The sequence below is a fragment of the Phyllobates terribilis genome, unplaced genomic scaffold, assembly GCF_046119375.1.
Source record: "Phyllobates terribilis strain yellow unplaced genomic scaffold, ASM4611937v1 Scaffold_4__5_contigs__length_816908805, whole genome shotgun sequence".
Taxonomy (NCBI): Eukaryota; Metazoa; Chordata; class Amphibia; order Anura; family Dendrobatidae; genus Phyllobates; species Phyllobates terribilis.
This window is the reverse complement of record NW_027362764.1, coordinates 398987474-399564189: the sequence shown is the minus strand read 5'-3', so window position 1 is coordinate 399564189 and position 576716 is coordinate 398987474. Positions and strand designations below refer to the sequence as shown.

At 44.7% G+C, this 576716-nt stretch overlaps 1 protein-coding gene across 2 annotated transcripts; it reads right to left on the bottom strand.

Moving 5' to 3' along the window:
• Positions 1-112038: 112038 nt before the first annotated feature.
• Positions 112039-565138, bottom strand: ADAMTS16 (ADAM metallopeptidase with thrombospondin type 1 motif 16). 2 transcript variants are annotated; one of them, XR_012320095.1, is made up of 25 exons: positions 564659-565138; positions 564456-564552; positions 551436-551752; positions 486026-486323; positions 428103-428302; positions 411583-411666; positions 406980-407139; positions 405829-405934; positions 405084-405221; positions 365412-365565; positions 362857-362952; positions 320825-320973; positions 300014-300186; positions 297062-297192; positions 295576-295699; positions 292442-292686; positions 277803-277941; positions 185892-186018; positions 158109-158310; positions 157538-157729; positions 154119-154343; positions 152636-152780; positions 151541-151800; positions 113322-113484; positions 112039-112172 (listed from the first exon to the last, which is right to left on the bottom strand). XR_012320095.1 is itself a non-coding variant. In XM_073678502.1 (23 exons), exons 1-23 carry the CDS (start codon positions 564725-564727, stop codon positions 151685-151687), a joined length of 3687 nt encoding a protein of 1228 aa, XP_073534603.1. In that variant the 5' UTR covers positions 564728-565138; the 3' UTR covers positions 150753-151684. The 2 variants fall into 2 exon arrangements, 1 of the variants encoding a protein (XP_073534603.1); XM_073678502.1 differs by lacking the exons at positions 112039-112172; positions 113322-113484 and having other exon boundaries at positions 150753-151800.
• Positions 565139-576716: the final 11578 nt, after the last annotated feature.

The following is a 576716-nucleotide window of genomic DNA, read 5'->3' as shown; positions in this document are numbered from 1 at the left end:
GCAGATCATCACTAAATCATTAATATTTTGAGGCTGTCACTTGGCAACTCAGAGCTTCAACTCCCTCCATAAGTTTTCTATGGGATTAAGGTCTGGAGACTGGCTAGGCCACTCCAATATCTTATTGTGCTTCTTTTTGAGCCACTCCTTTGTTCTCTTGGCTGTATGTTTTGGGTCATTGTCTTGCTGGAAGACCCAGCCGTGACCCATCTTCAATGCTCTTACTGAGGGAAGGAGGTTGTTGGCCAAAATCTCGCGATACATGACCCCATCCATTTTCCCTTCAATACAGTGCAGTCGTCATGTCCTCTTTGCAGAAGAGCACCCCTAAAGGATAATGTTTCCCCCACCATGCTTCACAGTTGGGGCAATGTTCTTAGGGTTGTACTCATCCTTCTTCTTCCTCCAAACATGGCGAGTTGAGTTAATTCCAAAGCAAGAGCTCAATTTTTGTCTCATCTGACAACAGCACCTTCTCCCAATAACTCACAGAATCATCCAGGTGTTCATTGGCAAACTTCAGATGGGCCTGCACATGTGCCTTCTTAAGCTGGGGGACCTTGCGGGCACTGCAGGATTTTAAACCTTTAAGGCGTAATTTGTTACCGATGGTTTTCTTGGTGACTGTGGCCTTGAGACCATTAACAAGTTCCCCCAGTGTAATTTTAGGCTGATCTCTCACCTTCCTCATGATCAAGGATACCCCACGAGGTGAGATTTTGCATGGTGCCCCAGATCAATGTCAATTGACAGTCATTTTGTATTTCTTCCATTTTCTTACTATTGCGCCAACAGTTGTCTCCTTCTCACCTAGCGTCTTACTTATGGTTTAGTAGCCCATTCCAGATTTGTGCAGGTCTATGATCTTGTCCCTGACATCCTTAGAAAGCTCTTTCGTCTTGTCTATGTTGTAGAGGTTAGAGTCAGACTGATTAATTGAGTCTGTGGACAGGAGTCTTTTATACAGGTGACTATGTAAAACAGCTGTCTTTAATGCAGGTAACAAGTTGATTAGGAGCGTCTAACTGGTCTGTAGGAGCCAGAACTCATAATGGTTTGTAGGTGATCAAATACTTATTTCTCACTGCAATAAAAATTATCTAATTTATACAATGTGATTTTCTTGATTTTTTGGGGGGATATTCTATCTTTTAATGTTAAAATTAACCTACCCTTAAAATTATAGACTGCTCATGTCTTTGTCAGTGGGCAAACTCACAAAAACAGCAAGGGCTCAAATACTTATTTCCACCACTGTAGTTACTGGGGACGCAGTCTTGGATTACAATTTATATTTGGAATGATGGGTTCCATAATAACTATTTATATATTAATGGTGGATGCATGTCTGTATTCAGCTGCGTAGTGTAGAAGTTGGGGAATGTGCTCTAGATAACTGTGTTTTATCTTATGCAGAGATGAGTCCTGGTTGGAGGAAGTGATGGCGGTCTACACTGGATGAAGAAGAAAAGCGAAGATGAAGGACTTCAACTAGAGACGTCACTGGTGAATCATTTTGTTACCTGTACACTGACACTGTACACTATATACTATGTATAGAGCTCCTGTGTATAATGTTACTGGTGACCCCTGTATTACCTGTACATTGACACTGTACACAGAGCTCCTGTTTATAATGTCACTGGTGATCACTGTATTACCTGTACACTGACACTCTACACTATATACTATGTACAGAGCTCCTGTGTATAATGTTATTGGTGATCCCTGTATTACCTGTACACTGACACTATATACTGAGCCCCTGTTCATAATGTCATTGGTGATTACTGTATTACCTATACACTGACACTATACACTGTATACTATGTACAGAGCTCCTGTGTATAATGGCACTTCTTGTAATATTAGTATTGTGTTTTTTTATTAATGATCAGTATTGTAATATTCGGTCACTATGTGGTGGCACTGGCAATATGTGGTCTGGTCATGGTATGTTGGTATTTGTTCCTTGTATGTGGAATTATTCAGTCACTATGTGGTGGTAATATGTGGTCCGGCTATGGTGTGATGGTATTTGTCTCTTGTATGTGATATTATTGCTCATTGTATGTCGGTATTTGTGACTCGCCCCCAGGGCCGTGGGGCACTCGGAGCCGGGCAATAGGGAGACAATGGGGGTAGTAGTAGCAACCCGGTCCGTGGCTCAGGGTGGTCAGACCAGTGGCAGTCCTTTATAAGTTTTAAGTAATGTCCGACTACGCCACCCGTGGATTGCGGTCAGTGCTAACCGCCGCTGCAGTGCAGACCTCTGGGGCAGATGTAAATGTGCAGATCCGAATAGTACAACTCCCCACGGGAAGAGTAGGGCCCCAGGGCAGTGTATGATGGATGATGGAGGGGATGACTCAGACTGCGTTAGCCAGGAAACGGAGGCCTCTTAAACAGTTCAGGGTCTTTATTAGAACAGGTAAAACGACCCAGAAATAGGCCCGGCTAGGAGGGGGCCTGGATGTCTGAGAGCAAGTGGGAAGCTGGCCCTGGTCAAGGTGAGGGTGTCGGCCTACCGTGCTCTCTGTGCTCCTTCTGGCTATTTCCCTTCTGGTAATGTAACAGCCCACGTTCCTGAGCTCACCGTGTCCTATCACCCGTGTGGCTTGCAACTCGGGTCCCTTGCTACTCCCGGCCTGGTACGGCTCTGCTGGTCCCTTCTGCTGTGGCGGAGCCTCCGGGCTTCTTAGGCCAAGGAACATACAGTCCCCTGCGGACTGGTTATCTGCTGTAGGATGTGGAATCCTCACAGCCTCAGACACCAAAGTCTGGTAGATCAGTTTCTTTATCTGCCAGGACAGACTCACTTCGCCTTTTGTCCCTGGCTCGTGGCTCTCCTACTGCCACACGTCCTCTTAGGCTGCAACACAACTGTCTGTCCCTGCTCTGGAGCACCTCTCAATCCAGAGACAGGTTGTCCAGTTCTCCCTAACCCTGCCCCCAGTTCCAGCTTTTATAGTGGCAGCCTGCTCCCCCTACTGGCCTGTGACAGGAGGTATTGCATGCTAATGGCCCTTGACTAGAGGACCTCCCCCTTGCTCTCAGACACAGCTTTATTATACATTTGTGGCATCCAGGCCAGGGTGACACATTCCCCCCTAGTAAAATTTAGTACTCCGGGACTAAACAAGAAACAAGTAATATGCATGACCATAAAAACATTATTAGACAAACGGCGCACAGGTTGAGTTCTTAAGGTCACAGTGTGGTCTGTGACCGGGTGTCCATATCACCAACACAACGGGGAGACTTAACCAGGTGGGGGTCTGTCCTAGCCCCAAGTCCTTTACAGTCTTAGTTCATTCCTTGGTCAGGCTCTGAACGCAGTCCATACAAAGTCCCGGTTATTAAAAGTCCATAACCTTTGAGTCCGTACGGTAACTGTAAGAAACTGAAATACACAATTACTAATCATGCATGTATCTTTGCAAACATTTCAACACTTGGCAACAGGGTTATTTACAGTTTTAGTGCACGCTATATTCTCCAGCTAGCGGGTATCTGCCCCCTTGTGCTCCTGGTTGACCTGCGTAACCCACTGTCTGGTGGTGGACCGACCTGGTTTTCTTCACTAGCGTTAGTGGTAGAGCTACCAGCTTGGTGTACAGGTAGGGCAGGCAGCTGTCTACGGGTCCTTTGGCTCACCGCAGGCATGGTAGACTCACTGTCAGCAGAGGGTTGATTCTCCTGGGCTGCTGGTACAGGCTCTTCTGCCTCTGGAACTGTTTTCTCTTCTTCACCTTCCGGCTCTGGTGTAGGTTGTTGCTGAACCGGTTGCAGGAAATGCAGGACGGGTACCACTATGGCATCGTTTATTCGAGTCCAGGACTGAGGGAACTCTCCGAGAACGGTGCTGATCATTTCTTCCTTGTCCTCTGCGGGTTCAAGGTCACTTTGATCCTCTTCTGCACTACGGAGTTGTTCGGGGCACCTTTTTAGGTGGTCTCTGGAGACGGTACTAGTGGTTTCTCCTCCATGCTTGGTGATCACGCACACCTTCGAGTTGTCGTGATCAGACTGCAGTACGGTGTAGGGTTCCCTTTCCCACTGGTCGTCCAACTTATGTAGCCTTCTCTTTCGCTTCAGGACCTGCTCACCTGGTTCTAGGGGACCAGCAGGGGCGTGTTGGTTGAAGAGTCTTTCTTGCCTTTCTCTCACCTGGGCCAGGCTCTTCTCCACACTCTCCTGTACCTTCCTGTACTGCAGTCGCCTCTCCGTATCCCAGTCCGCATCCGGGGAGGAGTCCTCAGGTGTTAGGACTCCCATCTCCAGATCTAGGGGCAGCTTACCCAGTCTGGCTCGCATCAGGTAAGCCGGGGTGCAGTTTGTAGCGTTCACCGGGATATGGTTGTATAAGTCTATCAGGACCTGCAGTTTTTCTGGCCACAGGTTGCGTTCCTCCAGGGGCAACGTCTTCAGGAGATCAATGACTATATTGTTCATTTTCTCACACATCCCGTTGGTTTGTGGGTGGTAAGGCGTTGTCCGAATATTCTTACAGCCATAGAGGTTGCAGAACTCTTGGAAGATTTCGGCCTCGAACGCTGGACCCTGGTCCGTCAGAACTTGTTCTGGATACCCGTGTGGACAGCAGAAGTATTGCTGGAAGGCTCTGGCCGCCGTTTGGGCTGTCAAGTCCTTTACCGGGACCACCACTAGAAAATGGGAATAGTGGTCCACGATTGTCAGGGCGTAGATGTATCCTGACCGGCTTGGAGTCAATTTGACGTGGTCCAGAGCTACCAGCTCAAGAGGCTGCTGGGTGACGATGGGCTTCAAGGGTGTCTTTTGGCTGGTGTGGTCTTTTCTCCTTAAGTTACAAGGGCCACAGTCCCTGCACCACTTCTCTACAGCCCCTCTCATGCCGACCCAAAAGAACCGTCCTCTTAGCAGGAACTCCAGTTTCTTCCAACCGAAGTGCCCCGCTCTGTCATGGTAAGCCCCCAGGACCATAGCTGCATCCCGCCTTGGGACCACGACTTGCCAGGTCAGCTCGTGTGTCCGGTGGTTGACAAGTCTTCTGCACAGCTTGTCTTCATAGAGGAACAGCTTGCTCTTATCTTTCCATAGCTGCTTGGCTTCCTCTGGAGCATCCGGATCTAAGCGGGCGTCTTCCTGGGTCAGCAGATCTTTCACCAGGCGGATTGCAGGGTCACTATCTCGGCCCAGCTGTGGTGAGGTAGGGGATTGATCATAACGGTTGTTAAATCTTCCTTCTTCACGCGGTGGGAGTATTGAGCGGCCCCATACCGGTGAAACGCGGTGAGTTCTACCTCCTCCAGCTCTTCTGGGTCTTCGTCACCTTCAGGTAAGTGAGGCATTCTCGATAGGGCATCAGCGTTGGCATTGGTTTTGCCTGCCCGGGACTTGATCACGAAGTCATAATTGGAGAGACGGGCCATCCACCGCTGTTCCAGGGCACCAAGTCTTGCACTATCTAGGTGTGTTAACGGGTTGTTGTCCCTGTACACAGTAAACTTTGTGGAGGCCAGGTAATGCTTGAAGCGTTCCGTTACGGCCCACACCACCGCCAAAAATTCTAGCTTGAAGGAGCTGTAATTCTCCGGGTTCCTCTCGGTGGGCCTCAGCTTCCAGCTGGCGTACGCGATCACCCTTTCTCTGCCCTGTTGGTTTTGTGACAGTACGGCTCCCAGTCCCACATTACTGGCGTCTGTGTGGAGAATCAAAGGCTGGCCATAATCAGGGCAGGCCAGGATCTCATCCCCTGTGAGGGCCATCTTCAACTGGCGGAAGGACTCCTCTTCCGGTTTATCCAACTTGAAGGGTGGCTTTTGGCTTCTGGACTTAGACTGTCCTATCAGGAGGTCCTGCATAGGAGCTGCCATCTTAGTGAACCCGGGGATGAACCTTCGGTAGTAGCCTACCAACCCGAGGAACTGCCTCACTTCTTTGATGTTCGAGGGGCTTGGCCAGCTCTTGATTGCTGTGACCTTGTCAGGGTCGGGGGCTACTCCTTCCGCACTTACCACGTGCCCTAGGTACTGGACTTTCGGTTTCAACAGGTGACACTTTGATGGTTTCACCTTCAGGCCATAGCCTGCCAGGGCTTCGAACACCTCGGCCAGGTGCTTTAGATGGTCCTCGTAAGTCTTCGAATAGACGATCACGTCGTCCAGGTAAAGGAGGACCGTCTCGAAGTTTCGGTGCCCTAGACAGCATTCCATCAGCCTCTGGAAGGTCCCTGGTGCGTAGCAGAGCCCGAAGGGCATACAGTTGAACTCGCTCAGTCCCATCGGGGTGGTGAAGGCGGTCTTCTCCTTGTCAGCCTCTGCCACAGGAACCTGCCAGTACCCGCTAGTAAGGTCCAAAGTAGAAAAGAAGTTAGCTGATTTTAGTGCGGCTAAAGACTCTTCTATTCTAGGCAGCGGATATGTGTCTTTGTGGGTGATACGGTTGATTTGTCTATAGTCCACGCACATTCTCATGGTGCCGTCTTTCTTTTTTACCAGAACCAGGGGGGCTGCCCAGGGGCTACAGCTATCTCTAATGACCCCAGCTTCTTTCATTTCCCGCAGCATACCCTTGGCATTCTGATAATGTGCAGGGGGTACAGGCCTGTGTCTCTCTTGTATTGGTGGGTGGCTCCCTGTGGGGATGTGATGTTCTATCCCTTTTACTCTGCCGAAGTCCAGCGGGTGCTTACTAAAGACTCTCTCGTACTCCTGTACCACCCGGTAGACTCCTTGTTTTTGGTGCAGGGGAGTGGAGTCAGCACCCACATGGAGTTTCTGGCACCAGTCCTCCTTTTGTTTCTGGGAGCCATTACCCTCCGCCTGTGGAGATGGAGGCAAAGGCTCCACGGCCCTGATAGCTTTGTGTTCGACAACAGTTTGGCAAGTGTAGCGTACCTGGGTAAGTGTACCTCTCTCTCCCCAATTTTGAGAATGCAAACGGGCACCCTCCCATGTCAGACATCAACCACCCCCAGGGCTGTCAAAATGGTGGGCCTGCTGTCTGAGTACATGGGTTCTACCATGGCTTGGTAGTCTCAACCTCTCAACCCGATTGCAGTCCGACACCAGATCATCATTTCACTTTTGGGAGGCATGAAAATGGGGAATGAGTCACTCAGTCTTACGCTACCGATCTCACCACCAGACAGTTCTACCTGCTGCCGTCTCATCAGGACTTTTATCTCCTTGTTGAGGACTCTCTGTTGGCTGGAACTAGCATTCACCGCCACCTGTTGTAGAATTACAATTACCTCTGAAAGACCATTTTCAATCACGTTAGTACCCACAGTTATTTTAGGGTGACTTTCACGACGGTCAATGTCCACAATAATCACTCCCTGTGCCGGTAGTTCAACTTTACCAACTTTAATGGTCATCTCCCTGAACCCCATGTGCGGCACGGGCAAGCCATTACTGGCGATGATGCTCAAGTCACTGTCTGGATACCGTGTTATATCAGCATCAGTCCAATACTGCTTAAAAAGTACATAAGGGATAGTAGTTACTTGCGACCCGGTATCCAGCAAGGCGCTCATGGGGATACCGTCCAGCACTCCGGGTAAAACCGGGCGCCCCCCAACGTACTTATTGCACCAATTGTAAGGGCCTGGTGATCTTATGCCTGGGGGTTGGCCCTCTGCCCTAGGTTGGACCCGTTTAAATTACAGTACCTGGAAATGTGTCCGGGCTGGTTGCATCGACGGCAAATGGGCTGTCCATCCTCTGCGTAGCGGTCTGTGGGCCTCCCTCGGAACGACGGGGTCCTCCTCTGTTGACGCCACGGGACATCCTCTGGACTTGAAGTCAACTCGATGGGTCTTGACGGGTCCACTTGTAACGCCTGGACAGTCCTGGTCAACGCCGCGACGCTCCTGGTCAGCTCCTGGACTTGGTGATGCAGATCTTTCGACGGGGCTTGGTTCAGGGCCTGTGCATCGGCCCCCACAGAGTCCATAGAGGAGGGCGCCGCCTCCTGGTGGTAGGTGAGAGCAGGGCGCCGGGGGTTTATAGCGCCACTTGTTGCGGGTTCACGGAGCACCCTTATGGCCCTGTCCTTGAATTGGGCAAAGATCAGATCAGGGTTCTGAAAGAACATGAGGCGCAGCTGGGTCCTGTGGGCGCTAGACAGCAGACCTTCTATGAACTGTTCTGTTAGTAGCTTATCCGTATCCTGCACGCTGCCAGGGTCAGCTTGTTTGATGGCTCTCAAGGCTTCCTGCAAATTTAGGGCATAGTCTATGATGCTGTCCTGTGTCCGCTGCTTACATCCATAGAACCGCATTTTAATTTCAGCGGAGGTACGGGTATTAAAGGTACCCCGCAGCTGGGCTAGAATGTCCTTTACGGTCCTTTTCTCCTCAGTGGGCCATGACTTTACCTCCTGCTGGGCTGCGCCAGTTCACTGCCCTGTCAGTATGCTGATCTTCTGTTCCTCTGTCAGGGGGTAAACTTGGAATAAACTGTACAGCCTTTCCTTAAAGTCAGTTAGGGCATGGGGCTCCCCTGAATACTTGGGCAGCCAGGCCGCTCCAGGGATGTAAGGCAGGGAGAATGACATCACCGCTGCTGCAGCTGTGCTGGTGGTAGTGGGTGCCTCCGTGTCCGACATCTTCCTCCCCCCTAGTTAAGCGTGGCCTACCTTCCGACGATCCTCTTCTGTAGGCCGCGGCTCCGCTGGTGCTGCTCCGGACGAGGACCTTGCGTCGCGTCCTGGTGACGTCAGCGTCGCTCTCTTTCCCTTCCAGGACCTTGCGCAGCGTCGGTGCGTGGGGCGGAGCTTTGGGTCTCGCGCGGTTTGGACGTCCACACCCCTCTTCTTCCCGCGCGGCGTCCTGAAGATAGCGTCCGATGGCGGGAAAACAGCTGAAGATGGCGGGAACCGACGGAAGATGGCGGGAGGTGGCTGAAAATGGCGGGGAAACTCTTCTTCAGGTACGTGTACAGTCTTTTTCAGGCACGCAATACCCGTTTGTGGCGGGTTGGTTACAATCCTGCCGACTACGCCAAAGCTGACTCGCCCCCTTGGCCGTGGGGCACTTGGAGCCGGGCAATAGGGAGACGATGGGGGTAGTAGTGGCAACCCGGTCCGTGGCTCAGGGTGGTCAGACCAGAGGCAGTCCTTTATAAGTTTTAAGTAATGTCCGACTACGCCACCCGTGGATTGTGGTCAGTGCTAACCGCCGCTGCAGTGCAGACCTCTGGGGCAGATGTAAATGTGCAGCTCCCCACGGGAAGAGTAGGGCCCCAGGGCAGTGTATGATGGATGATGGAGGGGATGACTCCGACCGCGTTAGCCAGGAAACGGAGGCCTCTTAAACAGTTCAGCGTCTTTATTAGAACAGGTAAAACGACCCAGAAACAGGCCCGGCTAGGAGGGGGCCTGGATGTCTGAGAGCAAGTGGAGTGCTGTCTCTTGATAATTTTTTTATTATATATATATGTGTATATATATATATATGTGTGTGTGAATATATATATATATATATATATGTGTATATATATATATATATATATATATATATATATATATATGTGGCACCCCAGGGGTCTGGTTGCCACAGTAATAGAAATATTACGTCTGAGAGCAGGTGGCAGGTTTCTCTGGTCAGGAGCCCTAAGCATGCAACACTTCCTGCCCAGACCTGGGAGGGGAGGAATCTGCCCTTATAAACTGGGTCTGGGGCGGGATTAGTGAGTTCAGTCAGAGCCTGGAGACAGTTCCAGACACAGGGAGAGTTACAGCTAGGAGCTCTGTAGGAGCTAGGAGCAGAAGACCAGGGGCTGGAAGCTAAGCAGAGATATAGCTCGCCCTGGCAGAAGAAACCAAGTACCGGACACCGGAGTCCGAGGCTGTGGGGACTGATATCCACCCAGCAGCAGAAACCAGCCGGCAGGGGATTCCAGGTCCTCTTGCCATAGAAGCCCGGAGGCTCAGTCACAAGGAAGGGACCAGCACCGCCATCCAGGAGCGGAGGCTAACAGAAGGCCACAAGTCACCAGCCATACGGGTGAGCACCACACGGTATACTCAGGGACGTGGGCTTCTTCTACCCGCTTACAGCAAGGTAGCCAGAAAGAGTGCAGATAGACGGGGAGGCCTACAACTCCACCTGGCCAGGGGAACTCCTGTTTGCTCGCAGACTGACCAGGCCCCTTATGTTAGCCAGTACTCCCGGGAGGGTCTGCCTTAATATGACCAGTAAAGACCCTGAACTGCACTGCAAAGACTCTGATTCGTTCCTGCTTCATTGCCGCACCAGCACTGCTAGTGCTGGGACTCCCGTGCACTATCACCCTCACCATCAACTACACTGCCCTGGGGCTCCACTCTTCCCGTGGGGAGTCACACTACCTCAGCTGCACACACCATCAGCCCCAGCGGTCTGCCTTGCAGCGGCGGTCCGCGCTGATCGCAATCCACGGGTGGCGTAGTCGGTCAATTAACCTAAAACCCCCACAAAATACCGCCATTGGCCTGACCACCCTGAGCCACGGGACCGGGTCACCGCCACGGATTCTACAACCCCCAGAGACCCGGCTCCGGGTATCCCACACACGTCCACACTAGGCCCAGTGGGCGAGTCAGCTTTGGCGTAGTCGGCAGAGAAAGGTTCTGTGAACCGAAACGTTGCCTTTGGGCTCATTAAAGTCCATTTTTCTATAATATTTTTGGAGTGCTGCCTCTTGATATTCTTTTTATTGATATGCAGCAGTTTGAACAGACTGTTTGGAGGCCTGGCACCCATTAGTGAGTAAAATGAAATGGTGCTGTCTTTAATATATTATATTATATATATATATATATATATATATATATATATATATATATATTTCTTCATAATTTTCCCGCTTCATATAAAGCCTTTATGACAACATTGTTTCTCTGTGCTCCTTCTGGCTATTTCCCGTCTGGTAATGTAACAGCCCACGTTCCTGAGCTCACCGTGTCCTCTCGCCCGTATGGCTTGCAACTCGGGTCCCTTGCTACTCCCGGCCTGGTACGGCTCTGCTGGTCCCTTCTGCTGTGGCGGAGCCTCCGAGCTTCTTAGGCCAAGGAACATTCAGTCCCCTGCGGACTGGTTATCTGCTGTAGGATGTGGAATCCTCACAGCCTCAGACACCAAAGTCTGGTAGATCAGTTTCTTTATCTGCCAGGACAGACTCACTTCGCCTTTTGTCCCTGGCTCGTGGCTCTCCTACTGCCACACGTCCTCTTAGGCTGCAACACAACTTTCTGTCCCTGCTCTGGGACACCTCTCAATCCAGAGACAGGTTGTCCAGTTCTCCCTAACCCTGCCCCCAGTTCCAGCTTTTATAGGGGCAGCCTGCTCCCCCTACTGGCCTGTGACAGGAGGTATTGCATGCTAATGGCCCTTGACTAGAGGAGCTCCCCCTTGCTCTCAGACACAGCTTTATTATACATTTGTGGCATCCAGGCCAGGGTGACACATTTGTTCCTTGTATGTACTGTAGTATTATTCAGTCACTATGTGGTTGTAATATCTGGTCTGGTCATATTGTGATAGTATTTGTCCCTTGTATGTGATATTATTGGTCATTTTAAAAAAAAATATGTGACACATTCCCTTAAAGAAAGATAAATAAAACTATACCTAAAAAGAGTATTGGATATTTTAAGAAATGTTTAGTAGGTTAGAGTAGAGTATGGCCCTCCCAGAAGAGTCTACCTTGTTGTTGTGGCGGTTTAAAAAATCTTTTGGCCAAAACAAAAGCTGCTGGCTATATATGTGATCTGGTGTTCGATGGGAACTGTTAATGTGTGATTGGTAAGGACGTGGTGCAGAAGTGGAGTTTTTCCAAGAGTGGGTGGTGGGACTTTGAAAAGTTCGAGGGATGGAGGCAGAGCTGGGGTGGAGGCGGAGTCTCAAGGGGACCCGAAAATTTTACCAGTATGGGCACTGAAATTCCTGGTGGCATCCCTGTTAGTGATACTGCTGAGTTCTACCATTCACTGGCATTCAGCCAAACACCACATTACCAAAATTGAACCTTTAACTTATCATACCTATCTATAGAGCATCCTCATGATATAGGAAATAATGTAGCTGAATACATTTGAAGGAAATGTATGATTTACACTTGATAACAAAATTTTCCTCTCTTACTGTAGCATCGGCGTCTCTGCCCCGTTCTAGGCAGAGACGCCGTCCCTCTCACCTCCCCGCTCCTGGCGCGGCGTCCTCCAGCGCTGCTCTCCCCGCTGCTTCCGGCACGCGCTCCTTCCCCGGCAGTGTGCTTAGGGCGCGCGCGCGCGTGCTCCCCCTCTCTTAAAGGGACCGCGCGCGCCGTCCTAAGGAGTCCCCGGCCAATTGCCGGAGGACCTCCCATATAAAAGGCACCTCCTCCAAAATGGAGGTGCCCGAGCAATGTTGTAGCACTGTTCACTACTCTGCTTCAGCCCTCAGGTCCCGTTGCCAGTTACCTGCCAGATACCTGCCAGATTCCTGCCAGTCTGCTGTCTAATTCCTGCCTGATATCCTGCTACCTGCCTGCTAGCCTGAGGTCCGACGGTCTGCCTTACTACTCCTGTCAGTCTGTCTATGGACCAGCTTGCCCGCTCACCTGGGAGCGCACTCCTGCTACCTGCCTGCTAGCCTACCTGGAGGCTCTGCCGTCACGTGCTGTGACCACCTGCCTGTCCAGTGACTCCTGCCCGCTCACCTGGGAGCGCTCACCTGCTGCCTGTCTGCTAGCCTACCTGGAGGCTCTGCCGTCACGTGCTGTGACCACCCGCCTGTCCAGAGACTTCTGCCCGCTCACCTGGGAGTGCTCATCTGCCGCCTGTCTGTTGGTCTTCCTGGAGGCTCCGCCGTCACATGCTGTGACCACCCGTTTATCCAGAGACTCTCGTCTGCTCACCTGGGAGCTCACGTCTACCATCAGCCGCCACAGGTCATACCAACCCTTTACCCAGAGACTGCCCCGGTCACTTGCCGTGACCATCTGCCCGTTCACCCAGAGACTGCCCCGGTCACTTGCCGTGACCATCTGCCCGTTCACCCAGAGACTGCCCCGGTCACTTGCCGTGACCATCTGTCCGTTCACCCAGAGACTGCCCCGGTCACTTGCCGTGACCATCTGCCCGTACATCCAGAGACTGCCCCGGTCACTTGCCGTGACCATCTGCCCGTACATCCAGAGACTGCCCCGGTCACTTGCCGTGACCTCCTGCCCGTTCTTCTAGAGACTGTCCCGGTCACCTGCTGTGACTGCCTGCCTGGTCGCCACCCGCTCCCTTACAAGGACCGCCCCCTTGTATAGTAGCTCAGAGGTTCCGCCTCCCAGACCCGTTACAGTTTGCTCGGGCCCTAAGAACCCGGTGGCACCCAAGCTCCCTCGCTCTCTGACCTATACCATGAACTCTCCCGTCAGAGATCCCAGCAGGAGTCCATCCTGAACCACCTGCGGAATGTCAACTCCTGCCTGGACACACTGCTCCACCAGCAACCACCGCTAGTGTCACGACTCGCGCCCCGGCAGCACCGTTGCCCACCAATACCATGGCATCCTGTCTCGGACCCCGGCTGTCTGCACCTCCTCGCTTCGGAGGGGACCCCGCTCAAGCTCGGGGCTTCATAAACCAATGCACCCTGCACTTTGAACTCTTGACTCACCAGTTTATCTCCGACCGGGCCAAAGTGGCATTCATCATGTCCCATCTCACTGGGGAGGCACTGGCATGGCTTAACCCCCTGTGGGAGAGAGGGGATCCCCTGGTGTCCGACCTGTCGTCTTTCCTCATTGCTTTCCGGAGAGTCTTCGATGAACCGGGACGAAAAACCTCATCTGCCTCCTCTTTGCTACGTCTCCGTCAAGGGAGTCTCACCGTGGGCCAATATGCCATACGGTTCCGCACCCTCGCTTCTGAGCTTGCCTGGGATAATGAGGCCCTGGTGTCCGTCTTCTGGGAGGGCCTTTCCGGTCGGATTAAAGATGAGCTCGCCGGTCGGGATATTCCTACCACCCTGGATGACCTGGTGTCGTTGGCTACCCAGATTGACATCCGGTTTCAAGAACGCACCAAAGAGACCACCGAGAGAGAAGGTTTCCCCGCCTAGCTCCTACTCTCCAGAAACCTGTCTCCTCTTCTGTCACTCCCCGGGCACACTCACCCGAGCCCATGCAGGTCGACCAGACCAAGATGGTCAAATCTCGCCAGGAGTCTCGCCGAGCCGAGGGGAGCTGCTTCTATTGTGGCAGTAAGGAGCACTTGATTCGTTCCTGCCCGGAGAGGTCGGGAAACTCCAGTGTCTAGGACCGCTCGGAGAGGTCGCCCTAGACAAAAATAAATCCTCTCCAACCCTGACTTTGTCTGTATCTATCTCCTGGGGAGAGACCCGTCACTTTGAACTCGCCCACCTGGATTCTGGATCCGCTGGAAACCTCATCTCCCAGTCCCTGGTTGAGAAATACCGTATTCCCACCAAGTTTCTGGCTGAACCCTTGTCGGTCGCCTCAGTGGATGGAAGACTCCTTCCGGTGACCATCCTGCTCGCCACGGAACCCATAACCCTGCAGGTGGGAATGCTGCACTCCGAGGTAATCTCCTTCCATGTGTTGCCCGGACTCTCCCACTCCCTATTGCTAGGTCTACCTTGGCTCCAAACACACGAACCCGTGTTGAACTGGCATTCCGGTGAAGTACTCCGGTGGGGGCCGGACTGCCATAAGACCTGCCTGGTTCCGGTTCGTCCGGTTCGTCCTCCACCTACCCCAGCTAACTTACCCGGTCTTCCGGCTCCTTACTGGACCTATGCTGACGTCTTTGGTAAGAAGGAAGCAGAGACATTGCCACCTCATAGGCCATATGATTGCCCGATTGACCTGGTTCCTGGCGCCACTCCACCCCGTGGGCGTATTTATCCGTTGTCTGCGGCCGAAACCCGGGCCATGTCTGAGTACATAGAGGAGAATCTGGCCAGGGGATTCATCCGGAAGTCTACTTCCCCGGCTGGAGCCGGATTCTTCTTTGTCAAAAAAAAAGATGGCTGGCTACGCCCCTGTATTGACTATAGAGGACTCAATCAGATCACGGTTAAAAATAAATACCCCCTTCCGCTCATCTCCGAGTTATTTGATCGCCTTAAAGGCGCCAGGATCTTTTCCAAGCTGGATCTACGTGGAGCGTATAACCTGGTCCGTATCCGTCAGGGAGACGAGTGGAAAACGGCATTTAATACCCGTGACGGACACTATGAGTACCGTGTGATGCCCTTCGGTCTCTGCAATGCTCCCGCCGTCTTCCAAGAACTGGTCAACGACATCTTCCGTGGCCTTCTTTACTCCTCCGTGGTGGTATACCTGGACGATATCTTGGTCTTCTCTCCGGATCTTCCCTCACACCGGAGGGATGTTCGTCAGGTCCTGCTGAGGCTCAGGCAGAACCACCTCTATGCTAAATACGAGAAGTGCCTTTTTGAGCAGACCTCTCTTCCATTTCTGGGCTACGTTATCTCCCAGACGGGTTTGCGAATGGATCCCGAGAAGCTCTCTGCTGTCCTAAAGTGGCCCCGGCCGGAGGGCTTGAAGGCGATACAGCGATTCCTGGGCTTCGCTAATTACTATCGTCTCTTCATTCCTCACTTCTCGTCTCGGACTGCGCCCATATCTGCGCTCACCCGTAAGGGAGCAAATCCCAAGGTATGGCCACCCGAAGCTGAGGAGGCCTTCCTTTCCCTGAAGCAAGCCTTCTCCTCTGCCCCTGTGCTGCACCGTCCGGACTGCAACAAACAGTTCTACCTGGAAGTTGATGCTTCCTCCTCTGGAGCCGGAGCGGTGCTCACCCAAAAGTCTTCTTCCGGGAGAATGGTAACCTGTGGCTTCTTCTCTAAAATCTTCTCCTCCTCTGAGCGCAATTACTCCATTGGAGACCGACAACTGTTAGCCGTTAAATTGGCGCTGGAGGAGTGGCGTTACCTGCTTGAAGGGGCTCTATACCCGGTGATCATCTACACGGATCACAAAAACCTGGCATATCTCCAAAATGCCCAGAGACTTAATCCACGTCAGGCCTGGTGGTCTTTGTTTTTTGCCCGCTTCGATTTCATCCTTCATTTCCGCCCGGCGGACAAGAATGTCAAAGCGGATGCCTTGTCCCGATCCTTCCTGTCCTCCGACCAAGAGGAGGAGCCTATGCACATTATCGACCCCTCCAAGGTGATGAATGTGGCCCCCCTGGATTTGACTCGTCTTCCACCCGGCAAGACGTTCGTGGCGCCTCCTGACCGTGAGAAGGTTCTTCACTGGGGTCATTCTTCTAAACTTGCTGGCCATGCCGGCCAAAAAAAGACCTTCCTACTCATTTCCCGGCATTACTGGTGGTCTACCCTGCGTAAGGATGTGGTAGACTTCGTCTCTGCATGTTCATCTTGTGGCCGCAACAAGGTTCCCAGACACTTACCAGCTGGTCATCTCCTGCCGCTTCCCATACCTGTTGCCCCGTGGCAACACATCGCTATGGACTTCATTACCGATCTTCCTGTCTCTGCCGGGTGTACTGTCATTTGGGTGGTCGCTGACCGCTTTTCTAAAATGGCCCACTTCATTCCCCTGCCTGGTCTTCCATCTGCACCTGAGCTGGCTAAGGACTTTATCCGCCATATCTTCCGTCTTCATGGCCTACCCCTCCACATCGTGTCGGATCGAGGAGTTCAGTTCACCTCGCGCTTCTGGAGAGCCACATGTAAACTGCTGGACGTCACCCTGGACTTCTCCTCCGCTTACCACCCTCAGTCCAATGGTCAAGTGGAGCGGATCAATCAGATCCTTACCAGCTATCTCCGGCACTTTGTTAATGCCCACCATTCTGATTGGGTGGACCTCCTCCCTTGGGCCGAGTTCTCTTACAATAACCATGAGAGCGAGTCCTCTTCCAAATCCCCGTTCTTTGTTGTCTTTGGCCAGCACCCCCGGATTCCGTTTCCCGTCTCCGCCTCTGTGGATAACCCTGCCGCACAGTCTCTTGTCAGCGAGTTTTCTACCATTTGGGAAAGTAGTAGATCCGCACTTCTTCTGTCCTCCGAGCGGATGAAGAGATATGCTGATAAGAGACGTCTGGATCCGCCTCAATTCCGTCCGGGAGACAAGGTTTGGCTCTCCTCCAAACATGTGCGGCTCAAGATACCCTCCTACAAGTTAGGTCCTCGCTTCATCGGCCCATTCGAAATCCTCAGGCAAATAAATCCGGTGGCCTACAAACTGAAACTCCCGGCCACCTTACGGATTCCTAACTCCTTCCATGTGTCTCTCCTCAAACCCGTTGTCTTTAACTCTTTTTCCAATAATCCAGGTGCCTCTCCTGCTCCGGTTTCCGCTGATGACGTCTTTGAGGTAGAGAGTATTCTGGCCTCCAAGAGGGTAAGAGGAAAGACCTTTTTTCTGGTAGATTGGAGGGGGTTTGGTCCTGAGGAGAGAACTTGGGAACCCAGGAAGAACATCAACGCCCCGCTTCTCCTTGAGAAATTTCTTTCTGGCCAAAAAAAGAGGGGGCCTAAAGGGGGGGGTACTGTAGCATCGGCGTCTCTAGGCAGAGACGCCGTCCCTCTCACCTCCCCGCTCCTGGCGCGGCGTCCTCCAGCGCTGCTCTCCCCGCTGCTTCCGGCACGCGCTCCTTCCCCGGCAATGTGCTTAGGGCGCCCGCGCGCACCCTCCCCCTCTCTTGAAGGGACCGCGCGCGCCGTCCTAAGGAGTCCCCGGCCAATTGCCGGAGGACCTCCCATATAAAAGGCACCTCCTCCAAAATGGAGGTGCCCGAGCAATGTTGTAGCACTGTTCACTACTCTGCTTCAGCCCTCAGGTCCCGTTGCCAGTTACCTGCCAGATACCTGCCAGATTCCTGCCAGTCTGCTGTCTAATTCCTGCCTGATATCCTGCTACCTGCCTGCTAGCCTGAGGTCCGACGGTCTGCCTTACTACTCCTGTCAGTCTGTCTATGGACCAGCTTGCCCGCTCACCTGGGAGCGCACTCCTGCTACCTGCCTGCTAGCCTACCTGGAGGCTCTGCCGTCACGTGCTGTGACCACCTGCCTGTCCAGTGACTCCTGCCCGCTCACCTGGGAGCGCTCACCTGCTGCCTGTCTGCTAGCCTACCTGGAGGCTCTGCCGTCACGTGCTGTGACCACCCGCCTGTCCAGAGACTTCTGCCCGCTCACCTGGGAGCGCTCATCTGCCGCCTGTCTGTTGGTCTTCCTGGAGGCTCCGCCGTCACATGCTGTGACCACCCATTTATCCAGAGACTCTCGCCTGCTCACCTGGGAGCTCACGTCTACCATCAGCCGCCACAGGTCGTACCAACCCTTTACCCAGAGACTGCCCCGGTCACTTGCCGTGACCATCTGCCCGTTCACCCAGAGACTGCCCCGGTCACTTGCCGTGACCATCTGCCCGTTCACCCAGAGACTGCCCCGGTCACTTGCCGTGACCATCTGTCCGTTCACCCAGAGACTGCCCCGGTCACTTGCCGTGACCATCTGCCCGTACATCCAGAGACTGCCCCGGTCACTTGCCGTGACCATCTGCCCGTACATCCAGAGACTGCCCCGGTCACTTGCCGTGACCTCCTGCCCGTTCTTCTAGAGACTGTCCCGGTCACCTGCTGTGACTGCCTGCCTGGTCGCCACCCGCTCCCTTACAAGGACTGCCCCCTTGTATAGTAGCTCAGAGGTTCCGCCTCCCAGACCCGTTACACTTACAATGAAATGTTAGGATCTGGGCGTTTTGCCACACACCCCATTCACCAAATTAAAGCCTTACCCTGTCATGTTTTTTCATGTGTTTCTCATATAAATCATTATGGGAATTACTGCACTTAGCAAATTGTCTCTTTAATCATAACAAATCGCATGATGATAAAAGTTTGCTAAAAAGCGAAGCACAGTCCATGACTAAACTAGATGTATTAACCTTGCTTTATTGAGCATAAGAATAGCAGGTAAAAATTACTTTTGTTGAAATAAGCCAGATGCATGAGCTAGAATGTCTATATCAGATTGTGAAGATGCAAACCTGGCACTGTTTAATGCGAGTTAGAGGCATTAGTATCTTGTAGTTGACTAGTTGATAGTGCTATTTACTCTATATCTGTTGATGACCAAATGAAGGTTATTCCAGACCCAATTTCTGTTCTGTGACCTTTAAACCAAAATGGAATTTGGTCTCCTAATACTGGCTTGGCTGTGTGCAACCAGGGATTTTACAACACCACATGCATGTGCTTTGTTACCTGAATGTGTATGCTTAAAACAACCATATAATGGCACATAATAGTCCCATTCACTGCTTAAAGGATATGGACACCTTTCAGGCAGTTTTTTTTTCCACATAAATGCATTTGTACATTGGGCTAAAAATCATTTGTGCAGTTGGGTTTCAATAAAAATGTTGAGCTATTTACCCTCCATAGCCCCTTTATATATAAAGAGATTGTTGTCTGTCTTTTTTATTTCAATATTATATGGCCTATACATAGATCATTTAGGATAACCACATTTAAGTAATGCTTCTTTATCATAAACTATGTCTATAATACATTTTCCCCAATCTTTTGTCTACTTTCCCACCAGAACACTTTTAATAGTATGTGAGGGATGACAGGAGGTTGTGTGGAGAGTATAGCCTATTTGTTATGCTGACTCTTGCAAGTTGCAGAGAGAGTTAACTGAGAATCTTCTAGAGGTCAGTTGCAGAGAACTTAGCTCAACTAAATACTCAACTGCATTATTTCCTACTCTACCACATACGTACAGTGGTGGCCAAAAGTATTGGCACCCCTGCAATTCTGTCAGATAATACTCAGTTTCTTCCTGAAAATGATTGCAATCACAAATTCTTTGGTATTATTATCTTCATTTAATTTGTCTTCAATGAAAAAACACAAAAAGAATTGTCCTAAAGCCAAATTGGATATAATTCCACACCAAACCTAAAAAAGGGGGTGGACAAAAGTATTGGCACTGTTTGAAAAATCATGTGATGCTTCTCTAATTCGTGTAATTAACAGCACCTGTAACTTACCTGTGGCACCTAACAGGTGTTGGCAATAACTAAATCACACTTGCAGCCAGTTAACATGGATTAAAGTTGACTCAACCTCTGTCCTGTGTCCTTGTGTGTACCACATTGTCCATGGAGAAAAGAAAGAAGACCAAAGAACTGTCTGAGGACTTGAGAAACCAAATTGTGAGGAAGCATGAGCAATCTCAAGGCTACAAGTCCATCTCCAAAGACCTGAATGTACCTGTGTCTTCCGTGCGCAGTGTCATCAAGAAGTTTAAAGCCCATGGCACTGTGGCTAACCTCCCTAGATGTGGACGGAAAAGAAAAATTGACGAGAGATTTCAACGCAAGATTGTGCGGATGGTGGATAAAGAACCTCGACTAACATCCAAACAAGTTCAAGCTGCCCTGCAGTCCGAGGGTACAACAGTGTCAACCCGTACTATCCGTCGGCGTCTGAATGAAAAGGGACTGTATGGTAGGATACCCAGGGAGACCCCACTTCTTACCCCGAGACATAAAAAAGCCAGGCTGGAGTTTGCCAAAACTTACCTGAGAATGCCTAAAACGTTTTGGAAGAATGTTCTCTGGTCAGATGAGACAAAAATAGAGCTTTTTGGGAAAAAGCATCAACATAGAGTGTACAGGAGAAAAAAAAGAGGCATTCAAAGAAAAGAACACGGTCCCTACAGTCAAACATGGCGGAGGTTCCCTGATGTTTTGGGGTTACTTTGCTGCCTCTGGCACTGGACTGCTTGACCGTGTGCATGGCATTATGAAGTCTGAAGACTACCAACAAATTTTGCAGCATAATGTAGGGCCCAGTGTGAGAAAGCTGGGTCTCCCTCAGAGGTCATGGGTCTTACAGCAGGACAATGACCCAAAACACACTTCCAAAAGCACTATAAAATGGTTTGAGAGAAAGCACTGGAGACTTCTAAGGTGGCCAGCAATGAGTCCAGACCTGAATCCCATAAAACACCTGTGGAGAGATCTCAAAATGGCAGTTTGGAGAAGGCACGCTTCAAATATCAGGGACCTGGAGCAGTTTGCCAAAGAAGAATGGTCTACAATTCCAGCAGAGCATTGTAAGAAACTCATTGATGGTTACCGGAAGCGGTTGTTCGCAGTTATTTTGGCTAAAGGTTGTGCAACCAAGTATTAGGCTGAGGGTGCCAATACTTTTGTCTGGCCCATTTTTGGAGTTTTGTGTGAAATGATCAATGATTTGATTTTTGCTTCATTCTATTTTGTGTTTTTTCCTTGCTAGCAAATTAAATGAAGATAATAATACCAAAGAATATGTGATTGCAATCATTTTCAGGAAGAAACTGAGTATTATCTGACAGAATTGCAGGGGTGCCAATACTTTTGGCCACCACTGTATACTATACAACTATGCCTAACTCCCTTTGGCAGCCCCAGGACTGCCCAAAAATGCCTATTTTTTCTGTGATTTCAGATCTTCTACATAGGTCTCGAAATCAGAGTAAGAAGAAAAAAAAGAATACTGGTGTAAAACACTTTGAAAAGTCTCAAACTATTTGCATAACGCGAAATTGAACAAAAATGTTGTGATTTTTGGTGTTTTCATGCCAGTCCTGGGCAGCGCTGCAAAGTAGGTGCATAAACAACAAAGAAATCCCGAACAAGCCACATCATAATTAGACCCAAAGACTCCCAATTATCAAAACCTACAAAGCACCATTTTGAGTCAAATAAAGCCAGAATAACTCATAACAATAATATAAAGTCATCATTTTTTTAGATAATACACTTACAATCATAAACATACATTTAAAAATTCACCATGCTAATTAGCACTGGTGTCTAAGGAAAATTCCTTTTTAATTAGATGAGGTATCAGCAACGATTCATGACAAGAACGAATGGACAGATCAGAAAGCGACGAATCTCTGAAATTATTATATAGGGAGCAAGGCAGGTGCAGTTAATGATACAACTGTCTATCCAGGTACCACATATAGTCACTATTACTGTTTAGATAGATAAAAAAAATAAAAAAAAACACCTCAGGTGCTTAGGGCAATCCTATGACTAGTCCTAATTACCATATTATATACCCCACCATATAAAGTCCCTGTAATGTGATCAAGTGATTAGTATATATTAAAGTGATAATCTCCAATCAGGAGAAAAAGATACATGGAGTATACCAAAAGGCTGTCCAGTAATGAACTAGTTGGAGCCCAATAATAAAGCCCTATAATAAGTCATAGTGACTCTTAATGAGTCTGGAAAGTAATAATCAATAACACCACATCCTTGCAATTGTTACCTTCTCAGCGTGCTTCCCTGTCCAGTTCAGTGCCCCTACGCACGTTTCGGTGTCACATGCACCTTTTTCAAGGGGAGAGTCTTGTCTGGAGTGCTACATGTTGTGGCTCCTATTTATGGCGTGCAGAAACATACCTCCAGGTGTCAGACTAATTGGCGCGTGCGCTTCAATTCCACCCGCCGTATCGTGCACAACATCCGGGTCTCCGCAGTGACGCGCGCAGGTCAGGGGGTGAAAACCCGGGATTGAAGCTTGAAGAGGACAATTTGCATATTCCAGGTGCCTTCTGGGAAAAGCGAAGAGTCTCCTTCAGCTAGAAGATCGTTGGGTACAGCCGGGACCAGCTGCTTGGAAAGCATCGCCAAACCCGGGATTGAAGCTTGAAGAGGACAATTTGCATATTCCAGGTGCCTTCTGGGAAAAGCGAAGAGTCTCCTTCAGCTAGAAGATCGTTGGGTACAGCCGGGACCAGCTGCTTGGAAAGCATCGCCAAACCCGGGATTGAAGCTTGAAGAGGACAATTTGCATATTCCAGGTGCCTTCTGGGAAAAGCGAAGAGTCTCCTTCAGCTAGAAGATCATTGGGTACAGCCGGGACCAGCTGCTTGGAAAGCATCGCCAAACCCGGGATTGAAGCTTGAATTTGTTTAATTTGTTTATCCTAGGGTATCACAAGAAAGAAGACAGACATCAAGTCAGCAGGGACAAGGAGCAGCATGGCAGATGTGACAACCTACATGGTGAGCTGCAACATGTGCTACATGTTCACAGATCGACCAGAAGCTGAAACCAACTTCACCTGCCAGAAGTGTAGACTACTGGCTCTTTTAGAAGAAAAGGTGCGGGGACTGGAAGAAAGAATTGCGACATTAAAACTCATCGAGGAAAATGAAGACTTCCTGGACAGAACAGAAGCGTCACTACTGGTCACGGAAAGTGAAGGAAGCGTCAGAGAACCTCCAGAGGCAGACAAGTGGAGGCAAGTGACCAAAAGAAGCAAGAAGACCATGGAGACACCACCAACCACACAACTGAGAAACAGATTCCAAGGACTTGTGGAGGATGAAGATGGCACACCTAAGGATGAGGAACTACCAGCAAGCAAAAAAGAAAAGAGTACCCAGAAACACCCAGAAGCGACAAGAAAAAGGACAGCCAAGAAGGGAAGAAGAGTGGTGGTGGTGGGAGACTCACTACTGAGAGGATCAGAAGCAGCTATCGGCAGACCGGACATAACCGCAAGAGAAGTATGCTGCCTCCCAGGGGCGAAGATCAAGGATGTTACCGATAGGATACCGAAGCTCATCAGTTCCAAGAATGTCCACCCATTTCTTCTGATACATGTTGGCACCAATGACACGGCAAAGAAGGACCTACCGACAATCTGCAAGGACTTTGAAGTATTGGGGAAGAAAGTAAAAGAACTGGATGCGCAGGTAGTTTTTTCTTCTATCCTTCCAGTAGACGGGCATGGCGTCAGGAGATGGAACAGGATCCTTGATGTGAACAACTGGCTGAGACGATGGTGCAGACAACAAGGATTTGGATTCCTGGACCACGGTGTGAATTACCTCTATGACGGACTCCTTGCCAGAGACGGACTACACCTCAACAAACCTGGGAAACACACATTCGCCAGGAGACTCGCAACACTCATCAGGAGGGCGTTAAACTAGAAGAAGAGGGGATGGGAAGAAAAACGCCGGACACGAACATGCAACCAGAGAACATACTAATGAAAGATATGAAGTGGGACAAAGAAGGTCCAAGACAAGATACTTGGAAGGGAGGTAAGAAAATTTCAAATACAATCCACAGGGAGAAGATTGGAACAAAACAAAATCGTGTAAACTGCGTGCTAACAAATGCCAGGAGCCTGACAAACAAGATGGATGAACTGGAAGCAGAAATATCTACAGGTAACTATGACATAGTGGGAATAACCGAGACATGGTTAGATGAAAGCTATGACTGGGCAGTTAACTTACAGGGTTACAGTCTGTTTAGAAGGGATCGAAGAAGTCGGAAAAGGGGTGGAGTCTGTCTATATGTAAAGACGTGTCTAAAGCCTACAATATGGGAGGATGTATGGGAGGGAAATGAGGAGGTCAAGTCCTTATGGGTGGAGATACATGGGGCAATAAACAATAATAAAATTATCATAGGAGTCTGTTATAAACCACCAAATATAGCTGAAGCCACGGAAAGTCTATTAATGATACAAATAGATGAAGTAGCAAAAAATAACGAGGTGATTATTATGGGGGACTTCAACTACCCCGATATAGACTGGGAAACGGAAAGCTGTAGATCTCAGAAAGGAAACAGGTTTCTGTCAATTATCAAAAACAATTATTTGTCACAACTTGTGCAGGAACCAACTAGAGGGACGGCCCTTTTAGACTTAATATTAACTAACAGGCCAGACAGAATAACTGAGGTGCAGGTCGGGGGGCACCTGGGAAATAGTGACCACAACATTATACAATTCCACATGTGCTTCAGTAGGGTGCCCAGCAAGGGAGTCACAAAAACACTGAACTTCAGGAGGGCAAAGTTTGATCAGCTAAGAGATGCCCTTCACTTTATAGACTAGGATAGTATCTTTAGTAATAGGAGCACGGATAGAAAATGGGAAATTTTCAAAACAGTCCTACATAGTCACTGTAGAAGGTACATACCTTATGGGAATAAAAGGGCTAGGAATAGGAGGAAGCTAATGTGGCTAAATAAGGAAGTCAAGAGGGCAATGAAAAACAAAAAAAGGGCTTTCGGTAAACTTAAACAAGAAGGCAGTGAGGAAGCGCTAATATCTTACAGGGAAAAAAACAAAATCTGTAAGAAACAAATAAAAATAGCAAAAGAGGAGACAGAGAGACTAATTGCCAAGGAAAGTAAAACGAATCCCAAACTGTTCTTTAACTATATAAACAGTAAAAGGATTAAAACTGATGGAGTTGGCCCATTGAAAAATAACCTGGGTAAAATCATAGAGGGCGATGAGGGTAAAGCAAACCTACTCAATAGCTTCTTCTCCACTGTTTTCACAAAAGAAAACAATTTATCGGAGGAAATGCAGAGTGATAAAGTAAACCCTCCGCTAAATATCACCCACCTAACCCAGGAGGAAGTTCAGAAACGCCTAAATAATATCAAAATAGACAAGTCACCAGGCCCAGATGGCATACACCCCCGGGTACTAAAAGAATTAAGTAATGTGATAGACAGACCGCTGTATCTTATATTCAAGCACTCTTTATGGACAGGGACTGTCCCACTTTACTGGCGCCAAGCAAATGTGGTACCAATATTGAAAAAGGGGTCTAAAAGTGACCCTGGGAACTATAGACCAGTCAGCTTAACGTCTGTTGTGGGTAAATTGTTTGAAGGATTTCTTAGAGATGCTATTGTAGAATATCTTAATGATAATAACTGTCTAACTCCATATCAACATGGATTCATGAGGGATTGCTCCTGCCAAACAAACCTGATCGCCTTCTACGAGAAGGTGAGCTCACAGCTGGACCGGGGAGAGTCAGTGGATGTTGTATACCTTGACTTCTCCAAAGCGTTTGATACCGTGCCACACAAAAGGTTGGTATATAAAATGAGAATGCTTGGTCTGGGGGATAATGTGTGCAAGTGGGTAAATAGCTGGCTGAGTGATAGAAAGCAGAGGGTGGTTATCAATGGAGTAAGCTCAGGGTGTGTCAGGGTTACTAGCGGGGTGCCTCAAGGGTCTGTCTTGGGCCCTATATTATTTAATATATTTATTAATGATCTAGTGGAAGGGTTGCATAGTAAAATAGCAATATTTGAAGATGATACTAAAATTTATAAAGTAGTTAATACAGATGAGGATAGGGCACAGCTACAGGAGGATTTAGATAAATTGGGGAGTTGGGCCAAAAAATGGCAAATGGGGTTCAATGCCGATAAATGTAAGGTCATGCACATGGGAAAGAAAAACAGCAGTCACCCATACATATTAAATGGGAAACCATTGGGGAAATCTGACATGGAGAAGGACCTGGGTGTCTTGGTTAATAGCAAATTAAATTGGAGTGCCCAGTGTCAGGCAGCAGCTGCGAAGGCAAATAGAGTCATGGCATGCATCAGAAGAGGAATAGGGGCATATGATGAGAACATAGTTCTTCCTCTGTATAAAGCGCTGGTAAGGCCGCACTTAGAATATTGTGCACAGTTCTGGGCTCCGGTGCTCAGGAAAGACATATTGGAGCTAGAGAGGGTACAAAGGAGGGCGACTAAGGTAATAAAGGGAATGGAGGGACTAGAATACCCAGAGAGGTTGTCAAAATTAGGCCTATTTACGTTGGAAAAGAGAAGGCTTAGGGGAGACCTCATAAACATGTATAAATACATCAGGGGGCAGTACAGAGATCTCTCCCATGACCTGTTTATACCAAGGATGGTGACAAAGACGAGGGGGCACACTATGCGTCTGGAGGAAAGGAGGTTCCTGCACCAGCATAGAAGGGGATTCTTTACGGTCAGAGCCGTGAGCTCTGGAACTCTCTGGGAGAGGAAGTGGTGATGTCCAACTCACTTAATGAGTTCAAGAGAGGCCTGGACGCCTTTCTTGAGAACAATAAAATTACATTATGCTTAGTTAATTAATCCAGGGATTTAATCTGACTGCCAGATTGGTGTCGGGAAGTGAATTTTTCCTCAATGATGTAAATTGGCCTATACCGCATGTTTTTTTTTTGCCTTCCCCTGGATCAACGCTGCGGAATAGCTGCAGTGCACAAGAAATAGGCTGAACTGGATGGACGCTTGTCTTTTTTCGGCCTTATAAACTATGTAACTTTCCATGACCCGTGTACGCGTGCCCCGCGAGGACTACGGAGATCGCGCAGCAGCACTGGTCCTAGAGCGCACGCACACTTCCGGCGCCATATTGTTGAAGTCTCTGACTGCCGCCAATGTGTCGTCAAGCTCTCTAGTAAGAACACAATCTCCCCACCAATATCCTCCGCTACATATTTCATAATTTAAATCGAGGAAGGAGAATGTAAATAAAAGGGTATACATCAATCCATTACTGTCCAGGAAAAAATGTTAGTAAATCAAAGTTGACACATATGATTAACTGCACCATTAATACTAAAAAGGGGAAATAACATCCTCAATATCATATTGCACACCCAATTTTATATATATTGCACGCAATCCCAAAAATATCAGATACCATGATTATCACAACAGTTTATATTCATGTTGGCACACTCCGTCCTATTCAGATAATACTGTGCATGGCTCAAAATGTAAAATAGTAGTAACCCGCCCAACCTTAAAGAATCAAATACCATTATTAACCCCAATATAGTGGTAAATCTGATATTCAAGTCCTAGGGGACTATAAATGTAAGATTCGAAAGCCATGCAGACTTTATCTGACATAGGACAGTATTTGTATATCTGTAATGGGAACACATCATATCAAACGGTACCAATAACCTATATCAGAGTAATACTAATCTTTTAATCTCATAGATGGATATCTTAATGAGACATATCCTATGCATATTAAGTCATAATTACAGTGACCAGATGATTAGATCAAGAAGAATTATCTTGATGGATGAGTCGACCAAAAGGTAGGTATCCCTGGTAAATAAACATGATGAATAAAGCTATTGCACGTCATATGGAGCCAATATCTAAAACACAAGCAGAAAAACACAAAAAATTAAAATACTATAAGGAATAAAGTTAAAACAAAAAGCATGGAGGAAAAGACCCTATATGAAGGAGGAGAAACTCAGTTTCTCATTCAATCCTTTTGGTGTCACCATGTCCAAAGTCGCAATCCAGTGACATTCCATTTGGGCTAAAAGGCGTTTTAAGTCGCCTCCCCTGATGCCACATGCCAACCTATCAATGCCCCATACCTTAAACGATAATGGATCACCGCCATGAACTAGTCTAAAATGCCTCGGTATTGTTTTTAACCCAGTGGGATCCAGGGCCTCCCTGGCCGCTAAGATATCACGTACATGTTCCGATTCTTAGTTCGCGAGAGGTGAGGCCTACATAAATAAGATTACAGGCGCAAGTAGCATAATAAATTACATGCGTGGAACTACATGAAATATGCTGGGTAATTTGAAATTGCTGTTTGCCATCCGAAGACCAAAAATCGAAAGCCCTTATCATATTCCTGCATGCCAGACAGTCGCCGCATGGAAAAAAGCCCCACCTCGGGCCCCTAGATCCGAACAAGGGGACTGTCTCAGCTACGTAATGGCTCCTCACCAGTCTATCTCTGATACTCTTGTTTCTCCTTGCAGTTATCCGTGGTCTGTCTGGAAGGGTCACGGCCAATGTGGAGTCAGTCCTCAAAATGCTCCAATGTCGCTCCAGAATATGATGCATAATATTCCATTGAGAGTTGTAAGTGGAGATGAACCTTATGTTATTGTCCCTTTATTTACCTCTAAAGGCCTTATTTAAAAGGACAGATCTTGGAGTCTGTTTAGCTCGATTATATCCCTTGTTGATGGATCTATTATTATAACCACGTGTGAGAAATCTCTCCCTCAAGTCTTCTGCTTGACATTCAAACCTCGCATCCGAGGAGCATTTCCTCCTCATCCGTAAAAACTGACCAGTTGGAATGGCTCTAATTGGAACAGGTTCGTGTGCCGAGGCTGCATGAAGCAGAGAATTAACAGAGGACTCCTTGCAAAAGACATCCGTTTGTATGTGTCCATCCTCTGCTACAATTAATTGAATGTCAAGGAAGTCAATTTGTTGTTTGTGACATCTGTGTGTGAGCCGAATGTTGGAATCGTTGCGGTTCAAAGAGTTCATGAATTCATTTATTCCTGACTCTGTCCCCTGCCAAATTATTAACAGATCGTTGATATATCGATATCAGCACTGTACCTGGGAGGCGGTACATGCGTCATCACCGAAAACCTGCCTTTCCCAAAAACCTAGAAATAGGTTAGCGTATGATGGCGCACACGCCGCGCCCATGGCAGTGCCTTGTTTTTGAAGAAAAAATCTGTCTTTAAAAGTAAAGAAATTATGGGTCAGGATGAACCGCAACAATTCCAAGATAAGGTCACACAAAGATGGCTCCAGATTGCTAGTATTCAAGAAGAATTTTGTGGCCTCAAGGCCATCAGTATGGCATATGCAAGTGTAGAGAGACTCCACATCGTCCGTGACCAAGAACATATCAGGTTCCAGACTTTATTCCTTATAGTATTTTAATTTTTTGTGTTTTTCTGCTTGTGTTTTAGATATTGGCTCCATATGACGTGCAATAGCTTTATTCATCATGTTTATTTACTAGGGATACCTACCTTTTGGTCGTCTCATCCATCAAAATAATTCTTCGTGATCTAATCATCTGGTCACTGTAATTATGACTTAATATGCATGGGATATGTCTCATTAAGATATCTATCTATGAGATTAAAAGATTAGTATTACTCTGATATAGGTTATTGGCACCGTTTTTTATGATGTGTTCCCATTACAGATATACAAATACTGTCCTATGTCAGATAAAGTCTGCATGGCTTTCAAATCTTACATTTATAGTTCCCTAGGAATTGAATATCAGATTTACTACTATATTGGGGTTAATAATGGTATTTGATTCTTTAAGGTGGGGTGGGTTATTACTATTTTACGTTTTGAGCCATGCACAGTATTATCTGAATAGGACGGAGTGTGCCAACATGAATATAAACTGTTGTGATAATCATGGTACCTGACATTTTTGGGATTGCGTGCAATATATATAAAATTGCGTGTACAATATGATATTGAGGATGTTATTTCCCCTTTTTAGTATTAATGGTGCAGTTAATCACATGTGTCAACTTTGATTTACTAACATTTTTTTCTGGACAGTAATGGATTGATGTATACCCCTTTATTTACCTCCTCCCTCCTCTATTTAAATTATGAAATATGAGCGGAGGATATTGGTGGGGAGATTGTGTCCTTACTAGAGAGCTTGACGACACATTGGCGGCAGTCAGAGACTTCAATAATATGGCGCCAGAAGTGTGCGTGCGCTCTAGGACCAGTGCTGCTGCGCGATCTCCGTAGTCCTCGCGGGGCGCGCGTACACGGGTCATGGAAAGTGCACCCCCTGACCTGCGCGCGTCACTGCGGAGACCCGGATGTTGTGCACGATACGGCGGGTGGAATTGAAGCGCACGCGCCAATTAGTCCGACACCTGGAGGTATGTTTCTGCACGCCATAAATAGGAGCCACAACATGTAGCACTCCAGACAAGACACTCCCCTTGAAAAAGGTGCATGTGACACCGAAACGTGCGTAGGGGCACTGAACTGGACAGGGAAGCACGCTGAGAAGGTAATAATTGCAAGGATGTGGTGTTATTGATTATTACTTTCCAGACTCACTATGACTTATTATAGGGATTTATTATTGGGCTCCGACTAGTTCATTACTGGACAGCCTTTTGGTATACTCCATGTATCTTTTTCTCCTGATTGGAGATTATCACTTTAATATATACTAATCACTTGATCACATTACAGGGACTTTATATGGTGGGGTATATAATATGGTAATTAGGACTTGTCATAGGATTGCCCTAAGCACCTCAGGTGTTTTGTTTTTTTTTGATCTATCTAAACAGAAATAGTGACTATATGTGGTACCTGGATAGACAGTTTGTATCATTAACTGCACCTGCCTTGCTCCCTATATAATAATTTCAGAGATTTGTTGCTTTCTGATCTATGTCCATTCGTTCTTGTCGTGAATCGTTGCTGATACCTCATCTAATTAAAAAGGAATTTTCCTTAGACACCAGTGCTAATTAGCATGGTGAATTTTTAAATGTATGTTTATGATTGTAAGTGTATTATCTAATAAAATGATGACTTTATATTATTGTTATGAGTTATTCTGGCTTTATTTGACTCAAAATGGTGCTTTGTAGGTTTTGAAAGTAGGTGCATAGCATGGGTAGGAAAGGATGTTGTTATCCCTTCCCCAGAAATCTTTCTCCACTCCCCGACTGGAGTAAGTTTTCTGGCGAGGCGCATGGAGGCGCATACTTCTTGAAAAATGCCTTTTAATGAATCAGGCGCCTCTTAATCCAACATCCTGTCCCTTCATTAAGACTGACGTGTACACTGCCAGTCTTAGTGAATCAGTCTTTTTAATTATTTTTTAGCTTATACCAACTCTTTTTTCCAACTATTACCATTTCGTCTGATTCCCTGAGCTAAATATTATCCAGAAAATCTGTCATTGGACCAGCTAGCTAGAGACTCCTAAGTTTTAGTGGCAGCAGAGTACTCTGACACTACTCAAGCTTGTTGGAAAAGGAGTGGTATAGGTACCATAATTCATTCTTCTCTATTTCAGGAACCAGATTGTTAGGTTACCGCCATATTTGTTCAATTAAAACAACTACTATCATACACTACTACCAACACATAATACTGTATGGGTGAGCATATGTATAGTGTTTGAACATACAATAATATAAAAGTTTACAAGAATAGTGGTGGGGGTGATGTCTTGTCTATATTGCTACTTTCCCCAATTTTCTCTGAAATGCCTTCTGATTTCAGTACTAACAAATCTTGTCCATTCTCTACCCTTATACTGTCACTCATTCTCTCCCATATGAACTAAATTAATTACTAAGGAGTGCACAGTTGGAAACCCCCAATAAAAGGTTTCAGCAGTGTGAGTATATCAACTGTTCAGCTCATGGCAGGATTGACTCTGAGCTGACAAAATAGAATGGGAGAAACAACTTGGCAGTAGCCTCACCATGCCATTTCTCATCTAAGCATGTGTGAACAGTTAGATTTTTCTAGGAAATTGTTTAGATGAAGTATCATACAGAACCCATTAAGTGTGACACATATGCAGTAATAGGAGACATCTGGAAGTGGCTGGCAAATATATTTTCACAGAACTGTGCTTAAAAGGATCAAATTATAGTATACGCTGCATTTGTTTGATAAGTATCCTAGCACTAATGTAGAGATAAATCAAATCAGAAATACTTTATCATAAATTGGCAAAAAATTTATAATTTACGTAAAATATTATATATGCATTGCCTTGAAAAAGAATTCACACCCCATGAATTTTTCCACATTTTTTCATGTTATACTCACAAATGTAAATGTATTTTATGTAATATACCAACACAAAATAGCAAGTATTTATGAAGTGTAAAGAAAATGATACATAGTTTTCTAATTATTTTAAAAATATAAATCTGAAAATTGTAACATGCATTTGTATGCAGCCCCCTGTAGTCAGATACCTGTCACGCAAGGTGTGGGAAGACTCTAGAGACACTAGACAAAGAGGGGAGTGGAGACCTAGTCTGGTCTAGTGTCACCCTGTCTCAACTGCCGTCCCTAATATTGGCTCTTCGCGTGCCTCGCCCTCACTTTCCCTGGCTTATGGCTAAGGCTAGGGAAGGAAGGAGATGATCACTAGTTGATCTCCACTAATCTGTATAGACAACAAGGGTAGACAAACAGGGGGAATTGCTTAGCTTTAGAAGACTCCAAACAAATGCACACACGGCCTCAAGCTCCAGAGAGGACGAAGTACTGCTCTTGCTAAAGCCTCACAAGTAGTAATTAATATCGCTGGCACCTCTCTCTCAGACACATCAGGTATTTATACACCCAGGCCAGGGTGCTAATTAGCCAGAGGGAGGTAGCCGCTGGGTCCTAGAGACAGCCAACCTCTAAGAAGATGTCTGTAATGCCAAACTTAATGATCTCCTGCAACCAACTGCAGAGCAACTGTCTGTCACCTCAGACACACTCGTGACAGTACACCCCCCTCTACGAGTGGCCTCTGGATACTCAGGACTGGGTTTCTCAGGAAAAGAGATGTGAAATGAGCAAACCAATCTGGGAGCGTTCACCTCTGATGCTGAAACCCACATCCTCTCCTCTGGACCATAGCCTTTCCATTGCACCAAGTATTGTAGAGAACGACGTTGGAGATGAGAATCTATAATCCTCGAAATCTGGAACTCCAGATTACCATCAACCATTACTGGGGGCAGTGGTAGAGGCAAGGGGTCAAGAGGTTCCATATATTTTTTAAGTAAGGACCTATGGAACACATTGTGAAACACATTGAGATCTCCTGCAACCAACTGCAGGGCGACTGTCTGTCATCTCTGACACATTCGTGACAACACCCCTAAATAAAATACTGAGTGACTAATTGCCTCCAGAAGTCACAGAATTTGCAAATTGAGTCCCCTGTGGGTAATTTATTCTTAGAATAACTACAGCAGTTCTGTGAAAACCTCAGATGTTTGTTTGAGAACATTAGGTATCAAATATCATCATGAAAACCAAGAAACACACCAGACAGGTCAAGAAAAAAGTTGTGGAGAAAAGTAAAGCAGGGTTAAGTTATAAACAATAGCCTAAGCTCTGAACATTTCACGGAGCAGTGTGTTCAATCCATCATCCAAAATTGAAAGAAGTATGGAACAACTACAAACCTTCCAAGATATGGCTGTCCACCTAAACGTACATTCCAAGCAAGAACAGCACTTAGAGAAGCAGCTAAGAGGCTCATGTTTACTCATGAGGAGCTACAGAGATCCACAGCTCAGGTGGATTAATCTGTTCACAGGACAACTCTTAGTTGTATACTCCAAAAATCTCATCTTTATGGAAGATTGGCAAGAAGAAAACCATTTTTGAAAACATCAGAAGTCCCATTTGCAGTTTTCAAAAAGCCATGTAGGGGACACAGCTTGAAGAAGGTGCTCTGGTCAGAAGAGACCAAAGTAGAACTTTTTGGACTAAATGCAAAACGCTAGATGTGGCGGAAAACTAACAATATACATCATCGTGAAGACCCCATCCCCGCCTTCAATTATGGTGGTGGCAGAATTATACTGTGGGGATGCTTTTCTTCAGCAGGGTCAGGGAAGCAAGTAAGAGTAAATGTGAAGATGGATAGGGATAAAATATAGGGCAATCCTGGAGGAAAACCTGTTAGAGGCTGCAAAAGACTTGAGATTGGGGTGTAGGTTCACCTTCCAGCAGAACAACGACCCTAAACATACTGCCAGAGCTACAATGGAATGAGTTAGATAAAAGCATATTCATGTGTTTGAATGGCCCAGTCACAGTCTAGACCTAAATCCCATTGAGAATTTGTGACAAGACTTGAAAATTGCTGTTCACAGACATATCCATCCAATCTCACTGAGCTGGAGCTAGTTTGCAAAGAAGAATGGGCAAAAATTTCAGCCTCTAGATGTGCAAAGCTGGTAGAGACATAGCCCAAAAGACTTGCAGTGAAACGTGGTCCTTCAAAGTATTGACTCAGGAGGGCTGAACACAAATGCAAATCACAATTTTCAGATTTATATTTTTCAAATATTTAGAAAACCATTTCCTTTACACTTCACAAATACTTTCTACTTTGTGTTGGTATATCACATAATATCCCAATAAAAAAACAATTAAGTTTGTGGGTGTAACGTGAAAAAATGTAGAAAAGTTCACAGGGTGTGAATACTTTTTCAAAGTGGCAAGCACCATATACAGCTATAGAAAAAAAATAATTATTAATTATTTTGTTTCAACTTCACTTTTGTGGCTGTAAAGGGTTATTTCCATCTGAACCTTTTGTAGCTGAGAAGGGAATAACCCCATCCATGCGCTGCCACCAGGGCTTACAGTAGCAGGCAAACCTGGTTGAGCTACACTGTTTCCGTAACTCTTATGGAAATGAATAGGAATCACAAAAGTGTGCAGCACAGCAATAGGAATCACAAAAATATCCAGCACAATGAGCTACGTTGTTTCTATAATGAAAAAGACATAGCCCATGTGATACACTTCTATAACTCCCATTCATTTGAATTTGAAGAGCATAGCTTTGCCACACTCAGCTAATTCCAACAATTGTGTTCAGCACATCAATGGAGTTAATCCGGTCTCAGTCATTAAATGCTGAAATGAGAATAAATCTTTAAATGGTTTATCACGATATACAGTTTTTGAAAAATATTTGCAAATAGATTCAAGGTTCTTTCACACCAATGTGTAACACTCAAGATAATTGTAACCATAAAAGGTCATCCATAGACTTCTGTAGGGCGCTGCATTACACCTTTGTGCTTCTGATGCATATGGACCTTTCTTGGCATAATCTCTATAAATTCTGGAAAAAAAAGCTTAGTTTGCTTTTTACTGTATTAAGGCAGTCTCCTTTCCCTTCGAATACCTTCAAACAGCCTCTTGCAAGTCTTAACAATAAGGAATCTGGGACACTGTAATCAATGCATAAAGAGACCTTTATTAGGTGATATTTATTATCATCTGCTTAAAGAGATGTTTTTCTCTTTCAATTAAATTTCTCCCCTAGCTGCAGTTTGCTATAAAAAGCAAATAACGCTGTACTCACTTTCCCAGGGTCCACCGGCTAGTCCATACCACTGTAATGCCACGTTGACATCACCTTGACAGTGCAGCAGCCGATCAGTGCCTCATTGATTTACTGCTGTGCTGTTGATGTGATGTTAGTACCATAACCAATGCCATGTATCGGGGTGAAGACTCACCGCTAAACCCAGAGAAGGTGTGTACCCCAATTTTTTTTTCTTTTTATAGCAAACTGCAGAAAAGTGAGAAATTGAATTGAAAGGAAACAACCCCTTTAAGTATGGGTGATCTACTCAATGCTTTTAATAGTATAGTGTGTTCTTGTAAAACTTTAGAGTCCTGGGTAAATGCCAAGCAAAATATCTAATGTTGAAATTGAAATCAGTTGATCAAGTAAAACAGAGATGGGAATGATTAGCCGAATATGCAAACACATAAACAACATTTCAGAGGGTGAAGATGATGCTAATGATGACAGGAGGAGAAAGCCAGAGGCGTAAAAAATGTGTGATCTTAACTTAAGACACTCGCGACTGGATGAGTTTTCTGTTTGATTGTAGGAAACTTTTAGATTTGGAAACAAGTAGGATTCAGTAACATCTGCCCTAATATTCCCCAGGTGATAACATATAACCAGATTCCGTCTCTAATCACTAATCTCTCTTGTCTAATTTAATTTTCTGACGTGGACACTCCCTTCACTTGTTAGAACGCTCTCTGCTCACAAGCTGCTCTGACAGATTTGTAATACTACATTGTATTTTCCCACAGACTAAATGTTTTTTTTTCCCCTAAAATAAATATCTCTAGTTAAAAGCCAAGCGCCATTAAACACTACACTTTCTCCAACTATTATCTGCAGTCATTTCATCTAATTTAGAATTTTGGAATCTGTTGAGCTGATTATCCACACGTCATGTTTTTATTCAAATTGAGTTAGTTCCATAAAATCAAATGTTCTTTTCTCCCCCAGTGACCACATAAACAGAACTACAAAATCGGTGGGTGGTCTGCAACTGTTTTCTGGTATTAGTATCACCCATCTGTACCAAAAAATTCCAATTTAATCATGTGCGTCAGGTTGCTTATAAGTAGTGTTGAGCCACCCCCGTAGTGTTCGAGTTCGGTTCGGTTCGTCGAACACCCGTGTGTTCGCCGAACTGTTCGTCGAACTGTTCGTCGAACACCTTCGAACACCGTTAAAACCAATGGCAGGCAAACAAAAACACATAGAAACACATAGAAAACACCTTCAAAGGTGTGCAAAAGCTGAAAAACTGCTCAGAAGACACAACTAACACATGGAAAAGTGACAAGTACATATAGTCATGCGAAAAGAAAAGAGGTGGAGGAGTAAAAGGAGGGGGAGACACAGATATAGGCATGTCATGCCCTTCTAAAATCCAAAAAGTGAGAAGCCGACACGTTCAGTCCGCTCCTGCCCGTGCCACCTCCGTGTCGCCGGGTTTGTGCCAGAGCCGCGGTGAACCCTGACGGCCAGCCCCCCTCTCCCAATACTGGTGCCTGTCCGCTGGTGGGTCGAGCGAGCCCCCCTGTGGTGGAGGCAGCTCTAAGCTTTTTAATTTAAATTGTCTCTCTAATTTGAATAAATACACTTTAAATCCATTTACAAGGATCTATTGGAGGGCAAGTCTCATGCCAGCAGCCGCGTAATTCCAGCTCCAGGAGCGTCCACTAAAGCTGCTGCAGTTAAAAAGCTTTTATAAGGATCGAGCTCGGCTGTCCACCGCAAGGCATCCTACTGCCAGTCCGAGCCCCTATGCCTTGGGGTGCCTCCTGATGCTCTTCACTGAGTATCCCGTGGTCCCGAAGCATTTCCTTTGAAAAAATGAAGTGTCCAAACTACAGGTGGTGTAGCTTGCTTAACAGCCGGGATAATCCGCTGACTAGCAGACCCTGCTACTAGGCACAAAGTATTTCCTGGGCTAGATGCAGTTAAAAATTTGTAATTAGATACTCTCGTTGGATGCTGAGAAAGCATTCCATAGAGTCTCCTGGCACGCCATATATGATTCTCTTAAAAAGCTTGGGGTAGGGGTCTAGGGGACCCTTTTATAGCCAAAATCACGGCCCTGTATCGCAATACGTCACCTAGGCTGAAGATAAATGGAACTGTAGCACCCTGAGGGCTCGGTTGCTACAGAGGTATTGCACCTCACCCAGAGGTGTGATATCTCACTCTCAGGTAAGGATGTAGTGTGGATCAGGACCCGACACCTGCATGCATTACACCACATTGCCGTGGGGCAGGGCGACCAATATGCCCCTGAGATGGGCACGACAGTCCCTGTCCCTGGCTGGAGTGGGGGGAGGGAACACTGAGGAAGGGGAACCCTGTAGTGCAGGAGCAGGGAGGAAGCAGTTCCTGGGTGCATTGAGAAGGGAGTATAAAAGGTGGGCACCATCTTAGTTCAGTGCAGAGAAGTCTGAGCAGAAGTGGCAGGGAGCAGGGGCTCTGCATGAGCTCTGCTCCGGAGGCGGGCCTAGTAACAGAGGCCCAGGCCTGGAAGAGGGAGAAGGAAGGAAGAGGAGCGGAGAAGGCTCCAGGAACGAGGAACGAAGGGATCTCAGGGGTGCGGACGGGCGAGTCGCCACCGCACGCCCGAATCCACCTGCGTGGAGGGGTCAGGCCAAAGGGGGAGACCGGTCCCCGAAACTAGTGGAGGCAGGAAACGACCCTCAGCTAGAAACAGGAGGCTGTGACATTTTATGTGGCGCAGCCCCTCGCTACACCCGCTAGGAAGGCACCACATAGGGTCAGGGAAACTGGCACCAAGTTTACCAAGAGGAGGCCCGAGGCAGCCGGACAGAAGGGTTGGTAAGAAAGGCCAGACAAAGGACACACAAAGGGGGTCCTGTGAAGCACTCCAAAGTTATCTGGGAGTTGTCTGAGCCCCTCACCTGGTGAGCACAGTGCGACGTGGGCAGCCGTTACCTGCAGACGTGGTCTGGATAATAAGAACTGTGAGTAAAGGCCCTGGACTGCATCACTGACTCCGTGTCGTTACTGCTGCTGCCCTGCACCATCACCCCCATCCTCCGCATACACTGCCCTGAGGCTATACTCCTCCCATGGGGAGTTATGCTACGCTCTGCTGCACCCACAACACCAGCCTCAGCGGTCTGCCTTGGAGCGGCGGTTCACTCTGACCGCAATCCACGGGTGGCGTAGTCGGACATTTAAACATCAAAACCACATAAATAGTTCCGCCACTGGTTTGACCGCCCTGAGCCACGGAACCGGGTTGCCGCCACGGAGACTACAACCACCAGCATCCACCAAAAAGGGTCCGGCTCCGGGTGTCCCAAGGCCCAGGGGGCGCGTCAGAACATTTTCATCACCTTTCACAGTCACCAATGGGACAAGGCAGGGATGTTCTCTGTCCCCTCTCTTATACATCCTAGTGACGGAGCACCTGCTCTCATCAATTCGCCATAACCCCAATATTAGGTGGATTGAGGTGGGAGGCACCGAGTACAAGTGCTCTCTATTTGCTGATGATGTCCTAGTATATATCACTCAATCACATATATCCATCCATGCTGTTATGGCTGAAATAGATCACTTTGTTACATGGTCAAATTTTAAAATCAATGCAGCGAAATCTGAGGCCCTCGATGTCTCCCTCCCCAAATCCATATAGGATTCCATCCAGTCCAACTTTCCCTTTGCCTGGCCCTCACAGGGTATCAAATACTTAGGAATTCCTATTCATAGAGACCTCTCCCATCTATGTTATCTTAATTTTGGGCCCTTTATTGAACAACTCCATACAGACCACGGTTGGCAAGTTAGAACTGTAAGATTCACTACGTGAACCACTGGTGTTTTGTGGAAAAGCACATGTACACTGTGTTCCAAATTATTATGCAAAAAGTGTTTAGGAGTGATAAGGGAAGAATTTGTTTGTTTGTCAGTTAAACTCATTGATGGTGATGTGTGTCAGGGCTCTTTATATCACAGTAAGCAATTGCAGACACCTGTGCTAATTAGTTTGGCAGGTGTGTCCAATGAAAGGCAAGACTACTTAAGAAGGCTGTCTCACATTATTAAGCAGCCTACATTTTCTGCCAAAATGGGAAAGAAAAAGGATGTGTCGGCTGCTGAGAAGCAACAAACTGTGGAGTGTTTAGGTCAAGGCATGACTACAATCAACATTGTGCGATGATCAGGATGAAGTGTCTTGGCAATCAAGAAGTATGTAGCTGATTCACAGTACACACGTGTGCGTGCTGATAAGGGCAAATTGAGGACTCTTTCCTACAGGCAATTACGTCAGGTTGAAAGAGCAGCGGCAAAAAAGCCTTGTCATAGCAGCAGACAAGTTTTTGAAGCTGCTTGTGCCTCCAACGTCCCCCGAACAACAAGATGCAGGGTCCTTCAGAGGTTTTCAGCTGTGCATACGCCATCCTGTCGACCTCCTCTATCCACTTCACACAAGCAGAAACGGCTCCAGTGGGCCAAACATTACATGAAGACTGATTTCAAAACTGTTTTGTTCACGGATGAGTGCTGTGCAGCGCTCGATGGTCCAGATGGATGGAGTGGAGGATGGCTGGTTGATGGACACCCCACGCAAACACGGCTACAGCGCCAACAAGGAGGAGGTGGAGTAATGTTTTGGGCTGGAATCATGGGGAGAGAGATTGTCGGCCCCTTTAGGATCCCTGAAGGCGCTAAAGATGAACTCCATAATGTATGTGGATTTTCTCAAACAGCACTTCCTGCCATGGTTCAAGAAGAAGAACCGTGTATTTCACAGCAAGATCATTTTTCTGCATGATAATGCACCATCTCATGCTGCACATAAAACATCTGCATCTCTGGCTGATATGGGCATAAAAGGGGACAAACTTATGGTGTGACCCCCATGCTCCCCTGACCTCTACCCCATTCAGAACCTTTGGAGCATCATTAAAAGGAGTGTCTATGATGGCGGGAGGCAGTTCACATCTAAGCAACAGCTCTGGGAGGGTATTCTGTCCTCATGCAAAACAATTGAAGCAGAAACCATCCAAAACCTGACAAATTCAATGGACGAGAGAGTTCAGAAGCTCCTTTCGAACAAGGGGTCCTATGTGAAAATGTAACATCACCTAGAATAAAGTTTTGAGTTGAAAACTGTTTGATTTCAGTTTCTAACAACCTGCTAATGCTTATAATTTCAAAAATGACCATTTTTTTGGTCTTTATTAAAATGAAAAGGTTGATCGAAAAGTTTGGGGGATCTAAGAGTGTGGCAACCCAGTAGTCATGATTACTTCGAATTCTGACAATATGAGGGTCATGCTGCAGGTAGTGCAGCAAGAAGGCACTTATGTGTCTTGCGCATCTCGGAGCCCCAAAATTATTTTCCGGGCTATATGCAGCTAAAAATTATTATTAATTTTAAATCTGGTGAAGCTTTAGTATAGATGGCCTAATAGGATCAGTGCTGCACACTGCTACAAAGCCCAAATTATTTTCCAGTCAAGATACAGATAAACATGATTAGTAATTTTAAATCTGGTGGAGCTTATTATAGATGGCCTAATAGAATCAGTGCTGCACACTGCTACAAAGCCCAAATTATTTTCCAGCCAAGATACAGATAAACATGATTAGTAATTTGAAAGCTTAAAATGGTTGGTAGGGTGATTTTAACCAATCATCAAGCTTTTACTCTCCCCAGGATGACACATGGGTAGAAAAGTCGTTTCGGATCCATGATTTGTTCATCTTTATGAACGTGAGTCTGTCTACATTATCAGTGGAGAGCCGCGTGCGCTTATCTGTCAGCACACCACCAGCAGCGCTGAACACACGTTCAGACAGAACGCTGGCTGCGGGGCATGACAAGATCTCCAAGGCGTAAGTGGCTAGCTCCGGCCATTTATCCAGATTGGAAGCCCAAAAAGAGCAAGGGTCCAGTGACACAGTCGTGGCTTCAATGTTTACTTGGAGATACTCCTGTACCATCGTCTCTAGGCGTTGACTATGTGTCAGACTTCTTGTCTCCTGTGACCTTGCAAAGGATGGGCTAAAAAAGTGGTGAAATGATTCCGCAAAATTGATGTTACCAGCAGATACTGTGGTTCTGTTACGGTTTGAGTGCTGAACACTTGACGGTCCCACGGTTGGCAAGTTGGAACTGTGAGATTCACTACGTGCACCACTGGTATTTTGTGGAAAAGCACATGTAAGATTCTGCAACAGTCTCTGCTGATACTCCTGCATGCGTGCATCCCTTTCTATGGCAGGAATAATTTCTGCAAATTTACTTTTGTACCGGGGATCTAACAGTGTGGCAACCCAGTAGTCAGGATTATTTCTAATTCTCACAATTCGAGGGTCATGTTGCAGGTAGTGCAGCAAGAAGGCACTCATGTGTGTTGCGCATCCAGGAGCACCAAGTCCCTGTTGTGTTGGTGGCGAGGTAACAATCATGCTTCCTTCCTCTGTCCTCTCCCCCCAACCTCGCACAACAGAAATGTGATCAAGGTCTCCCTCATCTGATGAGTCTTCCATCAGTTCGTCCTCCACTTCTTCCTGGGCTCCTGCACCTTCCTCACTAGTTTGGCTGCTACCATGCGCCCTGGTAAAACCATCTCCCCCACCCTCATATGCCTGCCGCCTTGGTGCTGCCGACCGTCTGGACCTTGCAGATGTTAGCCCTTCCGCATACAACTCCTCCTCCTCTACTTCCTCCACCTCCTCTTGTGCCACCACCTGACTCCGAATTCTGTTTAACATGTGCTCCAGCATGTAAATCACCGGAATAGTCATGCTGATAATGGCATCGTCAGCACTAAACATCTTCGTCGCCATTTCAAAACTGTGCAGAAGGGTGCATAGGTCCCTAATCTGAGACCACTCCTCCAGCGTGATTTGCGCCACCTCTGGATCTCGTTGGCCCAGGCTATACGTCAGAACGTATTGCACCAGGGCTTGTCGGTGCTGCCACAGTCTCTGCAACATGTGCAGAGTTGAATTCCACCGGGTAGGCACATCGCATTTTAGCCGGTGAAGTGGCAGGCCCAACGACTTCTGTAGAGATGTAAGTCGCTGAGCTGCGGGATGCGAACGGCGAAAGTGAGGACACAGCGACCGTGCCCTCTGCAGAAGGCCATCTAGTCTGGGATAGTGGGCTAAAAATTGCTGGACAACCAGGTTCAACACGTGAGCCATACAAGGCACGTGTGTGACATTGCCCCGGCGAAGGGCCGCACCCAGGTTTGCAGCATTGTCGTACACGGCCTTCCCTGGTTTCAGGTCCAGTGGAGACAACCATTCATGAAATTGGTTCTCCAGAGCTGACCACAACTCCTCAGCTGTGTGACTCACATTTCCCAGACATTTCAAAGTAAAAACCGCCTGATGACGTTGAGCCAGCATAGTAAGGAGGTGTGCAGGATCCCTTCTGCGCAGTTAGAAAGCTTGTGGCATGACCAGACAGGCTTTGGGTGCAGGTGGAAGACCGAGAGGAGGTTGAGGAGGCAGAAGCAGTGGAGGAACTTTGACATAAAGAGGATTGACGCACAACTCGTGGGGACGGCAAGACTTGGACAGCAGCCCCTTGTCCTGCTGTCACCATAGTTACCCAGTGCCCAGTCAGCGACATGTAACGCCCCTGTCCATGCCTACTTGTCCAAGTGTCTGTGGTGAAATGCACCCTGTCACACACAGAGTTTCTCAAAGAAGCGGTGATGTTGTGTGCGACATGCTGGTGGAGCGCAGGCACACCTTTCTTTGAGAAGTTGTGCCGACTGGGCATCTGGTACTGGGGCACTGCGACGGACATAAGGTCTCGAAAATCCTCTGTGTCCACCAGGCGGAAAGGCAGCATTTCTGTAGCCAAGAACTTGCAGATGGTGAAATTCAACCTCTTAGCTTTCTCATGGCTAGGAGGAAATGGTCTTTTACTTGTCCACATCTGAGGGACCGAGGGCTGGCTATTGTGCTTAGACGGGGTTGATAAGGGTGTCCCCGGCAAACTGCCGGTCTGTGAGGAAGATGCAGGCGGACATGTTAGGTTGCCTTGATCCAAAGGTGGTGCTATGGATGTCGGACAGCGCTCAACACCAGCTGGTGTTACCACCTCCAAAGAAAATGATGACCTGCCAATCACGCTGGCTGTTGCGGGTAAAGAGGTGGCAGGTCTGCGCCCCAAAACAGGTGTGACTGCTGTCCCCCCAGTCACAGAGGATGAAGAGGCCGCGGATGCACAAGATATGGCAGACGGTGGTTGGCCCGGCCGGCTAGGCCGCATTGTAGCACACTGAGCTTCCCACTGCAACTTATGCTTCATGTCCATGTGCCGGTTCATGCATGAAGTACTCAAACTATTTATTTTTTGGCCTCTACTTAGCTTTTGCTGACAAATGTTACAGATAACACGAGTTGGGTCATCTTTATCGATCTGAAAAAATGCCCAGGCTATGCAAGGCTTAGCACCCATGCGACCTGAAGAGCCACCACGACTTGTGGTGAGAGGCAGAGTTGTGTTTGAGGATGCAGTTGTTGACGTGCTTCCAGTACTACGTCTCTGTCCAGGAAGGCGCAACCTGACCTCGTCGTCACTAGCATCTTCCTCCACCTCCTCTGCTGACCTCATCTCTTGGCTGACTGTGGGTTGACAGTAAGTGGGATCTCCAACCTCATCATCATCACCCTGTGTGTTATCACACCCGTCGTCCTCAGAGCCAACCTGTTCCTGCCCTGACAAAAAACTAAAGTTGTCGCTCCAATCAGGTATTTGAGTCTTATCATCGTCTTCCTCATTGTCTCCACCAACAGGAGTTACAGTTTGGGAATGAGGGTCTACATTATGGTCAGAACCTTCTGCGTCTGGTCCTGGATCCGACTCATAAAGATTCTGGGCATCAGTGCAGATCATTTCCTCGTCTGGATTCACAGAAGCGCTGGAGTCGACCTCTGATTCCCAGGCTATAGTATGAGTAAACAGCTCTGCAGACTCAACCATCTGTTCTACCTCATACTCAGACGGGCAGCTGGAGATTTGGGAGCTGTGAGGAAGCAAGTGCGATTGGGTGACACCTTTGAGGACTGGAGTATTTGTGATGTTGAAGTTGATGTGGAGGAGAGCCCACTTAAAGGAGCACTTGATATCCGTTGAAGCACCTGCTGTTTTTGTGCCTCATCTGGAATTTGTAGCGATTGGCGTGGCCGTAAGAAAGGGATCTTATCACATTGTCCGCTAAAAGAAGTAGATATTTTAGTTTGGCTGGAAGATGGTCTTTCTTCTGCAGATGTTACTGTTGCTTTAACACCTACCCCACGGACACAACCTTTTTTCCCCTTCCCAACACGCCTATTCCCCTTTCCACCAGCAGCAGGCCTTTTTCCACTCATTTTGGTGGTTAACTAATTAACAACTCTGGAGTTGTTTGCACAAAAAAACAATGGATGGGAACCGAGCAGAGCTGAGTGGCCAAACTGTGGTATTAGGCCAAAACTATTGGCTGGGTTAGATGCAGAAAAAAATTATATTCAATTTGCAACCTGATGGAGGTCAGTATAGATGGACTAATAGAGAAAGTCCCACACACTGCTAGAAGGCCAAATATTTTTTCAGAGCTAGATGCAGAAAAAAATATATTCAGTTTGCAACCTGATGGAGGTCTGTATAGATGGATTAATAGAACAAGTCCCACACACAGCTAGAAGCCCAATATTTTTTCAGAGGTAGATGCAGAAAAAAATATATTCAGTTTGCAACCTGATGGAGGTCAGTATAGATGGACTAATACAACAAGTCCCACACACAGCTAGAAGCCCAATATTTTTTCAGAGGTAGATGCAGAAAAAAATATATTCAGTTTGCAACCTGATGGAGGTCTGTATAGATGGATTAATAGAACAAGTCCCACACACAGCTAGAAGCCCAATATTTTTTCAGAGGTAGATGCAGAAAAAAATATATTCAGTTTGCAACCTGATGGAGGTCAGTATAGATGGACTAATACAACAAGTCCCACACACAGCTAGAAGCCCAATATTTTTTCAGAGGTAGATGCAGAAAAAAATATATTCAGTTTGCAACCTGATGGAGGTCTGTATAGATGGATTGATAGAACAAGTCCCACACACAGCTAGAAGCCCAATATTTTTTCAGAGGTAGATGCAGAAAAAAATATATTCAGTTTGCAACCTGATGGAGGTCTGTATAGATGGATTAATAGAACAAGTCCCACACACAGCTAGAAGCCCAATATTTTTTCAGAGGTAGATGCAGAAAAAAATATATTCAGTTTGCAACCTGATGGAGGTCTGTATAGATGGACTAATACAACAAGTCCCACACACAGCTAGAAGCCCAATATTTTTTCAGAGGTAGATGCAGAAAAAAATATATTCAGTTTGCAACCTGATGGAGGTCAGTATAGATGGACTAATACAACAAGTCCCACACACAGCTAGAAGCCCAATATTTTTTCAGAGGTAGATGCAGCAAAAAATATATTCAGTTTGCAACCTGATGGAGGTCAGTATAGATGGACTAATACAACAAGTCCCACACACAGCTAGAAGCCCAATATTTTTTCAGAGGTAGATGCAGAAAAAAATATATTCAGTTTGCAACCTGATGGAGGTCAGTATAGATGGACTAATACAACAAGTCCCACACACAGCTAGAAGCCCAATATTTTTTCAGAGGTAGATGCAGAAAAAAATATATTCAGTTTGCAACCTGATGGAGGTCTGTATAGATGGACTAATACAACTAGTCCCACACACAGCTAGAAGCCCAATATTTTTTCAGAGGTAGATGCAGAAAAAAATATATTCAGTTTGCAACCTGATGGAGGTCAGTATAGATGGACTAATACAACAAGTCCCACACACAGCTAGAAGCCCAATATTTTTTCAGAGGTAGATGCAGAAAAAAATATATTCAGTTTGCAACCTGATGGAGGTCTGTATAGATGGATTAATAGAACAAGTCCCACGCACAGCTAGAAGCCCAATATTTTTTCAGAGGTAGATGAAGAAAAAAATATATGCAGTTTGCAACCTGATGGAGGTCAGTATAGATGGACTAATACAACAAGTCCCACACACAGCTAGAAGCCCAATATTTTTTCAGAGCTAGATGCAGAAAAAAATTATATTCAATTTGCAACCTGATGGAGGTCAGTATAGATGGACTAATAGAATGATGCTATGCCCAAAAGATTTTACTTCACTAGGTGCAGTAAAAAAATTGGTATTCTATACACAGGTGGTATATCTTGCAACACAGATAGGCTACTCCACTGACTAACACACTCTGCAATAGGCCAAAAAGGATTAGCTTTGCTAGATTCAGCCAAATGCTGTGAAAAAAACTTGCACAGCACTGGCACAGACCTGCCTGGCAAAAACTGATAGGAACTGATGTAACCTAGTCCTGAAAAGGACTCCAATTACAATTAGTCTTTACTCCCACAATCTATCTATTTAAGAGCACAGACCTGCCTGATAAAAGTCGTAGGAAATGCTGTAACCTAGTCCTTAAAAGGACTGCAATCACAACTATTCCCTACTCCCAAGCTATCTGTAGATTTGTGCGAAAATTGGCTTGAAATTAACAAGGTATAGCGCACACAGCAACAGTGGTGCCGTCTAACACGCAGCTGCAGCAGTGAGAAAATGGTGGCGACGGGGAAAATGGCTTGGTCTTATAGGGCAAGGACATGTGACATACACTGCCAATGACACTGCCAATGACACGGAGCCAGCGCTCCGTGTGTGCGCTGCTGATAGGCTGACAGATTGCACCTCCCCACTGTAAATGCGTTAAAGAGAAAAAAAAAATGGAGAACTTCATTGTTCCTGCAGAGATCCATCCCCTGCCCCTCCCCCCACCCCGCTGTACACTCAAACTGCGTATTAACATTCATTTTCATCATTACTGAGAAAAAATCCACTTATGATTTTGGTGCACGAACAGTTATCGAACATAACCTCGAACAGCCGAATTTTTCTCAAATTGTTCGTGTTCGCCGAACGGCTCGAACACCGCCCAAAACAGCTCGAATTTGAGATTGGCGAACAGTTCGAGTAGAACAACGCTCATCTCTACTTATAAGAGAACTTATCTGGCACAGTTTACTATTGCATTACTGTCTCCTAAGCAAACAAGAAAATGTATATTTTTTAAAATATTTAATTATTAAATTATTTCATTATTTTGAGTTATCAGAGTTGTATAGTTTTCTGATAAAATCTGCAGTGACTTTGCAGCGGATAAGTATAGTGTACACACCCCGGATAAAATGCCAGTTCTTGGTCATGTAAAAAAATCATACCAAGAAGAATAATTTCAGAACTTTTTCCACCTTTATTGTTACCCATAATCTTTACAAATCCATTGAGAAACAAATTAAAATAATTTTAAGGGGTGAAATAGAAATAACAAAACTAAACTAATGTGGTTGCATAATTGTGAACACCCTCTTATAATTGGGGATGTGATTGTGTTCAGAATTAGCACTGAAACTCACATTACATCTCATGTTAAATAGTAGTCGGTCCAGATCTGCCATAATTTAAAATGATTCTGATTAACCACATAGTAAATTTAGCTGTTCTAGATTTTCTTGACATTTTCTTAGTTGCACTTTACAGCAAAAGCTATAGCCCTTAAATAGCTTACAATACAGCAAAGGGATCTTATTGTTGAAAATTATCAGTCTGCAGTCAGAAGAAAAGGACAAAAAAAATTCCAAGGAAGCATGGTGGAGGCTGTATTATGTTTTGGGCAGTATTTCGGAAGCTGGTACTGGGTCGTTAGTCAATGTGGACGGAATTATGACCAGTTCCAAAAATCAGTCAACTTTGCAACAAAATCTTCAGGACTTTGGTAAAAAGTTGGAGATGTAGAAGAATTGAACTTTTCAGCATCACTGAAAGCCAGTGGTGGGGAACCTTTTTCTGTCAAAGGCCATTTGGATATTGATAACATCATTTATGGACCATATAAAATAACTAATTTAAAAATTATTCTGCTCTGTTAGTCAAATAGTTATTGAGAATTGTTTCTCTCTGAGTAGACGGATATGTGATGTTAGATGTTATGGATGGCATTGCTACCCACAACTGCTTTTTCCAGGTTTGTGTTGGTCTGGGGTGCAGTCGACTCTTTGCAATAGTAGCTTTTGAAAAGAATGGCTCTCAGTTGTTCTGAACACAGATGTTTCAATGCACGTCTCCTTACAGTGTAAATGCATCACTGCTCGCGTAATGTCTATAGAACTCAAGCACTGAGCATAGGATACAAGCATAGGATACACTGAGACAGCTTTGTAGATCACATAGAACATTCGGAGGCACTGCTGTATATACATCACATAGAAGACAAGGAGACCGCTGTATATATCACATAGGATACACAAAGACAGCTGAATATACATCACATAGGATACTCCAAGGTTGCTGTATATATGTCACATAGGAGAAACTGAGGCTGCTGTATACATTACACCAGGAGCAAAACAGTAACAATGCAGTGACATGACAAGAATCTGTAATAATATATAATAATATGCAAAATAGTTGCAAGACAAATTTATGTATGAGATAGCCAAGATGATTGTCTGTAAAATGATGGTAGTCTCACATTCGAAGCAGTAGTGAATGGTGAGATATGGAGCCTGAAAGTCAAAAGTTCAAAACATTGTTACCCTTTTGCTCATCATTGTACATTACATAGAATACACTGGGACTGTTGTATGTACATGACGTAGATCACAAAGGAAATGGGACTGCTGCAGATTAATGTTCAGCGAGCATGCTCTACACTGCTCGGTACTCGCCCGAGCATCTCACTACTCGGGATGTTCGGCGAGCATAGAGTATTTCCGGGTTACTCGGACGGGAGCTCGGGTCTCCTCCCTCACGTTTGGCGCTCTTTACAGAGCCAATGAACATGCAGGGATTGCCAGCCAGTCACTGTAATGCCGCAGCCATGTTGTTTGTGGGCATTACAGTGATTGGCTGGCCGCACAGCATCACCTCGAGTATTTAAAACCGGGCGCCACCATCTTGGACACAGTCGCTCCGGTTCAGACAGTGTAGGGAGAGTGCTGCAGAGCTAGGGAGAGATTTATACTGCGCAATAGTTAGTGTAGGGTCTCTAAAGCCTGCCAAATCAAACAAACAGTCGTTCTCAGGACAAATATCCATCCCAGATATCAGGCAGGCAGACAGGCTGTATAGGAGACGCAGTGGTTATACCAGCAAACGCTGCATTACAGTCCTGTGTGCTCCTGTTGGTCAAATTGCTAGACTTATCCCCCGGTCTCAGGGGCCAGGAAAAATCTTTTTTTTTTCATCTAAATCCTGTATTTTTTTTCCCTCAGTCAGACTGTACAAATACGTGTCTTATTAACCTTTTTGTATCCCCCACCCCCCCAAAAAAAAAAAAATTGAGTGTGTCTATGACTGTTCAGACACCAATATATCTGTTTAAAAGAGTCTGGTGTAGGCCAGATAACTAGAACTGTGGTTTAGCAGTTGCACGGTTCAAATCTCTGTATTATCCACCTTTTTGCCTTTTTTACATAAAAAATAAAAAAATTGATTGTCTCGCTCAGTGTTCAGACACAAATATATCTGTTTAAAAGATTGTGGTGTAGGCCAGAGAATAGAACTGTGGTTTTCCTCTTCCATGGTTCTAATCTCCTTTTTATTACCCTTTTTCCATTGATAGTGCGAGTGTAAGCAATTTTACTTCATTTACAATGGGCAAGGCGCGTGGCAAGGGACGTGGAACTGGACGTTCTGGTGGTGGTGCGTGTAGAGGATGGGGCCGTGGCCAAGGTGAAAATGTGCCACAACCAACAGCCACATCTTCTCGCTCTCACTTCTTGATCAAATTACTAAGGAAGCACACAACACCAGTATTGAGAACTGATCAGTGTGAACAGGTTATTAATTGGATAGCAGATAATACTTCCAGTTACCTGGGCACCACCACCTCCGGTCTGTCTTCCACACGGTCAAGTTTTAGTAGCCGTGAGTCTCGACCGCATACTCCTCCTCACCCTGATGCTCCTTCCTCCCATCATGCCGAGTGTCGTCAGACAGCAACTGATCCCACACTTGGACACTCTGAAGAGCTGTTCACTAGTCCATTTCCATATTTGTGCCCCTCGCCTGCTCCGCTTGAAGTGGTGGAAGAGGAGATCCCATGTAGCGATGCCAAAATACTTGAACAGCCACGGCCAGAGGAAGTCGATGCTGGCAATTTGTCACAATAGGTGGACGATGACGAGACACAATTGTCACGAAGTGAGGAGGAGGATCGTGGTGCGCAAGTGGAAGAGGAGGAGGTGGTGGATGATCTAGTAACTGACCCAACGTGGCAGGAGGACACGCAGAACAAGGCCAGCATCACACAGGGGGAGGGAGGCAGAGTACCCCAACAGGCAGGAAGAAGCAGTGTGGAGGCCGCAGACAGAAGGCAGTCAACCGCTCCCCGTAACACCCTGTTGTGCGTGCAAGGCAATCCCCTGTCCATACTGCATGCAAAGATGCCCCCTCCTATCAGTCTTCACTTGTTATGGCAGTTTCTCAAGAAACAGCATCAACGTCCACGTCCACGTCCCACCGCAGGGTTCAATTGTCCATATCCCAGAGCTTTGAATGAAAGCGCAAATTCGCAGCCAACGCCCCACAGGCCACAGTCCTAAATTCCACATTTCACGACTGCTTGCGTTGGAAATGCTGCCTTTTAGGCTGGTGGAGACGGAATCCTTCCGCAACCTTATGGCGGTGGCCGTCCCTCAGTACTCAGTCCCCAGCCGACACTATTTTGCCCGGTGTGCCATCCCTGCACTACACAAGCACGTGTCCCAAAACATCTGCCGTGCCCTCAACAACGCAGTTACTGGGAGAGCCCACCTGACAATGGACACGTGGACAAGTGCTTGTGGCCAGGGACGGTACATCTCCCTGACGGCATACTGGGTAAACATAGTGGAAGCCGGGACCCAGTTGGACCTTGGGACGGAACACATCCTCCCCACATCGAGGATTGCGGGCCCTAAGTCAGAGTTACCCCCACAGTGTACAGCTCCTGCACATCATCCTCCTCCTCCTCCTCATGTTCAGCCTCCATCTCAGATATCACCACATCAGGTACAAGCTGGAAGCACTGCAGTACTGCCTCAACCAAGCGGCAACAGGCTGTGCTGAAGCTCTTAAGCTTAGGTGATAAACCTCACACTGCTTGTGAGTTGTGGACAGCTGTGAAAGAGCAGGCAGATCTGTGGCTGAGACCGCTGAACCTACATCCAGGCATGGTCGTGTGTGACAATGGCCGTAACCTGGTGGCGGCTCTGAGGCGAGGCGAGATCACACACGTACCATGCCTGGCTCATGTGCTTAATCTCGTGGTTCAGCGGTTTCTTAAATCGTACCCCGAGTTGCCAGATCTGCTCGTCAAAGTACGCCGCCTGTCAGCTCATTTTCAGAAGTCGGCTACAGCTTCCGCCGCCCTTGCTGTGTTGCAGCAGTGTTTGCAGTTTCCAGCACACCGACTGGTGTGTGATGTCCCCACGCGTTGGAACTCTACCCTCCACATGTTGCAAAGGATTTGTGAGCAGAAGAGAGCAGTTGTGGAGTATCAGCTGCAACAAGGCCGTCGATATTCAGGTCAGACTCCACACATAAGACCTCAGGAGTGGACCTGGATGTCTGACATATGTACCATCCTAACAAACTTTGAGGAGTCCACCAAGATGGTGAGTGGCGATGACGCCATCATTAGCGTCAGCATCCCACTTGTCTGTCTTTTGCAACGCTCTCTGCAGAGAATTAAAGAGGAGGCACTGCAGCCAGAGTATGATGAGATGGATCAAGAAGCCATAATGGGCGATTACACACAGCCCAGCCTCATCTCGTCCCAACGTGCTTTGGGGGACAATGAGGGAGAGAAGGAGGAGGAAGAACAGGAGCTGGTATCATGCGCTGTAGAATGTAGTACCTGTATAACTGTCATTCAGTCGGTTCAGTGTGGGTGGCCTGAGGACAGGGCGGAGGAGGAGGAGGAGGAGAGCATGGTCAGTCGTCATCTTGGTGAGGACATGGAAGTCTTGCCCATTACCAGTCTGGCACGCATGGCTGACTTTATGTTACGCTGCCTTAACCGTGACCCTCGCGTTGTCTAAATGTTGGGTGACAGTCATTACTGGTTGGTGACACTTTTAATTTAAACGAAAAATACATGGGGCTTTGCCCTATTTTTGTGTCCAGCCAGGTACAACTAGGCAGGTGGGGGCTGGAATCCACAGCGCAGGGAGGCCCAAGCTTTCTGGACCCCCCCCGCTGCAAATTGCAGTCCGCAGCCACCCCAGAAAATGGCGCGTTCATAGAAGCACCATCTTCTGGCGCTGTACCCAACTCATCCAGGGCCCTGGTGCGGTGGCTCACTGGGTAATAAAGGGGTTAGGGCCAGCTTGGTATTATCAGCTGGCCCTAAGCCCGAAATTCATAGGGTCACGCCAATATTAGACATGACCGTTATGAATTTCTAGTACTTAAAAAAAACACAACACCCAGACTAAAGTCCTTTAATTGAAATAAACACACAATTTTTTAATGTTCTAAATTAAACCATACTTACCATCACGCCCATTCCAGCTGAAGCCAATGTCTTCTGCAATAAAAGTAAAATAATAAACCCACATCATCCTTACCTTTCCATGGTTCCCAGGACGGCTCCAGCTCTGCTACATTCACATGACAGGCTGGATCGCAGCCGAAAGCTGCCATCCAGCTTGCCATGCCGCAGACACTGAGAAGCGCAGGCATGCTTGCGCTCCTCAGTGTCTGGCTGTGACGGCATCCAGATGAGCCGAGTGCATGTTCAATGAACTCAGCTCACCTCATGCACGTCACTGACAGCGTAGGAAAATTCTCCTGCGCTTGCGCTTGCCGTGAGCGCAGGAGAATTCTCCCACGCTCACCGCATGCGCAGGAGAATTCTCCCACGCTGTCAGTGACGTGCATGAGGTGAGCTGAGTTCATTGAACATGCACTCGGCTCATCTGGATGCCGTCACAGCCAGACACTGAGGAGCGCAAGCATGCCTGCGCTTCTCAGTGTCTGCGGCATGGCAAGCTGGATGGCAGCTTTCGGCTGCAATCCAGCCTGTCATCTCGATGTAGCAGAGCTGGAGCCGTCCTGGGAACCATAGAAAGGTAAGGATGATGTTGGTTTACTATTTTAATTTTATTGCAGGAGATCGTTGGCTTCTGCTGGAATGGGCGTGATGGTAAGTATGGTTTAATTTAGAACAATAAAGAATTGTGTGTTTATTTCAATTAAAGGATTTTATTCTGAGTGTTTGTGTTTTTTTTTAACTTTGACTATGGGGTTAGTAATGGGGGTGTCTTATAGATGCCTCTCCATTACTAACCTGGGCTTGATGTCAGCTGGCATTATAAGCTGACATCAACCCCAGCCCTATTACCCAACTGCCACCGCTACAGGGCAGTGGGAAGAGCGAGGCTAAGTGCCAGAATTGGCGCATCCTATGGATGCGCCATTTCTGGGGCGGCTGATGGCTGGTTTTTCTAGCCTGGGAGGGGGCCAATATTCATGGCACCCTTCCTGGGCTATTAGTATCAGCCCCCAGCTGTCTGCCTAGCCTTTGCTAGCTATTAAAATAGGGGGGACCCCATGTTATTTTTTTGGGGGTCTTCCATTTTAATAGCTAGTAAAGGCTAGGTATTCAGCTGGGGGCTGATATTAGTAGCCTGGGAAGCTCCGTGGGTATTACCCCCTTCCCAGGCTTCAAACATCTGCCCCAGCCATCTGCTTAACCTACGCTAGAGACTAAAATTACGGGGAACCCCACGCCAATTTTTTTTAAATAAATCCTTTATTTTAACACTAAATGACAAGTACAGTAATCGACGCTATCACTGTACTTATTATATATGTGACTGACATGTTTCTATCTATCTAATCTATGTGTGATGCTCTATTCTTTCTGTTCTAAATTGTCGGGTACCGATGCTGAATTGCCGGCCGGCTTTTTTAAAAAGACGGTGCATGAAAACACTATTATTTTTTTTAAGAAATCTTTTAACACTAAATGACTAGTACAGTAACCAACACTGTCACTGTACTTCTTATATATGTGACTGACAAGTTTCTATCTATCTAATCTATGTGTGATGCTCTATTCTTTCTGTTCTAAATTGTCGGGTACCGGTGTGTGCCGCTGCTGAATTGACGGCTTTTCATGTTTCACTGTGAGCACTGTTCCCATCGATTTGGGCAATCACTGTAATGCCACAACCACCATGGCTGTGGCATTACAGTGAGTGGCAGACAATTCCTGCATGATGTGAAAAAATCCAGTTACGCTTTTGGTGCAGGAACAGTTATCGAACATAACCTCGAACAGCCGATTTTTTTGCGAAACGTTCGCGTTCGTCGAACGACTCGAACACCGCCCAAAACAGCTCGAATTTGAGATTGGCGAATAGTTCTAGTCGAACACCGCTCATCTCTACTCTCTTATTCCTGAGGTGGAGAGGTCTACAAAAATGTGGCAGTACCAGAAGGCCCTTGCTGCAGAACTGTTAAAAAAATTCCCATCTGAACACGCTAGCGGCAGAGGTCACAGTTCGTTGACCAACCAAGGCGTACAGGCGAGAGAGATGCGACTCCAATCCAGCAGAGGCAGGGGAACACTGTCAACATTCTGGGACAGTTTTCTGAGACCCGCCCAGCTTACAGGCCCTGAGGTGCGGGGTACTCTCACAAGGAGTGGAAAGTTTCAAAAGATGGTGAGGGAGTACCTTGCCAACCGTACCGCGTCCAGGCGGCTGGGGACCGTGTGTGGGCACCCGGCCATGGGGCGGCTGGGGACAGAGTATGGACACCCAGCCGTCCCCTGGCGGCTGGGGACCGAGCGTGGACACCCGGCCGCCAGGCAGCTGGGGACTGAGCATGGATACCAGGCCGCCGACGCAGCCATGACATGGTGGCCAGCGTCTGCCTCCACATGCCTAAAAGGCCCAATTTCAAGTGCAAGCAAGCTAGCAGTATGGTATTGCAGCCTGGGGGTGGGTGGGTGGCAGGTTGCACACTTACGCTTGCATTCCAAGAAAACAAAGCAGATGCTAACTTCTATCATCATCATCATGCTCCTCACCTTGGCACTCTCAACTCCCCTGATGGAGAAGCCAGGGCCCACCGGAGGAGTCTGGTTCTCTGGTGGGCTCGTCCAATGCTGCCCTAAAGCAGGCCAGGCTAAGAAAAGTGTGGGGGAAATTCCCAGGAGAAATAGGGGCGGCTGGGGACCGTTTATGGACACCCGTCCGCCCCCAGACGGCTGGGGACCATGTGTGGGCACCCGGCCGTGGTGCGGCTGGTGACCGAGTATGGACACCCGGCCGTCCCCTGGCAGCTGGGGACCGAGCGTGGACACCCGGCCGCTGGGCGGCTGGGGACTGAGTATGGATACTAGGCCGCCGACGCAGCCATGACATGGTGGCCGGCGTCTGCCTCCACATGCCTAAAAGGCCCAATTTCAAGTGCAAGCAAGCAAGCAGTATGGTATTGCAGCCTGGGGGTGGGTGAGAGGCAGGCTGCATACTTGCGTTTGCATTGCAAGGAATGGGGAGGTACAATTGAACACTGCCCTGGGACAAGGACTTGCACGGGGATAGTTGCAAGTCTGCATCTTCTGATGCGGCATGGATCACTTCTGATGGGCACACTTTTAGGCAGTGACCTGGTGTCAGAGATGCTTCCAGGGGTCTTCCCCATGCTGTTCCCATGTCTTTTCAGCACTGTATGCATGTGTCACACAGCACATGGCCAGATAAGGTTGTAAAATGTTAAAATGACATTTCCCGGTGAATGCATTTGTCACGGTTGAAAGCAATACAAAAGTGCAAAAACGCATAAAAAATGCTACTTGTGAACATAGCCCAAGGTGTGGAGGAGTATTTTTGTTTTTGGCTATTTATTTTACCTTATACACAAGTCTTTACCCTGGAAAGGAAGTTCCTTAACATATTTCACAGGAAAACCGTTTCAGTTTAGTTTTTGAACGTTTAATTGTGAGCCCGTAAAAGTGGCTTAATACCTCTGACCACGTTGTTGACAGCAGTGACCTGGGGGTCAGAAATGCTTCCTGGGGCGATCCCCATGCTGTCCCCATGTCATTTGAACACTGTCATTATCATTTTGGGCACTTTTTAGGCTGTCTACAGACTGCCGGGGGTGCCGCCGCAAAAATGCTCGGGTCTCCCATAGACTAACATTGGGCTCGTTGCTCGGGACGAGCACCCAAGTATCACGGTGAGCTCGGCCCGAGCTTCGAGCACCCGAGCATTTCAACACTACTGCAGATACATCACATTGGTGACACCGTGACATATGCTTAAAAACAGGCAGTGAAATGTTTTGCCTCAGAAAAAGAATCACCTGCGATCCCCTGCTGTAATGTCTGTATACTCTCTTTTTCTTAGTCCCGTGCCCAGGAGCTGTGATATGATCAGACCATGTTCCTGCACTGTCATACACAGCCATTACACAGTACACAGCAGGGGCACATTTATAAGATTATCTCAGCACAGGAACATTTTTTTACCACATCCAATTGTGGGGATACTATTAATTAAAATGTACTTTGTTCGTGGGAAAACTACTATAACCCTTTATCTACCCTTGTTTAGGCTTGGGTCTTGAATAATGAAATCATGGATAATTTTGGTCTTTACACTTAGAGTATTCAGATAATAATGAATCACTGTAAGGTAGTTATTTATGGAAATGGTGTAGTGATAATAACTATATATATATATATACATAGCACATATACCTCATATTTGTGTTTGTGTGTGGAGGTGCTTATGTCTTGGGGCTCATGCCCCTGATCTTTTAGGACCCTAATAATGCCCTTGAAGTGCTAGAGGTTAGTGTTTCTATTCTCCATACATAGTCTTTTCAATTAACTTAGTGTGAAAGTTTTGATCTAATGTTAGTACAATATTTGGGAATTTGGAATCCTACTATTCATTTTTCCAGGGTCAATCTTTGTCTAAAATCACCCTTGTCTAACCAGTATATACAATGAATTGTAATGTTTTTGTGGATCAGTGGCATTTTTCTTTAGCAAGTAGCCTGCTCTAGGTATTGGGTTTTATTTTCTAGTGTTTTCCCCTTGGACTTTCTATAGGAATTAAATTGACCAGATTTATGCATGTGACTCGCCCCCTGGGCCGTGGAGCACTCGGATCCGGGCAATAGGGAAACGATGGGGGTACTAGTGGCTACCCGGTTCCGTGGCTCAGGGTGGTCAGACCCGTGGTAGTCCCTTTATGAGTTTTAAGTGATGTCCGACTACGCCACCCGTGGATTGCGGTTATTATGAACCACCGCTGCAAGGTAATCCCCTGAGGCTGATGGTGTGTGCAGCTGAGATTTGATAACTCCCCACGGGAAGAGTGTAGCCCCAGGGCAGTGCAATGGATGGTGGGGGTGATGGTGCAGGGAATCCCAGTACCGGTAGTGCTAGAGGAGCGAGAAAGTACACAGACAACGTACTGCAGTCCAATGTCTTTTACTCACAGTTCTTGTGCTCCGGGTCACTTCGGCACCAGTAGTGACTGCCCGAGCCGTGCTGCGTCCACCAGGTGAGGGGCTCGGTCAACCCCCAGGCAGTTCAGGAGCATGGTACAGGACCCCCTTCAATCCTTTCTCTGGCCTGCCTCACCAGTGACCCACTTTTGTCCAGCAGCCGCGGAGCTGCGCGGGTAAACGTGGGCCCCGTTCCCCACTGTCCTATATGGAGCCTTTCTAGCAGGTTTGATGAGGTGTCGCACCAATAAATGATCACGACCTCCGGTCTTTGGCTGAGGGTAGTTTCTCCTCCACCAACTTGGGATCCGGTACCCTTAATCTGCCTGACCCTTGACCCTGTATTCTCGTGGGTTCTTAAGTTCCCTTCCACCTTCTTGTTCCTGAGCCCCTCTGTTCCTCTGTCTCTTCCTCTCCTTTTCTGCTCCTTCTTCTTCTCCTTTCTCGTGGAGCTGGGCTGAGAAGAAATCACAGCTCCCCTTCACCTCTCCTCTCTCTCCACTCCACTCTCCTCCTCTGCCTCTCACTAGGCCCACTCCTGAGTAGAGCTCCTCCAGAGCCTCTACTCCCTGTCTTCTCCTCTCACTGAACAGACCCTGAGCTAAGATGGTGCCCACCTTATATACCTCCCTCTCTGTGTATGAGCCCAGGTGACCAGCAACCAATGGGCTCCTATCTACACTCAGGAACCAACCCCTATCTGCTCCTACATCACTGGGTATTTCTCCCCCCTCCCCACTCCAGCCAGGGACATGGTCTGTCGTGCCTGCATTTCTGTCTAATGGGAGCACAGTTGACCTGTCCCTCGGAAATGGGGTGAGTGTGCTGTATGCAGCTAACTGAGCCCTGGTCCACACTCCATCCTTACCCGGGAGTGGAATATCACACCTCTGGCAGAGGTGCAATACCCCTGTAGCGGCCGAACCCTCGGGGCGCTACACATGTACAAGTAGGAATTTAATAAAAAATGCCACCAAAAACTCCATATCATTTTTTCATTAAAGATCACTGTTTATCTTCTACAGTGCAAAGGTAGTACTGGAGTCCTCAACCATTATTTGCTCACACTGTCCTCAATATTCATGAGATGCTGCACCCCTGTCAACCCCATATGTACAGTATTGGGAAAATGCTATACGTCAGTGACTAGAAGGTATCAGGGAGCCAGCTACTCATGAACCGAATGAATCAACATATTAATGTCTCTGCAGCAGATTAAAGGGGTTGTCCACTACTAGGACAACCCCTTCTTGAACTAAATGTTTGGTCCCGATAAAATAAAAAAAACTTACACTAACTGGTGCCGTTTCAGCACTCACGGTCCCGAGGCTGTGATGTAGTGAAATGACACGTGGTGCCCGGCGCTGGTGTTACTTTCCCCACCTTTGTACGTTTTGAACATGAAGAGGAAGTTTGGGCTGCAGCTGATCTCTGAATTCCTCTTCATGTTCAATTTCATACAAAGGTGGGGATAGTGACCCCAGAGCTGATTGGATGCTGAGCACCACATGTCATTCTATGGCATCACAGCCCCGGGACCACAAGTGCCCACAACGCTGAAACGGCGCCAGCACAGGAGGTGAGTACCCCTTTAAGTGGTTTAATGAAAAGTACATCAAGAGCAAAAGTATCGAATGCATTACTGATGTCAGGATCCTTGTCTCTACTTTATGGTATCCTCAAATAGGGCAGCATAAACCGGGTAACATATTCCCTTTGAAATGCAAGTTTTTTTCCCTGCATATTAAAGTACCAGAAATTTAAATTGTGTGAAGGAGACCTTGCAGAGGAAATGCACCTTAGATATTGAGGGCATTTACACAGGGCCTTGCATACAGCTACGGCTACTAATGCACAGTGTTCTGGGCCAGGTCCAGTGCACTGCGAGCATCTACAATTAGCTGATTAGTAGGGGTGCCAGAAGTCTTACCATCACCAATCTTATATTGATGACCTATTCTGTCAATAGGGGGAAATCTTTATTTCCAGGACTACTGTTTTGGTTCTTTGTACAATATTTCTATTCTGTGTGACCGTGTCCTGTATGGGGGATCATGCTGGGGCTGTGTGTGACCATGGTGGAGGAATGGCTGGGGTTTAGGTGGAGTTACAAGGGGTGTGCTCACTGCTGGCTTGTAGCCCAGCACATAGATTGATGGTAAATATAGTCAGAAGACAGCCGATTAATCTAAACCAGCAACTGAGTCCGGGTAGTGAACAACCTCTTTAGCATTATCTTAAAGGGAATTTGTCAGCAGGGTTTTGCTATGTAATCTAAAGACAGCATGCTGTGGGAGTTAAAACACAGGTTTCAGCAATGCCTCTCTTCTCAAGCTTTGTAGTTTTGTTTATTTGCAATGATTGTTTTAGCACCAAGAGCTTATTCTTTCTTGGAAACAGCAGCTCGTGCCTCCTGGTCCAACATGCCCCCTCCCGTGATAAGCACAACACTGTCTTTCTACATTGTAGATATGACGCGCCCCTGGGCCTACTTGGTGTAGCGTTGCGCACGCGGGGACTACCCGGAGCCGGGCCTGTTGGGGGTAGTAGTCTCGTGGCGGTGACCCGGTCCGTGCCCAGGGAGTCAAGCTGTGTGGCTGAGTATTAGCAGTAGATGTTGGACGACTACGCCACCCGTTGAATGCAGCTATGGAGCTGCCGCTGCAGGGCAGACCGCTGAGGCCGGTGGAAGGATTGTGCAGCGTGGATGGTATAACCCCCAACGGGAGGGGTATGGCCTCAGGGCAGCCGACATGGATGATGGGGGTAGCAGGAACCACTCAGAGACGATGCGGTGTAGTTCAGGGTCTTTACTGGTGACAAAGATAGACCCTCCCGGAGTACTGGCTAGCGATCGGGGCCTGGTCAGTCTTTGAGCAGATGGGATTTTCCCCTGGCCAGGCGGAGTTGTAGGCCTCCCCAACTAATTGTACTCTTCTGCCTACCTTGCTAGAGGCGGGTAAAAGTAGCCCACGTCCCTGAGTGTACCGTGTGGTGCTCACCTGTATGGCCGGTGACTCGGGGCCTTCTAGTGGCTTCCGCTCCACGACGGCGGTGCTGGTCCCACGCGTGTGACCGTGCCTTCGGGTTTCTTGGCCAGAGGACCTGAAATCCCCTGCCGGTCGGTTTCTGCTGCTGGGTAAGGATTAGTCCCCACAGCCTCGGACTCCGGGTCCGGTGGTAACTCTTCAATCAGGGCGAGCTCTACAGCTGCCAGCCCCTGATTCCTTTTAGCACGACTTCCCCAGAGCTCCTGATCTCTCTTTCCTATAGCTGCTTCTCCTCTTCTTAACTCTCTAACCCTGCCTCATCCCCAGTTTTATATAGGGGAAGTTCTTCCCCTCCCAGGACTGGGCAGGAGGTGTGGCATGCATAGGATTCCTGACCAAGAGACCTCCCACCTGCTCTCAGACATAATATTGCTATTACTGTGGAAACCAGACCCCTGGGGTGCCACATTCCCCCCTAGTAGAATTTAGTACTCCGGGACTAAACATACTTTTGTAAACATAACAAGGTATAAACAATAACGTTCTGGTAGAGACAACACATAAGGTGGTCACGGCGTATCCGCAACCGGGTGTAACTTTTCAAGAAAACAAGGGTGTCCATTTCACCAAAAGACCGGGAGCCGTAACCAGGTAGGGGTCTGTCCTGCCCCGAGTCCTTAACAGTCTTTAGTCCATTCCTGGGTTACGCTCCAACTATATGCACAAAGGATTCCCGGTAAATCCACCAAAGACTCCTACAAATAACTAGAAACACATAATTATACACAAGCAACAATAAACAGGTAAACATTAATAAAATAGCTTGAACATTTAGATCCTCCACCGTATGGGCAACTGGCCTCTAGTGACCCTAGTGGACCTACGGAGCTGGCTGACTGGTCCTGAGCTACAGGGTATAGGAGCTGTCAAGGGTAAACTGGGCAGCCGTCTACGGACTCTTTGGCTCACTAGGGGTATGGCAGGCTCACTATAAGCAGAGGGTTGATTCTCCTGGTCTGCTTGTGTGGGGTCTTCTTCCTCCTGGACCGGCTGTTCTTCCAGCTCTACCTGTGTCTCCGTAGGCACTTGGGATGCTGGTTGGAGGAACGTGAGGACGGGTACCACAACAGCACCATTGACTTGAGTCCAAGACCGAGGGAAGTCTCCGAGCACAGTACTAATCATATCTTCCCTTTCCTCTACGGGTCGAGGGTCTTCTTGTTCCTCTTCAGGGTTCCGTAGCTGTTCGGGACACTTCTTCAGGTGATCCCGGGATACAATGGCTGTGGTTTCCCCTCCGTCTTTACTGATTGTACAGATCTTTGGGTTGTCGTGGCTTGAGGGCAGTACGGTGTACGGGTCCTTCTACCACTGGTCGTCCAACTTGTGGAGCCGTCTTTTCCTCTTCAAGACCTGCTCTCCGGGCACCAGGGGAACAGCGGGAGCATACTGGTTGTAAGTTTTCTCTTGTCTTTCCCTAGCTTGACAGAGACTTCGCTCCACGCTCTCCTGTACTTTCCGGTACTGCTGCTGCCTCTCTGTGTCCCAGTCTGCTTCTGGTGAAGTGTCCTCAGGTGTCAGGACTCCCATCTCCAGATCAACAGGAAGCTTACCAGGTCTTGCCCTCATTAGGTAAGCTGGGGTACAGTTGGTGGAAACTACAGGGATGTGGTTGTATAGGTCCACCAGGTCGGGCAGCTTTTCAGGCCACAGACTACGTTCTTCCAGGGGCAATGTTTTCAGAAGATCTATCACCACCTGGTTCATTTTCTCACAAAGTCCATTAGTTTGCGGGTGATAGGGTGTTGTTCTTATCTTCCGGCAGCCATACAGGGTGCAGAACTCCTGGAAGACTTCCGCTTCAAAGGCAGGCCCCTGGTCCATCAACACCTGCTCCGGGTATCCGTGCGGACGGCAGAAGTGCTGCTGGAAGGCTCTAGCTGCTGTTTGAGCCGTTAAGTCCTTGACGGGGACGACAACCAAGAACCGGGAGTAGTGATCCACGATGGTTAACGCGTAGACGTAGCCACTTCTGCTTGGGGTCAGTTTTACATGATCCAAGGCTACCAGTTCCAACGGCTGTCTGGTGATAATGGACTGCAGGGGAGTCTTCTGGCTGGCACGGTCCCTCCTTCTTAGGTTGCATGGGCCACAGTCTCTGCACCACCTCTCGATGGTTCCTCTCATGCCTACCCAATGGAACCACCCGCGCAGCAGGAACTCCAGCTTCTTCCATCCGAAGTGCCCAGCTCCGTCGTGGTATGCCTCCATCACCATAGCTGCGTCTCTTCTTGGCACCACTACTTGCCAGATTAGTTCATGCGTCCGGGAGTTAACCATTCTGCGGCACAACTTCCCCTTGTAAAGGAACAGTCGACTCTTCTCAGCCCACAGTTGCTTGGCTTCCTCCGGAGCGTCTGGGTCAAGGCGTGCATCTGGCCGAGTCAGCATCTCCTTTACCAGTCGGACGGCAGGGTCACTGTCTTGCGTCTCCGCCCAGTTGTATTGAGGTAATGGGTTGAACGTAGCGGATTGCTTACTCCTTACACGGTGGGAATACTGGATAGTCCCATGACGGTGGAACGCGGGGAGTTCAACTTCTTCCAGTTCCTCTGAATCTTCCCCTACGTCCGGTAGGTTCGGCATCCTGGACAGGGCGTCCGCGTTGGTATTGGAGCGTCCTGCCCGGTATTTGATTGTAAACTCATAGTTGGACAAGCGGGCCATCCATCTCTGCTCTAGGGCACCGAGTCTTGCAGTGTCCAGGTGTGTCAACGGGTTGTTATCTGTGTACACGGTGAACCGGGAAGCAGCGAGGTAGTGCTTAAAGCGTTCGGTGACTGCCCACACCACTGCCAGGAACTCTAGCTTAAATAAGCTGTAATTCTCAGGGTTTCTTTCGGTGGGTCGCAGTTTTCGGCTGGCGTAAGCAATTACCCGTTCCTTCCCCTGCTGGATCTGGGACAGTACGGCTCCTAGCCCGATGTTACTGGCGTCGGTGTAGAGGATATAGGGCTGGCTATAATCAGGGTATGCCAGGATTTCATCCCCCGTGAGGGCCATCTTCAGCTGGCAGAAGGACTCTTCTTCCAGCTTCTCCCATCTGAAGGGTGGCTTCTGGTTCTTGGCCTTCCTGGACTGGCCTATCAGGAGGTCCTGCATAGGAGCTGCCTTTTTGGTGAAACCGGGAATGAACCTTCGGTAGTAGCCTACCAACCCGAGGAACTGCCTCACTTCCTTTACGCTGGAGGGGCTTGGCCATTCCTTAATTGCGGTGATCTTATCAGGGTCGGGAGCCACTCCGTCAGCACTCACCACGTGTCCCAGGTACTGCACCTTTGGCTTCAGGAGGTGACACTTGGAGGGTTTCACCTTTAGGCCGTAACTTGCCAGAGCTTCGAACACTTCCGCCAGGTGTTTCAGGTGGTCCTCGTAGGTCTTGGAATAGACGATGACATCGTCCAGGTATAACAGGACCGTCTCAAAGTTTCGGTGTCCCAGACAGCATTCCATCAATCGCTGGAAGGTTCCTGGTGCGTTGCAGAGTCCGAACGGCATACAGGTACACTCGCTAAGTCCCATCGGGGTGGTGAATGCGGTCTTCTCCCGGTCCGCCTCTGCTACAGGAACCTGCCAGTACCCGCTAGTGAGATCCAAGGTGGAGAAGAAGTTAGCAGATTTTAAAGCAGCCAAAGACTCCTCTATTCTTGGTAAGGGGTACGCATCTTTGTGTGTGATACGGTTAATTTTCCGGTAATCTACACACATTCTCATGGTGTTGTCTTTCTTTTTGACCAAGACTAGTGGATCTGCCCAGGGGCTACAGCTATCCCTGATTACCCCAGCCTCCTTCATGTCTCTAAGCATCCCCTTGGCGTGTTGGTAGTGTGCAGGGGGTACGGGTCGATACCTCTCTTTTATGGGAGGATGGTCTCCCATGGGGATGTGGTGTTCTACCCCCTTGACTCGCCCGAAGTCTAACGGGTGTTTACTAAACACTCTCTCGTACTCTCGAACCACCCGGTAGACTCCCTGTTTCTGGTGGGAGGGAGTGGAGTCAGTACCCAAATGTAGTTGCTGACACCAATCCTCCATTATTTTCGTAGAGCCGTTACCTTCCTCCGGGTGAGATGGAGGCAAGGGTTCCACAGACTGTATAGAATTTTGGTTGATAGTATATAATTTGGCTAGCGTAGCATACCGGGGCAGGTATACTTCCCTTTTCCCGATATTTATTATACGAACGGGCACCCTCCCATGGGGTACATCAACTACCCCCCGTGCTGTCAAAATGGTGGGCCTACTGTCTGAGTAGACTGGTTCTACCATGGCCTGGTAATCTCTACCTCTCAGACCAATAGCTGCCCGGCACCAAATCATCATTTCACTTTTCGGGGGCATGGCAATAGGGAAAGGGTCACACATTCTTACGCTACCAATCTCACCACCGGAGAGTTCCACCTGTTGCCGTCGCATCAGTGCCCGGATCTCTTTCTGGAGCACTCGCTGCTGGCCGGAGCTGGCGTTCTTGGCAACCTGCTGTAAAATGAAAATCACCTCTGCAAGACAATTTTCAATCACATTAGTTCCTAGAGTTATCTTTGGGTGACTCTCGCGCTTGTCAATGTCTACAATGATCAGTCCCTGTGCTGCCAGTTCGACTCTACCGATTTTAATGGTCATTTCTTTAAATCCGATCTGTGGCACGGGCTGACCATTACTGGCGATGATACTCAAGTCGTCGTCTGGATAGCGGGTTATATCCGAGTCATTCCAGTACTGCTTGAAGAGCACGTACGGGATGGTGGTGACCTGTGACCCGGTGTCCAGTAGGGCACTCATAGGGATGCCATCCAGTACCACAGGCAAGACTGGACGTCCTCCCACATATTTGTCGCGCCAGTTCGATGGGCCTGGTGATCTTTTTCCTGGGGGTTGGCCCTCTACCCCAGGTTGTGCCAGTTTAAAGGACAGTACCTTGCCATATGTCCGGGTTGATTGCAGCGGCGGCAGATAGGTTGTCTGTCCTCGTTGTACCGGTCGCTGGGTCTTCCTCTGGCCGGTGGGGTCCTCCTTGGTCGACGCCACGGGATGTCCTCCGGTCCGGATGCCAGCTGGATCTTCCCTGGAGTGGAAACCTGTAAAGACTGCACAGTTCGGGTTAGCGCAGCAACGCTTTTAGCTAGCTCTTGGACCTGATGGTGCAGGTCTGGAGCCGGGTCATTGTTCAAAGACTACGCATCAGCTCCCACAGGCCCTGCCGACAAGGGTGTCGCCTCCTGGTGGTATGTGGTAGGAGGGCGTCTGTGGGTCACAACGCCACCTGGTGCCGGTTCTCGGAGCACCCGGATGGCTCTGTCCTTGAACTGTGCAAAGTCTAGATGAGGATCCTGTAAGGCCATTGCCCGCAACTGGGTTCGGTGGGCATTGCAATATAATCCCTCTATAAATTGTTCGGTCAACAGCCTGTCCTCGTTTCCCACGCTGTCAGGGTCGGTCTGCTTAATGGCTCTCAGGGCCTCTTGTAGGTTTAGTGCATAGTCCCTTATACTCTCATGTGCTCGCTGCTTGCACCCATAGAATCTAAGCTTAATCTCGGCTGAGGTGCGGGTATCAAAGGTGTCCCTCAGCCGGGTTAGTATCCCTGCGACAGTCCTCCTCCCAGGAGGCCAGGACTTTACCTCCCTTTGGGCTGCCCCGGTTAGTTGGGCCACCAGGATGCTCACTTTCTGCTCTTCTGTGAGGGGGTACACCTGGAAGAGGCTATCCAGCTTTTCTTTAAAGTCATTCAGGGTATGTGACTCCCCTGAGTACTGGGGTAGCCAGGCTGCTCCCGGGATATAGGGCATGGTGAACGGCATGACCGCAGCAGCGGCGGCGCTGGCTGAGGCAGTGAAGCTCTCCTCCGTATCCGACATCCTCCTCCCCCCTAGTGGACCGTGGCCTACCTTGCGATGATCCTCTTCCGTAGGCCGCGGCTCCGCAGTGGATCGTCAGGGTTGAGGACCTTCCATCGCGCTCCTGTGACGTCGGCGTCTGCTGGGCTCCTTCCAGGACCTTTACGCAACGTCCGGACGTGAGGCGGGGCTTCAGTTCTCGCGCGCTTTCGGAGTCCACGCCCCTCTTCTTCCCGCCCGGCGTCTTCAAGATGGCGTCCAATGGCGGGAAAACTCCACCGATGGCGGGAAGAAGGCAGAAGATGGCGCCGGACGGCGGGAAAACTTTGCGGATGGCGGGAAGAAGGTAGAAGATGGCGCCGGATGGCGGGAATCTTCACCACTGGTAAGTTTGAACAGTCTTTTTCAGGCACGCAATACCCGGTGGTTGCGGGCACGAAATCCTGCCGACTACGCCAAAAGTTGACGCGCCCCTGGGCCTACTTGGTGTAGCGTTGCGCACGCGGGGACTACCCGGAGCCGGGCCTGTTGGGGGTAGTAGTCTCGTGGCGGTGACCCGGTCCGTGCCCAGGGAGTCAAGCTGTGTGGCTGAGTATTAGCAGTAGATGTTGGACGACTACGCCACCCGTTGAATGCAGCTATGGAGCTGCCGCTGCAGGGCAGACCGCTGAGGCCGGTGGAAGGATTGTGCAGCGTGGATGGTATAACCCCCAACGGGAGGGGTATGGCCTCAGGGCAGCCGACGTGGATGATGGGGGTAGCAGGAACCACTCAGAGACGATGCGGTGTAGTTCAGGGTCTTTACTGGTGACAAAGATAGACCCTCCCGGAGTACTGGCTAGCGATCGGGGCCTGGTCAGTCTTTGAGCAGATGGGATTTTCCCCTGGCCAGGCGGAGTTGTAGGCCTCCCCAACTAATTGTACTCTTCTGGCTACCTTGCTAGAGGCGGGTAAAAGTAGCCCACGTCCCTGAGTGTACCGTGTGGTGCTCACCCGTATGGCCGGTGACTCGGGGCCTTCTAGTGGCTTCCGCTCCACGACGGCGGTGCTGGTCCCACGCGTGTGACCGTGCCTTCGGGTTTGTTGGCCAGAGGACCTGAAATCCCCTGCCGGTCGGTTTCTGCTGCTGGGTAAGGATTAGTCCCCACAGCCTCGGACTCCGGGTCCGGTGGTAACTCTTCAATCAGGGCGAGCTCTACAGCTGCCAGCCCCTGATTCCTTTTAGCACGACTTCCCCAGAGCTCCTGATCTCTCTTTCCTATAGCTGCTTCTCCTCTTCTTAACTCTCTAACCCTGCCTCATCCCCAGTTTTATATAGGGGAAGTTCTTCCCCTCCCAGGACTGGGCAGGAGGTGTGGCATGCATAGGATTCCTGACCAAGAGACCTCCCACCTGCTCTCAGACATAATATTGCTATTACTGTGGAAACCAGACCCCTGGGGTGCCACAGATACAGAGCCTGTTGGGGGCGGGGTTAGCTTTCTCAGCTCTGCTTCATGCTAAATCTAAAAACGCTGATTGTGTCACCCAGTAATCTAAGGGATTCATCTTTGGATCCAGTGTTTCTTTGCCTACATCATGCTGCTCACAGATGAGGTAGCAAAAACCTGCTGACAGATTCCCTTTAAGTGACTGTGAATACAGGATATACATATTATTCCTAGTTGATTCTTTATGTCCTGGTACTCTTACAGAAATGTCAACATATCTGCCTCGGTTACAGTGGGTCATGAGGTGGAAAGCTGGTATAATACAATGCAATTATTGAATCATCTCTGTGTATATATCATCTACTCAATGTATACAGAAAACCAATAACCAGACACTTACAGTATTTATGGATAGATCCTTTTTCTTATTTCAATGTTGAGTTTACCAAAGAAAATAAACTAATAGCACATGATGTCTAGTAAGAGTGGCTCACTAATAAAGATCTACTGTATGTTAACAGATGTTAGAGATGCAAATCAAATTAAAATATTTATAAAGTGTTTGTACTTTTTTTAAAATAAATTAAAACCCTAACTCTACGAGGAAGAAACATTTTTAAAGTTTTGATTTATTATCCTGGCATTGAACCAAATATTTGTGTCGAATGGGAAGTTGGGAAGGAAAGTTATGCTTATTTGTATCTTTCCCACGAGATCAGGCCTGAGAGCATCTTTGTTTTGAGTATTATTGAAAGTGATGTCTGTGCATCATCTTGAACCACTTTAAATGAACACAAGTATAAATAATAAATTCAGAAATTAATATAACAATTTCTTTGAAAATCTTTTCTTTGGGTATAAAGGGTAAGGAAATCTGACATGTCCTAGGACTTTATGCAGATAATGTTGGTGACATTGTGAAATACATAAGATGTTAAATGCAATATCTTCTAAATAAAGAAAACAAAATCCTTTATATTAGGAATATAATTTATATTAGGAATTTATCCACTAGGACCAAATTAAAATTTTATAAACAATCTGAGCAAAATTATTAAACTATTGAAATTAATTTAAAGAGCTTTTCACTACTATTTGACTCCATTTGATATGTCCTAGCAATCACTTTTCTAATATACTTTTATTACTTGTGCTGCATCTATGAAAGCATCTGTGTGTGTCAAATAACCCTTTGCTGTCATGCAGCCACTGGTTCCTGCTCTGTCACTTTCTGGGCACAGGAATGGGATCGAATGACAAGGGGATGTCACTAATGGGGTGGAGCTGCCGTTCAATGACAGTGTCTGGAATCGGAAGAAATGACAAGAGGTTGTCACTAATACAGGCGGAGCTGTCTTTCAATGATTGACAGGAGACTAAGCACATATGCTCAGATCACAGACTTCACTGTTCTCCTCTACAAGGATCCTGCCGATGCTTTTGGAGCACTGGCTCCTTCAGCTGATAAGCTCTGCAATGTGCTGCCTGTCATTTGAAAGCATATCACAGCACTTGCCAGCTGAAGGGTTTGGTGCTCCAAAGCATCGGTAGGGATCTGTGCAGAGGACAGTGAAGCCTGATCTGAGCTTAGGGATGTGTGGCCCAGATTAGCTCTGCTAATTTGTAGTTTGTTCGCTAAATAGGCATAATTAAAAAAAATATATATATATATCAGTCCCAATGGGATTTGAACACATACATTGCAATTTCAGAGGCTGATGCCTTACCATTGAGCTATCCAGTCAAGTGATACTGACTGGAAGCTTTTCTTATCTTATGAGATCATCCATGAAAATACTTGGTGAATAAAAGTCATTGTGATTCTGATTCTTATGTTTGAAGAAAGTCACACATCAGACTCACACATCAAAATAAGACATCATTTGAATTTGGCTTTGGGGGAGGTATTTTCGAAAGTCCTAATCAGTTCCAGACTGGTTTGCACTGAAAATCATATAACCAAATAGAACAGTTAGCTTTTCTCAACTGAGTTTATAGCTCAGTGGTTAGTGCACTGTCTTCTAGACATAGAGTTTTGGGTTCAACTTGTTATGTTCTGCTACCAGAGCTAAGGAAAGAGAGGAGATCTGTCCCTACGATAGAACTCAGCTAAATCCCTACGATGTAACAGGGGACCTGATCCTGCGATCAGACCTGCTAAAGTCCTAAGCTAGTCTGTACGGAGACCTATAGATGTGGGGAAGGAATCCCTACAAGTACTAAGGACTGGGAGGAATATGGGACACCTCCTAACAGAAATAGTAGCAGACAGACGAACAAACAAAATATATAGAACATAGAGGTCAGTAGACCAAGCAAACTAACAGAGCAAGACACAGAGCACAGGCTAGCTAGAAAGTAGATATACAATGAAGTCCAGCAAAGCCAGAAGGGCGGAGCAGGCTTAAATAGGCCAACAAGGTCATGTGACCAGCAAAGGAGAAAAAACCTAAGAGCAAGGTTCTAACAGTACCCCCCCTTCTAAGAGGATCCTCCGGATCCCCTAGGACCAGGCTTATCAGGAAATCTCCTGTGAAACGCTCTGATAAGTCTGGACGCGGAAACATCATCCGACCTCACCCAAGAGTTATCCTCGGGTCCGAAACCTTTCCAGGCCACAAGATACTGCAAACTACCTCTATACAGTCTAGAGTTAAGGATGCGAGAAATTTCATATTCCCCGTCCTCCACCACCGGAGGAACAGAGGCAGAGGCGTCACAATCCGATACAACAGCTTTTTTTAACAGAGAGACATGAAATACCGGATTAATTCTCCAGGAGGTAGGAACCTCCAACCTAACAGCAGATTGGTTGACAACCTGAAGCACCTTAAAGGGCCCTACAAACTTGGGACCCAATTTCTTAGAAGGAATCCTCAACCGCAGATTCCTAGAGGACAACCAAACCATGTCACCAACAGCGAACAAAACCTCCTGTCGTTTCCTATCAAAGTAGTCCTTAGATTTTCTGTTGGCCTCCTGAAGATTACCACGCACATCCGTCCAAACTCTCTCCAAATCACCGGAAAAATTCTCTTCCTCAGGCACGGCAGATCCCAACTTGGAGAACGACCCAAACGACGGATGTCTCCCAGAACAACAAAAAAAAGGCGAACAACCAGCAGAAGAAGATGTATGATTGTTCAGAGCAAATTCAGCAAGTGGCAGAAACTCAGACCACCCCTCTTGATTGTCTGCCACAAAACAACGCAAGAACTGCTCAACATCCTGGTTTTTCCTTTCTGTCTGGCCATTAGATTCAGGATGATATCCGGAGAACGATAAATGAACTCCCAACCTGTCACAAAAGGCACGCCAAAAACGAGCCACGAACTGAGGACCCCTATCAGAAACAATGTCAGTAGGAACGCCATGAAGTCTGACAATTTCCTTGACAAAGGCCTTAGCGAGAGTTTTAGCGCAGGGCAGTTTGACAAAGGGAACCAAGTGACACATCTTGCTAAAACGGTCCACGACCACCCAGATGACAGTAAAACCCTCAGAGGGGGGAAGGTCAGTTATAAAGTCCATAGCCAAATGTGTCCAAGGAGCACTGGGAACCTCCAAAGGACAAAGCAACCCCGCAGCAGGAGTATGTGAGGACTTAGATCTAGCACATATAGTACATTGACGCACCCACTTAATGACTTCCTTCTGCCATCCAGGCCACCAAAAACTGCGACCCACCAGTCTCTTGGTCTCAGAGATTCCGGGATGACCTGCCAACCGAGATTCGTGACACTCAACAAACAAATCTCTCCTAAAGGTCCCAGGCACAAACAACCTCCCATGAGGAGTGTTAGAAGGGGCATTCTCCTGTGCTTTAAGAATCTCATTTTCCAAAACGGAGTCCAAAGCAGCTATCACAACACCTTCTTGTAAAATGTTCTCCTCTTTCTCAGCACCGACTATGGGAGAAAAACTGCGAGACAAGGCATCCGCCTTAACATTCTTAGTACCAGGGATGTAAGTAACGGAGAAATTAAACCGCGAGAAAAACAGTGCCCACCTAGCCTGACGGGCATTCAGGCGCTTGGCAGCATCAAGATATATCAGATTTTTATGATCCGTAAGAATCTGAACGGGAAATTCCGCACCTTCCAAGAAGTGGCGCCAGTGTTCAAATGCGAGTTTAATAGCCAATAATTCCCGATTACCAATATCGTAATTCAGTTCAGTCTCCGAAATTTTTTTTGAAAAAAAGGCACAGGGATGTAATCCATCCCCGTTATCCTGAGACAATACTGCGCCAACCCCCACAGAGGAAGCATCAACCTCAACCAAAAACAGCCTAGTAACATCAGGCTGCATAAGGATGGGAGCAGAGGTGAACCTCTCCTTGAGATACACAAAAGCTTCAATGGCCTCAGAAGACCACTGAACCGCATCAGCACCTTTCCTGGTGAGATCAGTCAGAGGTTTGACAATACTAGAAAAATTTTTTATGAATTTTCTGTAGTAATTGGCGAAACCCAAAAACCTCTGTATCGATTTCAAACCAATAGGCCTAGGCCATTCCTGCACAGCCTGAACCTTAACCGGATCCATCTCAAAACCTTTGCTGGAGATAATGTAGCCCAAAAAACTAATTCTCTGTACAGCGAACTCACATTTCTCCAGCTTAGCAAAAAGCGAATTGTCCATTAATAACTGTAATACCTCACGCACGCTCCGCCAATGAGACTCCAGATCCGGCGAATAAATCAAAATGTCATCCAAATACACAACCACATTTTTGCCGATCAAAGGTCTAAGGATGTCATTAATCAGATTCTGAAAAAATGCAGGAGCATTAGTAAGACCAAAAGGCATAACCAGATTCTCAAAATGACCCACAGGAGTGTTAAAAGCAGTCTTCCATTCGTCACCCTCCTTCATGCGCAACAGATTGTATGCCCCCTTAAGGTCAATTTTAGAGAACCACTTGGCCCCCATTAACTGGTTAAACAGATCAGGAATCAATGGCAGTGGGTAAGGATTGCGTACAGTAATTTTGTTAATCTCACGAAAATCCAGACAAGGACGTAAACCGCCGTCCTTTTTTTTTACAAAAAAAAATCCAACCGCCACAGGAGACTTAGAGGGCCTAATGTGACCGGCGGCCAAACTTGTCTGTATGTATTCCTCCAAAGCCTTCCTCTCAGGAATAGTAAGGTTAAATAAACGACTTTTAGGAAGAGTCGCTCCAGGGACAAATTCAATAGAACAATCATAGTCTCTATGGGGAGGCAAAACCTGCGATTCCTTCTCAGAAAAAACTCTCCAAAAATCCTGAATAGGAACAGGCAATTCTCCCCTATCCAAAGCTGCAATACGCCCGTTACAACACTTGTCATAACATTTATGGCTCCAGGATTTAATTTCACTGGTAGACCAATCCAGTACAGGATTGTGAAATTTTAACCAGGGCAATCCCAATATTACTGGAGAAGGCAAGTTATTCAACACTACCAAATCCAATTTCTCATGGTGAACACCATTAATAGTGAGAGGAAATTCACAGACCTTGAGAGTAATATTCTTCAAAGGGGAACCATCCACAGAAACCACAGCAATGGGGGATGATAAAGGTTCAGGTTTTAAATTGAGTCTTTCTACGAATCCCCCATCAATTACATTCAGAGTAGACCCGCAATCAACAAACACCCGAAATTCCATTAATTTTTTCTGAGCAATCGTGGAAGCAGCTAAAAATATACCCTTGGAATTTAAACAGGCAATACGGGCGTGACTGACCATTTTTTTTTCTTTCTTCATACGAAGCTCACAACCTTTAATCAAATGACCAGATTTTCCGCAATAGAAACACAAGCCTTCAGAAAATCGACGGTCTTTTTCTTGAGAGCGAGGTGCCACCGATCCAATCTCCATCGGTTCACCACTGTTAGTACACACATTCTCATAACCAGAAACTGACATAGCAGAGGATTTGCTCTCATTAACCCTTGCACGCAGTCTTCTATCCACCCGTATAGCTAATTGCATAGCCTGTTGCAAATCTTCAGGTGTAGGATAAGCAATTAGCAGGTCTTTAACCCTTTCACTGAGCCCAGCAAGAAATAGACTTTTCAGAGCAGAATCGTTCCACCCTGTTTGAGTAGACCAACGACGGAAATGAGTACAATATTTTTCCACATTACCTGATCCCTGTTTTAAACATCTCAACTCAGTCTCAGCTGATGCGACACGGTCAGGATCATCATATAATAGTCCCAAAGCAGAAAAAAAACTATCCACTGATCTGAAGCATGTATCACTAGGTTGCAAAGAAAAGGCCCACTCCTGAGGCTCTTTGCGCAAAAGTGACATTATGAACCCTACGCGCTGGGATTCATCCCCAGAGGACTTAGGTCTCAAACGAAAATACAATAAGCAAGCATTTTTTAAATGAAAAAAATTCTCGGTGTTCACCAAAAAATAAATCCGGCAAACATACCTTAGGCTCCAAGAAATGTGCTCCAGGACAGTTACTCACGTGCTGACGGAGCTCGGCCACCTCCAGAGAGAGTCCCTGCAGGCGATGAACCAAATCCTGAACCGACACCATGATGGAACAGAAAAATCTTTCCTTAGAGAATTTGCTGGCTGGACTTACTGTTATGTTCTGCTACCAGAGCTAAGGAAAGAGAGGAGATCTGTCCCTACGATAGAACTCAGCTAAATCCCTACGATGTAACAGGGGACCTGATCCTGCGATCAGACCTGCTAAAGTCCTAAGCTAGTCTGTACGGAGACCTATAGATGTGGGGAAGGAATCCCTACAAGTACTAAGGACTGGGAGGAATATGGGACACCTCCTAACAGAAATAGTAGCAGACAGACGAACAAACAAAATATATAGAACATAGAGGTCAGTAGACCAAGCAAACTAACAGAGCAAGACACAGAGCACAGGTTAGCTAGAAAGTAGATATACAATGAAGTCCAGCAAAGCCAGAAGGGCGGAGCAGGCTTAAATAGGCCAACAAGGTCATGTGACCAGCAAAGGAAAAAAAACCTAAGAGCAAGGTTCTAACACAACTCCCATCAGCGAAAAGTGAATATTTTTTATTATTATTACAGTTGTAAAAGTCACTTGTCAGAATCACTTATCAAAATCAGTTCTCAGACAGGATATTTAGCCTCAAACTGACATCATTCTAATATTTGATTTTAATATCTGATCGTGACCTAAAATGGACACTGTACGATGTGCTGATTTTCATTTGAAAGCAAAAGGTGGCTACTTTGAAGAACCTAGAATATAAGACATATTTTCAGTTGTTTAACACTTTTTTGTTAAGTATATAATTCCACATGTGTTAATTCATAGTTTTGATGCCTTCAGTGTGAGTGTTAATTATGAATGTACAATTTTCAAAGTCATGAAAATACAGAAAAATCTTTAAATGAGAAGGTGTGTCCAAACTTTTGGTCTGTACTGTAACTCAAAAGCTCGGGATTAGTGTTGAGCTACCCCCGTAGTTTTCGCGTTCGGTTCGGTTCGTCGAACACTGGGATGTTCCTGGAACTGTTCGTCGAACACCTTAGAACACCGTCGAACACCGTTAAAACCAATGGCAGGCAAACAAAAACACATAGAAACACATAGAAAACACCTGCAAAGGTGTCCAAAAGCTTACAAACTGCTCAGAAGACACTCTCTTTAAAAAAGCCGGCCGGCAATTCAGCAGCGGCATACACCGGTACCCGACAATTTAGAACACAAAGAATAGAGCATCACACATAGATTAGATAGATAGAAACATGTCAGTCACATTTATAAGAAGTACAGTGATGGTGTTGATTACTGTACTTGTCATTTAGTGTTAAAGGATTTATTTAAAAAAATAATAGTGTTTTCATACACAGTCTCTTTAAAAAAGCCGGCCGGCAATTCAGCATCGGTACCCGACAATTTAGAATAGAAAGAATAGAGCATCACACATAGATTAGATACATAGAAACATGTCAGTCCCATATATAAGAAGTACAGTGATAGTGTTGATTACTGTACTTGTCATTTAGTGTTAAAATAAAGGATTTATTAAAAAAAAAATTGCCGTGGGGTTCCCCGTAATTTTAGTCTCTAGCGGAGGTTAAGCAGATGGCTGGGGCAGATGTTTGAAGCCTGGGAAGGGGGTAATACCCACGGAGCTTCCCAGGCTACTAATATCAGCCCCCAGCTGAATACCTAGCCTTTACTAGCTATTAAAATGGGGGACCCCCCAAAAAATGACGTGGGGTCCCCCCTATTTTAATAGCTAGCAAAGGCTAGGCAGACAGCTGGGGGCTGATATAAATAGCCCAGGAAGGGTGCCATGAATATTGGCCCTCTCCCAGGCTAGAAACACCAGCCATCAGCCACCCCAGAAATGGCGCATCCATAGGATGCACCAATTCTGGCACTAAGCCTCGCTCTTCCCACTGCCCTGTAGCGGTGGCAGTGGGGTAATAGGGCTGTGGTTGATGTCAGCTTATAATGCCAGCTGACATCAAGCCCAGGTTAGTAATGGAGAGGCGTCTATAAGACACCCCCACTACTAACCGCATAGTCAAAGTTAAAAAACCCCACAAACACCTAGAATAAAGTCCTTTAATTGATATAAACACACAATTCTTTATTGTTCTCCATTAAACCATACTTACCATCACGCCCATTCCAGCTGAAGCCAATGTCTTCTGCAATAAAAGTTAAATAATACTGTAAACCAACATCATCCTTACCTTTCCATGGTTCCCACGATGGCTCCAGCTCTGCTACATTCACATGACAGGCTGGATCGTAGCAGAAAGCTGCCATCCAGCTTGCCATGCCGCAGACACTGAGAAGCGCAGGCATGCTTGCGCTCCTCAGTGTCTGGCTGTGACTGCATAAAGATGAGCTGAGGTCATGTCCAATGAACTTGGCTCACCTCATGCACGTCACTGACAGCATGGGAAAATTCTCCTGCGCTTGCAGTGAGCGTGAGAGAATACTCCTGCTGAGGCGCTGAGCGCAGGAGAATTTTCCCATGCTGTCAGTGACGTGCATGAGGTGAGCTCATGTCCAATGCGCAGCCACCCCAGAAAATGGCGCGTTCATAGAAGCGCCATCTTCAGGCGCTGTACCCAACTCATCCAGGGCCCTGGTGCGGTGTCTCACTGGGTAATAAAGGGGTTAGGGCCAGCTTGGCATTATCAGCTGGCCCTAAGCCCGAAATTCATGGGGTCATGCCAATATTAGACATGACCGCCATGAATTTCTAGTAAAGTATTTTAAAAAAAACCACAACACCCAGAATAAAGCGCTTCTCAGTGTCTGCGGCATGGCAAGCTGGATGGCAGCTTTCGGCTGCGATCCTGCCTGTCATGTCAATGTAGCAGAGCTGGAGCCGTCCTGGGAACCATGGAAAGGTAAGGATGATGTTGCTTTATTATTTTACTTTTATTGCAGAAGACATTGGCTTCAGCTGGAATGGGCGTGATGGTAAGTATGGTTTAATTTAGAACATTAAAAAATTGTGTGTTTATTTCAATTAAAGGACTTTATTCTGGGTGTTTGTGTTTTTTTTTTAACTTTGACTATGGGGTTAGTAATGGGGGTGTCTTATAGACGCCTCTCCATTACTAACCTGGGCTTGATGTCAGCTGGCATTATAAGCTGACATCAACCCCAACCCTATTACCCCACTGCCACCGCTACAGGGCAGTGGGAAGAGCGAGGCTAAGTGCCAGAATTGGCGCATCCTATGGATGCGCCATTTCTGGGGCGGCTGACAGTTGGTGTTTCTAGCCTGGGAGGGGGCCAATATTCATGGCACCCTTCCTGGGCTATTTATATCAGCCCCCAGCTGTCTGCCTAGCCTTTGCTAGCTAATAGAATAGGGGGGACCCCACATCATTTTTTTTTGGGTCCCCCATTTTAATAGCTAGTAAAGGCTAGGTATTCAGCTGGGGGCTGATATTAGTAGCCTGGGAAGCTCCGTGGGTATTACCCCCTTCCCAGGCTTCAAACATCTGCCCCAGCTGTCTGCTTAACCTTCGCTAGAGACTAAAATTACGGGGAACCCCACGCCAATTTTTTTTTAATAAATCCTTTATTTTAACACTAAATGACAAGTACAGTAATCAACACTATCACTGTACTTCTTATATATGTGACTGACATGTTTCTATCTATCTAATCTATGTGTCATGCTGTATTCTTTCTGTTCTAAATTGTCGGGCACAGATGCTGAATTGCCGGCCGACTTTTTTAAAGAGACAGGTGCATGAAAACACTATTATTTTTTTTTTAAAATGAATCCTTTAACACTAAATGACAAATACAGTAACCAACACTGTCACTATACTTATTATATATGTGACTGACATGTTTCTATCTATCTAACCTATGTGTGATGCTCTATTCTTTCTGTTCTAAACTGTCAGGTACCGGTGTATGCCGCTGCTGAATTGCCGGCTTTTCATGTTTCACTGCGAGCACTGTTCCCATCGATTTGGGCAACCACTGTAATGCCACAACCACCATGGCTGTAGCATTACAGTGAGTGGCAGACAATCCCTGCATGATTGGTGCTCTAAATAGCGCCAGACATGCAGGACACGCTTTTGGTGCACGAACAGTTATCGAACATAACCTCGAACAGCCAAATTTTTTGCAAATCGTTCGCGTTCGTCGAACGACTCGAACACCGCCCAAAACAGCTCGAATTTGAGATTGCCGAACAGTTCTAGTCGAACACCGCTCATCTCTACTCGGGATGGGCTAAAACGTTTTTCCATATGGATATTCATTAAAGAAGCATTGAAACTGATGTGAGTGCTGGGACTTCATTATTTCTAGAAACTGTGTTAGTTCCTGGAGGAATGTCCCCATGACATCTTCAGCTTCTTTTTCCCCCAGCTCATCCATTTTTGTATTAATGGCAGCTATCAGTTGCCTGCGGTTGTGTGCTTTGGAAATTTGTTCTACTGACATCTTTATATGTTCTGTTACTGTTCTCAATTCTTCACAAGTTAACTGAAGAAGCAGCTCACTAATTCTGTCCATTTGTATTTCCACATCCATTGTGGCTAGTGAGTTTTTCTTTAGGGCTGGTCCCCTTTAACTGGTGTAGCAGAGTTGAGTTGAGGTGCTGTGCTGCTGTGTTTTTCCAGACACTTTTCCTCTTTTTCCTCTACACGCTAATTCCCACTCAGGATCCCCCGTACGGGCCACCAATGTTACACACACGCCGCTAGGTTCAGATAGGGGTGAGACAGGTTACATGAATTCTTTGGAATCCTGGGGGAACCGTTACTCAGGGGGACCATAGACCATGTGCTGCAGCTTCTCTCAGGCACACAGGGGAATTGACCCTCAGGCACAGACACTTAGGTTGTTTCACTTGCTGACCAGAAACACTTGACAAGAGTCCTCATAAATGGTAGAACAGTAGCATTTAATAAGAAGCTGCACAGCCAGTTCAAGTTAAGACTTATGAGTAACAGGCTCCAGTGACAAACAGTACAGTTTCCTTAGCAGCACAGCAGTTCACAGTCTTACCAGTAGTACAGGACAGCACAGTTCTAATGCAAAGGCACATTAATGAACACAGCATTCTTTACAGCACAGTGAGATGGAGGAGGGGGGAGGGTTTGCTGAGGGAGATGATCCCTGTGACACCATTTCTTCCAGTCCTTGTTTTTATGCCTGACAATACTCTGCACTGCTAGTTCACAAACTCTACCTGACATGTGCTTAGCTTCTCTCCTGACTTGAATCCTTTTCACTTGCTGGGGCGCTTCTGTGAGATACAGAACATACACCCCACCTTTCTCTTCTGTTCCAGCCAGACCGTAAACAACTTCCCCACAATCCCCCTGGGGCTTTGCTAAAACACTCCCCTTCTCCTGTGACTGTGTTAACCCCTCTAGTTGCTGGATGCTTTTGGAGCACAACATTTACTGTCTTATGTGCTTGTGTTACTTCTAATAGTTTCTGGATGCTTTTAAAGCAACAGCACTACTTCTGCATGTCACACTCCTGCTGGTGATTGACACACCCTTGCATGGGAGTTAAAAACTCTCAGTTTGCTCCTGGCAATCGCCAATGATACTTCTATGTATTTCTGTGCATGCTTGGAGCTCTAGCTGTTGGCTGGCTTCTTCTCTGGTGTCCTTGGAGGACAGTTGGTGTTAATCCTCTGGTGTCTGCTCAAGCTAAGTTAATTCCCTTTCTTTGTCTACCTTGTTGTCTTTAGTTTGTAGTGGGGCCTTACCAGTGCTCACCCCTCCCCCTCCCTATCTAGGGCCAAGCTACCAAACATACGGGGTTTAGAGTCCTGCTTGGCGATAGGTGTGGAACCTACATAGGGACAGTAGGGTAGGCAGGGTGTTATTAGATCTGCCTAGGGGTCTCCACTTCCCCTTTCCCTAGTGTTTGGGCTTCCTTCCCAACTTCCCTTCATGTTGCACTTAATCTTTCCCACACCTTGCGTGACATCCGACTCGCCCATCCTGGTATATACTCCCCCATCCTGGTCCATGCTCCCCCATCCTGGTCCGCCATCCTGGTATATGCTCCCCCATCCTGGTAAATGGTCCCCCATCCTGGTATATTCTCCACCATCCTGGTCCCTCATCCTGGTATATGCTCCCCCATCCTAGTCCCCTATCATGATATATGCTCCCCATCCTGGTATTTGTACCTCCATCCTGGTATATGCTCCCTCATCCTGGTATTTGTGCCCCCATCCAGTATATGCTCCCCCATCCTGTTATGTGCTCCCCCATTCTGGTTCCCCATTCTAGTATTTGTGCCTTCATCCTAGTATAAGCTTCCCCATCCTGGTATATGCTAGACCATCCTGGTATATGTTCCTCCATCCTGGTCCCCCATCTAGTTATGTGCTCCCCCATCCTGGTATATGCTCCTTCATGCTGGTATATGCTCCCCCATCCTGGTATTTGTGCCGCCATCCTGGTATATGCTCCCGCATCCTGATCCCCCATCCAGTTATGTGCTACCCCATACTGGTATATGCTCCCCCATCCTGCTATATGCTTCCCCATCCATCCATAAATTAAATAAAAAAAAACCACTCCTACTCACCTTTCCATCGCTCCCCTGCTTCGCGTCGCCTGGGTTATTTTATTAAAATGGTACCAGAATCAGCGCCTGCACAGCACGTTATCCGGCGCCATTTTATTGAAGACAAATGTGCATAGTGTATTCATCAAAATGGCACCCGAGTACGCGCATGCGTATACTGTAATGTCCGGCACCATTTTGTTGAAGACACACTGCAAATGTGTCTTCACTAAAATGGCGCTGGACATCACACTATGCGCAAGCTCCAATTCTGACGCCACTCTCCTCCGCTGCCTCCGGCCCAAACAGAGGTGCCACACTCCTTCCCAGCAGGTATGTGCTTATGGCGCTGGAGATTGTGGTACGCGTTCATTGTCTACGCATACCGCGATTTCCGGCACCACAGTCCTCATCCCTGTCTGGGATGTGGATGTGTTGTTCTGTCTTGGGTCAGACTGTCTATAGAGGCTTCGGACAGAAGGGCACATCCCTGATTATGTTATAGACACAATCCAGAGTGCAGCAGTACATTATATGCACCAAGATGTAGCAAACATTGTATATGTGAAATGTAAACTTCATTACTGCTATATAGAATACACTATAAAATAAAAGTACTTAGTTCACAAATTGGCCAAACTGTGTGCACCTACCTTCCATGACAAGGTGACGTTTCTATTAGAATCTACAAATTTAATGGGCATGCAGGATGCAATGCTAATTAAACTGCCGTAGGGGTTTTTCACACATCAGTGTGTCCGGTACATGTGGTGTGTGTTTCCCCACGTACTGGAGACACTGACACACATACACCCATTCAAATTAATGGGTCTGTGCACATGCCAGCATGTTTCCATGGACTGTGTGTCCATGGGCAAAAGTCGCTGAGATGTCCGTTTTTTTTCTTGCAGCACAGGCCGCAAAACGTCCTGCACACGTAGACACTGATGACACATGGAAGACATTCGTGTGACACATACCGGCGCCTGGGAATCAGTGGTACAGTTAGCGCTGTTCTCAAGCACTGGGTGCTGAATGCTACCCTCATCATTGTCCCCTGCTTGAGAGTAGTATTCTGCTCCCTCTTTGTCCAAAACCTGTAAAAAATAAGAATAAAATAAAAAAATCCTTATACTCACCTGTACTAAGTGTCCTCCGCTGTAATCCACCGATGAGTCGGGGATAATGATTTGCTACAGCGAGCGAGCCCTGGACCTGCGCTGAGCTCAGTGAGTGACAGGGCACCGCTCATGAGCTCTGCACAGCTCCGGGGCCCGCTCACTGTATCATACACACGGATACATGGACACGGATATCTCCGGTACTTGTTTTTTCAGTACTGGAAATATTTGCATGTGTGAAAGAGCCCTTAGACTGATGGAAGGGATTGTGTAGTCAACTACTGCTTCCAAACATATGACAAATAAACAAAAAATTGACCAGCACCTCCTAAGAGAATGATAGATGTGTGAGCAGTTGCAAGCAGTTTATATAGGATGATATACACACTAAATGGATGTATTTGTATATACTTCTAATAGATAAATAACAAAACCCAATGGGCAGCTTGGTACCCCCCGGTTACCATTGTTCCTTTGCAGCGCTGGGGTTCTGCATTCAAATCTTACCAAGGACAACATCTGCAAGGAGCTTTTATGTTCTCCCCGTGTTTGCGTGAGTTTCCTCCCACACAAAAGACGTATTGATGTCTTTTGAAAGTCCTTATTCATTTTAGCATGTGATTTATTTCAAAGTGAGAAAAAAATTCCAAGTGCATTGAAATTGCATAAAAAGTGCAATTCCACAATAGTTTTTTTGGATTTTTTTATGTTTACTATATGGTAAAACTGACCTGGTAATATGACTCTTCAGGTCAGTACAAGTACGCATATACCCAAAACATGTACAGCTTTTTTTATTTAAGTGGTGAAAAAAAATCTGGAATGTGGAACAAAACATTTTTTGCCCGTGTCACCATTTTCTGAGACCCATAATATTCTCAATTTTCATGATCTGGGGCTGTGTGAGGGCTTATTTTTTGCACCTTGAGCTGATGTTTATCGATACCATTTTGGGGAAGATATGATGTTTTATTGCAATGTTGTGACAGCCAAAAAAAATGTAATTCTGGCGTTTTGATTTTTTTTCTTGTTATGCTGTTTATAGATTGGATTAATTTTGATAGTTCAGAGATTTACGAAGGCAGTGAAAAAGGGGGTGATTTGAACTTTTGTATTTTATTCATATTTTTTAAAACTTTTTTTCACTTTTTAATGTATTTAATAGTGGAACCTGCAGATGTGTCAGTTGAACCACACACAGCTCTGCGGTGAGATCAGGAGAGCAGAGAGTGGCCATCACACATCACTCTGGTAACTATCCCTTCATGTAAAATAAGCTCTGGAGGCAGCGTTATCTTCCAGGTAACATCCGCCCCATAGCCTGGAAGAGGTCATTTACATAAAGTAATAAAAGATGATTTCTCAACCACAAGGCATCTAATATGAGGCATACAGGTAGGACTCTCTTCTGCATTCTATACCTGTATAGTCATGTTAATAGTTTAGATAGGTCAAATGTGACATATTCCCTTGAAGCCTAGTATCTGTAAGTAAACATCGCCATCTGCTGACCAAAGGTGATAGAGAAAGTGAAAAGCAGAGAAAGGTGCATTAGTAGGAACCCAAGAGTCAAGTGCATGTTCCCTTGGGGAAGAAATTGTAGAAGACATCAGGTCAGATGAGATCCAGGGCGCAGTTAGTAATTATAAAAGCCCTAGGAGAGCAGTGAAGTGAGGGAGTTAGCACCCAAACCGGTAGCAGGACGGACGTGCGGTACAGTGAGCTGGCTTATATCTGCCATTATAGGAGCCGACCCGAGTAGTCAGATGTGAGTGGAAAACTGAGGAAATAAATATGGGCTATCAGAGACTAGATACCAGATCTGGGAGACCCAAGCTGAGTGAGCCGAGCTGAGGCCAGAGGTGAGAGGCCAGATCCGGGAGATCCGAGCCGAGTGAGCAGAGCCGAGACCAGAGATGAGAGAACAGATCTGGAAGATCCACGCTGAGTGAACCAAGCCAGGGCTGAAAGAGAGACTTGGACACAAAGGAAAAACGTTTGTGTGAGCAATTACTTTCAGCATAGACATATGGTACAGAGTGGGGTTTGGGGCCATGCTTCAGGGAATGAAGGCGGCCATTGTGATGAGAGCACCATATACCAAGTAACACACCTATCTGGGACTTGCGGGTAGTATTGTTGTCCCCCATTAGGGCTTGTGTGACCATTTGAGCCTTCTAAAGAAAAGACAGTGATGACGGGCCCAGTTATAGTGACGCCTGTTAGGCAGTTGAGGCTTTAGGACTAGACAAGACTTACAATAGTAGTCCCTTAACTGTAAACATAAGGAACAGTGTGCAAATATATATCGCCATATAGATATCATGTTTAGTTGAATTACTGTGTTCTGTTCGTGCCATATTGTACTTTACTGTCATTGTTCACTTTTATTCTTGATACTGTGTCTTTATGTATCTAACATGTTAGCTACATAAATAGTTGTTTGTTAAGTACCACTGTCTCCTCATTGTCTGCCTGCTTCCGCCTCATACCTGTTAACACTAGGACTCATCCATGTGCTTGGTCACTGAACATTGGAATACAGGGTGCACATCAATTATATGGATACTCTGTAAAACATTGTTTTCTATACTAGGAACAACAGTTCTAGGAAAGAATACTGCACCTCTGTTAATCGAAATTCTGTGGGTTATATGAAAATGTCTTTGTGCAAGCAACCTTCATGTAAAATCTGAACTCAACATAAGGATTATATTTGTGTTAATTTGTAAAAATTAGATGTTATTACTTAATGTATTCTTCATCTGCTCTTCATATGGATATGTTTCAGGCTGTCTGGCATACAAAAATGTTTTGAACTGGGTAATGTATTTTCTGACCTTCTTAGGTGTGTAATTCCCTTCATGGGATTTCCCCATGAAATTGGCAGGTTCTCATGGCTTATATATAGCTGAACACAAAGAAATATGGTTGGTAATGGAACATTGTTTTATGGTGCTCAGGGGATTATTAGATGTGGGTTCTGTTATACTTGGATTAGATCAGCCTGGAACAAAGTGGTCTTAAGTACTTAATCAGAGTGACTAGTTCTTAGGTGTGGTGTCTTCATTGTTTTATTCTTTTTTTTATACAGGTGGCTTCCTGCATAAGGAAAAAAAACTAATGTAATGTATATGTAAAATGCATACAAACTACTTGGAATATAATGTCAAACATGTACTTGTATATCAAGGATTGCCTTATGTTAGACACCCTGCCTTACTGGTACGTCATAGTGATTGCACAGGCAAAGAAGATGTGCCCCTGAGATCAACAGCAGGAGCGACGATTGACAGTCGGTCAGTGACCTTATTGACTGGTATCAGAGAAACCTCTTATGCTGGCTATTTAACTCCTTAATCCCTTCACTATCTTTGATGTACACATACATCATGATCAGATACTGGTTCCGTACCTTTGACATATAGGTAAGTAATGGCGATCATATGGGCACAAGAGCGGTGAGCGGTCTGCTATAATTTGTCCTCCAAGAGTCAAATGGCGCTCCATCCCTCCCAAATGTTGCCATGTAGTTAAGCAGTACTGTACAGCCACATATGGGGTATTGCCACGTTCAGCAGAAATTGTGTGACCAATTTTGTTGCCATATTTACCCATTTCCCTATGTGAAAATGTAAAATCTGGAGCTAAAACAAAATTTTTGTGGTAAAAATGTAATTATTTATTCTTCACTGCCCAATGGTACAAAATTCTGTGACACACCTGTGATGTCAATATGATCACTGCACCCTTAGATGAATTCATTAAGAATTACAGTTTGTAACATGGGGTCCGTTATGCAGGGGTTCTGCAATTCTGGCACCTGAGGGCCTTTTCCAGTGGGTCATGGCACCCCCAAACCATAATAGAAAAATCTGCAGTATAATATGTCGTTCCTTCCCTTCTGAGCTTTCCACTGTGCCTGAAACTAGTTTCCGATTATAAGTAGGACATTGGCGCACTCTGGAGAAAGTACACAACAAACTGTGCAAAACATATACAGGAGATGCTGGGGCTGGAGCATATACATCACATAGGATACACTGGGCTGCAGCATATACATCACATAGGAGATGCTGGAGCTGGGGCATATACATCACTTAGGATACACTGGGCTGCAGCATATACATCACATAGAAGACCCCAAGAATGCTGTATATGCATCACATAGGATTCACTAAGACTGATGTATATACATTATATAGTAGACTCAGGGCCTGAAGCATATACATCACATGGGAGATGCTGGGCCTGGAGCATATACAACACATAAGTTACACTGGGGCTGCAGCATATCCATCACATTGGAGTTGCTGGAGCTGGGGCATATACATCACAGGAGACGCTGGAGCATATACATCACAGGAGATGCTCGGGCATAAACAACACAGGAGTTTCTGAGGCATATACATCACATCGAGATGCTGGGGCATATACTTCACAGGAGACGCTGGGACATATCCTTCACAGGAGCTGATCGGGCATATACAGAACAGGAGATGCTTGGGCATATACAGCACAGGAGACATTGAGGTATATACACCACAGGTGACACTGAGGCATAGACATCACAGGAGACACTGGGGTTGGGGCATATATATCTCAGGAGCTACTGGGGCACATCAAAGAACATAGTAACATAGTAACATAGTAGCATAGTTTGTAAAGCCGAATAAAGACTTGCGTCCATCAAGTTCGACCTGTTAGTTCTGTAATTGCTAAAGTTGATCCAGAGGAGGGCAAAAACCCCAAATGATTTGGCCAATCTTCACCTGAGGAAAAATTCCCTCCCGACTCTGAAACCAGCAGTCAGAATAAATCCCTGAATCAACCTACTATTTTATTTTATTTTTAAGTATATGCTGAAATCTGCCTGGTATCTAGAAATGCATCCAGTCCCCGCTTGAACTGGTGTAGTGAATCTGACATTACCGTCTCCTCACTCAGTGAATTCCATATTCTCACTGCTCTTACCGTAAAGAACCCCTTCCTATGCTGGTGCTGAAACCTTTTCTCTTCCAGTCTTAGTGAGTGCCCTCTTGTTACCGTAATATCCCTCCTTTTGAACAAATCCCGGGCAAGATCTCTATACTGTCCCCTAACATATTTGTACACATTTATTATGTCCCCCCTCAACCTTCTCTTTTCCAGGCTGAATAGTCCTAGTTTTGCCAACCTCTCTGGGTATTGCAGTCCCTCCATTCCCTTTATTAATTTTGTTGCCCTCCTTTGTACCTTTTCAAGCTCATTTATATCCTTTCTATATATTGGGGCCCATAACTGAGCACAGTATTCCAAGTGTGGTCTGACCAGTGCTTTGTACAGTGGAAGAACAATGTTCTCATCCTTTGCAGCTATACCTCTTCTGATACATCCCATTACCCTGTTTGCCCTTACAGCAGCCGCCTGACTTTGGGCACTCCAATTTAGTTTGCTATCAATCAAGATGCCCAAGTCCTTCTCCATCTCTGAATTCCCCAATGATTTCCCATTCAGTGAGTACTGGTGACTTCCATTTTTCCTTCCCATATGTATGACCTTACATTTCTCCTCGTTAAACCTCATTTGCCATTTAATGCTCCACCTACCCAGCTTATCCAAATCCCTCTGTAGGTCTGCACTGTCCTCTTTTGTATTAATTGTTTTACATAACTTTGTGTCATCTGCAAATATTGATATTTTACTATTTATCTCGTTGACTATGTCGTTAATAAAGATATTAAATAACATTGGGCCTAGTACAGACCCCTGTGGTACCCCACTAGTGACGCTTACCCAATCTGAGTATATTCCATTTATAACCACCCTCTGCCTTCTATCCTTTAGCCAGTTAGCTACCCACTTGCAAACATTTTCCCCCAGCCCCATCATTCTCGTTTTGTATACCAACCTATTATGTGGCACGCTATCGAACGCTTTTGAGAAGTCGAGATACACGACATCCACTGGTTCCCCCTGATCTACTCGAGAGCTAACCTCCTCGTAGAAGTCAATCAGGTTTGTTTGGCAGGAGCGATTCCTCATGAATCCATGTTGGTTCGGGATTAAAAGATTATTAGCATCAAGATGCTCCGTAATTGCCTCTTTAATGAAGCTTTCAAAAATTTTGCCCACAACGGACGTCAGACTCACCGGCCGATAGTTTCCGGCGTCACTTTTCGCTCCCTTTTTGAATATTGGCACTACATTCGCCTGTCGCCAATCAAGTGGCACAGACCCAGTCTCAACAGAGTCCTTAAATATAAGATATAACGGTCTGTCTATCACATTACTTAGTTCCCTTAGTACCCGTGGGTGTATGCCATCAGGTCCTGGTGATTTGTTTATTTTAATGTTACTGAGGCGTTTCTGTACCCCAGCTTGGGTTAGATTTGTCATACTTAGTGGAGGATTAAGCTTGTCACTTCTCATTTCTCCTGTTAGTTCTATTTCCTTTGTGAAAGTTGTCGAAAAAAAATTATTTAATAGATTAGCTTTATCCTCATCTTTCTCTATGATTTTGCCTTCCTCACTTTTTATCGGTCCAATATTATCCGATTTAATCCTTTTACTATTTATATACGTAAAGAACAGTTTGGGATTTGATCTACTTTCCCTAGCAATACGTCTCTCTGTTTCCTCCTTCGCTATTTTTATTTGTTTTTTACAGGTTCTCGTTTTTTCCTTGTAACACATCAGTGCCTCCTTACTGTTTTCCTGTTTTAATCTCTTGAATGCCTCTTTTTTGCTATTTAACGCCCCTTTTACGTTCTTGTTCAACCATATTGGTTTCCTCTTATTTCTGGCCCTTTTATTCCCATACGGTATATACCTCTCGCACTGAGTATTCAGAATTCTTTTGAAGGTTTCCCATTTACTATTCGTATTCCTTTGATTAAGAACTTTGTCCCAGTCAATAAGTTGAAGGCTTTCTTTCAGCTGATCAAACTTCGCCCTCCTAAAGTTTAATGTTTTTGTTGTTCCCTTATTGATAACCCTACTGAAGGGCATTTTGAAGTCGATAATATTATGGTCGCTATTACCTAGGTGCCCCCCTATCTGTACCTCAGTTATTCTATCAGGCCTATTAGTCAATATTAAGTCCAACACGGCCTTCCCTCTCGTTGGTTCCTGCACTAGTTGGGAGAGATAATTATCCTTAATATTTGTCAAGAACCTTTTTCCTTTCTGAGATCTACAGGTTTCTGTTTCCCAGTCAATATCCGGGTAGTTGAAATCCCCCATTACAATCACTTCATTATGTTTTGCTACTTTGTCTATTTGTCCTAATAGCAGATTCTCATTCTCCTCTGTTATATTTGGTGGCTTATAGCAGACCCCCAGTAATATTTTATTATTATTTTTAGTTCCCTCTATCTCTACCCACATGGACTCGACCCCCTCTTCTCCCTCTCCTATATCTTCCCTTAGTCTGGGTTTTAGACATGACTTTACATATAAGCAGACTCCTCCGCCTTTCCCCTGTTTCCGGTCCCTTCTAAATAAACTATAATCTAATAAATTTACCGCCCAGTCGTAGCTATCGTCTAGCCAAGTCTCTGTTATACCTACGATGTCATACCTCTCCTCCGATATAAGCGCCTGCAGCTCATCCGCCTTATTGGTCAGGCTTCTTGCGTTGGTCAGCATGCAAGATAAAACTTTGGGGTTATTTAGCATCCTATTCTTCTCTAACGATCTAACTGTACTATCCCCACCCCCCTCTCCACCCTCATTATATTCACTTCTCCCCTTCCCCCTTGCTTGCCTCACATCCCACCTATTTCCTTGGTTTCCCCCCCCCGTCTCTAGTTTAAAAACTCCTCCAACCTATTAGCCATCTTCTTCCCCAGCACCGCTGCACCCTCCCCATTGAGGTGCAGCCCGTCCCTACGGTAGAGCCTGTAGCTGACCGCGAAGTCGGCCCAGTTCTCCATGAACCCAAACCCTTCTGCCTTGCACCAACTCTTTAGCCACTTATTCACCTCCCTAACTTCCCGTTGGCGCTCCTGTGTGGCTCGCGGGATTGGTAGTATTTCTGAGAAAACTACCTTGGAGGTCCTTGCCCTAAGCTTCCTACCTAGGTCCCTGAAATCATTTTTAAGGACCCTCCATCTACCACTCACTTTGTCATTGGTGCCGATGTGGACCATGACCGCTGGGTCTTCGCCAGCCCCACCCAGTAACCTGTCAACCCGATCCGCGATGTGCCGGACTCGAGCGCCAGGGAGGCAGCACACCGTTCGGCGATCCCGGTCTTTGTGACAGATTGCCCTGTCTGTCCCCCTAATAATAGAGTCACCCACTACCAGAACCTGTCTTGCCTGCCCTACACTTCCCCCCTCCCCCTCATTACTGGAGCATACACTCCCCCGGCGGTCAGAGGATCTGTCGTGCTCCAATAATGCCGGTTCTGAACCAGCCTTCCTTTTCTTATTCCCTCTATCCCTCCTAACTGTTATCCAGCTCCCTGCCTGTTCAGCCTGCACTTCCCCTCTATGCTCCACCCCCAGTATTGACCCATTGAGTGTCTGCTCGGTGAGCAGCAAACTCCGTTCCATGTTGTCGATGCTCCTCAGTACCGCTATCTGAGCACTTAGATCCAGAATTTGGGCTGCCAAGTGCACGATATGCTCACATCTCTCGCAGCAGTATGGATCCTCAAGCGGTTGCTCACTGAATGCATACATTGCGCAAGATGTACACTGCACGGCTCCGGCCAAAATGGACGTCATTCTAAATATGGGGATACAGTCAGTATATATATACACAAGTACAAAACACAATTATTTATATATAGGTGTATGGACGGGGATCAATTAGGGATGTGCAAGTGTATCAATTAGATATCGGCGGGGGATCAGTTAAGTATCAAGTATGGACTGGGGAATCAGATAAGTAGGTCAGGTGGATTAATTAAGTAAAAAGTAAAGTAAAGAAAGAATGAAATACAGTCAGCAATTCAGTCCTAAGTCCTCCCTTCCAAACTCCCTGAATCCAAAGTCACTGAAAAACAAGTCACACACTTACTTTCGTTCGCACTTATGCTCCGGACACACGCAGCTCGTTCACACTCGCAAACTAAGAGATTTAAAGAGTTTTTTTTTTTTTTTTTTCTTCCTTTTCCAGCAATGTACCCTTCACCTCAATGCACTTCCAAAGGGACGCTGAGCAATATATTTCACAGGAGACACTGGGCCATATACTTCACAGGAGATGCTGGGGCATATACTTCACAGGAGACTCTCGGGCATATACATCACAGGAGACACTGGGGCATAGAAATCAACAGGTGATGCTGGAGCATATACATCACAGGAGATGCTGGGGAATATCCATCACAGGAGACGCTGGGTCATATACTCAACAGGGATGCTGGGGCATAGACACCACAGGAGATGCTGGGGAATACACATCACAGGAGACAATGGAGCGGGGGCATATAGATCACAGAAGACACTGGGGACAATACTTCACAGGAGAAGCTGGGACATGTACATCACACTAGACGCTGAGACATATACTTCACAGGAGATGATGGGGCATATACAGCTATACAGCACAGGAGATGCAGGAGCATATACATCACAGGAGATGTTGGGGCACATACACCACAGGAGATACTGGGGCATAGGCACCACAGGAGATGCTGGGGCATATACATCACAGGAGACGCTGGGGCATATACATCACAGGAGACACTGGGGCAAATACTTCACAGGAGAAGCTGAGGCATATACAGCGCAGGAGATGCTGTGGCATATACTTCACAGGAGAAGATGGAGTATATAAAGCACAGGAGATGATGGGGCATATACAGTACAAGTGAGGCCAGGACATATATATAGCACAGGAGATGCTGGGACTGCTGTTGCTATCTTTTCAGTGGGACCAAAAAGACAGAGACTGGTTACTCTGACCCCAAAATATGTCCTAATGTTGGCACTGGCCAGTGTCAGGATGTAATCCTTCACTGCATGTGTTGCAGTGTGCAGTAGTGAATGCTGCATGCATGCGTGTGCTCACAGTGTAATGAGCAATTAAAAGACCTGTGACTGGCAAAGCCCAGTGGCTGGTCCGAGCACTGCGGTCCCCAGGAATACTGGGGCCAGAGAAAAAGGACATAGCCGGCCACAAACAGCTCATGGGCTGGAGATTCCACACCGCTAGCCATGCACTTCTTACAGTAGCGTAGCTACCGGGGGACAGAGGGGGCAGTGGCCCCAGGCCCCGCAATCTGAGGGGGCTCACAGCACGCCGACACAGTTACACTCTGGGGCAGAGCAGGGAGACTCTATGTCCCTGCACTGCCCGGCAGCGCTATGGGGTCCTTGATCAGGAGGGAGGGGCCCCGGTGCCAGCATCGGGCCTCCCTGCCCATCACCGCAAGTTAAGTGATGAGAGAGGGAGCGTGACTCTCCCTCTCCCATCAGTTCCCTCTGCGACTGACGTCATCACTTGGCGCCTGGCCCGCTGTTCTGAAGATGTGTCGGCCGGGCGCTTGGAGCAGCGGGGGAATATTGTGTTTATTCATTTTTTGCCGGGGAGGGGGGGAGCATTATACTACAGACTCTGCCTATGGGGGTGTGCACTATACTACAGACTCTGCCTATGGGGGGGCATTATACTACAAACTCTGCCTATGCGGGGAGCATTATACTACAGACTCTGCCTATGGGGGGGTGCATTATACTACAGACTCTGCCTAAGGGGCGAAGCACTATACTACAGACGCTGTCTATGGGGGGAGCATTATACTACAGATTCTGCCTATGAAGGGCTGCATTATACTACAGACTCTGCCTATGCGTTGATTATACTATAGACTCTGCCTATGGGGGGGGATTATGCTACAGACTCTGACTATGGGGGGATTATATTGCAGACTCTGCCTATGGGGGGGGTGCATTATACTATATGAAGGACTATCTGGTGCATTATGCTATATGTAGGCTATTTATACAGTGTGGGGATTACAATTAGGGTTATATGTGTGGGAGATAATGTGGGGTCTTTGAACAGTGTGGGGGTCATCATATATTGTGGGAGATAATGTGGGGTCTTTCCACAGTGTGGGGGCCATCATACAGTGTGGGAGCCATTGGCTTGGAGGCTACTAAGAGGTCAGTATACTGTGTGGGGGGTGCTATACAGTGAGGGGGAATTATACTGTGTATAAGAGAGCATCATACTGTGTAGAGGGGAGCTATACATGGGGGGGGGGGGTGACCCAGGACATTATTAAATGTTAAGTGGGCACTTATTGTTATAGGGGAACTCAGGTTATTATGTCAAATGTTATGACTGTCAAAGGGGCACACAGGGCACTATAACTTTCTAGAAGGAAAAATATGGGCTCTGCACTTGCACACGGCATTACTATATTCTAGAGGTTTGTTTTACCATCTAGAGGACACACAGTAGGTGCAGTAATAGGGACAAATACAGCAACAGAGGCTCAGTATTGGATTATCAGCAGGATGAGGAGTTTGTACAGGTTGGAAATAGATGGGGATGATGCCTGAAATGTAAGGAGTCAAATGTGTCTTTGTTGTGATCTCTGCAGACCTGAGACTCTGAGTCCTGGATGGAGATGTTGTCGTGTCAGTCTGGGCCAGATGGAAAAGACGGGAAAAGTGAACAATTTAATCAGAAAGAACGTCAGCTGTAAGTCACCATATATAACTGTGCTGTGATCTCTTATATTTTCTGCAGGACTGGCATCTATCAATATGTGGTCATCATATGGTGATAATATCAGTGCTAGACTTTGTATAGAGATTATTTTCAGTAACAGTGCAGTCATCTGCTGAGGTTCTCCTTCATCCACTATCTGGGTGCGCCAGCATAGTTGTAATCAGGGTTACATGGTCCCCTTCCCGAACCAAAACCCTAGCTAATCCTCTGACTTCTTGGTATGCCATGGAAAGAGGTTGGTTTCCATCATCCAGTTGAAGGTGTTGAACCCTGTTATAAATGTTATTGTGACACTTTACCTGTACTTGTGAGAGTCAGATGGCAATTTCTTTAGCAGAACTTCACTCTAGTACAGCCTATGTGTATCTCAACTTGCAGCACAGCAGACACTCACCTGTTAGTGACGCACCCCCTGGGCCATATTCTTTAGGGGAATACCCGGAGCCGGATCAGATGGGAGTTGTAGTCGCCGAGTGGCAGTGACCCGGTCCGTGCCCAGGGTGTCAAGCTCAGAGTATGTGGCAGTCCTACAGATGTTATAAAGTTCTTTATGTCGACTACGCCACCCGTTGTATTGCGGTCACTACGGCCGCCGCTGCAGCAGGGTCCGCTGAGGCTGATGGTGTTGGTGCAGCTTTTGATAGTATAACCCCCAACGGGTGGGGTATAGCCTCAGGGGGTCAGGTGCAGAGGATGGGGGTTGTGGTGGTGCAGCATAGATGATAATTAAAGACAGAGTCGGGTTGTGCGGTTTAGGGTATTTACTTACTGCTGATGTTCCGGTCACTCCAGCTTCAAGTGACCACCCGAGCCGTGCTGCGTCCACCAGGTCCTGGATTCAGCCAACCCCCAAGCAAGTCCGGAGCGTGACCCTGAGCCCTCCTTCCTGTCCTGTCTTCTGGCCGTCCCCACCAGGGATCCACCTAGGTCCAGCTCCCTCGGGCCTTCTGTTGGGAAACCCTTGGCCTTGGGTTCCCTGACCCTACACGTGGTTTGCCTTCAGGGTGGATGTGGTGGGTGGCCATGGCAGATCCTGCCCACGGCCTCCGGTCTCTGGCTGAGGTGTGCTTTAGCCCCCACCAGTTTGGGATCCGGTACCCTTTTGCCAACTCTTCACCCTGTGTTTGTATGTGGGTTCTCAGAGTTCCTTCTGTTTCCCCCTCTGGGTCTCTCTTGCTCCACTCTCACTCTCTCTCTGGGCCTTGGAGCTGCTCTTCTCCTCTGCTCTGCTCTTCAGGTTACACTCTGACAGACTGACCCTGATCTTAGATGGTGCCCACCTTAAATACTCCCTCTATGTGTGAGCTCAGGTGACCAGCACCCAATGAGCTCCTATCTTTACCCAGGCTGCTCCCCCTATCTGCCCCTACACTACTGGGATGTACCACCCCCCTCCCACTCCAGCCAGGAACAGACTCGGTCGTACCTGCACATTTCTAAGTGGGAGTACCGTTGGTCTGTTCCTCGGAAATGGGATGTGTGTAGTGCATGCAGCTCTCTGGGCTCAGTTTCACACTCCATCCTTACCCGGGAGTGGAATATCACACCTCTGGGTTGAGGTGCAATACCCCTGTAGCAGCCGAATCCTCGGGGTGCTACATTAGCCTGTCTGCATATGTCTGATGCCAAGGCATAGCTAGGGGTACAGCTCAGGGGGGTGAAACACATGTAAACTTGTTAACAACTTTGGTGGTGCATTCTAATCATAGTGAGTTAAGAGGAACTATGAAAAAAATAACTATAAAAAGACCAAGATCGATATTTCCACTGTATATTGCTAGATTGCAGTTCTCCAGAACGTATGAGGATATTATAGTACAATTATAGTGACTTACAGCTATTGTTCTTCCTTAAGGAGTCAGACTCTTTTCCAGTCTTTTACATATGGCCCACATCGACATGACAACTTCTCCAGAGTATAAAACAAAAACATATTTGACTTCTTACATTTCTAGCACCATCCCCATCTATTCCACATCTGCACAAACTCCTCATCCTACTGTCCCACATAATGGTTCCCACTACTTGCCTGCTGTGTGCCCCTTTGCCAGTTACAATACACAGCTCCCCGTAATTGGAAAAATCGTCAAATTACTCAGAACCCCCCGCTACACCGAGGAGAGCAACGAAGCAAAACGCTCCACCTTAGGATCTCCCAAAGCTCCATCCCCCACTAAAAGTACAAACTGTGGATGGTAACCGTATGCACCAAAGAACGGTGACCTGCCAGTATATTCTTGACAATGATTATTAATGGCAAATTCTGCTAGCGGTAAGTAGGATGCCCAATCCTCCTGATTTTCGGAGACAAAACATCTGAGGTAGGTCTCCAAATTCTGATTGACACGCTCGGTTGGTCCATTCGACTGAGGATGGAAGGCAGAAGAAAAGGACAGCTGCACCCCCAGTCAAGAACAGAACCATCTGGCTTGCCTAGGGTTGAGACATTGAGCTGATTGGAGATATGACAGGTTCTTATGGTCAGTAATAACAGTAATAGGATGAACAGCCCCCTCCAACCAATGTCGCCATGCTGCGAATGCCAATTTGATCACCAAAAGTTCCCTATTACCCAGGAGTCTAGACTCAGCCAAGGCGACTCGGTCAGGGTCATCATAGATGAGGGCCAGGGCCCCCCAAAAAACCTCCACAGACAGGAGACAAGCCGAATTCTGCGGCAAAGAAAAAGACCAGGATTGAGAATCTCCCTGCAGCAGTGAGATCACAATTCCCGCTAGTTGCTCCTCACTTTCAGAGGAGTAAGGACAAAGTTTAAAGTACAGTTTGTAGGCCTCCTTGAACACAAAAAAACTTGTTCCTACCTCCTGAAAACCTGTGTGGGAGGGTAACCTTCAGATCAAGCTGGACAGGCCTACGTGCAGATACCCCCACATTAGCGACCTGTAGCCCCTGATGCTGTTGCTGAAACTCACAGCGGAGGCCAGTCACCACCAGAGAGAGACAGCGCAGCTGCTCTGCGAAATCTCCAACCGAACCATACAAAGGAAGAAAAAAAAAACCCCGAAAAAAACCCCGCTCAAATAAAACCACGTGTCAGTTTTTTTTTCCCCCTAAATATGCATGGCCGGTGATAATGTCACGCACAGTGTAGGAAAGACAAAGTGCAACATGAAGGGATGAGGGGAAGGGCGCCCAGACACTAAGAAAATGACCTTTTAGGCTGATCTAATATCACCCTGTCTCCTTTACTGTCCCTATATTGGTTCCTCACCAATTGCCAAACAGGAAACCTAAGCCCTGAATCTCCTTAGAGCAAGGGCCTGTATAGGGAAGAGGGGGATGAGCACTGGTCTGTCCCCACTAACAACTAAAGACTACAAGGGAGACAAACAAAGGGGAAGCAACTTAGCTTGAGCCGACTTCAGAGAGATAACACCAAACGTCCTCCAAGGCAAGAGAGGAAGTAAGCAGACTGCAATAGCTCCAAACCCTCACAAGGGAACATATGAATATCACCTGCGCCTCCCAGTAGCAAACTGAAAATATTTAAACACCCAGGCCAGGGTGTCAATCAGAGCAGGAGGGAGATAGCTGCTGGGTCCTAGAGTAAGACACATTTAAGAAGGTGTCTGTAATGCCAAATGAAGTGACCTTCTGCAACCAGCTGCAGAACAAATGTCTGCTACATCTGACACACCTTTGACAAGTTTAGTAGCAAAGTTATTACCTATATGCTTAGCTGTGACCAAGAGCAGAGACCATCACCACGTCCCTCCACCCTGACAAGCATTTTGCTCCTGCTTCTTCAGGGGAAAAATCACTGGGTTTAAAAAAAAATAGGCCAGCCAATAGGGAGTATTTATCCACTATTCTTAGAAAGCGTGATATCTCTCCATATCGTTATTATATGAACATACATTCTAATGTCTTCTTTGTCTATATGTTCATCTTTCGGAACTTATATTAATTTTTTAACATCTGCAACTTTTCTATTCCATACCTTTTGTGTCTCTTATATGTCCATAATGTGTTTACATACAAATGCTTGGCATATGGATTTGGTATATTCATATATATATATATATATATATATATATATATATATATATATATCCTACTAATATTATAAATGCGAAAGTTTGTGAGTATGTATGTTTGTTACTCTTTCACGAAAAAACTACTGGACGGATTTGCATGAAACTTTACAGTAATATAGATTATACATCGGAATAACATATAGGCTACAATTTGTAATGATTTTATGTAATTTTGGTCGTAATATAACGATACATGTCAATTAAGTCGGAAAAAAATCTGGCCTCTGAGAGCTATCTTGGCGTACACTGCCTAAACCGTTGGAGTTACACAAAGATGATGTACCGTAGAATTGTTTGTCTTGAATAGTTCTAAATAAAAGTCCGCGACAGCATATATCTACCTTTTATGTGGAAGCCACTATGACCAAAATTGTGAACCATAAATTTAATTAAATTAGATACTATTTTACAATGCACATTTTAGTATATTTATCAAACTTTTTAGTATATTTATCAAACTCTTATATACTCACATACACAGGTGATATTTAAATGGCTGATTTACAGCAGTCAGAAGAGACTGATAATACAATAATTTGCCCATAGTGGATCATTGTATAGTGAGGTCACAGTTGCCGCCTGTCCACAATCAGAATACAGGGGTGATCATATACCGTGGCCAGGTACAAGTGTGGCACAGGGGGTTCACACACGACCCCCAGGGACTGACATTTCCTAGAAACTTTGGCAGCTGTCAGTCATGAGCTCACCCTGATACATTACACTCCGGAAACAGCTGAAGGGAGAAGGATCATTGATGACATTTTCTCAGACTTAAAAAAAAAAAAAAAAAAAATAGCCCAGAAAACAGCCCATATGTCAGGAACAGGTTACTAGGGAACTACACATCCCAGCACGGCCTGCCCGCGCCCACAGCCTGGGGGGAGTGTGAGGCTTCCTCCTGCAGGTTGCCCGGGGGCACCGGGCCGTCATTGTCCTCACACAGGGGGTCCCCGCCGCCATTGTCCCTCCACATAACACCGTATAATAAAACATGCGCTCACCTGCGCCAGCTGCTGCAGCCGGGAAAGTTCCGAGCGCCTCACCTGGGCGGAGGGGAAGTGACTCACACACGGGGAGGGGCAGTAACCTGAGCGCGGCTCCATGGAGGATGCACACACTGCAGCCTGACAGCACCGGCAGCAGCGCTACACAAATGGCGTCCTCCCCTCCTGTGTGCAGCACAGCCCTGTGTGTGTGCAGCGCAGCATGTCACCCACAGCACCAGCAGGCTGCTCTCAGCTCCCACAGAGCACTGGGAATGGTTGCTATGGGTAACCGCGCCACAGCTGCTCCTCATAGACCGGTCATATACAGCTGATATCGTCTGTACAGCGATCGTAATATAACTAATTAGATTGTTTTAGTATTTTGTTTGAACTTTACTAAGTACCTATTTTGTAATTAGTACTTATAAAAATGCCACAAAAGCGTAAGTCTAACATTTCGCAAAGCTGTAATAAAGCCCGAGCTATGAAAATAATTAGACGTGATGAGACGTCTCAACAAGCCGAGCAACGAAGGCTTGAGCAGGCGGTGCGTTGTGCGGCACATAGAGCTGCAGAGACTCCAGAACAATCCCAAGCCCGACGTGAACGGAATGCGGAGTTTTTGGCATCTCAACGGGCTGCTAAAACTCAAGAACAGTCCCAAGCCCGACGTGAACAGCATGCGGAGTATCTGGCGTCTCAACGGGCTGCTGAAACTCCAGAACAGTCCCAAGCCCGACGTCAGCAGCAAGCGACTTACATGGCGTCCCAAAGAGCCACTGAAACTTATGAAGTGGCCGAATCTCGCAGACGCACTGTTGCTGAAAGGGCAGCACAGCGACGTCAAACATTTACAAGAAATACATGGATATTGTTTAATAAAGCTGCATTTGAGTATGACGAGACTCTTGATTATGAAACTCACAAGCTTATAAAAATAGAAGCAATGACCATAGATTGCAAATATTGCGGAGCTCTTAAGTGGAAAGAGGAAGCAGCAGGTATGTGTTGTTTGGGCGGGAAAGTAGCTCTTCCTTATATAGACGAGCCAGTTCAACCTTTAAAAGAGCTTTTCTCTAATGAAACTGATGAATCTCGCCTTTTTCTAAATAATATAAGAAAATACAACATGTGTTTTCATATGACGTCTTTTGGAGCAGATCAAATTGTCTCAATGCCAGGGTTTTGCCCGACCTTTACAAATACAAGAACAAGTATACCACCGTATCGGTTCTTTAATTCCTACGTCCATTTCGCAACCACAATTTTTACAAGTTTATGTCATAGGTGACGAAGAAGAACAAATCAACAGGCGTACTGAGTGCGTGCAAAGCGTAGATAGAAACATAGTTAAAAAATTACAACGAGTACTTCACGACCACAACATTTTGGTGCATGAATTTAAAACGGCTAGAGACAGAATGATCAATTTCAAAGTAGTGATTCACCCAGACCGTGTACCACGTGGTCAACATGAGAGACGATTCAATGCCCCTACTACAAATGAGCTGATGTAATAGTTAGTAGCGAAAAAACTATGTCTCGGGACATCGTTGTGCAGCCACGCGATGGCATGCTCACTAGGGTTCCCGATACACATAGATTCTATGACGCTCTCGAGTACCCAATAATTTTTTGGAAAGGACAAGAGGGGTACAGCATTGATATTCCTCAGATAAATCCAATTACCAAACAAGCAATGCCAAGCAAAAAGGTGTCCTGCAAAGATTTTTATGCCTTTCACTTGATGGTCCGTCGCAGCGATTTTAATTTGATGCTTAAGTGTAGGCTCCTACTTCATCAGTTTCTGGTCGACATGTATGTAAAGATGGAAAGTGAGCGCTTAAGGTTCATTTCTTTAAATAAAAAAAAACTGCGCGCAGAAAATTATATTCACTTGCAAGATGCAGTAAGAAATGATGCGGATTTGGATCCAAATAACTTAGGTCAGATGGTGATTCTCCCGTCATCATTTGTAAATAGCCCGAGATACCTACACGAATACACACAAGATGCGTTCACATACGTACGTAATTATGGGAGGCCTGATTTATTTATTACAATGACTTGCAACCCCACTTGGCCAGAAATCACCAAAGAGCTTATGGCTGGTCAAAATTCAACGGACAGACATGACTTAACAGCCCGAGTATTTAGAATAAAAGTACAGAAGTTGGTAGCTCTACATACAAAAGGTAACATATTTGGTGATATGCAATGCTTCATGTACTCGATCGAGTGGCAAAAGCGAGGTTTGCCTCATGTGCACTTACTGCTGTGGTTAAAGGAAAAATTGCATCCGAACCAAATTGACGAAATCATATGTGCTGAGAGACCAAACCCAGAAACCGATCAAAAGCTCTATGATACAGTGACAAAGAATATGATTCACGGGCCATGTGGTACATTCAATTCTTCATCGCCATGCATGAAGGAAGGAAAATGTACCAAAAAATATCCGAGGAAGCTTTTAAAAGATACTCAAACCAATGACAAAGGTTATCCTTTGTACAGGCGCAGAGCACCAGAGAATGGTGGACGCACGACGATTATAAAAACCCGTAGAGGAACACAGGAAATATTGGTGGACAATAGCTGGGTGGTCCCATATTCTCCACTCTTATCAAAAATTTTTAATTCTCATTTAAATGTAGAGTTCTGTAATACGGTACAGGCGATAAAATATATTTGTAAATATATTAATAAGGGTAGTGACCAGGCTATTTTTAACATCCGCCAGCAAGGGAATGTTAACATTGACCCAAGAGATGAGGTGCAGACCTTTAGAACCAGCCGATATGTTAGTAGTAACGAATCTTAGGTCTGCCTCTGCACGAGAGACACCCAACCGTCACTCATCTCGTGATTCATTTACCCAATGGCGAGAGGGTTTACTTTACGGAAAATAAATTTAGAGAGAGATTAGAAGCACCACCTAAAACTACACTAACTGCATTTTTCCTGTTGTGCCAAAGTGATACGTTTGCAAAAACATTACTTTACATTGACGTGCCTCGCTACTATACTTGGAATGTGGCACGGAAGCAATGGAAATGTCGTTTACAAGGAACACCTGTCGATGGCTGGCCAGGTGTGAAGGCAGGAGACGCTCTAGGTCGCATTTACACGGTGCGCGTTAGCAATTTTGAATGTTATTGCTTGCGTATGCTGCTGAATGTAATAAGGGGTCCAACCAACTTCTCGGATTTAAAAACATTTGAAGGTCAAGAACTTGCAACTTTTCGGCAGGTGTGTGAGAAGATGGGGTTGTTGGAAGATGATAACCACTGGGATACCACCTTAGAAGAGGCCATGCTATGTCGCTCCCCGGTGCAAATAAAAGAGCTGTTTGCCATATTGATATGCACTTGCGGTTTATCCAATCCTATAAAACTCTGGCACAAGTATAAAACTGCGTTATCAGAGGATATCATGCACAGATTTGAAAGAATGGATCACGTTAACGATGATCTCTGTTTCAATGAGGCGTTGGGGCTTATCGAGGACAAAATATTAATAATTTCTGGAAAGAAATTGTCCGATTTTGGTCTACCCTCACCGCGGCGTAAAGGAGAGCTGTCGAACGAGTTGATAAAAGAGCTAAGCTATGATACCAACCAGTTAGACGCTCACGTTTGCGAAACTGAGCCACGTTTGCTACCTGATCAAAGAGAGATTTATCACAAAATAGTAGGACGAGTTGAGAATGGTGAAGGCGGACTTTTTTTCCTTGATGCCCCGGGAGGTACAGGAAAAACTTTCTTGCTTAATTTACTTTTAGCAAAAATTCGTAGCGGTCATAACGTTGCATTAGCTGTGGCTTCCTCTGGAATTGCTGCAACATTGCTAAGCGGTGGACGGACGGCACATTCAGTCTTTAAATTACCTCTTAATCTGGTGAACGAAGAAACCCCATCGTGTAATATCAGCAAGAGCAGCGCCCGTGGCCTCCTGTTGCAACAGTGCAAACTAATCGTGTGGGACGAGTGCACAATGTCACACAAACGCGCCATCGAAGCTCTTGATCGTTGTCTACAAGACTTACACAGTAAACAAACAATAATGGGTGGTGTGGTTGTTTTATTGGCTGGGGACTTTAGGCAAACTTTGCCTGTCATCGAGCAAGGCACTGCAGCAGACGAAATTAACGCATGTCTGAAATCCTCATATTTATGGACCAAAGTTGAAAAGCTGCACCTCACCACCAACATGCGTGTCCAGTTATTCAGTGATCTAGAGTCGGGCACGTACGCTGAGAAACTGCTCGAGATCAGTGAAGGTCGAATCGAAACTGACGAAGAAGGTATGGTTCTATTCACTAACCAATTTTGTCATGTTGTGGATTCGGAAGACGCACTTATTGCTCAAGTTTTTCCAAATTTGCAACAAAGCATCCACGATGAAAATTGGCTATGTGAAAGAACTATACTAGCACCAAGAAATGAAACAGTTGCGAAAATCAATAAAATTATCTTGGACCAAGTAACCAGCGATGCAACAACCTACAACTCCATCGACACAGTCATGTCATCTGAAGACTGTACGAGCTACCCCGTGGAATTTCTTAACTCTTTGGAGCTATCCGGGGTCCCATCTCATAAGCTCGAATTAAAGGTCGGTATACCCGTTTTGTTAATGCGCAACTTTGACGCCCCGAGATTATGTAATGGCACTAGATTGCGAGTCACTGAACTAGGCAGGCACATTGTAAAGACCACAATTTTAACTGGAGAAGCTAAGGGTGAAAATATTCTTATACCACGCATCCCAATAATACCCAATAACTTACCCTTTAATTTCAAACGTTTGCAGTTCCCACTTAAAGTTGCATTTTTAATGACCATCAATAAATCGCAAGGGCAAACTTTGAAGGTAGCGGGGATACATTTAGACACGCCCTGTTTTTCCCACGGTCAGCTATACGTAGCTTGCTCACGTGTTTCTAAATCGCAAAATCTACATATTTTCGCTGAACGAAAGAAATCAAATAACATAGTTTACAGGAGTATATTGCAGTAAAAACACATAGATAAATTACCTGCAGATGTTCATTATTCCAATTACATACTAATTCTTTACTAACACGAACAATATTAAACGCAAGTAACTTCAGTCCGTCCTGTTTATTAATCAGTGTTTAGTAATCTGTTTGTGATGAAATTTGATATGGATAATTTCAAGCCTGGGGAAGGACATAGGGCTACTTTTTATAAACACACCATACAGGCGAAGATTATATAAAACTGTAAACCTGATTGACTGACACACCTAGCGGTCAACGCACAGCCGAAACCACTGAACTTAGCATCTTGAAATTTGCAGATAGGTTCTATTATAGCTTAAATGAGCACTAAGAAAGGAATTTTGATAATTCCACCCTCAAGAGTTTCCCTCTTCATATTATAGGGGTTCAAAGATTGTATGGAATCCGTCAGTTTTGAAGTTAGACATCTGAAATTTTGGATGTACGAGTAACTAAATAAGATTATTTTTTTTACTATTAAGATTATTTTTTTTTACTATTAAAATGATCTGTCACGAAACTTAATGTGGCAGACCAAATTCCACGCGAGCGAAGCCGCGGGTAAAAGCTAGTATATATATATATATATATATATATATATATATATATATATATATTGTGGTAGGTCAGCTCACTCGGCTTCGCATTGAGGTATAAATGGAACACTGTCCCTTTAAATTTTCAGTTGGTTTATTGTGCAGCATAAGCCAATAAAAAGTTCATGGAAAATAAACATGGCCCATTCGGCCTAATGGCAAACAAAAATAGGGAAAGAGTCCAGCAAAGTCTTTGCACCAGCTGGGGTCTGGACACTCCGGGTTAGCAAAAAAACCACACGGTTCAGATTCAGCAGGAACAAACACACGCACCTCTCTCTGGAGCTGGCCTCCAGATATTGACCCCCTCCTGAATCAAAAGGCTCTTTTTTTACATCCCTGGAGTGAAGATAGGGTGGATAGCTTCACTCCCAGCATTTAGCTATCCACCTGTAAAGCATGCCCTTGTAACTCTGGCAATTAACCCTCTCTGCTCTTAACATGCTGGAGAAACCTCCATGTTTTACATGACTGAAGCAAAAGGTCTCAGAGACACATATCTCCCCTCCAGTATTCTGCCAGTGACCTTGTCACAATATATATATATATATATATATATATATATATATACAGGTGCATCCCACTAAATTAGAATATATCTAATATCATCAAAAAGTTAATTTATTTCAGTTCCTCAATACAAAAAGTGAAACTCATATATTATAAAGAGTCATTACAAACAGAGTGATCTATTTCAAGTGGTTATTTCTGTTAATGTTGATGATTATGGCTTACAGACAATGAAAACACAAAAGGCATTATCTCAGTAAATTAGAATACTTTATAACACCAGCTTGAAAAATGTTTTTAAAATCCGAAATGCTGACCTACTGAAATGTATGTACAGTAAATGCACTCAATACTTGGTCAGGGACTCCTTTTGCATCAATTACTACATCAATGCGGCCTGGCATGGAGGCGATCAGCCTGTGGCACTCCTGAGGTGTTATAGAAGCCCAGGTTGCCTTGCCTTTTATTATTTACCAATTTTTAAAGATGTCTAATAATTTTTTTTTATATGTAGTGGATTATAACTGCACCCTTTTTTCTCATCCCTTGGTCCGTCCTTGGGATTATATGTTGTTTATGATATATACAGTTGAAATTAGAAGTTTACATACATTATATAAAAAGACACGTATGCATGTTTTCTCAATATCTGACATGAAATCAGAATAAACCTTTCCTGTTTTAGGTCAATTAGGATTACCAAAATTTTTAATATTTGTAATATTTGCCAAATGCCAGAATAATGAGAGAGAGAGAGAATGTTTTAAGGCATTTTTATTACTTACTGCAAAGTCAAAAATTTACATACACTAAGATCACTATGCCCTTAAACAATTTTGGACTCTCATATGATGATGTCATGTGTTTGGAAGCTTCTGATAAGTTTTTGGGCAACATCTGAGTTAGTTAGAGACACATGTGTGGATGTATTTTAATGCACACCTGAAACACACTGCTTCTTTGTGTAGCATCTTGGGAAAGTCTAAAGAAATCATCCAAGATATCAGGAAGAGAATTGTGGACTTGCACAAGTCTGGCTCATCCTTGGGGACAATTTCAAGAAGGTGCCTCTTTCATCTGTACAAACAATTATACGCCAATACAAACAAGATGGGAATGTCCAAGGACAAAAGCAAAAGACCTTGTCAAGATTATGGCGGAAGCTGGTAAGATTGTGTCAATATCCACAGTGAAACGAGTACTGTATCAACATGAGCTGAAAGGCCACTCTGCCAGGAAAAAGCCATTACTCCAAAAGAAACATAAACAAGCCAGATTAATGTTAGCAAATGCACACAAAAACAAAGACCTTAATTTTTGGAGACATGTCCTGTGGTCTGATGAAACTAAAATTGAACTTTTTGAGCATAATGAACAAGCCATTTCCACCCATCTCTTATGACTGCTCGTAAAACCCAGCCCTCATACGCCCTATTAACTCTCTCAGCAATATACATGCTGGAGCATGCTTTCCCGGGCTTAAATCACTGAAGCTGCCAACCTTGATGATACATATTTCCCCTGAAGGACCTGTCTGGCGGCCATCTTACATACCCCCTCCCCTGCCCAAAGCCAGGGTGCTTGGCATCTTCTGCTATCAAACAGTGGACCCTCGACACTGTGTCAGCATTGCCATGCCGTTTCCCAGGTCTCTTCTCTACATGGAAGCAAAAATCCTCAAGGGCTAGGAAACACCTGGTCACTAGGACATTGTTCCCCTTCTTCTCCCTCATCCACCTTAGTGGGGCATGGTCTGACACCAGCCTAAACTTCCTGCCTAAGAGGTAGTATCTTAGTGTGTCCAACGCCCACTTAATGGCCAAACATTCTTTCTCCACTATGGAGTAATTCTTCTCACAGGATGTCAGCTTCTGACTTAAATACATTATGGAGTGCTCTTCCCCATTCACCTCTTGTGATAGGACAGCACCCAGCCCGACATCTGACACATCTGTCTGGACCACAAACGCCTTTGAGAAATCCGGTGCCACCAGCACTGGCTGTGTACACAGGACTAGCTTCAGTTCCTGGGAGGCAGTCTCAGCTTCCAGAGACCACTTAGCCATAGCTGACTTTGTCCCTTTAAGGAGGTCCATCGGAGGGGCGGCTATCATGGCGAAGTTAGGGATGAATCGGCTGTAGTAACACACGGTGACCTGCTTCTTTGAGAGAGGTTGTGGCCAACTCTGGGTGGCATCAACTTTATTTATTTGGGGCTTTATCTTGCCTTTGCCTACAACATAGCCCAAGTATTTGGCTTCCTCCATGCCCATGGCGCATCTCTTCGGGTTGATGGAAAACCTCACCTTCCGTAGAGCATCAAGAATCGCCGGGAGTTTGGTCAGATGGCTTCCCCAATCCTGGCAGTAGATCACGGTGTCATCCAGGTAGGCCGCTGCATACTTCTTGTGGGGAGCTAGAATCCTGTCCATGGCTCTCTGGAAGGTAGCCAGAGCTCCTTGCAACCCAATCAGAATCCTTGTGTACTGGAAACAACCGTCTGACATTGAGAAGGCCGTCTCTTCCTAACAGTCATGCAGCTTTCTGCAGGAGTCTTGGTGTGAGTGTCATGATACACACAGGTCTGGGCTACGGTAGTCAGGTGTTGGGCAACTACAGCCAATTGCCTGGGGTGTAACATGGGAAATGTATCCATTTTATTTACCAAACCATGCCCCCGAGGTAGGGATATGTGAGCAGCCATTCCCACCCATCTCTTATGACTGTTCGTAAAACCCGGCCCTGATATGCCCTAATAACCCTCTCAGACCTATACGTGCTGGAGCATGCTTTCTGGGCTTACATCACCAAAGTTGCCAACCTCAATGGTGCTTATCTCCCCTCAAGGACCTGTCTGGCGGCCACCTTACTATATATACAGTATATATATATAAATATATATATATGTAGGCCTGTATAACTATACACTTGCACTCTTAAATTCTGTTATATATTAAGGAACTCTATGTATTGTTACATATTTACGAGTGTTTCTTCAAAAAATATAAGCCAATATTTAAAATGTTTTAATATTGAATACATGAGATATTATTTGATCCAATAAAACCTCTATACAAGTCGCCAGATTATCCACACTAGTGGATAGCGTCTTTGGTTGTCAGCATGCGCCCGAAGCGGTCCGCTGGAGGATTACGCTCCCGCTCCAGTGGGTGTGACCAGAACCTCTATGTTCTACCTGTCCACAGACCGGAAGTCACAGTGGCGTGCGGCGCCACTAGAACGTCATGTGCCATCATTACCCTTACATTACTACGTAAATCCTCCCTATTGGCTGGCCTACGTTTTTAAATCCAGCGATGTCTCCCCAACCAGAGATGCTCCAGGAAGAAGCAGGAGCGAAATGCAAGTTAGGGTGGAGGGACGTGGTGATGGTCACTGCTCTTGGTCACAGTTAAGCTTATCCTTATAGGTAATACCTTTACTACTGAACTACATGCTGGGCCATCTGAACTATCTATATATCTATTCAGAATACAGGGATAGTCCATTTATCTATTTATGGATGGGATCCTATTGTAATGCAGTGGTGTTCACACAGTTTGGTAAAGAGAATGTGATCCAGGTTAGTCCAACTTAAAAGTCTTGATTTTGGCAACTCACAACAAAAAGGCAAACGTTATTCTCTGGATCGCAGCCAGATCATCCATAACAGTCCATTACACTCTGTTGCCGTGGGCGACTACACCACCGTATTTCTCGTCAGTGACTTTGTTTTCTTTTGCTCTTTCCTGTGTTCAGTCTCACACAGACCTGTACTGCATTGAGCTCCTGCTCTCAAGCTTGCAAACCAATCAGTGACACACCCAAAACTGAACTGAAAGTTTAAATGGGTTTCATGTACATGAACTACTCCCAAAACCCGGAGTGGAGGGAGAGGTCCATCCCACTACCAATCCTATAGACCTTTCCAAAAATAAAAGCCCATGTCAGGTTTTCTTAAATCTGACTTGGTCAAATAGCTTGACCAAGTCCACGCTTACTTTTATTTTGCACTGCAACCATAGCTGTGGCTGTAATCACAATGCGTTCCAGTGGGTTCAATATGCCTCTATGCGCATCTTGGGGGATACATAATGGCTCTCGCATATGATTCCCCTCAATGTCTCACACTATGTTATGTTATGTTATGGTAGTTGTGTCTGGATTCTTATAGTGAATGTATGTTTTTTATTTTTGGACCATCATACATGTACCCTCTGTGAGGCACCTTTTACACCTATTTTATGTATAGTTGTTTAATTTCAATAAAGGAAAACTATATATTTTTGGACATTTGTGCTTGTTTTCTTCAGTGACCGAACTTTTTCACTGAGTTGGTGTAATGATATTTTTATAAGTACTGTCCATAACTGCTTTTGTTCATAGTAGGAAGACTATATGTTGATTAACCCCTTTCTGACATCGGGCAATACGTATCTGCGCCCTGGGCCTATTGGACCAGATACATATTATTACGCCCTGGTGATCACGCCGGCACAGAGGCTGTGCGGGCGCGATCGTCGCTGATTCTAACAGCTGACACTCGGTACTATGTGCCAGGAGTGGTGCCGCACTGCTCCCGGCACAGTAACCCCGGAAATGCTACGATCGAAGTCGATCGCAGCATTTCCGGGACAAGCAGAGGTAAGAGCGCCCCTCTTACCTTGGATCGGCGATCCCTTGCTGTGAGCACGGGGTCCCGATCGTTGCCATTGTGACCTGATGTCGTCATGATAACATCCGGGTCACCAGGCATCAGGAAGTGAGGTAGATTGCGCTCAGTGCACGGTCTACCTAATTTGTGTCTGCAGGGGCAGAAAGACTGCATAGCATAGAGATCTCTATGCTGTGCTAGTGATCAGCCTGCAAAAAATGAAAATCCCATAGTGGGACAAGGTATAAAAGTGAAAGAAACTGTCAGAAAGTAAAAAAAAATGTAAAAAAAAGTTGTAAAAATATATATAAAGAAAAAATAATCCAAAAAAATTAAAATATACTGTACCCATAAATAAATATTATTATAAAAAAAACAAACAATAAATGTACACTTATTTGGTATCGCCGCGTCCGGAAAAACCTGACCTATAAAACTGTCCCACTAGTTAACCCCGTTAGTGAACACGGTAAATAAATAAATAAAAAACAAAGCAAAAACGATGCTTTATCATCATGCCGCCAAACAAAAATGGAATAAAACGCGATCAAACAAATGAATGTAAATAAAAATGGTACCACTAAAAATGTCATTTTGTCCCTCAAAAAACAAGCCACCATACAGCTCTACCAGACAAAAAATAAAAAAGTTATAGCTCTCAGAATAAAGTGATGCATAAAAAAATATTTTTTTCTGTAAAATAGTTTTTATTGTGTAAAAGCACCAAAACATAAAAAAGTGATATGAATGTAGAATCGCTGTAAACGTACTGACCTGAAGAATAAAGATGCCTTATCAAATTTACCACACGCGGAACGGCATAAAAAAAAAAAAAATTCCTGAATTGTTGGTTTTTGTTTATTCTGCTTCCCAAAAATCGGAATAGAAAGCAATCAAAAAATGTAATTTGCCCAAAAATGGTACCAATAAAAAAGTCAAATCGTTTCGCAATAAAACAAGCCCTTACATGACTCTGTCGGCCGAAACATGGAAAAATGGTTGCAAAAACTAGTCTTTGCAAAAAAAAAGCGTCTTTTAGTGTGACAGCTGCCAAACATAAAAACCCGATATGGATCTGATATCGCTGTAATTGCACCGACCTGAAAAATAAAGTAATCTAATCGCTTATAAAGCACGAGGAACGGCATAAAAAATCAACTCTAGGGTTAGGGTTGTATTAGGGTTAGGGTTGTGCTAGGGTTAGGGTTGTGCTAGAGTTAGGGTTGTGCTAGGGTTAGGGTTGTGCTAGGGCTGGGGTCGTGCTAGGGTTGGGGTCATTCTAGGGTTGGGGTTGTGCTAGGGTTGGGGTTGAGTTAGGGTTGGCATTTTTTCAAAAGAAAAGAAAAAAAAATGGCGATATGGCGACTAGTGTTGAGCACAAGTGCTCTCTACTTGAGTTTGCATTGGGTGCTCGGGTATGCACCGAGTATCGCGGGTTCTTGAGTGACATGCTCAAGTCCCCGCCCCACATGTTTTGCGGCTGTCATACAGCCAAAAAAACCTTGCGGGGATTGCCTGCCATGCATGAGCGATCCCGCATGTTTTATTTTGGGTGTCTAAACAACTGTGAAACATATGGGGTGGGGACTCGAGCATGTCACTCGAGCACCAGCAATACATGGTGCATACCTGAGTCCCCAATGCAAACTAAAGTAGCGAGCACTTGCGCTCAAGGCTAATGACAACTTATTCAATATGATGACCTAATGTTATCAAATTTTGTGTCATACCTCTGGGTTCAAAATGTTCACTATACCGCTTGATAAAATCCTTGAGGGGTCTAGTTTCCAAAATGGGTTCAGATGTGGGCGGTTTCCACTGTTTAGGCACATCAGGGACTCTCCAAACGAGACATGGCATCTGCTAAGTATTCAAGCAAATTTTACATTCAAAAAGTCAAATGGCGCTCCTTCCCTTCTGAACCTTGCCAACAGTATACCATACAGTTTTCAATAATAGACCCCCTATCTCTACCTAAAGTGCTATGTGCTTAGTGCAAGAAGGTAGGTTATGAGAATCAATTAGTTGATCACTATATTAGGGTATCTAAAAGGAAGATTTTGAGTAAATAGGATAAAATGCCAATCAAATTTCAATCCCCCATGTGAGCATTACACATTAATAAGCTCATCTCACAGCCTGATCCAATTCAAATATAATTTAAATCAGACAACGCATATTCAGAGTGGCCTCGGTACTTACATACTGAATCAGATATGGAAAGTGCGTCCCCACGCCCCTACGCGCGTTTCGCCCTCACTTCGTCACGGGGGCATGCCCTCGGGTAGCCAAAGGTATGTTTAAATAGTGCCCATCAACCAATGGTGTGTAATAATTAGTAGCGTCAGGTAGTACGGCGGCATGTGCCTTGGTCAGCGCATGTGCCACCGCTCTTCACTTCCTATAGGGAACTTCCGTCCATTGGCGGTGGAGCGCCTGCAGTGCCGAGAGTCCAAAGAACCAGGCGTGACTGCAGCATGCATGCGCACGGGCGCACATAGTGTGGACAAGGCAATGCTGGTGAGTCTGAAAACTTGAGAGGGATCAGGGGAAAGGGGGGGGGAGGATTGAATAGTTCCCTACCCAAATATATTATAGGACAATGGTACAGCAGTGGATATTGGGATTATTAAATAATATTGAAAAGTGAATTCTTAACAATAGTATGGTCCATGTGATACAACATATAAACATAGCAAGAATTCCCAAAGTGCTCATGCACATGCTCATGATTTGTCAACTATAATAGTTATACCACAGATTATAACAATACATTACACAGAATATAAATGTACAGTACATCAAGGCCTTATTAATTCATATTCAATTTCTAAGTGAATTCATAATGGAGTGGTAAGAAGATTTTTTCACCACCAAGGTCTGTAATGTAAAAAATTCAAATACATTATGCATGAAAGGAGTCCTCTTATATTGTGCCCATAGGTAAATTGATCCTTTGAGTTTGGGTTCAACATCAGGTGCCCACACAGCTGATAGCCGTAGAAAACTTACCAGTGTCACCAGTACAAGAATGGATCCACCACATCCATCCACACCACCTAACGCAAACAGGTAAGTACTCAGGTCCGTTTTCTCATGTAGTAGTTCTGCCAACACTGAGAAGGTGTGGCCAGGTTCACAGCTAAGCCCTCCTGGGACAGGATCACTATGAAAACTAAACAAAAAATACAAAATAAGTACACAGCAATAAAGTTAAAAAACACCCTTAACCCATAAACAAAGCCTGGGAACATATAGCCACGTGGTTTATAGAAATAAATGAAACCCAAAATTTTGATTCAATCCCAGCGGAGTAACCGTTTTAAGCCTGAAAATCCACCGGCTTTCTACCTGGGAAAGAATTTTAAATAAATCGCCCCCTCTAGAGCTCAACGATACCTGGTCGATGGCTTTGATCTTCAAAAGCCTGCCACCACTATTGTGAAAAGTATTGAAATGCCTTGGTAGGGTTTTAAGTTCACCTTCTTCCTCTGAGTCTTTGGATTTTTCAATGTAGCGTATATGCTCGCATACTCTGACTTTTAGTTCTTGGGTGGTCATACCCACATATTTTTTCTGGCAGGGGCATTCCGCTAAGTAGACCACCCCCTTCGAGGAGCACGTCAAGAATTGATTTATAATAAATTCTTCACTGTTACTGGAGTGGGTAAATTTTTTTCCTTTAACCAAATTTTGACAAGCCTTGCAATGCCCACATGGGCAAAAACCCTTAATGTGATTAATAAAAGAGGTATCATTAGTCTTAACTATCTGGTAATGGCTCCGAACAAGTAGATCCTTCAGGTTTTTCAATCTCTTAGCTGTGATTAGTGATAAGCGAGTACTAAAATGCTCGGGTACTTGTTGCTTGGGTGAAGGAAATTGGAATACTCGGGTGCTCGACCCGAGCAACGAGCCCAATGTAAGTCTATGGGAACCTCAAGCATTTTTCTGGCGGCTCCCCCCGGCAGTCTGCAGAGGGCCTGAAAATTGCCCAAATCGATGGGAACAGTGCTCAAATGGCATGGGAACAGCATGGGGAAGACACCTGGAAGCATTTCTGACTCCCAAGTCACTGCTGTCAACAACGTTGTCAGAGTATTATGCCACTTTTACAGACTCACAATAAAACATACAAAAACAAAACCAAAATGGATTTTCCTGGGAAATATGTTAAGGAACATCCTTTCCAGGGCAATGACTTGTATATAAGGCAAAATAAATAACCAAAAACAAAAATACTCCTCCACACCTTGGGCTATGTTCACATGTAGCGTTTTTGATGTGTTTTTCCACTTTTCATTGTTTTCAACCAAGACAAATGCATTCACCAGGAAATGTCATTTTAACATTTTACAACTTTATCTGGCCATGTGGTGTGTGACACATCATCAGACACATGAATACAGTGCTGAAAAGACATGGGAAGAGCATGGGGAAGACCTCTGGAAGCATCTATGACTCCCAGGTCACTGCCTAAAAGTGTGCCCATCATAAGTGATCCTTGACGCATGCAAAGATGCCTCCCGCCATGCACCTGTCGTTGCAGACTTGCAGCAATCACCGTCCACGTCCTTGTCCGAGTGCAGCGTTCAGTTGTCCCTACCCCATTCCTTGGAATGCAAGCTCAAGTATGCAGCCAGACACCCACCCACCCACAGGCTGCAATACTATACTGCCAAATTTTTGACAGCTGCTTGCACTTGAAATGTGGCCTTTTAGGCTCGTGGAGGCAGAAGCTTTTCATAACCTCATGCTGGCGGCGGCCGGGTGTCCATACTCGGTCACCAGCTGCCACTGTTTCTCCCGGTGTCGTCTCCGCCTTCCACAAGCACGGGTCCCACAACATTACCCGTGCCCTCCCCAGTGCACTTACTGGAAGGACCGCTTAACCACAAACACGTGGACAGGTAAATGTGGCCAGGGACGGTATGGAGCCAGTCCACAGCTTTTTTTGCTGAGTTGTATTTCACAACAGCCATATTCTTTAGCTTGGTGAAAGGACTTGGGAAACCATATCTACCCAGCTGTCATTTCTCCCAGGAAGTCCTCTAAAGCTGCTTTCACTTGAAATGTGGCCTTTTAGGCTCGTGGAGGCGGAAGCTTTTCACAACCTCATGCCTCGTGTCCATACTCGGTCCCCAGCCGCCACTATTTCTCCCGGTGTTGTTTCCACCTTCTACAAGCGCGGGTCCCTGAACCTTACTGCTGGTACTTTTCTGTGGGAATCTGCTTGCCTCCTACCAGCCTGGAATATTTCCAGTAAACTATGGTACGACACCATGGTATTAGCACTGCCCCCAGTACCAGTAGCAAAACCTTCCCCAAATTCCTTCTCAGGAATTTTATTTGGTAGACTGAGTGGCTGACCAAATACATTAGTTTCTCACAAAGGAGCTGAAGATAGAGTAGCAGTAGGTGCAAGTTTCTCCAGCCTGTTAGATATCAAATGGTGAATGGCAGCACATTGGATCAGTGGTTAGCACTGAAGCCTTGCAGCCCTGGGATCCTAGGTTCAAATCCACCTAATACATCTCCCAAGAAAAGACACTGGATTTGATTTTATGTTACGCTGCTATCATTCTGTGGTTTTGAGAAGTCTGGCCCAATCCAGCCCTTGTTCATTTTTATAATAGTCAGCCTGTCAGCATTTTCAGTTGAGAGGCGGATGCGCTTATCAGCTATAACTCCACCAGCGGCACTAAAAACCCGCTCTGATAAAATGCTGGCGTCAGAGCAGGCCAGTTCATTCCACGTATCCAGCTTGGATGCCAAATAATTATAAGGCACAGAGGAATCACGGAGGACGTTGGTACGGTCGGCAAGGTACTCCCTCAGCATCTTCCAAAACTTTGCACTCCTTGTGAGAGTACCCCGCGCCTCAAGGCCTGTGCGATGGGAGGTTCTGAAAAAACTCTCCCAGAACTTAGACAGTGTTCCCCTGCCTCTGCTGGATTGAAGTTGTGTCTCTCTCGCCTGTACTCCTTGATTGTCCAATGAAGTGTGCCCTCTGTCACCAGCGTTTTCAGATGGGAATTTTTTTAATAGTTCCGCAACAAGGGCCTTCTGGTACAGCCTCATTTTTGTAGACCTGTCCGCCTCAGGAATAAGAGATATAAAGCTCTCCTTGTAGCATGGGTCTAGAAGTGTCACCAATCAGTAATGACTGTCACCCAAAATTTTGAGAACGTGAGGGTTATGGGAAAAGCAGCGAAACATAAACTCAGCCATGCGTGCCAGACTACTAACAGGCAAGACTTCTGTGTCCTCACCAAGAGGATGACTGACCATGCTCTCCTCCTCCTCCTCTCTGTCCTCTGGCCATCCATGCTGAACAGACGGTATGACAGCTGTGCAGGTAGTACCGTCTATAGTGCATGAAAATAGCTCCTGTCCTTCCTCCTCCTCTTCTTCCTCATTGTCACCCAATCCATGTTGGGATGAGATGAGGCTTGGCTGTGTGTAATCACCCTGTATGGTTCCTTGCTCCATCTCATCGTGCTCTGCCTGCAATGCATCCTCTTTGATTGTGAGCAGAGAGCATTTCAGATGGCAGAGAAGCGGGATGGTGACGCTAATTATGGCATCATCACCACTCACCATCTGGGTGGAGTCCTCAAATTTTGGAGGATGGTGCATATGTCTGGCATCCATGTCTACTCCTGAGGTCTTATGTGTGGAGTCTGAACTGAATACCGACTGCCTTGTTGATGCTGGTACTCAACAACTGCCCTCTTCTGCTCACAAATCCTTCCCAACATCTGCAGTGTAGAGTTCCAACGCGTGGGGACATCACACACCAGTCTATGAGCCGGAAGCTGCAAATGCTGCTAAAACACGGCAAGGGCAGCGGAAGCTGTAGGTCACTTTCTAAAATGGGCGCACAGGTGGCTTACTTTAACAAGCAGATCCGGCAGCTCCGAGTAGGATTTGAGAAACCGCTGAACCAGGAGGTTAAGCACATGGGCCAGGCATGGTACATGTGTGAGCTTGCCTCGCCTCAGAACCGCCACCAGGTTCCGGCCATTGTCACACACGACCATGCCTGGCTGTATGTTCAGCGGTGTGAGCCACAGATCTGCCTGCTCTTTCAGAGCTGTCCACAACTCTTCAGCATTGTGCGGTTTGTCACCTTAGCATATTTAGCTTTAGCCTGTTGCCGCTTGGCCGAGGCAGTGCTGCAGTTCTTACAGCTTGTGACTGATGTGGTCATTTCGGAGATGGAGGCTGAAGAGGAGGAGGAGGCTGAGGAGGATGAGGTGCAGAAGCTGTAGACCGGGGGGGGGCAACCCTGATTGACCCAGTTCCTGGGGACCGAGTACCGAGGGACGGCCACTGCCATCACGTTGCGGAATGCTTCCGTCTCCACGAGCCTAAAAGGCATCATTTCGAGCGCAAGCAGACGTGAAATGTGAGAATTTAGTAGTGTGGCCTGTGGGGCGTTGGCTACATATTTGCACTTGCGTTCCAAGGACTGGTATGGACAACTGAACACTGCGCTGGGACAAGGACATGGACGTGCTTCCTGATGCTGCTACTTGAGAGTGCGCAACGACAGCTGCAGGGCAGGAGGCATCTTCGCATGCACCATGGACAGGGGATTGGCTTGCATGCACAACAGTGGAAGAAGCAATGGTGCAGACACTGTTCTTGGACCTTGGGGTTCGGCCCATAAAGTCAGGTGCTTTGCTGCCATGTGCCTGATCATGCTGGTGGTGGTCAGGCTGGTCGTTTTGCCACCCCTGCTGATGCTGGCCTGGCAGGTGGCCTTTTTGGGGTTATCGGCAGAGTCTTTAAAAAAACAACCAGACTCGGGAAGACCTAACAGTTGTACTGGCAACTTCCTTCGTGTTGGTGTTACAGGGAATGGTTGCTTGTTTTAATACACACGCCCGGACTGACTGGCGTGTGCGTGTTTAGTGGTTCCACTGTGCCATGAACCGGAGAGTGTCTGGAGGGGCGTAACTAAGTATCTGCCCGATCCGACCAAGGTCGCACGACGGCATACAACGCCAGTGCACCAGGGAGGAACCGAGCAGAGGGACCAGGGTCTACTCCAGGTCAGACTCCGGACACGGCTGTTGACCCACACCGGGGAATGCAGGAACAGGCAGACTAGAGCGCAGGCTGGGTAGGGTCCAGTACAGACTGGGAGACAAATTCGGAGCCGCACATGCGGTAAACAGAGTAAAGCGAAACCGCAGGTGCGGTAGTCAAGGCCGAGCAGAGCAGAACCGCAGACGCGGTAGACAAGGCGGAGCAGAGCAGAACCGCAGACGCGGTAGACAAGGCTGAGCAGAGCAAAACCGCATACGCGGTAGACAAAACTGAGCAAAGCGAAACCGCAGACGCGGTGGACAGGACTGAGCAAAGCGAAACCGCAGACGCGGTGGACAGGGCTGAGCAAAGCGATACCGCAGACGCGGTGGACAGAGCTGAGCGAAGCGAAACTGCAGACGCGGTGGACAGGGCAGAGCAAAGCGAAACCGCAGACGCGGTGGACAGGGCTGAGCAAAGCGAAACCGCAGACGCGGTGGACAGGGCTGAGCAAAGCAAAACCGCAGACGCCGTGGACAGGGCTGAGCAAAGTGAAACCGCAGACGCGGTGGACAGGGCTGAGCAAAGCGAAACCGCAGACACGGTGGACAGGGCTGAGCAAAGAGAAAAACCGCAGACGCGGTGGACAGGGCTGAGCAAAGCGAAACCGCAGACGAGGTGGACAGGGCTGAGCAAAGCGAAGCCGCAGACGCGGTGGACAGGGCTGAGCAAAGCGAAACCGCAGACGCGGTGGACAAGGCTGAGCAAAACGAAACCGCAGACGCGGCGGACAGGGCTGAGAGAAGCGAAACCGCAGACGCGGCGGACAGGGCTGAGCGAAGCGAAACCGCAGACGCGGTGGACAAGGCTGAGCAAAGCGAAACCACAGACGCGGTGGACAGGGCTGAGCAAAGCGAAACCACAGATGCGGTGGACAGGGCTGAGCAAAGCGAAACCGCAGACGCAGTGGACAGGGCTGAGCAAAGCGAAACCGCAGACGCGGTGTACAGGGCTGAGCAAAGCGAAGCCGCAGACGCGGTGGACAGGGCTGAGCAAAGCGAAACCGCAGACGCGGTGGACAAGGCTGAGCAAAACGAAACCGCAGACGCGGCGGACAGGGCTGAGCGAAGCGAAACCGCAGACGCGGCGGACAGGGCTGAGCAAAGCGAAACCGCAGACTCGGTGGACAAGGCTGAGCAAAGCGAAACCGCAGACGCGGTGGACAGGGCTGAGCAAAGCGAAACCGCAGATGCGGTGGACAGGGCTGAGCAAAGCGAAACCGCAGACGCGGTGAACAGGGCTGAGCAAAGCGAAACCGCAGACGCGGTGGACAGGGCTGAGCAAAGCGAAACCGCAGACGCGGTGGACAGGGCTGAGCAAAGCAAAACCGCAGACGCGGTGGACAGGGCTGAGCAAGCAAGAACCGCCGAAGCGGCAAGCAAGGCAGAGCGGAGGGAACAGGGCTCAGTTCACACGGAACAGACAGGAAGGGAAAGGCAGAACCAGATACCCACAGGGTACTTGCAGAGAAGTAGCGAGTGGACCACAAACTCACAAACGGAAGTACAGTGACAACGAGCAGGAGTTAGGTACGAGTTCAGACTCTGCAGAAAATGGAAGGTACGGACATAGAGAAACACAGAAAACAGGCTAGAAGAGTATTCAGACAAGAACAGACACAGCAGCAAGATACTGGAGCGGGTCTAGGTAAGCGGCCCCTAGAAGGCGGAACGAACAGGCAGGAGCGAGTTCACACAGGCCTGGAAATACAGCCTCCAGGATAGGCAGAAGACAACAGGCTAGAAGATAATACAGAGAGGACACAGTTCAGACACGGGAACTGATACCGAAGGCAGGAAACATAAACGGGACCTGGCATATCAGTGACCAGAAGCCAACTGACAGAACACAATGCTCAGGCATGGGTTAATTGGAGCAGCTGGTTTAAATACCAGGTGACAGACAGCAATAGGCTGAGGACGCACAAGGGGTGTGCCTGCAGCAGGTACAAAAAGCAGGAAGTGATGGGGCGCCGCCCTTAAGCAGCAGAAACAGAAGCAAACAGACAGCATGGAGGGAAGCCAGAGAGACATTCTGGATTGGAGATCAAGTGCGCGCTCTTGCACAGTGGGAGATGGACCACTATGCAAGGACGCCGCCAGGTATGTTACACCTGCCTTCTATCTTCGGCCACCACACTGCTTCTTCCTGCCTGTTGGGGTGCTCTGCCTTCCTCCCCCTGTGTGCTGCTGTCCTCGCTCTGCATGTCCTCCTGCCAGGTTGGGTCAGTTACTATATCATCCACCACCTCGTCTTCCACTTCCGCACTCTGGTCCTCCTCCTGACTTTCTGGCAATTGTGTCTCATCATCGTCCACCTCTTGTGACACTTTCCCACTGTCGCCTCCGTGTGACCGTGGCTGCTCAAATATTTGGGCATCACTACACGCCATCTCCTCTTGCCCCACTTCAAGTGGACCAGGCGAGAGCCCCGAATCTATAAATGGAAAAGTGAACAGCTCTTCATAGTGTCCAAGTATGGGATCAGTTGTCTCCGGGCACTCGGCATGGTGGAAGGAAGGAGTATCAGGGTGAGGAATATGTGGTCCAGACTCACGGCTACTGAGACTTGACCATGTGGAAGACAGGGTGGTGGTGGTGGCTAAGTGACTGGAATCATTATCCGCTATCCAACCAACAACCTTTTGATACTGCTCTGGGTTCAATAGTGGTGTGCTGCGGTCCCCTAGGAATTGGGACAGGAAGGTCAGATGAGAAGATGTGGGTGTTTGTTGTGGCACAATTTCAGCTTGCCCACGGCCTTGTCCTCAGCCTCTGCATGCACCATCACCATCACGTCCAGTTCCCTGTCCCTTGCCACGTGCCTTGCCCATTTTAAATGGAGGACAATATCTTCCATGCTCACTGTGATGGAGAAAACAGAGTTTTAAATACCTGGCCTGTAGGTAAGTTGTTTGAAAAGCAAACTGGTGTGAATTGCTTCACTGATACACAAAAGGAAATTTTTAATGGAGGCCAGAAATGGCAGTATTTTCTGACAACGTATATGTGATCCGTGTGACGGAGAAAACAGAGTTTTAAATACCTGGCCTGTAGGTAAGTAGTTTGAACAGCAAACTGGTGTGAATTGCTTCACTGACACACTAAAGGAAATTTTTAATGTAGGCCAGAAATGGCAGCATTTTCTGACAACGTATATGTGATCCGTGTGACGGAGAAAACACAGTTTTAAATAGCTGGATTTCTAGCTCTGTAATATGGAAAGGACCTGGCTGTATTCTGCAGTGCCAACAAGCAAATGGCGCAGAAAAACGGTGTTCTCTGGATTGCTTTTTAAGCAAATAATGAGGATTAAGATCCAAAAAAAAGTATTCCTGACCCCTAAGACCTGGGTCTTTGTATAGAAATATCTAACAGCAGCAGAAGGCAGAATTGGAATGGAGCCTCTTGTGCTATATGCACTGCAGTCTGCTATATACCCTGCCTGCCTGCCTATATACACTGCCTGCCTGATATCTCTGCAAATGGATTAGTTAGTCCTCAAAAGGACTGTTTGTTAAGATGGATATGTGTAATGTACGGTTTTTCTCCCTACACTTCCTACTACACAAGCAAATCTCTCCCTGAGGCAGCAGCACCTCTCCCTACTCTGCCTGATTTCGGAGTGACTGTGACGAGCATGGCAGCGCCAGGTCTGATATAGACCTGATGACGCTGTGCGGCCAGCCAATCACTGTAATGCCACAACCAACATGGCTACAGCATTACGGTGAGTGGTAGGCAATCCCTGCATGTTGATTGGCGCTCTAAAGAGCGCCAAACATGCAGGGTGGGGACCCGAGCTCCCGCCAAGCAACACCAGAAATACTCGGCGAGCGCCGAGCATCTTGAGCAGTGAGATGCTCGGGCGATCACCGAGCAGTAGTGAGCATGCTCACTCATCACTACTTCTGAGATTTCCTGTATTCCTGCGTGGTGGTGTACCTGGACGATATCTTGGTGTTCTCCCCTGATCTGCCCTCTCACCAGAGGGATGTTCGTCAGGTACTACTGCGGCTTTAGAAGAATCGCCTGTTCGATAAGTATGAGAAGTGCCTCTTTGAGCAGACCTCCCTACCATTTGTGGGATATATCATCTCTGAGACCGGCTGCGGATGGATCCCGAGAAGGTGTCTGCCGTCTTAAAGTAGCCCCGACCCGAGGGGTTGAAGGCTATTCAGCGGTTTCTAGAATTCGCTAACTATTACCGCCTCTTCATTCCTCATTTCTCCTCCCTTACTGCTCCCATCTCTGCTCTCACCCGTAAAGGAGCAAATCCCAGGGAATGGTCTTCCAAGGCGGAAAATGCCTTTGTTTCTCTTAAGCAAGCCTTCTCCTCCGCTCCAGTGTTACATCGTCCTGATTGCAATAAACAGTTCTTCCTGGAGATTGATGCTTCTTCCTCTGGGGCCGGAGCAGTGCTCATCCAGAAATCCTCATCCGGTCGAATGGTGACCTGCGGCTTCTTCTGAAAACTCTTTTCTTCGTCCGAGCGCAATTACTCCATAGGGGATCGAGAACTGCTGGCCATCAAATTAGCGCTGGAGGAGTGGCGCTACTTGCTTGAGGGGGCTCTGCACTCAGTGGTCATCTACACTGACCATAAAAACCTCGCTTACTTGCAGACCGCCCAAAGACTAAATCTGCGCCAGGCCAGATGGTCTTTGTTCTTTGCTCGTTTCTTCTTCTCTCTCCATTACCGCCCGGCAGACAAGAATATTAAAGCTGATGCTCTCTCACGCTCTTTTCTGTTTACCGACCAAGAGGAGGAGCCTCTACACATCATTGACCCCTCCAGAATAATGCCTGTTGCTCCGTTTGACCTGTTTCATCTACCTCCTGGTAAGAACTTTGTAACGGCTCAGGATCGGAGGAGGGTCTTACTCAGGGGTCATTCGTCCAAATTGGCTGGTCATGCCGGCCAGAGGAAGATGCTTCTGCTCATTGCCCGACATTATTGGTGGCCCACCGTGCGCAAAGATGTTGCGGATTTTGTCGCTGCTTGTTCCTCTTGTGCCCGTAACAAGATAACTAGGCACCTTCCAGCTGGTCATCTTCTTCCTCTTCCTGTGCCTTATGCTCCTTGGCAACACATTGCTATGGACTTCATCACTGATCTCCCAGTATCTTCCGGTTCAACCATCATTTGGGTGGTCGCTGACTGCTTCTCCAAGATGGCTCACTTCATCCCTCTGCCTGGTCTTCCATCCACACCTGTGCTGGCTAAGGACTTTATCCGTCACATCTTTCGTCCCCACGGCTTACCCCTCCACATTGTCTCGGACCGAGGAGTTCAGTTCACTTCTCACTTCTGGAGAGCCACGTGCAAGGTGCTTGATGTCTCTTTGGACTTTTCTTCGGCCTATCATCCTCAGTCCAATGGTCAAGTGGAACGTATTAATCAGATCCTTACCAGTTTTCTTCGGCACTTTGTCAACGCTCACCATAGCCATTGGGTAGAACTCCTGCCTTTGGCCGAGTTTTCTTATAACAACCATGTGAGTGAGTCCTCTGCTAAGTCTCCATTTTTTGTGGTTTACGGTCAACACACCCGAATTCCATTTCCTGTATCCTCTTCAGTGGACAGTCCTGCTGCGGATTCTCTCGTCAGTGAATTTTTGGTGATTTGGGAAGACACTATATCTGTGCTTCTTCAGTCCTTCGAGCGGATGAAGAATCATGCTGATAAGAGACGTCTGGATCTGCCTCTATTTTGTCCGGGAGACAAGGTCTGGCTTTCCTCCAAATATGTCCGTCTCAAGATACCATCATACAAGTTGGGCCCGTGGTTCATCTGTCCTTTCGAGATTCTGAACCAAATAAATCCAGTGGTGTACAAACTGAAACTCCCTGTCTCCTTACGGATTCCCAATTTCATTCACGTGTCTCTCCTCAAGCCTGTTGTCCTTAATCTTTTCTCTGACTATCCAGGTACCACTCCAGCTCCAGTCTCATCTGAGGACGTCTTTGAGGTAGAGAACATTTTGGCCATCAAGAGGGTAAGAGGAAAAACTTTCTTTCTTGTGGATTGGAAGGGGTTTGGTCGCCGCGGTCCCGGTCCAGCGTCCTCCGGCTCCCCTCCTGCGTCTTCCCGGGGCACGCGAACTGTGCTTAGGGCGCGCGCATGCTCCCTCCCTCTTAAAGGGGCCACGCGCCATCCTAAAGAGTCCCCGGCCAATGGCCGGAGGACTTCCCCTATATAAGGCACCTCCTCCAAAATGGAGGTGCCTGTGCAAGATTGTTGTTTGTGTGCTAACTTTCCTCAGTCCTCAGGTTCCAGTACCCACCAGCCTGTCTATCAGCCGTGCCCGCCAGCCTGTCTATCAGCCGGGCCCGCCAGACTGTCTATCAGCCGTGCCCGCCGGCCTGTCTATCATCTGTGCCCGCCTGCCTGCATATCAGCCGTGCCCTCCTGCCTGTCTATCTACCGTACCCACCAGCCTGCCTATAGGCTGTGCCTGTCTACCCGCATCACCTGCCTGTCTGCCAGCTGTGCTCATTCGCTGTGCCTGTTGGCCTCAGCCATCAGTGCCGTGGGAGTCACCTGCTCTCACACAAGGTTGGTCCCAGAGTGGCACCTGGTTCACCTTCCCGGTTTCTCCTTGGTTCACGGAGTCGACTAAGCCGCCATGTGACCAGGGTCGGTCCGGGTAGGCACATAGTTATGCCCATCTGGTCCCTCCTGGTATCACAGCACAGAGGTTCCACCACCTTGATCCGTAACAAGGATGAGGTGCAGGAGCTGTAGACTGTGGGGGCAACCCTGATTGACCTAGGGCCCGCAATCCTTGGCGTCGGGAGGACATGTTCCATCCCAAGGGCCGACTGGGTCTTGGCTTCCACTATGTTAACCCAGTGTTCTGCCAGCGAGATGTACCGTCCCTGCCCACAAGCACTTGTCCACGTGTCCGTGGTTAGGTGGACTTTCCCGGTAACTTCGTTGTTGAGGGCACGGCTAATGTTTTGGGACAAGTGCTTGTGTAATGCGTGGACGGCACACTGGGAGAAATAGTGGCGGCTGGGGACCAAGTACCGAGGGATGGCCGCCGCCATCAGGTTGCGGATTGCTTCCATCTCCACGAGCCTAAAAGGCAACATTTAGAGCACAAGCAGTCGTGAAATGTGGGAATTTAATACTGTTGCCTGTGGGGCGTTGGCTGCATTTTTGCGCTTGCGTTCCAAGGACTGGTATGGACAACTGAATGCTGCGCTGGGACAAGAACGTGGACGTGCTTCCTGATGCTGCTACTTGAGAGTGTGCAACGACAGGTGCAGGGCAGGAGGCATCTTCGCATGCACCATGGACAGGGGATTGGCTTGCATGTGCAACAGCGGAAGAAGCAATGGTGCCACCCGCAGACACTGTTCCTGGACCCTCGGGTTCGGCCCACAAAGTCGGGTGCTTTGCTGCCATGTGCCTGATCATGCTGGTCGTGGTCAGGCTGGTCGTTTTGCCACCCCTGCTGATGCTGGCCTGGCAGGTAGTGTAAATGGCCTTTCTGGGGTTAGTGGCAGAGTCTTTAAAAAACAACCAGACTCGGGAAGACCTAATGACGCGCCCTGGGCCTATGTGATGCAGCATTGCGCACGCAGGGACTACCCGGAGCCGGATCTGATAGGGGTAGTAGTCTCGTGGCGGTGACCCGGTCCGTGCCCAGGGAGTCAGACTAAGTGGCGGTATATTAGCAGTAGATGTAGAACGACTACGCCACCCGTTGAATGCAGCTATGGAGCTGCCGCTGCAGGGCAAACCGCTGAGGCCGGTGGGAGGATGGTGCAGCGTGGATGGTATAACCCCCAACGGGAGGGGTATGGCCTCAGGGCAGCCGACGTGGATGATGGGGGTAGCAGGAATCACTCAGAGACGATACGGTGTAGTTCAGGGTCTTTACTGGTGACAAAGATAGACCCTCCCGGAGTACTGGCTAGCGGTCGGGGCCTGGTCAGTCCTTGAGCAGATGGGATCCCCCTTGGCCAGGTGGAGTTGTAGGCCTCCCCAACTAATTGTACTCTTCTGGCTACCTTGCTAGAGGCGGGTAAAGGTAGCCCACGTCCCTGAGTGTACCGTGTGGTGCTCACCCGTATGGCCGGTGACTCGGGGCCTTCTAGTAGCTTCCGCTCCACGACGGCGGTGCTGGTCCCACACGTGTGACCGAGCCTTCGGGTTTCTGGGCCAGAGGACCTGAAATCCCCTGCCGGTCGGTTTCTGCTGCTGGGTAGGAGTTAGTCCCCACAGCCTCGGACTCCGGGTCCGGTAAGAAATCTTCAATCAGGGCGAGCTCTACAGCTTCCAGCCCTGATCTCCTCTTAGCACGACTCCCACAGAGCTCCTGATCTTTCTTTCCTATCACTGCTTCTCTTCTTCTCTCTACTCTTCTTCTCTAACCCTGCCTCAGCCCCAGGTTTATATAGGGGAAGTCCTTCCCCTCCCAGGACTGGGCAGGAGGTGTGGCATGCATAGGATTCCTGACCAAGAGACCTCCCACCTGCTCTCAGACATAACACTGCTGTTACTGTGGAAACCAGACCCCTGGGGTGCCACATTAACAGTTGTACTGGCAACTTCCTTTGTGTTGGTGTTACAGGGAACGGTTGCCTGCCTTCTTTCTGAGGCCACCACACTGCTTCTTCCTGCCTGTTGGCGTGCTTTCCCTCCCTCCCCCTGTGTGCTGCTCTCCTCGCTCTGCATGTCCTCCTGCCAGGTTGGGTCAGTTACTATATCATCCACCACCTCGTCTTCCACTTCCGCACTCTGGTCCTCCTCCTGACTTTCTGGTAATTGTCAAAGCAGTGAAATTTTATTTGCAGTCCATTAGTGAGCATATCAGTTAACGATATTTCAGTATAGTTTGGGGGTTTGGATGGTGGACACCGCGTTGTGAAGCCTGCCAGGTCCCATGTACTAAGGTGGTCCTTAACAGTTGCTTCCCATAGGATTGTCTTATTGAACATCCAAACCCCCAAACTATACTGAAATATCGTTAACTGATGAAGGTCACTGCGACCGAAACTTTAAACGTTTTATGTTCACTAATGAACTGCAAATAAAATTTCACTGCTTTGAATATTTGAATGCCAAGGCTATTTTTGTATGTCAGTGGGTTCGGCCCCTACTTGTGCACCATTACACAGCAGTGCAGCGATTTTTTTGTATTGATTTCTGGTAATTGTGTCTCATCATCGTCCACCTCTTGTGACACTTTCCCGCCTTCGTGTGACCGTGGCTGCTCAAATATTTGGGCATTGCTACAGGCGATCTCCTCTAGCCTCGCTTCAAGTGGACCAGGCGAGAAGCCCGAATCTATAAATGGAAAAGTGAACAGCTCTTCGGAGTGTCCAAGTGTGGGATCAGTTGTCTCTGGGTACTCGGCATGGTGGGAGGAAAGAGGTTCAGGGTGAGGAATATGCGGTCCAGACTCACAGCTACTGAGACTTGACCGTGTGGAAGACAGGGTGGTGGTGGTGGTGGCTAAGTGACTGGAAGCATTATCTGCTATCCAATCAATAACCTTTTCACACTGCTCTGTGTTCAATAGTGGTGTTCTGCGGTCCCCTATTAATTGGGACAGGAAGGTCGAGCGAGAAGATGTGGGTGTTTGTTGTGGCACAATTTCAGCTTGCCCACGGCCTCGGCCTCTGCATGCACTATCATCACCATCACGTCCAGTTCCCCGTCCCTTGCCACGTGCCTTGCCCATTTTAAATGGAGGACAATATCTTCCACGCTTACAACAAATGACTGAATTTGGAGCAAACTTATATATGATCCTTGTGACGGACAAACCACAGTTTTAAATACCTGGCCTGTAGGTAACTATTTTGAACAGCAATCTGGTGTCAATTGCTTCACTGACACACTGAATTTTTTTTTAATGGAGGCCAGAAATGCCAGTATTTTCTGAAAACGTATATGTGACCCGTGTGACGGAGAAAACACAGTTTTGAATACCTGGCCAGTAGATAACTATTTTGAACAGCAAACTGGTGTGAATTGCTTCACTGACACACTGAAAATTTTTTTAATGGATGCCAGAAATGGCAGAATTATATGTGATCTGTGTGACGGACAATCCACAGTCTTAAATAGCTGGATTTTTAGCGCTGTAATATGGAAAGGACCTGGCTGTATTCTGCAGTGCCAACAAGCAAATGGCGCAGAAAAACTGTGTTCTCTGGATTGCTTTTTAAGCAAATAATGAGGATTAAGATCCAAAAAAAATTATTCCTGGCCCCTGAGACCTGTGCCTATTTCTAGAAATATCAAACAGCAGCAGCAGACAAAACTGGGATGGAGCCTCTTGTCTTATGTGCACTGCAGTCTGCTATATACCCTGCCTGCCTGCCTATATACACTGCCTGCCTGATATCTCTGCAGATGGATTAGTACTCAGAAGGACTGTTTGTTGAGATGGATATGTGTCTCTAATATAGTTTGGTACACCTACACTAACTAGAAACAAGCAAATCTCTCCCTATCTCAGCAGCACCTCTCCCTACACTATCTGATTCCGGAGTGACTGTGACGAGCATGGCGGCTCCAGGTCTGATATAGACCAGATGACCCTGTGCGGCCTGCCAATCACTGTAATGCCACAACCAACATGGCTACGGCATTAGAGTGAGTGGCAGGCAATCCCTGCATGTTCATAACGAGCGCCAAACATGCACGGAGGAGAAGCGAGCTCCCGCTGATCAATCCTGGAAATACTCGGCGAGCGCCGAGCATCTCGAGCAGTGAGATGCTCGGGCGAGCACCGAGCAGTAGCGAACATACTCGCTCATCACTAGCTGTGATACTTGGTCTTTCCGTAATCAGTTTTCCCAGGATGGGATCCATCTGGAAGACTCTCCAGTGTTTATAAATAATGTTGGTGAATTCCTTACACTGGCTATTAAATGGGGTGATTAGTCTTACCTGATCAGATGTATTAGCTTCTTGCTTGGGATTGTTCTCATATAATAATTGATTTCTTGCGAAATTTTCTAAATTTTTGCCAAATTTCAGATTTTTTCACAAATAAACGCAAGTCATATCAAAGAAATTTTACCATTATCATGAAGTACAATATGTCATGAAAAAAAAAAATCCCAGAATCAGTGGGATCCATTGAAGTGTTCCAGACGTATTACCTCATAAAGTGACAATGATCAGAATTGTAAAAATTGGCCTGGTCATTAACGTGCAAACCACCTTCGAGGGTAAAGAGGTTAAAATATTTGCATATGCTAATATATATGTGGCGCCCCTGAGGGTTCAGTCGCCACAGAGGTACTGCACCTCACCTAGAGGTGTGGTATCTCCTTCTCTCAGGTAAGGAGGGAGTGCTGCTCGGAACACCAACACCTGCATCCAACACTACACTGCTCCAGGCCGGCTGGAGGGGCAGCATGCATGTGCGCAGCTGCTGAGCCCTGTCCCTGGCTGGAGTGGGGGGAACCCAGAGGTAGGGGGAACCAGTAGTGGGTGTGGGTGGAGGAAGCAGTTTAGGGGAGCACTATAGAGTGAGATATAAAAAGGGAAGCCATCTTAGGGTGGCAGCGCAGTAAGTGGGACAAGTCAGTCTGGGAGCAGAGTGTCTTTAGAGCTCTGCTCCACAAGTAGGACCCAGTCATAGAGGCCCAGGTGGGGAGCAGAGAAGTAGGCTCCGTTCTAGTACAGAAGGGATCCTAGGGGGTACGGCGAGTGCAGGACGGCACCCGTATGCCCCGAATCTGTCAGAAGACAGAGGGATCGTAGGCCGCAAGAAGGGGAACGGCCCCTGGTCCAGCCGTGTTACTCTAAGTCTCGGCTGGGAAAACCGGAGGCTTCTGGCTTATATAGTCAGTTGCCGAAGCCTCATTCTAATCCCCGTGAGGGTCAAGCAGGTCCGGGAACTCCAACAAGACAGGAGGGACTTCAGAGCACCCGAGAGGGATTGAGAGTGGGAAGCGCAGGGCAGGAGGGATAAAGACCCAGCGTGAAGACGGTCTAGCTAGGAACATAAGAAAGTGGGGTTCTGTCAGGTGCTCTTAACCTACCTGAGGAAGTGCTGAACCCCTGCCTGGTGAACGCAGTGCGACGTGGGAGGCTGGCACCCATACAGTGCACCAGTGGAACAGTCATAATAACTGTGAGTAAAAACTCGGATGACTGCACCGTACTGCCTCCGTCCATTCTTTCATCTGCGCCCTCTTGCCTCCCGGCACTACAACACCCAGCGCAACCACCACATCCTACACTGCCCTGAAGCTAGCTCTATCTGTGGAGAGCCACACCACCCCTGCTGCCGTAACACCAGCTCCAGAGGACTGCTCCGCAGCGGCGGCACCCTTTAGCCGCATTCCACAGGTGGTGTCACGAACACTTCACAAACTCCCCTTTTTATTGACCGCCCTGGGCCACGGACCGGGTCAGCCACCGTGATACCCCCCCATCAGCGTCCAGAGGCCCGGCCTCCGAGTACCCCACGGCCCTGGGGGCGCATCACATACAGTATAAATTATAAGGTGCAGTTCTTTGAAACACAGTAATATAGTAGCAACACGGTAACATAACACAACAGTAAAGATACTGGTTTTGAATGCATGTGTGTGGTAAAGAGACAATTTAGATGCAGCTGTCATTTTTCCAGTGTTTTACATGTCCACCAAGGACTTCTCCTATCCCCATGGCCAGATTTCATATTCAGTAAAGTAGGTAAATTAGTTATCCTAAGCCCGCCAAATTAGACATTTGAATCTCTTTCCATAAAAAATGTTCTAATTGTGGATTTTCACGCAGACCCACCACTTTAACTTGTGTGTTGTTTGGAGGACGTTTTCATATCACTCACCAGTATGTTGAGTTTTTTCCTACATATGCAATATAAATTAAAGCAGCATCAACCTGTATTTAATTTACATTGTGGTTCTGTTGACTTATATCCTTACTATAGGTTCTCCAGTGTTCACAGTAACAAACACTTTCTGTTCCAAAAAGAAATATGTATTAGCTAGCAAAGGATTTTATAATAGAATCAAGCTGTACATGTCATAGACAACGAAGCTAAAATGCTCAAAAAGATAATAGGACATACTGATGGTCTCTGATGTTGCTTTTCCATAGTGGCCCTTTCTGATGCTATAAAAGAGGAACATTTTTTCTGTGGACTATGAACTAACATTTAAGATTCTGTTCACACTTCAGTTTTTCTTCCGTCATAAGGAATCGTCGGTTGTGCTACCCAACATTCATATTGTATGGAAGACTGTAAAGTATGCCACTGACGCGCCCCCTGGACCGTGGGGTACCCGGTGGCAGGCCGGTAGATGCTGGGGGTTGTAGTCACAGTGGCGGGGACCCGGCCCGTGACCCAGGGTGGTCAATCCAAGGGAAATTATATGTATAGGTTTTATTAAAGAGTCCGACTACGCCACCTGTGGAATGCGGCTAAGGGGGGAGGGCCTCCGCTGCGGAACAGTCCTCTGAAGCTGGTGGTATTGCAGCAAGGATGTTATGACTCCCCACAGGAAGAGTTAGCTTCAGGGCAGGGTGTGGATGTTGGTGGTTGTGCAGGGTGTCGTAGTGCAGTAATAACCACAGAGTCAGTATTGTGCAGTCCCAGGGTCTTTACTGATGACAATTAGGCAAGCATGGATTCAGGTACTGGCTAGAGGTAAGAGTCCGGTCAGCCTGGAAGCAACCATAGAGTCCTCCTTGCCAGGTGAAGTTGTAGGCCTCCCCTTCTCACTATACTCTTTGGCTTTGCTGCTTGTAGCTGTGCTATAGCCCACGTGCCTGAGTGCAACGGTCTGTGCTCACCCATATGGCTTGCAGCTCGGGCCTTACTCATGCGTTTCTCCCACGTAGCGCTGCTGGTCCCTCTGTGCTGCTGAGCCTCCGGGCGTCTGATGGGGCCAGGAGACTTTCAATCTCCTGCCCTACGGTATCCGCTGTTGGGCCTTCCGTGCCCCACAGCCTCGGACTCCGGTGTCCGGTCCTCTGTGTTTCTCTAGCTAGGACGAGCTACCTCAGCTCCAGTCCCTAGCTCTTGTCTCCTCCACATCCTAAACTCAACTCCTGACACTAAGATTAACTAACCTCGCCCCCAGATCCCAGTTGCCAAGGGGAGGGGACTCCCCTTGCTGGTCTGGAGCCAGGAAAGTGTTGCATGTTTAGTATCCCTGACTAGGGATCTCTGCTTGCTTCCAGGCATGGCATTACCTCTTTTGAGGGAGGCAATGCCACTGTGGCAACCTGACCCCTGGGGTGCCACATTCCCCCCTAGTTAATTTCAGTACTCCCTGACTGAGAATATTTTTCAAAAGTAACAGATAACAATAACAAGGCACATAGAAAATTATTAACATTTCATTCTTTAACAGTTTACAGTATAATCTGCAACCAGGTGTCCATTCCACTAAGCAAGGTGCAACCGGATTCCTGGGGTGCCACACCACTCCTGTAATTTTTATATTATAATACAACTGTTCTGAGGAAAAAACGTGGCTAACATGTAACCTCAGAATAAAAAACCTTTCATCAGAAAAATTTGTGATGCACCTGGGGTTCCAAGTGCTCACTATGCATCTAGATAGGTGCCTTGGGGGGTCAAGTTTCCAAAATGGGGTCACATGTGGGGGAGCTCTAATGTTTAGGCACACAGGGGCTCTCCAAACGCAACATGGTGTCCGCTAACAAATTGAATGGAAAATCGGCTCAAATTGTTAGCGGACACCATGTTGCGTTTGGAGAGCCCCTGTGTGCCTAAACATTGGAGCTCCCCCACAAGTGACCCAATTTTGGAAACTAGACCCCCCAAGGCACCTATCTAGATGCATAGTGAGCACTTGGAACCCCCAGGTGCTTCACAAATTGATTCGTAAAAATGAAAAAGTGGAAAAAAAAACACTTAGGAGCGCATAGGAGCTCTCCAAACGCAACATGGTGTCCGCTAACAAATTGGAACAATGTCGCGTTTGGAGAGCCCCTGTGTGCCTAAACATTGGAGCTCCCCCACAAGTGACCCCATTTTGGAAACTAGACCCCCAAGGCACCTATCTAGATGCATAGTGAGCACTTGGAACCCCCAGGTGCTTCACAAATTCGTTCGTAAAAATGAAAAAGTGTTTTTTTTTCACTTTTTCATTTTTACGAATCAATTTGTGAAGCACCTGGGGGTTCCAAGTGCTCACTATGCATCTAGATAGGTGCCTTGGGGGGTCTAGTTTCCAAAATGGGGTCACTTGTGGGGGAGCTCCAATGTTTAGGCACCCAGGGGCTCTCCAAATGCAACATGGTGTCCGCTAACAATTTAAGCATATTTTCCATTCAATTTGTTAGCGGACACCATGTTGCTTTTGGCGAGCCCCTGTGTGCCTAAACATTAGAACTCCCCCACAAGTGACCCCATTTTGGAAACTAGACTCCCCAAGGCACCTATCTAGATACATAGTGAGCTCTTGGAACCCTCAGGTTCTCCAGAAAAAACGGTACCGGAGATATCTGTGTCCCATGTGTCCATGTGTGTCACACATTTGGCAACCTTGTGCCACCCGTGTACCGCATTAGGAGCACACGTACCGTCGCTTGGGAATCGGCGTACAGTTAGCGCTGTTCTCAATTTTCCGGGTGCTGAACAATGCCCTCATCATGGTTCCCTGCAGGCGCTGTGATCAGCACCAGCAGGGACAATGATGAGGGTAGTAGTAATCTGCTCCTGCAGTGTCCACCCGTAAAAATAAGAATAAAATAAAAATCCATATATTCACCTAAGTGTACTCTGCTGAGCTCAGGAGCGGCGTCCTGTCACTCACTGAGAGTAGCTCTGGGGCCGCTCTCTGCAGCGGCTCATTCTCCCCGGATCCTCTGCTGATCGGTCGTCTGGTTTACAGCGGGGAACACTTAGGTGAGTATATGGATTTTTTATTTTATTCTTATTTTTACAAGTAGACACTGCAGGAACAGACTACTACTACCTTCATCATTGTCCCTGCTGGTGCGGATCACAGCGCTGGTAGGGAACCATGATGAGGGCAGTGTTCAGCACCCGGCGCTTGAGAACAGCGCTAACTGTAGCGCTGATTCCCAGGCGCCTATGATGCGCCCCCAGGACCATGGGGTATTCGGAAGCCGGGCCTCTATGGATGCCGGTGGGGGATATTACAGTGGCAGGCCCGGTCCGTGGCCCAGGGCGGTCACCCAAAAGGAGAATTATTTATAGGGAATTTGGAAAGTTCGTGACGCTACCTGTGGAATGCGGCTAAAGGGAGCCGCCGCTGCGGAGCAGTTCTCTGAGGCAGATGTTAGGGCAGCTTATGATGGAACGGCTCCCCACAGGTGGAGCGGGCTTCAGGGCAGCGTGGAGTAATGGATGGTGGTACAGGGGAGAGACGGCCAGGGCAGTTCAGGAAGGAATAACCGACACTCACACGGGGGTTCGCTTCGGTACCTTTACTGGTCTTGTTGCAAGTATGGTCCAGGGTACTCGGTACACAGGGTGCATTTCTGGACACTCCCCAATGAGCGGGTATAGGGCCTCCTGATCCGTTGCTTCCACTTGCTAAGCTTCTGACTTGCCTGGAGCTAGGCCTGGCTTAATTACTGTCTCTCTCTCTCTCTTGCACCTGCTGACCTGGTGGTAGGGCTTTCTCCTGGAGATTACTCTCCCTGGATGCTGGGGCCTCCATGACTCCTAGCCCTGGTACAGTAGTCAGCGTTGGTCGACCCGGGATTTGTAGTCCTCCAGGTATCCGGTGGTCCCTACTGGGTATAAAGGGTCCCTGTAGGCGCAGACCCGGTGTCCGGTGTATATTTCGGGGTGAGCCTTGTACGCTCCTCTGCCCCCTTGACTCCTCTCTCCCTTCCTCCTTGCCATCGGCCAAACTCAGGGCCCTCACTAGGTTTCAGTGCGCGCTGTAGGCCTGAACTTGCCTCACACAGCAGCCTGCGTGCTGCTCTCTCTCTAAGCACACTCTCAGACTAAACACTAAACTCTGACTGAGCTGCCTGGCTCCACCCTCCCTATATATATCCCTATCAGGGCTCCCTCTGGTGGTCTGAGGTGGTAGGGTGGAGGTGTGTGAATGTGTGAGGGCCTCTTGTGGGGAAGTCCATCCATGCACCCTACTGGGTTCTGTGGCACCTCTGCGTAGCAGGGCACCACATTCCCCCCTAGTACAATTCAATACTGGACTGAAGCATTTTGTAACAGGTTACAACAATAATAACAATTATAATCATAACAAGTATAATAACATTAATAAAGTTACAGTAAGTCCCGTAACCTGGTGTCCATTTTACCGATGAAGGAAGATGAGGGACCCGCCTGAAAACCCTCAACGTAGGCCTTGGGCGTGGCTGCAGGGCATAGGTGATCCAGGTGCTGGACCACGTCTTCCGCCACGCCAAATGGGCTTTTGTTCTGTGGTCACTTAAGGGGCACTCCAGGGAGTGCAACTATGTATATGGACAGTTTTTGGGCTGCTCACAGTCCTCAGCCTACAAGTCTTTATACCCTGACGGGTAACTAAAGGCACATATTAAATTTCAGTTTATACAATAAACAATAACAGTAGCAATACCCACTGGGTAACTATTTACATGGTAGGCACTTCATTCTTATTCCCTATACCTGGCAGGGACCTGGCCTTTTGTACTGCGTGTTGACCTACGTAGTACTGGGGTGTTGTTGATGTTTGTGTTTGCAATGTCTACTACCCTGTCAGATCTACGTGTGGGAAAATTGTAGAACTGTCTTAACCTCTCGATGGAACTGGCAAGTACACTGTTTACTGGGCCTTCTAGCTCTGCTTCTACTGGTGATCCTTCTTCCGGGGATTCTTCCTGAGCAGGCTCTTCTGGGGCACTTACAGGGCTTACTTGCAGTGGAGGGTCTTCTGGCTGTTGGTAGAAGTGCATCACAGGTATTATTACGGCTCCATCCAGTTGAGGCCAATCTGCCGGGAAGTCTCCTAAGACAGTATGGAGTACATCTTCTTTGGGTTCTTCAGTCACTATAAGAGGTATTTCTTCCTGTGGCTTCAATGGACCTGGGCACAACTTCAAATGGTCTCTTGAGACTGTTACAGCTGTCTTACCTCCATCTTTACTGATTAGACAGGTTTTTCTATTGTCGAACCTGGAATCCAACACAGTGTAAGGCTCTCTTTCCCATTGGTCATCAAGCTTGTGGTTTCTTCTCTTTCGCTTCAGCACAACTTCTCCAGGTGTTAACGGTTCTGCGGGTGCACTCTTGTTGTACTGTGCTTCCTGCTTATCTCTCACCCTATTTAGACTGTCTTCGACACAGGCCTGTACTCTCTTGTACTGCTCCTGTCGGGTCGTATCCCTGTCTTCAGTGGACTTGTCTTCTTCTGGCTCTACCACTCCCAGCTCCAGGTCCATGGGCAACTTTCCGGGTCTTGCTCTCATGAGGTACGCTGGAGTACAATTGGTGGAACTCACAGGTATGTGATTGTACAGATCTACCAGGTCAGGTAGTCTGTCTGGCCACTGATTCCTTTCTTCTAGATGTAAGGTCTTCAGCAGGTCTATGACGATATTGTTCATCTTTTCACATAGACCATTAGTTTTAGGGTAGTACGGCGTAGTCTGAATCTTCTTACACCCGTACAGATGGCAAAACTCTTTGAACAGCTCGGCTTCCAAGGCAGGGCCTTGATCCGTCAGCACCTTATCCGGGTATCCATGGGGCCTGCAGAAGTATGCTTGAAATGTCCTTGCTGCAGTTTCTGCCATCAGATCCTTGACGGGGGCTACCACCAGGAACCGGGAGTAGTGATCCACCATAGTCAGGGCATAATAGTAGCCTGACCTGCTGGGTGACAGCTTGACGTGATCCAGAGCGACGATCTCCAGGGGCTGGGTTGTCTTGATGGACTGCAAGGGTGCTTTCTGACTGCTGTAGTCTTTTCTTCTGAGGCTACAGGGTCCACAATTCCAGCACCACCTCTCTATGGAACTCCGAATTCCAACCCAATAAAACCGACTCTTCAGGAGGGTTTCCAGCTTCTTCCAGCCAAAGTGCCCTGCTTGATCGTGGTAGGCCTCCAACACCATCTGAATGTCTGTACTGGGCACTACGATCTGCCATACCATCTCATGGGTCCTAGGGTAGACATACCTTCGGCACAGCTTCTCTCTATAGATGAACAGCCGGCTTCTCTCATTCCACAGTTGCTTGGCTTGTGGAGGAGCGTCCTTCTCCAGGGAGGAACCTTCCTGGGTTATCAGTTCTTTGATATGGCTGACAACCGGGTCGCTGTCCTGGTTCTCTTTCCAACTGTGATGAGGTAAAGGGTTTAGTGTCTTACCACGATACCCCCTGGAGGTGCGCTGCTCGTGGACCATCCCATTTCTATGGAAGGCAAGTAGCTCAATCTCCTCCAGGTCATCCACTTCTTCTTCAGTGTCCGACTTGTGAGGCATTCTGGATAGGGCATCGGCGTTGGCATTCTTGTGGCCTGCCCGGTACTTGATGGTGAACTGATAGTTTGACAGTCGGGCCATCCAACGCTGTTCCATGGCTCCCAACTTGGCTGTCTCTAGATGTGTCAAGGGGTTGTTGTCAGTATAGACCGTGAACTTAGTGGAGTCTAGGTAGTGCTTGAATCGTTCAGTGATGGCCCAGACCAAGGGCAGGAACTCCAACTTGAAGGAGCTATAGTTTTCTGGATTCCTCTCGGTAGGACGAAGCTTCCTGCTGGCATAGGCAATCACCTTCTCTTTGCCATACTGCTTCTGACTTAACACAGCTCCTAGTCCCTCGTTACTGGCATCAGTGTACAGCAGGAAAGGGTGGCTGTAGTCAGGGTAGGAAAGGATTTCTTCACCAGTCAGGATCTCTTTCATCACTGCAAAGGACTCAGCCTGCTCTTTACCCCACTGGAAGGGGGTTTTTGCCTCTGCTGGACTGTCCTACCAGGAGATTTTGCAAAGGCGCTGCCTTCTTGGTGTAGTCATTTACAAATCTCCGGTAATACCTGACCAGTCCCAGGAACTGACGTACCTCCTTGAGATTCTTCGGTTCCGGCCATTTCTGGATGGCAGTGACCTTCTCCGGGTCTGTTGCTACTCCCTCCGAGCTGACTACGTGCCCCAAGTACTGAACCTTCTGCTTGAGCAAGTGGCATTTAGAAGGCTTTAGTTTCATCCCATACTGGGACAATGCTTCAAATACCTCCGCCAGGTGCTTCAAATGGTCCTCATACGTCTTGGAGTACACTATCACGTTATCCAGGTATAGCAGCACGGTCTCGAAGTTACGGTGTCCCAAACAGCACTCCATCAATCTATGGAGCGTTCCAGGATCGTTGCAGAGTCCGAACGGCATACTGTTGAACTCGCAGAGCCCCATTGGGGTAGTGAAGGCCGTCTTCTCCCGGTCCTCCTCAGCAACTGTTACTTGCCAGTACCCACTAGTGAGGTCAAGCGTAGAGAAGTAATTTGCAGACTTTAGTGCAGCCAGGGATTCCCCTATATGGGCAAAGGGTATGCATCTTTATGTGTTTTGCGGTTTACCTGTCTGTAATCTACACACATTCTCATGCTTCCATCCTTTTTCCTGACCAGGACCAGAGTAGCTGCCCAGGGGCTACAGCTATCTCTTATTACCCCTGCTTTCTTCATGTCATGCAACATTTCCTTCGCTTTCTGGTAGTGTGCTGGTGGTATGGGCCTGTAACCTTCTTTGATGGGTGGATGGTCACCTGTGGGTATATGGTGTTGTACCCCTTTAATCCTCCCAAAATCAAGTGGGTGTTTGCTGAAAACCTGTTCGTATTCTTGGACCACCCTGTGTACACCTTGTTTTTGATGGACAGGAGTGGCGTCAGTCCCAACATGGAGCTGCTGACACCAATCCTCCAGCTGAGCTTCAGAGTCATTGTCCTCCACTGTATCTAGTGGGGTCAAGGATTCCACAGGGTGTATGGCATCATCATTCACAGTACACAACCTGGCAACAGTGGCGTATCTTGGTAATTTAACTTCCTCCTCCCCACAATTTAGGAGACATATGGGTACCCTCCCATTGCGTACATCAACTACCCCTCTAGCAGTTAAGAGTGTAGGTCTGTTCTCTGAGCTTATGGGCTCCACTACTGCCTGGTAGTTCTGTCCCTTGAGACCTAGTGCTGCCCTACACCAAATCAGCATCTCACTCATTGGGGGATCACAATGGGTATCGGGTCTGTTACCCGTACATTACCAATCTCACCACCTGTTAGCTTTACCTGTTGCTGGTACAGGAGGGCTCGAATCTCTCTCTGGAGCACCTTCCTCTGCCCTGGTTTGGCAGTGTCAGCAATCTGTTGGAGTAAAAACAACACTTCTCCCAAACAGTTACCAACAATATTTGTACCAAGTATCATATACAAGTCTGTATCACCAGGGTTAGATTCTATGACAATTAGTCCTTGGTCCTTTAGTTCCACTCTCCCCACCTTCACTGTCACATCCTTAACCCCTACTAGGTTAAGAGGAAGGCCGTTAGAGGCATACACAGAGAGGTTCGGGGCCGGCGGGTGGAGTTCATCTATGGACCAGTACCTTTGAAGAGGACATCAGGTATGATGGTTACCTGTGAGCCGATGTCCAGTAACGCAGGTATAGCAATGCCGTCCAGCACGATGGACAGGAAAGGCCTTCCTCCTACGAACCGGTGGTACCAGCTTGATGGGCCTGGTTGATTTACTCCTGGGTGTCGGCCCTCGGCCCCAGGGTTTGCTCGTTTAAAGGACAGTTCCGCGCTGTGTGGCGTGCCTTGTGGCAACGGTAGCAGATGAAGTCTCCTGGAGGGCGACGCTGGTCGTTGGTCCTTCCACGGGGTGGCGTTGTCCTCCTCCGGGGTGGCGTTGTCCTCCTACGCGGTGGCGTTGTCCTCCTTCTCCTCATCCAGGGGACATCCTCAGGGCTGTCGGCGAGTAGGATCCTTCCTTCAGGCTCGGGCTCCTCCTGTAGCTGCAGGGTGCTCAGGACAGTGGCCAGGGTTTTACTTAGCTGACGCACTTCAGAGCGCAGGCTGTCCAGCTCGCTAGGGGGCACTGTTTGCATCTTTGCTTCAGCCGTCAATGAAGGAACGGTGGGTGCTGCGGGCACTGGGGTGGCCCCACCCTGGTAGCGCTGGATAGCAGTCCCTCATGTTTCCAGGGGCTGTAGACCCTTAATAGCCATGTCCTTCAGGGTGTCAAAGGTGGCGTCTGGATGATCTAAAGCCCACCACCGTACAGTTCTGCTCTCCTCCTGGGACCTCAACCCCCGGATGAACTGTTCTGTCAGCATTTTGTCCTCACCATGTATGCTGGCTGGACTAACCTGTTTCAGGGCTCGCAAGGCTTCCTGTAAGCGCCAGGCATAGTCCCAGATACTGTCCTCAGGTAGCTGGACACAGTGGTAGAACCTCATCCGGAGAACTGTCTCAGTGCGGTTTTCAAACACAGTTTGCAGTCTCTTAAAGATGATGGATACTGACTCCTGGTCTGCGGCTGGCCAGGTTTCAACTTCCCGCTCTGCGGCATCAGTCAATTGTCCCAGCACAACAGCGGCTCTCTACTTACCAGTCATAGAATACATGTCTAGTACACTGCATATTTTTCTCTTGAATCCAGACAGGGTGTCTGGTTTGCCATCATAGTGGGGAAGCCATTTCGCTCCAGGGATATACGGCAGGGCCATGGGTATCAACAGAGTCACGACCCCTGCTGGTGGATTGGCCGCTCCGGCCTGTGCAGCGCCGGGCGCAAGTTGGGCATCAGGAGCGTTAACCGGTGCTCCGGCGGCTTGCTGGTCGTCGGTCATGGTTGCGCCCCCCTAGTGAACCGTAGCCTACCTTCTTCACTTTTTTATCAGGTAGGCCGCAGCTCCGCGGGCGACGGTCTTCTTCCACAACCTTGCGTCGCTCGCGTCTGACGTCAGAGCGTCCTCTGGACTCCTTCCAGGACCTGACGCTTCCTGGTTCGACGTCAGGGGCGGGGCGTGTCCTGGGCTTCGCGCGCTTTTCACAGTCACGCCTCTCGGGTCCCCCGCGGTTACGCCCCTCTTCTTCCCGAGCGGCGACAGGAAAATGGCGGACAATAGCGGGAAACAGAGGCAATTGGCAGGAAAGCTTCACCACAGTGAGTATTACAGTCTTTTAAGGCGCACACTATCCGGTGGCAACGGGCACGGAATCCTGTTCGTAACGCAAGAAGATGACGCGCCCGTGGGGTACTCGGCAGCCGTGCCTCTATGGATGCCGATGGGGGATATCACGGTGGCTGGCCCGGTCCGTGGCCCAGGGCGGTCACCCAAAAGGGGAATTATTTATAGGGGATTTGGAAAGTTCGTGACGCCACCTGTGGAATGCGGCTAAAGGGAGCCGCCGCTGCGGAGCAGTCCTCTGAGGCAGATGTTAGGGCAGCTTATGATGGAACGGCTCCCCACAGGTGGAGCGGGCCTCAGGGCAGCGTGGAGTAATGGATGGTGGTACAGGGGAGAGATGTCCAGGGCAGTTCAGGAAGGAATGACGGACACTCACATTGGGGTTCGCTTCGGTACCTTTACTGGTCTTGTTGCAGGTATGGTCCAGGGTACTTGGTACGCAGGGTACATTTCTGGACTCTCCCCAATGAGCGGGTATAGGGCCTCCTGATCCGTTGCTTCCACTTGCTAAGCTTCTGACCTGCCTGGAGCGAGGCCTGGCTTAATTACTGTCTCTCTCTCTCTCTTGCACCTGCTGACCTGGTGGTAGGGCTTTCTCCTGGAGATCACTCTCCCTGGACGCTGGGGCCTCCTTGACTCCTAGCCCTGGTACAGTAGTCAGCTTTGGTCAACCTGGGACTTGTAGTCCTCCAGGTATCCAGTGGTCCCTACTGGGTATAAAGGGTCCCTGTAGGCGCGGACCCGGTGTCTGGTGTATATTTCGGGGTGAGCCTGGTACACTCCTCTGCCCCCTCGACTCCTCTCTCCCTTCCTCCTTGCCGTCAGCCACACTCAGGGCCCTCACTAGGCTTCAGTGCGCGCTGTAGGCCTGAACTTGCCTCACACAGCAGCCTGCGTGCTGCTCTCTCTCTCTGAGCACACTCTCAGACTAAACACTAAACTCTGACTGAGCTGCCTGGCTCCACCCTCCCTATATATATCCCTATCAGGGCTCCCTCTGGTGGTCTGAGGTGGTAGGGTGGAGGTGTGTGAATGTGTGAGGGCCTCTTGTGGAGATCCATCCATGCACCCTACTGGGTTCTGTGGCACCTGTGCGTAGCAGAGCGCCACACCGGTACGTGTCACACTGATGACACACGGTTGTCATCTGTGTGTGTTCAACGTGAGAGATTTTGCAGACTGTGCATCCTGAAAAAACGGGCTTGTCAGCATGTGGAGCACACGGACAAATGGTCTGTGAAAACACACTGACATGTGCACAGACCCAGAGATTTGAATGGGCCTGCATGTATCAGTGTCTTCAGTACGTGTGGGAACGGTCACAACACGTACTGGAAACAAGGACCTGTGAAAGAGCCCTAAGACTGTGTTTGCATTAATGAGCATGTAGGGGATTGAATACAATCCTGCAAACCTCAGAGTGTCGGATTCATCTTTCCATGGCAATTGAAAGCCTTGGGCTACTTTTGGTTCACTGAAAATCAAGCTTTGTTTGAAAAATTTGGCAAAACGAGTGAATTTGAGCATCAAAAGATTCACTCATCTCTAATAGGATTATATCATACATGTCATCGAAATATCTAAAATATATTTACACTTCGAGTATTTGCTGCGAGTAATATACCATGTAAATTATATGACACTTGTGGCACATCACTTATAAATAACCTGCCACATGAACCCAAAACACGGCTGTACTTGTAAATTTGTGCCAATTTTGAAAAGAGTGGGTAGAAGTACAAGTCACAGGAACAATCTGATTACTGTTAAGTTGTGAAACAGTTCCATCAGAGCACAGGTTACCTTTTATTGCCATTTTATTACTATAATGTTTAAGCTTTTTCCAAAAATCAGGCCTTTTGTATGTACATGTTACATGACTTTTTTTCTACTAGTAGACACTAGAGCGGTATTTCCATTGAAGTTTATAAGGTGGAACTTTTCATACTTGTTTGTATAAGATATGTTCAATTCCAGATGCTGCTCTTTTTTAAATAGGTGTGTGAAAGAAAAATTACAGCCATCTGCTTTCATACTGAAAACCTTTCAAAAAAGTATGAGGGTAAAAGGACAATTAACCCACATACAACGATTAAGTGTAATAGTCTCACTCCTATCTCATTCCATACATGGTGAATTCCATAAAATAGGTTTATTGATTCCTTCTGTAATCTCGTTATCCCTAATATTTGTAGACTGCTTTATTTGTCTAATTGCCAAGAGAGAAAGTAAGATAATGGAATTATGAAAAAGTGGAAAAAGTTTGATCTTTGCCAGTGTGAAATAATACTTGCCATGCCATGTCCTCCCTGTAACTGTTTTTTGTGTTCAGTGTAGCTTGTGATTAGTGATAATAGGAACAGTTTACTGATACGTCTCCAAACAAATCACCCCACTAATGATGTGAATGTCTGCAGACATGCTAAATATGTTACTTGCTACCAGCCCACACTTGGCATCCTCTTATCACCCCTGGGAAGATGAAAGGGAGGAAGCGTTGCCAGCGTGTGAGGCTGCGCCTTTATTACATATTTAGTTTAATTAGCCATCACATTTCTTCTGTACGTGAAGGTCAAATAAGGTGCATTAGCAACTACTGTGGGTGAATTTGTGTCTCCTCACATGCCAGCAGTCTTTTTTTCAATTTCCCCAAGCGTAGTGTAAAGTTTTAGATATGCTGAACCAATATCTATATTATGCTCTGGGAATTTGAAATCTTGGAAGTGGTACAACACATCAGATACATTACAGCATACCAATCTGCTATAGAAAAATAATACTATCTGAATACAGTGTGTAATGCTTGTGGGTGTGGACCTGTAAGGAGATGGACATACTGCCCATGTTCCCCCTTGAAGAAACAAGTATAATGTTACATATAATGTGAATTGTGATGTGCCTTAAAGATCTTAGTCATATTGATAACACTGGTATACATTGATTTTGGTGCCAATGATGTCTGAACGGTTTTACATTAAGTTTATGGTGCTGATTAAGAATATGACTTCAGTGTTGTCAGATTGGCTGTAGTTTCTGAGTTATTTAATAGTTAATTAATTACAGTATAATTCTGGCTTTAAAAAGTCGCTTTTATAGCATTGTAAGTCTACAAACTGAAATACAAAATAATATGTGATATTTCGTTACCTAAAACACTGTTAAAGAGTCAAAAGGCAGACAAAAAAAACAAAAGCTATTGCATTTGTTATCACATACAAGTCACATTGGGGGAATGCATTATTTTCATAGATGAATTATCTCAAAAACTAGAACCAATTCAGCAAAAGTAATGGGATGTTTGAATTCAGTACCCTCAAAATACCCTAAATCTATTAAAAAAAACCTTGTCACCTTGTATTCATGTGTGATGTGTGGAATTTGACAGTAGGGATAGTGAGAGTTAATGTTTGGGAGGTGCTAAATTGAAGAGAAAGTGACAATTTCTTGGTAATAAGGCAGATAGGGCCTACAGCGTGTAGCAAGAGGACCTGAGGTCCAACATGAGCAGTGCCACATTCTGGGGTGTCCCTGACTTGAGAGGAGACAGAAGGAAAGAGATAGTGAGATCCGGAGCAGAAGTGACTAAGAGACAGAGTGATCTACTGGAGATGGGTCCTGGGAGAGGACGCATAGCAGAAAGGCCCAGTGTTTATAACTTTTGAAGGTAACGGGCCAGGGGCGTACATAGAAGTCATGGGGCCCCATAGCAGAAGCTCTAATTGGGCCCACCCCCCCACAAAAAATAAATAAATATTTGTCTGTGTCACAGAAGAGCAGATCTCATAACTTTCCAGCCTTTACATAGAAATTTTCCTCCTTCTGAAGTCGTAGATTCCTCTTTCATTGCCCCATAAAGTATGATGCCAACAAAAGTGCCCCCCAAACAGTATGATACCCCTATGGTGCATTCCTCCACATGCACAGTATAATGACCCTATTTTATCCCACTTCAACTCCCACGGCAAAGTATTGTGACCCTAACGCAGTATAATCCCCCAACTGTGAACCCCACAGAGCCCTCCATACACTCTCATGGCCCCCACACAGCCCTCCAAACAGTATAATGGCCCCCATACAGCCCTCCAAACAGTATAATGGACCCCACACAAACCTTCACACTGTATAATTGCTTTCATACAGTATAATGGCCCCCTACATAGCCCTCAAATATTATAATGGCCCAACATAGCCTTCCATATAGTATAATACTCCACCGATAATCTTCCATATAGTATAATGCTCCCCCATAATCCTCCATATAGTATAATGCTCCACCCATAATACTCTATATAGTATAATGCACGTCCCCATAATCCTCCATATAGTATAATGCGTCCCCCATAATCCTCCATATAGTATAATGAACTTCCCATGGTCCTCCATAGAATATAATGCACTCCCCATAGAGACAGAACAAACATGCACAAACAGGAACTAGAGAGAAGCTACTAGGAACCTACGTTCAGCCAAGGAGTGATGGGAGGATTTGCCTAATAAACCCCTTCTGCCTAGGATTTTCTCGGGAAACCAAACTCTGCAGGACACAAGTGGTTAAGTTTCTGCAAAGTCTGGATGCGCCTCTCTATAGCCAGGTGGAGACTCACCAGCAGCAGCAGAGCTGGAAATGCTGCAAGAGGCAGCTCAGCAAGACAACCTGAGACTGGGAGGATCAAAGTGGTGACTGCAGTGAGTAGGGTGGCAATTACTGCCCGTGCTAGCCACCAGCATGACAGTGCAACAGAGCTTTGTGCTACAGCAAAACAGTTTGAGGTATATTCTTAACATGCTGTTGACTGTCTACAATGTAATTGTAGGCACAATGTTCATAAACTGTTCTGGTCATAGGGAGATAATAAAGTGATCTACAATAGATTTATAAGCAGTGTCTGACTGGGGTAGCACTAACATTGGGGGGTCCAATTTTTACACGTAAATATGACATTTTTTTTTATCACAAATTTGCCTATGCTTCTATAAAGTAATATACTGGGTAGTTTGTTAAATGAATAAGATGCTACTTTTGTCTGTAAGTAATACATTAAAGGGGTTTTCCGGGACTAGTTTATTTTTTTACTATGGGCCTTAGAACTAATAGGCAGGTAGTTACTAACTACCTGACTATTCTACCCGGTGCCAGCTCAGACTGGTCACACACTGCTCCTGCCAGTAGTTCTGCTGCTTCACGTTAACAGGGTAGCTCTTACTATTCCAGGCTGCTCTGCCAATGAGACGTGACTGCCGACGTAATGCTGATTGACAGACAGCTTACCACAGATAGGCAGCAGGAAGCTGGCTGTCAATTAGCATGAGAGCAGCAGTCATGCCTCGTCTTCAGAGCAGAGCGGAAGACAAGCAGCTGCTCTGTAAACGAGACGTCAGCGGATGCTGCAGAATCGCCGTCAACAGTGCTGTGTGAGTGCTCTGAGCCGGCAGAGATTAGCGGCAGACAGAATGAGCAGGTAGTTAGCAACTATCTGCCCGTAAGTTCTTAGGCCTTTAGTAAAAAAACTAAAATAATCCTGGATAACCCCTTTAAGTGTTTTGTGTCAATTGCTGCTCATATAAAAGGGTGAGGCCCACTCCTGCACAGGAACCCACCAGGGACTCACTTATTTCTCTATGAGCAACTCCAAGCCTTTTTACAGAGTGTGGGTTTTTTTCTCACTTGGGTGCGACGGGTGGCAAACAGGAAGCATGTTTCCTTTAAAAGTCCGTGTCAGTTTATTACTTCATAAACCAAAAAGCAAAAAGGAAAACATACAGCCTTTAGTTCAGGCAAATAAAGCAAAGCGTCCTTTAACCACTTAACCCCCGGGGACGTATTAGTACGCATATTTGCGTACCCTCCGTTCAGTGAGGGCTGCTGCGCTGAGCCCTCACTGAACGGAGCACATGTCAGCTGATTCTTACAGCTGACATGTGCCCGCAACAGCCGCGGGTGGAATCGCGATCCACCCGCGGCTGTTAACCAGTTAAATGCTGCTGTCAATCTCCGACAGCAGCATTTAACGCGCGCTTCCGGGTAGCGCGTCATAAGCCCCGCCCACCGGCGACCCCGTCACGTGATCGCGGGTCGCCGATGGGCGTGCATGACAACCCAGGGTCTGCAGCAGACGCCTGTGGTTGTCATGATCTTGTCGCTATGAGCACCACCTAGTGGTCGGCGCTCATAGCACAGGACCATTTCTGCTGCATGCAGGGGACCTGCTCGTCCCCTGTATGTAGCAGAGGCGATCGGATAGTTGCTGCTTCTAGTCTCCTATGGAGACTATAGAAGCATGCAAAAAGTAAAAAAAAAAGTTTTTAAAAATATAAAAAAAATAAAAAAATATAAAAGTTTAAATCACCCCCCTTTCGCCCCATTCAAAATAAAATATATAAAAAAAGAACCCACATACACATATTTGGTATCGCCGTGTTCAGAATCGCCCGATCTATCAATATAAAAAAAGAATTATTCCGATCGGTAAACGGCGTAGCGAGAAAAAAATTCTAAACGGCAGAATTACGTTTTTTGGTCACCACAAAATTGCAATAAAATGCAATAACGGGCGATCAAAACATCGGATCTACCCCAAATGTTATCAATAAAAACGTCAGCCTGGCACGCAAAAAATAAGCCATCAACCAGCCCCAGATCACGAAAAATGGAGACGCTACGGGTCTTAGAAAATGGCGCTATTTTTTTATTTTTTTTTTTACCAAATTTTGGAATTTTTTTTCACCACTTAAATAGAAAAGAACCTATACATGTTTGGTGTCTATGAACTCGTAATGACCTGTAGAATAAGAAGGGCAGGTCAGTTTTAGCATTCAGTGAACATGGTAAAAAAAATAAATAAAAAACAACTGTGGTATTGCACTTTTTTTGCAATTTTACCGCACTTGGAATTTTTTTCCCGTTTTCCCGTACAGGATATGATAAAACTAGTAATGGCGTTGAAAAGTACAACTCGTCCCGCAAAAAATAAGCCCTCACATGGCCATATTGACCAAAAAATAAAAACGCTATGGCTCTGGGAACAAGGGGAGCAAAAACGAAAATGCAAAAACGAAAAATGCTCCGGGGCTTAAAGGGTTAAGCAAATGCAGCATAGGGAGGAGGGGAATGGAGATTGGAAACTTACCAAGTTGAAGACCAAATAGCCTCAGCTGGAGTCCATCCTGTGGGTGCCGCACCCATTGGTGATCGGAGACAAAATGTTGAAAGGAGAAGTTGAACCGGCACACCCAACCAGGATGTATTCAAGTGGAATTGAGTTCTACTCAAATTTTACAAGAATTCACATTCGCCAAAATGTGGATTTTGTTGTAATTTACATCCACACAGAATCAGCAAAATTGTAGTAACTGGCAGCCATTTTTTGGGCCCCTGAAGAAGCCCCGTCAGGTTGTTGGTGGGTGAGCATCAATGTATTATTTTCATTATTTGTCCAGTTGATTGCATGCCTATTGCACTATACATATATACGGCTTTTGCATTCTTTGGAACTTAGGAATAGTGTTGGCAATACTTAATGCACATTAATACCATCATTTTGGATACAAATATACATACTTGGTTATGCATTAAGGTGTTCCCATACTTGGTTATGCATTAAGGTCAGCCCTCTTCACTATCTTCAAATATTTGATTTATCAAGATAATTATCACTATTTTCTATTTGGTGTTCACCCCCAATTTTGAATGTCTGTGTTTGTTATGTTGGATTTTTACCTTATTTTTATTAATTCCATTAATAAAAGATTTCTACTGTTTGTATTGATTTTTGTCCCAGCACATATTTTGTTTTTTTGGGTTTCTCATTCATTTGGTGCATGTGGATCAATTACCCTGCCCCTAGACAATAATTTTTGCTTACATTTTTCTAAAATGTAAAGGCCCATCAAAATGTTAAGCAATCCAAAAAAAAATGCTTATATCAACAAAAGTTGTGATGTCATGATGTCCTGACCTTTCCCGGGCTTTATCAGAGCTGGAAGTCCCAGTCTAGTGTGAGAGACTTGGGGATTTCAGTGCCAGTGGTTGTCATCAGAGGATGCGGCGAGGACCGGACGAGCGACAGTGAGGAGCCAGAGAGATGAGCGGTAAGGTGAGTATATGTATTTTTTCCTTTTAAAGGGTGACCCCAGATCATATTAAAGGACATAAAATTTGCGAATAACGACTAGGCTGTGAATCGAATTTCCTGGGAAAATCCGCGTAACCAGGCTAATTTTGCCTGATATGCTCATATCTAATGCTGGGTGTTTACCCCCTTAAACCATTATGGAAAGTGTGATTGTAAATATCACTTAGCCATTAAACACAAAACTAAGATCGGGACTGACAGTTGTGATAGGCTCTGAGGACAGTGTTACTAAAGCTAGGTCATGGTATAATTTTAGCTGTAAATCTGTAGAACTTATGTCATTTACCAAAGTTGCACGTCTCACTTTTGACAAGAATGTTGACTGCTGCTGAGATTCAGTCATTGATATGTTTTACTTGGTGAAAAGAAAGAAAAAAGATTGAGAAACGATACTCAAACATCCAAAAATTATTGATAAAGGGGAAAGTAAACATCTTGCTCTGATAAATGAATGGAAATATCTTATAGGGCTAAATTGTTCTGTTAAATGCACAAATAAAATACGTGTTTACAGCAGCAAAACGATAGTTGTGTTGTCTTATGTATTTTGTCATTATTTGTATTAGTTAAAGGGCTTGTCTCATCGACAAAGTAATCAGTAGATATTGGATAAAAATAAGTTCCCAATTGGATGTGTTAAAAAAATGTTCCTGTGCTGAGATAATCTTATAAATGTACCCCTGCTGCTATGTACTGTGTAATTTTTTAACACATGCAATTGTGGAACTTATTACTATTCAAGATCTTTTAAGTAAAATTTACTTTTGATGTGGGGCAACCGCTTTAATGAACAACGAAGGTAGTCATGTTGGGTGCACAATTGCTAGATGTTGGTCGGATCATACTTAGTGCCCCATTGACAGCCATATTGCAGTATACCTCTTGGCACCAGCATTTAGTTGAAGGCTGCAGTAATCTGATTGCATTACACATTTGTCTAAATTTTTTAACTTGCAGCTCGTGTAGTTAATAATGAACCAATGCTAATTCTAAAACATTAAAACAAACAAATATTTTCATTAAAAAAGTTTATTAAAAAAAAAAGTTCATAAATATTTAGCAATAAACTTTATACGATGTAACCCTTGTAGAGGTATTGACAACAGTTATTTGCTGCTATCCTCTCCAGTACATTAAAGATTAGTAAGGACTGTAGCACCAAAACTGTAATCCAGTTTTTTCAGCATTACTATATGTACTTTTTGATTTGATCATAAATACTGATATTTAGTGTAAAAGAGCCTATTATTATTGTTATTATTAAGCTGTGATATAGTGAATTTATGTAGTACCTTTACAGTGACAAGTTACACATTGCTATTTGTAAGGACCTGATGAGGTTACTTTTTAATTATGGAAAAGCTGAAAAAGAAGCAACGTAACAATATATTATAATAGAGGACTAGACATTGCCAGTGTCGTCTATGCAAAATGCTAGCACCAATAGAAAACACTGGCTAAAGCAGAAGGCTAGAAATCATATCTGGCCAGTCCAGTTTTACAGTGGAAGGATGTCTGTAAGTACTGAATGCAATCAGTTTTACAATGCAGTTGGGTTTTACAGCAGGTGATGAACTCAGCAGAGCTGACATTTCTTTATGAGCACTTGAATCCAGCTGTCGGAAGTGCTCCGTAATGACAACTTGGAAGGGAACGCTGACTGATAGAACACAAATGTTCTCATAAGCTATAACCTCCACACAACACAGTGAGGTAAGATTAGCCATCAAATTTGTTCTGCACCGATTTCACGCAGCTCTCAATGCTAAAATTACAAGTTTCCATGTGCTATCCAGCATGAAATGACCAGTTACCCAGAGACTTGTAGACATTGGAAACTTTTGCACAGTATTGGATTCCATATAACTTCTGTTTTCCACTCACCCCAATACTATATTGGTTGCAAATTCTTTCAATATAAGTAGTGTATCAGACATTTCTGGGCTTGGACACAATACTGGCAGCACGTGTAGACAGCACCTTGCATAAGCTTCAGATATTTGTTGTGTCCGGTATAGTCTCTGCATCTTATAGTTTTGATTTGGAGCAAGATCTGCAGCATTGCGTGCCATAGTATTTGTGGCCACATACTCCATGTTGGGGCACCAAATGACACCAGTTGTAATAATCCTTGCAGAACACATCTGGAAATAAAGCAGGATTTTTTAATTTTTAAAGGCATATAGCATTAAGCATGAAATATTTCATGTAAAATTGTTATTGGATTGTTCCATTATTGAACCATGATCTATCATACCTTTTACTATTAAAGTGTTTGTCCTATCCCTTGCTCAGGTCAGTAAGAGTAGGAGAGACGGGGGACTGCAACTAACATGGCTGCCTTATAGAGATGAGTAGTTCTGGCAAGATTCAAATTCACCAAATTGTGGAGATTTTACTGGGATATTTGATCTGCAGCAAATTTATTCTCTATAAATTCAATGTCCCATATTATGCTCTGGGGTCTGGAGAGACCCCAGGGCATAATAAATGTAAGATGTAGAAAATAAAAAAACTACCAATAACTCACCAGTCACCTCTACTGCTCAGTGTCCCCTGTACAATCCTTGTCACATCTTCTTACCGCCTCGGCGTCCTGCATCATCACATTAGGCCAAGACTGCTAGTCTCAAGTAGGGCTGGGATGACTCTGTGCAGGGACATCCAGGGTCTAATCATGGCCGGAAGTCCCATTTCTCTTGAAAATGCACCATAGCATCAGTAAGAAGATGTGCGGAGGATCGCGGGAGGGAGAGTGAGCACTGGAAGTGGCTGGAGAGGTTAGTGGTGAGTGGGCTTTTCTTTAACATTTTGCTTGCCCGTTACGGTTTAGAGAAGACGACAAACTGTTATATGTCATTCAGTTTTGCTGCTAATACCATGTGAAGTAATAGTACAGTATATAATATGTATTTTATGTCTCCACCACTTCTATATGGTAGTGTAATAGTAGCAGCTGTAATGACATCCACCACGTACCTTTTTTTTCTGGAGGACAAAATTCAGTGTTGCAGGCTTGTGAAGATATAGGTTTTTGACTGGCAAGGCAACCACTGGAAGGACGTCCATGAATAAGACACTGCACTGTTCGACCCTGGATTCCTCCTCCACAACTTACTGAGCACTGAAAGATCAGAAATACTCCAATCACACCAGTGAAAGAGGAGAATCATCTGCAGGACCAGGATTCTCCGCAGTTATGCTTCTTAGCCATATAATAATGAATATTGGGCGGGGTAATGACAGCCTGCAGCGCTCTTAGTTTACTATTAGGAACACAGTACTATATGAAAACTAATAGATGAAATATGTAATACACTTTGTTGCAGCTGAAAATATTGGATGATGCATCCAAGACTAAAGAGCAGTTCTGCTCCAGTCATGGTAAGACTCAGTCACCTCTGCTTTATATCTTACTCTCCTAACAAATGGACTGTATAAAAATTACACACTATATCCACAGAAACTATTTTTTTTCCTTGAACACAGCACCTAAATCCACAGATGGACAGCTGTTAAATAAGACATTAAGTATTCAGAAAAAATGCATCATGAGCTCAGAGGAAGCCTATTCCCAAATTATGATTTGCTGTTCATATGATCCGGCCATTAGTCACTTTTATGCTGCAAGAGTAGAAAGAAATCATTTCTGAGTTTTGGAAAAAAATGTTCACTAATTTTGGACAAGGGATTAATATTTTGATTCAGATTTTTTTTTAACTGAATAGATTCAGCAATATGCTCTTTTTTAATACTGTAGCTATTTGTTCTTGAAATGTTCACATTTCACATTTATTGTCTATATTTAACCCTTTACCGATATCCGCCATATATGTACGTTGCAAATTGGTAGCAGGTGTATGAAGTGGGCTCATGGGGTGAGCTTGCCGCATACTTGGCAGGTAATACCTGCCTCTAACAGCCGTGGGTGCAGCCAAAATCCCCCCACAATTTTTAACTTGTTAAATGCTGCTGTAAATCTCCGACAGTGGCATTAACAGCACATGATCATGGGGCACCTTTTTTTTCTTCAAATTCAGATTTTTTTTTTTTTCACCATTAAAATAATTTAAAAAAACTGGACAATTTTAGTATAGCCGTAATTGTACTCATGATGAAAATCAGTCATTTTTACCACATGCTTTAAAAACAATTCCCATAAAACAATGTCAGAATTTAGTTTTTTTTCACAATTTCACCGCACTTGCAATTTTATTCCTGTTTTCCAGTACATTATATGATAAAATGAATGGTGTAATTCAAAAGTACAATGCGTCCCACAAAAAAACAAGCACACATATCTATGTGGACAGTAAAACAAAGTTATGGCTCTTGTAAAAAGGGGAGCAAAAAACAAGTGAAAAAAAAAGGGAAATTGGCTCATGAAGTATCTAAACTATTCAGTGACAGATTGGTTTTATATGAAGGACGAATGTTGGGATTATATTGTATTGTGCATTACCTGAGACCACGGAGAAGAATACCAGGCTCCTCGAGGATGAGGAATCACAGGCTGGAATGGGTATCTTGGACAATCATGCTGCTGACAGACTTTTTCAAGCTCCACATTTGGTTTCTCCAGGTGTAAGCATTTTTTTGCAGCTACATCTCTAGATTTTCCTGAGACATGCTTTTCTATACACTGTAATGTTCTTTTCTGAAAGCCTATGCCGCAAGTGACGGAGCACTAAAGAACAGAGAGAGGGTTATAGACATAGGAATCCATACAAGTAGAAGGCAAGTAAATGGATATTCCTATTTGAAGCTTTTAAGAATATCCTTACTGAAAGTACAGAGGTATGCCCCCACCCGCTGTTAAAAAGTGGTTAAAACTGTTCAAAGAATATATGTGGCTATGTTTGCATGCAGCTTTTTCTTGGCAGAGAAAAGAGGCAAACAATCTTGGACACCTCCCAATTAAATACTATGCAACTGGCCCTCACATTTCGATCATTTATGTCATACCCAAAGATGCTTCCGAGATATTCCTTTCCTTCTGATGTTTAGTCATTGTTTTATGTTATTAAAATACTATTACACTACATTAAATAGGTTGTCTACTATTTATTCATTGATGACCTATCCCTACGGTCATCAATGTCTGATAGGTTGGGGTCCGACACCTGGCAAACCTGCCGATCATCTGTTATCGGTGTTGGCAGCGGCCAGCGCCAGCCAGAAGTACTCATTTGCAGAGCTGGATGTCTTCTGGTAGTGCACATCCGCCTCCTATTCAAAAAAAGTGGAGGGAGTTGTGCAGTACCCGGCAGTGGCACTATCAGAAGACGGCTAACTATTTCTGTCTAGCGGCCACCGTCACCGATAACAGCTGATTGGCTGGAGTGCCGGGTGTCAGAATCTGGCCGATCAGACATTGATGGCCTATCATAGGGATAGGTCATCAATTAAAAAGTAGTGGACAACCTCTTTAAAACTGCTTGTTGAATGATATTGCAATCTCCTACACTCAGGCTGAGTGTCCGCAATTCGGATTTAATGCACGGAAACGCATTAAAATTGCTTGTTAAGATGTCTGCCATGTTTCCCAATGATAATCCGTATGTGCTTTGCACATGCTGCGGACATTTCCACTGCGGATTATCATTGCGGAAATTGCGCCCATTGACTTACATTGAACCGCATAAAATCCACATGTATAGATTTATACATGCGGATTTTATGCGGTTCAATGTGCGGATGGTACCTGGGTCTGGAGAAGAGGAGACTCTCATCCGACCCAGGTACCAACGTACCCGCAAGTTAAGAAAGAATTATAAAGTAAAAAAATATTCATACCTTTCCGGCGGCCCCTGGTCTCCTCCCGGCGGCGATCCTCTCTCCTTGGCAGCCCGCGGTGTACTGACAGGACCTACGGTGACGTAATTTAATCAGCTCATGGTCACGCGACCATAATCTGACCGCTGATGTCAGCGGTCAGGTGATGGTCGCGTGACCATCAGCTGATTAAATGACGTCACCGCAGGTCAAGCCAGTACACCACGGGACGCCGAGGAGAGAGGATCACCGCCAGGAGGAGACCGGGGGCCACCGGAGAGGTGAGTATAAAGTTTTTTTTTTCTTTTTACTTTTTAAATTGCACCATTTGAAGCAGAATTCTCCTCATAAGTTGGTCACACAATATAAATCCATGCCAGTTGCATGGATTTATACTGTGTGACCAAATTATATTGTCAAGCCCTTTTCCAAATGCATTCTAGTGTTGCTCAAAATCGCTTGGAAAACCGCTTGAAAAAACGCATGCATAAACACATGTAAAAACGCTTAAAAAAGGCATGTTAAGTCTGCGTGCGTTTTTTCTGCCGGGGAGAGGAAAAAACGCTCAGGAAATTTCTGCTTCAAATCTGCATCGTGGGCACATACCCTAAAGAGTCCATTTAGACAATTCAATCAACAGAACTAAACCACCAGCGGTCATTTCAAAGACTGTTTATACAGGCGGACTGTGCTACACAATGCGCACTGAACGATCTTAAATAGATAATTTAGTGCACATAGGCTTGCAATGTTGTCGACAGTGCGAGTCCTGTTTACGTGGGATGGTATGCTGCTGAGAACAATGATTTTTAAACAAGCTTGAAAATTATTTCACCCGACGAACGAGTGTTTTGTTCATTCATCATTTGATCAGAAGCCGGTTTACAATTTCCGTGAAACATGAATGATAATCTTGTTATGTAAAAAATGCACCTTAAGACAGATTACTTCTCCCTACCCCTCTTACCACTTTAGGCAGCCTTGCCATGCATATGAGATACACACTAGATAACGTTCGTTCTGCAGACAGCTATCTCTCCCGATTCAACCATACACATAAGCATTCTGCTTGGCCGAGAGTTTGTGTATTTACAACAGGGAGACAAGAAATAGCTACTGCCAGACACTTCTTCATGAGAGGTGGTGAGTTCTAATTCAATGGAAGTCTTGTAACAGATGCTGGACAGACATCTGTCTGAGATGATTTAGAGAATCCTGCATTGAGCAGGGGGTTGGACCAGATGACCCAGGAGGTCCCTTCCAACTCTAACATTCTATGATATATTCCCTGAAAACTGAATTATCAGGTGTTGAAATTCCAACCACCCTATCTTATTTTGGGAGACCCCACATATACATCAGATGGCTGCCTGTGTTCAAACAACTTTTATCTAATGTGTATGTGGACCTTTAGACAGAAGAAAGCTACAGTAAAGTTTGTGCACTGGGGAGTTTAGGCCATGTTCACACATGGTGGAAAATCTCACCAAATCCACAGTTTATATCCAGCAAAACTCTTTCATAACACATTTTGCTGTGGATATCACCATTTGCTTTTCAATAGGTGAAACTGCACCAAAACATCCTAAGGATACCAAGAACTTTGAAATTTCTTATTATTAGAGCTGGTAATATGTATTTTCCCAAAAGCAAATATTGAGCTAACTCTACATACGGTCTAAAATTACATTGAGATAAATTGTACGAATGATGTGCTTGGAAAACTCTCAAAAGGTCACTTTCTTTTGGATTTTGCTTGGATATTTATATGCTATATAGTTTTCAATGTGTGAGAAATGGATGCTATGTCTTTATTATCTAAATTTAGATCTGTTTCCATTAGGTTAATCTACTCAGCTGTTTATATTCTCATGTCTGTTTTGAAATTCCTTTTGATCATGTTATACTGAATTTCCCCTTTGCAATGAATCTAAAGGCCCGTGGGTCCTTAGCGGGGGTCATTATCACAAGTACATACTCCAGCGGTACAGGATGTGTGACTCTGTTCCTCTTCACCTGTCGACACTCAAGAGGACATATGTCAAAAGGAAATCTGAGTAGAATATGAACATGTCCTTATAAATGTCATTAACATCGCAGTCTTACCTTTGACCAGCTGGTCACCAACCATTGCAGCTCCTTGGATTTGCAGCGCTTAACAAGACAGCTCTCTTGAGTTTTGGGCTTGAACTCAGATGTGCAGGCTGAGTCATGGAGAATCAGAGCTCGGAGGGAAGGGTTGGTACTTTTGCAAAACACTGATCGCTTTCTCCAGCCTTTGCCACAAGTTCGTGAGCACTGAAAAACATATAGTAACTATGCATTAATTGGTGATATCATTTGTAGACTATACTTATAGCACAGATAAGGAAGACAGAAAAATTTCTAATAAAAGAGAAAGTGGAAGTCGGGCACAAGCATATGTGACTTTTCTTTTTTGGTGCCAATTATCTAAGTAAATAAATAAAAACCTCCAACTATTTCAGATATGGGAACTGTCTCCAGGCATATTTTAATTTGATATCCAAAATAATGTTTAGATAAATTCAGCTATTATAAACATATGCTACTTATTTTTTTCAATGGCCATCAAGGGGTATTCCCATCTTAGTACATGGAACCAGCAAAAAAAAAAAAAGTTTTATGCATACTTCATTTACAAAAAGATTTGCATTACCTCTGACCAGGGTCCAATACTCCATGCTGGAGGACAGTTCTGTGTGTTACATGTCTGCCGATGGGCAGGTGGTATGGAGGAACACAGTTTATTTGCCACAATTTCCATTTTGTAGTTTGTCTTCTGCTTACAGTGAATTTGTCTGAACTGTTCACCAGTCCCACATGTCTGGCTGCATGATGTCCAGTTTCCCACAGTCCAACTGGAATTACAAATATAGCTAGTACATAAAGACATGTTAGATATTCTTTCAGAAACTTACTGCATCTGGCTGTTCTACAAACCCAAGCTCTGTTCTATAAACCTGTCAATCAGTTTGAATGTTAATACATTTGCTAGTCGAGTCTCCCATCAGCTGTTTCTATGACTCCGTGGACTTCAATTGACAGAGCCATAGTCATGCACAGCCATCTCTCTATTTGCTCCCCGTCTGCATACAACAGCTGCTTCACCAAGTAGAGAGTAACTCAGATAGGTGGGGACATTGATTGAATATCTTGTGGTGATAGAGACCGCTAAAGTTCCCTGATGATGACAAGTAATTATGTAATATGAAAACCAGAGGAAATTAGACCCCTAAAATGTAATCTTTATTAGTTTATCTAAAAGGACTAAAAAATCCCCACAAAAACAAATAGAATAGTCAGGGAACACCAAAATCAGGTAATACACCAACCGGGAGGGCATACGGACTGTCCTGTCCCTAATACCTCTCCCTTCCTGACAGCGGAGGTTAGCACCCTAATTTGTACTTCGTGGTGTCCCTAGAACACAATCCCTAGATTGTGAGATTTGTTTTTCGGCTTCTGACTATATGTCAATGTGGCACCCCAGGGGTCTGGTTACCACAGTAATAGAAATATTATGTCTGAGAGCAAGTGGGAGGTTTCTCTGGCCAGGAGCCCTAAGCAGGCAACACCGCCCGCCCAGACCTGGGAGGGGAGGAATCTGCCCTTATAAACTGGGTCTGGGGCGGGATTAGGAGAGTCAGAGGCTAGAGACAGTTCCAGACACAGGGAAAGTGTCAGCAAGGAGCTCTGTAAGAGCAGGAGCGAGTGCCAGGGGCTGGAAGCTAGATAGCTTGCCCTGGATGAAGACATTAAGACCGGACACGGAGTCCGAGGCTGTGGGGACATCCAGGTCCAGCAGCAGAATCCAACCGGCAGGGGATTCCATGTCCTCTGGCCAGAGAAGCCCAGAGGCACGGTCACAAGCAAGGGACCAGCACCGCCATCGTGAAGCGGAGGCTAACGGAAGGCCCCAAGTCGCCGGCCGTACGGGTGAGCACCACACGGTATACTCAGGGACGTGGGCTACTTCTACCCGCACACAGCAAGGAAGCCAGGAAAGAGTACAGATAGATGGGGAGGTCTACAACTCCACTTGGCCAGGGGAGATCCTGCTAGCTCTCAGACTGACCAGGCCTCTACTGCTAGCCAGTACTCCCAGAAGGGTCTGCTTTATAACATCAGTAAAGACCCTGAACTGCACTGCACGGACTCTGAGTTATTCCTGCTGCGCTCGTGCACCATCACTCCCATCATCCACACTAACTGCCCTGAGGCTATACTCCTCCCGTGGGGAGTCATCCCGTTCTTAGCTGCACACACAACACCGGCCTCAGCGGTTTGCCTTGCAGCGGCGGTCCCCACTGACCGCAATCCACGGGTGGCGTAGTCGGACTATTATCTCTCTAATAAGACTGCCACTGAATTGACCACCCTGGGCACGGACCTGGTCGGCGCCACGGAGACTACAACCCCCAGCGATCCGGCTCCGGGTATTCCCTGCACAACACAGGCCCAGGGGGCGCGTCATTAAATTTTTTAAATCTTTGTCACAATTGTAGTACTTTTAAGACTAGGATAGGGGTGTTCTAGGGACATGAGGGACACCGACGTGGAGCTGGGGCGCCACGGAGTACAAATTAGGGTGCCATGAAGGGAGAGGTATTAGGGGTAAACTAAGGACAGGACAGTCCGTATGCCCTCCTGGTTGGTGTATTACCTGATTTTGGTGTTCCCTGACTATTCTATTTGTTTTTTGTGGGGATTTTTTAGTCCTTTTAGATAAACTAATAAAGATTACATTTAATTTCCTTTGTTTTTCTTGTTATAATTAGACCCTGTTTATATACAGTACAGACCAAAAGTTTGGACACACCTTCTCATTTAAAGATTTTTCTGTATTTTCATGACTATGAAAATTGTACATTCACACTGAAGGCATCAAAACTATGAATTAACACATGTGGAATTATATACTTAACAAAAAAGTGTGAAACAACTGAAAATATGTCTTATATTCTAGGTTCTTCAAAGTAGCCACCTTTTGCTTTGATGACTGCTTTGCACACTCTTGGCATTCTCTTGATGAGCTTCAAGATGTAGTCACTGAAATGGTCTTCCAACAATCTTGAAGGAGTTCCCAGAGATGCTTAGTACCTGTTGGCCCCTTTGCCTTCACTCTGTGGTTCAGCTCACCCCAAACCATCTCGATTGGGTTCAGATCTGGAGACTGTGGAGGCCAGGTCATCTGGCGTAGCACCCCATCACTCTCCCTCTTGGTCAAATAGCCCTTACACAGCCTGGAGGTGTGTTTGGGGTCATTGTCCTGTTGAAAAATAAATGATGGTCCAACTGAACGCAAACCGGATGGAATAGCATGCCGCTGCAAGATGCTGTGGTTGCCATGCTGGTTCAGTATGCCTTCAATTTTGAATAAATCCCCAACACTGTCACCAGCAAAGCACCCCCACACCATCACACCTCCTCCTCCATGCTTCATGGTGGGAACCAGACATGTAGAGTCCATCCGTTCACCTTTTCTGCATCGCACAAAGACAGTGATTGGAACCAAAGATCTCAAATTTGGACTCATCAGACCAAAGCACAGATTTCCACTGGTCTAATGTCCATTCCTTGTGGTCTTTAGCCCTAACAAGTCTCTTCTTCTTGTTGCCTGTCCTTAGCAGTGGTTTCCTAGCAGCTATGTAACCATGAAGGCCTGCTGCACAAAGTCTCCACTTAACAGTTGTTGAAGAGATGCGTCTGCTGCTAGAACTCTGTGTGGCATTGACCTGGTATCTAATGTGAGCTGCTGTTAACCTGCGATTTTTGAGGCTGGTGACTCGGATAAACTTATCCTCAGAAGCAGAGGTGACTCTTGGTCTTCCTTTCCTGGGGCGGTCCTCATGTGAGCCAGTTTCTTTGTAGCGTTTGATGGTTTTTGCAACTGCACTTGGGGACACTTTCAAAGTTTTCCCAATTTTTCGCACTGACTGACCTTCATTTCTTAAAGTAATGATGGCCACTCATTTTTCTTTACTTAGCTGCTTTTTTCTTGCCATAATACAAATTCTAACAGTCTATTCAGTAGGACTATCAGCTGTGTATCCACCAGACTTCTGCACAACACAACTGATGGTCCCAACCGCATTTATAAGGCAAGAAATCCCACTTATTAAACCTGACAGGGCACACCTGTGAAGTGAAAACCATTTCCGGTGACTACCTCTTGAAGCTCATCAAGAGAATGCCAAGAGTGTGCAAAGCAGTCATCAAAGCAAAAGGTGGCTACTTTGAAGAACCTAGAATATAAGACATATTTTCAGTTGTTTTACACTTTTTTGTTAAGTATATAATTCCACATGTGTTAATTCATAGTTTTGATGCCTTCAGTGTGAATGTACAATTTTCATAGTCATGAAAATACAGAAAAATCTTAAAATGAGAAGGTGTGTCCAAACTTTTGGTCTGTACTGTATTTTTTTGTTTGGTTGCCTTATTATATAATATATAATTGTTATTTTTATTATTTTGCAATAAGAATGTCATAGAAATGAGAAATGTGACATACTTTGAAAAGTTGGTTGGGATCTACATCTTGGATTACTAATCGAAGGCAGGACCCCGCTCGTATTGTCAGAAGAAGCAAAAATAAAAAAAAAACTGACCAGCACTTCCAAGCAGAATAAAGCAAGTGTGATCAGGTGCAAGCCATCGTGACTAATTAATATAACCAAGAAAATACAGCTGCACTCTAAAATGCTATGACATGCAAACATTGAATATATGAACTTGGAACTGCATTACTGCTATAGAAAATATGTTAAAAAATGAAGGTACGTAGCAAACAAATTGGCCAATTCATGATAGCTCAGCAGCCACGGCAAGGCGCACACCTTTGTTGGGACCCTAACCTTTTATGCCTCTTCCAGGCTGAAAGCCTACAATTTTAAAGGCAGGCAGGATTCAGCTCTAATTAAAAACACCTTAGGCTGATAGGATGAGTTCTCAGTCAGAAGCAGCATAGTACAAATATCAAAAAATGACCCGTACCTCCAAGCAGAAGCATACATGTAGTTTGGGAGCAATTAATCTTACTGACAGACTCTTAAGTAGAGATGAGCGTTGTTCTACTCGAACTGTTCGCCAATCTCAAATTCGAGCTGTTTTGGGCGGTGTTCGAGCCGTTCGGCGAACACGAACAAATTGAGAAAAATTCGGCTGTTCGAGGTTATGTTCGATAACTGTTCGTGCACCAAAATCATAACTGGATTTTTTCTCAGTAATGATGAAAATTAATGTTAATACGCAGTTTGAGTGTACAGCGGGGTGGGGGGAGGGGCAGGGGATGGATCTCTGCAGGAACAATGAAGATCTCCATTTTTTTTTCTCTTTCCCGCATTTGCAGTGGGGAGGTGCAATCTGTCAGCCTATCAGCAGCGCACACACGGAGCGAAGTGCTTTTTTTCACACAAGCAAGTGCATGTGTCATTGGCAGTGTATGTCACATGTCCTTGCCCTATAAGACCCAGCCATTTTCCCCGTCGCCACCATTTTCTCACTTCTGCAGCTGCGTGTTAGACGGCACCGCTGTTGCTGTGTGCGCTATACCTTGTTAATTTCAAGCCAATTTTCGCACAAATCTACAGATAGCTTGGGAGTAGGGAATAGTTGTGATTGCAGTCCTTTTAAGGACTAGGTTACAGCATTTCCTACGACTTTTATCAGGCAGGTCTGTGCTCTTAAATAGATAGATTGTGGGAGTAAAGACTAATTGTAATTGGAGTCCTTTTCAGGACTAGGTTACATCAGTTCCTATCAGTTTTTGCCAGGCAGGTCTGTGCCAGTGCTGTGCAAGATTTTTTTCACAGCATTTGGCTGAATCTAGCAAAGCTAATCCTTTTTGGCCTATTGCAGAGTGTGTTAGTCAGTGGAGTAGCCTATCTGTGTTGCAAGATATACCACCTGTGTATAGAATACCAATTTTTTTACTGCACCTAGTGAAGTAAAATCTTTTGGGCATAGCATCATTCTATTAGTCCATCTATACTGACCTCCATCAGGTTGCAAATTGAATATAATTTTTTTCTGCATCTAGCTCTGAAAAAATATTGGGCTTCTAGCTGTGTGTGGGACTTGTTCTATTAATCCATCTATACAGACCTCCATCAGGTTGCAAACTGAATATATTTTTTTCTGCATCTACCTCTGAAAAAATATTGGGCTTCTAGCTGTGTGTGGGACTTGTTCTATTAATCCATCTATACAGACCTCCATCAGGTTGCAAACTGAATATATTTTTTCTTCATCTACCTCTGAAAAAATATTGGGCTTCTAGCTGTGTGTGGGACTTGTTCTATTAATCCATCTATACAGACCTCCATCAGGTTGCAAACTGAATATATTTTTTTCTGCATCTACCTCTGAAAAAATATTGGGCTTCTAGCTGTGTGTGGGACTTGTTCTATTAATCCATCTATACAGACCTCCATCAGGTTGCAAACTGAATATATTTTTTTCTGCATCTACCTCTGAAAAAATATTGGGCTTCTAGCTGTGTGTGGGACTTGCTGTATTAGTCCATCTATACTGACCTCCATCAGGTTGCAAACTGAATATATTTTTTTCTGCATCTACCTCTGAAAAAATATTGGGCTTCTAGCTGTGTGTGGGACTTGTTGTATTAGTCCATCTATACTGACCTCCATCAGGTTGCAAACTGAATATATTTTTTTCTGCATCTACCTCTGAAAAAATATTGGGCTTCTAGCTGTGTGTGGGACTTGTTCTATTAATCCATCTATACAGACCTCCATCAGGTTGCAAACTGAATATATTTTTTTCTGCATCTACCTCTGAAAAAATATTGGGCTTCTAGCTGTGTGTGGGACTTGTTCTATTAATCCATCTATACAGACCTCCATCAGGTTGCAAACTGAATATATTTTTTTCTGCATCTACCTCTGAAAAAATATTGGGCTTCTAGCTGTGTGTGGGACTTGTTCTATTAATCCATCTATACAGACCTCCATCAGGTTGCAAACTGAATATATTTTTTTCTGCATCTACCTCTGAAAAAATATTGGGCTTCTAGCTGTGTGTGGGACTTGTTCTATTAATCCATCTATACAGACCTCCATCAGGTTGCAAACTGAATATATTTTTTTCTGCATCTACCTCTGAAAAAATATTGGGCTTCTAGCTGTGTGTGGGACTTGTTCTATTAATCCATCTATACAGACCTCCATCAGGTTGCAAATTGAATATAATTTTTTTCTGCATCTAACCCAGCCAATAGTTTTGGCCTAATACCACAGTTTGGCCACTCAGCTCTGCTCGGTTCCCATCCATTGTTTTCTTGTGCAAACAACTCCAGAGTTGTGAATTAGTTAACCACCAAAATGAGTGGAAAAAGGCCTGCTACTGGTGGAAAGGGGAATAGGCGTGTTGGGAAGGGGAAAAAAGGTTGTGTCCGTGGGGTAGGTGTTAAAGCAACAGTAACATCTGCAGAAGAAAGACCATCTTCCAGCCAAACTAAAATGTCTACTTCTTTTAGCGGACAATGTGATAAGATCCCTTTCTTACGGCCACGCCAATCGCTACAAATTCCAGATGAGGCACAAAAACAGCAGGTGCTTCAACGGATATCAAGTGCTCCTTTAAGTGGGCTCTCCTCCACATCAACTTCAACATCACAAATACTCCAGTCCTCAAAGGTGTCACCCCAATAGCACTTGCTTCCTCACAGCTCCCAAATCTCCAGCTGCCCGTCTGAGTATGAGGTAGAACAGATGGTTGAGTCTGCAGAGCTGTTTACTCATACTATAGCCTGGGAATCAGAGGTCGACTCCAGCGCTTCTGTGAATCCAGACGAGGAAATGATCTGCACTGATGCCCAGAATCTTTATGAGTCGGATCCAGGACCAGACGCAGAAGGTTCTGACCATAATGTAGACCCTCATTCCCAAACTGTAACTCCTGTTGGTGGAGACAATGAGGAAGACGATGATAAGACTCAAATACCTGATTGGAGCGACAACTTTAGTTTTTTGTCAGGGCAGGAACAGGTTGGCTCTGAGGACGACGGGTGTGATAACGCACAGGGTGATGATGATGAGATTGGAGATCCCACTTACTGTCAACCCACAGTCAGCCAAGAGATGAGGTCAGCAGAGGAGGTGGAGGAAGATGCTAGTGATGACGAGGTCAGGTTGCGCCTTCCTGGACAGAGCCGTAGTACTGGAAGCACGTCAACAAATGCATCCTCAAACACAACTCTGCCTCTCACCACAAGTCGTGGTGGCTCTTCAGGTCGCATGGGTGCTAAGCCTTGCATAGCCTGGGCATTTTTTCAGATCGATAAAGATGACCCAACTCGTGTTATCTGTAACATTTGTCAGCAAAAGCTAAGTAGAGGCCAAAAAATACATAGTTTGAGTACTTCATGCATGAACCGGCACATGGACATGAAGCATAAGTTGCAGTGGGAAGCTCAGTGTGCTACAATGCGGCCTAGCCGGCCGGGCCAACCACCGTCTGCCATATCTTGTGCATCCGCGGCCTCTTCATCCTCTGTGACTGGGGGGACAGCAATCACACCTGTTTTGGGGCGCAGACCTGCCACTTCTTTACCCGCAAAAGCCAGCGTGATTGGCAGGTCATCATTTTCTTTGGAGGTGGTAACACCAGCTGGTGTTGAGCGCTGTCCGACATCGATAGCACCACCTTTGGATCAAGGCAACCTAACATGTCCGCCTGCATCTTCCTCACAGACCGGCAGTTTGCCGGGGACACCCTTATCAACCCCGTCTAAGCACAATAGCCAGCCCTCGGTCCCTCAGATGTGGACAAGTAAAAGACCATTTCCTCCTAGCCATGAGAAAGCTAAGAGGTTGAATTTCACCATCTGCAAGCTCTTGGCTACAGAAATGCTGCCTTTCCGCCTGGTGGACACAGAGGATTTTCGAGACCTTATGTCCGTCGCAGTGCCCCAGTACCAGATGCCCAGTCGGCACTACTTCTCAAAGAAAGGTGTGCCTGCGCTCCACCAGCATGTCGCACACAACATCACTGCTTCTTTGAGAAACTCTGTGTGTGACAGGGTGCATTTCACCACAGACACTTGGACGAGTAGGCATGGACAGGGGCGTTACATGTCGCTGACTGGGCACTGGGTAACTATGGTGACAGCAGGACAAGGGGCTGCTGTCCAAGTCTTGCCGTCCCCACGAGTTGTGCGTCAATCCTCTTTATGTCAAAGTTCCTCCACTGCTTCTGCCTCCTCAACCTCCTCTCGGTCTTCCACCTGCACCCAAAGCCTGTTTGGTCATGCCACAAGCTTTCTAACTGCGCAGAAAGGATCCTGCACACCTCCTTACTATGCTGGCAGTAGGGCTCAACGTCATCAGGCGGTTTTTACATTGAAATGTCTGGAAAATGTGAGTCACACAGCTGAGGAGTTGTGGTCACCTCTGGAGAACCAATTTCATGAATGGTTGTCTCCACTGGACCTGAAACCAGGGAAGGCCGTGTGCGACAATGCTGCAAACCTGGGTGCGGCCCTTCGCCGGGGCAATGTCACACACGTGCCTTGTATGGCTCACGTGTTGAACCTGGTTGTCCAGCAATTTTTAGCCCACTACCCCAGACTAGATGGCCTTCTGCAGAGGGCACGGTTGCTGTGTGCTCACTTCCGCCGTTCGCATCCCGCAGCTCAGCGACTTACATCTCTACAGAAGTCGTTGGGCCTGCCACTTCACCGGCTAAAATGCGATGTGCCTACCCGGTGGAATTCAACTCTGCACATGTTGCAGCGACTGTGGCAGCACCGACAAGCCCTGGTGCAATACGTTCTGACGTATAGCCTGGGCCAACGAGATTCAGAGGTGGGGCAAATCACGCTGGAGGAGTGGTCTCAGATCAGGGACCTATGCACCCTTCTGCACAGTTTTGAAATGGCGACGAAGATGTTTAGTGCTGACGATGCCATTATCAGCATGACTATTCCGGTGATTTACATGCTGGAGCACATGTTAAACAGAATTCGGAGTCAGGTGGTGGCACAAGAGGAGGTGGAGGAAGTAGAGGAGGAGGAGTTGTATGCGGAAGGGCTAACATCTGCAAGGTCCAGACGGTCGGCAGCACCAAGGCGGCAGGCATGTGAGGGTGGGGGAGATGGTTTTACCAGGGCGCATGGTAGCAGCCAAACTAGTGAGGAAGGTGCAGGAGCCCAGGAAGAAGTGGAGGACGAACTGATGGAAGACTCATCAGATGAGGGAGACCTTGATCACATTTCTGTTGTGCGAGGTTGGGGGGAGAGGACAGAGGAAGGAAGCATGATTGTTACCTCGCCACCAACACAACAGGGACTTGGTGCTCCTGGATGCGCAACACACATGAGTGCCTTCTTGCTGCACTACCTGCAACATGACCCTCGAATTGTGAGAATTAGAAATAATCCTGACTACTGGGTTGCCACACTGTTAGATCCCCGGTACAAAAGTAAATTTGCAGAAATTATTCCTGCCATAGAAAGGGATGCACGCATGCAGGAGTATCAGCAGAGACTGTTGCAGAATCTTACATGTGCTTTTCCACAAAATACCAGTGGTGCACGTAGTGAATCTCACAGTTCCAACTTGCCAACCGTGGGACCGTCAAGTGTTCAGCACTCAAACCGTAACAGAACCACAGTATCTGCTGGTAACATCAATTTTGCGGAATCATTTCACCACTTTTTTAGCCTATCCTTTGCAAGGCCACAGGAGACAAGAAGTCTGACACATAGTCAATGCCTAGAGACGATGGTACAGGAGTATCTCCAAGTAAACATTGAAGCCACGACTGTGTCACTGGACCCTTGCTCTTTTTGGGCTTCCAATCTGGATAAATGGCCGGAGCTAGCCACTTACGCCTTGGAGATCTTGTCATGCCCCGCAGCCAGCGTTCTGTCTGAACGTGTGTTCAGCGCTGCTGGTGGTGTGCTGACAGATAAGCGCACGCGGCTCTCCACTGATAATGTAGACAGACTCACGTTCATAAAGATGAACAAATCATGGATCCGAAACGACTTTTCTACCCCTGTGTCATCCTGGGGAGAGTAAAAGCTTGATGATTGGTTAAAATCACCCTACCAACCGTTTTAAGCTTTCAAATTACTAATCATGTTTATCTGTATCTTGGCTGGAAAATAATTTGGGCTTTGTAGCAGTGTGCAGCACTAATTCTATTAGGCCATCTATAATAAGCTCCACCAGATTTAAAATTACTAATCATGTTTATCTGTATCTTGACTGGAAAATAATTTGGGCTTTGTAGCAGTGTGCAGCACTGATCCTATTAGGCCATCTATACTAAAGCTTCACCAGATTTAAAATTAATAATAATTTTTAGCTGCATCTAGCCCGGAAAATAATTTTGGGGCTCCGAGATGCGGAAGACACATAAGTGCCTTCTTGCTGCACTACCTGCAGCATGACCCTCATATTGTCAGAATTCGAAGTAATCATGACTACTGGGTTGCCACACTCTTAGATCCCCCAAACTTTTCGATCAACCTTTTCATTTTAATAAAGACCAAAAAAATGGTCATTTTTGAAATTATAAGCATTAGCAGGTTGTTAGAAACTGAAATCAAACAGTTTTCAACTCAAAACTTTATTCTAGGTGATGTTACATTTTCACATAGGACCCCTTGTTCGAAAGGAGCTTCTGAACTCTCTCGTCCATTGAATTTGTCAGGTTTTGGATGGTTTCTGCTTCAATTGTTTTGCATGAGGACAGAATACCCTCCCAGAGCTGTTGCTTAGATGTGAACTACCTCCCGCCATCATAGACACTCCTTTTAATGATGCTCCAAAGGTTCTGAATGGGGTAGAGGTCAGGGGAGCATGGGGGTCACACCATAAGTTTGTCCCCTTTTATGCCCATATCAGCCAGAGATGCAGATGTTTTATGTGCAGCATGAGATGGTGCATTACCATGCAGAAAAATGATCCTGCTGTGAAATACACGGTTCTTCTTCTTGAACCATGGCAGGAAGTGCTGTTTGAGAAAATCCACATACATTATGGAGTTCATCTTTAGCGCCTTCAGGGATCCTAAAGGGGCCGACAATCTCTCTCCCCATGATTCCAGCCCAAAACATTACTCCACCTCCTCCTTGTTGGCGCTGTAGCCGTGTTTGCGTGGGGTGTCCATCAACCAGCCATCCTCCACTCCATCCATCTGGACCATCGAGCGCTGCACGGCACTCATCCATGAACAAAACAGTTTTGAAATCAGTCTTCATGTAATGTTTGGCCCACTGGAGCCGTTTCTGCTTGTGTGAAGTGGATAGAGGAGGTCGACAGGATGGCGTATGCACAGCTGCAAACCTCTGAAGGACCCTGCATCTTGTTGTTCGGGGGACGTTGGAGGCACAAGCAGCTTCAAAAACTTGTCTGCTGCTATGACAAGGCTTTTTTGCCGCTGCTCTTTCAACCTGACGTAATTGCCTGTAGGAAAGAGTCCTCAATTTGCCCTTATCAGCACGCACACGTGTGTACTGTGAATCAGCTACATACTTCTTGATTGCCAAGACACTTCATCCTGATCATCGCACAATGTTGATTGTAGTCATGCCTTGACCTAAACACTCCACAATTTGTTGCTTCTCAGCAGCCGACACATCCTTTTTCTTTCCCATTTTGGCAGAAAATGTAGGCTGCTTAATAATGTGAGACAGCCTTCTTAAGTAGTCTTGCCTTTCATTGGACACACCTGCCAAACTAATTAGCACAGGTGTCTGCAATTGCTTACAGTGATATAAAGAGCCCTGACACACATCACCATCAATGAGTTTAACTGACAAACAAACAAATTCTTCCCTTATCACTCCTAAACACTTTTTGCATTATAATTTGGAACGCAGTGTACATGTGCTTTTCCACAAAACACCAGTGGTTCACGTAGTGAATCTTACAGTTCTAACTTGCCAACCGTGGTCTGTATGGAGTTGTTCAATAAAGGGCCCAAAATTAAGATAACATAGATGGGAGAGGTCTCTATGAATAGGAATTCCTAAGTATTTGATACCCTGTGAGGGCCAGGCAAAGGGAAAGTTGGACTGGATGGAATCCTATATGGATTTGGGGAGGGAGACATCGAGGGCCTCAGACTTCGCTGCATTGATTTTAAAATTTGACCATGTAACAAAGTGATCTATTTCAGCCATAACAGCATGGATGGATATATGTGATTGAGTGATATATACTAGGACATCATCAGCAAATAGAGAGCACTTGTACTCGCTGCCTCCCACCTCAATCCACCTAATATTGGGGTTATGGCGAATTGATGAGAGCAGGTGCTCCGTCACTAGGATGTATAAGAGAGGGGACAGAGGACATCCCTGCCTTGTCCCATTGGTGATTGTGAAAGGTGATGAAAATGTTCTGATGCACCCCCTGGGTCTTGGGACACCCGGAGCCGGACCCTTTTTGGTGGATGCTGGTGGTTGTAGTCTTCGTGGCGGCGACCCGGTTCCGTGGCTCAGGGTGGTCAAACCAGTGGCGGAACTATTTATGTGGTTTTGATGTTTAAATGTCCGACTAAGCCACCCGTGGATTGCGGTCAGAGTGAACCGCCGCTGCAGGGCAGACCGCTGAGGCTGGTGTTGTGGGTGCAGCAGAGCATAGCATAACTCCCCACGGGAGGAGTATAGCCTCAGGGCAGTGTATGCGGAGGATGGGGGTGATGGTGCAGGGCAGCAGCAGTAACGACACGGAGTCAGTGATGCAGTCCAGGGCCTTTACTCACAGTTCTTATTATCCAGACCACGTCGTACTGTGCTCACCAGGTGAGGGGCTCAGACAACTCCCAGATAACTTTGGAGCGCTTCACAGGACCCCCTTTGTGTGTCCTTTGTCTGGCCTTTCTTACCAACCCTTCTGTCCGGCTGCCTCGGGCCTCCTCTTGGTAAACTTGGCGCCAGTTTCCCTGACCCTATGTGGTGCCTTCCTAGCGGGTATAGCGAGGGCCTGCGCCACATAAAATGTCACAGCCTCCGGTTTCTACCTGAGGGTCATTTCCTGCCTCCACTAGTTTCGGGGACCGGTCTCCCCCTTTGGCCTGACCCCTCCACGCAGGTGGATTCGGGCGTGCGGTGGCGACTCGCCCGTCCGCACCCCTGGGATCCCTTCATTCCTCGTTCCTGGAGCCTTCTCCACTCCTCTTCCCTCCTTCTCCCTCTTCCAGGCCTGGGCCTCTGTTACTAGGCCCGCCTCCGGAGCAGAGCTCATGCAGAGCCCCTGCTCCCTGCCACTTCTGCTCAGACTTCTCTGCACTGAACTAAGATGGTGCCCACCTTTTATACTCCCTTCTCAATGCACCCAGGAACTGCTTCCTCCCTGCTCCTGCACTACAGGTTTCCCCTTCCTCAGTGTTCCCTCCCCCCACTCCAGCCAGGGACAGGGACTGTCGTGCCCATCTCAGAGGCATATTGGTCGCCCTGCCCCACGGCAATGTGGTGTAATGCATGCAGGTGTCGGGTCCTGATCCACACTCCATCCTTACCTGAGAGTGAGATATCACACCTCTGGGTGAGGTGCAATACCTCTGTAGCAACCGAGCCCTTAGGGTGCTACAGTTCCATTTAACTTCAGCCTAGGTGACGTATTGTGATACAGGGCCGTGATTTTGGCTATAAAAGGGTCCCCTAGACCCCTACACCAAGCTTTTTAAGAGAATCATATATGGCGTGCCAGGAGACTCTATGGAATGCTTTCTCAGCATCCAACGAGAGTATCTAATTACAAATTTTTAACTGCATCTGACGCGCCCCCTGGGCCATGTTCAAGGGACACCCGGAGCCGGATCTGGATAGGGGTAGTAGTCCTTGTGGCGGTGACCCGGTCCGTGCCCAGGGTGGTCAAACTAAGTGTGTGGCAGTCTTTTGTAGATGTTGTTTAAGTGTCGACTACGCCACCCGTTGATTTGCGGCTAGGAGGCCGCCGCTGCAGAGCAGACCGCTGAGGCCGGTGGTAGGATGGTGCAGCAAGGATGGTATAACCCCCAATGGGAGGGATATGGCCTCAGGGCAGCAGATGTGGAAGATGGTGGTTGTGATGGTGCAGCAAGGAAGCTCAGAGACATGCGATGCAGTTTCAGGGTTTTTACTCACAGGTGTTGTTCTGGTCACTCCGGCCTTGAGTGACCACCCGAGCCGTGCTGCGTCCACCAGGTGTGGGACTCGGCCAACTCCCAGGCAGTCCAGAGCGTGGTCCTGAGCTCCCCTCTCTTCCTTCCTACTGGCCGTTCCCACCAGGGATCCACCTTTGTCCAGCTCCCTCGGGCCTCTTGGTGGTAAAACCTTCTCTGGCTTTCCTGACCCTATTCGTGGTGTGCCTTCCTGGTGGATGTGGTGAGGGTCGCGCCAAAACTTGACCACGACCTCCGGTTCCTGGCTGAGGATCATTAGCCTCCACCAGTTTGGGATCCGGTACCCTGATCTGCCAACCCTTCACCCGTTAGCTTGTGGGATCTCAGGGTTCCCTCTTGTCCTGCGTCTCTGGGCCTCTCTTCCTCCTCCTCTCCACTGCAGGCCTGGCCCTGGAGCTGGGCCCAGCCGGAGCCACAGCTCCCTGTCAGCCCTCCTGGCTGAACTCTCCCTCTCACTCTCTAGCTCTCCCTGTCTCTAGATGGTGCCCACCATATATACTCCCTCTATGTGTGAGCCCAGGTGACTAGCACCCAATGGGCTCCTACCTCTATGCCCAGAGTCCCTCCCCTATCTGCCCCTACACTACTGGGATGTTCCTCCCCCCCTCCCACTCCAGCCAGGGACAGACGCTGTCGTACCTGCACATCTATCTGGTGGGAGTACCGTTGTTCTGTCCCCCGGAAATGGGATGAGTGTAGTGCATGCAGCTAGCTGAGCTCAGTCCCACACTCCATCCTTACCCGGGAGTGGAATACCACACCTCTGGATCGAGGTGCAATACCCCTGTAGCAGCCGAGTCCTCGGGGTGCTACACATCTAGCCCAGGAAATACTTTGTGCCTAGTAGCAGTGTCTGCTAGTCAGCGGATTATCCCGGCTGTTAAGCAAGCTACACCACTTGTAGTTTAGACACTTAATTTTTTCAAAGGAAATGCTTCGGGACCATGGGATACTCAGTGAAGAGCATCAGGAGGCACCCCAAGGCATAGGGGCTGGGACTGGCAGTAGGATGCCTTGCGGTGGACAGCCGAGCTCGATCCTTATAAAAGCTTTTTAACTGCAGCAGCTTTAGTGGACGCTACTGGAGCTGGAATTACGCGGCTGCTGGCATGAGACTTGCCCTCCAATAGATCCTTGTAAATGGATTTAAAGTGTATTCATTCAAATTAGAGAGACAATTTAAATTAAAAAGCTTAGAGCTGCCTCCACCACAGGGGGGCTCGCTCGACCCACCAGCGGACAGGCACCAGTATTGGGAGAGGGGGGCTGGCCATCAGGGTTCACCGCGGCTCTGGCACAAACCCGGCGACACGGAGGTGGCACGGGCAGGAGCGGACTGGCCGTGTCGGCTTCTCACTTTTTGGATTTTAGAAGGGCATGACATGCCTATATCTGTGTCTCCCCCTCCTTTTACTCCTCCACCTCTTTTATTTTCGCATGACTATATGTACTTGTCACTTTTCCATGTGTTAGTTATGTCTTCTGAGCAGTTTGTCAGCTTTTGGACACCTTTGAAGGTGTTTTCTATGTGTTTCTATGTGTTTTTGTTTGCCTGCCATTGGTTTTAACGGTGTTCGAAGGTGTTCGACGAACAGTTCGACGAACAGTTCGGCGAACACACGGGTGTTCGACGAACCGAACCGAACTCGAACACTACGGGGGTGGCTCAACACTACTCTTAAGGCTCTATGATATAAACACGTATGTATCACTGCAGTATCACTTCATAGCCAGGATTGTATTAGAGAATGGCGACCTGCATTGTGTGTATGGTTTAACATTAGGGTCAGGAGCTGGATCAAGTTTTTCAAAAAAAGGAGGAAAATAAAGTACTAGCGCACTCATAATAACAAGTAGTTAACATGATATTGTACATATAATTATGGGAAAAAAATAAAAAGACAATAAAAGTAATTCCAGTTTTTATCCATTTCCCTGCTTTAAAAAATGTAGAAACAAAGTGAATAAATGATGCATTACCGAAAATTCTACTAATAAAAACTACAACTTATCCCACAAAAACACAAGCCTTTGTGTGGATAAGTTTACAAACATACACAAATGTCAAATTTACTTTTTCTTTTAAAAAAACGATGCCTTTTCTGAGTAAAAATTCTAAAAATATAAAAACAAAACCGCAAAACTAAGCACTTTTGGAATGCACAAATTCATACAAACCCATAGAATAAATGTAATCATGTTATTTGACCTGCATGTGACTCGCCCCCAGGGCCGTGGGGTACTCTTTGGGAGGAATCACGGTGGCTGGCCCAGGGCGGTCAGTGCACAAAGGGGTATCACTTATTAGTAAAAAGTTAAGAGAGTTTGTGTCGCCGTGGTGTCTGGTGAGGAACACCAGCACTGCAACAGTCCTCTGAGGCAGATGTCAGGGCAGCTAAAGATGGTACGGCTCCCCACAGGCGGAGCGGGCCTTAGGGCAGTGTAAAATAGATGAATGGTGCGCTGGGCGTTGTAGTGCGGTTGAGGAAGAATGGCGCCGGTGAAGAAACAGTCAGAGGCTGTTCGATGCAGTCGTCCAAGATTTTACTTACAGTTCTTAGGCAATTCACAAGTGCGCTTTATAGGTGAAGGCCTCCCTCGTCGTGCCACGTTTACCGGACAGGGGTTCAATCCTTCTTCAAGCAGCTTAGGAATGCCTAGCGAAACCCCACTTTCTCGTGTTCCTACTTTGACCATCTTCACACTTGGTCCTTCTCTCCGCTGCCCTACGCTGCCCACTCTCAATCCCGCTCGGGTATGCTGAAGTCCTTGCTGTACGTTGGATCCAGGACCAATCTGACCCCCTGGAGATTAGAATGAAGCAACCGATCCCTCCTGACACCTGGCAGGAGCGGGGCGTACGGGTGCTGTCCTGCACGCGCCGTACTCCCTGGGATCCTTTCCTTAGAACGGAGCCTGCTCCCTGCTCCCCCCCGGGGCCTCTATCCTGGGCCCTAACTTGTGGAGCAGAGCTCCTGATGAGCCTCTGCTCCGGGATTGTTCCTCTTAACAGCCCTCACTAAACTCCACTCACTCCACTACTGAACTCCACCTAATGGCTTCCCTTTTATATCTACTGTATAAGTGCTTCCTGTATTTGCTTCCTCCACCCACACCCACTATTGGTTCCCCCTAGCTTTGGGTTCCCCCCTACTCCAGCCAGGGCCAGGGCTCAGCAGAAACCTACAATGCGTCTTGTCCCTCTTGCCGGCCTGGAGCAGTGTGATGTTGGATGCGGGTGTTTTGGGGTTCCGTGCGGAACTCCCATCTTACCTGAGAGAAGGGAGACACCACACCTCTGGGTGAGGTGCAGTATCTCTGTGGCGACAGAACCCTCAGGGGCGCCACACATGATAAATAGCCTTAAAGGGTTTTGTCTATGAAAATCATAAGCGATAATGAACTATGAATATTACATACAGGTACAGATTTACACCAGCTGACTAGTGGCTCTAAAAAACAAATGTTTGCAGGTTGGCCATAATTTAATAGCCTATTTAGACAGTCAGACCGTGCTTCTGATGCACAAAGAATGACCAGTAATAGATCGCTCCTTGCACATGGGCTACCATTGTTCTTGGGAGCAAATCGCCCTGTGTAAGGCCACATTCACACGTTCAGTATTTATTCAGTATTTTAAATCAGTATTTGTAAGCCAAAACCAGGAGTGGGTGATAAATCCAGAAATGGTGACGTGATTCTATTATACTTTTCCTTTGATTGTCCCACACGCAATTTGGGTTAACAAATACTGATGTAAAATACTGACCAAATACTAAATATGTGAATGTGTCCTCTAGGCAAACCAAAAGATATTTGTTTGCCATTGAAAACTCGTTCCCGATAATTATGCAGTGTAAATGCACTTTAAGATGTCATCGGTCAATTATAAAAGGAATTTTTATCTGAGCTATCTTGTTTCTAAATGCAAAGTTTTTCTGCACAATTTTGGCATCCACAATACCATTGCTTAGTAGAGATGAGCAATCCGATTTGCCCTAACCTAGTCTGGCATCCATTTCAGTACTTCATAGCAGCAGGAAAAGGGTAGTGCGAATCTATTTGTTCTAAGCAGTGTATTGTGGATGCCAAGCTCCTAGTCACTTTTTGCTTTTACTAGGTCTTTGCCGTGTCATGATGACATAGGACCTTAGTAAACACAAGAGGCAATCAGGATGCTGGTATTCAAGTGCTGTGGGAATTTGCACTGCGCTGATCCAGTTGCCAAAGAATATTCAACTGGATGCTTGTGCGAGGGTAATGCAAATCCCTCTAGACTCCCAACTATCTCACTATCTCACTACTCAAATTCTCGAATCTATTACTATTTTTTTGTAATTGGTTTCCACACGGATTCATCAAAATGGTACCTGAATCTGGACTGTAAAGTGTCATCAAAAAATTCCTTATAGTCACCTCACCACTCACTTCTTCAGCCCCTCCGCTCCTCATTGTCACTCATCAGGACCTCGTCTGATCACCGCTACTCGCGTTGAGTGCATAAATTTTTGGCTCATGTCATGACATCATAATCAACCCTCCCAGGCCTCATCAGTGCAAATGCCAGTGATCAGAAGATGTGGTGAGGAACAGATGGGTGACGTTGAGGAGCAGAATGGCCAGAAAAGTGTGAGGTTAGATGATTATAATATTATAAGGAGTTTTTTTATTTTTTTTCATCTTAGATCATAGAGAGAGAGACCTCACAGCATAATAAGGGACATTAAATTATTTCATGGGAAAAGAATTTCCTGGAAAAATCCACATAAACAGACAAATTTGAATTTCGCCTGATCCGCTCAGATCCAGTTCCCAGTTTTCTAGCCTTGGTATGAAACCTAATATATCACTACGTGAAACTGACCTAAGAGTAACATTGTATGCCCATAGTAATGCATTTGTGTGTGTTGAGGTATCTCACCAACCCCTTGGATCACAAACTTTGGTGTAGTTATGTTTCGTAGACTAGGTGAAGCTGGTTTAGATATGGCATGTACCATTATAATGTGTAAGGTACACAGTCCAAGTTTATAAGTGGCACAGTAGAGGTGCAAGAACTAATAAAAATGAAGAGCATGACATCTATTACTAGTAGTAGCGTTGCAGCAGTGGGGAATTTAGGGGAAACAATACTCTGGTTAACTTGTTATACATTTTGGCAGGTACAGCAGACTTGACGATGAAGCCAATAAAAATATAATAAAAAATATATACAAAATAATGTTGTCAAAAGATTACTAACCAATAAAAATTTAGTTGTAGGATTTTGTTTTTATCTGATGCTAAAAAGGTTGCTTGCTGTGTTATGGTGTGGTGACATTATAATACATCTACTGTTTTTTTCATTGTTTTATGTTGCCTAGTAAACCCTATGAAAGTTACTACATCTGACTAAAGGTAATGTCATTTCTTGTCAATTGTGGGATTTTTTCCATATGTGGATGACTCATTATTGCAATTGTTGATGGGAACAGAGACTGTGATTCTATTAACTATGATCTAGAAGGTCACCGGAGTTATGAGGAAGGCGCGTATTGCACCCCTGTTCTTTCCTAAACAAAGGAAAAGAGATCGCAGGTTTTAGCGATTATGTGGTTTCAACACTTTAAGAGAAGAAATCAATGATATTATATGTTTGCAAAGTGTTGTATATTAGTTACAAGTAGGGCAGCTGCCAGAGTTTCTACTACTGCTGTAAATCAAACATATCTGTTTTTGTACAGCATTGGCCAGGAGGACTGGAAATTACTGCTTGTACACGCTTGGGTGAAATGATTCCGCAAAGTATTCTTTCCCTATGTTGTAATAAGAAAGAATTGAGTGTTAAATCACAGAGATTTATAATATTAGACCATTTGTTTCTATCCACTAGTTCATATGTACAGGATAAAATATGCTGTTTTAGGAAATATTCTTAACTGCTCCATGGTAAAATATGATTCTTACAAACTGTAAATAAGTGATATTGTGATCCAAAGGCAACTTAAAGGGGACGGAGGAAAATCTCTTCTTTATACATGGAAGTAAAAAAAAGATGCTTCAGGATAAACATCACTTGCGTTTTCCTGACGCCTCTTTTGCTTGAAATATTAGATGGGCAAAATGGTATCTAAAAGTTGTTGCATGTACGCACCCTAAAGAGTGCGCTTCAGTGATCTCGGTCAGCTTCAGAGCATGGCTTTACTCTATTGAAAAGTGCTAGTAAGTAGTGTTGAGCAAATTTGTTCGGCATCTCAAATGTTCGTGGGCGGAGCCGATTTTTTGCCGTGAACAAGCCGGAACCCCGAACACGAACCCAAATTTGAAATGCCGAACAAATTCGCTCAACACTACTAGTATGCACTGCACATTTCGGTCACCACTACTAAACTACCCAATTATGCTTGCCAATAATCTTTCAGATTCTAAGGCTAACAAACCATCATTCATAATAATTGTTTAATATGAATGGTTTGAGCGACTGAAAGATGTGCCCAAAAACACATATTCATCGTGCATGAAATCATTTAGGAAAGCGAAAAAATTCTCGTACATCTTTCAAAAATTTTGTAATATAAATGGAAATGCTTGTTCAATGATGTTCCCTCACACAGCCTCATTAACAAAAATAGAAATTGTATGGTTCTATGAAGATGGCAAACTAAATGCTCTTAATGTGTAAAAGTCGGGCATCAGCATAGTCAAACTGACGAGTGATGAGCGAGTATGTTCTGTTAACCCTTTTGGTGAGCATGCTTTGTGCTCCCCGAGTATCTTCAGCGTGGTCTGGGTTTTATGTTTTCGTCACTCCGTGCTCACGATTTGCGACTGTTTGACAGCTTTAATACATTTGAGGAATCCCTAAGAAATATGCATTCCTCACATGTATTAAAGCTGTCAAACAGTCGCAAATCATGAGCATGGAGTGATGAAAACATAACACCCCAGCACATTGAAGATACTCGGAAAACACCCGAGCATGCTCATAAATCTCGAGTAACAAGCATGCTTGCTCGTCACTAATACTGACCCAAAGTTAAAAGGGGTAATTCCTCTTTGGGGATATTTTATTTTTACTTAAAGGCAACCTGTCATGTCCAATAACGCTCTGCAGCTTAACAACTTTGTGAAGGGACCTGGCCACTGAACTGAAAATGCAATACCTGGAAGGTGCACGTCCCAGCACAATGACAGATGGCTTTGCAGTCATAGTTCCGGGACGTGTTAACAGTCCCCGCTCACAATATAGTAAACAGTGACTTAAGCCTTGCCCCCAGTCCCACATGATTGAAGACCAGTGGCTCCAAGGAGAAATAAAGTTAATTTTCTCCTGGGTACCGCACCTTCAGTATAGCAGCCAGGCACCTTCATAATGCTATTAACCTGCAGATCAACCTTATAAATGCAGGTTATTAACTTTATCAGACATGACATTGCTGACTGCAGAATGAGTTAACTGAGAATCTGTCAATCAGCGTATGTGACACACAAGAAAAAGTTTTACTTTTGCAATAAAATTACTTTAAAAAGAAAAGGGCACTTTTAGTGCAAAAGTAAAAAAAAATAGATAAATTGGGTAGCACTATAATTGTCTCATCCCACCTAATAAAATCAACATGTTAATTTTACCTCATGGTGAGTGCTGTCAACAAATAAAATTAAAACCTATTACAAAATTGTTAGTTTTGCTAAACCCAACTCTCAAAAAATTGAATAAGACATTATAAATAAATAAGTCCAATAATCCCCCCAAGAATCTTTAGCCTAATATCAATATCATTTACTAATATAATTTGCATTTCCAAAAGTTTCTCAATTCTCCTCTTTCAGTATGTGTTCAGCACATGAGAACATTTCCTCTGTCAGTACTTTATCACTGCAGTTTGTGAAGGGGGCTGGCTCACTACCTCATTTCAATAGTCAAGTCACCTTCTCAGCCTGATCATGACAGAAAAAAAGCCAATAAGCCAATCTCACACACGCAGACCCCTGAGGATATCCCAACAAATAAACAAGAAACTTCTCCTGTGTTGAGGACAGGATGAAAGCGGAGCTGCAGGTTCCACTACTGATAGCTGAAGATTAGGGCACCTTTGGATATAAAAAATATATTAGTAACTTGTGTGTATTTACAACATGAGCTCAATTATTTAAGATGCCGCAGTGAGGTTATCGTGGATGAGCTGTGGCCCCTGCTCACTCTGACACCTTATAGACAAGGTGTGTCTTCCCTCTGATGTGCTGCAGTGGATGTGGTGCTGTCCACTTACTTCTGACCAGCTGGTCGCATCTGTCTCCAGGCATTTCTCTTCTGCAACCAGGGCATTAATAAATTCAGAGGACACAAGGTTCATAACAATAACTGGGACTTTACTTGGGGAAGAGGAATATGTACAATATTTACAGCCAGATATAATGGATAAGGCCCAACGGCTTGTCATCTTTTCCACTGGTACTTGACACAACTTCAGCCCTGGTTCCCAATTTTGATGAAGCATCTCTGTTACCTTATTCTCTAGCCCTAGAGAATCTTCCTCCCCAATGACAGTATATCTAGATCCTAATTCTCCCCACATCTTAGGTTTGAGTTCTGTCTTTTTCTGCAGGCTGCAGACAGAATGTGCACCCGGGTCCTCAATGACTCTCTTGAGTTTCCTAGGTCAGGGGACTATTGTGGAGGGATTCTTCACCTTGGTGATCCACTGTCTTGGGCATGGGGCTCATGTCTGCCCTAGCAGCCAATATACAGAGGCTGCCTGTACTATCCCAAGTACTATATCCCACTGACTTAATCACTTCCTGCTTCTGGAAACTAACCAGAGATTTCCTAAAGTGCCCACCCTCTATGGGCTGTCCTCACACACAGTTAACTCCCTCACTGCCCTAAATGCCTGCAATGCTACTGTCAAACTTCACCTGGAATCTGGATTCTAGACAGTGGCATCTTGTGGCTGGTTGCTAATACTACAGCCCACAAGGAAACATATCAGGAACAAAGCATTTATTCACATCCTGTGCTCAACCATAGCACTGGGTTCCCTTTCCCTCTACTGGGCTGGATTATCACAGCTAACCCATTAACTGGACCTAACTGCAGCCCAGAGAGATCTAACTGTCGGGAACATTCTCTTTAACCCTTTTAGTGCCAGAGGGAAGCTACTTCCTTCCCCACTACTACAATTACATGTATAGCATATTGTTATTAGGTGGAAACCCCTTTAAGTGTAAATATATCTAGTTATATACTGGTGAGATTGAGATGTAACACTGATTCAAGCCAAAAACGAATCTGCCCAGTGCCCCCTCCCCAACCTTAGCCTTTGCCAAGTGTGAATGTAATGTCACTGTAGAGAGGGGTAGACTCTTTGGCAGAAATGTATCTTCTGAAGGAACCAAGAATTCATTCTCTTTTATGGTCATTTTAACAATTGAGCTCTTGGAAAGTTGGGTGATAACTCTTGTAGGGATGGAATAGTTTAAAAATTAGTTGTCATCCAGCTGTTCCTGAAACACTTCTAAGTCAGAGAGCTATGAAAACTAGCCAATGGACAAAACATAACGAAAGTGAGGAACCTGGGAAAAACTGCAGAAGTGATTGTGGATAATTCAGTCACCAGACCTGTATCCATTTCTTTCTTGATTTGACTTTATGCAAGTCAGACATTTCTGCTGTGCAGGCGAAGGATTATGACATCAGTGGGATTTATTTAAGAATGACAAATATATCTGTCTCGAGTGCATTATAAAATATGCTGTGTAACACTGTTAGCATAAATAATGTATGTCTTCTGCATTACTAAAGCCTCTTAAAGCCCCACTGTGCCCAGTGTTCACTAAGGTAACTAGCAGATGTCTGATTAGTGACAGCATATGTCCATTTCTAAATCCCTTCCAAAAAAGTTGATGCTGTTTTCTGCTGTCCACACTTCGTCAGTTTTTATTAAAATATTAAACTGGATTATTTTCCCCAATGTCGTTATTATTTTTCAACTTGTGAAATATTATCTTTGCATGCTCAGAGATGTAATTAAAAAGGATTGACAGCAGAAAGAGCTCCTCGGAAACCCTTATATTAATAGGAAGGCTTGAACATATTTTAAAAAAGGGCTGGAAAATAGCAGTTGTAATGTTATGTCTATAACCAAGGTAGCTGCTCTAAATTGTAAAAAAAAATATTTTACTGAGAATAGAAACATAATTGTTAAGGTTTACACAATCTTTATACCTACATATACGGTTAATATAAGAGTTTACAGGTTGCGTTCACAAATGTTTATGTATTCACCATATATAATGGTGATAACAGTTTATTTAGGGTGCATATAATTTAATAAACTCCGAGCACTTCCTTTCCTGAGTGACCACAAGTTGTGTTCATGAATCTACATAAACTGAAAGTCATATGAAGCGCTAACTATAGAGTATATTCACACCAGACTTATTGCAAAAATCTATTCTTCTGTTCTTTTCATCTAAATGAACCTTGTAGAAATCCATGTACATGCTGCAGTAACAGCCCCATTCTCATGCATAGAAGATGATTTTTAGTTATAGACATTTCTGCCACTTGTGAATATGTTTCCTGCACAAAACAATGGTTATAAAGAGATTTTGTTCTGCCACAATAACACATTGATTGCTGGTGTTTTGCCCCAAAACAGGTTCATCTTCTAAAGTCCAATTATGTATTGTTATTTGTCCTGTTCTCCTCTACTATTAGATGATGAAATATTACACAACAAAACTATGCTTTATCCAAGCACTTGGGGTACAAGTACAAGAGTACAGGATTCAATTTTAATTTCCCTCTGTAACTGTGTTCAACTTTGAAAATGTATTTTACACTAGCCATTTAGCACCCGTATTATAAAGCTGGAGACAAAGAACACAGGTTTACAGCATTGCCATTAAGTGATAGATATTTTAGCTCCTCCCCTTTCTGCTTAGAGCATGCTCACAACATGCCACTTATTAGACAGTTTTTTTTAAGTCCAGGTGTCTGGGGTAAAAATTCAATTGAAAGGGCTAATTGGGATTACGAAATTAATAGCATATACTAAGGCTTTATTCATACTTCAGTATTTTTGATCAGTATTTCATCAGTATTGGTATGGCAAAACCAGGAGTGTCTCCAAAACACAGAACAGGTGTTAAACTTTCAATTATAGTTATAAAACTTCCACTCCTTATTTTGACATACAAACACTGATGAAAAATACTGACCAAATACTGACATGTGAATGAGGCCTTAGGATAGGCTAACAACTAGGCACCACCACCTATGAGCTGTTTGACGAGGGTGCTGCAATTCTGAAATATCTTCAATGTTTACCTTGATCTGTATGGCATTAAAGTGAATAGGACTACACTAAAATACCCAACACAGCTGCTATTAAATAGACGTTGTGCAGATATACAGAGCCCTGTAAATTGAAGTGCACTTGTGCCCCTTTAAATGGCAGGTCGAGAGTATGCCAGGAGATGAACCCCTACCAATCTGGCATTGATAGCTTATTTTTCAATATAATAATTTATTAACATTGTAATCCTAAAAAAATCTCTTTTGCAACGCCTTTGATAAGAGGATATTCACACAGTTGCTTAATGTTAGAACATTAGTAGTTACTACCCAATAGCAAAGTTAAGGAGGTGGTTGAGGTTGTACTACTATAATTATAAATTTGTATATAATACAGTAACATGTAAAAATGTGGGCACCGCTGGTCAAAATTACTGTTATTGTAACAGTTAAGCAAGTTGAAGATCTCTAAAAGTCCTAAAGTTGAAGATGACAAATTTCCTTTGTATTTAGGCAAAAAAATATATATATTATTGTCATTTTTTTTTTCATTTTAAAAATTATGAACAGAGAATTAGGCCGATGCAAAAGTTTGAGCACCCTTGGAGGTTTGTGTGCTCAGATAACTTTGACCAAGATTTCAGACCTTAATTAGGCTGTTAGGGTTACGGCTTGTTCACTATATTTGTTAGGATTGGCCAGGAGATGCAAATTTGCCAGTTTTATAAAAAAACTGCCTCCTCTAACCTTGTGCCATGGGTTCTTCTACGCAGCTGCCTAGCACTCTGAAAATGAAAATGGGGGATGCTCGCAAAACAGGAAAAGCCTATAAGAAGATAGCAAAGCTTTTTAAAGTTGCCATTTCCTCAGTTCGAAATGTAATTAAGAAATGACAGTTAACAGGAACAGTGGCGGTCAAGATAAGGTCTGGAAAACCAAGTAAAATTTCAGAGAGATCTGTTCATAGGATTGCTAAAGAGTCAAATCAGAACCCTTGCTTTACTGCAACGACCTTCAGAAAGATTTTGGAGACTCTGGAGTTGTGGTACATTGTTCTACTGTTCAGAGACACCTATACAAATATAGCTTTCATTGAAGAGTCATCAGAAGAAAAAAACCTCTGCTGCATCCTCACCATTAAATTCAGATTCAGAAGTATGCAAAAGAACATCTAAACAAGCCTGATGCATTTTGGAAACAAGTCCTGTGGACCGATGAGGTTAAAATAGAACTCTTTGTTCACAATATTTAAAGGTATGTTTGGAGAAAAAAGGGCACAGAATTTCAGGAAAATAACATCTCGCCAACCATTAAGCATGGAGGTGAATCAATCATGCTTTGGGGTTCTGTTTCAACCAATGGCACAGGGAACATTCACGGGTAGAGGGAAGAATGGATTCAATGAAATGTCAACAAATTCTTGATGCAAACATAACACCATCTGTGAAAAAAGCTTAAGTTGAAAAGAGGATGGCTTTTACAAATGGATAATTATCCTAAACACACAAGAAAATCCACAATAGATTACCTCAAAAGCACAAGCTGAAGGTTTTAAAATGGCCCTCACAGCCCCCTGTTCTTAACATCATTGAAAATTTGTGGCTAAACCTTCAAATAGCAGTGCATGCAAGACGACCCAGGAATATCACAGAACTGGAAGAACTTTTCAAGAAAGAATGGATGAAAATCCCTCAAACAAAAATTGAAAGACTCTTGTCTAGCTACAAAAAGCATTTACAAGCTGTGATGCTTTCAAAAGGGGGTTCTAATAAATACTAACCATGCAGGATGCCCAAACTTTCGCATCAGCCCTTTTTCCTTTTTGCAATTTTTAAAATGTAAAAGATGAAAAAATAATAATAAAAAAAATAAAAATAAAAAACAAATAAAAAAAAAATCTATATATATATTTGCCTAAAATACAAAGGAAATGTGTCATCTTTAACTTTGTTATAAGTCCAATTTATTTTAACACAATTTCATGAATTACTTTATAATATGTGCAAATTTGTGACTTACTCTGGGGTACAAGCTTGTAAGCTGCAGGGCACCCGTCCTGTAATAGGTCGATTTTTTGCATTACAGAATGAAGTATTGACTTGAATCCGCAGATCTTTGTAGCATGCTTCTTTGGTGTTCATGTGACCTGCAACAGGACAAACAACCTGCATTTTATTATTTTCCCACCATTAGACATATTCTAATTATAAATCTAGGATACGTTTTACCTGATGAATCTAATGCCCTTTATAAACATCTTTAAGCCTTATCCACTAATGTGATTTGCTTTATTTTAAAATCCCCTACTATTCTACCTATTCTGCTAATAACTATATTTGTTTTTGCCTTTTTTTTACTTCCTGTAACGTTTCATTTAAGGGGAGTCTCAAATGGGATATCAAAAGAACAAAGGTCCTGCAGTCAATTACACGCAACTTATAACACCCCACAAAACAGGACGTCATCAGTGGGCGGTGCAGTGGTCACTTACCACAGCTTCCTTCACTGCCGTCCCATGATGACATTCGGAATTGATCACGATGACGAAAGCAAGGAGAAGTGACTGCAGCTTTTTTCAGCACAGCCATACTTCTTTTGTCACCCTTACCCCACATCTTCTGTTCTCACCACCTCTATCACTGAAATAAGACGTCATCGGGGTCGGTGATAGAAAAAGAGTGGGAGTCAACAGTTCCACCCCCACAGCTTCTATCACCACCCTGAAACGAGTTGTCATCAGGGGCACCCTAGTTTTAGGGTGGCGATAGAAGCTGTGGGTCAGTTCTGCCATCACTCACCCTGCCTCCATCACAGCAAATGAATCCATACATCAACAGGAGACTGCAGTGAAAGAAGCTGGGGTAAGTGAACGCAGTGCAGCCCCCTGATTAAACCCTTCCTGAAATAACATTTTAACAAAAATGAAAAGAAAGGGTTAATTATGCACCACCAGTGGATCAACAATGAGAGGTAATTTGTATTCAGAAATGTGGTTTGTCAACACGTTTCGAAGTTCAAAACTGCTTCATCAGGACAAACCACATTGATTATGGGTTGTCCTGATGAAGACGGTTTGAACTTTGATACGCTTTGACAAATAAACCGAATTTCTGAATACCAATTACCTCTCATTGTTGATCCACTGGTGGCGCAAAATTAAACCTTTCTTTTCATTTTTTGTTTATATCGATCTGTAAGTCTGCAGCAGCCTAAGCCTATTAGTGGTTGTGGTCACACAACCAAACAAGGTGAGTACCATTGTCATTTGTCTCCCCACTGTTACTGGGCTAAAACCCTATTGTGCTTATTGTTATTTCAATTTTATTCACCTAATTTCAGGAGGGGTGACAGAAGCTGTGGGGAAGTGACAGCATTGCCATCCTCCTGTGACGTCCCATATGACATGCACCTTGAAGAAAATGTTACAGGAAGTAAAGTAAAAAAACAAACCAACAGATATGGGGATTAGCTGTATAGAGATAATGGAAGGAATTTCAAAATAAATCAAATTATAACAGTGGTCAAGGCTTAAAAATAGATATCTATAAAGGGCATTAGATGTATCGGACAGCCACTTTAAGCAAATATTAGAGAGCTGGTTAAAGGCATTCTCTGGTATTGGGTAAATTGTTGCCAATGATTAGTTATGCCTATGCATTATTCCTACTTATTTTCAAGATCTTTGCTTGCTGTCATTCTTATTTACATCCAAAAGGTGCACGGTGGCTCAGTGGTTAGCACTGCAGCCTTGCTGCGCTGGGATCCTGGGTTCATATCCCACCAAGGACAACATCTGCAAGGAGTTTGTATGTTCTCGCCGTGTTTGCGTGGGTTTCCTCCCACACTCCAAAGACATACTGATAGGGAATTTAGATTGGGAGCCCCGATGGGGACAGCGAAGATAATGTATGCAAAGCGCTGCGGAATAATTTAGCGCTATATAAAAATAAAGATTATTATTTGAAATAACAAGAGACTGCAAAAACTGACAAAAATAGTTGTTTTTGATAATGCCTACTGAAAACTCTTGACATACTGTAGATGTAGTATGCAAATAAATTAGATTATTGTTTTGTGGGGTAAATCTACTAAATGCCTATTTCTATACAGTCTTTACACAAGAAAATCCCATGGCAGACCATATTATCAGGGATACTATAAATTCTCAATTAAATGTAACCTACTCAACCCAGCAGGAAGTGCGGCGCTCAAAATCCCTAAAGTAGACAAATTCCCGGGCCCAGAAGGTATACGCTCCCAAGTATTGCAGGAATTAAGTAACGTGATAGAGAGACCATTAATTTTAATATCCACAGATTCAATATCAACCGTGTCTGTAGCACAAGACTTGTGCATGGCAAATGTGGTGCTAATTAGTGTTGAGCCACCCCCGTAGTGTTCGAGTTCGGTTCGGTTCGTCGAACACCCGTGTGTTCGCCAAACTGTTCGTCGAACACCTTCGAACACCGTTAAAACCAATGGCAGGCAAACAAAAACACATAGAAACACATAGAAAACACCTTCAAAGGTGTCCAAAAGCTGACAAACTGCTCAGAAGACACAACTAACACATGGAAAAGTGACAAGTACATATAGTCATGCGAAAAGAAAAGAGGTGGAGGAGTAAAAGGAGGGGGAGACACAAATATAGGCATGTCATGCCCTTCTAAAATCCAAAAAGTGAGAAGCCGACACGTTCAGTCCGCTCCTGCCCGTGCCACCTCCGTGTCGCCGGGTTTGTGCCAGAGCCGCGGTGAACCCTGACGGCCAGCCCCCCTCTCCCAATACTGGTGCCTGTCCGCTGGTGGGTCGAGCGAGCCCCCCTGTGGTGGAGGCAGCTCTAAGCTTTTTAATTTAAATTGTCTCTCTAATTTGAATGAATACACTTTAAATCCATTTACAAGGATCTATTGGAGGGCAAGTCTCATGCCAGCAGCCGCGTAATTCCAGCTCCAGTAGCGTCCACTAAAGCTGCTGCAGTTAAAAAGCTTTAATAAGGATCGAGCTCGGCTGTCCACCGCAAGGCATCTTACTGCCAGTCCCAGCCCCTATGCCTTGGGGTGCCTCCTGATGCTCTTCACTGAGTATCCCGTGGTCCCGAAGCATTTCCTTTGAAAAAATTAAGTGTCCAAACTACAGGTGGTGTAGCTTGCTTAACAGCCGGGATAATCCGCTGACTAGCAGACACTGCTACTAGGCACAAAGTATTTCCTGGGCTAGATGCAGTTAAAAATTTGTAATTAGATACTCTCGTTGGATGCTGAGAAAGCATTCCATAGAGTCTCCTGGCACGCCATATATGATTCTCTTAAAAAGGGGTCTAGGGGACCCTTTTATAGCCAAAATCACGGCCCTGTATCACAATACGTCACCTAGGCTGAAGATAAATGGAACTGTAGCACCCTGAGGGCTCGGTTGCTACAGAGGTATTGCACCTCACCCAGAGGTGTGATATCTCACTCTCAGGTAAGGATGGAGTGTGGATCAGGACCCGACACCTGCATGCATTACACCACATTGCCGTGGGGCAGGGCGACCAATGTGCCTCTGAGATGGGCACGACAGTCCCTGTCCCTGGCTGGAGTGGGGGGAGGGAACACTGAGGAAGGGGAACCCTGTAGTGCAGGAGCAGGGAGGAAGCAGTTCTGGGTGCATTGAGAAGGGAGTATAAAAGGTGGGCACCATCTTAGTTCAGTGCAGAGAAGTCTGAGCAGAAGTGGCAGGGAGCAGGGGCTCTGCAAGAGCTCTGCTCCGGAGGCGGGCCTAGTAACAGAGGCCCAGGCCTGGAAGAGGGAGAAGGAAGGAAGAGGAGCGGAGAAGGCTCCAGGAACGAGGAATGAAGGGATCCCAGGGGTGCGGACGGGCGAGTCGCCACCGCACGCCCGAATCCACCTGCGTGGAGGGGTCAGGCCAAAGGGGGAGACCGGTCCCCGAAACTAGTGGAGGCAGGAAACGACCCTCAGCTAGAAACCGGAGGCTCTGACATTTTATGTGGCGCAGCCCCTCGCTACACCCGCTAGGAAAGCACCACATAGGGTCAGGGAAACTGGCGCCAAGTTTACCAAGAGGAGGCCCGAGGCAGCCGGACAGAAGGGTTGGTAAGAAAGGCCAGACAAAGGACACACAAAGGGGATCCTGTGAAGCGCTCCAAAGTTATCTGGGAGTTGTCTGAGCCCCTCACCTGGTGAGCACAGTACGACGTGGGCAGCTGTTACCTGCAGACGTGGTCTGGATAATAAGAACTGTGAGTAAAGGCCCTGGACTGCATCACTGACTCCGTGTCGTTACTGCTGCTGCCCTGCACCATCACCCCCAGCCTCCGCATACACTGCCCTGAGGCTATACTCCTCCCGTGGGAAGTTATGCTACTCTCTGCTGCACCCACAACACCAGCCTCAGCGGTCTGCCCTGCAGCGGCGGTTCACTCTGACCGCAATCCACGGGTGGCGTAGTCGGACATTTAAACATCAAAACCACATAAATAGCTCACTGGTTTGACCACCCTGAGCCACGGAACAGGGTCGCCGCCACGAAGACTACAACCACCAGCATCCACCAAAAAGGGTCCGGCTCCGGGTGTCCCAAGGCCCAGGGGGTGCATCAGAACATTTTCTTCACCTTTCACAATCACCAATGGGACAAGGCAGGGATGTCCTCTGTCCCCTCTCTTATACATCCTAGTGACAGAGCACCTGCTCTCATCAATTCGCCATAACCCCAATATTAGGTGGATTGAGGTGGGAGGCACCGAGTACAAGTGCTCTCTATTTGCTGATGATGTCCTAGTATATATCACTCAATCACATATATCCATCCATGCTGTTATGGCTGAAATAGATCACTTTGTTACATGGTCAAATTTTAAAATCAATGCAGCGAAGTCTGAGGCCCTCGATGTCTCCCTCCCCAAATCCATATAGGATTCCATCCAGTCCAACTTTCCCTTTGCCTGGCCCTCACAGGGTATCAAATACTTAGGAATTCCTATTCATAGAGACCTCTCCCATCTATGTTATCTTAATTTTGGGCCCTTTATTGAACAACTCCATACAGACCACGGCTGGCAAGTTAGAACTGTAAGATTCACTACGTGAACCACTGGTGTTTTGTGGAAAAGCACATGTACACTGTGTTCCAAATTATTATGCAAAAAGTGTTTAGGAGTGATAAGGGAAGAATTTGTTTGTTTGTCAGTTAAACTCATTGATGGTGATGTGTGTCAGGGCTCTTTATATCACTGTAAGCAATTGCAGACACCTGTGCTAATTAGTTTGGCAGGTGTGTCCAATGAAAGGCAAGACTACTTAAGAAGGCTGTCTCACATTATTAAGCAGCCTACATTTTCTGCCAAAATGGGAAAGAAAAAGAATGTGTCGGCTGCTGAGAAGCAACAAATTGTGGAGTGTTTAGGTCAAGGCATGACTACAATCAACATTGTGCGATGATCAGGATGAAGTGTCTTGGCAATCAAGAAGTATGTAGCTGATTCACAGTACACACGTGTGCGTGCTGATAAGGGCAAATTGAGGACTCTTTCCTACAGGCAATTACGTCAGGTTAAAAGAGCAGCGGCAAAAAAGCCTTGTCATAGCAGCAGACAAGTTTTTGAAGCTGCTGGTGCCTCCAACGTCCCCCAAACAACAAGATGCAGGGTCCTTCAGAGGTTTGCAGCTGTGCATACGCCATCCTGTCGACCTCCTCTATCCACTTCACACAAGCAGAAACGGCTCCAGTGGGCTAAACATTACATGAAGACTGATTTCAAAACTGTTTTGTTCACGGATGAGTGCCGTGCAGCGCTCGATGGTCCAGATGGATGGAGTGGAGGATGGCTGGTTGATGGACACCCCACGCAAACACGGCTACAGCGCCAACAAGGAGGAGGTGGAGTAATGTTTTGGGCTGGAATCATGGGGAGAGAGATTGTCGGCCCCTTTAGGATCCCTGAAGGCGCTAAAGATGAACTCCATAATGTATGTGGATTTTCTCAAACAGCACTTCCTGCCATGGTTCAAGAAGAAGAACCGTGTATTTCACAGCAAGATCATTTTTTTGTATGATAATGCACCATCTCATGCTGCACATAAAACATCTGCATCTCTGGCTGATATGGGCATAAAAGGGGACAAACTTATGGTGTGACCCCCATGCTCCCCTGACCTCTACCCCATTCAGAACCTCTGGAGCATCATCAAAAGGAGTGTCTATGATGGCGGGAGGCAGTTCACATCTAAGCAACACCTCTGGGAGGGTATTCTGTCCTCATGCAAAACAATTGAAGCAGAAACCATCCAAAACCTGACAAATTCAATGGACGAGAGAGTTCAGAAGCTCCTTTCGAACAAAGGGTCCTATGTGAAAATGTAACATCACCTAGAATAAAGTTTTGAGTTGAAAACTGTTTGATTTCAGTTTCTAATAGCCTGCTAATGCTTATAATTTCAAAAATGACCATTTTTTTGGTCTTTATTAAAATGAAAAGGTTGATCGAAAAGTTTGGGGGATCTAAGAGTGTGGCAAACCAGTAGTCATGATTACTTCGAATTCTGACAATATGAGGGTCATGTTGCAGGTAGTGCAGCAAGAAGGCACTTATGTGTCTTGCGCATCTCGGAGCCCCAAAATTATTTTCCGGGCTAGATGCAGCTAAAAATTATTATTAATTTTATATCTGGTGGAGCTTAGTATAGATGGCCTAATAGGATCAGTGCTGCACACTGCTACAAAGCCCAAATTATTTTCCAGCCAAGATACAGATAAACATGATTAGTAATTTTAAATCTGGTGGAGCTTATTATAGATGGCCTAATAGAATCAGTGCTGCACACTGCTACAAAGCCCAAATTATTTTCCAGCCAAGATACAGATAAACATGATTAGTAATTTGAAAGCTTAAAACGGTTGGTAGGGTGATTTTAACCAATCATCAAGCTTTTACTCTCCCCAGGATGACACAGGGGTAGAAAAGTCGTTTCGGATCCATGATTTGTTCATCTTTATGAACGTGAGTCTGTCTACATTATCAGTGGAGAGCCGCGTGCGCTTATCTGTCAGCACACCACCAGCAGTGCTGAACACACGTTCAGACAGAACGCTGGCTGCGGGGCATGACAAGATCTCCAAGGCGTAAGTGGCTAGCTCCGGCCATTTATCCAGATTGGAAGCCCAAAAAGAGCAAGGGTCCAGTGACACAGTCATGGCTTCAATGTTTACTTGGAGATACTCCTGTACCATCGTCTCTAGGCGTTGACTATGTGTCAGACTTCTTGTCTCCTGTGGCCTTGCAAAGGATGGGCTAAAAAAGTGGTGAAATGATTCCGCAAAATTGATGTTACCAGCAGATACTGTGGTTCTGTTACGGTTTGAGTGCTGAACACTTGACGGTCCCACGGTTGGCAAGTTGGAACTGTGAGATTCACTACGTGCACCACTGGTGTTTTGTGGAAAAGCACATGTAAGATTCTGCAACAGTCTCTGCTGATACTCCTGCATGCGTGCATCCCTTTCTATGGCAGGAATAATTTCGGCAAATTTACTTTTGTACCGGGGATCTAACAGTGTGGCAACCCAGTAGTCAGGATTATTTCTATTTCTCACAATTCGAGGGTCATGTTGCAGGTAGTGCAGCAAGAAGGCACTCATGTGTGTTGCGCATCCAGGAGCACCAAGTCCCTGTTGTGTTGGTGGCGAGGTAACAATCATGCTTCCTTCCTCTGTCCTCTCCCCCCAACCTCGCACAACAGAAATGTGATCAAGGTCTCCCTCATCTGATGAGTCATCCATCAGTTCGTCCTCCACTTCTTCCTGGGCTCCTGCACCTTCCTCACTAGTTTGGCTGCTACCATGCGCCCTGGTAAAACCATCTCCCCCACCCTCACATGCCTGCCGCCTTGGTGCTGCCGACCGTCTGGACCTTGCAGATGTTAGCCCTTCCGCATACAACTCCTCCTCCTCTACTTCCTCCACCTCCTCTTGTGCCACCACCTGACTCCGAATTCTGTTTAACATGTGCTCCAGCATGTAAATCACCGGAATAGTCATGCTGATAATGGCATCGTCAGCATTAAACATCTTCGTCGCCATTTCAAAACTGTGCAGAAGGGTGCATAGGTCCCTGATCTGAGACCACTCCTCCAGCGTGATTTTCCCCACCTCTGGATCTCGTTGGCCCAGGCTATACGTCAGAACGTATTGCACCAGGGCTTGTCGGTGCTGCCACAGTCGCTGCAACATGTGCAGAGTTGAATTCCACCGGGTAGGCACATCGCATTTTAGCCGGTGAAGTGGCAGGCCCAACGACTTCTGTAGAGATGTAAGTCGCTGAGCTGCGGGATGCGAACGGCGGAAGTGAGCACACAGCGACCGTGCCCTCTGCAGAAGGCCATCTAGTCTGGGATAGTGGGCTAAAAATTGCTGGACAACCAGGTTCAACACGTGAGCCATACAAGGCACGTGTGTGACATTGCCCCAGCGAAGGGCCGCACCCAGGTTTGCAGCATTGTCGCACACGGCCTTCCCTGGTTTCAGGTCCAGTGGAGACAACCATTCATGAAATTGGTTCTCCAGAGCTGACCACAACTCCTCAGCTGTGTGACTCACATTTCCCAGACATTTCAAAGTAAAAACCGCCTGATGACGTTGAGCCCTACTGCCAGCATAGTAAGGAGGTGTGCAGGATCCCTTCTGCGCAGTTAGAAAGCTTGTGGCATGACCAGACAGGCTTTGGGTGCAGGTGGAAGACTGAGAGGAGGTTGAGGAGGCAGAAGCAGTGGAGGAACTTTGACATAAAGAGGATTGACGCACAACTCGTGGGGACGGCAAGACTTGGACAGCAGCCCCTTGTCCTGCTGTCACCATAGTTACCCAGTGCCCAGTCAGCGACATGTAACGCCCCTGTCCATGCCTACTCGTCCAAGTGTCTGTGGTGAAATGCACCCTGTCACACACAGAGTTTCTCAAAGAAGCGGTGATGCTGTGTGCGACATGCTGGTGGAGCGCAGGCACACCTTTCTTTGAGAAGTAGTGCCGACTGGGCATCTGGTACTGGGGCACTGCGACGGACATAAGGTCTCGAAAATCCTCTGTGTCCACCAGGCGGATAGGCAGCATTTCTGTAGCCAAGAGCTTGCAGATGGTGAAATTCAACCTCTTAGCTTTCTCATGGCTAGGAGGAAATGGTCTTTTACTTGTCCACATCTGAGGGACCGAGGGCTGGCTATTGTGCTTAGACGGGGTTGATAAGGGTGTCCCCGGCAAACTGCCGGTCTGTGAGGAAGATGCAGGCGAACATGTTAGGTTGCCTTGATCCAAAGGTGGTGCTATCGATGTCGGACAGCGCTCAACACCAGCTGGTGTTACCACCTCCAAAGAAAATGATGACCTGCCAATCACGCTGGCTGTTGCGGGTAAAGAGGTGGCAGGTCTGCGCCCCAAAACAGGTGTGACTGCTGTCCCCCCAGTCACAGAGGATGAAGAGGCCGCGGATGCACAAGATATGGCAGACGGTGGTTGGCCTGGCCGGCTAGGCCACATTGTAGCACACTGAGCTTCCCACTGCAACTTATGCTTCATGTCCATGTGCCGGTTCATGCATGAAGTACTCAAGCTATGTATTTTTTGGCCTCTACTTAGCTTTTGCTGACAAATGTTACAGATAACACGAGTTGGGTCATCTTTATCGATCTGAAAAAATGCCCAGGCTATGCAAGGCTTAGCACCCATGCGACCTGAAGAGCCACCACGACTTGTGGTGAGAGGCAGAGTTGTGTTTGAGGATGCAGTTGTTGACGTGCTTCCAGTACTACGTCTCTGTCCAGGAAGGCGCAACCTGACCTCGTCGTCACTAGCATCTTCCTCCACCTCCTCTGCTGACCTCATCTCTTGGCTGACTGTGGGTTGACAGTAAGTGGGATCTCCAACCTCATCATCCCGTCGTCCTCAGAGCCAACCTGTTCCTGCCCTGACAAAAAACTAAAGTTGTCGCTCCAATCAGGTATTTGAGTCTCATCATTGTCTTCCTCATTGTCTCCACCAACAGGAGTTACAGTTTGGGAATGAGGGTCTACATTATGGTCAGAACCTTCTGCGTCTGGTCCTGGATCCGACTCATAAAGATTCTGGGCATCAGTGCAGATCATTTCCTCGTCTGGATTCACAGAAGCGCTGGAGTCGACCTCTGATTCCCAGGCTATAGTATGAGTAAACAGCTCTGCAGACTCAACCATCTGTTCTACCTCATACTCAGACGGGCAGCTGGAGATTTGGGAGCTGTGAGGAAGCAAGTGCGATTGGGGTGACACCTTTGAGGACTGGAGTATTTGTGATGTTGAAGTTGATGTGGAGGAGAGCCCACTTAAAGGAGCACTTGATATCCGTTGAAGCACCTGCTGTTTTTGTGCCTCATCTGGAATTTGTAGCGATTGGGGTGGCCGTAAGAAAGGGATCTTATCACATTGTCCGCTAAAAGAAGTAGACATTTTAGTTTGGCTGGAAGATGGTCTTTCTTCTGCAGATGTTACTGTTGCTTTAACACCTACCCCACGGACACAACCTTTTTTCCCCTTCCCAACACGCCTATTCCCCTTTCCACCAGCAGCAGGCCTTTTTCCACTCATTTTGGTGGTTAACTAATTCACAACTCTGGAGTTGTTTGCACAAAAAAACAGTGGATGGGAACCGAGCAGAGCTGAGTGGCCAAACTGTGGTATTAGGCCAAAACTATTGGCTGGGTTAGATGGAGAAAAAAATTATATTTGATTTGCAACCTGATGGAGGTCAGTATAGATGGACTAATTGAACAAGTCCCACACACAGCTAGAAGCCCAAATATTTTTTCAGAGGTAGATGCAGAAAAAAAATATATTCAGTTTGCAACCTGATGGAGGTCAGTATAGATGGACTAATAGAGAAAGTCCCACACACTGCTAGAAGGCCAAATATTTTTTCAGAGCTAGATGCAGACAAAAAAATATTTTGAATTTGCAACCTGATGGAGGTCAGTATAGGTGGACTAATAGAACAAGTCCCACACACTGCTAGAAGGCCAAATATTTTTTCAGAGCTAGATGCAGAAAAAAATTATATTCAGTTTGCAACCTGATGGAGGTCAGTATAGATGGACTAATAGAACAAGTCCCACACACAGCTAGAAGCCCAAATATTTTTTCAGAGGTAGATGCAGAAAAAAATTATATTCAGTTTGCAACCTGATGGAGGTCTGTATAGATGGATTAATAGAACAAGTCCCACACACAGCTAGAAGCCCAATATTTTTTCAGAGGTAGATGCAGAAAAAAAAATATTTTTAATTTGCAACCTGATGGAGGTCAGTATAGATGGACTAATAGAGAAAGTCCCACACACTACTAGAAGGCCAAATATTTTTTCAGAGTTAGATGCAGAAAAAAATTATATTCAGTTTGCAACCTGATGGAGGTCAGTATAGATGGACTAATAGAACAAGTCCCACACACAGCTAGAAGCCCAAATATTTTTTTAGAGGTAGATGCAGATAAAAATTATTTTCAATTTGCAACCTGATGGAGGTCAGTATAGATGGACTAATAGAGAAAGTCCCACACACTGCTAGAAGGCGAAATATTTTTTCAGAGCTAGATGCAGACAAAAAATTATTTTGAATTTGCAACCTGATGGAGGTCAGTATAGGTGGACTAATAGAACAAGTCCCACACACTGCTAGAAGGCCAAATATTTTTTCAGAGCTAGATGCAGAAAAAAATTATATTCAGTTTGCAACCTGATGGAGGTCAGTATAGATGGACTAATAGAGAAAGTCCCACACACTGCTAGAAGGCCAAATATTTTTTCAGAGCTAGATGCAGAAAAAAATTATATTCAGTTTGCAACCTGATGGAGGTCAGTATAGATGGACTAATAGAACAAGTCCCACACACTGCTAGAAGCCCAAATATTTTTTCAGAGCTAGATGCAGAAAAAAATTATATTCAATTTGCAACCTGATGGAGGTCAGTATAGATGGACTAATAGAATGATGCTATGCCCAAAAGATTTTACTTCACTAGGTGCAGTAAAAAAATTGGTATTCTATACACAGGTGGTATATCTTGCAACACAGATAGGCTACTCCACTAACACACTCTGCAATAGGCCAAAAAGGATTAGCTTTGCTAGATTCAGCCAAATGCTGTGAAAAAAACTTGCACAGCACTGGCACAGACCTGCCTGGCAAAAACTGATAGGAACTGATGTAACCTAGTCCTGAAAAGGACTGCAATTACAATTAGTCTTTACTCCCACAATCTATCTATTTAAGAGCACAGACCTGCCTGATAAAAGTCGTAGGAAATGCTGTAACCTAGTCCTTAAAAGGACTGCAATCACAACTATTCCCTACTCCCAAGCTATCTGCAGATTTGTGCGAAAATTGGCTTGAAATTAACAAGGTATAGTGCACACAGCAACAGCGGTGCCGTCTAACACGCAGCTGCAGCAGTGAGAAAATGGTGGCGACGGAGAAAATGGCTTGGTCTTATAGGGCAAGGACATGTGACATACACTGCCAATGACACATGCCCTTGCTTGTGTGAAAAACAGCAGTTCGCTCCGTGTGTGCGCTGCTGATAGGCTGACAGACTGCACCTCCCCACTGCAAATGCGGGAAAGAGAAAAAAAAATGGAGATCTTCATTATTCCTGCAGAGATCCATCCCCTGCCCCTCCCCCCACCCCGCTGTACACTCAAACTGCGTATTAACATTAATTTTCATCATTACTGAGAAAAAATCCAGTTATGATTTTGGTGCACGAACAGTTATCGAACATAACCTCGAACAGCCGAATTTTTCTCAAATCGTTCGTGTTCGCCGAACGGCTCGAACACCGCCCAAAACAGCTCGAATTTGAGATTGGCGAACAGTTCGAGTAGAACAACGCTCATCTCTAGTGCTAATATTCAAAAAGGGAACAAAGCTTGAGCCTAGGAATTACAGGCCAGTAAGTTTACCTTCTACTGATGGTAAAATCCTTGAGGGTTTTCTAAGAGATGCTATCCTGAAGTATCTCAGTAAGGATAAGCTCATGACCCAGCATCAACATGGGTTATGAGGGATTAGTCATGTCGAACTAATCTGATCAGATTTTATGAGGAGGTAAGTTTCAGAAAGGACCAGGGAAATGCAGTGGATGTTGTCTATATGGGTTTTTCAAAGGTGTTTGATATGGTGCCACACAAATAGTTGGCGTATACAATGAGAGTAACGGGACTAGGGGAAAAATTTGTAACTGCGTTAACAACTGTCTCAGTGATAGGAAACAAAGAGTTGCTATTTAAGGAACACACCCGGATTGGGTCACAGTTAACAGTGGGGTACCACAGGAGTCAGTATTGGACCTTCTTTTTAACATATTTATTAATGATCTTGTAGAGGGCATACAAAGTACAATTTCAATATGTACAGATGTTACTATACTCTGCAAGGTAATCAAACACATAGGAAAATAACTTAAAGGGGTTTTCCCATGAACAAAAGATCATTTTAATCAATAGATCTTGGAATAATAGTAAGTTCCACAATTGGATGTGTTTAAATAAAATGTCCCTGTGCTGATGTAATGACCGGGGGTCCGAGAGAGATCCAGTGAGTCACAAACTGAGACAGAGACAGAAATAAGCAACACTTTCTTTACTAAAACAGGGATTAGACTAAAATTCAGTATTGAATAAATCAGTCTCAGGTTCTGCCTGGGACACTGTCTCTACTAAGTACACACAATCAGCAAACGCTGAAATCAATGTGCCAATCTCAAGGTTTCCAGCTTATGTGAATTATTCTAATGATCTGGAACAATTTTACCTAAACACAGTGTCAAACTAGTGAGGGCGGTATATGGGGACCCCCTGAGATGGCACACTGAATACAATCCTACCACTATGAACAATAATAATGCATGAAACTATATCAATTGCTCTTATACCCTTATTATCAGGATACCCGGGTATCTTAAAGTTATGGTACCGTTAACCTCAGATGCAGTCTATCACAGGCCTGTGAATAGCGGTGGCTGCAGCTTGTCCCGATAAACTTTGGCGCCAAAACAAAAACAAAGTTCACAAAAACAGCAAAAATTCCTTGTCTTGTCGGCCAATGCCGAGCCCACACGCTGGGGACTTTAGTCCTGTAGCCTCAGATTAAGGTCTGGGAAGATCTCTTCACAAAGTCTTGTCAATATCCTCTCAGTGGAAATGACACCAGAAACCTTCTTTCCTCCCGAAGTCTCTCACTCTTATCCAGTACACCAACCATGTGCTCCATCACAGAAATGGATTCCTCCGTCCCTTCCTTTATCACTCGACACGTGACTCCTTCAGCACAAAGTCTCTAATCCACTCAGCATGGACTTCCACAAAACTCCACAGAGCCACACAGCTTTCCCCAGCTCAGCACTTGTTCTTAAACAGAGAAAGGGGTAAACAAACTCCACAGGGAAGCGTGTAAAGACAGTGTCTTCTTGCAGCTCCATTCTCACAGACTTCCTGTCTAGTCTCTCACATATCAGATGCTCTTAGAACACACACAGTTTCTTGCACTGCCCCTCCTCTGAGCTCAGCCAGGCAAAAGTCACAGGGTCCTAGGGCTCTCCTGCTGTTATCACATTTCACACTCTCACACTAAGTTAATCTTATAAATGTGCACCTGCTGTGTACTGTGTAATGGATGTGTCTGACCGTACAGGAACATGGTCTGATCGTACCACAGCTCCTAGGCAGGGGGAGAAGCAAAAGAGTATACAGACATTACAGCAGAGGATCACAGCTGATTCTTTCATTGAAGTCAAACATTGTTTAAAAACAGGCAGTGAAATGTTTTATCTCACAAAAAGAATCAGCTGCGATCCCATGCTGTAATGTCTGTATACTCTCTTTTGCTTCCTCCCCTGCCCGGGAGATGTGATATGATCAGACCGTGTTCCTGCATGGTCAGACACAGCCATTACACAGTACACAGCAGGGACACATTTATAAGATTATCTCAGCACAGTGACATTTTATTTAAACACATCCAAATCTGGAAGTTATTATTATTCCAATATCTATTGATTAAAATGTACTTTTGTTCATGGGAAAACCCCTTTAAAGTTACAGAGGGACTTATATAAACTGGAGGCTTGGGCTGAGAAATTGCAACGGAAGTTTAATGTAGATAAATATAAGGTCATGCACTTGGGCAGACAAATTAAAATGTATAATTACTACTAAATTGTAAAACACTGGGCAAAACTGTCACTGAAAGACTTGGGCATTTTGATGAATGGCAAACACATCTTTAATGACCAGTGCCAGGCAGCTGCTGCCAAGGCAAATAAAATATTGGGATGCAATAAAAGAGTCTTAGATTATTATGACAAGAACATGGTTTTCCCTATATACAATTCTCTAGTGTCACCACACTTAAAATACTGTGTACAATTTTGGTCTCTGCTGTATTAGAAGGACATAACTGACATAAGCGGAAGAAGAGAAGAGTGACTAAGGTTATTAAGGGAATGGGTGACCTACAATATCATTATGGGTTATCATACTTGGGGTTATTTAGTTTGGAAAAATAAAGGCTTAGGAACGATCTTATTAAAATGTACAAATATATGAGTGGACAGTATAGAAATCTTTGTAATGATCTTTTTACACCTCGGCTTATGAGAGTGAAAAGAGTCATCCTCTATGTATAGAGGAAAGTAGGTTTAATTATCATTACAGATGATGATTTTTTATTATAAGAGCAGTGTGATTATGGAAGTCTCTGCCACATGAGTGGTTGATACAAAATTTCAAGCAGGGTCTGGATGTATTTCTTGAAAAATATATTATAGGTTATGGGTACTAGATTTTGTGATGGGACGTTGATCCAGTGAAGTAGTCTGATAGCCGTATATGGAGTCGGGAAGGACATTTTCCCCTTATATTTGTAATACAGGTGTCAGAATGCAATGCGCAGAGTCACAAAATGAGGGCAGTCAAATAGCTATAAATAACATACAGTCCAGACCAAAAGTTTGGACACACCTTCTCATTTAAAGATTTTTCTGTATTTTCATGACTATGAAAATTGTACATTCACACTGAAGGCAACAAAACTATGAATTAACACATGTGGAATTATATACTTAACAAAAAAGTGTGAAACAACTGAAAATATGTCTTATATTCTAGGTTCTTCAAAGTAGCCACCTTTTGCTTTGATGACTGCTTTGTACACTCTTGCCATTCTCTGGTGTGCCCTGTCAGGTTTATTAAGTGGGATTTCTTGTCTTATAAATGGGGTTGGGACCATCAGTTGTGTTGTGAAGTCTGATAGTCCTACTGAAGGTGTGTCCAAACTTTTGGTCTGTACTGTATATATATATACATATATATATATATATATATGTATATATATATATATATATATATATATTAAACAAGCTGACAGGGATTGCAGCAGGGGTTAGTAATGAGAACACTATCACAATAGCAATAACAATAGCAATAACACAGAATGCATCACAATAGCAATAACAATAGCAATAAAATCCTTCTCTACAATACTGTATCTAGCCCAAATATGGGATTACTACTGAAGTCCATTAGTTCTGCAAATGGCCCTAGCGGGGTTCTCCGGTTATTCCCGCTAGGCCTATAAGTCTTTTTCTGACAAAGTCAATTAGATCCTGTTTGGCTTGTTCCACCTCACCCGTCCCCCTCCCAACCTGATACAATAAACCTGATTGTTCCCAGTACCGTGAGGGAGCGGTTGAAGTGACAGCCTTGTTCAGTGATGACACTCGTCGGCTTCTGCTGACGAGATCTCTCCGGCACGACTCGTTTCTATCCTCTCTTAGTCCTGTCAATCGGGGCGGTTTACCATGTCGTGGGTAGGAGGGTCTTGTACATTTCCTTAATGTTGTATCTAAGTCCCGGTCCTCTTCCGTAGCCATGACACCCAAGGGACCGCTGTGCTGAATCCTGCGCTTGTTCACCAGCAGCCACCCATCTTGCCTTACGGGTCTCTCACCCCGGTCTTTCCCGCTGGTTCCTTCAGCGCGTCCGGCCTGCGTCACGTCTCTTTCTGTGTCTGGTGCCAAAATCACCTAAGGCACTGCGCGCTCGACCGTTAAATTTTGAAATCCTTTGCTGGAGGTCACCTGACCAGGTCCAGCGTGCAAACTTGAAATGCTCACCAGATGGAGCTCTTTCTCCTTATTACATACATCTCGCATTGATTCTCTGAAAAACTTTTCTCCTTCTATTGCATTCCTCCCTCCTTTTTGATCACCAGTCCCCGGGCGAGTGGATTCTTTGCAAGATCTATGCCTCCTTCGAGGCAGCATAAGTTCAGACAAGAGTTGAGCACACTCTTCTGTTTATGGTCTAGCTTACTCCCAACCGGTTTGGCCCTTACCAACACAGGATCTCCTGGTCAGAGTGGGTTCACTGAAATCGGGGCTGCCCTGTATGCTCTATTTCCTGAAATTTCTGTGCTATCAGCTTTCTCACAGTATGAAGCCGCTATCTGTGTTCTTGAATCCAGGTACTCGGACTGTTGTACGGACCGGAATCTTCTGAGTCTAGCTGCAGCTCAGTAATCTCTCGTCCATTCCTTCCAAACAATAGCATATAGGGTGTTGTAACCAGTAGTCGCATGAACGCGATTATTATACACTCACACCAACTCGGACACGAACTCGGACCATTTCATTTTCTTGTCCTCTTCCAACGTCTGTAACATCTGCAACAAGGTTCGGTTGAAGAGCTCACATGCCCCATTTCCCTGGGGGTGATAGGGCATTGTTTGAGATCTGTTGATCCCATAGATATGATATAACTCATCCATGACTCTCCCTTGGAAGCAGGCCCCTTGGTCAGAATGTATTCATTTCGGACACCCATAGATCCGAATGAAATCTTGACAAATGGCCTTGGCTGCGGTTTCTGCCGTCTGATCCCGAGTAGATGTCACCACTGCAAACTTGGTGAAGTGATCGATCATTACCAAACAATGCCCGTAGCCTTTGTATGAAGCTCCGATCATCAGATAATCGATCATCAGAACCTCTAATGGTGCTGAAGTTCAGGTGGTCTGAATGGGAGCTTTTTGTTCAGGAGTCTTGCTCAACTCACATTGCCAACACTTTCGGCAAACTTCTTCGATTTCTTGCCGCAGTTGGGGCCAATATACCAGTCGTTGTAACCACCGGAAGGTCTCCTCCACGCCAAAATGGGCACCTCTTCCATGAGCCTCCTGGGCTAATTGTGTTACTAGTGTTCCTGGGACTAATACCTGCCAGGTCATGTCAAACTCTCGAGGTAGCTGGATTTTCCGGCATAGAAAGCCATCCTTCAAGAGTCTTTCCCACTGATCTAAGATTTGTAGGGTAGTTGGGAGTGAAGCAGCCCTAGCCTCCTGGTCGGGTCTCTGACCTAGAGCAACCCATTCCCTAAGCTTTGCCAACTCTGGGTCGAACTGTTGCAACTGTATCCACTCGTCTCTTGAGCGACCCAGGATTTGAGTGGGCCTTGCCTTTTCTTTGGAGTTCTGAGCATCGATTACAGCTGCAGCGAATTGATGAAAATCAGTAGTCTCGCCACCTTCCAGCTCTTCATCTATATCCCTCTTCGGCCCCATCTGAGTGACCCAGGACACAGCATCTGTATGGGTGTTCAGGGCTTTAGACCGATAAGCGATTTTGTACTGATATTTAGACATCCTTGCAACCCACCATTGTTCCAATGCACCCAACTTTGCGTTTTCCAAATGTGCCAAATGATTATTGTCCGTCCACACTTGTACTTCTGAACCTGACAAGTACTCCACAAATTTCTCAGTTATAGTCCATACCAGTGCCAGTAGCTCCAGTTTGAACGAACTGTAGTTATCGCGATTCTTCTCAGTGTCCCGAAGTGACTGACTGGCATACACGATCACCCGCTCTTTTCCTTCTTGCACTTGAGCCAACACTAATACCAGTCCATGTAGACTTCCATCAGTGTACACTACAAAAGTCTGTGAGAAATCAGCATAGGTCAGTATTGGGGCATTCGCTAGCGCCATTTTCAATGCTCGAAACGCCTCTTCTTGTCGTGGTCCCCACTGAATAGGTTGCCGCTTCGCTCCTCCAGCCGTTCCCCTCAGTAATTCATTGAGCAGGACCGCAATCTTAGTGAAGTCTTTTATGAATCTGTGGTAATATCCAGCGAGTCCTAGAAATGCTCTCAAGTCCCTTAAGTTGACTGGTGTGGGTCACAACTGCACTGCAGCTACTTTCTCAGCAGTAGGATTCACTCCCGCACTGAATGCAGTGTGCCCCAAATATTAAATTTTCTCGTTTGAAGAGATGACACTTATGAGGCTTGATTTTCAATCCATTCCTCTGAAGTCATTCTAGCACTTGTTCCAGTCAGCGGAGATGATCTTCAAACGTGGCTGAATAAATAATTATATCATTCAGATAAATTAAAGTAGCTTTGAAGTTGAGGTCCCCAAGCATCTCTCCATTAATCTTGGAATGTTCCTGGTGCATTTGTCAGCCCAAACGGCATCCGGTTAAACTCAAACAAACCCATAGGAAGAACAAAGGCAGTTTCCGGACGATCTTTCTCAGCTACTGGGACCTACCAATAGCCACTGGCCAGGTCAAGAGAAGAGAAGAATTTAGCACTTCCTAATGCGGATAGAGATTCTTCTATTCGGGGTAATGGGTAAGAGTCTCGCACAGTACATGCATTCAATTTCCGATAATCTACGCAAAATCTCAGAGTACCGTCTTTTTTCCGAATTATCACAAAAGGAGCTGCCCAAGGACTCCGACTTTCGCTAATTACACCATTCCGCAGCATATGGGCTAAAAGTCCTTTCACCTCCTGGTACATTTGAGGTGGGATCTGCCGATACTTTTCCCGAATGGGAGCCGTATTTCCTGTGGGTATTTCGTGTTGAATATCTTGAGTGCACCCGAAATCATCTTCATGTTGTGCAAAGACCCCCTGGTAATGCTGTAAAAGTTGCTCGATCTGCTTAACTTGTCCAGCCGAGAACTCAGTGAGATTAGCCTCCATTTGCTCTAAGAGGCTACGCCTGTTATGATAGGCTACAAGCACTAAGGAAAGACAGGAGATCTGTCCCCACAATAGAACTAAGCTAGATCCCTACGATGTAACGGGGAACCTGATCCTGCGATCAGACCCGCTAAAGTCCTCAGCTAGTCTGAACGAAGACTTATAGATGTGAGGGAGGGATCCCGACAAGAACTAGGGACTGGGAGAAAGATGGACACCTCCTAGCAGAAATTGTAGCAGTAAAAAGACAAACACACAACATAGAACATAAAGGTCAAAAGACCTAGCTAAACTGACTGAGAAAGATTACAAAGCACCTGGCTAGCTTAAGAGTAGAATTTACAATGAAGTCCAGCACGGCCAGAAGGGTGGAGCAGGACCAAATAGGCAAAAAGGCCACGCGACCAGCAAAATAGAAAAAACCCAACAGGAGAGCTCTAACAACGCCCAGCCAAAGGTTCCCTTTTGACTTCTTGCCTGTGAAGGGACACCTCTAGGGTCCATGGTTCTCCGTTCACGGGCTCCAACTCTATAGCATCCGCTCTGGTTAGGTCCTTTGGCATTATGCAAACCCGCGCTATGTCTTGGCAGGGCAACAACTGTAGGCTTGTGCCACTTAGGTTAATACAGCAAACAGGTACTCAACCCTGACGCACGGTAGCCAGTGTGCAAGCAACCAGAAGTCCAACAGGCGCTTCTTCCCCTTCTATTGGTTCTACCTGAATGTCCATACCCTCTAATGACACATGTGCCAGCACCGGCAGAGTGAGCACAATCTGTCCTACTGGCAATGTCACTGTAGCTTCAGACGGCATAGACACTCAACCAAGATGCTGAGAAGCAACAGGCAACTTTTGAATTTGACTGACTCGTACGAGGTGTTGAAAGACCCTCTTGCTGGCTGGGTCACGAGTGGTGCGGGTCCAGTTATTTCTGTCAGAATCCTCAGCCAAGAACTATCCAACCTCCTTAAGCACATTCATGCCCAGGGTTACAATGGGCCCGTCACCTCCAGATCCTGTGGTCAGTATTATCCCCTTTTGGCCGAGGTTCTTTCAAATGCCCGGACCGATATCCATACTGCCCCTGCCACCGGGATAGGTAATTGGCTAGCCGCTACCAATTTGAGGGTAGGTTCCTTCCAACCTCTGGAAAATGACTTTGAAAATACTCTTCAGGCATAGTGGTCACCTGAGACCCAGTGTGAATTAAACAACGAATCTGCTGTCCATTGAATTCAGCCCAAATAATAGGCCTCTCGGAGACGTCTTCAGAGGTTGTCCTTACACGCCCTAAAGTTTGAAACCCCACGGTATGCTCCACGACCATGGGGCGTCTTAGTTTAACGGCTGCCCTCGTCTCCTCTTTTCTTTATTCGGACAGTCTCTGGAGATATGACCTCTACCGCCACAGGTCCAACACTCCAGTCCTCGCTCTACCGGTGGACTGAGTGCACGACTCGTTGGAACCTGATAGGAACGTCTTCCTCGCTCTTGTCTCCGTCCAGGTGAGGCTAAGCAGTCCATTAACAAGGGGGCTGCAGGGGTCTCTCTAGTAGTGCTCAGTTCATTTCGAAGGTCTCGAATCTCTTGACATATCTCTTGTGCCCAATCGGGCAACTGACTGAAAGCAGCGTACCGAGAATTGGGTGGAAGAGGGGTTATTGACTCATGATTTCTGACATTGGCCATGAAAACAGGAAATTCTTCCCCCAAGACTGTAGCTTCCGCCCCAATCTCTAAGAAACCTAGGCCGGGCCTCAGGCATAGCCGCTCCTTTAAGATCTGTATCAGGGAGGGGTCTTTTAAGTCAGCAATCAATTGGTCGCGCAATATTTCATCTAATGATCCCAGTCCTCGATTCCCATCTCGAGCCTTCTTAATGATATGGGCTGTCACTTCCTGCAATGCATTAATATATTGATTAATAGTCTCATTTTCCTTTTGAACTCTCTGAAATAACTGCAACCCTAAATGCCCCAGATCCGTAGTATCACCGTGCATGTGTTCCAGAATTTTCATCACTTTGTCTACAGTGTCATGGTCCCCGGGTGGGCGGTACATTACAGTCTGTCGGGCTTCCCCATCAAGGGTTAAAAGGGCCAACTCAGCCTGGGCTAGGGGATTAAGGGGATACATGCATAGCATACTTTTCAGTCTCTCTACCCAGTCCCACAGTGACGTACCATCCCCCATAAATTTGGGAAGGTGACTGAGCACAGCTCCCAAGGGTATATGTCCACTGACAGACCCGGTCACAGACTGATCCCCCATCTCTGCGTCTGAATGTTGCATCCTGCCGACTACGCCAAATGTAATGCAAGTGTCAGAATGCAACGTGCAGAGTCACAAAATGAGGGCAGTCAAATGGCTATAAATAACAATTTATATATATATACACTGCTCAAAAAAATAAAGGGAACACTCAAATAACACATCCTAGATCTGAATGAATGAAATATTCTCATTGAATACTTTGTTCTGTACAAAGTTGAATGTGCTGACAAAAAAATCACACAAAAATCATCAATGGAAATCAAATTTATTAACCAATGGAGGCCTGGATTTGGCGTCACTCCCAAAATTAAAGTGGAAAAACACACTACAGGCTGATCCAACTTTGATGTAATGTCCTTAAAACAAGTCAAAATGAGGCTCAGTATTGTGTGTGGCCTCCACATGCCTGTATGACCTCCCTACAATGCCTGGGCATGCTCCTGATGAGGTTGCGGATGGACTCCTGTGGGATCTCCTCCCAGACCTGGACTAAAGCATCCGCCAACTCCTGGACAGTCTGTGGTGCAACGTGACGTTGGTGGATTGAGCAAGACATGATGTCCCAGATGTGCTCAATTGGATTCAGGTCTGGGGAATGGGCGGGCAAGTCCATAGCTTCAATGCGTTCATCTTTCAGGAACTCCTGACACACTCCAGCCACATGAGGTCTGGCATTGTCCTGCATTAGGAGGACCATTACTGACCCACTGCCAAACTGGTCATGCTAAAGTATGTTGCAGGCAGCAGATCGCTCTCCATGGCGTTTCCAGACTGTCACGTCTGTCACATGTGCTCAGTGTGAACCTGCTTTCATCTGTGAATAGCACAGGGCGCCAGTGGCGACTTTGCCAATCCTGGTGTTCTGTGGCATTTCTTTGGAGGGCCGCACAGCCCTCCATGTGCTCACCAGAGGTAGCCTAACTGCCATTAGGTACCGAGATGAGATACTCAGACCCCTCGAGATGAGATCCTCAGACCTCTTGTGAGAAAATATGCTGGTGCGGTTGGCCCTGGGTTCCTCCTAATGCAGGACAATGCCAGACCTCAGGTGGCTGGAGTGTGTCAGCAGTTCCTGCAAGATGAAGGCATTGAAGCTATGGACTGGCCTGCCCATTCCCCAGACCTGGATCCGATTGAGCACATCTGGGACATCATGTCTAGTGTTGAGCCACCCCCGTAGTGTTTGAGTTCGGTTCGGTTCGTCGAACAACCGTATGTTCGCCGAACTGTTCGTCGAACTGTTCGTCGAACACCTTCGAACACCGTTAAAACCAATGGCAGGCAATCAAAAACACATAGAAACACATAGAAAACACCTTCAAAGGTGTCCAAAAGCTGAAAAACTGCTCAGAAGACACAACTAACACATGGAAAAGTGACAAGTACATATAGTCATGCGAAAAGAAAAGAGGTGGAGGAGTAAAAGGAGTGGGAGACACAGATATAGGCATGTCATGCCCTTCTAAAATCAAAAAAGTGCAAAGCCGACACAGCCAGTCCGTTCCTGCCCGTGCGACCTCCGTGTCGCCGGGTTTGTGCCAGAGCCATGGTGGACCCTGACGGCCAGCACCCCCCTCTCCCAATACTGGTGCCTGTCCGCTGGTGGGTCGAGCGAGCCCCCCTGCGGCGGAGGCAGGTCTAATCTTTTTAATTTAAATTGTCTCTCTAATTTGAATGAGTACACTTTAAATCCTTTTACAAGGATCTATTGGAGGGCAAGTCTCATGCCAGCAGCCGTGTAATTCCTGCTCCAGTAGCCTCCACTAAAGCTGCTGCAGTTAAAAAGCTTTTATAAGGATCGAGCTTTGCGGTCCACCGCAAGGCGTCCTACTGCCAGTCCCAGCCCCTGTGCCTTGGGGTGCCTCCCCGATGCTCTTCACTGAGTGTCCTGGGGGCCCGAACCATTTCCTTTGGAAAAATTAAGTGTCCAAACTACAGGTGGTGTAGCTTGCTTAACAGCTGGGATAATCGGCTGACTAGCAGACACTGCTACTAGGCACAAAGTATTTCCCGGGCTAGATGCAGTTAAAAATTTGTAATTAGATACTCTCGTTGGATGCTGAGAAAGCATTCCATAGAGTCTCCTGGCACGCCATATATTATTCTCTTAAAAAGCTTGGGGTAGGGGTCTTGGGGACCCTTTTATAGGCAAAATCACGGCCCTGTATCACAATACGTCACCTAGGCTGAAGATAAATGGAACATTTTCATCACCTTTCATAATCACCAATGGGACAAGGCAGGGATGTCCTCTGTCCCCTCTCTTATACATCCTAGTGACGGAGCACCTGCTCTCATCAATTCGCCATAACCCCAATACTAGGTGGATTGAGGTGGGAGGCACCAAGTACAAGTGCTCTCTATTTGCTGATGATGTCCTAGTATATATCAATCAATCACATATATCCATCCCTGCTGTTATGGCTGAAATAGATCACTTGTTACATGGTCAAATTTTAAAATCAATGCAGTGAAATCTGAGGCCCTCGGTGTCTCCCTCCCCAAATCCATACAGGATTCCATCCAGTCCAACTTTCCCTTTGCCTGGCCCTCACAGGGTATCAAATACTTAGGAATTCGTATTCATAGAGACCTCTCCCGTCTATGTTATCTTCATTTTGGGCCCTTCATTGAACAACTCCATACAGACCACGGTTGGCAAGTTAGAACTGTAAGATTCACTACGTGAACCACTGGTGTTTTGTGGAAAAGCACATGTACACAGTGTTCCAAATTATTATGCAAAAAGTGTTTAGGAGTGATAAGGTAAGAATTTTTTGTTTGTCAGTTAAACTCATTGATGGTGATGTGTGCCAGGGCTCTTTATATCACTGTAAGCAATTGCAGACACCTGTGCTAATTAGTTTGGCAGGTGTGTCCAATGAAAGGCAAGACTACTTAAGAAGGCTGTCCCACATTATTAAGCAGCCTACATTTTCTGCCAAAATGGGAAAGAAAAAGGATGTGTCGGCTGCTGAGAAGCAACAAATTGTGGAGTGTTTAGGTCAAGGCATGACTACAATCCACATTGCCAAGACACTTCATCCTGATCATCGCACAATCTAGAAGTATGTAGCTGATTCACAGTACACACGTGTGCGTGCTGATAAGGGAAAATTAAGGACTCTTTCCTACAGGCAATTACGTCAGGTTAAAAGAGCAGCGGCAAAAAAGCCTTGTCATAGCAGCAGACAAGTTTTTGAAGCTGCTGGTGCCTCCAACGTCCCCCGAACAACAAGATGAAGGGTCCTTCAGAGGTTTGCAGCTGTGCGTAAGCCATCCTGTCGACCTCCTCTATCCACTGTACACAAGCAGAAACGGCTCCAGTGGGCCAAACAATACATGAAGACTAACTTCAAAACTGTTTTGTTCACCGATGAGTGCCGTGCAACGCTCGATGGTCCAGATGGATGGAGTGGAGGATGGCTGGTTGATGGACTCCCCATGCAAACACGGCTACGGCGCCAACAAGGAGGAGGTGGAGTAATGTTTTGGGCTGGAATCATGGGGAGAGAGATTGTCGGCCCCTTTAGGATCCCTGAAGGGGTAAAGATGAAGTCCATAATGTATGTGGAGTTACTCAAACAGCACTTCCTGCCATGGTTCAAGAAGAAGAACTGTGTATTCCGCAGCAAGATCATTTTCATGCATGATAATTCACCGTCTCATGCTGCACATAACACATCTGCATCTCTGGCTGATATGGGCATAAAAGGGGACAAACTTATGGTGTGACCCCCATGCTCCCCTGACCTCAACCCCATTGAGAACCTCTGGAGCATCGTCAAAAGGAGTGTCTATGATGGCGGGAGGCAGTTCACATCTAAGCAACAGCTCTGGGAGGGTATTCTGTCCTCATACAAAACAATTGAAGCAGAAACCATCCAAACCCTGACAAATTCAATGGACAAGAGAGTTCAGAAGCTCCTTTCGAACAAGGGGTCCTATGTGCAACTGTAACATCACCTAGAATAAAGTTTTGAGTTGAAAACTGTTTGATTTCAGTTTCTAATAACCTGCTAATGCTTATAATTTCAAAAATGAACATTTTTTGTTCTTTATTAAAATGAAAAGGTTGATCGAAGAGTGTGGGGGATCTAAGAGTGTGGCAACCCAGTAGTCAGGATTATTTCAAATTCTGACAATCTGAGGGTCATGTTGCAGGTAGTGCAGCAAGAAGGCACTCATGTGTCTTGCGCATCTAGGAGCCCCAAAATTATTTTCCGGGCTAGATGCAGCTAAAAATTATTATGAATTTTTAAGTTGGTGGAGCTTAGTACAGATGGCCTAATAGAATCAGTACTGCAAACTGCTACAAGGCCCAAATTGTTTTCCAGCCAAGATACAGATAAACATGATTAGTAATTTTAAATCTGGTGGAGTTTAGTATAGATGGCCTAATAGAATCAGTACTGCACACTGCTACAAGGCCCAAATTATTTTCCAGCCAAGATACAGATAAACATGATTAGTAATTTTAAATCTGGTGGAGTTTAGTATAGATGGCCTAATAGAATCAGTACTGCACACTGCTACAAGGCCCAAATTATTTTCCAGCCAAGATACAGATAAACATGATTAGTAATTTGAAAGCTTAAAACGGTTGGTGAGGTGATTTTAACAAATCATCAAGCTTTTACTCTCCCCAGGATGACACAGGGGTAGAAAAGTCGTTTCGGATCCATGATTTGTTCATCTTTATGAACGTGAGTCTGTCTACATTATCAGTGGAGAGCCGCATGCGCTTACCTGTCAGCACACCACCAGCAGCACTGAACACACGTTCAGACAGAACGCTGGCTGCGGGGCATGACAAGATCTCCAAGGCGTAAGTGGCGAGCTCCGGCCATTTATCCAGATTGGAAGCCCAAAAAGAGCAAGGGTCCAGTGACACAGTCATGGCTTCAATGTTTACTTGTAGATACTCCTGTACCATCGTTTCTAGGCGTTGACTATGTGTCAGACTTCTTGTCTCCTGTGGCCTTGCAAAGGATGGGCTAAAAAAGTGGTGAAATGATCCCGCAAAATTGATGTTACCAGCAGATACGGTGTTTCTGTTATGTTTTGAGTGCTGAACACTCGACGGTCCCACGGTTGGCAAGTTGGAACTGTGAGATTCACTACGTGCACCACTAGGGTTTTGTGGAAAAGCACATGTAAGATTCTGCAACAGTCTTCTATGGCAGGAATAATTTCTGCAAATTAACTTTTGTACCGGGGATCTAAGAGTGTGGCAACCCAGTAGTCAGGATTATTTCTAATTCTTACAATTCGAGGGTCATGTTGCAGGTAGTGCAGCAAGAAGGCACTCATGTGTCTTGCGCATCCAGGAGCACCAAGTCCCTGTTGTGTTGGTGGCGAGGTAACAATCATGCTTCCTTCCTCTGCCCTCTACCCCCAACCTCGCACAACAGAAATGTGATCAAGGTCTCCCTCATCTGATGAGTCTTCCATCAGTTCGTCCTCCACTTCTTCCTGAGCTCCTGCACCTTCCTCACTAGTTTGGCTGCTACCATGCACCCTGGTAAAACCATCTCCCCCACCCTCACATGCCTGCCGCCTTGGTGCTGCCGAACGTCTGGGCCTTGCAGATGTTAGCCCTTCCGCATACAACTCCTCCTCCTCTACTTCCTCCACCTCCTCTTGTGCCACCACCTGACTCAGAATTCTGTTTAACATGTGCTCCAGCATGTAAATCAAAAGAATAGTCATGCTGATAATGGCATCGTCAGCACTAAACATCTTCGTCGCCATTTCAAAACTGTGCAGAAGGGTGCATAGGTCCCAGATCTGAGACCACTCCTCCAGCGTGATTTGCCCCACCTCTGGATCTCGATGGCCCAGGCTATACGTCACAACGTATTGCACCAGGGCTTGTCGATGCTGCCACAGTCGCTGCAACATGTGCAGAGTTGAATTCCACCGGGTAGGCACATCGCATTTTAGCCGGTGAAGTGGCAGGTCCAACGACTTCTGTAGAGATGTAAGTCATTAAGCTGCTGGATGCGAATGGCGGAAGTGAGCACACAGCGACCGTGCCCTCTGCAGAAGGCCATCTAGTCCAGGATAGTGGACTAAAAATTGCTGGACAACCAGGTTCAACACGTGAGCCATACAAGGCACGTGAGTGACATTTCCCCCGGCGAAGGGCCGCACCCAGGTTTGCAGCATTGACGCACACAGCCTTCCCTGGTTTCAGTTTCAGTGGAGACAACCATTCATGAAACTGGTTCTCCAGAGCTGACCACAACTCCTCAGCTGTGTGACTCACATTTCCCAGACATTTCAAAGTAAAAACCGCCTGATGACGTTGAGCCCTGCTGCCAGCATAGTAAGGAGGTGTGCAGGATCCCTTCAGCGCAGTTAGAAAGCTTGTGGCATGACCAGACAGGCTTTGGGTGCAGGTGGAGGACCGAATTGATGTTGAGGAGGCAGAAGCAGTGGAGGAACTTTGAGATAAAGAGGATTGACGCACAACTCATGGGGACGGCAAGACTTGGACAGCAGCCCCTTGTCCTGCTGTCACCATAGTTACCCAGTGCCCAGTCAGCGACATGTAACGCCCCTGTCCATGCCTACTTGTCCAAGTGTCTGTGGTGAAATGCACCCTGTTACACTCAGTTTCTCAAAGAAGAGGTGATGATGTGTGCGACATGCTGGTGGAGCGCAGGCACACCTTTCTTTGAGAAGTAGTGCTGACTGGGCATCTGGTACTGGGGCACTGAGACGGACATGAGGTCTCGAAAATCCTCTGTGTCCACCAGGCGGAAAGGCAGCATTTCTGTAGCCAAGAGCTTGCAGATGGTGAAATTCAACCTCTTAGCTTTCTCATGGCTAGGAGGAAATGGTCTTTTACTTGTCCACATCTGAGGGACCGAGGGTTGGCTGTTGTGCTTAGACGGGGTTGAGAAGGGTGCCCCCGCAAACTGCCGGTCTGTGAGGAAGATGCAGGCGGACATGTTAGGTTGCCTTGATCAAAAGGTGGTGCTATCGATGTTGGACAGCGCTGAACACCAGCTGGTGTTTCCACCTCCAAAGAAAATGATGACCAGCCAATCATGCTGGCTGTTGCGGGTAAAGAGGTGGCAGGTCTGCGTCCCAAAACAGGTGTGACTGCTGTCCCCCCAGTCACAGAGGATGAAGAGGCCGCGGATGCACAAGATGTGGCAGACGGTGGTTGGCCCGGCCGGCTAGGCCGCATTGTAGCACAGTGAGCTTTCCACTGCAACTTATGCTTCATATGCATGTGCCGGTTCATGCATGAAGTACTCAAACTATGTATTTTTTGCCTCTACTTAGCTTTTGCTGACAAATGTTACAGATAACACAAGCTGGGTCATCCTTATTGATCTGAAAAAATGCCCAGGCTATGCAAGGCTTAGCACCCATGCGACCTGAAGAGCCACCACGACTTGTGGTCAGAGGCAGAGTTGTGTTTGAGGATGCAGCTGTTTACGTGCTTCCAGTACTACGTCTCTGTCCAGGAAGGCGCAACCTGACCTCATCATCACTAGCATCCTCCTCCACCTCCTCTGCTCACCTCATCGACTGGCTGACTGTGGGTTGACAGTAAGTGAGATCTCCAACCTCGTCATCATCACACTGTGTGTTATCACACCTGTAGTCCTCAGAGCCAACATCTTCCTGCCCTGACAAAAAACTCAAGTTGTCGCTCCAATCAGGTATTTGAGTCTCATCATCGTCTTCCTCATTGTCTCCACCAACAGGAGTTACAGTTTGGGAACGAGGGTCTACATTATGGTCAGAACCTTCTGCTTCTCGTCCTGGATCCGACTCAAAGATTCTGGGCATCAGTGCAGATCATTTCCTCGTCTGGATTCACAGAAGCTCTGGAGCCGACCTCTGATTCCCAGGCTATAGTATGAGTAAACAGCTCTGCAGACTCAACCATCTGTTCTACCCCATACTCAGACGGGCAGCTGGAGACTTGGGAGCTGTTAGGAAGCAAGTGCGATTGGGGTGACACCTCTGAGGACCGGAGTATTTGTGATGTTGAAGTTGAGGTGGAGGAGAGCCCACTTAAAGGAGCACTTGTTATCCGTTGAAGCACCTGCTGTTTTTGTGCCTCATCTGGAATTTGTAGCGATTGGCGTGGCCGTAAGAAAGGGATCTTATCACATTGTCCACTAAAAGAAGTAGACATCTTAGTTTGGCTGGAAGACGGTCTTTCGTCTGCAGATGTTACTGTTGCTTTAACACCTACCCCATGGACACAACCTTTTTTTCCCTTCCCAACACGCCTATTCCCCTTTCCACCAGCAGCAGGCCTTTATCCACTCATTTTGGTGGTTAACTAATTAACAACTCTGGAGTTGTTTGCACAAAAAACAATGGATGGGAACCGAGCAGAGCTGAGTGGAAAAACTGTGGTATTAGCCCAAAAGTATTGGCTGGGTTAGATGCAGATAAAAATTATATTGAATTTGCAACCTGGTGGAGGTTAGTATAGATGGACTAATAGAACAAGTCCCACACACTGCTACAAGCCGAAATATTTTTTCAGAGCTAGATGCAGAAAAAAATTATATTGAATTTGCAACCTGGTGGAGGTTAGTATAGATGGACTAATAGAACAAGTCCCACACACTGCTACAAGCCGAAATATTTTTTCAGAGCTAGATGCAGATAAAAATTATATTGAATTTGCAACCTGGTGGAGGTTAGTATAGATGGACTAATAGAACAAGTCCCACACACTGTTACAAGCCAAAATATTTTTTCAGAGCTAGATGCAGAAAAAAATTATATTGAATTTACAACCTGGTGGAGGTTAGTATAGATGGACTAATAGAACAAGTCCCACACACTGCTACAAGCCAAAATATTTTTTCAGAGCTAGATGCAGATAAAAATTATATTGAATTTGCAACCTGGTGGAGGTTAGTATAGATGGACTAATAGAACAAGTCCCACACACTGCTACAAGCCAAAATATTTTTTCAGAGCTAGATACAGATAAAAATTATTTTGAATTTGCAACCTGGTGGAGGTTAGTATAGATGGACTAATAGAACAAGTCCCACACACTGCTACAAGCCAAAATATTTTTTCAGAGCTAGATGCAGAAAAAAATTATATTGAATTTACAACCTGGTGGAGGTTAGTATAGATGGACTAATAGAACAAGTCCCACACACTGCTACAAGCCAAAATATTTTTTCAGAGCTAGATGCAGATAAAAATTATATTGAATTTGCAACCTGGTGGAGGTTAGTATAGATGGACTAATAGAACAAGTCCCACACACTGCTACAAGCCAAAATATTTTTTCAGAGCTAGATGCAGAAAAAAATTATATTGAATTTGCAACCTGGTGGAGGTTAGTATAGATGGACTAATAGAACAGATCCCACACACTGCTACAAGCCGAAATATTTTTTCAGAGCTAGATGCAGATAAAAATTATATTGAATTTGCAACCTGGTGGAGGTTAGTATAGATGGACTAATAGAATGATGCTATGCCCAAAAGGTTTTACTTCACTAGGTGCAGTAAAAAAATTTGTATTCTATACACAGGTGGTGTAGCTTGCAACACAGATAGGCTACTCCACTGACTAACACACACTGCAAGAGGCAAAAAAGGATTTGCTTTGCTAGATTTAGCCAAATGCTGTGAAAAAAACTTGCACAGCACTTGCACAGACCTGCCTGGCAAAAAGTGATAGGAACTGATGTAACCTAGCCCTGAAAAGGACTGCAATTACAATTAGTCTTTACTCCCAACCTATCTATTTAAGAGCACAGACCTGCCTAATAAAAGTCGTAGGAAATGATGTAACCTAGTCCTCAAAAGGACTGCAATCACAACTATTCCCTACTCCCAAGCTATCTGTAGATTTGTGCAAAAATTGGCTTGAAAGTATAGCGCACACAGCAACAGCGGTGCCGTCTAACACGCAGCTGCAGCAGTGAGAAAATGGTGGCGACGGGGAAAATGGCTGGGTCTTATAGGGCAAGGACATGTGACATACACTGCCAATGACACATGCCCTTGCTTGTGTGAAAAAAAGCAGTTCGCTCCGTGTGTGCGCTGCTGATAGGCTGACAGATTGCACCTCCCCACTGTAAATGCGGGAAAGAGAAAAAAAAAAGGAGATCTTCATTATTTCTGCAGAGATCCGTCCCCTGCCCCTCCCCCCGCCCCGCTGTACACTCAAACTGTGTATTAACATTAATTTTCATCATTACTGAGAAAAAATCCAGTTATGATTTTGGTGCACGAACAGTTATCGAACATAACCTCGAACAGCCGAATTTTTTTCAAATTGTTCGTGTTCGCCGAACGGCTCGAACACCACCCAAAACAGCTCGAATTTGAGATTGGCGAACAGTTGGAGTCGAACACCGCTCATCTCTAATCATGTCTCGCTCCATCCACCAATGTCACATTGCACAACAGAATGTCCAGGAGTTAGAGAATGCTTTAGTCAAGGTCTAGGAGGAGATCCCACAGGAGACCATTAACAACCTCATCAGGAGCATGCTCAGGCTTTGTAGGGAGGTCATACAGGCACGTGGAGGCCACACACAATACTGAGCCTCATTTTGACTTGTTTTAAGGACATTACATCAAAGTTGGATCAGCCTGTAGTGTGTTTTTCCACTTTAATTTTAGGGGTGACTCCAAATCCAGGCCTCCATTGGTTAATAAATTTGATTTCCATTGATGATTTTTGTGTGATTTTGTTGTCAGCACATTCAACTTTGTACAGAACAAAGTATTCAATGAGAATATTTCATTCATTCAGATCTAGGATGTGTCATTTGAGTGTTCCCTTTATTTTTTTGAGCAGTGTAAATAAATAAATAAATATATATATATATATATATATATATATATATATACACAGTACAGACCAAAAGTTTGGACACACCTTCTCATTTTAAGATTTTTCTGTATTTTCATGACTATGAAAATTGTACATTCACACTGAAGGCATCAAAACTATGAATTAACACATGTGGAATTATATACTTAACAAAAAAGTGTAAAACAACTGAAAATATGTCTTATATTCTAGGTTCTTAAAAGTAGCCACCTTTTGCTTTGATGACTGCTTTGCACACTCTTGGCATTCTCTTGATGAGCTTCAAGAGGTAGTCACCGGAAATGGTTTTCACTTCACAGGTGTGCCCTGTCAGGTTTAATAAGTGGGATTTCTTGCCTTATAAATGGGGTTGGGACCATCAGTTGTGTTGTGCAGAAGTCTGGTGGATACACAGCTGATAGTCCTACTGAATAGACTGTTAGAATTTGTATTATGGCAAGAAAAAAGCAGCTAAGTAAAGAAAAATGAGTGGCCATCATTACTTAAAGAAATGAAGGTCAGTCAGTGCGAAAAATTGGGAAAACTTTGAAAGTGTCCCCAAGTGCAGTTGCAAAAACCATCAAGCACTACAAAGAAACTGGCTCACATGAGGACCGCCCCAGGAAAGGAAGACCAAGAGTCGCCTCTGCTTCTGAGGATAAGTTTATCCGAGTCACCAGCCTCAGAAATCTCAGGTTAACAGCAGCTCAGATTACAGACCAGGTCAATGCCACACAGAGTTCTAGCAGCAGACACATCTCTTCAACAACTGTTAAGAGGAGACTTTGTGCAGCAGGCCTTCATGGTAAAATAGCTGCTAGGAAACCACTGCTAAGGACAGGCAACAAGCAGAAGAGACTTGTTTGGGCTAAAGAACACAAGGAATGGACATTAGACCAGTGGAAATCTGTGCTGTGGTCTGATGAGTCCAAATTTGAGATCTTTGGTTCCAACCACCGTGTCTTTGTGCAACGCAGAAAAGGTGAACGGATGGACTCTACATGCCTGGTTCCCACCGTGAAGCATGGAGGAGGAGGTGTGATGGTGTGGGGGTGCTTTGCTGGTGACACTGTTGGGGATTTTTTCAAAATTGAAGGCATATTGAACCAGCATGGCTACCACAGCATCTTGCAGCGGCATGCTATTCCATCCGGTTTGCATTTAGTTAGACCATCATTTATTTTTCAACATGACAATGACCCCAAACACACCTCCAGGCTGTGTAAGGGCTATTTGACCAAGAAGGAGAGTGATGGGGTGCTACGCCAGATGACCTGGCCTCCACAGTCACCAGACCTGAACCCAATCGAGATGGTTTGGGGTGAGCTGGACTGCAGAGTGAAGGCAAAAGGGCCAACAAGTGCTAAGCATCTCTGGGAACTCCTTCAAGATTGTTGGAAGACCATTTCCAGTGACTACCTCTTGAAGCTCATCAAGAGAATGCCAAGAGTGTGCAAAGCAGCCATCAAAGCAAAAGGTGGCTACTTTGAAGAACCTAGAATATAAGACATATTTTCAGTTGTTTCACACTTTTTTGTTAAGTATATAATTCCACATGTGTTAATTCATAATTTTGATGCCTTCAGTGTGAATGTACAATTTTCATAGTCATGAAAATACAGAAAAATCTTTAAATGAGAAGGTGTGTCCAAACCTTTGGTCTGTACTGTATATATATATATATATATATATATATATATATATATATATATATATTAAACAAGTTGACAGGCATTGCAACAGGGGTTAGTAATGAGAACACTATCACAATAGCAATAACAATAGCAATAACACACAATGCATCACAATAGCAATAACAATAGCAATAAAATCCTTCTCTAAAATACTGTATCTAGCCCAAATAAGGGATTAGCACTGAAGTCCATTGGTTCTGCAAATGGCCCTAGGGGGGTCTCCGGTTATTCCCGCTAGGCCTTTAAGTCTTTTTCTGACAAAGTCACTTAGATCCTGTTTGGCTTGTTCCACCTCACCCGTCCCCCTCCCAACCTGATACCCTAAACCCGATTGTTCCCGGTACCGTGAGGGAGCGGTTGAAGTGACAGCCCTGTTCAGTGATGACACTCGTCGGCTTCTGCTGACAAGATCGCTCCGGCACGACTCGTTTCTATTCTGTCTTTGTCCTGTCAATTAGGGCGGTTTACCATGTCATGGGTAGGAGGGTCTTGCACATTTCCTTAATGTCGTATCTAAGTCCCGGTCCTCTTCCGTAGCCGTGACACCCGAGGGACTGCTGCGCTGAATCCCGCGCTCGTTCACCGGCAGCCACCCGTCTTGCCTTATGGGTCTCTCACCCATGGTCTCTCTCGTTGGTTCCTTCAGCGCGTCCAGCCTGCATCACGTCTCTCTCTGTGTCTGGCGCCGAAATCACCTCAGGCACTGCGCGCTCGACCGTTAAATTTTGAAATCATCTTCTGGAGGTCACCTGACCAGGTCCAGCGTGCAACCTTGAAATTCTCACCAGATGGCGCTGTTTCTCCTTATTACATACATCTCGCATTGATTCTCTGAAAGACTTTTCTCCTTCTATTACATATGGAGCAATTACTGTCTGCCCCATGGGATTTTTTTGCCTTCCTCTGGATCAACATGTTAGGCTGTAAGGTTGAAGATGAAACTTGATGGACTTAAAGGGGTATTCCCATCTCTAAGATCCTATCCCAGTATGCAGTAGGTGTAATAATAATAATAATATTAGCAAATACCTCCAATCAGAAATGTAGTGTAGTGTTTCAGATTCGCTATGTCTCTTTCCTCATGTGCAGGACCTTAGGTATCCATGGTTATGGCCACTGATATAGTGACACTTAGTTAGCTAATTGCTAGTGGTCATAACCATGGATCCAGCACATGAGGAAAGAGACATAGCGAATTTGAAAAACTAGACTACATTTCTGATTGGAGGTATTTGCTAATATTATTATTATTACACCTACTACATATTGAGATAGGATCTTGGAGATGAGAATACACCTTTAAGTCTAAATTCAAACTTAAAAACTATGAAACTATAAATAGTGTAAAAATATGACGAGGACAACTTTTATATTAATAAATCCCCTGTGCCATTTTTATCCTTTGCAATTTATGAAAGGTTGAGGGTGGTCTCATGTACAGAATTATTTGGAAAAGAGAGCAGTTTTGTGGCAATTAGTTGATCCAACATCAAAAGTAGATTTAAAAAGAATAAGAAATATAAGGAAGAACTACATTCTTTTTGCTGCAACCACTTTAACTCATAAAAATGAAAATGCAAGATTCAAAACAGAACCTATACCATGTTGGTGAACCTGGAATGATGGAAGATACTGGCACATTTCAGATTTTTGACTATTGCAGGGCCATATAGAATATATAATTTTGCTATATGCAGGAAAATAATAAAAAATTAATTGTGGGATAAATATTGATTGAATTACCTACCTTAACCGGTTCAGGACCGCCCACTGTACATAAACGTCGGCGCTGCCCGGGCTCTGTGCAGCACCGACGTTTAAAAACGGTGGGTGGTCCCGCAGCGCTCAGGACCCCCAGGGTCCTGCTAGCGCTGCGGTACCGGTTCAGAGCGATAGCTCTGACATGTGGCATCATGGGGACCTGAATGGATCAGGTCCCCATGATGTTAACCTGTTCCTATCTTCTAGATGCCGCGATCCATAGCGATCGCGGCATTTAAAAGATAGTGACAGCTGGTGGTCGGCGATCGGGACCCCCCACATACCTCAGGAGCGGCGGGGATCCCGGTGCTGTGACCTCTGACATCATCGAGACCTGATTGGCTCAGGTCTCGATGATGTCAGCGTCACACCAGCCAATCAGAGAGATCACCAGGGAAGTTTGTTTTAGCAACAAACTTTCCCGGGCGATCTGCCTGATAAATACACTGTTTCTCCTCCGATCTCAGTGAGAGAGCAGAGGAGAAACAGTGTGACAAGAGCTGTGTCAGCCTTGCCACTGTGAAAGTAAAAAAACAAAATAAAAAAGAAAGTAAGAGTTAGGGTTAGTCAGTCCTGTCAGATCTATCAGTCAGTCAGTCCTGTCAGATCAGTCAGTCAGTCCTGTCAGATCAGTCAGTCAGTCAGTCCTGTCAGATCAGTCAGTCAGTCAGTCCTGTCAGATCTGTCAGTCAGTCAGTCCTGTCAGATCTGTCAGTCAGTCAGTCCTGTCAGACCTGTCAGTCAGTCAGTCCTGTCAGATCTGTCAGTCAGTCAGTCCTGTCAGATCTGTCAGTCAGTCAGTCCCGTCAGATCAGTCCAGTCAGTCAGTCCTGTCAGATCTGTCAGTCAGTCAGTCCTGTCAGATCTGTCAGTCAGTCAGTCCTGTCAGATCAGTCAGTCCTGTCAGATCAGTCCTGTCAGATCTGTCAGATCAGTCAGTCAGTCCTGTCAGATCAGTCAGATCAGTCAGTCCTGTCAGGTCAGTCAGTCCTGTCAGATCAGTCCGGTCAGTCCAGTCCGGTCAGTCCAGTCCGGTCAGTCCCGTCTGTTCAGTCCGGTCCGTTCAGTCCAGTCAAAAAATATAAAAATAAAATGGCCCGTCAGACTTATATCGCAGAAGAGGTGTATGCCCTGCTGTGTTCTGACACTGATGACAGCGCAATCTCAGATGGAGATATGGATTTTGAGGGCTTTAGTAGCGGCGACACTGAGAGCTCAGAAATGAGCAGTGATTCTGTTCCATCCTCAAGCCCAAGGACCAGTACAGCAATAGGTGCAAATAGCGCTACTGGAGAAACGTCTCCAAATCAGGGAACACTGCCCAGTACAAGCGCTGTCCCTGCTACTAGTGAATTGGCGCACCCCAGTGTACAAGGGGCTTTGCCACATGATCTAGCATTTCCCAGATGGGAGGCTTCGGATTCGGCTGCTCCATTCAGCCCTGATTTCAACGCCACTCCTGGTATAAATGTGGAGGTGGAAGATTTTGGACCAATTCATTTTTTTAATTTGTTTTTTACAGACAGCTTGCTAGAGCATATTGTCGTGCAAACAAATTTATATGCATCCCAATTCATAAGCCAGAATCCCCGATCTTACTATGCTAGGGCAAATTTATGGACACCAACTAATGTCCCGGAAATAAAAAAATTTTTAGGACTTACATTTGCCATGGGGCTTGTTAAAAAACCGAGCATTCGATCCTACTGGTCCAACCACCCTGTTCAAGCCACCCCTATGTTTTCAGTCATTCTGCCTAGGACCCGTTATGAAATGCGCATGCGGTTTTGGCATTTTAACGACAATAGTCAATGCCTGCCCAGAAATGCCCCAGAACATGACAGGTTATATAAAATTAGACCCATCATTGAAAATTTGTCAGAAAAATTCTTAAGCCTCTACACTAGAGATGAGCGTTGTTCTACTCGAACTGTTCGCCAATCTCAAATTCGAGCTGTTTTGGGCGGTGTTCGAGCCGGTCGGCGAACACGAACAATTTGAGAAAAATTCGGCTGTTCGAGGTTATGTTCGATAACTGTTCGTGCACCAAAATCATAACTGGATTTTTTCTCAGTAATGATGAAAATTAATGTTAATACGCAGTTTGAGTGTACAGCGGGGCGGGGGGAGGGGCAGGGGATGGATCTCTGCAGGAACAATGAAGATCTCCATTTTTTTTTCTCTTTCCCGCATTTGCAGTGGGGAGGTGCAATCTGTCAGCCTATCAGCAGCGCACACACGGAGCGAAGTGCTTTTTTTCACACAAGCAAGGGCATGTGTGATTGGCAGTGTATGTCACATGTCCTTGCCCTATAAGACCAAGCCATTTTCCCCGTCGCCACCATTTTCTCACTGCTGTAGCTGCGTGTTAGACGGCACCGCTGTTGCTGTGTGCGCTATACCTTGTTAATTTCAAGCCAATTTTCGCACAAATATACAGATAGCTTGGGAGTAGGGAATAGTTGTGATTGCAGTCCTTTTAAGGACTAGGTTACAGCATTTCCTACGACTTTTATCAGGCAGGTCTGTGCTCTTAAATAGATAGATTGTGGGAGTAAAGACTAATTGTAATCGGAGTCCTTTTCAGGACTAGGTTACATCAGTTCCTATCAGTTTTTGCCAGGCAGGTCTGTGCCAGTGCTGTGCAAGTTTTTTTCACAGCATTTGGCTGAATCTAGCAAAGCTAATCCTTTTTGGCCTATTGCAGAGTGTGTTAGTCAGTGGAGTAGCCTATCTGTGTTGCAAGATATACCACCTGTGTATAGAATACCAATTTTTTTACTGCACCTAGTGAAGTAAAATCTTTTGGGCATAGCATCATTCTATTAGTCCATCTATACTGACCTCCATCAGGTTGCAAACTGAATATAATTTTTTTCTGCATCTAGCTCTGAAAAAATATTTGGGCTTCTAGCGGTGTGTGGGACTTGGTCTATTAGTCCATCTATACTGACCTCCATCAGGTTGCAAATTAAAAATAATTTTTTTCTGCATCTAGCTCTGAAAAAATATTTGGGCTTCTAGCAGTGTGTGGGACTTGGTCTATTAGTCCATCTATACTGACCTCCATCAGGTTGCAAATTAAAAATAATTTTTTTCTTCATTTATCTCTGAAAAAATATTTGGGCTTCTAGCAGCGTGTGGGACTTGTTCTATTAGTCCATCTATACTGACCTCCATCAGGTTGCAAATTAAAAATAATTTTTTTCTGCATCTAGCTCTGAAAAAATATTTGGGCTTCTAGCAGTGTGTGGGACTTGGTCTATTAGTCCATCTATACTGACCTCCATCAGGTTGCAAATTAAAAATAATTTTTTTCTGCATCTAGCTCTGAAAAAATATTTGGGCTTCTAGCAGTGTGTGGGACTTGGTCTATTAGTCCATCTATACTGACCTCCATCAGGTTGCAAATTGAATAAAAAAATTTTCTGCATCTAGCTCTGAAAAAATATTTGGGCTTCTAGCAGTGTGTGGGACTTGGTCTATTAGTCCATCTATACTGACCTCCATCAGGTTGCAAATTAAAAATGATTTTTTTCTTCATTTAGCTCTGAAAAAATATTTGGGCTTCTAGCAGTGTGTGGGACTTGTTCTATTAGTCCTTCTATACTGACGTCCAGCAGGTTGCAAATTGAATATAATTTTTTTCTGCATCTAGCTCTGAAAAAATATTTGGGCTTCTAGCGGTGTGTGGGACTTGGTCTATTAGTCCATCTATACTGACCTCCATCAGGTTGCAAATTAAAAATAATTTTTTTCTGCATCTAGCTCTGAAAAAATATTTGGGCTTCTAGCAGTGTGTGGGACTTGGTCTATTAGTCCATCTATACTGACCTCCATCAGGTTGCAAATTAAAAATAATTTTTTTCTGCATCTAGCTCTGAAAAAATATTTGGGCTTCTAGCAGTGTGTGGGACTTGGTCTATTAGTCCATCTATACTGACCTCCATCAGGTTGCAAATTGAATAAAAAAAATTTCTGCATCTAGCTCTGAAAAAATATTTGGGCTTCTAGCGGTGTGTGGGACTTGGTCTATTAGTCCATCTATACTGACCTCCATCAGGTTGCAAATTAAAAATAATTTTTTTCTGCATCTAGCTCTGAAAAAATATTTGGGCTTCTAGCAGTGTGTGGGACTTGGTCTATTAGTCCATCTATACTGACCTCCATCAGGTTGCAAATTAAAAATAATTTTTTTCTTCATTTAGCTCTGAAAAAATATTTGGGCTTCTAGCAGTGTGTGGGACTTGTTCTATTAGTCCTTCTATACTGACGTCCAGCAGGTTGCAAATTGAATATAATTTTTTTCTGCATCTAGCTCTGAAAAAATATTTGGGCTTCTAGCGGTGTGTGGGACTTGGTCTATTAGTCCATCTATACTGACCTCCATCAGGTTGCAAATTAAAAATAATTTTTTTCTGCATCTAGCTCTGAAAAAATATTTGGGCTTCTAGCAGTGTGTGGGACTTGGTCTATTAGTCCATCTATACTGATCTCCATCAGGTTGCAAATTAAAAATAATTTTTTCTGCATCTAGCTCTGAAAAAATATTTGGGCTTCTAGCAGTGTGTGGGACTTGGTCTATTAGTCCATCTATACTGACCTCCATCAGGTTGCAAATTAAAAATAATTTTTTTCTGCATCTAGCTCTGAAAAAATATTTGGGCTTCTAGCAGTGTGTGGGACTTGGTCTATTAGTCCATCTATACTGACCTCCATCAGGTTGCAAATTGAATAAAAAAATTTTCTGCATCTAGCTCTGAAAAAATATTTGGGCTTCTAGCGGTGTGTGGGACTTGGTCTATTAGTCCATCTATACTGACCTCCATCAGGTTGCAAATTAAAAATAATTTTTTTCTGCATCTAACCCAGCCAATAGTTTTGGCCTAATACCACAGTTTGGCCACTCAGCTCTGCTCGGTTACCATCCATTGTTTTTTTGTGCAAACAACTCCAGAGTTGTGAATTAGTTAACCACCAAAATGAGTGGAAAAAGGCCTGCTGCTGGTGGAAAGGGGAATAGGCGTGTTGGGAAGGGGAAAAAAGGTTGTGTCCGTGGGGTAGGTGCAGAAGAAAGACCATCTTCCAGCCAAACTAAAATGTCTACTTCTTTTAGCGGACAATGTGATAAGATCCCTTTCTTACGGCCACGCCAATCGCTACAAATTCCAGATGAGGCACAAAAACAGCAGGTGCTTCAACGGATATCAAGTGCTCCTTTAAGTGGGCTCTCCTCCACATCAACTTCAACATCACAAATACTCCAGTCCTCAAAGGTGTCACCCAAATCGCACTTGCTTCCTCACAGCTCCCAAATCTCCAGCTGCCCGTCTGAGTATGAGGTAGAATAGATGGTTGAGTCTGCAGAGCTGTTTACTCATACTATAGCCTGGGAATCAGAGGTCGACTCCAGCGCTTCTGTGAATCCAGATGAGGAAATGATCTGCACTGATGCCCAGAATCTTTATGAGTCGGATCCAGGACCAGACGCAGAAGGTTCTGACCATAATGTAGACCCTCATTCCCAAACTGTAACTCCTGTTGGTGGAGACAATGAGGAAGACGATGATAAGACTCAAATACCTGATTGGAGCGACAACTTTAGTTTTTTGTCAGGGCAGGAACAGGTTGGCTCTGAGGACGACGGGTGTGATAACGCACAGGGTGATGATGATGAGGTCGGAGATCCCACTTACTGTCAACCCACAGTCAGCCAAGAGATGAGGTCAGCAGAGGAGGTGGAGGAAGATGCTAGTGACGACGAGGTCAGGTTGCGCCTTCCTGGACAGAGACGTAGTACTGGAAGCACGTCAACAACTGCATCCTCAAACACAACTCTGCCTCTCACCACAAGTCGTGGTGGCTCTTCAGGTCGCATGGGTGCTAAGCCTTGCATAGCCTGGGCATTTTTTCAGATCGATAAAGATGACCCAACTCGTGTTATCTGTAACATTTGTCAGCAAAAGCTAAGTAGAGGCCAAAAAATACATAGTTTGAGTACTTCATGCATGAACCGGCACATGGACATGAAGCATAAGTTGCAGTGGGAAGCTCAGTGTGCTACAATGCGGTCTAGCCGGCCGGGCCAACCACCGTCTGCCATATCTTGTGCATCCGCGGCCTCTTCATCCTCTGTGACTGGGGGGACAGCAGTCACACCTGTTTTGGGGCGCAGACCTGCCACCTCTTTACCCGCAACAGCCAGCGTGATTGGCAGGTCATCATTTTCTTTGGAGGTGGTAACACCAGCTGGTCTTGAGCGCTGTCCGACATCGATAGCACCACCTTTGGATCAAGGCAACCTAACATGTCCGCCTGCATCTTCCTCACAGACCGGCAGTTTGCCGGGGACACCCTTATCAACCCCGTCTAAGCACAATAGCCAGCCCTCGGTCCCTCAGATGTGGACAAGTAAAAGACCATTTCCTCCTAGCCATGAGAAAGCTAAGAGGTTGAATTTCACCATCTGCAAGCTCTTGGCTACAGAAATGCTGCCTTTCCGCCTGGTGGACACAGAGGATTTTCGAGACCTTATGTCCGTCGCAGTGCCCCAGTACCAGATGCCCAGTCGGCACTACTTCTCAAAGAAAGGTGTGCCTGCGCTCCACCAGCATGTCGCACACAACGTCACCGCTTCTTTGAGAAACTCTGTGTGTGACAGGGTGCATTTCACCACAGACACTTGGACGAGTAGGCATGGACAGGGGCGTTACATGTCGCTGACTGGGCACTGGGTAACTATGGTGACAGCAGGACAAGGGGCTGCTGTCCAAGTCTTGCCGTCCCCACGAGTTGTGCGTCAATCCTCTTTATGTCATTTTTCCTCCACTGCTTCTGCCTCCTCAACCTCCTCTCGGTCTTCCACCTGCACCCAAAGCCTGTCTGGTCATGCCACAAGCTTTCTAACTGCGCAGAAGGGATCCTGCACACCTCCTTACTATGCTGGCAGTAGGGCTCAACGTCATCAGGCGGTTTTTACATTGAAATGTCTGGGAAATGTGAGTCACACAGCTGAGGAGTTGTGGTCAGCTCTGGAGAACCAATTTCATGAATGGTTGTCTCCACTGGACCTGAAACCAGGGAAGGCCGTGTGCGACAATGCTGCAAACCTGGGTGCGGCCCTTCGCCGGGGCAATGTCACACACGTGCCTTGTATGGCTCACGTGTTGAACCTGGTTGTCCAGCAATTTTTAGCCCACTATCCCAGACTAGATGGCCTTCTGCAGAGGGCACGGTCGCTGTGTGCTCACTTCCGCCGTTCGCATCCCGCAGCTCAGCGACTTACATCTCTACAGAAGTCGTTGGGCCTGCCACTTCACTGGCTAAAATGCGATGTGCCTACCCGGTGGAATTCAACTCTGCACATGTTGCAGCGACTGTGGCAGCACCGACAAGCCCTGGTGCAATACGTTCTGACGTATAGCCTGGGCCAACGAGATTCAGAGGTGGGGCAAATCACGCTGGAGGAGTGGTCTCAGATCAGGGACCTATGCACCCTTCTGCACAGTTTTGAAATGGCGACGAAGATGTTTAGTGCTGACGATGCCATTATCAGCATGACTATTCTTTTGATTTACATGCTGGAGCACATGTTAAACAGAATTCGGAGTCAGGTGGTGGCACAAGAGGAGGTGGAGGAAGTAGAGGAGGAGGAGTTGTATGCGGAAGGGCTAACATCTGCAAGGTCCAGACGGTCGGCAGCACCAAGGCGGCAGGCATGTGAGGGTGGGGGAGATGGTTTTACCAGGGCGCATGGTAGCAGCCGAACTAGTGAGGAAGGTGCAGGAGCCCAGGAAGAAGTGGAGGACGAACTGATGGAAGACTCATCAGATGAGGGAGACCTTGATCACATTTCTGTTGTGCGAGGTTGGGGGGAGAGGACAGAGGAAGGAAGCATGATTGTTACCTCGCCACCAACACAACAGGGACTTGGTGCTCCTGGATGCGCAACACACATGAGTGCCTTCTTGCTGCACTACCTGCAACATGACCCTCGAATTGTGAGAATTAGAAATAATCCTGACTACTGGGTTGCCACACTGTTAGATCCCCGGTACAAAAGTAAATTTGCAGAAATTATTCCTGCCATAGAAAGGGATGCACGCATGCAGGAGTATCAGCAGAGACTGTTGCAGAATCTTACATGTGCTTTTCCACAAAATACCAGTGGTGCACGTAGTGAATCTCACAGTTCCAACTTGCCAACCGTGGGACCGTCAAGTGTTCAGCACTCAAACCGTAACAGAACCACAGTATCTGCTGGTAACATCAATTTTGCGGAATCATTTCACCACTTTATTAGCCCATCCTTTGCAAGGCCACAGGAGACAAGAAGTCTGACACATAGTCAACGCCTAGAGACTATGGTACAGGAGTATCTCCAAGTAAACATTGAAGCCACGACTGTGTCACTGGACCCTTGCTCTTTTTGGGCTTCCAATCTGGATAAATGGCCGGAGCTAGCCACTTACGCCTTGGAGATCTTGTCATGCCCCGCAGCCAGCGTTCTGTCTGAACGTGTGTTCAGCGCTGCTGGTGGTGTGCTGACAGATAAGCGCACGCGGCTCTCCACTGATAATGTAGACAGACTCACGTTCATAAAGATGAACAAATCATGGATCCGAAACGACTTTTCTACCCCTGTGTCATCCTGGGTAGAGTAAAAGCTTGATGATTGGTTAAAATCACCCTACCAACCGTTTTAAGCTTTCAAATTACTAATCATGTTTATCTGTATCTTGACTGGAAAATAATTTGGGCTTTGTAGCAGTGTGCAGCACTGATCCTATTAGGCCATCTATAATAAGCTTCACCAGATTTAAAATTAAAAATAATTTTTAGCTGCATCTAGCCCGGAAAATAATTTTGGGGCTCCGAGATGCGCAAGACACATAAGTGCCTTCTTGCTGCACTACCTGCAGCATGACCCTCATATTGTCAGAATTCGAAGTAATCATGACTACTGGGTTGCCACACTCTTAGATCCCCCAAACTTTTCGATCAACCTTTTCATTTTAATAAAGACCAAAAAAATGGTCATTTTTGAAATTATAAGCATTAGCAGGTTGTTAGAAACTGAAATCAAACAGTTTTCAACTCAAAACTTTATTCTAGGTGATTTTACATTTTCACATAGGACCCCTTGTTCGAAAGGAGCTTCTGAACTCTCTCGTCCTTTGAATTTGTCAGGTTTTGGATGGTTTCTGCTTCAATTGTTTTGCATGAGGACAGAATACCCTCCCAGAGCTGTTGCTTAGATGTGAACTGCCTCCCGCCATCATAGACACTCCTTTTAATGATGCTCCAAAGGTTCTGAATGGGGTAGAGGTCAGGGGAGCATGGGGGTCACACCATAAGTTTGTCCCCTTTTATGCCCATATCAGCCAGAGATGCAGATGTTTTATGTGCAGCATGAGATGGTGCATTATCATGCAGAAAAATGATCTTGCTGTGAAATACACGGTTCTTCCTCTTGAACCATGGCAGGAAGTGCTGTTTGAGAAAATCCACATACATTATGGAGTTCATCTTTAGCGCCTTCAGGGATCCTAAAGGGGCCGACAATCTCTCTCCCCATGATTCCAGCCCAAAACATTACTCCACCTCCTCCTTGTTGGCGCTGTAGCCGTGTTTGCGTGGGGTGTCCATCAACCAGCCATCCTCCACTCCATTCATCTGGACCATCGAGCGCTGCACGGCACTCATCCGTGAACAAAACAGTTTTGAAATCAGTCTTCATGTAATGTTTGGCCCACTGGAGCCGTTTCTGCTTGTGTGAAGTGGATAGAGGAGGTCGACAGGATGGCGTATGCACAGCTGCAAACCTCTGAAGGACCCTGCATCTTGTTGTTCGGGGGACGTTGGAGGCACAAGCAGCTTCAAAAACTTGTCTGCTGCTATGACAAGGCTTTTTTGCCGCTGCTCTTTCAACCTGACGTAATTGCCTGTAGGAAAGAGTCCTCAATTTGCCCTTATCAGCACGCACACGTGTGTACTGTGAATCAGCTACATACTTCTTGATTGCCAAGACACTTCATCCTGATCATCGCACAATGTTGATTGTAGTCATGCCTTGACCTAAACACTCCACAATTTGTTGCTTCTCAGCAGCCGACACATCCTTTTTCTTTCCCATTTTGGCAGAAAATGTAGGCTGCTTAATAATGTGAGAGAGCCTTCTTAAGTAGTCTTGCCTTTCATTGGACACACCTGCCAAACTAATTAGCACAGGTGTCTGCAATTGCTTACAGTGATATAAAGAGCCCTGACACACATCACCATCAATGAGTTTAACTGACAAACAAACAAATTCTTCCCTTATCACTCCTAAACACTTTTTGCATAATAATTTGGAACGCGGTGTACATGTGCTTTTCCACAAAACACCAGTGGTTCACGTAGTGAATCTTACAGTTCTAACTTGCCAACCGTGGTCTGTATGGAATTGTTCAATAAAGGGCCCAAAATTAAGATAACATAGATGGGAGAGGTCTCTATGAATAGGAATTCCTAAGTATTTGATACCCTGTGAGGGCCAGGCAAAGGGAAAGTTGGACTGGATGGAATCCTATATGGATTTAGGGAGGGAGACATCGAGGGCCTCAGACTTCGCTGCATTGATTTTAAAATTTTACCATGTAACAAAGTGATCTATTTCAGCCATAACAGCAGGGATGGATATATGTGATTGAGTGATATATACTAGGACATCATCAGCAAATAGAGAGCACTTGTACTCGGTGCCTCCCACCTCAATCCACCTAATATTGGGGTTATGGCGAATTGATGAGAGCAGGTGCTCCGTCACTAGGATGTATAAGAGAAGGGACAGAGGACATCCCTGCCTTGTCCCATTGGTGATTGTGAAAGGTGATGAAAATGTTCTGACGCACCCCCTGGGCCTTGGGACACCCGGAGCCGGACCCTTTTTGGTGGATGCTGGTGGTTGTAGTCTTCGTGGCGGCGATCCGGTTCCGTGGCTCAGGGCGGTCAAACCAGTGGCGGAACTATTTATGTGGTTTTGATGTTTAAATGTCCGACTACGCCACCCGTGGATTGCGGTCAGAGTGAACCGCCGCTACAGGGCAGACCGCTAAGGCTGGTGTTGTGGGTGCAGCAGAGCGTAGCATAACTCCCCACGGGAGGAGTATAGCCTCAGGGCAGTGTATGCGGAGGATGGGGGTGATGGTGCAGGGCAGCAGCAGTAACGACACGGAGTCAGTGATGCAGTTCAGGGCCTTTACTCACAGTTCTTATTATCCAGACCACGTCTGCAGGTAACGGCTGCCCACGTCGTACTGTGCTCACCAGGTGAGGGGCTCAGACAACTCCCAGATAACATTGGAGCGCTTCACAGGACCCCCTTTGTGTGTCCTTTGTCTGGCCTTTCTTAACAACACTTCTGTCCGGCTGCCTCGGGCCTCCTCTTGGTAAACTTGGCGCCAGTTTCCCTGACCCTATGTGGTGCCTTCCTAGCGGGTGGAGCAAGGGGCTGCGCCACATAAAATGTCAGAGCCTCCGGTTTCTAGCTGAGGGTCGTTTCCTGCCTCCACTAGTTCGGGGACCGGTCTCCCCCTTTGGCCTGACCCCTCCACGCAGGTGGATTCGGGCGTGCGGTGGCGACTCGCCCGTCCGCACCCCTGGGATCCCTTCATTCCTCGTTCCTGGAGCCTTCTCCGCTCCTCTTCCTTCCTTCTCCCTCTTGCAGGCCTGGGCCTCTGTTACTAGGCCCGCCTCCGGAGCAGAGCTCATGCAGAGCCCCTGCTCCCTGCCACTTCTGCTCAGACTTCTCTGCACTGAACTAAGATGGTGCCCACCTTTTATACTCCCTTCTCAATGCACCCAGGAACTGCTTCCTCCCTGCTCCTGCACTGCAGGGTTCCCCTTCCTCAGTGTTCCCTCCCCCCACTCCAGCCAGGGACAGGGACTGTCGTGCCCATCTCAGGGGCATATTGGTCGCCCTGCCCCACGGCAATGTGGTGTAATGCATGCAGGTGTCGGGTCCTGATCCACACTCCATCCTTATCTGAGAGTGAGATATCACACCTCTGGGTGAGGTGCAATACGTCTGTAGCAACCGAGCCCTCGGTGCTACAGTTCCATTTATCTTCAGCCTAGGTGACGTATTGTGATACAGGGCCGTGATTTTGGCTATAAAAGGGTCCCCTAGACCCCTACCCCAAGCTTTTTAAGAGAATCATATATGGCGTGCCAGGAGACTCTATGGAATGCTTTCTCAGCATCCAACGAGAGTATCTACTTACAAATTTTTAACTGCATCTAGCCCAGGAAATACTTTGTGCCTAGTAGCAGTGTCTGCTAGTCAGCGGATTATCCCGGCTGTTAAGCAAGCTACACCACCTGTAGTTTGGACACTTAATTTTTTCAAAGGAAATGCTTCGGGACCACGGGATACTTAGTGAAGAGCATCACGAGGCACCCCAAGGCATAGGGGCTGGGACTGGCACTAGGATGCCTTGCGATGGACAGCCGAGCTCGATCCTTATAAAAGCTTTTTAACTGCAGCAGCTTTAGTGGACGCTACTGGAGCTGGAATTACGCGGCTGCTGTCATGAGACTTGCCCTCCAATAGATCCTTGTAAATGGATTTAAAGTGTATTCATTCAAATTAGAGGGACAATTTAAATTAAAAAGCTTAGAGCTGCCTCCACCACAGGGGGGCTCTCTCGACCCACCAGCGGACAGGCACCAGTATTGGGAGAGGGGGGCTGGCCGTCAGGGTTCACCGCGGCTCTGGCACAAACCCGGCGACACGGAGGTGGCACGGGCAGGAGCGGACTGGCCGTCTCGGCTTCTCACTTTTTGGATTTTAGAAGGGCATGACATGCCTATATCTGTGTCTCCCCCTCCTTTTACTCCTCCACCTCTTTTCTTTTCGCATGACTATATGTACTTGTCACTTTTCCATGTGTTAGTTGTGTCTTCTGAGCAGTTTGTCAGCTTTTGGACACCTTTGAAGGTGTTTTCTATGTGTTTCTATGTGTTTTTGTATGCCTGCCATTGGTTTTAACGGTGTTCGAAGGTGTTCGACGAACAGTTCGACGAACAGTTCGGCGAACACACGGGTGTTCGACGAACCGAACCGAACTCGAACACTACGGGGGTGGCTCAACACTACTCTACACCCCAACACAAAATATTTCTATAGATGAGTCCCTTGTAAAATTCAAAGGAAGACTGCACCTCAAGCAATTTATCCCATCTAAAAGGGCAAGGTTTGGAATAAAGCTCTATAAAATGTGCGAAAGTTCAACCCGATACACATCCGCTTTTCGCATATATGAGGGGAAAGACAGCCAACTAAACCCACCAGGATGCCCTACTTATCTGGGGACATCTGGTAAAATTGTTTGGGAGCTGATAAGTCCATTTTTTCAAAAAGGCTACAATCTATATGTGGACAATTATTACACCAGCATACCCCTATTTAAAAGTCTGGTTGAACACAACATCGGGGCTTGTGGGACCATCCGTAAAAACCGTCAGGGGTTTCCACAACCATTCGTCAACCAAAAGTTTCAAAAGGGGCAGTCAGGGGCTGTACGCAACGGAGAGCTGCTTGCCCTGAAATATAAGAGGGATATTTTTGTCCTCAGCTCGATCCACACAGATGCCACAAGGGCCACTGTAGAACTAGGATCCACCACTCCGAAGCAAAAACCTGTGTCAGTCATTGACTACAACAAACACATGGGGGGTGTGGACCTTGCAGACCAGGTTCTACAGCCATACCAGGTATCAAGAAAGTCCTATACCTAGTATAAAAAGTTGGTTATTTATTTGTTTCAGGTGGCCACATACAATTCTTTTGTGTTGTACAAAAAAGCAGGAAATTCAGATCCTTTTCTTGATTATCAAGAAAAGGTAATTGAAAATCTTGTCTTTCAAAGTGTTAGCCCCGCTCATCCATTAGAATCTGAGTGTAGCGCCGGCGTCCCTACCCTCTGCTAGGCAGGGACGCTGTTCCCCTCACCACTCTGCTCCGAGCCCGGCGTCTTCCTCCCGCTCTGCTGGCAGCGCGCGCTCCTTCCCGGCCACTGTGCTTAGGGCGCGCGCGCGCACGCTCCCTCCCTCTTAAAGGGGCCGCGCGCGCCGTCCTAAGGAGTCCCCGGCCAATGGCCGGAGGACTTCACCATATATAAGGCACCTCCTCCAAAATGGAGGTGCCCGAGCAATGTTGTTGCACTGTTCACTACTCTGCTTCAGCCCTCAGGTCCCGTTGCCAGTTACCTGCCAGTTACCTGCCAGAATCCTGCCAGTTTGCTGTCTGTTTCCTGCCTGACATTCCTCCTACCTGCTTGCTAGCCTGAGGTCCGACGGTCTGCCTTCCTACTCCTGTCAGTCTGTCTATGGACCAGCTTGCCCGCTCACCTGGGAGCGCACATCTGCTACCTGCCTGCTAGCCTACCTGGAGGCTCCGCCGTCACGTGCTGTGACCACCTGCCATTCCAGAGACTCCTGCCAGCTCACCTGGGAGCGCACACCTGCTACCTGCCTGCTAGCCTACCTGGAGGCTCCGCCGTCACGTGCTGTGACCACCTGCCATTCCAGAGACTCCTGCCCGCTCACCTGGGAGCGCACACCTGTTACCTGCCTGCTAGCCTACCTGGAGGCTCCGCCGTCACGTGCTGTGACCACCTGCCATTCCAGAGACTCTCGCTTGCTCACCTGGGAGCACACATCTACCATCTGCCTGCTAGCCTACCTGGAGGCTCTGCCATCACAGGTCGTACCTATCCTTTACCCAGAGACTGCCCCGGTCACTTGCCGTGACCTCCTGCCCGTTCATCCAGAGACTGCCCCGGTCACTTGCCGTGACCTCCTGCCCGTTCATCCAGAGACTGCCCCGGTCACTTGCCGTGACCTCCTGCCCGTTCATCCAGAGACTGTCCCGGTCACTTGCCGTGACCTCCTGCCCGTTCATCCAGAGACTGCCCCGGTCACTTGCCGTGACCTCCAGCCCGTTCACTCAGAGACTGTCCCGGTCACCTGCTGTGACTGCCTGCCCGTCTTCCCTGGTCGCCACCCGCTCCCTTACAAGGACCGTCCCCTTGTATAGTAGCCCAGAGGTTCCGCCTCCCAGACCAGTTACAGTTTGCTCGGGCCATGGAACCCGGTGGCACCCAAACTCCCTCACTCTCGGACCTGTGTCATGAACTGTCCCGTCAGAGGTCCCAACAGGAGTCCATCCTGGGTCACCTGCGGAATGTCAATTCTCGCCTGGACACTCTGACTGCTCCACCAGCAACCACCGCCAGTGCCATGACTCGCAATCCGGCAGCTCCGCTGCCCACCAATACTATGGTATCCTACCCCGGACCCCGGCTTTCTGCACCTCCTCGCTTCGGAGGCGACTCCGCTCAGGCTCGGGGCTTTATAAATCAGTGCACCCTGCACTTTGAACTCCTGTCCCACCAGTTTAACTCCGACCGGGCCAAAATTGCCTTCATCATGTCCCATCTCACCGGGGAGGCCCTGGCCTGGCTAAATCCTCTATGGGAGAGAGGAGACCCCCTGGTGTCCGAATTGCCTGCCTTTCTCACGGCTTTCCGGAAAGTCTTCGACGAACCTGGACGGAAGACCTCATCCGCATCATCTCTGCTACGCCTCCGTCAGGGAAGTCTCACCGTGGGCCAATATGCCATACGGTTCCGTACCCTTGCCTCGGAGTTGGCCTGGGATAACGACGCTCTGGTATCTGTCTTCTGGGAGGGTCTGTCCGGCCGTATTAAAGATGAACTCGCCGGTCGAGACATTCCTACCACTCTCGATGACCTAATAACTCTTGCCACCCGGATTGACCTATGGTTCCAGGAGCGTGCCAAAGAAGTCACCCGTGAGAGGAGGTTTCCACGTCTAGCTCCTACTTTTCAGAGACCCGTCACTCACTCCGTTTCTCCCCAGGTACACTCTCCTGAGCCTATGCAGGTCAACCAGACCAAGATGGTCAAAACCCGTCAGGACTTACGCCGTGCCGAGGGGAGCTGCTTCTACTGTGGCAGTAAGAAGCACCGGATCCGGACCTGCCCGGAGAGGTCGGGAAACGCCTGTGTCTAGGTTCGCTCAGAGAGGTCGACCTAGACAAAAATAAATCCTCTCCATCTCTGCTGCTGTCAGTCTCAATTATCTGCGGGGAGAATCGTTATTTCGAACTAGCCCAACTTGACTCTGGAGCGGCCGGGAATCTTATTTCACAGGCCCTGGTAGAAAAATACCGCATTCCCACCAAACCTCTGGCTATACCATTATATGTCGCTGCTGTGGATGGGGGCCTCTTACCACGTCCCATCCAACTCATCACCGAATCCATAACTCTGCAGGTGGGAATGCTGCATTCTGAGAGCATCTCTTTTCATGTTCTGCCTGGACTCTCTCACGCCCTCTTACTAGGTCTACCTTGGCTCCAGAGACATGCACCCGTGCTTGACTGGCAGACCGGAGAAGTCCTTCGCTGGGGACAGGACTGTCATAAGACTTGTTTGGTTCCTGTCCATCCCGCCCGTCCTTCTCCTACCCCAACTAATCTACCTGGACTTCCGATTCCCTATTGGTCATTTGCTGATGTCTTTAATAAAAAGGAGGCAGATACATTACCCCCTCATAGACCATACGACTGCCCTATCGACCTGTTACCCGGTACTACGCCTCCCCGTGGGCGTATTTACCCATTGTCCGCTGCTGAGACCCGGTCGATGTCCGAATATATTGAGGAGAATCTGGCCAGGGGATTCATCCAGAAATCTACCTCCCCGGCGGGAGCAGGCTTCTTTTTCGTAAAAAAGAAGGACGGCTCTCTCCGTCCCTGTATAGACTATAGAGGCCTTAACCAGATCACGGTGAAGAATAAGTACCCCCTTCCGCTCATTCCAGAATTATTTGATCGTCTGAGGGGGGCTAGAATCTTCACCAAACTGGACCTCCGTGGGGCGTACAACCTGGTCCGTATCCGTCAAGGGGATGAATGGAAGACTGCATTCAACACCCGGTACGGCCACTATGAATATCTGGTAATGCCCTTTGGTCTCTGTAACGCTCCTGCCGTCTTTCAAGAGTTGGTCAATGACATCTTCCGGGACCTTCTCTACTCCTGCGTAGTGGTGTACCTAGACGACATCTTGGTCTTCTCTCCGGATCTCCAGACTCACCGAAGGGACGTTCGTCAGGTCCTGCTCAGGCTCAGGCAGAATCACCTCTTCGCTAAATATGAGAAGTGCCTCTTTGAGCAGACCTCGCTTCCGTTTTTGGGCTACATTATTTCTCAGACCGGCCTACGAATGGATCCAGAGAAACTGTCTGCCATCGAGAAATGGCCCCGACCGGAGGGGTTGAAGGCCATTCAGCAGTTCCTGGGCTTCGCCAACTACTACCGCCTCTTCATACCGCACTGCTCTTCCCGGACTGCCCCAATTTCCGCGCTCACCCGTAAGGGCAATAATCCCAGAGAGTGGCCGCCCGAAGCAGAGGAGGCCTTTCTTTCCTTAAAACAGGCCTTCTCTTCCGCCCCGGTGCTGCATCGCCCAGATGGCAACAAGCAGTTCTTCCTGGAGGTTGACGCCTCCTCCTCTGGAGCGGTACTTACCCAAAAATCATCTTCCGGGAGAATGGTAACTTGTGGCTTCTTCTCCAAACTCTTCTCCTCTTCTGAGCGCAACTATTCCATAGGAGATCGAGAGTTATTGGCCATCAAGCTGGCATTGGAGGAGTGGCGTTACCTGCTCGAAGGGGCTCTTCACCCGGTAATAATTTACACTGACCACAAGAACTTGGCTTACCTCCAGCATGCCCAGAGACTTAACCCGCGCCAAGCTCGGTGGTCCTTGTTTTTTGCTCGCTTTGATTTTATTCTTCATTTTCGCCCGGCTGACAAAAACATCAAGGCGGACGCCTTGTCCCGATCCTTTCTGGTGTCTGATCTCGAGGAAGAACCGAAACACATCATCGATCCCGCCAGAGTAATGCAGGTGGCTCCCGTGAGTCTAAATCGTCTCCCTCCCGGTAAGGCGTTCGTATCAGTACCTGATCGGGAGAAGATCCTACACTGGGGTCACTCGTCTAAACTAGCTGGCCACGCCGGTCAGAAAAAGACCCTCCAGCTTATTTCCCGGCACTACTGGTGGCCTACCCTGCACAAGGACATAATAGACTTTGTTTCTGCCTGTGTGTCCTGCGCCCGCAAGAAGATTCCGAGACATCTGCCAGCCGGTCGCCTCCTTCCGCTTCCAGTACCTGCTGCCCCCTGGCAGCATATAGCAATGGACTTTATAACTGATCTCCCCGTCTCTGCCGGTTGTACGGTCATTTGGGTGGTCGCTGACCGCTTTTCCAAGATGGCTCATTTCGTTCCCCTGCCAGGCCTCCCGTCTGCACCCGAGCTGGCTAAAGACTTTATCCGCCACATCTTCCGTCTTCATGGACTGCCCCTCCACATAGTGTCGGATCGTGGGGTACAGTTCACCTCACGCTTCTGGAGAGCCACTTGTAAACTGCTAGACGTCACCCTGGACTTCTCCTCCGCTTACCACCCACAGTCTAATGGTCAAGTGGAGCGGATCAATCAGAACCTGACCAGTTACCTACGGCACTTCGTTAATGCCCACCATTAAGACTGGGTGGATCTCCTGCCATGAGCCGAATTTTCTTACAACAATCACGAGAGCGAATCTTCCTCCAAATCCCCGTTTTTTGTTGTCTTCGGTCAGCATCCTCGGATCCCATTTCCCGTCTCCACCTCGGTGGACAATCCGGCTGCGGAATCTCTTGTTAACAAATTTTCCTCCATATGGGAGAGTACACGGTCCGCACTCCTTCTGTCATCCGAGCGTATGAAAAGACATGCTGACAAAAAACGTCTGGATCCTCCTCAATTCCGTCCAGGGGATAAGGTCTGGCTCTCGTCCAAGTATGTCCGGCTCAAGATCCCTTCCTATAAGTTAGGGCCTCGGTTCATCGGTCCTCTGGAGGTCATCAGTCAGATCAACCCGGTGGCCTATAAATTGAAACTCCCGGCCAACTTGCGGATCCCTAACTCCTTCCATGTATCTCTCCTCAAACCTGTGGTACTTAACTCCTTTTCCAAGTCTACAGGTATGCCTCCTGCTCCGGTTTCCGCTGAAAATGAATTTGAGGTAGAGAACATTCTGGCCACCAAAAGGGTAAGAGGGAAGACCTTTTTTCTAGTAGATGGGAGGGGGTTTGGTCCTGAAGAGAGAACGTGGGAGCCCCGGGAGAACATCCATGCCCCTCTCATCCTAGCTAAATATCTCTCTGGCCTAAAAAAGGGGGGGCCTAAAGGGGGGGCTACTGTAGCGCCGGCGTCCCTGCCCTCTGCTAGGCAGGGACGCTGTTCCCCTCACCACTCTGCTCCGAGCCCGGCGTCCTCCTCCCGCTCTGCTGGCAGCGCGCGCTCCTTCCCGGCCACTGTGCTTAGGGCGCGCGCTCCCTCCCTCTTAAAGGGGCCGCGCGCGCCGTCCTAAGGAGTCCCCGGCCAATGGCCGGAGGACTTCACCATATATAAGGCACCTCCTCCAAAATGGAGGTGCCCGAGCAATGTTGTTGCACTGTTCACTACTCTGCTTCAGCCCTCAGGTCCCGTTGCCAGTTACCTGCCAGTTACCTGCCAGAATCCTGCCAGTTTGCTGTCTGTTTCCTGCCTGACATTCCTCCTACCTGCTTGCTAGCCTGAGGTACGACGGTCTGCCTTCCTACTCTTGTCAGTCTGTCTATGGACCAGCTTGCCCGCTCACCTGGGAGCGCACATCTGCTACCTGCCTGCTAGCCTACCTGGAGGCTCCGCCGTCACGTGCTGTGACCACCTGCCATTCCAGAGACTCCTGCCCGCTCACCTGGGAGCGCACACCTGCTAACTGCCTGCTAGCCTACCTGGAGGCTCCGCCGTCATGTGCTGTGACCACCTGCCATTCCAGAGACTCCTGCCCGCTCACCTGGGAGTGCACACCTGTTACCTGCCTGCTAGCCTACCTGGAGGCTCCGCCGTCACGTGCTGTGACCACCTGCCATTCCAGAGACTCTCGCTTGCTCACCTGGGAGCACACATCTACCATCTGCCTGCTAGCCTACCTGGAGGCTCTGCCATCACAGGTCGTACCTACCCTTTACCCAGAGACTGCCCCGGTCACTTGCCGTGACCTCCTGCCCGTTCATCCAGAGACTACCCCGGTCACTTGCCGTGACCTCCTGCCCGTTCATCCAGAGACTGCCCCGGTCACTTGCCGTGACCTCCTGCCCATTCATCCAGGGACTGCCCCGGTCACTTGCCGTGACCTCCTGCCCGTTCATCCAGAGACTGCCCCGGTCACTTGCCGTGACCTCCTGCCCATTCATCCAGGGACTGCCCCGGTCACTTGCCGTGACCTCCAGCCCGTTCACTCAGAGACTGTCCCGGTCACCTGCTGTGACTGCCTGCCCGTCTTCCCTGGTCGCCACCAGCTCCCTTACAAGGACCGCCCTCTTGTATAGTAGCCCAGAGGTTCCGCCTCCCAGACCCGTTACACTGAGGATGTGAAAAGACTCACTGAGCGACATTTTATTGCACTTATTCCAGCAACGGAAACAAGAAGGAACCCCCAGAAAAGATGTCGTGTATGTACTAAGAGAGGAATGAGGCGTGATACCCGCTACTATTGCCCACAATGCTCATCACTGCCAGCCTTATGCGTCACTGACTGCTTTAAAATCTACCACACAGAACCACGTTTTTAAACTGTAAAAATGTATCCCAATTTGTCATTCAAACATTTGGTTCATTTAGTGAATGACATATTCGAGTAGAGCTCACTTAATTTCCAGGGGGGGTTCTCCAGAATCTAAACCTTCCATTGCGTGCTTGTTTCTGGAAATCATCCATCGAGTTAAAAAGGTCACTAAACCCATAGATGAATTCCCAGAGGGGTGTCATTTCCAAAATGGGGTCACTTCAGGGGGGATTCTTTAGCTCTGGTACTCTGAAAAGTGCCAGAACAGCATAATCCCCCTTGAAGTGACCCCATTATGGAAATGACACCTCTGTGGGAATTCATCTATGGGTTTAGTGACCATTTACCTATCTACTTATTTTCCCACCACTAGATTAATTTATACAGAGGAGTAGATTGTAAAATTCGGTCACTTGTTGTGGGTTTCCTCTGTTTAGGCACCTCAGGGGCTCTCCAAATGCAACATGGCGTCCGCTATCCATTCCAGTCAAATTTCCATTCCAAAAGTCAAATGGCGCTCCTTACCTTCCGAGCCATGCCCTGCGCCCAAACAGTGGCTTTGCACCACATATGGGGTATCAGCGTGCTCAGGAGAAATTGCACAACACATTTTGGGGTCCATTTTTTCTGGCTGCCCTTGTGAAAATTAAAAATTTGAGGCTAAAGTAGCAGTTTTGTGTTAAAAATGTGTTTTTTTATTTTCACCCTTCAACATTATAAAATTCTGTGAAGCCCCTGGGGGTTCAAGGTGCTCACCACACATCTAGATAAGTTCCTTGAGGGGTCTAGTTTCCAAAATGGGGTGACTTGTTGGGGGTTTCCTCTGTTTAGGCACCTCAGGGGCTCTCCAAATGCAATATGGCGTCCGCTATCGATTCCAGTCAAATTTCCATTCCAAAAGTCAAATGGCGCTCCTTACCTTCCGAGCCATTCCGTGCGCCCAAACAGTGGCTTTGCACCACATATGGGGTATCAGCGTGCTCAGGAGAAATTGCACAACACATTTTGGGGTCCATTTTTTCTGGCTTCCCTTGTGAAAATTAAAAATTTGAGGCTAAAGTAGCAGTTTTGTGTTAAAAATGTGTTTTTTTATTTTCACCCTTCAACATAAAATTCTGTGAAGCCCCTGGGGGTTCAAGGTGCTCACCACACATCTAGATAAGTTCCTTGAGGGGTCTAGTTTCCAAAATGGGGTGACTTGTTGGGGGTTTCCTCTGTTTAGGCACCTCAGGGGCTCTCCAAATGCAACATGGCGTCCGCTATCGATTCCAGTCAAATTTCCATTCCAAAAGTCAAATGGCGCTCCTTACCTTCCGAGCCATGCCGTGCGCCCAAACAGTGGCTTTGCACCACATATGGGGTATCAGCGTGCTCAGGAGAAATTGCACAACACATTTTGGGGTCCATTTTTTCTGGCTGCCCTTGTGAAAATTAAACATTTGAGGCTAAAGTAGCAGTTTTGTGTTAAAAATGTGTTTTTTTATTTTCACCCTTCAACATTATAAAATTCTGTGAAGCCCCTGGGGGTTCAAGGTGCTCACCACACATCTAGATAAGTTCCTTGAGGGGTCTAGTTTCCAAAATGGGGTAACTTGTTGGGGGTTTCCTCTGTTTAGGCACCTCAGGGGCTCTCCAAATGCAACATGGCATCCGCTATCGATTCCAGTCAAATTTCCATTCCAAAAGTCAAATGGCGCTCCTTACCTTCCAAGCCATTCCGTGCGCCCAAACAGTGGCTTTGCACCACATATGGGGTATCAGCGTGCTCAGGAGAAATTGCACAACACATTTTGGGGTCCATTTTTTCTGGCTTCCCTTGTGAAAATTAAAAATTTGAGGCTAAAGTAGCAGTTTTGTGTTAAAAATGTGTTTTTTTATTTTCACCCTTCAACATAAAATTCTGTGAAGCCCCTGGGGGTTCAAGGTGCTCACCACACATCTAGATAAGTTCCTTGAGGGGTCTAGTTTCCAAAATGGGGTGACTTGTTGGGGGTTTCCTCTGTTTAGGCACCTCAGGGGCTCTCCAAATGCAACATGGCGTCCGCTATCGATTCCAGTCAAATTTCCATTCCAAAAGTCAAATGGCGCTCCTTACCTTCCGAGCCATGCCGTGCGCCCAAACAGTGGCTTTGCACCACATATGGGGTATCAGCGTGCTCAGGAGAAATTGCACAACACATTTTGGGGTCCATTTTTTCTGGCTGCCCTTGTGAAAATTAAACATTTGAGGCTAAAGTAGCAGTTTTGTGTTAAAAATGTGTTTTTTTATTTTCACCCTTCAACATTATAAAATTCTGTGAAGCCCCTGGGGGTTCAAGGTGCTCACCACACATCTAGATAAGTTCCTTGAGGGGTCTAGTTTCCAAAATGGGGTAACTTGTTGGGGGTTTCCTCTGTTTAGGCACCTCAGGGGCTCTCCAAATGCAACATGGCATCCGCTATCGATTCCAGTCAATTTTCCATTCCAAAAGTCAAATGGCGCTCCTTACCTTCCGAGCCATTCCGTGCGCCCAAACAGTGGCTTTGCACCACATATGGGGTATCAGCGTGCTCAGGAGAAATTGCACATCACATTTTGGGGTCCATTTTTTCTGGCTTCCCTTGTGAAAATTAAAAATTTGAGGCTAAAGTAGCAGTTTTGTGTTAAAAATGTGTTTTTTTATTTTCACCCTTCAACATAAAATTCTGTGAAGCCCCTGGGGGTTCAAGGTGCTCACCACACATCTAGATAAGTTCCTTGAGGGGTCTAGTTTCCAAAATGGGGTGACTTGTTGGGGGTTTCCTCTGTTTAGGCACCTCAGGGGCTCTCCAAATGCAACATGGCGTCCGCTATCGATTCCAGTCAAATTTCCATTCCAAAAGTCAAATGGCGCTCCTTACCTTCCGAGCCATGCCGTGCGCCCAAACAGTGGCTTTGCACCACATATGGGGTATCAGCGTGCTCAGGAGAAATTGCACAACACATTTTGGGGTCCATTTTTTCTGGCTGCCCTTGTGAAAATTAAACATTTGAGGCTAAAGTAGCAGTTTTGTGTTAAAAATGTGTTTTTTTATTTTCACCCTTCAACATTATAAAATTCTGTGAAGCCCCTGGGGGTTCAAGGTGCTCACCACACATCTAGATAAGTTCCTTGAGGGGTCTAGTTTCCAAAATGGGGTAACTTGTTGGGGGTTTCCTCTGTTTAGGCACCTCAGGGGCTCTCCAAATGCAACATGGCATCCGCTATCGATTCCAGTCAAATTTCCATTCCAAAAGTCAAATGGCGCTCCTTACCTTCCGAGCCATTCCGTGCGCCCAAACAGTGGCTTTGCACCACATATGGGGTATCAGCGTGCTCAGGAGAAATTGCACAACACATTTTGGGGTCCATTTTTTCTGGCTGCCCTTGTGAAAATTAAAAATTTGAGGCTAAAGTAGCAGTTTTGTGAAAAAAAGTTAAATGTTCATTGTTTTCTTCCACATTCCAAAAATTCCTGTGAAGCACCTGAAGGGTTAATAAACTTCTTGAATGTGGTTTTGAGCACCTTGAGGGGTGCAGTTTTTAGAATGGTATCGCTTTTGGGTATTTTCTGTCATAAAGGCTCCTCAAAGTCACTTCAAATAAGATGTGGTCCCTAAAAAAATGTTTTTGTAAATTTTGTTGTAAAAATGAGAAATCGCTGGTCAACTTTTAACCCTTATAGCTTCCTAACAGAAAAAAATTTTGGTTCCAAAATTGTGCTGATGTGAAGTAGACATGTGGGAAATGTTATTCATTAACTATTTTGTGTGATATATCTCTCTGATTAAAGGGCATGAAAATTCAAAGTTTGAAAATTGCAAAATTTTCAAAATTTTCGCCAAATTTCAGATTTTTTCACAAATAAACGCAAGTGATATCGAAGAAATGTTACCACTATCATGAAGTACAATATGTCACAAAAAAACAATCTCAGAATCAGGGGGATCCGTTGAAGCGTTCCAGAGTAATTACCTCATAAAGTGACAGTGGTCAGAATTGAAAAAATTGGCCCGGTCACGAAGGCAAAAACAGGCTCTGGCGCGAAGTGGTTAAAATGAAATAAATAAATAAATATATTTTTCCAATCAATTAATCTACACCAGAGCTGCCAATTTTAAGTTTTGCACTTTTGTTTATCCTCGCTTTCTTCTATGAATCATAACTTTTTCTGTCATAGGTTTGATTATACAACAGAAAAGAGTGATAGCATTCAACGACGTTGCCAGAGTAGAGAGAACTTTTATTCCTCCATCCCAATGGAGGAATAAAACTTTTCTCTACTGTTGCAGCCCCAGAGAGTTTTTTTGCTGAGTTTTCAGGGTAGAACTAAGTGGAAACTCAAAGTTTTTGAGGAATTTTGAGATTTGGAGGAGTTGGATAGTTTAAACTCTATTGCTGCTCAGTTTCTACTCCAAATACGATTTGCAAAACTCTTTGTGCACATAGTAATAATTTGCTTTTGAAAAGTAGGTTCCTTGAGTTTTTTTCTTTTTTAAACTTTTCCATTCTTGTTGTTCTGAGACTGATGTTGACATTTTTCTACCTTCGGAATTGTAGTTTTGACATCATTCATTTTACAGTACAATATACTGTGGTGAAAAAAAAGATACCAAATATGTTTATTTTTTTATTTCTTTACTTTTAGGCTATGTTCACACATTGCATTTTTTTCAGCGTTTTTATGCAAATTTTCAGCTGCGTTTTACATTACTAGCAAAATCTATGAGATTTCAGAAATCTCATTCACACACCTTGGTTTTTGTTTGATCAGTATTTTGAGCTTTGCATTGTTTTTTGCAAAATAGAGCATATCACTTCTTTCAGGATTTTTTCTGCGCTTTTCACCCATTGAAAGTAATGGGTAGAGGAAAGCCTCTGAATAAACGCTTAGTGTGAACATAGCTATCAGGTTTTGCTGCATTTTTAGTGAAAAAAAAAGCAAATAAAACAGTATGAGAAACTCATTTATTTTTATGATTTTACCATTTTGTCTTGGTCACCTGGGATGGCAGTTTGCATTAGAACAGTTTAATTAAATTAGTGATGTGTAAACAGTAAACATTGGCTGAGCTAGGTGTGAGATTGAACAATACCTGTGGCCCAGGGAGGTGTGAAATTGAACAATGCCTGAGCAAGGGAATGGAAGATCATAGTGTGAAATAAATAATGTCCTACAAACTCAATGCACTGCCAATGTCTTAGAAAAAGTTTTCCTGATCAATTCACCCCCCCTCAATTTTACATTTGAAATTCTGGTTAATATGGTTTCACATATGTCTTATATTGGTGACCTGTGTTCATGCTTCTGTGGTGGAAGCAAAGCTGAACTTTGGGATTCTGAAAAGTGCACCAAAAATGAACCAAAAATGCACCAAAACCTTTGTTTCTGATGCAGCTTCTTTCCTACCTTTGTGGCAGAAAAAAAAACATTGAAAAAAAAATGCCTAGTGTGAACATAGCCTTAAAAGGAGATTCAAAATATATTTTTAAAAACATTTTTTAGTCCCCCTAAGATTATATACTGCAAAAATATGATGTTGAACTATATATAGAAATTTATAGAATAATATGGTAGCCAAGGGGGGCCCTCAGCAAGGCAAGACAACCCATCTGCACCCCACGACTACATCTAGTCTGGGGGGTGCTCTAGTCTAAACTACGCAAATGGAAGCCAGTGCCTGTGTGCACACTGGCAGTCTATTTAAATGGCATTGTCAGAGCTTGAGAGTGGCATTTATAGAGTTAAACTGCAGCTATCAGAACTAACTCTGGTCACTTTTGTTACAAGCAGTTGCCGGCGGTGTAACACTGAGGGCCATCTATAGGGTATGATGTGGGTTCAGCTTCTGAGCCTTCTTCATACATGTGAACACAACATAGGAGGTAGTATTAAGTCCTACGTTGGAAAGGTGTTAAAGCCAAAAACACTGTTGGTCATGAAAGAGTTATCCAATTTCACTTACATTTGTCATTTGGATAAAAAGAAGATATTTTGAGGGATTTCCACTCAAGGAAAAATCTAGTGAATAGATAAACCACAATCCTCTTAAAGTGCTATTCCATTCAGTAGACTTCACTTCTCAGACAATGGGACCAGCTGTTGTGGTTGAAGAATTGTAGGACATGAAAAGGTATTTGAAAGTACTTGTAATTAGTTGCAAACATCTCATCTTTTCCATGGCTGATTCTCTTGTCACCCACTACTTGAAACAACTAAATACTGTTCAAAGTTCCTAATCATGAGCATTTCTCATTAGTGAAATGCTAGGTCATAAGTCTCACCATGCCTTTCCATTCAGAGGCATGAGCAAAATGTAATGATTTAATGTATAACAAAAGACAAAGCGCAAAGTGTTTCTGGGTGAGGGCCAGCTCCAATCTGTATGGAGAAACAAGCATTAAATTGTTTAACAATCCTGTAATATTAACCAGCTCCAACATATGACTAATTCTTTGGCTGAAGAAGAATGAAGATCTGACATTGAACTTCACCATGATGTCCTATCTAAGATATAATAACTGTGTGCGTATCATAAAAGAGAGCTGACATCTTTATTTATTAATTGTCAGCGAGAGAGGTTTACTTTGAGACACCCCTATCCATATCTGGCAGATTTATGATAAACCACTAGACTGTTCCAGATAGTAGGCAGGCATGTGATCGTACAAGTAAGGCTTAAAGCAGCATATATTTTAACCCTTTCTCTGCAGGTCATTTAATGACGAGAGGTATAAGGAAAATATTTTTTTTTTCAATTTATCTTTAAACAGTTGAAAATTCAAAAATATGCTAGAAAGAATATATAAAAAAATCATTTTACATCATATAAAGTCCCAAATACAACAAAAAAATAATCGATCAATCTTATTCCAAAAGCATAATGTGCATTTTTTTTATCTCTGTTCCACATTTCATATACCCTGTAAGAAGAGCTTTAAAGATGACCTTTCACCAAATTTTTCATGTTGAACTAGACACGGGATATAATAATCATTGGAGAGTGGAATAAAACATTTTTTTTATTTCATCTTGCCTCTCCTTTGAGGAGATATTAGCAATCAAAGATTTTGGGATTTCATGAATTAGCTTTTGTCAAGTCTAAATAGGTATTATTAGACAGTTTTCACTGGGAAGCGGGTAGTTCTTCTAAACTTGGATGCACTTTAATGCAGGAAGTTAGACCAAGAGATCAGAGCAGTATCATAACATCTCATTCACTGAGAAACCTAAGCTATCGTGGGGCATGTTCTTTATCTACTATGTTGCCGACTGCTTATGATTGGGTAAATCATACATGAATAAGTACACTCCCTCCAGTGAAAATCATCCCATAAAATCCACTTGGACTTAACAGAGGTTAAATCATTAAGTTCAAATAGTTTGATTGCTAATATCTCTGCAAACAAGAGGTAAAATTAAAAAACAAAAGAACACAAGTGTTTTATTCTGTTCTGCATCCACCATTACATTGTGTGTTTTAAAGTTCATCATGAAACATATGATGAAAGGTCATTTAAGAGTAAAAAGGGTTTGTTATCCCAGCATAGCTCTTTGCGACAAGATTGTATTAACATTAGTGTTGAGCCACCCCCGTAGTGTTCGAGTTCGGTTCGGTTCGTCGAACACCCGTGTGTTCGCCGAACTGTTCGTCGAACACCTTCGAACACCGTTAAAACCAATGGCAGGCAAACAAAAACACATAGAAACACATAGAAAACACCTTCAAAGGTGTCCAAAAGCTGACAAACTGCTCAGAAGACACAACTAACACATGGAAAAGTGACAAGTACATATAGTCATGCGAAAAGAAAAGAGGTGGAGGAGTAAAAGGAGGGGGAGACACAGATATAGGCATGTCATGCCCTTCTAAAATCCAAAAAGTGAGAAGCCGAGACGGCCAGTCCGCTCCTGCCCGTGCCACCTCCGTGTCGCCGGGTTTGTGCCAGAGCCGCGGTGAACCCTGACGGCCAGCCCCCCTCTCCCAATACTGGTGCCTGTCCGCTGGTGGGTCGAGAGAGCCCCCCTGTGGTGGAGGCAGCTCTAAGCTTTTTAATTTAAATTGTCCCTCTAATTTGAATGAATACACTTTAAATCCATTTACAAGGATCTATTGGAGGGCAAGTCTCATGCCAGCAGCCGCGTAATTCCAGCTCCAGTAGCGTCCACTAAAGCTGCTGCAGTTAAAAAGCTTTTATAAGGATCGAGCTCGGCTGTCCACCGCAAGGCATCCTAGTGCCAGTCCCAGCCCCTATGCCTTGGGGTGCCTCCTGATGCTCTTCACTAAGTATCCCGTGGTCCCGAAGCATTTCCTTTGAAAAAATTAAGTGTCCAAACTACAGGTGGTGTAGCTTGCTTAACAGCCGGGATAATCCGCTGACTAGCAGACACTGCTACTAGGCACAAAGTATTTCCTGGGCTAGATGCAGTTAAAAATTTGTAAGTAGATACTCTCGTTGGATGCTGAGAAAGCATTCCATAGAGTCTCCTGGCACGCCATATATGATTCTCTTAAAAAGCTTGGGGTAGGGGTCTAGGGGACCCTTTTATAGCCAAAATCACGGCCCTGTATCACAATACGTCACCTAGGCTGAAGATAAATGGAACTGTAGCACCGAGGGCTCGGTTGCTACAGACGTATTGCACCTCACCCAGAGGTGTGATATCTCACTCTCAGATAAGGATGGAGTGTGGATCAGGACCCGACACCTGCATGCATTACACCACATTGCCGTGGGGCAGGGCGACCAATATGCCCCTGAGATGGGCACGACAGTCCCTGTCCCTGGCTGGAGTGGGGGGAGGGAACACTGAGGAAGGGGAACCCTGCAGTGCAGGAGCAGGGAGGAAGCAGTTCCTGGGTGCATTGAGAAGGGAGTATAAAAGGTGGGCACCATCTTAGTTCAGTGCAGAGAAGTCTGAGCAGAAGTGGCAGGGAGCAGGGGCTCTGCATGAGCTCTGCTCCGGAGGCGGGCCTAGTAACAGAGGCCCAGGCCTGCAAGAGGGAGAAGGAAGAAAGAGGAGCGGAGAAGGCTCCAGGAACGAGGAATGAAGGGATCCCAGGGGTGCGAACGGGCGAGTCGCCACCGCACGCCCGAATCCACCTGCGTGGAGGGGTCAGGCCAAAGGGGGAGACCGGTCCCCGAACTAGTGGAGGCAGGAAACGACCCTCAGCTAGAAACCGGAGGCTCTGACATTTTATGTGGCGCAGCCCCTTGCTCCACCCGCTAGGAAGGCACCACATAGGGTCAGGGAAACTGGCGCCAAGTTTACCAAGAGGAGGCCCGAGGCAGCCGGACAGAAGTGTTGGTAAGAAAGGCCAGACAAAGGACACACAAAGGGGGTCCTGTGAAGCGCTCCAAAGTTATCTGGGAGTTGTCTGAGCCCCTCACCTGGTGAGCACAGTACGACGTGGGCAGCCGTTACCTGCAGACGTGGTCTGGATAATAAGAACTGTGAGTAAAGGCCCTGAACTGCATCACTGACTCCGTGTCGTTACTGCTGCTGCCCTGCACCATCACCCCCATCCTCCGCATACACTGCCCTGAGGCTATACTCCTCCCGTGGGGAGTTATGCTACGCTCTGCTGCACCCACAACACCAGCCTTAGCGGTCTGCCCTGTAGCGGCGGTTCACTCTGACCGCAATCCACGGGTGGCGTAGTCGGACATTTAAACATCAAAACCACATAAATAGTTCCGCCACTGGTTTGACCGCCCTGAGCCACGGAACCGGATCGCCGCCACGAAGACTACAACCACCAGCATCCACCAAAAAGGGTCCGGCTCCGGGTGTCCCAAGGCCCAGGGGGTGCGTCAGAACATTTTCATCACCTTTCACAATCACCAATGGGACAAGGCAGGGATGTCCTCTGTCCCCTCTCTTATACATCCTAGTGACGGAGCACCTGCTCTCATCAATTCGCCATAACCCCAATATTAGGTGGATTGAGGTGGGAGGCACCGAGTACAAGTGCTCTCTATTTGCTGATGATGTCCTAGTATATATCACTCAATCACATATATCCATCCCTGCTGTTATGGCTGAAATAGATCACTTTGTTACATGGTAAAATTTTAAAATCAATGCAGCGAAGTCTGAGGCCCTCGATGTCTCCCTCCCTAAATCCATATAGGATTCCATCCAGTCCAACTTTCCCTTTGCCTGGCCCTCACAGGGTATCAAATACTTAGGAATTCCTATTCATAGAGACCTCTCCCATCTATGTTATCTTAATTTTGGGCCCTTTATTGAACAATTCCATACAGACCACGGTTGGCAAGTTGGAACTGTGAGATTCACTACGTGCACCACTGGTATTTTGTGGAAAAGCACATGTAAGATTCTGCAACAGTCTCTGCTGATACTCCTGCATGCGTGCATCCCTTTCTATGGCAGGAATAATTTCTGCAAATTTACTTTTGTACCGGGGATCTAACAGTGTGGCAACCCAGTAGTCAGGATTATTTCTAATTCTCACAATTCGAGGGTCATGTTGCAGGTAGTGCAGCAAGAAGGCACTCATGTGTGTTGCGCATCCAGGAGCACCAAGTCCCTGTTGTGTTGGTGGCGAGGTAACAATCATGCTTCCTTCCTCTGTCCTCTCCCCCCAACCTCGCACAACAGAAATGTGATCAAGGTCTCCCTCATCTGATGAGTCTTCCATCAGTTCGTCCTCCACTTCTTCCTGGGCTCCTGCACCTTCCTCACTAGTTTGGCTGCTACCATGCGCCCTGGTAAAATCATCTCCCCCACCCTCACATGCCTGCCGCCCTGGTGCTGCCGACCGTCTGGACCTTGCAGATGTTAGCCCTTCCGCATACAACTCCTCCTCCTCTACTTCCTCCACCTCCTCTTGTGCCACCACCTGACTCCGAATTCTGTTTAACATGTGCTCCAGCATGTAAATCACCGGAATAGTCATGCTGATAATGGCATCGTCAGCACTAAACATCTTCGTCGCCATTTCAAAACTGTGCAGAAGGGTGCATAGGTCCCTGATCTGAGACCACTCCTCCAGCGTGATTTGCCCCACCTCTGAATCTCGTTGGCCCAGGCTATACGTCAGAACGTATTGCACCAGGGCTTGTCGGTGCTGCCACAGTCGCTGCAACATGTGCAGAGTTGAATTCCACCGGGTAGGCACATCGCATTTTAGCCGGTGAAGTGGCAGGCCCAACGACTTCTGTAGAGATGTAAGTCGCTGAGCTGCGGGATGCGAACGGCGGAAGTGAGCACACAGCGACCGTGCCCTCTGCAGAAGGCCATCTAGTCTGGGATAGTGGGCTAAAAATTGCTGGACAACCAGGTTCAACACGTGAGCCATACAAGGCACGTGTGTGACATTGCCCCGGCGAAGGGCCGCACCCAGGTTTGCAGCATTGTCGCACACGGCCTTCCCTGGTTTCAGGTCCAGTGGAGACAACCATTCATGAAATTGGTTCTCCAGAGCTGACCACAACTCCTCAGCTGTGTGACTCACATTTCCCAGACATTTCAATGTAAAAACCGCCTGATGACGTTGAGCCCTACTGCCAGCATAGTAAGGAGGTGTGCAGGATCCCTTCTGCGCAGTTAGAAAGCTTGTGGCATGACCAGACAGGCTTTGGGTGCAGGTGGAAGACCGAGAGGAGGTTGAGGAGGCAGAAGCAGTGGAGGAAAAATGACATTAAGAGGATTGACGCACAACTCGTGGGGACGGCAAGACTTGGACAGCAGCCCCTTGTCCTGCTGTCACCATAGTTACCCAGTGCCCAGTCAGCGACATGTAACGCCCCTGTCCATGCCTACTCGTCCAAGTGTCTGTGGTGAAATGCACCCTGTCACACACAGAGTTTCTCAAAGAAGCGGTGATGTTGTGTGCGACATGCTGGTGGAGCGCAGGCACACCTTTCTTTGAGAAGTAGTGCCGACTGGGCATCTGGTACTGGGGCACTGCGACGGACATAAGGTCTCGAAAATCCTCTGTGTCCACCAGGCGGAAAGGCAGCATTTCTGTAGCCAAGAGCTTGCAGATGGTGAAATTCAACCTCTTAGCTTTCTCATGGCTAGGAGGAAATGGTCTTTTACTTGTCCACATCTGAGGGACCGAGGGCTGGCTATTGTGCTTAGACGGGGTTGATAAGGGTGTCCCCGGCAAACTGCCGGTCTGTGAGGAAGATGCAGGCGGACATGTTAGGTTGCCTTGATCCAAAGGTGGTGCTATCGATGTCGGACAGCGCTCAAGACCAGCTGGTGTTACCACCTCCAAAGAAAATGATGACCTGCCAATCACGCTGGCTGTTGCGGGTAAAGAGCTGGCAGGTCTGCGCCCCAAAACAGGTGTGACTGCTGTCCCCCCAGTCACAGAGGATGAAGAGGCCGCGGATGCACAAGATATGGCAGACGGTGGTTGGCCCGGCCGGCTAGTAGCACACTGAGCTTCCCACTGCAACTTATGCTTCATGTCCATGTGCCGGTTCATGCATGAAGTACTCAAACTATGTATTTTTTGGCCTCTACTTAGCTTTTGCTGACAAATGTTACAGATAACACGAGTTGGGTCATCTTTATCGATCTGAAAAAATGCCCAGGCTATGCAAGGCTTAGCACCCATGCGACCTGAAGAGCCACCACGACTTGTGGTGAGAGGCAGAGTTGTGTTTGAGGATGCAGTTGTTGACGTGCTTCCAGTACTACGTCTCTGTCCAGGAAGGCGCAACCTGACCTCGTCGTCACTAGCATCTTCCTCCACCTCCTCTGCTGACCTCATCTCTTGGCTGACTGTGGGTTGACAGTAAGTGGGATCTCCGACCTCATCATCATCACCCTGTGCGTTATCACACCCGTCGTCCTCAGAGCCAACCTGTTCCTGCCCTGACAAAAAACTAAAGTTGTCGCTCCAATCAGGTATTTGAGTCTTATCATCGTCTTCCTCATTGTCTCCACCAACAGGAGTTACAGTTTGGGAATGAGGGTCTACATTATGGTCAGAACCTTCTGCGTCTGGTCCTGGATCCGACTCATAAAGATTCTGGGCATCAGTGCAGATCATTTCCTCGTCTGGATTCACAGAAGCGCTGGAGTCGACCTCTGATTCCCAGGCTATAGTATGAGTAAACAGCTCTGCAGACTCAACCATCTGTTCTACCTCATACTCAGACGGGCAGCTGGAGATTTGGGAGCTGTGAGGAAGCAAGTGCGATTTGGGTGACACCTTTGAGGACTGGAGTATTTGTGATGTTGAAGTTGATGTGGAGGAGAGCCCACTTAAAGGAGCACTTGATATCCGTTGAAGCACCTGCTGTTTTTGTGCCTCATCTGGAATTTGTAGCGATTGGCGTGGCCGTAAGAAAGGGATCTTATCACATTGTCCGCTAAAAGAAGTAGACATTTTAGTTTGGCTGGAAGATGGTCTTTCTTCTGCACCTACCCCACGGACACAACCTTTTTTCCCCTTCCCAACACGCCTATTCCCCTTTCCACCAGCAGCAGGCCTTTTTCCACTCATTTTGGTGGTTAACTAATTCACAACTCTGGAGTTGTTTGCACAAAAAAACAATGGATGGTAACCGAGCAGAGCTGAGTGGCCAAACTGTGGTATTAGGCCAAAACTATTGGCTGGGTTAGATGCAGAAAAAAATTATTTTTAATTTGCAACCTGATGGAGGTCAGTATAGATGGACTAATAGACCAAGTCCCACACACCGCTAGAAGCCCAAATATTTTTTCAGAGCTAGATGCAGAAAATTTTTTTATTCAATTTGCAACCTGATGGAGGTCAGTATAGATGGACTAATAGACCAAGTCCCACACACTGCTAGAAGCCCAAATATTTTTTCAGAGCTAGATGCAGAAAAAAATTATTTTTAATTTGCAACCTGATGGAGGTCAGTATAGATGGACTAATAGACCAAGTCCCACACACCGCTAGAAGCCCAAATATTTTTTCAGAGCTAGATGCAGAAAAAAATTATTTTTAATTTGCAACCTGATGGAGGTCAGTATAGATGGACTAATAGACCAAGTCCCACACACCGCTAGAAGCCCAAATATTTTTTCAGAGCTAGATGCAGAAAATTTTTTTATTCAATTTGCAACCTGATGGAGGTCAGTATAGATGGACTAATAGACCAAGTCCCACACACTGCTAGAAGCCCAAATATTTTTTCAGAGCTAGATGCAGAAAAAAAATATTTTTAATTTGCAACCTGATGGAGGTCAGTATAGATGGACTAATAGACCAAGTCCCACACACCGCTAGAAGCCCAAATATTTTTTCAGAGCTAGATGCAGAAAAAAATTATTTTTAATTTGCAACCTGATGGAGGTCAGTATAGATGGACTAATAGACCAAGTCCCACACACCGCTAGAAGCCCAAATATTTTTTCAGAGCTAGATGCAGAAATTTTTTTTATTCAATTTGCAACCTGATGGAGGTCAGTATAGATGGACTAATAGACCAAGTCCCACACACTGCTAGAAGCCCAAATATTTTTTCAGAGCTAGATGCAGAAAAAAATTATTTTTAATTTGCAACCTGATGGAGGTCAGTATAGATGGACTAATAGACCAAGTCCCACACACCGCTAGAAGCCCAAATATTTTTTCAGAGCTAGATGCAGAAAAAAATTATTTTTAATTTGCAACCTGATGGAGGTCAGTATAGATGGACTAATAGACTAAGTCCCACACACCGCTAGAAGCCCAAATATTTTTTCAGAGCTAGATGCAGAAATTTTTTTTATTCAATTTGCAACCTGATGGAGGTCAGTATAGATGGACTAATAGACCAAGTCCCACACACTGCTAGAAGCCCAAATATTTTTTCAGAGCTAGATGCAGAAAAAAATTATTTTTAATTTGCAACCTGATGGAGGTCAGTATAGATGGACTAATAGACCAAGTCCCACACACTGCTAGAAGCCCAAATATTTTTTCAGAGCTAGATGCAGAAAAAAATTATTTTTAATTTGCAACCTGATGGAGGTCAGTATAGATGGACTAATAGAACAAGTCCCACACGCTGCTAGAAGCCCAAATATTTTTTCAGAGATAAATGAAGAAAAAAATTATTTTTAATTTGCAACCTGATGGAGGTCAGTATAGATGGACTAATAGACCAAGTCCCACACACTGCTAGAAGCCCAAATATTTTTTCAGAGCTAGATGCAGAAAAAAATTATTTTTAATTTGCAACCTGATGGAGGTCAGTATAGATGGACTAATAGACCAAGTCCCACACACCGCTAGAAGCCCAAATATTTTTTCAGAGCTAGATGCAGAAAAAAATTATATTCAATTTGCAACCTGCTGGAGGTCAGTATAGAAGGACTAATAGAACAAGTCCCACACACTGCTAGAAGCCCAAATATTTTTTCAGAGCTAAATGAAGAAAAAAATTATTTTTAATTTGCAACCTGATGGAGGTCAGTATAGATGGACTAATAGACCAAGTCCCACACACTGCTAGAAGCCCAAATATTTTTTCAGAGCTAGATGCAGAAAAAAATTATATTGAGTTTGCAACCTGATGGAGGTCAGTATAGATGGACTAATAGAATGATGCTATGCCCAAAAGATTTTACTTCACTAGGTGCAGTAAAAAAATTGGTATTCTATACACAGGTGGTATATCTTGCAACACAGATAGGCTACTCCACTGACTAACACACTCTGCAATAGGCCAAAAAGGATTAGCTTTGCTAGATTCAGCCAAATGCTGTGAAAAAAACTTGCACAGCACTGGCACAGACCTGCCTGGCAAAAACTGATAGGAACTGATGTAACCTAGTCCTGAAAAGGACTCCAATTACAATTAGTCTTTACTCCCACAATCTATCTATTTAAGAGCACAGACCTGCCTGATAAAAGTCGTAGGAAATGCTGTAACCTAGTCCTTAAAAGGACTGCAATCACAACTATTCCCTACTCCCAAGCTATCTGTATATTTGTGCGAAAATTGGCTTGAAATTAACAAGGTATAGCGCACACAGCAACAGCGGTGCCGTCTAACACGCAGCTGCAGCAGTGAGAAAATGGTGGCGACGGGGAAAATGGCTTGGTCTTATAGGGCAAGGACATGTGACATACACTGCCAATCACACATGCCCTTGCTTGTGTGAAAAAAAGCACTTCGCTCCGTGTGTGCGCTGCTGATAGGCTGACAGATTGCACCTCCCCACTGTAAATGCGGGAAAGAGAAAAAAAAATGGAGATCTTCATTGTTCCTGCAGAGATCCATCCCCTGCCCCTCCCCCCGCCCCGCTGTACACTCAAACTGCGTATTAACATTAATTTTCATCATTACTGAGAAAAAATCCAGTTATGATTTTGGTGCACGAACAGTTATCGAACATAACCTCGAACAGCCGAATTTTTCTCAAATTGTTCGTGTTCGCCGACCGGCTCGAACACCGCCCAAAACAGCTCGAATTTGAGATTGGCGAACAGTTCGAGTAGAACAACGCTCATCTCTAATTAACATACTATAAAAGGTATTTCTTTTACATCTATTAATGTGCGAAAATGTATATGTGCACCTATTGGTTTATATACAGTATGTATGTGTAAAAGTGCTCCTATTGTATATGTATGCTTGTGTGTGTGTGTGTAATATATACTCTGTGGTTCTAAGTCGCTTGATATAATAAGCTAATGTACTCATGCTGCATATTTTTGTTGATTCCTAATAATACTACAGGTTGATAATAATTGTATATTTAGATTGAGCGTGGGAACAATTACCAATACTGGCTGGACATATACTTTACAGATCAACAAGTTAGGATCAACTGTGGAATGTGTGATGGCCTTCCACCTGCATTTGCAGTTTTCTAAGAGCCTCCCACACAGCTTGTAACTCTTTATAGTTTGATGAGTGTTGTTTTTTTCCAGAAAGTCCTTGAAGCAAAAAAGTCCTTGATTTGATATCCAAAGACACAAGCAATTACACCTGTAGAGAACAAGATCACTGCTTCTGGATCACAGGGAATACCTTCATTTGGGTCCTTTGGATTTTTAGTTCAAGTCAAAGATCTTTCACAAATGACGGAAAAAGCATCTTTTGTCAAAAGTGAGCTTTCATAAATTGAGCCTATAAGGGATAAGAGTGGAACTGGCACCAAGATGCTCCTGTACAGTGTCCAAATCGAACATCAGAATGATGTCAGTTTGAGGCTAAATACCCTGTCTGACAAGTGACCCTGACAAGTGATTCTGATTACTATCACTTGACTGGGTAGCTCAATGGTAAGGCATACAGTGTCCATATTAGGACACGATCAGATATCAAAATCAAACATCAGAATGATGTCAGTTTGAGGCCAAATACCCTGACTGATAAGTGATTCTGACAAGTGACTTTTACAACTGTAATAATAATAAAAAAAATTCACTGTTCGCTGATGAGACTTAAACCCAAAACTCTACGTCTAGAAGACAGTGCACTAACCACTGAGCTATAAACTCAATTGAGAAAAGTTAATCGTTCTATTTGGTTATATGATTTTCAGTGCAAACCTTGTCTGAAACTTATTGGGACTTTCAGAAATACCTCCCTCCCAAGCCAAATACAAATGATGTTTGATTCTGATGTGTGAGTCTGATGTGTGAGTCTGATGTGTGACTTTCTTCAAACATCAGAATCAGAATCACAATGACTTTTAGTCACACTGAGGATTTTCATGGTTGATCTCATAAGACAAGAAAAGCTCCAAGTCAGTATCACTTGACTGGATGGCTCAATGGTAAGGCATCAGCCTCTGAAACTACAATGGCTCGGTTCATATCCCAATAGGAATGTTTTTTGTTTTTTTTTGGAATTATGCCTATTTAGCACACAAGGGTTGGAAAGGTCGAAGAGGTGAGGGGCTTTTATCCTCTTGGTCTGTTTTTCTCTGTTCCTTATAAAACAATGGGACAATCTCTCTGACAGATGATGTTTTTTTCTTACGAGATTGGATACAGATGTAGTATTTATTAACCAAACCAGGCACAGCCTCACTTCTATACAAGTGTATGGAGCAAGGCCATTCCCACTGGCTGGGAGTATGTATAACTCATACATACCCTCCGGTCCTGGGTCAGAAACCAGCGAATTCCTGCAGTGCACAGTGTGTGCACTGGGGGGATTCACAGCCACACAGAGTGATTGCAGACTTATCGATTTGGAGCGAACAACCACTTTAAGATGGTGACCAACTTGGGTATTACATTTACTCATTAATTTAACAATATTACAGACAACAGTACATATTAACAGTAACAGTATTAATGTTCTTTATTGACTACCAACTGAAAGACCTCCTTGTATGGACATCTGAAGCCTCACCAGTGTAGTGTAGAAGTGTAATAGCATACAATATGCAACCTAAATTTACACCAATCTAGCTTTCTCCATAAACTAACATAATTTTAATTCTAAATTGACAAATGTTGAAGGCCGTCTACTACCTCCCATAAGATTTAACTTGGAAAGGATAAAACTATCAAACTATCACCTAATTTAATGAGGACTTCATGGAAACCACTCAATAAAACCTTTATTTTGGCAACTGTAACAGCAATGAGGAGGAAGCATTATAGACGTAATTCATCACTTATTTCAGATTGTATTTATGTGTTGAAATTCTGAGGCATTCATGAAAAACTTGCTGCAAGAACTTTTATACTTGGAGTAAAGTTGTAAAATTTTGCTCATTTTATTAGGTCTATTGGACTTTAATTGTGCTTCATAATATAATATGCACAGCTTAACAGTCTGTATTCTTGGCTGAGTGTTCAGTCATGGGGTAAGTTATGAATAATCTTCAACTTGACATAAATGTTGCCCTATTTTAGAAGGCTTTTTTTTCTACTAAATGTGTGATACTTACCTTTGCCAAAATATTTGTAAAAAAATAAAAAACTGTCCTAGAAGAGCTATGTGAGCCTCATTCAAAGCAAAAGCATATTAAACTGGCACAAGAAAACTTTATATTGTTATTGATTTATGCAAATCTGCAACATCAGTTTGTTAAGTTTTCAATACTTTCAAAGATGTGTTATAATCAGGAGCTGTGCCTTCTCCATTAAACCTCCTGTCAGAGGTATATGTTAGAAAGATTTCCTGATATATAGCTGTGATGAAACGTATGCCACTGTATTAATCTAAATTATTGAAGTAATTAATAATTGTCAATTTGGAGTATACGGTAGAAGAAAGAACATAAAAAGGAAATCCATATACATGGTACAATCTGGAAAATCATGTAGGTACTCCAGATCTACAATTTTATACCAAAATTGCTGAAATAATTTAGAGAGTGGCTGAGCACCTTAGGCAACGTTCACAGCTCTTTGAATTATATCATGGTATGTAAAGCCAGAAAAATTGTTCAGGCATTTTGAATTTTTTTTAATAGACCATGCATATAAAACAAATGTCACACTGTCTGTCTGCTGTAGACCAAGTACATAGAAGGTTATACTGAAAGGGTATGTGTACACAATGTCTTTTAAACACGGGCTCACATACTAGTTTTTCCAAGAGGGAGATTCTTCAAGACACGTTGGTGTTTTTTGTCTTAAAGCATTCTTTTGTGTCTTTTTGATAGTTTTTGAGAACTTGCTTCATCACTTTTGACAGTCTACATTTTTTTCAAGCGTATTTTTCCATTGTTTTTTGGTCATTTTTTTTCTATTTAACAATGAAGAAACTGCTAGTGATTTCTGAAGTGCAAATGCTGGAAAAATGCTCAAAAATACGTTCAGGCATCTTTGGGACATCTTTTAAGCCTTCCAATTGACTTGTATTGTAAAGTAGAGGGCAGCTTCAGAAGGGAAAAAAGCCTGAAGAATGGTCAGCTCACTTTTAGCCGCCTGGCATCATTTGAAACATGAAGTGGTTTAAAAACACTCAAAAGTCTAAACACAGCAAGTCATTTTTACATAGAAATGCACATGTTCATTCTTTTGAGGTATTTTGAGCTCTCTTTCAGGTGGTTTTCAGGGCAGAGCCGCCTAAAAAGACAAAATGTGCACATGCCCTAACAGTTTTTGGGCAAACCTTAGTGCTTTTAAAAACCATAAAATGCCCATGGCATGTAAAATACAGATTATGTGTGGGAAGGGAAAATATTGGGAGATTAGTTTGGTGTTGTATGGAGGAGACATATTATGGACGACCTTGTAAATCATTGTTAGTATTTTTAACTGGATTCGTTGGGGAATTTGGAAGTCAGTTAAGGGATTGGCAGAGAGGCAGAGGCGAAAGAGTAGCGATGGGAGAGAGGCATTGTTTGTGCAGCAGAGTTAAGGATAGCCTGGAGAGGTGCAAGTGTATTAGTTGGAAGGCAAGAGAAGAGGATATTGCAATATTCAAGGCAGGAGTTGAAGAGAGCGTGTGCTAGAATTTTAGTAGATTCGGGGTTGAAGAAAGGACAAATATTTTTGAGTTGGAGGTAGAAGGTGGTAAGTACTTGTATGTGTGATTTGAAACACAGGGCGGAGTCAAGGGTCACACCTAGGTAGTGGACTTGTGATACAGGGGAAAGTGTGATGTCATTTATAGATAGGTCTCATAGGTGAGGTTGAATGAGACGGGGAAAAATGATGAGTTTGGTTTTGTCCACTTTGAGTTCTAGAAAGCATGATGAGAAGGAGGGTATGGCTGGGATTCTGGACAGCAGAGAGGTCAATTTAAGTGTCATCACCATATAGGTAGTGTAAGGACATGGGGACTTCACGATTGGTGGAATAAGACTGTCTTTTCATTGGCTGGATCTCAAGTCCCATATAACCATTTTTGGTCGTATTGTAGTCCAGGCAAGGGAGAGCCACATACTGATTGATATAGTCCTACAATGGAATGCTAGTAGGAGACATTCGGTTTGCAAGTTATGACATTAGAACAATGGTGGCTGAGGCAATTTACATAGAGTCAACAATCCACATGGTAATACAATGGCATTCTAACAGGATTAAATTCCTCTGACCTTACAGAAGAGAGATAATTACATTACCTAGGTTAACATCACCAACATCAACAAGACTCTAGAAACAATGGGTATACAAAATAGTGTCCAGCTAGATTGTAAGAACTTAACCCATGAGTGGTATATTACGAGTTTGCCACAAAATACCAAATTGTCCAGATAAATAAGAAATCATCCTATGTTGTATATAAAAGGGGTCCATTTCGTCACATTCCTCCCCCTTCTTATTTAGCCAGACATGATAGGCTTCCGATCATCCTTCTCCACCTGTCGGGACTGTCCATCCACATTTCCATGGTTCTTGCCCTGTTTATGTGAGATAGAGAAATTGTAGAATTGTAACGCCAGACTCCGCCTAAGCAATGGCCCGTTGTCCCCAGCAGTGCAGTTTAGCCAACTCAATGGATTGTGGTCAGTGAGGACTGTAAATTCATTGCCATAGAGGTAGGGCTGCAATTTTTTTAGGGCCCAGAATATGGCCAGGCATTCCTTTTCTATGGTGGTGGAGGCCCTCTCTCGGTCCAACAGTTTCCGGGAGAGATAAGCTATCGGATGTTACTTGCCGTCAGCCCCCACTTGGCTAAGTACCGCTCGTAGTCCTGTGTCTGATGCATCGGTTTGGACAATGAACCTACGTCGGAAGTCAGGCGCAGTCAGAACTGGGCTCTGAGCTAGCCGGTCTTTCAACTGGAAGAACGCAGCTTCACATTCTGGGGTCCAGATAAGGTTGCGGGCATATTTTTTGGTTGTGAGGTCGGTGAGCGGTTTTTCTACGTTGTAATTGGGATACATTTTCTATAATAGTTTGCTGTGCTCAAAAACGAGCGGACCTGTTTTTGGTTGACTGGGCGCGGCTACTGGGTAATTGCTTCTACTTTTGCTGGTTCTGGACTAATGCACCCACTTCCCACCCGATGTCCCAGGTATAACACCTCGGCCATCCCCATTTGGCATTTGTCAGGTCGGATGGTGAGCTGGGCTTTGGCTACCCTTTGCAGCACCTGGGACACGTGCTGAAGATGCTCTTCCCAGGTGTCGCTGAAGATAGCGATGTCATCCAAATAGGCCTGGGCATACCCCTGACATCCCTCTAGTAAATGGTCCACCATCCTTTGGAAGGTAGCTGGGGCATTCTTCATCCCAAAAGGCATGCTGGTGAACTCATATAGGCCAAAAGGGGTTATGAAAGCTGATTTCTCTTGAGCCTCTCTTGTGAGTGGGATCTGCCAGTATCCCTTGCTCAGATCGATGGTGGATATAAACCGAGATCCCCCCAACCGATCTAGTAGTTCATCCACCCGGGGCATGGGGTAGGCATCCGTAACTGTGATCTCATTGAGCCGTCTATAGTCGACACAGAAACGAGTACTCTTGTCCTTTTTTGGCACCAGCACAACACTGGCAGCCCATGGACTTTGGGAGGGGATTATGACTCCCATGTTTAACATGTCATCCACTTCGGCCTTCATCATTGCCAACACCGGTGGTGTCACTCGGTATGCGGGTTGGCGTAGGGGAGTGGATACCCCTGTCTTGACATGATGCCGGACCAGAGGTGATCGACTGGGCAAGCTCGTGAACAGGAATTCATATGGGCTGAGTACGTCTGATAACTGTTGCTTCTGTGATGGACACAGCTGTTCCCCCAGTGATACATCTTTTACCCCCATGTCCCTTTTGAAGTCCACTAATAGGTCTGGGATCTGGTCTATATCAGGGTCATCTAAATCGGGACAGCAAACTGCTAAGTTGGTGACCTCTCTTTCCTCATAAGCTTTTAGCCTGTTAACATGGTAGGTACGCTCATGAACCCCTGCTTGGTCCAAGGCCACGGTGTAGTCAGTATTGCCACATTTCCCGGTAATGGTAAATGGACCCGCCCACATGGCTTGCAGCTTGTTTTTTCGTACCGGTACGAGTACTAGGACCTTCTGTCCACAGGCAAATTCTCGGAGTCGGGCAGCGCGATCATAACATCGTTTTTGCCTTTCCTGAGCCACTTCTAAGTTCCCGTGGGCTAATGCCATGAGGTGTCTCATCCTTTCCCTAAATTTTTGAACATAATCTAGGATGGGAACCTCTTCTGTGGGGAAGGTGCCCTCCCAACTTTCTCGTACCAGCTCTAAGGGCCCCCGTACTTTTCGGCCGTACAGCAATTCGTAGGGGGAGAACCCGGTGGAGTCCTGCGGCACCTCCCGGTAAGCAAAAAGGAGCTGCTGCAGGTTTTTCTCCCAGTCCCCTCCCTCGGCCTCTACATAACGGCTAATGAGCTGTTTCAGGGTTCCATTGAAGCGCTCACACAATCCATTCGTTTCAGGATGGTAGGGGGTTGTGCGCATGGGGCGGACTCCATGTTTCTCCCAGAGGGTCTGAATCAGTTCGCTTTGGAACTGTGGCCCCTGGTCAGTTAATACTTCCTGTGGAAACCCTACTCGGCTAAAGATGTCCAGTAAAGCTTAAGCCACATGTTCTGCATCTATGGAAGTCAAGGCAGTGGCTTCTGGCTAGCGGGTGGCAAAGTCTACCAGGGTGAGGATGAATATTTTCCCGCTGCAGCTGGGGATGGCTAAGGGGCCTACTAAATCAATGGCAACTCTCTGGAACGGGTCCCCTATCAAAGGCATGGGTTGGAGTGGGGCCCGACATGGGGCTCCGCCCATACGTTGACACACTGGACAAGAGGCTCTGTAGTTCTTCACTTCTTGAGTGACCCTTGGTCCAAAAAAACTAAGCAACAGGCGGGCCCTGGTCTTTTTGGTCCCCATGTGCCTAGCTGCGGGAACATCATGAGCTAAGCGCAGTAGTTGGGGTCGGTATTGCTGGGGTACCACAAGCTGATGTACACGGGTCCAAGGTCTTTCTGGGCATGATGCGGGCTTTTCCCGATATAAAAGGCCTCTTTCCCATCTATACACCTCCCCCTGATTTCCTCCCCCAGGTTGGGCAGCCGCACTATGGATACTCTCTAGGGTGTGGTCTGTCAGTTGGGCTTCCCTGAACTCCTTACGATCTATCTCCCCCCAGTCAATGGCCACAGTTTGGTTTGATGTACTCACATTTGTTGTCTCAGAAGAGGAGGCTGAAGACGGCGGGGGGGGGTTATCTTCGGATGGGTTGGTAGAAAGATCAGCACACGGTTGATTCTTGGCTTGGCTGCGGGTGATGGCGGTGACGAACTGGCTGGATAATCCTTGTCCTAGGTCGTTTCCCAAAAGAACAGGGGTTGGGCGGCCGTCCATGAGCCCCACTTCAACCTCTCACTGGTCAGTTCCCCAGTCCAACTGCACTTGTGCCAGAGGGATGTTTGATCGCTGGCCCCCAGCAAGGGAGATGGTCACTTGGCGACCCAGTAAATGATGTTAGGCGGGAACAATATCTGGGCTAACCAGGGTGATTGAGGATCCTGAGTCTCAAAGTCCCTGAGCCGGTATTCCACCAACCTTGACCGTCTGTATGTGGCGATTGAGGTTGGCTGGGGTACGGTGTCCGGCCTGCCGCAAGGTGTGGATCGGGTAAATCACTTCCTCAGCTGCTGTTCAGTGGGGGTAGTATCCTCCAGGCCTTGCTGGTTCATCTCTGCATATGTTGACTGGTTGAGCTGGCAGACGGGCTCCAGGCATGGGGCCCCGGTTTTGAAGACACTCTTTGGCCATGTGTCCAAGGCGCCCACATGTATAACAGCGTAGTGGTTTAGTCAAATCTTGGGCCCTGTTGGTAAGCCTTTGCCCTGTTGGGGCTTCTGTGGCATAGGGAGTTAGTCCAGCACGGGAGTCTGGAAGTCACTGGGATCCATGGTTGAGGAACCTCCTGGGATCGGTGGGTCTATTGGGTCTCAAGCTGGGTCAGTTGGCTGTAAATTCGTCAGCCAATCGAGCTGCTTGCTCCAGGGTGTCGGGCTTCCGGTCCGCCACCCATTCTCGTATTTAGGGGGCTATCTTTTCCATAAGCTGTTCGAGTACTATCATGTCCCAGTGGGCAGCAGCAGAGTGGGTAGCCTGACCATCGAGCCAGTGGTTACAGTGTCGTCGGAGCTGACTGCCAAATTCGACGTAGGAGACACCCTGGCGAGGCATAGTCCGGAACTTAATGCGATATCTCTCAGGGGTTATGGCAAAAAGGGTCAACAGATTGTCCTTAATAATTCCATAGTCCAAGCAATCCTGAGGCCCAAGTGATCGGACAGCCTCCTGGGCCCCACCAGGCAAACTTGTCCACAAGTATCTGGGCCACTCAGCTGTGGGTATCCTGTGCATACTCATCATCACCTCAAAGTTTTGCAAGTGTTCATCAATCTCCGTGCTGGATTCATTCATCACTGGTACGTCACTGTAGCGAAGATGAATTCCTTGGTGGCGGTCTATTGTGGAGGTGGGCGCTGGTGGTAAAGAAATTGGAGCTCCAAGCACTGCTTGTAAAACACCAGCCCTTTCTTCTCTTGAAGCTTCAGGCCCCAAGGCAGCCAACCATTCCTTGGCTTGTTCTGCTGGGGATTGGGTGGTTTCCAGATTGTCATGGGACCCAGGATGAGACACATGGTGGACATCCTCGGGTACAACGTCGACGGGGTCCTCATCATCCTCCACCTCATTCTGGATATCCCAATGGACCAATTTCTGGATCAAAGCCGCCCGAGTGTCAGCGCTCCTGTATTCAACATTTCTCCTGTGGCACATATCCTGTAGCATCCATTTACTGCTGCGGTCGTAACTCCTCTCCGGCCCTTTTCCCATGGCTGAGCTGGTGGGGTTGGCCTTGGCCGTGTCCGAAACCTGAATGCCTCACCTATGGCTTGCTGGGTATGCTTATATGCTTCCCTGGTTGTTGAGCCCCTGGATGGTGTCCACGAACACCAGTCCCCGGCAGCTCTCCTGGATAAACCAGGCTGAGTAGTATCCCACCGCTGCCACCAATTGTAAGGACATGGGGTCAGTGGGTGCTCTCGTCCGCTGGCCCAGCCGCCTTTAGAAAGACAACGTGGACCAGGGCTCATCCCCAACTGAATGCCCGAACTCCTCAACCGTGGGCGGAACACTACCCAGACAACACAGGGTGAGGGAATCACAATATTAAGGCTTTATTGGATCCCCAACAACTAACAGCATATAACACATAACCAGCACAGCACAAATTGTAACAGGCAACAGAGTCTCACCCTTCCACTGGCTCACCAGGATTTTAGATTCTTCGTATCTCAGATCTTCCAGGACTATTTACTCCAAACCAGTGGTCCCCTTCTTTTGGCAAGCACCCGCCCAGAAAGAAATAATGCCGGAGTTTGGAACTGAGACAGCACCGCAAAGTCTGTAACCAGGTGACCGAAATGTCCCAACCTGGGTTGTGTCCTAGGCGGTCGTTGTTCTCCCATTCGAATCCGAAGATCCTAAATTAGCTGCCTGTCTTCAAGCTAGTGCACCTGCAGTCGGGACCGACATCTCTAGGGCAGTAGACAAAAATCTCCTGGTCAACTGAACAGTCCTCCTGATATACCCTCAGTCCTCATTGCAGGATACCGGGGACTTCACGATTGGTGGAATAAGACTGTCTTTTCATTGGCTGGATCTCAAGTCCCATATAACCATTTTTGGTCGTATTGCAGTCCAGGCAAGGGAGAGCCACATACTGATTGATATAGTCCTACAATGGAATGCTAGTAGGAGACATACTGTTTGCAAGTTATGACATTAGAACAATGGTGGCTGAGGTAATTTACATAGAGTCAACAATCCACATGGTAATACAATGGCATTCTAACAGGATTAAATTCCTCTGAACTTACAGAAGAGAGATAATTGCATTACCTAGGTTAACATCACCAGCATCAACAAGACTCTAGAAACAATGGGTATACAAAATAGTGTCCAGCTAGATTGTAAGAACTTAACCCATGAGTGGCATATTACGAGTTCGCCACAAAATACCAAATTGTCCAGATAAATAAGAAATCATCCTATGTTGTATATAAAAGGGGTCCATTTTGTCACAGGTAGTACTGAAACCATAGGACTTTGAGTTGTCCAAGGCCAAAGGTATAGATGGAGAAGACAGACGTTCCAGCACAGAACCTTGATGGACACCAACAAAGAGAGGGTGGGATAAGGAGGTAGTATGGGAATGAGAAATGCTATACGTGTGATTAAAGAGGTATGAGGATATCCCACACAGGGCAATATCTTTGATGCCAAGTGAATAGAGTCTTTGTAGTGAGAGTGATCAACTGTGTCAAAGACAGAAGACAGGTTTAGGAAGAGCATAGAATATTGTCTGTTAGTTCTAGTGGTTAGCATTGGTGGTTAGTAAATAGTTTCGTACGCCAGTCTTAGAGATGCACGCCACTTAATGAATTCAGCACTATATATAAGTGGCAAGCACCTCACCAGAAATGTTAACCCAGTCAGGGAATGGAGCAAAATTTATTTTGTAAAAAATGTCAGCACTTTTGTTGAATTTGACAGGGGGGCTTTGCCACACTTATCTGATGTAAACAATTTGATTGGGTCCTAAATGTGCAGATGACCTTTTGCTAGAGTAATTGGATCAGGCTTGTGTCTTGTACCTCACTATGCCCTGCACGTCTTGTATTGCTCCCCTGACATGATGATGAAACACCATGGTTACTTACCAGTAGACGGTTTTTCCTGAACCCATGACAGCACACCTTGAGAGAGGGATCTGCCCCACCAAGGACAGGAAACCATCTGAAATAAAACTGCGGCACGTCTCCCTCGCTTCAGTTGATTACAGAGCGTTGAGAGGACCTCCAGAAAAGGTTAAACACATAACCAACCCCTACAATATATATAATCACCCAAAACATAAAGTGCTCACCAGGGTGTGAGAAAGAGACAGGGCGGAAAACTACGGGTGCTGTCATGGGTTCAGGAAAAACCGGCTACCGGTAAGTAACCTTGGTGTTTTCTCCTCACCCATGACAGCACACCTTGAGAGAATTTTGGAGAATATGAGCACCCTAGGGAGGGACCACCGCCTGAATTACCCTTCACCCAAAGGTGAGGTCAGAGGAGGATAGATCCAACCTATAGTGATTGTAGAAGGTGGATGGTGCAGACCAAGTAGCAGCTTTACATCTCTGGTCAATTGAGACGTCTGCTCTCTCTGCCCAGGAGGTCGCTACAGCTCTGGTGGAATGAGCTTTAATACCATCCGGTGCCAGAACACCTGTAGATATGTAAGCTAGACAAATGGCCTCCCTAAGCCACCTAGAAATAGTTCCCTTTGACACTCCGTGACCTTTCCTACTCCCCTGAAAGGCCAGAAACAAGGAGTGGTCCTTCCTCCACTGACTAGTCATGTCTATGTACTGTAGTAAAGCCCTTCTAACATCTAGATTGTGGAATCTAACCTCCCCGGGTTTTTTTTGGGTTACTGCAGACTGAGGGAAGCACAATCTCTTGATTACAGTGGAATCTAGAAACTACTTTTGGAAGGTATGCTGGATCTGTACGTTGGACAACCCAGTCATCATGAATTTGGGTGTATGGGGGATCGACAGAAAGGGCCTGCAGGTCACTCACCCTACGGGCCGATGTTAGGGCCACTAGGAGAATGGTTTTGAGGGTGAGGAACTTTGGAGAGATAACCTACATGGGTTTAAATTGGTCGCCAGAGAGTGCGCTTAAAACAAAATTCTGGTCCCAGGGAGGAACTCTGAGAGCCTGAACTGGCTTAGCTCTGGAACAGGATTTAATGAATCTAGAGACCCACCCGTTCCCTGCCAGGTTGCAATTATAGAGCGCCCCTAGGGTGGACACCTGAACTTTAAGTGTTCCCGTAGCTAACCCCAGGTCACGTCCTGTCTGTAAAAACTCTAGGACATCTTTAATTGGAGGTTTATCCGACAACGGGGAGTCTATAAAATCCAGGAATTTTCCCCAGATTCTGCTATAAATCTTAGATGTTATGGGCTTCCTACTACCCAATAGGGTGGAAACTAGGCCCGGTGAAAACCCCCTATTCCTCAGTAACATCCTCTCAAATTCCAAGCCACCAGATGGAAACCTGTGGCTTGTGCATGGAACATCGGTCCCTGGATGAGAAGGTCCGGCCTGTCCGGCAGAACCCAGGGATCCGAGACCGACATTAGATGAAGTAGGGAGAACCAGGGTCTTTTTGGCCAAAAGGGGGCTACCAGAATTATTCTTGCCCCCTCCTCCCGAATTTTCCTCTCAACTGCCGGGATCATTACTATCGGTGGAAAAGCATAGGCCCTCCTGAACTTCCAGGGTGTCTGGAGAGCGTCTACAGCATAGGGATTCTCTGTCGGATATAGTGAACAGAATCTCTCCACCTTCCTGTTTGCCCTGGTGGTGAACAAATCTATGTCCGGTGACCCCCATAATTAGATAATCTGCTGGAAGACTATCGGGTTTAGAGCCCACTCTCCCTGTTTTAGAGTGTAGCGACTGAGAAAATCTGCCCTTGAATTTTCCACCCCCCGGATGTAAAGAGCACTGAGGGATGGGAGATGCTGTTCTGCTAGTTGCAGGATTCTGTTTGCCACTGCCATCAGGGAGCGTGATCTTGTTTCACCCAGGTGATTTATATAAGCCACTGTCGTCCGATTGTCGGACCTGATCTGGACATGGCGACCCTCTATGTGGGGAAGGAAGCCTATCAGGGATTTCTCCACTGCCAAAAGCTCTTTTAGGTTCGATGATGTCCCTATTTTGTGACGTAGTCAGAGCCCCTGAACCGAGAGATCTGCTAGATGACCCCCCCAGCCGGAGCCACTTGCATCTGTTGTAATTGTATGGTCGACTGGTCTGGACCACTGCAAGCCTGAGGTCAGATTCTCCCTCTTTGTCCACCATGAGAGGGAGTCTACCGTCTCTAGGGAAAGAGATAGTCCTCTTTCTAAATGTCCGTTGAAGGATTTTTGAGCCGACAGGATCTCCCACTGAAGAAGCCTCATATGACCTTGGGCCCATTTGACTGTTGGGAGACAGGACGTCATGGAGCCAAGTAGGGACATTGCTCCTCTCAGGGACATCACTGGAGACTCTATGGCCCTTGAGACCAAGCTGTTTATTTTGCAAACCTTGTCCTCCGGGAGGAAGCAGGCTTGGAGTTGGAAATTTAGGGTCAAGACCAGAAAGATCTGAGTCCTTGAGGGGGATAGTTTTGATTTCTGAATATTGATCAACCATCCTAGCTGATGTAAGGCTGTCCTGACCTCTAACAGTTGAGAGGAACAGTGGTCTTCTGATTCCCTATTACCAGAAAGTCGACGAAGTAGGGAACAAATACCACGTTTTTGATTCGGAGAAAAGCTGTCACCTCCGCTATAACCTTTGTAAACGCTGTCGGTGCTATCGAGAGTCCAAAGGGTAGGGCAGTAAACTGGAAATGCCTCAATTCCCCTTGGATGAATAGGGCTACCCTTAGGTACTTCTGGTAGTCTGGATGGATTAGGACATGATAATAGGCATCTTTTAGGTCGATAACTGCCATGAAACAATTGTGATGTAGGAGTTTTACTGCAGAGTTCACTGATTCCATCTTGAAAGTCTGGTTCTCTATCAGCTGATTTAGACTTTTGAGGTTGATAATGGTCCTTAAGGACCCATTTGGTTTTTTGATCACAAATAGGGGGGAATAAAATCCCCTTCCCCTTTGTGAATCCAGAACTTCGTGAAGGACCTGCTTGTTGACTAAATCTAGCACCTCCGACTCTAGGGCTAGCTGCTCCTCCCTGGACTTCCTCCTGGAGGGTGATCATGAAGGTTCGGTGAGGGATTTGACTGAAGCGTATCTTTAGGCCATTCTTTATGATACTCAACACCCAGGGATTTGAAGCAATGGCTTCCCAAGCTGGGATAAAATGGGAAAGCCTTCCCCCGACCTCTAGCCCTGCGTCATTGGGAAGATTTTTTGGTACTGGAGGATGGCCCCCCCAAACATGTAACCAGAGTCTTTTTTAGATCTGGGCTCCCATCTTTTCCTTTCTCCTGGAGGGCGACCATGGTTAAATCTTTTCCTCCGAAAGTAGGACCTTTTTGTGAATCCTGGGAAACTTCTCTTTCTGTCGCCAGCCTTCTCCAAAAGCTCATCCAGCTTTTGGCCAAACACGAGTTTACCTTCACAAGGAAGGGAACATAGTTTATGTTTAGACTGCAGGTCTCCTGGGCAACCCTTGAGCCACAGGGCTCGTCTGGCAGCGTTAGATAAGTTTGCAGACCAGGCAGCGAGTTTAACCAAATCCGCTGAGGAGGTGGCAAGGAAAGCGGACGCTGCCTGTAGTAAGGTAGATTGGAGAGGATTTTATCTCTGGATATCTTTTTATCCTTGAGCTGGTCTTCTAATAGTTGAAGCCACGCCATGAGTGACCTAGCGACACAAGTGCCTGCTACCGCTGGTTTCAGGCCCCCTGCCGCCGCTTCCCAGGTGTGATGTAGGAAGGAGTCTGCCTTCTTATCTAGAGCATCCTTTAGACTGCCCGAATCTTCCAGGGGTAGGGACGATTTTTTGGATGATCGGGCGACAGACCCGTCAACTTTAGGAATTTTATCCCAGGACCCAGAGACACTATACTTGAAGGGGTACCTTCTTTTAGAGGATGAGGGCAACACTCCCGATTTCTCAGGCTTCCTCCATTCCCAGTCTATAAGGGTCTGAATTTTAGGATTCACTGGAAAGGAGCGTCTCTTTTTTTCCTCCAGGCCTGCAAACATAATGTCTTCCAGGGACCTGGCTGCCTTCTCCTCCCTCAACCCCATGGTTGATCTGACAGCTCTGACCAACTTGTCCGTACCCTCAATAGGGAAACAGGGCCTACCACTGTCTGATGAAGAGGAGGATGATGAATCACTGAGGCATGGATCCTCCGACTGGGAGGATGAGTCATAGTCAGAGGAGATATCGTTATGGGATCTCTTTCTCCCCTTAAGTAAGTCTTTTAGGGAATCTTGAACCTCTGTACGGATTACGGATCTCAAATTAGAAGGAAAATCTGGGGTGCTCTCCGCCATGGTTTGGTTAATACAGCTAGCACAAAGCTGTTTCTGCCAATCTATGGAAAGGGGGACTTGGCATAAGGCGCAAACCCTGTGCTTCTGTTTGGTGCTACTCTTCTTAGGTTCCTAAGGAATGAAGCACATAATAACTTTCCATTACTATTAAGTGACATTCACGAAGATCACTCACCCCTGAAGTCACAAAAGGGTACCGGATTTGGAGGCTGTGGCGGGACATAAGATGAATCCCTTCTGGATGGCCCTGAAGAGTCCAACACCTTACTTCTCCTGCTGCCGCTACGGTTACTGGAGCGGCTGTCCGTGTGAGAGGCGTCCGACTGCTTCTTCGGCTGGCGTTGCTGAGATGGAGGGGTCAGCTGCTGCTGCTCCTGGCTGTCCTGGTCTGCCATAGCTGCTATACCACAAGCATGAGTATAGGCAGCGTTTGACCAGGACAACCCCCCCACCTAAAGTAGGGCACATTCGGAACCTTCTCTGGTTCAGGTGTCCTCCCCCCTCCTGACGCTCGCCGGGCGAGGTTTCAAAAGCCGGCCGTCAAGCGCTTACAGGGTGCCGCCATGATGGATCCAGGTGCCGCCCCCCGACGTCATCGGGCACGCCTCTCCCAGCGTGCACCATGCCGTGACGTCAGGCGCGTCGCACCCGGAAGACGCCGCTCCGGGCGTGCGGCCAGTCAGGAGCCTGCGGCAGGGAGAGGACAGCGCAGAGGTCTGCGGGAAGCCAGAGCCCTCCTCACTGCCTGCGCACGCTCGGACATGGCTCCAGGGAACCGCGGACGGTGCTTCTTGAACCTGGAACCCGGTGCACAGGCTGGCGCCCGCTCTTCCACACCGGAACAGGCCCAGGTAAGTATGAACATCTTCTTTCAGACAGGTTCCCATCAAGGACAGGAAACCAACTGAAGTGAGGGAGAGGTACCGCCTTTTTATTTCAGATGGCTTCCTGTCCTTGGTGGGGCGGATCCCTCTCTCAAGGTGTGCTGTCATGGGTGAGGGGAAAAAGCACATCTTTCTCCATTCCTACTGTGTAGCAGTAATGCAGCTGTAACCCCATTTCTGATAGTACATAGACTTGCCAGTATATTCCGAAGATGGCTTCTAACACCATCTATAATTGAAGTTGCATTATGGCGGCTGACTATTAGAATGCATACATCTACACACAATAAATATATGGATGTGTTATTGAAATACTGTGCCGCAGTGTTATTTGATTATTCTCACTTTCATGGCAATATTATTTTTTCTCTGTATGTGATAAAATTACTATGGCTCTTTAAGGTAATATTAAGGTAGTATTATTTGCACTGGCAAAAATATCAACAACAGGAACAATAAAAAGTAGAAAAAATAAATAAAGTATTGTGGAAAAACATAGTACTGTATTTTTCAGACTGTAAGACGCACCGGACAATAAGACGCACCTAGGTTTTAGAGGCGGAAAATAGAAAAAAAATTGAAGCCAAAAATGTGGTCATGATGCCCTGTTAAGGGAGAGTGGGTCTACTTCTGGCACTGTTATAAGGGTATTGTCCCCCAATTCTGTTAACATCTCCCATCCTGGTATATATGGCCCCCTCCTTCCTGTTATATGTGGCCCTCATCCCCATCCTGATATGCATAGCACCCCAATCCACCATCCTGGTATGCATGGCCCCCTCATCTCTCTTCCTGGTATGTATGGCACTCTTCATCCTGGTATGTATTGCCCCCCTCACACCCATCCTGGTATGTATGGCACCTTCATCCCTCTTCTTCATATGTATGTTACCTTCATTCCTCTTCCTGGTATGTATGGCACTCTTCATCCCTGTATGTATGCCCCCCCTCATCCTGGTATGTATGGCCCCCCCTCATCCTGGTATGTATGGCCCCCTTTATCCCTGTATGTATTGCCCCCTTCATCCCTGTATGTATGGCCCCCCTCATGCCTCATCCCTGTATGTATGGCCACCCTCATGCCTCATCCCTGTATATATGGCCCCCATCATCCTTGTATGCATGGCCCCCCTGATCCTTGTATGCATGGCCCCCTTCATCCTTGTATGCATGGCCCCCTTCATCCCTGTATGTATGGCCCCTCATCCAGGTATGCTTGCACAGAAAAAAAATAAACAATCATACTCACCTCCTCTCTCCTCCAGTGCTGTGTGTTGCTCTGTGCTGGAATAGTCACTGGTCCCCACGCCGGGACTGCATGCGTGGGGAGCAGTGACCATTCATTCTCCCTAATAGCGCGCACGCTGTAGCTGCAACACAACTCCTGCTGTGATCAGTGGTCAGCGTGCCCGCTATTAAAGGCCACGAATATTCACCACACCATATTCATTTACTTTAGTAGCGGGCACAGTGTAGGCTGCAGCAGACGGCAGCTACCTCCTGTGAACCACTACTTCGCCACTGTCGCTTCCCCCACATTCCCCATCACCCACAGCCACAGTAATTATGTATATCGGACTATAAGACGCACCCCCCACTTTCCTCCAAAATTGTGAAGGAAAAAAGTGCGTTTTACAATCCAAAAAATACGGTAGTTTTCTTTAGCAGAAAAGCCTGAATTTAATTAGAAGACAATAAAATTAGTGTACAGCAAACAGTTAATTACAAAACTGCAACACTTTACCTCCTCCACATGAGGCAGAACACTCCGAGCGAATAATGGCCCATGTAAAGTTGTGCTTTGGAGTCAACCTCCTCTCATTCTCTTGTCTGGGCATTGAGAATTCCCACACTATTCCAGGGTTTTTACCTTGCAGTAGAATCTAGAAAGAGAAGACTCTGCATATTAGTCTATTGGTTTCATGGTATATGTAATGCATGCAATTTGAAAATTGTAAGTTAATCTAAGTAAATACCAGTGGTACACCACATCCTGCTTAAAGCTGCTGAGAGTGACATCCAGCACTATTGACTTCCAACCAAATCTAATTTCCTTTACCAGATGTCATTAATTACATGACAGGGAATCAGTTGCCGAGAATGATATCTCAACCTTTTGAAGATGAGATAAAACTGAAAAATTAAGCAAAGAGGTGTACTTCGGAGATGAAAATTTAATATGGTTAGTGATGAGCGAGCACTAAAATGCTCAGATGCTTGTTACTTGAACCAAGCAATTCCTAATGCTCGAATGCCCATTTCAAGTAACGAGTATAATGGGAGTCAATGGGAAATCTGAGCATTTTTCCAGCAGACCCTACAAGGAGGTTCGGGGGGCAGTGAAAATGTCCGCATAATGATGACGACTCTCCACCTCCTCCTACTCCTCCCTCTCTTTCTCCTCATTCCCCTCCTCAGCCCATCCACGTAGGAGAGACGGTACAAAGCTTGTGTGGGTACTAGCCTCTGTTGCGCTAGCAGTCAGCTCCTGTTCCTCTTCTTTCTCAGCCTCCACCTCCTCACTGCTACCCAATCGAGTACTGAGCAGATGAGATCAGGCTGGGCTAGGTAGTGTCTCCTTGTCACATGTCTTCCTCCTTCTCCACCTGGTCCGCATGCAAAGCTTCACGTTTAATTGTGAGCAGTGACTGTTTTAGAAGGCACAGAAGCAGGATCGTTGCGCTGATTATGGCATCATCGCCGCTCACCATCTTTGTGGACTCCTCAAAGTCTTGGAGAACCGCACAAATGTCAGACATCCATGCCCACTCTTCAGTTGTTATGTGCGGAGGCAGCCTAGAATACCAATGGGTGTTGGAGCTGGTATTCAACAACTGGCCTCTGCTGCTCACAAAGCCTTGCCAGCATGTGCAGTGTGGAGTCCAGAGCATTAGTCGATGAACTAACACTTGCATGCGCTGCTGCAGCACTGCCAGAGTGGCAGCAGCTGTAGCTGACTTGCAGAAATGGGCGCTCATGCAGCTTACCTTCACAAGTAGCTCTGGCAAATCTGGGTAGGTTTTCATAAACTGCTGAACTGCTAAGTTGAGCATGTTGGGCAAGCATGGTACGTGTGTGAGCTTGCCATGTTTCACAGCCACCACCAGGTCAAAACCATTATGACACACAACCATGTCTGGTTTTAGGTTCAGAGACGCAGTTCTGTCTGATCATTAATTCCTTTTAACAACTCTGCGGTGGTGTGGTTTGTCTCCTAGACAAATTAGCTTCAGTAGAGCCTGTTGCCTCTGCACTGAAGCAGTGCTGCAGAGAATCCAGCTTCTAGCTGAAGTGGACGATGTGCTCTGAGATAACAAATCGGAGATGAAGGATGAGGAGGAGCACCAGGGCAGGTACAGGAACTGGTGTAGGAGGTGGAGGAAACCCTGATAAAAGTAGGGCCAGCAATCCTCGGTGTCGGTAGCACATGTGCCATGCCAGGGTGGGACTTGGCCCTGGTCTCCACAATGTTCACCCAGTGTGCCAACAGGGAAATGTAGCTTCCTTGTCCACAAGCACTTGTCCACGTGTCGATCGTTAAATGGACAATCCCAGTAACTGGGTTGGTAAGGGCACGTGTGATGTACATGGACATGTGCTGGTACAAGTCGAGGACGCGACACCGGGAGAAATACTGGCGGCTGGGAACTGAGTACCGAGAGACGGCTGCCGCCATGAGTCACCGGAAATCCTCTGTCTCCAAAAGAATAACCGGCAACATTTCCAAGGCAAGCAGCCTGGAAATGTGCCTGTTTAGCTTTTGGACATGTGGATGGGTGGCTGTGAACTTTCTTTTTGTTCCAAGGCCTGGGGTAGGGACAACTGAACGCTGTGCTGGGTCAAGGATTTAGAAGTGCCTGATGATGGTGCATCAGAATGTGCAAGGACAGGTGCACTGTGGGATGCATCTGTGCCAGTGTCATGGCTAGGGGATTGGGAAGCACCCAGCCCAGCGGAAGAGGCAGTGGTGTCACCTGCTGGCACTAATTGTGGACCCAGGAGTTAGGCCCACCGTGTCGGGTGCTTAGATGACATGTGTCTGATCATGCTGGTGGTGGTTAGACCTTTAGTGGTCAGGCCCCTGATGACCTTGGCACAGGTTGCAAATGACAATTTTTTTGTCTCAGAACTCTCTTTAAAAAAGTCCCAGACTGAGGAACACCTAACTCTATGACGGAGAAATTCGCAAGTGTTGGTGCTCTACGCAACAGTTGCCAGCCTTTTTCCTCTTGTCACCCAGCTGCCTCTACCTGCCTGTTTTGTTGCTGCCGATCCCCCCCCCTCAGCTCTGCTGTCCTCAATATGCACGATAGCTTACGAGGTTGGGTCAGTGACTTTTTCATCCACCACACTCTGGTCCTCCTGACTTAATAACATGAATTATTGGCAACTGTGTCTCATCATCATCTACCTCTTTAGACAAAACTTGCAGTTCCCCACCGTCATCTTCTTGTGATCGTGGTTTGCTCTAAGTTTTGCGAATCACTAAACAGCATATCCTCCTGTCCCTCTTGAAACATGCAGCGTGAAAGGCCACAATCAAGAAATGATGTCATACAGAGCTCTTCGGAGTCTCCTAGGTCTCACTGGTCAGCATGGTGGGAGGAAGGAGGATCAGGGTGAGGATTAAGTGATTGAGACTCTTGGCTGGTGAGACTGGACCGTGTGGAAGACTAAGTGGTGCTGGCACGCATACGGGTGTGGCTTCAGAAGTGGTGTCCCATGCCTCCCTGCAAAGTGGGACAGGAAGCCATGTGTTGTGGATGGGCGTGTTTATTGTGCTCCAGCAACAGGCACAGTCGCACCTGTCCCAAGTTCTCGGCATCTGCGTGCATCATCATCATCAACAATTCCACTTGCCCGTCCCTTACAGCACGCCTTATGCATTTTCTAATTGCTAGGTCTCTGGGACAAAGTTTTTTTTTAATAAAAATAAATAAAATTGGTCACCAGCAGCAGGTAAAGCGTTTTTTTTTAAGTTTAAAACCACTGTAATTTAACACAGAACATGTTAAACTGTATGGGGGACAAATTTAATCCAGTAACTTTTTTTTTTTTTTTTTTGGGAGTTTAACACCATTGTAATTTAACACAAATTTAGCAAAAACCATGTTAAACTGTATGTTTACTGGCTGTGTAACAACAGGTGCCAAACATGCGAGGTGGGGATTCAAGCATTTAATCTGAGCACCCAGATACTCCAGTGATATCCGAATATCACCGAGCATGTTCGCTAATCACTGAATATGGTATCACTCACAGAGAAAAATTGCAAAGATATGGACAAAAACAAAAATAAACCTTTCTACATATGCTTTATAAAGTCTAAACGTGCTATAGTTGTTTTCACTACCTGTTTCCAAATCTTAATGCACATTAGTAAGACACACCACTGACCTCTGGGAAAGAAGTACGAGTGCAGTTATTTGCTTTCCTTGCAAAAATTATCAATACAAAATATAGTCCATAAAGTCTGGCTGCTGGGAGGTTCATTAGAGAGCTTTTATCAGTTATACATGCGTTTTCCATGTTCCCATCTATTACTTGCCTTTTTTTTTAACTTTTTATGTATTGAGTTCATTAACGTACAGTACAGACCAAAAGTTTGGACACACCTTTTCATTTAAAGATTTTTCTGTATTTTCATGACTATGAAAATTGTACATTCACACTGAAGGCATCAAAACTATGAATTAACATATGTGGAATTATATACTTAACAAAAAAGTGTGAAACAACTGAAAATATGACTTATATTCTAGGTCTTCAAAGTAGCCACCTTTTGCTTTGATGACTGCTTTGCACACTCTTGGCATTCTGTTGATGAGCTTCAAGAGGTAGTCACCGGAAATGGTTTTCACTTCACAGGTGTGCCCTGTCAGGTTTAATAAGTGGGATTTCTTGCCTTATAAATGGGGTTGGGACCATCAGTTGTGTAGCGCAGAAGTCTGGTGGATACGCAGCTAATAGTCCTACTGAGTAGACTGTTAGAATTTGTATTATGGCAAGTAAAAATCAGCTAAGTAAAGAAAAACGAGTGGCCATCATTACTTTAAGAAATGAAGGTCAGTCAGTCCGAAAAATTTGGAAAACTTTGAAAGTGTCCCCAAGTGCAGTTGCAAATACCATCAAGCGCTACAAAGAAACTGGCTCACATGAGGACCACCCCAGGAAAGGAAGACCAAGAGTCACCTCTGCTTCTGAGGATAAGTTTATCCGAGTCACCAGCCTCAGAAATTGCTGGTTAACAGCAGCTCAGATTAGAGACCAGGTCAATGCCACACAGAGTTCTAGCAGCAGACGCATCTCTAAAACAACTGTTAAGAGGAGACTTTGTGCAGCAGGCCTTCATGGTAAAATAACTGCTAGGAAACCACTGCTAAGGACAGGCAACAAGCATAAGAGACTTGTTTGGGCTAAAGAACACAAGGAATGGACATTAGACCAGTGGAAATCTGTGCTTTGGTCTAATGAGTCCAAATTTGAGATCTTTGGTTCCAACCACCGTGTCTTTGTGCGACGCAGAAAAGGTGAACGGATGGACTCTACATGCCTGGTTCCCACCGTGAAGCATGGAGGAGGAGGTGTGATGGTGTGGGGGTGCTTTGCTGCTGACACTGTTGGGGATTTATTCAAAATTGAAGGCATACTGAACTAGCATGGCTACCACAGCATCTTGCAGCGGCATGCTATTCCATCCGGTTTGCGTTTAGTTGGACCATCATTTATTTTTCAACAGGACAATGACCCCAAACACACCTCCAGGCTGTGCAAGGGCTATTTGACCAAGAAGGAGAGTGATGGGGTGCTACGCCAGATGACCTGGCCTCCACAGTCACCAGACCTGATCCCAATCGAGATGGTTTGGGATGAGCTGGACCGCAGAGTGAAGGCAAAAGGGCCAACAAGTGCTAAGCATCTCTGGGAACTCCTTCAAGATTGTTGGAAGACCATTTCTGGTGACTACCACTTGAAGCTCATCAAGAGAATGCCAAGAGTGTGCAAAGCAGTCATCAAAGCAAAAGGTGGCTACTTTGAAGAACCTAGAATATAAGACATATTTTCAGTTGTGTCACACTTTTTTGTTAAGTATATAATTACACATGTGTTAATTCATAGTTTTGATGCCTTCAGTGTGAATGTACAATTTTCATAGTCATGAAAATACAGAAAAATCTTTAAATGAGAAGGTGTGTCCAAACTTTTGGTCTGTACTGTATATCAGTGGTCTGTGAGCGTGCTCACACCACAATTGCACTGGTCCATTCTTATCTTCATGTACAGCAATGCTTATATTAGACAATAGCTATGTTTATACAACAAGCATTGAAGTGTGACACAGTTTGTTTTCTGCTAAATTAATAGAAAATCCAATATAAATTAGCAACAGAGGTACAGTAAGACCCAGAACACATCTATTATGCTTTATACAAAGAAGAGCAATAATACACGTCTATGCATGAAGTCTTAAAGAGGATCTCCCTTACTATACAAATTATTCTCAATGGGCCCAGAGTGAAGTAGTTAGGTGACAACCGCAGCCAATTAGAGGCCACTTACCTGCAGCCTTCAAATTTCATCCAAATAGGAAACCAGTACAGAGGTTGCAAGTGCAGAGGAGCTACGCCAGTCCATTGTGTGAATATACAATTTTTTTCTATTACTGCACCCTTGTCCCATAGAAAATAACTTTTAAGATAGGGAAAAACCCCTTTAACCCCTTAAACCCCAAGGGTGGTTTGCACGTTAATGACCAGGCCAATTTTTACAATTCTGACCACTGTCAATTTATGAGGTAATTACTCTGGAACGCTTCAACGGATCCCCCTGATTCTGAGAAAGTTTTTTCGTGACATATTGAAATTCATGATTGTGATAAAATTTCTTCGATATCACTTGCGTTTATTTGTGAAAAAAACGGAAATTGTGCGAAAATTTTGAAAATTTTGGAATTTTCAAAATTTGAATTTTTATGCCCTTAAATCAGAGAGATATGTCACACAAAAGAGTTAATAAATAACATTTCCCACATGTGTACTTTACATCAGCACAATTTTGGAACCAAAATTTTTTTTTGTTAGGGAGCTATAAGGGTTAAAAGTTAACCAGCGATTTCTCATTTTTCCAACAAAATTTACAAAACCATTTTTTTAGGGACCACATCACATTTGAAGTCACTTTGAGAGGTCTTTATGACAGAAAATACCCAAAAGTGACACCATTCTAAAAACTGCACCCCTCAAGGTGCTCAAAACCACATTCAATAAGTTTATTAACCCTTCAGGTGCTTCACAGGGATTTTTGGAATGTGGAAGAAAAAAATGAACATTTAACTTTTTTCACAAAAATGTTACTTTAGACCCAATTTATTTTATTTTCACAGGGTTAACAAGAAAAAATGGACCCTAAAATTTGTAGTGCAATTTCCCCTGGGCACGCAGATACCCCATATGTGGGGAAAAAACACTGTTTGCGCGCACGACAGGGCTCGGAAGTGAAGGAGCGCCATTTGACTTTTTGATTGTAAAATTTGCTTGAACAATTAGCGGACGCCATGTTGCGTTTGGAGAGCCCCTGTATGGCCAAACATTGGAGCTCCCCCACAAGTGACCCCATTTTGGAAACTAGACCCCCCAAGGCACCTATCTAGATGCATAGTGAGCACTTGGAACCCCCAGGTGCTTCACAAATTGATTCGTAAAAATGAAAAAGTGAAAAAAAAAACACTTTTCATTTTTATGAATCAATTTGTGAAGCACCTTAGGGTTCCAAGTGCTCACTATGCATCTAGATAGGTGCCTTGGGGGGTCTAGTTTCCAAAATGGAGTCACTTGAGGGGGAGCTCCAATGTTTGGACACACAAGAGCTCTCCAAATGCAACATGGTGACCGCTAACAATTTGAGCCGACAATTTGTTAGTGGACACCATGTTGCATTTGGAGAGTCCCTGTGTGCCCAAACATTGGAGCTCCCCCACAAGTGACCCCATTTTGGAAACTATACCCCTCAAGGATTTTATTAAGGTGCATAGTGAACATTTTGAACCCAGAGGTACGACACAGAATTTGATAAAATTAGGTCATCATATTGAATAAGTTGTCATTAGTCTTGAGCGCAAGTGCTCGCTACTTGAGTTTGCATCGGGTACTCAGGTATGCACCATGTACTGCGTGTGCTCGAGTGACTTGCTCGAGTCCCCGCCCGGATGTTTCACGGTTATTAGAAACGCCCAAAAAAAGATGCGGGGATCGCTCATGCATGGCAGGCAATCCCGCAAAGTTTTTTGGGCCGTGAAGCATATGGGGCGGAGACTCAAGCATGTCACTCAAATACCCACGATACTCAATGCATACCAGAACACCCGATGCAAACTCAAGTAGAGAGCACTTGCGCTCAACACTAGTCGCCATATCATCATCTTTTTGTCTTGCTTTTGAAAAAAATCCCAACCCCATCACAACCCTAACCCCAACCCCAACCCCAGCCCTAACCCTAACCGTAGCACAACCCTAACCGTAGCACAACCCTAACCCTAGCACAACCCTAACCCTAGCACAACCCTAACCTGAGAGTTTATTTTTTACCCGTTCCTCATGCGGTATAAGTGATTAGATGACCTTATTCTTCGGGTCGGTGAGACTACAGCGATACCAGAATCATATCGGGTTTTTATGATTGACAGCTGTCACACACTAAAAGTCGCATTTTTTGTAAAATCTAGTTTTTGCATCGCCATATTTTGAGAGCTATAATTTTTCCAGATTTTGGCAGACAGTCATTTGATGGCTTTTTTTTTGCGGGATGAGTTGACGTTATTGGTGCCATTTTCAGGCACGTGACATATTTTGATCGCTTTCTATTCCGATTTTTGGGAGGCAGAATAAACAAAAACCAACAATTCAGGAATTTTTTTTTTTTTTTAATTCTGTTCCGCGTGTGGTAAAATTGATAAGGCAGCTTTATTCTTCGGGTCAGTACGTTTACAGCGGTACCACATTTATATCGTATTTCTATGTTTTGCACTTTTACATAATAAAAGCAATTTTATAGAAAAAATTATTTTTTAGCATAGCTTTATTCTGAGAGATATAACTTTTTTACTTTTCGGCTGATGGAGCTGTATTGCGGCTTGTTTTTTGCGGGACGAGATGACGTTTTCAGCGGTACCATTTTTATTTATATTTGTCTTTTTGATCGCGTGTTATTCCATTTTTTGCTTGGCGGTAGGGTGATAAAGCATTGTTTTTTTGCTTCGTTTTTTTTTTTTTTTTTTTTACCGTGTCCACTGAAGGGGTTAACTAGTGGGACAGTTTTATAGGTCAGGTTGTTCCGGACGTGGCGATACCAAATATGTGTACTGTTATTGTTTTTTTTTTTTGTTTTTTTTTATAATAATATTTATTGATGGGTACATTATATTTTTATTTTTGGTGGATTATTTTATTTTTTTTTTTTAAATATTTTTACAATTTTTTTTTTTTTTTTTTTTCACTTTCAGATAGTTTTTATACTTTATTACTTTGTCCCACTGTGGGACTTTCACTTTTTTTTCTCTGATCGCCTGCATAGCATAGCAATGGAGCACCATCCCTGTGCCATGCAGGCTGTCAGCGCTGCACAGTGAGAAGATTGTTTGGAGATGCACTGCGCATGTCCAAAAAATCTTCCTGCTGTCTGGTGACCCGGATGTTGTCATGACGACATCGGGTCGCCATGGCAACATCCTGGAAGCCACGGCAGTCAGAGCTGGAAGCCGGAAGAGGAGGTGAGTATCTGCGATCACCTCCCCTTGCCACCGCAATGCTGCGATCGGCTGCGATCGACTTCGATCGCAGCATCGCGGGGGTTAATGTGCTGGGAGCGGTGCAGGACCGCTCCCTGCACATAGAACCGGGTGTCAGCTATGAGAATCAGCTGACCCCTGGCGGCGATCGCACCCGCACAGCCTGTGTGCGCGCGCGATCGCCATGATGTACTAATACGGGTCTGGCTCTTAAGTCCCAGGGCACAGACGCGTATTAGTATGTCAAATGTTGTTAAGGGGTTAAACATAACAATTGCATAGAGAAATTGTTACTGTCACTGTCCACCTGAATCACTATAAAGTTTATTTTTATTAAATTACCGGTATTCATTTAAAAATACTGTATTTAATTTGGAATCCTTTTTTTTCCAAAATCTAAATTTCTAAATATTTTTTCAAAGGTTTTTTTTTTCAAAGAATCCATCAGAAAAGAGAATCAGATCAATTAGATTAATAATATTTCAGATTCTCCCTAAACTCCAGTTGAAATATATTTTTAAGATCACTGCCAGATTTTTTAATTGAGTGAGAAAATGTTAATAGTTAAATTAAGTTACATTACTGAAATTGTATTTAGTACTTTGGTGGATATTCTGTACAGAGATCACAATCTCATTTTAATGCTTAAAAATATCAACTAACAAGCGCCAAAAGTGCAGAACAGACTGCACACAGCACAATAGTTTGTTCCATTAAACAACAGCTCCTTGGGACTTACAAACAAAATTGTCTTTTATGTAAATGGTTAATCTTTTAGGCTTTCTAATATTTATGGCAGCTTGATACAACATAAACGGTTTATTTGGTATTGGTACTGTTTTTTTAAGTTTTATTGAACAGAAAAATATTAGTAAGGGCTAATTCATATGAGCATATTATACATACATGTGCTGTTTCTGTTAAATGTGGATAGAGCACGTACAGAACACTGACCAATGTTATTCAATTGGACTGTTTCAAAAGGTTTTTTTTTTTCCACACAGACTGAGTGTCCCTGAGAAAAAAAATTGCAGCATGCACTAGTCTCTTCTACAGTTATATGAAAAAGTTTGGGCACCCCTATTAATCTTAAGCTTAATGTTTTATAAAAATTGGTGTTTTTGCAACAGCTATTTCAGTTTGATATATGTAATAACTGTTGGACACAGTAATGTTTCTGCCTTGAAATGAGGTTTATTGTACTAACAGAAAATGTGCAATCTGCATTCAAACAAAATTTGACAGGTGCATAAGTATGGGCACCTCACCAGAAAAGTGACATTAATATTTAGTTGATCCTCCTTTTGCAAAAATAACAGCCTCTAGTCGCTTCCTGTAGCTTTTAATGATTTCCTGGATCCTGGATGAAGGTATTTTTGACCATTCCTCTTTACAAAACAATTCCAGTTCAGTTAAGTTTGATGGTCGCCGAGCATGGACAGCCCTCTTCAAATGATCCCACAGATGTTCAATGATATCTGTGGGATGCCCAAACTTTTTCCTATAACTGTATATTTCTCAAAATATTGTCCTATTCAAGTCTATGGCTGAGCAAATAAAAAAAAAACCATCTCATATGGATAACCGATACTGTATCAAATTTTTACTGATAAGTTGCAATTCTTAATATAGGAAATTGTATTTGGTCTTGTACATTTTTTTAAATATTGATGGCAAAAAATTGACTTTAAAAGGATGTAAAAAATAGACACACAGATGACACACAGGTGGCATATGGATGGAATACAGATAATACAGTGTTTTGAAAAAGTGTTTGCCCCTTCCTGATTTCTTATTCTTTTGCATATTTGTCCCACTTAAATATTTCAGATCACAAAACAAATTCAAATATTAGACAAACATAAAACAAGTAAACAAAAAAATGATTTTTTTAAATGAAAGTCTTTATTATTAAGGAAAAAAGAAAACAAAAACTACTGGGCCCTGTGTGAAAAAGTGATTGCCCTCTTCCCCTTAAAACATAAATTAACTGTGGTTTATCACATCTTTGGGAAACTGAGTTCAATTGCCTTAGCCACACACAGGCTTGATTACTGCCACACCTTTTCTCAATCAAGAAATCACTTAAATAGGACCAGCCTGACAAAGTAAAGTAGAACAAAAGATCCTCAAAAGCTAGACATCATGCTGCGATCCAAGGAAATTATGGAAAAGGTTCTAAAGCCATTTCTAAAGCTTTCACACTCCAGCAAACCACAGTGAGAGCCATTATCCACAAATAGAGAAAACATGGAACAGAGGTGAACCTTCCTAGGAGTGGCAGGCTGACCAAAATTACCCCAAGAGTGCGGCGAAAACTCATCCAAGAAGTCACAAAAGACCCCACAACATCATCCAAAGAATTGCAGGCTTCACTTGCCTCAGTCAAGGTCATTGTTCATGACTCCACCATAAGAGAGAGACTGGGCAAAAATGGCATGCATGTCAGAGTACCAAGACAAAAACCACTGTTGAGCAAAAATAACATAAAAGGCTCATCTTAGTTTTGCCAGAAAACATCTTTATGATTGCCAAGACTTTTGGGAGAATACTCTGAACTAACGAGACAAAAGTTGAACTTTTTTGGAAGGTGTATGTCCAATTTCATCTGGCGTAGAAGTAACACAGCATGTCAAAAGAGGAACATCCTACCAACAGTAAAATATGGTGGTGGCAGTGTGAATTTCTGGGGCTGTTTTGCTGCTTCAGGACCTGGAAGACTTGCTATGGTAAATGAAACCATGAATTCTGTTGTCTACCAAAAAATCCTGAAGGAGAATGTCCGGCCATCTATTCGTAACCTCAAGCTGATCATTTTTGGACAATGATCCAAAATACACCAGCAAGTCCACCTCTGAATGGTTTAAGCAAAACAAAATTAAGGCTTTGGAGTGGACTAGTCAAAGTCCTGACCTTAATCCAATTTATATGCTGTGGCATGACCTTAAAAAGGCGGTTCATGATCGGAAACCCTCCAATGTGGCTGAATTACAACAATTTTGCAAAGGTGAGTGTGCCAAAATTCTTCTAGAGTGTTGTAAAAAACTCATTGCCAGTTATCACAAACGCTTGATTGCAGTTGTTGCTGCTAAAAGTGGCCCAACCAGTTATTAGATTTAGGGGGCAATCACTTTTTCACCAAGGGCCCTGTAGGTTTGGATTTCTTTTTCCCTTAATAGTATAGATCTTCATTTAAAAACTGCATTTTGTGTTTACTTGTGTTATCTTTGTCTAATATTTAAATTGTTTTTGTGATCTGAAAAATTTAAGTGTGACAAACATGCAAAAGAATAAAAAATCAGGAAGGGGGCAAACACTTTTTCATATCCTCGGATACTGAGGAAATTTAGCTCAGTAATTGACAGACCACTGTATCTCATATTCTTAGACTCTCTTGTAACAGGGGTGGTGCCACAGGATTGGAGGATAGCTGATGTGGTATCAATATTTAAGAAAAGTAAAAAGGTGAATCCAGGTAACTACCGTCCAGTAAGTCTGACATCGGTAGTGTGCAATTTTTTTGAGGGCATCATAAGAGATGACTTGCAGAGTTATATCACAGAGAATAATATAATAAAGGATAACCAGCATGGATTCATGAAAGATAGGTCATATCTAACCAACATGTTGGGTTTCTATGAGGAGGCGAGTGCAAATCTGGATGTTGGTTATGCGGCTGATTTATCTGGACTTTGCAAAGGCATTTGATACTGTACTACATAACAGCCTTATACTGAAGCTACAGAAGCAAGGACTTGGGGGAACTATATGCAGATGGGTAAGGAATTGGCTAAATGATAGAAAACAAAGAGTCATCACAAAGGGTACATTTTCTAAATGGGAGATAGTCAGCAGTGGGGTACCGCAGGGATCTGTGCTAGGACCAATTCTTTTTAACCTTTTTATTAATGACCTTGTGGATGGGATTGAGAGTAATTTGTCAGTTTTTGCTGATGACACCGAACTATGTAGGATATTAAGATTTAAAAAGAGAAAACACAGTAATTTGACAATAAATGGCTTCACCCAACCAATAACCATGAGTGGAGAAAAAGTTTTTTGTTATAATTCTTATTCTCTGAAACAAGGCCAAGAAAGGAAAACCTCTGCCGGGGTAAGTAAACTTTTGAGCACAGCTGTATGTTAGGAAAAATTCTGCCAGGGTATGTAAACTTTTGAGCACAACTGTACATAACCAGTGAAAGGGACAGCCTTTCTCCCTTAAGTACAGCTCAGCACATTTTACATCAATGTACAAATTGTTAGACAAGGGCGGATCTTTTGAAGTTCGAGTTTGCCAAATTTTCCCAAAAAATGAACTATGCAGCGAGTAAATTAATACGAATCTCAATATTCAAAAGTTCGTAATTTATTGGAAAATACACATGGAGGAGAGAGAGAGAGTGAGAGAGCCCTGCTGACCATATGCGCTTAAATGCAGGAGAGAGAGGACCCCACTGACATTAAGAGCTTGAACTCGACTGAAGAAAGAAAGACAGAGAAGACCTCGCTGACCATAAGAGCTTACACTCCTCGAACTAAGACTACCACCAATCTTTCAACTATAGTTCCAAGTACAAAAACCACTGTAGGTTTATTTCAGAAATCATTTTTTTCTCATCAGTCAAAAATGGTCTTTGTTTTCCAGTGTGCTGGACTCATTTTTGGTCAGTCTTTACAATCTTTATTGGACCCATTTTTCTTTTATGAAGATAAAAAAGGCTTAGCTTCTCCTAACCATTAAACAGTAAAATACACATACAGAAGACATTGAGGAGGTTCAAAATAGGAAATGGCTCAGTTTTTCATTTTTATAGACAATCCACTCAGTAGCATGTTTTAATTTATTGTAGTGATTTAGATACTGTAAGTGGATGATGTGTTGATTTATTCTTTATCACGTTTTATATAGTCTACATTTGACAAGCGTTGCTAATTGATAGACATTGGTCTATGTTTAGTTATTAAGAGCCTGGCTTTCTGAGTTGTGGGTAAAGGAGGCAAAGTCTCTTTCACATATTATTCAAGATGGAACCAGTATTATGTAATCTACTTCTGCATGTCATATTTCTTGTAAATAAATATTGCCGATTACACGTAGAACGAGCAAAATTCTTGTTCATCAGGTAAAATGCTCTTTTGGTTTGCACAAAAGATCACTGTTCTCGGCATTTTCGTCATCTCATCGTACTGTGTAAACAGGACCCATGCTGCTGAGAACTATGGCAGCCTATGCACACTCAATACTCTATTACAGATTGCTCAGACTGCATAGTTAAGCTTGGTCTACTTGTCTAAATAGTCTGTTAACGAAGGCCGATTGGTAAATATTTAACAAACTGCAGCAGTTTAATGGGGCTAATCGGTTAATTTAAACTCACCTTGAGGTCTTTCTAAAAATGGAATTTTAATCTATAGACTTTCTTATGCAAGTTTTTAATTGTTGGTAAATGTTTTATCTCAATGAATAAAATGAATAAAGGTTTACTCAATCATTTTTAGTAACTACTAAAAGTCCAACTTCTCCCACAATAAAAAAATAAGTATCCTAATAATGATCAGAAAATTATATTTAATAACATCATAAATATAAAACTTACTTCTACTATTATGGTTTCATTTGTTGGTCCAGCAGAAATCAACGTCTCTGGATTATTGTAAGGTCTTTTGTATTCGAAAACTGCTCCAGCAAATTTATACTGGCCGGGCCAGTCGATGGTCCAGTATCCATTGAGGTAGTATTTTTTCTGTGTGTTACGTACAGAGATGTAAGAGGTAGAAATATTCATTTCAGAAACACGAATGCTACGAGATCCAGCGGGTATAGTGACCAATGAATAGTATTCTGTAGTTAAAAAAAAGACAGTAATATTGTATGTTTATAAATCGTTATATATTTATGTTTCTATATCTTATTGTTGGAGTGCTTGTGTATATACAGCATGTTTTATACAATAATATGTACTATATGGTAGGGTGTAACTAAGTTTACACAGAAAAAAAGGCTGGTCAAATTGTCTGCCACCTCAAAGATAACTAGATGCATGAAGATATTAGTTTGACTTTTTCATACAGGGAAAAAAAATATGTTTTAACAGTTCTGAAGATGGTGCTCTGTATATTTCTTATACAATGAAGGAAATTATTATTTGATCCTTTGCTGTTTTTGTAAGTTTTCCCACTGACAAAGACATGAGCAGTCTATAATTTTAAGGGTAGGTTAATTTTAACATTGAGAGATTGAATGTCCAAAAAAAATCAAGAAAATCACATTGTATAAATTAGATAAATTTATTTGCATTTTGCAGTGAGAAATAAGTATATAATTCCTCTGGAAAACAACACTTAATACTTGGTGGCAAAACCCTTGTTGGCAAGCACAGCAGTCAGACGTTTTTTGTAATTGATGATGAGGGTTGTGCACATGTCAGGAGGAATTTTGGTCCACTCCTCTTTGCAGATCCTCTCTAAATCATCCAGATTTTGAGGCTTTTGCTTGGCAACTCGGAGCTTCAACTCCCTCCATACGTTTTCTAAGGGATTAAGGTCTGAAGACTGACTAGGCCACTCCGTGACCTTAATGTGCTCCTTTTTGAGCCACTCATTTGTTGCCTTGGCTGTTATGTTTTGAGTCATTGTCTTGCTGGAAGACCCAGCCACAACCCATTTTTAATGTCCTGGTGGAGGGAAGGAGGTTGTCACTCAGGATTTTATGGTACATGGCTCCATCCATTCTCCCATTGATGCGGTGAAGTAGTCCTGTGCCCTTAGCAGAGAAACACCCCCAAAACATAATGTTTCCACCTCCATGCTTGACAGCGGGGACGGTGTTCTTTGGATCATAGGCAGCATTTCTCTTCCTCCAAACACGGCAAGTTGAGTTAATGCCAAAGAGCTAAATTTTTGCCTCATCTGACCACAGCACCATCTCCTAATAATTCACAGAATCATCCAGGTGTTCATTGGCAAACTTCAGACAGGCCTGCACATGTGCCTTCTTGAGCAGGGGGACCTTGTGGGCACTGCAGGATTTTAAACCATTAAGGTGTAATGTGTTACCAATGGTTTTCTTGGTGACTGTGGTCCCAGCTGCCTTGAGATCATTAACAAGTTCCCCCCATGTAGTTTTAGGCTGATCTCTCACCTTCCTCATGATCAAGGATACTCCAAGAGGTGAGATTTTGCATGGGGCCCCAGATTTATGTCGATTGACAGTCATTTTGTATTTCTTCCATTTTCTTACTATTGCACCAACATTTGTCTCCTTCTCACCCAGCATCTTACTTATGGTTTTGTAGCCCATTCCAGCTTTGTGCAGGTCTATCATCTTGTCCCTGACATCCTTAGAAAGCTTTTTTGTCTAGCCCATGTTGTAGAGGTTAGAGTCTGACTGATTAATTGAGTCTGTGGACAGGAGTCTTTTATACAGGTGACTATGTAAGACAGCTGTCTTTAATGCAGGTAATGAGTTGATTAGGAGCGTCTAACTGGTCTGTAGGAGCCAGAACTCATGATGGTTTGTAGGGGATCAAATACTTATTTCTCACTGCAAAGTGCAAATAAGTTTATCTAATTTATACAATGTGAGTTTCTTGATTTTTTGGGGGGATATTCTATGTCTCAATGTTAAAATTAACCTACCCTTAAAATTATAGACTGTTCATGTCATTGTCAGTGGGCAAACGTACAAAAACAGCAAGGGATCAAATAATTATCTCCTTCACTGTATGTTCATATAGAAAAATAATGGATGTGTAAAAAGACATGAGCTCTTCAACATTTCTTTCTTTCAATGTCCTACACGGATCAGAAAAAAATTAGAGCATTTATTTATAACGTAATTTAACTTAATCTTTGCTTATCTGGGCTTTTACGGTGACTAGTGATCAGGGAAAAAAAATTTTACGTATGGATGAAATTTTCCAGTTGATGGCTGTCTTCCATGGGTCACATAATGTGATTGTTTATTTTTAGGTTTATCCAGTTTTTTTGGTTGAGGTTGAAATTGTCCATTTTCCTATATTTTAGACCACTGTGTATTGATCATCCTCTAAATATTCCAAGAAAGCTCGTTCGTCTGTTGCCCAAAATCATTAAATACATATATAACCAGTTTGAAATAAATTCAAACTACAAATCGTTGACCATACAATCATTCATTTAACAGATGTTCAACCATCAAAATACTTCTAATATGTATGACAACCTTTAGTATGTCTCCTAAAACCAGCATTGGGATAATATACTATAAGTTGGTAGCTCTATAGGGTGATGTTTTGCTGTGTTTTTTTTAATCTAAAACAAAATTTACTTACTTTGGAATTCTATCAATTGGAATCTAACAGAACTGAAAGAACTGTGAATTCACTGAAGACTGACTTGTTACAAAGTTAAAACTACTTCTGTTAGTTTAGTGTATCGCTTTCCTGCATTAAATGGTATTACAGAAGAAAGGTGAGAACAAACCATGTTCATCATGACGCCAGGTGTCCTGGGTTTGCCAATAATGACATCACGGAGACTCAAGGAGAACCTTCCGTAACCTCTATACCACCTGACTCAAACTGGAGCTAATATAACTCATCTTACTGTGTTTTCATCTTGTGATTCTCCACAAAAATTCTAAATGTAGCATAGACCAAATATCATTTTCAGATGTTGAATTTTCTTTATATATAATCTTTTTATATGCATATAATTTTTAAGCTAATCTTCTATAGCACACGTTGCTTACGATTAGAGTAGTGCTGTTTTGTATACTGGCTTCTGTAGATCTTGCAGGATGAGTTATCTCCTTTGCAGATGCCACATGAATCGTGCGTAGCATTAGATCCAAGGATCTGGTCACAGCCAACTGTCTACCAAAGAGAAGGTGGGTTAGTCTCTTTCTCCCCATCTACTTGATAGAAATCTATATGTCTATATCTATCTATATGTCTATGTCAAGACAATAGATTCCGCAATCTTTCAATTTCAAGAACAAACATTCAAACAAATTCAGTTTTCTTTATGCATAGGAATTCATGATAATCTGTAGTGATGATTTGGTTGATTATTTGTTAATATGCTTTTTAATATACACATTTTTAAAGTATGGTTTTTGAATTATCAAATTATCAAACATTTAAAATTATCCTTAAAAGTAAATATAGTATAGCAGCATCAACCAGCACTGACCTGGCCAATCGGTAGGTCAAGGCACGGAAACAATAACAGTGTGACTGGAAAAAGTTAGGGTATGTTCCCACATACCCTAACTTTACTGGCTTGATTCTTCTCGTATGGGTATGTACATCTTTCTATATAGTATAGATCTCCTTTTTGATACATTGTATTCTTGTTACCATATACTATGTCTTATTTCCAGGAGGCTTTTATTAAGTCTCACTATTTGTATTTTAATCAATTTTGTATGTACATAGGTGTGAGCGCATGTCTCCACAGTGCCACCCTCTTGCCTAAACCATGCAACCATTAAAGGTTTTTTACTTTGCATCAAATACGTATTTTTGACTGCTTTTGTTTGGTTCTCTCTTATGGGTATTGTGTTTTTTCTGAATGGTCTTGTCTTCTATATGTCTGGCAGATATATGTATGTGGCTAACTAATAAGAATATACAGGTTGATGTTAATGTTTACATATATTACCTTGCCACATCCAAATATTTTATTTAATTCGTGTGGGTATGTGCACATGGAACTGCCAAGTTTTTCAAGGCAAAATCGATTTGGGAAAAGGCCAGTGGTTGTTTTCCTAAATCTTTTTCACCGGTGGTTTTTCCATCATTTTTGTAGCAGCTCCACCGCCAGCATCTTCGCTCTGTAATTTCCAGTATAGAGAGCGGGCGGCTTCCAAACGAAGCTGACCGAAGAATAAACAAGTTACTTCTTTTAACTACTTCAAGGCTTACGAACTCTGAAGCCGTTAAAAGAAGTGACATAAGATGGAACATGTGCACAGCAATAACGTTTTGACATTGCTGTGTACATGTTCATTTCTTGCGACACAGAGTCATCTTCTTGAATTTCCCTCTTTTTTTTGTTTTATTTAATTTTTTTTGTTTTATGGGTAATTATAATTGATTTGCATTTTAGAGCTTTTGTGTGTAATCTTAAAAAAAAGAAGGGGTGCACGGGGTATACAGTTGACCTTGTGTAGAAATTTCCAGAAAATGCACATTTGTATTTTCTGTCTCGGCTCATTTTCATTTGCCTCTTACCTCACAAACACCATCAATACAGACATTATTACTGTGCTCAGAGCATCGTGTTCCATCTTTCACTTTGTTTGATAAAGAAAAGAAGAAATCAAAGCCTTCTGCAATACAGTAGAGTTTACAGTAATCTTGTTCTGTAATAAAAAAAATACATGAATCAGAAGAGCCATAATATAGGATATCTGACCGGGTTTATGCAAACAATCAGGTTTATCCTCAGCTCACCAGTATATGTATATCCTGTGGTGTTCAGTGCATGGATTGTGGTTTGGGAACACTTCATAAATCAAAATGAACGAGGGTTATCCGGCATCTCCCATAAGATATATATTTTTTTTATTGGCAAAACAGTTAAAAATGCACCGTAAAGCTTAAGATTTACTTTCCAATATTAATGATGGTTCTTAGTTGTAGTCTTAGGGGGCTAGAACTATAAAGTATGGCTAAAGCCTCATTCAAATTTCTATTTTTTTTCCTATGTGAAAAACGAACCGATATTCATCAATGTTTTGTAACAGGTTTTCATGAGTTTTTGGTTAGTAGTTATGTGCACATGGAGTTTTTCAAGGAGTTTTTGGAGCAGAAACTTAAGTGGAAACTCAATGTTTTTTGAGGATTTTTGGAAAAGGATTTGAAGTTTCCTCTCAATTTCTGCTCAGTTTCCATTCCAAAAGGACTCTGTATGAACATAGCCAGTGTTTGGTCAGTGTGTCAGTTTTTACTATAGGGGTTTCATCAGTTTTTCTCATATGCTAAAAATAAACTGATGAAGTTTTCCTAGTGTCTCCTATAAGTGAGTGAAAAACACAGTACTAGGGTGCAACCTAAGATGATATCCGTGTACTGTCCAAACTTTTCATGGACCATTAAGGTACTACTGTATGTTCATACTGCCTCCTTTACCAAATGTGAAAAATTACGTGTTTAAAGAAGAAGACACTTCAAAAATCGTTCCTTTTGTCTAGAGATTTAAAAGCCTGAAGCATCTAATTTTAGCGTTTTGTTTTTCCATTTTTTTGAGGGGTGGGGATGTCTTTTTACTGTCTTGTTCTGTATGGTTTTTATTCCATTACACAAAGACTTAAGAGTATGATGCACACAAGAGTACACAACTTTCTTATTAGTGCGATGAACATATTTTTGCTCCTAGCGTCGTACGCGTAGAAAACAAACAACAGAGGCGCCAATGTTAGTCTATGCGCTAATTCATGTGGGCTCAGGTCTGTGTGAAAAAATTGCAACACGCTCTAATCTGGTCCTATTCATGGAAGAGACTAATGCATGTATATAGCAGCTCCTGCACTTGTATACCTTGCGGATCAGCACATGAAGCCATTGACATCGTCAATTTGCAGACATGACTAGCCTGAATTTTACAACGCCAGTCTGAATATAGCTATAATATATACATTCACATTTAACCTGTTTTGCCATGAAAGAATACATTTTATGGAACATTCATCTAGTGTTGAAATACCTTTTTCCGTTTTGATAACTTGTTCTCTGTGGCAATAGCAATAATGATACTGGTTTTCCTGGGCACATGGCTGATAATCAGTAGACTGATCATGCGCACATAATTATGTCTCTTTGCAGAGTTTTTGGAGCAGAAACTGAGGAGAACCTCCAAGTTTTTGAGAAGTTTTAATTTTTGGAGAGAATTTGGAGAGTTTCTGCTATGTTTCTGCTGCAAAAACTTCCCCCAAAAAGTTCTTGAGCAAATAAACTAAGGCTATGTGCACATAGAGTTTATTGAGGCATTTATAGAGCAGAAACTCTCCAAATCCTCATTCAAATCTCGAAACTCCACAAATATTTTGAGATTTGAGTTTTTGCTCCTCAAAGCTCTGCAAAAAGACTCCGTGTGCACATTTGTATTTCATTATGAGTCCGTGAAAATGTTCTGCATTTATCACAGTCATTGATTAAAATAGGTGGAATCATGGAAGGACAGCATGATGGCTCAGTGGTTAGCACTGTAGCGCTTCCATCGCTGATTCCTGCGTCCAAATCTCATCAATGACAACTTCTACATGGTTTTTGTATAGGTTTCCTCCAACACTCCGAAGGAGTTCAGAACCTCAAACACGTTGGATTGACAGCTGACACTTTCTATCCTCTGTGAAGGAAGAACTGCAGGTCTGAGTGACGTCACACCAGCACAGGACGGAGGATTTCTTCAAACTTTTAGTAGAACAGACGTGACCTGCTGGCACACTGTCTGCACAGTCTGCTGAAGATCAAGCAGGGATTGAGGACAGCTGAAACACCACATCAGGGCGCATCCAAGACAGGACAACTGAGTCATCTCACTTGCCTACTCCTGGGAGCACCCACGAGAGGACGTCATACTACACCTGCACAGAAGCACTGATAGGATTTACAGAATAGGTGTTTTTTTAGCGCATATAAAATTTTATTCATTTTGTATACATTTTATTACGCACATGGGCTGGAAGTGCATTTATATGCAGCTTCCATAACGCCATTGGGGAGCGCTGACTTACACATTTTGTTTTCCTAACATAAAAACCTGATTTAAACAATAGGTAATTTTTTAATGATGGCCTCCCTTTAATTACTTTATTAATTTTTCATTGTCTGGATATGTTTCTAGGTGACACATATGAAAACTCTTTTACTTTATTTGGCATATGTATATGTGTTACAGATTTTCCATTGGGAAAACAATTATGCGTCTGAGATAGAAAAAGAGATAATACCTGAAAGATAATTAGAGAGATACACATTATTAATGTTAAAATGTCTCAAACAAAGAATTGTCCTGAATGAGCAAGTCTGGAGGTGGGAGTCAGGCACAAACACGAGAAATAGATGTGAAAGATCTAGAGTCACACTGGATCCCAGTATTGCACAATCGCACATTATTACAAATCAGAAAACAAGGCAACAAATGATTGAAAGAAAAACATAAATGAAATATATGCATCTTACCCTCCACACGGGTGTAAGGCTTCCAGTTATAGTACCAGCCTCTGAAAGGTTTACTGTTGTACTCTGCACACTGCTGCACTCTATAGTCAATACTATTCTTAGGACACTTCTGAGTGCTGCAAAGTTTAAATAATCGGGAAGAACCTTCACAAAATTTTCCGCCATGAAAAGGTCTAAACCAAAAAGTGAAAAATATATATTATTGGGAATGAGGATTTGACAAAGTTATATAATTTAAAGGGAACCTGTCATGCCCTGTCTACTATGTAAACTGCCCCCATTGTGTTGTTAGTGATGCAATGTGCATCACTAACACGCTTTTTTCATTTAAATTGGCGCTAATATAATAAGTATACAGCACTTTATATACTTATATCCTACCTGCTCGTTTAGTCATAGGGGTGTGATCCTCGCATTCCGTCAGGGCTGGTGCCGCCCACGCATTTGAATTCTGCGCTGTAAGTATGGAGTGCTTGCACAGTATGACCTGGCCAGCCAGCAAAGCTTGCAGCGCTGGGAGCCGCGCATGCACGGTGACGAGCGGCTCCCTGCGTGTGCTCAGTGAGGCTGTGAAGTTCCGGCCGCACACAGTGAAGCTAGGAACTACACAGATTCACTGCGCACATGCGGGGAGCCGCTCATCACAGCGCATGCGCAGTGAAGCTGGGAACAACACAGCTTGACTGCGCACGCGCGAGGAGCCACTTGTCACAGAGCATGCGCGGCTCCCAGCACTGCAAGCTTTGCTGGCTGGCCAGGTCATACTGCACAAGTGCCCCATACCTACAGCGCGAGGTGGGAGCAGAATTCAAAAGTGTGGGTGGTGCCAGCCCTGACTGAATGCGAGGAATTACACCCTTATGACTAAATGAGCAGGTATGATATAAGTACATAAAGTGCTGTATACTCATTATATTAAATTTAAATAGCGTGTTAGTGATGCACATTGCATCACTAACAATGCAATGGGGGCAGTTTACATAGTAGACAGGACACGACAGGTTCCCTTTAATGAGAATGGCATCTTTATGAGTGGGACACATGAAGTCTTCTAATTTTCTCCTGGTAAAACATCTACAATTACTGGGAAGGCACATATCTGGGAGTCTATAGGTTTCTTCTCACTGCTAATACAATACATGGTGAGCATGTATATAAAACATCTACAGTATGACAGTTTTTGACTTAAGCAACCACAAAGATGGCTCAAAATGATGACATAAAAGACACAATGGGCCCAATTCCTCAAGACCAGCATTGTTCATGTCAGTGTTGATAAAGGGGCATGCTGAATTCAGACGTTCCTGATTCATGAAGTGCGTGACTCTTCATGAATCTGGAACGTCTGATGAGTGGGGTACGCCTGCATGTGCCACGCCAGAAATCTTACTCCATTCAGGTACTGGAGTGAGATTGCTGGTGTAAGGATTTGTAGCATCTCGCCCCCACTCTACCTGTTAGGAGAAATTAGCTGTGAAAATGCCAAAAGTCACAACATTTTGTGACTATTCAAAGCTTTTACACCACATTTCTGGTGTGAACGCTTTGATGAATCAAGCCCATGTGTTTATTCTTACTTCAGATAAGCACCGGTTCTGCTGTGTTCCATAAACCGCTGTTCTTGAACACCATACCATACATAATGGAAAGATTTAATAAGCTGCATTTCTTTGTTTTTTTAATATCTCACCTAAATCATATAAATCAGTGGCATGAAATTCAGCTATCTTTAATAATAGAAAACCTCATTAGATAAAAGTACAAGTGGAGAAATAGAACGAAAAATAAGTGGATGAAGGAAGTGTGGGGAGGAATTGTGGAGAAGCAGTAGATTAGGTAAAGACCTACAGTTGGTCCACACAATATAAACCTTTTTGTGAAACCAGTTAAAGGGGTTGTACTCGTTCAACTATTTTTTAGCTCACAATCTCGGTTATGTATAAAATAACAAACTGAACTATACTTACCCTTCCCGGGTACAACACTTAAATTTGTTATTTTAAACATAGCGGAACCTGTGAGCTAAAAATTGTTGAACGAGGACAACCCATTTAATTACATGGATAGGAAGGTAATGAGTGAGTTAGTGTGTGTATAGTGAGAGGCAGTGTGTGCTTAAGCATAATAGGAATACCAAACTTTAAAGAGTAACTAAACTTTTTAATTATTGATTAGTCTTTGCAAAGTTCTGTATCTTTGTAATGTACTCCATTACCTTCACTTGCTTTTCTATCTCAACAAAATGCATGAAAGTGTGGTTTTACCTGCTTTGTTCTATCAAATATCTCTACTGGTGTGTGAGCTTCTCTGTTCCAGTCCCCAATGCTCAGACGCTACATTGAAACATTCCCACTGTCTGAGCATGGAGAACGGGCAGCAGAGAAGCTCTCACAGGAGTAAAGATATTTAACAGACCTGCAGGTCAGAAGTGCTACTCTCATGAACAAAGCACTTAAAACAGCCCTTTCATCATGCAGTTTGAGAGAAAGGAAAGCAAGATTAGGTAATGCAGTAAGCTATAAAGATTCTGAACTTGGTGAAGACTGATCAGTAATGCATTAAAAAAAGTTCAATTACTATTTAAAAATGTGTCTGGTTTATCTTTGAGAGGTGTCATCTTCTCATTTATAATATGCTAAACCATTTTTTTACTTCTGAAATAAGAAGAGACATCTTGATCCATGCTTAATACACCAGTTATGTTTTCTTAGCATTAAAAAAGGAAAAAAATATATATTTGAGATAAACAAGGGATATCTTGTATACATGTAAACACTTATTTTAGGCATCTATCAAAATATTATACTTCAGGGTTATTTAAATTGAACCTGAAAGGGGATTCATGATACCCCAACCACATGCATCATAAATCAGCTGTCAATTTTCTATAGCAATCCAAAACAAGCTTGATTCAGCACTTTGATAAAATCATAAACCTTTAATGAAATCCAGTAAAACCATAATGACAATAGGACAATCATATTAGGGGAAAATACCCATTCAGAGAATAGTTATAGGTTGATGCATTTCAAAGTGAATGACTTCTTAATCATAACCTAGGCATGGTTTTTACTGGATTCAATAAAAGTTTTGCATTTTATCGAAGTGCTGGATCAAGCTTGTTTTGGATTGCTATTACATTGGATTTTAGATCCCTTGCACTCATATGGACAGGTGAGCGGCTTATAACCCTCTTTATTTTGTCAATTTTCTATACTTCTCAAATTTTTTTAGCATATATCAAAATATTATATTTTAAGGTGAAGATACATATACCGTACATACACTTTTCGGACATTTGTACATTGTCATCCTTATACATTTTTCATTCTGCATCCTCTTTGTAGTAAGGGAATAGGTGAAATTGATTGAGGTTTGTGGTGATACAGCTGAGACATGATCTTTTTAAAGCAGCCAAATGCATCAAAAAAACCCTCTCCCTTCCCCCCCCCCCTTTTCCAAACCTCCCCCACCTCCCCCTTAGTCCATCACCCCCCCCCCTTTTACATTTGGTACCTTGTTTGCATTCACCTTTATGGCCGGTATATTGGGAGTAGACGGGCATGGGGGGTGTGAGTCACGTTGCTGCGGGACTCCAACATGATGGCGTTGGATGTGCGCATGTGCCCCAGTGCTCTGTTACTGTTGCGCGATTTCCGAGGTTAGCGCGGTGCGCGCACACAATGGGTCATGTGATGTGCACTTCTTGACCTGTGGGTGGCGCCTTGGTGACCCGGATTGCGTGCTTGACATACTGTGGGAGCTGGGACGCATGCGCCGAGATATTCAGCGTGGCAATCACAGGTGGCAGCTGTGGAGTTCATTTATAAGGAGCAACACTATCATGCACACATTAGGCTACTTTACTTCCCTTGAAAAAGGTGCCTGTTGGCACCGAAACGTGCATTGGGACAGGACAAGATCTTTGGCGTGGAAGCTAGGTATGTATTATACTATATATTTATAATTGATTGATCTTATCACTCTATATCTACTGCCTGATGTTATTTTACTGTATTGGAGGAGAGGACATTTATGTGTAACATGGTCTCTGGATGAATCTATCAAAGTGGCCCTATAATTATGACTATGAGAATCTTGGTACTGTCCAATTTTCCCTGCATAACTCAAATATGTTTTCATACTGACATGCATTGTGACAGTGAGACCGTGGTTTTTGAAGTTATTATGGGCAAAAAGATTTCGTCCTTTTTTCCTCTCTAACCATTATGTAATAGCAATATATTACCTATGAGTCTTCCTATAAGCCTATTTTTGTTGTGAGCCTTACTGATACCTCTGCATTACTTTGTGGGAATTTTCCCTTTCTTTGGGCCTATGCTATTGAGCATGGCTCTCTAATATGTCTTTTAAAAATGGTAGTCTATTAATAATTAATAAAATCATGTTTTGTTTAATATATGTGTCTTTGACCTCCTATGACTCTTAGTAGTTCTCTGTAGGTGTTATGGTTTTTACTGGATTCAATAAAAGTTTTACATTTTATCGAAGTGCTGGATCAAGCTTGTTTTGGATTGCTATTACATTGGATTTTAGATCCCTTGCACTCATATGGACAGGTGAGCGGCTTATAACCCTCTTTATTTTGTCAATTTTCTATACTTTTCAAATTTTTTTAGCATATATCAAAATATTATATTTTAGGGCTATTTAAATCCCAGTCAGATTCCCTTTAACCCCTTTACGACTTTGGAATTTTCCATTTTTGCATTTTCGTTTTTGCTACCGTTCTTCCCAGAGCCATGACTTTTTTATTTTTCAGTCAATATGGCCATGTGAGGGCTTGTTTTTTGCAGGATGAGTTGTACTGTTGAACGGCACCATTGATTTTACCATATACTGTACTGGAAAACGGGAAAAAAATTACAAGTGCGGTGAAATTACAAATATAGTGCAATTCGACAATAGTTTTTTTTTTTTCTATCATGTTTACTAAATGCTAAAACTGACCTGAAATTATGATTCTCCAGGTCATTATAAGTTTGTAAATACCAAACATGTATGGGTTATTTTTTATTTAAGTGGTGAAAAAAAATTCCAAAGTTTGTAAAAAATAAATAAATAAAGGGGCATTTTCCGAGACCCGTAGCATCTCCATTTTTTCATGATCTGGGGCTGGGTGAGGGCTTATTTTTTGCACGCCGAGCTGTCGTTTTTATTAATACCATTTTGGGGTAGATATGATGTTTTGATCGCCTGTTATTGTATTTTATTACAACATTGTGGTGACTAAAAAACTTAATTCTGGCATTTTGATTATTTTTCTCGTTACACTGTTTACTGATTGGATTAATTTAGTTTATATTGTGATAGATCAGGCGATTCTGAAAGCGGTGATACCAAATATGTGTATTTTTTCCATTGTTTTATTTTGAATGGGGTAAAAGGGGGGTGATTTGAACTTTTTAAAATATTTTTTAAAACTATTTTTTACACTTTTTACTGGCTTCAATAGTCCCCTTAGGAGACTTGAACCTGCGATCATTCGATCACTTTTGCCACACATAGCAGAGAAAATGTATGATCTTCTCTGCTCGCCTTTTAAACACCCCCTTAGGCATGTATCAAAATATTGTACTTTAGAGCTATTTAAATCCCTTTAGCCTTAAAATATATAATTTTGATAGACACCTAAAAAGTGTTTAAAACAATAGAAAACATAGCTGATTTAAGATGCCCATGGTTGGGGAAGTATGACTCAGCTGTGAGGTTCACTTTAAATAGCCTTAAAGTAAAATATTTTGAAAGATGCCTAAAAAAGTGTTTAAAGGGGTTTTCCCATGGACAAAGTTAATTTTAATTAACATTTTAATCAACGTATCGTTGAATAATAATAATAAGTTCTACAATTGGATGTGTTTAAAAAAATGTTCCCCTGCTCAGGAGGGGCATAACAGGGGTATATACAATGGGTACGGAAAGTATTCAGACCCCTTTACATTTTTCACTCTTTGTTTCATTGCAGCCATTTGGTAAATTCTAAAATGTTAAAATGTTCATTTTTTTTTCTGATTAAAGTACACTCTGCACCCCATCTTGACTGCAAAAAAAACAGAAATGTAGAAATTTTTGCAAATTTATTAAAAAGAAAAACTGATATATCACATGGGCATAAGTATTCAGACCCTTTGCTCAGACACTCATATTTAAGTCACATGCTGTCCATTTCCTTGTGATCCTCCTTAAGATGGTTCTACTCCTTCATTGGAGTCCAGCTGTGTTTAATTAAACTGAAAGGACTTAATTTGGAAAGACACACTTGTCTATATAAGACCTCACAGCTCACAGTGCATGTCAGACCAAATGAGAATCATGAGCTCAAAGGAACTGCCCAAGGAGCTCAGAGACAGAATTGTGGCAAGGCACAGATCTGGCCAAGGTTACAAAAGAATTTCTGCATTACTCAAGGTTCCTAAGAGGACAGTGGCCTCCATAATCCTTAAGTGGAAGAAGTTTGGGACCACCAGAAGTCTTCCTAGACCTGGCCGTCCAGCCAAACTGAGCAATCATGGGAGAAGAGCCTTTGTGAGAGAGGTAAAGAAGAACCCCAAGATCTCTGTGGCTGCGCTCCAGAGATGCAGTAGGGAGATGGGAGAAAGTTCCACAAAGTCAACTATCACTGGCAGCTCTCCACCAGTTGGGCCTTTATGGGAGAGTGACCCGATGGAAGCCTCTACTCAGTGCAAGACATATGAAAGCCCACATAGAGTTTGCTCAAAAACACATGAAGGACTCCCAGACAATGAGAAATATGATTCTCTGGTCTGATGAGATGAAGACGAACTTTTTGGTGATAATTCTAAGCGTTATGTGTGGAGAAAACCAAGCACTGTTCGTCACCTGCCCAATACAATCCCAACAGTGAAACATGGTGGTGGCAGCATCATGCTATGTGGGTGTTTTTCAGCTGCAGAGACAGGATGACTGGTTGAAATTGAAGAAAACATGAATGTGGCCAAGTACAGAGATATCCAGGATGTAAACCTCCTCCAGAGTGCTCTGGGCCTCAGACTTGCCCGAAGGTTCACCTTCCAACAAGACAATGACCCTAAGCACACAGCTAAAATAAAAAAGGAGTGGCTTCAGAACAACTCTGTGACCATTCTTGACTGGCCCAGCCAGAGCCCTGACCTAAACCCAATTGAGCTTCTCTGGAGAGACCTGAAACTAGCTGTCCACCAACGTTCACCATCCAACCTGACAGAACTGGAGAGGGTCTGCAAGGAAGAATGGAAGAGGATCCTCAAATCCAGGTGGGAAAAATTTGTTGCATCATTCCCAAGAAGACTCATGGCTGTACTAACTCAAAAGGGTGCTTCTACTCAATACTGAGCAAAGGGTCTGAATACTTATGACTAGTGTTGAGCGATACCTTCCGATATCGGGAAATATCGGATCGGATTGGATCGGACCGATACCGAAAAAGTATCGGATATCGCCGATTCCGATACCGGAAACCAATGCAAGTCAATGGGACATAAATATCGGAATTAAAATAAACCCTTTCTTTCCTTGTAGGTTATTTCTACATGAAGGAAAACAACTAAGAATAATGTAGAATGTATTGGGGGAGGTGGGGGAGACAATAAAGGCATAGAGGTTTAGCCCAGTCAAATGGAATAGCAGGAATTAATATTTTTTTATTATGTTCTGAGTTACGGAAATATTAACTATGTTAAGTATTTTTATATTTTGTCAGATATTTATGTTTCACTACTTCCATGCTCTTCACCTTCTTTTTTACTTCTCCCACACTTTCTCCTTCATCATCCTCAGCATCTTTTTCATCCACTTCTTCTTCACCTTCTTCTTCTTCACCTTCTTCGTATTATTCTTTTTTTTACATTCTTCATATTCTACTTCTTCATCTTCTTCATATTCTTCTTCTTCATCATATTCTTATTTGTGACAGGCATTCCTGTAGTTGTTATCTATAAAAGGTTGGACATTACACCTTTCGTTCTGCCCGTCACAAAAGATTTACAACAGGATTTGTCCGCGTTCAGTTTGGCCTGCAGCAGCAGGTCTTTTCCAGGGGCACCACGAGGAGGAACGGACTCACCCCCATACACTGCTTAGTCATCTTCTGCTTATAATTTAGATATTATCTTTTGCTCTGATTTTTAGTCTTATGCTTAATGTTCTTCCGCTTTTTGTTCTGCAGCTTCTTGTATTTCTGCTTCTTGGTTTTCTGTCTCTTGTTTTTCTGTATCTTGGTGCTTGTCTTCTCTTCTTTGTCTTCTTGGTCAACTTCTTCAGGGTCATCTTCTTGGTCTTCTTCGGGGTGGTCTTCAGGGTCGTCGTCTTCGGGGGTCCTCGTCTTCGGGGTCCTCGTCTTCTTCGGGTTGGTCTTCTGGGTCCTCGTCTTCGGGGTCCTCGTCTTCTTCGGGGTGGTCTTCAGGGTCCTCGTCTTCTTCGGGGTGGTCTTCAGGGTCCTCGTCTTCTTCGGGGTGGTCTTCAGGGTCCTCGTCTTCAGGGTCATTGTCTTCGGGGTCCTCGTCTTCTTAGGGTTGGTCTTCAGGGTCCTCGTCTTCAGGGTCCTCGTCAGGGAGATCCAGAGTGATTACCAAGAACCATTTCAAAAAGCTTGAACTTGGAAATGTAGCAGAAGGTACAAGAAAGCTGAGGAACTACCGAGGACCAGCTGACGGTACTGGAACCCGGATGGATAGCAGAAGGTACAAGAGCCAATGGAACTACCGAGGACCAGCTGATGTTACTGGAACTCGGTTACTAAGCAGGAGGTACCTGTGCCAGAAAGCACTACCAAGGACCAGCAGACGTTGGTGGAACTTGGATACCGAGAAGGAGGCACCTAATCCAAAGGCACTGCCGAGAACCAGCTGACGGTACTGGAACCCGGATGGGTAGCAGAAGGTACAAGAGCCAATGGAACTGCCGAGAACCAGCTGACGGTACTGGAACCCGGATGGGTAGCAGAAGGTACCCATGTAAAAAAAAAGTTCAAGGCCGCGAGCCGGCCGCAGTTACCAAAACCCACAGTCCTACAGAGGGTGCTTGTCCTATTGGCACTATGGAACCAGCCTTCATTGCCAGATCCCGCAGCCCACATAGGAGTCACCTAAACTGCAGGCACCATAGAGTCGGCTAACCCGACCGCAACACGACAGGACAACGCATTGGAGGCAAAGTGACGTTGACACTACCCGGAAACAGCTGGCGTGCTGGAACCAGGCTGGGCAGGAGGGAGTACCCGTGCCAAAGACACTGCCGAGAACCAGCTGACGGTACTGGAACCCGGATGGGTAGCAGAAGATACAAGAGCAAATGGAACTACCGAGGACCAGCTGACGGTACTGGAACCCGGATGGGTAGCAGAAGGTACAAGAGCCAATGGAACTACCGAGGACCAGCTGATGTTACTGGAACTCGGTTACTAAGCAGGAGGTACCTGTGCCAGAAAGCACTACCAAGGACCAGCAGACGTTGGTGGAACTTGGATACCGAGAAGGAGGCACCTAATCCAAAGGCACTGCCGAGAACCAGCTGACGGTACTGGAACCCGGATGGGTAGCAGAAGATACAAGAGCAAATGGAACTACCGAGGACCAGCTGACGGTACTGGAACCCGGATGGGTAGCAGAAGATACAAGAGCAAATGGAACTACCGAGGACCAGCTGACGGTACTGGAACCCGGATGGGTAGCAGAAGGTACAAGAGCCAATGGAACTACCGAGGACCAGCTGATGTTACTGGAACTCGGTTACTAAGCAGGAGGTACCTGTGCCAGAAAGCACTACCAAGGACCAGCAGACGTTGGTGGAACTTGGATACCGAGAAGGAGGCACCTAATCCAAAGGCACTGCCGAGAACCAGCTGACGGTACTGGAACCCGGATGGGTAGCAGAAGGTACCCATGTAAAAAAAAAGTTCAAGGCCGCGAGCCGGCCGCAGTTACCAAAACCCACAGTCCTACAGAGGGTGCTTGTCCTATTGGCACTATGGAACCAGCCTTCATTGCCAGATCCCGCAGCCCACATAGGAGTCACCTAAACTGCAGGCACCATAGAGTCGGCTAACCCGACCGCAACACGACAGGACAACGCATTGGAGGCAAAGTGACGTTGACACTACCCGGAAACAGCTGGCGTGCTGGAACCAGGCTGGGCAGGAGGGAGTACCCGTGCCAAAGACACTGCCGAGAACCAGCTGACGGTACTGGAACCCGGATGGGTAGCAGAAGGTACAAGAGCCAATGGAACTGCCGAGAACCAGCTGGCGGTGCTGGAGCCCAGGGTAAATACTAAAAACAGAAGAGCCAGAGGTGTATTTGGAGGAGGTTTTAAATCCGTACTACAGTGGATGTGGACAAAGCAGGAGAATTTGCCGGACACACAGCTGGGGATCAGCTGACGTTACTGAATCCCAATAACACTGGAGCAAGCGTTGACTGTGCAGACGGCACTTCTGAGCAGCAACTAGCGGTATTGGAGCCCAGGGTAAATACTAAAAACGGAGGAGCCAGAGGTGTAATTGGAGCAAGTTTTAAATAAGTAGCACAGTGAATATGGACAGAGCAGGAGAAATTGCCGTGAACACAGCAGGGGAACAGCTGACGTTACCGAACCCCAATAACACCGCAGCAAGTGTTGACTGTGCAGACGGCACTTCCGAGCGCCAACTGGCGGTGCTGGAGCCCAGGGATAAGAATGAAAACAGAGGAGCCAGAGGTGTAATTCGAGCAACTTTAAAATGTGTAGTACAGTGGATGTGGACAAAGCAGGAGAAATTGCCGTCCGCACAGCAGGAGAACAGCTGACGTTACTGAACCCCAATAACACGGCAGCAAGTGTTGACTGTGCAGACAGCACTTCCGAGCGCCAACTGGCGGTGTTGGAGCCCAGGGTAAATACTAAAAACGGAGGAGCCAGAGGTGTAATTGGAGCAAGTTTTAAATAAGTAGCACAGTGAATATGGACAGAGCAGGAGAAATTGCCGTGAACACAGCAGGGGAACAGCTGACGTTACCGAACCCCAATAACACCGCAGCAAGTGTTGACTGTGCAGACGGCACTTCCGAGCGCCAACTGGCGGTGCTGGAGCCCAGGGATAAGAATGAAAACAGAGGAGCCAGAGGTGTAATTGGAGCAACTTTAAAATCTGTAGTAGTGAGAATGTGGACAGAGCAGGAGAAATTGCCGTCCGCACAGCAGGGGAACAGCTGACGTTACTGAACCCCAATAACATGGTAGCAAGTGTTGACTGTGCAGACAGCACTTCCGAGCGCCAACTGGCGGTGCTGGAGCCCAGGGATAAGAATGAAAACAGAGGAGCCAGAGGAGTAATTGGAGCAACTTTAAAATGTGTAGTACAGTGGATGTGGACAAATCAGGAGAAATTGCCGTCCGCACAGCAGGAGAACAGCTGACGTTACTGAACCCCAATAACACGGCAGCAAGTGTTGACTGTGCAGACGGCACTTCCGAGCGCCAACTGGCGGTGCTGGAGCCCAGGGATAAGAATGAAAACAGAGGAGCCAGAGGTGTAATTGGAGCAACTTTAAAATCTGTAGTAGTGAGAATGTGGACAGAGCAGGAGAAATTGCCGTCCGCACAGCAGGGGAACAGCTGACGTTACTGAACCCCAATAACATGGTAGCAAGTGTTGACTGTGCAGACAGCACTTCCGAGCGCCAACTGGCGGTGCTGGAGCCCAGGGATAAGAATGAAAACAGAGGAGCCAGAGGTGTAATTGGAGCAACTTTAAAATCTGTAGTAGTGAGAATGTGGACAGAGCAGGAGAAATTGCCGTCCGCACAGCAGGGGAACAGCTGACGTTACTGAACCCCAATAACACGGCAGCAAGTGTTGACTGTGCAGACAGCACTTCCGAGCGCCAACTGGCGGTGTTGGAGCCCAGGGTAAATACTAAAAACGGAGGAGCCAGAGGTGTAATTGGAGCAAGTTTTAAATAAGTAGCACAGTGAATATGGACAGAGCAGGAGAAATTGCCGTGAACACAGCAGGGGAACAGCTGACGTTACTGAACCCCAATAACATGGTAGCAAGTGTTGACTGTGCAGACGGCACTTCCGAGCGCCAACTGGCGGTGCTGGAGCCCAGGGATAAGAATGAAAACAGAGGAGCCAGAGGTGTAATTCGAGCAACTTTAAAATGTGTAGTACAGTGGATGTGGAGAAAGCAGGAGAAATTGCCGTCCGCACAGCAGGAGAACAGCTGACGTTACTGAACCCCAATAACACGGCAGCAAGTGTTGACTGTGCAGACGGCACTTCCGAGCGCCAACTGGCGGTGCTGGAGCCCAGGGATAAGAATGAAAACAGAGGAGCCAGAGGTGTAATTCGAGCAACTTTAAAATGTGTAGTACAGTGGATGTGGACAAAGCAGGAGAAATTGCCGTCCGCACAGCAGGAGAACAGCTGACGTTACTGAACCCCAATAACACGGCAGCAAGTGTTGACTGTGCAGACAGCACTTCCGAGCGCCAACTGGCGGTGTTGGAGCCCAGGGTAAATACTAAAAACGGAGGAGCCAGAGGTGTAATTGGAGCAAGTTTTAAATAAGTAGCACAGTGAATATGGACAGAGCAGGAGAAATTGCCGTGAACACAGCAGGGGAACAGCTGACGTTACCGAACCCCAATAACACCGCAGCAAGTGTTGACTGTGCAGACGGCACTTCCGAGCGCCAACTGGCGGTGCTGGAGCCCAGGGATAAGAATGAAAACAGAGGAGCCAGAGGTGTAATTGGAGCAACTTTAAAATCTGTAGTAGTGAGAATGTGGACAGAGCAGGAGAAATTGCCGTCCGCACAGCAGGGGAACAGCTGACGTTACTGAACCCCAATAACATGGTAGCAAGTGTTGACTGTGCAGACAGCACTTCCGAGCGCCAACTGGCGGTGCTGGAGCCCAGGGATAAGAATGAAAACAGAGGAGCCAGAGGAGTAATTGGAGCAACTTTAAAATGTGTAGTACAGTGGATGTGGACAAATCAGGAGAAATTGCCGTCCGCACAGCAGGAGAACAGCTGACGTTACTGAACCCCAATAACACGGCAGCAAGTGTTGACTGTGCAGACGGCACTTCCGAGCGCCAACTGGCGGTGTTGGAGCTCAGGGATTACAGTTCAGGTGGTAGAAACATGAACAGAACAGGAGACCTGGATACTGTTGCCAACCAATTATTTATTCTGGAAGAGGACTGGCAAATTCATGAGAGATCCAGGCCTTGTTCATTTTGAGAAAAGTAAGCCGGTCAACGTTATCGGAGGATAGTCGCATGCGACGGTCTGTTAGTACACCACCTGCGGCACTAAAGACGCGCTCCGATAATACACTAGCAGCAGGGCAAGCTAGCACCTCCAGTGCATACTGACTAAGCTCTGGCCATGTATCCAGCTTACAGACCCAAAACTTGAAGGGAGAAGAGCCGTCTGGGAGTACACTAAGAGGGCAAGACATGTAGTCTGTCACCATCTGACGGAAACGTTGCCTCCTGCTGACTGGAGCTGTCTGTGATGGTGTAGACATTTGTGGCGGCGGGGACACAAAACTTTGCCACATTTCGGCCATACTGGTCTTGCCTTGTGCTGAGGCGCTGCTTCTGCTCCCTCTTTGTGCAGAGCTTCCTCCACTGCCTCGACGCACTGAGCTGCTTTGTAAAGCACTAGCAGCACTGCTCTCGGTTGGAATGGAGAACATGATGGAATGCACCAGTGCGTCTTGGTACTCCCGCATTTTACGCTCCCGGTTCAATGGTGTTATGAGGCTTTGTAAGTTGTGCCGGTAGCGAGGATCTAGGAGGGTGGACACCCAATAATCAGCCGTGTTGAGAATGTGGGCGATGCGGCGGTCGTTTCTGAGGCACTGCAGCATGAAATCAACCATGTGCTGCAGACTGCCAACTGGCCAAGAAACGCTGTCCCCTGCTTGAGGCGTGATCTCTGCCTGCTCTGCATCACCCCACCCTCGCTCTAGATACTGACTACTAGAGCATTGTGTACCTCCCTCCTCTGGACAGATGTCTTCCTCATCCATTGACTCCTCCTCATCCTCCTCACAAAGTGTCCCCTGCCTAGGCCTTTGTGAGGAACCACGTTGCGCAGACTGTAGAGAAGCAGATGGCATTTGTGACTCCTCATCCTCCACCTCTTCCAAAACCTCGTCCCTTAGTGCTTGCAGTGTTTTTTCAAGCAGGCAGATAAGGGGGATAGTCATGCTGACTAGTGCATCATCTGCACTCGCCATCCGCGTGGAATAATCGAAGGCACGCAAAACGTGGCAAATGTCCTTCATAGAGGCCCACTCAGTGGTGGTGAAGTGTGAACGGCGCGCACTGCGACTTGTTTGCGCCTGCTGCAGCTGGTACTCCATTACTGCTGCCTGCTGCTCACACAACCTCTCCAACATATGTAACGTTGAATTCCACCTGGTGGGTAGGTCACATATGATGCGATGTTCCGGAAGACATAATCGGCGCTGCAGAGCTGCAATGCGTGATCTTGCATTGCTGGAACGCCGCAAGTGAGCGCACTCTATGCGGACCTTGTGAAGCAGTGCATCAAGATCCGGATAGTCCCTCAAAAAACTCTGCACGACCAAGTTGAGCACATGTGCCAGACATGGGATGTGAGTGAGGTTGCCTAGGCCCAGAGCTGCCACCAGATTTCGGCCATTGTCACACACTACCATGCCTGGCTGGAGATTCGCTGGCACAAACCACACGTCACTCTGCTGCTTGATGGCATTCCAGAGCTCCTGCGCTGTGTGGCTTCGATTCCCCAAAGAAATTAATTTTAATACGGCCTGTTGACGTTTGGCCACGGCTGTGCTCATATCGGTCATCATAACAGGTAACCGTTCACGGGTCGATGTGGAGGTAGACCGTGACGGCTCCTGCAGCGCTGATTCAGAGGAACTGGAGTATGAGGAGGAGTCAATGTGTACAGACTGGATTCCTGCAATCCTTGGAGTTGGCAGAACACGTACAGCGCCACTCTCAAGATCTGTACCCGGCTCCACAACATTTACCCAATGGGCAGTGAGGGAAAGGTATCGTCCCTGTCCATGCTTACTGGTCCACGCATCAGTGGTCAGGTGGACCTTGCTACTGACGGCGTTTTGTAGCGCATGTTTAATTTTTCCCTCCACATGATGTTGCAGGGCAGGGACGGCTTGCCTGCTGAAATAAAAGCGGCTGGGCACGTTGTATTGTGGGACTGCCAATGCCATAAAGTTACGGAATGTGTCAGTCTCCACCAGCCTGAATGATAGCATTTCAAGGGCCAGTAGTTTAGCAATGCCAGCATTCAGAGCCTGTGCTCGGGGGTGGTTTGCCGAGTATGGGCGCCTTTTCTCCCATGCCTGTGCTAACGATGGCTGTAGACTGGCCTGGGAGTGTGAGGATGACTGGGAAAGTGGTGCTGTGGGTGGAATTACACTGTGTCTCTGTACAACAGTGCCAGAGATTCTTCCATGGCGATCCTGTGAGGAAGCCGAACCAGCTGTGTGTGAGCTGGAGGAAGAGGCTACAACACGAGCTGAAGAGGTGGTAGGTGGCGCTGTAGGTTGGCCTAGGTCTTCAGTGTGTTTGTGTAACTCCACCACGTGCTTGGTCCGCACATGTTTCCACATATTTGTGGTATTGAGGTTGCTGACACTTTTCCCTCTTTTCACCTTCTGATTACACAGCTTGCATTTGACAAAGCAAATGTCATCTGCAACTGTGTCAAAAAAGGACCAGGCACTGCAAGTCTTGGGAGCGCCCGCTTTGGATTTTGGAAGAGCCATGCTCCTAATGGGTGCCGAAGTGGAGGCTACAGGCAACCAAGTCTGCCCCCTCCCTCTCCCTCCTTTTTGGGCCGTTCGGGGAATCTCTTCCTCAGAGCTGCTCCCACCACCTTCCTGTCCCTCACGCCATGATGGGTCAAGGACCTCATCATCTACACCACCCTCTTCAAACAACTGCTTCTCCTGGGTAGTCTCGACAGCACAGTACGCACCAGAAAGTGGCACCTGAGTCTCATCATCAGATGCGTACTGAGGTGTGCTGCTGACCATAGGCACTGGCCCACCCGCCTCTTCAGATTCAGAGAGACAAAACGGTTGCGCATCACTGCATACTACCTCTTCTTCAAATTCTCGAATTCTGCTTGGCTGGCCCCCTCTTTCCAAGCCAAGAGATTCAGAGAACAGAAGTAGAGATGGCTCCTGTCCAGGGCTCTCTGACTGCCTGGGCAATTTGGCAGGTGGTGAAGAGACAGATGGGTGCTCTTCAGTGCTCAGGACCTGAGAGGATCTGGAACTAATTGAAGTCGATGCGTTAGTTGCCATCCATCCGACAACGGCTTCAATTTGGTCCTCGCGCAGCAGTGGGGTACGGCTAGCTCCTACAAAGCTGCGCATAAAGGACTGTTCCCTGGTAAAACTGGGGGATGCTGAGTCACTGGTGCCCGCAGCAGGCACAGAATCCCCACGTCCTCTCCCTGCAGGCACAGAATCCTCACGTCCTCTCCCTGCAGAAACTCCACGCCCACGCCCACGACCACGACCACATGCCTTACTCCCTGCCTTCTTCATCTTGGTAGACTGATAAAGATAGGCAGAAAAGTACTAAGGGCTTAGTGTGCTTATTCCTGAACAGCTGCTAACAGGTATAAGAAACACTAATTTTATAAAGTGTGGACTAGACTTTAATATGAGCTAATGTGGCCTACACAACTGTAAAGTGGAGTGTTTGGTGAACTTTATTTAGGTTTTTTTTGTCACAAAAAGACACTGGATGTGCCTAAAGATGTAATAACGATAGTATCACAAACTTTTTGTAGCTATTACAATGTAGGAAGGTAACCTACAATGCAATAGATGAGGCTGCAAAAAATAGGCTAATACTAATCTGGCTGGGGCTGCAGGGCCCAATGCTGCAGAAAGGCTCCTCTATCTACTCCTATATAGTGTGTTTGGAATCAATTTAGCTGAATATGGATGGAACCACCACACTAATAGGAGATATCAGGAAAAATTATGAATTGGCAATAAAGGACAATGTATGAGGCAGTGACACACACTGAGTGCACTACAACCAGACGGGGTTGAAGCACACACTACAGGGTGAGCTGCACTCACACACCAGACCTTGCAGACAGCGGTGAACAGTACAGATGCAGAGCACTGTGCACTAGTGCTGCAAGACGGAAAAAAATTTCTCTATCTACTCCTATATAGTGTGTTTGGAACCAATTTAGCTGAATACAGATGGAACCACCACACTAATAGGAGATATCAGGAAAAATTATGAATTGGCAAAAAAGGACAATGTATGAGGCAGTGACACACACTGAGTGCACTACAACCAGACTTGGCTGAAGCACACACTACAGGGTGAGCTGCACTCACACACACAGACCTTGCAGATAGCGGTGAACAGCACAGGGAACTGTGCACTAGCACTGCAAGGCACAGTGATTTAGAAAGTAGCTTGGGTAAAGCAGTATAGAGCAAATAGGTAGCTAAAACTGTCCCTCAGAATAACAGCGTCCTATCCCTAACTGAATTCACAGCAGAGTGAGCTCAAAATGGCGGCGGTGGCTTTTATAGTGCATCATGACATCATTTCAGCAGCCAATCACAGCCATGCCATTAGTTAAGATGCCTACATGCCTAACAGGATGTGCCCACACTTCTTAGGATCCTCATTGGCTGAATAAAATGAAAATGTCTCATTGCATTATGGGAACTTCCGATTCCGGTATACGATATTGCAATAGTATCGGAATTAAGTATCGGAATTCCGATACCGCGAATATCGGCCGATACCCGATATTTCAGTATCGGAATGCTCAACACTACTTATGACTATGTGATATTTCAGTTTTTCTTTTTTAATACATTTGCAAAAATTTCTACATTTCTGTTTTTTTTCAGTCAAGATCGGGTGCAGAATGTACTTTAATGAGAAAAAAATGAACCTTAGAATTTACCAAATGGCTGCAATGAAACAAAGAGTGAAAATTTTAAAGGGGTCTGAATACTTTCCGTACCCACTGTCTATAAGATTATCTCAGCACAGGAACACTTTTTTAACAAATCTAATTGTGGAACTTATTTTTATTCCAAGATTAATTAATTAAAATGTACTTTGTTCTTGGGAAAACCCCTTTAAAATTAGAGATTGCCAGTGTTATTGCTGAAATGTGTATGTTTTACTGTGAAATGCTATGACGTTTCAGAGAGAGTATACTTTTCAGAGCCACTTTTTGATGTGTGAGGGGAATGTTGAAGATTCCCACTCCATTCCCCTCTAAAGCTGTTTTAGTAGATATGTATTACATGTATAAACATAAGATATGTTATTGGTGTTTTAGCCATTAGATGGCATCGGTTGGCACTTTCATACTACTGTCACCAGTATGTCAGTTGGAACACAGGGAGTTAACCAGTTTGGGCCCTAGTGACAGATAGAGACTGAAGGATTACTGGGGGTTGGGACGGCCATGTTACATTTTAGGGAGTTAGTAAGAGTCAGTGAATAGAGACAGACATGTGAGGAGTAGTGGAGATAAGAAGAGGATGGGTGTTTAGAGGTTTTCTTCATTGTGTATGGGCACCATAAAGGGAACAAAAATTTGTCACCTTTCCACAGCTCTACTTTCCCATCTTTGGCAGTTCCAATGAGAAAGAATGGATTGGTGATTTAGGATGTGCAGCCATTCCACTCAGAGAGGGGACAGAAGCAAATCACTCTTATGGTCTTTGGGGGTCTCAGCAGTCAGACCCCGCCAAATATGAAATGTTCACTTCTTATAGGAAAATGCTGGTTGGAGTACTGCCTGGGTTAGATTATCATAATTAACATAGGTTAAAAAAGTAGAGGAAATAATTATTAACGGTAGGTTAAAGGGAGCTTGTCATGTCAAAAATTGCTATTAACCCGCAGATATGGGGTTAATTTGCAGGTTAATAGCATTCTAAAGCTGTGTGGCCATGGCATTGAAAGCCCAGCTGTTGGGAGAAAATGAATTATATTCCTCCTTGCAGTCTACAGCTTTCAGTCAGAGGTGCAGCTTTAGTCACTGCTCAGTGCATATTGAGTGGTGTCTGTAACAACACCTTGGCACTGACTGACAGCCAGCTCCGCACTGATGCACTGTGGTGTACTGAGCAGTGACTGAAGCCACACCTCTATGACTGAAAGCCAGAGGTTGTCGGCAGGATTAAAGTTTATTCCCTCCCAGCAGATGGGCTGCCAGTGCAGCGGCTGCATGGCTTTAGAATGCTATTTACATGGAGATTAACCCCATATCTGCAGGTTAACCCCTTTCCAACCCTTGCCGTATTAGTACGCACATTTGCGTAGCCCGGTTCAGTGAGGGCTCCGGCGCTGAGCCCGCACTGAACGGAGCACATGACAGCTGATTCTTACAGCTGACATGTGCCCGCAACAGCCGCGGGTGGAATCGCGATCCACCCGCGGCTGTTAACATGTTAAATGCCGCTGTCAATCTCCGACAGCGACATTTAACGCGCGCTTCCGGGTTGCGCGTCATAAGCCCCGCCCACCGGCGACCCCGTCAAGTGATCGCGGGTCACCGATGGGCGTGCATGACAACCCAGGGTCTGCAGCAGACGCCTGTGGTTGTCATGATCTCGTCGCTATGAGCGCCACCTAGTGGTCGGCGCTCATAGCACAGGACCATTTCTGCTATATGCAGGGGATCTGCTGGTCCCCTGTATGTAGCAGAGACGATCAGACAACTGCTGCTTCTAGTCTCCTATGGAGACTATTGAAGCATGCAGTAAGTGAAAAAAAAATGTTTTTAAAAATATAAAAAAAAATATAAAAGTTTAAATCACCCCCCTTTCACCCCATTCAAAATAAAATATATAAAAAAACCCCACATACACATATTTGGTATCGCCGCGTTCAGAATCGCGCGATCTATCAATATAAAAAAAGAATTAATCCGATCGGTAAACGGTGTAGCGAGAAAAAAATTCGAAACGCCAGAATTACGTTTTTTGGTCGCTGCAAAATTGCAATAAAATGCAATAACGGGCGATCAAAAAATCGGATCTACCCCAAAATGTTATCAATAAAAACGTCAGCCCGGCGCACAAAAAATAAGCCCTCACCCAGCCCCAGATCCCGAAAAATGGAGACGCTACAGGTCTCGGAAAATGGCACTATTTTTTTTACATTTTTTTTACCAAATTTTGGAATTTTTTTTCACCACTTAAATATAAAATAACCTATACATGTTTGGTGTCTACGAACTCGTAATGACCTGGAGAATAAGAATGGCAAGTCAGTTTTAGCATTCAGTGAACGTGGTAAAAAAAATAAATAAAAAACAACTGTGGTATTGCACTTTTTTTGCAATTTTACCGCACTTGGAATTTTTTTAACATTTTCCCGTACACGATATGGTAAAACTAGTAATGGCGTTGAAAAGTACAACTTGTCCCGCAAAAAATAAGCCCTCACACGGCCATATTGTCCAAAAAATAAAGACGCTATGGCTCTGGGAACAAGGGGAGCAAAAAAAGAAAAAGCAAAAACGACAAAACCCAAGGTTGCGAAGGGGTTAATAGCATTTTTTTACATGACAGGTTCCCTTTTAGATGATCTCATGATATTTAGTAGACACATGTGAGAACTTTATTTTGGAAACTAGATAACTATGATAATTTAAGAACTAAAATATCAACAGTAACTATAATTCTCTCCCTTAAAAAATGGACTCATTAGAAAAATCACAATCAATACTTGATAAAGTCAATTTCAATAAGTAAAAAAAAAATAAAAAATACCGTGGGTTATTACACTGGCGCTCCTTGTATGAGACTCCTCCACCACATGTTCTGGAACATGGGGACCAACCTGACCAGTCAGACCACTGACCATTTGTAGGTTCAGGTCCTTCATCACCATGTTTCACACATTGACCTCTTCGGCACCACTGCAAAACAAAGATATTTTGGTGATTATTATATTTTTTTTTTTCACAGTATAATTGCTTTCTTACACTGTTTGGATAATTTCACCTGAAATGCCAAAGTATGGCAATGCTGCAGCCAAAAAGTACACATTTTTCAAACTGATTGTTCAAGCTCGTGTAATTTTGTGATTAAATTGCTATTTATCTGTAAAGCTAAGTGGCCTTTAACAATCAATTTGAAAACTGCACTGGTATATATATTTTGGAGTGGTTTTATGCTACTGGCCATTAACTCACACTAAGGTCGGGTTCACATTTACATATTCACAGTCCTTATACAGACCACAATGCCTGGAGTGACCGCAGATCTCCATGTGAACCTGGTTTAACATTTTATCATGACAAAAACTATTCTGTAATTAAGGCTGGATTCGCACGGCGTATTGCACCATTTCACTGGCTCTTTAAACGGTATTTCTTTAGGTAAAACATGCTGTAGCCACGTTACAATAGCAGTCTATGGAGAAATGTACACTGAATTAAAGAAATTGTACAAAGAACATTTTTACGTTTGCGCCATTTTGGAGGTCATTTAAATTTTTTTTTAAACTATGCATGCCCTGGGTTTATCTTTTTCTAGAATTATCTTGGAAAAGGGGCACAAAATTAATAATAGGACTAAACCTTTGTCAAAATGCAGTTTAAATCACTTACAATTTTTGGCATCTTTCTTTTTTTATAAGCAATGAAGAACGTTAAAAAATAATCCTTAAGGAGCCCTAATAAGCTATGAAGGTATAGGCCAGATTCACACGAGCATAGATTCTGTCTCGCGGTCAAACCCTGATCAAAGTGTCAGCTTAGTGTGATCCGATTCCCTGGGATGAGAGAATCGGATTACAGGTGAGGAGAAGATGGAGAACAAATTTCTCCATCTTCTCCATTGTGAGAGTCCACGGAAATCGAATTACCCTTGGATTTCACCCGAATGCAGTCCAATGTTTTCCACACACCCATAGACTTGAATGGGTGATTGGCATCCAATTTGCACTGCAAATCACAGCATGCTGCGATTTTGTTCTTCTCATGCCAAATCGTATGAGAAAAAAACCTGCTGATGAGAATAACATGGGTGCGAGTGCTAACCGATAAAACATAGGATAGCCCTCATCCGATGTATATGCACATGTGAGAAAGCCGATAATAAATTCTTCGTAACACTGAGTAAATTTGTAGAGAACCTACACTACTGACTGAATTTACACACTGGATTGTTTATTATTTTTTCGCACTTTGTTTTTTTTAGTTAAAAAAAAACACTGCAACCAGGTTCCGAACCACAAAAGATTGCTGTATGATTTTAGGCACCAGCCTGAACGGATGTGAAATTCCTAATTGAATACATATTTTTTTCAACGTTTAACCACATTTTACAGGTTAAATATAGATCTAATCAATTATATGTAAAATGTTTAAAAATAATTTAGCATTCTTATTATAATTGGTGCATAAGTGTTTAAAGTGTTTTAAAGGAGACATATGATCAAATTAAAACTACACTCAAGAAATGAAAGATCTTTATGGGGTTGATCCTTCATTTAGATATTGCTGCAAAAATATTTCCATTAAATTCAAAGATTTTCTTTGCATCAAAACCAGTTCTTTTTACTGCTTTACTTTTTAAAGTCTGATTTAATAGGATGTGTGAGAATAGAAGAAGGGATTTATGTTTTATTTCTAGTCATGTTGCATTTCAGCACAGTTCACTTTAAGATGAATTGGGTCAATGAATAGTATTATACATTGCTTGCATTACTGAAAATGTCTTATACAAAAAAAAAAAACTCAGGCCACAATTACCCTGTCAGCGGCACTTATTTATAAGGAATCACTCAATAGCGCAATAATTCTAATACTTTATATCTTTGTTAAATAGAGGTAAGAGGTGAATAATAAGAATAATAAGGTAACAGAGAGAAGGATTAATTAGATCCCAGGAAGACGCGTATAAGAACAAGTTCATGTGAACATTTGTGACTGATTAAATAAGCGGGCTAATTGGAAGCCTTCACCTCAGCACCTTGTAATTACAGGGCACTGCTGTTATTCTGCCTTCTTGTCACACCTAGTTATTAGTATTCTGTATGACGATGGTCGTCATTACTGTACACATCTGGATTCACACCGGGAGAGATTTTTCTGAGCGTTATAAATAACGCAATGGCCAGATGCTGACTGTGAGTGAATAATAAAACATGATTCTTCGGTGTATAAAGTATTTTTATAGCGGTGGTCTTTATGTATAAAAGCATTTATTGATGCATATTCAGATGTGTTCATTGTGGTTTGTGGTGTGTGGCGGAGAAATGCACAATACAAACCACATGGATCTTTTCAGTGTAAATATAAATAAAAATGGAAAAAGCAAGTAATGCTTAGGAAATTGAAAGAAAGACTTTAAAAAATACATACCATAACTAATTTACATCTAGTTAATCCCATGCTAGGATCTCAGTAAATCAGATTGAAAACAATATGCATAAACTTCTTTATATATAATTTCTGAGACTAATTAAACTGATGAAACTTGAGAGGGCTTGTCCACTACTCTGACAACCCATAATGAATCTCTGTGTTTCCCTCCAGTAAAATAATAACACCTATACTCACCTCCGGCGCCAGCCCTGTTCCAGCGGAGTTGGCATTGGCTCTCCCGAGGCTCATGTGACATTATTATGTCACACAACCACTGCTGCCAATAAGCATTGTCATTACTCTTCCCTCCTTTCAGACACATCAAGACATCTGGAGGATGTGAGGGAGCAACCACAGCTCTTACTTCCTCGGGATGTCAATTATGTCTGTAGAATAGGAAAATTAAGCCAGTGTTCATTTGCTGCAGGGATCGCATGACATAATTTCATGTGAGCCATGGAAGACCCTGTGCCATCAACGCTGGAACTGTGTCGGCACCAGAGGTGAGTATAAGGGCTCTCATTGCACTCTGACCAGTGGTATTTAATTAGGCAGAACAGACCTACAAATTTTTTATCATGTAGATTCGGTGCGCACCCATTCAAGTCAATGGGTGCATGCAAAACATCGATTTGCACTGGGATGTCATCCGAGTGCAGTTCGATAGTTTCCGTGACAGGCAATGGAGTAGATGATGAGATTAATTTCTCCTTCTCCTCACCTGTGATCCGATTCTTGCATGTGAGATGATCGAATCACAGTAGCATGACACTTGGCTAACGTAGTACCAGAGTTTGACCCGAGAGTCATTAGAATAATGTATCCGATGCTCTTGCATCAGATATTATGAGCTAATGTGACCCTTGCCTAAGTTTTATTCTTTTACTGGAGAGAAACATAGGGATTAAGAAGGAGTTGTCTGAGCAATTGACAATCCCTTTAACAGTATACTAACATGTGAAGTATTAGTATGTCAGGTCATGTGCAAGTGCATGGAGTGGACTCAGGAGATGTCGGCTGTCTATCTTGCTGTAATGGTATGCACACATGGACTTTTTTTTAGGAGTCTTTTGGAGTGGGTCTGCTCTGAAAAGCACCTGAAAAAAATTGCTCAAAAAACTTTTGAAAGGTTCTTCCTGTTCATTTCTATTGATGTGCATATGTTCAGCAGTTTGAGCATTTTTCTTCTGATTCAGATTTTGAAAAACATCTGTTGGGAGAAAAAAAATCTCCAAACTAGGCACTGTCCAATAAAAATGCTGCAAACAAAGCTGCAAACATTAAAATCTGTGAAAGTGCTTGAAAAACTCTTTAAAAACAATTTGTGAGATGTAAAACTACTGAAATAGTTTTCATTAACCACTTCGCGCCAGAGCCTGTTTTTGCCTTCGTGACCGGGCAAATTTTTTCAATTATGACCACTGTCACTTTATGAAGTAATTACTCTGGAACCCTTCAACGGATTCCCCTGATTCTGAGACTGTTTTTTCGTGACATATTGTACTTCATGATAGTGGTAAAATTTCTTTGATATCACTTGCGTTTATTTGTGAAAAAAATCTGAAATTTGGTGAAAATTTTGCAATTTTCAAACTTTGAATTTTCATGCCCTTAAATCAGAGAGATATGTCACACAAAATAGTTAATAAATAACATTTCCCACATGTCTACTTCACATCAGCACAATTTTGGAACCAAAATTATTTTTTGTTAGGAAGCTATAAGGGTTAAAAGTTGACCAGCGATTTTTCATTTTTACAAAAACATTTTTTTTAGGGACCACAGCTTATTTGAAGTGACTTTGAGGGGCATTTATGACAGAAAATACCCAAAAGTGATATCATTCTAAAAACTGCACCCCTCAAGGTGCTCAAAACCACATTCTAGAAGTTTATTAACCCTTCAAGTGCTTCACGGGAATTTTTGGAATGTGGAAGAAAACAATGAACATTTAACTTTTTTTCACAAAAATTTACCTTAGACCCAATATTTTTTAATTTTTGCAAGGGTATCAGGAAAAAATGGACCCGAAAATGTGTTGTGCAATTTCTCCTGAGCACGCTGATACCCCATATTTGGTGCAAAACCACTGTTTGGGCGCACGGCCTGCCTCGGAATGTAAGGAGCGCCATTTGACTTTTGGAATGGAAATTTGGCTGGAATCGATAGCGGACGCCATGTTGCATTTGGAGAGCCTCTGAGGTGCCTAAACAGAGGAAACCCCCAACAAGTGACCCCATTTTGGAAACTAGACCCCTCAAGGAACTTATCTAGATGTGTGGTGAGCACCTTGAACCCCCAGGAGCTTCACATAATTTTATAATGTTAAGGTGTGAAAATAAAAAAACACATTTTTATCACCAAACTGATACTTTAGCCTCCAATTTTTAATTTTCACAAGGGCAGCAAGAAAAAATGGACCCCAAAATGTGTTGTGCAATTTCTCCTGAGCACGCTGATACCCCATATGTGGTGCAAAACCACTGTTTGGGCGCACGGCATGGCTTGGAAGGTAAGGAGCGCCATTTGACTTTTGGAATGGAAAATTGGCTAGAATCAATAGCGGACGCCATGTTGCATTTGGAGAGCCCCTGAGGTGCCTAAACAGAGGAAACCCCCAAAAGTGACCGAATTTTACAATCTACTCCTCTGTATAATTTAATCTAGTGGTGGGAAAATAAGTAGATAGGTAAATGGTCACTAAACCCATAGATGAATTCCCAGAGAGGTGTCATTTCCAAAATGGGGTCACTTCAGGGGGGAATCTGCTGTTCTGGCACTTTTCAGAGCCGCTAAGTACCAGAACTGCAGAATCCCCCCTGAAGTGACCCCATTTTGGAAATGACACCCCTCTGGGAATTCATCTATGGGTTTAGTGACCATTTTAACTCAATGGATGATTTCCAGAAACAAGCACGCAATGGAAGGTTTAGATTCTGGAGAACCCCCCCCTCCCACCCCTGGAAATTAAGTGAGCTCTACTCGAATGTGTCATTCACTAAATGAACCAAATGTTTGAATGACAAAATGGGATACATTTTTACAGTTTAAAAACGTGGTTCTGTGTGGAAGATTTTAAAGCAGTCAGTGACGCATAAGGCTGGCAATGATGGGCATTGTGGGCAATAGTAGCGGGTATCACGTCTCATTCCTCTCTTAGTACATACACAACATCTTTTCTGGGGGTTCCTTCTTGTTTGTGTTGCTGGAATAAGTGCAATAAAATGTCGCTCAGTGAGTCTTTTCACATCCTCAGATTCTAATGGATGAGCGGGGCTAACACTTTCAAAAACAAGATTTTCAATTACCTTTTCTTGATAATCAAGAAAAGTATCTGAATTTCCTGCTTTTTTGTACAACACAAAAGAATTGTATGTGGCCACCTGAAACAAATAAATAACCAACTTTTTATACCAGGTATAGGACTTTCTTGATACCTGGTATGGCTGTAGAACCTGGTCTGCAAGGTCCACACCCCCCATGTGTTTGTTGTAGTCAATGACTGACACAGGTTTTTGCTTCAGAGTAGTGGATCCTAGTTCTACAGTGGCCTTTGTGGCATCTGTGTGGGTCCAGCTGAGGACAAAAATATCCCTCTTATCCCTATACTTCAGGGCAAGCAGCTCTCCGTTGCGCACAGTCCCTGACTGCTCCTTTTGGAACTTTTGGTTGACCAATGGTTGTGGAAACCCCTGACGGTTTTCACGAATGGTCTGATGTTGTGTTCAACCAGACTTTTAAATAGGGGTATACTGGTGTAATAATTGTCCACATATAGATTGTAGCCTTTTTGAAAAAATGGACTTATCAGCTCCCAAACAATTTTTCCAGATGTCCACAGATAAGTAGGGCATCCTGGTGGGTTTAGTTGGCTATCTTTCCCCTCATATATGCGAAAAGCGAAAAAGCGGATGTGCATCCGGTTGAACTTTCGCACATTTTATAGAGCTTTATTCCAAACCTTGCCCTTTTAGATGGGATAAATTGCTTGAGGTACAGTCTTCCTTTGAATTTTACAAGGGACTCATCTATAGAAATATTTTGTGTTGGGATGTAGAGCCTTCAGAATTTTTCTGACAAATTTTCAATGATGGGTCTGATTTTATATAACCTGTCATGTTCTGGGGAATTTCTGGGCAGGCATTGACTATTGTCATTAATATGCCAAAACCTCATGAGCATTTCATAATGGGTTCTAGGAAGAACGACTGAAAACATAGGGGTGGCTTGAGCAGGGTGGTTGGACCAGTAGGATCGAATGCTCGTTTTTTTAACAAGCCCCATGGCAAATGTAAGTCCTAAAATTTTTTTTATTTCCGGGACATTAGTTGGTGTCCATAAATTTGCCCTAGCATAGTAAGATCGGGGATTCTGGTTTATGAATTGGGACACAAATAAATTTGTTTGCACGACAATATGCTCTAGCAAGCTGTCTGTAAAAAAACAAATTAAAAAAATGAATTGGTCCAAAATCTTCCACCTCCACATTTATACCAGGAATGGCGTTGAAATCAGGACTGAATGGAGCAGCCTAATCCAAAGCCTCCCATCTGGGAAATGCTATATCAAGTGGCAAAGCCCTTTGTACACTGGCGTGTGCCAATTCACTAGTAGGAGGGACAGCGCTTGTACTGGGCAGTGTTCCCTGATTTGGAGATGTTTCTCCAGTAGCTCTATTTGCCCCTATTGTACTGGTCCTTGAGCTTGAGGATGGACCAGAATCACTGCTCACGTCTGAGCTTTCAGTGTCGCCGCTACTAAAGACCTCAAAATTCACATCTCCATCTGAGATTGCACTGTCGTCACTGTCAGAACATAGCAGGGCATACGCCTCCTCTTCGGTATAAGTCTGACGGGCCATTTTATTTGTTTTCATATTTTTTGACTGGACTGACCGGACTGGACTGACCGGACTGGACTGACCGGACCAGAGTGGACTGACCGGACTGGACTGACCGGACTGGACTGACCAGACTGGACTGACCGGATGGGACTGTACTGACCGGACTGGACTGGACTGGACTGACCGGACTGACCAGACGGGACTGACCGGATGAGACTGGACTGACCGGACTGGACTGACCGGACTGACCAGACTAGACTGACCAGACTGGACTGACCGGATGGGACTGTACTGACCGGATGGGACTGTACTGACCGGACTGGACTGACCGGACTGGACTGACCGGACTGGACTGACCGGACTGACCAGATGGGACTGATGGGACTGGACTGACCGGACTGGACTGACCGGACTGGACTGACCGGACTGACCAGACTGACCGGACGGGACTGACCAGACTGACTGATGGGACTGACTGACAGGACTGACGGAACGGACTGACTGACTGCCGAGACTGACTGACTGACTGACGGGACTGACTGACTGACTGACGGGACTGACTGACAGGACTGATTAACCCTAAGGCTAACCCTAACTTTAGCCTAACTCTTACTTTTTTTTTTTTGTTCTACTGTTCCACAGTGGCAAGGCTGACACAGCTCTTGTCACACTGTTTGTCCTCAGCTCTCTCACTGAGATCTGAGGAGAAACAGTGTATTTATCAGGCAGGTCACCGGGGAAAGTTTGTTGCTGCAACAAACTTCCCCAGTGATCTCTCTGATTGGCTGGTGTGACGCTGACATCATCGAGACCTGAGCCAATCAGGTCTCAATGAGGTCAGAGGTCACAGCACCGGGATCCCCTCGCTGTTAAGGTATATGGAGGTCCTGATCACCGACCACCGGCTGTCACTATCTTTTAAATGCCGCGATCGCTATGGATCTAGAAGATAGGAACGGGATAACATCATGGGGACCTGATCCAATCAGGTCCCCATAATGTCACATGTCATGATGTCACATCGGGACCGCAGTGCTTGCAGGACACAGAGGGTCCTGAGCGCTGCGGGACCACCCACCGCTTTTAAACTTCGGCGCTGCACAGAGCCCAGGCAGCGCCGACGTTTATGTACAGTGGGCGGTCCTGAACCGGTTAAAAAACAAGGCAATTTAGTCCACCTAAAAAAAACCTCTATCTGCAAACACCCCTAAGGCTATGTACATAGGGAGTCTTTTTGCCAGAAAGTGAGCAGAAACTCAAAGTTTTTAAGTATTTTTTACATTGCATCGTAAAATTAATTGTGTCATTTAAACTTCCAACTTGTCCTATAAAAAAACAAGCCCTCATATAGCTATGTTGGTAGAAAAATGTAAATTTATAGCTCTTCGCTCAGGAGTTAAGGGGTTTAGAGGGTAACTAATTTTACTTTAATGAATTGCTTCTGTATTTATTGAGCATTAGCTTTAAGAGCCTCACCTTCAGCATTTTCCTTTTGTTAATGATATTATTAATGTAGGAAGGAAAAAAGGAAAGGAGAGGCTTCCTAATGCAAGAATACAAGAAATATTATGTCCAGAATTTACCTTTTAGATTTTTTATGTTTATTTTTATACTGCAAAGTTGCCAAAATTAAGCAAAATTTAGCTGAAACCACAGAGTGTAGGCTGACTCCATCACAATCAAATAAACTACTCAAATAAACTGAAGGAACACATAAGTTACTCATCTCGATGAAGGTAATATTATGTTCAAAAATCTTTACTGCTATAAGATATGAAGGAAAAAGACTAGTGTTGAGCGAGTATGTTCTATTAACCCTTTCGCCGAGTATGCTCGGGCCGAGCTCCGAGTATTTATAGCTGCTCGGTGATATGGTTGAATCCCTCCCGTGTGCATGATTTGCAACTGTTTGACAGTTTTATTACATGGGAGGAATGTCTATTTCTTACACATTCCTCATATTTATACTTACAATTACAGTAAAGACCCTGACAAAACATCCAGGAACTGCACATACCAGGTGGCAGAAGTTGTAGAAAAGAAGAACCATGCATGATGCCTCATGAGTTAGATTACTCCACTATACCCATTTACATAACAATACAAATTTGGCTTTATTTAAGTTGGAAAATTGGGGGATGGCTGACAGCCATTAGTTGAGTATAGCTACCTTTATGTAGTGGAGGAAGGCTATTACATTTTTTTGCATATTATCAAAGTATTGTGGATCAGCCCAAAAATAATAGGTGGACAGGAGAGATTAGATGATTGCTTTGAGCAACCCTGGTCCACAGTCCAGGTCAGTGCTCTCTGTCCGTTGACAGGAGATGCGCAAACCTGCTGAGCTTCTGGGTTCCCCGACGCTGTGTCATCTGTGATGCGTGCGGTACATGGTTAAAGAGGATTGACTTGGACCATGGACCAAGGTTGCGCAAACCGATCTGCTCATCTCTAGTGGGGAGCCTTACTGTCTCCTGCCAGCCCCTGATGAAATACTAATTTCATGATGAAGGTCAGCCTCTTAGAATTAAAATGTCTGTCTCATTTCGGGCATATGTGTAATACTTGTTGGTCCTACCTGTGGGACCCAGACTTTTCTCCAGAACAGGGTTCCAGGATCCTTTTATTCTGACTGGTGCTTCACCTGCAGTTAAGGAGGGGTAGCCATGCATGGTCTAATCATTCACTGATAATGGAGTTCCAAATAAAACAAAACAAATACACTTGGGAGAGAGACAAAGGCATGTGTGCCCACCTCTAATGTTGCTGTAGGTCAATTACCAGTTAGAAAGGGGCATTGGAGACCCCTGTCCTTGAGATAGGGGGTCTTGAAGGAGGGATATACATCTATTAGACATTTATGGCATGTCTGTCATGAGACAAACACTTTAATGTTAAGCTTAAGATTCCCAGGTACTTGAGCTCTATTTTGGGGTGTAGTGATACATATTTTTATAGCCTCCCAAAACTTCTGGTAGCTTTACTAAAAGCTTTACTAATTCAGTGCAGACAAAAAATCAACAGGGAATCGGCCCAGACCCCGACAGCGAGTGGGCCCCTGTGATGGTCCAGTGCCCTGGCACTTGCCCAGGTACGTCGGGTGCTGACGCCGGACCTAATCTCATTATCATCTTTGTAGTACCTTTTAAAAATTCAACATAAAATGATATGAATGCTGACTTTTATGTTTGTTCCTGGTTCATTATTTAATTTTTGACCTTTTTTAAGTTAAAACCAAGTAAAGTTGCCTATTCTTTTTAATTGCTCAACAACAATGGCATGGTTTTCCTTATCCAGATGTTTTAGCCTAACATATCATTTGCAAGCCTTCAACATGTTGCAGAATTTTGCGCAAATGTACTCCAGGACCCACTGGAGAACAAAATCTCTCTAATATTATATTTGAACGGTTGAAAACAAATGTGCGGTATTTTAAATGATGATGCGACTTGTTGCTGGAATGAGATGCAAAAAGGTAAACCAACAAAAAAGAGCATCTTTGATTTTGCACAAAAAATTCATCAACCAGCATGAACTATTTTGAAAAATTAAGTACAAAAAATGGCAATGAAGATCACAAAAAATACTTAAAAAATGCAACTGATGAATTGGGGCTTAAGACTACGGAGAGTTTTTGGTGAGTTTTTTATGCTGCATATTTTTGAAAAAATGCAAGCCCGCCTCCTCCTTTGGAGTGACAGGTCTCTCTCTGAGTGCTTGTATAGGTAAAGACCCATCAGTCATTGCCAGTGGGCAGGTAGAAGTGGCTTTGAAGTATGTTTTTCTCTAAAATTTCAGAGTCATACATACCTGGCTGAGATCACATAGCCAGTGCCTGATATGTGCTGCCTATGGATCTACTGCCATTTGTATCAGCTGTCAGATTCACTTTAAAAGTTAATCTCTTAATAAGATAGTATTACAGATAGGTACATGAGATGCATAGGGTCTGAAATGATTTTCTGGGAAAGAACAGCAATTTCTTTTAATAAACAAAGAATGTGACAAGGATTCACATCTTCACATATCTGGCACTTAATAATCTTGGCAGATTAAGATTTGAGAATGGAACCAAGGAAAGTTGTTACAATTATAAGTCATAGTCTTTGTAATGTTGTGTTTGCCAAGCGTTATAGACCTTCATAGTCACCAACGATAACTGTCCTACCAATTTTAGAAGATTTTAAATGTCAGCTTGCAGAAATTGCCCATGTTCTATATACAGTGAAGGAAATAATTATTGGATCCTTTTCTGCTTTTATAAGTTTGCCCACTGACAAAGACATGAACAGTCTATAATTTTAAGGGTATGTTAATTTTAACATTGAGACATAGAATATCCCCCCAAAAAATCAAGAAAATCACATTGTATAAATTAGATAAATTTATTTGCACTTTGCAGTGACAAATAAGTATTTGATCCCCTACAAACCATTATGAGTTCTGGCTCCTACAGACCAGTTAGATGCTCCTAATCAACTCGTTACCTGCATTAAAGACAGCTGTCTTCACCTGTATAAAAGACTCCTGTCCACAGACTCAATTAATCAGTCAGACTCTAACCTCTACAACATGGGCATGGGCAAGACCAAAGAGCTTTCTAAGGATGTCAGGGACACGATCTTAGACCTGCACAAAGCTGGAATGGGCTACAAAACCATAAGTAAGACCCTGGGTGAGAAGGAGACAACTGTTGGTGCAATAGTACGAAAATGGAAGAAATACAAAATGACTAGGTCCCCCTGGTCAAGAAGGCACATGTGCAGGCCCGTCTGAAGTTTGCCAATGAACACCTGGATGATTCTGTGAGTTATTGGGAGAAGGTGGTGTGGTCAGATAAGACAAAAATTGAGCTCTTTGGCATTAACTCAACTCGGCGTGTTTGGAGGAAGAGAAATGCTGCCTATGACCCAAAGAACACCGTCCCCACTGTCAAGCATGGAGGTGTAAACATTATGTTTTGGGGGTGTTTCTCTACTTAGGGCACAGGACTAGTGTTGAGCGAGCACTAAAATGCTCGGGTGCTCAAGGCTCGGGCCGAACTCGCCGTGATACTCGGGTGCTCGACCCGAGCAACGAGCCCAATGTTAGTCCATGGGAGACTCAAGCATTTTTGCGATGGCACCCCCGGCAGTCTTTTAAAAGCCTAACAAGTGCCCAAAACGATAGTGACAGTGCTCAAATGACATGGGGACAGCATGGGGATCGCCCCAGGAAGCATTTCTGACCCCCAGGTCACTGCTGTCAACAACGTGGTCAGAGGTATTAAGCCACTTTTACAGGCTCACAATAAAACGAAAGTGAAACTTTTTTCCTGTGAAATATGTTAAGGAACATCCTTTCCAGGGAAAAGATTTGTGTATAAGTTAAAATAAATGACCAAAAACAAAAATACTCCTCCACACCTTCGGCTATGTTCACAAGTAGCATTTTTTATGCGTTTTTGCACTTTTGCATTGCTTTCAACTATGACAAATGCATTGAAGACCCCTGGAAGCATCTCTGACTCCCAGTTCACTGTCTAAAAGTGTGCCCATCATAAGTGATCCTTGCCGCATCAGAAGATGCAGACTTGCAACTATCCCCATGCAAGTTCTAGTCCCAGGGCAGTGTTCAATTGTACCTCCCCCATTCCTTGCAATACAAGCGCAAGTATGCAGCCTGCCACCCACCCACCCCCAGGCTGCAATACCATACTGCTTGCTTGAACTTGAAATTGGGCCTTTTAGGCATGTGGAGGCGGAATCTGGCCACCACGTCATGGCTGTGTTGGCGGCCTGGAATCCATACTCAGTCCCCAGACGCCCGGCGGCCGGGTGTCCATACTCAGTCCCCAGCCGCCCCGCGGCCGAGTGTCCACACGGTCCCCAGCCGCCTGGGGGCAGTTGGGTGTCCATAAACGGTCCCCAGCCGCCCCCATTTCTCCTTGGAACATCCCCCACACACTTTTCTTAGCCCGGCCTGCTTTAGGCAGCATTGGACGAGCCCACCAGAGAACCAGACTACTCCGGTGGGCCCTGACTTCTCCATCGGTGGAGTTGAGAGTGCCAAGGTGAGGAGCATGATGATGATGACAGAAGTTAGCATCTGCTATGTTTTCTTTTAATGCAAGTGTAAGTGTGCAGCCTGCCAACCACCCACCCCCAGACTGCAATTCATACTGCTAGCTTGCACTTGAAATGGGGACATTTAGTTTAGAGGAGGCCGAAGCTGGCCACTACCTCATGGCTGCTTCGGCAGCGAGGTATCCATACTCAGTCCCCAGCCGCCCCTATTTGTTCTGGTGTGCCTTATACATAAGATTAAGCGCGTATACCAAAACATTACCTGTGCCCTCCCCAGTGCATTTAGTGGGAAGGAGAGCCTATTCCGCTGTAGTGTGTGCATGCCAAACCCCTGTTCATGGTACATGCTAAGATGCCTCCCACCTTGCACCTGTCATTGCAGACTTGCAACTATCCCCATTCAAGTCCTTGTCCCAGGGCAGTGTTCAATTGTACCTCTCCCATTCCTTGCAATGCAAGAGCAAGTATGCAGCCTGCCACCCACCCACCCCCAGGCTGCAATACCATACTGCTTGCTTGCTTGCACTTTAAATTGGGCCTTTTAGGCATGTGGAGGCAGAATCTGGCCACCACGCCATGGCTGTGTTGGCGGCCTGGTATCCATACTCAGTCCCCAGCCGCCTGGTGGCCGAGTGTCCCCGCTTGCTCCCCAGCCTCCAGGGGGTGGCCGGGTGTCCATACTCGGTCCCCAGCCACCCCTATTTGTACCGGTAACCTTTCCCACACTTTTCTTAGCCTGGCCTGCTTTAGGGCAGCATTGGCCGAGCCCACCGGACTATCAGACTCCTCCGGTGGGCCCTGGCTTCTCCATCAGGGGAGTTGAGAGTGCCAAGGTGAGGAGCATGATGAGGATGATAGAAGTTAGCATCTGCTTTGTTTTGTTGTAATGCAAGCTCATGTATGTAGTAGCGGCTAGGCCTGAGGAGGTCAGCGTTTTGGCGCATATCCTACCTCCTCCGAGGATTGCTGGATGTTTTCCTGCTACTATCCAAGTTCTATGACTCCCGTTAAAACAAAGCTTCAGGTGATAAATGATGGATGAGGTAGTGGCAAAGGAGAAAGAGCAGGAGGAACAGAGACCATTCACATCAATATCAGGCCAGTCAACCAGATATGTCTTGTAGGATATGTTTCTGTAACAAAAGGAGCGGTTCGGCTACACAGTTATAGGGCATACAGTGAGTGCAATGCCTACCAAAAATTTCGAGGCACTCCAATGCCCCTTGGAAATGACATGGAGGTCAGAGGGCGTTAACTAAACCTTTTTTTCCATTTATAGCAACTGGGTCTCCTGTGCACCGTTGGCCTAAGCAGTGAATGGAATGCTTTCCAAAAATTATGAGGTACTGCAATGCCCCTTACAAGAGCCATGTGTGGCACCCCAGGGGTCTGGTCACCACAGTAATAGAGATTACGTCGGAGAGCAAGTGGGAGGTTTCCTGGTCAGGATCCCTTAAACATGCAACATCCTCCTGCCCCAGTCCTGGAAGGGGAGAATTCTGCCCTTATAAACTGGATCTGGGGTGGGGTTGAGTGAGTCAGAGAACAGAGAACAGTCAGAGTCAGAGTGAGAGCAAGGGAAAGTAACAGCAAGGAGCTCTGTAGGAGCTAGGAGCTAAAGACGAGGGTCTGGAAGCTGAGCAGAGCTCGCCCTGGCAGAAGACAATAGGAACCGGACACAGGAGTCCGAAGTTGTGAGGACTTATATATCCAGCAGCAGAAACCAGCCGGCAGGGGATTTCAGGTCCTCTGGCCATAAAAGCCCGGAGGCTCAGTCACAAGCAAGGGACCAGCAACGCCATCGTGGAGTGGAGGCTAACAGAAGGCCCCAAGTCACCAGTCATACGGGTGAGCACTACACGGTACACTCAGGGACGTGGGCTACTTCTACCCGCTTACAGCAAGGTAGCCAGGAAGAGTGCAGACAGACGGGGAGGCCTACAACTCCACCTGGCCAGGGGAACTCCTGCTTGCTCACAGACTGACCAGGTCTCTTATGCTAGCCAGTACTCCCGGGAGGGTCTACCTTATAATCATCAGTAAAGACCCTGAACTGCACTGCAAAGACTCTGAGTCGTTCCTGCTGCGCTCGTGCACCATCACCCCCATCATCCACACTCACTGCCCTGAGGCTATACTCCTCCCAAGGGGAGTTATCCCATTTTATGCGGCGCACACAACACCAGCCTCAGCGGTCTGCCTCGCAGCGGTGGTACTCCCTGACCGCAATCCACGGGTGGCGCAGTCGGACAATTAACCTCAAAACCTAAGAAAGATTGCCACTGGTTTGACCAGCCTGAGCCACGGGACCGGGTCACCGCCACGGAGACTACAGACGCGAGAGACCTGGCACCGGGTATCCCACACACGTGTACACACGGCCCAGGGGGCGCGTCACATGCTGTACAGCATATTACAAACATAAGTCCCATTATTGGGGAGTGGGTGTCCCATAGTATTTGCTTATGCCTTGCAAGCAAAAGCTGCCAAAAATTAGGACGGAGCAACTTGCAATGCCCCTTACAAGAGCCATGCAGTACAGCATATTACAAACATAAGTCCCATTATTGGGGAGTGGGTCTCCCATAGTATTTGCTTATGCTTTTCCAGCAAAAGCTGCCAAAAATTAGGACGGAGCAACTTGCAATGCCCCTTACAAGAGCCATACTGTACAGCATATTACAAACATAAGTCCCATTATTGGGGAGTGGGTCTCCCATAGTATTTGCTTATGCTTTCCCAGCAAAAGCTGCCAAAAATTAGGACGGAGCAACTTGCAATGTCCCTTACAAGAGCCATGCAGTACAGCATATTACAAACATAAGTCCCATTATTGGGGAGTGGGTCTCCCATAGTTTTTGCTTATGCTTTCCCAGCAAAAGCTGCCAAAAATTAGGACGGAGCAACTTGCAATGCCCCTTACAAGAGCCATGCAGTACAGCATATTACAAACATAAGTCCCATTATTGGGGAGTGGGTGTCCCATGGTATTTGCTTATGCTTTCCCAGCAAAAGCTGCCAAAAACTAGGACGGAGGAACTTGCAATGCTGGCACCCTGGTGGTATAGTGGTGGTGGAGGCTGAGGATAAGGAGAAGAAGATTAAACAGCCGAAACGAGGAAGCGTATACCCATGTGTGGGTGTGAAGCGGTGCATGTGAATACACCTCCCGAAATAACACAGTGGATTTGACTTTATATTACTCTGCTGTCATTTGGTGGTGATGAGAAGTCTGGCCCAATCCAGCCCTTGTTCATTTTGATAAGGGTCAGCTTGTCAGCATTGTCAGTTGACAGGCGAGTGCGCTTATCAGTTATAATTCCCCCAGCGGCACTAAAAACACGCTCCGATAACACGCTAGCGGCAGGGCAGGCCAGGACCTCCAAGGCGTACAGAGCGAGTTCATTCCAAGTGTCCAGCTTGGATACCCAATAATTAAAAGGCACAGAGGAATCACGGAGGACGCTGGTACAATCGGCAAGGTACTCCCTCACCATCTTTTGAAACTTTCCACTCCTTGTGAGAGTACCCCGCGCCTCAGGGCCTGTAAGCTGGGCGGGCGTCAGAAAACTGTCCCAGAATGTTGACAGTGTTCCCCTGCCTCTGCTGGATTGGAGATGCATCTCTCTCGCCTGTACGCCTTGGTTGGGCAACGAACTGTGACCTCTGTCGCTAGCGTGTTCAGATGGGAATTTTTTTAAGAGTTCTGCAGCAAGGGCCTTCTGGTATTGCCCCATTTTTGTAGACCTCTCCACCTCAGGAATAAGAGAGTGAAAGTTCTCCTTGTAGCGGGGGTCTACAAGTGTCACCAACCAGTAATGACTGTCACCCAACATTTTGACAACGCGAGGGTCACGGTTAAGGCAGCGTAACATAAAGTCAGCCATGCGTGCCAGACTGGTAACGGGCAAGATTTCCGTGTCCTCACCAAGATGTCGACTGACCATGCTCTCCTCCTCCTCCTCCTCCTCTTCCTCCTCCCCCCTGTCCTCAGGCCACCCACGCTGAACCGACGGTATGACACTTGTACAGGTACTACCGTCTACAACGCATGATAGCAGCTCCTGTTCTTCCTCCTCCTCCTCTCCCTCTTTGTCCCCCAATGCACGTTGGGATGAGATGAGGCTGGGCTGTGTGTAATCGCCCGCTATGGCTTCTTGATCCATCTCATCATACTCTGGCTGCAATGCCTCCTCTTTAATTCTCTGCAGAGAGCGTTGCAAAAGACAGACAAGTGGGATGCTGACACTAATGATGGCGTCATCGCCACTCACCATCTTGGTGGCCTCCTCAAAGTTTGTCAGGATGGTACATATGTCAGACATCCAGGTCCACTCCTGAGGTCTTATGTGTGGAGTCTGACCTGAATATCGACGGCCTTGTTGCAGCTGGTACTCCACAACTGCTCTCTTCTGCTCACAAATCCTTTGCAACATGTGGAGGGTAGAGTTCCACCGTGTGGGGACATCACACACCAGTCGGTGTGCCGGAAGCTGCAAACGCTGCTGCAACACAGCAAGGGCGGCGGAAGCTGTAGCCGACTTGCGAAAATGAGCTGACAGGCGGCGTACTTTCACGAGTAGAGATGAGCGTTGTTCTACTCGAACTGTTCGCCAATCTCAAATTCGAGCTGTTTTGGGCGGTGTTCGAGCCGGTCGGCGAACACGAACAATTTGAGAAAAATTCGGCTGTTCGAGGTTATGTTCAATAACTGTTCGTGCACCAAAATCATAACTGGATTTTTTCTCAGTAATGATGAAAATTAATGTTAATACGCAGTTTGAGTGTACAGCGGGGCGGGGGGAGGGGCAGGGGATGGATCTCTGCAGGAACAATGAAGATCTCCATTTTTTTTTTCTCTTTCCCGCATTTGCAGTGGGGAGGTGCAATCTGTCAGCCTATCAGCAGCGCACACACGGAGCGAAGTGCTTTTTTTCACACAAGCAAGGGCATGTGTGATTGGCAGTGTATGTCACATGTCCTTGCCCTATAAGACCAAGCCATTTTCCCCGTCGCCACCATTTTCTCACTGCTGCAGCTGCGTGTTAGACGGCACCGCTGTTGCTGTGTGCGCTATACCTTGTTAATTTCAAGCCAATTTTCGCACAAATATACAGATAGCTTGGGAGTAGGGAATAGTTGTGATTGCAGTCCTTTTAAGGACTAGGTTACAGCATTTCCTACGACTTTTATCAAGCAGGTCTGTGCTCTTAAATAGATAGATTGTGGGAGTAAAGACAATTGTAATTGGAGTCCTTTTCAGGACTAGGTTACATCAGTTCCTATCAGTTTTTGCCAGGCAGGTCTGTGCCAGTACTGTGCAAGTTTTTTTCACAGCATTTGGCTGAATCTAGCAAAGCTAATCCTTTTTGGCCTATTGCAGAGTGTGTTAGTCAGTGGAGTAGCCTATCTGTGTTGCAAGATATACCACCTGTGTATAGAATACCAATTTTTTTACTGCACCTAGTGAAGTAAAATCTTTTGGGCATAGCATCATTCTATTAGTCCATCTATACTGACCTCCATCAGGTTGCAAACTGAATATAATTTTTTTCTGCATCTAGCTCTGAAAACATATTTGGGCTTCTAGCAGTGTGTGGGACTTGGTCTATTAGTCCATCTATACTGACCTCCATCAGGTTGCAAATTAAAAATAATTTTTTTCTTCATTTAGCTCTGAAAAAATATTTGGGCTTCTAGCAGTGTGTGGGACTTGTTCTATTAGTCCTTCTATACTGACCTCCAGCAGGTTGCAAATTGAATATAATTTTTTTCTGCATCTAGCTCTGAAAAAATATTTGGGCTTGTAGCGGTGTGTGGGACTTGGTCTATTAGTCCATCTATACTGACCTCCATCAGGTTGCAAATTAAAAATAATTTTTTTCTGCATCTAGCTCTGAAAAAATATTTGGGCTTCTAGCAGTGTGTGGGACTTGGTCTATTAGTCCATCTATACTGACCTCCATCAGGTTGCAAATTAAAAATAATTTTTTTCTTCATTTATCTCTGAAAAAATATTTGGGCTTCTAGCAGCGTGTGGGACTTGTTCTATTAGTCCATCTATACTGACCTCCATCAGGTTGCAAATTAAAAATAATTTTTTTCTGCATCTAGCTCTGAAAAAATATTTGGGCTTCTAGCAGTGTGTGGGACTTGGTCTATTAGTCCATCTATACTGACCTCCATCAGGTTGCAAATTAAAAATATTTTTTTTCTGCATCTAGCTCTGAAAAAATATTTGGGCTTCTAGCAGTGTGTGGGACTTGGTCTATTAGTCCATCTATACTGACCTCCATCAGGTTGCAAATTGAATAAAAAAAATTTCTGCATCTAGCTCTGAAAAAATTTTTGGGCTTCTAGCGGTGTGTGGGACTTGGTCTATTAGTCCATCTATACTGACCTCCATCAGGTTGCAAATTAAAAATAATTTTTTTCTGCATCTAGCTCTGAAAAAATATTTGGGCTTCTAGCAGTGTGTGGGACTTGGTCTATTAGTCCATCTATACTGACCTCCATCAGGTTGCAAATTAAAAATAATTTTTTTCTTCATTTAGCTCTGAAAAAATATTTGGGCTTCTAGCAGTGTGTGGGACTTGTTCTATTAGTCCTTCTATACTGACCTCCAGCAGGTTGCAAATTGAATATAATTTTTTTCTGCATCTAGCTCTGAAAAAATATTTGGGCTTCTAGCGGTGTGTGGGACTTGGTCTATTAGTCCATCTATACTGACCTCCATCAGGTTGCAAATTAAAAATAATTTTTTTCTGCATCTAGCTCTGAAAAAATATTTGGGCTTCTAGCAGTGTGTGGGACTTGGTCTATTAGTCCATCTATACTGACCTCCATCAGGTTGCAAATTAAAAATAATTTTTTTCTGCATCTAGCTCTGAAAAAATATTTGGGCTTCTAGCAGTGTGTGGGACTTGGTCTATTAGTCCATCTATACTGACCTCCATCAGGTTGCAAATTGAATAAAAAAATTTTCTGCATCTAACTCTGAAAAAATATTTGGGCTTCTAGCGGTGTGTGGGACTTGGTCTATTAGTCCATCTATACTGACCTCCATCAGGTTGCAAATTAAAAATAATTTTTTTCTGCATCTAACCCAGCCAATAGTTTTGGCCTAATACCACAGTTTGGCCACCCAGCTCTGCTCGGTTACCATCCATTGTTTTTTTGTGCAAACAACTCCAGAGTTGTGAATTAGTTAACCACCAAAATGAGTGGAAAAAGGCCTGCTGCTGGTGGAAAGGGGAATAGGCGTGTTGGGAAGGGGAAAAAAGGTTGTGTCCGTGGGGTAGGTGCAGAAGAAAGACCATCTTCCAGCCAAACTAAAATGTCTACTTCTTTTAGCGGACAATGTGATAAGATCCCTTTCTTACGGCCACGCCAATCGCTACAAATTCCAGATGAGGCACAAAAACAGCAGGTGCTTCAACGGATATCAAGTGCTCCTTTAAGTGGGCTCTCCTCCACATCAACTTCAACATCACAAATACTCCAGTCCTCAAAGGTGTCACCCAAATCGCACTTGCTTCCTCACAGCTCCCAAATCTCCAGCTGCCCGTCTGAGTATGAGGTAGAACAGATGGTTGAGTCTGCAGAGCTGTTTACTCATACTATAGCCTGGGAATCAGAGGTCGACTCCAGCGCTTCTGTGAATCCAGACGAGGAAATGATCTGCACTGATGCCCAGAATCTTTATGAGTCGGATCCAGGACCAGACGCAGAAGGTTCTGACCATAATGTAGACCCTCATTCCCAAACTGTAACTCCGGTTGGTGGAGACAATGAGGAAGACGATGATAAGACTCAAATACCTGATTGGAGCGACAACTTTAGTTTTTTGTCAGGGCAGGAACAGGTTGGCTCTGAGGACGACGGGTGTGATAACGCACAGGGTGATGATGATGAGGTCGGAGATCCCACTTACTGTCAACCCACAGTCAGCCAAGAGATGAGGTCAGCAGAGGAGGTGGAGGAAGATGCTAGTGACGACGAGGTCAGGTTGCGCCTTCCTGGACAGAGACGTAGTACTGGAAGCACGTCAACAACTGCATCCTCAAACACAACTCTGCCTCTCACCACAAGTCGTGGTGGCTCTTCAGGTCGCATGGGTGCTAAGCCTTGCATAGCCTGGGCATTTTTTCAGATCGATAAAGATGACCCAACTCGTGTTATCTGTAACATTTGTCAGCAAAAGCTAAGTAGAGGCCAAAAAATACATAGTTTGAGTACTTCATGCATGAATCGGCACATGGACATGAAGCATAAGTTGCAGTGGGAAGCTCAGTGTGCTACAATGCGGCCTAGCCGGCCGGGCCAACCACCGTCTGCCATATCTTGTGCATCCGCGGCCTCTTCATCCTCTGTGACTGGGGGGACAGCAGTCACACCTGTTTTGGGGCGCAGACCTGCCACCTCTTTACCCGCAACAGCCAGCATGATTGGCAGGTCATCATTTTCTTTGGAGGTGGTAACACCAGCTGGTCTTGAGCGCTGTCCGACATCGATAGCACCACCTTTGGATCAAGGCAACCTAACATGTCCGCCTGCATCTTCCTCACAGACCGGCAGTTTGCCGGGGACACCCTTATCAACCCCGTCTAAGCACAATAGCCAGCCCTCGGTCCCTCAGATGTGGACAAGTAAAAGACCATTTCCTCCTAGCCATGAGAAAGCTAAGAGGTTGAATTTCACCATCTGCAAGCTCTTGGCTACAGAAATGCTGCCTTTCCGCCTGGTGGACACAGAGGATTTTCGAGACCTTATGTCCGTCGCAGTGCCCCAGTACCAGATGCCCAGTCGGCACTACTTCTCAAAGAAAGGTGTGCCTGCGCTCCACCAGCATGTCGCACACAACATCACCGCTTCTTTGAGAAACTCTGTGTGTGACAGGGTGCATTTCACCACAGACACTTGGACGAGTAGGCATGGACAGGGGCGTTACATGTCGCTGACTGGGCACTGGGTAACTATGGTGACAGCAGGACAAGGGGCTGCTGTCCAAGTCTTGCCGTCCCCACGAGTTGTGCGTCAATCCTCTTTATGTCAAAGTTCCTCCACTGCTTCTGCCTCCTCAACCTCCTCTCGGTCTTCCACCTGCACCCAAAGCCTGTCTGGTCATGCCACAAGCTTTCTAACTGCGCAGAAGGGATCCTGCACACCTCCTTACTATGCTGGCAGTAGGGCTCAACGTCATCAGGCGGTTTTTACATTGAAATGTCTGGGAAATGTGAGTCACACAGCTGAGGAGTTGTGGTCAGCTCTGGAGAACCAATTTCATGAATGGTTGTCTCCACTGGACCTGAAACCAGGGAAGGCCGTGTGCGACAATGCTGCAAACCTGGGTGCGGCCCTTCGCCGGGGCAATGTCACACACGTGCCTTGTATGGCTCACGTGTTGAACCTGGTTGTCCAGCAATTTTTAGCCCACTATCCCAGACTAGATGGCCTTCTGCAGAGGGCACGGTCGCTGTGTGCTCACTTCCGCCGTTCGCATCCCGCAGCTCAGCGACTTACATCTCTACAGAAGTCGTTGGGCCTGCCACTTCACCGGCTAAAATGCGATGTGCCTACCCGGTGGAATTCAACTCTGCACATGTTGCAGCGACTGTGGCAGCACCGACAAGCCCTGGTGCAATACGTTCTGACGTATAGCCTGGGCCAACGAGATTCAGAGGTGGGGCAAATCACGCTGGAGGAGTGGTCTCAGATCAGGGACCTATGCACCCTTCTGCACAGTTTTGAAATGGCGACGAAGATGTTTAGTGCTGACGATGCCATTATCAGCATGACTATTCCGGTGATTTACATGCTGGAGCACATGTTAAACAGAATTCGGAGTCAGGTGGTGGCACAAGAGGAGGTGGAGGAAGTAGAGGAGGAGGAGTTGTATGCGGAAGGGCTAACATCTGCAAGGTCCAGACGGTCGGCAGCACCAAGGCGGCAGGCATGTGAGGGTGGGGGAGATGATTTTACCAGGGCGCATGGTAGCAGCCAAACTAGTGAGGAAGGTGCAGGAGCCCAGGAAGAAGTGGAGGACGAACTGATGGAAGACTCATCAGATGAGGGAGACCTTGATCACATTTCTGTTGTGCGAGGTTGGGGGGAGAGGACAGAGGAAGGAAGCATGATTGTTACCTCGCCACCAACACAACAGGGACTTGGTGCTCCTGGATGCGCAACACACATGAGTGCCTTCTTGCTGCACTACCTGCAACATGACCCTCGAATTGTGAGAATTAGAAATAATCCTGACTACTGGGTTGCCACAGTGTTAGATCCCCGGTACAAAAGTAAATTTGCAGAAATTATTCCTGCCATAGAAAGGGATGCACGCATGCAGGAGTATCAGCAGAGACTGTTGCAGAATCTTACATGTGCTTTTCCACAAAATACCAGTGGTGCACGTAGTGAATCTCACAGTTCCAACTTGCCAACCGTGGGACCGTCAAGTGTTCAGCACTCAAACCGTAACAGAACCACAGTATCTGCTGGTAACATCAATTTTGCGGAATCATTTCACCACTTTTTTAGCCCATCCTTTGCAAGGCCACAGGAGACAAGAAGTCTGACACATAGTCAACGCCTAGAGACGATGGTACAGGAGTATCTCCAAGTAAACATTGAAGCCACGACTGTGTCACTGGACCCTTGCTCTTTTTGGGCTTCCAATCTGGATAAATGGCCGGAGCTAGCCACTTACGCCTTGGAGATCTTGTCATGCCCCGCAGCCAGCGTTCTGTCTGAACGTGTGTTCAGCGCTGCTGGTGGTGTGCTGACAGATAAGCGCACGCGGCTCTCCACTGATAATGTAGACAGACTCACGTTCATAAAGATGAACAAATCATGGATCCGAAACGACTTTTCTACCCCTGTGTCATCCTGGGGAGAGTAAAAGCTTGATGATTGGTTAAAATCACCCTACCAACCGTTTTAAGCTTTCAAATTACTAATCATGTTTATCTGTATCTTGACTGGAAAATAATTTGGGCTTTGTAGCAGTGTGCAGCACTGATCCTATTAGGCCATCTATAATAAGCTTCACCAGATTTAAAATTAAAAATAATTTTTAGCTGCATCTAGCCCGGAAAATAATTTTGGGGCTCCGAGATGCGCAAGACACATAAGTGCCTTCTTGCTGCACTACCTGCAGCATGATCCTCATATTGTCAGAATTCGAAGTAATCATGACTACTGGGTTGCCACACTCTTAGATCCCCCAAACTTTTCGATCAACCTTTTCATTTTAATAAAGACCAAAAAAATGGTCATTTTTGAAATTATAAGCATTAGCAGGTTGTTAGAAACTGAAATCAAACAGTTTTCAACTCAAAACTTTATTCTAGGTGATGTTACATTTTCACATAGGACCCCTTGTTCGAAAGGAGCTTCTGAACTCTCTCGTCCATTGAATTTGTCAGGTTTTGGATGGTTTCTGCTTCAATTGTTTTGCATGAGGACAGAATACCCTCCCAGAGGTGTTGCTTAGATGTGAACTGCCTCCCGCCATCATAGACACTCCTTTTAATGATGCTCCAATGGTTCTGAATGGGGTAGAGGTCAGGGGAGCATGGGGGTCACACCATAAGTTTGTCCCCTTTTATGCCCATATCAGCCAGAGATGCAGATGTTTTATGTGCAGCATGAGATGGTGCATTATCATGCAGAAAAATGATCTTGCTGTGAAATACACGGTTCTTCTTCTTGAACCATGGCAGGAAGTGCTGTTTGAGAAAATCCACATACATTATGGAGTTCATCTTTAGCGCCTTCAGGGATCCTAAAGGGGCCGACAATCTCTTTCCCCATGATTCCAGCCCAAAACATTACTCCACCTCCTCCTTGTTGGCGCTGTAGCCGTGTTTGCGTGGGGTGTCCATCAACCAGCCATCCTCCACTCCATTCATCTGGACCATCGAGCGCTGCACGGCACTCATCCGTGAACAAAACAGTTTTGAAATCAGTCTTCATGTAATGTTTGGCCCACTGGAGCCGTTTCTGCTTGTGTGAAGTGGATAGAGGAGGTCGACAGGATGGCGTATGCACAGCTGCAAACCTCTGAAGGACCCTGCATCTTGTTGTTCGGGGGACGTTGGAGGCACAAGCAGCTTCAAAAACTTGTCTGCTGCTATGACAAGGCTTTTTTGCCGCTGCTCTTTCAACCTGACGTAATTGCCTGTAGGAAAGAGTCCTCAATTTGCCCTTATCAGCACGCACACGTGTGTACTGTGAATCAGCTACATACTTCTTGATTGCCAAGACACTTCATCCTGATCATCGCACAATGTTGATTGTAGTCATGCCTTGACCTAAACACTCCACAATTTGTTGCTTCTCAGCAGCCGACACATCCTTTTTCTTTCCCATTTTGGCAGAAAATGTAGGCTGCTTAATAATGTGAGAGAGCCTTCTTAAGTAGTCTTGCCTTTCATTGGACACACCTGCCAAACTAATTAGCACAGGTGTCTGCAATTGCTTACAGTGATATAAAGAGCCCTGACACACATCACCATCAATGAGTTTAACTGACAAACAAACAAATTCTTCCCTTATCACTCCTAAACACTTTTTGCATAATAATTTGGAACGCGGTGTACATGTGCTTTTCCACAAAACACCAGTGGTTCACGTAGTGAATCTTACAGTTCTAACTTGCCAACCGTGGTCTGTATGGAATTGTTCAATAAAGGGCCCAAAATTAAGATAACATAGATGGGAGAGGTCTCTATGAATAGGAATTCCTAAGTATTTGATACCCTGTGAGGGCCAGGCAAAGGGAAAGTTGGACTGGATGGAATCCTATATGGATTTAGGGAGGGAGACATCGAGGGCCTCAGACTTCGCTGCATTGATTTTAAAATTTTACCATGTAACAAAGTGATCTATTTCAGCCATAACAGCAGGGATGGATATATGTGATTGAGTGATATATACTAGGACATCATCAGCAAATAGAGAGCACTTGTACTCGGTGCCTCCCACCTCAATCCACCTAATATTGGGGTTATGGCGAATTGATGAGAGCAGGTGCTCCGTCACTAGGATGTATAAGAGAGGGGACAGAGGACATCCCTGCCTTGTCCCATTGGTGATTGTGAAAGGTGATGAAAATGTTCTGACGCACCCCCTGGGCCTTGGGACACCCGGAGCTGGACCCTTTTTGGTGGATGCTGGTGGTTGTAGTCTTCGTGGCGGCGATCCGGTTCCGTGGCTCAGGGCGGTCAAACCAGTGGCGGAACTATTTATGTGGTTTTGATGTTTAAATGTCCGACTACGCCACCCGTGGATTGCGGTCAGAGTGAACCGCCGCTACAGGGCAGACCGCTAAGGCTGGTGTTGTGGGTGCAGCAGAGCGTAGCATAACTCCCCACGGGAGGAGTATAGCCTCAGGGCAGTGTATGCGGAGGATGGGGGTGATGGTGCAGGGCAGCAGCAGTAACGACACGGAGTCAGTGATGCAGTTCAGGGCCTTTACTCACAGTTCTTATTATCCAGACCACGTCTGCAGGTAACGGCTGCCCACGTCGTACTGTGCTCACCAGGTGAGGGGCTCAGACAACTCCCAGATAACTTTGGAGCGCTTCACAGGACCCCCTTTGTGTGTCCTTTGTCTGGCCTTTCTTACCAACACTTCTGTCCGGCTGCCTCGGGCCTCCTCTTGGTAAACTTGGCGCCAGTTTCCCTGACCCTATATGGTGCCTTCCTAGCGGGTGGAGCAAGGGGCTGCGCCACATAAAATGTCAGAGCCTCCGGTTTCTAGCTGAGGGTCGTTTCCTGCCTCCACTAGTTCGGGGACCGGTCTCCCCCTTTGGCCTGACCCCTCCACGCAGGTGGATTCGGGCGTGCGGTGGCGACTCGCCCGTCCGCACCCCTGGGATCCCTTCATTCCTCGTTCCTGGAGCCTTCTCCGCTCCTCTTCCTTCCTTCTCCCTCTTGCAGGCCTGGGCCTCTGTTACTAGGCCCGCCTCCGGAGCAGAGCTCATGCAGAGCCCCTGCTCCCTGCCACTTCTGCTCAGACTTCTCTGCACTGAACTAAGATGGTGCCCACCTTTTATACTCCCTTCTCAATGCACCCAGGAACTGCTTCCTCCCTGCTCCTGCACTGCAGGGTTCCCCTTCCTCAGTGTTCCCTCCCCCCACTCCAGCCAGGGACAGGGACTGTCGTGCCCATCTCAGGGGCATATTGGTCGCCCTGCCCCACGGCAATGTGGTGTAATGCATGCAGGTGTCGGGTCCTGATCCACACTCCATCCTTATCTGAGAGTGAGATATCACACCTCTGGGTGAGGTGCAATACGTCTGTAGCAACCAAGCCCTCGGTGCTACAGTTCCATTTATCTTCAGCCTAGGTGACGTATTGTGATACAGGGCCGTGATTTTGGCTATAAAAGGGTCCCCTAGACCCCTACCCCAAGCTTTTTAAGAGAATCATATATGGCATGCCAGGAGACTCTATGGAATGCTTTCTCAGCATCCAACGAGAGTATCTACTTACAAATTTTTAACTGCATCTAGCCCAGGAAATACTTTGTGCCTAGTAGCAGTGTCTGCTAGTCAGCGGATTATCCCGGCTGTTAAGCAAGCTACACCACCTGTAGTTTGGACACTTAATTTTTTCAAAGGAAATGCTTCGGGACCACGGGATACTCAGTGAAGAGCATCAGGAGGCACCCCAAGGCATAGGGGCTGGGACTGGCACTAGGATGCCTTGCGGTGGACAGCCGAACTCGATCCTTATAAAAGCTTTTTAACTGCAGCAGCTTTAGTGGACGCTACTGGAGCTGGAATTACGCGGCTGCTGGCATGAGACTTGCCCTCCAATAGATCCTTGTAAATGGATTTAAAGTGTATTCATTCAAATTAGAGGGACAATTTAAATTAAAAAGCTTAGAGCTGCCACCACCACAGGGGGGCTCTCTCGACCCACCAGCGGACAGGCACCAGTATTGGGAGAGGGGGGCTGGCCGTCAGGGTTCACCGCGGCTCTGGCACAAACCCGGCGACACGGAGGTGGCACGGGCAGGAGCGGACTGGCCGTCTCGGCTTCTCACTTTTTGGATTTTAGAAGGGCATGACATGCCTATATCTGTGTCTCCCCCTCCTTTTACTCCTCCACCTCTTTTCTTTTCGCATGACTATATGTACTTGTCACTTTTCCATGTGTTAGTTGTGTCTTCTGAGCAGTTTGTCAGCTTTTGGACACCTTTGAAGGTGTTTTCTATGTGTTTCTATGTGTTTTTGTTTGCCTGCCAATGGTTTTAACGGTGTTCGAAGGTGTTCGACGAACAGTTCGACGAACAGTTCGGCGAACACACGGGTGTTCGACGAACCGAACCGAACTCGAACACTACGGGGGTGGCTCAACACTATTCACGAGCAGATCTGGCAACTCGGGGTACGATTTAAGAAACCGCTGAACCACGAGGTTAAGCACATGAGCCAGGCATGGTATGTGTGTGATCTCACCTCGCCTCAGAGCCGCCACCAGGTTACGGCCATTGTCACACACGACCATGCCGGGATGTAGGTTCAGCGGTCTCAGCCACAGATCTGCCTGCTCTTTCACAGCTGTCCACAACTCACAAGCAGTGTGAGGTTTATCACCTAAGCTTATGAGTTTCAGCACAGCCTGTTGCCGCTTGGCGGAGGCAGTACTGCAATGCTTCCAGCTTGGAACTGATGTGGTGATATCTGAGATGGAGGCTGAACATGAGGAGGAGGAGGAGGATGCGCAGGAGCTGTACACTGTGGGGGCAACTCTGACTGACATAGGGCCCGCAATCCTCGGTGTGGGGAGGATGTGTTCCGTCCCAAGGTCCGACTGGGTCCCGGCTTCCACTATGTTTACCCAGTGTGCCGTCAGGGAGATGTACCGTCCCTGGCCACAAGCACTTGTCCACGTGTCCGTTGTCAGGTGGACTCTCCCAGTAACTGAGTTGTTGAGGGCACGGCAGATGCTTTGGGACACGTGCTTGTGTAGTGCGGGGATGGCACACCGGGCAAAATAGTGTCGGCTGGGGACCGAGTACCGAGGGACGGCCACCGCCATAAGATTGCGGAAGGATTCCGTCTCCACCAGCCTAAAAGGCAGCATTTCCAATGCAAGCAGTCGTGAAATGTGCGAATTTAGGACTGTGGCCTGTGGGGCCTTAGCTGCGAATTTCCGCTTTCGTTCAAAGGTCTGGGATATGGACAATTGAACGCTGTGGTGGGACGTGGACGTTGATGCTGTTTCTTGAGAAACTGCCATAACAAGTGAAGACTGAGAGGAGGGGGCATCTTTACATGCAGTATGGACAGGGGATTGCCTTGCACACACAACAGGGGGTTCTATTGCACGCACAACAGTGGAAGAAGCAGTGGTGACACCCGCTGACACTGGTCGTGGACCCTGGGTTTCGCCCCACAAAGTCGGGTGCTTTGCTGCCATGTGCCTGATCATGCTGGTGGTGGTCAGGCTGGTAGTTTTGTCACCCCTGCTGATGCTGGCATGGCAGGTGGAACACATGGCCTTTTTGGGGTTATCAGCAGAGTCTTTAAAAAAATTCCAGACTCTGGAAGACCTACCGCTTGTACTGGCAACGTCCCTCGTGTTGGTGTTACGGGGAACGGTTGCCTGCCTTCTGTCTGTGGCCACCACACTGCTTCTTCCTGCCTGTTGGGGTACTCTGCCTCCCTCCCCCTGTGTGCTGCTGGCCTCACTCTGCATGTCCTCCTTCCACGTTGGGTCAGTTACTAGATCATCCACCACCTCCTCCTCTTCCACTTGCGCACCACGATCCTCCTCCTCACTTCCTGGCAATTGTGTCTCGTCATCGTCCACCTCTTGTGACAGATTGCCAACGTCGACTTCCTGTGGCCGTGGCTGTTCAAATATTTGGGAATCGCAACATGGGATCTCCTCTTCCACCACTTCAAGCGTATCAGGCGAGGGGCCCAAATATGGAAATGGACCAGTGAACAGCTCTTCAGAGTGTCCAAGTGTGGGATCACTTGCTGTCTGACGACACTCGGCATGGTGGGAGGAAGGAGCATCAGGGTGAGGAGGAGTATGCGGTCGAGACTCACGGCTACTAAGAGTTGACCGTGTGGAAGACAGACCGGAGGTGGTGGTGCCCAGGTAACTGGAAGTATTGTCTGCTATCCAATTAATAAACTGTTCATACTGATCAGTTCTCAATACTGGTGTTGTTCTGTGCTTCCCTAGTAATTCGGTCAAGAAGTGGGAGCGAGAAGATGTGGCTGTTGGTTGTGGCACATTTTCACCATGGCCACGGCCCCGTCCTCTGCACGAACCATCACCAGAACGTCCACTTCCACGTCCCTTGCCACGCGCCTTGCCCATTGTAAATGAAGTAAAATAGCTTACACTTGCACTATCAATGGAAAAAGGGTAATAAAGAGTAGATTAGAACCGTGGAAGAGGAAAACCACAGTTATTGTTTACTGGGGTATACCACACTTTTTTAAATAGAGATATTTGCGGCTGAACAGTGAGCGACACACTCAAACTGCTTTTTTTTTTTTAGATACCAAAGGCCCAAAACTGGATAGTACAGCGATTTGACCCGTGGAACTGCGAAACCACACTGGGATGTCGGGCCTACACAAGACTATTTTCAACAGATATATTTTTGTGTCACAACAGTCAGGAGACACTACTGTTTTTCTTTACGGAAAAAACTACCAAAACCTGAATAATAGAGATTTTTTACCGTGGAACAGCAAAACCACAGTTATAATTTACTGGTGTATACCAGGCTTTTTAAAATATATATATATTTGCGGCTGAACAGTGAGCGACACACTCAAACTGTTTTTTTTAGATACAAATGGCCCAAAAGTGGATAATACAGAGGTTTGTACCGTGGAACTGCAAAACCACACTTGTATTTCTCGGGCCTACACCAGACTATTTTCAACAGATATATTTGTGTCTGAAAAATCAGGGAGACACTATTTTTTTTTTTTTTTACAGCAAAAATGCAAAAAGCAGGATAATAGAGATTTTTTTACCGTGGAACAGCAAAAGCACACTCTGTCTCTCTGGCCTACACCAGACTATTTTCAACAGATATATTTGTGTCTGAAAAATCAGGGAGACACTATTATTATTTTTATACAGCAAAAAATGCCAAAAACAGGATAATAGAGATGTTTTACCGTGGAACATCAAAACCACAGTAATAATTTACTGGTGTATACCAGGCTTTTTAAAATATATATATATATATTTGCGGCTGAACAGTGAGCGACACACTCAAACTGTTTTTTTTAGATACAAATGGCCCAAAAGTGGATAATACAGAGGTTTGTACCCTGGAACTGCAAAACCACACTTGTATTTCTCTGGCCTACACCTGACTATTTTCAACAGATATATTTGTGTCTGAAAAATCAGGGAGACACTATTTTTTTTTTTTTTACAGCAAAAAATGCAAAAAGCAGGATAATAGAGATTTTTTACCGTGGAACAGCAAAAGCACACTTCTGTCTCTCTGGCCTACACCAGACTATTTTCAACAGATATATTTGTGTCTGAAAAATCAGGGAGACACTATTATTATTTTTATACAGCAAAAAATGCCAAAAACAGGATAATAGAGATGTTTTACCGTGGAACATCAAAACCACAGTAATAATTTACTGGTGTATACCAGGCTTTTTAAAATATATATATATTTGCGGCTGAACAGTGAGCGACACACTCAAACTGTTTTTTTAGATACAAATGGCCCATAGAACTGCAAAACCACACTTCTATTTCTCTGGCCTACACCAGACTATTTTCAACAGATATATTTGTGTCTGAAAAATCAGAGGCACACTTTTTTTTTGGGGGGTGGGGGCACCAAAAGGTTAATAAGATGGGTATTTGTACATTGTGAAGGAGAAAAAAAAAAAGAGGATTTAGATAAAAAAAAAGGATTTTTCCAGCAATTTCAGCAACAGGAGCAGCACACAGGACTGTAATGCAGCGTTTGCTGGTATAACCACTGCGTCTCCTATACAGCCTGCCTGCCTGCCTGCCTGATATACCTGGGATGGATATTAGTCCTGAGAAGGGCTGTTTGTTTGATCTGGCAGCCTTTACAGACCCTACACTAACTATTTTGCAGGATATATCTCTCCCTAAATCAGCAGCGCTGTCCCTACACTGTCTGATCCGGAGCGACTGTGTCCAAGATGGCGGCGCCCGGTTTTAAATACTCGAGGTGACGCTGTGCGGCCAGCCAATCACTGTAATGCCCACAAACAACATGGTTGCGGCATTACAGTGACTGGCTGGCAATCCCTGCATGTTCATTGGCTCTGTAAAGAGCGCCAAACATGCAGGGCGGAGACCCGAGCTCCCGCCCGAGTAACCCGGAAATGCTCGGTGCACGCCGAACATCCCGAGTAGCGTGATGCTCGGGCGAGTACCGAGCAGTGTCGAGCATGTTCGCTCAACACTACACAGGACTACTTCACCGCATCAATGGGAGAATGGATGGAGCCATGTACCATAAAATCCTGAGAAACAACCTCCTTCCCTCCGCCAGGACATTAAAAATGGATCGTGGCTGGGTCTTCCAGCAAGACAATAACCCAAAACATACAGCCAAGGCAACAAAGGAGTGGCTCTAAAAGAAGCACATTAAGGTCATGGAGTGGCCTAGCCAGTCTCCAGATCTTAATCCCAGAGAAAACTTATGGAGGGAGTTGAAGCTCCGAGTTGCCAAGTGACAGCCTCAAAGTCTGAATGATTTAGAGAAAATCTGCAAAGAGGAGTGGACCAAAATTCCTCCTGACATGTGCGAAAACCTCATCATCAACTACAAAAACGTCTGACTGCTGTGCTTGCCAACAAGGGTTTTGCCACCAAGTATTAAGTGTCGTTTGCCAGAGCAGTCAATTGCTTATTTCTCACTGCAAAATGCAAATATATGTATCTAATTTATACAATGTGATTTTCTTGATTTTTTTGGGATCATCCTGGAACTGTATGGCGGATTTAAAAAAAAGCAAAATAACAAAAAACAGAATACTTAGGGGAACAGCGAGAATAAAATATAAAAAATGGGCCACTTTTGATCTAGTGACAAGTCAAAAGCAAACGTTAGTGCTTCCTTGTTTCTCTCGTTGCTGACAGTCCCACAGAGATGGTGTGTACACCCATGAGCACTGCAAGAAACCCATTTTCAAGAATTGTAAGCTTCCCAAGGGTCCCATCCTCAGCGACCACATATTTATCGATTATCCTGTGGACATGGGATAAATGTATTTAGTGGGTACGTCACTTAAGGATTTTTTTGCCATTTATTGTTCCTGAATGACAGCAAACCTGGGTCTTATGCTACAAATCTCTTAGAAATTTCAGAGAATTGCAATCATTACCGGTTCATTTACTACACTCACATTTATACACAATATTTGTTTAATGCAGATGTGAATACTATATGTACAGATATGTTAGAAAATGACATGGGGTGCCTCCTGTTCACATGTAAACTTTTATTATAAAGTCTACAATTAGTAAAACATCTACTAGCAGTAAAAAGTGTGCACTATAAAGGATATGATTAACATGTTAACATATGGTAAATACAATTACATACAAGCACCTGCAGGAAATATCAGGCCTTTCTAGAAGGAGGCAGTGCTAGGATGGATTGAAGAGAAGGTTCCCTTGGAACTCCCTTAGTTTCAAAGGTGGTACTCTAATAATTAATAAGGATATCTGAGCCTGTATTTACCCAGATGTGAAGAGGTCTTTCTCTTCAATGTTTAATTATGTCTGACATAACTAGGAGGTCACTAGTTGTTGGAGATACTCTATGGAAAAACGTATTTGTTTTGGTAAGTAGTCCCAATTTCCTGTACTTGCTCTATCGCGTAGCTTAGGTCATCCCCAGGGTCTTCTCTCTGGAGTCATTTAATCACAGTTAGATCTTATTTATGTCATATGCTAAAGCTATTAAACCGACTACATTATAGCTGACACACCGAGTGGGATTTAAGGATGTTCTACCAGTCTAAGCAGGGAGCCCGCTGATGAAATAAAAGGAATTGAGACATATGTCACATCGTAAAAGCAAAATGTTCAACCTCTTCAATGACATTTTAGAAATCAGCTAACTCTAAGCGGAAAACTTTCAAAAGTATAAAACAGCATAGAATAAAAGAAAAGCGAGCTGCTAACATGATTTACAGATTTATAACATGTGCCTTGAGGGTCTTAAAGATTTCACTTAAAGGGACCTGTCACCAGATCCATGCTGCCGAAACCATGAGCAGGATGAATCAGAACTTGCCTGCACAATTCCAGCCTGTTATATTTTTCTCTGAAACACTCAAAAGTTCAAGAGAACATATATTTTAAAGTTCTGGATCCACCCCCGGCTATCTGCTGCAGGTGATTGAAAGGTCTTGTCCCTGACTATGGTATCCAGTAAGATCCTTATAGTATATTTTCTCTGAAACACCAAAGCGCTTCAGAGAAAGATAAATCTGGCTGCAATTATGCAGTCTGGATCTGATTCATGCTGCCTGTGGATTGGGCAGCATCAATCAGATGACAGGTTCCCTATAAAATTAAGGACTAATTCTAACAGGATTGATTTTTCGCTTATATTAAAAATGGAGAAATTATCATCAGTCTAAATTATAGAAAGAATACAACAATGCAAGAGATAATCCATTAAAACAATGGTTATTATTACGTTTTATTATAATTATTATGTTAATTATTTATTTTTATGTTCCATCATTAAAATAAGATGTAAAAAAACAGGAGCCAATGAAGCATGAAGTGGCCTACAGGTTTGCCAGGTTATGCCTTAATCATAGCCAACTGCAAGTTTCTGCCCCTCTCTGCAGCCTTCTGATAATGAGCTATGGAAATCAAATGACCCTCATGACCATCCCCAAGCTTGCACCTGGCTATCACGTGATTAACATGAGGGAGTGAAACAGTTAAATACACATATAAAAGATAATATATACACATTAATACACATTAATGCGCCAAAGAGAATAGTGCCTAAATAACATAAATACAAGTGCCAATGATAGGAACCCATTCACATTTGACATTCATTGATCATATAATTCAACAATATATTGTAACATTTTAGTGGGAAGCCTATATTTGAAAGACACTGCATAAACTAGGTATAAATTAATACATAGCCAAAAGCTACTGTATTCCCATGAATATATAGCATTATTACATCACAGAATTTTGATTTTCAGCAGTGTTTTTGATCAGATTTTCATCAAACTGTCAGTTTTTACCATCAATGCTTGGGTACGTGCACATCACGTCCTTTAAACTCAGGCGAATCTGCAGAGTTTTTCAAGCAGAAGATGCTTCAGGAAACTGGCATTTTTTTTCCAGAAGCATGTTTTATGTTACTTTTTTGCTTGTTTCCCAAGTGGTTTTCCCATGTTTTTGTGAAGTCTTTTTTATTGCTGTTTTCTGTTCACTTTTTTTCATGCCATTGAATAATAAAAAATTGCTAAGTGATTTTTTACGCAAAAACAATGACAAAGTGCTTCGAAAAACATGCTTTTTTCTCCCGGCTTTGCAATTTCAGGAACTTGAAGGGTTTTAAAAGACGCTCAAATGTCTGAACATATGCACAGCATACATAGAAATGCAAATGTTCATTCTTTTGAACATTTTCAAATAGATTTACAGGCGGTTTCTGTGGCGGAATAAACCTGAAAAATACATCATGTGCATATACATAGTTATCCATTTTTCTCTTATAACACAAAAATACCAATGGCATCATTGTGCTGTTCAGGTTTTCTTTTCACAAATCTTTAGACTTGAATGGGCAAGTGTGATCTGTGGCTAGGATCAAAAATGGAAGTCTCTGTTTTTCTTTGCAGAACACTCTGTTCTCAAAAAAACATAGACATCTGAACAGAACATAGACAATAATGTGTACATTTTCGATCCATGAAAAACACTGATAGGTCTTATATGTGAAAAATGGACGCCTGAATGAGCTTTTAATAAAACAGTTAGTAAAATGTAAAGTTTCCACAATGCAGTTGTGGCACCCCTGCGGGTTCAGTCACCACAGAGGTACTGCATCTCATCCAGAGGTGTGGTATCCCACTCTCAGGTAAGGATGGAGCACTGCCCCGGACCCACACACTTGCATCCATTACATTCCACTTCAGAGGGAAGGGCGAGATTGATCCTTAGGGAGAGCACAATCCCTGGTCCCTGGCTGGAGGGTGGAACCATGTAGTGGGTGTGGGTGGAGGAAGTAGTTTAGGGGAGCACTTCAGTAGGTGTATAAAAAGGGGAGCCATCTTGAGAGAGGGGGTCCAGTCAGAGAAGACAGCCTGAGGAGGAGGAGTGGGAGCAGGAGCTCTGTAGGAGCTCTGCTCAGAGGAGCAGGCCTAGAGTGAGAGGCCCAGGAGGACTGGCAGGACGAGGAAGGGAGCAAAGGAAGGCTCCAAGAGGAACAGAAGGGATTCTAGGGGCACGGGAAGTGCAGATGCCACCCGTGCGCCCGAATCGGCAGGAACCTGGAGGGATCAGGCCGCAGAGGGGACCGGCCCCTGAACTAGTGGAGAACTACAAGACTCAGCTAGATAACCGGAGGCTGCTGTACTTGCAAGGTCCGGCTGCCAACCACCACAATTATATCGCTGAAAAGGTGGCCACAGAGAGTCCAGGGGACTGCAGGTTGCCTGACAAGATCCGAGGCTACCTGCTTGGGACACTGATTGTGAGGCACAGGGCTGGAGGGTGAGAGGCAGTGCAGGAAGACGACCGAGGAAGGCACATAGAACGGGGTCCCGTTAAGTACGCCTGAAATACCTGAGGGATTGCTGAACCCCTTCCTTGGTGAACGCAAGATGACGTGGGAGGTTACCCTGGTACTGGTAGCGTGAAGTTCAACAACTGTGAGTAAACCTTGAAGACTGCACCCCACTGTGTCCTGGAATTATTATCTGCGCCATCCCCTGCACTACACTGTACAGCAACATCTACCTCATCTATAACATCATTGCACCACCCTGGAGCTTAGCTCTACCTGTGGAGAGCTGAACCAACTCTGCTGTGTCACCATCAGCTCCAGGGAATCTGCACTGCAGCGGCGGCTCCATATAGCCGCATACCATAGGTGGCGTCACGAACATTAAACTAAAAACTATAAATCCCCTTTTATTGACTGCCCTGGGTCACGGACCGGGTCACACCCACTGTGACATCCCCTGCACCGACCGGCCCGGCACCGAGTACCCCACGGCCTAGGGGGGCGCGTCATACAGTCATAGGAGCTAAAGAAAAGGTTACCACCCAAACTATAAGAACGTCTCCTGATTGTAAGGCCACGTTCACACATTCAGTATTTGGTCAGTATTTTACATCAGTATTTGTAAGCCACAATCAAGAGTGGAATAGTCAGAGGAAAAGTGTAATAGAAACACATCACAACTTCTGTATTTATCACCCACTCCTGGTTTTGGCTTACAAATACTGATGTAAAGTACTGACCAAATACTGAATGTGTGAACGTGGCCTAAGGCCAAGAAACTCGCACAAGAAAATCAGTGATTTGGATCAGTTTCATCAGATCTCATCACAGTGTCATCAGAGTTTGGTCAGAGTTATATCAGTGTTTCACTGAGAAAAAAAAAAAGGTTCTCCGCCTTCTACTATTAGTCCATTCATGGACCCATAGACGTTCATTGCCGAGTTTGATCTGACATTAAGGTCAATGTTGGATATGACTCCGCAATTTTGCCCTTACCACTCAGTCCATAAAAAATCATTGACACGTGAACAGCCCCATAGACTATCACATAGACGAGTGCTGTCCGTGAAAAACTGATGTCTGTATAAGCCCTGAGGGCATGTGCACACAACATCTTTTTAACTCGGAAAACGACTTGAAAAAGCACTGAATAAATGCTAAAATGAATGAACATGTGCTAGCAATGTTAAAACGTCTTGCTGTGCATAAGTCCTGGCTTTTGAACCTCATTTAATTGCTTCATGCTTCGAAAGACGTGAAATGGTTAAAAGTGACCTGACAATTCTTCAGGCGGCTTCCGCTCTGAAGACTTTATATAATAAAGTTCAAAAACCTGCCACCAGTGAAGGCAAAGAACGCAAAGAAAACCAAAAAGTCACCTAAAATAGATGCTTCAGGACTAAAGATGCTGACGTGTCCTGAAGTGTTTTCCTTCAGTAATACTTGGTGTGTACACAAACGCCTAAAAGATGTGTGCACATACCTTTAGGCCTCATTCAGATGTCAGTCATTTTTATGGTACATGAAAAAAAGACAGAGTTACATCAGTGTTTCGGAACTGGGTTTCATCAGTGTTTGGTCAGTCTGTCAGTTTATACCATCAGAGTTTCATCAGTAATTTTCTCAAAATAAAATAAAAACTTTTTCTATCGAATACAATGTTAAAACCAGACAGCACACAGACTACACATGGATGACATCTGATTTTCACAGACCTATAGACTTCTATGGGTTATTTTGATCTGTAACACTGAAAAAAAAACTTCAATGGAAGTCTTCAAACAGAGGCTGGACAGATATCTGTCTGAGAGGATTTAGTGAATCTTGCATTGAGCAGGGGGTTGGACCAGATGACCCTGGAGGTCCATTCCAACTCTAACATTCTATGTTTCTATGATTCTCCACTTTTTTGAGGACCACTCGAACAGCAAAAAACAATGTTTTTTGCAAGATGTTATTGACGGGCCCCCTGGGCCGTGGGGTACTCGGTGCCGGGCCGGTCGTTGCTAGGGGAGATGTCACAGTGGCGGTGACCCAGTCCGTGACCCAGGGCGGTCAATCAAAAGGGGAATATTTACAGGGGATTTAGAGTTTATATATAAAGTTTGTGACGCCACCTGTGGTATGCGGCTAAAGGGAGCCGCCGCTGCGGAACAGGTCCTCTGGAGCTGGTGTAAATGCAGCAGAGATGGTTCAGCTCTCCACAGGTAGAGCTTAGCTCCAGGGCAGTGTAGAGATGTGGTAGATGTTGCTGGGCGTTGTAGTGCAGGGGTGATGGGGCAGATAATAATCACAGAGACAGTGGGGTGCAGTCTTCCGAGTTTACTCACAGTTGTTAAATTCCTCAGGTTGCACTGTCCAGTTACAGACTCCCACGTCGCACTGCATTCACCAGGCAGGGGTTCAGCAATCCCTCAGGTAGTTCAAGAGTGCCTGACAGGACCCTTTTCTATGTGCCTTCCTCAGTCGTCTTCCTGCGCTGGCTCTCGCCCTCCTGCCCTGCGCCTCACAATCAGTGTCCCAATCTGGTAGCCTCGGGTCTTGTCGGGCGACCTGCAGTCTCCTGGACCCTATGTGGCCACCTTTTCGGCGATGTAATTGTGGTTGTGGCCACTGTACCTTGCAAGTACAGCAGCCTCCGGTTTCTAGCTGAGCCTTGTAGTTCTCCACTAGTTCAGGGGCCGGTCCCCTCTGTGGCTTGATCCCTCCACACCAGGTAGATTCGGGCGTGCGGGTGACCTCCAGCACTGCCCGTACCCCTAGGATCCCTTAATTCTCTTGGAGCCTTCCTTCCTACTCCTTTCCTTTCTTCTCTCCTTCTCCTCATGGGCCTCTCTGCTAGGCCCACTCTGGAGCAGAGCTCGTGCAGAGCCTCTGCTCCTCTCACATTCCTCTTCCAACTCCCCTCTCTCTCACTGGACTCCTCGTCTTTTCAAGATGGTTCCCTCCTTTATATTACTCCCTCACAAGTGCTCCCCTGATCTACGTCCTCCACCCACACTCACCACATGGTTCCCCCTCACTTGGTTCCCCTCCACTCCAGCCAGGGACCAGGGACTGTGCTGTCCGTTAGGAGCAATCTCGCCCTGCCCTACTGAAGTGGATGTGTTGGACACAGGTGTTAGAGTCCCGGCATAGGGTCCCAGGGATACCACACCTCTGGGTGAGATGCAGTATCTCTGTGGCAACTGAACCCTCAGGGGCGCCACATTATCAGCGTGACAGCGTGGCAAATCAGGGATGTTCATGGGCGGAGCTGATTTTTTGGTGCGAACAAGCCGGAACCCCGAACACGAACCCGAATTTGAAATGCCAAACAAATTTGCTCAACACTAATTATAATAGGCAGGGTTGGACTGGCCCACCAAGGAACTGGAGATCCTCCTGTGGGCCCTGGCTTTTCCTTCAGGAGAGTTTATAGTGCAAACCTTGCAGCAGCTATGGGGCTCTTGAGTGGGGGAAAACCGGCTCCACCATCTGGATTTCAACAGTATTTGAATAATAACGTGATAACCGATCGAATCAGCAAGCAGAGTCGAATCCTAAGGGCTCATACTCATCTGCATGAAAAATGGACAATTGCAATCCGATAAAAAATCGGATTGCACTGTGATCAATGTTAATCTAGCCCTTTTCATCTGCGATCTTTTTTGCTCAGATCAGACTGAAGAAAAAAATCACAGCATGCTGCGATTTGTCGCGTATATCGGATGAGACTCGCCAATGCAAGTCAATGGGTGCGATAAAAAAATTGCACCCATCTTATGGATGCACCTTTTCTTGAACAGCTGAGAGCTGATGTTTGTAGCCTGGGAGGGGGCCCAAATATCCATGGCCCCTTCCTAGCCTATTAATATCAGCCTGCAGCTATCTGCCTAGCCTTTGCTGGTTATTAATTATAGGGGGGCCCAACGTCATATTTACACACGCAAAGCACTAATTATATATCTCACTCACATATTTCTGTCTATCTAATATATATATGTAATGAAGAATATTTCCTTGGCAAACTATGTGAAAATGACATAGATAATTCCTCTATGTAAAAGCCCATGTTAAAATCGCATTGCAATCAGATTGCATGTCAATCGGATGTTAATCGTATGCTAGGTGAGAAAAATCGCATTGTACATGCATAAAAATCGCATGACAGTCGTCCGACTTTTTGATCCCTATATCGGATCGTTTTTTTTTTACGGTGATGGGTATGAGCCCTTACATTGAGTATCTTATAGCTGTAACACTTGAAACAGTGATTGATAAAAGTTAGTCTAGGTCCGAAAAACCACTTTAATGATAATGCTTTGGTTTTGTATACATGAAAGGTGGACCCTCAGAATCAAGTCATCTGATGGGCCCAATGACACAGATAACAGGTGCATATTCTATCTATGAAATACATTGATAGAACACAAATGTGAATAACAGATGCCTGAATGAGCTGTTACGGGCTTTTTGCCTCCTCTCTGACCAGCTCTGGGAGGAAATGTTCAGTACAATCAATAAACTTTTATAGATCTACAGTACTGAACATATAGTAACAGTATACAGAAGGTAATAGATGTGTAGTAGTTCAGTGAAAGAGCACATTAGTTAACTGCATTAAAATTAGCATATGTGTTGATGCAAGCGCAGATAAAACAAAAGTCAATCCCGAACAGTTGTTTCACACTGCTGACAGAATATTTTCTGGAATAAGTCATTAATTCCATTACAGTTAAAAAATGTCATAAGACTACCATCTTCTTACCATATCATGCCCACATGTTGTGCCTTCTGCTGCTGGCATAAATTTTGTCTCACATTTTTTTCCTATCCTATGACACCAAAGCGCTTTACATATATCCTAGATTGAAAAGAGAGAGACAATGATATTATGTGACCCAGTACTAAGTGAGAACAAGTTTGGCAAGTTAAAAATATTTTTACAATAAAATTATACATTTAAAGTCCTAGGACTAACATGTAAATCACAGTCTACACATGGGTGCTGGCATACAAAGAATGAATTGTGGAGCGTAAAATATTCAATCAATGGCATACGGTACAGTGATGAAAAAATGTACTGATCAGTTACAAGTTTTAGCTGTCAGTCAACAAGGACTTGTCATCTCTCCTGACATTCTTCTACATGTATTTCTTATGACATAATTCATGAGCATCTTTTCTTATAATCTTTCGTGCAGTTCCTATTATTCCTCCTGATTTTTCATTTTTTATTTATAAATAAAGACTTTCACACTTTTAGTATAAAATAAATGTACAGGTGCACAATACGATATGTGGCCTTTATATAAACATATACACTATGTGTCACCACACTGCGATTAATGAATACACAAACTCAAACATTGCTATATACGTAAAAAATATAAGATATTTATTTAATATTTTTTGATCAAGAAATAAAAAAGCCATCCTACCACGTCAAGGTGTACCCAAGCATGGATGGTCCCTATCACTAATGTTCTACTTCATGAGTTAAACCAGGTCTCATCTGAGCTGGTGAAATCTAAAAGAGAGGGCGGTGCACACCCCAATGTATGCCACAAATAAACAAAGAAAGGGCTTGCACACCTTTATTATTAAATTAATATATAGGTGCACAATACACTGTGACCAATATACAAACAAAAGTACTGTACAGTGCGAGTAATGAATATTCTTCCCCAGTTCACATGAGGTCATGAGTCATTAGAGTTAAGGACACCAAAATGAAGGCATACCTTGTCGTGGATGGATGGTCTTTAATTTGTTGATCAGAAAAATGTTCACTAAGTACCTTACTTTTTTTTTACATACACAGCATTAGTAAAATGGCAATTTTGGAATGTTTTTTTCAAATTGTGCTGGATAAACAATGACAGTGTTAAAGTACGCATTGTTGTAGATGAGGCTATGCCAAATATGTGATGTTTTTATGGTATATATTTTTTTCAGATTAAAAGATTTTTGAAACTTACATATTATGGAAGGTGGTTTTAATTTCCTTTTAAACACTTAAAAACATTTTTTTTACAATATTTATTAGTCCTCCAGAAGGACTTGAACTTGTGATCCTATGATCGCATTAGTGATAAGCTGTAGTGCATAGCAGACCCAGTGGCCTTCGTCAGGCCTCCAGTTGCCATACCAATCCATCAATCACGTTGCTGGGATGCTGATGGCTGACAGAGGGAGCAATTTCCCTCTGTCAAACCCCTCATGTCACAATTGATAGCGACATATGAGGGGCTAAACTGCTGGGATTGGTGAGAACACTGATCCTAGGGATGAACCCGGATAAATACATCAACTAGTGCCAAGGCACTATCTGTTTGCCAATTTAGGAAGACTAAGCGGGTATCCATGACTACGGACATTCCGCAAGGCCTGGAAAAGTGCTAATATACACAAAAATTGCCAAAGCCTATTGTTGTTTAGCTGTACTCTCCCCACCTGATTTTTATTGCTTGCTATGAAATAATAAAGAAGAGTTTTCCATGATGTGATGAGTGCCAAATGATGTTCTGAGTGATGTGGAAGGGGTTAGTCATCTTCACTCCTACTACTTGGGACTTTCAGTGACTTTCTGTATAATGACAGAGCACCAATATGTGTGTAGACTATACCTGTGTATATCATTGTGCATTAATGGAAGGAAGACCGTAGTGCCAAGTGGTTTCCTTTTTTGCCTGCCCACAAAGAGATCATGTTTTCAGGATTTCCTTAATACTGCAGAGAAGATGAAGTGATCACATGTGCAAGAGATGGAATTATCACCTGTGTAATTCTAAGGAATTCCTGAAAACATGATCTGTTGGTGGCGCTTGGGGACTGGAGATGGGGAACATTAATCTAAAGCACTGTTCATGGCTACCTCGAAGATGGAGTGTAACTTTACAACAAGTAAGTTAGATGTAAACCTACAGTATAAGCCAATCAAGATGTGGTGTAAAATTAAACAAAAATGTTTTAAGTCTGTTTAGTCCAAGTTTGTACTGGCACAGACTATGCAAAATGTGCCCCAATTTATCATAAACTTTGGGACATTTATTGAAAATCAAAATTAGACCCATGGCTACACAGAAACTTAGGCTACACAACATTAACATCAACTAATGACAGTGAAAGAGGTTGTGTCTCCACTCGCAAGCCAACATGGTAGTCAGCAGAAATCCAAGTCCGCTGAATTTCAATGCAACCACATTCATGACCATTAGTTGTGATTTTAGCTGTTGCATGGCCGTAGACTAATACATAGGAAAACCTCTCCAAAATTGTGTTGAGAATTCAGATATGGATGTATGCATACAATTCCCTTGCCTTCTTAAAGTCCAGCATACAGAGCTTGGCTTTCTCTCCAAACTGCCACTTGCACTGTGTGTTGGCATCATACAATTCTCCGGGAAGCTTTTCAGGATATTTATATTCCTTCCCCGGCTTTGGATCATCAGCAAGGCATACGGCTTGTGAAGAACTACAAGACAAAGGACAGTCTATATTGCAAAATGATTTTTCCAGTGAAAATACATTCATTGCGATATCTTACTGTACATAATAACAAAACTAAGATTCTGACTAATCTTTTAGAGCAGGGGTGCACACCTTTTTTTTTCTTTGAAGGCCACATTGTATAACTCCTTTACAAACCGTTCTGATTTTAATGGCTATTTAATCTACATGTCTTATATAAAGTGCCATTCAGATGACTGACTTTTCTGAATACCTTATGTGCTGGTATCATCACTATGATCCATCCCAAGTAGGTTTGGGTTCATTACTACCAAACCTGCAGATACTTGGCTTCGAAACTGGTCATATACTACCCCAAACATTATCCTATGGGACGTATCAATAACATGTCAAATGATACCCAAAAATGGGATTCTGCTTTAAATTAAACGACTGATGCCTTATCAATGTTTTTTTAATCTTCTTGCAAGTAATAACTTGTTCAAGAGCATAACAAGCAATAAGGCCCATAGGAAAACCTGTTAAAGGGTCACATTCCAAGTTGACCTATTGTTAACAAATAACTTCAGGACATGTCCACTCTGCTCCCTGTATCCTGTCCTACTTTTCTTTTATATCCTAGCAATTTGCATTCAATTCTGCACTTCCTTTTCCACTGTCTACTTCTATCAGATGCTGTGATTACTAGAAGAACCTCACTTGTAAGTGGATCCCTATAGCTGCTAGGCTCCTTCTACTGTCTCTGTTCCCTTATTATTTTTACCAATAAACAAAAAGTAGTTCTCTGGGCAAAAAAAAGTTTTCCAGGGGCCTGGATCTGTAGGAAATAACCAAGTAGTTGATAATCACCTACCAGCAACCACCTGGATCCAAAGCAGGCCATTCTGTGGTCTGCCGTCACTCAGGAAGAGGCGATGTCATCATTCCTCTGGCAGCAGGCTACTAGGTTGTGATTGGCAGCAACGGACCGTTTTTGCACTTTAAAGTTGCATGATGTTTTTCTGATTACATGCTGCTAAAGTCACCTGACCACTGTAGTTAATCACAGACTGCAGAGGTCCTGCTCCTTGTGGAACGGTGACACCTGCTCTTCCTGTGTCAATTAAGACCATAGAGCGCCCTGGGCTAGTTCCAAGTTAGTGCTGGTAGGTATCACTTAGTTTGTTATTTTTTAAAGCTCCATGCTCTTGGGGAAGTTTTCTTTTTGCCCAGACAATCTTTTTAAATGGCCTTGCAATTTTTTTATAATTACTAAAAATTTATGTTGATTTAATATATTTTTAATAATGAACAAAAAATATTTTTCTGTTATTTGATTGTCTGTGTCAGTGCATGACCCTTACAGACAGTAAATATGGCTTACAATGGGCATAGGAGATTAGGGTTGGTTTCTGACCCCATCTCCTATGCTATGACCATATAAGATGTGCACTGTGCATGCTCGTTGGCTAGAACAGTTGGGGTGGGAACTGAGTGCACCACAAGGGACATCCAACACTTGAATCACAGTGATGAAACCAACAAAATGTTGCTCCACTACTGTGTTCCCCAACTCCAGTCCTCAAGAGCCACCAACAGATCATGTTTTCAAAATGTACTTAGTATTTATGAGGTGATGGAATTATAACCTGTCCAATACTATGGAAACCCTGAAAACATGATCTGTTGGTGGCTCTTGATGACTGGAGTTTGGGAAACCTGCTCTACTGTAATTCAAAATGTTATCATCCCCCCTCCTTCTGCCAACACTCAAAAAGAGGAGTTGTTCGAAAAAAAATTCACCCTAGTGGGTTGAGTTGCAGCGCATCTTTGCAGCAGTTGTAATTCTACACAGCATTACTACTGCTTTTGTTGGCAAAGGTGACCAGCTGCTCCCTCTAGTGTTCAACAGTAGAGAATGTGAAAAATAAAAAATAAATGTTTTCATATTTTCGAGAAGTAAAAAAAAAAAAACACCACTAAAATAACACAAAACATAAGTTCAAATTCTGTTATTATTTGTATTTTGTGATAAATTCCCTTTAATGCTAAATATTAATGTATAACATACAGCAGATCTACATGACAACAGAGTATAGATACAGTCTATATACATTGTGGAACACTGACTAATTGCCATCCATGTGGGAAAAGAACAAATGTGGGAAAAACTGTATCCAAGTAACAGATCTTGAGGTATTTCACTTAAAATTCAACTCGGATTACAAATAAAACGTACTTAAGAGTTGCCGATTTCTACAAGGTAATGGCTCTCCTTATACAATTTAGTATACAGTATTTGACAGACTTTTACCAGCAGATGCATGAAGTCATTTTATTGGCGGATAATGTGCAGGAAGGCATTCTGCGTTTGCTTAGAATAAAGTAACCATTTTCGTTTCCAGTTCTCTCACCTCCTTATATTTCACTGGTACCAGACTGTGTAAGTCACAATGACAATGAGCAAGGAAATAGTTTAAGGATTTCTCCTTCATAAAATGAATGAACTAATAAAATTCAAATGGAGGCCTTTGCATGCAAATGTGAGTAAAATGTCATTAAAGAGGATTTCCATTCAAAAATTGTCATATATTAGTAAGTAAAAAGTATCAGCAGTAGTCAAGGTTATGCAATGATATTTACTAGTTGCACCTTATCTACTCAGCTTTCCATAGGCATTTGTTACGCGATTATTGCAAATCACTCAAATTACACCTTTTTATATAAAAAAAAGTCTATATAGAAATATTCCTCCAACCATGCTTTTACATACCAAGATAGATAGAAACACAACAGCAAGAATACCATTTGCAGAAATGATCACTGCAGACTAGTGTTGAGCATTCCGATACTGAAATATCGGGTATCGGCCGATATTCGCGGTATCGGAATTCCGATACTTAATTCCGATACTTTTGCGATATCGTATACCGGAATCGGAAGTTCCCATAATGCAATGAGCCATTTTCATTTTATTCAGCCAATGAGGATCCTAAGAAGTGTGGGCACATCCTGTTAGGCATGTAGGCATCTTAACTAATGGCATGGCTGTGATTGGCTGCTTAAATGATGTCATGATGCACTATAAAAGCCGCCGCCGCCATTTTGAGCTCACTCTGCTGTGAATTCAGTTAGGGATAGGACGCTGTTGTTCTGAGGGACAGTTTTAGCTACCTATTTGCTCTATACTGCTTTACTCAAGCTACTTTCTAAATCACTGTGCCTTGCAGTGCTAGTGCACAGTTCTCTGTGCTGTTAACCGCTTTCTGCAAGGTCTGTGTGTGTGAGTGCAGCTCACCCTGTAGTGTGTGCTTCAGCCAAGTCTGGTTGCAGTGCACTCAGTGTGTGTCACTGCCTCATACATTGTCCTTTTTTGCCAATTCATAATTTTTCCTGATATCTCCTATTAGTGTGGTGGTTCCATCCGTATTCAGCTAAATTGGTTCCAAACACACTATATAGGAGTAGATAGAGAATTTTTTTTCCGTCTTGCAGCACTAGTGCACAGTGCTCTGCATCTGTACTGTTCACCGCTGTCTGCAAGGTCTGGTGTGTGAGTGCAGCTCACCCTGTAGTGTGTGCTTCAACCACGTCTGGTTGTAGTGCACTCAGTGTGTGTCACTGCCTCATACATTGTCCTTTTTTGCCAAATCATAATTTTTCCTGATATCTCCTATTAGTGTGGTGGTTCCATCCGTATTCAGCTAAATTGGCTCCAAACACACTATATAGGAGTAGATAGAGAAATTTTTTTGGTCTTGCAGCGCTAGTGCACAGTGCTCTGCATCTGTACTGTTCACCGCTGTCTGCAAGGTCTGGTGTGTGAGTGCAGCTCACCCTGTAGTGTGTGCTTCAACCACGTCTGGTTGTAGTGCACTCAGTGTGTGTCACTGCCTCATACATTGTCCTTTTTTGCCAATTCATAATTTTTCCTGATATCTCCTATTAGTGTGGTGGTTCCATCTGTATTCAGCTAAATTGGTTCCAAACACACTATATAGGAGTAGATAGAGAAATTTTTTTGGTCTTGCAGCGCTAGTGCACAGTGCTCTGCATCTGTACTCTTCACCGCTGTCTGCAAGGTCTGGTGTGTGAGTGCAGCTCACCCTGTAGTGTGTGCTTCAACCACGTCTGGTTGTAGTGCACTCAGTGTGTGTCACTGCCTCATACATTGTCCTTTTTTGCCAATTCATAATTTTTCCTGATATCTCCTATTAGTGTGGTGGTTCCATCCGTATTCAGCTAAATTGGTTCCAAACACACTATATAGGAGTAGATAGAGAAATTTTTTTGGTCTTGCAGCGCTAGTGCACAGTGCTCTGCATCTGTACTGTTCACCGCTGTCTGCAAGGTCTGGGGTGTGAGTGCAGCTCGCCCTGTAGTGTGTGCTTCAGCCACGTCTGGTTGTAGTGCACTCAGTGTGTGTCACTGCCTCATACATTGTCCTTTTTTGCCAATTCATAATTTTTCCTGATATCTCCTATTAATGTGGTGGTTCCATCCGTATTCAGCTAAATTGGTTCCAAACACACTATATAGGAGTAGATAGAGAATTTTTTTTGGTCTTGCAGCGCTAGTGCACAGTGCTCTGCATCTTTACTGTTCACCGCTGTCTGCAAGGTCTGGTGTGTGAGTGCAGCTCACCCTGTAGTGTGTGCTTCAACCCCGTCTGGTTGTAGTGCACTCAGTGTGTGTCAATGCCTCATACATTGTCCTTTTTTGCCAATTCATAATTTTTCCTGATATCTCCTATTAGTGTGGTGGTTCCATCTGTATTCAGCTAAATTGGTTCCAAACACACTATATAGGAGTAGATAGAGAAATTTTTTTCCGTCTTGCAGCACTAGTGCACAGTGCTCTGCATCTGTACTGTTCACCGCTGTCTGCAAGGTCTGGTGTGTGAGTGCAGCTCACCCTGTAGTGTGTGCTTCAACCACGTCTGGTTGTAGTGCACTCAGTGTGTGTCACTGCCTCATACATTGTCCTTTTTTGCCAATTCATAATTTTTCCTGATATCTCCTATTAGTGTGGTGGTTCCATCCGTATTCAGCTAAATTGGTTCCAAACACACTATATAGGAGTAGATAGAGAAATTTTTTTGGTCTTGCAGCGCTAGTGCACAGTGCTCTGCATCTGTACTGTTCACCGCTGTCTGCAAGGTCTGGTGTGTGAGTGCAGCTCACCCTGTAGTGTGTGCTTCAACACCGTCTGGTTGTAGTGCACTCAGTGTGTGTCACTGCCTCATACATTGTCCTTTTTTGCCAATTCATAATTTTTCCTGATATCTCCTATTAGTGTGGTGGTTCCATCCGTATTCAGCTAAATTGGTTCCAAACACACTATATAGGAGTAGATAGAGGAGCCTTTCTGCAGCATTGGGCCCTGCAGCCCCAGCCAGAATAGTATTAGCCTATTTTTTGCAGCCTCATCTATTGCATTGTAGGTTACCTTCCTACATTGTAATAGCTACAAAAAGTTTGTGATACTATCGTTATTACATCTTTAGGCACATCCAGTGTCTTTTTGTGACAAAAAAAAACCTAAATAAAGTTCACCAAACACTCCACTTTACAGTTGTGTAGGCCACATTAGCTCATATTAAAGTCTAGTCCACACTTTATAAAATTAGTGTTTCTTATACCTGTTAGCAGCTGTTCAGGAATAAGCACACTAAGCCCTTAGTACTTTTCTGCCTATCTTTATCAGTCTACCAAGATGAAGAAGGCAGGGAGTAAGGCATGTGGTCGTGGGCGTGGGCGTGGGCGTGGAGTTTCTGCAGGGAGAGGACGTGAGGATTCTGTGCCTGCAGGGAGAGGACGTGGGGATTCTGTGCCTGCTGCGGGCACCAGTGACTCAGCATCCCCCAGTTTTACCAGGGAACAGTCCTTTATGCGCAGCTTTGTAGGAGCTAGCCGTACCCCACTGCTGCGCGAGGACCAAATTGAAGCCGTTGTCGGATGGATGGCAGCTAATGCATCGACTTCAATTAGTTCCAGATCCTCTCAGGTCCTGAGCACTGAAGAGCACCCATCTGTCTCTTCACCACCTGCCAAATTGCCCAGGCAGTCAGAGAGCTCTGGACAGGAGCCATCTCTACTTCTGTTCTCTGAATCTCTTGGCTTGGAAAGAGGGGGCCAGCCAAGCAGAATTCTAGAATTTGAAGAAGAGGTAGTATGCAGTGATGCGCAACCGTTTTGTCTCTCTGAATCTGAAGAGGCGGGTGGGCCAGTGCCTATGGTCAGCAGCACACCTCAGTACGCATCTGATGATGAGACTCAGGTGCCACTTTCTGGTGCGTACTGTGCTGTCGAGACTACCCAGGAGAAGCAGTTGTTTGAAGAGGGTGGTGTAGATGATGAGGTCCTTGACCCATCATGGCGTGAGGGACAGGAAGGTGGTGGGAGCAGCTCTGAGGAAGAGATTCCCCGAACGGCCCAAAAAAGAGGGAGAGGGAGGGGGCAGACTTGGTTGCCTGTAGCCTCCACTTCGGCACCCATTAGGAGCATGGCTCTTCCAAAATCCAAAGCGGGCGCTCCCAAGACTTGCAGTGCCTGTTCCTTTTTTGACACAGTTGCAGATGACATTTGCTTTGTCAAATGCAAGCTGTGTAATCAGAAGGTGAAAAGAGGGAAAAGTGTCAGCAACCTCAATACCACAAATATGTGGAAACATGTGCGGACCAAGCACGTGGTGGAGTTACAAAAACACACTGAAGACCTAGGCCAACCTACAGCGCCACCTACCACCTCTTCAGCTTGTGTTGTAGCCTCTTCCTCCAGCTCACACACAGCTGGTTCGGCTTCCTCACAGGATCGCCATGGAAGAATCTCTGGCACTGTTGTACAGAGACACAGTGTAATTGCACCCACAGCACCACTTTCCCAGTCATCCTCACACTCCCAGGCCAGTCTACAGCCATCGTTAGCACAGGCATGGGAGAAAAGGCGCCCATACTCGGCAAACCACCCCCGAGCACAGGCTCTGAATGCTGGCATTGCTAAACTACTGGCCCTTGAAATGCTATCATTCAGGCTGGTGGAGACTGACACATTCCGTCACTTTATGGCATTGGCAGTCCCACAATACAACGTGCCCAGCCGCTTTTATTTCAGCAGGCAAGCCATCCCTGCCCTGCAACATCAGGTGGAGGGAAAAATTAAACATGCGCTACAAAACGCCGTCAGTAGCAAGGTCCACCTGACCACTGATGCGTGGACCAGTAAGCATGGACAGGGACGATACCTTTCCCTCACTGCCCATTGGGTAAATGTTGTGGAGCCGGGTACAAATCTTGAGAGTGGCGCTGTACGTGTTCTGCCAACTCCAAGGATTGCAGGAATCCAGTCTGTACACATTAACTCCTCCTCATACTCCAGTTCCTCTGAATCAGCGCTGCAGGAGCCGTCACGGTCTACCTCCACATCGACCCGTGAACGGTTACCTGTTATGATGACCGATATGAGCACAGCCGTGGCCAAACGTCAACAGGCCGTATTAAAATTAATTTCTTTGGGGAATCGAAGCCACACAGCGCAGGAGCTCTGGAATGCCATCAAGCAGCAGAGCGACGTGTGGTTTGTGCCAGCGAATCTCCAGCCAGGCATGGTAGTGTGTTACAATGGCCGAAATCTGGTGGCAGCTCTGGGCCTAGGCAACCTCACTCACATCCCATGTCTGGCACATGTGCTCAACTTGGTCGTGCAGAGTTTTTTGAGGGACTATCCGGATCTTGATGCACTGCTTCACAAGGTCCGCATAGAGTGCGCTCACTTGCGGCGTTCCAGCAATGCAAGATCATGCATTGCAGCTCTGCAGCGCCGATTATGTCTTCCAGAACAACGCATCATATGTGACCTACCCACCAGGTGGAATTCAACGTTACATATGTTGGAGAGGTTGTGTGAGCAGCAGGCAGCAGTAATGGAGTACCAGCTGCAGCAGACGCAAACAAGTCGCAGTGCGCGCCGTTCACACTTCACCACCACTGAGTGGGCCTCTATGAAGGACATTTGCCACGTTTTGCGTGCCTTCGATTATTCCACGCGGATGGCGAGTGCAGATGATGCACTAGTCAGCATGACTATCCCCCTTATCTGCCTGCTTGAAAAAACACTGCAAGCACTAAGGGACGAGGTTTTGGAAGAGGTGGAGGATGAGGAGTCACAAATGCCATCTGCTTCTCTACAGTCTGCGCAACGTGGTTCCTCACAAAGGCCTAGGCAGGGGACACTTTGTGAGGAGGATGAGGAGGAGTCAATGGATGAGGAAGACATCTGTCCAGAGGAGGGAGGTACACAATGCTCTAGTAGTCAGTATCTAGAGCGAGGGTGGGGTGATGCAGAGCAGGCAGAGATCACGCCTCAAGCAGGGGACAGCGTTTCTTGGCCAGTTGGCAGTCTGCAGCACATGGTTGATTTCATGCTGCAGTGCCTGAGAAACGACCGCCGCATCACCCACATTCTCAACACGGCTGATTATTGGGTGTCCACCCTCCTAGATCCTCGCTACCGGGACAACTTACAAAGCCTCATAACACCGTTGAACCGGGAGCGTAAAATGCGGGAGTACCAAGACGCACTGGTGCATTCCATCATGTTCTCCATTCCAACCGAGAGCAGTGCTGCTAGTGCTTTACAAAGCAGCTCAGTGCGTCGAGGCAGTGGAGGAAGCTCTGCACAAAGAGGGAGCAGAAGCAGCGCCTCAGCACAAGGCAAGACCAGTATGGCCGAAATGTGGCAAAGTTTTGTGTCCCCGCCGCCACAAATGTCTACACCATCACAGACGGCTCCAGTCAGCAGGAGGCAACGTTTCCGTCAGATGGTGACAGACTACATGTCTTGCCCTCTTAGTGTACTCCCAGACGGCTCTTCTCCCTTCAAGTTTTGGGTCTGTAAGCTGGATACATGGCCAGAGCTAAGTCAGTATGCATTGGAGGTGCTAGCTTGCCCTCCTGCTAGTGTATTATCGGAACGCGTCTTTAGTGCCGCAGGTGGTGTACTAACAGACCGTCGCATGCGACTATCCTCCGATAACGTTGACCGGCTTACTTTTCTCAAAATGAACAAGGCCTGGATCTCTCATGAATTTGCCAGTCCTCTTCCAGAATAAATAATTGTTGGCAAAAGTATCCAGGTCTCCTGTTCTGTTCATGTGTCTACCACCTGAACTGTAATCCCTGAGCTCCAACACCGCCAGTTGGCGCTCGGAAGTGCTGTCTGCACAGTCAACACTTGCTGCCGTGTCATTGGGGTTCAGTAACGTCAGCTGTTCCCCGGCTGTGCGGATGGCAATTTCTCCTGCTCTGTCCACATTCTCACTACTACAGATTTTAAAGTTGCTCCAATTACACCTCTGGCTCCTCTGTTTTCAGTATTATCCCTGAGCTCCAACACCGCCAGTTGGCGCTCGGAAGTGCCGTCTGCACAGTCAACACTTGCTGCCATGTTATTGGGGTTCAGTAACGTCAGTTGTTCCCCTGCTGTGCGGACGGCAATTTCTCCTGCTCTGTCCACATTCTCACTACTACAGATTTTAAAGTTGCTCCAATTACACCTCTGGCTCCTCTGTTTTCAGTATTATCCCTGAGCTCCAACACCGCCAGTTGGCGCTCGGAAGTGCCGTCTGCACAGTCAACACTTGCTGCCGTGTCATTGGGGTTCAGTAATGTCAGCTGTTCCCCTGCTGTGCGGATGGCAATTTCTCCTGCTCTGTCCACATTCTCACTACTACAGATTAGCCTATTTTTTGCAGCCTCATCTATTGCATTGTAGGTTACCTTCCTACATTGTAATAGCTACAAAAAGTTTGTGATACTATCGTTATTACATCTTTAGGCACATCCAGTGTCTTTTTGTGACAAAAAAAAACCTAAATAAAGTTCACCAAACACTCCACTTTACAGTTGTGTAGGCCACATTAGCTCATATTAAAGTCTAGTCCACACTTTATAAAATTAGTGTTTCTTATACCTGTTAGCAGCTGTTCAGGAATAAGCACACTAAGCCCTTAGTACTTTTCTGCCTATCTTTATCAGTCTACCAAGATGAAGAAGGCAGGGAGTAAGGCATGTGGTCGTGGGCGTGGGCGTGGAGTTTCTGCAGGGAGAGGACGTGAGGATTCTGTGCCTGCAGGGAGAGGACGTGGGGATTCTGTGCCTGCTGCGGGCACCAGTGACTCAGCATCCCCCAGTTTTACCAGGGAACAGTCCTTTATGCGCAGCTTTGTAGGAGCTAGCCGTACCCCACTGCTGCGCGAGGACCAAATTGAAGCCGTTGTCGGATGGATGGCAGCTAACGCATCGACTTCAATTAGTTCCAGATCCTCTCAGGTCCTGAGCATTGAAGAGCACCCATCTGTCTCTTCACCACCTGCCAAATTGCCCAGGCAGTCAGAGAGCTCTGGACAGGAGCCATCTCTACTTCTGTTCTCTGAATCTCTTGGCTTGGAAAGAGGGGGCCAGCCAAGCAGAATTCTAGAATTTGAAGAAGAGGTAGTATGCAGTGATGCGCAACCGTTTTGTCTCTCTGAATCTGAAGAGGCGGGTGGGCCAGTGCCTATGGTCAGCAGCACACCTCAGTACGCATCTGATGATGAGACTCAGGTGCCACTTTCTGGTGCGTACTGTGCTGTCGAGACTACCCAGGAGAAGCAGTTGTTTGAAGAGGGTGGTGTAGATGATGAGGTCCTTGACCCATCATGGCGTGAGGGACAGGAAGGTGGTGGGAGCAGCTCTGAGGAAGAGATTCCCCGAACGGCCCAAAAAGGAGGGAGAGGGAGGGGGCAGACTTGGTTGCCTGTAGCCTCCACTTCGGCACCCATTAGGAGCATGGCTCTTCCAAAATCCAAAGCGGGCGCTCCCAAGACTTGCAGTGCCTGGTCCTTTTTTGACACAGTTGCAGATGACATTTGCTTTGTCAAATGCAAGCTGTGTAATCAGAAGGTGAAAAGAGGGAAAAGTGTCAGCAACCTCAATACCACAAATATGTGGAAACATGTGCGGACCAAGCACATGGTGGAGTTACAAAAACACACTGAAGACCTAGGCCAACCTACAGCGCCACCTACCACCTCTTCAGCTTGTGTTGTAGCCTCTTCCTCCAGCTCACACACAGCTGGTTCGGCTTCCTCACAGGATCGCCATGGAAGAATCTCTGGCACTGTTGTACAGAGACACAGTGTAATTGCACCCACAGCACCACTTTCCCAGTCATCCTCACACTCCCAGGCCAGTCTACAGCCATCGTTAGCACAGGCATGGGAGAAAAGGCGCCCATACTCGGCAAACCACCCCCGAGCACAGGCTCTGAATGCTGGCATTGCTAAACTACTGGCCCTTGAAATGCTATCATTCAGGCTGGTGGAGACTGACACATTCCGTAACTTTATGGCATTGGCAGTCCCACAATACAACGTGCCCATCCGCTTTTATTTCAGCAGGCAAGCCGTCCCTGCCCTGCAACATCATGTGGAGGGAAAAATTAAACATGCGCTACAAAACGCCGTCAGTAGCAAGGTCCACCTGACCACTGATGCGTGGACCAGTAAGCATGGACAGGGACGATACCTTTCCATCACTGCCCATTGGGTAAATGTTGTGGAGCCGGGTACAAATCTTGAGAGTGGCGCTGTACGTGTTCTGCCAACTCCAAGGATTGCAGGAATCCAGTCTGTACACATTGACTCCTCCTCATACTCCAGTTCCTCTGAATCAGCGCTGCAGGAGCCGTCACGGTCTACCTCCACATCGACCCGTGAACGGTTACCTGTTATGATGACCGATATGAGCACAGCCGTGGCCAAACGTCAACAGGCCGTATTAAAATTAATTTCTTTGGGGAATCGAAGCCACACAGCGCAGGAGCTCTGGAATGCCATCAAGCAGCAGAGCGACGTGTGGTTTGTGCCAGCGAATCTCCAGCCAGGCATGGTAGTGTGTGACAATGGCCGAAATCTGGTGGCAGCTCTGGGCCTAGGCAACCTCACTCACATCCCATGTCTGGCACATGTGCTCAACTTGGTCGTGCAGAGTTTTTTGAGGGACTATCCGGATCTTGATGCACTGCTTCACAAGGTCCGCATAGAGTGCGCTCACTTGTGGCGTTCCAGCAATGCAAGATCACGCATTGCAGCTCTGCAGCGCCGATTATGTCTTCCGGAACATCGCATCATATGTGACCTACCCACCAGGTGGAATTCAACGTTACATATGTTGGAGAGGTTGTGTGAGCAGCAGGCAGCAGTAATGGAGTACCAGCTGCAGCAGGCGCAAACAAGTCGCAGTGCGCGCCGTTCACACTTCACCACCACTGAGTGGGCCTCTATGAAGGACATTTGCCACGTTTTGCGTGCCTTCGATTATTCCACGCGGATGGCGAGTGCAGATGATGCACTAGTCAGCATGACTATCCCCCTTATCTGCCTGCTTGAAAAAACACTGCAAGCACTAAGGGACGAGGTTTTGGAAGAGGTGGAGGATGAGGGGTCACAAATGCCATCTGCTTCTCTACAGTCTGCGCAACGTGGTTCCTCACAAAGGCCTAGGCAGGGGACACTTTGTGAGGAGGATGAGGAGGAGTCAATGGATGAGGACGACATCTGTCCAGAGGAGGGAGGTACACAATGCTCTAGTAGTCAGTATCTAGAGCGAGGGTGGGGTGATGCAGAGCAGGCAGAGATCACGCCTCAAGCAGGGGACAGCGTTTCTTGGCCAGTTGGCAGTCTGCAGCACATGGTTGATTTCATGCTGCAGTGCCTGAGAAACGACCGCCGCATCGCCCACATTCTCAACACGGCTGATTATTGGGTGTCCACCCTCCTAGATCCTTGCTACCGGGACAACTTACAAAGCCTCATAACACCGTTGAACCGGGAGCATAAAATGCGGGAGTACCAAGACGCACTGGTGCATTCCATCATGTTCTCCATTCCAACCGAGAGCAGTGCTGCTAGTGCTTTACAAAGCAGCTCAGTGCGTCGAGGCAGTGGAGGAAGCTCTGCACAAAGAGGGAGCAGAAGCAGCGCCTCAGCACAAGGCAAGACCAGTATGGCCGAAATGTGGCAAAGTTTTGTGTCCCCGCCGCCACAAATGTCTACACCATCACAGACGGCTCCAGTCAGCAGGAGGCAACGTTTCCGTCAGATGGTGACAGACTACATGTCTTGCCCTCTTAGTGTACTCCCAGACGGCTCTTCTCCCTTCAAGTTTTGGGTCTGTAAGCTGGATACATGGCCAGAGCTAAGTCAGTATGCATTGGAGGTGCTAGCTTGCCCTCCTGCTAGTGTATTATCGGAACGCGTCTTTAGTGCCGCAGGTGGTGTACTAACAGACCGTCGCATGCGACTATCCTCCGATAACGTTGACCGGCTTACTTTTCTCAAAATGAACAAGGCCTGGATCTCTCATGAATTTGCCAGTCCTCTTCCAGAATAAATAATTGTTGGCAAAAGTATCCAGGTCTCCTGTTCTGTTCATGTGTCTACCACCTGAACTGTAATCCCTGAGCTCCAACACCGCCAGTTGGCGCTCGGAAGTGCCGTCTGCACAGTCAACACTTGCTGCCGTGTCATTGGGGTTCAGTAACGTCAGCTGTTCCCCGGCTGTGCGGATGGCAATTTCTCCTGCTCTGTCCACATTCTCACTACTACAGATTTTAAAGTTGCTCCAATTACACCTCTGGCTCCTCTGTTTTCAGTATTATCCCTGAGCTCCAACACCGCCAGTTGGCGCTCGGAAGTGCCGTCTGCACAGTCAACACTTGCTGCCATGTTATTGGGGTTCAGTAACGTCAGCTGTTCCCCTGCTGTGCGGACGGCAATTTCTCCTGCTCTGTCCACATTCTCACTACTACAGATTTTAAAGTTGCTCCAATTACACCTCTGGCTCCTCTGTTTTCAGTATTATCCCTGAGCTCCAACACCGCCAGTTGGCGCTCGGAAGTGCCGTCTGCACAGTCAACACTTGCTGCCGTGTCATTGGGGTTCAGTAACGTCAGCTGTTCCCCTGCTGTGCGGATGGCAATTTCTCCTGCTCTGTCCACATTCTCACTACTACAGATTTTAAAGTTGCTCCAATTACACCTCTGGCTCCTCTGTTTTCAGTATTATCCCTGAGCTCCAACACCGCCAGTTGGCGCTCGGAAGTGCCGTCTGCACAGTCAACACTTGCTGCCGTGTCATTGGGGTTCAGTAACGTCAGCTGTTCCCCTGCTGTGCGGATGGCAATTTCTCCTGCTCTGTCCACATTCTCACTACTACAGATTTTAAAGTTGCTCCAATTACACCTCTGGCTCCTCTGTTTTCAGTATTATCCCTGGGCTCCAACACCGCCAGTTGGCGCTCGGAAGTGCCGTCTGCATAGTCAACACTTGCTGCCGTGTTATTGGGGTTCGGTAACGTCAGCTTTTCCCCTGCTGTGCGGACGGCAATTTCTCCTGCTTTGTCCACATCCACTGTACTACACATTTTAAAGTTGCTCCAATTACACCTCTGGCTCCTCTGTTTTCATTCATATCCCTGGGCTCCAGCACCGCCAGTTGGCGCTCGGAAGTGCCGTCTGCACAGTCAACACTTGCTGCGGTGTTATTGGGGTTCGGTAACGTCAGCTGTTCCCCTGCTGTGTTCACGGCAATTTCTCCTGCTCTGTCCATATTCACTGTGCTACTTATTTAAAACTTGCTCCAATTACACTTCTGGCTCCTCTCTGTTTTCATTCTTATCCCTGGGCTCCAACACCGCCAGTTGGCGCTCGGAAGAGCCGTCTGCACAGTCAACACTTGCTGCGGTGTTATTGGGGTTCGGTAACGTCAGCTGTTCCCCTGCTGTGCGGACGGCAATTTCTCCTGCTTTGTCCACATCCACTGTACTACACATTTTAAAGTTGCTCCAATTACACCTCTGGCTCCTCTCTGATTTCATTCTTATCCCTGGGCTCCAGCACCGCCAGTTGGCGCTCGGAAGTGCCGTCTGCACAGTCAACACTTGATGCGGTGTTATTGGGGTTCAATAACGTCAGCTGTTCCCCTGCTGTGTTCACGGCAATTTCTCCTGCTTTGTCCACATCCACTGTACTACGGATTTAAAACCTCCTCCAAATACACCTCTGGCTCCTCCGTTTTTAGTATTTACCCTGGGCTCCAATACCGCTAGTTGCTGCTCAGAAGTGCCATCTGCACAGTCAACGCTTGCTCCAGTGTTATTGGGGTTCAGTAACGTCAGCTGATCCCCAGCTGTGTGTCCGGCAAATTCTCCTGCTTTGTCCACATCCACTGTACTACGGATTTAAAACCTCCTCCAAATACACCTCTGGCTCCTCCGTTTTTAGTATTTACCCTGGGCTCCAATACCGCTAGTTGCTGCTCAGAAGTGCCGTCTGCACAGTCAACGCTTGCTCCAGTGTTATTGGGGTTCAGTAACGTCAGCTGATCCCCAGCTCTGTGTCCGGCAAATTCTCCTGCTTTGTCCACATCCACTGTACTACGGATTTAAAACCTCCTCCAAATACACCTCTGGCTCCTCTGTTTTTAGTATTTACCCTGGGCTCCAGCACTGCCAGCTGGTTCTCGGCAGTTCCATTGGCTCTTGTACCTTCTGCTACCCATCCAGGTTCCAGTACCGTCAGCTGGTTCTCGGCAGTGTCTTTGGCACAGGTACTCCCTCCTTCCCAGCCTGGTTCCAGCACGCCAGCTGTTTCCGGGTAGTGTCAACGTCACTTTGCCTCCAATGCGTTGTCCTGTCGTGTTGCGGTCGGGTTAGCCGACTCTATGGTGCCTGCAGTTTAGGTGACTCCTATGTGGGCTGCGGGATCTGGCAATGAAGGCTGGTTCCATAGTGCCAATAGGACAAGCACCCCCTGTAGGACTGTGGGTTTTGGTAACTGCGGCCGGCTCGAGGCCTTGAACATTTTTTTACATGGGTACCTTCTGCTACCCATCCGGGTTCCAGTACCGTCAGCTGGTTCTCAGCAGTGCCTTTGGATTAGGTGCCTCCTTCTCGGTATCCAAGTTCCACCAACGTCTGCTGGTCCTTGGTAGTGCTTTCTGGCACAGGTACCTCCTGCTTAGTAACCGAGTTCCAGTAACATCAGCTGGTCCTCGGTAGTTCCATTGGCTCTTGTACCTTCTGCTACCCATCCGGGTTCCAGTACCGTCAGCTGGTTCTCGGCAGTGTCTTTGGCACGGGTACTCCCTCCTGCCCAGCCTGGTTCCAGCACGCCAGCTGTTTCCGGGTAGTGTCAACGTCACTTTGCCTCCAATGCGTTGTCCTGTCGTGTTGCGGTCGGGTTAGCCGACTCTATGGTGCCTGCAGTTTAGGTGACTCCTATGTGGGCTGTGGGATCTGGCAATGAAGGCTGGTTCCATAGTGCCAATAGGACAAGCACCCCCTGTAGGACTGTGGGTTTTGGTAACTGCAGCCGGCTCGCGGCCTTGAACTTTTTTTTACATGGGTACCTTCTGCTACCCATCCGGGTTCCAGTACCGTCAGCTGGTTCTCGGCAGTGCCTTTGGATTAGGTGCCTCCTTCTCGGTATCCAAGTTCCACCAACGTCTGCTGGTCCTTGGTAGTGCTTTCTGGCACAGGTACCTCCTGCTTAGTAACCGAGTTCCTGTAACATCAGCTGGTCCTCGGTAGTTCCATTGGCTCTTGTACCTTCTGCTACCCATCCGGGTTCCAGTACCGTCAGCTGGTCCTCGGTAGTTCCATTTGCTCTTGTATCTTCTGCTACCCATCCGGGTTCCAGTACCGTCAGCTGGTCCTCGGTAGTTCCTCAGCCTTCTTGTACTTTCTGCTACATTTCCAAGTTCAAGCTTTTTGAAATGGTTCTTGGTAATCACTCTGGATCTCCCTGACGAGGACCCTGAAGACGAGGACCCTGAAGACCAACCCGAAGAAGACGAGGACCCCGAAGACGACGACCCTGAAGACGAGGACCCTGAAGACCACCCCGAAGAAGACGAGGACCCTGAAGACGAGGACCCTGAAGACCACCCCGAAGAAGACGAGGACCCTGAAGACGAGGACCCTGAAGACCACCCCGAAGAAGACGAGGACCCTGAAGACCACCCCGAAGAAGACGAGGACCCTGAAGACCACCCCAAAGAAGACGAGGACCCCGAAGACGAGGACCCAGAAGACCAACCCGAAGAAGACGAGGACCCCGAAGACGAGGACCCCCGAAGACGACGACCCTGAAGACCACCCCGATGAAGACCAAGAAGATGACCCTGAAGAAGTTGACCAAGAGGACAAAGAAGAGAAGACAAGCACCAAGATACAGAAGAACAAGAGACAGAAAACCAAGAAGCAGAAATACAAGAAGCTGCAGAACAAAAAGCGGAAGAACATTAAGCATAAGACTAAAAAACAGAGCAAAAGATAATATCTAAATTATAAGCAGAAGATGACTAAGCAGTGTATGGGGGTGAGTCCGTTCCTCCTCGTGGTGCCCCTGGAAAAGACCTGCTGCTGCAGGCCAAACTGAACGCGGACAAATCCTGTTGTAAATCTTTTGTGACGGGCAGAACGAAAGGTGTAATGTCCAACCTTTTATAGATAACAACTACAGGAATGCCTGTCACAAATAAGAATATGATGAAGAAGAAGAATATGAAGAAGATGAAGAAGTAGAATATGAAGAATGTAAAAAAAAGAATAATACGAAGAAGGTGAAGAAGAAGAAGGTGAAGAAGAAGTGGATGAAAAAGATGCTGAGGATGATGAAGGAGAAAGTGTGGGAGAAGTAAAAAAGAAGGTGAAGAGCATGGAAGTAGTGAAACATAAATATCTGACAAAATATAAAAATACTTAACATAGTTAATATTTCCGTAACTCAGAACATCTTAAAAAAATAGTAATTCCTGCTATTCCATTTGACTGGGCTAAACCTCTATGCCTTTATTGTCTCCCCCACCTCCCCCAATACATTCTACATTATTCTTAGTTGTTTTCCTTCATGTAGAATTAACCTACAAGGAAAGAAAGGGTTTATTTTAATTCCGATATTTATGTCCCATTGACTTGCATTGGTTTCCGGTATCGGAATCGACAATATCCGATACTTTTTCGGTATCGGTCCGATCCAATCCGATCCGATATTTCCCGATATCTGAAGGTATCGCTCAACACTACTGCAGAATTGTTTAGTACAATATGGACACATAATGCAATATTCTATTCGTTCACTGCATGTTTCGATATCTATCATGAGTATTGAGGCCTAGTGGTCAGGTGATTTGGGTCATTAATTTAGAAGATATCACCCCGTTTGTATACCATATCTGGACTGACCTTCCAATATTACCTGGGACCCCACGTAGGAGGCAGGCCAGGTTTTAAATAAAGGCAAAAGATAAAAGTGGGCCCCCAATTGCCAACATGTTGCAACATCACACAAAAACATTTAGGTTGCATTTACAGGCTGATGAAGAATGATGGGCATAGAGCTATCACTTATAGATCAATCTGTCCCCATACACTATCATGTTATCAGCAGCATATCTGCATTACACATAACTTAATTTATGGACATCTATGGTTTGATTTCTTTGCCTGTGTGGATTGGATGTGTTGTTACCGACATCTGGTGAGAATTTCATGCCAATAGCACCTTTAAAATATGTTTAATTAGAAAATTGGTGATGTGTTCAATACTTATTTCATCCGCTGTATATCCTTTATAGTAGTAATGCAGTTTAGATTTCACATATTCAATGTTTGCATATATCTTAGTGCATACAGTGTATTGCTGTATTCTTTGGTTTGCATATAATAATAATCTTTTTATTATATAGCGCCAACATAATCCGCAGCGCTTTACAATTCAGACAATTTACAGATATTATCGGCACTGTCCTCATTGGGGCTCACCCAATAAGGAAACTGGAGAACCCAGAGAAAACCCACGCAAACAATGGGAGAACATACAAACTCCTTGCAGATGTTGTCCTTGGTGGGATTTGAACCCAGGACCCCAGTGTTGCAAGGTTGCAGTGCTAACTACTGAGACAACGTACTGCTCTACAATCTACCATTTTCAAATTTATCCTGTTCTTATTGTAGGCTTTAAAGAGGATTTCCATGCACACAGATTTTTAAAGCATTGTGAAGACTGTCAGTAATGAAGAAACGTCAACATTTACTTGATGAAATTTTGCACTGTTCCTGAGCTGTCATATGTGGTGCAGTTTTGTGCACCACTGAACAGAGCCAAGATGGAGTCCAGAGTAACTCTGCTGCCTCATTATAGTGAATGGATCCCTCAGGGAGTAGTGTTGAGCCACTCCCGTATTGTTCGGGTTCGGTTCGGTTCGTCGAACACCGGCATGTTCGTGGAACTGTTCGTCGAACACCTTAGAACACCGTCGAACACCGTTAAAACCAATGGCAGGCAAACAAAAACACATAGAAACACATAGAAAACACCTTCAAATGTGTCCAAAAGCTGACAAACTGCTCAGAAGACACTCTCTTTAAAAAAGCCGGCCGGCAATTCAGTAGCGGCATACACTGGTACCCGACAATTTAGACAAGAAGGAATAGAGCATCACACATAGATTAGATAGATAGAAACATGTCAGTCACATATATAAGAAGTACAGTGACAGTGTTGCTTACTGTACTTGTCATTTAGTGTTAAAGGATTTATTAAAAAAAATAATAGTGTTTTCATGCACCGTCTCTTTAAAAATGCCGGCCGGCAATTCAGCATCGGTACCCGACAATTTATAACAGAAAGAATAGAGCATCACACATAGATTAGATAGATAGAAACATGTCAGTCACATATATAAGAAGTACCGTGATAGTGTAGATTACTGTACTTGTCATTTAGTGTTAAAATAAAGGATTTATTAAAAAAAAATTGGCGTGGGGTTCCCCGTAATTTTAGTCTCTAGCGGAGGTTAAGCAGACGGCTGGGGCAGATGTTTGAAGCCTGGGAAGGGGGTAATACCCACGGAGCTTCCCAGGCTACTAATATCAGCCCCCAGCTGAATACTTAGCCTTTACTAGCTATCCATAGGATGCGCCAATTCTGGCACTTAGCCACACTCTTCCCACTGCCCTGTAGCGGTGGCAGTGGGGTAATAGGGTTGGGGTTGATGTCAGCTTATATGGACATGACCTCGGCTCATCTGGATGCCGTCACAGCCAGACACTGAGGAGCGCAAGCATGCCTGCGCTTCTCAGTGTCTACGGCATGGCAAGCTGGATGGCAGCATTCTGCTGCGGTCCAGCCTGTCATGTCAATGTAGATGGTCGTGGTCGTGGGAACCATGGAAAGGTAAGGATGATGTTGCTTTATTATTTTACTTTTATTGCAGGAGATAGTTGGCTTCAGCTGAAATGGGCGTCATGGTAAGTATGGTTTAATTTAGAACAATAAAGAATTGTGTGTTTATTTCAATAAAAGGACTTTATTCTGGGTGTTTGTGTTTTTTTTTACTTTGACTATGGGGTTAGTAATGGGGGTGTCTTATAGATGCCTCTCCATTACTAACCTGGGCTTGATGTCAGCTGGCATTATAAGCTGACATCAACCTCAGCCCTATTACCCCACTGCCACCGCTACAGGGCAGTGGGAAGAGCGAGGCTAAGTGCCAGAATTGGCGCATCCTATGGATGCACCATTTCTGGGGCGGCTGACGGCTGGTGTTTCTAGCCTGGGAGGGGGCCAATATTCATGGCACCCTTCCTGGGCTATTAATATCAGCCCCCAGCTGTCTGCCTAGCCTTTGCTAGCTATTAAAATAGAGGGGCCCCACGTCATTTTTTGGGGGGTCCCCCATTTTAATAGCTAGTAAAGGCTAGGTATTCAGCTGGGGGCTGATATTAGTAGCCTGGGAAGCTCCGTGGGTATTACCCCCTTCCCAGGCTTCAAACATCTGCCCCAGCCGTCTGCTTAACCTCCGCTAGAGACTAAAATTACGGGGAACCCCACGCCAATTTTTTTTTTAATAAATCCTTTATTTTAACACTAAATGACAAGTACAGTAATCAACACTATCACTGTACTTCTTATATATGTGACTGACATGTTTCTATCTATCTAATCTATGTGTGATGCTCTATTCTTTTTGTTATAAATTGTCGGGTACCGATGCTGAATTGCCGGCCGGCTTTTTTAAAGAGTAAGCAGTACTGTACAGACACATATGGAGTATTTCCACATTCAGCAGAAATTGTGTGACAAATTTTGGTACCATTTTTACCCATTTCCCTGTGAGAAAATGTAAAATTTGGGGTTAAAGCAAAATTTTTGCGGTAAAAATGTAATTATTTTTTCTTCACTGCCCAATGGTATAAAATTCTGTGACACACCCGTGATGTCAGTATGATCACTGCACTCTTACATGAATTCATTGAGAGGTGTAGTTTGCAAAATGGGGTAACTTATAGGGAATTCGGCTGTTTTGGCACCTCAGTGGTGTCGCAGAGTGCATCTTCTTACAGTCACCACTGTACTTACGAGAGCTTCAATCAGAAAGAGATCTTGAGTAAACAGTATTTACTTCATACTGGTTAAACATGATACAATTCAGTGCCAAACAGTCCGTGTGCTGCTGACATAACACATCCAGGAAGTAAAAACAACCAACAATTGAGAGCTTTTCTCCCACCATACAGCAAGCATATAACTATACACACTATCGCCATCTGCTGTCTGGTTAGTATAAAGTCCTCCTTTCACTTATAATAAGTCCTAATCTGTTATATATGCCAACAAGTGGCTCTTCCAGTGTGTAATGGCACCCGCAAACCATAACAGTAAAATCTGCACTATAATATGGCGCTCCTTCCCTTCTGAGCTTGGCACTGTGCCTCAAAAGTAGTCCCTGATTACATGTAGGGTATTGGCGCACTCAGGAGAAATTGCACAACAAACTGAGAGGTCCATTTTTTTCTATAAGCCCTTATAAAAATGAAAAATTTGAGCCAGAACAACATTTTAGCGGTAAAAATGTAATTATTATTTGTTCACTGCCCAATGGTATAAATTTCTGTGAGGCACATGTGGTGTCAAAATGCTCACTGCACCCCTAGATTAATCCATTGAGAGGTGTAGTTTGTAAAATGATGTCACTTATGGGGGAGTTTCTGCTGTTCAGGGGCTCTGCCAATGTGACAAAGTACCCTCAAACCATTCCAGCGAAATCTTCCCTTCTGAGCTATACCTTAAAAGTAGTTTTTGACCACATATGGGGTATCGGTGTATTCAGGAGAAATTGCACAACAAATTGTATGGTGCATTTTCTCCTGTTACCCTTGTGAATATAAAAAGTTTGGGGCTAAAAGAACATTTTCATGGGAAAATTTGATTTTTTTTCTTCACGGCTCTACGTTATAAATGTCGGTGAAGCACCTGGAGATTCAAGGTGCTCAACATACATCTAGATACATTCCTTGAGGGGTCTAGTTTCCAAAATGGGGTCACTTGTGGGGGATTCCACTGTTTAAGTACATCAGGGGCTCTCCAAATGCGACACAGCATCCGCTTTTGATTCTAAACATTTTTGCGTTCAAAAAGTCAAACGGTGCTCCTTCACTTCTGAGCCCTGCCGTGTGCTCAAACAGTAGCTTTCTCCCACATACGGGGTATCGACGTAATGAGGAGAAATTGCACAACAAATTTTGGGGTTCATTTTCTCCTGTTATTCTTGTGAAAATAAAAAATTTGGGGCTAAAGTAAAATTTTTGTGAAAAAAGTTAAATGTTTATTTTTTCTTTCCACCTTGCATAAATTCCTGTGAAGCACCTGAAGGATTAATAAACTTCTTGAATGTGGTTTTGAGGACTTTGAGGGGTTAAGCTTTAAGAATTATGTCACTTTTGGGTATTTTCTATCTATAAGCCTCCCAAAGTCACTTCAAATGCTATGTGGTCCCTAAAAAATGGTTTTGTAAATTTTGTTTGAAAAAATTAGAAATAGCTGATCAACTTTTAACCCTTCCAACAGTTTTTAATTATGTTTCAAAAATTGTGCTGATGTAAAGTAGACATGTGGGAAATGTTATTTAATAACCATTTTGTGTAACATGACTCTCTGATTTAAGGGCATAAGAATTAAAAGTTTGATAATTGCAGCATATTCAAAATTTTCACCAATATTTTCATAAATAAAAGCCAGTCATATCAAATAAATGTTACCACTATCATGAAGTACAAGTCACGAGAAAACATTGTCAGAATCACTGGGATCTGTTGAAGTGTTCCAGAGTTATTACCACATAAGGTGACACTGGTCAGATTGTCAGATTTAAAAAATGAGGCCTGATCATTAACGTACAAAGTGGTTCGGTCCTTAAGGGGTTAATATACCTGTTATGGCCGCTGTATACATGATGCATTTTTTATAATTTATAGTCAGTACCTATAGATCGCCACTCCTGTTGTGGTTTACACACATTTGTATTTTATCACTTCTGATCTCTGGTACATCCCCTCCCTGATTAGTACTGCTATGCTACTGGATTTTAACCATTTACCACTGAAGCCAGTTTTCACCGAGCCCCATTTTTTATATTCGAAGTGCCAATGTATGTGATAACTCTGGAATAATTCTTCCAATCCAAGTAACTTTGAGATTTTTTTGTGACACTCTTTATTTCATGATCACAGTAAATTTAGGTTGATAAGATTTATGTTTATTAAGAAAACATTGGAAAGTTATACATTTTGTAAAATGTGCAATTTTCAAAATTTTAAATTTTATGTAACAGATAGCCATACCACACAAAATAGTTAATAAATAACACTTCCCAAGTGGATACTTTACATTGGTATAATTTTTCAAACATCCTTTTATTCTATTTTTTTTAGAATTTTAGAAGGATTAAAAGTTTAACATGAAGTTCTCATTTTCAATAAAACTTACAATATAATTTTTTTAAAGACCTATTCACTTATAAAGCGACTTTGAGGTGGCCTATATATGAGAATACACCAAATAGTGATACAATTTTAAAGACTGCACTCAAAGTATTTAAAACCGCATTCAAGAAAGCTTTTTTAACACTTTAAGTGCTTCATAGGAATTAATATGAATAGGAATAAAACAAATGAAAATTAAATTTTCTCAACTAAACTGTTGCTTTAGCTTCACAGTTTTCATTTTCACAAGCTGTATTTTGACAATTTATTGCCCAATCTCTACTTAACGTGGTGATGGTGCTCTCTTAAAGTCACAAAGTGCATCTTCCCTCTTGTACCATGTGCTCAAATAGTGGATTCCAACATACAGAAATTTGTTAGAATCTACTATTTGAGCACAGGGCAGTGGAGGGAAGGTGCACTTTGTGACTTTTGGAAGGCACTGGGATAGGCAGAGTGGATGAAGTCCCCACATGTGACCCAATTTTTAAAACTACAACCCTTAAAGAATTAATCTAGGTGTGCATTGACCATTTTGCAACAATACCCTATATGTGTTAAAAAATACTGTTTCACTTTTAAAGTGCAAATATGGATAGAATAGCTTACTGGGGCCACTTGCAGAGCCTCCAATGTGCCAGAAAGCCATAAAAGTGAATTCATCTAGGAATGTAATGAGCAATTTTCCCCCAATGGTGCTTCACCAATTTCTGTACTATTAGGCTGTGTGAAAATGAAAAATTATATTTGTTAAAATAAGTAGATTTAGCTCAAAGTGCTTAATTTTTACCATGGCTAATATTAAAAAAGTGCTCCATAAATTGTTATGCTACTTCTACCAAGTAAGGCAATACCCTATCTCATACACTACTGGTTAGAAAGGTTCAGAAGAGAGTGCCAATGGGCTTTTGGGGTGCAGAGTTTCCTGGATTCGTTTGTGGATTTCATTTGTAGAGCCTTAATGGTGACAAAAACTCAGAAATCTACAATAAGTGACCCCATTTTGAAAATTACACTCACTGAATTCATCTATGGGTTTAGTAACTATTTTGACTCCACTGGCGCTTTCCAGAAATTAGAGCACGTACTGCATGCTGCAGAGTGAAAATTGCAAATATACCAATTTAGTGCCCTAAACATAGTGCTCAGATTGTTCTTTCTTGTGCTTACGCCCCATAAACAGTTTAATGGGCTGTCCAGGTTAAGGTCCCGTCACACTTAGCGACGCTGCAACGATCCCGACAATGATATGACCTGTCAGGGATCGTTGCTGCGTCGCTATGTGGTCGCTGGTGAGCTGTCAAACAGGCAGGCTCACCAACGATCAGGGGAGCAGCGACATCGTGGAAAGAATCTTTCCACAATGTCCTGCTCCTGGTTACCAGCCTGCTGCTGAAGCAGGAGCAGACTGGTAACCAGGGTAAACATCGGGTTACTAGGGGCACACGCGCACCTAGTAACCCGTTGTTTATCATGGTTACCACTCTGCTACAGTGAGCGGGAGGTTACCGCTCACTTTAGCAGGCTGGTAACCATGATAAACATTGGGTTACTAGAGGCACACGCGCACCTAGTAACCCGTTGTTTATCATGGTTACCACTCTGCTACAGTGAGCGGGAGGTTACCGCTCACTTTAGCAGGCTGGTAACCATGATAAACATCGGGTTACTAGGGGCACACGCGCACCTAGTAACCCGTTGTTTATCATGGTTACCACTCTGCTACAGTGAGCGGGAGGTTACCGCTCACTTTAGCAGGCTCGTAACCATGATAAACAACGGGTTACTAGGTGCGCGTGTGCCCCTAGTAACCCGATGTTTATCATGGTTACCAGCCTGATCGCTGCTCCCGCTGGTCACACACAGCGATGTGTGCTGGCCAGCGGGAGGGCAACGACCAAAAAATGGTCCAGGACACTTTGCAGCGATCAGCGACCTCACGGAAGGGGCCTGATCGCTGCAAAGTGTGACACATAGCGCTGGTGAGGTCGTTGTTGCGTCACCAAAACCGTGACACAGCAGCGATCTCGCTAGCGATCTCGCTATGTGAGACGGGGGCTTTATAACTGGAGTTCTCTCTCAATATAAGAACAATGGGGATCAGATACCACAACGATCTGCTGAAAACTGCTCTGGCAGCAGACAGAACTAAGCAATATACAGCAGAACACAGCAGCCCCGTGCATTGCTTAGTGGCCACTGCCTAGTACTGCATTATACTGCGCTACATTCACTTCAATGAGAGACCAGTTGTAATACTACGGCAACTAAGCAACGTACAGGATGTTCCAACCATATATTACTTACTTACAACTGCTGCTGGAGCAGTTTTAATCTAAACGATAGGTGTGCCAGGTGTCGAACCCACACCGATTTCATATTGATGACCTATCCATCAATCAAGTCATCAATCATTAAGTCCCAGATAAATGTTAAGTGGGTTCTCCCTTCTGTAGCAGTGCCATACATGTTGAAGTTAAAGGGAATAGTCAGCAGGTTTTTGCTATATAATCTGAGAGCACCATGATATAGGGAAAGAGAATGTGCCATCTACAGGCTGAGTTTTTGCTGTGTCAATACAATCAGTGTTTTATGAGCAGGAAATTATTACTACAGGACAAGCTTTGTCTAGACACCTCTAACACTGATTAGCAGTTTTCAGTCAATATATAACGGTCACAAAAAGCTGCCAATCAGTGGAGTGGGCGGGGTTACACAGGGCTCAACATTCTGAGCTCTGCTAAGTAAGTCTACAACATTTTTTGGGAGATAGAATAAAGAAATGAACAGCAATTCAGGAATTGTTTTTCATTTTGTATGCGGTTTACCATGTAGTAAAAGTGATAAGACAAATGTATTCTATTTAGCATGATTACATCTATGCCAGGGTTATTTTCTTTTTATATATATATTTTGCATACAAGTGTTTTTTTTCCAAAACTGTACAGTATCTGTTTTGTCATGATCATATTCTGAGAGCCACAACTTTTTTTGCAGGATGAACTAAAGATTTTATTAGCACCATTTTTTTTTTACTGCATAACACTTTTTTAGCGCTTTTTTATTTTTGGGTGGCAAACTGAACAAAAAACAGCAATTCAATAATTGTCTTTATTTATTTATATTTTAAAGTGCACCTGTCAGCAGGATTGTGCTCAGTAAACTACATACACTGACCTGCCTCCTATTTTCCCTAGCCCCACACTATGGGATGCATTATGTAAAGTAGGAGGCTGGTCACTGAAGGCACAGTGAGCTGTCATAAGAGCATACAGATGAATATGTAAGCAGAGCACCAGATAGAGCGCCCCCCACAGGCCGCCCCGAAGCATGAGCAGATCATTATCTCCAAACTGAAAGTAAAGATTAAACAAGAACCACAGGACGGATTTCATCAACCAAGGTATCATATTAATCAGTGTAATGTCGCCCACCTGACAGTGTATGTAGTTTTCTGAGCACATAGTCTTTTATACAGGTGACTATGTAAGAAAGCTATCTTTAATGCAGGTAATGAGTTGATTAGGAGCATTTAAGGGTGTGTGCAGACGACCCGGAGCCGCTGTGGGTCTGCAAACCCTCAGCAGCCAGCTGTTACAGCATAGTGGATGGGATTTGTACAAATCCCATGTCTACTATGCGTCTCTGTGCACCTGCGGAAACGGACATGCGGCGCGTCTTTCCAGACCTCAGCATGTAAAATTTCTCCTGCGGGTCCGCATGCGGACTTTCCCCATAGCCCTAATCTCTATGGGGAAAGTCCGTAGGTTTAAAAAAAAAAGGCGGAGCTCATTTGCATATCCGCACGCGGCTCCTCCGCAGCATCGGGGCCGCAGGCTGGAATGCTCGTCTGCACATACCCTAACTGGTCAAATACTTATTTCTCACTGCAAAATGCAAATAAATGTATCTAATTTATACAATGTGATTTTCTTGATTTTTTTGGGATATTTTATCTCTCAATGTTAAAATTAACCTACCCTTAAAATTATAGACTGTTCATGGCTTTGTCAGTGGGCAAACTTACAAAACCAGCAAGGGATCAAATAATTATTTCCTTCACTGTATATGTATGTATATAACTTTTTGATCACTTTTTATTCCTCACTGTGTGTCAGTATGATGAAAAGGCTATATTTTTGGTGTTTATATTTACCTATTTTTAAGGTTTTTACTGCACAAGTTAAATAATGCCACATTGGCTCTAGAAATTATTTCTACTTTTTTCATTTTACAGAAAACCAGCTTTTTTTAGTGGCAAAACTTTTTTTCTGTTCATTTTTCTGATTCTATTTTGTATTTTTTTTACAATTTTTTACTAATTGTATTCGTCTATGGAACTTGACCTTTCACTAGACTGATCATTGGTCTAATGTTCAGCAAAACTTTAATATAACTAACATTACTTAGGTTAGCAATTATAGGGTTAGTGCACTTAACTAATATGTCAGATTGTGATAACTTTCTGCTGATAAAACACATTTTGTTTAAATAGAAACACACAGCCACATGTGACACATAGCTGCAATCGCACACTGTCAAAATTCAAAAGTCGGAAGTGATACAGAGTTACTCCAGACTTTACTCTCAAACCTAGACAACCCCATCTAATCACTATGTATTAAAAGGGGTATTCCCATCTCCAAGATCCTATACCAATATGTATTAGGTGTAATAATAATAATAATATTAGCAAATACCTCCAATTAAAAATGTAGTATAGTTCTTCTGATTCGCTATATCTCTTTCCTCATGTGCAGACATTGCAGGACCTTAGGTATCTATGGTTACGACCACTAGCAACTAGCTAACTGTCACTATATCAGTGGTTGTAACCATGGATACTTAAGGTCCTGCAATGCCTGCACATGAGGAAAGAGACATAGCGAATCTGAAGAACTATACTACATTTCTAATTGGAGATATTTGCTAATATTATTATTACACCTACTACATATTGGAATAGGATCTTGGAGATGGGAATACCCCTTTAAGCTTTATTGAGTATAACTAGGAATATGTGACTATGGGAAGCTGCAGTTTGCTTGAGAACGGCTCGTTGTTTGTAAGGGCTGAAATGTCACATCTATGGGTTAATAAAATCAGTTTTCATTGTGACAAGTGGTTTGGTATCTGGAGGTGAGCCTTCATGGTCTCATTTGAAGTTGTGCTGCTTTGCTTGCTTCCATTTTTCTAGGTAGGTATATTTTAGTCATTGTGATATATTTGCTTTTTATTAGTGTTGGCAGCCTGTTCATGATATATTTGCCAATGACTCAACCTTATAACAGTAGAGGTACTGGATTTTCTGATAAAAAGAATAACATCCAGAACTGAAATCCAAGAAAGGCTTGGAAATAACAAAAGCGCGGACAGCTGGGTAACCAACATGAGCGCTGGAAGATTTGTAATGTATGTCAGCTCACTGGGAACCTTTGTATGTGTAGAGAGAAGAGACTTGTACAAGCATGTTTTGTGGTCTCTATAGTTACAGGAAGAAGAACAATAGAGAAGCTTTCTGTCCACACTATTGTTGCCATACTACACAAGGGGCAGCAACCATGGGGGTACAATACAAATGTAACACACACTGAATTGGCTTGAGTAATAATTTAGATACAATGCTGTACATGCACTGATTGCAATGATTAATGTCATCTAACTGGATATAATGAGACAGGGGCCTGCTGTTTATCAGGTTATACTCTATGGGTAAGATCTAGCACTGTCAGCACAGGCACAAAGACTAAACTGATGTGGATTTAAATGCTCTGAACTAGTACTGAAACCCACCAGGGAATCTTTTAGGAATTGCCTTTAGGAGACATTCATTTTTTCCTTCATTAATAAACTCTTAGAGGGAGTTTGTCACTCCAACATCACTATTTGAATTAAGCCCATAGTCATGTAGCCATCCCCTATACAACCATACCTTTGTTGCAGTAAAAGTTAACTTTAGAGAAAGAAGAATCGGCCAGGTCAGTAAATTGTGCCACCTGGACACAAGGCTGGGTCACACTGCAATGATGACATCGCTATCCCCTACCCCCGCAAAAAAACACGTGTCCCAGTGTGTACATGCTCTTATGCATTGCACGCATACCAACTTGTGATCCAGCTCATATCTTTGCTTTGGTAATGATGACATCTACCCGGCTAATCAAAAGAAGAGCTCAGTGAACTGGAATCTACTAAATCAATTCTCCCATTTTTAGTTGTCATTGTTGTGAATAAGAAGTATTTAGTTTGAAGAAGCAAATTAGGGGGCTTAGTGCTTCCATGAAGTGGCAAGAATGTTTGGTGCACGATTCCAACCCCTCAATTGCTATGCACAGCCGCCTCCCCTGTGTTGATTGACAGCTCTTGCTTGGCCAGAGCAAGCACTACCTGAAAATAATCCTTCAACATACATGTGTACAATATAACAGCTGGAGCCACCATCTCTGCTCATAGACCTCTCTACATTCAGCAGCACCAATGAAAGCCTCCATCCCCTCCTCCTCTTTCTGAAGCCTGAGGAAGCCAGAGGATCTAGAAGCTGCAGCAAAGATGTCTGCGCATACGTATGCTGGCCCCTGCTGTTACACTGTGTGCAAACATGCCGAAGGATTCTTATCAGGCAGTGATCACTCTGGCCAAGCGAGAGCTGTGTCTATCAACATGGAAGAATAATAATAATAATAATTTTTTATTTTTATAGCGCCAACATATTCCGCAGCACTTTACAAATTTTTGGGGGGACTTATACAGACAATACAGAATAAGCATATTTCATATCGAAAGGAGTGATGGCCCTGCTCACAAGCTTACAGTCTATGAGGAAATGGGGGAGACACAAAAGGTAGAATGAACATATATTGCATAATGCAGCCTTGATATACTAAATAGGATAAATAATACATGGACTGGTCGCCTGCCAGTATGTGTGCAGTCCTGACCGAGGCTATTATGTGAATGCTTGGTATGAACCTGAAATTGAATTAGATTTTAATATGGGGGAAAACGGGGACGGACAGATAGTGTGTGGAGGCGATACGCCAGTCTAAAGAAATGGGTTTTTAGGGTCCGCTTGAAACTGTGGGTATTGAGAATTAATCGAACTGTCCTGGGTAGTGCATTCCAAAGAATTGGCGCAGCACGCGAGAAATCTTGGAGACGGGAGTGGGAAGTTCGGATTATGGAGGATTTTAGTTTTAAGTCACTGGCAGAACGGAGGGCACGTGTAGGGTGGTAGACTGAGACAAGGGAGGAGATGTAGGGTGGTACTGAAGCATGGAGTGCTTTGTGGGTAAGCATGATAAGTTTAAATTGAACTCTATATTGGATGGGCAACCAATGCAATGACTGGCACAGGGAAGAGGCATCGGTGTAGCAGTTGGCGAGGAATATGATCCTGGCTGCTGCGTTAAGGACGGATTGGAGAGGGGAGAGTTTAGTAAGAGGGAGCCCGATAAGTAGAGAGTTGCAGTAGTCCAGACAGGAATGAATAAGAGCTACAGTAAGAGTTTTTGCCGAGTCAAAGGTGAGAAAAGTCCTGATTCTTGCGATATTTTTGAGGTGTAGATGACATGAACGAGCGAGTGATTTGATGTGAGGAGTGAAGGAAAGATCTGAGTTAAAAATGACCCCAAGACAGCGGGCTTGTTGCTGGGGAGTAATGGTTGAGCCACAAACGGAAATGGCAATATCGGGCACAGGTAGGTTAGTGGAGGGAGGAAATACGAGTAGTTCAGTTTTTCACAGATTCAGTTTTAGACAGAGGGAGGACATGATGTTAGACACAGCAGAAAGACAATCACTGGTCTTTTGTAATAATGCAGGGGTGATGTCTGGAGCAGTGGTGTATAATTGGGTGTCATCAGCATAGAGATGGTACTGAAAACCGAATATGCTGATTGTTTGTCCAATGGGAGCGGTGTATAAGGAGAAAAGAAGGGGGCCTAGGACTGATCCTTGAGGAACCCCCGAAAGTAAGGGGAAGGAGAGAGGAGGAGGAGCCAGCGAAAGAGACAGAGAAGGAGCGGTCAGAGAGATAGGAGGAGAACCAGGAGAGAACAGTGTCCTTGAGGCCAATAGTGCGGAGCATAGTAAGGAGCTGGAGATCCACAGTGTCAAATGCTGCAGAGAGATCCAGGAGAATCAGCAGGGAGTAGTGACCATTAGATTTAGCTGTTAGTAGATCATTATAGACTTTAGTGAGGGCAGTTTTAGTAGAATGTAAAGAGCGGAAACCAGATTGTAAAGGGTCAAGAAGAGAGTTGTCTGAGAGATAGCGGATTAGACGGGAATGGACCAGGCATTCCAGGAGTTTAGAGATAAAGGGAAGATTGGAAACAGGTCTGTAGTTGGCCGTGCAGTTCTGGTCAAGGGATGGTTTTTTAAGTAATGGATGTATGCTGGTATGTTTAAAAGAAGAGAGAAAGATACCAGATGAGAGGGAGAGGTTGAAAATTTTAGTTAGGTGAATAGTGACAGCTGGAGCAAGGGACTGAAGGAGATGTGAGAGAATAAGATGCAAGGAGCCTGATCACTTCATCTTCCGTGACTGGTTCGAAGTCAGAAAGTGAGCAAGATACAATGTGGTGGGGGAGAGCATGCATAACGTTTGGTGATTGGGAGAAAATTTCCTGTCGGATATGGTCAATTTTTTCTTTGAAATAAGTGGCCAGATTGTCAGCGCTGAGGTTGGTGATCCGGGCCTGTGCTGTTTGATTGAGGAGAGAATGAAACGTGTCTAAGAGTCGTTTAGGATTATTGGAAAGTGAAATTATGAGGTTGTTAAAGTAGGTTTGTTTGGAGAGGTGAAGCGAAAAATTATATGTTTTCAGCATAAATTTATAATGGATGAAATCTACGGGCAGATTAGATTTTCTCCACAGCCTTTCAGCGCACCTGGAACACCGCTGGAGAAGACGTGTTTGAGGTATGTGCCAGGGTTGTCGCCATCTATGCCAAATTGTTCTCTGCGTAGGAGGTGCAGCTTCATCCAGGGCACTTTGCAATGTTTCCTTATAAAGCTTCAGTGCAGAGTCAGGACATGAGAGGGAGGAGATTGGGGCCAATGATGATTGCAACTTTTTCATAAATTTCTGGGTGTTAATGGCGCGTATATTTCTATAAGTGTGCAAAGTGGGGGGGTCTTGAGTAGAGTCACAGTTCTTGACAGAGAATGAAAGAAGATTATGGTCAGACAGTGGAAGGGGAGAGTTAGTAAAGTCATGTACTGAGCAAAGCCGGGAGAAGATCAGGTCCAATGTGCTCCCGTCCTCATGTGTAGGAGAATTAGCAAGCTGTGAAAGGCCGAAGGAGGAGGTTAGTGATAAAAGGTGAGCGGCAGATGGGGAAAGAGGATCGCCAATTGGGATGTTAAAATCTCCCATGATTAACGTGGATATCGTGGATGTCGCAGGATAGAAAATTTGGAAGCCAGGCAGCAAAGTGATCCAGAAACTGACGGGAGGGACATGGAGGGCGATAGACAACGGCCACTCGCAGGGAGAAGGGCCGGTAGAGTCTGACTGTGTGGGCCTCAAAAGAAGTGAAGACAAGGGAGGGTACTGGTGGGATAACCTGAAAAGTACATTTTGTTGAAAGAAGCAGACCAACACCTCCACCTGATCTGTTGTCAGGACTCGGAGTATGAGAGAAGTGTAGGCCACCATAGGAGAGAGCTGCAGTGGCGGTGGTGTCCGACTGCTGGATCCAGGTTTCAGTGATAGCCAGAAGGTTGAGGGAATTGGAGAGGAAAAAGTCATGGATGTAAGAGAGTTTATTACATGCTGAGCGCGCATTCCAAAGGGCACAGTTGAATGAGACAGAAGATATGCAGGGAATATTAACAAGATTAGCAGGGTTACTGAATGTAACAGGGAAAGAGTTGGTGTTATTACTGGAAGGTCCTGGATTAGGAGAAATATGACCTGCGACTAAGAGAAGGAAGATATAGAGAGTGAGCTGATGGTTGAGTGATTTGTGAGACCGTTTCCTGTGTTGTATGGTGGGAGTGAATGGATCTGTGTGGTATAACATTGTGAAGAGAGCATGACAGCTGTACATAGGACAAGAGAGGAGAGAGGGGTTAATATGGATGAAGTGTGCAGAATTTGTGGGAGAACGGTGAATGTGGATGATTGTAGCAGCCAGAAAGTAAATGGCACAAATACAAATGGTGAATACTGTTTGCAAAACAGATGACCTGGAAGATGGTGGTGAGCAGCAGTATTAGGAACATCCATATTTATATGTACATTTCTACATACTTTCCAGAAAGCAAAAACCAGGAGTGGGTGATAAATGCAGAATGGGTGACTTGTTTCTATTATACCTTTTCTCTGATTGTTCCTCACCTGGTTTTGGCTCCCACTCCTGAGAAAAAATGCTGACCGAATACTGATAGTGGGGCACTGGCCTTAAAAGAATTGTCTGATTATAAATAGTGATGAGCAAGTATGTTCTGCTAACCCTTTTGGCGTGCATGCTCGGGCGAACACCGAGTATTTTCAGCGTGCTCGGGTGTTATGTTCCTAAGAAACAGCCATTCCTCACATGTATTAAAGCGGTCAAACAGTCGCAAATCATGCACACAGAGAGATTGAACCATAACACTCGAGCACGCTGAAGATACTCGGTGTTCGCCCAAGCATGCTCGCTGAAAGGGTTAACAGAGCATACTCACTCATCACTAATTATAAATAATCCCTTTAATATAGATGCAGGTCGTGGTGAGTTTTTGGATTCCTAATCCCCTAGAGATAACATGATCAAAGTGCAGAGGCTATACAGTTCTCTTGTATGTGGCCTATTACAATCCCTTTAATTACATAGACAGCAAGAATCTTTCTTTGTCAATGGCTCTCTTTGTTCTGGTTGATACTTTAATAAGATATTTTGTTTTCATAAGACAACTCCTGTACTGGTTTAGAAATGCAGGATTTTTAAACAAAAGAAAAAGAAGTCTCAATATCAATATCAAATAAACTACTTATTGTAGCAGCTTTAGCTTCTAATCTCTGCTCAACACAGATGCGGAGCAAACACCCCAAAACATTGCGGCCCTAATTCATCAAGATCGGTGATTTTGTAACCGGTCTTGATGAAGGGACATGGTGGAGTCAGACGCTTCTAATTCATAAAGAGGTACAGACCCTCCTTCATGAATCTGAAGCATCTGACAAGTAGTGGGCACCTCTGGGCATCGTACAAGAAATCTTGGACTGGAGTGAGATTTCTGGCATAGGGAACGCCACAGTTCGTCATGAATTAGATATGGGGTTACACCCCGGCCTCGCCCTTTCCGGGTCCCGCGCCACCCAGTTTGACACAGCTGGAAGAAACTGGAGTGAAAACGCCAAAAGTCGCAAAATTTTAGCACAACTCCGGATTGTGCAAAAATTTAGCAACTTTTCAAAGCAATTTACATAAAAATTCAGGTGAAAGCGCTTTGATGAATCGGGTCCTTTGCCTATAGATGAGTTTATGGCTTGGCATTTTTTCCTGGTCCTGTTACAAGATTTGGTTATGATTTGGACTTGAACATATTTTGCACTTACCTCTTCCAGATTGTAATCCTGAAATATTTTCTTTCAATCTGTGAGAGATCTCATTTGCATAGCATGCCATTGTATTATTAGATCTTATTTCAATCATACTATATAGAAGATAACTGTTCATAAAGTCAAGTTCCACAGTAACTATATTATCTGCACGCTGGTTGTATTGCTTTGCTCTAGGGAACTGAATTTTCCAGGAATACTGGACAAACATCTGTTTACACAGCTTACTGTATTTTAATGACATTTCCTTCAATCAGTGACATTGTGAAATGAGAAATTGATAGTGTTCCTGTAGTTAACAACATAGCAGCCACAATATCCTCCCTGTCACCGAGCAAATGGGCAATAAAGAAAGACTTGTAATAGGCACTATAAAACAATCAAATGCTTAAGGAAAGTATTCCAGTCATTGCACGGAGTGTTTTAAGATCCTGGGAATATTATATAGGGGATTACTTGAACAACATGCCTACTATAGCTGGTGCATGAGTAGGAAAACACAAGAAACATATCTACCTACCGTAACCACAAACACTAAGAATTTTCTTATTTTAAATGACACAACAGAATCTTAATGAATCTTTGATAAATTAATTAACATATTTTTATCTCTATCCATCAAATAAAACCAACATAAAACGTGCTATTAAACACAGCACAAGTTATCTTTGTGAATACAAGTAAAGGGTTTGTCTAGCTATTTTCTTTTCTCTTGTGAAAGGGCTTAAAATGGCATTAAATCATTAAATTAGTCAGCTATCTCCTGTACCAAACTTTTCCAGTCACTCACCATTCTCTATATTTTCGCACAAAATAATTCAAAAATAATAATTTGCCGTAGGTCTAATTTACTAAATTACATCATTTTTTAAAGGGAATATGTAAGCAGGTTTTTACTATGTAATCTAAGATCAGCATGATATTGGGGCAGAGATCCCGATTCCAGCGATGTATCACTTACTTTACTGTTGTAGCAGTTGTGATAGAATCACTAGAATCACAATTTTCTGTGCTGCAGATCTAGCAGTGCTCAGACTGCTGAACCTAGTGTAACTCTACCCACACCACTGATTAGCAGCTTTCTGTCAATAGACAATGTACACAAAAAGCTGCTAATCAGTGGGGGGGCGTGGTTGGACTAGGAGGCATGAGACAGTTTGTCCTCTAGTGATAATCTGCTGTTAAAACACTGGTTTCATTAAAGGAAAACACACATCACTGGTATCAGGCTCTCAGTTCATATAGCAAAAACCTGCTGACAGATTCACTTTAGGCCACTATCCCACTATCAGTATTTGGTCAGAGGTATGACACAGAATTTGATAACATTAGGTCATCATATTGAATAAGTTGTCATTAGTCTTGAGCTCAAGTGCTCGCTACTTGAGTTTGCATCGGGTACTCAGGTATGCACCATGTATTGCGGGTGCTCGAGTGACATGCTCGAGTCCTCGCCCCGCATGTTTCACGGTTGTTAGACACCCAAAAAAAAACTGTGCATGGCAGGTGATCCTCACGTGTTTTTTTTGGCTGTATAACAGCCGTGAAACATATAGGGTGGAGACTCGAGCGCGTCACTCGAGCACCCACGATACTCGATGCATACCCGAGCACCCGATGCAAACTCAAGTAGCGAGCACTTGCGCTCAACACTAGTCGCCATATCGTCATCATTTTTTTTTCTTTACTTTTGAAAAAATCCCAACCCCAACACAACCCTAACACTAACCCCAACCCCAACACTAGCACAACCCTTTCCCTAACACAACCCTAACCCTAACACAACCCTAACCCTAACACAACCCTAACCCTAACACAACCCTAACCCTAACACAACCCTAACCCTAACAGTAAATCTAATCCTAGAGTTTATTTTTTACGTCATTCCTCATGCGGTATAAATAATTAGACGACTTTATTCTTCGGGTCGGTGCGATTACAGCGATACCAGATCCATATTGGGTTTTTATGTTTGGCAGCTGTCACACAATAAAAGACGCTTTTTTTTGGAAAGACTAGTTTTTGAAATCATTTTTTCATATTTCGGTCAACAGAGTCATGTAAGGGCTTGTTTTTTGCAGGACAAGTTGACGTTTTTATTGGTACCATTTTCGGGCACGTGACATTTTTTGATCGCTTTCTATTCTGATTTTTGGAAGGCAGAATAAACAAAAAAACAATAATTCAGGAATTATTATTATTTTTTTTTATGCCGTTCCACGTGTGGTAAAATTGATAAGGCAGCGTTTTTCTTTGGGTCAGTACATTTTCTGACATGTTTACACTTTGTCCCACTATGGGACTTTCATATTTTGCAGGCTGATCAATTGCATACCATAGGGATGCAGCAGCATCCCTGTGCTATGCAGGCTGTCAGCCCTGCAGGCACAAGTTAGATAGATCACGCACTGCGCATGATCTATCTAACTTCCTGAAGTCTGGTGACCCGGATGTCGCCATGACGACATCGGGTCACCATGGCAACGATCGGGTGTCCGATCCAAGGAAAGAGGGGCTCTCTTACCTCTGCCTGCTCCCGCAATGTTGCGTTCGACTTCGATTGCAGCATTTCGGGGGTTAATGTGCCGGGAGCGGTGCGGGACAGCTCCCTGCACATAGCACCGGGTGTCAGCTGTTAGAATCAGCTGACACCCAGCGGTGATTGCGCTCGTATAGTCTCTGTGCGGGCACGATCGGTGAGGCAAAATAATACATACCTGGTCATTAAAGCCCAGGTTACAGGTACCTATTATTACGCCTCACGTCAGAAAGGGGTTAACAAAACCTATATTTTTAGGGACCACTTCACATTTAAAGTGACTTTGAGGAACCTATACATCATAAAATTCCTAAACAATATCCTACTTTAAAAACTACACCCCTCAAAAGTATTTAAAACAGCATTCAGAAACTTTGTTAAACCTTCAGGGGTTTCCCAAAAATTAAGGCAAAGTGGAATGAAAATAATAAAATGTTGATTTATCCATGAAAATGTTGCTTTAGCCCCAAATTGATGCAATTGTTTTTTTTCACTTGAAAAAGACGTTAGTCCAATGTTGAAAGCATGATGGAAATAAAAACAGTTCAACTCATCTTGGTCCTAAGGATTCTTCATTACAGCAATGCAGCCTGATATTGTGTTATCGCCCAAATTGGTCAATTATCCAGGGGGAGGAGATCATCCTCAGCCTCGAGCCAGCAGCAGCTGATATTTTTAGGTGTTCAAAAGAATTGTGTCTGCACACAAACTGCTCAGGTGAGCACCTTCTTTTTACTTTACTTTATAACCAAAAGGGTATTATTCGATGGTCTTGTGCGCTTTCAGATCAGTCTCTGGCACACAGGAAGGAGGAGTGTCAGCTACTGCTCTCAGCAGGAACATACACACCACCGTACCTGGGTGATCTTTCGGCCATCTTTCAGACCAGAGTCACCATGGATACCATCAGCACATCAGTGCCGATCGGAGCAGAGACGGAGCTTCTTCCCTCTGCATGCCAATCAATGTCACTGACGCTATTGACAGCAGTATCAAATGAGTTAAATGCCTGCGATTGGCGCTAGCACCGATCGTGGGTGTTACATCAGGCTGTCAGCTATGATATATAGCTAAAGCCTGCTGATAATTGCGCCAGCACTGTGAGTGAGCCGATGAGTTCATTGCACTGTACATGTATGGTGGTTTGCGGGAAAGCACCGTACATGTACAGCTGATGTTGTGAAGAGGTTAAAGGGGTTGTCCGGCCAAAAGTGATAAGTCTGCAGTCACTCTGTGTGACTGCAGACTTATGAATCCCTCCAGCACATGCATTGTGTGTTGCACTTTAGGACAGATTGATTCATGCATTTTAGTTTTGACTTAATTACCTTCCTTCGTTAATATATGCTCCCATCCCTTGGTTCAACTTAGTGCACGTGTCACTTTTCTTTTTCTGTCCCTTTTCCTACTGTACAAGTAATGAAACTAGGTAGAAGTGTTTGTCACCTTAAAGAGTTTGTACGAAGCCATAATACACCCCTGTGCATATGGTCTAATAGAAGGTCCTTCATTAAAGTCAAGGATGGCAGACAGTCTTGGTATGCTATGTACAATCATCATATATAACTTTTTCTTACTTAACTAAAATACCTTAAAAATTTGTACAAATATTGTCGGCTGCAGGCCGACCAAGAGAAGACCCCATTATGTCCTGCCAGTGTTGGTGACATTATATTGCCTTCAGACTTCTTACATATATTTCCTTCTCCATCATGGATCATTCCAAAACTGAAAACAAACAGAAAAATTAAATTATGATATAGTAATTATGTGAATAAGAGTTATTTCACATATTTCTCACACAAAGAAGAGAGTTGTTTTTTTCATTTCTACATGCATAAATGAACAGAAGCTCACTAAATTTAAAGGGAGTTGGTCACCCCCAAAACCCAATTTCGACTAAGCATATAGCCGCTATTCAAACCACTTTACTTTAATTTGTCTCTTTGTTGTGCAAGAATTATTTTTTTCCTAATTAGGGAGTATTGTGCACCCTTGGTGTAGCCAAGCAGCTTTATTGCATTGCTCCGCCCAATGAATTTGGATATTTTGCCTCCTTTTCTGGTCATGGACAGTGTTAGCTTTCCCAAACCATTATCTCAGGAGAAAGTTGGTGTCTTCACTATACTGTGCAGTTTGTGGCTGCAGCAGAGAAGAGAGAGCTGCGTGCACACACACCAAGTTACCCATGTGAGTGTGTGCACAGTTTGAACTGTGTTTTTGGGGCAACAGACTTCTTTATTCATTCACATGAGTATGAAGTGGTCAGATTTCCAAGAACTAGCCATTGTTCTATATAACCAAAATGCAGAAGAATAATGGAAATAGAACTTACTTGTGACCCGATTCATGAGCGATGGTAAAAGCGAGGCCTAGCCCAGTGTCTTCATTAATAGTGCAGCTACGATATTTACTGCACATACCACTAATTGGCGCAAACCCTGTAAAACCAGAATAAACAGTTATTTTGCCATATATGATATATACAGTATGGTTGGATCGTCATATCTCATACTGTATTATGTGCAGATACAGTATGTTCCACTGCCAGTATGAACACCATGTAACAGTATTTATTTTGCTCTAGATAGCCACTTATTAAATGTATCAAAAGCCGCAAGAGTATTATTTTATTTCTGTTATTGAGAACAATCAAAAAAATTTAAGCTGCTAAGGGGTTATTCAGAACTTTTGTATTTTTATTCTTATGGGCTAAGAACTTACAGATAGGTAGTTTCCAATTACATGTCTGTTCTGCTCGGCACCAATCGCTGCCGGCATAGAGCGGTCAACAGTTCGAGACTGTGACTCGTGTTGACATCAACCCGATAGAGCAGCTTTTCTCTTCTGCTCTGCTCTGTTGACAGGTCATGTCAGCCAATGTCATGCTAATTGACAGCCGTCTCCCCGCTGCATGGAGCTGGCTGTCAATCAGAATGACATCGGCAGTGCTCCCCCGCCGAGAGAGCAGACTGGAAGAGGAAGAACTGCTCTGTTGATGCGAGGTCAAATGAAGCAGCAGAATTGCTGGCTGGAGTGGTCTATGACTGCTCTGAGCAGATGGAGATCAGTGTCAGGAAGAACAGGAAGGTACTTAGCAACTACCTGCCTGTAAGTTCTTAGCCCTAGAAGAAAACAAAAATATAAAAGTTCCGATAACCACTTTAATATTTTGAATGGAGTTCACTAGTCAATGGCTAGTCAGTGATGGTATTGGCATAGAAGATGGAAGATGAGTAACAAGGCTAGAAGGGGATCCATTTTTCAGTTTGAGGCGGCAAAACTTGGCTGTGTGGTTTGAAAGATGGCAGAATGAAAAGGTTACCCAAACCCTGCAGACTTAAGAGACTGAAGAAAATTGTGGATCAACAAATGAGTGATACATCTGGACTAGAAGTAAGTTTACAACAAGGAAAATAAAAGAAAAGCCTGTGAAGTGCTATGTGAGTACTTTCTGAAATATAAAAAATGCATATGGAACCGTACCTAATGTGTCACAAGGTTCATTCTTCCAGGAGCATATATCCAATCCAGTAAGTAGAATGGCATGATCATGCCGACTGCCATCTTTTCCCATCAGGCCAGACTGCCACTGGCAGAAGCTGCTTAGTGTATGGTCAGCATGATGGTTTATCACAAGACCAGGCTGAAATAGAGATACATATTACTTTTAGATCTCTAAGGGTTTCTCTTTATAGGTAAATGACGCTGATTCACATATTTGAACACGTAATACTTTAATATGTGGGTATAAAGAAAATGGCAAATTTTACCTTGTTGGCTACAACAAGCACAATTAAAATATGTATGTATGATGCCATTTTACAGTTAACATTTTCATTCATATTGTTAAATAATTTAGCTAATGTGTTATATAAAATATACTGTACTGATCTACAGTTACTCTCCATTCTCTTATACTATAGTAATCACACTGCCTCTAACATTGGAGCTAAAACCCAAAATTGAAAGTTAATTTTTGCTTTTCTAATCAATACATTTTACCACTGTAAAATAAGTAGCCAGTCATATACCCAATTAAATAAATTACAATAAAAATAGTACAGATAAGAAAAAAAATTAAGAAGCGAGCGGCTGAAGGAAGAAAATGTAGCTTCATTTTTTCCCTGCAGCCGCACTTCCACAATTAAACATGTGCACATGTTTAAAATGGTATTTACGTACAGATTACCATTATGGCTGCAGGTAAATACAGGGTTTTTTTACTGACAGGTTATTAGGTGATCATCTAATATTTACGGAGAGCCTGCAAAAGCAGCCTGCATTTCTAAGAGTCTCCATCTTGAAAACAATACAAATTATAAATTTGTTTTCTAGTGTCACCTTCTGGTTATTTCTAATGCTGATGATCATATACGTGTCTAAGGGCTGAATCAGACTTCTGATTTTCATGCATGATCGCTATCCATGTTTTTGATGGATAGCACTTGTACCTAGGGAAATGGGGGGCAGACCTAGCACCACACTAAATTTATGCTATATATTTGTGCCAATGTCCCCATAAATGCAAAAGAGCAAAATAAAGGAAAATTGGGACAACTCAAGGGCACCAAATATAATAAATAATCAGATATAATCCTTATCTCTGTGCATCTCTACTATTTATTTGGTACTGTCTTTATTCCTATATTATTATTATTATATACTTGATTCATTTATGGGCTTAGATAGTGGAGCTTATATATTTTTTACTATGCTCCTTGATTAATTTATTTATTTGTATCATGCCATATATGTTCTAGTGATATTTGGAATTATGTACCATTATTGATATATACCGATTGTGCACAGATTTACGATATATTATTGTTATGCTTATTTATCATTTTTTTCCTTTTTTTGGGGGTGATTTTTTCTTTCTGTTTTTTGTCCTATGTGTTTTTTAATCATGTTTTTTATAAGAATGTTCTATTTTCTATGTCTTGAGAATAATAAAATTTTGCATATATTTATATATTATCGTTCCTATATCTGATTATTTATTATATTTGGTGCCCTTGAGTTGTCCCAATTTTCCTTTATTTTGCTCTTTAGCACTTGTACCTGTGATAGTCTTTGAGGCCATTCACATGTCCATGATTTTTCGCGATTGCGGAAACATGTCTGATTTTGATCCGTGGGCCAGATCAAAATCAGCAATGCAAGTCAATGGGTCCGTGAAAAAAAAGATCAGACCGCATTCGGATGACATCTAAATGCAGTCCGATTTTCATGCACTGTCAGAAAGTAAATGGAAGAGAAATTTTTCTTTTTATTTCTCCACATACCAGATAAAAATGATAAAACTCGGATCAAACTCTGATCTAAATAATAGGTCCATTTTTCTCATATGTGAGAAAAACTGGCGTCTAAATGAGCCCTAACAAAGCAAAAGTGAGATTCTGCAGTCTATAAAAAGACGGACCGCTCATCAAGAAAAGGTATGGGTGGGGGTTTTATACTAATAAGCATACCTTACATTCTTAACTGAGTGATTTTTGAGAAAATTGCATTAATTAAAGTTACCACAGGTGTCTGATCAAAAGACACTCTTTTTTTTAGCTTACTGGAAATTGTCCAAAGTCTAGTTGTTTTGTCAAGGTTTAAATGGAAAATAATTAAACTGTCACTGACTGTCTGAACATGAAGTAAGACATTTAAAAAAGTTAAAAATAATAACAAAGCTGTCTAGCTCAGCAGTCCCAGTCAGGTCATAGACATTTCTGGCCACAAAATATTAAAAATAGAGATTCCTAAAGTGTGTACAGGTCTGAAAGAAATGACTAACCAACACTTTACAATAATAGACGCTTCTGTGTATAGCAACAGCCTAGACAGATCACTGTATCTACTTCATGTACATAACCATGAATTTACATACAATTCTACAAAATATTGGCAAGGTTTCTACCAAGAACAAGTATTCAAATTAACACAAATCTTCCATCAAGTCTAGCGGCATCACAATAGTGATATGAAATGTGCTATGTTGTTTCCACTGATCAAGCAATGTCTTTTGTTGACAGCTCTTGCAATCAACACACCAAAAATTGGCTTGGAACAAGAGCAACAGCAGATGTTTCCTGCACCATAAATCTCTTAGTTTTGATAAATAACGAAAGAAAAGGAGTAATTTAGTGAAAATTGGCAATGCACAAAACAGTCCACTCATATTTGGCACAAGGACCTAATAGAAAAAGCATGTCCTGTAAACATTTAAGGGATACATTCTACCAGGATTTTTAATCCATGTATTATTTTGTAATTAGTCATTGACTCAACTTATCATTAGAAGTTTTTGCATGGCAAAAAGTTTAAAGGGTTTACTTTATCCAACTTTCAAAATATGTTTAAAAACAGATGAATGGTCTAAAATAACGTCCCTCTTCTTTTCCCTGGTCACGTACCTTATTACTGCCATTATGTATTCTGTCACCATCTGTAATGTAGCCAGTAGTATGACATGTGAATGCTCCTGCTAATGACTGCAGCTATGGTCACATTCTGACTGTTTATTTTATACCCTTTTTTGGTTAAACCCCTTTAAGACTGGGAAATTTTATGTTTTTGCGCTTTCATTTTTTACTCCTGTTTCATCCAAGAGCCATAATTATTTGTCCATCAACAATGCCATATGAAGACTTTTTTGGTTGGACAAAGAAATAGTTTTGAAGGACACAATTCACTTTGCCATGTAATATACTGAAAACTGGACTATTTCCAAATGGGGTAAAGAGGTGAAAAAATGCAATTCTGCCATTGTTTTTTGGATTTGTTTTTATAGGAAAAAGAAATAGAATTCATTACATTAAGTAAAAATGATGGTATAATTGGTCAGGCAAATAGGAGTACAGTCACAGCAAACTTATAAGGGGTTTCTTTGGTTTTGTGATAAAAAAAAAAAAAATCATACATTTGTAAAAAAAAAATTGTGACCATTTTCTGAAATTTTTAACTTTTTTGGGTGGTTAATTACGCTTGGTGAGGGCTTGGTTTTCGCACACTGAGGTTACATTTTTTTATACCATTTTGGCATATAGACAATGTTTTTCTCTCTTTTTGTTGCATTTTTTTGTGGGGAGTGCAGCGAGAGAAGAAAACAAATGCTGCTGTCAGTGATTGACAGCAGCAATTAATTGGTTAAAAGGGTTGTTCAGGACTATTTTTTTTTTACTATGGGCCTAAAAACTAACAAACAGAGGCAACTACCTGTCTGTTCTACCTGCTGTCAGCTCAGGGTGGTCATCGGCGGTTCCTGCTGGCGATTCTGCAGCTCTACATTAACAGAGCAGCTCTTCTTCTTCTTTCGGGCTGCTCTGTTGACTGGGCATTATTGCTGATGTTATGCTAATTGGCAGCCAGCTCCCCCAGATTGACGCCAAGGTCAACCAGCATGGCGTCAGCAGTCACACCCCATAAAAAGAGCAGAGCGGAAAATAAGCCACTGCTCTGTCGATATTACATCAGCAGAAGCCACTGAATCAGTGGCAGGAGTGGTCTGTGACCTCTCTGCATGGGCAGAGATCAGAATTGGGCACAATGTACAGGTAGATAGCAACTACCTGTCTGTTAGTTCTTAGGCCCCTAGTAAAAACATTATATAGTCCTGGATAACACCTTTAAACAGTAGTGATTGGAGCTTGCTCTGTCTGTTGCTGTTACAGCTGGCATCTGCCTGTTAAAGGGACTCTGCCAGCGCAGAATGACTATTCAAACTAAGCCCAGCCACTCGGTGCTTCACTGCGGAGCCAATCATTTAAATGTACCTTCCCACCTGCTTGTTTTCCCTCTATCTCCACACCCTCCCCTTTGATTGACAGCTGTGGCTCAGAGAAGGGTGAAGATAGATGGAAAACAAGCAAGTGTGAAGGTGTGTATAAATGTTTGGCCACACCGTGATGCACTGAGCTCCTGTACTTGGTTTGAACAGTCATTCTGTGCTGACAGAGTCCCATTAATGTGTATGCTGAGATCCTGAGCCAGCTCCATACATCTGCCACAACCACATGTCATAAATCTATGTGGGTGTTGTCATGTTAAAGTAAACCATTAAAGTTTGTGACAAGCTAGAAAATAATATCAATCTTACCTGCTCATCTTCCAGTAAAATAAGACCAATGATGACAACATTAATGTTCCCACCTATTGTGCCATCTTTAAACAAAGCAGACACCTGGAAAACAAGAAATGTGAAACTTTGTATTACAGACTGCAGCAGAGTGCGGTATTCACACCATGCTTGCTGAAAATATGTATTCTAAAAATGTATGAAACTGCATACCATAAGGGCGGCTTACATTTGTATTGGCTCTTGTTATAAAAAAAAACTCCTTTTGTGGTATTAAAAAGTGTGTTTGACTAATCATTTCAATACTGTTACCAAACAGAAAGTAGATTAAAAAGTGTCAGAAAGAATTTTTTTTTGGCAACAATAAGACTAACCAGATTTTTTGTAGTCAGTGTACCTATATCTAGGACAGTATGTGTAACAAGGTGCATCCTCTATGTCTGGAGGAAATAAGGCTTTTAAACCAACGTAGTAGGTGATAGTTTATTGTAAGAACACAGAGACCATGAAACTCTGAAGTTGTCAAACAATTAATTGAAAGATTTTATCAGAGGTATGGAGGGTATGGATAAACTACCTAGGGTGCACATATGTATAGTTTGCTCAGCTGAAATAAGAGTCCACAGGGGAAGGCCGGTCAAGTCAGGAACTGATCTGTGAACATCTGAGCAATGTTTGCTAGCACTGCTGCTCTCATCTCTGAAATAGATTCACACAGTATATTGGTAAAGGGGCTATCCCAGCTTATGGCTATGCTCAATGAAGACTGTTATATAACTAATTCACTATCCTATACTTGTATTTAGCTTAGGGCAGGATTCAAACTTAGGACCTGTGCCATGGAAGGCAGAAGCATTAACAGTGAGCCACAGTCTGCGTTGTTGTCCAAGAGAATGTCTCTATCTAAAACCTCAATAGTATTCTGCTGTATATACATAATATTTGCTGGAATATACAGATTTACCTCAAAATGCCTGTAAATTTAAATAAAATACAAACACTGTAAAGAAGAAAGTTGTTTTTTTTACAGAACGTTACTAAAATATAATATGCAAAAACAATTCTGATAAATGCTCTCTTTAAATGAAACGTTCTTGAATATATGTCACAAAGCAGTAATACAGATGCATGATGTATATAAAAAAAGAACAAATATGGGGGCTACATTGTGTTAAAACTGGGGTAAACAAGGTTGGTCTAGGAAAGAAAAGATGCTCAGCTTAGCAGGTTATGCTTTGATAGGCACAACACTATAATTGCCGTGTAAAGATAAATGCTCCGCTACTGGTAATCTGGTCCCAATAGGTCCAAGGTGACAACTAGAGATGAGCGTTGTTCTACTCGAACTGTTCGCCAATCTCAAATTCGAGCTGTTTTGGGCGGTGTTCGAGCCGGTCGGCGAACACGAACAATTTGAGAAAAATTCGGCTGTTCGAGGTTATGTTCGATAACTGTTCGTGCACCAAAATCATAACTGGATTTTTTCTCAGTAATGATGAAAATTAATGTTAATACGCAGTTTGAGTGTACAGCGGGGCGGGGGGAGGGGCAGGGGATGGATCTCTGCAGGAACAATGAAGATCTCCATTTTTTTTTCTCTTTCCCGCATTTGCAGTGGGGAGGTGCAATCTGTCAGCCTATCAGCAGCGCACACACGGAGCGAAGTGCTTTTTTTCACACAAGCAAGGGCATGTGTGATTGGCAGTGTATGTCACATGTCCTTGCCCTATAAGACCAAGCCATTTTCCCCGTCGCCACCATTTTCTCACTGCTGCAGCTGCGTGTTAGACGGCACCGCTGTTGCTGTGTGCGCTATACCTTGTTAATTTCAAGCCAATTTTCGCACAAATATACAGATAGCTTGGGAGTAGGGAATAGTTGTGATTGCAGTCCTTTTAAGGACTAGGTTACAGCATTTCCTACGACTTTTATCAGGCAGGTCTGTGCTCTTAAATAGATAGATTGTGGGAGTAAAGACTAATTGTAATTGGAGTCCTTTTCAGGACTAGGTTACATCAGTTCCTATCAGTTTTTGCCAGGCAGGTCTGTGCCAGTGCTGTGCAAGTTTTTTTCACAGCATTTGGCTGAATCTAGCAAAGCTAATCCTTTTTGGCCTATTGCAGAGTGTGTTAGTCAGTGGAGTAGCCTATCTGTGTTGCAAGATATACCACCTGTGTATAGAATACCAATTTTGTTACTGCACCTAGTGAAGTAAAATCTTTTGGGCATAGCATCATTCTATTAGTCCATCTATACTGACCTCCATCAGGTTGCAAACTGAATATAATTTTTTTCTGCATCTAGCTCTGAAAAAATATTTGGGCTTCTAGCAGTGTGTGGGACTTGGTCTATTAGTCCATCTATACTGACCTCCATCAGGTTACAAATTAAAAATAATTTTTTTCTTCATTTAGCTCTGAAAAAATATTTGGGCTTCTAGCAGTGTGTGGGACTTGTTCTATTAGTCCTTCTATACTGACCTCCAGCAGGTTGCAAATTGAATATAATTTTTTTCTGCATCTAGCTCTGAAAAAATATTTGGGCTTCTAGCGGTGTGTGGGACTTGGTCTATTAGTCCATCTATACTGACCTCCATCAGGTTGCAAATTAAAAATAATTTTTTTCTGCATCTAGCTCTGAAAAAATATTTGGGCTTCTAGCAGTGTGTGGGACTTGGTCTATTAGTCCATCTATACTGACCTCCATCAGGTTGCAAATTAAAAATAATTTTTTTCTTCATTTATCTCTGAAAAAATATTTGGGCTTCTAGCAGCGTGTGGGACTTGTTCTATTAGTCCATCTATACTGACCTCCATCAGGTTGCAAATTAAAAATAATTTTTTTCTGCATCTAGCTCTGAAAAAATATTTGGGCTTCTAGCAGTGTGTGGGACTTGGTCTATTAGTTCATCTATACTGACCTCCATCAGGTTGCAAATTAAAAATAATTTTTTTCTGCATCTAGCTCTGAAAAAATATTTGGGCTTCTAGCAGTGTGTGGGACTTGGTCTATTAGTCCATCTATACTGACCTCCATCAGGTTGCAAATTGAATAAAAAAATTTTCTGCATCTAGCTCTGAAAAAATATTTGGGCTTCTAGCGGTGTGTGGGACTTGGTCTATTAGTCCATCTATACTGACCTCCATCAGGTTGCAAATTAAAAATAATTTTTTTCTGCATCTAGCTCTGAAAAAATATTTGGGCTTCTAGCAGTGTGTGGGACTTGGTCTATTAGTCCATCTATACTGACCTCCATCAGGTTGCAAATTAAAAATATTTTTTTTCTTCATTTAGCTCTGAAAAAATATTTGGGCTTCTAGCAGTGTGTGGGACTTGTTCTATTAGTCCTTCTATACTGACGTCCAGCAGGTTGCAAATTAAAAATAATTTTTTTCTGCATCTAGCTCTGAAAAAATATTTGGGCTTCTAGCAGTGTGTGGGACTTGGTCTATTAGTCCATCTATACTGACCTCCATCAGGTTGCAAATTAAAAATAATTTTTTTCTGCATCTAGCTCTGAAAAAATATTTGGGCTTCTAGCAGTGTGTGGGACTTGGTCTATTAGTCCATCTATACTGACCTCCATCAGGTTGCAAATTAAAAATAATTTTTTTCTTCATTTAGCTCTGAAAAAATATTTGGGCTTCTAGCAGTGTGTGGGACTTGTTCTATTAGTCCTTCTATACTGACCTCCAGCAGGTTGCAAATTGAATATAATTTTTTTCTGCATCTAGCTCTGAAAAAATATTTGGGCTTCTAGCAGTGTGTGGGACTTGGTCTATTAGTCCATCTATACTGACCTCCATCAGGTTGCAAATTAAAAATAATTTTTTTCTGCATCTAGCTCTGAAAAAATATTTGGGCTTCTAGCGGTGTGTGGGACTTGGTCTATTAGTCCATCTATACTGACCTCCATCAGGTTGCAAATTAAAAATATTTTTTTTCTGCATCTAGCTCTGAAAAAATATTTGGGCTTCTAGCAGTGTGTGGGACTTGGTCTATTAGTCCATCTATACTGACCTCCATCAGGTTGCAAATTGAATAAAAAAAATTTCTGCATCTAGCTCTGAAAAAATATTTGGGCTTCTAGCGGTGTGTGGGACTTGGTCTATTAGTCCATCTATACTGACCTCCATCAGGTTGCAAATTAAAAATAATTTTTTTCTGCATCTAACCCAGCCAATAGTTTTGGCCTAATACCACAGTTTGGCCACTCAGCTCTGCTCGGTTACCATCCATTGTTTTTTTGTGCAAACAACTCCAGAGTTGTGAATTAGTTAACCACCAAAATGAGTGGAAAAAGGCCTGCTGCTGGTGGAAAGGGGAATAGGCGTGTTGGGAAGGGGAAAAAAGGTTGTGTCCGTGGGGTAGGTGCAGAAGAAAGACCATCTTCCAGCCAAACTAAAATGTCTACTTCTTTTAGCGGACAATGTGATAAGATCCCTTTCTTACGGCCACGCCAATCGCTATAAATTCCAGATGAGGCACAAAAACAGCAGGTGCTTCAACGGATATCAAGTGCTCCTTTAAGTGGGCTCTCCTCCACATCAACTTCAACATCACAAATACTCCAGTCCTCAAAGGTGTCACCCAAATCGCACTTGCTTCCTCACAGCTCCCAAATCTCCAGCTGCCCGTCTGAGTATGAGGTAGAACAGATGGTTGAGTCTGCAGAGCTGTTTACTCATACTATAGCCTGGGAATCAGAGGTCGACTCCAGCGCTTCTGTGAATCCAGACGAGGAAATGATCTGCACTGATGCCCAGAATCTTTATGAGTCGGATCCAGGACCAGACGCAGAAGGTTCTGACCATAATGTAGACCCTCATTCCCAAACTGTAACTCCTGTTGGTGGAGACAATGAGGAAGACGATGATAAGACTCAAATACCTGATTGGAGCGACAACTTTAGTTTTTTGTCAGGGCAGGAACAGGTTGGCTCTGAGGACGACGGGTGTGATAACGCACAGGGTGATGATGATGAGGTCGGAGATCCCACTTACTGTCAACCCACAGTCAGCCAAGAGATGAGGTCAGCAGAGGAGGTGGAGGAAGATGCTAGTGACGACGAGGTCAGGTTGCGCCTTCCTGGACAGAGACGTAGTACTGGAAGCACGTCAACAACTGCATCCTCAAACACAACTCTGCCTCTCACCACAAGTCGTGGTGGCTCTTCAGGTCGCATGGGTGCTAAGCCTTGCATAGCCTGGGCATTTTTTCAGATCGATAAAGATGACCCAACTCGTGTTATCTGTAACATTTGTCAGCAAAAGCTAAGTAGAGGCCAAAAAATACATAGTTTGAGTACTTCATGCATGAACCGGCACATGGACATGAAGCATAAGTTGCAGTGGGAAGCTCAGTGTGCTACAATGCGGTCTAGCCGGCCGGGCCAACCACCGTCTGCCATATCTTGTGCATCCGCGGCCTCTTCATCCTCTGTGACTGGGGGGACAGCAGTCACACCTGTTTTGGGGCGCAGACCTGCCACCTCTTTACCCGCAACAGCCAGCGTGATTGGCAGGTCATCATTTTCTTTGGAGGTGGTAACACCAGCTGGTCTTGAGCGCTGTCCGACATCGATAGCACCACCTTTGGATCAAGGCAACCTAACATGTCCGCCTGCATCTTCCTCACAGACCGGCAGTTTGCCGGGGACACCCTTATCAACCCCGTCTAAGCACAATAGCCAGCCCTCGGTCCCTCAGATGTGGACAAGTAAAAGACCATTTCCTCCTAGCCATGAGAAAGCTAAGAGGTTGAATTTCACCATCTGCAAGCTCTTGGCTACAGAAATGCTGCCTTTCCGCCTGGTGGACACAGAGGATTTTCGAGACCTTATGTCCGTCGCAGTGCCCCAGTACCAGATGCCCAGTCGGCACTACTTCTCAAAGAAAGGTGTGCCTGCGCTCCACCAGCATGTCGCACACAACATCACCGCTTCTTTGAGAAACTCTGTGTGTGACAGGGTGCATTTCACCACAGACACTTGGACGAGTAGGCATGGACAGGGGCGTTACATGTCGCTGACTGGGCACTGGGTAACTATGGTGACAGCAGGACAAGGGGCTGCTGTCCAAGTCTTGCCGTCCCCACGAGTTGTGCGTCAATCCTCTTTATGTCATTTTTCCTCCACTGCTTCTGCCTCCTCAACCTCCTCTCGGTCTTCCACCTGCACCCAAAGCCTGTCTGGTCATGCCACAAGCTTTCTAACTGCGCAGAAGGGATCCTGCACACCTCCTTACTATGCTGGCAGTAGGGCTCAACGTCATCAGGCGGTTTTTACATTGAAATGTCTGGGAAATGTGAGTCACACAGCTGAGGAGTTGTGGTCAGCTCTGGAGAACCAATTTCATGAATGGTTGTCTCCACTGGACCTGAAACCAGGGAAGGCCGTGTGCGACAATGCTGCAAACCTGGGTGCGGCCCTTCGCCGGGGCAATGTCACACACGTGCCTTGTATGGCTCACGTGTTGAACCTGGTTGTCCAGCAATTTTTAGCCCACTATCCCAGACTAGATGGCCTTCTGCAGAGGGCACGGTCGCTGTGTGCTCACTTCCGCCGTTCGCATCCCGCAGCTCAGCGACTTACATCTCTACAGAAGTCGTTGGGCCTGCCACTTCACCGGCTAAAATGCGATGTGCCTACCCGGTGGAATTCAACTCTGCACATGTTGCAGCGACTGTGGCAGCACCGACAAGCCCTGGTGCAATACGTTCTGACGTATAGCCTGGGCCAACGAGATTCAGAGGTGGGGCAAATCACGCTGGAGGAGTGGTCTCAGATCAGGGACCTATGCACCCTTCTGCACAGTTTTGAAATGGCGACGAAGATGTTTAGTGCTGACGATGCCATTATCAGCATGACTATTCCGGTGATTTACATGCTGGAGCACATGTTAAACAGAATTCGGAGTCAGGTGGTGGCACAAGAGGAGGTGGAGGAAGTAGAGGAGGAGGAGTTGTATGCGGAAGGGCTAACATCTGCAAGGTCCAGACGGTCGGCAGCACCAAGGCGGCAGGCATGTGAGGGTGGGGGAGATGATTTTACCAGGGCGCATGGTAGCAGCCAAACTAGTGAGGAAGGTGCAGGAGCCCAGGAAGAAGTGGAGGACGAACTGATGGAAGACTCATCAGATGAGGGAGACCTTGATCACATTTCTGTTGTGCGAGGTTGGGGGGAGAGGACAGAGGAAGGAAGCATGATTGCTACCTCGCCACCAACACAACAGGGACTTGGTGCTCCTGGATGCGCAACACACATGAGTGCCTTCTTGCTGCACTACCTGCAACATGACCCTCGAATTGTGAGAATTAGAAATAATCCTGACTACTGGGTTGCCACACTGTTAGATCCCCGGTACAAAAGTAAATTTGCAGAAATTATTCCTGCCATAGAAAGGGATGCACGCATGCAGGAGTATCAGCAGAGACTGTTGCAGAATCTTACATGTGCTTTTCCACAAAATACCAGTGGTGCACGTAGTGAATCTCACAGTTCCAACTTGCCAACCGTGGGACCGTCAAGTGTTCAGCACTCAAACCGTAACAGAACCACAGTATCTGCTGGTAACATCAATTTTGCGGAATCATTTCACCACTTTTTTAGCCCATCCTTTGCAAGGCCACAGGAGACAAGAAGTCTGACACATAGTCAACGCCTAGAGACGATGGTACAGGAGTATCTCCAAGTAAACATTGAAGCCACGACTGTGTCACTGGACCCTTGCTCTTTTTGGGCTTCCAATCTGGATAAATGGCCGGAGCTAGCCACTTACGCCTTGGAGATCTTGTCATGCCCCGCAGCCAGCGTTCTGTCTGAACGTGTGTTCAGCGCTGCTGGTGGTGTGCTGACAGATAAGCGCACGCGGCTCTCCACTGATAATGTAGACAGACTCACGTTCATAAAGATGAACAAATCATGGATCCGAAACGACTTTTCTACCCCTGTGTCATCCTGGGGAGAGTAAAAGCTTGATGATTGGTTAAAATCACCCTACCAACCGTTTTAAGCTTTCAAATTACTAATCATGTTTATCTGTATCTTGACTGGAAAATAATTTGGGCTTTGTAGCAGTGTGCAGCACTGATCCTATTAGGCCATCTATAATAAGCTTCACCAGATTTAAAATTAAAAATAATTTTTAGCTGCATCTAGCCCGGAAAATAATTTTGGGGCTCCGAGATGCGCAAGACACATAAGTGCCTTCTTGCTGCACTACCTGCAGCATGACCCTCATATTGTCAGAATTCGAAGTGATCATGACTACTGGGTTGCCACACTCTTAGATCCCCCAAACTTTTCGATCAACCTTTTCATTTTAATAAAGACCAAAAAAATGGTCATTTTTGAAATTATAAGCATTAGCAGGTTGTTAGAAACTGAAATCAAACAGTTTTCAACTCAAAACTTTATTCTAGGTGATGTTACATTTTCACATAGGACCCCTTGTTCGAAAGGAGCTTCTGAACTCTCTCGTCCATTGAATTTGTCAGGTTTTGGATGGTTTCTGCTTCAATTGTTTTGCATGAGGACAGAATACCCTCCCAGAGCTGTTGCTTAGATGTGAACTGCCTCCCGCCATCATAGACACTCCTTTTAATGATGCTCCAAAGGTTCTGAATGGGGTAGAGGTCAGGGGAGCATGGGGGTCACACCATAAGTTTGTCCCCTTTTATGCCCATATCAGCCAGAGATGCAGATGTTTTATGTGCAGCATGAGATGGTGCATTATCATGCAGAAAAATGATCTTGCTGTGAAATACACGGTTCTTCTTCTTGAACCATGGCAGGAAGTGCTGTTTGAGAGAATCCACATACATTATGGAGTTCATCTTTAGCGCCTTCAGGGATCCTAAAGGGGCCGACAATCTCTCTCCCCATGATTCCAGCCCAAAACATTACTCCACCTCCTCCTTGTTGGCGCTGTAGCCGTGTTTGCGTGGGGTGTCCATCAACCAGCCATCCTCCACTCCATTCATCTGGACCATCGAGCGCTGCACGGCACTCATCCGTGAACAAAACAGTTTTGAAATCAGTCTTCATGTAATGTTTGGCCCACTGGAGCCGTTTCTGCTTGTGTGAAGTGGATAGAGGAGGTCGACAGGATGGCATATGCACAGCTGCAAACCTCTGAAGGACCCTGCATCTTGTTGTTCGGGGGACGTTGGAGGCACAAGCAGCTTCAAAAACTTGTCTGCTGCTATGACAAGGCTTTTTTGCCGCTGCTGTTTCAACCTGACGTAATTGCCTGTAGGAAAGAGTCCTCAATTTGCCCTTATCAGCACGCACACGTGTGTACTGTGAATCAGCTACATACTTCTTGATTGCCAAGACACTTCATCCTGATCATCGCACAATGTTGATTGTAGTCATGCCTTGACCTAAACACTCCACAATTTGTTGCTTCTCAGCAGCCGACACATCCTTTTTCTTTCCCATTTTGGCAGAAAATGTAGGCTGCTTAATAATGTGAGACAGCCTTCTTAAGTAGTCTTGCCTTTCATTGGACACACCTGCCAAACTAATTAGCACAGGTGTTTGCAATTGCTTACAGTGATATAAAGAGCCCTGACACACATCACCATCAATGAGTTTAACTGACAAACAAACAAATTCTTCCCTTATCACTCCTAAACACTTTTTGCATAATAATTTGGAACGCGGTGTACATGTGCTTTTCCACAAAACACCAGTGGTTCACGTAGTGAATCTTACAGTTCTAACTTGCCAACCGTGGTCTGTATGGAATTGTTCAATAAAGGGCCCAAAATTAAGATAACATAGATGGGAGAGGTCTCTATGAATAGGAATTCCTAAGTATTTGATACCCTGTGAGGGCCAGGCAAAGGGAAAGTTGGACTGGATGGAATCCTATATGGATTTAGGGAGGGAGACATCGAGGGCCTCAGACTTCGCTGCATTGATTTTAAAATTTTACCATGTAACAAAGTGATCTATTTCAGCCATAACAGCAGGGATGGATATATGTGATTGAGTGATATATACTAGGACATCATCAGCAAATAGAGAGCACTTGTACTCGGTGCCTCCCACCTCAATCCACCTAATATTGTGGTTATGGCGAATTGATGAGAGCAGGTGCTCCGTCACTAGGATGTATAAGAGAGGGGACAGAGGACATCCCTGCCTTGTCCCATTGGTGATTGTGAAAGGTGATGAAAATGTTCTGACGCACCCCCTGGGCCTTGGGACACCCGGAGCCGGACCCTTTTTGGTGGATGCTGGTGGTTGTAGTCTTCGTGGCGGCGATCCGGTTCCGTGGCTCAGGGCGGTCAAACCAGTGGCGGAACTATTTATGTGGTTTTGATGTTTAAATGTCCGACTACGCCACCCGTGGATTGCGGTCAGAGTGAACCGCCGCTACAGGGCAGACCGCTAAGGCTGGTGTTGTGGGTGCAGCAGAGAGTAGCATAACTCCCCACGGGAGGAGTATAGCCTCAGGGCAGTGTATGCGGAGGATGGGGGTGATGGTGCAGGGCAGCAGCAGTAACGACACGGAGTCAGTGATGCAGTTCAGGGCCTTTACTCACAGTTCTTATTATCCAGACCACGTCTGCAGGTAACGGCTGCCCACGTCGTACTGTGCTCACCAGGTGAGGGGCTCAGACAACTCCCAGATAACTTTGGAGCGCTTCACAGGACCCCCTTTGTGTGTCCTTTGTCTGGCATTTCTTACCAACACTTCTGTCCGGCTGCCTCGGGCCTCCTCTTGGTAAACTTGGCGGCAGTTTCCCTGACCCTATGTGGTGCCTTCCTAGCGGGTGGAGCAAGGGGCTGTGCCACATAAAATGTCAGAGCCTCCGGTTTCTAGCTGAGGGTCGTTTCCTGCCTCCACTAGTTCGGGGACCGGTCTCCCCCTTTGGCCTGACCCCTCCACGCAGGTGGATTCGGGCGTGCGGTGGCGACTCGCCCGTCCGCACCCCTGGGATCCCTTCATTCCTCGTTCCTGAAGCCTTCTCCGCTCCTCTTCCTTCCTTCTCCCTCTTGCAGGCCTGGGCCTCTGTTACTAGGCCCGCCTCCGGAGCAGAGCTCATGCAGAGCCCCTGCTCCCTGCCACTTCTGCTCAGACTTCTCTGCACTGAACTAAGATGGTGCACACCTTTTATACTCCCTTCTCAATGCACCCAGGAACTGCTTCCTCCCTGCTCCTGCACTGCAGGGTTCCCCTTCCTCAGTGTTCCCTCCCCCCACTCCAGCCAGGGACAGGGACTGTCGTGCCCATCTCAGGGGCATATTGGTCGCCCTGCCCCACGGTAATGTGGTGTAATGCATGCAGGTGTCGGGTCCTGATCCACACTCCATCCTTATCTGAGAGTGAGATATCACACCTCTGGGTGAGGTGCAATACGTCTGTAGCAACCGAGCCCTCGGTGCTACAGTTCCATTTATCTTCAGCCTAGGTGACGTATTGTGATACAGGGCCGTGATTTTGGCTATAAAAGGGTCCCCTAGACCCCTACCCCAAGCTTTTTAAGAGAATCATATATGGCGTGCCAGGAGACTCTATGGAATGCTTTCTCAGCATCCAACGAGAGTATCTACTTACAAATTTTTAACTGCATCTAGCCCAGGAAATACTTTGTGCCTAGTAGCAGTGTCTGCTAGTCAGCGGATTATCCCGGCTGTTAAGCAAGCTACACCACCTGTAGTTTGGACACTTAATTTTTTCAAAGGAAATGCTTCGGGACCACGGGATACTTAGTGAAGAGCATCAGGAGGCACCCCAAGGCATAGGGGCTGGGACTGGCACTAGGATGCCTTGCGGTGGACAGCCGAGCTCGATCCTTATAAAAGCTTTTTAACTGCAGCAGCTTTAGTGGACGCTACTGGAGCTGGAATTACGCGGCTGCTGGCATGAGACTTGCCCTCCAATAGATCCTTGTAAATGGATTTAAAGTGTATTCATTCAAATTAGAGGGACAATTTAAATTAAAAAGCTTAGAGCTGCCTCCACCACAGGGGGGCTCTCTCGACCCACCAGCGGACAGGCACCAGTATTGGGAGAGGGGGGCTGGCCGTCAGGGTTCACCGCGGCTCTGGCACAAACCCGGCGACACGGAGGTGGCACGGGCAGGAGCGGACTGGCCGTCTCGGCTTCTCACTTTTTGGATTTTAGAAGGGCATGACATGCCTATATCTGTGTCTCCCCCTCCTTTTACTCCTCCACCTCTTTTCTTTTCGCATGACTATATGTACTTGTCACTTTTCCATGTGTTAGTTGTGTCTTCTGAGCAGTTTGTCAGCTTTTGGACACCTTTGAAGGTGTTTTCTATGTGTTTCTATGTGTTTTTGTTTGCCTGCCATTGGTTTTAACGGTGTTCGAAGGTGTTCGACGAACAGTTCGACGAACAGTTCGGCGAACACACGGGTGTTCGACGAACCGAACCGAACTCGAACACTACGGGGGTGGCTCAACACTAGTGACAACCTTGCCAGGAGATCTAACTTGCAGAAGAAAATGGTAACCAGTGCTGAAAACCAATACAGGGAAGAGTACCAATAAATGATGGTCCAATCATCAAAATAACTTTGAGACTTGTTTTATTGTAAAGATTTAAATAAATTGAAGGAAACAGAAAAACAAGTGTTAGAGACCTTGGTCCCCATTTTCAAGGGATGCTTTTGGTTTACTTGAAAGGGGGACCAGGATCCCATTAATACATTGGATAATTTAATTTATTTATTTTCAAAGAAATAATGTCTTAATGGGATCCAGTTCCCCTTTCAAGTAAACAAAAAGCATCCTTTGAAAATGGGGACCAAGGTTCCTAAAACTTGTTTTATTGTAAAAACGTAAATAAAATTGAAGGAAAAAGAAACACAAGTCTCTTCTTTGGAAAATGTACTTATATATTTCAAATGAAATAAAGAAGAGACTTGTTTCTTTATTTTCTTTGATAAAACATAATTTGTGCTGTTATTTCTTGGTACTTATTCTTTTATTGGACTCCAGCACTGGTTACTCTTTTTTTCTAGAAACCAGTAATAGCAAACTTTCTTTGTATCCCTATAATAGTAACAACCTGTACAGTACGGTGAGCACATTATTCATGTAATTGGTAAATGATATAATTGAAAATGCCACAATTGTTTTTTCAGCAATTTAAAAATGATTAAAAAAATCATTATAACTCTACGGCAACGTTCACACGTTAAGTATTTGGTCAGTATTTCACATCTGTATTTGTAAGCCAAAACCAGGAGTGGATGATAAATGCAGAAGTGGTGACGTGTTTCTATAATACTTTTCCGTTGATTGTTCCAATGCATATTGGCTTACAAATACAGATTTAAAAATACTAACCAAATACTGAACGTGTGAACGTGACCTAAGGCTTACATATGGCAAAATGGCACCTAAAAAAAAACACAGCTTGTCTAGCTAAAAAAAAATGGACCTCATACCGGTGTTTAAGTAAAACAAAAAAATGTATGGGTATGAATGTGGGAATTCTTCTAGCTGCTGGAATAAGTGTATTACACATTTTCCATCTAAAGGACCAAATTACAAACATACTCCACTTCTCCTTTTTGATGTATGTTCACACATGATGGTTTTTTTTGGCGTTCTTTGGTAGCATTTTCTCATATATACATACTGAACAAAAATATAAACACAACAATTTTGTCTTTGCTCCCATTTTTCATGAGCTGAACTCAAACATCTAAGACTTGTTCTATGTACATAAAAGGCCTTTTTCTCTGAAATATTGTTCACAAATATGTGCAAATCTGTGTTAGTGAGCAGTTCTCCTTTGCGGAGATGATCCATCCCCCTCACAGGTCTGGTATATCCAGATGATGATTATACGGCATGATTACTGTACAGGTGCCTTAGGCTGGCCACAATAAAAGCCCACTCTAAAATCTGCAGTTTTACAGTATTAGGGTGGTCTGGGGGGGATCAGAAAACCAGTCAGTATCTGGTATGACCACCATTTGCCTCATGCAGTGCATCACATCTCCTTCACATAGAATTGATCAGGTTGTTGATTGTTGCCTGTGTTGGTTAACTCCCCTTCAATGGCTGTGCGAAGTTGCTGGATATTGGTGGGAACTTGAACACGCTGTTGTATACGCCAATCCAAAGCATCCCAAACATGCTCAATGGCTGACTAGTCCGGTGACTATGCTGGCCATTCAAAAACTGGGATGTTTTCAGCTTCCAGGAATTGTGTACAGATCCTTGCAACATGGGGCTGTACATTATCATGCTGCAACATGAAGTGATGGCCATTGATGAATGGCTCAAAAATGGGCCTCAGGATATTGTCAAGGTATCTCTGTGCGTTCAAAATGTCATCAATAAAATGCACCTGTGTTCGTTGTCCATAACGTAACCCCCACCATTGGCCACTTGATTCACAATGTTAACATCAGCAAACCGCTCACCCACACGACACCAACCATACTCTGTCTGCCATCTGCCCCGTACAGTGAAAACCAGGACTCGACTGTGAAGAGAACACCTTTCCAACATGCCAGACGCCATAGAATGTGAGCATTTGCCCACTCAAATCAGTTAAGACGACGAACTGCAGGCAGATGGAGAACCGGATGAGGACGACGAGCATGCAGAAAGGCTTCCCTGAGACAGTTTCTGACAGTTTGTGGTGAAATTCTTTGTTTATGCAAACCGATTGTTGCAGCAGCTGGTGGTGGCTGGTCTTGGATGATCTTGGAGGTGAAGATGCTGGATGTTTAGGTCCTGGGCTGGTGTGGTTACACTTGGTCTGCGGTTGTGAGGCCGGTTGCATGTACTGCCAAATTCTCTGAAACGCCTTTGGAGACGGCTTATAGTAGAGAAATGGACATTCAATTCAAGGGCAACAGCTCTGGTGGACATTCCTGCAGTAAACATGCCAATCGCACGCTCCCTCAAAACTTGCGACATCTGTGGCATTGTGCTGTGTGATAAAACTGCACATTTTAGAGTGGGCTTTTATTGTGGTCGGCCTAAGGCACCTGTACAGTAATCATGCCGTATAATCATCATCTGCATATACCACACCTGTGAGGGGGGATGGATCATCTCGGCAAAGGAGAACTGCTCACTAACACAGATTTACACAAATTTGTGACCCAAATTTGAGAGAAAAAAGCCTTTTGTGTACATAGAAAAAGTCTTAGATCTTTGAGTTCAGGTCATGAAAAATGGGAGCAAAACAAAAGTGTTGTGTTTATATTTTTATATACTGTATGTTTGATTTGTATATGCACAGTTTATATCTCAGTATGTGAATATGAGGCAATGACCTGAATGAGGGAAGGCCCAGAATTGCCCTCTGCACAGAGACCCTTTACTGTCAGGGTATTTTCCTGGATACTATGCTACTGGAGATTAGTATTTGCTGCTTGGATAAATTCTGATTCAGATATTTGTAATTAGATTGTTTTGTCTTCTAGACGATAATAGTCTAAACTAAATGAACTTTTTTAATCTTATAAACTTTGATATTGTATTATCTTACTGGCAAACTTTATCAATTGGTTTTTGGAAATAGTTTCCTGAGTAAGTAATGTAAAGAACTGATCAAGTACAAGGCTTGTCATTAGATTCTTAGGTCTCTTTCTTTAAGAGGACATTAAATGATCACTGTCAAAACCAAATTAGTAGAAATTACAGGAATTTAAATTGGTCCGAACATACACCTCAAATGATAATGTTGTATGTTCCAGGATCTTTACAGATGTGTAGTCAAATCACAAGTAAGAGAGAAAGAGCTGGGTTGTCCGCATCATCTCTTTTTAATGGTGTGTCACTTGGGCGTCAGCTAGTTTGGCTAAACTTATATCATTCATACCCAGACCTTTTAAAAAAAATGAAAATGTAGTCGGCCTCCTTCTTTTCATAACATCCCACAAATACTAACCGTATAAAAAATAAAATAGTTAAAAGGGTTATCTGTGACTTTTTTGTTTTTTTTTTGCTCTGGGCTGAGAACGTACCTGGATGTAGATGCTAAGAACATGCTTGTTCTGCCCTGCAATGATGTGTTCTGGTGTAGGCAGTGATTCTCTGGCTTCATTTGACCTCAGGTCAACAGAGTAGCTCTTTCACTTCTGGTCTCCTCTCTCGATGTGGCATTACTATCGATGTTATGTTAATTGACAGTCAGCCCACCATAGTTATAAAGCGGGGTACCGGTTGTCAGTCAGCATGACATCGGCAGTAACGCGTAGTCAACAGAGCAGAATATAAGAGAAGAAGCTGCTCTATCAACGTGGCATCATAGCGAAGCAGGAGAACCATCGTCAGGAGTGGTCTGCGATTGCTCTGAGTCAGAACAGGTAGGTAGTTAGCAACTATCTTACTAGTAAGTTCATAGTTCCAAAACCAAAAAGCCCAAAGTCCCAGAAAATCCCTTAAAGTTTGATTTCATACATGTACAGTAACTTTAGCTGGAGAAAATTTCAATTGTTCTCCAACTATAAGAAATGTATTATGTTCAACAGTAAGACAGTGTAAAAATGATTTACCCAAAAGGCGTCTCATCTGAAAGAATTGCAATCGTACCATATTGAGTATCGTCAGAACGTAGGTGGTGATGTTTTCATGACCATGATTTTGCATCATTTTCTTATCAACGACTACAAGAGTTTCCACATTTAATGGTTTGTTCTTCTGTGGCTTTATCACAGACCGTTTGACCTTTCTTGGGTATTTGTATTCATCAGGTAAAATGTAAATGTCTTCTTTGGGAGGCTTAGGCATATCTGAGTAAAAAAAGTTTTACAAAATAATTTACACAACATGAGCTTTATATACCCTATTAGCGCAGTTTCAATTAGGAAATTATAATCCTCACATGTATGTACAAATTCAGCATCTTCAATGGGTTTACGTGTTTCACTCCACCAAAATATTAAAACTGGCATATCTTAGAAAACTGGAAGTAACGGCAAGAGCTAAAGTTTTTAATGTTCCCTGGAAGTTAGAAACACATTTGCCAAAATGACAGTTTGTCTTAAATTACTTTTTCCAGATTGCACAAAAAAAAGTTCTGAAATAATGAAATAACCATTATTCATGGGAAATCATCATGTCCCATCCATCAGTCATGTGACCAATGCAACCATTAGGTCGTCTTAGCGGTCATGTGCCAAACAAACATTACTATCAAGAACAGTGACTGCAGCGGTCAAGTGACTGTTGGATATACACACACTGTGCATCAGCACCCTGCAGTTAACGAATATATTAGCTTCGCTATTGATATACATTTAAAAAACGTGACTGTCGGATGGGATGTCAAATGTACAGTTTTGAGTAATGCTTTATTTAAAAACATTACAGACTCTTTGCACAATTTGCAAAAATCTGTGAAAATCCTTTTAAGAATGCAGTATATATATTAGAGTTGGTGCAAATGTATGCATACATTACATTCCATCTGTGGTTTGGACTGCTGGACCGGAGGGGGAGAACCGCCTCCTACCTGGTGTTCTCCGCAGCTCTTCTTTTGATTTGCCAGCACCAGTCCGTTGCCAGACGTTGCACCAGGCCGGTTAAGTAAAAGAAGAGACAATAGATGCTGTCAGGTAAGAAGCAGTTCCTCCTCTCCCATCCAGCATCCACAGGCCGGTGTTGTGGCTGATGGAGTGGACATGCAAATAATTTCGTACCAAATCTAATGTATAAACACGTTACATATCTTATTATTGCATTCTAAAATAAGTAATCCTTCTATTTTTCTGTTGTCGCACAAGGACAAATAGAATTTTTGTACTGCATATTCCCTTTCATGACATGCCAAAAAGGAACCATTTTGGTTAAATTAAATTGGTTCAGAGAACGCAGCTCCATAAACTGGAACAGCAGCCTTTGCCGGGTCTCATGCTGCGCTCCGCAAGACCCGGCTGCTGTGAACTGAGTTGACGTCAGTAAGGTTACTTCAGCTCACAACAGCCAGATCTCACAAGGGTAGCGCGAGTGCTAGACTGACCCGAACACCCACGGGTCCGCCTATCCCTAGTGCTCACTACACTATTCTCAAGTCTAAATTCTGAAATCTCCAGTGAAGGAATTGTCCACCAATGCAAAAGTGTTACTGTATATGCTATATGCAGACCCGCACATAAAATAGAATTTGCAGTTGGAGCAGGTCAGTCAGTATGCCCTAATAAGGCATAAGCAAATGGGCTGTTGTGTTGCTAAAACCTCTATGGGCTTTAACCCCTTTACCCCCGATGGTGGTTTGCACGTTAATGACCAGGCCACTTTTTACAATTTTGACCACTGTCAGTTTATGAGGTAATAACTCTGGAACACTTCAACAGATGCCACTGATTCTGAGACTGTTTTTTCGTGGCACATTTTACTTCTTGATAGTGGTAAAATTTCTTCAACATGACTTGCGTTTATTTGGAAAAAAAATTTAAATTTGGTGAAAATTTTTAAAATTTCGCAATTTTCAAAATTAGAATTTTCATGCCATTAAATCAGAGAGATATGTCACACCACAAAATAGTTAATAAATAACATTTCCCACATGTCTACTTTACATCAGCACAATTTTGGAACCAACCTTTTTTGGGGTTAGGAAGTTATAAGGGTTAAAAGATGACCAGCGATTTCTCATTTTTCCAAGAAAATTTACAAATTTACCATTTTTAAGGACCACATCACATTTGAAGTGACTTTGGGGGGCCTTTATGAAAGAAAATACCCTAAAGTGACATCATTCTAAAAACTGCACCCATCAAGGTGCTCAAAACCACATTCAAGAAGTTTATTAACGCTTCAGATGCTTCGCAGGAATTTTTGGAATGTGGAAGAATAAAATTAACATTTCAATTTTTTCCACAAAAATGTTACTTTAGACCCAAATTATTTATTTTCGCAACGGTAACAGGAAAAAGTGGATTCCAAAATTTGTTGTGCAATTTCTCCTGAGTAAGACGATACCCCATATGTGGGAGAAAACCACCGTTTGGGAGCACAGCAGGGTTTGCAAGAGAAAGAGCGCCATTTGACTTTTTGAATGCAAAATTTGATTGAATAATTAGCGGACGCCATGTCACTTTTGGGGAGCCCCTGATGTGCCTAAACAGTAAAAACCCCCACAAGTGACACCACTTAGGAAAATAGACACCTCAGGAAATTTATCTAGATGCGTAGTGAGCACCTTGAACCCCCAGGTGCTTCGCACAAGTTTATAACATTCAGTTGTAAAAATAAAATTTTCACATTTTTCCTGCAAAAATGTTTTTCAGCCCCCAATTTTGCATTTTCATAAAGGTAACAGGATAAATTGCACCATGCACTTTGTTGTGCAATTTCTCCTGAGTATGCCGATATGTGGGGAAAAAATACTGTTTGGGCGCACGGCAAGGTTCAGAAGGGAAGGAGCACTGTGTGACTTTTTGAACGTAAAATTGGCTGGAATCGAGAGCGGATGCCATGTTGCGTTTGGAGAGCCCCTGATGGGCCTAAACAGTGAAAAAAAACCAACCCTAACCCTAGCACAACCCTAACCCTAACACAACCCTAACCCTAGCACAACCCTAATCCTAGCACAAGCCTAACCCTAGAACAACCCTAAACCTAGAGTTTATTATTTATGCCGTTCCTCGTGCGGTATAAGTCATTAGACGACTTTATTCTTTGGGTCGGTGCAATTACAGCGATACTAGATTTATATTGGGTTTTTATGATTGACAGCTGTCACACACTAAAAACCCTTTGTTTTGCAAAGACTAGTTTTTGCATCGCCATATTTTGAGAGCTATAATTTTTCCATATTTCTGTCGACAGAGTGCAGTACAAGTTGACGTTTTTCTTGGTACCATTTTCGGGCACTTGACATTTTTTGATCACTTTCTATTTTGAATTTTTGGAGACAGAATTAACAAAAACCAACAATTCAGGAATTGTTTTTTTTTTTTTATGCCTTTCTGCATGTGGTAAAATTGATAAGGCAGCGTTAATCTTCGGGTCGATATGTTTACAGTGGTACCACATTTATATATTTTTTTATGTTTTGGCACTTTTACACAATTAAAACTATTTTATAGAAAAAATATTTTTTTTTGCATCGCTGTATTTTGAGAGCTATAACTGTTTTATTTTTCGGCTGATGGAGCTGTATGGCGGCTTGTTTTTTGCAGGACAAGATCACATTTTCAGCGGTACTATTTTTTATTTACATTAGTCTTTCTAATCATGTTTTATTCCATTTTTTTTTGGTGGTATGATGATAAAGTATCGTTTTTGCCTCGTTTTTTTTTAACCCTGTTCACTAAATGGGTTAACTAGTGGGACAGTTTTATAGGTCATGCTATTACGGATGTGGCGATACCAAATATGTGTACTTTTATTGTTTTTTTGCTTTATTTTTTCATTATAATATTTTTTTATGGGTACAGTATATTTTTATTTGGCTATGTGCCTACGATGCAGAAATGCTCCGGATTTTTCCTGAGCATTTCTGCATTTCCTCTGACAGAAAAAACGCATGCGGATAGTACATGCGCTTTTCCTGCCAGGGACATGCGGATGTGAAGCATTCTTCACATGCATTTCCGCATGCGGGTTGACAAGCGCTTTCCAAACGATTTTAGCATCACTTGGAAAGTGCTTGTCAACTTGGTCACACTATATAAATCCATGCAAACGGCATGGATTTATATACTGTGACAGAAAGAATGGTAAAAAATAAATCTATACTTACCTTCCGATGGCCCACGGTGTCTTGCTTCGCTTGGTCCTGGCTGCCGGCAGATCGCGGTACACTGAAGGACCTGCCGATGTCAGCATCGCGTGACTCGCCACATGACTATGACGTCAGCGCAGGTCCTCCAGTTCATCGCGATCTGCCGGCATGAGAGGACGAGTGCACTGGGGCCATCAGAAGGTAAATATAATATTTATTTTTTATTTTAATTCTTTTTTTTTCAGTTTTCTATGGTACCCGGGTCCGGAGGAGAGTCTCCTCTCCTCCACACCTGGGTACCATCCGTACATTGAACGCATGTATTCCGCATGTGCTTATCTAGTGAAGCAGAATACATACGTTCTAATGCAAGTCAATGGTGGCGAAAACACAGCGCTTCCGCAAAATAATTGGTAGTGCCTGGCTTTTTTCCGCAATGATAATCCACAGCGGAAATTTCCGCAGCATGTGCACAGCACATGCGGATTATCATTGGGGAACATGGCAGGCCTTCTACCATGCATTTTTTAAGCATTTCTGCAGCATTTTTGCCACTGAGGAAACGCTTAAAAAACACATGGTGGGCACACAGCCTTTCTTTGGTTTATTTTTTCATTTTTTTTTAAAATATTTTTTCATTTTTTTTTTCACTTCCTGAGACTTTTTTTTAACTTTTATACTTTGTCCCACTATGGGACTTTCATTTTTTGCAGGCTGATAGATTGCACAGCATAAGGATGAAGCATCATCCCCTTTGCTGTGCAGGCTGCAGCCCCTGCACACACAAGTTAGGTAGATTGTGCACTAAGCACAATTTGTCTAGCATGCTGATGCCTGGTGACCCGGATGTCGTCATGATGACATCGGGTCACCATAGCAACTATCCGGACCCGGCATACACAGTGTGGGATGCCGGGTATAAGGTAAGAGGCGCGCTATTACCGGTGTCTGCAGCGGAAATGATGCCATCGACTTCGATCGCAGCATTTCAGAGGTTAATGTGCCAGGAGTTGTGCGGTACCGCTCCTGGCACATAGTACCGGGTGTCAGCTGTGAGAATCAGCTGACACCCAGCGGTGATCGAGTCAGCACAGCTTCTGTGCGGGCGCGATCACCAGGGCGTAATAATACGTATCTGGTCCAATAGGCCCAGGGCGCAGGTAGGTATTATTACGCCCCATGTCAGAAAGGGGTTCAAATTTGAAAAATAACTTTTGCATATTGGAAAATGATAATTTTAAGGTCTCAAAAATTAGTTACCGTTTAGTTTTCCTAAACAATTGGGTGTATCTTCTACGATTTATGCTGCTGGGCATCCAAACCACCTTCTCAGCAGAGAAGGAAAAAACTAAATTAAAATATTTAGCTTTTATAATTTATAACCATTCCTCTAACAATAAAAGTAAATCTTTAGAGTGTCCCAGGATCAATTTTTCAACTCGACAACGCCAGGCCGCATGTTGCTTGTCCTACTTTGAGCAGCCTGCGTGGCCTGAACCTGCTACCATGACCTACAGAATCTCCGGATTTGTCTTCCATTGAGCGTATGTGGAACGTCCTTGGTCAGCAAATGCAAATGGTCCTGCCAGTAGCGGATCTTGACGATTTCCATGTCCAAGTGCATTCAGCATGGCAGAGCACTCATCTGACAACTAATACCCTCACTGATAGCATAACAATTTGTGTGAGTGCACGTATTTTTGCGAGTGACCCTGCGAGATGTTTTGAAAATGTATTTTCCATGGTGTGGCAATTACAATGTTGAGGAGTATACAGTATATATTTTTTTTACTCTTTGAGCAAATACCGTAAGTTGTTTATTAGAGTATAACAGTGATTGTTTACTAGTAATAGTGTTTTTCTAAATAAGAACAGGTTCACATTCTCAATCATTTTACCATGCTGATCATATACATAACACTTTTTTATAACTTCATTTGTTTGATTTTATAATTGGACATGATTTCATCTTATCTTATCAATTCTTTTATCTTTCCTTAGATCCAACTGGCTCTTAGGTGGAGTGCACAATAAGTCTGTTTGTATTGCATCTGATAAGTGTTTCGATTGATGGCATAGATCTGACTTGTGTCACCATCACACACAGCACCACGTTTGTGGTAATAGCCACCAAGAGATGTCTACATACCTTACTGTATGAAGATGGCTACTTTGGTTCCATCTAATATTCAATATACTTATGGACTTTCATTCAAAAGCAAGTTCAGCAATACCTTTACATAGCCAGTCAATTCTCCCATTAATGAGAAATAAGCATTTGAATTGATATGCAAATGAGGCTGAAGAACTATTACAAGATCTGAAGCCTCTGTCACTCCAGCTCTATTTCCCACCCAGACAAGCCTCTTTCTGCTTTACTGAAGACTCCTTTGCTTTCAGTCACACAACATAGAGACTGTCAGTCAAGCAGAAAGAGAAGGTGCTGGGCAGGGAATCGAGTGGTCGAGATAAGATGTGATCTGCTATAGATCTTCAGCCTACTTTGCATACCAATCCAAATGCTGATTTCTTAGTGACAGAGGAATTAACTGGTCATGTAACAGTACTGCTAGTCTTGTCTTTGAAAAAGTTATATGAGCAAAAAATAGTTTTTTTGAGGGGTGTGAAAACTTGCTAACATATTCCTTTTAATGTTGAAGATAGTTTTTAATGACATTGTTTTTTTAACTTGGGGTTGTTGTCCTACTGCAGGATAAATTTGGAGCCAATCAAATGCCTTCCTGTTGGTATTGCATGATGGATCAGAATTTCTCAGCAATGGGGACAGCAATAAATGGACAATGTTGAGGGCCAGAGATGCAATGGTCAGCCAAGAAAACAATGTAGCAGATGGAAGACACGCCATGCTTATTTTCTTTAAAGATTGGAAGATGTCCAGCTGCGCCATCAGTTCAGAAGTGGTCTTCATGGGTTGTGGCCACAAATCATACTTTTGACAAGAAAACAAACCCAAGTAACTCAACCATGCAAGAAAATATATGAACTGAGGAGCAGAAAAAAGGTGGCAGGTGCTCAACTGATGAGTGAAATTTTGAAATATTTGGCTGTAACAGAAGTCAGTTTGTTCACTGAAGGGCGGGAGAGTGGAACAATAATGAATGTCTGCAGACAACAATTAAGCATGACCCCACAAAATCCTGATCTCAACATTACAGTGTCTGTTTGGAATTACATGAAGAGACAGATATATTTGCTCAAGGCTACATTCACAGAAGATCTGCGGTTGGTTCCCCAAGTTGTATGAAATAACCTCCCTACAGAGTTTCTTCAAAAACTTTGCTATGTTTAAAGCATTTTTACCTTGCAGCATAATTATATAGTGTTGCTCACCATTATTGGCAAACCTTAATTTTTTTACATAGACTGTACAATATCTTCAGAAATAAATGGAAATGTACCAAAGTTATTTCCTCAGGATTTTTTAAAAAGTTGTCCAAAGTAATACAACAATAAAACGTTGTTTTTCAACTTCCATGTTGCAATTTCAATGAAGAAACAGAATAAACAGCATGTGAAGCAATAAAGGCACCCTAATTAATACTTGGTTGCACATCCTTTGGCATTGATGACAGCCTTCAAATGTTTCTTGTACTATAAGCTTCTTGCACTTCACAGCTGGAATCTCTTCTCACTCTTCTGTTGTAGTTTGTTCAAGGTCTTGAATATTTGCAGGGATCTTTTTCCCAATGACAGATTTCAGCTCACCCCGAAGAATTTCAATGGGATTGAGGTCAGGACTCATTGCTGGACATTTTAAAGCGGTCCATTTTTTCTTTTTCAACCATTCCTGTTTACTTTTGGATGTGTACTTTGAGTTATTATCTGGCTGGAGGACCCATGATCTTCGACTCAAACCAAGTTTGTTGCACTAGGTAGGATATTTCTCTCTAAAATCTCTTGAAAATTCTCTGATTTCATGATTCCTGTGATACAGTCAAGGCCTCCAGTACTGGACGCAGCAAAATAACCCCACAGCATTATGGGTCCTCCACCATGCTTAACTGTTGGTAAGGTGTTGTTTTCCTTATAAGCTTCATTGCACCGTCTGCAAGCAAACTGTTGCTTAGCATTGTCAAAAAGCTCTATTTCTGTTTCATCTGTCCAAAGAACATTTTCCCGGAAGGATTGTGGCTTGTCAAGGTACTCTTTGGCAAGGATCAGTCGTTCCTATTTATGTCTTTTCTTCAGCAATGGTTTCTTCCTTGGCCTTCGCCCATAAAGTTTAGTGTGCGGCATATCTTACTTGTTGAAACCATGACCCCAGACTGTCCCAGGTTGGCCTTCAGGTCTTTGGATGTTTGACGCTGTGTTTTTTCCACATTTGTATCAACCTTCAAAGACATCTCTTGTCAATTTTCCTCTTTCTCCCACGCCCAGGGAGGTCCTTGACGGTTCTATGCTTAGAAAACTTAATAAAATTGCGCACTGTTGAAATTAGGATACCAAGGTCTTTGCAGAATTCCCTTTGGAAATCTTGTGTTTGCTAATAATAGCAGTTCTGATGTCATCAGACAGCTCCTTTGTCTTTGCCATTGTGACAAAGGAACAGGGCCTTCCACGTGGCTTTTTAAAAACACTGAAGTCATCATTCATTGGCTAATTTATGTCACATGGGCACCTACAATAACAGGTGAATCTCTTTTATGATTTAACACAGGTGAATCAAAATGTGTTTCCATACTAAATTAATGTAAAGGGTGCCAATACCAGTGACACAGCAAGTTTAGATTTTTCTATTTTCCCTCCCATTTTTTGGGGGGGGTTAAATTGTTTTTCATTTGCTCTTTTGTATTTAACACAAGTGCTCTATACAAAAAAACTGTTTAACTTGATTAATTGACAAAATATATAGCATCATGAGAAAAGAAGATTATGTGGCAATACTGAAGTAACATCTCAAGACATCAGCCAGGAAGTTAAAGCTTGGACAATGACCCGAAGCATACTGCCAAAATGGTAACAAAGTGGCTTAAGGATAACAAAGTCAATGTTTTGGAGTGGCATCACAAAGCCCAAATCTCAATCCTATTGAAAATGTATGAGAAAAGCTGAAGGGGCAGATGTGAGCAAGGCGACCTATAAACCTGGATTAGTTACACCAGTTTTGTCAGGAGGAATGGGCCCAATTTCCAACCAACTATTGTGAGAAGCTTGTAGAAGGCTATCCCAAACGTTTGACTCAAGTCATTCAGTTTAAGGGCAATGGTACCAAAAACTAATGAAATGTCTGTAAACTTTTGACTTTGCAGTCAGTAATAAAGATGCCTTAAAACATTCTCTCTCATTATTCTGGCATTTGGCAAATTTAAAAATTATGGTAATCCTAACTGACCTAAAACGGGAAAGGTTTATTCTGATTTCATGTCAGATATTGAGAAAAACATGCATATGTGTCTTTTTATATAGTGTATGTAAACTTCTGGTTTCAACTGTACATATAATAGTGTCCCCATAATGGCACCTTCCCGTAATAATGTCCCCCATCCTGTCCCCTTCCCATTAAAATATCGACTGTAGTGGGCCTCTACCTGGTATAATATCCCCCTTCATGGGCCCCATCCTGGTATAGTGTATCCCGAGTATAATATATCCTGGTATAAAATATCCTGAGACCTTCATAGTATAATGTCCCCTGTTTTGGGCTCCTTACTATAATAATAATAACAATAATAATCTTTATTTATATAGCGCCAACATATTCCGCAGTGCTTTACAATATACAACAGTCATAAGTAACATAGTTAAAGATAATACAATAATTAAAGCAAAAATAATGATGACCCTGCTCGTAAGGGCTTACAATCTATAATGAGGTAAGGGTGACACAAAGTACAGGTGCTTATTTACAATGAGGGTCCAGCCATCTTGAGGGAATGGTGGACAAAGACAAAGGGTGCATGAGCTAGTCAGCAGCCAATACTTGCAGTGCTTTTGGGTGCGGTGGAGTTTGATGGAGAAATAGTGAATGGGCTATATATAAAAAGGACTTGATTAGTGAACTTGATAGGCCGCCCTAAACAGATGTGTTTTTAGGGAGTGCCTGAAACTGTGTAAGTTGTGTTTAGTCCTAATTTCTTGGGGTAGAGAATTCCAGAGAAATGGTGCAACTTGGGAAAAGTCTGGGAGCTGGGAATGGGAGGTACGGATTAGTGCACTACTGTACTGTAATAGTGTCCCCCATTCTGGGCCCCTTCTTGGTATAAGTATCCCCATCCTGGGCCCCATTCTGGTATAATGACCCCCATCTTGAACCACATTCTGGTATAATGATCCTTATCCTGTACCTCTACCTGCCATAAAGTCCATTCTGTTTTCCAAAAAGTTAAAATCTAAAAAAGATTTTTCTTACCTTTCTCCGCTCCCAAGACGTGTGGCGTCCTCCTCTGTAACACGCAGCTGACTTCATTGCGCTGGCACAGGGAGCGCATAACATCATTGCCATGTCAGCGGGTCAGTCACGAGTGGCACTTCAACTGACGGCCTCTAATGTGCAAGCGGCATGTATTGTGGTGCAGGGAGATGGAGGGTCCCTGCACTGCAATACACTACAGCTAAATGTGTGTCCGAAGATGCACATCCAGCTGAAATAGCCGCTGGCATTGGCAGACACCCCTCCTGTTATGAACTGCTACAAGCACTAAGGAAAGAAAGGAATACTGTCCCTACAATAGGACTAAGCTGATTCCCTACGATGCAGCGGGGAACCTGTTCCTTGTGAACAGACCTGCCTAAGTCCTCGGCTAGTCTGAACGCAGACCTATAGATATAAGGGAGGGGTCCCTACAAGAACTAAGGACTGAGATATAGTTGGACACCTCCTAGCAGAAATTGTAGCAGAGAAAAGACAAACAAACAAAAAGTACTAGTGGTCAAAAGACCAAGCAAACTACAGAGTTAGGTACAAGGCACCTGGCTAGCTTAAGAGTAAATGTAACACTGAAGTCCAGCAAGGCCAGAAGGGCGGAGCTGGATTATATAGGCAGAAAGTCATGTGACCAACAAAATAGAAAAAGAACTAACAGGAGGGTTCTAACACCTCCTACACGGGCCCGGTTGCACTCCCTGCAACTGCGATCGTTACACACTTGGTTTTATTATTATGGCAAAATACACTTGCTGAATTTGGCCCTATGCAAGTTCTTTTGCAGTCCTAATGTATCTATTAAAATGAGTCAATTTTGCAAATTACCTAGATTAAAAATAGCCTTTTATATTGTATGTACAGTCATGGCCAAAAGTATTGAGAATGAGACAAATAGTAATTTTTCCAAAGTTTACTGCTTCATTTTTTGTAATGGCAATTTGCATGTACTCCTGAATGTCAAAGAGTGATCAGCTTAACAGCAATTACTGTACTTGTAAAGTCAATATTTGCCCAGAAAATGAACTTTAACCCCCAAAACACATTTCAACATCATTGCAGTCCTGCCTTAAAAGGAGCAGCTAACATCGTTTTAGTGATTGATCCATTAACACAGGTGTGGGTGTTGATGAGGACAGGGCTGGTGATCAATCAGTCATGATTAAGTAAGAATGACAACACTGAACACTTTAAAAGGAGGCTGGGTCTTGGTATCATTGTTTCTCTTCAGTTAACCATGGTTATCTCTAAAGAAACAAATGCAGCCATCATTGCACTGCACAAAAATGGCCTAACAGGGAAGAGTATCGCAGCTACAAAGATTGCACCTCAGTCAACAATCTATCGCATCATCAAGAACTTCAAGGAGAGAGCTTCCATTGTAGTCAAAAAGGCTCCAGGATGCCCAAGAAAGACCAGCAAGCGCCAGGACCGTATCTTAAAACTGTTTCAGCTGCGGGATCGGACTACCAGCAGTGCCGAGCTTGCTCAGGAATGGCAGCAGGCTGGTGTGAGTGCTTCTGCACGCACTGTGAGGCGGAGACTCTTTGAGCAAGGGCTGGTTTCAAGGAGGGCAGCAAAGAAGCCACTTCTCTCCAGAAAAAACATCAGGGACCGACTGATATTCTGCAAAAGGTACAGGGAGTGGACTGCTGAGGACTGGGGCAAAGTCATTTTCTCTGATGAATCCCCTTTTCGATTGTTTGGGACATCTGGAAAACAGCTTATTCGGAGAAGAAGAGGTGAGCGCTACCACCAGTCTTGTCTCATGCCAACTGTAAAGCATCCTGAAACCATTCATATGTGGGGTAGCTTCTCAGCCAAGGGAATTGGCTCACTCACAGTCTTGCCTAAAAACACAGCCATGAATAAAGAATGGTACCAGAATGTCCTCCAAGAGCAACTTCTCCCAACTGTCCAAGAGCTGTTTGGCGCCAAACAATGCCTTTTCCAGCATGATGGAGCACCTTGCCATAAAGCAAAGGTGATAACTAAATGGCTGATGGAACAAAACATAGAGATTTTTGGTCCATGGCCTGGAAACTCCCCAGATCTTAATCCCATTGAGAACTTGTGGTCAATCATCAAGAGATGGGTGGACAAACAAAAACCAACAAACTCTGGCAAAATGCAAGCATTGATTATGCAAGAATGGACTGCTATCAGTCAGGATTTGGTCCAAAAGTTGATTGAGAGCATGCCAGGGAGAATTACAGAGGTCTTGAAGAAGAAGGGGCAACACAGCAAATATTGACTTGTTGCATTAACTCATTCTAACTGTCAATATAACCTATTGGTACTCATAATATGATTACAATTATATTTCTGTATGTGATATAAACATCAGACAAACACTAATAAAAACCAGAGGCCAGCAGATCATGTGAAAATATAATTTTGGTGTCATTCTCAATACTTTTGGCCATGACTGTACAACTACTCAACAAACCTCAGGCAAACGCTGAAAACTCTGATCCTGCATTACCCTCTTCTGCAGATTGTAGTTGAAGAAGAAAGGCAGAATGAGAAAAGTAACATGAGCATCTATAACTGACTTATTAAATCTATTCAATTATCACTTCTTAATTTTAGACTTGTGTGGTTGTTATTTGAATCTTTCCTATTTTTAGTTGTTTTGTCATTTAGAAAAATCATAGAAGCTAAAATGAGTTTAGCAGTCACACATTTTAATTATATTGGAATAATTGATAAAGTTATAAAAATGAGACACCATGCACCATGCCAAACCCATGCATGAAAACAGAGATTTAAAATTAGCAATTTATAAAGGGTCATTTAGTGTGGGTCACCCCACGTTATGGGCCTTTTGTTTCATTCTTGATGGGTATCCCTGCCTTCCTTTCTCTTTGTGTATCAAATGGTCGCTTGGGTCAAAATGTAAAAAGTATTTTATTGTCACAATGGTGTTGAGACTATGGTCGCTAACCAGGTCCCTAGAACTAGGAGTGCCCTAGCCTATCCCTGTACCCTGGATTACTCCTGAAGGTGAAGGCACCAGGTTCATGTGCCTTGCTATGCTCCTATATAAACCCTTATCTGTACCCTCCCCCACTCAGGGTAATGGGAATTTGAAGTGTATAACCATCCAAACAAGGGAAGAGGGACAGGGATAAATGAAAATACCAACCATAGAAAATTCACATACCAAACAGAGTGGGACACAGGGGAGTTAACGGAAGGAAAAAACAAATAGGAGAGGATGAGGATGTGCACACAGACAAAACGCCAAGCAACAATCTCCTGACAAATCTCCAAAATGCCAACTCCAACCACGAACTACACCTTCAACTCCAGAACCAGGCAGTAAGAACTAACACTGGCAATACCTAAGTGCTAGAGGAAAGCATATATAGCAGAGGGGAGCTGCCACTTTGAACAGCTGAGTTAATCCAGGCAGGAAAGCTCCAGGAGCTTTAACTAAACAGATTAACCCTTGCACTGCTAGCAAGGAAAAAAAAACTGCACTGTTTAATAAGATAGTGAAGTACTTCTAATCAGTGCAGGAGTTTGCGCAACCAGACACCGCGGTCTTCTAGTCCCTCTCTGTCGCAGTTTCCCTGTGACATTTATTTTGCTGAATTCACATCATATTTTGGGGTTTATGTTTAATGGAACCATTTCAAAGAGTTCAGCAAACAGGCCTAAATTTCGTTCTAGGCACCAGAGGTCCAGTGCCCAGGGTGGCATTTAGCAAAGGGTGGCACAGGCTCCACACAAGGAAAATATATAGGTTTTTGGTACCACATGTGAGAGCAGCATGATGAAGGAGCAGAGACCCTGATTCCAGTGATGCATCATTTACTGTGCTGCTTCCTGCAGTTTTGATAACATACCCATTTTATCTACTCAAAATCTTGTTTTCTGAATGCTGAGCGCTGTACAACCACATGCAGATGTAGACAACTATCAGCTTATGGACAGTGTACACAGAAGGCTGCCAAAGCAGAAAGCTGCCTATCAGTGATTGGACTACCTGGCAGCAGATTTACTAGTCCTGCAGTGATAATCTCCTGCTGATAAAACCTCTAACATGTGACAGATCACTGCAATCAGGATCTTTGTCTACATCATGATGCTCTCTGACTAGATGACAAAAACTGGAGAAATATCCCCTTTAACCCCTTTACGTTCAATGACAGACACAGTAAATCATGAGTGGGTGTCAGTTACCGCTCCTTGATGTGCTTTGTCCATCATGCATTTAAACTGTAATTGCGTGTAAACATGCAGGGACAGTTCCATGCCGACAGCTGTCAGATAGCTGAGCGCCACGGGAACACGTGCAGGGACCCATACAGCCGGTCCCCGCATTCAGGGCTATGTGATCGCACAGGAGGTGCTGAAAGTGGCCGAGCTGCGGTAAGGAGACAAGACACGGTAGAACCAGAACAGCATGGAGGCATGGCAGAGCGGAGGAGTTTGATCAGGACTCGGAGGGCAGCGTTGTCAGGGAAATGAGCTGAGGAGAAAAACAGAACATGTGCAAGTTCTGAGGCGATTCTGACACCGAAGAGAGAGACAGGAGGAGCAACAGCAATGTCCGGAGCTCCAGGAAGAAAAGTGCGGCTTATAGGCCCAGCCCAGATGTCGACGGTCAAGCCCCGAAGATTCGAGTGACACCAGTCAAGGTTCCTCACCCAGGTGATGTTGGTCGACAGAATGGAAATAGGTTGTGGCGGCACGTTTCTCAGATGTGTGCGCCAGTGACAGGACATCACAGAAGCTCTGGAGATGTCAGATCGGAGATTCACGGTTAGGTCGTTGACCAGAAAGGACACGCAAGACAGGCCATTACCCCTGACAGGGACATATGGTACCAGGCACGGATAGAGGGAAAGACAGTAGTCAGATGGGGACCAGCAGACGCCAGAGCGGCATCGCGAAAGTGGATAGAGAGTTACGGGGGAAACGGGCAGTGAGTTGTGAGTAGAGAAATTGTTACCATGTAATACGTGTTTTACAGTTTATATTAGTTGTTAAATAAAATAAATATAGTGTTGTTCCTCCTGTGTCTCCGCTGTTGCATACTGTTTACCTGCATTATATTGCTGCAGTGAGCCGGGGGTGATGCTTAACCTTCCAGATGCTGTGATTGCTCACGATCGCGTCATTTGGAAGGCACAGAAGAGATGCAGAGACCAGTGACAGCGTCCCTGCATCTCTGATTGTTGTGATTGGATTGTAACTAAGTATTCAATCACAGCAATGTATCAAATGCGGGAAACAGCAGCACAGCTCCATCTTGTCACTGTCTGTGACATTGTTAAAGATCAGAGCTGTGTTGCAGTTAGAACCTGAGAAAGTGTGAAATCCAGAATCAATTTTATCTTCAACTCCTCCTTAAATCGCTAGGAAAATGGTCTGGGACCTGGTCCATCCCCTTTCAGAGAAGGGGTACAACTTGTACGTAGATAATTATTATACAAGTGTACCCCTGTTCAGGTGCCAATCTGCCAAAAAAACCTGTGGCCTCCGGAGCCATACGCCAGAACCAAAGAGCGTTGCCCAAGACGCTTGTCACCCAAAAATTGAAGACAGACAAAATTAAGGTCCTTTGTAATGAGGACATGCTCCTTGTCAAATTTCATGACAAAAAAAGAGGTTCTCATGTTGTCATCAATTCATGCTGACAAAGAGAGACAAATTTCTGTATGCAGGGCAAGTTCTAATGACTGGAAACCTGTCTGTATACAGGACTTCAATAGGTTTATGGGTGACGTGGACTTTGCGAACCAGATGCTGCAGCCCTACAGCGCTGTTCGCAAGTCTTGCATATGGTACAAAAACTTGCGTAAACCTAATCCAAGTGGCCTTATATAATTCTTTTTCACTGTATCAAAAAAACTGGGAACCAAGGATCTTACTTTGAGTTCCAAGAAAAAGTAATAAAATATTTGATATCTGAAGACCAAGGGAGGGTGGGGGGAGAATCATCTAGCAAGACCAGCAGAATTGTCCCGGTCAGCATTTTCCCTCGCAAGTGCCATCGACAACCAAAAAAGGCCGACCCCAAAAGAGATGCAGGGTGTGTTACAAAGATGGAGTTAGAAGGGAAACCATTTACCAGTGTGACACATGTCCTGATAAGCCTGGCCTCTGCATTAGGGAATGTTTCTGTCGTTACCACACATCTTTAGAATAACTGGATTTAATTTTTTGTTTTTACCCTTGCCACCTTCTTCCATTTTCTCTTTATTCACTTTTTATTTCTTCATTGCCCATTAACAAATTTGAATACAAAAAAAAAAAAAAAACTGAAAAAGTTAATGCTCACTATACCCCTAGATGAATACTGTAAGGGGAATTTGCTGAAATAACATATCTTTTTTCTCTAACCAGTTTGAGTATGCTGTGACATCTAAAGCAGTCATTCTGAATCTTTCTTCTGTTTGGTGTTATAGACAATAATGAGCCGTTCCTGGTCTATAAAGAATGGGATTCTTATTGTTTTATTTGGGTATTATAAAACCCGTCATACCAGCTAAAACTGTCCACATGGAATGTGACATACTGCCTCTTTATATACTCTGTAAAAGGATGGGTTGTTCTGCACACATGGCGGTTCCTACCTTGCCTGGCAGGGACCTGTTATAGTATGCCAGCGCCACATGGCACATCCGTCCCTCATATAGGGATTGATTGTGCTATAGAGACGTTCTACAACTAGTCCCTTTTATTTGAAAGAGTGGCAGTAGCCCTGGATGTCCTTTTATCCTGTGAAGGTGCTCAGCTTTGCCACATTGTTACACTCCTACATTTGAAACATGTTGCCTTTCATTTCAATGCAGTTTTTTCCAGCTCTAATGGAATAACAGTAGTATGCTTTGTAAGCACGAGATAGTCGTATTTACTGGCAAATGTGATGCTGGGGACATTGTACCCCATATATATGAATTTATGACCTACAAAGACACAAGGTGTCCATCCCTTTTGGGCCCGATCGTTCAGTCAAACTATACTAATGGGGTTACGTTTGAGCACAGGAGGAATAGCTCTGTTTCCTCACCTCTCAATACTATGTATTTAAAATTTGTCCTAAAAATGACGCTAGCGAAAAAAAGATGACATTTTATTTTTTCACACTCATTTTGAACTGAATCCTTTAACAGAACATTGGCTTAAAAGACTCATTACACCCATAAATTAATTCTATAGGGGGTACAGTTTAGAAAATGGGGTCAATTGTGGAGGTTCTGCTGTTTTGGAATGTCAAGAACTCCATTTCAGCCAAATTTGGGTTCCAAAATTCAAACAGTGAGTCTTCCACTCTGAACCCTCCAAACAGTGTTTTTGACCACATGTGGAGTATCGCCATACTCAGAAGAAAGTGAGTAATAAACTGAGTGGTCCATTTTTCTATGTTACCTCTTGCAACATTTTTGTGAAAAAATGTAAATATTTCTATATGACGACCTAATGTTATCACATTGTGTGTAGTACCTGTGGGTTCAAAATGCTCACTATACCCCTGAATAAAATCTTTGAGGAGTGTAGTTTCCAAAATGGTGTCACTTGTGGGGGTTTCCACTGTTTAGGCACATCAGGGGCTCTCCAAACATGACATGGCATCCACTACCGTTTCAAGCCAATTTTGCGTTGAAAAAGTCGAATGGTGCCCCTTCCCTTCCGAGCCCTGCTGTGCACCCAAACAGTAGTTTTCAACCACTTATGGGGTATTGGCATATTCAGGAGAAATTGCACAACAAATTGTATGGTGCATTTTCTCCTGTTACCTTTGTGAAAATCCAAAATTTTGTCGTAAAACCAAATTTTGGTGGTAAAAATATGATTTTTTATTTTCGCACCTCAAAGTCAAACTTCTGTGAAGCACCTGGGGGTTCAAGGTTCAAGGTGTTCACCACATATTTAGATAAATTCCTTGTAGTGTCTAATTTCCAAAATGGGGTTTGAGGGCAGTTTCCACTGTTTAGGCACATCAGGGGCTCTTCAAACACAGCATGGTGCCCTTAACTGACTCCAGCCAATTTTGTGCTGCAAAAGTCGAACGGTGCTCCTTCCCTTCAGAGCGCTGCCGTGCACCCAAGGTTCTCACCACACCTCTAGATAAATTCCTTCAGGGGTGTTTTCCAAAATTGGTCACTTGTGGGGGTTTTTCACTTTTAAATAACATCAGGGGCTCTGCAAACGTGACGTGGCATCCACTATCTATTCCAGCTAATTTTGCCCTCCTAAAGTCAAATGATGCTCCTACTGTTTCGAGCCCTGCTGTGCGACCAAACAGTAGTTTTCCACAACATATGGGTTATTGGCATATTCAGGAGAAATTGTACAACAAATTGTATGGTCCATTTTCTCCTGTTATCTTTGTGAAAATGCAACATTTAGGGCTAAAGTAACATTTTTGTGGGAAAAAGTAAAATGTTAATTTTTTCCATTCACATTCCAATTGAATGTGGTTTTGAGCACATTGAGAGGTGCCATTTTAAGAATGGTGTCACTTTTTGGTATTTTCTGTCACATGTACAAAGTCACTTCAAATGTGATGTGGTCCCTAAAAAAATAATTTTGTAAATCTTGTTGGAAAAATTAGAAATCGATGATCAACTTTTAACCCTTATAACTTCCTAACAAAATTAAAAAAAAAAAAAAAAAAATTGTGCTGATATAAAGTAGACATGTGGTAAATGTTATATATTAACTATTTTGTGTGACATCTCACTCTCATTTAAGGACATAAGAATTCAAAATTTGAAAATTGCTAAATCTTCAAAATTTTTGCCAAATTTCTGTTTTTTTCACAAATAAACGTGTCATATTGAAGACTTTACCTGTAAATCATTGATTTTAACTTTTTATTCTGCCTTATCAGTATCCCAGCATGCATCGTGATGTCACTCTGCATTCTGCACGTGTGGTAATATTGGTCTGCATATGCAGTTTGATATTTGAGAACAGCATGGTGATATTTTAATAAATAATTTGCAATATTGTGATATTTAGTTACTGAATTGTGCATAATTTAGCCATGATATGGTGGTGCTATTTTGCCACAGTATTGGAAGCCCTGCTATGTGTAACACAAGTGATCGGATGATCCCATGGAGACTATTGAGGCATGTGAAAAGTAAAAAAAAAAAAAAAAAGTTTTTAAAAATATTTAAAAAAAAATAGTAAAAGTTCAAATCACCCCCATTTTGCCTCATTCAAAATAAAACAACTAAAAAAAATCTAAACTACACATATTTGGTATCGCAGTGTTCAGAATCACCCAATCAATATATAAAAATAATGAATCCAATCAGCAAACGGTGTAACATGCAAAAAATTATGCCAGAATTACGTTTTTTTTGGTCGTTGCAACATTTAAATAAAATGCAATAACAGGCAATCAAAACAAAGTATCTATCCCAAAATTGGCATCAATAAAAACATCAGCTCAGTGGCAAAAAAAAAAAGCCCTCACCCAGCCCTAGATTCCGAAGATTGGAGACGAAAATTTGATACATTGACGATTTTGCAAGTTTTCCCACCTAAAAAAAATGGAGACATCTGTAACTTTTATCGTAGGTACACTTAAACTGTGAGAGACAGAAAATAAAAAAATCCAGAAAACCACATTGTATGATTTTTACATAATTAATTTGCTTTTTTTTTGCATGAAATAAGCATTTGATACAATAGAAAAACAGAACTTAATATTTGGTACAGAAACCTTTGTTTGCAATTACAAAGGTCAGACATTTCATGTAGTTCTTGACCAAGTTTGCACACTCTACAGCAGGGATTTTGACCCATTCCTCTATACAGATCTTCTCCAGATCTTTCAGGTTTCAGGGCTGTCGCTGGGTAACATTGAGTTTCAGCTCCCTCCAAAGATTTTCTATTGGGTTCAGGTCTGGAGACTGGCTAGGCCACTCCAGGACCTTGAAATGCTTCTTACAGAGCCACTCCTTAGTTGCCCTGGCTATGTGTTTCAAGTTGCCCTGTCCCCTTTGCAGAAAAGCACCCCCAAAGTATGAATTTTCCCTCACCATGATTCACGGTTGGCACAGTGTTCTGGGGGTTGTACTCATCCTTTTTCTTCCTCCAAGCAAGGCAAGAGGAGTTGATAACAAAAATTTCTATTTTGGTCTCATCTGACCAAATGAACTTCTCCCATGCCTTCTCTGGATCATCTAGATGGTCATCATTGGCGAACTTCAAATGGACCTGGACATGTGCTGGTGTGAGCAGGGGGACCTCGCATGCCCTGCAAGATTTGCAGGATCAGGTTATTGACCAGTTCTTCCTGTGTAGTTCTAGGCTGATTCCTGACCTTTCTCAGAATCACCCTTACCCCACGGGGCGAGATCTTGCATGGAGCCCCAGACCGAGGAAGATTGACAGTCATCTTGTGTTTCTTCCACCTTCTAATAATTGCACCAACCGTTGTTGCTCACTCAACAAGCTGCTTGCCTAGTGTTCTGTAGCCCATCCCAGCCTTGTGAAGGTCTACAATTTTTTCCCTGTTGTCCTTAGACAGCTCTTTGCTCTTGGCCATGGTGGAGAGGTTGAAGTGTGATTAACTGAGTGTGTAGTCAGGTGTCATTTATACAAGTAACGAGTTCAAACAGGTGCAATTAATACAGGTAAAGAGTGGAGAGTACGAAGGCTACTTAAAGACAAACTAACAGGTCTGTGAGAGCCAGAATTCTTGTTGGTTGGTAGGTGATCAAATACTTATTTTTAAAAAGCAATTTAATTATTTCAAAATCATACAATGTGATTTTCTGGTTTTTCATTTTAGATTCTGTCTCTCACAGTTGAAGTGTGTCTACAATAAAAGTTACAAACCTCTCCATTCTTTGAAGGTGGGAAAACTGGCAAAATCTGCAGTGTGTCAAACACTTATTTTCCCCACTGTAGATGCTTTACCCAAGTGGAAATAAAATGCTGCTGTAACTCACTTGTCCCGGCTCAAGTGTTAGGTCTTGATTAGTGTTGAGCCACCCCCGTAGTGTTCGAGTTCGGTTCGGTTCGTCGAACACCCGTGTGTTCGCCGAACTGTTCGTCGAACTGTTCGTCGAACACCTTCGAACACCGTTAAAACCAATGGCAGGCAAACAAAAACACATAGAAACACATAGAAAACACCTTCAAATGTGTCCAAAAGCTGACAAACTGCTCAGAAGACACAACTAACACATGGAAAAGTGACAAGTACATATAGTCATGCGAAAAGAAAAGAGGTGGAGGAGTAAAAGGAGGGGGAGACACAGATATAGGCATGTCATGCCCTTCTAAAATCCAAAAAGTGAGAAGCCGACACGTTCAGTCCGCTCCTGCCCGTGCCACCTCCGCGTCGCCGGGTTTGTGCCAGAGCCGCGGTGAACCCTGACGGCCAGCCCCCCTCTCCCAATACTGGTGCCTGTCCGCTGGTGGGTCGAGCGAGCCCCCCTCTGGTGGAGGCAGCTCTAAGCTTTTTAATTTAAATTGTCTCTCTAATTTGAATGAATACACTTTAAATCCATTTACAAGGATATATTGGAGGGCAAGTCTCAAGCCAGCAGCCGAGTAATTCCAGCTCCAGTAGCGTCCACTAAAGCTGCTGCAGTTAAAAAGCTTTTATAAGCATCGAGCTCGGCTGTCCACCGCAAGGCATCCTACTGCCAGTCCCAGCCCCTATGCCTTGGGGTGCCTCCTGATGCTCTTCACTGAGTATCCCGTGGTCCCGAAGCATTTCCTTTGAAAAAATTAAGTGTCCAAACTACAGGTGGTGTAGCTTGCTTAACAGCCGGGATAATCCGCTGACTAGCAGACACTGCTACTAGGCACAAAGTATTTCCTGGGCTAGATGCAGTTAAAAATTTGTAATTAGATACTCTCGTTGGATGCTGAGAAAGCATTCCATAGAGTCTCCTGGCACGCCATATATGATTCTCTTAAAAAGCTTGGGGTAGGGGTCTAGGGGACCCTTTTATAGCCAAAATCATGGCCCTGTATCGCAATACGTCACCTAGGCTGAAGATAAATGGAACTGTAGCACCCTGAGGGCTCAGTTGCTACAGAGGTATTGCACCTCACCCAGAGGTGTGATATCTCACTCTCAGGTAAGGATGTAGTGTGGATCAGGACCCGACACCTGCATGCATTACACCACATTGCCGTGGGGCAGGGCGACCAATATGCCCCTGAGATGGGCACGACAGTCCCTGTCCCTGGCTGGAGTGGGGAGAGGGAACACTGAGGAAGGGGAACCCTGTAGTGCAGGAGCAGGGAGGAAGCAGTTCCTGGGTGCATTGAGAAGGGAGTATAAAAGGTGGGCACCATCTTAGTTCAGTGCAGAGAAGTCTGAGCAGAAGTGGCAGGGAGCAGGGGCTCTGCATGAGCTCTGCTCCGGAGGCGGGCCTAGTAACAGAGGCCCAGGCCTGGAAGAGGGAGAAGGAAGGAAGAGGAGCGGAGAAGGCTCCAGGAACGAGGAACGAAGGGATCCCAGGGGTGCGGACGGGCGAGTCGCCATCGCACGCCCGAATCCACCTGCGTGGAGGGGTCAGGCCAAAGGGGGAGACCGGTCCCCGAAACTAGTGGAGGCAGGAAACGACCCTCAGCTAGAAACAGGAGGCTGTGACATTTTATGTGGCGCAGCCCCTCGCTACACCCGCTAGGAAGGCACCACATAGGGTCAGGGAAACTGGCGCCAAGTTTACCAAGAGGAGGCCCGAGGCAGCCGGACAGAAGGGTTGGTAAGAAAGGCCAGACAAAGGACACACAAAGGGGGTCCTGTGAAGCGCTCCAAAGTTATCTGGGAGTTGTCTGAGCCCCTCACCTGGTGAGCACAGTACGACGTGGGCAGCCGTTACCTGCAGACGTGGTCTGGATAATAAGAACTGTGAGTAAAGGCCCTGGACTGCATCACTGACTCCGTGTCGTTACTGCTGCTGCCCTGCACCATCACCCCCATCCTCCGCATACACTGCCCTGAGGCTATACTCCTCCCGTGGGAAGTTATGCTACGCTCTGCTGCACCCACAACACCAGCCTCAGCGGTCTGCCCTGGAGCGGCGGTTCACTCTGACCGCAATCCACGGGTGGCGTAGTCGGACATTTAAACATCAAAACCACATAAATAGTTCCGCCACTGGTTTGACCGCCCTGAGCCTCGGAACCGGGTCGCCGCCACGGAGACTACAACCACCAGCATCCACCAAAAAGGGTCCGGCTCCGGGTGTCCCAAGGCCCAGGGGGCGCGTCAGAACATTTTCATCACCTTTCACAATCACCAATGGGACAAGGCAGGGATGTTCTCTGTCCCCTCTCTTATACATCCTAGTGACGGAGCACCTGCTCTCATCAATTCGACATAACCCCAATATTAGGTGGATTGAGGTGGGAGGCACCGAGTACAAGTGCTCTCTATTTGCTGATGATGTCCTAGTATATATCACTCAATCACATATATCCATCCATGCTGTTATGGCTGAAATAGATCACTTTGTTACATGGTCAAATTTTAAAATCAATGCAGTGAAGTCTGAGGCCCTCGATGTCTCCCTCCCCAAATCCATATAGGATTCCATCCAGTCCAACTTTCCCTTTGCCTGGCCCTCACAGGGTATCAAATACTTAGGAATTCCTATTCATAGAGACCTCTCCCATCTATGTTATCTTAATTTTGGGCCCTTTATTGAACAACTCCATACAGACCACGGTTGGCAAGTTAGAACTGTAAGATTCACTACGTGAACCACTGGTGTTTTGTGGAAAAGCACATGTACACTGTGTTCCAAATTATTATGCAAAAAGTGTTTAGGAGTGATAAGGGAAGAATTTGTTTGTTTGTCAGTTAAACTCATTGATGGTGATGTGTGTCAGGGCTCTTTATATCACTGTAAGCAATTGCAGACACCTGTGCTAATTAGTTTGGCAGGTGTGTCCAATGAAAGGCAAGACTACTTAAGAAGGCTGTCTCACATTATTAAGCAGCCTACATTTTCTGCCAAAATGGGAAAGAAAAAGGATGTGTCGGCTGCTGAGAAGCAACAAATTGTGGAGTGTTTAGGTCAAAGCATGACTACAATCAACATTGTGCGATGATCAGGATGAAGTGTCTTGGCAATCAAGAAGTATGTAGCTGATTCACAGTACACACGTGTGCGTGCTGATAAGGGCAAATTGAGGACTCTTTCCTACAGGCAATTACGTCAGGTTGAAAGAGCAGCGGCAAAAAAGCCTTGTCATAGCAGCAGACAAGTTTTTGAAGCTGCTGGTGCCTCCAACGTCCCCCGAACAACAAGATGCAGGGTCCTTCAGAGGTTTGCAGCTGTGCATACGCCATCCTGTCGACCTCCTCTATCCACTTCACACAAGCAGAAACGGCTCCAGTGGGCCAAACATTACATGAAGACTGATTTCAAAACTGTTTTGTTCACGGATGAGTGCCGTGCAGCGCTCGATGGTCCAGATGGATGGAGTGGAGGATGGCTGGTTGATGGACACCCCACGCAAACACGGCTACAGCACCAACAAGGAGGAGGTGGAGTAATGTTTTGGGCTGGAATCATGGGGAGAGAGATTGTCGGCCCCTTTAGGATCCCTGAAGGCGCTAAAGATGAACTCCATAATGTATGTGGATTTTCTCAAACAGCACTTCCTGCCATGGTTCAAGAAGAAGAACCGTGTATTTCACAGCAAGATCATTTTTTTGCATGATAATGCACCATCTCATGCTGCACATAAAACATCTGCATCTCTGGCTGATATGGGCATAAAAGGGGACAAACTTATGGTGTGACCCCCATGCTCCCCTGACCTCTACCCCATTCAGAACCTTTGGAGCATCATTAAAAGGAGTGTCTATGATGGCGGGAGGCAGTTCACATCTAAGCAACAGCTCTGGGAGGGTATTCTGTCCTCATGCAAAACAATTGAAGCAGAAACCATCCAAAACCTGACAAATTCAATGGACGAGAGAGTTCAGAAGCTCCTTTCGAACAAGGGGTCCTATGTGAAAATGTAACATCACCTAGAATAAAGTTTTGAGTTGAAAACTGTTTGATTTCAGTTTCTAACAACCTGCTAATGCTTATAATTTCAAAAATGACCATTTCTTTGGTCTTTATTAAAATGAAAAGGTTGATCGAAAAGTTTGGGGGATCTAAGAGTGTGGCAACCCAGTAGACATGATTACTTCGAATTCTGACAATATGAGGGTCATGCTGCAGGTAGTGCAGCAAGAAGTCACTTATGTGTCTTGCGCATCTCGGAGCCCCAAAATTATTTTCCGGGCTAGATGCAGCTAAAAATAATTATTAATTTTAAATCTGGTGAAGCTTTAGTATAGATGGCCTAATAGGATCAGTGCTGCACACTGCTACAAAGCCCAAATTATTTTCCAGTCAAGATACAGATAAACATGATTAGTAATTTTAAATCTGGTGGAGCTTATTATAGATGGCCTAATAGAATCAGTGCTGCACACTGCTACAAAGCCCAAATTATTTTCCAGCCAAGATACAGATAAACATGATTAGTAATTTGAAAGCTTAAAACGGTTGGTAGGGTGATTTTAACCATTCATCAAGCTTTTACTCTCCCCAGGATGACACAGGGGTAGAAAAGTCGTTTCGGATCCATGATTTGTTCATCTTTATGAACGTGAGTCTGTCTACATTATCAGTGGAGAGCCGCGTGCGCTTATCTGTCAGCACACCACCAGCAGCGCTGAACACACGTTCAGACAGAACGCTGGCTGCGGGGCATGACAAGATCTCCAAGGCGTAAGTGGCTAGCTCCGGCCATTTATCCAGATTGGAAGCCCAAAAAGAGCAAGGGTCCAGTGACACAGTCATGGCTTCAATGTTTACTTGGAGATACTCCTGTACCATCGTCTCTAGGCGTTGACTATGTGTCAGACTTCTTGTCTCCTGTGGCCTTGCAAAGGATGGGCTAAAAAAGTGGTGAAATGATTCCGCAAAATTGATGTTACCAGCAGATACTGTGGTTCTGTTACGGTTTGAGTGCTGAACACTTGACGGTCCCACGGTTGGCAAGTTGGAACTGTGAGATTCACTACGTGCACCACTGGTATTTTGTGGAAAAGCACATGTAAGATTCTGCAACAGTCTCTGCTGATACTCCTGCATGCGTGCATCCCTTTCTATGGCAGGAATAATTTCTGCAAATTTACTTTTGTACCGGGGATCTAACAGTGTGGCAACCCAGTAGTCAGGATTATTTCTAATTCTCACAATTCGAGGGTCATGTTGCAGGTAGTGCAGCAAGAAGGCACTCATGTGTGTTGCGCATCCAGGAGCACCAAGTCCCTGTTGTGTTGGTGGCGAGGTAACAATCATGCTTCCTTCCTCTGTCCTCTCCCCCCAACCTCGCACAACAGAAATGTGATCAAGGTCTCCCTCATCTGATGAGTCTTCCATCAGTTCGTCCTCCACTTCTTCCTGGGCTCCTGCACCTTCCTCACTAGTTTGGCTGCTACCATGCGCCCTGGTAAAACCATCTCCCCCACCCTCACATGCCTGCCGCCTTGGTGCTGCCGACCGTCTGGACCTTGCAGATGTTAGCCCTTCCGCATACAACTCCTCCTCCTCTACTTCCTCCACCTCCTCTTGTGCCACCACCTGACTCCGAATTCTGTTTAACATATGCTCCAGCATGTAAATCACCGGAATAGTCATGCTGATAATGGCATCGTCAGCACTAAACATCTTCGTCGCCATTTCAAAACTGTGCAGAAGGGTGCATAGGTCCCTGATCTGAGACCACTCCTCCAGCGTGATTTGCCCCACCTCTGGATCTCGTTGGCCCAGGCTATACGTCAGAACGTATTGCACCAGGGCTTGTCGGTGCTGCCACAGTTGCTGCAACATGTGCAGAGTTGAATTCCACCGGGTAGGCACATCGCATTTTAGCCGGTGAAGTGGCATGCCCAACGACTTCTGTAGAGATGTAAGTCGCTGAGCTGCGGGATGCGAACGGCGGAAGTGAGCACACAGCGACCGTGCCCTCTGCAGAAGGCCATCTAGTCTGGGATAGTGGGCTAAAAATTGCTGGACAACCAGGTTCAACACGTGAGCCATACAAGGCACGTGTGTGACATTGCCCCGGCGAAGGGCCGCACCCAGGTTTGCAGCATTGTCGCACACGGCCTTCCCTGGTTTCAGGTCCAGTGGAGACAACCATTCATGAAATTGGTTCTCCAGAGCTGACCACAACTCCTCAGCTGTGTGACTCACATTTCCCAGACATTTCAATGTAAAAACCGCCTGATGACGTTGAGCCCTACTGCCAGCATAGTAAGGAGGTGTGCAGGATCCCTTCTGCGCAGTTAGAAAGCTTGTGGCATGACCAGACAGGCTTTGGGTGCAGGTGGAAGACCGAGAGGAGGTTGAGGAGGCAGAAGCAGTGGAGGAACTTTGACATAAAGAGGATTGACGCACAACTCGTGGGGACGGCAAGACTTGGACAGCAGCCCCTTGTCCTGCTGTCACCATAGTTACCCAGTGCCCAGTCAGTGACATGTAACGCCCCTCTCCATGCCTACTCGTCCAAGTGTCTGTGGTGAAATGCACCCTGTCACACACAGAGTTTCTCAAAGAAGCGGTGATGTTGTGTGCGACATGCTGGTGGAGCGCAGGCACACCTTTCTTTGAGAAGTAGTGCCGACTGGGCATCTGGTACTGGGGCACTGCGACGGACATAAGGTCTCGAAAATCCTCTGTGTCCACCAGGCGGAAAGGCAGCATTTCTGTAGCCAAGAGCTTGCAGATGGTGAAATTCAACCTCTTAGCTTTCTCATGGCTAGGAGGAAATGGTCTTTTACTTGTCCACATCTGAGGGACCGAGGGCTGGCTATTGTGCTTAGACGGGGTTGATAAGGGTGTCCCCGGCAAACTGCCGGTCTGTGAGGAAGATGCAGGCGGACATGTTAGGTTGCCTTGATCCAAAGGTGGTGCTATCGATGTCGGACAGCGCTCAACACCAGCTGGTGTTACCACCTCCAAAGAAAATGATGACCTGCCAATCACGCTGGCTGTTGCGGGTAAAGAGGTGGCAGGTCTGCGCCCCAAAACAGGTGTGACTGCTGTCCCCCCAGTCACAGAGGATGAAGAGGCCGCGGATGCACAAGATATGGCAGACGGTGGTTGGCCCGGCCGGCTAGGCCGCATTGTAGCACACTGAGCTTCCCACTGCAACTTATGCTTCATGTCCATGTGCCGGTTCATGCATGAAGTACTCAAACTATGTATTTTTTGGCCTCTACTTAGCTTTTGCTGACAAATGTTACAGATAACACGAGTTGGGTCATCTTTATCGATCTGAAAAAATGCCCAGGCTATGCAAGGCTTAGCACCCATGCGACCTGAAGAGCCACCACGACTTGTGGTGAGAGGCAGAGTTGTGTTTGAGGATGCAGTTGTTGACGTGCTTCCAGTACTACGTCTCTGTCCAGGAAGGCGCAACCTGACCTCGTCGTCACTAGCATCTTCCTCCACCTCCTCTGCTGACCTCATCTCTTGGCTGACTGTGGGTTGACAGTAAGTGGGATCTCCAACCTCATCATCATCACCCTGTGCGTTATCACACCCGTCATCCTCAGAGCCAACCTGTTCCTGCCCTGACAAAAAACTAAAGTTGTCGCTCCAATCAGGTATTTGAGTCTTATCATCGTCTTCCTCATTGTCTCCACCAACAGGAGTTACAGTTTGGGAATGAGGGTCTACATTATGGTCAGAACCTTCTGCGTCTGGTCCTGGATCCGACTCATAAAGATTCTGGGCATCAGTGCAGATCATTTCCTCGTCTGGATTCACAGAAGCGCTGGAGTCGACCTCTGATTCCCAGGCTATAGTATGAGTAAACAGCTCTGCAGACTCAACCATCTGTTCTACCTCATACTCAGACGGGCAGCTGGAGATTTGGGAGCTGTGAGGAAGCAAGTGCGATTGGGGTGACACCTTTGAGGACTGGAGTATTTGTGATGTTGAAGTTGATGTGGAGGAGAGCCCACTTAAAGGAGCACTTGATATCCGTTGAAGCACCTGCTGTTTTTGTGCCTCATCTGGAATTTGTAGCGATTGGCGTGGCCGTAAGAAAGGGATCTTATCACATTGTCCGCTAAAAGAAGTAGACATTTTAGTTTGGCTGGAAGATGGTCTTTCTTCTGCAGATGTTACTGTTGCTTTAACACCTACCCCACGGACACAACCTTTTTTCCCCTTCCCAACATGCCTATTCCCCTTTCCACCAGCAGCAGGCCTTTTTCCACTCATTTTGGTGGTTAACTAATTCACAATTCTGGAGTTGTTTGCACAAAAAAACAATGGATGGGAACCGAGCAGAGCTGAGTGGCCAAACTGTGGTATTAGGTCAAAACTATTGGCTGGGTTAGATGTAGAAAAAAATTATATTCAATTTGCAACCTGATGGAGGTCAGTATAGATGGACTAATAGAACAAGTCCCACACACAGCTAGAAGCCCAAATATTTTTTTCAGAGGTAGATGCAGAAATTTTTTTTATTCAGTTTGCAACCTGATGGAGGTCTGTATAGATGGATTAATAGAACAAGTCCCACACACAGCTACAAGCCCAATATTTTTTCAGAGGTAGATGCAGAAAAAAAATATATTCAGTTTGCAACCTGATGGAGGTCAGTATAGATGGACTAATAGAGAAAGTCCCACACACTGCTAGAAGGCCAAATATTTTTTCAGAGCTAGATGCAGACAAAAAATTATTTTGAATTTGCAACCTGATGGAGGTCAGTATAGATGGACTAATAGAACAATTCCCACACACAGCTAGAAGCCCAAATATTTTTTCAGAGGTACTGTAGATGCAGATAAAAATTATTTTTAATTTGCAACCTGATGGAGGTCAGTATAGATGGACTAATACAACAAGTCCCACACACAGCTAGAAGCCCAATATTTTTTCAGAGGTAGATGCAGAAAAAAATATATTCATTCAGTTTGCAACCTGATGGAGGTCAGTATAGATGGAGTAATAGAACAAGACCCACACACAGCTAGAAGCCCAAATATTTTTTCAGAGGTAGATGCAGATAAAAATTATTTTTAATTTGCAACCTGATGGAGGTCAGTATAGATGGACTAATAGAGAAAGTCCCACACACTGCTAGAAGGCCAAATATTTTTTCAGAGCTAGATGCAGATAAAAATTATATTCAATTTGCAACCTGATGGAGGTCAGTATAGATGGACTAATAGAGAAAGTCCCACACACTGCTAGAAGGCCAAATATTTTTTCAGAGCTAGATGCAGATAAAAATTATATTCAATTTGCAACCTGATGGAGGTCAGTATAGATGGACTAATAGAACAAGTCCCACACACAGCTAGAAGCCCAAATATTTTTTCAGAGGTACTGTAGATGCAGATAAAAATTATTTTTAATTTGCAACCTGATGGAGGTCAGTATAGATGGACTAATAGAGAAAGTCCCACACACTGCTAGAAGGCCAAATATTTTTTCAGAGCTAGATGCAGAAAAAAATTATATTCAGTTTGCAACCTGATGGAGGTCAGTATAGATGGACTAATAGAGAAAGTCCCACACACTGCTAGAAGGCCAAATATTTTTTCAGAGCTAGATGCAGATAAAAATTATATTCAATTTGCAACCTGATGGAGGTCAGTATAGATGGACTAATAGAACAAGTCCCACACACAGCTAGAAGCCCAAATATTTTTTCAGAGGTACTGTAGATGCAGATAAAAATTATTTTTAATTTGCAACCTGATGGAGGTCAGTATAGATGGACTAATAGAGAAAGTCCCACACACTGCTAGAAGGCCAAATATTTTTTCAGAGCTAGATGCAGAAAAAAATTATATTCAGTTTGCAACCTGATGGAGGTCAGTATAGATGGACTAATAGAGAAAGTCCCACACACTGCTAGAAGGCCACATATTTTTTCAGAGGTAGATGCAGAAAAAAATATATTCAGTTTGCAACCTGATGGAGGTCAGTATAGATGGACTAATACAACAAGTCCCACACACAGCTAGAAGCCTATTATTTTTTCAGAGGTAGATGTAGAAAAAAATATATTCAGTTTGCAACCTGATGGAGGTCTGTATAGATGGATTAATAGAACAAGTCCCACACACAGCTAGAAGCCCAATATTTTTTCAGCGGTAGATGCAGAAAAAAATATATTCAGTTTGCAACCTGATGGAGGTCAGTATAGATGGACTAATACAACAAGTCCCACACACAGCTAGAAGCCCAATATTTTTTCAGAGCTAGATGCAGAAAAAAATTATATTCAATTTGCAACCTGATGGAGGTCAGTATAGATGGACTAATAGAATGATGCTATGCCCAAAAGATTTTACTTCACTAGGTGCAGTAAAAAAATTGGTATTCTATACACAGGTGGTATATCTTGCAACACAGATAGGCTACTCCACTGACTAACACACTCTGCAATAGGCCAAAAAGGATTAGCTTTGCTAGATTCAGCCAAATGCTGTGAAAAAAACTTGCACAGCACTGGCACAGACCTGCCTGGCAAAAACTGATAGGAACTGATGTAACCTAGTCCTGAAAAGGACTGCAATTACAATTAGTCTTTACTCCCACAATCTATCTATTTAAGAGCACAGACCTGCCTGATAAAAGTCATAGGAAATGCTGTGACCTAGTCCTTAAAAGGACTGCAATCACAACTATTCCCTACTCCCAAGCTATCTGTAGATTTGTGCGAAAATTGGCTTGAAATTAACAAGGTATAGCGCACACAGCAACAGCGGTGCCGTCTAACACGCAGCTGCAGCAGTGAGAAAATGGTGGCGACGGGGAAAATGGCTTGGTCTTATAGGGCAAGGACATGTGACATACACTGCCAATGACACATGCCCTTGCTTGTGTGAAAAAAAGCACTTCGCTCCGTGTGTGCGCTGCTGATAGGCTGACAGATTGCACCTCCCCACAGCAAATGCAGGAAAGAGAAAAAAAAATGGAGATCTTCATTGTTCCTGCAGAGATCCATCCCCTGCCCCTCCCCCCACCCCGCTGTACACTCAAACTGCGTATTAACATTAATTTTCATCATTACTGAGAAAAAATCCAGTTATGATTTTGGTGCACGAACAGTTATCGAACATAACCTCGAACAGCCGAATTTTTCTCAAATTGTTCGTGTTCGCCGAACGGCTCGAACACCGCCCAAAACAGCTCGAATTTGAGATTGGCGAACAGTTCGAGTAGAACAACGCTCATCTCTAGTCTTGATCCCTTCACATAGGGTCTCTTATGGCCACCTCCTTCTGCACTAGTTTGCACCATGTTTCCTTGGTAATCTGGGAAACACTTCTGACATCATGCTAGATATTTTAAGGCTGGCTCAGCAAGGATAGTTTCCAGCTACCACAGGTTTAACAGGAATTATCTAATCATAAACCTCAATTGGTTTCAGCCAGGTGTCTAATCATCTCCCTAGCAACCTGTCTGATCATGGACATGTTCAGAGTGTAGGGTTTTGTACTCACTCAGCCATGGTAGAGGTAGGCACAGGACACTGTCTCTTTAAAATGTCCAAGGCTAGTTTATTCAGGCTTCATAAACAGCACTTTTCAAAGGAAACAAAACACAGCCTTCTCTGGCACAAAGTAACAGAACAGGAAAATGAACAGTCCATATAGTACTGCGGGTTCGCCCGCTCACAGTCAGTGTCTTTTTGTACAGACACACTGGAGGTCTCCACACCTCCAGCCACAGACACCGAATGAGACACTCTGTCTCCATTTTATACACACACCCTGGGGTGAGGATATGTGAGCAGCCAATCCCACCTGTCTTTTATGACTGCTCGAAAAAAACGGCCCTGATACGCCCTATTAACCCTCTCAGCACTATATGTGCTGGAGCATGCTTTCCCAGTTTTACTTGAACTTTGTTCATGTTACTGTAATATTTGGTCCCGTCAACAATTCACTTGGATCCCGCTTTTAGAGGGATTCAGCAGGAACCCCCAGATGCATTGCAGAAACAAGATTTTAAGCAATATGCAACTACTAGCTCAGTCCTGTGAATCTTGCTGCCTTCAACTCTGCTGCAATTAAAGTATCTGTTTACAATCTCGTCTCTGCTAAGACTGCCACTGTTCACACCTCTGCAATCAAGTTTCATGATTATTTTTCATCTCCGCTCGTCCTACGCTGCTAATGCTCTCAACTCTTCTGTACTTGAGTGTTAATGCATTTCAGCCACAGGTTGTCAGACTGCCTATACATCTAGTGTTCCCGTGTGCATCCACACACCTGGCTCTACTTCATCTGTTTCTAACTTCTTCTATTTTCTGTCTACCGTCCTTTATGCCCCTATGTCGTGGTTCTTGCTGATCAATACGCTGCCTGGCAAGAACCGCTCTACTGCACAATTACTTCAGTTTTATGCTGCTTCACCCTGACCTCTTGCTTAGATAACTCTCTCCACCAAGAGCCTCTAAAAGCTACACAAATGGTGAAATTCCAATCCTACAAATAATACCCCAAGGTATCTGTTTCGATAATGCACAAATGAAAACATTTCAAATAGATGATGTATTCTGCCCAACACAGTACATTGCAAGCTAATGAAGTGATTGTTAGAACTGGCTTCTTATGAGATAACCATTCATCTACTAAATCTGCTTTATACAGTCAACCAAAAGGAGTACACCCTAAAACATATGCCTATGAATGTCATAGTATCTTTTCTTATCTTCTACTATTGCCACACCAGTAATTAGCTATACATAAAATTCTGATAAGGAGTAGAAAGAGAGACATGGATTATTAACCCCTCCACCCCGAAGCCTGTATTCAGCTTCCTAATCAGGCCAAATTTTACAATTCTTACCAGTGTCACTTTATGAAGTAATAACTTTGGAACCCTTCAACAAATCCCAGTGATACTGGGATTGTTTATTTTTGGACTGTGATCTGACTTTGCCTTTATCTTTTCCCTTTTGTTTATTACGTGCTCTCTTGGTATCTGAATACTGATGAGCGAGCACTAAAATGCTTGAGTACTCGTTGCTCGGGTCGAGCAAATTGGAATGCTCGAATGCTTGGTCCGAGCAACGTGCCCAATGTAAGTCTATGTGAAACTCGAGCATTTTTCCGGTGGTCTGCAGGGGACCAAAAAATTGCCCAAATCGATGGGAACAGTCCTCAAATGACATGAGAACAGCATAGGGAAGACCCCTGGAAGCGTCTATGACTCCCAGGCCACTGCTGTCAATAATCTTGTCAGAATATTACGCCACTTTTACAGACTCACAATAAAACATACAAAAAGAAAACCAAAATGGATTTTCTTGGGAAAAATGTTAAGGATCATCCTTTTCAGGGTAATTACTTGTATATAAGGCAAAATAAATATACAAAAATGCGCCTTCACACCTTCGGCTATGTTCACACGTATGTTTTTGATGCGTTTTTGCACTTTTGCATTGCTTTCAATATTGAAAAATACATTCACCGGTAAATGTCATTTTAACATTTTACAACGTTATCTGGCCATGTGGTGTGTGAGACATCATCAAACACATCCGGTTTCATTTGTGAAGGCGGGAATGTGAAAATCACAAACACTATTTTTATAGGGCCATCAGGTGGCCTTTACTATTTCTAAAGGGCCAGCAGTGGGCCCTCACTATTGTTAGAGGGCCATCACCCAGTTATGCTATGTTGTTCCCATTAAAGTGTGGGTCTCCTATACAGTTATTGCATATGCAGTGACTGCAAAGGCTGCAACAAATTTGAACGCACCCCAAAACCCCTTTGTAGAGGCATAGAGGAGGGCCTCATTAAAAAAATGTTTCCCACTATAAAGGAGCGGGTCTCCTATAGTGGTAATGCCCATGCAGTGACTGCAAGGGCTGACAAAATGAGCAGGTCTCCCATACTGTTCTTGCGTATGCAGTGAATGCAATTTGGAGAAAAACCAATGCCCCTTGCAAGAGTGCAAGGGCTGACAAAATTTGGGAAAAACCCCAATAACAATTTAAAGACACATAGAGCTTGGACACAGTAACGACATGTTCCCATTAGAAAAGAGAGGGTCTGCTATACAGTTATAGGGTATGCAGTGAGTCCAACGGCTGCAAAAATTTAGGAAAAACCCCAATAACATTTTAAAGACACATAGAGCAGGGCCAAAGTAACTACATGTTCCTATTAGAAATAAGCAGGTCTCCCATACTGTTTGCCTATGCAGTGAATGTAACGTGTGCTAAAAATTTGGAGGAACTCCAATGCCCCTTGCAAGAGACGTAAAGGTCGGAGGGCATTCTGAAAACAATGTTGCCATTATTAGGAAGTGGGTCTTCCATACTGTTTGCCTATGCAGTGAATGCAACGGCTGCCCAAAATTTGGAGGAACTCCAATGCCCCTTGCAAGAGACGTATATATGGTGATATGGTAGATATGGTGGTGATATGGTGGTGGAGGATGAGAATGAGGTGAGGGAGGAGGACAAGAGCAAATAGACAAAATCAGGAAGCGTATATCCATATCTGGGTGTGAAGACAGACGTGCATGGGAATAGAGTTAGAGTTCCCAAAAAAAAGACGCTGTATTTGAGTTTATGTTATGCTGCTATCATTCGGTGGTGTTGACAAGTCTGGCCCAATCTAGCCTTTTATCATTTTTATAAGAGTCAGCCTGTCAGCATTTTCAGTTGACAGGCGAATGTGCCTATCGGTTATAATTCTGCCAGTAGCACTAAAAACCCACTCTGACAAAACGCTAGGAGCAGGGCAGGCCAGGACTTCTAAGGCGTAGAGAGCCAGTTCATGCCACGTGTCCAGCTTGGATACCCAATAATTATAGTGCACAGAGGAATCATGGAGGATGTTGGTATGGTCAGCAAGGTGCTCCCTCACCATCTTCCGAAACTTTTCCCTCCTTGTGAGAGTACCCCGCGCCTCAGGGCCTGTGCGATGGGAGGGTCTGAGAAAACTGTCCCAGAACTTTGACAGTGCTCCCCTGCCTCTGCTGGATTGGATTTGTGTCTCTCTTGCCTGTACTCCTTGGTTGTCCAACGAACTGTGACCTCTGCCGCCAGCGTTTTTCAGATGGGATTTTTAAAAATAATTCCTCAACAAGGTCCTTCTGGTACTGCCCCATTTTATTAGGACTGTCCGGCGTGGGAATAAGAGACAGAAAGTTCTCCTTGTAGCATGGGTCTAGAAGTGTCACCAACCAGTAATGTCTGAAAGGCAGCGTAACATAAACTCAGCCATGTGTACCAGACTGCTAACAGGCAAGACTTCCGTGACTTCACCAAGAGGACGACTGACCATGCTCTCCTCTTCATCCTCCTCCTCCCTGTCCTCAGTCCATCCACGCTGAACAGACGGTATGACAGTTGTGCAGCTAGTACTGTCTATAGCGCAGGAAACTAGCTCCTGTTCTTCCTCCTCTTCATCCACTTCCTCATTGTCACCCAATCCACGTTGGGATGAGATGAGGCTGGGATGTGTGGAATCACCCTGTATGGTTCCTTGCTCCATCTCATCGTGCTCCGCCTGCAATGCATCCTCTTTAATTGTGAGCAGAGAGCATTTCAGAAGACAGAGAAGCGGAATGGTGATGCTAATTATGGTGTCATCGCCGCTCACCATCTTGGTTGAGTCCTCTAAGTTTTGGAGGGTGGTACAGAAGTCTGACATCCATGTTCGCTCCTGAGTTCTTATGTGTGGAATCTGACCTGAATACAGATGCCTTGTTGATGCTGGTAGTCAACAACTCCCCTCTTCTGCTCACAAATGCTTCCCAACATCTGCAATGTAGAGTTCCAACGCGTGGGGACATAGCATACCAGTCGGTGAGCTGGAAGCTGCAAATGCTGCTGAAACACGGCGGAAGCTGTAGCTGACTTTCTAAAATGTGCACACACATGGCGTACTTTGACAAGCAGAGCAGGCAGCTCCGGGTAGGTTTTGAGAAACCGCTGAACAACGAAATTAAGCACATGGGCCAGGCGTGGTACGTGTGTGAGCTTGCCTCGCCTCAGAGCCACCACCAAGTTTCGGCCATTGTCACACGACCATGCCTGGCTGTAGGGTCATCGGTGTCAGCCACAGATCTGCCTGCTCTTTCAGAGCTGTCCACAACTCTTCAGTATTGTGCGGTTTGTCACCTAAGCATATTAACTTCAGCACAGCCTGTTGCCGCTTGGCCGAGGCAGTGCTGCAGCGCTTCCAGCTTGTGACTGATGTGGTCATTTCGGAGATGGAGGCTGAAGAGGAGGTGCAGGAGCTGTAGAATGTGGGGGCAACCCTGATTGACCCAGGGCCCGCAATTCTCGGCATCGGGAGGACGTGTTCCATCCCAAGGTCCGACTGGGTTCCGGCATCCACTATATTAACCCAGTGTGCAGTCAGCGAGATGTACCGTCACTACCCACAAGCACTTGTCCACGTGTCCGTGGTTAGGTGGACTTTCCCAGTAACTGCGTTGTTGAGGGCATGGCTAATGTTCTGGGACACGTGCTAGTGTAATGAGGGGACGGCACACCGGGAGAAATAGTGGCAGCTGGGGATCAAGTACCAAGGGACAGCCACCGCCATCAGGTTGCGTAAATCTTCCATCTCCACGAGCCTAAAAGGCAACATTTTGAGCGCAAGCATTCTCGAAATGTGTGAATTTAGTTGTGTGGCTTGTGGGGCGTTGGCAGCGTATTTGTGCCTGTTTTCCAAGGACTGGGGTAGGGACAGCTGAACTCTGTGCTGGGACAAGGACGTGGGCGTGCTTGCTGATGGTCCTAGTTGACAGTGTGCAATGACAGATGCAGGGCAGGAGGCATCTTCGTATGTGCCATGGACAGGGGATTGGCGTGCATGCTCAACAGCGGAAGAAGCAGTGGTGTCACCCGCAGACACTGTTGCTGGACCCTGGGGTTCGGCCCATTTAGCTGGATGCTTTGCTGTTTTGCTGCCATGTGCCTGATCATGCTGGTGGTGGTCAGACTGCTAGTTTTGCTACACTTGCTGATACTGATCTGGCAGGTGGTGCAAATGGCCTTTTTGGGGTTATCTTCAGCGCCTTTAATAAACAACCAGACTCGGGAAGACCTAACAGTTGTACTGGCAATTTCTGTCTTGTTGGCATAACGGGGAATGCTTTCCTGCCTTGTGTCTGCGGCCACCACACTGCTTCTTCCTGCCTGTTGTGGTGCTACGCCTCCCTCCCCTGTGTGCTGCTGTCCTCGCTCTGCATGTCCCGCTGCCAGGTTGGGTCAGTTACTATATCATCCACCACCTCGTCTTCCACTTCCACACCCTGGTCTTCCTCCTGACTTTCTGGCAATTGTGTCTTATCATCATCCACATATTGCGACAGTAATTGCAATTTCCCACCGTTGCCTTTGTGTGACCGTGGCTGCTCAAATATTTGGGCATCGCTACATGCTTTCCCCTCTAGACTCGCTTGAAGCTGGCCAGGCGAGAGGCCCGAATCTACAAATGGAAAGGTGAACAGCTCTTCAGTGTCCAAGTGTGGGATCAGTTGTCTCCGGGCACTCGGCATGGTGGGAGGAAGGAGGATCAGGGTGAGGAATATTGGGTCCAAATTCACGGCTACTGAGACTTGACCATGTGGAAGACAGGGTGGTGGTTAAGTGACTGGAATCATTATCTGCTATCCAATCAACAACTTTTTGACACTGCTATGCGTTCAATAGTGGTGTTCTATGGTCCCCTAGTAATTGGGACAGGATGGTCGAGCGACAAGATGTGGGTGTTTGTTGTTGCACAATTTCAGCTTGCCCACGGCCACGGCCTCAGCCTCTGCATGCACGATCACTATTACGTCCACTTATTTGTCCCTTGCCCATTTTAAATGGAGGACAATAATTTCCACGTTCACTAGAAATAGCTGATTTTGGAACGCAGTTATACAGTACAGACCAAAAGTTTGGACACACCTTCTCATTTAAAGATTTTCTGCATTTTCATGACTATGAAAATTGTACATTCACACTGAAGGCATCAAAACTATGAATTAACACATGTGGAACTATATACTTAACAAAAAATTGTGAAACAACTGAAAATATGTCTTGTATTCTAGGTTCTTCAAAGTAGCTACTTTTTGCTTTGACGACTGCTTTGCACACTCTTGGCATTCTCTTGATGAGCTTCAAGATGTAGTCACCAGAAATTGTCTTCCAACAATCTTGAAGGAGTTCCCAGAGATGATTAGCACTTGTTGGCCATATTACCTTCACTCTGCGGTCCAGCTCACCCCAAACCATCTCGATTGGGTTCAGGTCTAGTGACTGTGCAGGCCGTGTCATCAGGCGTAGCACCCCATCACTGTCCTTCTTGGTCAAATAGCCTTTGCACAGCCTGGAGGTGTGTTTGGGGTCATTGTCCTGTTGAAAAATAAATGATGGTCCAACTAAACGCAAACCGGATGGAATAGCATGCCGCTGCAAGATGCTGTGGTAGCCATGCTGGTTCAGCATGCCTTCAATTTTGAATAAATCCCCAACAGTGTCACCAGCAAAGCACCTCCACACCAGCACACCTCCTCCTCCATGCTTCACGGTGGGAACCAGGCATGTAGAGTCCATCCATTCACCTTTTCTGCGTCGCACAAAGACACGGTGGTTGGAACCAAAGATCTCAAATTTGGACTCATCAGACCAAAGCACAGATTTCCACTGGTCTAATGTCCATTCCTTGTGTTCTTTAGCCCAAACAAGTCTCTTCTGCTTGTTGCCTGTCCTTAGCAGTGGTTTCCTAGCAGCTATTTTACCATGAAGGCCTGCTGCACAAAGTCTCCTCTTAACAGTTGTTGAAGAGTTGTGTCTGCTGCTAGAACTCTGTGTGGCATTGACCTGGTCTCTAATCTGAGCTGCTGTTAACCTGCGATTTCTGAGGTTGGTGACTCGGATAAACTTATCCTCAGAAGCACAGGTGACTCTTGGTCTTCCTTTCCTGGGGCGGTCCTCATGTGAGCCCGTTTCTTTGTAGCGCTTGATGGTTTTTGCAACTGCACTTGGGGACACTTTCAAAGTTTCCACAATTTTTCGGACTTACTGACCTTCATTTCTTAAAGTAATGATGGCCATTCGTTTTTCTTTACTTATGGCAAGAAAAAAGCTGCTAATACAAATTCTAACAGTCTATTCAGTAGGACTATCAGCTGTGTATCCACCAGACTTCTGCACAACACAACTGATGGTCCCAACCCCATTTATAAGGCATGAAATCCCACTTATTAAACCTGACAGGGCACACCTGTGACGTGAAAACCATTTCCGGTGACTACCTCTTGAAGCTCATCAAGAGAATGCAAAGAGTGTGCAAAGCAGTCATCAAAGCAAAAGGTGGCTACTTTGAAGAACCTAGAATATAAGACATATTTTCAGTTGTTTCACACTTTTTTGTTAAGTATACAATTCCACATGTGTTAATTCATAGTTTTGATGCCTTCAGTGTGAATGTACAATTTTCATAGTCATGAAAATACAGAAAAATCTTTAAATGAGAAGGTGTGTCTAAACTTTTGGTCTGTACTGTATATGATACGTCTGACAGAGAACCACGGTTTTAAATAGCGGGCCTCTAGTCTACTAATACTATTCTTCACAGAGACCTCATGTGAATAGCTTCACCGACACATTGCAACAAAATGGAAATGGACGCCAGAAATGGCTGATTTTGAAACGCAGTTATATGTGATACGTCTCACAGAGAACCACGTTTTAAATAGCAGGCCTGTAGTTTAATAAAAGTATTATTCACAGAGACCTCTTGTGAATAGCTTCACCGAAACACTGCAACAAAATGGAAATGGAGACCAATATTTTCCACGTTTAGGTCAAATTTCTGGATTTTTATTGCTGTAATATGGAAAAGGTCTGGCTGTATTCTGTGCTGACAAGCAAATGGAGCAGAAAAATGGTGTACTCTGGATTGCTTTTTAAGCAAATAATCAGAATTAAGATAAAAAAGATAAAAAAAAAAAATAGCCCTGGCCCCTGATATCAGGGGCTATGTCTACAAATATTTCTCACAGCAGGATCAGTCAGAAGTTGAACATGCAATGGACCCTCTTGTGCTGTATCATGCACTGCAGTCTGTCACATACCCTGCCTGCCTGCCTAACTCCTGCTATCACCTTCATCATTGAAAATATGCAGCTGGATTAGTCCTCAGAAGGACTGTTAGTTCAGATGGATATATATGTTGTGGAACACCTATACTAACTATAAACAAGCAAATATCTACCTGACTCAGCAGTAGCTCTCCCTACTTTGCCTGTTTCCGGGGTAGTCTGTGACTTACATAGACCTGATGATGCTGTGCGGCCAGCCAATCACTGTAATGCCTACAACCAACATGGCTACAGCATAACGTGGCCAGCAATCCCTGCATGTTCATTGGTTCTCTAAAGAGCGCCAAACATGCAGGGCGGGGTCCCGAGCTCCCGTCCGAGCAACCCGGAAATACTCGCCGAGCTTGTCAAGCACCGTGAAGCTCGGGCGAGTACCGAGTAGTGGTGAGCATGTTCGCTCATCACTATATCTGAACCCAGAATTTTGACTATCCTGTCTCACGGCTTTTCTGTGAACAGTGACTAGTGTTACAGTGCTTCACAGGAATTAAAGCAATGTGGAAGGAAAACATTTTAATTTTTCCCACAAAAGTGTTAATTTAGCCCTAAATTTTTCATTTTTACAATGGTAACAGGAGAAAATGAACCATACAATTTGTTGTGCAATTTCTCCTGAGTACACAGTACTTGATACATGAAGGAAAACTATTGTTTGGTCTCATGGCAGGGCTCGGAACAATAAGGGCATCATTTGACTTTAGGAGGGCAAAATTGGCCGGAATAGATAGAGGATGCAATGTCGGGTTTGCAGAGCCGCAGATGTTATTTAAAAGTGAAAAACCCTCACAAGTGACCCATTTTGGAAACTACACTCCTGAAGGAATTTATCTAGAGGTGTGGTGAGCACATTGAACCAACATGTGCTTCACAGAATTTTATAACGTTGAGCTGTGAAAATGAAAAAATACATTTTTCACACAGAAATATTGCTTTAGTTCCAAATATTTCATTATCACAAGGGTAGCAGGAGAAAATGGACCATATAATTTGTTGTGAATTTATCTTAAGTACACCGATACCCCATATGTGGTGGGAAACTGTTTGGCACACGGCAGTGCTTGGAAGGGAAGAAGCACCAATTAAATTCTGTATCGCAATTTTGGGTGAAACAAATTGCGGATGCCATGTCATATTTGAAGAGCCCCTGACATGCCAAAACAGCAGAAACCCCCACAAGTGACTTGATTTTGGAAACTATGCCTCTTGAGGAATTCATCTAGTGATGTAGTGAGCATTTTTAACTCTCAGGCGATGCGCAGAATTGTATAACATTGGGCTGAGTCAATGGAAAATTACCATTTTTTCCACTAAAAATGTTGCTTTGGCACCAATTTTTCAATTTTCAAAGGGATAATGGGAAATATGGACCACAAAATATGTTAGGTATTTTCTCCTGAGTACGAGAATACCTCATATGTGGTCGAAAACTATTTTTGAGGCACAGTGCAAAGCTCTAAAATATAACTTTTAATAGATAAGTTTAAAATATTAAAATTAAAAACAAATATGACGGAGACAAAGTAAACATACTCCCCAGGTCGTGGTAACAACTGTGATGAGGGAGCAGAACATGTCACCTGAATGGCGAGCCGAGCCCTGGTCAAACAGGATCAAACAAAAAACTTAATGACACAGGGTCCCTATGAAACGTCCAAGAAACAAGTGGACAAGGTTAGAGGTTTCTCAAACGAAATAGTGTAAGGTGATGATCATATCATTATCACAAGATAAACATCTTAGGATGAACAAGATACAGGGTTTCTCATACATATTCAAAGTAGATGAGGTAAAGTTATGGTAATGACATCATCAAGAGGAAATGTATATCATCCATACATATGTATATATAAAGCATTAAGATATTGATTAAGAGTAATGGAATATCCTCACCTGATATTTGTGGAGTAGTGCACGTCACGGTGGGGTAGAGAGGGGAGATACTTCCTGGAGGGGAGGCAGGTAAGCAGGCAAAAGTCCAGGGGAGGAGTATATATCTGCCCCCATTAACACCCTATATGGACTGCGCTAACCCTGTATCCCTTTGCTCCTGCCCTAAGGACAGTTCATATCTAGACTGCTCTATTAGCCCTGTGCTTGCCCTGTAGTCCCGAAGCGTCTCTTCCTTTTGGAGTCATCAGGGGACCCTAATATGTAGCACCATGGAGGCCAAGCTGTCTCAACAGAGTAAGGCATAACTGTCTTCACTAATCTCAGGTGAAGCAGTGTTATGGCAAGAAAGGAGTTTATATATGCTACCGATATTCAAATATAAATAGCCAGGTGGATATAGGTCCACTGCAATGGGCAATAGTGTGAGACCCTTCAGCTGGGTGTGTATAGGGAGATGACCCGCCGGACAGTGGCATGCGGCAGCGTGTGGAACCCACACCCGCCTTGTGGAACGCATTCCACTACCAGTGGTAGCATTTCCGGTGATATCATATCTGGTGGGATGAGCACGGCAGCGTGTGAAACGCATGCCATTCCTGTGAAACGCACTGGATGTCACTTCCGGTGATGACATTTCTGGAGGTGTTACTTTCAGCGACGTCATCGCTGGTCAGTCATTCACAGCGCTGGTTGCAGCATCTCAGTTAAAAGAGCCCAGAAGACGGCGTCGTTGGGGGCGGTGCCCGGACATAAATACAGGACAAATGATCATTTATACATTGTCATGATTCAGACCCGTGTCACACAAATGCAGACTACATACTGACCCCATTAGATATATATAAAAGGGGCAATAACCGCACATGTGTAAATAACATTGCTCATTTAAGCAAAAGATAGCATAGCCAGGTTATCCCCCCTATATAAACAAAGAGGGGAAACACACAAAAGGACAGCCACGTTGTCATTAAACCCCCTGACAATGGTGGCAACGTGGTTGTCCTGGATACTCCACACTATAAACAAATCTGTGAGGATCTTCTCAGTGACCGCCAAGGATATGAAATTCTGGCTTACAACCCTACTACTGTATACACCAATGAACTTAGGGAACTACTTAATGAGGGACTATCTAAAAAGGTTATTAGTAGTGTTGAGCATTCCGATACTGAAATATCAGGTATCGACCGATATTTGCGGTATCGGAGTTCCAATACTGAGTTCCGATACTTTTAGAATATCGAATACCGGAATCGGAAGTTCCCATAATGCCTGCGCTCTGCAGTGTCTCTGAAGGATGACAAGCTGGATGGCAGCGCTCAGCTTACTGTACTTGTCATTTAGTGTTAAAGGATTTATTAAAAAAAAATAATAGTGTTTTCATGCACCGTCTCTTTAAAAAAGCCGGCCGGCAATTCAGCAGGGGCATACACCGGTACCCGACAATTTAGAATAGAAAGAATAGAGTATCACACATAGATTAGATAGATAGAAACATGTCAGTCACATTTATAAGTACAGTGATAGTGTTGATTACTGTACTTGTCATTTAGTGTTAAAATAAAGGATTTATTAAAATAAAATTGGCGTGGGGTTCCCTGTAATTTTAGGCTCTAGCGGAGGTTAAGCAGATGGCTGGGGTAGATGTTTGAAGCCTGGGAAGGGGGTAATACCCACGGAGCTTCCCAGGCTACTAATATCAGCCCCCAGCTGAATACCTAGCCTTTACTAGCTATTTAAATGGGGGACCCCCCAAAAAAATGACGTGGGGTCCCCCCTATTTTATTAGCTAGCAAAGGCTAGGCAGACTGCTGGGGGCTGATATTAATAGCCCAGGAAGGGTGCCATGAATATTGGCCCCCTCCCAGGCTAGAAACACCAGCCGCCAGCCGCCCCAGAAATGGCGCATCCATAGGATGCGTCAATTCTGGCACTTATCCTCGCTCTTCCCACTGCCCTGTAGCGGTGGCAGTGGGGTAATAGGGCTGGGGTTGATGTCAGCTTATAATGCCAGCTGACATCAAGCCCAGGTTAGTAATGGAAAGGCGTCTATAAGACACCCCCATTACTAACCCCATAGTCAAAGTTAAAAAAAAAACAAACACCCAGAATAAAGTCCTTTAATTGAAATAAACACACAATTTTTTAATGTTCTAAATTAAACCATACGCCCATTCCAGCTGAAGCCAATGTCTTCTGCAACAAAAGTAAAATAATAAAGCAACATCATCCTTACCTTTCCATGGTTCCCACGACAGCTTCAGCTCTGCTACATTGACATGACAGGCTGGATCGCAACAGAACGCTGCCATCCAGCTTGCCATGCCGCAGAGACTGAGAAGCGCAGGCATGCTTGCGCTCCTCAGGGTCTCGCTGTGACGGCATAAAGATGAGCCGAGGTCATGTCCAATGAACTTCGCTCACCTCATGCACGTCACTGACAGCGTGGGAAAATTCTCCTGCTCAAGCGCTGAGCGCAGGAGAATTTTCCCACGCTGTCAGTGACATGCATGAGGTAAGCTGAGTTCATTGGACATGAGATCACCTCATGCACGTCACTGACAGCGTGGGAGAATTCTCCTGCTCAAGCGCTGAGCTCAGGAGAATTTTGCCTCACACGGAACTATTTTCTATTTGACCATAAAGTGTACCACCAGCTCAGGGGCACCATGATGGGTAGCCCCTGTGCGCCCACCTACGCAAATTTGTTCCTGGGCTGGTGGGAAGACACTAGGGTCTTTGGGGGCCTCATGGACGAGTACACTTCCAGACTGGAATTTTGGACACGCTATATTGATGACGTGTTTTTGGTCTGGAAGGGTGGTCAGCAGGATTTTAGTAACTTCATTTCTTCTCTCAATGAGAATGATATAGGAATGTTCTTTACCTTCGTATTTGAGACATCAGAATTACCGTTTCTGGATTTGCTGATTACCAAAAATAACAGGTAAATTGTTCACATGTACTCACAGAAAACCGACAGCGACAAACTCCCTTTTACAGTGGGACAGCAGCCACCCCAAACATCTTAAAATGGGTATACCCAAAGGGCAGTACCTGAGACTGAGGAGGAACTGCACTGACACTGCTACTTTTGAACTTCAAGCCAGGGATCTGAGAGAGAGGTTCAAAAACAGGGGCTATCCCGATTACATCTTGAGGAAAGCCTATCACCACGCTAAAGGTCAGACCCAAATCGAGCCTGCTTGCACCCACTAAGAGGCCCACTACTACTGAATCTTTTAGGTTCATTACCACCTTTGATAATGGGGCCCAACAGGTCAGAGAAATCCTGAACAAACATTGGGCCATCTTAAAAATGAACTCTGATATTGGGACTTTATTGACGGACAGTCCCTTGATAACATACAGAAAGGGAAGATCCCTCAGTGACTGACTTGTCCAAAGTCACTTCGAAGTCTCTAGAACGGGGGCTTGAAAATCATAAGGGTTGCTACAAATGCCAATATTGTGTGTCCTGTCGATATGTCCAGACAGGCTCCAGTTTCATGAGCAATGTTACCAGAAAAAATTATGATAAAAGATCTTTCATTAACTGTCGAACTCAGGGCGTAATCTACAAGGCTACTTGTGCCTGCGGCCTCGAGTATGTGGGCAAGACCATTCGAGAGTTTAGACGCCATACAGGCGAACATGTTGGTGATTGCGAACACCAAAGGGACACTCCACTTGTTAGACTATGAACCTGTATAATAATGGAGATATGAAACTGATTAAATTCATGGGGATTGATCACATTCATAGGCCCCAGAGAGGTGGAAACTGGGACAGACTGATATTACAGGCCGAGACCAAGTGGATTTTTTATCTTAATACAGTGGTACCATCAGGATTAAATGAGCAATGTACATATAATTGTTTTATTTAAGGTCTATGTCCTTTCAATTTTGGTTGCCCTCTATATGGAAATCCTGTATTTGGTATTACTTTAGTTCCATTAATTCAATATTTGCTGACATTATATAATTATGTTTCTGTCTTAGACCCTGTACCGCGAGAGGTAATCCTATTATTCTGTACATATATGACATTCTTGAGCCACGTTCAATACACCTCTATACATTGCCAATATAGTGTGAACCCCTTAATTATTGTGGTGTAGATATTATAACAATACACCTTTGTGTGTGGCCACTCTTTGTTTATATAGGGGGGGTAACCTGGCTATGCTATCTTTTGCTTAAATGAGCAATGTTATTTACACATGTGCGGGTATTGCCCCTTTTATATATATCTAATGGGGTCAGTATGTAGTCTGCATTTGTGTGACACAGGTCTGAATTAGGACAATGTATAAATGGTCATTAGTCATATATTTGTGTCCGGGCATCGCCCCCAGCGACACCGTCTTCTGGGCTCTTTTAACTAAGATGCTGCAACCAGCGTTGTGAATGACTGACCAGGGATGACGTCGATGAAAGTAATGCCTCCAGAAATGTCATCATCGGAAGTGACGCAGGCATGGCATGTGTTTCACACGCTGCCGTGCTCATCCCACCGGATATGATATCACCGGAAATGCTACCGCCGGAAGTGAAATGCGTTCCACAAGGTGGGCATGGGTTCCACACGCTGCCGCATGCCACTGTCCGGCGGGTCATCTCCCTATACCCACCCAGCTGAAGGGTCTCACATTATTGGCCATTGCAGTGGACCTACATCCACCTGACTACTTATATTTGAATATCAGTAGCATATATAAACTCCCCTTTCTTGCCATAACGCTGCTTCACCTGAGATTAGTGAAGACAGTTATGCCTTACTATATTGAGACAGCTTAGCCTCCATGGTGCTACATATTAGGGTCCCCTGATGACCCCGAAAGGAAGAAACGCGTCGGGACTACAGGGCAAGCACAGGGCTCATAGAGCAGTCTAGGTGTCGACTGTCCTTGTTAGGGCAGGAGCAAAGGGGTACAGGGTTAGCGCAGTCCATATAGGGTGTTAATGGGGGCAGATATATACTCCTCCCCTGGACTTTTGCCTGCTTATCTGCCTCCCCTCCAGGAAGTATCTCCCCTCTCTACCCCACCGTGACATGCACTACTCCACAAATATGGGGTGAGGATGTTCCATTACTCTTAATCAATATCTTATTGCTTTATATATACATATGTATGGATGATATACGTTTCCTCTTGATGATGTCATTACCATAACTTTACCTCATCTACTTTGAATGTGTATGAGAAACGCTTTATCTCGTTCATCCCAAGACGTTTATCTTGTGATAATGATATGATCATCACCTTTCACTATTTGATTTCGCTTGAGAAACATCTAACCTTGTCCACTTGTTTCTTGGACGTTTCATATGGACCCTGTGTCATTAAGGTTTTTTGTTTGATCCTGTTTGACCAGGGCCCGGTACACCATTCAGGTGACGTGTTCTGCTCCCTCATTACAGTAGTTACCATGACCTGGGGAGTATGTTTACTTTGTCTCCGTCATATTTGTTTTTAATTTTAATATTTTAAACTTATCTATTAAAAGTTATATTTTAGAGTCTGAAATTCCCTTGCTGTATTCTACTGATGACTGGGTCTGATATATATGATTAAAAATCATTTTTTGCTGCTTCTACAGTGCAAAGCTCAGAAGGGAAGGAGTGCCATATTGTAGTGCACATTTTGCTGGAATGGTTTATGGGTGCCATGTCACATTGACAGAGCCCCTGAGGTACCAGAACAGAGGAACCCCCCCATAATTGACTTTATTTTACAAACAACACAACGTTCAATTAATTAATCTAGGGGTGCAGTGATTATATTGACACTATATGTGTGTCACAGAATTTTATACCATTGGGCGGTTCAGAAAAAATAATTGCATTTTTACCACAAAAATGTTGTTTTAACCCAGATTTTACATTGTTATAATGGGCAAAATGGCACCAAAATTTGTCACTCAATTTATGCTGGACGTGGCAATACTCCATATGTGGCTATACTGTTTAGCCTCACAACGTGACTCGGAATGGAAGGAGCATTATTTGACTCTTGGTGAACAAATGATTGTAGAATAGTTTGCGGACAGAACCCATTAGAGCCAGAAGAGCAGAATTCCCCCACAAGCAACCCATTTTGTAAATTACACCCATCTGGGAATTTATCTACAGGTGCAGTGATGATTTTGACTCAATGGGTGTTTGCCAGAAACAAGCAGCAGTGAATGTAGCTGAGTGAAAATTGCAAATCTGCCATTGCAGTGCCCGTATATTGTAGTACCCATACATTGTGCCCAGCTCATGCTTCTGGAGATATGGACCCCTTAAATTAAGCGGGCTCTCATTGCTACAGAAATGCCAAATCGTGGATGCTAACTGTGGTTTAGGCAAACTGTGGGGCACAGAAGGGAGAGAGGCATTTGGATTTGGGAGCACAGAATTTGTTGAATTTCTTTTAGGGGGTGAATAGCCATAGTGCTTTTCCAGAGCCTTTGTGCTACCAGTAACATGGAAGACCCCTATATATCCATTGATGGATAACGGACCTCAGTAGAGACTTGCTTTTTTTTTTGTGAACTTGAAGATTTATTGAGAACATTTGACATAACAGTTTGGATTACATTTATCCTGTGCTCTACACTGAGCACTTACAACAGGGTTTCCATTTAACCCCTTCACACCCAAGCCTGTTTTCACCTTCAAGACCAGGCCAAATTTTACAATTCTGATCAGTGTCACTTTATAAGGTAATAACTCCGGAATGCTTCAATGGATCCCCAGATCCCGTATGCTTTGCAAATTGTTAGCATTGCATTGACAAACTTGCTATGTCATGCTCGGAGCATGGTGCAGAACGTTTGCTAGCTCTGGTGACCCGGATGTCATCATGACTGGGCCCTCGGGATGACGTCATGGGGGCGCCGATCTGAGGGCAGAGGGGGCGTCCTCCCTCTACCTGCTCTCTCAATGCTGCGATATATTTCATTTGCAGCATTTAGAGGGTTAAAGTGCCAGGAGCGGTGCGGCACTGCTCCTGGCACTGAGTGCTGGGTGTCAGCTATCAGAATCAGCTGACACCCGGTGATCACACGCGCACAGACACTGGATGTATCCATACGTCCAAGATCGATAAGTACCTACCGAACTGGACATATGGATACATCCAAGGTCATGAAGGGGGTTTAATCTTTAAATGGAAAATGAAACCCCCGAGGGATCCATTCACTATAATGAGGCAGCAGAGTTACTCTGGACTCCGTCTGGCCTCTCTTCAGTGGTGTCTTTGTTTTCAGAGGTGCACAAAATTGTGGTCCACAGCACAATTGTGCACACTTAAAAAGATGGACAGTGCTGGATCATAGGCCAGACAGATTCCCTATGAGGCAGATTGAGACACTGTGGAATCTTTCGCCTGAGTTTCAGTATGAATTATGTATTTCAGAGAAGCGCTCAACGTAGAGTGCAGAATAAATGTGTGCCAAGCCTTACTGCGATCTTTGGGAGGCAGAATGAACAAATCAACTGTTCTTTATTTTGTAATTTTTTTAAAATATATTTACAAAAAATTCTTTAATTTTTTACTTTTTTACCTTGTCTCAGGATGAAACATCAGCTTTGCCTACCCTGATCGCTGATCTAATACTATGCAATGCTCTTGCATTGCAGGGTATAAGATCAATGCATCGCATAAAGGGAGGAGGCGTGTTAACTCTTGCTCTGAGCAGCAGCTTACAGGTCACTGTACCTGGGTGACCCTGCAGCCATCTTTCATCCAGGGGTCACCATTGAAACCGATCGTTGACGTTGCTGCAGGGTATCAACTCTCATATAGCGTGGATGTCCGAGTTTGATTAAGTCAGCACTCTGAGTGAGCCTGCACAATTGTCATGCCGTACATGGCGGTTTGCAGGAATGCACCTTCCGCCACGCCGTACATGTATGGCGGATGTCATGAAGAGGTTAACAGTAGTGTTGAGCCACCCCCGTAGTGTTCGGGTTCGGTTCGTCGAACACCGGGATGTTCGAGGAACTGTTCGTCGAACACCTTAGAGCACGGTCGAACACCGTTAAAACCAATGGCAGGCAAACAAAAACACATAGAAACACATAGAAAACACCTTCAAAGGTGTCCAAAAGCTGACAAACTGCTCAGAAGACACTCTCTTTAAAAAAGCCGGACGGCAATTCAGCAGCGGCATACACCGGTACCCGAAAATTTAGACAAGAAGGAATAGAGCATCACACATAGATTAGATAGATAGAAACATGTCAGTCACATTTATAAGAAGTACAGTGATAGTGTTGATTACTGTACTTGTCATTTAGTGTTAAAATAAAGGATTTATTAAAAAAAAAATTGGCGTGGGGTTCCCCGTAATTTTAGTCTCTAGCGGAGGTTAAGCAGACGGCAGGGGCAGATGTTTGAAGCCTCGGAAGGGGGTAATACCCACGGAGCTTCCCAGGCTACTAATATCAGCCCCCAGCTGAATACCTAGCCTTTACTAGCTATTAAAAAGGGGGACCCGCAAAAAAATGACGTGGGGTCCCCCCTAATTTAATAGCTAGCAAAGGCTAGGCAGACAGCTGGGGGCTGATATTAATAGCCGAGGAAGGGTGCCATGAATACTGGCCCCCTCCCAGGCTAGAAACACCAGCTGTCAGCCGCCCCAGAAATGGCGCATCCATAGGATGTGCCAATTCTGGCACTTAGCCTAGCTCTTCCCACTGCCCTGTAGTGGTGGCAGTGGGGTAATAGGGTTGGGGTTGATGTCAGCTTATAATGCCAGCTGACATCAAGCCCAGGTTAGTAATGGAGAGGCGTCTATAAGACACCCCCATTACTAACCCCATAGTCAAAGTTACAAAAAAACACAAACACCAAGAATAAAGTCCTTTAATTGAAATAAAGACACAATTCTTTATTGTTCTAAATTAAACCATACTTACCATCACGCCCATTCCAGCTGAAGCCAACGATCTCCTGCAATAAAAGTAAAATAATAAAGCAACATCATCCTTACCTTTCCATGGTTCCCACGACAGCTTCAGCTCTGCTACATTCACATGACAGGCTGGATCGCAGCCGAAAGCTGCCATCCAGCTTGCCATGCCGCAGAGACTGAGAAGTGCAGGCATGCTTGCGCTCCTCAGGGTCTCGCTGTGACGGCATCCAGATGAGCAGAGATCATGTCCAATGAACTAAGCTCACCTCATGCACGTCACTGACAGCGTGGGAAAATTCTCCTGCGCTCAACGCTTGAGCAGGAGAATTTTCCCACGTTGTCAGTGACGTGCATGAGGTGAGCTGAGTTCATTGGACATGACCTCGGCTCATCTTTATGCCGTCACAGCGAGACCCTGAGGAGCGCAAGCATGCCTGCGCTTCTCAGTCTCTGCGGCATGGCAAGCTGGATGGCAGCGTTCTGTTGCGATCCAACCTGTCATGTCAATGTAGCAGAGCTGAAGTAAAATAATAAAGCAACATCATCCTTACTTTTCCATGGTTCCCATGACAGCTTCAGCTCTGCTACATTCACATGACAGGCTGGACCGCAGCAGAACGCTGCTATCCAGCTTGCCATGTGGCAGACACTGAGAAGCGCAGGCATGCTTGCGCTCCTCAGGGTCTGGCTATGACGGCATCCAGATGAGCCGAGTTCATGTCCAATGAACTCAGCTCACCTCATGCACGTCACTGACTGCGTGGGAAAATTCTCAGCGCTCAGCGCTTGAGCAGCAGAATTCTCCCACACTGGGATGGCATTGAGATGACAGGCTGGATCACAGCTGAGCGCTGCCATCCAGCTTGTCATCCTTCAGAGACACTGCAGAGCGCAAACATGCCTGCGCTTCTCAGTGTCTGCCGCATGGCAAGCTGGATAGCAGCGTTCTGCTGCGGTCCAGCCTGTCATGTGAATGTAGCAGAGCTGAAGCTGTCATGGGAACCATGGAAAGGTAAGGATAATGTTGCTTTATTATTTTACTTTTATTGCAGGAGATCGTTGGCTTCAGCTGGAATGGGCGTGATGGTAAGTATGGTTTAATTTAGAACAATAAAGAATTGTGTGTTTATTTCAATTAAAGGACTTTATTCTGGGTGTTTGTGTTTTTTTGTAACTTTGACTATGGGGTTAGTAATGGGGGTGTCTTATAGACGCCTCTCCATTACTAACCTGGGCTTGATGTCAGCTGGCATTATAAGCTGACATCAACCCCAACCCTATTACCCCACTGCCACCGCTACAGGGCAGTGGGAAGAGCGAGGCTAAGTGCCAGAATTGGCGCATCCTATGGATGCGCCATTTCTGGGGTGGCTGACGGCTGGTGTTTCTAGCCTGGGAGGGGGCCAATATTCATGGCACCCTTCCTGGGCTATTAATATCAGCCCCCAGCTGTCTGCCTAGCATTGCTAGCTATTAAAATAGGGGGGACCCCACGTAATTTTTTTTGGGGTCCCCCATTTTAATAGCTAGTAAAGGCTAGATATTCAGCTGGGGGCTGATATTCGTAGCCTGGGAAGCTCCGTGGGTATTACCCCCTTCCCAGGCTTCAAACATCTGCCCCAGCCGTCTGCTTAACCTCCGCTAGAGACTAAAATTACGGGGAACCCCACGCCAATTTTTTTTTTAATAAATCCTTTATTTTAACACTAAATGACAAGTACAGTAATCAACACTATCACTGTATTTCTTATATATGTGACTGACATGTTTCTATCTATCTAATCTATGTGTGATGCTCTATTCTTTCAGTTATAAATTGTCGGGTACCGATGCTGAATTGCCGGCTGGCTTTTTTAAAGAGACGGTGCATGAAAACACTAATATTTTTTTAAATAAATCCTTTACACTAAATGACAAGTACAGTAACCAACACTGTCACTGTACTTATTATTTATGTGACTGACATGTTTCTATCTATCTAATCTATGTGTGATACTCTATTCTTTCGGTTCTAAATTGTCGGGGACCGGTGTATGCTGCTGCTGAATTGCCGGCTTTTCATGTTTCACTGTGAGCACTGTTCCCATCGATTTGGGCAACCACTGTAATGCCACAACCACCATGGCTGTGGCATTACAGTGAGTGGCAGACAATCCCTGCATGATTGGTGCTCTAAATAGCGCCAGACATATAGGACACGCTTTTGGTGCACGAACAGTTATCGAACATAACCTCGAACAGCCGAATTTTTTGCAAATCGTTCGCGTTTGTCGAACGACTCGAACACCGCCCAAAACAGCTCGAATTTGAGACTGGCGAACAGTTCTAGTCGAACACCGCTCATCTCTAGTTAACAGGACTGCTAATTTACTGTAAATTGCAAAGTTTTTACTTTAAACTATGTTGGACTGTAGCCTCTAATTCACCCTGGGTACAACATAGCAGGTTTGATTTATTGTCGCTAGGAAGTGATATCACAGCATAGTTTACCACAGGGACAGTGAAGTCATAGGAATCAATCAGAAGTGAACATTTATTTTGCAGACACATTTTTATATATATTTTACTGTATTCCACTTGTAGATATGCTTGAGATTATGATTTGTTGATCTTGTAAGGGTTAAACAGCAATCTAGTTTGTCAGAGATTATGGCTGCAGTGCAGGACATAGAACATTTCCCATGTCACGTATTTCTAAGTAAAGTCTAGCATTTTCTGTTATTCTGGAAGCACAGGTTAAAGATCACTGTGCTTTATACACTTTGGGAAGGGTATGATCTAAAAGTGGATGGTGTAGTGTAATCTGAAAAAAATCTGCGAATTCTCTTCTGTTTCATATATTAATTTCTATAGTTGCACCATTTTTATTATCTCCAAATGATTCCAATGAGGGCAGCTGGTGAAACTAGATTAACATTTTTTCAATTTTTTATATATTTTTTGTGATGATGAACCTTAGACAAATGAATTATTAATAGCATTATGTCTAAATTGCATACATTTATACCAGAAATTATATATATATATATATATATATATATATATATATATATATATATCACTTTAAGGGCCACAATAAAAAGGGTTTTAACCCTATTCGTTGGACTTTTGGCTTCTGCCTCTTTTTGATGGAGCTGAGATTAAACATCTATAATGAAGTGCAGCCACAAATTCTCAATTGGATGAAAGCCTGGACTCCAAATTGGTCACTTAAGGACACCACTATTGTTATTTTAAAACCATTCTTTGGAGCTATATTAGGGATTGTTGTCTTGCTGGAAAATAAATCTCTCAAATTACAGTTCTCTTGTACAAATCAATAGGGTTGAATTCTGAATTCTCCTTTATTCCTTTTACCCTTAACCTTTATAAGTCTTCCGAGGATTGATATGAAAAGGCATGCCTACAGCATGTAGTGGCCACCATCATGTTTTATGGGGTGTTTTGGCAGCATGCAGCATTTGGCTTTATTCCTCTAAGAATTATGTGACCAAAATCCTCAGTTTTGAGAGTTTTAATCAATGAAAACTTGTAATTGTTTCAAACTTGTCATATGTCTCTTGGCATCTCTTCCATCCATTCCCTCCTTGGTTAATGAGATTAGTATTAAATGCCGTTAGAAATGTGGCGTTTCACTTTTTCTCTCTGTAATGGTGGTAAATGGGTTCTTCCTAGCATTGAACTACAGAGCTCTGTTGTATGCTCTCTTGGATGGGATCCCTTCCAGTGTCCTCCAATTCAGGGAAATTAACACAATATTCTCACCTCTTTAGAGACCACTTTATACAGACCAACTGGCCGCAGTAAACGACCACTGTTGCTCTGTTTAAACAGGCAAACCGGGGTAAGTGATGCCACTAATGATTGCAAAAGATTATTTCAATCCATGAACAAACATTTTGCTCCATTATGGGGTAGTTGGCAGCCTGTAAACACTGAAAGATTATTGTGAAATGATTATTCTTAAAAACGCTTGTCCGTGATAATTTTTCAGTGTAAACACAATTTCTCTCTTTTATTCAGTGTCTTCACTCACCAAGATGAGATTTTTACTGGCTAAACAGATTTCTGGACATTTACAAAGACATGTAAACAGGGAACAGCTACCTAGAGGCTGCTGAAAGGCAAAGAAGATTTAACACTAATAATAGCAGAATAGTTTTGATTTTTCTTCTGTGCCCCTCCATTCCAAAGTTATGCTCCCCCCATTTATAAAAATCGCTAATTTTTCCTTTAACCAAATGGGCATATACAACATCATTTCTCTGTAGGAGTTTGCGTTTTCTTCTCTGACAAAAGTTTTGTGGCATACGCCCAGTTGTTTGAAGGGAAACTTTGCATGTTTACTAGTTGGGGGCATAACTTTGGAATGGAGGGGCACAAAAAAAAAGAAACCTGTTCCAGAGTCAAAAGAGTGAAACAGTGGCAATTGGAGGAGGTAGTCAATTTAAAAAAATGCAGTGAAAGGTCTGCTTTAAAGTATAATGCTTAAGGTAGCTATTTATATGGCATCTTAGGCAGATCATAACCGTATTCTACTAATAACAAGCAAAAATGGATATTGATTCTAGGTGATCATATGCTGTAAAATGAGTGGTAATTGCTTTGTGGACAAAATTCGTGCTGCAAAATACATGGTGCATTGCCAATTGCTGCAGTTTTGTGCAAAGTACAGATGAAACACATAAAAAAAAGGGCAATTTGCAGTAAACTGTTTGGATTTGATCAGTGTCAAAGAGCAATACCATTATGGGTCATTGCACAAAACCCAAAAACAGTAAAATTTTGTTTAATTATTTTTATAAACAACAACTATTTTATATCATTATAAAAGGCTTCACTTTTTTTTTTAGACACTATGGGCCCGATTCATCATTGCTTTTGCATTTTTTTTTATCTAGTTTTATGTATTACTTGGCTGTTTTTCAAATGCGCTAAATTAAGCTTTTCATTTGTGCCTCTCTAAAATCACTTTGTGTGTTCATCTGTTTTTACTTTAATTCTCCAATATGGGCATGGTCTAGGCTTTTCAGATGTTTTCGACCAATTGATCATTTGTGACTTTTGGAAAAGTTGCTAAATTTTGCGGCAAATGTACTGCAGTCTACCCCCTGGTGTGATTTTATGTATCCCAGAAAATTTTGTAACATATTGGTAAAAGACAAAAACAAAACACAATTTTTTGAGTTTTCATGAACAGCTTTAACCATTTTGGAGAATTAGGTGCTATAAACGGCAACAAGTACCGCAAGACAAAAAAGAGAAGTGATAAAAAAAATAATAATGATAAATCAGGGACCTTATGTTTAGTAGACTACTTAGCTCAGATGATGTGTGAATTCAATGGTATAAGTTGTTAAGTTTTCATTTTTTATGAGGTCTGTCAATTTTACTGAATATTTGCCGAATATCATACCCATCTTTAAGCTAAATAATTAAAAATTATTTTTTAAAGTTTAAAAATATGAAAATATTTCCTTACATACATTTCTTGCGTCTTCCACAGTAGTGTTGTTTGATACTTCTTCCATGTCTTTTGCCCATGTGTCGATCTCGATGAGATGGATTTGGATGGGAATGGTAAATCCCATTTTCATGTTCCAGTTCTTGCTGTCTCTCAACTAGAGATACCATATTTTCTTTATACATCTGTTTGTCTGTCGATCTCCTGTATAGAACATGGGGCTGATGGCCATTTGAAGTGGAGTAATTGTGCTTAAGTGCGATATGTTCAGGCAGTGGTTTCAAGAAATAATCAGCTTCTTGTGTCCTTATTAAGCCTGACTGGAAACAGAAAACATAATTATCATAAAAAATGTAGAGATCAAGTAAGAAATGGTCAAGAAAAATGAAATAAGAATATTTCAAACACATGTTAATTTTTTTTTTAAATAAGCCGTTTTATAATGTGTAAATTATACATGGTGTAATCTAGTCATTTAAGTTTCCAGCTGTTTGGATCTACTCAATCAAATTGTACTTCCAGTTCTAAATGAAAAATTATTTGCTCAATAGCTTACTATTAAATTTAGCTTTTTTCTCTCTTTTCTGCGCTCCAATCCTGGCCTGGAACAAGGTATTTTGGTGCCCTAGGCAGATGAAGCCGACAGCACTCCCCCTACAACCCAAATTAATTCTTAACCCCCATGTAAAGGAATGTGCCAGAGACTAAGGTAACTGGACCCCTAATGCACCCACCCTCCCCCTCTATTGGGTCAGATAACAAGCTTGTTTACCAATTCCACTAGATTTGTTATCTGTTTCACCAAAAAATACCAGCAAAAGTAAAAAAAAATTGTATACTTTAGAGGGGAGGCTCAACAGGTAGTGTGTTTTCATAGATATGGAATCATTCATTGCTTGCAGACCATTTACACGATACTAGGGAAGAATAGTATCTTATATTTTGTATATGTCAAACCCAAGGACAGTAATATATACTAATATTACCTAACTACAATGGGGGTCAACTACAATGGGGGTCATTTGGTTTCAATTAAGGTGTGCAGAATTTGGTGGATACCCCAAGGGAAGCTAAACAGACCCTGTCATAGAAAATATTAAGATCTCTGAAGCCACTACTGAGAGGGGCATTCACCCCCCTCCCTCCTCCTCTCACTTTTGCAGTAGGAAAGAGAGCTTACAATCTACCAACCCCTTTTGATAGGACCACACAGTTAACATTTGGTTTAGTGAGGAATGTTAATTAACATGCAGGCCGCTCCTTTTTGAAGTAAAGTACCCCTGCACTGCCAACAACGATGCCTATTATGCGTAGACAGAGGTTCATAGATTGTACAAGTAATTAAAACAGGAAAGATCTTTTCAGAGGGTTGTATAACAAAAGGTACCTGTGTATACACACAGATAGAGAAGTGGAAGAGGCTTTTGTCCCCAGGAAATACATTCTGAATTGAAATTACACTTTTGTTTCCGTCAAGGGAAATGCAATACATTGACACCATACTTTGTCTCTGAAAGAACATTATGAATATTGGGGTTCCTATAGCTCAGATACTGATGGGACATACATTTTCTGCTTCAGGGCTAATCGGGGAAGAATATGCATGTTTTCTAATAACTAACACCTGCCTATATTTCCCAAATCAATAGTAACCAGATAACTGACACTAACCATGTCTTGTTTACTATCTATGGAAAGGTAAAATCACGATAAAAAAGAAATAAGTTTTGAATTTCATAAGATTCTGAAGGGCTGAGAACATTCCACAACCTGGCCCACACGAGGTCATCAAGGTGTGTTGTAACTTAGGTGCTGATAAAAGGTCATGCCGAATTATGATCTGTGTTCCTGTAGAGAGATACACATCGGTGTATGCATGAATGGTGTTCTCCAATCGAAGTGCTCTCCTTCCCTAGCTGAGTCATCTGTGGCCGGTGGAGTAACCTTTTGTTTTATCCTTTTATTTTATGTAAATGTATATGCCATATTGTTTTATCCCCTTTGTAAAATCTTTTGTATATTTTTTTATAAACACTGCCCATCGTTCTTGATTAAAGGGTTTGTCTGGTCAAAAGTGATAAGTGATAATGCCGTCTAGTGACACAGACGGCCAATGGGCGCGTCCGACTAGAAGGCACGGCCTCACTCAATACAAGTGTATGGAGAGCGAGGCCATGTCCACTTGCTGGGGTTATGTAAAACTCATAAATACCCTCCATTACTGGGTCTGAAACTGGCGAATCCCCACAGCACACAGTGAGTGCCCTGGGGGGATTCATAAGTCTGCAGTGACACTGAGTGACTGCAGACTTATCACTTTTGACCAGACAACCTGTGAAGAAACGGCAACAGGGAGACCCCGCAGAATCCCACCGCTGCCACCGATGTTAAGAAAAGGCAACAGGGGGACCATGCAGAATCTCGCTGTTGCCACCACTTGTAATGGATCCACACCCCGCCTCCCGCCTGACGTTAGCTGTGTCAGACAGAGCACGTGGTAATGACCTGCCCTCTGCATCTACGTGACGTTCGACGTTCCGCACCCCCCCGAGGGATGTGTAATGTCAGGTTGGTACGTTATACACAGACACCCCCCTGTCCACACAGGTACAGGAAGGCACCAGGGAGTGAGGAGACGAGGCCCACTCAGACACTGCCATGGCACCACACTCGCCAAGAACCCTGACAGGCTGAGAGGCTCCGTTCACTAGCTCCAGTGAAGCCGAGCCTAGTTGGCCTGGGAGAGCTGCAACCAGTTTCTATTTGATATAACGGACTTATATCGGGCTAGAGACCAGCCCGGTAGCATGTTCGGTGGACCGAACAACAGACGTTTGTGGATTGAGATAAAAGAACAGCCCAAAGTTAAATTATATATTTAATCGACATAAGGGCACACTAAACAATATACTATATACATAAGGGTTATACATACACAGTGGTAAGAGTTACAAATGCAAAAGTATGCTACAACAAGTATAAGCAGAACTTAAGAGTCAATTACTGGTGTAGATGGAAAGGCCTGGCTTGGGGAGGAAGGCTGCCACATGGGAGGCTGTGGGCCCTGGCTTTGTGGATGGACTTTTCCCACACGTCTTGATGTCATGACCTCCCCAGGAAAAGACAATAACTACAGAGACCTTCAAACTCTCTGGGTCACTCCCCCTACAGCCCCCTTGATCGAGCCCAAGTCTCCACCACTGTTCTTTCCCAGCTAAGAGCTCCCAAAAATAAAATGGGCCATACTTCCTTACGGTATGGTCCTAGGGAGCCGGTCCTGGTGTCATCGGACCCAGCTGGGTCCCTGCTATGCGTGGATACCAAACATCAAGGTCCTAGGAGCCCCTGAAAGGCTGTGCTGGGTTTCTCATTTTCCTTACATGCTGGACTATGATTAAAAATAGGGTTACATTCCCCATCTCCTCAGGTTTCCAACAATCTATTTTTTGTATCACTAAAATGAATCGTATTCCCATAACTCGCTGTTGAATTATGTTTCTTGAACAAAGAAGCACATGGCGTTGGGGGATGGGACATCCTGTGTAGCTTGCAGCTGCTGTGAGGGATCTCACTCTTTGCTTCTCACCCCCCTCCTTTCCAAGCTGCAATTTCAAATTTGCATATGTAGAGCTCTGTAAAACCTGCCTGCCAGTGCACAATGATCGACAGGGGATAACCTTGAATATCTTCACACAACCCCTTTAAATATAAAATTTTACAGTTCTGCTACTTTTGTTCTGTAAACCGCACCCCAAAGCCATACGCCACCAGAACCAGACCTCCAGTCAGCCTTTATAAATGACTGGTGGTGGCACCGAGTAGTCTTGGGTTATCGTGGAGTAAGCAAGGATCGTATGGGGGGTATATACACATGTCTCATGCGAGGGAATTGGAGGTGGATATACCATACACTCGCTGTTAGTTTCCCAACAACTGGCCTCTTAGTGGAAACAGCTTCAGGCCTTCTCTGTTAATTGTCGGTCAATCGCGTAATTGTCTGGACGATAGGGGGCAGCAGAGAGCTGTTTGTGACAAAAATATAAGAGCGGGTGGGTTCAGTTACCACCTCCCTGTCTGTGAGATCCTTGACAGACCCCATTATAAAATGTATATGTATGATGTTTTTTTTTTATATCTGTCATGCAACAAATACTGTTTGCAACAAAACTGATTCTGGTGCCATATTCCTGTATGGATAGTACTTGTGGTGACCTCTTCATGTAGTGATGGTTGTTCTCGTGCTTTATTCATGTACTATTGATGGTTCTGGTTGTGCATTCACATAGTGATGATGGTTTTGTTGCTGTATTCATCACCAGAACCATCATCAGTACATGAATACAAAACCAAAATCATCATCAGTACATGAATACATAATCAGAACCATCAACAGTATATAAGAACAGCACCAGAACCATCATCAGTAAATTATAGGTCACTCGTACCACCATCAGTATGTGAATATATAGCCAGGACCACCACTAGTAGATAAATGCATCACTAGAACCTATATCAGTATATGAATACATAACAACAACCACTGTCAGTAAATAAATACAACACAAGTACCATCAACAGTACATGAATATATCACTAGAACCACAATCAGCAAACGAATACATCACCAGAATCACCATCAGTGCATTAATACATCACTAAGCTTAGTACAGCAATCAATTGAAATGTCAAGTCAGGCCCACATACATTTGTATCTCATGAACCTACATTCCCATTATGTACTTAACAATAGTAAGGAGATGCCGATAGTTGTTGTTATCAGTCATTATCAGACTGTGGACCATACAGGAACCACAGTACCGATGAGATGTAGTTAGTATCAACAAGAAAACATTTACATCCAGGTACCTTATAGGTGACATCTTCTCTGATTGAGTAGTTTCTTTCTTTTCTTCCCTATCTTGTCCAGATGCCATGTTGACTTTTTACATCCACAGCTCTTTTCTAGAGACTTCCCTCTTCTCTAGTCTTCTGCAGCACATTCCAACATAGTGCCCTTAGCCCTCCGTCACATACAATATCGGTTCTAACGAGTTCACATACAATGTGACTGTCAGGCGCAGGCTAGAAAAATACCTATAATATCTAATGTTTGCAATTTCAGTGCTCTAAAAGTGATCAGTGACCTTCATAGGGATGTAATAAAAGAGACTACACATAATCAGGTGCAAAAAAAAACCATTTACTTAACATAAAACTAATAACTCTGAAATACAAACATTTCAAAACTCCCGCCAAAAATAGTCCCCAGTTCGACTCTGTCAAAAAACTCTACAGAGAAAATTTAAAAGAAAAACTTAATTTTAAGGTACCTTAAGTACTATTAAACACATATTCAATCAGAATTAGACCCTGAAGTTTCCCCAGAAAAATTACACTTGCAGAGCAAAGAGCAAGAATTACACATCATTTTTGCATGTGTCAGGCAGATTGCATTATGACATTTGTGACATTCATAATTAGAAAGCCTTCTGATTCCGCTTTCCGTGGTGCAGGTGGTGCATCTCCTTCTTTTGGGAGGTGGTGCAGGTGGTGAATTTTCACTATCATCTTCTGGGCGGAATCTTTTGAGCTGAACTTGAAGGCGAGAGGGGATACCGATTGTTTTCATACCTCTCCTGCGTAGCTCTCCAAGCACTAGTTCATGGGCCAATTTTTTCAGATAGAATCGTCTACGGAGTGGTTCAAGCTCGTATTCAAGGTAAATGACTTGCGAATTTATACCACCCAAATTCAACATAGCAAAAAATATGACCATTGGCCAGCGTTTGGTGTTTCTGCTGACGTTGAAAGTTGAGCACATCTGATCAGCTGTATCAACACCCCCTTTGGTTGCATTATAAAATGTAATTATCTCCGGGTTTTTTTGTGCCTCAGTCCCAGGATCGATGGCATCATCATCATGAAGTGTTGATAGAAGAAGTACAATTTTTTTTGCTTGTGGTACATAGGAAACCAAAACCTTTCCATTATGGAATGAAAACATACTGCTGTACTGTTGTCTCCCTTTCACACTTACAAACTGTGTAGGCAATTCTTTTTTATTTTTTCTTACAGTTCCGACATATGAAAGCTTCTGCATTTTCAGATAATCAATCAGATCACAATTTGAAAACAATTGTCAGCTGTTATATTGCGACCCGATCCAAATAAGGGCTCAGCCAGTCTTTTTACAACATCACTGGGTTTGTTGCTGACACAGTAAGGACCTTCTGGTTGTTTTCCTGCATAAACTTCCAGGTTGTAAGTGTAGGTCTTACTGGCATCAACAAGGGCATACATTTTTATTCCATATTTGTTAGGCTTTGATGGAATATATTGACGAAAGGCACACAACCAGGGAGCATTTCGTCAATAGTGAGATTCTCCCCAGGGCAATAGCTTTTTTTACAGTTTTCAACAAATTTTTGGAATATATCACGAATTGGAGCAAGTCGGTCATGTGTTTTACGTTCGGTTCGGGTAGTTCTGTCGTCAAACCGAAGGCAACGAATTAGAAGCTTGAATCTGTTTATGGACATAACAAGGCCAAATTTTTCAACTCCATCCCCATATTTACTCCAAAGTTCCTCCAAACTTTGTCTATTTGCCCTATAAGCTCCTGCAAGGTATAATAATCCAAAAAAAGCACGCAGTTCTATTTCATCTGTGGTGTGATGGTTCTGTTGCAGATGAACTTGTCCTTTATAATGTCTATATATTGGTTGGTATATGTGACAATAGAGTACAGAATGTCATCTGTGAATAAACTATTCCAGCATTCAACTGCAGTTTTTGCATTACTTGCAGTTCCTATAACTGCAGGAAGGTGAGTAATAATGTTTTGAGGTTCCCTACGTTTTTTCTGGAATGGCTTCTTGTTCCATTGTTTTTTTTATCTTTTCCCATATAATAAGATTCTACATCTTCATCCTCATCACTGTCACCATCTTGCTCTGTTTCAGAATCCACTTCACATACTTCCACCTCATCATGAGAATCAATCTCACTTTCCTCTCCTAAATCCTCATTCAGTGTGGGGTCTGCATCATCTAACAGCATGTTTGTTACTTCCTCAACATCAAGGTTTTTTGATAAATTTTCCTCTCCATTTCAGCAGATAATCTGAAGCAAGAGAATGAATATGTGTTAGGGAACTACTGTGTATGCCTGAGCAGCACACTTTCTTTTTTAATCCGCCTTATTTCTACGAAATATCCTCACACTTTGTGCTATACATTCATAAAACAAGCTAAATAAACAATTGTGATGAATAAAAACATAAAATACCAACCTTATTGAGTGTGACGTGTTCACATACAATGAGCCTGAGAGATTAGCGCAGTTATATCTGTCCTCCTGAAGCTCTGCAATCCAACTGTGGTATGAGGTTTCACAGAGATGCTAGAGACAGGAGACTACCTGGAGGGAGGGGATTTCCTCACAATCTGGTGAGGAAGGAGAAATGAAAGTAAAAGAGATGTGCCTGTCAGGCCTATTGTATGTGACGGAGGGTTAAGAATAAAAGTGTTATTAAAATGCCCTCTGCATAAAAATATATGTCCATATTATTAACTAAATAAGCCTCCTATGGTATATGGCCTCCACTCTGTCTATTCTTAAGAGATACACCCGCCACACTGTCTGCCTTAATGAGGTATAACCGCCCCACTATCTGACATTATCAGACACTGTCTGTCTCTATGAACCACGGCCTATACTATAGCTGTCCCCTCTCTACTGTTTTCCTTTACATTTATTATAGCTACACACTGTCCCCCCACCATGCTAACCTCTTTCCATACGGTGCCCCCATTTCTCATCCCCCTCTCTATATTCATACTGTGTCCCTTTTCACACTATGTCCTCATCCTGTCCACCATGCTGTCCTGTACAAACTGTACCCCGTCCTCACACTGTCCTTCTACACAGTATGTTGGCCACACAAGAGACACTCATATAGTATAATATCTACAACAGCCCCCAATATACACTATGATGTCCATCAAACGCCTCATGCAGTATGAGGTCCACCACAGCTCCCCATTATATAGTGTGATGATCCCCACAGCATCCCATACAGTATTATGGCCCCCTAGTCACCGATACAGTATAATGTCCCCCATAGCACCTCACACATTATAATATCCAACACAGCTCCTATGTACAGTATAATATCCACAACAGCCCCCAATATACTGTATAATGTCCCACACGCCCCCCTATACCGTATGGTCACCCCCTTGTTGTCTCTACAGCCCTTATTGTAATGTCCCCATAGCCACACCCTTATGTCCACATAGCCAGCCCCTGTTGTAATGTCCCAATAGCCAGCTCCTTATGTCCCCATAGCCAACCCCTTTTGGAATATCCCCACAGGCCCTATATATAATAGCCTCCATTCATTAGGAAACTTATAGAATAAAAATAAAAAAGGCTTATACTCACCTAATCCAGGCTCTGTGTCCAGCACAGCTCCGTCTCCTCTTCCATCTGGTGCAGCAGTGGGCGCTGGGTGGTATGATGACATCCTCTGCATGCGCCAGAGTTCCCAGCAGAGCAGTGAGTCGATTACAGCTCCTCTGTTCCTGTCCCAGGTGGTGTTGACAACAATTGTATTCACGTTTTACAGACACGAACACAATTGAGTGCGGGGAAGGAGTGACTGCCAGGACACAGGCAGAGAGACGGGTGAGTGGTGTCAGTGATACTAATCAGGAGCATGCCTAGGCATTGTAGGGAGGTCATACAGGCACGTGGAGGCCATACACAATACTGAGCCTCATTTTGACTTGTTTTAAGGACATTACATCAAAGTTGGATCAGCCTGTAGTGTGTTTTTCCACTTTAATTTTGGGCATGGCTCCAAATCCAGGCCTCCATTGGTTAATAAATTTGATTTCCATTAATGATTTTTGTGTGATTTTGTTGTCAGCACATTCAACTTTGTACAGAACAAAGTATTCAATGAGAATATTTCATTCATTCAGATCTAGGATGTGTTATTTGAGTGTTCCCTTTATTTTTTTTGAGCAGTATATATATATATTTCACTGCACGTTGGGTCGGAGAGATGACGGGCACTTCCTTCCTCTCAGCTGAGCACTGCAGTGTTGCTCAGATGTATTCATGTCTAAGAGACGTGAATACATCAGAACACAGGGAAGAGGGAGCGCTGTGCAGCTGTGGATGTGCTTAATTATATCGGCGTAGCATAGCTCTGGGTGGGCAACCCGTGGTGAGCATTCAGTTACTTATACTGTATACAAGTATACCATAGTATTGCAGTATATAGGGGAGGTTCTCCTGTGTAACTAAACTAAACTAGTTCTGCTCCATTGGAAGACCAAGATGGCAGCAACAGAGGCTTTAAGCAAGCCCCCAGCTGCAATGGTAACTAGTGTTGAGCGATACCTTCCGATATCGGGAAATATCGGATTGGATTGGATCGGACCAATACCCAAAAAAATATCGGATATCGCCGATTCCGATACCGGAAACCAATGCAAGTCAATGGGACACAAATATCGGAATGAAAATAAACCCTTTCTTTCCTTGTAGATCAATTCTACATGAAGGAAAACAACTAAGAATAATGTAGAATGTATTACATGAAAAGCCGGAAATTCAGCAGCGGCATACACCGGTACCCGACAATTTAGAACAGAAAGAATAGAGCATCACACATAGATTGGATAGATAGAAACATGTCAGTCACATATATAATAAGTACAGTGAGAGTGTTGCTTACTGTACTTGTCATTTAGTGTTAAAGGATTTATTTAAAAAAATAATAGTGTTTTCATGCACCGTCTCTTTAAAAAAGCCGGCTGGCAATTCAGCATCGGTACCCGACAATTTAGAATAGAAGGAATAGAGAATCACACATAGATAAGATAGATAGAAACATGTCAGTCACATATATAAGAAGTACAGTGATAGTGTTGATTACTGTACTTGTCATTTAGTGTTAAAATAAAGGATTTATTAAAAAAAAAATTGGCGTGGGGTTCCCCGTAATTTTAGTCTCTAGAGGAGGTTAAACAGACGGCTGGGGCAGATGTTTGAAGCCTGGGAAGGGGGTAATACCCACGGAACTTCCCAGGCTACTAATATCAGCCCCCAGCTGAATACCTAGCCTTTACTAGCTATTAAAATGGGGGACCCCAAAAAAAATTACGTGGGGTCCCCCCTATTTTAATAGCTAGCAAAGGCTAGGCAGCCAGCTGGGGGCTGATATTAATAGCCCAGGAAGGGTGCTATGAATATTGGCCCCCTCCCAGGCTAGAAACACCAGCTATCAGCCGCCCCAGAAATGGCGCATCCATAGGATGCGCCAATTCTGGCACTTAGCCTCGCTCTTCCCACTGCCCTGTAGCGGTGGCAGTGGGGTAATAGGGCTGGGGTTGATGTCAGCTTATAATGCCAGCTGACTTCAAGCCCAGGTTAGTAATGGAGAGGCGTCTATAAGACAACCCCATTACTAACCCCATAGTCAAAGTTAAAAAAAAACACAAACACCCAGAATAAAGTCCTTTAATTGAAATAAACACACAATTCTTTATTGTTCTAAATTAAACCATACTTACCATCACGCCCATTCCAGCTGAAGCCAATGTCTTCTGTAAAAAAAGTAAAATAATAAACCAACATTATCCTTACCTTTCCATGGTTCCCAGGACGGCTCCAGCTCTGCTACAGTGATATGACAGGTGGAATCGCAGCCGAGGTGAGCCGAGTTCATGGGACATTACCTTGGCTCATCTGGATGCCGTCACAGCCAGACACTGAGATGCGAAGCATGCAGTAGTACAGCAGGCAGTAACGGGCTGCCCCGAACCACCAGCTGCCTATTTGTACCTGGCCGGACACAACAATATAGGGAAGCCCTTTTTTTTAAAAAATTATTTCATGAATTTCATGAAATAATTTAAAAAAAAAATACGTGGGGCTTCGCCCTATTTTTGTGTCCAGCCAGGTACAACTAGGCAGCTGGGGGCTGGAATCCGCAGCGCAGGGAGGCCCAAGCTTTCTGCCCTCCACGCTGCAAATTGCAGTCCGCAGCCACCCCAGACAATGGCGCGTTCATAGAAGCGCCATCTTCTGGCGCTGTACCCAACTCATCCAGGGCCCTGGTGCGGTGGCTCACTGGGTTATAAAGGGGTTAGGGCCAGCTTGGCATTATCAGCTGGCCCTAAGCCCGAAATTCATGGGGTCACACCAATATTAGACATGACTGCCATGAATTTCTAGTAAAGTATTTAAAAAAACAAAACACCCAGAATAAAGTCCTTTAATTGAAATAAACACACAATTTTTTAATGTTCTAAATTAAACCATGCTTACCATCACGCCCATTCCAGCTGAAGCCAATGTCTTCTGCAATAAAAGTAAAATAATAAAGCAACCTCATCCTTACCTTTCCATGGTTCCCAGGACAGCTTCAGCTCTGCTACATTCACATGACAGGCTGGATCGCAGCCGAAAGCTGCCATCCAGCTTGCCATGCCGCAGACACTGAGAAGCGCAGGCATGCTTGCGCTCTGCAGTGTCTCTGAAGGATGAAAAGCTGGATGGCAGCGCTCATCTGCTATCCAGCCTGTCATCTCAATGCCATCCCAGCGTGGGAGAATTCTCCTGCTGAAGAACTGAGCGCAGGAGAATTTTCCCACGCTGTCAGTGATGTGCATGAGGTGAGCTGAGTTCATTGGACATGACCTCGGCTCATCTGGATGCTGTCACAGTCAGACACTGAGGAGCGCAAGCATGCCTGCGCTTCTCAGTGTCTGCGGCATGGCAAGCTGGATGGCAGCTTTTGGCTGTGATCCAGCCTGTCATGTGAATGTAGCAGAGCTGGAGCCGTCCTGGGAACCATGGAAAGGTAAGGATGATGTTGGTTTATTATTTTACTGTTATTGCAGGAGATTGTTGGCTTCAGCTGGAATGGGCGTGATGGTAAGTATGGTTTAATTTAGAACAATAAAGAATTGTGTGTTTATTTCAATTAAAGGACTTTATTCTGGGTGTTTGTGTTTTTTTTTAACTTTGACTATGGGGTTAGTAATGGGGGTGTCTTATAGACGCCTCTCCATTACTAACCTGGGCTTGAAGTCAGCTGGCATTATAAGCTGACATCAACCCCAGCCCTATTACCCCACTGCCACCGCTACAGGGCAGTGGGAAGAGCGAGGCTAAGTGCCAGAATTGGCGCATCCTATGGATGCGCCATTTCTGGGGCGGCTGACGGCTGGTGTTTCTAGCCTGGGAGGGGGCCAATATTCATGGCACCCTTCCTAGGCTATTAATATCAGCCCCCAGCTGGCTGCCTAGCCTTTGCTAGCTATTAAAATAGGGGGGACCCCACGTCATTTTTTTGGGGGTCCCCCATTTTAATAGCTAGTAAAGGCTAGGTATTCAGCTGGGGCTGATATTAGTAGCCTGGGAAGCTCAGTGGGTATTACCCCCTTCCCAGGCTTCAAACATCTGCCCCAGCTGTCTGCTTAACCTCCGCTAGAGACTAAAATTACTGGGAACCCCATGCCAATTTTTTTTTTAATAAATCCTTTATTTTAACACTAAATGACAAGTACAGTAATCAACACTATCACAGTACTTCTTATATATGTGACTGACATGTTTCTATGTATCTAATCTATGTGTGATGCTCTATTCTTTCTGTTCTAAATTGTCGGGTACCGATGCTGAATTGCCGGCCGGCTTTTTTAAAGAGACGGTGCATGAAAACACTATTATTTTTTTTAATAAATCCTTTAACACTAAATGACAAGTACAGTAAGCTGAGCGCTGCCATCCAGCTTGTCATCCTTCAGAGACAGTGCAGAGCACAGACATTATGGGAACTTCCGATTCCGGTATTCAATATTCTAAAAGTATCGGAACTCAGTATCGGAACTCCGATACCGTGAATATCGGTCGATACCCGATATTTCAGTATCGGAATGCTCAACACTACACTGTGTTCCAAATTATTATGCAAATAATATTTTCTCAGATTTTCCCAAATTACCTGTATGAATTGCAGTCATTGTAATTTTCCAGTCAAATAACTATTAGAGTACAATTGAAAGGTTTTTGTACAAACTGCCTATGATAACAGTATATTTTTAAAAAAATAAAAAACTCAAACCGCACTCAAATGCATGTTCCAAATTATTATGCACAGCAGAGTTTTCAACCTTTTCATTTTAATAAAGAACAAAAGAGGGTCATTTTTGAAATTATAAGCATTAGCAGGTTATTACAAACTGAAATCAAACAGTTTTCAACTCAAAACTTTATTCTAGGTGATGTTACATTTGTACATAGGACCCCTTGTTCGAAAGGAGCTTCTGAACTCTCTCGTCCATTGAATTTGTCAGGTTTTGGATGGTTTCTGCTTTAATCGTTTTGCATGAGGACAGAATACCCTCCCAGAGCTGTTGCTTAGATGTGAACTGCCTCCCGCCATCATAGACACTCCTTTTGATTATGCTCCAGAGGTTCTCAATGGGGTTGAGGTCAGGGGAGCATGGGTGCCACACCATAAGTTTGTCCCCTTTTATGCCCATAGCAGCCAGAGATGCAGATGTGTTATGTGCAGCATGAGACGGGGCATTATCTGACTGAATGAAATATTCTCATTGAATACTTTGTTCTGTACAAAGTTGAATGTGCTGACAACAAAATCACACAAAAATCATCAATGGAAATCAAATTTATTAACCAATGGAGGCCTGGATTTGGAGTCACCCTCAAAATTAAAGTGGAAAAACACACTACAGGCTGATCCAACTTTGATGTAATGTCCTTAAAACAAGTCAAAATGAGGCTCAGTATTGTGTGTGGCCTTCACGTGCCTGTATGACCTCCCTAAACGCCTAGGCATGCTCCTGATGAGGTTGCAGATGGTCTCCTGTGGAATCTCCTCCCAGACTTGGACTAAAGCATCCGCCAACTCCTGGACAGTCTGTGGTGCAATGTGACGTTTGTGTATGGAGTGAGACATGATGTCCCAGATGTGCTCAATCGGATTCAGGTCTGGGGAACGGGCGGGCCAGTCCATGGCTTCAGTGCCTTCATCTTGCAGGAACTGCAGACACACTCCAGCCCTCCAGCCACATGAGGTCTGGCATTGTCCTGCATTTCGAGGAACCCAGAGCCAACCGCACCAGCATATTGCCTCACAAGGGGTCTGAGGATCTCATCTCGGTACCTAATGGCAGTCAGGCTACCTCTGACGAGCACATGGAGGGCTGTGCGGCCCTCCAAAGAAATGCCACCCCACACCATTACTGACCCACTGCCAAACCAGTCATGCTGAAGGATGTTGCAGGCAGCAGATCGCTCTCCACGGCGTCTCCAAACTCGGTCACGTCTGTCACATGTGCTCAATTTGACCCTACTTTCATCTGTGAAGAGCACAGGGTGCCAGTGGCGACTTTGCCAATCCTGGTGTTCTGTGGCAAATGCCAAACGTCCTGCACGGTGTTGGGATGTGAGCACAATCCCCATCTGTGGACGTTAGGCCCTCATACCACCCTCATGGAGTCGGTTTCTAACCGTTTGTGCAGACACATGCACATTTGTGTCCTGCTGGACGTCATTTTGCAGGGCTCTGGCAGTGCTCCTCCTGTTCCTCCTTGCACAAAGGCGGAGGTAGCGGTCCTGCGGCTGGGTTGCTGCCCTCTTACGGCCCCCTCCACGTCTCCTGGCATACTGGCCTGTCTCCTGGTAAAACCTCCAGCCTCTGGACACTATCCTAACAGACACAGCAAACCATCTTGCCACAGATCGCATTGATGTGCCATCCTGGATGAGCTGCAGTTCCTGAGCAACTTCTGTGGGTTGTAGAGTCCGTCTCATGCTACCACGAGTATGAAAGCACAACCAACATTCAAAAGTGACCAAAACATCAGCCACAAAGCATTGGTACTGAGATGTGGTCTGTGGTCCCCACCTGCAGAACCACTCCTTTATTGAGTGTGTCTTGATAATTGCCAATAATTTCCATCTATTGTCTATTCCATTTGCACAACAGCATGTGAAATTGTCAATCAGTGTTGCTTCCTAAGTGGACAGTTTGATTTCACAGAAGTTTGATTTACTTTGAGTTATATTCTGTTGTTTAAGTGTTCCCTTTATTTTTTTGAGCATTTGAGCAGTATATATACAGTACAGACCAAAAGTTTGGACACACCTTTTCATTTAAAGATTTTTCTGTATTTTCATGACTATGATAATTGTACATTCACACTGAAGGCATCAAAACTATGAATTAACACAAGTGGAATTATATACTTAACAAAAAATTGTGAAACAACTGAAAATATGTCTTATATTCTAGGTTCTTCAAGTAGCCACCTTTTTCTTTGATGACTGCTTTGCACATTCTTGGCATTCTCTTGATGAGCTTCAAGAGGTAGTCACCGGAAATGGTTTTCACTTCACAGGTGTGCCCTGTCAGGTTTAATAAGTGGGATTTCTTGCCTTATAAATGGGGTTGGGACCATCAGTTGTGTTGTGCAGAAGTCAGGTGGATACACAGCTGATATTCAAACAGTCTATTCAGTAGGACTTTGTATTATAGCAAGAAAAAAGCAGCTAAGTAAAGAAAACCGAGTGGCCATCATTACTTTAAGAAATGAAGGTCAGTCAGTCCGAAAAATTGGGAAAACTTTGACACCGTCCCCAAGTGCAATTGCAAAAACCATCAAGCACTACAAAGAAACTGGCTCACATGAGGACCACCCCAGGAAAGGAAGAGTCACCTCTGCTTCTGAGGATAAGTTTATCCGAGTCACGAGCCTCAGAAATTGCAGGTTAACAGCAGCTCAGATTAGAGACCAGGTCAATGCCACACAGAGTTCTAGCAGCAGACACATCTCTTCAACAACTGTTAAGAGGAGACTTTGTGCAGCAGGCCTTCATGGTAAAATAGCTGCTAGGAAACCACTGCTAAGGACAGGCAACAAGCAGAAGAGACTTGTTTGGGCTAAAGAACACAAGGAATGGACATTAGACCAGTGGAAATCTGTGCTTTGGTCTGATGAGTCCAAATTTGAGATCTTTGGTTCCAACCACCGTGTCTTTGTGCGACGCAGAAAAGGTGAATGGATGGACTCTACATGCCTGGTTCCCACCGTGAAGCATGGAGGAGGAGGTGTGCTGGTGTGGAGGTGCTTTGCTGGTGACACTGTTGGGGATTTATTCAAAATTGAAGGCATGCTGAACCAGCATGGCTACCACAGCATCTTGCAGCGGCATGCTATTCCATCCGGTTTGCGTTTAGTTGGACCATCATTTATTTTTCAACAGGACAATGACCCCAAACACACCTCCAGGCTGTGTAAGGGCTATTTGACCAAGAACGAGAGTGATGGGGTGCTACGCCAGATGACCTGGCCTCCACAGTCACCAGACCTGAACCCAATCGAGATGGTTTGGGGTGAGCTGGACCGCAGAGTGAAGGCAAAAGGGCCAACAAGTGGTAAGCATCTCTGGGAACTCCTTCAAGATTGTTGGAAGACCATTTCCGGTGACTACCTCTTGAAGCTCATCAAGAGAACGCCAAGAGTGTGCAAAGCAGTCATCAAAGCTAAAGGTGGCCACTTTGAAGAACCTAGAATATAAGACATATTTTCAGTTGTTTCACACTTTTTTGTTAAGTATATAATTCCACATGTGTTTATTCATAGTTTTGATGCCTTCAGTGTGAATGTACAATTTTCATAGTCATGAAAATACAGAAAAATCTTTAAATGAGAAGGTGTGTCCAAACTTTTGGTCTGTACTGTAAATACATATTATATAATTTATTTTATTGTATTATGGGGTCATTCTGACAATACTATACAGTAGATACATTGACCGTTCATTAACATTTAATGGGAGAATTTTCAAGGCATTGCTTTGTGCTCATCATCTATGGCCAATCATGTTTTATATTAGGTATGACTTTTCATCATAATCCAGTCTGTATTGAAAATTAGATAACTGTTGAAAAACTGATCTTAACAGAATAAGAAGCATCAGTCTATTATGTGACTCAGTGGTCAGAGTAGAAATGGCAAGATTTCAGGATTTTAACCTTACAATTTGACAAACAAGAAATCAGTCATTTTCTGATTACACAACTTTAAAGGGAACCTGTCACCTCCCCAAAAATTATTAACCAGCAGATAAAGGGTTAAGCTGAAGATGAAGAGCATTCCAATGCTGCCTGGCTATTTTACTAAAAGTGCGGCTACCAGGAGAAAATTAACTTTATTCCTCCTGGCAGCAGCTGGCTTTCAGTCATCACTCAGTACAGAGTGAACTGCAGCTGTAAGTATGTCCCAGGACTTTGATTGACAACTCTTTCCGCACAGATGCGCATCAATACAAGCTGTCAAAGTGTCGGGCATGATTACAGCCGCTGCTCACTGTGCACTGACTGATGACTCAAGATGCTTCAGGCATGCCTCCATGACTGAAAGCAGTTAGCTTCCAGGAGAAGTAAGGTTAATTTTCTCCCGGTAGCTGTACTTTCATTAAGGTAGATAAGACAGCATATAGCTCTACTGTGTGGTGATATGTGTAGCGTCGGCGTCCCTGCCTCCTGCTAGGCAGGGACGCTGTTCCCCTCACCTCTCTGCTCCGTGCCCGGCGGCTTCCTCCCGCTCTGCCTGCAGCGCCCGCTCTCCCCCGGTCACTGTGCTTAGGGCGCGCGCGCGCGCGAGCTCCCCCTCTCTTAAAGGGGCCGCGCGCGTCGCCCTAAGGAGTCCCCGGCCAATGGCCGGAGGATCCCTACATATATAAGGCACCTCCTCCAAAATGGAGGTGCCCGAGCAATGTTGTTGCACTGTTCACTACTCTGCTTCAGCCCTCAGGTCCCGTTGCCAGTTACCTGCCAGTCACCTGCCAGTTTGCTGCCTGATTCCTGCCGGTCATCCGCTTTCCTGCTTGCTAGCCTGAGGTCCGACGGTCTGCCTTCCGACATCTGTCAGTCTGTCTATGGACCAGCTTGCCCGCTCACCTGGGAGCGCTCACCTGCTACCTGCCTGATAGCCTACCTGGAGGCTCCGCCGTCACGTGCTGTGACCACCTGCCAGTCCAGAGACTCTTGCCCGCTCACCTGGGAGCGCTCATCTGCTACCTGCCTGTTAGCCTACCTAGAGGCTCCGCCGTCACGTGCTGTGACCACCTGCCAGTCCAGAGACTCTTGCCCGCTCACCTGGGAGCGCTCATCTGCTACCTGCCTGTTAGCCTACCTAGAGGCTCCGCCGTCACGTGCTGTGACCACCTGCCAGTCCAGAGACTCTTGCCCGCTCACCTGGGAGCGCTCATCTGCTAACTGCCTGTTAGCCTACCTAGAGGCTCCGCCGTCACGTGCTGTGACCACCTGCCAGTCCAGAGACTCTTGCCCGCTCACCTGGGAGCGCTCATCTGCTACCTGCCTGTTAGCCTACCTGGAGGCTCAGCCGTCACAGGTCGTACCTGCCCGTTTACCCAGAGACTGCCCCGGTCACTTGCCGTGACCTCCTGCCCGTTTACCCAGAGACTGCCCCGGTCACTTGCCGTGACCTCCTGCCCGTTTACCCGGCACTACTGGTGGCCTACCCTGCACAAGGATGTAATTGACTTTGTTTCTGCCTGTGTGTCCTGCGCCCGCAACAAAGTTCCGAGACACCTGCCTGCCGGCCGCCTTCTTCCTCTGCCTGTGCCTGCTGCCCCGAGGCAACATATAGCTATGGACTTCATAACAGATCTCCCCGTCTCTGCCGGTTGTACGGTCATTTGGGTGGTCGCTGACCGCTTTTCCAAAATGGCTCATTTTATTCCCCTGCCAGGCCTCCCGTCTGCTCCCGAGCTAGCTAAGGACTTTATCCGCCACATCTTCCGTCTCCATGGTCTGCCTCTCCACATCGTGTCGGATCGTGGGGTTCAGTTCACCTCACGCTTCTGGAGAGCCACATGTAAACTGCTCGACATCACCCTGGACTTCTCCTCCGCTTACCACCCACAGTCCAATGGTCAAGTGGAGCGGATCAATCAGAATTTGACCAGTTACCTCCGGCACTTCGTTAATGCCCACCATTCAGACTGGGTGGATCTCCTACCATGGGCCGAGTTCTCTTACAACAATCACGAGAGCGAATCTTCTTCTAAATCCTCGTTTTTTGTAGTCTTCGGTCAGCATCCTCGGATCCCTTTTCCTGTCTCCACCTCTGTGGACAACCCGGCCGCGGAATCTCTCGTTAGCAAATTTTCCTCCATTTGGGAGAGCACCCGATCCGCAGTCCTTCAGTCATCCGAGCGGATGAAGAGACACGCCGACAAAAAACGCCTGGATTCCCCACAATTTCGTCCCGGAGATAAAGTCTGGCTCTCATCCAAATATGTCCGGCTCAAGATTCCTTCCTATAAGTTAGGGCCTCGGTTCATCGGCCCACTGGAGGTTATCAAACAGATCAACCCGGTGGCCTATAAATTGAAACTCCCGGCCAACTTACGGATCCCTAACTCCTTCCATGTATCTCTTCTCAAACCCGTGGTACTTAACTCCTTTTCCAAGTCTACAGGTACGCCTCCTGCTCCGGTTTCTGCTGAAGACGAGTTTGAGGTAGAGAACATTCTGGCCACCAAAAGGGTAAGAGGAAAGACCTTTTTTCTAGTGGATTGGAAGGGGTTTGGTCCTGAGGAGAGAACATGGGAGCCCCGGGAGAACATCCATGCCCCTCTCATCCTTGCTAAATTTCTGTCTGGCCTAAAAAATGGGGGCCTAAAGGGGGGGGTACTGTAGCGTCGGCATCCCTGCCTCCTGCTAGGCAGGGACGCTGTTCCCCTCACCTCTCTGCTCCGTGCCCGGCGGCTTCCTCCCGCTCTGCCTGCAGGGCCCGCTCTCCCCCGGTCACTGTGCTTAGGGTGCGCGCGCGCGCGCTCCCCCTCTCTTAAAGGGGCCACGCGCGTCGCCCTAAGGCGTCCCCGGCCAATGGCCGGAGGATCACTCCATATATAAGGCACCTCCTCCAAAATGGAGGTGCCCGAGCAATGTTGTTGCACTGTTCACTACTCTGCTTCAGCCCTCAGGTCCCGTTGCCAGTTACCTGCCAGTTACCTGCCAGTCTCCTGCCAGTTTGCTGCCTGATTCCTGCCTGTCATCCGCTTTCCTGCTTGCTAGCCTGAGGTCCGACGGTCTGCCTTCCGACACCTGTCAGTCTGTCTATGGACCAGCTTGCCCGCTCACCTGGGAGCGCTCACCTGCTACCTGTCTGATAGCCTACCTGGAGGCTCCGCCGTCACGTGCTGTGACCACCTGCCAGTCCAGAGACTCTTGCCCGCTCACCTGGGAGCGCTCATCTGCTACCTGCATGTTAGCCTACCTAGAGGCTCCGCCGTCACGTGCTGTGACCACCTGCCAGTCCAGAGACTCTTGCCCGCTCACCTGGGAGCGCTCATCTGCTACCTGCCTGTTAGCCTACCTAGAGGCTCCGCCGTCACGTGCTGTGACCACCTGCCAGTCCAGAGACTCTTGCCCGCTCACCTGGGAGCGCTCATCTGCTACCTGCCTGTTAGCCTACCTGGAGGCTCAGCCGTCACAGGTCGTACCTGCCCGTTTACCCAGAGACTGCCCCGGTCACTTGCCGTGACCTCCTGCCCGTTTACCCAGAGACTGCCCCGGTCACTTGCCGTGACCTCCTGCCCGTTTACCCAGAGACTGTCCCGGTCACTTGCTGTGACCTCCTGCCCGTTTACCCAGAGACTGTCCCGGTCACTTGCTGTGACCTCCTGCCCGTTTACCCAGAGACTGTCCCGGTCACTTGCCGTGACCGCCTGCCCGTTTGCCCAGAGACTGTCCCGGTCACCTGCTGTGACCGCCTGCCTGTCTTCCCTGGTCGCCACCCGCTTCCTTACAAGGACTGCCCCCTTGTATAAGTTGCTCATAGGTTCCGCCTCCCAGACCCGTTACAATATGACACTTTCCCTTTAAAGAAAATCTAACAAAGTTTAAAAAAAAGACTGAATTTAGCTGTTGCACATAAGCAGTTAATTACACTTAAGGCATCCATGTCAACAAAAGGACAAAAGTTGATTTATCAAAATCCCAACACATTTATGTCATTGTCTAGAAGCCCATGCAGGCCATGAACCTTTGCATTATTAGGTCATACTTTGCTCATGAATCCTATTTTAACATACAGTGAGGTAATCTTTGGCTTTTGACTTCTAGTGAACCACACAGAACACAAATAATGTCCCAGAAACATTTTTAGTAGGTATTAAATACATACAATACAGAGTTATACATATTTCTTCAATGAATCACCCTGTCATAACCCTTTAAAGCTATTTAAAGACTTGTCAAGGTATTCCACAGGGTTAAAATACAATCATTAATCTATGATTGTTTGAGGAGCTTTTCACTGTATAGGAAAATCACATGAAGACTTTATGCCAACTGTTTCCATAAGAATATAGTTGTATTTAATTAGAAAAGTGACTTTTATTAGCACCATTGTTCTGTAAGCATTCATACATGTACAGGTAAAATGAGCGTAGGTGTAATTTATATGTTACTCTTTGTAAAGATCTGTAATGTCTTCATAATGTTCTGTTTACTGTACCTTTAATGATCTAAACTTTACATTTAAAGGAATCTTCCACTTTTACATAATACATTTGCGATATTTTAAAATTATATACTTGGTGCTAAGAAAAGTTCATTGACTTCAACAAGGTTCATTGTGGTTTTTGTCTTGAAAAAGGATCTGATGCGGCTTTGAAATGCATCAACCAATAAACTGCATAAACTATATTGATTTATCACTACATGTGATGTTTTATTCACATCCAGAAAAACAATATCTAACCATTGATATTTCTACATCTACAACAGTTATCCGCTGAGGAGCATCCTCTTTCACACAGAGCAACAGCAGCTGGGATTTACATGCTATTTTTTAGGAGTTGTACCTGTAACAACCTCTATAGGTGATCACACTCCCAGTTTTATCGTCTATATATTTATGGTATCACCCTATGTGCGCATTTGTCCTCATTTCAGTACACATCCAAGAAAACAAAGATGTCATGCATACATGGTCTTTCCCCGAAGTTCTATGATTATGGAACTGATCAGACTCGTCACAATATCATATGCCACAAAAAGTCAAAAATGTTATTTCTACTATATTCCTAAAAAACTAAAATTTAGCAACCTTTGCTAGATCTTGGAAATTAACCCCATCACTTGATTTATAACAGTTGGAAATCTGGACTTAATATTGCAAGATTGTAATAATTTATAATTATTAGTTTCTGAACCCCATTGAGAACCTTCCAGATCATTATAAGTTTTTTGCACAGTACTGCTGTCATTCTTCTACTATTCATTTAAGAAAATGATGAATAATAAACTCTTATTAATAAAAAATAGCCACTTATTGACATTCATATGAATGCATTGGAATAGCTATCAAAATTAGTGCAAAGCAAAAGTGGATGTTTTGCCCATAGCAAGAATTTAGATTTGTGCTCTAATATTCAAAGACTACTTGGAAAACAAAGCTTCTACCCATGGTAAATATGTCTGCATTATAATGGAAAAAAAAATCTCTCTTTCCCAACTACCTAAGCCATAAATGGCCAGGAGAGCGGAGAATACCCTATAGGAGCCAAGTAAGAGGCCCTAAATAAAGAAGTTAAACAATGGCTTTAACAGCATTATCTCAACATAGACAATAATAAATTTATATAGCGCCAACATATTCCGCAATACTTTACAACTGAGTTTATGCACAAACAATATAACACATTACAAAGTAACAATTCAATAATTCAACAATTACAAAACAGAGTTAGGGGCCTGTTTGCAAGTTTACAATCTATAAAGGAACTAGGGTTCACCCAAAAAAAGTTAAAATGGCTTGAATTGTATGGTTTTTATAATATATATGGGTAATTAACAAAGAGAACAGGTGATAGAATGGACCAGATTCTAAGGAAAAATTAGGAAGCGAAGACCAAGAGTTACATTAGTGTTGTGATGGGATAGGCCTGTCTAAACAGATGTGTTTTTAGAGCACATTTAAAACTGTGGATACTGGGAATTAAGTAGATTTTCTGGGGTTGTGCATTCCATAGAACTAGAACTGGCTTAGCATGAGAGAAGTTTTCGATTATAGAGGAAGTTAATTTTAGATTGTTAGTAGAATGGAGAGCATGGGTAGGGTAGTAGACAGAGATGAGGGAGGAGATGTAGGGTGGTACAGAACTGTGGAAAGCTTTATGGATGAAAATGATACATTTACAGTAATGGCCGAAAGTGTTGGCACCCTTAATATTGTTTCAGAAAATGCAGTATCCTAACAGTATTAGAACTTTACAGCCCGAAATTTTGCCCTGCCCATTTTTGGGGTTTTGTGTGAAATGATGTCCAATTTGCCTTTTTTTCTGTTTTTTATGTTGTTCCAATACACACAAAAGGAAATTAACGTGTATAACAAAATATGTGTAACTGCAATAATTTTACGGGAGAAATACTTAACTTTCTGGAACAATTTCAAGGGTGCCAACACTTTCAGGCATGACTGTATATTGTTTTAAGTAGCAGGTGGATAACCAGTTCAATGACTGGAAGAGGAGCACCACTGACCTAAACTGTGTGCTCTCTGATGATGCAATGAGAGATAGTTTTCCTCTGCCGCATCAGAGGTTTGCAGTGGAATTAAAGCTGGCTGGTTCCTGCGAGCAGGCAAGCGTCAGAACAGCTCTTACAAGCGCTTTAGAAATGAGGATGTGAGCGCTGGGCTCCTTGCCTAGGAGACAAGCCACTGCTGAAAGACTGCAGCTTTGGTCAGTATATTAGGTAGCCGGCATTTTACAATTCAATTAAAAATCCTTCCATTCTTGACATCTTTTGTTTGATTCTTAACAGGCAAATTGCTTGTTTTTACAAGCACTTTGCAATTTTAGCCATTTATAATGTTGATAAAACCTCTTTATTGACCTATTTTTCATTATTATTGATTCCACAAAATACAAGCCAACAGCTTTGCACACTAGAATCAGTTGTAATATATTGAATTATCTTATTAATAACATCAACATATGTAATTTTCATGTTAGGCTTATACTTTGTTGTGAATTTGTTACAAGAGAGATCTATATAATGATAGACATTCTTCAATATACCGTACTTGAAAAAGCTGTTTTCATAACTAGGTGGAAATAGGTATTGTTATTAAAAAGAAGAGACAATGATGTAAGCTGCTGGATCTGTTCTGCAAATTCCTATAGTTTGTGGTTTGAATGTCTTAAACCTAATTGGCAATGGGACATACTGTACATTGTGAACTTCAAAGCCTAAGGATGCCTCCCAAAAAGAACATAGGACAATGCTGTTAATTTATATAACATATGGATTACTCTTAGACTAGTGGTGTAATTGGTGAACAGATATCACCTAAGGTGCTAGAACAAAAAGCCATTGTAGCATTAAATATATGTTTTTTGAGATATCTTTTAACACTACTTAAGGCTATGTGACCACGATGCAGAAATGCTCTGGATTTTTCCTGAGCGTTTCTGCATCTCCCTGCAGAAAAAACGCATGCGGATTGTACATGCGGATTGTACATGCGGATTGTACATGCGTTTTTCCTGCCAGGGACAAGCGGAAGTGAAGCGTTCTTCACATGCATTTCCGCAGCGATTTTAGCATCACTTGGAAAGTGCTTGACAACTTGGTCACACTATATAAATCCATGCAACCGGCATGGATTTATATAGTGTGACCGAAAGAATGGTAAAAAAATAAAAAATAAATCTATACTTACCTTCTGATGGCCCCCGGTGTCCTTGTCTTGGCTTGCCGGCAGCTCGCGGTAGACTAAAGGACCGGCCGACGTCAGCGGTCGCGTGACCCGTCACATGACTAAATGACGTTACCACAGGTCCTTTTAGTCTACTGTGAGCTGCCGGCAAGCCGAGACAAGGACACCGGGGGCCATCAGAAGGTAAGTATAATATTTATTTTTTATTTTATAGTTTTTTCTTACAGGTTCTATTGTACCCGGGTCCGGAGGAGAGTCTCCTGTCCTCCAGACCCGTGTACCATCCGCACATTGAAACGCATGTTATCTGCATGTAGAGATGCAGTGATGCGGATGACATGTGGTCCAATGCAAGTCAATGTAGGGGAAAAAGAGGCATTTCCGCAAAATAATTGGGAGTGCTGCGGATTTTTCCGCAATGATAATCCGCAGCGGATATTTCTGCAGCATGTGCACAGCACATGCGGATTATCATTGGGGAACATTGCAGATCATCTACCAAGAGTTTTCTAATCGTTTCTGTAGCAGAATAGCCGCTGCGGAAACACTTAAAAAACGCATGGTGGGCACACAGCCTAAAAAGGGTTTATTTATAAACTTTAATTCTAACTTTCAGAATGCTAACAGTGTGTAACTTTCTCGCTATTGGGATTCTGCTGTTTCCACCCTCCCTACCCTCACATGCGGGGCCGGCATCAGCACCCGGCGTACCCGGGCAAGTGCCGGGGCCCTGGACCATCAGGGGGGCCCACTTGTTATCGGGGCCCGAGCCGCCGATGCTGTTCAAGCCCTGCTCTGCTTCATGCAGCAGCAGCAGTGTGCGGTCAGTGTGCTGCTGCTCCACCAATCAGGCCCAGTGTTGTCACTTTCAAGACATGGCCGCGCGCTGTGCGCAGTGCGGCTGTGTCTGTTAGTAATGACATGCAGGGGCGACACTGAGCCTTTAATTGTGCTTGTGTGTCACACCTGCTGCATCATTACTACCAGACACAGCTGCACAGCGCACAGCGCGCTGACATGTCTGGAAAGTGACAGCACTGGGCCTGATTGGTGGAGCAGCAGCACACTGACCGCACACTGCTGCTGCTACATGTAGCAGAGCAGGGCTTGAACAGCACCGGCGGTCCTGCACAGATGCCGGGGAAGCGGCCCGGGACCTGACAGCGAGTGCGCCCCCCTGATGGTCCAGGGCTATGAGACACAGCTGAGGCCCTGCACTGCCACATGCCTGAGGAGCTGGACGGGACACAGGCCAGGGGGCAGGTGAGCGAACTTCCCCAATCCCCATATAAAAAATATTTCTTATGTGTGTGTGCATGTATGATGTGAATGTCTGTATGTCAGTGTGTATGACTGTGTATATATATTTCTGTCTGTTTTATATGTGTTTTTAAGAAGGTGTTCAAATATGTATGTGTATGTATCTGTGCGTGTCTGCGTATTGTGTGTGTATGTGTGTGAATGCCTGCGTACAGTCTGCATGCGCATGTCTGTGCACTGTGTGTGCGTGTCTGCGTATTGTGTGCGTGTGTGTGCGTGTCGGCGTATTGTGTGCGTGTGTGAGCGTGTCTGCGTATTGTGTGTGCGTATTGTGTGTGCGTGTGTGCGTATTGTGTATGCGTGTGTGCGTATTGTGTATGCGTGTCTGCGTATTGTGTGCGTGTCTGCGTTTTGTGTGCGTGTCTGCGTTTTGTGTGCGTGTCTGCGTTTTGTGTGTGTGTCTGCGTTTTGTGTGCGTGTCTGCGTATTGTGTGTGCGTGCCTGCGTATTGTGTGTGCGTGTCTGCGTATTGTGTGTGTGCGTGTCTGCGTATTGTGTGTGTGCGTGTCTGCGTATTGTGTGTGTGCGTGTCGGCATATTGTGTGTGTGCGCGCGTGTCGGCATATTGTGTGTGTGCGTGTCTGCATATTGTGTGTGTGCATGTCTGCATATTGTGTGTGTGCGTGTCTGCGTATTGTGTGTGTGTGCGTGTCTGCGTATTGTGTGTGTGTGCGTGTCTGCGTATTGTGTGTGTGTGCGTGCGTGTCTGCATATTGTGTGCGTGTCTGCGTATTGTGTGTGTGCATGTCTGTGTATTGTGCGTGTGCGTGTCTGCGTATTGTGTGTCTGCATATTGTGTGTGTGCGTGTCTGCGTATTGTGTGCGTGCGTGTCTGCGTATTGTGTGTGTGTGCGTGTCTGCGTATATTGTGTGTCTGCGTATTGTGTGTGTGTCGGCGTATTGTGTGTGTGTCGGCGTATTGTGTATGTGCATGTCTGCGTATTGTGTGTGCGTGTCTGCGTATTGTGTGTGTGCATGTCTGCGTATTGTGTGTGCGTGTCTGCGTATTATGTGTGTGTGTGTGCGCTTGTGTGTCCGGGTATTGTGTGTGTGTGTCTGCGTATTGTGTGTGTGCATGTCTGCGTATTGTGTGTGTGTGTCTGCATATTGTGTGTGTGCGTGTCTGCGTATTGTGTGTGTGTGCGTGTCTGCGTATTGTGTGTTCGTGCGTACTGTGTGTGTGCGTGTCTGTGTACTGTGTGTGTGTGCGTGCATACTGTGTGTGTGTGTGTGCGTACTGTGTGTGTGTGCGTGCATGCATGTCTGCGTACTGTGTGCGTGTGCGTGCACGTCTGTATATGTGAAGGATGAGGTGGCAGGCTGGGCCCTGTGTTGTATACCTATATTTCTCCACCGTATCTGTGCATCATGAATCGCGGTATGTGCTAAAGGAGCCGACTGAGACTCTTTCGCCCGGGACCCACAAAAACCTGGAGCCGGCCCTGCTCACATGACAGCTTTGTTTGTGATTTGCATACTTATTAAATTCTAAATACTTAAATTAAATGTTAAATGTATCTGTGTGTGTCTGCGCAATGTGTGTGTATGTGTGTGCATGCCTGCGTACCGTGTGCATACGCATGTCTGTGCACTATTGTGTGTGCGCGTATTGTGTGTGCGTGTCTGCGTATTGTTTGTGCGTGTCTGCGTATATTGTGTGTGTCTGTGTATTGTGTGTGTGTCCGCGTATTGTGTACATGTCTGCGTATTGTGTGCATGTCTGCGTATTGTGTGTGTGTGCTTGTCTGCGTATTGTGTGTGTCTGCGTGTCTGCGTATTGTGTGTGTCTGCGTGTCTGCGTATTGTGTGTGTGCATGTCTGCGTATTGTGTGTGTGTGTCTGCGTATTGTGTGTGTGCGTGTCTGCGTATTGTGTACGTGTCTGCGTATTGTGTACGTGTCTGCGTATTGTGTGTGTGTGCATGTCTGCGTGTGTGCGTGTCTGCGTATTGTGTGTGTCTGCGTGTCTGCGTATTGTGTGTGTCTGCATATTGTGTGTGTGCGCGTGTCTGCGTATTGTGTGTGTGCGCGTGTCTGCATATTGCGTGTACGTGTCTGCGTATTGTGTGTGTGTCTGTGTATTGTGTGTGTGTCTGTGTATTGTGTGTGTGTGCATGTCTGCGTGTATTGTGCGTGTGTGTCTGCGTATATTGTGTGTGTGTCTGCACATTGTGTGTGTGTCTGCATATTGTGTGTGTGTGTCTGCATATTGTGTGTGTGTCTGCATATTGTGTGTGCGTGTCTGCGTATTGTGTGTGTGCGTGTCTGCGTATTGTGTGTGTGCGTGTCTGCGTATTGTGTGTGTGTGTCTGCGTATTGTGTGTGTGTCTGCGTATTGTGTGTGCGTGTCTGCATATTGTGTGTGCGTGTCTCTGCGTATTGTGTGTGCGTGTCTGCATTTTGTGTGTGCGTGTCTGCATATTGTGTGTGTGCGTGTCTGCATATTGTGTGTGCGAGTCTGCGTATTGTGTGTGTGTCTGTGTATTGTGTGTTTGTGTGTGCGTGTCTGCGTATATTGTGCGTGTGTGTCTGCATATTGTGTGTGTGTCTGCATATTGTGTGTGTGTCTGCATATTGTGTGTGTGTGCGCGTGTCTGCGTATTGTGTGTGTGCATGTCTGCGTATTGTGTGTGTGTGTGCATGTCTGCGTATTGTGTGTGTGTGTCTGCGTATTGTGTGTGTGTGCACGTGTCTGCGTATTGTGTGTGTGCGTGTCTGCGTATTGTGTGTGTGTGCGTGTCTGCGTATTGTGTGTGTGTGTCTGCGTATTGTGTGTGTGTCTGCGTATTGTGTGTGTGTGTCTGCGTATTGTGTGTGTGTGTCTGCGTATTGTGTGTGCGTGTCTCTGCGTATTGTGTGTGCGTGTCTGCATATTGTGTGTGCGTGTCTGCATATTGTGTGTGCGTGTCTGCATATTGTGTGTGTGCGTGTCTGCATATTGTGTGCGTGCGTGTCTGCATATTGTGTGTGTGTCTGTGTATTGTGTGTGTGTGCGTGTCTGCGTATATTGTGCGTGTGTGTCTGCATATTGTGTGTGTGTCTGCATATTGTGTGTGTGTCTGCATATTGTGTGTGCGTGTCTGCGTATTGTGTGTGTGTGCGCATGTCTGCGTATTGTGTGTGTGCGCGTGTCTGGGTATTGTGTGTGTGCGCGTGTCTGCGTATTGTGTGTGTGCGTGTCTGCGTATTGTGTGTGTGCGTGTCTGCGTATTGTGTGTGTGCGTGTCTGCATATTGTGTGTGTGCGTGTCTGCGTATTGTGTGTGTGTGCGTGTCTGCGTATTGTGTGTGTATGCATGCGTACTGTGTGTGTGCGTGTCTGTGTACAGTGTGTGTGCGTGCGTACTGTGTGTGTGTGCGTGCATGCATCTCTGGGTACTGTGTGCGTGTATGTCTGCATATGTGAAGGATGAGGTGGCAGGCTGGGCCCTGTGTTGTATACCTATATTTCTCCACCGTATCTGTGCATCATGAATCATGGTATGTGCTAAAGGGGCCGACTGAGACTCTTTCGCCCGGGACCCACAAAAACCTGGAGCCGGCCCTACTCACATGACAGCTTTGTTTGTGATTTGCATACTTATTAAATGCTAAATACTTTATCTTTTGCCTCTCTCAATGGTTTCAATTGAGGGAAGTGAAAGAGAAAGTTGTCAACATATGATTGCAAGTATGCAAATTGCATATGGAGCTGTCATGTGATTGCAGGATATCCTAAAATCAAGAAAATTATGCACGGTTAGGATTTTGCAAGTTAGACTTAGCATCACATTCCGTAATTGTCTGCAACAACCCTTTTAATGCCGTGTTTCAAGATGTTGTTTTCTTGCCCAAATCAAGGACAAGAAGTGTGTAGACTAAAGCGGTCCAGAAATGTCTGCTCTCCATTCTTTTTCTTTTCAACAAACTATTTCCACGTTGTACAAATTTCAGTTAATCCATATAAGGTAACTAGAAGGAATATAGAGCGCACATAGGGTCTTATCCGAGATAAAAGGAATATTCGTGAAAGATAATTCAAATTCACTCACCTATTAGAGTTGTGTAAGACACAACCACTGTACTTAGCATTGGCGGCGGCTGCAAACCCATGTGCATTCTTTCGCTATAAATAACAGACGCTGTATGTTTATGTGTACATGGGATTTTCCTGTTTTTTAAATGAGTTTTCCCAATAAAACATATCACATATCCACCGGATCCTAGGCAAATGTTAAATATCGGGAGGCCCCAGTGCTCCAGTCCCACTGATGATTAGTAGGGGTGCTCTGAGTTAACCATTTCTCCCTATCAGCTTCTAATCCATAGAGTTCTATGGGAGACAGGCAGGAAATTCTACTAGCCTATTTCCACATTAGTCACTTAAAGTTTATTTTAGTGTACATACAAAAGTAGCTAAAGATTGCACAATTGGCATTATTACTTAATAACTGTCAAAAAATCTAGCTTTGTGAACTACTAATATGACAAGTGATGAGCGAGCACTAAAATGCTCGGGTACTCGTTGCTCGGGTCGAGCACATTGGAATACTCGGGTGCTCGACACGAGCAACGAGCCCAATGTAAGTCTATGGGAAACTCGAGCATTTTTCAGGCAGCTTCCCCCGGCTGTCTGCAGAGGGCTTAAAAATTGCCCAAATCGATGGGAACAGTGCTCAAATGACATGGGAATAGCATGGGGAAGACCCCTGAAAGCATCTCTGACTCTCAGCTCACTGCTGTCAACAACGTTGTCAAAGTATTACGCCACTTTTACGGACTCACAATAAAGCATACAAAAACTAAACCAAAATGGATTTTCCTGCGAAATATGTTAAGAAACATCCTTTCCAGGGTAATTACTTGTATATAAGGCAAAATAAATAAGCAAAAACAAAAATACTCCTCCACACCTTGGGCTATGTTCACATGTAGCGTTTTTGATGCGTTTTTGCACTTTTACATTGCTTTCAACCAAGACAAATGCATTCACCAAGAAATGTAATTTTAACATTTTAAAACCTTATCTGGCCATGTGGTGTGTGACACATCATCAGACACATGCATACAGTGCTGAAAAGACATGGGAAGATCATGGGGAAGACCTCTGGAAGCATCTATGACTCCCAGGTCACTGCCTAAAAGTGTGCCCATCATAAGTGATCCTTGGCGCATGCGAAGATGCCTCCCGCCATGCACCTGTCGTTGCAGACTTGCAACAATCACCATCCACGTCCTTGTCCCAGTGCAGCGTTCAGTTGTCCCTACCCCATTCCTTGGAATGCAAGCGCAAGTATGCAGCCAGCCACCGACCAACCCACAGACTGCAATACTATACTGCCAAATGTTTGACAGCTGCTTGCGCTTGAAATGTGGCCTTTTAGGCTTGTGGAGGCGGAAGTTTTTCACAACCTCATGCCTCGTGTCCATACTCGGTCCCCAGCCGTCACTATTTCTCCCGGTTTTGTCTCCGCCTTCTACAAGCGCAGGTCCCTGAACATTACTGCTGCTACTTTTCTGTGGGAATTTGCTTGCCTCCTACCAGCCTGGAATATTTCCAGTAAACTAAGTATACAGTTATAGGGTATGCAGTGAGTCCAACGGCTGACCAAATTTAGGAAAAACCCCACTAACAATTTAAAGAGACATAGAGCAGGGCCACAGTAACGACAAATTCCCATTAGAAAGGAGAGAGTCTGCTATACAGTTATAGGGTATGCAGTGAGTCTAACGGCTAACCAAATTTAGGAAAAACCCCACTAACAATTTAAAGAGACATAGAGTAGGGCCACAGTAACGACAAATTCCCATTAGAAAGGAGAGAGTCTCCCATAGTGTTGGCCTATGCAGTGAATGCAAGGGCTGCCAAAAATTTGGAGGCACTTCAATGCCCCTTGGAAGAGACGTGGAGGAGGGCCTCATAAAAAATTGTTCCCATTAGAAAGGAGCGGGCCTCCTATACTTGTAACGCCCATGCATTAAGTGTATGGGCTGACAAACATTTACCCCTAGGGTATAAAAATTTTTTTTACGGGCATCATAAACACCCTTTAAAAAAATTATGTGGTTGTTGCATTACAGACCACGGTCACCCTGCTGATATGGTGATGGAGGATCAGGAGAAGGAGGAGGACAAGAGCAAATAGCCAAAATCAGGAAGCGTATACCCATGTGTGGGTGTGAAGAGGTGCATGGGAAAACACCTCCCAAGAAAAGACACTGGATTTGAGTTTATGTTACGCTGCTATCATTCGGTGGTGTTGAGAAGTCTGGCCCAATCCAGCCCTTGTTCATTTTCATAAGAGACAGCCTGTCAGCATTTTCAGTTGACAGGCGGATGTGCTTATCAGTTATAATTCTACCAGCGGTACTAAAAACCCGCTCTGATAAAACGCTGGCGGCAGGGCAGGCCAGGACATCCAAGGCATAAAGAGCCAGTTCATTCCACGTATCCAGCTTGGATACCCAATAATTATAAGGCACAAAGGAATCACGGAGGACGTTGGTACAGTCGGCAAGGTACTCCCTCAGCATCTTCCCAAACTTTTCACTCCTTGTGAGAGTAACCCACGCCTCAGGGCCTATGCGATGGGAGGGGCTGAGAAAACTCTCCCAGAACTTTGACAGTGTTCCCCTGCCTCTGCTGGATTGAAGTTGTTTCTCTCTTGCCTGTACTCCTTGGTTGTCCAACGAAGTGTGCCCTCTGCCGCCAGCGTTTTCAGATGGGAATTTTTTTAATAGTTCCACAACAAGGGCCTTCTGGTACAGCCCCATTTTTGTAGACCTGTCCGCCTCAGGAATAAAAGATATAAAGTTCTCCTTGTTGCGTTGGTCTTGAAGTGTCACAAACCAGTAATGACTGTCACCCAAAATTTTGAGAACACGAGGGTAATGGGAAAGGCAGCGTAACAATCGCAGCCATGCGTTCCAGAATACTAACAGTCAAGACTTCCGTGTCCTCACCAAGAGGATGACTGACCATGCTCTCCTCCTCCTCCTCTCTGTCCTTTGGCCATCCAAGCTGAACAGACGGTATGACAGCTGTGCAGGTAGTACCGTCTATAGTGCATGAAACTAGCTCCTGTCCTTCCTCCTCCTCTTCCTCATTGTCACCCAATCCACGTTGGGATGAGATGAGGCTGGGCTGTGTGTAATCACCCTATATGGTTCATTGTTCCATCTTATCGTGCTCCGCCTGCAATGCATCCTCTTTGTGAGCAGAGAGCGTTTCAGAAGACAGAGAAGCGGAATGGTGATGCTAATTATGGTGTCATCGCCGCTCACCATCTTGGTTGAGTCCTCTAAGTAGTGTTGAGCCACCCCCGTAGTGTTCGGGTTCGGTTCGGTTCGTCGAACACCGGGATGTTCGAGGAACTGTTCGTCGAACTATTCGTCTAACACCTTAGAACACCGTCGAACACCGTTAAAACCAATGGCAGGCAAACAAAAACACATAGAAACACATAGAAAACACCTTCAAAGGTGTCCAAAAGCTGACAAACTGCTCAGAAGACGCTCTCTTTAAAAAAGCCGGCCGGCAATTCAGCAGCGGCATACACAGGTACCCGACAATTTAGACAAGAAGGAATAGAGCATCACACATAGATTAGATAGATAGAAACATGTCAGTCACACATATAAGAAGCACAGTGACAGTGTTGCTTACTGTACTTGTCATTTAGTGTAAAGGATTTATTTAAAAAAATAATAGTGTTTTCGTGCACCGTCTCTTTAAAAAAGCTGGCCGGCAATTCAGCAGCGGTACCCGACAATTTATAACAGAAAGAATAGAGCTTCACACATAGATAGATATAAGCATGCAAATCACATATATAATAAGTACAGTGATAGTGTTGGTTACTGTACTTGTCATTTAGTGTAAAGGATTTATTTAAAAAAATAATAGTGTTTTCATGCACCATCTCTTTAAAAAAGCCGGCCGGCAATTCAGTACCCGACAATTTAGAATAGAAAGAATAAAGAATCACACATAGATTAGATAGATAGAAACATGTCAGTCACATATATATGAAGTACAGCGACAGTGTTGCTTACTGTACTTGTCATTTAGTGTAAAGGATTTATTAAAAAAAATAATAGTGTTTTCATGCACCGTCTCTTTAAAAAAGCCGGCCGGCAATTCAGCATCTGTACCCGACAATTTAGAACAGAAAGATAGAGCATCACACATAGATTAGATAGAAACATGTCAGTCACATATATAAGAAGTACCGTGATAGTGTAGATTACTGTACTTGTCATTTAGTGTTAAAATAAAGGATTTATTAAAAAAAAATTGGCGTGGGGTTCCCCGTAATTTTAGTCTCTAGCGGAGGTTAAGCAGACGGCTGGGGCAGATGTTTGAAGCCTGGGAAGGGGGTAATACCCACGGAGCTTCCCAGGCTACTAATATGAGCCCCCAGCTGAATACCTAGCCTTTACTAGCTATTAAAATGGGGGACCCTCCAAAAAAAATGACGTGGGGTCCCCCCTATTTTAATAGCTAGCAAAGGCTAGGCAGACAGCTGGGGGCTGATATTAATAGCCCAGGAAGGGTGCCATGAATATTGGCCCCCTCCCAGGCTAGAAACACCAGCCATCAGCCGCCCCAGAAATGGCGCATCCATAGGATGCGCCAATTCTGGCACTTAGCCTCGCTCTTCCCACTGCCCTGTAGCGGTGGCAGGGGGTAATAGAGCTGGGGTTGATGTCAGCTTATAATGCCAGCTGACATCAAGCCCAGGTTAGCAATGGAGAGGCGTCTATAAGACACCCCCATTACTAACCCCATAGTCAAAGTTACAAAAAAACACAAACACCCAGAATAAAATCCTTTAATTGAAATAAACACACAATTCTTTATTGTTCTAAATTAAACTATACTTACCACCACGCCCATTCCAGCTGAAGCCAACGATCTCCTGCAATAAAAGAAAAATAATAAAGCAACCTCATCCTTACCTTTCCATGGTTCCCAGGACAGCTCCAGCTCTGCTACATCGAGATGACAGGCTGGACCGCAGCAGAACACTGCCATCCAGCCTGTCATCCCGCAGAAACTGAGAAGCGCAGGCATGCTTGCGCTCCTCAGTGTCTCGCTGTGAGGGCCACCAGGTTCCGGCCATTGTCACACACGACCATGCCTGGCTGTAGGTGTGAGCCACAGATCTGCCTGCTCTTTTAGAGCTCTCCACAACTCTTCAGCATTGTGCAGTTTGTCACCTAAGCATACTAGCTTCAGCACAGCCTGTCGCCGCTTGGCCGAGGCAGTGCTGCAGTGCTTCCAGCTTGTGACTGATGTGGTCATTTCGGAGATGGAGGCTGAAGAGGAGGATGAGGTGCAGGAGCTGTAGACTGTGGGGGCAACCCTGATTGACCTAGGGCCCGCAATCATTGGCGTCGGGAGGACGTGTTACGTCCCAAGGTCCGACTGGGTCCCGGCTTCCATTATGTTAACCCAGTGTGCCGTCAGCGAGATGTACCGTCCCTGCCCACAAGCACTTGTCCACGTGTCCCCTGGTTAGGTGGACTTTCCCGGTAACTGCGTTGTTGAGAAATAGTGGCGACTGGGGACCAAGTACCGAGGGACGGCCGCTGCCATCAGGTTGCGGAATGCTTCCGTCTCCACGAGCCTAAAAGGCAACATTTCGAGCACAAGCAGTGGTGAAATGTGAGAATTTAGTAGTGTGTCCTGTGGGGAGTCGTCTGCATATTTGCGCTTGCGTTTCAAGGATGGGGTATACAAAACTGAACGCTGCGCTGGGACAAGGACGTGCTTCCTGATGCTGCTACTTGAGAGTGCGCAATGACAGGTGCAGGGCAGGAGGCATCTTAGCATGCACCATGGACAGGGCATTGGCTTGCATGCACAACAGCGGAAGAAGCAATGGTGCCACCTGCAGACACTGTTGTTGGACCCTGGGGTTCGGCCCACAAAGTCGGGTGCTTTGCTGCCATGTGCCTGATCATGCCGGTGGTGGTCAGGCTGGTCGTTTTGCCACCCCTGCTGATGCTGGCCTGGCAGGTGGTGCAAATGGCCTTTTTGGGATTATCAGCAGAGTCTTTAAAAAACAACCAGACTCGGGAAGACCTAACAGTTGTACTGGCAACTTCCTTCGTGTTGGTGTTACGGGGAGCGGTTGCCTGTCTTCTGTCTGCGGCCACCACACAGCTTCTTCCTGCCTGTTTGGGTGCTCTGCCTCCCTCCCTCTGTGTGCTGCTGTCCTCGCTCTGCATGTCCTCCTGCCAGGTTGGGTCAGTTACTATATCATCCACCACCTCGTCTTCCACTTCCGCACCCTGGTCCTCCTCCTGACTTTCTGGCAATTGTGTCTCATCATCGTCCACCTCTTGTGACACTTCCTCGTGTGACTGTGGCTGCTCAAATATTTGGGCATCGCTACATGCTATCTCCTTTTGCCCCGCTTCAAGTGGACTGGGAGAGAAGCCCGAATCTATAAATGGAAATGTGAACAGCTCTTCAGAGTGTCCAAGTGTGGGATCAGTTGTCTCTGGGCACTCGGCATGGTGGGAGGAAGGAGGATCAGGGTGAGGAATATGCGGTCCAGACTCACGGCTACTGAGACTTGACCGTGTGGAACACAGGGTGGTGGTGGTGGTGGTGGTGGCTAACTGACTGGAAGCATTATCCGCTATCCAACCAACAACCTTTTGACACTGTTCTGGGTTCAATAGTGGTGTGCTGCGGTCCCCTAGGAATTGGGACAGGAAGGTCGGGCGAGAAGATGTGGGTGTTTGTTGTGGCACAATTTCGGCTTGCCCACGGCCATGTCCTCGGCCTCTGCATGCACTATCACCATCACGTCCAGTTCCCCGTCCCTTGCCACGTGCCTTGCCCATTTTAAATGGAGGACAGTATCTTCCACGCTCAATACAAATGACTGAGTTTGGAGCGAACTTATATGTGATCCGTGTGACGGAGAAAACAGAGTTTTAAATACCTGGCCTGTAGGTAACTAGTTTGAACAGCAAACTGCTGTGAATTGCTTCACTGACACACTGAAAGAAATTTTTAATGGAGGTCAGAAATGGCAGTATTTTCTGACAACGTATATGTGATCCGTGTGATGGAGAAAACAGAGTTTTAAATACCTGGCCTGTAGATAACTAGTTTGAACAGCAAACTGGTGTGAATTGCTTCACTGACACACTGAAGGAAATTTTTAATGGAGGTCAGAAATGGCAGTATTTTCTGACAACGTATATGTGATCCGTGTGATGGAGAAAACAGAGTTTTAAATACCTGGCCTGTAGATAACTAGTTTGAACAGCAAACTGGTGTGAATTGCTTCACTGACACACTAAAGGAAATTTTTAATGGAGGTCAGAAATGGCAGTATTTTCTGACAACGTTTATGTTATCTGTGTGATGGAGAAAACAAAGGTTTAAATAGCTGGATTTCTAGCTCTGTAATATGGAAAGGACCTGGCTGTATTCTGCAGTGCTAACAAGCAAATGGCGCAGAAAAACGGTGTTCTCCGGATTGCTTTTTAAGCAAATAATGAGGTATAAGATCCCAAAAAAAGTATTCCTGGCCACTGAGACCTGGTCCTTTGTATAGAAATATCTAACAGCAGCAGAAGGCAGAATTGGAATGGAGCCTCTTGTGCTATATGCACTGCAGTCTGCTATATACACTGCCTGCCTGATATCTCTGCAGATGGATTAGTTAGTCCTCAAAAGGACTGTTTGTTAAGATGGATATGTGTATTGTACGGTTTTTCTCACTACACTACCTAATACACAAGCAAATCTCTCCCTGACGCAGCTGCTCCTCTCCCTACTCTGCCTGATTCTGGAGTGACTGTGACAAGCACAGCGACGTCAGGTCTGATATAGACCTGATGACGCTGTGTGGCCATCCAATCACTGTAATGCCACAACTGCCATGGCTGCGGCATTACAATGAGTGGAAGGCAATCCCTGAATGTTGATTGGCGCTCTAAAGAGCGCGACCATCACCTGAAGGCTGACGTCAGCGGTCGCGTGACCATCAGCTGACTAAATGGCGTCACCGCAGGTCCTGCAAGTACACCACAGGACGCTGAGTAGATAAGACGCCGCCGGGAGCAGACTGGAGAGGTGAGTATACAGGTTTTTTTATTTCTTTTTTTCACCGTGTGCTAGCCAGGATGAAGAGGAGTTGTAGTCTCCTCTTCATCCCGATTACGCCGCAAATTTGCGGCCATTGAATTTAATTGAAACACAGCAAATCCACATATACCTGCGGATTTGCTGCGTTTCAATGTTCCTCAATGGCCAAGAATTCGCAGCGTAATCGCGGTAGAAATGGCCATGCTGCAACGCAATGCGAATTCGTCGCGCTAATTAGCACATCCGAATTCACATTGCTTTGCATGGCAGACGGTTTTACAAGTGTTTTTGCGACCGCAAAAATGATACGTGAGCACATAGCCTAATAGTGTTCAACCTTATTTTTATTATTTCTTATTGTGCCTAAATAGAAAAAAAATTATTATTGCTCATTCATTCACATTTAGACATTAGTGTCAGGTGAGCAGCAATTGCACACATCAGTAATACTAATACTAATCTTCATTCATTTCCATTAATATCAGTAGGCTTACTTATGTTTTTTTTTGTTTAAAGTGTATAAATCATTTAATGCATATGCAATAATTGTATACGTCCTTTTTTATTGTACATTCAGCATTACCTTTTTCGCTTTATAATATTTATTGACATATGTATTCATTACTTAGTGTACATACTTTGATGTTTTTCACAATTTATATTTAGAATAATTCTTAGCCTCTGTTCTCTTTATCTCTCCTCTCATCAATTGCCAGTAATTTTGCCCATAAGCAACATGGTGAATAAAGACATAATTAGGTTATCCCACTTCCTGTCAATTGCTAGCATGTTTGCTTTCAAATAATATGGCGCATACAGTATAGACATGACCGTGTTGTGCGCATGTCCGGGCTGTCCTTTTCTTTCCCTGCCTGGCGCAGATGCCAATAAGGTCATGAGTGTGTATGCGCACGTTAGTTTCCAGAACACTGGTGTCGGATGGGAATGAGAAACACGGCCCTGTATACGCACCATATTTTTTGTCCCGGACATGATTTGATATCAGGTCATTGTGCATTATTTAAATGAGCATCCATTACTGTTCCAATGCCTCCTGAGGAAGCAGCACGGGAAAAACGTGGACAGTGTAGTGTTTGGAAAACATGGTTTGTATAGATTTTGACGTTGGTAATTCAAGGTTCACAGAGGTTTCTGTATAGATTAATGAAATTGGATTTATTAAATAATTTGTATGTATCCGTGTTTATTATTATATTTTTCTATGCAGCACAAATTAATCCTGGTCCTTGTCCTTCCATGTGGTAGACTTCTCTGTATTGTGTGAGGTAGCGCTATTGATCATGTTGAGGGGCACTCATTTCACCGGGTCAATTAAAGCACACATGCAACGTTTTCCAGTAATCTGAAGTCCAGCAGTTTATTACACATCATAAACTGCTTATAACATAGTCCATCTCAGTGGCTCGCAGGAATGTTACACATGTAATATCCTAGAGCCTTTTCAGTGGCAGCTATGCCTGCTTGGCTTCAGATACAGTCTTCAGCAAGGTAACAACATCTATGTCCATATCAATCAGCGTTTTTACCTTTGCCGGGTCTAGCTGCTTCCATCAGCTCTGTTCTGCCAAAGCTGTGGCTTAAGGCTCACCAGGTGTGGCCTCCAGGCCTCGTTCCCCCCAGGGCTAATGGTGTCCGAGACACAGGGATCAGGTCTCTTGCCTTCCTGTGTTTCAAAACCACCCGGATATATATCTCCTCTATGCGCACAGGACCTGTGATGTCACAGTCATGTGATCAGTCACCTGAAGGGGAGGTACGTGGTCAGCCAGCACACACCCCCTCAGACATTTTGGGCAATGCAGCAAGCCGCTGCATTACATATCCTCCCCTTCTTGTTCAAGCCCATGGTATTGAACACATGATATACACAATCACATTATAACCCACGGTTCACACAGAGTCCATGTACTTGACGTTTGCGCTGCTCAGCCCCTGGAACATTAGTCATCAACATTAGCCCATTCCTTAGGGACCTACCATCTGTCATTGTCACTAACTTCATCAAGTCATAATTCCGAGTCGTAACCTTGTCATACTTCCCTCGCTCCCAGTGGTCAGTACAGCAGAGCGACTCACTTGCCCTTCTATCTAAGGTCAGGTCCGACTCCATGCTGTCTCGTACTCTATTGGGTCGTTTGTATAGGCCTCTCAGACCTGAGTTACTGCAGGACTCACTACCTCTAAACCCAAGCCCACTATCCTCAGGACATCTTGAAAAGTCTCTAACTTCTGCTGTAGCCGTTCTGTTATTTGGAGGGCCCTTTCTCTGTCAGCTCTCACAATTTATAGATGGCAGCCATCTTCTGCTGCTCAGGCAATGCTGTCTTTCCATTCGCAGTCTGGCGAGATTCAACTGTTCTACCTCTCGCAGGTAGGTCATTCGGTACCCCATCAGCATTCGTATATATGCAAGATTTTCTTCTATTCCTAAAGCGGAGAATGACACCATGTCATCTTCATCCGGTATCCAGTCCTGATGATCACGTGGACTGCTTATTTTCATCACACCAGACTTCTTTACCATCATTTGCATGGCTTGGCCATTTCTCCCAATGAGCTTTCTTACCAGAGCATGAGACACCCAGATGACTATTTCCCGCAGACTTTGGGCTTTTCTCATAAGCTCCAGTTGTCTAATGGCTTGTTCCATCTTCAACCGGACAATCCTCTTCGTGGAAACACATCGCCAGTGCATGTCACTTAGGACAGCCACCCTCTTCACTGTGACTTTGGTTGTGGACAGGACCACCAGCTGTTTAGCTTTTGAGGACAAGTACACCTTACAGGCTCCCATGGCCTTCTTAAACTCTTCATGCACCGACTCTCTGGTGCATTCTGCTCTCAAATCTTCGGGTACATCTATGAGGCACTTGTACCGAGAAGTTTCTGTCTCACCAGTGGTCTCCAAACGATCATCTGGCTCAGGTTTAAGGGACACCTGACTTTCAGATTCTTCACCCTGTATGCTTCCCCTGAGCTGACTCACAGCTATGAACTCAAGAATTCACCTCTTGACATTTTCCATCCCATTCTGATCTTCTTTTAACACTTCCTCAGCTATCTTCAGGTCCACATTCTCATGGTTTAGAGGATTGAGTGCAACTTGTTTGCCCTTTTCCTCTTCCAAGGCGACCTCATTCACTGATTGGTACTTTACCAGGCGACCTTTGAGTTTGAAAACTTCTTCCTCTAGCTCAGCTACTCGCCTCTCTGACTCCAATGCGCCCACTCGGCTCTCGACAGCCAGTCTCTCAAGCTTCTCTTGCTTCAAATGGGCTTGTAGCATCTCCTTGAGCTCCTTAATCTCGGCTCTTACATCCACCGAATCATCAAAGCTCGCATTATTTGAGGAGGTATTTGTTTCATACCTCCCTTCTCCAGTGGCAAACTCTTGACCCTGGTCTGTGGCTTCTCCGATAGACTCCATCTTTTTCCACTCAGCTTCCATCCTGCCGATTCTATCCTTAAGGCACGTCTCTGCCCTCTGGAGATCATCACAGAACATCTTCAGATCCTTCACCTGAGCTTCCAGTCCTAGGATCTTTCTACGGAGATCATCATTCTCATCACGTGTGTCCTGTAGAGCGGTCTCAATCACTTGACGCATGTGCTCTGCATCAGCCTTATCATCCTCTAGTTTTTTCTTAACCTCATAGTCTCTCTTGGTTTGTTGCAGTTCCCTATTGAATTTTCCACGCATCTTTTCTGCCTCATGGTCGTGACCAGACACTTCATCTTTTAATGCCCCTTTCAGGGCGGATAACTCCCGGTCTCGCTGGTATGGAGAGTCCTCCAGCTGCTCCTTCTCCTGCATTAGAGGCTTTACTTGGTCTTGGAATTGCTGCAGCTCCCTCGTATGTTCATCATACTCCTTCTTGGTTTCACACAACTCGCGGTTGAATTGTTCGCGCAGTTGTTCTAGGTCTTGATCACGTCCAGAAACTTCATCCTTCAGCGCCCCTTTTAAGGCAGATAGCTCCCTATCCATCTGGTGCACACCCTCGTCCAGCCTTTGTTTCTCCTGCATCAGCTGCTTCACCTGCTCCTGAAATCTCTGCACTTCCTTTCTTGTGACCTCAGCTTCCTCTGCATCCACAGAACCTTTCTTCACTTGGTTCAGCTCTGACTGCACCAGGGAGAAATGATTTTTCATCTCATTCAGCTCATCTTCAGACTCCTCTTTCTCAAGCTTCAACTGTAAAACCTCCTCTTTGGTTTTGCGGAGGTCCTCTTTACTTTTCTGGAACATTTCCTTCCATTGGTTGATTTCCTCTCAGCTCCCCCTTCAGGGCTGTCAGTTCCTGATCCTTCTGTCTCAGTAGATCATCCTGCTTGTACTGAATCTGCAGAACTGCATCCAACTCTTCCTCCTGGTCTTCTTTGTTGTCTGATACTGTACCGGAGGTTGCTACTGGCAACGTCACCTCCTCTTCCATCCTGATCTCCTCTGCTTCTAAATGAGGAACCACACTCGGAATAAAGGCACACAGCATTGCATTTTCTTTATTTACCATTTCAGCAAGGGCTACAAGGAGCAACTTTTTTGTGGCCCTTGCGCTTTCGACGGCGAGAGTGGGACTTTCTCACATCGTTTAACTCCTCCTGACTGAAGTCTCTTTCTACTTTCGTACTGTCACCGTCAGCTGTGGGGTCTGTGTCACTTCCCATTGTGTCAACCCCTTCTACTGGAGCTACCCAGTTATCAATGGTCGAATTGTCATTTTTAGGCAGTACCCACACACGACCAGTAACCAATTCTGGTTTTGTATGCTCCACCCCCTTTTGAGACCCCGCCCTTTTTTGGACAACCACACCTGTAGGGGGCATTTAAAAAAAAAACCCGCGATAGTCTTAGGACCCAGTTCACAATATATCTTACAACCTCCCTGGGCACTCTGGGATAGTGCCAGCGCCACAGGAGAACTAAAGGAATGGTCCGGTGCCGCCATTCTGTCACGTGCCAATGGCTCCTGCCGTTCTTGCATCATGTCCTGTCATCATTTCTCAAATGCCTGCTGCGATTTTAACAGGCACTTTAATCGCTCAACAGCTTCAGTCTCATTTTCTGCTCCCTTAACAGCCATCTTTATCAGCTCCTGCATTTCTTCAGAACACTCTATTTTGCTGAAGAATGTTTTGAGCCAATCATCTAACCACTTCTCCATCCCATCTGGGGACACTGCTCCATTCATAGCCATCGCGGTACACTGTTCACACTAGACACTTCACACCGCTCTCCCCGGAAAAATTTTCATGGCCCCACCAAGCCACAGCAAACCAGGTTTGAGTGCGATGACAATTTTCGTAACCCCGCCGAGTTACAGCCAGATGTTTTAATCTTCATGGCCCTGCCGAGCCACAGCCAGATGCTTGCATCCACATTCGTCGCCCTGTGCTGTTACCCCTTGCAACCAGGCTGCAGTTGCCCACATTCTCTAACCAATTGTGAGGTAGCACTATTGATCATGTTGAGGGACACTCACTTCACCGGGTCAATTAAAGCACACATGCAACGTTTTCCGGTAATCTGAAGTCCAGAAGTTTATTACAGATCATAAACTGCTTATAATATAGTCCATCTCAGTGGCTCACAGGAATGTTACACATGTAATATCCTAGAGCTTTTTCAGTGGCAGCTATGCCCGCTTGGCTTCAGATACAGTCTTCAGCAAGGTAATAACATCAATGTCCATATCAAGCAACGTTTTTACCTTTGCCGGGTCAACCGGCTTCCATCAGCTCTGTTCTGCCAAAGCTGTGGCTTAAGGCTCACCAGGTGTGGCCTCCAGGTCTCGTGCCCCCCAGGGATAATGGTGTCCCAGACACAGGAATCAGGTCTCTTGCCTTCCTGCGTTTCAAAACCACCCGAATATCTTTTTCCTCTATGCGCACAGGACCTGTGATGATGTCACAGTCATGTGATCAGTCACCTGAAGGGGAGGTACGTGACAATCCAGAACACACCCCTTCAGACATTTTGGGCAATGCAGAAAGCCGCTGCATTACAATTTATTTGTTGCAGTGATATTTTGACTTGGTTCTGCAAACTATTATCCGCACTGTCCATTCAATTTTAATGGGTTATGCTTTTTAAATCATTTTAGTATATTTGTAGATTTATAAAAAATATAATTTTTTGTATAATTCATTATTTGGAGGTATTATTATTTGACTGAAATTGGAGTTTATATAGGATCTTATGTTAATAGGTCAAACTGGCCAGACACAGCTAGCATTATATCCTGTGAGTGGAGTTGAACCCAGTTTATTCTTTTGTTTTATCTTTGACCAGAATCTACAAAAAGTTTCAATTACTGTTGTTCAATAATTGTCTTAAGATTTGGGATTATACAAAGTTCCTGTGTTCTCTAATTAAAAGTAACAAAAAAACTGAAGCAGCAACATGAGCACAGATGGAATCTAATAGGAGTCACTTGACTGCAATTATATTGGTTCGGTCAAATTTCTATTAGATAAGCTATGTTATGAAAAGTATTATATTTGACCACATTTGGCACATTTAAAGCTGGTATAGACATTCAGTGTGTGACTGGAAGGATGATTTTAACTCCGTGGTTATCATGATTAGATATTATACTTTTACTTTATTATATAAAGTATAATACTTTTTCTTCATTATACTATACTTTTCACCTGGTGACTGGTCCCCTCTTTAAAGGAATCATCCAGTATTAAAAAACATGGCTACTTTGTTTCAGAAAAGCATCACCCTTGACTATGGGTTCCACATGGTATTGGAACACAGCTCTATTGACCTATTGTTTGGGGTGGCAATGTTTATGGGAGTTTATAACCATGTTTTTCTACTCGTGGGCAACACCTTTAATAAACCACATTTTTCTACTTTGTTTAGTAACTTTTTTTTCCTAATGAAATTTGTCTAAAGATGTTGATTGTGTAACTAGAATTTAATATAATGTTTTATTTGTGCCATTTTGCCTGGTTAACGACAAACCTTCAAGGTATTCATCTTTCACAGTATTCCAATTTCTAACAAAGGAGCTTAATGAGCTAACTTTCAACTGAGGTTTTTGTATAACTTGGATAAAAGACCTTGATTACCACTAAAAACCTCCAAATAGTAACCAAAATAGGCATTGTTACAATATTGATATTTTGTTCATATGAAGATCTGGTAAAATATATGGTTGAAGTGGTTGTCTGGTTGAGATAACCCCCTTGTAAATTGTCTTATTGGAGCATTTCCACAATAAAGAGGGAATCCCTTGATTAATATTGAGAAGATCCAGGACTGTCTCTCACTATGCATATAGTGAGAATGAATGAATCATACACTTAACTACCACTAGTTATAATTTATAACAGCTGTCACTTTTATGGCAGTCTGTGTTACAGAGGTTAACAGTGTAGTAAAGCATGCTATAATAAGACCCCAATATTTTCCCTATGTGTTTGCTTTAGCTATTAAAAAGCATTTTCCTACCCTTAACCAACTGACTGTAGAACAACATTTACCAACTCAGTCCTCAAGGTTCACCAACAGATCAGGTTTTCCATCACTTGTGCAATAATAAGGAAATCCTGATCAGTTGGAGGGCCTTGAGGACTGGAGTTGGAGAACAATGTTGTATGAGATCTATCAGGGCAAATATCAGACAACGTGACGGGTTGAAAAGGAAGCATCACAGTGGTCTGATCACTCTTAAGTAATATTTTTTTATTTTACTTGGGCTGTATTCTTTATTTTATAATTAGATAGAGGCTCTTATGATTTCTTAAAGAGGTTGGTTATTTCAAAAAAGCATTTTCAACTTTTTATTGGGAAACTGAGTTAGTAGAGGGAGTGAGAAGCCTCATCTATCACATTAGCCATGCATGTTCGATACAGCGCCTTGAAAACGTATTCATACCCAGTGAACCTTTCCATATTGCACCCACAAACCTAAATGTATGTTATTGGGATTTTATATGATACAGTATACCAACACAAAGTAGCAAGTATTTGTGAAGTGTAAAGGAAATGATACATGGTTTTCTAAGTATTTTAAAAATATAAATCTGAAAATTGTGAATAGCATTTGTATTCAACCCCTCTGAGTCAATACTTTTGTAGGACCATCTTTCTCCATCTCTACCAGCTTTGGCACATCCAGAGGCTGTAATATAATAATTGGATGGAGAGAGTCAGCGAACAGCAATTTTCAAGTAATTTTCAAGATTCTCAATGGGATTTTGGTCTGGACTGTGACTGGGCCATTCAAGCACATGAATATTCTTTGATCTAAACCATTCCATAGTAGCTATGACAGTATGTTTAGGGTCGTTGTCCTGCTGGAAGGTGAACCTACACCCAATCTCAAGTCTTTGCAGCCTCTCACAGGTTTTCCTCCAGGATTGCCCTGTATTTAGCTCCATCTATCTTCCCATCAACTCTGACCAGCTTCCCAGTCCAGGCTGAAGAAAAGCATGCTCACAGCATGATGCGGACACCACCATGTTTGACAAAGGGTATTCTGTTTTCAGGGTGAAGTGCAGTGATCGTTTTCTGCCACATAGAGTGTTTTACATTTTTGCTAAAAAAAAAGTTCTAGTTTGGCCTCACTCGACCAGAGCACATTCTTCCACATGCTAGCTGTGTTCCCTACATGACTTTTTATAAACTGAAAATGGGATGCATTATGTCTTGCGTTCAAAAATGGCTTTCTTCTTGCCACTCTTTCATAAAGGCCTAATTTGTGGAGTTTACAACTAATAGTTGTCCAGTGGTCAGATTCTCCCTCCTGAGCTGTGCACCCCTGCAGCTCCTCCAGAGAGACTATGGGCCTTTTGACTGCATCTCTTTTTAATCCTTGTTTGGAATGTCAGTTTAGGTGGATGGTCATGTCTTGGTATGTTTTTAGTTGTGCTATATGCCTTCAGTTTTTGGATGATGGATTGAACAGTGCTCCATAAGATGTTCAGAATTTGTGTTTTTTTTTTTCTTTATAACCTACCTTTGCTATACTCTTCTTCACAAACTTTTTACTTTACTTGGTTTTCATGATAATGCTTGATTCCTAATGTTTTCAAACAAACCTCTGAGGCCTTAACAGACCAGCAGTAGCTATACTGATAATAAATTACATAAAGGTGGACTCAATTTACTAATTTTGTGACTTCCGGAGGTAATTGTTCACTTAGGATTCTATTTTTAAAATAATTAGAAAATCATGTGTCATTTCACAAATACTTGCTACTTTGTGTTGGTATATCACATAAAATCACAAAAAATATATTTACGGCTGTGTGGAACGTGAAAAGAATGTGGAAAAGTATATGGGGTATGAATACTTTTTCAAGACACTGTAGTTGTTGAGTACTGGCTTGGGCTTGTCCAACAGCTATTCCTCCAAACCACCCCTATATACACCATACCGAGTAAGCTTGTGTTTCCAATTAGCAGAGGGGAATAAGCTGCTATGAGACATCATTATTGGTGACTTTTCTCTAGCAAGGTAAAAAGATTGGGCATATTAAAAGCCAATATGCCTGATTCTTCTTTTTGCTGACTTACAGTATGACGTCACGTGTGAGTTATGATGTCTCCATACACATTAGACCAGAGGGCGAAAATGAAAAACTTGAACACAGTCACGGGCAATCCAGTATACAGTATAATGAGCCCCACATAATCCTCCATACAAAATAATGGGCCTCACATAGTCCTCCATACAGAATGGGCCCCCATAGTCCTCCATACAGAATAATGGTCCAACATATGGGTGCCAGTTGTAGTGTCGGAGGCTAAATATAATCACCCTGCAGGCCAGATTTGGCCCACTGGCCGGAGTTTGACACATTTTTTTTCAATGAAGCTAACATTAAATGAATCAGAAATACAATCTATACATTGTTAATGTGGTAAATGACTATTCTAGCAGCAAACGCCTTGTTTTTATTGCAACATCTACATAGGTGTATAGAGGCCCATTTCCAGAAACCACCACTCCAGTGTTTTAATGGTACATTGTGTTTGCTAACTGTGTAAGAAGGCACAAGAATGTTAGCCCAGCTGAAAACGGTTTGGCTGATTTGAGAAGCTATAAAATTGACCTTCCTTTAAGCACGTTGAGAATCTGGAACATTACATTTGCATGTTCTATGAAACTCTCAAAATGGCCAGAAAAAGAGAACTTTCATGTGAAACTCAACAGTCTATTCTTTTTCTTAGAAATGAAGGCTATTCCATGCGAGAGATTGCCAAGAAACTGAAGATTTCCTACAACTCCCTTCAGAGGAGAGCACAAACAGGCTCTATCCAGAGTAGAAAGAGAAGTGGGAGGCCCCACAACTGAGCAACAAGACAAGTACATTAAAGTTTCTAGTTTGAGAAATCGACGCCTCACAGCTCCTCGACAGGCAGTTTCATTAAATAGTACACGCAAAAAGCCAGTGTCAATGTCTACAGTGAAGAAGTGACTCCAGGATGCTGGCCTTCAGGGCAAAGTGGCAAAGAAAAAGCAATATCTGAGACTGGCTAATAAAAGGAAAAGATTAATATGGGCAAAAGAACACAGACATTGAACAGAGGAAGATTGGAAAAAAGTTTTATGGACAGACGAATCAAAGTTTGAGATGTTTGGATCACACAGAAGAACATTTGTGAGACGCAAAACAACTGAAAAGATGCTGGAAGAGTGCCTGACGCCATCTGTCAAGCATGGTGGAGGTAATGTGATGGTCTGGGGTTGCTTTGGTGCTGGTAAAGTGGGAGATTTGTACAAGGTAAATGGGATTTTGAATAAGGAAGGCTATCACTCCATTTTGCAACGCCATGCCATACCCTGTGGACAGCGCTTGATTGGAGCCAATTTCATTCTACAACAGGACAATGACCCAAAGCACACCTCCAAATTATGCATGAACTATTTAGGGAAGAAGCAGGCAGCTGGTATTCTATCTGTAATGGAGTGGCCAGAGCAGTCACCAGATTTCAACCCCATTGAGCTGTTGTGGGAGCAGCTTGACCGCATGGTGCGCAAAAAGTGCCCATCAAGCCAATCCAACTTGTGGGAGGGGCTTCAGGAAGCATGGGGTGAAATTTCTCACAATTACCTCAGCAAATTAACAGCTAGAATGCCAAAGGTCTGCAATGCAGTAATTGCTGCAAAAGGAGCATTCTTTGACGAAAGCAAAATTTGAAGGAGAAAATTATTCTTTCAAATAAAAATCATTATTTCTAACCTTGTCATTGTCTGGACTATATTTTCTATTCATTTTGCAACTCATTTGATAAATAAAAGTATGAGCTTTCATGGAAAACACAAAATTATCTGGGTGACCCCAAACTTTTGAACGGTAGTGTACATTAGACAGTGAGCTAGTCCTGTATAATTTTCAAGGTTCAGGTGACATTTATCTAGTGTATGATCACAATGTCTTTTTCAGGTGGGTACACTCCAAATCCTGCCTGAAAAAGCACTTCAATGCTAAAAAAGAATGAACATGTACATTTGCATGCAAAAACGACCGGCTGTTCATATGTTCAGTTTTTTCAGCATCTTTTACCTGCTTCAGCTTTCCAAAGACCTAAAGTGGTTAAATAAGTAACCTGATTATTCTATAGGCGACTCACTACTTTATATAAAAAAGTAATAAAAATGCTGCTAAGACTATGTGAAAAAAAGTCTGAGAAGACACCTAAAAAAGACGCATCAGGACAAAAGATGGTGAGGTTTCCTGATGAGTCTTCCCTTTGCAAACCTTGGCAGGATGTCTAAAATAAATAATGTGCACATTGATTCCAATCTTTGGTTTGGCTAAGGCTAAGTGCCCATGATGCAGAAATGCTTCGGATTTTTCCTGAGCATTTCTGCATCTCCCTGGCAGAAAAAACGCATGCGGATTTTACATGCGTTTTTCCTGCCAGAAAGGTAAAAAATAAAAAATAAATATTGTACTTACCATCTGATGGCCCTCGGTCTCCTTATCCGATGCGTCCGGTCTTCACGGTGTCTCGCGGTTGTGTAAAAGGACCTGCCATGATGTCATTTAGTCATGTGATGGGTCACGCGACCGCCGATGTCAGCAGTTGCGTGACCCATCACATGACTAAATGATGTCATGGCAGGTCCTTTTAGACCATTGCGAGCTGCTGGGAAGCCAGGACGGATCGCTATGGAGACCAGGGGCCATCAGGAGGTACAGTACAGACCAAAAGTTTGGACACACCTACTCATTTAAAGATTTTTCCGTATTTTCCTGACTATGAAAATTGTACATTCACACTGAAGGCATCAAAACTATGAATTAACACATGTGGAATTATATACATAACAAAAAAGTGTGAAACAACTGAAAATATGTCTTATATTCTAGGTTCTTCAAAGTAGCCACCATTTGTTTTGATGACTGCTTTGCACCCTCTTGGCATTCTCTTGATGAGCTTCAAGAGGTAGTCACCGGAAATGGTTTTCACTTCACAGGTGTGCCCTGTCAGGTTTAATAAGTGGGATTTCTCGCCTTATAAATGGGGTTGGGACCATCAGTTGTGTTGTGCAAAAGTCAGGTGGATACACAGCTGGTAGTCCTACTGAATAGACTGTTAGAATTTGTATTATGGCAAGAAAAAAGCTGCTAAGTAAAGAAAAACGAGTGGCCACCATTACTTTAAGAAATGAAGGTCAGTCAGCCCGAAAAATTGGGAAAAATTTGAAAGTGTCCCCAAGTGCAGTTGCAAAAGCCATCAAGCGCTACAAAGAAACTGGCTCACATGAGGACCGCTCCTGGAAAGGAAGACCAAGAGTCACCTCTGCTTCTGAGGATAAGTTTATCCGAGTCACCAGCCTCAGAAATCGCAGGTTAACAGCAGCTCAGGTTAGAGACCAGTTCAATGCCACACAGAGTTCTAGCAGCAGACACATCTCTTCAACAATTGTTAAGAGGAGACTTTGTGCAGCAGGCCTTCATGGTAAAATAGCTGCTAGGAAACCACTGCTAAGGACAGGCAACAAGCAGAAGAGACTTGTTTGGGCAAAAGAACATAAGGAATGGACATTAGACCAGTGGAAATCTGCGCTTTGGTCTGATGAGTCCAAATTTGAGATCTTTGGTTCTAACCACCGAGTCTTTGTGCGACGCAGAAAAGGTGAACCGATGGACTCTACATGCCTGGTTCCCACCGTGAGGCATGGAGGAGGAGGTGTGATGGTGTGGGGGTGCTTTGCTGGTGACACTGTTGGGGATTATTCAAAATTGAAGGCATACTGAACCAGCATGGCTACCACAGCATCTTGCAGCGGCATGCTATTCCATCCGGTTTGCGTTTAGTTGGACCATCATTTATTTTTCAACAGGACAATGACCCCAAACACGCCTCCAGGCTGTGTAAGGGCTATTTGACCAAGAAGGAGAGTGATGGGGTGCTACGCCAGATGGCCTGGCCTCCACAGTCACCAGACCTGAACCCAATCGAGATGGTTTGGGGTGAGCTGGACCGCAGAGTGAAGGCAAAAGGGCCAACAAGTGCTAAGCATCTCTGGGAACTCCTTCAAGATTGTTGGAAGACCATTTCCGGTGACTACCTCTTGAAGCTCATCAAGAGAATGCCAAGAGTGTGCAAAGCAGTCATCAAAGCAAAAAGGTGGCTACTTTGAAGAACCTAAAATATAAGACATATTTTCTGTTGTTTCACACTTTTTTGTTAAGTAAATAATTCCACGTGTTAATTTATAGTTTTGATGCCTTCAGTGTGAATGTACAATTTTCATAGTCATGAAAATACAGAAAAATCTTTAAATGAGAAGGTGTGTCCAAACTTTTGGCCTGTACTGTAAGTATAATGTATATTTTTTATTTTAATTCTTTTTTTTTACAGGTACTATGGTATGCAGGTCTGGAGGAGAGTCTCCTCTTCTCAAAACCTGGGTACCATCCTCACATTGAATCGCTTAATATCCGCATGTGCACATGTAGTCATGTGGATATTATGCGATTCAATACAAGTCAATGGTGGTGAAAACGCCGCGATTACACAAAATAATTGGTAGTGCTGCGGATTTTTCCGCAATGATAATCCACAGCGGATGCGGATTATCATTGGGGGACATTGCAGACCTTCTACCAAGTGTTTTTTAAGCGTTTCTGCAGCGCAATTACCGCTGCGGAAACGCTTAAAAAACGCATAGCAGGCACACAGCCTAAGGGTAAGAGCATCTCCAGATATGAGGGACCTGATAGAATCTGGGAGCTACAAGGACAGTCTATAGATTGAGGGGTCTCTTTTACAATGAAAGCCTATGGAATCTTGTTCTGATGCTCCAGAGGCTTACATTGTAAAAGTCACTTCCGAGTCGTACAGAGCACAGTGTGAGCCAGAAAGTCTGAAGAGTGGTGACGTCACTGAAAAGAGTAGAATGGCGCTGAAACCCGGAGAAAACTATGGTAGATGAGTATATAAATACACTCACTACACTAAATGTACATACACAGGTTTAATAAAAAAAAAATAATCAGGGGAGTGGTTCTTGAAATAGGCTTTACTACTAGTGTAACAACTACTACTAATAGCAAATTTCCAAAATTACATGACTAGGACAGTACTATCTAAATGAACATACTTTGGCAGACGGACAGGAACATAAAATGTTAAAAGGGAATTAGCAATAACTGTGAACACCACAATGTTCACACAATACAAATACACTGGTATTTTATTAGCTGTGGGACAAACAATCTAATTAAGCACCAAGAAAGTGTTCATCCAAATAGATCTGTACATCAATCCAATAGGAGCAAAGATGTTATTTGAGGATAACGAACAGACAATTCACTACAAGTCATGTGTGCTTAACACGCAATAATTGACATCAAGTTTCAAAGTAACTTTTGGGTTTGGTTCAAATTTTCCTTTACAACACTTATTTCACTGTCTAGGACTAGAATAATAAGTGAAAACAGGAAATGAATAGTTAAATTGCTTCTAAAGCCCAGGTATTCTCAAATTAAAATGCATTTGGCAACTAAAGAACAGAGATGTTCCAATCCTCAGCAGGTAGCTGGGCGATAACTTCAACAGCTGTTTTTACAAAATATACTAAAAATCTTAAAATATGTCATGGAGAAAAAAATTAATTCTGTCATGAGGGTGTAACAAAGGAGCGAAAATATTCTGTATATTGCATCATATTCCAGCAATGCAAAGTGGTATTCTACATATCAACATGAAAATCTGCTCCAAACTAGAAAGATACATGATCATAGCTATACGGTATAGCAGGTATAGTGCGGTGACTAATGCATGTAATACAGAGTATATACTGACTACTTGTAAAATATCGAAGTGGAATTTAGAGCCCCATCATTAGTTAGCACTGGTCCTGATCTATAACAGAATTCAACAAATTAAGGGTGTTGGTCCAGATCGTCATGGGGCTCACTGCTGGGATCCCAACTGATCCCAAGAACCAGGGCTCTACGTGTGAATGGAGAAACTTGAAAATATCGCTTTAAAAAAAAAAAAGATGCCTTTTACATAGAAAACGTGATTAATCAAACACTTTTTACCGGAATTCTGTCATGCTGTTTGAAATTCTATAATTTTTGTTATTTTCATGCCAGTCATGGCTAGCTCCTCCAACCTTCTGAAAAGTAGGCAAAGTTAAAGAGCTTTTGTCCCAATAGTGGCGTACATTTTTTCTGCTGTCTGACGCCAACAGAAAAACATGCCAAATTGTTTAAGAGACACACGCCATACATATTACTCCAGTCCACCAATCATCAAGACTGGCGTACAAAAATCTAGACTTGAAAAATTGAGCCAAAAATGAATTCAACCATTTTGAGTGGGGGGTGGGATTTTATAGTGTTTTTAACAGTGCTTTTCAATCAAAAACCAATCGGTTTCCCTATAGGCTTTAAAAGCATGCATACAAAAGGTATTATAGAAGTGATACAGAATTAACAGCATAAAATCACTTACTATTTTTAATAATGGAAGAAAGCCTAAATCTTGTGTTACAGTTTTAATTTTCTTTCATTTTCTTTGTCAGCCTAAGGATAATATCTAGAAACTGGTGCAAGAAGTGGCCTAACACAAAAATAGCTCTTTAGATTATGTGAAATTGCTAGTGGACATGTACTGATGAGTTAACACCAAGAGTATGGCAAGTACACAAATATAAGTTATATATACACATATAAAAGAAAAAATTAAGAATAAACAAAAAAAAGATGAAAAATATGATGAAAAATGAAATATGAAAAATGCAAATGTATCTATCAAGTTGGAAACAAAATTTTTGATCGAAAGGTCTTGTCAGGTGGATGGTGAAAATGTACATGGTAAAGATTTAAGAGGATTAGAGGTCTCTCTATGGCTATAGGAATTATGCGGGTGGTCCTTTAGATTAAAGTACAGTTTTATTTTTGCATTTTTTTTACTTTTAAGCTGTAGGCAATAACATGTAGTGCCAACAGTGATTTCTATTTTAGTGCAGTCAATAAACTGCTGGTTCATTAAAGGTAATTTAATTATAAAAACAGAATAAATCTGCTATTTCTAAGAATGTATTTTGAAGCTCATCAATACTAATAGCACTAACAATACCACAGCTCTGCAATTCAAACATTTGTTAACAACCTTAGACACTCTTTGAAGTTAATATGGCTAGTATAATGCGGTTCACTTATTAAGGTCATAACATAATTATCTACAGAATGTTAACTAAGAATGTTCATCCACTTAAATGGTTGAGTTCAGATTGGAAACCCTTTGTAGAAAATGTAATGGGTATTTTTAGAAACCTTTATAAACTACAGTTATATGAAAAAGTTTGGGCACCCCTATTAATCTTAAGCTTAATGTTTTATAAAAATTGGTGTTTTTGCAACAGCTATTTCAGTTTGATATATGTAATAACTGTTGGACACAGTAATGTTTCTGCCTTGAAATAAGGTTTATTGTACTAACAGAAAATGTGCAATCTGCATTCAAACAAAATTTGACAGGTGCATAAGTATGGGCACCCTTATCATTTTCTTGTTTTAAATACTCCTACCTACTTTTTACTGACTTACTAAAGCACTTTTTTTGGTTTTGTAACCTCATTGAGCTTTGAACTTCATAGCCAGGTGTATGCAATCATGAGAAAAGCTACTTAAAGTGGCCACTTGAAGGCTGTTCTCCTGTTTGAATCTCCTCTGAAGAGTGGCATCATGGGCTCCTCAAAACAACTGTCAAATGATCTGAAAACAAAGATTATTCAAAATAGTTGTTCAGGGGAAGGATACAAAAAGCTGTCTCAGAGGTTTAACCTGTCAGTTTCCACTGTGAGGAACATAGTAAGGAAATGGAAGAACACAGGAACAGTTCTTGTTAAGGCCAGAAGTGGCAGGCCAAGAAAAACATCAGAAAGGCAGAGAAGAAGAATGGTGAGATCAGTCAAGGACAATCCTCAGACCACCTCCAGAGAGCTGCAGCATCAACTTGCTGCAGATGGTGTCACTGTGCATCGGTCAACTATACAACGCACTTTGCACAAGGAGGAGCTGTATGGGAGAGTGATGCAAAAGAAGCCGTTTCTGCAAGCACGCCACAAACAGAGTCGGCTGAGGTATGCAAAAGCACATTTGGAGAAGCCAATTTCTTTTTGGAAGAAGGTCCTGTGGACTGATGAAACCAAGATTGAGTTGTTTGGTCATACAAAAAGGCGTTATGCATGGCGGAAAAAAAAACACAGCATTCCAAGAAAAACACTTGCTACCCACAGTAAAATATGGTGGAGGTTCCATCATGCTTTGGGGCTGTGTGGCCAATGCCGGCACCGGGAATCTTGTTAAAGTTGAGGGACGCATGGATTCCACTCAGTATCAGCAGATTCTTGACAATAATGTTCAAGAATCAGTGACAAAGTTGAAGTTACGCAGGGGATGGATCTTTCAGCAAGACAATGATAGAAAACACAGCTCCAAATCTACTCAGTAATTCATGCAGAGGAACAATTACAATGTTCTGGAATGGCCATCCCAGTCCCCAGACCTGAATATCATTGAACATCTGTGGGATCATTTGAAGAGGGCTGTCCATGATCGGCAACCATCAAACTTAACTGAACTGGAATTGTTTTGTAAAGAGGAATGGTCAAAAATACCTTCATCCAGGATCCAGGAAATCATTAAAAGCTACAGGAAGCGACGAGAGGCTGTTATTTTTGCAAAAGGAGGATCTACTAAATATTAATGTCACTTTTCTGGTGAGGTGCCCATACTTATGCACCTGTCAAATTTTGTTTGAATGCAGATTGCACATTTTCTGTTAGTACAATAAACCTCATTTCAAGGCAGAAACATTACTGTGTCCAACAGTTATTACATATATCAAACTGAAATAGCTGTTGCAAAAACACCAATTTTTATAAAACATTAAGCTTAAGATTAATAGGGGTGCCCAAACTTTTTCATATAACTGTACTTGCCAGGCTATTGGCAGAATAGTATAAACTAGTCATTTTTATAACACAATGTAGATAAATTAATGGACAGGAAAAGCACATTTTCTATGTTCATTTGAGAACACCAAACACTGCCTTGGTCAGCAAAAGAGAAATGTGATTTCTGAACATAATGATACTGCAGAATAAAATAGTCATTGTTCATTCATGTGCTGCCTACAAGAATTTCACAAAAAACAGTGATTAACAGAGATCAATGCAAAGAATTCTTAACGTATATTGTAATTGAGAACGCACATTCCATAGTACAGCTCCTGTCCATATAATTTTGCCATTGTGAAGTTCAGCATTTTAATAGCAAACTCATGCTCAAATTGTGTATTCATAGATTAAATTGCCTTACTCGCATGAAATTGTACTCATAGGAGTCCAAAAAGCTATACAGTATGGTTAGGCCGAGTTATCAAATCGTGGAGCTATTGTAACTGCTTATACATAAAAGAAAAGAAAGTCAGAGTAAATTTAATTCTGTAACATAGAACTGGATCTGTGTGGTAAAAAAAACATATAACAGTTTTAGAGATGGTAAAATAGCAATTTTGTAATGGTTAGGGTACGTGCACACAACATCTTTTTGTTCTCCATTCGACAATGAGGCACCCGCTAAGGGTTTCTGGTGGGAAACCAATCAAAAAGACCCCAAGCATCTTCCGGGCATTTTTGAGCATTGTCACTGACCTGTATTGTTAAGTATAGAATGTGTTCCGTTTGGAAGATGACTGATAAATGGTCTGCTCACTTCTTTTAGCCGCTTGGCACGTTTTGAAACCTGAAGCAGTTAAAAACTGCTCAAAAGCCTTCAATGCTGAAAGTTAATCTTTAGAGCATTTTCTGAGCACTTTTTCAGGTGGGTTATAGAATCGCTTGAAAAAGCAGTCAATACACACACGTCTGGCTGCGCCTTATATCCAAACATCAGACTTACTGGGTTGATTATCCCCCCTCCCAAACAATACATGACTTCTTGACAATTACAAATTTTTATTAATGTGCAACTGTTTTTTGTGCACTACTTGCATAACCCCTTTTCAATTACAACATTCCCCCACATAGAGCAAAAACTACCTATACTTGCTTTTGGTGCCAGCACCATTCTACCAATATCAGCGTCGGGTCTCCCAGGGTTTGCGTGACGAACTGGTTACGTGAACCCTGCAGCCAATCAGCGGCCGCTAATGGGCTGCTTCACCCTCACTTCCTTTGGACATAACTGACATCTGGAGGAAGTCAGAGCAACAGCAGCAGCTCTCATTTACTCTGGATGTCAGTTTCGTCCTAAGGAAGCTAGAGTGGCCGCTAATTATTATGCAGAAGCCTTGCAGCCAATGTTGCGCAAGCCCCTGTTGATCCGGCACCAACATCACTAGAATGCCACTGGCACTGGAAATGAATATAAGCTATTTTTACGCTACGTGGGGGAATATTGTAATTGAGAAGGGGTTGTCCGAGTACTGGACAACTCCTTTAATAAATGTTTTTAATCTTCACAAAACTATCACAACAGTATACCTTGGCAGAGCAAGACCTTTGGCTTATCTTTATCGGCATTCACTATTCCCAAAATTCCGACAGAAGTGAAAGCTGGAGGTGCACATCCATATGGAGCAGCATCCTACCCCGGCAGAAGTATCATTTTCCCAGCTACACCTTCCTTTAGTGTTGTGTCCTATCCTGCACAACAGTCTCAGGTTAGTACCCCAATTCTTTCTCACTCCACCTGCCTGGACGATAAAACACAAGAGACCATTTTTTTCTGCTTTCTTATAAACAGACTGTCAGCTGAAACTGTCAATATCGGTGGGGCTCGGACAAAGTTAGTCTAATGTGCTTGAGGGGGCTTAATTATTGCTAGTCTTTTCAATAATTAGAACTCTCAATATTAGTTGTAGAATAAATGCCACATGGTCACATCATCCTAATGGTACTGGGAATTTAGATGAAGGGAGAGGAGTCATTGTTTCAATTTTCCAGCACAACTGTCTCGATTCCACCACTCACTGTGTCCTGGACCAGTGAGTGAAAGCTCAGCTGCCCTATAGAATCAGGGTCATGCTGAGCTGTCAGTTTTGTGAGTGATAGTCTAGCCGCCAATCAGGGCAGGAGTGTTCTGGGTTTCCTCCATGTGTCTTCCATTTTGGGTGATTACCTGGCTATTTAGCTGGCTGTGTCTGATTATGTGTGTGTGTGCCTTGTTTTCCACACTGTAACAGTAATGTGGTGTCCCTGTATGTACCCTCTCCATCCTCCCAGCAGGGACGCCGACATACTCACTGCCGTGGCCGCTCGGTGGTGTCTCCATTCCCTGCTACTGCTTCCTGGTGCCCTGGACCTGTGCACATCCTGCAGGTCTCCCAGCGGCGTGCGCTCCCCGATTCTTAAAACGAGAAAGATGCACACTCTGAATCTGCCCCCAGACAATAGCTGGGAGACATCTAGTATTTAAGGCACACATTCCTCTAAGGAGGTGCCTCTACAACACCCTCGTTAGTGTTAGTTTCAGTTTGTCCCTGCTAGTTGTAACAATTCCACCCCTCAGTGCTGAGCTGTCTGTGCAGTGATTGACAACTCAGTTGTCCAATCTGCAGGGGCATGCTGAGCTGTCTGCGTTTTGATTGCCAGCTCAGCCGTCCAATCTGAGACTGGGAGGTGCTGAGCTCTTGTCAGGAGCTATCAGTTCCCATAATTGCTCAGCTATTTAACTGAGCTGTCAGCCACAGCTTCAGCTTCAGCTAAGTGTGTTGTTTACTTTTTGTCTTGTATTTTGCTCATTGATCTATTGCTGCTTGACCTCGCTCTCACCATCCATCCGTTTAAACCCTACCTGACTAGGCCTTTGTCTCTTCCATCTGTTTATGACGTACCCTCCTGGCTATTGATCTCAGACTCCTCGATAATCTCGACAGCTTGTCAGTGAGAAGTGACTCAGCATCACTCAAGTTAGTTGTCAGGTCCCTGAACCGCTCTCTGAAACTGTTCCTGAACGTATTCTGTTAGATCCTGATCCTGTCATAGCAACCGCTTACTCTGAACATGAAGCCGCTCCGGTTGTACCTGAACATGAAGCTGCTCCGGCAGTACCTGAACATGAAGCCCCCCGGCAGTACCTGATCCTAAAACCACTCCGGCGATACCTGAAACTGAAGCCATTCTGGCTGTACCTGAACTAATACCAAAGTTCGTCCTGTCAAGTGTTCCAGGATCCACACTGTCTGAACCTGCACCAGTGTCCATCCTGTCAAGTGTTCCAGGATACGCACTGCCAGAACCTGTATCTGAATCCTGTCCAGCCAGTGAATCAGAGTCCGTTACTGCTAGTCTGACCCTTGGGTTCAGCTTCTGCAGTACTGGGGACTACCCTTGGTGTGGTACCTGGTGGTCACCTGCAGCTCAAGTGTAACTTCACCATCAGGAGCTCTAGCAAAAACAAGGGGGCCGCTTAGCCATGCCACTCCAAGGGTAAGGCCGGACTGTGGTGCAGTGGGTCCATGATCCATGTGAAAGACACATATTTTCTATGTCTCCGTTGCTCTCTTTCAGATTTTTTTGCTGCCCGACCTTGGACCTTGCCTTTGATCATCCGTTTGCCTAGCCCCTTTGTCTTGATCTGTTAACTTCCTGGAATTCAGACCTCGGACTGTGACCTGACTACGCCTTTGTCTTACCCTTCTGTATATGACGAGCTCTCTTGGTAACTGACCCCGGAAATCTTGACAACCCTGTCTTACAGCTTGTCCACGAGTAATGACTCTTCATCACATTGGTGACTCAGCGTCACATTACCTTAAGAATTATTATATTACATTAAGGCAAATTCTGTCAGACATTTTAGTATATTGAGCGAATTCAGAGTACATATTAGAGGCATCCTAATACTTTTAAATCAATAAATGGCATAAATATATGCATGGTATATCATAAATGGTGTAAACTGCTTACGTTCTTGATGTTTCAAATAGATTTCATACACTGCCTAGAGCAGGAAACTCCAAATTGTGAATTTCCAGCCGTTACTTCCAGCTGCTCAAATTTTACAGTATATCCAATATCTTTGTGGAAGCTGCTTTCCTATTGACCTAACATGATTGTACCCACATTTTATGCATCTTCATGCATACATCCAGTGCATGTATGCTTATGATCCACTTAGCAGATAAAGGTAAAAAAAATATTTTGCCCAGTGTGCCAAATCACATAATATATTGCTACATTTACAATGAACTAGAAGTATACTACTGCTCACAACTAAACCCTCGCTCACTGTCTTATTCCTCTAACACCAAAGTCATCTAACAGGCAATAATTACACAAGGCATCAATTAGAAGACACCATCTGATTCTGCTCTGAAATGAACACTGAACAACCCTCCAAGATTAATCCTCATCTCAAAGAAATGACAAAGGAACATCTGAGTTTGTGGTTTCATTGTTAGAAAAGTAAATAAAACTGAAGAGATTTTCTTTGGCAACTTCACAGAAATGGTCTTTGCCTATGGTGTTCCCATGGAACTGGACGCTGTTTACATAGTGAGAATGCAAAATAGAGAGTGTTATATGGACTCAATTTAGCAAATATTTAGCAACAGAGTAAAACTGTATGCCATAACTAGCTAGCTGAGGTCATCTTGTTAGAGTTGTGTGTGTATTAAGTAGTAATACTTGTAAAATATCTAAAATATTTGCAATAATACAGTAAATACCAAAGGTCAAAGATATTTCATTTTTTTATTCAGAGAACCCATCATATCATTTTGGCTTCAGACATTGTTTGTAGTGATTGCCTCGGCTACCATGATTTTTGTCCAGGCCATTTTCACTAGTTGTTTTTTTTTTTTATTTTCTGTTGAACCACAAGTGAAAAGTTGATATTCAGTAAGTTTAAATTGAAATTTATTTTTGTCAATTTCAAGTGATTTCAGTGACCAATGAGGGTTTTTCTTACTTTAACACCAATAACAACAATTTTGTCTGTGTGTGTATGTGGCAATGGGGGCAGTTTAGGAGGCCAAAATGGCAGGTTCTCTTTAACTTCTTTATGACCTTTGATGAACATGTACGATCGCAGCGTCAACTCCTCTAAGGGGACTATTAAATACAGTCAAAATTCTAGAAAAAAAAGTTTAAACATATGAAAAAAATAAAAAACACAAAAGTTCAAATCACCCCCGTTTTGACCCATTGAAGATAAAACAATGAAAAAAAATTACACATATTTGGTATCTCTGTATTCCGAAATGTCCGATCTATGAAAATCTAAAATGAATTAATCTGATCGGTAAATGAAATAAAAAAACAAAAAAATCCAGAATTACATTCTTTTTGGCCGCCACAACAGGGCACAAAAAATAATCCCTCACGAGCCCTATAGCCCAAAAATTGAAAACGTAAAAAAATTCTTACAAATTTTAAATTTTTTTGTCACCACTTAAATAAAAAAACTATACATATTTGGCATCTCCGTACTGACCTAGTGAATCATATTGCAAGGTCAGTTTTACCACGCAGTGAACATGGTAAAAAAAACAACCAAAAACCAATTGTGGAATTGAACTTGTTTTCCCCACTTTCCAATGCATCACATGATAAAATGAATTCAAAAGTACAACTTGTCCCGCAATAAAAAAAAAGTCCTCATATGGCTATGGGGTTGCAAAAAAAATAAAAAGTTATGGCTCTTGGAAGAAGGGGAGGAAAAAATGAAAAATCGAAAGATTCTGTAGGGGTTAATGGAAGAACTGCTGCACCTACAAAAGCCCCTTTGAACCTGTTGCTGAACTGAGCTAGATTATAAAGTGCATTCACATATTAACAGTCCAGATGAGTTACTCCATTGCTCCAACAAAGCACAAACCCTTTTTAAAAAAGAAGTAGGTGAAACTTTTCTAACCCCTGGTCATAAGCTATTAAGGCTAAAGGAAGCCACGAATCATTTTTGCTGCAGTTTTACATCCAAGTGCAACATAACATGTGGGGTGTCAGGGCATAAGAGAAGTAGCTGCTCTTACAGTTTCAATAAACTGTGTAGGAGGAGACACCCTTATGATCTGTATAATAAAGAAGAAGGTTTACTTTATGACATGTGCTCCACCCTCTACTTCCCTTTACCTGATCATGTATAGCTTTATTACTAAAGGAGAAAACTGGAGGACAGGAGCATGCTTTCAAGAAGGAGACAACAGGACACTATAGACTTGGGTCATTAAAGGGTTATTTCCAATATAATAAGTTATTCTCTATCCTAATGACAGGGAATAACTTATTGGCTGGGGTCTGACTACTGGGACCCCCAGTGATCCGGAGAACAGGGCTCTGAATCTGGGCTCTGCAGAGGTCCATTTTGAATGGAGCAAAGGTGGGCATGCTTGACCTCTACTTCATTGTCTATGGGGCTGCAGGAAATAGAGAAGGACTGTATTCAGATTTTTTCAGAAGATGTTAAGATGGGGCTCTGCAGTGCCCCTTTCCTGGGTACTAGGACCTTATTCTCATAATCTTTATTTTTGTTATGTATGTTCTGTAAATTATGCGTTATTTGTTTTCTTCCTCTATTGATACATTTCATGATAAAAGTTTCTGTTGCGTTCCTTCCTATTAGTGATGATCGAGTATGCTTCATTAACCCTGGCGAATGGCGAATTCTACTTATTATGTAAAGCTGAAATGTGTTTTTAGAGGAGTATTAAAATAACAGTAAACTGCAAATCCTTATCAAGAATGGAAATTATCCCTTATCCATGGGATTATGGACATCTTCACTAATGCTGGGGATCCGACTGCTGGGACCTCTACCAATCTTACCAATGGGAGGTCTGGAGAGCCAAGTGTGAATGGAATGGTGGTTGATAATGTTCACTGCCACTCTATTCATTCTTAATAGGACCTCAGGAGATAGCCGAGCGTTCCGCTCATCTGGTTTTCGGCACTCCCATAAGAACTAATGGAATCGTTGTGCGCATGATAGATCACTTCTCCATTCACATGGAGATCTCCACTGCCATGGTTGTTGGAATTGGTAAGGGTCTCAGTAGTCAAACCTCCAAAGATCAGAAATTTATCTTCTATCCAATGAATAGGGGATAACTTTCAAACCTTAAAATAACCCTTTAATGTAAAGGGTAATTGTTAAAGAAACAAATAACTTTTTGTCCTTGTGAATCTGGGTGCAGAAACGTCCATTACTTGTAAAACAAGGAAATGCAAGAGCTTTCCCTGAGTGATGTGTTCCCCCATTCACATATGCATTTTATTTTTTGGCTTTCCTCAGAGATCCAACTATCCAGAGGGGCTTAAAAGTACTTAAGGAAGCTAAATAAGTCAGTGCTCATCATAATTACTTCATTAGACCAAACAGAAGCATAAAATGTTTCCGCTCACAATAGGGCCTCTCAAGCAGGCTTATTCCATTCTTATTAGCATTGCTCTTTGGTATTAGAATTTAGACGTGAGCTGGTTGAATTACATGTACTTCTGAATCAATGGAATATGATGAGATCAACTATCAGTTTATGATATCCCCACAATTAATGGTAACATAGGGATCAGTGATGCTTTTCGCAATTTTTGCATACCCCCAATCCTTATGTAAAGCATTTTTTTGGAACTGCGACATGCTAATATCCAAGTAGATATTTAGGGCCTTGGCTATGATCGACTTTGTCCAGTAGTGGGAAGAAACTGCAAAAGATATTGTTTCAGGATTGGCTAGTGATTATGGAGCACAACAAGCCCAGGCTGGAGGTTATTAAGGCCATGCTTGAATTGGATTTGTGATATAGCACCAGCATATTACTAGTAGGTTGTGTACAAGACAATACATTGTAAGACTTATATTTGTCAATTTATATTGTGTACTGAAATAGAAGCATTAAATTACCCACAAAAAAAAAAAAGATTGCGTCTGCTGATACTGGTTGTTTCTTCAAGAGATTAGTCTATGCCAAGGGCACACAACCTTTTCTGGTATAAGGGCCACATTGTCGGGCTGACACAATTCATCAGAAACAGTTCAACAGAAATTATTATTATTATTATTTATTATTATAGCGCCATTTATTCCATGGCGCTTTACATGTGATATCTAAAAACTATCTCAATTTTTTTGGATTACCACCTATCAGGAGGAGAAAGGTCCTCTTCTTCCCCATTCACAATCCAGAAAGGAAGAGACCATGGATTCAGCTTTCTCCATTGTAGTTTCTGTGAGACGCTGACACAGTTGAGTGCTTTCCTTGTCCCATAAAGCACAATGGCTATGGCCACTTCTTTACTTTACTCCTTACCTAGATGATGACCTGATCACAGACATGACCACACAGTGCACCATTAATAGTTACCCATTCCTAGTGCTGCGTGACACTCTTCTACTCCCTAAACATGGAAAATACATATGAGCAGCCATGTCAGTGATCAGATAGTTAAGGGCTACACAGGCTTTGAGGGTCACATGTGGCCACTGGGGAACAGGTTGTGCACCCCTGGTATATGCTAATAAAAATAAAAATATTCAGTTCTCAAAAATAAAAACTTGTAAGAGCAAAGATATAAGAGCAAAGATATAAAGTGCACATTTTTTTATGTGTGTTGAGTCCAGAAGGAGACCTCTTAAGTCACTTACAGTAGGTTAGCTGCTAACAAAACACCCAGCCACTATATAAATAATCCTAATATAACCTACCAGCAACAGTGAAGAATAATATATTTTTCCCAGTAGGCGACTCACTTACCAGGCCATTGCAAGTTGAAAGTGCTACTGCTGAGTGCTTATGGGACAGCAGAGTTCCTTGATAAAAACAGAAGTCATGGGACGAATATACTTCAGTAGACTTGGTCCTTCCATCTCTAAATGTTTGTACTGTAAATCCCGGAGCCATTAAATCATTTGCATAGTTTAATTCCATAAACAGATCCTTTCCAAATCCATGAATCTTGAGATGCACAGCGCCAGCATCTGCTGATCTCTTACGTCTATGACTGTGGCTGATGTCATGTGTGATGTAATTCCCATCTTTGTCCACTTCATATGCCTCAACAATATCATATTCTGTGAGCAACAAAAAGTACAAGAATAGGTGAACACAAGTTATCAAACATTAATATGTGTGGTCCAGGATATATAGTTATGAGAGAAGGGTAAACTTATCAAATTTATCTGGCATCCTGTAGGAATTACAACTAACATTTTATATCATCTCCATTTTATGTCATAGTAATAAATAACAATATTTTAACAAACGTGCACTCCAGTACAAAGTGTTAGATTTTTATAATATTAAATTGTTTAAATTGAAACTTGTAAGTATATATCCTATCTGCTCAACATAAATGAGTACACACCCTTCGAAAAGTAAGATTTTAATCAACATCTCTCTGAATACAAGAACAATTTTTTATGTTAAAGTGGATGAATCTACCGTCAAAGGGGCTGCATAAAGTAGACCTGTCCACAAAGAATAGGCCAAGATCTAGGCAGAGATCTGGCAAAAAACAGTTGAAAATATTTTGTGGCTTTTGGCCTTCTTAGGTCAACTTTTTGAAAAGTAGATGCAGCTTAGCAGGAGGGGGATGACCTAGCTCAGACAGACAAATTCTTTGAAATATACACTGTAAACATTGTGAAAGTTATAGCAGAATTGTACTCCAGCACATGACTGGAGTACATTTCTATCTCGGCGACATGGTATCAGAAAGATGTACCAAATTAATTCAGGGAACATTGTATTTTCCTGTGTTCAGGAGCTCACCGCTCCACTGCCTCCCAGCTTCCTGGTTGCTAACAGTGATGCACTACTGAAGATTGACTGCTCAGCAGAATGGCTGCGCCACTGCTCCAGACTGAGCGCTCTCAGATGATGCCAGGAGAGACCGATTTGCCTCTGCAGCATGGGAAAAGCACAGGGGAAACGGGCTGGTTGGTTCCAGTCAGCTCCAGAGCAGCCCTGGCAGGCTTTAAAGCAGTGTTTCCCAAACTCCAGTCCTCACGGACCCCAAGATTGACTGCTCAGCAGAATCGCTGCGCCACTGCTCCAGACTGAGCGCTCTCAGATGATGCCGGGAGAGACAGATTTGCCTCTGCAGCATGGGAAAAGCACAGGGGAAACAGGCTGGTTGGTTCCAGTCAGCTCCAGAGCAGCCCTTGCAGGCTCTAAAGCAGTGTTTCCCAAACTCCAGTCCTCACGGACCCCATCAGCTCATGTTTTCAGGATTTTCTTAGCATTGGCCAGGTGGTGGAAGTATCATTAAGGCATCATTAATTCTCTTAGCTGTGCAGCACTATGGAAATCCTGAAAACATGACCTGTGGGGGGCCGTGAGGACTAGAGTTTGGGAAACACTGCTCTAAAGCATAGAGCCAGTAAGCAAATATCAAAGACAGACTAAACAAAAAATCAGGTATGAACAAGTGCAAGCTTAAAGAGCCACTTCAATATGTAACTAACAAATTAAAGCTGCACTCTGTAACGCTATAGTATGCAAACATGGAATATATGAAATTGGAATTGCATTCCTGCTCTAGATAAGGAAAAGGTAAAATGAAGATATTTAATGCATAAATTGGCCAATTCATGTGCCCAATAGCCACCGACAAGGAATCCTTCTTTGCAGGGAACCTAACCTAATATGAAACCTCTCTTGGACTAATAGCCTGCAATTATATGGGTAGGTTGGATTGAGCTGTACTTAAAATCACCATAGGCTGATGGGTGGAGTGCTCGGTCAGAAAGTCTATGTATACAAATATCAAAGACTGACTGTCGCTTCTAAACAGAAAATCAGGTGTAAACAGGTGCCGGCTGATAGCCACTTCCATGTGTAACACACAAATTAAAGCTGCATTCTGTAACACTATAGTAAGCAAACATGGAATATATGAAAATTAGAATTGCATTGCTGTTCTAGAAAATTTTAAAAAAATAAAGATACTTAGCACATAAAATTAATTTATTAGTTACATATGGAAGTGGCTCTCTTAGCTTGCACCTATTCACACCTGAATTTCTGTTTGGAAGTGACGGTCAGTCTTTGATATTTGTATATATAGGCTTTCTGGCCGAGCACTCCACCCATTAGCCTATGGCGGTTTTAAATTACAGCAGGATTCTACCTACCCATGTCATTGTAGGCTATCAGCCCAAGGGAGGTTTCATATTAGGTTAAGTTCCCAGCAAAAAAGGTTGCCTTGTCAATGGCTATTGGGCAGACATGAATTGGCAAATGTATGCCCTAAGCATCTTCATTTTCACTTTTTCTTTTCTAGAGCAGCAATGCAATTCAAATTTCTTACATTCCATGTTTGCATACTATAATGTTACATCACACAAGCCCTGCGACCAATCAGCGCTGGCTTCAATGTCCTACCCTTATGACAAATAAGTAATCAACAGGAAGCCAACGCTGCAGCTTCCCTCTCACTTCCTCTTGATTACTTGTCTAAAGGCGGGGACATTAAAGTCGGCACTGATTGGGCACAGGGCTCATGTAATGTAACAACCTCACGTGAACACCGGAAAAGCGAGTGATGGCATTGCTGGAACAGCACCAGCATGGGAGGTGAATATAAGTGTTTTTATTTTAACGGGCGAAAACACTCAGGTTGAGAAAGGGTAGTCATAGTAGTGGACAACTTTAAGAATTTGGTGAGCTCACCAGAGAGGATAGCTTGGATTTGATGCAAATCAAATTCAAGTAAAATGTTATGAAATTCACAGTTCCTGGCGAATTTGAACAATGTGATGCTTGATTTGCACAAATGGCAATGCAGAAGATTGCATCAGTCAAAAAAGGTTTACATGACCTCAAGTGCAACCTTCTCCTTAATGCGTCTTGCAGTTATCACATCACATGCTATAGCGCAGCCAATCAAATAGGATTATCATCAGGGGCGGACACAGACTGTAGTGGGCCCCTGTGCAAGAAATTTTTGGGGGCCCCCCCCTGCCCTTCATTAGGCAAAGTTATGTAAACATAACCCCCCCATGTGCATCTCTCACCCCCCCATGTGCATCTCTCATCCCCCCATGTGCATCTCTCATCCCCCCCATGTGCATCTCTCATCCCCCCCATGTGCATCTCTCATCCCCCCCATGTGCATCTCTCACCCCCCCCATGTGCATCTCTTATCCCCCCATGTGCATCTCTCACCCCCCCCATGTGCATCTTTGATTCCCCCCACTCCTAGTTAATTAATTGTATTTAAAAAAAATAAAACTTGTTATACTTACCCCCATGCGATCCCTGCAGAATCCTGGCGCTCGTCCACGTCGCTGCCACCAGGTTCTCCTGACGTTCGGCCATGTGACGGCGCCACATACATAGCCATCAGCTTTTGTTTTGGCCAAAAGATTTTTAAAGCCGCCACCACGATAAGGTAGACTCTTCTGGCGGGGCCCTACTCTAACCTATTAAAATTTCTTAAAATATCCAATACTCTTTTTAGATATATTTTTATTTAGTTTTCTTTAAGGGAATGTGTCATATACATTTTTTTTTTAAATGACCAATAATACCACATACAGGGAATACCACCACACCATGACCAGACCACATATTACCACAACATAGTGACCGAATAATACCACACAGAAGGGAGAAAAACGGCCACACCATGACCAGACCACATATTACCTCCACATTACTAATATTACCAAAAGTGTCATTATACACGGGAGCTCTATACATGGTATGTATAATGTAAGTGTCCAGGTAATCTAGTGATCACCAGTGACATTATACACAGGAGCTCTGTATATAGTGTCAGTGTACAGGTAATACAGTGATCACCAGTGACATTATACACAGGAGCTCTGTATATAGTGTACAGGTAATACAGTGATCACCAGTGACATTATACACAGGAGCCCGGTACATAGTATATAGTGTAAGTGTACATGTAATACACTGACTCACTGGTGACGTCTCTAGGTGAAGTCCTTCAGCTACGCTTTTCTCCTTCATCCAGCACAGACCACCATCACGTCTTCCAGCCAGGACTCGTCTCTGCATAAAATAACAGTTATCTAGAGCACATTCCCCAACTTCTACATTATGCAGCTGAATACAGACGTGCATCCACCATCAATATATGGTTAGTTATTATGCCACCTACCATTCCAAATATAAATTGTAATCCACCACGGTGCCCCCATTAACTGTAAATAGGCACTTAATATATAATTTAATTAGAACCTCTACTCTTTCCGCCAATTTGTTACCAGTTACACTCTATACTTCCTGCTCCCCGCATTCATTATTTAAATGCACCCCCTGCCCCAATTCATTATATCATGTCCGTGCTCTCCCCACCCCATCATCATTTATCATTTACTCTCCCCCACCCCACATTCATTATGTGCAGCTCATTATCCCCCTACTCCCAATTCCCCCATGTGCAGCTCATTTTCTCCCAATTCCCCCATGTGCAGCTCTCAAACCCCCCCATGTGCAGCTCTCAAACCCCCCCATGTGCAGCTCTCAAACCCCCCCATGTGCAGCTCTCAAACCCCCCCCCATGTGCAGCTCTCAAACCCCCCCCATGTGCAGCTCTCAAACCCCCCATGTGCAGCTCTCATCTCCCCCCATGTGCAGCTCTCATCCCCCCATGTGCACATCTCTCACCCCATGTGCACCTCTCTCATCCCCCTCCACCACATGTGCACCTCTCTCATCCCCCTCCACCACATGTGCACCTCTCTCATCCCCATCCACCACATGTGCACCTCTCTCATCCCCCTCCACCACATGTGCACCTCTCATCCCCCTCCCCCACATGTGCATCTCTCACCACCCCCCCATGTGCACCTCTCTCATCCCCCCATGTGCACATCTCTCACCCCATATTCACATCTCTCATCCCCCTCCCCCACATGTGCACCTCTCTCATCCCCCTCCACCACATGTGCACCTCTCTCATCCCCCTCCACCACATGTGCACCTCTCCCCCCCCCCTCCCCCCACATGTGCACCTCTCTCATCCCCCTCCACCACATGTGCACCTCTCTCATCCCCCTCCCCCACATGTGCACCTCTCTCATCCCCCTCCCCCACATGTGCACCTCTCTCATCCCCCTCCCCCACATGTGCATCTCTTATCCCCCCTATGTGCATCTCTTATCCCCCCCATGTGCATCTCTCATCTCCCCCCCACACATGTGCATCTCTCATCTCCCCCCCACACATGTGCATCTCTCATCTCCCCCCCACACATGTGCATCTCTCATCTCCCATCTCCCCCCCCCACATGTGCATCTCTCATCTCCCCCCCCCCACATGTGCATCTCCCATTCCCCCCACTCCTAGTTAATTGTATTTTAAAAAAAAATAAAACTTGTTATACTTACCCCCGTGCGATCCCTGCAGAATCCTGGCGCTCATCCAAATCGCTGACACCAGGTTCTCCTGACTTCCGGCCATGTGACGGCGCCGTCACATGACCGGAAGTCAGGGGAATCATGAAGGCGCTGCCACAGCAGCGCAGCGCAGCGCTGAGATGTCCCGGACTCGGCGCTTAGCATGGGGCCGGGGGCCCCATCAGGAGAGAGAAACACAAGAGGGGGGCCCCCAACGGGGCTCCGAGGGGGCCCCTACCGGCCGGGCCCCATACTGGAGTCAAGGCAGTCATGCCCTTATGGCGGCCCTGCTGGAGGCTGGATGGGCCCCCTCTCCCTCGGGGCCCCCGTTCAATGAACCGGCTGCACGGGCGGTAGTTCCGCCCCTGATTATCATGGCCTTTATAAAAGCCTAGGCAGGGAAATCAGCAACCATTTTAGGGTATTTAGGATAGTGAGTGTATGTCAAAACTCACAGCTCAGCAATAGAGATAGGAAGAGAAAGCCTTAAAATATTGAACAAACACTCCAGACAGTAAAATACTGAATAACTGCAGCTGTAAAAAAGGTAAGAGAAGTATTCTGGGAATAATACAGAGATTCAATTGATAGGGGAGAAAGCGATAGGAGAGGTGCCAGCAGCAATGAAAAATTCAGTGTGATTGAACAGTGATGTGATGTAGCGGGCATTTGTCCTACTGCAATTGAATTACAATTGCACATTGTTTTCATTCATTCTTAAAGGGGTTGTCTGGCCCAAAGCTAAAAGCCTACAGTCACTGTATGTGACTGCAGACTTGTGTATCCTCACATCGCATGCACTAAATGGGCGTGGTCTCGCTCAATGCAAGTGTATTGAGTGAGGACATAAACAGTGTAGTTGGAATGTAGCTCAGAATATGCATATCGCATACTTGTGGCCATATGACCGCTGTTCCCAGCACCAGAGAATCCTCATAGAGTGTAGTGTGCACGATGTGAGGATTGACAAGTCTGCAGTCACAGAGTGACTTCGAACTTTTAGCATTAGACCGGACAACTCCTTCATTGCACTAAAAAGCTAAAAGCAAGACAGCGCAAAAGCTTTTACAAAAAAAATCTGAAACCAGAGTTAGATGATATGGTGTTTGTATTGAGTTTTTGCATTTAAATTTTTTTTTTGAAGGGGGACTAATTTTTTTAAAAAATACAAAGAAAATTCCCTAAAATGTAGATATTTTTTTTTCTAACAATAAATTTTTATTGATGGATTTAACAATTTAACCAGCAAGGTACAAATTAAAACTTTATAACAAGTAAAATATAGATATTTAATTACAACTGCCTACCACAGAGTGTGCGTATCAAAATACTTTTTTACAAATCTGTTTTTACTAGCTAATTTTTACATCCGTATGTACCACACGAATACATTTTTCGAAAGGGGGTTGAATTTATTTATTTATTTTTTTTAAATGTATACATTTAGCTGTTCATGTCTGTTTTGCACACTTGCTTTACTACCTCAATGTAAAAACCACACCAATACTGCAGCCTGCTGCCACATTTTACATTTGGTACATGCACAAGCCTTCGGTGTTGTAGAACTATCAAACACAGTCCACAATTACCCTCCTTTGTCTCCAGTGTAAAGGAGTGGAGAAGCTGCCCACAATTAAGATCTTATAATTATACAATGCATTGCTATGTTTAAAATGTTGTTTTGTCTATTCTGTGTTCCAGCAACAGTGAGCCAGCAGCAGGCAGGGTTAATTATTGGGACTAGCACAGGATGGAAGGAGTTACATGGGCACAAACAGATGCAGTTTCCAGTTGATTAATTAGATAGAGATAACTGTGGAGAAGTAACAGACCAATGGTCTAGCTGCTTGCAGACTGGCATAGAAATGATGTTGTGTGCGAAGAGGGGGACCACTATATATCAGAAAGCAAGTTCTGAAAAGTAGAAAGGATTCCGGATCTCAGGTAGGGGGCCTAGGGAAGACAAAAAGGAGGACAGTGTCCCCATCCAAGGCTAGGAGGCCTAATTAAAGGGGCAGAATATCACACAGATGAGCAGTAGGCCAGCTGGACTAATTAAAGGGACGGAATATCACTCAGGTGAGCAGCAGGTCAGGAGGTCTAAAGTGGACTAAGCTGAAGGAAGGATTCTTCATCTCAAGCAAGCGGATCTTAAATAATTCTTAATACAAGAGAATGAGCTAGAGTGTAGCCATATCAGGACACAAATTCTGTGGAAAACTGAAGATGTAGTGGCATAGCAAGGAGCATGTGGTCCTCATTGAATAGATTTTTGAGAGTTGTAGTGTGTAGTCAGTTTGAATCAGTATAAGATAAGATAAGATAAGATATACTTTATTTATCCCGGAGGAAATTGCGGTATCACAGCAGCAGAACACAGATCTCGAACATGACACATATGATAACATAACATTTGGAATGCTTTAGACATTGCTTTTCAGACATTTGTTAAACACCCCCATAGCTGTTGGAACAAACGATCTCCTGTATTTTTCCTTTTTACACCTTAGTTGTATTAGGCGATTGCTGAATGTGCTCTTCTGTTTCGCAAACAGTTCATAAAGCGGGTGTGTGTTGTTGCCCATTATAGCTCTGCACTTCTTCTTAATCCTATCCTCTACCACCTCTTCAAAAGTCCCAAGCTGTAGGCCCACCGTCGCGCTAGCCTTCTTTATAAGTTTGTTGAGCTTGTTGGCGTCAGCAACACGCACACTGTTACCCCAGCAAATTATTGCCGCAAAGGTGGCACTAGCCACAATGGATTGGTAGAACACCTCAAGCATTTTGCCACACACATTAAAAGACCTTAACTTCCTTAGGAAGTACAATCTACTCATCCCCTTCTTGTAGACCTTCTCCATGTGGCACTTCCAGTCTAGCTTGCTATCCAGGTAAACCCCCAAATATTTGAAACTGTCCACCATCTCCACATCCTGACCGTCAATGGTAACAGGTAGGCATACCTTCTTGCACCTTCCATAGCTCATCACCAACTCCCTGGTTTTCTTAACATTTAATTCTAGATGGTTAGCCTGGCACCATACTACAAAGACCGCAACCACCCTTCTATATTCCTCTTCATCCTGGTCCTTCCCAATACCGCCAACTATCACAGAGTCATCCGAGTACTTCTGGAGGTGACAACGGTCTGATTTATACTGAAAGTCAGCTGTGTACAATGTAAAGAGGAATGGCGACAGCACTGTTCCCTGCGGAGCTCCGACACTGCTCAGTACACTATCTGATGTAGCCGTCCCCCACCTAACAAACTGTGGCCTATCCGACAGGTAGTCAATTATCCAATTCACAAGTCCCTCATAGTGAACTGAATAGTCTGCTTCATCACAAATGACTAAATGATTTTTAAACAGTTTTTAATAATGAAAAAACATGAAAATTCTGTCATTGCACTGTGTTATTAAAGGGAATCTGTCAGTAGGATGTTGCTATGTAATCTAAAGACAGCATGCTGTAGGAGTTAAAGCACAGATTTCTTATCAAGCTCAGGTTTTGTTTGCTTACAATGATTGTTTTAGCACCAGTAGCTTATTGCTGTGACTAGCTGGTCTTGTGAGCCCTGGTCACACATGCCCTCTCCTGTGATAGGTAGTTTACTGTCTATAGACATTGTATATACAGAGCCAGGTGGGAGCGGGGTTAGCTTTCTCAGCTCTGCTGCATTGCTGAATCTAAAAGCTCTGATTGTGTCAGAACGGCTGCACCCAGTAATCCGACAAGTGATACATTGTTGGATTCAGCTTCTCTGCCTACATCATGCTGCTCTCAGATGAGGTGGCAAAAACCTGCTGACAGATTCCCTTTTAGATGGGTTGTAGGTTACAATTCATTTCTATAGTGAGGTCACATTGACATTACTAAGGCTGTGCTTGCACTAAAAAGATTGAAGGGATTGGATACAGTCCTAGTTGACCTCAGAGTGTCATACACATCTTTTTAAGGCAATTGAAGTACCTGTCATTCATGGCGAATCTATTTGACGCAAATCAATCTTTTTTTGAAAACTTAAGCGAACCTGGTGAATTCAAATTACAAAAGATATGATCGTCTCTAATTGCCACCTCTATCTGCTCCACATAGTTTATACAAAATGATCAAATACATTTTTAACATTTTAAACCTAAAACATACAGTACAGACCAAAAGTTTGGACACACCTTCTCATTTAAAGATTTTTCTGTATTTTCATGACTGTGAAAATTGTACATTCACACTGAAGGCATCAAAACTATGAATTAACACATGTGCAATTATATACTTAACAAAAAAGTGTGAAACAACTGAAAATATGTCTTATATTCTAGGTTCTTCAAAGTAACTACCTTTTGCTTTGATAACTGCTTTGCACACTCTTGGCATTATCTTGATGAGCTTCAAGAGGAAGTTACCGGAAATGGTCTTCCAACAATCTTGAAGGAGTTCCCAGAGATGCTTAGCACTTGTTGGCCCTTTCGCCTTCACTCAGCGGTCCAGCTCACCCCAAACCATCTCGATTGAGTTCAGGTCTGGTGACTGTGGAGGCAAGGTCATCTGGCGTAGCACCCTATCACTCTCTTTCTTGGTCAAATAGCCCTTACACAGCCTGGAGGTGTGTTTGGGGTCATTGTCCTGTTGAAAAATAAATGATGGTCCAACTAAACGAAAACCGGATGGAATAGCATGCCGCTGCAAGATGCTGTGGTAGCCATGCTGGTTCAGTATGCCTTCAATTTTGAATAAATCCCGAACAGTGCCACCAGCAAAGCACCCCCACACCATCACACCTCCTCCTCCATGCTTCACGGTGGGAACCAGGCATGTAGAGTCCATCCGTTCACCTTTTCTGCGTCGCACAAAGACACGGTGGTTGGAACCAAAGATCTCAAATTTGGACTCATCAGACCAAAGCACAGATTTCCACTGTGTGGCATTGACCTGGTCTCTAATCTGAGCTGCTGTTAACCTGCGATTTCTGAGGCTGGTGACTCGGATAAACTCATCCTCAGAAGCAGAGGTGACTCTTGGTCTTCCTTTCCTGGGGCGGTCCTCATGTGAGCCAGTTTCTTTGTAGCGCTTGATGGTTTTTGCAACTGCACTTGGGGACACTTTCAAAGTTTTCCCAATTTTTTGGACTGACTGACCTTCATTTCTTAAAGTAATGATGGCCACTCGTTTTTCTTTACTTATAATTTGTATTATGGCAAGAAAAAAGCAGCCAACAGTCTATTCAGTGGGACTATCAGCTGTGTATCCACCAGACTTCTGCACAGCACAACTGATGGTCCCAACCCCATTTATAAGGCAAGAAATCCCACTTATTAAACCTGACAGGACACACCTGTGAAGTGAAAACCATTTCTGGTGACTACCTCTTGAAGCTCATCAAGAGAATGCCAAGAGTGTGCAAAGCAGTCATCAAAGCAAAAGGTGGCTACTTTGAAGAACCCAGAATATAAGACATATTTTCAGTTGTTTCACACTTTTTTGTTAAGTATATAATTCCACATGTGTTAATTCATAGTTTTTATGCCTTCAGTGTGAATGTACAATTTTCATACTCATGAACATACAGAAAAATCTTTAAATGAGAAGGTGTGTCCAAACTTTTGGTCTGTACTGTATCTACAGCTACTTCTAATCATCGACCAGATAAAGTGCAGCCTCCGTGAAGCAAAAGTTACTAATTAAATAGGAATCATACCAACTAGATTAATGGCAGAAACCTTCATCTTGAGAAGATGAGTGAGGAATTTTAGGTCACAAAACCTGATAAAAATGTAATAAATAACCCAGTACATAAATAACATTTGTAATAAATCACCTGGTAAATTATTAACATACAAAATATAATCTAATTTTTGGTTTATAAAGGCCACTAGAACAGATCAGATAATGTACACTGTCTATTTGGCTATACAGCATGATCTAGTTTATAATTAATCACATTTATTAATTCAGTATACTCCACCACATTAGCATCTGGCTGATTAACTAGTTTAGTCCTATTAATCAGAGTAATAGATTCTTATGGTCACTCACATTAAATGGAGTGCAAGATTATTTTTCTATACAACACCAAGATCGGATAATAAAATAGAAAGAAAAATATAGATTTCCTCTATATGTCTATTCTTTTTAGGATCTGACCCTAGTTGTGAACTATAGTTCATCCTTAGCAATCAAAAAGTGTATGTGATGAGCCCAAACAAAGTATCTTTATAAGCTACATCATGAAATAGAACAGTTTCAAATTCTAGTTCAGTGAGCGCCCTCTAGTGTTGTGTCTTATGCTTAACTACATAGTACATTTGGACTATTCTCACACAATTAAAATGGCAATACCTCTCCAACTATTTGTTCTTTATGTAGACCACGACATACCAACAGAATTGGAGACAGAATTGCAAATTTTCACTTAAAATCAATTTCTTCAGAATATTGTTGTCAGCAACAAGTCAAATCCTATGTGACATCTTCAGAAGTGCAGACACATGACAGACAGATACATCATTATGCTAAAATAAATGTCGCCTTGGCAGAATTCCCAGAATGTTACTAGAGCAACTACTGTCAGGAGTCAATCAAGAAGTCACAAAAGCCAGACTGTCCTCAAATAATTGACAAGTCATATTTAGAAAAGTACTAAGTATTTTCTCCAGAAGAATTCCCTTACTTTCATCTTGGCCACCTACTGGTATAAATCACAGCTGCCTGCAGAAATCTGGCCAGCGGGTGCCCAGGGGTAATGGATGTACATGGCAAACACTTCTCTGCTTAAATTGCCTTTAGACATAACAAGTGTCCTTACAAAGTATCAATGATGGTGATTACATCCAAGCTACTGAAACAATTGAACAACCTTTTTGGAGGGGAAGATTTGATACACGTTTTACATTTAGATAACCAAATAATGGGAACCCAATCAGTGATACTAATTGTTATAATTAAAGGGAACCGGTCAGGAGAAGTTTATTATGGGAATAAGTGGTACGGGTGTACAGGTCCTAGCAAACCCATAAAAATGATACCTATCCTGTTGTGATCCGATGTGCCAGTGCAGAGAAATCCAGATTTGAAACCACATGCAAAGTAGCCTGGAAGTGCATTAGGGGCATGTCTTGCACTTCCATAATGTCACACTGCCAAGGCACTTCCAGGGTAATTTGCATGCGGTGTTGAAGCCGGATTTCTTAGCACTGGCTTGTATGGTTATATTATATATATGTCCAACCTATATAACCTATATGCTCCTTAAACCAATAAGTCTATGTAAAGCTGTATGTTTTCTTAGGCTTTTAATAGCTTGATATTGTATACTTTGGAAAGTACTAAACAAAACTACTTAATGTCGTGCGCGTGTGCATACACTTGGAGAACATGAATGGATGGGTGGGCTGCTACTCACCAGCGTGGTCTGGAAGAGCCAATATATAGCTGTGCAGGGCAGAAGTAAGCTTTCCCTCCATCAGAAATGTCTTATGTGCAGCATATACAGGTGCATTCTAGGTGTGCGCCACAGGACCATCATGGGGAAGAAAAGAATGCATTATTATTCAGTTAGCCGGCTGGCACTGGGCAAGCAATAGGAAGGAAGATCATGGGACTCACCTTACATAGAGCAAGTGCCAGCAGCAGGGACCATATGCCACCTCTCATCCCCATCTCCACTCTCTTCATGCAGTGCTGTCGCAATCAGTAACCAGGCAGCTCTACTGGAAGCCTCATCAATTCATTACCAGCAGCAGAGGTAGTGCTCAGCAGCAGAGGTAGTGCTCAGCAGCAGAAGCCATCCAAGCACACACAACTCATCATGTGCCAACACCTTCCAGCCTCTTATATTACAAGGATAGTCTGAGCATAGTTTGATGCTAGAATGATAGCTAGGTCCTATTTATTACAGGGATCCTGTGAGGAATGAAGCATGCTCCTGTGCTCCTCGCAGTGGGTTCAGCTGGTGCTGGTGGCTGCCTTGATCTGTCTGCAGCCTGGATTTCTATTGCCTGTCCAAGTTGTCCCCATGTGTCAGTGTTGCAGCTTTTCACTGCTCTTCATTTCCTAATTGTGGCCAGCCGGCTTCTGCTCCTGACTGACAGTGCCCCCAAACCAATCAGTGCCTGCAATGTGCAGGGGGCTGTGCAGCTCCTTGCTCTGTACTACTACCATTGTTAACTCCTTATGGTCTGCCCTGTGATCCTACAGTGCACAGGTACAGAGTGCAGCACCTGGGATACAATCAAGAACTGTTTCTATAGTGTATTCCTGATATAGCAGAGCAATAAGTCTGGATGCTCCTGTTACTTATACAGTATATATCCACATCACAATCCAATACATATAATGCAAGGTGTCTACATACCGTGATATATAGATGGATATAAAGAAACAAACATTCCTTTTAATAAAGAGTTGAAGGAATGACTGATCAGTTGTATTAGTTCATTTTACATATCTAGTAATAATAACAGTCACAAACAATAGAGTACTAGTGCAACTGAAGTTGGAGGGAAGGTGTACCCGCATGAACTTAGAATCTAAACATGTTTTTTATGGAAAATCTGCCAACACTGCTATTTCTTCTTGGTAACCATATAAAATATAAACTATATTCTGTTTGAAATGCAGTAAAACGATCAAATGGTGAGTCTGTATGGGGAGTGCGGTGGAAGCCAATTATAGAGTTTGGAAGTGATTGGCAGGAACGCAAAAAAGAAAGCTGATTTCAAAATCCCAAAAAACTGATCGATATTAATGCTTCTAGCTTTTGTGCTGAACATACTGTAAATGTACATCATTAGACTTACTGTAAACTGTTGGGATATTTCGGGGGATTTCTACCTCATTACATATCAAGTTTACAACTGTTTGCAATATATATACAGTTGAAACCAGAAGTTTACATGCACTATATAAAAAGACACATATGCATGTTTCTCTCAATATCTGACATGAAATCAGAATAAACCTTTCCCATTTTAGGTCAATTAGGATTACCATAATTTTTAATATTTGCTAAATGCCAGAATAATGATAGAGAGAGAATGTTTTCAGGCATTTTATTACTTACTGTAAAGTCAAAAGTTTGCATACATTTCATTAGTATTCGTTACCATTGCCCTTAAACTGAATTACTTGGGTCAAACGTTTTGGAATATCCTTCTACAAGCTTCTCACAATAGTTGGTCGGAATTTGGGCCCATTCCTCCTGACAAAACTGGTGTAATTGATCCAGGTTTGTAGGTCGCCTTGCTCGCACCTGCCTTTTCTGCTTTGCCCTTTCATTTTCAATAGGATTGAGATCAGGGCTTTGTGATGGCCACTCCAAAAAATTGACTTTGTTACCATTTTGGCAGTATGCTTCGAGTCATTGTCCATTTGGATATTCCATTTCCTCCCAAGCTTTAACTTACTGGCTGATGTCTTGAGATTTTGCTTCAGTACTGCCACATAATCTTCTTTTCTCATGGTGCCATCTATTTTGTAAAGTGCACCAGTCACTCCTGCAGCAAAACAGCCCCACAACATGATGCTGCTACCCCCTGTATTTCACAGTTGAGATGGAGTTATTAGGCTTCCAAGCTTTTCCCTCTTTCCTCCAAATGTAACGATGGTCATTATGCCCAAAAAGTTCAATTTTAGTTTCATCAGACCACAAGACATGTCTCCAAAAATTAAAGTCTTTGTTCCTGTGTGCATTTGCAAACATTAATCTGGCTTTTTTATGTTTCTTTTGGAGTAATGGCTTCTTCCTGGTAGAGTGGCCTTCCAGCTCATGTTGATACAGTACTCGTTTCACTGTGGATATTAACACAATCTTACCAGCTTTCACCATCTTCTTCGCAAGGTCTTTTCTTTGAGTTGATATGCACATGTCGGACCAAAGCACGGTTCATCTCGGGCACACAAAACCCGTCTCCTTCCTTAGCGGTATGATGGTTGGACATTCCCATCTTGTTTGTACTTGCGCATAAACTGTTTGTACAGTATCTTGAAATTGTACCCAAGGATGAGCCAGACTTGTGCAAGTCCACAATTCTTTTCCTGATATCTTGGCTGATTTCTTTAGACTTTCACATGTTGCTACACAAAGGAGCAGTGTGCTTCAGGTGTGCATTAAAATACATCCACATGTGTGTCTGTAATTAACTCAGATGTTGCCAAAAAAACTATCAGAAGCCTATCAGAAGCTTCCAAACACATGACATTATCATATGGGCAGTCCAAACGCTTGACTTTGCAGTAAGTAATAAAAATGCCTTAAAACATTCTGTCTCTCACATTATTCTGGCATTTGGCAAATATTGAAAAAATTATGGCAATCCTAATTGACCTAAAACGAGAAAGGTTTATTCTGATTTCATGTCAGATATTGAGAAAAACATGCATATGTGTCTTTTTATATAGTGTATGTAAACTTCTGGTTTCAACTGTATATACAGGTTTCTTGGACAGGAGCACCCTCATCCATTCTTGCTTAGCACAATTGTTGCAACATATTTTTAAATCTCTAATTTACTTAGAAACCCACCAAATATCCTGCCAGTTTACAGTCACAGTCTAATGACCTACATTAACAATGTATTCAGCAAAAAAACTAAGAGAATCAGAGGTGGACATACCAATGCTACAACCTGTGCAGCTGCACAGGTTCCCAAGAGGTAAGGGGACCCATTTTCAACTTCCAAGCAGCATCCAGCTTCTGCTACAGACATAAAGAGGTGCCCATATACTGTTCTTGCATGTGGGCCCTCTTATGTTGGTGCCCACCCCTGAAGAGAGCATATATGCAAGTCCGTAGCTGAAAGTGTTGGCACCCTTGAAATTGTTCCAGAAAATGAAGTAATTCTCCCAGAAAATTATTGCAATTACACATGTTTTGTTATAGACTTGTTTATTTCCTTTGTGTTTATTGGAACAACACAAAAAAACAGAGTTAGCACTTTTCAAGAAATATGGGTTAGCAACTTTATTTCAAGCATGGGATGCTCATTCAAACTCACATGTGGCAAGTGTTACACTCATGCCGCTAGGTTCAGATAGGGCGAAACGGGTTTCATGAACTCGTTGGAATCCTGGGTGAACCATTACTCAGGGCGGCCATAGGCTGCAGTTTCTCTCAGACACACGATAGATTCAGTTGCTGACCAGACACATCTGACAAGAGTCTTTTTTAACAGTTTAACAGTGTAATTTAATCTGAAGCATGGCCAGTGCAATTCAGGGATATTACAGCACAGCAACAATCTTCATTACAGTACAGTCTCATAAAGCAGGCACCGTAGCGTCAGTCTCTTCAGTAGCATAATTCAGCACAGATTAGATCTCTTGGCAGCACACTTCTATGCATAAACAGCAGGCTTTTCCTTCAAAAGGACCCACTAGTACACAGCATTCTTTATCCTGCATGGAGATGGAGGGGGGGGGTGATGAGGGAGATGATCCCTTTGACACAATTCCTTCCAGTTCTTATCTTCCTGCCCGATAATACTCTGCACTGTTAGTTAAGGGAGTTTATCTGACCTATGTTTAGTTTCTCTCCTGATCTGAATCCTGTTCAGTTGCCTTCTGTCAGATACAGATAACACACCGCCTTTCTCTAAGGCTCCAGCCAGAACAGTAAACAACTTCCCCACAATCCCCCTGGGGCTCTGCTAAAACACTCCCTGGCTCCTGTGACTGTGTTAACTTTTATAGTTGCGGGATGCTTTTGAAGCAACAGCACTACTTCTGCATGTCACACTCTTCCCTTCTTTTTGAATGTCGTCCTTGAAATTCGCCTTAATTTGTCAATCTGACCAATTCTGAGGCAGTGGTGAAAATTGAGTAACTTTATATACAAATGGGCATTCTATGACCTTTTTCTTGTAGTATTCTTGTAGTATTCCTGTAAGAAATAAACAATTAACACAAATAACTAGTGTTGAGCCAACCCCGTAGTGTTCGAGTTCGGTTCGGTTCGTCGAACACCCGTGTGTTCGCCGAACTGTTAGTCGAACTGTTCGTCGAACACCTTCGAACACCGTTAAAACCAATGGCAGGCAAACAAAAACACATAGAAACACATAGAAAACACCTTCAAAGGTGTCCAAAAGCTGACAAACTGCTCAGAAGACACAACTAACACATGGAAAAGTGACAAGTACATATAGTCATGCGAAAAGAAAAGAGGTGGAGGAGTAAAAGGAGGGGGAGACACAGATATAGGCATGTCATGCCCTTCTAAAATCCAAAAAGTGAGAAGCCGACACGTTCAGTCCGCTCCTGCCCGTGCCACCTCCGTGTCGCCGGGTTTATGCCAGAGCCGCGGTGAACCCTGACGGCCAGCCCCCCTCTCCCAATACTGGTGCCTGTCCGCTGGTGGGTCGAGCGAGCCCCCCTGTGGTGGAGGCAGCTCTAAGCTTTTTAATTTAAATTGTCTCTCTAATTTGAATAAATACACTTTAAATCCATTTACAAGGATCTATTGGAGGGCAAGTCTCATGCTAGCAGCCGCGTAATTCCAGCTCCAGTAGCGTCCACTAAAGCTGCTGCAGTTAAAAAGCTTTTATAATGATCAAGCTCGGCTGTCCACCGCAAGGCATCCTACTGCCAGTCCGAGCCCCTATGCCTTGGGGTGCCTCCTGATGCTCTTCACTGAGTATCCCGTGGTCCCGAAGCATTTCCTTTGAAAAAATGAAGTGTCCAAACTACAGGTGGTGTAGCTTGCTTAACAGCCGGGATAATCCGCTGACTAGCAGACCCTGCTGCTAGGCACAAAGTATTTCCTGGGCTAGATGCAGTTAAAAATTTGTAATTAGATACTCTCGTTGGATGCTGAGAAAGCATTCCATAGAGTCTCCTGGCACGCCATATATGATTCTCTTAAAAAGCTTGGGGTAGGGGTCTAGGGGACCCTTTTATAGCCAAAATCACGGCCCTGTATCGCAATACGTCACCTAGGCTGAAGATAAATGGAACTGTAGCACCCTGAGGGCTCGGTTGCTACAGAGGTATTGCACCTCACCCAGAGGTGTGATATCTCACTCTCAGGTAAGGATGTAGTGTGGATCAGGACCCGACACCTGCATGCATTACACCACATTGCCGTGGGGCAGGGCGACCAATATGCCCCTGAGATGGGCACGACAGTCCCTGTCCCTGGCTGGAGTGGGGGGAGGGAACACTGAGGAAGGGGAACCCTGTAGTGCAGGAGCAGGGAGGAAGCAGTTCCTGGGTGCATTGAGAAGGGAGTATAAAAGGTGGGCACCATCTTAGTTCAGTGCAGAGAAGTCTGAGCAGAAGTGGCAGGGAGCAGGGGCTCTGCATGAGCTCTGTTCCGGAGGCGGGCCTAGTAACAGAGGCCCAGGCCTGGAAGAGGGAGAAGGAAGGAAGAGGAGCGGAGAAGGCTCCAGGAACGAGGAACGAAGGGATCTCAGGGGTGCGGACGGGCGAGTCGCCACCGCACGCCCGAATCCACCTGCGTGGAGGGGTCAGGCCAAAGGGGGAGACCGGTCCCCGAAACTAGTGGAGGCAGGAAACGACCCTCAGCTAGAAACAGGAGGCTGTGACATTTTATGTGGCGCAGCCCCTCGCTACACCCGCTAGGAAGGCACCACATAGGGTCAGGGAAACTGGCGCCAAGTTTACCAAGAGGAGGCCCGAGGCAGCCGGACAGAAGGGTTGGTAAGAAAGGCCAGACAAAGGACACACAAAGGGGGTCCAGTGAAGCACTCCAAAGTTATCTGGGAGTTGTCTGAGCCCCTCACCTGGTGAGCACAGTACGACGTGGGCAGCCGTTACCTGCAGACGTGGTCTGGATAATAAGAACTGTGAGTAAAGGCCCTGTACTGCATCACTGACTCCGTGTCGTTACTGCTGCTGCCCTGCACCATCACCCCCATCCTCCGCATACACTGCCCTGAGGCTATACTCGTCCCGTGGGGAGTTATGCTACGCTCTGCTGCACCCACAACACCAGCCTCAGCGGTCTGCCCTGGAGCGGCGGTTCACTCTGACCGCAATCCACGGGTGGCGTAGTCGGACATTTAAACATCAAAACCACATAAATAGTTCCGCCACTGGTTTGACCGCCCTGAGCCACGGAACCGGGTTGCCGCCACGGAGACTACAACCACCAGCATCCACCAAAAAGGGTCCAGCTCCGGGTGTCCCAAGGCCCAGGGGGAGCGTCAGAACATTTTCATCACCTTTCACAATCACCAATGGGACAAGGCAGGGATGTTCTCTGTCCCCTCTCTTATACATCCTAGTGACGGAGCACCTGCTCTCATCAATTCGCCATAACCCCAATATTAGGTGGATTGAGGTGGGAGGCACCGAGTACAAGTGCTCTCTATTTGCTGATGATGTCCTAGTATATATCACTCAATCACATATATCCATCCATGCTGTTATGGCTGAAATAGATCACTTTGTTACATGGTCAAATTTTAAAATCAATGCAGCGAAGTCTGAGGCCCTCGATGTCTCCCTCCCCAAATCCATATAGGATTCCATCCAGTCCAACTTTCCCTTTGCCTGGCCCTCACAGGGTATCAAATACTTAGGAATTCCTATTCATAGAGACCTCTCCCATCTATGTTATCTTAATTTTGGGCCCTTTATTGAACAACTCCATACAGACCACGGTTGGCAAGTTAGAACTGTAAGATTCACTACGTGAACCACTGGTGTTTTGTGGAAAAGCACATGTACACTGTGTTCCAAATTATTATGCAAAAAGTGTTTAGGAGTGATAAGGGAAGAATTTGTTTGTTTGTCAGTTAAACTCATTGATGGTGATGTGTGTCAGGGCTCTTTATATCACTGTAAGCAATTGCAGACACCTGTGCTAATTAGTTTGGCAGTTGTGTCCAATGAAAGGCAAGACTACTTAAGAAGGCTGTCTCACATTATTAAGCAGCCTACATTTTCTGCCAAAATGGGAAAGAAAAAGGATGTGTCGGCTGCTGAGAAGCAACAAATTGTGAAGTGTTTAGGTCAAGGCATGACTACAATCAACATTGTGCAATGATCAGGATGAAGTGTCTTGGCAATCAAGAAGTATGTAGCTGATTCACAGTACACACGTGTGCGTGCTGATAAGGGCAAATTGAGGACTCTTTCCTACAGGCAATTACGTCAGGTTGAAAGAGCTGCGGCAAAAAAGCCTTGTCATAGCAGCAGACAAGTTTTTGAAGCTGCTGGTGCCTCCAACGTCCCCCGAACAACAAGATGCAGGGTCCTTCAGAGGTTTGCAGCTGTGCATACGCCATCCTGTCGACCTCCTCTATCCACTTCACACAAGCAGAAACGGCTCCAGTGGGCCAAACATTACATGAAGACTGATTTCAAAACTGTTTTGTTCACGGATGAGTGCCGTGCAGCGCTTGATGGTCCAGATGGATGGAGTGGAGGATGGCTGGTTGATGGACACCCCACGCAAACACGGCTACAGCGCCAACAAGGAGGAGGTGGAGTAATGTTTTGGGCTGGAATCATGGGGAGAGAGATTGTCGGCCCCTTTAGGATCCCTGAAGGCGCTAAAGATGAACTCCATAATGTATGTGGATTTTCTCAAACAGCACTTCCTGCCATGGTTCAAGAAGAAGAACCGTGTATTTCACAGCAAGATCATTTTTCTGCATGATAATGCACCATCTCATGCTGCACATAAAACATCTGCATCTCTGGCTGATATGGGCATAAAAGGGGACAAACTTATGGTGTGACCCCCATGCTCCCCTGACCTCTACCCCATTCAGAACCTTTGGAGCATCATTAAAAGGAGTGTCTATGATGGCGGGAGGCAGTTCACATCTAAGCAACAGCTCTGGGAGGGTATTCTGTCCTCATGCAAAACAATTGAAGCAGAAACCATCCAAAACCTGACAAATTCAATGGACGAGAGAGTTCAGAAGCTCCTTTCGAACAAGGGGTCCTATGTGAAAATGTAACATCACCTAGAATAAAGTTTTGAGTTGAAAACTGTTTGATTTCAGTTTCTAACAACCTGCTAATGCTTATAATTTCAAAAATGACCATTTTTTTGGTCTTTATTAAAATGAAAAGGTTGATTGAAAAGTTTGGGGGATCTAAGAGTTTGGCAACTCAGTAGTCATGATTACTTCGAATTCTGACAATATGAGGGTCATGCTGCAGGTAGTGCAGCAAGAATGCACTTATGTGTCTTGTGCATCTCGGAGCCCCAAAATTATTTTCCGGGCTAGATGCAGCTAAAAATTATTATTAATTTTAAATCTGGTGAAGCTTTAGTATAGATGGCCTAATAGGATCAGTGCTGCACACTGCTACAAAGCCCAAATTATTTTCCAGTCAAGATACAGATAAACATGATTAGTAATTTTAAATCTGGTGGAGCTTATTATAGATGGCCTAATAGAATCAGTGCTGCACACTGCTACAAAGCCCAAATTATTTTCCAGCCAAGATACAGATAAACATGATTAGTAATTTGAAAGCTTAAAACGGTTGGTAGGGTGATTTTAACCAATCATCAAGCTTTTACTCTCCCCAGGATGACACAGGGGTAGAAAAGTCGTTTCGGATCCATGATTTGTTCATCTTTATGAACGTGAGTCTGTCTACATTATCAGTGGAGAGCCGCGTGCGCTTATCTGTCAGCACACCACCAGCAGCGCTGAACACACGTTCAGACAGAACGCTGGCTGCGGGGCATGACAAGATCTCCAAGGCGTAAGTGGCTAGCTCCGGCCATTTATCCAGATTGGAAGCCCAAAAAGAGCAAGGGTCCAGTGACACAGTCGTGGCTTCAATGTTTACTTGGAGATACTCCTGTACCATCGTCTCTAGGCGTTGACTATGTGTCAGACTTCTTGTCTCCTGTGGCCTTGCAAAGGATGGGCTAAAAAAGTGGTGAAATGATTCCGCAAAATTGATGTTACCAGCAGATACTGTGGTTCTGTTACGGTTTGAGTGCTGAACACTTGACGGTCCCAAGGTTGGCAAGTTGGAACTGTGAGATTCACTACGTGCACCACTGGTATTTTGTGGAAAAGCACATGTAAGATTCTGCAACAGTCTCTGCTGATACTCCTGCATGCGTGCATCCCTTTCTATGGCAGGAATAATTTCTGCAAATTTACTTTTGTACCGGGGATCTAACAGTGTGGCAACCCAGTAGTCAGGATTATTTCTAATTCTCACAATTCGAGGGTCATGTTGCAGGTAGTGCAGCAAGAAGGCACTCATGTGTGTTGCGCATCCAGGAGCACCAAGTCCCTGTTGTGTTGGTGGCGAGGTAACAATCATGCTTCCTTCCTCTGTCCTCTCCCCCCAACCTCGCACAACAGAAATGTGATCAAGGTCTCCCTCATCTGATGAGTCTTCCATCAGTTCGTCCTCCACTTCTTCCTGGGCTCCTGCACCTTCCTCACTAGTTTGGCTGCTACCATGCGCCCTGGTAAAACCATCTCCCCCACCCTCACATGCCTGCCGCCTTGGTGCTGCCGACCGTCTGGACCTTGCAGATGTTAGCCCTTCCGCATACAACTCCTCCTCCTCTACTTCCTCCACCTCCTCTTGTGCCACCACCTGACTCCGAATTCTGTTTAACATGTGCTCCAGCATGTAAATCACCGGAATAGTCATGCTGATAATGGCATCGTTAGCACTAAACATCTTCGTCGCCATTTCAAAACTGTGCAGAAGGGTGCATAGGTCCCTGATCTGAGACCACTCCTCCAGCGTGATTTGCCCCACCTCTGGATCTCGTTGGCCCAGGCTATACGTCAGAACGTATTGCACCAGGGCTTGTCGGTGCTGCCACAGTCGCTGCAACATGTGCAGAGTTGAATTCCACCGGGTAGGCACATCGCATTTTAGCCGGTGAAGTGGCAGGCCCAACGACTTCTGTAGAGATGTAAGTCGCTGAGCTGCGGGATGCGAACGGCGAAAGTGAGCACACAGCGACTGTGCCCTCTGCAGAAGGCCATCTAGTCTGGGATAGTGGGCTAAAAATTGCTGGACAACCAGGTTCAACACGTGAGCCATACAAGGCACGGGTGTGACATTGCCCCGGCGAAGGGCCGCACCCAGGTTTGCAGCATTGTCGCACACGGCCTTCCCTGGTTTCAGGTCCAGTGGAGACAACCATTCATGAAATTGGTTCTCCAGAGCTGACCACAACTCCTCAGCTGTGTGACTCACATTTCCCAGACATTTCAATGTAAAAACCGCCTGATGACGTTGAGCCCTACTGCCAGCATAGTAAGGAGGTGTGCAGGATTCCTTCTGCGCAGTTAGAAAGCTTGTGGCATGACCAGACAGGCTTTGGGTGCAGGTGGAAGACCCAGAGGAGGTTGAGGAGGCAGAAGCAGTGGAGGAACTTTGACATAAAGAGGATTGACGCACAACTCGTGGGGACGGCAAGACTTGGACAGCAGCCCCTTGTCCTGCTGTCACCATAGTTACCCAGTGCCCAGTCAGCGACATGTAACGCCCCTGTCCATGCCTACTCGTCCAAGTGTCTGTGGTGAAATGCACCCTGTCACACACAGAGTTTCTCAAAGAAGCGGTGATGTTGTGTGCGACATGCTGGTGGAGCGCAGGCACACCTTTCTTTGAGAAGTAGTGCCGACTGGGCATCTGGTACTGGGGCACTGCGACGGACATAAGGTCTCGAAAATCCTCTGTGTCCACCAGGCAGAAAGGCAGCATTTCTGTAGCCAAGAACTTGCAGATGGTGAAATTCAACCTCTTATCTTTCTCATGGCTAGGAGGAAATGGTCTTTTACTTGTCCACATCTGAGGGACCGAGGGCTGGCTATTGTGCTTAGACGGGGTTGTTAAGGGTGTCCCCGGCAAACTGCCGGTCTGTGAGGAAGATGCAGGCGGACATGTTAGGTTGCCTTGATCCAAAGGTGGTGCTATCGATGTCGGACAGCGCTCAACACCAGCTGGTGTTACCACCTCCAAAGAAAATGATGACCTGCCAATCACGCTGGCTGTTGCGGGTAAAGAGGTGGCAGGTCTGCGCCCCAAAACAGGTGTGACTGCTGTCCCCCCAGTCACAGAGGATGAAGAGGCCGCGGATGCACAAGATATGGCAGACGGTGGTTGGCCCGGCCGGCTAGGCCGCATTGTAGCACACTGAGCTTCCCACTGCAACTTATGCTTCATGTCCATGTGCCGGTTCATGCATGAAGTACTCAAACTATGTATTTTTTGGCCTCTACTTAGCTTTTGCTGACAAATGTTACAGATAACACGAGTTGGGTCATCTTTATCGATCTGAAAAAATGCCCAGGCTATGCAAGGCTTAGCACCCATGCGACCTGAAGAGCCACCACGACTTGTGGTGAGAGGCAGAGTTGTGTTTGAGGATGCAGTTGTTGACGTGCTTCCAGTACTACGTCTCTGTCCAGGAAGGCGCAACCTGACCTCGTCGTCACTAGCATCTTCCTCCACCTCCTCTGCTGACCTCATCTCTTGGCTGACTGTGGGTTGACAGTAAGTGGGATCTCCAACCTCATCATCATCACCCTGTGCGTTATCACACCCGTCGTCCTCAGAGCCAACCTGTTCCTGCCCTGACAAAAAACTAAAGTTGTCGCTCCAATCAGGTATTTGAGTCTTATCATCGTCTTCCTCATTGTCTCCACCAACAGGAGTTACAGTTTGGGAAGGAGGGTCTACATTATGGTCAGAA

What these genes read in the sequence shown, in the direction of transcription:
- ADAMTS16 (XM_073678502.1), bottom strand. Translation starts at nt 564,727, where the DNA reads ATGAAGAGAGTGGAGATGGGGATGAGAGGTGGCATATGGTCCCTGCTG. An exon ending in TGAACCTTGTGACACATTAG is followed by an intron (nt 405,935 to 406,979) that starts GTACGGTTCCAT and finishes CTGGTTTTACAG; the next exon opens with GGTTTGCGCCAATTAGTGGT. An exon ending in CGCCAGTGTAATAACCCACG is followed by an intron (nt 300,187 to 320,824) that starts GTATTTTTTATT and finishes TTTTTGGTTTAG; the next exon opens with ACCTTTTCATGGCGGAAAAT.